This window comes from Pongo abelii, chromosome 8 (assembly GCF_028885655.2).
Source record: "Pongo abelii isolate AG06213 chromosome 8, NHGRI_mPonAbe1-v2.0_pri, whole genome shotgun sequence".
Classification (NCBI taxonomy): Eukaryota; Metazoa; Chordata; class Mammalia; order Primates; family Hominidae; genus Pongo; species Pongo abelii.
Window position 1 is genome coordinate 109715143 of NC_071993.2, and position 558137 is coordinate 110273279.

A 558137-nucleotide genomic window follows, 5' to 3' on the forward strand; every position below is an offset into this window, starting at 1 on the left:
GCCCCAAAAGAAACCCCATACCCATTAGCAGTCACTCCACATTCTCCCTACCTGCCAGCGCCTCACAATTCACTTCCTGTCTTTAGAGATTTGCATATTCTGAACATTTCATGTAAGTGGAGTAATGCAGTATGTGGCCCTCTGTGTCTGGTTTCTTTCCTTAGGATAATGTTTTCAAGGTTCATCCATGTTGTAGCATATGCAATTTGATTTTAGCTGGTGTCTGAACAGAAAAGTCTGTCTTTGAACTGGCTTCTTTAGGACAGGAGACCTGGCTTTATTTCCAAAAGCAAATAGGAAAAGAGAAACATTACCAGAGCCAGTAGAGCTTGGAAACAACTCCTGACTGATGTTCTTTCAGAACCTACAACGTTTCCCCTTCCTTCTCAGCTCCTCAAGCCTCTCGGATTTCCTGTTCTCTTATAGACAACCGCTCTTTTGGAAATGTCTGGAAGGTATGTGGTGGCTATAATGTTCAGGGACATTCTAAAAAGTGGTCACTCAAACTGCATCTCAGTCTCATTTTGTAACATCTCTCTTTGAGTTGGCTGCTGTAGGATGTTGAATGAGAGGCAGTTAAGGTTACTAAAAAGCCTTGGTGTGGGAAGTGCTAATCCAGACTGTCCTATCCAATAGCTCAGCTTGAGCTTTCAGGTAAAAGGAGAAAGGGAAGTTGGGGCAAAATCCCCTGTGTTTGCCAAACTGAATTGTGGTTTCTTATTTATTGAGAGAAAGAGGGTATCACTTTCTTGCCCAGGCTGGAGTGCAATGGTATGATCATGACTCACTGCTGCCTCAGCCTCTTGGACTCAAGTGATCCTCCTGCCTTAGCCTCCCGAGTAGCTTCTTTTTCCTGAGTTTGGCTAGAATAGCATGGGTAAAAGGTTCCATTGCTCGGGAGAGGAGGAGGAAGGGAAGAAGAAGAGGTATAGAAGCTTCCTTTTGATCCAAAGTCTTTTCCTCAATCCTGGCTAGAACCAGAATCCTAAAGGTTTCCTGACTACAGGTACATGCCACCATGCCCAGCTAATTTTTAAATTTTTTGTAGACAGAGGGCCTCACTATGTTTCCCAGGTTGGTCTTGAACCCCTGACCTCAAGCAATCCCCATGCCTTGGCCTCCCAAAGTGTTGGGATTACAGGTGTGAGCTGCTACACCCTACCTGGGGTTTCTTAGTGGTGATGAAACCTAGCCTTTATGTGGAAGACTTACAACTTTTTGAGGCCAGGATTTAGAGACCTTGTGCCATGAAAATACTTTGGTCCTTGCCTAGTACTCAATTTTTACTTCTCCTCTAAGGAGCTTGACTTATGGAATGGATAAATTTCCTTTTTTTTTTTTTTTTTTTGAGGTGGAGTCTGGCTCTGTCGCCCAGGTTGGAGTGCAATGGCGCGATCTCGGCTCACCGCAAGCTCTGCCTCCTGGGTTGACGCCATTCTCCTGCCTCAGCCTTCTGAGTAGCTGGGACTACAGGAGCCCGCCACCACGCCCGGCTAATTTTTTTATGTTTTTAGTAGAGATGGGGTTTCACCGTGTTAGCCAGGATGGTCTCGATCTCCCGACCTGGTGATCCACCCGCCTTGGCCTCCCAAAGTGCTGGGATTACAGGCATGAGCCTGGATAAATTTCTAAGAAATGAGAGATTGGCAAAAATACGTGTCACTTTTTATAGTACTTGGAAAAGCAGGATCAAGATAGAGGCAGAACTATGGACTTTCTTAAGCTGAGGGAAAACTGACTTAACTCCTACCTGTTTCCCATTTTTCCAATACTTAAGCCAAGAACAGCTCCCTCTGGGCTCAGATGTGGGCTAGACTGGGCCAGGCTGTAAAACACTTTGACAGGTTTTTGAGAGGAAATTGACTGCTATAGTCAACTGTGTTATTTGTCATGGGTCTTCCTTTGTCCATTTATTTTACCAACTTATTTTTTTCTTTTTTTTGAGACAGAGTCTCACTCTGTCACCCAGGCTGGAGTGCAGTGGCACAATCTTGGCTCACTGCAACCTCTGCCTCCCGGGTTCAAGCGATTCTTCTGCTTCAGCCTCCTGAGTAGCTGGGACTACAGGCATGCACCACCACTCCTGGCTAATTTTTTGTATTTTTAGTAGAGACGGGGTTTTTTTTTGAGACAGGGTCTCACTCTGTTGCCCAGGCTGGAGTACAGTGGCACAATCAAGGCTCACTGCAGCCTCAATCTGGTTAGCTCTGGTGATTGTCCCATCTCAGCCTCCCAAGTAGCTGGGACTACAAGTGTGCACCACCATGCTTGGCTAATTCGGCTAATTTAGTTTTTTTATTTTGTAGAGACAGGGTCTCGCCATGTTGCCCAGGCTGGTTTCAAACTCCTGAGCTCAAGGGATCTACCTGCCTCAGCCTCCCAAAGGGCTAGGATTATAAGCACGAGCCACCACACCTGGCTATTTTACCAACATTGATCAAGCTCTGGTTGAGCCTTGTACAGGATATTATAGGCTTTAAAAGAAGAAGAAAGACCTGGTATGCTGTACAAAAAGCTGCAAACCAGGCAGGCAGATGTAAGTGTTACAAGAATCCAGAAGCAGCAGCAAGGAGTGGGGGCTAGGAGTTTGTAAGCAGGGATCTGTATCTGTAATATGTAAATGAAGTTACTGGGCATCTCTTCAGTGGTCAGTGTGAGTGGAATGTGTGGGAAAATGTAGTGGTGAGAGGTGAGATAAAGAGAAGTAGACAGGGACGAAGTCACAGAGAGGAACGTGTTGGGAAGTTTGGACTCTCTATTCTGTAGGTAGATGAAGTATTTAAAAGAAGAGGCCATGATATAATAATATTTGCTTTAATGTGGTACGGTTGTAGTGTGTGGCGGAAATTTGAGAGGAAGAATTGGCAACTTGCAGGGCAGCAGGGAAGCCATTTGTATTTAGCTAGAAGAACATGGATTGAAGCAATGGATGATGGATTTCAGAGCAATTTGTGAAGTAGAACCAGAATTTTGTCCGTCGAACTTGGGGTGACGAAGCACTATGCCTCAGATAAAGGTACTATCTTCTAGGGAATTCAAACGGACCTAAGCTGCTATTTGGGCAGTTGAGACCAAGAGAGGCATCCTGGTAATAGTGCTGTGCTTCAAGACAAAAGACATTAAAAGATTTTTACATTGCAATTGTTTTCCTCTTCAGGAGCGCCTGGTTACCTTTCAGGAATAATTTATTTTCCAACACCCTTGAGAAACACTATACCTCTTTTCTTTCTTTGCTGTGGAAAACTGGAAAACTAGTACTTCCGCCACACTCAAGATGGCTACATCAGAAATACACTTTTCCATCCACCTGGGTGGCCCCGCCCCCTTAAGAAGCCGCTTCCGCCACTCTCTGCGGGTTGGGACGCATTTTACGCTTCTTCGCAGCATTCAAGATGGCCCGGCTTCCTCCTACTTTTTATTGGCTAGATCGCGTCGTCTTCAAGAGAAGGCTGGACTTATATTTGATCGACAGCTACGTTGATCAATGGACAAAGGGCAAGGGCCAATGAGGCGCTGGAACTGGAGAGTCTCTCGCGTGTCTGGGAGGGTGTTTTGCGCGGGGCGGGGTGGAGCAGAGCCGGAAGCGGGAGGGGAGAGTCAAACAGGAAAAGAAGGGAAGAAGGAAGAAGAGGGTGGAGGAGGAGAGGGAGGAGGAGAGGGAGGAGGAGGAGGGAGGTGGCGGCGCTGTGGCGGAGGAGCAGGAGCAGGAGGGGGATGGAGAGGAGAAGGCTCCTGGGTGGCATGGCGCTCCTGCTCCTCCAGGCGCTGCCCAGCCCCCTGTCAGCCAGGGCTGAACCCCCGCAGGTAAGGGGGAGGGGGCGTCTGGGCCATGCTGGGTCCTGGGGGTCGTCGAGGCCTGGCTGGAGGGGTCTGAAGGAGTGTTGTTGCCAAGAGTTGAGGGGTCCTGAGAGGGGCGTCTGTGCCTGGCTTGGACAGGATCTAAAGGGGCGTCGGTGTTTAGCTGAGGGACACCTGTGACAGTTTTGATGTCAAGGAGGTGGCAGAGGCATGATGCCAAGCGAGTGAGGGGCGTTTGAGACGGCAGGTTGGTTAGGTGGGCTGGGGTGACTGTGGCTGGATAGGGGTGCCAAGCTGGGGATGTGGGCCTTATTTGTGTCCCTCTGTGGAGCAGGTGTCCCAGGCAGCAATGCAGTATGTACGTCTGTGTGTGTAGGGGTACACAGGCTATTGAGATGGCCTGTGAGGGAGGGGATCCTGAGAGGATATTTCTTTCAGGATGGACTGGGGCATCTTAGTCCCCCGAGGGCATCTTAGTCCGTTTAAAAAAATATTACTATGTTCCTGGGAGAGACTTGGCCCCATTTTTAAATCTGTAAGCCATGGCGCCCTTGGTTGGAGGCAGGACTCTCAGAAGGCAGGTGGGATGAAACAGAGTGGAACCCCTCAGGAGGAGGAGCACACTTGAGCTGTAACAAGCTCTTGCTGTTAGGCTGGCTGGCCTGGGAGAGCAAGTCACGGATGCTGATCTGAGCCAGCTCAGGGCTTTTGACCAGAGGGTGGTTCTGATGCCAATATGGGCAGCAAATGGAGCACCCTAGCTTTTCTTGCTGGGTGGCTTGCTCTTTATCCAGGCGGAGAAGCTTGTTTGTGCTGATTCCAGCTCCAGCTGGCATTTCGAAACCCTAATGGGAGCGTTACTCCTGGTGCCAAGTTGGGTGGGGTGCAGTGGGGGCAGTCACCCCTCCTTCCTTGCATTTGGCAAAGCTTTATTATTCTTTTTTTCTTCACTTTCTGTTCTTTTCCCCGTTTTTTCAGAAAGGCATACACACATAGACGCATAGCGTAATGGCAAAGTCTATACAACTTAGCGCTTGAACTTGTGTTGTGAACAAGAGCAGAAACTGAGTGCCAGCAAAAATACTTATTTTTTCTCTAGGAGTTTTAGGGCTGCCTTTTCACAGATACATCTTGTTTTGCCCATTATCCCTTATTTTAAAATACTGATTAAAAAATAAGTTGAAATTCACATGACAAAAACCATTTTAAAGTGAACAATTCAGTGGCATTTAGTACACTTACAATGTTGTGCAACTACCACCTCTATCTAGTTCCAAAACATTTTCATCACCCCAATAGAAAACCTCGTCTCTACTAAGCAGTTACTCTCTGTCTCCCTCTTCCCTCAGCCCCTGGCAACCACCAGTCTGCTTTCAGTCTCTATGGATTTATCTATTCTGGATATTTTATATAAATGGGATCCTACAATATGTGGTCTTTGTGCCTGGCTTCTTTCACTTAGCATAATGTTTATAAGCCCCATCCACATCGTAGCATGTACTAGTACCTCATTCCTGTTTATGACCAAGTAACATTCCGTTATCTGTATACCACAATTTATTTATGCATTGAAGTATCTAATTTTTCCTCAGGATATGTTTGTGTATATTAGAAATACCATGTGAAAGGAATGGAGCTCATTTTCTAGCCCAGTGTATTCCCTTTTCGAGGGTTGGGACCCTTCTGTTTTAGCCTTTATTGGGGTTGTTTTTCCAGTGGAAATCATAAACTGGCAGAAGAAATATATTTTCTTTGTTTACTAGAAAAGTTATAGCCCTCAGGACTGGTAAAGTATAGGTATTGACAACAAAATATAGAATATAGTAAATACAGAATTTACTTTTCCTTTGCACATGTCTGTTTCTGTAAGTATCTTGAAAAGGCTGTCCCCAGTAACCAATAAATAACATCGGTAGAGGGTTGGTTTAGGAATGTCAAAGCCTTTGGAGATGGGCTGGTAAAGATAGGAACTAGATCCACTTTTTCAGCAAGGGGGATGATGGAAAGTGGAGGTTCCTACCAGGTCCTGGAGCCTGGGAGGTGTTGTGAAGATGTGGAAGGGGATTGTTAATGTTATATCCTAATTGGAGTTTGCAAACCACAGGCTGCTTTCTTATATCTCTGGCACTTCTAATACTTAATTTTGGGGACAGGTGTCTTTTGTACTTTGTTCCATTTGGATGAATGCTATCACTGACCAACAGCTGTTACACAGTTACAATTCCTGCAGAGAAGGGAAAGTTTTTGTAATGAGCAGTGGCCCTCTTCCTAACCAGCCCCCACATAACCTCACTCCTGACGCTCCCTATACAACTCCATCCCCCACCTTATACCCCTGTCTCTTTCTGTCCGGGAGTACTAGATATCTATAGTGAGATTTCTGTTTTGAATTTTAACCTTCGGAATGCAAGTTACTATATAATTATTAACTCTGAATCCACCGTAATTTAGTCAGTGTATTTTTTTGGGGTTTTTTTGGGGGGGTGGGGGAAGGGGTTGCTTGTACAAATCAGTAAGGAAAAAAAAATCCCAAGGCCATTTTGGCACAGGGCATACTTTAAGTACCCACTGTCCTTAATTCAACAATGAAGTCCAGCTAACTTTGAATTCAGGAGGACTTACTGTACTCATTCCGTATCGAATAATGGTATTGGTACCTTATTGCATTTCTCCCACAAAATTGATCTACTTACAATACAGTCTTTTTTTTACATACACTTTTTTTTACATACACAATCTTTTTTTTACGTACACATTTACCATCAGAAATAAATGATACTAGGCAACTTGCTTTCCCTGTTACCAGCTCTGCACTGAAACAGCCATTTCTTGTTATGCAGGCGGGCCCTGGAAAGTTCATCAGCTAGTTCATTCTGTGGTTAGGAACTTAGACTTAACTCTCCTACAGGTTATGACATTACAACTCACAGACATGAATCCTTAAATCTATAAAGAATGAAAAAGGCTGGGCGCAGTGGCTCACCCCTGTAATCCCAGCACTTTGGGAGGCCAAGGCAGGCAGATTACAAGGTCAGGAGATCAAGACCATCCTGGCCAACATGGTGAAACCCCATCTCTACTAAAAATACAAAAATTAGCCAGGCATGGTGGCGCACCTGTAGTCTCAGCTACTTGGGAGGCTGAGGCAGAAGAATCGCTTGAATGTGGGAGGTAGAGGTTGTGGTGAGCCAAGATCATGCCACTGCACTCTAGCCTGGTGACAGCGTGAGACTCCGTCTCAAAAAAAAAAAAAAAAGAATGAGAAAACAGTAGAGGCTCCAAATAGTAAGGCTCCAACAGCCTTGGCATTTGTTTCCTCCAGTTAAATTATCATTGAGATACATAGAGTTTCTTTCGGTTGTTTAGATTTAACCAGAATGTTTGTTTTTGTTGTTGTTTTTGTTTTGTTTTTGAGACAGGATCTCACTCTGTTGCCCAGGCTGGAGTGCAGTGGTGTGTGATGTGATCTTGGATCACTGCAGCCTCGACCTCCCAGGCTCAAGCGAGCCTCCCACCTCAGCCTCCTGAGTAACTGTGACTACAGGTGCATGCCACCACGCCCTGCTAATTTTTGTATTTTTCTGTAGAGATGGGGTTTCGCCATGTTGCCCAGGCCGGTTGCGAACTCCTGGGCTCAAGTGATCTGCCCATCTCAGCCTCCCAGAGTGTTGGGATTACAGGCGTGAGCCACCGTGCCCGGCCTAAACAGAATATTTGACTATGTTATTTAAAACAAAGTTTTGGTAGAAATGTCTTTTTTTCATAGGGTAACTCGGCCAGTGGTTTAGGGACGAATCTCTAGAGATGCAGTCCTTACCTTTCCTTTGCCAAGCTTAAAACTTTGAGCTGGGCCGGGCACGGTGGCTCACGCCTGTAATCCCAGCACTTTGGGAGGCCGAGGCGGGTGGATCATGAGATCAGGAGATTGAGACCATCCTGGCTAACACAGTGAAACCCCGTCTCTACTAAAAATACAAAAAATTAGCCGGGCATGGTGGCGGGTGCCTGTAGTCCCAGCTACTCGGGAGGCTGAGGCAGGAGAATGGCGTGAACCCGGGAGGCGGAGCTTGCAGTGAGCCGAGGTCGCGCCACTGCACCCTCCAGCCTGGGCAACAGAGCGAGACTCCGTCTCAAAAAAAAAACCAGACAAACAAAAAAAAACCTTTGAGCTGGATGGGGGCCCCAGTTCCTGCTGTTTTTTCCCACCTAACCCTCAATGGTATACCCTTTGGTTCCCACCTTACCTTTACTCACCTCCATTCCCAGTTTTCAGTCTGGAAGCCCTACTCCATTCTCCTTTCTTACAAATGGTATTTCAATGCCATTACCATCATTCCTTCTTATACAATAGTGGGATGCGAGACTTCCAGATTCTAATCCCTTTTACGTCACCTTCTTAGTGCGTTTGATATACCAAAGTGTAAAATCAGCACCTTGAGTTTCTGTAAACTCTTTCAGTGGAATTCAGTAGGCATCAAAGAATGGACATTTACTGAAATGTCTACTCTTTGCAGCAGGCTATTATTGCTAGGCCCTGGGAACCATCAAATGAGTATGGAATCCCTGTTGCCCAGGAGCTGGAAATCTTGTGGCAAGGACAGATAGCACACACAGTGAATTGTAATCCAGAGGTTTTGCTGAAATGGAAGTACAAACAAAGGACTGTCAGAGCAACTGATTCTGCTAGGGCAGGAGGAAGATGGGGTGCTAGGAAGAACCTCATTAAGGAAAAAGCATTTGTTCAGGACTTTAAAGGTTGATAAGGATGAGTAGAGTATCTACGGACCAGGAAGGGAAAAAATGGATTCCAGTGTGGAAGAATGAAAATGGAGAGTGTGTTTGGAGGTGACATGTACTCTGTGGCAGAAGCTTTGTGCGTGGATGTGTAGAGGAGTGTGGAAGTGGGGGAGGCTCGAAAGAGAGGCTGTTGTCACATGGTCAGGAGGCCTTTCATCCATTCATCTAAGGCTGCACCATCCAGTAGAACCTTCTGTGATGCTGGAAATGATCTCTCTCTGTGCTGTCCAATTCAGTATCCACTTAGCCAGGTGGCTGCTGAGCATTTGAAATGTGGCTAGGATAACTGAGGAACTGAATTTTGAAACATATTTAATTTTGAAACATATTTGTTTGTTTACATATTTTTATTTTTTAGAGACAGAATCTTGCTCTGTTGCCCATAGAGTTTCTGTCACTGGAATGCAGTGGTGTAGTCGTAGCTCACTGCAGCTTTGAACTCCTGGGCTCAAGCGATCCTTCCGCCTCAGCCTCCCAAGGAGCTAGGATTGTAGGTGCATGCCACCACACCTGGCCCTATATTTAATTTTTTTTCTCTCTTCTAAAAAAATTTTTTTTTTAAATAGAGATGGGGGTCTCACCATGTTGCTCAGGTTGGCCTAGAACTCCTTGGGCTCAGGTGATCCTTCCACCTTGGCCTCCCAAAGTGTTTGGATTACAGGCGTGAGCCACCATGCCTGGCCTGATTTTTTTTAATTAAAAAAATTTTTTTATAGAGAGGAAGTCTCACTATATTGCCCAGGCTGGTCTTGAACTCCTTGGCTGAAGTGATTTTCCTGCCTCAGCCTCCCAAAATGCTGGGATTGTAGGTGTGAGCCACTGTTCCTGGCCCTCCATATTTATTTATTTATTTATTTTTTTGAGATGGAGTTTCGTTCTTGTTGCCCAGGCTGGAGTGCAATGGTGCAGTCTCGGCTCACTGCCACCCCTGGCTCCCGGGTTCAAGTGATTCTCATGCCTCAGCCTCCCAAGTAGCTGGGATTACAGGCACTGCCACCATGCCTGGGTAATTTTTTTCGTATTTTTTTTTGTAGATACGGGGTTTCACCATGTTGGCCAGGCTGGTCTCGAACTCCTGACCTCAGATGATCTGCCCGCCTTGACCTCCCAAAGTGTTGGGATTACAGGCATGAGCGACCACGCCTGGCTGCCCATATTTAATTTTTTATATCAACTTTATTGAGATATAATCAGGTCAGGCGCAGTGGTTCACACCTGTAATCCCAGCACTTTGGGAGGCCGAGGTGGGTGGATCATTTGAGGTCAGGAGTTCTAGACCAGCGTGGCCAACATGGTGAAACCTCATCTCTACTAAAAATACAAAAATTAGCATGCACCTGTAATCCCAGCTGAGGCAGGAGAATCGCTTGAGCCCCATAGGCAGAGGTTGCAGCGAGCCTAGATCACGCCACTGCACTCCAGTCTGGGCGATAGAGTGAGACCCTGTCTCAAAAAAAGAAAAAAAAAAAACTTGATTGAGATAATTTACATGCCAAAAAAATTCACCCTTTTAAAGTATACATAAATTGGTGTTTCAGCATAGTTACAGAATTTGTGACTATCAGTGCTAATTTTAGCATATTTTCTTTTTTTTTTTCTTTTGAAACGGAGTCTTGCTCCGTCGCCCAGGTTGGAGTGCAACCTCCGCCTCCAGAGTTCAAGCGCTTCTCGTGCCTCAGCCTCCTAAGTAGCTGAGACCACAGGTGCCCACCACCACGCCCGGCTAATCTTTTGTATTTTTAGTACAGACGGGGTTTCACCGTGTTAGCCAGGATGGTCTCGATCTCCTGACCTGGTGATCCGCCCGGCTTGGCCTCCCAAAGTTCTAGGATTACAGGCGTGAGCCACCACGCCCGGCCCAATGTTAGCATATTTTCTTTACCCCAGAAAGAAACCCCATAGCCATTAGCAGTCACTTCCCTTTCTAGCCCCTTTTCTTCCATCCCTTAGTGACCACTGATCTACTTGCCATTCGTATGGATTTGCCTATTCTAGACATTTCATATAAAGGGAATGGAATGGTAAACTATGTGGTCTTTTGTGGCTTATTTCACTTACCATAAGGTTTTCTTTTCTTTTTTTGAGACAGAGTCTCACTCTGTCGCCCAGGCTGGAGTGCAGTGGTATGATCTTGGCTCACTGCAACCTCTGCCTCCCAGGTTCAAGTGATTCTCCTGTCTCAGCCTCCTGAGTAGCTGGGACTACAGGTATGCACCACCATGCCCAGCTAACTTTTGTATTTTTTAGTAGAGATGGGGTTTTGCCATGTTGGCCAGGCTGTTCTTGAACTCCTGACCTCAGGTGATCTGCCCAACTTGGCCTCCCAAAGTGCTGGGATTACAGGTGTGTGCCACTGCGCCCAATCAAGGTTTTCTTTTTTCTTTTTCTTTTTTTTTTTGAGACACGATCTCCCTCTGTTGCCTGGGCTGAAGTGCAGTGGTGCAATCTCGGCTCACTACAATCCCCACCTCAAGCAAACCTCCTATATCAGCCCTCCTAGTAGCTGGAACTACAGGTGCGCACCCACACCCAGCTAATTTTTGTACTTTTTGTAGAGATGGAGTTTCACCATGTTGGCCAGGCTGGTCTTGAACCCCTGGGCACAAGCGATCTGCTTGCCTTGGCCTCTCAAAGTGCTGGGATTACAGGTGTGAGCCACCACACCTGGCCAATGTTTTATTTACTTAAAATAATTTAAACTAAATAGCTGTATGTAGATAGTGACTACATATTGGAGGATACTGATCTAACAACTTTCCAGAGTAAGGGTTTGGTACAGTCAAACCTAGTGGTCATGTCATGGGCTCTGGGGTCAGACCACCTGAGTTTCAAACTTGATACTGTCCTTGAGCAAGTTACATAACCTCTTTATGCCTCAGCTTCCTCGTCTATAAAATGGGAATTGTACTAGTATGGGGTTGTCGTGAGGTGAAAAGACATAATATATGTAAAGCTCTTGGAATATATTCAGTGATTATTAAGTATAATAATAATTATCACCATTATTGCTATTGGCAGTCCTCAGAGTGTATTATGGTTTGTAAGTTAGTGTCAGCTCCCAGACTAACTTCAGGAACTGAGATCTGGAGATTTTGCAAGTGACTTTCTTGATTCTGTTCTATGTCTGAATTTAGGTTTGGGGAGAATTTTGTTCTTCCAGAGGACATTAGTCACTGTCACAGCTTGGGAGTGCCACTGGTATCTAGTGGGTGGAGGCCAGGGATGCTGCTTAGCATCCTGGAATGCTCAGGACAGCCCCCCATGACAAAGACTTTTCCAGCCCAGAATGTCAGTGGTGCCGAGGTGGAGAAATCCTGGCTTAGTGGGACCTGCTGTGGCCTTACCAGGTCCTGTTCATTATTGCAGAGCTTGGGGTCAGCCTTCCTGCAAGAACAACATAGCGTTGTGAAGTGTATGAAATAACCTGGGACAGCAAGTTTTCGGTGGGACTTGAAGCTTTGATATGCCGAATCTCACTGCCTTTCAGGTTTGTTGATATATGTGGTCAGTCAGCTCTGTCTTGTCAGCCAACATCAAACATTTTGAAAACACATTTTTTTGATCTGTGATTCGGTAAGCAGGTGAGCCTCCCTTATTTACCCCATCTTGAACTTTCTTTCCTCTTGCTTTGATCTGCTCTGTGGTTTTATTTTAAGAACATGATTTGCTTTGGTCCCAGTGAAAGCCTGATGGTCAGTTACTTTATTTTCTCAGTGTCTTCCATAGTCCTGCAACCAATCTGAACTGAGTCATGTTCTTAGAGCTTTTTCCTTTCCCCATTCCAAGTCCTGGCTCTACTCTGATTTTCGGCCTCAGGAATGTTGGTTTGCTCTCACGCACGCTTAGCCTGTGGAAATCATTAGGTGTTCTCAGGGTCTGTCACAAGAGAAGCTAAGTGTCCTGGACCTCAGGGTGGCTGTGTCTTGAGGAGAGTCCTCTTTTCAGGCCCCCAAGAGGCAGCTCATCTGTGGATGTTTGAGCCGTCGGGTCTTTGTTGTTGTCGTGGGTATCTTGCATGGCTTTGGATTCAAAACCACCTGTCTTTTGAATGCCTGTCCACCCATACCCTTGAGAAGACCTCTTCCTTTCCTGCCATCAGCCATTAGGACTAACACTTGGGAGATCATCAGATTCCAGGTGGTAGAATGGCTTGGGTTGGTTCCTTGCTCCTACTACCCCAGTCATGGACACCACTGGGGCCGCTGATCCCACTGTAACTGCACAGCCAGTAAGAGCAGCCACTGAGTGATGGATTATCCTGCCTCCGCCTCCCAAGTAGCTGGGACTAAAGGCACACGCTACAGCAACAGAGGGTCTTGGTGGCTTGTCTCCTTGGTGGCATACAGTAGACAGGCTGAGGTCTGGTCTGTGGGCACCTCCCTTTTGAAACATCCTTTTCAGTTCCACTAGGTGGAGCAAAGTCTGGCCTGAAAACTGCATGCTATGTGGAAACCACAAACAAAGAAACACAAGTAAATCCAGAACATTGCAACCTGGGAGGTCAAGAAAGGGGAAACAAATCCCATCCTATTGAATTTTAAGGCTTGTTGATACAATTCTGAGCTTTCCTGATCTGGGGATTAAGTAGGTCATCCTCTCAGACTTGTAGATCGCCCGTCTTGCATGGTCTGGGTTTTTGGGATATGCTTGCTTACTCAGTTACATTCCCATAGCTCTGATTTATTTACTTTTGGTTTTCTCCTTTCCACACTTTCTTCTGTGGGAAATCAGAGGAGATGTTTATCTTCTGCTCCTGGTGCTGTCGTCCTCACAGTGCCAAAGCTAAGTTTTGATTCAAGATCTCAGGTGTTTAAAATAATTTAACTTAAACATTTTTGGAAGAGGTAAAAATAAATGTAAGATGTTACAAGAATATCTGTGGCTTGGAAGGGTGGGTCCTAGAATGGAGAGTTACAAAAACATGTCTGTTTTGATTTTTAAATATCTAGCAAGACAAATGTTATGTTGTAACACTTTTATTACACATTCTTTCAGATCAGAGGCGTGCATTCATGGAGAAAATATTCGTATTTTTCAAAATTCTACATGTTGCTTTTTGGTTTGCCATTTCCTAATTTATTTTCCTTATTTAAAATCCCACCTGGCAGTTTCATCAAACACAGAAACAACAAGGAAAAAAACCACAGCTTAGTTTATTGATCAGATTTAAATATTTTTCTCTCTTAGTAGTTCATTTGGGAGAAGAAATTACTATTTGGCTTTCTACACCAGGATGTTGGAATATCGTAGCTCTTTGGAACTTAAATACAGAATTGAATAGTGTGAGTTCATCCTTCTTACTCCTTTCTTTTTCCTTGGATAATTTGTCTTTAAGTTTTGCAAATCCCTTTGCTACATTTGGGAGGGGGTGAGGAGCATAAAACCTACCCCAGTATGATTTGGCACTATGGCTGACTTTCCATTTTTCTTCCTTAGAGCTGATTGCTGCTTTTATTTGAGCTTTAAAATACCTTTCACCTTTTTTTTTGAGATGAAGTCTTGCTCTGTCGCCCAGGCTGGAGTGCAGCGGTGCGATCTCAGCTCACTGCAACCTCCACCTCCCAGGTTCAAGCTATTCTCCTGCCTCAGCCTCCCGAGTAGCTGGGACTATAGGCGTGTGCCACCATGCCCAGCTAATTTTTGTATTTTAGTAGAGATAGGGTTTCACTATGTTGGCCAGGCTGGTCTCGAACTCCTGACGTAATCCACCTGCCTCGACCTCCCAAAGTGCTGGGATTACAGGCATGAGACACCGCACCAGGCCCCTTTTTACTTTTTTTTTTTTTTTTTTTAGCGTCAGAGTCTCGCTATGCTGCCCAGGCTGGAGTACAGTGGCACAATCGTAGATCACTGCAGCTTTGAACTCCTGGGCTAAAGCGATTCTCCTGCCTCTGCCTCCCAAGTAGCTAGGACTACAGGCACACACTACAGTGTCCAGCTAATTTTGTTTTATTTATTTATTTATTTATTTTTTGAGACGGAGTCTTGCTCTGTCACCCAGCTTTAAAATAACTTTCACTTTTTTTTTTTTTTGAGACGAAGTCTCGCTCTGTTGCCCAGGCTGGAGTGCAGTGGCACGACCTTGGCTCACTGCAACCTCCGCCTCCTGGGTTCAAGCCATTCTCCTGCCTCAGCCTCCCCAGTAGGGATTACAGGTGCGCACCACCATGCCCAGCTAATTTTTGTATTTTAACTAGAGATGGGTTTCACCATGTTGGTCAGGCTGGTCTTGAACTCCTGACCTCGTGATCCACCTGCATCAGCCTCCCAAAGTGCTGGGATTACAGGTGTGAGCCACTGCACCCGGCCTTGTTTTATTTTTTGTAGAGGTAGGGTCTTGCTATGTTGCCCAGGCTGGAGTACAGTGGTGATTCACAGGCATAGTCATAGTGCACAGCAGCTTTGAATCCCTGGCCTCAAGTGTTCCTTCTGCCTTAGCCTCCTGAGTAGCTAGGACTATTACTTTTTATTTGAGATGGAGTTTTGCTCTGTTGCCCAGGCTGGAGTGCAGTGGTACGATCTTGGCTCACTGCAACCTCTGCCTCCTGGGTACAAGCGATTCTCCTGCCCCAGCTCCCTGAGTAGCTGGGATTACAGGCACACACTACTATGCCTGGCTAATTTTTGTATTTTTATTAGAGATCGGGATTTCACCATGTTGGCCAGGCTGGTCTTGAACTCCTGAGCTCAAGTGATCTGCCTGTCTTGGCCTCCCAGAGTGCTGGGATTACAGGTGTGAGCCACTGTGCCCAGCCTACATTCTTTTTTAATTATGCAAAAACAACACATGCTCATAACAGTGTTAAATAATAGAAAGATTTAAAAATGTTGGCCGGGTGAGGTGGCTCACGCCTGTAATTCCAGCACTTTGGGAGGCCGAGGCGGGTGGATCACGAGGTCAGGCGATCGAGACCATCCTGGCTAACACGGTGAAACCCCGTCTCTACTAAAAATACAAAAAATTAGCCGGGCGTGGTGGCGGGTGCCTGTAGTCCCAGCTACTCGGGAGGCTGAGGCAGGAGGAGAATGGCATGAACCCGGGAGGCAGAGCTTGCAGTGAGCCGAGATGGCGCCACTGCACTCTAGCCTGAGCGACAGAGTGAGACTCCGTCTCAAAAAAAAAAAAAAGTTTAGAGTAGAAAGTGAAAGTTTGTGGTTTGGTATGCATTTTTGGTGGTTTTTCTGCTTATGCTGCGTATTCATAGATATATTAATATTCATATATAAACAATTTATATACATATATACATACATATATATATAGACAACCATAAAATTGTTTGGTACGGGTAGGGTTCTTTCTTTGTTTTAAAAACAGAAATGTGGCCATGTGCGGTGGCTCACGCCTGTAATCCCAGCACTTTGGGAGGCCAAGGTGGGCGGATCACAAGGTCAGGAGTTCGAGACCAGCCTGGCCAACATGTGAAACCTCGTCTCTACTAAAAGTACAAAAATTAGCCAGGCATTGTGGCGTGTGGCTGTAGTCTCAGCTACTGAAGAGGCTGAGGCAGGAGAATCACTTGAACCCGGGAGGCAGAGGTTGCAGTGAGCCAAGATCATGCCTCTGCACTCCAGCCTGGGTGACAGAGCAAGATTCTGTCTCGGGGGGTGGTGGGGGGAAGGGATCATTTGTAATGTAGCATTTTACAACATGCATTTTTTTTTAACCTTAATATACTGTGGACTAATTTCCGTATTGTAGATACTCCTCTGATTTCTTAAAATACCTGTATGCTGTTGCTTTATACCGTGATTTATTTAAACACTTCTCCATTGTTAATGGAGTTTTTGCCATTTCACACAGTGCTATGTTGAACATTGTACTTATTTCTTTTTGCAATTGTGCTGGATTTCTAAAAGTGTAACTGAGGATTGTGTGGTATAGGGTACGCACATTTAAAGGCTGGAGTAGATAGTGCCACGTTGTTCTCCGGTATGGTTGTATCAGTTTACATTCACATCAATAGGATCTGCAGGCTGGGTCCACTGGCTCACGCCTGTAATCCCAGTACTTTGGGAGACTGAGGTGGGCAGATCGCTTGAGCCCAGGAGTTTGAGACCAGTCTGGGCAACAGAGCGAGACTCCATATCTTTGAGACAGAGTCTCGATCTGTTGCCCAGGCTGGAGTGTAGTGGCACAATCTCAACTCACTGCAGTCTCTGCCTCCTGGGTTCAAACAATTCTCGGGCCTCAGCCCCATGAGTAGCTGGGATTACCAACGTTTGCCACCACACCTAGCTAATTTTTTTGTATTTTTAATAGAGACAAGGTTTTGCCATGTTGGTCAGGTTGGTCTCAAACTCCTGGCCTCAATGATCCATCCACCTTAGCCTCTCAATGTGCTGGGATTACAGACGTGAGCCACCACGCCCAGCCCAATTTTTAATTTTTTTATAGAGACAGGGTCTTGCTATGTTGCCCAGGCTGGTCTTGAATTCCTGGCCTCAAGTGCTTCTGCCTCAGCATCCCAAGTAGCTGGGATTATGGGCACAAGTCACCGCACCCAGCGATACTATTATTCTTGTTTGCACATCATTGTGCCCTTGAGTGAGAAGAGTGATGGGGTCACCACCAATGTGGACGGGCGCTGTTTGTCAAGTATGGGGGTCGTCACCCATCTTGACCACAGGGCTAGACCACATGTGGCTCTGTCTGCTCTCGTAAACAATACTGTGCTGCAGTGAGGGGGATCCTTGACTCCTGTCCCCAACCTCCATTTGGCACTTCCTGTTCTGAGGGGAAGATGATTTCTGAGCCTTTTTTTTTTTTTGATACAAGGTCTCCCTGTGTCACCCAGGCTGGAGTGCAGTGGCACGATCATAGTTCATGGCAGCCTGACCTCCTGAGTTCTAGTGACCCTCCCACCTCAGCCTCCTTAGTAGCTGGGACTATAGGCGTGCACCGATTATGCCCAGCTAATATTTGTATTTTTAGTACAGACTGGGTTTCACCATGTTGACCAAGCTGGTCTTGAACTCCTGACCTCCAGTGATCCTCCTGCCTCGGCCTCCCAAAGTGCTGGGATTACAGCATGAGCCACTGTACCTGGCACCACCCCCCCCACTTTTTTTTTTTTTTTTTTTGAGACAGAGTCTCACTCTGTCACCCAGGCTGGAGTGCAATGGCACGATCTCGGCTCACTGCAACCTCCGCCTCCCAGGTTCAGGCAATTCCCCTGCCTCAGCCTCCCAGTAGCTGGGACTACAGGTGCCTGCTACCGCGCCTGGCTAATTTTTGTATTTTTAGTAGAGACAGGGTTTCCCCATGTTGGCCAGACTGGTCTCGAACTCCTGACCTCATGTGATCCACCCGCCTCGGCCTCCCAAAGTACTGGGATTACAGGCGTGAGCCACCATGCCCAGCCCTTTTTTTTTAAGTAACAGTTTTATTAAGATCTAATTCACAGACCATAACATCACTATTTTCAAGGGTATAATTAAGTGGTTTTTAGTATATCCACAAGGTGGGCCACCATCACCGCTATCTTAATTTCAGAATGTTTTCATCACTCCAAAAAGAAGCCTTATAGCCATTAGCATTCATTCCTCTTACTTTCTTCCCTTCAGTCCCTGGCAACCACTAATCTACTTCCTGTTTCTATGGATTTATCTATTCTGGACATTTCATGTGAATGGAACCATACACCATGTGGTCTTTTATGACTGGTTTTCTTTACTTAGCATGTTTTCAAGGTTCATCCATGTTGTAGCACGTATCAATACTTCATACCTTTTTATGGTCAATTAATGTAGATCCAGCCCTATGGGGCTTAGCGGGTGTTCTCCCTGTGTGCAGAGACGAGAGATTGTAATAAATAAAGACACAAGACAAAGAGATAAAGAGAAAGCAGCTGGGCCCGGGGGACCACTACCATCAAGATGCGGAGACCGGTAGTGGCCCCGAACAGCTGGGCTTGCTGAGATTTATTGCATACAAGACAAGGGGGCAGGGTAAGGAGGGTCAGTCTTCTAAGTGGTTGACAAGGTGAAGCAGGTCACGTGATTACAGGATAGGGGGGCCCTTCCTTTTAGGTAGCCAAAGCAGAGAGAGAAGGCAGCATACGTCAGCGTTTTCTTCTCTGCACTTACAAGAAAGATCAAAGACTTTAAGACTTTCACTATTTCTTCTACCGCTATCTACTATGAACTTCAAAGAGGAACCAGGAGTACGGGAGGAGCATGAAAGTGGACAAGGAGCGTGAGCATTGAAGCACAGCACCACAGGGAGGGGTTTAGGCCTCCGGATGACTGTAGGCAGGCCTGGATAATATCCAGCCTTCCACAAGAAGCTGGTGGAGCAGAGTGTTCCCTGACTCCTCCAAGGAAAGGAGACTCCCTTTTGTGGTCTGCTAAGTAACAGGTGCCTTCCCAGACGCTGGCGTTACTGCTTGACCAAGGAGCCCTCAAGCGGCCCTTATGCGGGTGTGACAGAAGGCTCACCTCTTGCCTTCTAGGTCACTTCTCACTATGTCCTTTCAGCACCTGACCCTATACCTGCCGGTTATTCCTAGGTTATATTAGTAATGCAACAAAAAGTAACGTTAAAAGCTAATGATTAATAATGTTTATAATAATGATTGATAATTGTCCATGATCATCTGTATATCTAATTTGTATTATGACTATTCTTATTCTAACTATTTTCTTTATTATACTGAAATAGTTTGTTCCTTCAGTCTCTTGCCTTGGCACCTAGGTACTCTTTCGCCCACAAATTAATACTCCATTTTATAGATATACTCCATTTTGTTTATTCATCAATTGATGAACATTTGAGCTGTTTCCAGTTCGGGACTATTATGAATAATGCTGCTGTGAACGTTGGTGTACAAGTTTTTTTTTTTTTTTTTTTTGGTTTTAGAGATGGGGGTCTTACTATATTGCCCAGGCTGGGGAGTAAGCTATTCACAGGCAAGATCATAGCTCACTACAGCCTCCAACTCCCAGGCTCAAGCGAATCCTCCTGCCTCAGCCTCCTGAGTAGCTGCGACTACAGGCACATGCCACTCTGCCTGGCTTGATGTACAAGTTTTTATGTGGACTTGTTTTTAATTATCTTGGGTATATACGTAGGAGTGGAATTGCTGGGTTATTTGGTAATGCTGTGTTTAACTTTTTGAGGGACTTCCAGACTTTTCTGAAGCAGCTGCACCATTTTACACCTCCACCAGCAATGTATGAGAGTTCCAATTTCTCCAACACTTGTTATTGTCTGCCTTTTTAATTACAGCCATGCTAGTGGGTGTGAAGTAGTTTCTCATTGTGATTTTGATTTGCATTTCCCTAATGACTAGTAATATCAAATATTTTTTTCTGTTCTTATTGGCCATTGGTCTATCTTCTTTGGAGAAATTTCTATTCAATCCTTTGTCCATTTACCCTTATCTGACTTGGGGGCCAGAGGTCTTCCCAGTGAGTGATGCCCAGGGTGAGATTTTCTTTTAAACTGGGCTCGGTCAGGGCTCTGGCATTTCCAGACCTGGCTATGTTCCTGCCTTGTCTTGTGACCCTGGGCCACTTAACCTCTCTGAGCCTTCCTTATTTCTTTCTTTCTTTTTTTCTTTTTTCTTTTCTTTCTTTCTTTCTTTCTTTTTTTTTTTTTTTTTTTTGAGATGGAGTTTTGCTCTTATTGCCCAGGCTGGAGTGCAATGGCATGATCTTGGCTCAGCGCAACCTCCGCCTCCCGGGTTCAAGCGATTCTCCTGCCTCAGCCTTCTGAGTAGCTGGGATTACAGGCATGCGCCACCATGCCCTGCTAATTTTGTATTTTTAGTAGAGATGGGGTTTCTCTATGTTTGTCAGGCTAGTCTCGAACTCCTGAGCTCAGGTGATCGCCTGCCTCAGCCTCCAAAAGTGCTGGGATTACAGGCGTGAGCCACTGCGCCTGGCCGAGCCTTCCTTATTTCTATCAGCATTGCCCAGAGACTGCTCTGAGGCCAGCCATTCTGTGATAAGAGGCCCGTGTGGTCAGAGAAGGCTCCCCTCTCGTTTGGGGAATCTTAGTGCATATGCTTACAGTTCAGCTTCTGAACAGTCACACAGTTAGGACATCTATATGAATCTTTTATCCAATATTTAAATTGCAAATGTTTTCTCCCGTTCTGTTTTGCCCCCACTTTTTTTTGAGATGGAGTCTCAGTCATCTGGGCTGGAGTGCAGTGGCACAATCTCGGCTCACTGCAACCTCTGCCTCCCGAGTTCAAGTGATTCTCCTTCCTCAGCTTCCTTAGTAGCTGGGAATACAGGTGTGTGCCACCACACCTGGCTAATTTTTATTATTTTTTAATTTTTTGTGTTTTTTGGTAGAGACAGGGTTTCACCATGTTGGCCAGGCTGTTTTTTTTTTTCTTTTCTTTTTTTTTTTTTTTTTGAGATGGAGTCTCACTCTGTTGCCCAGGCTGGAGTGCAGTGGCGTGATCTTGGCTCACTGCAGCCTCTACCTCCTGGGTTCCAGTGATTCTCCTGCCTCAGCCTCTCGAGTAGCTGGGATTATAGGCACCTACCACCATGCCTGGCTAATTTTTGTATTTTTAGTAGAGATGGGGTTTTCCTGTGTTGGCCAGGCTGGTCTGGAACTCCTGACCGCAGGTGATCTGCCTGCCTTGGCATCCCAAAGTGCTGGGATTACAGGCGTGAGCCACTACACTCAGCCTTAAATTTTTTTATGTTTAATTTTTTCTTTTTTTGAGACGGAGTTTCACTCTTGTTGCCCAGGCTGGAGTGCAATGGTACAATCTTGGCTCATTGCAACCTCCGCCTCCCAGGTTCAAGTGAGTCTCCTGCCTCAGCCTCCCGAGTAGCTGGGATTACAGGCACCTACCACTATGCCCAGCTAATTTTTTGTATTTTTAGTGGAGACAGGGTTTAACTGTGTTAGCCAGGATGGTCTCGATTTCCTGATCTCGTGATACACCCACCTCGGCCTAATTTTTTGTATTTTTAGTAGAGACGGGGTTTCACCATGTTGGCCAGGCTTGTCTTGAACTCCAGATCTCAGGTGATCCACCCACCTCGGCCTCCCAAAGTGCTGGGATTATAAGTGTGAGCCACTGTGCCCGGCCTTTAATGGGTTTAATTTTTTAGGGACAGTGTCTTGCTGTTGCCCAGGCTGGAGTGCAGTGGCGTGATCACAGCTCACTGCAGCCTCGAACTCCTGAGATCAAGCAATCCCCCTACCTTAACCTCTGCAGTAGCTGGGACTACAAGTGTGTGCCACCACATCTAGCTAATTTTTAAAACAATTTTTTTTATAGAGGCGGAGTCTTCCTATGTTGCTTACGTTGGTCTAGAACTCCTGGCCTCAAGCATTCTTCCCACCTCAGCTTCCCAAAGTGCTGGGATTACAGACAGGAGCCACTACAGCTGGCCATCTTTTAGAGATCACACCACTCCAGCCTGGGTGACCCTGTCTCAAAAAATGAAGAAGTAAAAATAAATAAAAAATGAATCTCTGAAAGATAACAGTGTTCCTCAACATTACTGTCATCCCATAGCATACCCAGAAAACTTGACAACAATTCCTTAATGTTGTAGGATAGGATCTTGTATTTGAGAATTTAAATAAGATCTAAGAATAAAAATATTATTACAAAATTCAGCTAATTATGACAGTTCTTCAGTTTTCTTAATTAGCCTCAGTAAGTTCCTCTACTTGAAAAAATGTTACTCCCAACAGTACCCTCAATCCCATGAGAATCAAAAGTGCTCTTCCAATCCCAGCATTCTCAGTCTTACTTGAACAGGTTTAGTAGTGGCATTTTAACCATAACCTTTTTTCCACCCTGCAAAACTTGGTCTTTCATTTTCTTTGACACACACATCCATTTCCAACCTTTGCTTAGTGTATAAAGTGAAAGATTAACTTACGACTTTTGCCCTCAATTTTTAGTGAAGAGAGAATTTGGGGAAAATCCTACTCTTATCTGAGATTACATAAATGTTCACAGAAACTTGGAAAAATGAAGAGACCCTGCCAGTGTATCTTCTCTTGCAGCTCTTCGGTGGTGCAAGCTGTGGGTCCCTATCCTGTGTTTGGCTGACTACGCCTGCCCTTCTGGTACAGTACTGGGGGTTTCAGGGCAGGTGAGCAAGGCTGCTGAGGGAGAAATGGAACATAAAATTTAGAGACTGAGGCTGGGTGCAGTGGCTCACGCTTGTAATCCCAGTACTTTGGGTGGCCAGGGTGGAAGGATCTCTTGAGCCCAGGAGTTTGAGACCAGCCTGGGCAAGATGGTCAAACCCTGTCTCTACAAAAATACAAAAATTAGCTGGGTGGTGTGGCTCATGCCTGTTGTCCCAGCTACTTCGGAAGCTGAGGTGGGAGGATCACTTGAGACCGGGAGGCAGAGGCTGCAGTGAGCTGAGATCATCACACCATTGCACTCCAGCCTGGATGACAGAGTGAAACTTTGTCTCAAAAAAAAAAAAAAAAAAAGAATTCGGAGACTGAAAGACACTGGAGAGATAACGATACTGTGAACAGATGTTCAGTTAGAAAGAGAGTCTGTGCTGCTCAAAATAGAGGAGATTTGGGGTTGAGCAGACTCCTTAACTGTGTGTTCCGAGGCTTAACCGTAAGCTTATACATTGTGACTCCACAAACGAGATGGTAGACTTTGATTACATGGGCCTCTTATCACAGAAATGGCTGGCCTGGGAGGGGTCTCTGTGCAATGCTGATAGAAGTAAGGAAGGCTCAGAGAGATTAAGTAATTAGCCCAGAGTAATGAGACTAGGTGCTAGCATGGCCAGGTCTGGAATGCCAGAGACCTGGAACAATTTAGTTTAAAGGGAAGTCTCCCCCTGGGCATCCTTCACTGGAGTCCCATGGGAAGACCTCTGTCCCTTCAGCCAGAAACCCTTAGTCCAATCCAAGGTCACTTTACATTTTCAGACCTCCAGTATATTCATCTGGGAAGTAGGGATAGCAATATCCTGTTACCAGCTGTATACCAGCTGATAGAAGGAGCAGCTAAAATGGATGGGTAAGTTGTTTATCAACCTTGAATTCTGATTTTGTTGAATTTTCTTTTTGTTTTTTTGAGACAGAGTCTCGCTCTGTCATCCAGGCTGGAGTGCAGTGGCACAATCTCGACTCACTGCAACCTCCACCTCCCGGGTTCCAGCAATTCTCGGGCCTCAGCCTCCCAAGTAGCTGGGACTATAGGTGCACACCACCATGCCCGGCTAATTTTTGTATTTTTGGTAAAGACATGGTTTTACCATGTTGGTGAGGTCGGTCTCAAACTCCTGACCTCAGGTGATCCACCTGCCTCGGCCTCCCAAAATGCTGAGATTACAGGTGTGAGCCACCGCGCCCGGCCTTCTCTGTATTTTCTTGAAGTTTGCTGAGCTTCCTTAAAATCCTGAGTTCTCTGCAAGAATAAGGATGATGACTTATCGTGCCTCTCACTGGTGAGGTCCACCTTTTCTGCAATTTTGAGCACAGTGCAAGGCCTTGGAAAAGCTTTGTTTCTTGAGTCTTTCAAAGAAGAACAATGACATTAGCGTTTCTGGGAGGGCTAATGGCTGTGCTGTGATGGGGCATGGATGCTTTCTCAGAGGTACTTTCCCCCTAAGCTTTAGGCACGTCTGACCATTTCTTCTGCTTTGGTCTAGTGCTTTCCTCATGATTTAGACTCTGGATGAAGGTGTTTTTGAAGTAGGTTTCCTTACTGCTGTCATCCTGTGTCACCTCACTCTGTGTGGCCTGGAAGTGCAGGGTTTCAGGCCTGGCTGTGGGCGGGCGTTATATGACAAAGGGTTCAGCGTCCCCTGCATCTGGTATGATGCCCTCTCTGGTTTCACCACCTTTAGTCATCATTTTACTTGGGGTGTGGACATATTTGTTCCAGGAGCTTCCCCACCCTCTACAACTTATTGGAGGGATAAATTGTCCTAATGTTTTCTTCTGGTGTTTTTAACCATGAAATCTTAGACCTGGAGTAGATTTGGTTACCAAATAGCCTAAGGAGGGAGGCCATAATATTTGATTTATGTAAGATCCAGGAAATGAGGGAAGGTATGGTGCCATGAGCTGTGCTTCCAGCCAGACCTTATTAACTTTCACAATTCTTTATGCAAAAGAGACAACTTCCAGGTGTTGCTAATGGAGGTATCTCATGACCTAGAGACAAAACCAGGAGCAGCTTCTTTCTATTTCTCCAAATCCAAAAACGATTGCTAGGGAGTTAGACCATGGCCCAGCTCTGCTTTGAGAAAGGGAATTTTGCTTTTGAGATGATTGAAGTACTTTAAATTCCTCAGCTGAGAAATGAGAGATGTACAGATAATGAGACACACGGAGGCTTTGTCGCATCAGACTTCATGAGCTTGGAGAACATGCAGGTGCTCTTCTGACCTCTTAGCTGTTTGTCAGGTTTCTATGACCAGGCAGGTGTTACCAGCAGTAATGTTTAGGGATTCAGCTATATTTTAGCTTCATTTTTATGATCCTTTTTTTTTTTCCAGACAGGATCTTGCTGTCACTCAGGCTGGAGTGCAGTGGTGTGATCACAGCTCACTGCAGCCTCAACCTCCCTGGATGCTCAATTGATCCTCCTACCTCACCCTCCCCAGCAACTGGGACTACAGTCATGTGCCACCACGCCCGGCTAATTTTCGTATTTTTTTTGTGGAGATGGAGTTTTGGCATGTTGCCAGACTGGTGTCGAACTCCTGGGCTCAAGTGATCCACCCTCCTTGGCCTTCCAAAGTGCTGGCATTACAGGCATGTGCCACCACACCCAGCCAGGATCTTCTCTTTAGTCACGTCTTTATCTCTTCATTCATGTAACAATCTTTTCTTGAGGGCCTGCTTTGTGCAAGGCATTATGCTTGGTCCTGTGAGGGATATGGAAGTGAACATTTCACATCTTACCCCTAAGTTGCTTACTTTAGAGGAGAAGGTAGGGCTGAGAAGAAATATCTAAAACATAAAGTGTGAAATGGCTTTGTTGAGTTTATGAGTTGCAAGTAAGAAGTGAGTGGATTTTCCTATAAAAGCACAACCAAGATGTTTGCTTTCTGGACAGTGAGAATGCCTAGAGCACCCAGAACTGCTTCTAAGGACTCAGAGAGAGTTGAGATGCCTGTCATAAAATGACCTTGCTGTTAGCCTTTTTCTTGGGTCAGCCACCATTGTATCCACATTCCCACTTAACATAGACCATGTCTCTCTTTATCTCACCCAAAGTTTAAATAACAGTGAAAGATGAAATCAGATTGGTGGAGACCTGGAAGCTTAATTTTCCTAATGGTTCTCTTTCCAAATTACATCTGGCCGAGGCAGGAGGATCACTTGAACCTAGGAGTTAGAGACCAGCCTTGGCAACATAGGAAGACCCTGCCTCTATAAAAATTAAAAAAAATTAGCCAGGGCCAGGTGTGGTGGCTCACATCTGTAATCCCAGCACTTTGGGAGGCTGAGGCAGGCGGATCACCTCGGGTCGGGAGTTTGAGACCAGCCTGACCAACATGGAAAAACCCCATCTCTACTAAAAATGCAAAAATTAGCTGGGCATGGTGCGCATGCCTATAAACTCAGCTACTCAGGAAGCCGAGGTAGGAGAATTGCTTGAACCCGGGAGGCAGAGGTTGCAGTGAGCTGAGATCGCGCCATTACACTCCAGCCTGGGCAACAAGAGCGAAACTCTGTCTTAAAAAAAAAAAAAAAAAAAAAAAAAGGAAAAAAACTTAGCTGGGCATTGTGGTAATAGTCTCAGCTACTTGGGAGGCTGAGGTGGGAGGATTGCTTGTGCCTGCGAGGTTGGAGGCTACAGTGAGCCATGATCACACCACTGCACTCCAGCTTGGGTGACAGAGCAAGATCCTGTCTCAAAAACAAAAAGCAGGCCTGGCCAACGTGGTGAAACCATGTCTCTATTGAAAATACAAAAATTAGCTGGGCATGGTGGCACGAGCCTGTAGTCCTAGCTACTTGGGACGCTGAGCAGGAGAATTGCTTGAACTCAGGAGGCAGAGGTTGCAGTGAGCCGAGATTGCGCCTCTGCACTCCAGCCTGAGCGACAGAGCGAGACTCTGTCTCAGAAAAAAAAAGCAAAAAACAAATTACATCTGAGTGTGTTTCATGTAGTTGATGTGATCAACATCCCCCCTTTTGTTCTTATTCCGATCTTTGGTTTGGAGAGCAATTCGTGAGGAGGCATGAAATGTATCTGGAGACAGCTATGAGCTGCAGCCTGCTGATTTTCATGTAATTCTTGGCTACTTGCCAGTAGGGTTGGGGTTAAACTGTTTCCAGGGTAGGAAAAACACGAACCTAGCATTTTGGTATGAAAGCAAACAAGGCTGCTTTGTACTTGATGAAGCTCAAGTTGCAGATCCAGTGAGAGCCCATTAACTATTGGTGAAGGCCCACTGACAGTGGTGAGTTTCAGAGACCCCTGCACATTCTAGAGATAGCAGCGAATGGTTGTGCAGCCTACGAAAGTAATAAATATTTCTGCAGTGATTGTCAACAACAAAATGATTTTCTTGTTTGGGGGGTGGGGAGGCAAGAGGCAGAAACCTTAGGAAGCTGTTGCAAACCAGTTTCAGCTTCTGCTACTTTTATTTCTTTCCATTTAAAGCTGGGTGCAGTGGCACATGCCTGTAGTCCCAGTTACTCAGGAGCCTGAGGTGGGAGGCTCACTTGAGCCCAGGATTTTGAGGCTGCAGTATATTATGAGTAAATAGCCACTGCACCCCAGCCAGGGCAACATAATGAGACCCTGTCTCTCAAAAAAATAAAAGACTGAGGCTGCACCAATGACATGGGGTGGAGTCAGGAACCTAGGACTCTTTCTGGCCCACTTTGGAGAGCAGGATTCTGTGAGGTTGAGGTCAATGACTGGGAAAGCCCCAAAGTTCTCATCTGTATCTTCCTTCCACCTCCCCCAACCTCTGCAATAAAACGAAATCAACTCCAAGATTGACCATATTTTAGTAGTAAATATCAAACAAGCAAAACTAGGGCCTAAAATACTCCACTAAAATAGAAATTCATATATTTGATATTCATGCTGTTACTGTAATCATCAGAAAGAAAAACTGTGCTGGTCAAAGGTACTCACTCATTAGATGTGTACATGTGTAGGGCCTTGACATTCTACCCCCAACTAATCTTTGCGTCATCTTTTTCTGCCTTTGGACGTATGCCCCATGCGTCCTTGTTTCCATACTTTCATTCATGCTCTGCTCTGCGTAGTGTGCTCATTTTATCCACCGAAACCCTACATATTATTTCAGTATCCATCTCTGGGGTTTTTTAGTTTGTTTGTTTGTTTGTTTGCTTTTTGAGATGAATTCTTGCTCTGTTGCCCAGGCTGACATGCATTGGCATGATCTCGGCTCACTGCAACCTCCACCTCCTGGGTTCAAGCGATTCATTCTCCTGCCTCAGCCTCCCAAGTACCTGAGATTACAGGCATGTGCCACCATGCCCAGCTAATTTTTGTATTTTTAGTAGAGACTGGTTTTGCCATGTTTGCCAGGCTGGTCTCGAACTCCTGACCTCAGATGTTCCACCCACCTTGGCCTCCCAAAGTGCTTGAGCCATTGTGCCTGGCATTAGTTTGTTTTTTTTATCCTTTTTTTCTTTTTTTTTTTGGCACAGAGTCTCGCTCTGTCCCCCATGCTGGAGTGCAGTGGTGCAATCTTGGCTCACTGAAAGCTCCGCCTCCCGGGTTCACGCCATTCTCCTGCCTCAGCCTCCCAAGTAGCTGGGACTACAGGTGCCCGCCACCATGCCCGGCTAATTTTTTGTATTTTTTAGTAGAGACGGGGTTTCACCATGTTAGCCAGGATGGTCTTGATCTCCTGACCTCGTGATCTGCCTGCCTCAGCCTCCCAAAGTGCTGAGATTACAGGCTTGAGCCACCGCGCTTGGCCTCTTTTGTTTTTTAAGAGAAAAGGTCTTACTCTGATACCCAGGGTAGAGTGCAGTGGTACAATCACAGCTCACTACAACCTCAACCTCTTGGGCTCAAGTGATCCTCCTGCCTCAGCCTACTGAGTAGCTGAACCTACAAGGTGTGCGCCACCATGCCTGGCTAATTTCTTAATTTTTGTAGAAACAGGGTCTCCGTATGTTGCTCAGGCTGGTCTTGAAATCCTGGCCTCAAGTGATCATCCCACATCAGCCTCCTGAAGTGTTGGGGAACCACTGTGTCCAGCTCTTGATAAAATTTTCTTTGAAAATAAAAACCTTCTTTGGCCATTCTGTCCCTCAACAGCATCCCTTGTTTGTTTTCTTTTTTCTTTTTCTTTTTTTTTTTTTTTTTTACTGGAAGCTCAGAGGATCATCCAGCATCTCTTCTTTGAGCTCTTCTTGTGTCACTGTGTTTGTCCCCTGCCTCACCATGTTTATCATAGAGTGTGTATGTTTGTTTCTGTGTAACTAACTAAATAAATCCTCCAGGGCAAGACTAATTCATCCAGTAGTACATCTTTGTTATCCCCATAGCACATCCTGGGTGGACTGGATGCAACTGTAAATATCAGGTCACAAGTAAGGGGGAAGTGACAATTAATATCTAAATCCTATCTCCATGTGTGTCCAAGCCATTTTGGAGTCATACAGACCTGGTTGAGATTCTGGCTGCACTGCCTATTAGGTGTGTGTCCTTGAACGAGTTACCTAAGGTCACTGTGTAAAATATGAGATGTCACCATCTGTTGGAATCTTCCCTCTTTGAAATACATGATTTGATGTTTAGCAAAGGATTACATACTGCAGTTAAGAACCATTTACCCAGCTCTCTTTCCTGAAAGACTCAGTAGTAGGAAAGCACCATGGGTTTTTACGGATACCTTGTGGAAGAGATAAGCTCTGTGACTTGTAAAATGCCTTGTCCTGCCCAGAAGCAGGAGAGGTGTGTGTTTTCTTGCCTCGGCAGGCCTGCTACATGCCTGCCTTTGTCCAGCCCCAGGACATAGATAAAGCTAGTGTTCTTGGTTTCTAGCAGTTAAGCAACCTTTAGTGTTTCTGCCTGGCAGAGTTCTGGGTTTGGGATTTATCCCCTTGCGTTCCCCAAAATAATTACTTCAGGATCCTTTTGTTAATGCCTAGCCTGACACCCATGACATGAAGATGTCTCAGTTTAACTTTTATTGTGACACTCATGTTGGTTTGAGGTGTGAGTTAGTATTCATTCTCTCCTTTCTTGAGTTAGAACTCTTAAGGCATTAAATGGGTGTGTGCCCAAACTGGAGAAAGATAAGAAAGATCTCTTATCTTAGACATTCTGTGTCTGCCCAGCAGCCTCTGCTCGAAGCTCCTGGAAATAAAATGGCCTTACGCCTGGAGATTATCTCCTACCCTAGAAGCCTGGCAGTTACTGTCCTGTTCTGACAAACTGTCTTTCTTCAGATGCCTTGATTGTAAAATAAGATACCCTTAGACCTTCAGCCCTAGTCGCCGTTAGCCTCAGTTGACCAGATGACATGGCTGTGGGAGCAGCTCACCAGGTTCCCAAGAGCCACGGCCTAGGAAGGTCTCCAGCCTATTCCTTGTATGTGGATCTGTTGTGCATTAGGAACAGATGAGAACTTTGGGGCTTTCCCAGTCATTGACCTCATAGAACCTTGCTTTCCAAAGTGGGTCAGAAGGACCCTAGGACCCTGACTTCACACTCCAGAACACCACCATCATATCCAGTGTGCATGGCAGTCTCATAAACAGGGTTCCAGAGTGCTGACCAGGGACCTGCCTGTCTGCTTAACATTCACCTGACCCTCAGTTCTGGTTTTTGCTGTTTGTTTTTTCCTTGTTTGTAACTTCTGATATTGTAATATCTGACGCCTGTGTGATCATAAAGGAAAGAGCCTGTGGAGCCAGAGTCTTCACTCAAATCCTTGCTGTCTCACAGCCAGCTGTGTGACCTTGGGCAAGTTACATAAACCTCATTTGCCTCCATTTCTGTAACTGAGTAATAGGGATAGTAATAGCCACATCATAGGGTTGTTGTGGCTTTGAGATGTTGGTTAGATAGAGTTCTTAGCATGGAGTCTGGCTCATGGTCAGGGTTGAACAAATGATTATCTCTCCCCTACCCCACCCCAGAATTTAAAGATTATGAATATATAGACTGCCTACAAAAATGTTGCCAAAAGATACTTAAACAAATTTACTACAGTAAAAGAATGAATTCAGGTAGCTGTGAGCATATATGTTGTTGCAGTATGTCTTAAATTAATCCGGTACGGCACAGTGGTTTGTGCCTGTGATGTCAGCATTTGAGGATGCTGAGGTGGGAGGATTGCTTGAGGCCAGGAATTCGAGACCAGCTTGGGCAACGTAGCAGACTCCCTACTTAAAATAAAATTTTAGGGAGGCACGATGGCTCAGTCCTGATGTCCTGGCTTATAAGGAGGCGAGGCCAAGCGTTCGAGACCAGCCTGGGCAACGTAGGAAGCCCTCATCTATAACAACAGAAAAAATTTTAAATAAAAATTTAAAAAGTTAATCTGAGGCCAGGCATGGTGGCTCATGCCTGTAATCCCAGCACTTTGGTTGAGGTCAGGAGTTCGAGACCAGCCTGGCCAACATGGTGAAACCCCATCTCTACTAAAAAGACAAAAATTAGCTTGGAGTGGTGGCATACACTTGTAGTCCCAGCTACTTGGGAATCTGAGGCAGGAGGATGGCTTGAACCTGGGAGGCAGAGGTTGCAGTGAGCCAAGATCGTGCCACCACACTCCAGCCTGGGTGACAGAGCGAGACTCTGTCTCAAGAAAAAAAAAAAAAAGTTAATCTGAATCCAAAGGGTAGTATTTCCAGCAGTACTATCTCTGGGGGTTCTCTGAACTGCGGAGGAGGAGACTGCCTCAGTAGAAGGATATCTCAGATGCTGCTTGGGGCCATAAGTAGTTGTTAACCTGCAACATTTTTTTTTTTTTTTTTGAGACGGAGTCTCGCTCTGTCGCCCAGGCTGGAGTGCAGTGGCACAATCTCAGCTCACTGCAAGCTCTGCCTCCCGGGTTCACTCCATTCTCCTGCCTCAGCTCCCGAGTAGCTGGAACTACAGGCGCCTGCCACCACGCTGGCTAGTTTTTTGTATTTTTAGTAGAGGCGGGGTTTCACTGTGTTAGCCAGGATGGTCTTGATCTCCTGACTTCGTGATCCACCCGCCTCTGCCTCCCAAAGTGCTGGGATTACAAGTGTAAGCCACTGCGCCCGGCCTTTTTTTTTTTGGACAGTCTCGCCCTGTCGCCCGGGCTGGAGTGCAGTGGCACGATCTCAGCTCACTGCAGCCTCCATCTCCCAGGTTCAAGTGATTCTCCTGCTTCAGTCTCCCGAGTAGCTGGGACTACAGGTATGTGTCACCATGCTCAGCTAATTTTTCTATTTTTAGTAGAGATGGGGTTTCCCCATGTCGGTCAGGCTGGTCTGGAACTCCTGACCTCAGGTGATCTGCCTGCCTTGGCCTCCCAAAGTGCTGGGATTACAAGCATGAGCCATGTCCAGCCCTTTTTTTTGAGACAGTTTCGTTCTGTCGCTCAGGCTGGAGTGCAGTGGTGCGATCTTGGCTCACTGCAACCTCTCCCTCCTGGGCTCAAGTGTCCCTCCCACCTCAGCCTCCCGAGTAGCTGAGACAACAGGCATGAGTCACCACGCCCAGCTAATTTTTGTATTTTTTGTAGAGATGGGGTTTTGCCATGTTGCCCAAGCTGGTTTTGAACTCCTGGGCTCAAGCAATCTGCCCACCTCAGCCTCCCAAAGTACTAGGATTACAGGCGTGAGCCATGGTGCCCAGCCAACCTGCAACATTTTGACAACATAATCCTGCTTAATTCTAATTTAGTATGACTGCCTTTTTTTGTTTGTTTTTTTTTTTAAGTTGGTGAATTCAGCATTGAATTTAATTCTGCATTGGCAGGCAGATGACTAAAGTCATTTGAAGAAGGATTTACCCTACCTTTGGCTCATCATGTATGAGGCTGGATCACGTACATAGGAGAACCCATTTTTTCAGGCTAGCAGAAATTGTTAATGATCATCTTGCTTTTCAAATGGCAAAGCTGACTGCTTTGTCACTAGGTTGTAGTAATATTTGTATAACATGGCAGAAAGTGAACTCACTTTCCTGGAATGCCTGAATTTGCCAACTCAACCTCTTTTTCTCCTCACCCCTCAGATATCAGTGCTTAGTGAACGTTAGTGAGGGGCTGTAGGCCCCTCACTAGGACAAATTTATTGTCCTAGGTTGGGGGTTATAGATACTAATTTGCAAGAATCATTTCTGACTTACATGGATCATGCCCAGCACAGTGCCACTACCATGGAGGCCTTGGATAAGTATCATGAAAGAAAATTGTTGCAGAAAATGAAAGGAAAGATGAAATATACTTGCTTTGAGTCCTGGACAGTGTAATTAATTTGTAGCCGAGGAAGTTTTTGAAAAGTAACTTTTCAATAACTTTGAAATAACTTTTCAATAACTATTGAAAAGTAAGAAAGAAGCCGTTGTCAGCAGTCACTATTTTAGAATATATTGTATTTAGAATATATTGTATTGTACTAGGTGTAATGCCTTGGGTTAAATGCTGCCTTGCACACAGGAATTTATAATCTGGGAGAAGATAAAAATAGACAAATGCTGATTAGAAACATTGTCTCGGATAGCATCATAAAAGGATGATTCATTAGGAAATCAGGAAGTCTATAATGCAATTTTGATCATTTAGGTTGTATTTTTACAAGTTTTTTTTTGGATTTCTAGTAATTTTGTTGCAATTCCACTTCTTCTGAGATCATCACTGATGAATATTATTTAGAATTATGGGGCAAAGCTTAGTGGCTCATGCCTGTAATCTTAACACTTTGAAAGGCTGAGGCAGGAGGATCACTTGAGGACAAGAGTTCAAGCCTGGACAACATAGTGAGACCCTGTCTCTACAAAAAATAAAAATTAAAAAAACTTAGCTGAGTGTGGTGGCGTGTGCCTATAGTGCCAGCTTTTTGGGAGGGTGAGGCAGGAGGATCACTTGAGCCTAGGGTGACAGAACAAACCCTATCTCTTAAAAAAACAAAAAAACAAAAAAAAAAAGGAAGGAAGAAAAATATGGAACACTTCATAGCCCATTGGAGCAAGGTTTATTGTGTGTTTTGGTCATAGTGGCATCCCCAGTGCCTAAAACAATGCCTGGCACACTGTAGGCATTCAGTGAGCGTGGAGTGAGTGAATGAATGGTACACTTATGCCATGGAACTCTTTCTGGAGAATTTCAGGTGCCAGTCTGTCTTGTTAGATCAGTGCAGATTACTTTGCCCATGAGGGGATGAGGATGCTGTTTCCATCAGTTTGATTGCCAAAGTTAATGCTGCGTATGTTTTGTGGTTCTCAGTGGTTGCCAGGGAACCAAGGAAGTGAAAGGAAGGGGTTGAAAGCAGCCTCATTGCTGTTCCCTGGGCGGCTGTGCCTTGATGTCCAGCCTCGTCTGTATGGCAGTTTGGCCTGGTTGTGAGAGTGGCGACAAGGCCTGGGATAGACTGACCATGTCTTGAGAATATGTATGTGCTGAAGAATGGCTTCCCAGTCCCCAATCACCGGCAGCAGCAGGAGCCACTTCTTTTACACATCAGCCACCTTTTCCTCTAGCAATGAAGCTGTGATCCATTCTTTTAGTGAGTCTCGAGGAAATGGCTCAGCCAGTTTGGCACATTCATTTTCTTGTCAGGAAAGTCGATGTGACCTTGACCGTCAGTGGGGACCTGTGGTAAACACGTTGTGTGTCTGGCTGGATTCTAATGATCAAACAGTACTTTTGGCACCTCACTGTGCTGTTGTACGTGTCATGTGCTCCTAATTTATTGTCCTAGGTTGGGGGTTATAGATACTAATTTGCAAGAATCATTTCTGACTTACATGGATCATGCCCAGCACAGTGCCGCTACCATGGAGGCCTTGGATAAGTATCATGAAAGAAAATTGTTGCAGAAAATGAAAGGAAAGATGAAATATACTTGCTTTGAGTCCTGGACAGTGTAATTAATTTGTAGCTGAGGAAGTTATTGAAAAGTAACTTTTTGTAATCCTACCACTTTAGGAGGCTAAGGTGGGCAGATCACTTGAGCCCAGGAGTTCAAGACCAGCCTGGGCAACATGGCAAAACCCCATCTCTACACAAAAAAACAAAAATTAGCTGCGCATGGTAGCACGTGCCTGTGGTACCAGCTCCTTGGGAGGCTGAGATGGGAGGATCGCTTAAGCCCGGAAGGCAGAGGTTGCAGTGAGCCAAGATCATCACACCACTGTACTCCAGCCTGGGTAACAGAGTGAGACCCTATCTCAAAAAAAAAAAAAAAAAAAAAGTAACTTTGGATTTATAAAGCTCCTCTGAAGATTGTTCTCCTTGAGTCATTTCTGGAAATCCAAACCCAAACATGGACCTTTTGTGCTGTGCAAGTGTTGTCTTTGGTAGAGGATTCAGGCCCAGGGAGAGCTGCTGTGACCTGCTGTTTCAGGGAGGGTAGCCAGAAGGGATTTGGCTTACACCACTGACTAGGGAAAGTCAGAGCAGGACACCATCCCCAGGGCCCTTGCTTGTGCAAAGCTTGCGTTAGAGAACTCTTTTCTCCCTGAGCTGAACTTAGTGAAGAAAGCACGACAAACCTAAGGCGGTGAACTTTTCCTAACCAAGAGTTGGTTTAAATATAGATGACCTGCCTTTCTGGCAACTTGGAGGCTGCGGTGGGACTTGTTGTACCTTTTATAAGACAAGTGAGGAAAGATGTTGGCACCTGTATTTGCGCAGTTTGTTTATGAAATATAAACTCTCCGGTGGAAGCGAGGGCTCGAAAGGTCAGTGTCCAAGGTAGCGTGTCCTACCTTAGCTGGGGAAAAGGTGCCTCTCCAAGCCCCCCTTGCGAATTGCCTCATTCCCTAGAGAAAGTTGGGACAGCCAGACTTCATGTCCTATTATTTACTGAGCACGGACTCTGGCAGGGTTGAGGGTGGAAAAGTTTCTGTGAAACTGACAGACACTGGACTTGATTTTCTTTCCCAGGGAGGAGAAACAATACTCTAGGAGCTACAAAGTCAGTCCTTATTCAGAGCAGTGTTCCTCTTTTCAGCTTTAGAGACTTGATTTATGTACCCTGGAGCCTGCTTAGAGCCAAGGGGTTGCAGCAGCCTGCTCCCATCTGCAGCCCCCACCATCCTCCCACAGTCGGCTCTGGCTCTAGGTGGGTCCAGGGCTGGGCATCGCAGGTCTGCAGCACATCCTCCTCAGTATTCCAGCGCAGCTGTCTGAAGTTTTTTCTGCTGCGCCTGAACTGATGTCATTTCCCCCTTGGCAGACAGCTTCGGCTTTGCTGCGTCTGAGATATGTCACGAGAAGGTGGGGGTGGGCCAGAGACAGGCAGGGGGAGTAGCGAGGAGAGCAGGAGACAGTGTGCCTGCTCGGTCCCAGGACTCTGTTTACTTTATCTGCTTTGCTAAAGAAGGCCAGTGAACCAGGACCACTGCGCACATAGGCCCACCAGGGGCAATGCTCATTCCAAGACCTTAACTTTTAAGAGCCCTTTGTTCCAACGTTAGTGTGGACGATGCTCTTGCAGGATGCCTTTCCTTTTGGGTCTTAGACAGGTAATTGTTTCTGCACGGATCGGGTTTGGAAGGGAAGAAGGGGTGGGAGCTTGTTTATTGTACTACTGCTTTGGGTGGAGGGAATATTTTAGCAAATGCCTCTTGGTTAGACCAGGCCAGCTCCCACACAGAACTTTCCAGTCTCCCTTCTTGTTTGCTAGTTGCTCCTTACTTTCAGGGCCGCCGTGTTCTTAACCCTCTACGTCCCCGAGGTTTCTCTAGGGCTGTCCGGTTCTGATTTTCCATCAGACACTGTAAAACTGCTTTGGAAACTTCACGGAGAAACAGCTGAAGAATGGGGCTGGGGAAGGGGAGAGGCAGAGTGCGATTCTTGCTCCAAACCCCCTTTTATTCCTTCTCCATTTTGATTTGGCTAGTTAGTGGAGATTTCCTCACAGTCCTCTGGTTCTGAAGGGACTCTGTGTTGGGGGTGGGGTGAGGGCTCCGTTCTTCTTTTAAAGGAAAGGCTTTCTTCCTTTCAAGCATGTGCCTGGGGCTGTGCAGCTGAGGGACATCCCGGACACCTCAGGGGAAGGGGTGTGGAATTGACCCCATTTTGGCCTTACTGACCAATTTTTCAAAAAGACCCCTGTGGCAGAGACTTGATTGTTCGGTGAGCCGCCCTTTGAAGTGGGGGCACTGCATTCATTCCAGCCGGTAAAGCAGTGTGGAATGAGAGAACAGTAGCAAGCCACCAACTGCTGTCTGCTGAGAACACAGCTGTTGCCAACTATTTGTTCCAGGGCTTCTGAGAGTCGGACACCCCCACCCCCTCTTCGTCTGAGAGGCATGTCTGTATCGGAATGTGTAACTGTAACCAGCAGCTGCTGGCTGTAAGGGGTGGGGAGGGAGCACACACCCTCTGCTGCCTGTTCCTGGGTGAGGAAAAGCCACAGATGAGCTCACAGCAGAAGCCCTAGAGGGGAGCTGCTAGGGACCACTGGTTGCCCTCACTCTGAGAAAAGTGCTAGGTGGGCAACTCTCCCTTGAGTTGCCTACAGTTCTGTTCAAAGGAAGCTCCCCTGAAAAGCCCCAAACATTCCATGACAGCTCTTGTTATCTTCAGAGTGTTGCGTTGACACAGCTGATGGGCAGAGAGGTGACCATTCTGAACATCCCTTCTGCCCCCACAAGAAAGGCTGTCCTTTTTTTTTTTTTTGAGATGGAGTCTCACTCTGTTGCCCAGGCTGGAGTGTAGTGGCGTTATTGCAGCTCACTGCAACTTCTGTCTCCTGGGTTCAAGCGATTCTCCTGCCTCAGCCTCCTGAGTAGCTGGGATTACAGGCATGTGCCACTATACCCGGCTAAGTTTTGTATTTTTAGTAGAGACGGGGTTTCGCCTTGTTGGCCTGACTGGTCTCGAACTCCTGACCTCAGGTGATCCGGCCACCTCGGCCTCCCGAAGTGCTAGTATTACAGGCGTGAGCCACTGTGCCTGGCCAGAAAGGCTGTCCTTTTAACCTATGGGCAGAATGAGCCCTGGAGAGGATTTCAAGCAGTGTTGGAAATAGGATGAAGCTGGATGAAGCGTCTTATGCTGTGTCAGCAGGCTGGGAGGGTGAAAACTGCCTAACAGAGTGGAAAGAGTGGGCTGGATGTTGGAAAGACCTGCGTTCATATCCCAGCTTCCCTGAGGTCTTGGGCAGGCCCTTAACTGTTCTGAACCTCATCTCTGAGGTCACACAGAGATTCCACGAAAGAATGTATGTGAATGTTAGCACCTTTGCTGGTAGAGAGTAGACTTAACTCTTACTTTGATCTACTCATTCCCAAAGGATGCAACACTGCAGGGGTGCAGGAAACCAGAAGTGAAGGGACTGATACCTTGACAGGAGGCAGCCGTGCTGGGCAGGAGCCCACAGCCAGGGGAGTGAGCTCTTGCATCTGTAGTCACTGACAGCCATTGTGCAGTGACGTACAGCTGGGAGGCCCCCTCTTACTCTACCAAGACACTGTTAATCTTATATACTGAGGTGGCAAGAGGGCAAGGTCTTGTGTCCAGTTACTTGGACATGTAGTGAGAGAATGAAGCAGTGGGTAGCATTAAACTCTTCAAGGAGAGTGAAGGATTGCGATGGTTGTTGTGGGGAAGATCTGAGAGGATCAACAGCAGGTAAACCTTTAGCTCTTGTGTCTGAACAGTTGCCTGGTGGAAGGCAGAATTTAGAAGACCTCTGAAGGCCCTTCCTGAAGGATTGCGATGGTTGTTGTGGGGAAGATCTGAGAGGATCAACAGCAGGTGAACCTTTAGCTCTTGTGTCTGAACAGTTGCCTGGTGGAAGGCAGAATTTAGAAGACCTCTGAAGGCCCTTCCTGCCCTAGGCTTCTGTGATTCAAACCTTGCCTGTACAATCTTGGAGTAGTTTTTGTTACATATTTTGTATATTTCTAGTATTTTGTGTCAGACAGTGTAACTGTGTTCTTTATTGGAGCCATGTAGAAGCCAGCCTTCTAAAGATCACTTGGTGATAATTCTGTTTAAGAAAAAATGACACATAATGCACACACACACACACACACACATAAAATTCATCTTTATCATACATATGTATGTACTTCGATTTATTTTTTTCCCTTAATCCATATGATTATTTTTTTCCCTTAATCCTGTGTCTTATGTGGTAGGTTTATTCTGTTTGTACAGAGGTGCATGCTGAGGCTTAGAGAAGTTAAGCCATTTTCCCAGCATTGCTCAGTTGTCTAGAGAAAGGGTAATTGAAGATGTTTGTTGCTGTTTTTTAACTTGAGTCTTTCCCAAATCCTGGATTTTTCTCACTACCTAGACTGTGCGGCTCAGTGTCTGAGAGTAGAGTATGATTAATGCATTTTTCTCCTTGGGGCATGTTTCTTTCTAGCCTGCCTAGGTAGGAGATAAAATGCTGCTTACCCCTTAATCCCAGCTTTTCAGGAGGCTGAGGCAGGAGAATCGCTTAAACCCAGGAGGCGAAGGTTGCAGTGAGCCGAGAGGCCCCACCATTGCACTCCAGCATGGGCAACAAGAGCGAGACTCCGTTTCAAAAAAAAAAAATCATTCTTGTTGAGTCTCGTTCTTGTCACCCAGGCTGGAGTGCAATGGTGTGATCTTGGCTCACTGCAACCTCTGCCTCCCGGGTTCAAGCCATTCTCCTGCCTCAGCCTCCCAGGTAGCTGGGACTACAGGCATGTAGTCCACCACACCCAGCTAATTTTTTGGGTATTTTTAATAGAGATGGGGTTTCACCATGGCTGGCCAGGCTGGTCTCAAACTCCTGACCTCAAGTGGTCCGCTCGCCTCGGCCTCCCAAAGTGCTGGGATTATAGACGTGAGCCACCAGGCCCAGCCAAAAAAAATGTAGATTCTTTATGTCTGGGCCAGGGCCCCAGAATATGCATTTCTGTGAAGTTCCCCAGGTGTTTCTGACCCAGGTTGTTTCCGGCCACAGTTTGAGAGACTGTCCTCCAGAGCTGGGCGGCATGGAAATAATTACAAGCCAGCATGCTGAGACTACAACAGAGGAACGCCCAGGGAGTGGGAGAACAGAGCGTGGGGGCAGGTATTTGAATCAGGCTAGGAGAGGCTTTCCTGAGAAGCCGATATCTGATCTGACTCTTGAAGGATGAGTAGGAGAGTTTACCAGACATGTGAGTTGGGGAAAGAGCATTCCGGACAGATCAGATGGGGAGAGTTGTTTTTGTTTTCTCCTGCAGATGACAAGGGAAACTGTCATTCATCTCTTGAGTCTTGGCATTGAATTTGCCTGGGGCAAGATAAGGACCTTAGTTCACCAGGTATGGGTGTCTTTTATGGATACCAAGAAGGAGGAAGACCTCAGGGCCCTTCTGTCTAATAATGAGCATGGCATGATTTCAGTGTCTGTAAAGGGCAGATAAACTGTAGGATGTATTAGTTGTTTCATGCAAGGGACAGTTAGACAGCTCACGGAAGCTACAGTGTTGACTAAAAAAATGCTTTTTGTGCTTAGATGAGCCAGAGCTCAGAAGAAGATAGTCACCTGCTGAACTTTTTGGGTATGGCACTATATACCAAATTTTAGATATAACAAACAATTAGGCATGCTATCTCTTTATTATCTGACAAGATCAGAAAATAAGTTTTCTGGTTAAGAGAAATTCCATTATGTGTACCTAACAAAGGGATTACTAATTTTCGGAGAACAGTATTGCAACAGAATGTTCTTAGTCATGATTTGAATGAATTCTATTTCATGTTCATCCAGAAGGTGTTGATTGGGTAATGCCGAAGGTTTCTTAGGAGCAACACTCAGCATCTGAAAAGTCCTGTGCACCTGTTCTACCCAAAGCATGTTGTGGATACAAAGAGGTATAAACTCCATCCCTGCCCTCAAGGGGTTTACAGTCAGGTAGGGAAAGTAGAATAAGTGCACAGGTAATGAGGACATTCTGCAGGTGGTAGCAAATGACATTAGAAAAGAATAGAATGCCGCAGTTCAGAGGTGTGAAGAGGCAACCCTTCTGCAGGTAGCCCTTCCCACAGTCCAGTCCAGTAGTATCAGTTGTTGTACTGTAGGTGCTAGGTGTGTGGAAGGACCAGTGGGTGGTAAGTTCTAGTTCATGGAATGCAGGCTAGATCCATTAAGACACTGATTTTACATCTTGCACCTTGGAATATTGCCTTTCTCAGTGGGAAAGACCCATTGTCCCCGAAGTTGTCCACACCAATGAGATGGGATGATCCCTGATACTGGAAATGAATAATACCCATCAAAATCCTCTTAGGGTCCCTTTTCCAGGCTGGAATTTGTCATGGAAAGAGGCACAAGGGGCAACTCCTGGCCCAAGGGGCTGTTTGTATTTTTGAAAGGGTGAGCTGGTCCCTGGGCTGATGCCGAATGTGACAAGGCAACTAGAATGTTGCATGGTACTTACTCCCTAGGCATAGGAAGTGGCTTAGCGTCTCACAAGGAGAGCACTGAAAAGGCTGTGTGATAGCCAGCTAATGCTGCAGGGTGCGAGCCATGACTGCGGAGAGGGAAGGAGGGGAATTGCCGGCTTCCAATTTAACCCCTCAACTGCTGAATGTTAGCCAGCATTGACTTGGGGTATTTATTATTTCACCACAGCGGCCACCCATGAGGGAGGAGGTCTTATCTCCTTTTTGCTGTAAGGAAACTGAAACCCAGGGAGAAGTTATCTGTTCCAGAACCCAGGGCTAATGTGTGGCAGGAGGGGCCTGGAGTGCAGGTCTTCTTGGTGTCTGTATGCCCCTGTCCGTTGCTCTGGCTTGGTACCCATATCCACAGTCCACTGCAGGCCTCCTCCTCCCTGCCTGCTCTGTGCACAGCAGAGGACCGAATGTTGACTACCAGTTGCTGTTACCCTCGGGCCCAACGTCTTTCCACCAGGTTGAGGACAAATAAAGCAAGATCTTGCTTGGAAGGGAACTAGCTGTATATAGCAGCAAACACCAAGGTGACACTTGTTTGTGCTACCAAAAGTTGAACCCAGAATCCTTATCTAAACTGATTTGTGAAAGTCGTGTGACAGCTCCACAGAACACCTCATTTCCCTACTGTCACCACAGGTGAGAAAGGTGGTGCTTACGCAAGCCCTTTCAGGTTAATTTTTTTTGGGGGGGGGTGGGGGGAGGGATGGAGTCTCGCTCTTGCTCTGTCACCTAGACTGGAGTGCAGTGGCGCCATCTTGACTTACTGCAACTTCCGCCTCCCGGGTTCAAGGAATTCTCGTGCCTCAGCCTCCCAAGTAGCTGCTAGCACCTGCCACCATGCCCAGCTAATTTTTCTATTTTTAGGAAAGATGGAGTTTCACCATGTTGGCCAGGTTGGTCTGAAACTCCTGACCTCAGGTGATGCACCTGCCACAGCCTCTCAAAGTGCTGGGATTACAGGTGTGAGCAACTGTGCCTGGCCTCAGGTTAATTTTTGAACCCCCAACCATCTCTGTTGAAAGAAGTTGCTTTTTTTTTTTTTTTTTTTTTGAGGAACGTGGCTTGTTTTTCATTGCATCTCTGTTATCAGAGCAAAGAGAAAGCAGTGTACTGGACAGTAACTTAGTGGAAAAGACGACTGTGGCTGCTGATTTTGAAACATTTTCCAGGATGGAGCCAAAGAAAACAGTCACTTCCTCCAGTGATAGCCCATGAGTTTGACCCGCCCCCTCCCACCCCTTTTCCTTGAAGAGGTAAATTTTAGTCCAGGAAAACAGAATACTTTGGGGCTGTTTAAAAAAATGCTTTGAAATCCCTTCTTCTGCCCTAATTCCTTAGCACTAGTAAGATACTAGTTTCTTACCTCTTCCTCCCTAGGGCTTCTTGACTCTTATTTCTTGCTAATTTGTAGCAACAGTGGGTTGAAAGAGCCCTGATAATGGACCTGCCTGAGCCATTTCTGTGCCCCTCTGTAGCCATTGTTTCTCTGGGCAGAGCTCACCTGAACTTGAACCCCAGACCTCACAAGAGGCTTCTATTGCTGGTTGCTGGAAATGGTGATAAAATCCTGTGAGGGGCGGGGCAGTGCGGGGAAGGAGACTTGGCTTTGGGAATGGCTGGAGTGTGACACACTGACTTCTTTTCCTGAAAGTGGCTCAGGGTTTGCCGGGACTGTGTTGCACATAAGACTTCGGTTTCCCCAGGCATTGCATCAAGGAGGCCAGAGTATTTATTATTGTTTGGTTTTCTTGCTTAACACACAAGACTTAAGGTTCTCCCAACTGTGACGCATGGTCTCGATGTGGTTTCAAATACTGTCCAATTGATTTTGTGGTTTCCATCGAGGGTTTGAAATCCCTGGTTACCCACCAGGCAGGCAGTGGTGTGAATACCTGTGATCTCCCACCCCTCTGGGTGTGGTTCTGGAGTGCCGTAGGGAGGTTAGGACAGGCTGGGGCGGACTGCCAGCGCAAATAGAACGTACAGTCATTCCTGCGTCTCTGTGTAAGGTTCCAGATTCATGGGCCAGGCTCGGCTTGTGCTGGGTTACTGTAAACCAGGATGAGAGAGCTACAGCCAGAGAGCCACGGTTCATTCTCGCACTGGTCATGCGAAAATCACACCCCCACAGCTTTGCCTTAGGCTTTGGAGGACCCCTTCATGCTGCTGCTTGTACCATGTAGCTAAGAGGCACGAGGGACGACTAGCTCCTATGGTTACTTGACTCAGCGGTCGCTAGGTTCAGGACTTTGTGAAGGATTTTTGGCCAGGGTAGGTATGCTTGTGAGACTGACATCAGTCCTGCCCACGGGGAATTTAGAGCGGGCTGGTGGCGGGGAGTCTGTGAGGCACTCGGAGAACAAGACTGGCTAAAACATGGTTCTGTACAAAATATTGTGCTGCAGTTTGGCTAAAACAGGGGCTCTAAACTAGGGACAGTTTTGCCCTTCCCCCACAGGGGACATTTGGCAGTGTCCAGACATGGTTAGCTGTCACAGCTAGGGGAGTAGGAAGTTGCTACTGGCATATCTAGTTAATAGAGGCCAGGGATGTTGCTAAACATCCTACAATGTACAGTTCAGTCCCGTATGACAAATAATTACCTGACTCCAAATGTCAGTAGGGCTAAGGTGGAGAAACCTTGGGGTAGAAACCACAGACTCATAGTAGTCCACTCTGCTTGGGAAGCAGGAGTCACAGGACTGAGGGAAGGAGTACCATATTGTTTTAATAAAGGGGAAATAGGTAGACCTTTCCTGCTGCCTTCTAAGCAATGTGTGTTCATTATCTGCCCAGAAATTTAGAATTTTGACATTGGTTGTTCCCTTAATCACCAGGTACTCTATCTTATCAATGACAGGTACAGAGTCATTTTTTGTGGGCCAGTAGATCTGACCAAGCCCATATGAAATATGGATATGACCAAGTCCATCTGAAAAGTCGGATGGAACTGACGTTTCATCTCTTACTCAAATAACCTGGATTACCACCCCCCAGGAGGACGGGATCTCAGTGGTACCCAAATGACTTTATACATACAACTTAAAGAACAATTAGGCATAGTTATTTTAGTAGCAGCCTGTATTTCAAGCCAGGTACCTATTGCTCTGGGTTGGGTTTATTGTAATCTATCATTAGTAACATACTAACCGCACCCCCCCACCGTTTTCTAAATCACTGAAGTCTATTTTAATCTTAAAGTCCAAGCTCTCATAGTTCCAAAAGTTCTTGTTTCTTTTTTTTTTTTGAGACAGAGTCTCGCTCTGTTGCCCAGGCTGGAGTGCAGTGGCGCAATCTCGGCTCACTGCAAGCTCCGCCTCCTGGGTTCGCGCCATTCTCCTGCCTCAGCCTCCCGAGTAGCTGGGACTACAGGCGCCCGCCGCCACACCCGGCTAATTTTTTGTATTTTTTGTAGAGACGGGGTTTCACCGTGTTAGCCAGGATCGTCTCGATCTCCTGACCTCGTGATCTGCCCGCCTTGGCCTCCCAAAGTGCTGGGATTACAGGCGTGAGCCACCGCGCCCTGCCAAGTTCTTGTTTCTTTAAAGTTTTTCTGTCTTTTGGAGACACAGCCTCTGGATTCTGAAGACTTCTTTTATCCTGTGCCTGTTTGCAGTGAGACCCTTGTTAATGTGACCCCTTGTCAGCGTCAGAAGTAAACAGTTCCCTTGAGCAGTGTTTAACTTTTTGCTGGCAATACATCTCTGGTGCTGGTCCCAAGACACACAGCCACACAAGGCAAGTCCCATTATGATCTTCTTTGCTCCCAGCAGGTCTGCTGCAGTGGGATGGAACTGCTGAGGAAAAAAAAGGGGGGTTAAATTTAGAATTATGTTTAAAATGAGGAATGAGATGTGGCATATGCCTTTCTCAAATGAAACTGTGGCGAATCTCTTCTCAAGCACATCAGCAACAAATTAACTTGTGCCTTTAATATTTCATATCCTTTTGAAAACTATACCTCTTTCTTCTTTTGAGGCAAAGAAGTGGGTATTCTATTTGACTAAGAGCTATTTTCAAGATACAATAAAGACTGTTGAGCTAGAGCCCAGTTACAGAAAGGATAAGCAATCAAAATCAGAAGATCAGGGTTTTGACAGTCCCAATTCTGTCATATTCAATCTTAGTCTAAGTGTCATTTCTTTATAAGATAGGGGGGCAGTAGCACCTCTTCAGAGACCCTTGTAGTTCTTTTTTTTTTTTTCTTTTGAGACAGAGTCTCACTCTGTCACCCAGGTTGGAGCACAGTGGCATGATCATGACTTCCTGCAGCCTCCACTTCCCAGGCTCAAGCGATCATCCCACCTCAGCCTCCCAAGTAGCTAGGACCTTAGGTGCATGGCACCATACCCAGCTAATTTCTTACATTTTGAAGAGACAATCTTGCCATGTTGCCTAGGCTGGTCCAGCAACTCCTGGGCTCAAGCAGTCCTCCTGTCTCACCTCCCAAAGTGCTGGGATTACAGGTGTGAGCCACTGCACCCAGCCCCATGCAGTTCTTTTTTATTTTTTTGAGATGGAGTCTTGCTCTGTCGCCCAAGCTGTAGTGCAGTGGTGCTATCTCGGCTCACTGTAACCTCCGCCTCCCAGGTTCAAGCGATTCTTCTGCCTCAGCCTCCTGAGTAGCTGGGATTACAGGCACCCGCCACCACTCCTGGCTAATTTTTGTATTTTTAGTAGAGATGAGGTTTCACCATGTTGGTCAGGCTGGTCTCGATCTCTTGACCTTGTGATCCGCCTGCCTCGGCCTCCGAAAGTGCTGGGATTACAGGCGTGAGCCACCGCACCTGGCCCGCTTACAGTTCTCTAAGCTGTTCAGGGGAACTGTTTACTTCTACCTTGGACAAAGGGTCACATTAAAAAGGGTCTCACCGCAGAGTGTCTTGCAGGCAGCTGGCTGGCAGGCTCAAATGAGAGGCTGACTTTTAAAAGAGATTTGAAGAGCTCAAGAGGGCAGGGTGTAGTGGTTCACACCTGTAATCCCAGCACTTTGGGAGGCCAAGGTGCTTAGATCACCTGAGGTCAAGAGTTTGAGATCAACCTGGCCAACATGGCGAAACCCCCCCTCTACCAAAAACACAAAAATTAGCTGGGCATGGTGGCATGCGCCCGCAGTCTCAGCTACTCAGGAGGCTGAGGCATGATAATAGCTTGAACCCAGGAGCTGGAGGTTGCAGTGTGCCGAGATCACACCACTGCACTCCAGCCTGGGAGTCAGAGTGAAACTGTCTCAAAAAAAAAAAAGTTCGAGAGCTCTATGTAAATGTGTACTGTGTATATTAATTATATACACGTATTTACATGTTTGTGCATCTTCCCTGCTTGAAATGATTACCCCGAGGCTTTGCCACGTTACAGATCGTTAAATAAAGAACACATTCTATTGATTAGATTGTACTTATGAAGGAACAAGATGAACTTGAATATTTCAGGAAGCTTTGCAGCAACAAGAATTGAAACGAACTTAAACAAAAAGCTTGTTAGGCTTTTTAAACCTAACAGCTTAGTTATTGCAAAGTACCCTCCAAGGCAAATTTCGTATCTTATCTGTCATTTTTGTGCCTGTCAGCATCTAGCATGAAAGTTTAGGGTAACCCTAAGCCTTAAATTCTTTCCACTAAATTTTGGGTTTTAGGTCCTGGAAAATTTTCCCAGCTGTATGATCACTCTGAACCTGTTTCCTATAAAAAGGTAATGTAGGTAAAAACACCTAGGTCAGTGGTTGATACGCAACAGTCACTGGGCAGAACTGGTTGTCTTCCCCATGCTGTTGTGGTAGGAGATTTTTCTAGATTATCCGCAGGTGTTCCCATCATGCAGTGGAGAAGGGCCCCTCTTCTTTATCCAGGTTCCTATTTGACATGTGTTTAATTACGATGCTGCTTGAGCCATAGTGTAGAGAATTCAGATGTCTGCTGCTTGTATTTAGGTGTCTTTAGCCTGCCTTAACTTCAAGGTTACTACTAAACTTTAGAGCAGGAAGTGACAGTCAGGTGCCCGCAGGGGCCAGCCAGTGACATGACTGAGTCAAGCAAATGGGATTATTGGGCAGTAGGGATGGGGCGGGGGATGAGACGGTGTAGATTGGAGAAGCTGGAGCCCATATACATCTCTGCCCAGCCTCTTATGGCCCTTTGTGAATGTGGTCCTTGATTTTTCTAGAGAAACCGGAAATCTGGATTTTTGTATGAATTTCTCTCATTTTAAAATGTTGACCGTCAGTTCCACTTTTTTTTTTTTTTTTTTTTTGAGACATGGTCTCACTCTGTTGCCCAGGCTTGAGTGCAGTTAACAGCTCACTGCAACCTTGAATTCCTGGGCTCAAGTGACCTTCCTGCCTCAACCTCCCAAGTAGCTGAGACTACAGGTGCCTGCCATCATGCCTGGCTAATTAAAAAAAAATTTTTTTTTTTTTTGAGACAGAGTCTCGCTCTGTTGCCCAGGCTGGAGTGCAGTGGTATGATCTCGGCTCACTGGGTTCCGCCTCCCCGGTTCACGCCCTTCTCCTGCCTCAGCCTCCCAAGTAGCTGGGACTACAGGCACCCGCCACCATGCCTGGCTAATTTTTTGTATTTTTAGTAGAGACGGATTTCACCGTGTTAGCCAGGATGGTCTCGATCTCCTGACCTCGTGATCTGCCCGCCTTGGCCTCCCAAAGTGCTGGGATTACAGGCATGAGCCACCGCGCCCGGCGAATTTTTTAAATTTTTAATAGAGATGAGGTCACGCTTTTTTGCCCAGGCTGGTCTCAAACTCCTGGGCTCAAGCAGTCCTCCCACTTCAGCCTCCCAAAGTGCTGGGATTATAGGCCTGACCCACTGTACCCAGCCCACTTTTTTTTTTTTTTTTTTTTTAGGGCGGAGACAGAGTCTTGCTCTGTTGCCTAGGCTGGAATGCAATGGCATGATCTCAGGTCACTGCAACCTCCGTCTCCAGGTTCAAGTGATTCTTCTGCCTCAGCCTCCCAAGTAGCTGGGATTACAGGCACCCGCCATCATGCCTGGCTAAATTTTGTATTTTTGTAGAGACGGGGTTTCACCATGGTGGCCAGGCAGATCTTGAACTCCTGACCTCAGGTAATCTGCCCACCATGGCCTCCCAAAGGCTGGGATTACAGGCGTGAGCCACTGCTCCAGGTCCCAGCCCACTTTTTTTTTTTTTTTTTTTTGAGACAAAGTTTCGATCTTGTTGTCCACCCAGGCTGGAGTGCAGTAGTACGATTTCGGCTCACTGCAAGCTCCACCTCCTGGGTTCACACCATTCTTCTGCCTCAGCCTCCCGAGTTGCTGGGACTACAGGCGCCTGCCACCACACCCGGCTAATTTTTTGTATTTTTAGTAGAGACGGGGTTTCACCGTATTAGCCAGGGTGGTCTCGAACTCCTGACCTCGTGATCCACCCGGCTTGGCCTCCCAAAGTGCTGGGATTACAGGCGTGAGCCACCGCGCCCAGCCTCAGCCCACTTTTAAAAGTTGAAAAACAACGGTGTCATGTAGGCATAGACCTCATTAGTGGGTCCACTGGGGCTTAAGGGCCACCAGTGCAATCCCCACTTTTAAGAGGGGAGAGGCAGTGATACAACTGTGGGAAGAAAAGGACCTACTTCATGGCACCAACTGTGAGTGGATGACAGTAGGCTAAACTGCCCCCCTGCTCTGCCTGAGTGCCACCTGCTACTCACCTACTCCGCTGCATGCTACCTGCTATTTCAGCCCTCAGCTCTCTGCACCAGCCCTTGCTAAAGAAGCCATGCTTCTCAATGGACTTACTCTGTAGCAGCAGAGGCCAGTGATGAGGAATTCCTGGGGACTGCTTTTCCTTCTGAGTGTCCAGGGGTGAAAGAGTGGTCCATGAACCAGGGTCCTGTGCCTCTGTAGCCTGCCAGACCCCACAGGCCTGCATGCCCCGGGACAATGACAAGTAGACCTTAATAAAACCATGGGATATGTTGCAACTTCTGATTTTTGCTCTGGGATTTTCCTACCAGGGTCAAGTAGCTTTTTCTGAATTTGTTATTCAGGTTCCTAATAGCAACACAGGAAATGGATTTTAATTTTTTTGCTGGCTGCTCTGTTTGGGGGCTGTTTAATGAGGATGTAGTTGCAGTGCAGCTTTGGCAGTAACAGTACTGGTGTGGATGGGAGCGTAGCTAACATGTCACTTCTTTTTAAAATTTATGTGTATGATCTATTATATGTTTTAACGGAATGAGGCATAGAGAATATAAATAATGTGCCTTGATTCTATGTAGGTACTCTTGTGGGTAACTGTGTTGGGACACATTTGGGATTCTAGAAAACGAATGAGTCTATTTCATGTTTAGAGAGCAGGAACTGTTTATTGTATGTTCTTTTTAGATCCAGGACAGTGGTTCTTAAGCTTGAATATACATAAACATAACCAGGGGAGCGTGTTTTAAAAGGCGGATTTTCAGTCCCTGCCCCCAGAGGGTCTCAGTCTGTCTACATTCTTGACAAATACTTCAGATGATTTGGGGCCCATGGACCACACTTTTGGGAAACACATCCCTATTTTGTTGCATTTGTTGTCTAAGCATGTTCATTGTTATGTGGGGGCAAATTCACTTATTTATAAGATGCCCTTATTGTCCTTATTCACTGTGTTGCCCTTCCTCAGATTCTTGACTAGTGTTAGTCTTTGGGAGGGGCTAGACCAAATTGTTCCAGGATGCCCTGTGGGTTGAAGTCAGTGGACCCCTATTGTCCCCACTACTACCCCGGGACTCCCCTTTGGGGACCGTGACACTGTGGGCTCATCTTAAAGCAGCAGCCATCTCTTTTGATCCTAGGCTTTTCTCACATTGGTCACAAGCTCCAGTCTTTGGCTTTATTCTTTAGGGTACTCTATAGCTAAAGGATGGGGGACTGGGTCCTCTTGAGCCCAGGGAACTAGAGTCCAGAGCCCTTAAGGAGTAAACCACACTATCAGATCTGAGGGATGAGGCTGAACCTTATCAGAAGATTTACTGGCTTGGTTAGGGGAACCTACCCATGTAGCCCAGGCTATTTGTTCTTTTGGAAAACTACTGAATTCAGCCAAACAGCATAAAAATCCATTCCTAGTGTCCCATTGCATGCAAGACAAAGTCTTTGTTAACTTCTTAGCAATGGCTTGCCCTTTATGGGGAAGGATGGAATTGAGCTCTCTTAGCCAAAGCTTATGGAATAATTGTCAGGTGTGGTACATACTAGAAAGGATATGAAAGTAGTACACGACAACCCCACCATCAAAGAAAGGGAGATTAGGCTGGGCACAGTGGCTCCCGCCTGAAATCCCAGCACTGTTGGAGGCTGAGGCAGGAGAATCGCTTGAGCCCAGAGTTTGAGACCAGTCTGAGCAACGTAGCGAGATCCTGTCTCTACAAACAATAAAAAAATTAGCTGGGTGTGGTGGCATATGCCTGTGGTCCTAGCTACTTGGGAGGCTGAGGTGGGAGGATTGCTTGAGCCTGGGAAGTTGAGGCTGCAGTGAGCTATGATCGTGCCACTACACTCTAGCCTTGGTGACAGAGTGAGACCCTGTTTCAAGAGGGGAAAAAAAAAGAGGGGAGACTAGACTAACACATGGGAAGCAATAGGCCAGGACTCCTGCTGCATCATCCCCCTTCTTGAGCTTACTTTCTTCATCCTCAGCCCTTCTGTACTCTCCTTCTACCCAATTTGAAAATGTGTGCCCTTGAACAGTTCTGTTTATTTCCCTCAGCTCTTTGAACAGTCTAAAAAACCAATAGTGGCCAGGCCCGGTGGCTAACGTCTGTAATCCCAGCACTTTGGGAGGCCGAGGTGGGCGGATCACCTGAGGTCAGGAGTGCGAGACCAGCCTGGCCAATATGGTGAAACCCTGTCTCTATTAATAATACAAAAAATTAGCTGGGCGTGGTAGTGCACGCCTGACGTCCCAGCTACTCGGGAGGCTGAGGCAGGAGAATCGCTGGAACCTGGGAGGTGGAGGTTGCAGTGAGCTGAGATCGTGCCACTGTACTCTAGCCTGGGTGACAGAGTGAGACCCTGTCTCAGAAAAAAAAAAAAACAAAAAAAACCAAACCAATACTATTAGGGAGAATGTGATCTTAACTTTCTTTCTTTCTTTTTTTTTTTTTTTTTTTTTTGAGACAGTCTCACTCTGTCTCCCAGGCTGGAGTGCAGTGGCGCGATCTCGGCTCACTGCAACCTCTGCCTCCTGGGTTCATGCCATTCTCCTGCCTCAGCCTCCCGAGTAGCTACCATGCCCGGCTAATTTTTTGCATTTTTTAGTAGAGAGGGGGTTTCACAGTGTTAGCCAGGATGGTCTCGATCTCCTGATCTCGTGATCCGCCTGTTTCGGCCTCCCAAAGTGGTGGGATTACAGGTGTGAGCCACCGCGCCTGGCTGATCTTAACTTTCTAATTGTAAAAATATAGGTAAAAATATAGGTGAATACATGAAGCTTTTCCTCTTTACCACCTACAAATATGTTTCTAAGGACCTGGGCCTGAAAGTGCTGCATTTTCAGAACTTGAAGATTCTATCTAGGATAGAACAAAAATAGCTGATTCTAAGTTAAAGTTGTTTGCTGTCTTATTTAGCCGTTTCAAATGTCTGCTTTATGAAAACTGTGTTATCCTTTAGCTACAGAGCATTACCAAAATCATTTAGAACTTTTTCCTAGTAGATGTGCAGTGCTAGACTTTGGTCTCCTTTCTAGAAAGCCATTCCTGGTTCAAGAATAGAAGGAAAGTTTGTTTTGTTGCTTACTCTGTAAGAGCAGCCATAACCTGGCTGGGGGTGGGGGAGGAAAATAAAGACTCAAGGTAAAGAATAAATATGAGAGTTGCAAAAATATTTTTATATTTATTCAAGTCTCCACCATAACCTAAGGGAGGGACTAGCCAAAGCCAACAACGAATTTACAAACTGTGGTACTTTGGAGATTGTTTTATCATTTATTTTTTTACTGAGACAGAGTCTTGCTGTGTTGCTCAGGCTGGAGTGCAGTGGCACAGTCTTGGTTTACTACAACCTCCACTGCCTGGGTTCAAGTGATTCTTGTGCTTCAGCCTCCTGAGTAGCTGGGACTACAGGTGCGCACCACCACGCCTGGCTAATTTTTTTTATATTTTTAATAGCGATGGGTTTTCGCCATGTTGGCCAGGCTAGTCTCGAATTCCTAATCTCGGGTGATCCACCTGCCTCAGCCTCCCAAAGTGCTGGGATTACAGGCATGAGCCACTGCGCCCAGCCTGGAGATTATTTTAATTGTTATACAAAGCCTATGAGGTCTGACCTCGGCTGAATTCTTAGCTCCCCTTTCACACTGCTTTCCCTGAGATCACTGTACTCAGCTACACTAGTCTTCTTTCTCTTCCTTGAGCACACCAAGCTTGTTTCTGCCCTGGTGTTTTTGCGTGGATTTGATATTTCCTCTTCCTGGAACACTGTTCTCACAGGTCTGGTTAAGCTGGCTCTTTTTCAGCAGTCAGGGCTCGACTCAGATGTCACCTACTCAGAGTGGCCTTTCCTGACCACCCTATCTAAAACTCTTTGTCTCATTATCGTGTTTTATTATCCTCATGGAGCTTATTACTGCTAGTGAAATTCTAATTTTGCTTGTTAATTGTCAGTCTTCCCAACTGCAACATATTTAAAAATCTTTTTGCCTTTGTCATTCTGCGGTTTCATACAATGTACCTAGGTGTGGGCTTCTTCTTATCTGGAAATTTTGTATCTTTTTTTTTTTTTGACAGAGTCTCACTCTGTCGCCCAGGCTAGAGTGCAGTGGCATGATCTCGGCTCACTGCAACCTCCGCCTCCCAGGTTCAAGCGATTTTCCTGCCTCAGCCTCCCGAGTAGCTGGGACTACAGGAGCATGCCACTACACCCAGCTAATTGTATTTTTAGTAGAGATGGGGTTTCACAGTGTTAGCCAGGATGGTCTCGATCTCCTGACCTCATGATCTGCCCACCTTGGCCTCCCAAGGTGCTGGGATTACAGGCGTGAGCCACCACGCCCGGCCGAAATTTTGTACCTTTAATCAGTCTTATATAGAAAATTTTTAGTTATCCCTTTAAATATTTCCTCTCCTCCATTCTTTTCTTCTCAAGCTTCTTTCTCATTTTTCATTTCCATGTTTTCTCTTGTAGAAGCACTTTGATGGTAGTTTTCTCAGATCTGTTCTCTAGTTCATCAATTTCCTCTTTAACTTGTTCTCCTCTCTGTGTGACCCATCTGTTGAGTTTTTTATTTCAATAACTATTTTTCTACAAGTTTTATCTGCCGGTTACTATTTCTTGTTTGGTAATGTTCTTTTCTTGTGTTTTTAATTCTTTCTTTTTGGCTTTAATCATTTGAAATATGCTTGTATCTTATAGGGAGTTTTTTTTCAGGGGGTCTTATCCTGCTATTTGTTGAATTTGTCATCTTGTTTGTAATGGATTAGTTTTGCATACATTTTTATATTTTGGATTGTGAGCTTATCTTCAACAGAACTTTATTTATTTTTATTTTTATTTTTGAGACAGTCTCTCACTGTCGCCCAGGCTGGAGTACAATGGTGCGATCTTGGCTCACTACAACCTCCGCCTCCCGGGTTCAAGCAATTCTCCTGCCTCAGGGTCTGGAGTAGCTGGGATTACAGGCGCCCGCCACCACGCCCAGCTAATTTTTTTGTATTTTTATTAGAGACGGGGTTTCACTATGTTGGCCAGCCTGGTCTTGAACTCCTGACCTCATGATCCACCCGCCTCGGCCTCCCAAAGTGCTGGGATTACAGGCATGAGCCACTGCGCCCGGCCAACAGAACTTTATGTGTAGGAATCCTTTGTGCGGTGGCTGAGGATAGATCTCTTCAGAGTTTTGTATTTCCGCCAGATGTTGCAGGTTTATTGCCAGCCTGTGACTACTTTTTGTGTTAAATTTTTGGCTTGGGGATCCTCAGACCATGTAGTAGTACAATTCAAATCTGAAATAATCTGTGATCACACATTATTAGAGGAGATACTGTTTTCCTCCCACTTAAGAGTTTTTATTGTCACTATGTGCCAGTGGGCTAATGTTTTTTCTAATCTGTTCTCCCCCTCTGAGGGCCCTAGCTTTGTATTGGTTCTCAGTTCCAATTCCCTGTTTCAGGTGGACCCAAGATCAACAAACTACCCCACTTTCTAGGTCAACTGGAAAGGCCTGATCTCATTTACTACTGTGGTTTCTAGTTCCTGCTATCGTTTTTGGTCCCAGGTGATCCTCCTTGCTTTCTTGCAAGTTCAGCTTTGTAATTAAAAGTGATTGTTGTATAGCCAGGGTTTTATAGCAGAATAATTTCTAGTTACCTACCCAGCTATATTGCCAGAGGCGGAAGCTCTCCCCTCCCACCCCCCGAATCTCTTGCTCATTGCTATAGCTGTAGCATCCCGCCAAGTGCCTGGCACATGGTTGAGGGAAGGGGGTCAATACATATGTGTTAAATGATTTGGAGAACTGAACATTTCCATTAGGAATTAGTTCTTGGCCAGGCACGGTGGCTCACACCTGTAATCCCAGCACTTCGGGAGGCTGAGGTGGGAGGATCCCTTGAGCCCAGGAGTTCAAGACCAGCCTGGGCAACATGAGGAGACCCTGTCTCTATTTAAACAAACAAACAAAAAAAGATTTAGTTCTTCCTGCAGGGAAAGCCAGAGGTGATGCTCCAAATTAATTCATATCCAGCAGCCAAGATATTTGGTGTCCTGTGCTTTAGTATCCCAGGAAGGACTTCAATTCTTATTTTTCACTCTTAAACTTTAAAATGTTTTCCTAAGGACATGACGCTGTTGCCATTAGCCAGTTGCTAGCAGAGTTTTCCAGACCCATAAATTGGCAGATTAAAACCATGCCTGGGGAAACATTACTGCCCAGTCTGTCTTTTATGCTGGCACTTAGAAAGTTTTTACGCTGATTAAATTGACCTTTACAGTGGCTCAGCTAAGAATAGCAACTGTAAGATGTGGAAACTGTTGAGGAAAATGTTGTTAGTCCCACAGTTTATACAGCCACCAAAGAGAGGAGATAATTTTTTGCATATGTGCAAAAGGCATACTGTTTATCCTTTCCAGTGTAAAAATGTTTTTTCCAGTTTGGTGTTGGTCTTGCTTGTCTCTTCTTTGTGCCTTTGTTTTCTGTTTGGTAACCATGTGTGCCTTGCCTCTCAGAGCTGGTCACTGTGGCACCGGGGCTGAAGGCACATTCCTGTAATAGATGGGGCTCCTAGTAGCCACTACCATGGTCATTCCCGAGGTGAAAGGCGTCAGCGTAAGCACATTCATTATGCACCAAAGTCCCTTTTTGACAAGTTGTACATTTCTAGCTTTCTGGGGTTTTGTTTTAGCCATTTCTGGGGTTTTGTTTTAGCCATGGAGTTTTGTGCAAATGAAAACATTGCCAGGAGGATGATATCTTTAAAATGCAGGTATGATCTTGTCACCTCCCTGTACAGAGTGGTCCCTACCTACCTAACTTCCCTATCTACTTCTCCTACCATCTAGCCAAAGGGCTTTGCTTGTAGCATTTTCTCTGCCTGCGATGTTCTTCCCTGTCCTCTTCCTAGTTACTTTCTTTTTTTTTCTTTCTTTCTTTTTTTTTTTTTTTTGAGACAGTGTTTCGCTCTTGTTGCCCAGGCTGGAGTGCAATGGTGCGATCTCAGCTCACCACAACCTCCGCCTCCCGGGTTCAAGTGACTCTCCTGCCTCAGGCTCCCAAGTAGCTGGGATTACAGGCATGTGCCACCACACCTGGCTAATTTTTGTATCTTTAGTAGAGACGGGGTTTCTCCATGCTGGTCAGGCTGGTCTCAAAACTCCTGACCTCAAGTGATCCGCCCGCCTTGGCCTCCCAAATTGCTGGAATTACAGACGTGAGCCACCGCGCCCCCTAGTTACTGACTTTCTAACCATACTGTCAATCTCGGTTCAAGCTTACCTTCCTCCCAGAAGCTGTTCTGGACCTTCTTGACCAGTTCCTGGGTCTTATCTTTTACTCACTGTCACCTAATCTGCACTTTTCCTTCCCAACATTTATTGTAGTCGCAGTTTTATCTGTGTAATTATTTTACCATCTTTCATTAGACTGTAAGTTCCATGAGGATGGCCTAAACAATATAATAATGTGTAATGTGCTTTGAAGATGCTTGGAAGAAAAGCATAAGCTAGGTGTGGTGGCTCATGCCTGTAATCCCAGCATTTTGGGAGGCCAAGATGGGACGACTGCTTAAGGCCAGGAGTTCGAGATCTGCCTGAGCAACATAGTGAGACCCTGCCTCTACCAAAAAAGTAAAAATAAAAAAGCCAGATATGGTGGCACATGCCTGTAGTCCTAGCTACTCGGGAGGCTGAGGCAGGAGGATCACGTGAGTCCAGGAGTTTGAGGCTGCAGCTAGCTACAGTCGTGCCACTGCACTCCAGCCTGGACAACAGAGCAAGACCTTGTCTCCAATAAATACGTAAATAGTAAAAGCATAGGATAATCATAAAGGGTGCTGAGAATTTTTCATATTTGACCTTTCCATTGCATTCTTTCCAGTTCCTTTTTCTTTTCTTCTTCATGTGTCTGGAGTAGCCCACATTGCCACAGAGAACTTGGCTGTTCTGAAACAATTCTGAGTGAAGGCAAAGTGCTTTTTGGATGGTGTTTCATGCTCAGCAATAGTGGCTCACAGAATAATGTTGATAGTAGGAGCTCAGAGAATTTAATTAGCCCAAGGTCACACAGTTAATAGCCCTACTGTAAAAGCTGGGCTTTGAACCCAGATGCAGCTCACCCTTTTTTTTTTTTTGAGACAGGGTCTGGCTCTATCACCCAGGCTAGCGTGCAGTGGTGCAATCATGGCTTGCTGCAGCCTCAACCTTCTGGGCTCAAGCAGTCCTCCCACCCCAGCCTCCCAAGTAGCTGGGACTACAGGTGTGCAACATCACACCCAGCTAATTTTATTATTTTTTTTTGGTTGAGATGGGGTTTTGCCATGTTGTCCAGGCTGGTCTCAAACTCCTGGGCTCCAGTAATCTGCCCACCTTGGCCTCCCAAAGTGCTGAAATTATAGGCGTGACCCACCACAGCTGGCCCCAGCGAACTCTTAACTACTTAGGCTTTGTGTAGATCTTGAGCCACCTGGAGGTGTTTGAGTCCTAGGTGTGCAACAATTAGGCTCCTCATATAAGGAGGGGTGGAAGAGCACCAGGCAGCATTTCCACACCATTGTTCTTTGCTGTGGATTTGCATGAGAGGAGACATAGATTTCATGACATGTTGCATTGGCTTGAGGCTGCTATGTCAGGGTGGAAAGGGGATGGGGAGGATAATAAAACCTTAAAGTTGAAGGAGACGGCTGGGTGTGGTGGCTCACGCCTGTAATCCCAGCTACTCGGGAGGCTGAGGCAGGAGAATCATTTGAACCCGGGAGGTGGAGGTTGCAGTGAGTCAAAATCACGCCAGTGCATACCAGCTTGGGCAACAGAGTGAAACTCCATCCTCCCCACCCCCACAAAAGAAAGTTTAAGGAGACATTACGGGTGATCTTAACCAGACCTAGAGCCATTGAGTAACTTGCCTAAAGTTCATTTCTGTGTAGTGATAGAGCTGGGGTCTACAAAAATTAGCCGGGTGTGGTGGTGTGCACCTGTAGTCCCAGCTACTCAGGAGGCTGAGGCAGGAGGATCAGTTGAGCCCAGAGGTCGAGGCTGCAGTGAGCCGTGATCAGGCCACTCTACTCCAGCCTGGACGACAGTTAGACTCTGAGTGAAAAAGAAAAAAGTGGGGGGGGGGGGTGGGCGGGGAGAGCTGGGGCCAAACTCAAGGCTCCTGGGTTTTCCACACCACTATTGACTGACACCAGCAGGTCTCTCTGAAGGAACTCACTTTGGCACTCATATCTCACTATCTCCTGAATCCTCCTTCACCTCTTCCTTGCTAGAAGTCCACCTTCTTTCGTACTGCTGCAGCAGAAAATGACAGTTCCCGTAACCAAGGACCACAGGGGACTAGATACATAGATGGCCACAACTTGTGATGGTTCAACTTAATGATTTTTCAACTTTATGGTGGTGCAATTGATATATGTGGCCAGTAGAAATCATTTGTTTTTCATTTTTAATACAGTATTAAGTAGATGACATGAGATATTCAATACTTTATTGTAAAATAATTTGTGTTAGAGGATTTTACCAAACCATAGGCTGATGTAAGTTCCGAGCATGTTTAATGTAAGCTAGGCTAAGCTATGCTGTTCAGTAGGTTAACTGTGTTAAATGCATTTTTGACTGACGATATTTTCAATTTATGATGGGTTTACCAGAACATAACCCCATCGTAAGCCGAGAAACTTCTGTACTGTGTTAAAAAGTGTTTGAGGAACACTGGATTAAATGATGCTTCCACTGTTCTGCTCTCCCTGGGAAAGCAGAGGCAGAACGGTGAAGCAGAGTGAGGTCTTGTTTATTCTAGGCCCCCTGCCTCAGTGCACAGGAGATCCGAGAGAAAAGCTGACTGACAGCAGTAGGTCATGAGGATGCCACTTGTTTAGATTTCAAATGCATTCCACTCTATGTCTCACTTAGGACCAGTTGACAGCCGTGTGTTCCGAGCCTGGGCCGCCTCTGGTGAATTTTCCTGAGACAGAAGTGTCATTGGATTCTTTCTTGTGCCAAGTGTAGGCACCACTGCCTCTTTTAGAAACTATGTGGACACTTTGAACTGTGCTCTTTCAAGCCAGTGCCAGAAGAATGGCATTCGCAGGGCCTGGTAAACTTGGGAGAAACTTTCTGATATTTTTATGAAAGGCATGTTTTGCTCTGAAGTCAAAGAGTGTGTGTTCTGGCCAAAGTAGCAAACATAGATCTGTTTTTTCCACATGCACCAGGCTTCAGAGGAGAAGTTGACTAGATAGCCAGTGTCTCATTTTGCTTGTGGTGGGCACGGGATGGTGAAAACGGAAGGAGGAAGAAGTACAGGGGACAGGATATTTAGATGGTCCACAACTTGCGATGGTTCAACTTAATGGTTTTTCAACTACGATGGTGTGAATGGCATACATGGCCAGTAGAAATCATTGTTTTTCACTTTTAGTACAGGATTAAGTAGATGGTATGAGAAATCCAACTTGATAGCCAGTGTCTCATTTCGCTTATGGTGGGCACGGGAGGGCGGCAGGGGAAGGAGCACATAGAAAGAACTCTGTGTGCAATGTTGTGAGGGCCTCATTGTCAGAGTTTATAAATTTCTTGTTTCCTTCTTTCTAAACTCTCATATCAGAATGTAAAGCTTTTAAGACCAAGAAACACCTAAAGATTTATGGTGGAAACATGCACTAAGCCAGGGAACTGGTTTTCAGCCCTGTGCTTTCTCTTGTCCTCTCTGTGTGGCTTCAGGTGCCAGTCCTGTTTCTGCCCAGCCTCTAGCCCTGTAGACAGTCACTGGAGTGCCTGGTGTATACCCTTGGCCAAGTAGATAGTGTAGTAAAGCATGGCCCAGAGAGGAGGAGCCGACCATGTGACTTCAGTTTCCACTGGCAGCCGTCCGCCGGATGTGCACTGTGGGCAGGGCCAGCCTGAGTCGCCGCAAGTACTGTGGCTTTAGTTTATTTGCTGAGCAGGGCTTTTTTCCTTCTTAACTCTGAGCTTCTTGGGGATAAGGACAATGTCTTATTCATCATTGTATCCCTTGAACCCAACGCAATGCTTGGCACAAAGACAGCGTCCAGTAAGTGACTGTGTTATTGTTTAGAATGAAGAAATGTTGAAGGCCATATATAGCAGATGCCTTACAGGTTTCGTCATCTGCATAGTGGCCCCAAGTACATTTTGGGCTGAGGTTAACGTTGGTCTGGGAGGTATTTTATATCTTATATGTGAAACTTTTTTTTAAAGTTCCCCTCCATCCTCATCCACCAGTGCTGTGGACAGAATTTGGCAGACTGCTAGATGGCCACTCAGTAGTGCCCTTTATGTGAGTGTCCCTGACAAGGGACAGTATGAATCCTGGATCCAGTCAGGATTCTTTTTCAATAAGCAAAAATGATCTAGCAGATTGAAATTGGACTGGGTTATCTGAGCAGTTTGGCCCTTTATTGAAAAGTAAAGAATTTCAGTTGTAGATTTTTTTTGTTGTTGCCCTCTTTAGGATCACACTGTGAATTAACCTTGGAGAGCAAGTGTTTTAAAAAGGAGAGTGGGATAACTGAGCAGACGCTAATCCTAGAATACATACCGCATTAATTATTCCGGGAAGTTTCACAGAAAAGCCGGTTTTATTTAAAATGTACTGCTAATTACCAGAGAATCATCACCCTACTACCAGCTGAGGTTAGCACTGGAACATGAAATGTTTCTACTTGGACCTAAAGAAAGTGAGGCAGCCGTTTCCTGTCCTGTCCGAGGAAAACTTCACTCCGCCAATTGCTTTTGTGCCCTGAATCTCCTCTCCTCTTTAATAAACCATATTTTTTCCCCTAAACTCTGTTGTTGTTGTGTAAATCTTTTAAAGTTTTTTTTTTGTTTGTCTTTTTTATTTTTTATTTTTGAGACAGAGTCTCGCTCTGTCACCCAGGCTGGAGTGCAGTGGCGTGATCTTGGCTCACTGCAATCTTTGCCTCTCTGGTTCAAGCGATTCTCCTGCCTCAACCTCCTGAGTAGCTGGGATTACAGGCGCGCGCCACCACGCCTGGCTAATTTTTGTATTTTTAGTAGAGACGGGATTTCATCATGTTGGTCAGGCTGGTCTCGAACTCCTGACCTCGCGATCTGCCTGCCTCGGCCTCCCAAAGTGCTGGGATTACAGGTGTGAGCCACCGCACCTGGCCAAAGTTGTTTTTCTTAATGGAATAAACATTGATACAAACTATTTTGGGGGCTGGTGAATAGACAACCAGGAGGACAGTGATGAGAAGGAAAGTGTTCAAAAGCTGTCATTTAATATGCTAACATGCTTTTTAAATTTTTTAGGATAAGGAAGCCTGTGTGGGTACCAACAATCAAAGCTACATCTGTGACACAGGACACTGCTGTGGACAGTCTCAGTGCTGCAACTACTACTATGAACTCTGGTGTAAGTCCTTGCTCGGGTGCCTCTCAGTATCCCAGGGTCCCAGTTACTGCCTCTGCTTGGTGGGAAACTCTGGGCATTAGCCCTTTTTGGATTCTCTTGGGGACAGTGTTGGTGAGTGGAATCTGTTTATGGGTTCCATAAGTGCTTCCTTTGTAGAGGAAGAGAGTTCTGGTGCTCTTTGGACTTTGTTAGCTGAAGACTGGAGAATATGGTCTTAGCCAGGTCTGCTGCAGAAGCTCTTGCCTGAGGCTCTCCTGGCTCCCCTCCCCATTGTGTGCTGAGCAGCTGACAACTTAGAGCCTTCCTTGGGCCAGCCCAGAAGCCCGGGTTTGCCTTTTTTTTTTTTTTTGACGGAGTCTCGCTCTGTCACCAGGCTGGAGTGAAGTGGCGCAACCTCAGCTCACTGCAGCCTCTGCCTCCCGAGTTCAAGTGATTCTCCTGCCTCAGCCTCCTGAGTAGCTGGTACTACAGGTGCGCGCCACCGTGCCCAACTAATTTTTGTATTTTTAGGAGAGATGGGGTTTCACCTTATTGGCCAGGATGGTCTCGATCTGTTGATCTCGTGATCTGCCCGCCTCGGCTTCCCAAAGTGCTGGGATTAGAGGCGTGAGCCACCGCACCTGGCTGGCTTGCTGTTTTTGCAGAGAGAGGTTGCAAGCCAAGCTACTATGAATGCCAGGCCACTCTAGATGGTCACTATGCCATTTTCTTGTAAGGACCACAGGGGCTTCCAGAATTTCCCATAGAACCTCATGGAGTGCCTCTGTTTCTGAGGGTCCTTCGGAAAGGAACAGTCTTTCCCTAGGTCCCTGCCTATAGAGGACCTTCTGGAGAGAGGGAGTCTTGAGGCTCAGCTCCTTTTATTTCTTACCCAGTTCTCACATGGAAGCTTCTGGAGGATTCTCCAGTGTACCTAACCTTTCACTGTCAGCTAAATGTCATGTGGAGGCTGGGCACAGTAGCTCATGCTTATAATCCCAGCACCCTGGGAGGCCAAGGCATGTGGATCACTTGAGCCCAAGTGATACCAGCCTGGCTAACATGGTGAAACCCCCTCTCTACTAAAAATACAAAAATTATCTGGGCATGGTGGTGTGCGCCTGTAGTCCCAGCTACTCAGGAGGCTAAAGCAGGAGAATCACTTGAACCTGGGAGGCGGAGGTTGCAGTGAGCCAAGGTTGCGCCACTGCACTCCAGCCTGGGCAACAGAGCGAGGCTCCATCTAGAAAAAAAAAAAAAAATGCCATGTGGAAACCATCTTTGTCTTGCCACTGGTTTGACTGAAGCCAGAACCACTTGCTTCTTCAAGTTGCACGACAGTGGTGATGGCGTTAGGGTCTTCAGGGAGTGACCCAAGGTTGCTTCAACTGACACTCTTTGTACTCTGACCTTCCTGGAACTCAGACGAGACAGTGTAGGATGCTGGACAAAGAATGAGAGGGTGTGGGGGGGGTGGTGCTTAGGACAGGGAGGCCCCAGGTGACCGACATTGCAGTAGTTCTTACAATTGTCTCTTGAGAAAGGAGACTGCAGGCGGTTTCCCCAGATGATTCTAAGCCCTCATCACTGCCTCCATTTGGAAACAGACTTCGGGTTTGTCAAACCATGACCTTGCCCCCACCATCCTATCTGCGCTTTTCCCCTTTCTCATCCCCCCATCAACCCCTGTGTCAGTGATACGGCAAGAAAGCAGCCAGGACTATTGTTTGGGCCAGAAAGGAAATTAGACTGTTGGCTGGGAGGTCTCTCCCTCTGAAATGCAGTTGTATTTGTAGCCAACAGGAGTGGTTCCTCCAAACAAGACCTCTCTCTCACCCTCGCCTTTCCTTTTTGAGGACTGAGGATGGGCTCATCTGCCTTTCTGAGGAATTCCAGGAGCAGTCCAGTGCAGGAGAGCACAGGGCTCAAGATGTCCCCACCAGACCTGCAGATATATAAGCAGCAGTGAAGGAGGTCACAGTCATTGTTGCTATTTTAGAAGGGGTGGGGCTGAGAAACTTACTAGAGGACACACAGTGCCAAGCAGGTAGACAGACTCTGTTTAAATGTTTTAAAATGCAGATAACCACAGGGTTCAAATTCTCCTTCCCACCCTTTGTTAAAACAAAAATCGAAGCTGGGCTGCCAAAAAGCCACAGAGCTGCAGTTTGTTTTTCTGGGTCCTAGCCAGGCGGCATCAGTTGTGAAAAGGAATGAAGTGGCTCATGGCCCCATCTCAGATTGACAGAGCCTCCTGGGCTTTTGGCAGAGCCGACTCAGGAGCCACCTGAATTGGGTCACCAAAGCCAGGGCAGGGGGGTGGAGTGGCGGGGACAGGGAGACCCAGAGGGCAAGGAGGTAGTCTGGGAAAGCAGGTGCCTCACCCCAAGGGCTTAAAGAAAGTCAGAGAAAGAGCTGCATGAACAGCTAAGTGTCTCGCTAGCTATGGGCATTTGGGAAATGGGGAGGCCCAGCAGAGAGCAGTGTCTAGACAGAGAGAAAAGGTGCCCCATTAAACAAGCTGGCACGTGTTTTCCATGTTCCGGAGGCATGGGAGGCATAAAAGCAAAACGCCCCTCTCAGGAAGTCCTCCGATCTCCCTCTTTATTGAGGTCCTGGCTTCTGCCTGGCATGTATGGGAGGGAGGTTGATGTTGGAACAAACACCTGAAGTTCTCATCAAAACGGCGCTTTTTGTTGCTTTCAACCCTGTTCCCTCTAACTGCCTCTCAACTTTGCCTGAAGTGTGAAAGTCATGGGCTTTGGGCTGATTTCCTTCCCACCTTCCTTTGGAAAGAAAATTCCTCAGCCAGGAAATCCTTTGGCAGAGTTTTCATCAGACAGGGCAACTCCTTAACTATAGTTGCCTACAGGAAAGGCCTCCGGGAAAAAATGCCATTTCTACCCACCCTTTACCTCTACTAAACTGAATTTTCCTGTGTGCTGAGGAAAATTCTCAATTCTCACACACATACTTACACACACACACACACAGTTTATACAGACACACAAGCACACGTAGACCTGAGCTCTGGCCGGCAACCTTTCCCACATGTCTTTTCAATGTTTGATAACCTAAACCAGTTATTGGGCCTGCATGTGATGAGAACGGCAGATCCTATTTTATAGGGGTAGTAGTTGAGGCTGTAAGGACCTGATCGTTGTTAGTATTATCTCCATGCATTTTTATGGCACCTGTACTTTAATTCATCATTCCATCAGTTATTCATGCAGCAAACCCTTATTCCAGTGCTCTTGAACTTTGGCGGGCATCAGAATTTCCTGAAGGGCTACCGAAAACACACACTTCTGGGCCCTACTCCCAGAGCTTTTGATTCAAAACTGAGAATTAAAAAACCTGGGAATGTGCAGTTGTAACAAGTTCCTAGTTGATGCTGTGACCTCCTCTGGGCTGGAAACTGGAGAGACAGAATTCTTCCCTTCAGAAGGTAATCCAGCAGGGAGGAGATAAGATGTGCAGTGGCCCAAACCCCAAAGCCGCTCCTCCCAGTTCTCATCCCGGGGCTCTCTCCACTCGGCAAGCTACATTTTCCAGGGAGAGACCAAAGTTGGGAATTTCTGCCCTTGAGATCATTTGGGAGAATTTCATCCAGGCATCAATTTCCCCTGGTTTGGGCTTTAGGAGGGAGAGGGGTATGTTTCTGGACAGTGGAATTTCCCTGAAGTGACACGAAACAGGCTATTAGCAAATCCTGTCAATGCTGCCCAACTTGTTTTTCATTTTTCATTCTCTCTCTTTTTTTCTTTCTCTCTCTCTTTCCTTTCCCTCCCTCCCATCTCCCTCCTCCTCTCTCCCCTCCCTCTCCACTCTTCCTCTACCCTCCCTCCCCACTCTTCCTCCCCCCTCCCTCCTACCCTTCCCTACCCTTCCCCCTACCCCCACCCTTCCCCCACCCTGCCACCCTTCCCCCCACCCTGCCACCCTTCCCCCCACCCTCCCCTCCCCTTCTTCCACCCTCCCCTCCCCTTCCCCCCACCCTCCCCTCCCCTTCCCCCACCCTCCCCTACCCTTCCCCCAGCCTTTCCCCTTCCCTCTTCCCCCTCCTCCTTCCACCTCCCCCTTCCTTCCTTCCTTCCTTCCTTCCTTCCTTCCTTCCTCTTTTTTTGTGTGTGAGACAAGGTTTCACTCTATCACCCAGGCTGGAGTGTAGTGGCGTGATCTTTGGTCACTGCAGCCTTAACCTCCTGGACTCAAGGGATCCTCCTGCCTCAGCCACTTGAGTAGCTGGGACTATGAGTGCGTGCCACCATGCCCAGCTAATTTTTGTATTTTTTTGTAGAGATAAGGTTTTGCCATGTTGCCCAAGCTTCGTTTTTTACCTGCTGTTTTTTTTTGTTTTGTTTTGTTTTATTTTGTTTTAGTTTGTCTTAAGATACCCATTGTTAGCAAGAGCTCAGTAAATAGGAGTTGACTGAGTTTCCAGTGCCAAGAACAGAACCTAAAAGCAGACTTTGGACTTGTTCCTAACCTGTGTTTCTTTTTTTCTTTTCTTTTTTAAGACAGCATCTCACTCCCTCGCCCAGGCTGAAGTACAGTGGCATGATCTCGCTTCCCAGGTCCAAGCGATTCTCCCATCTCAGCCTCCCAAATAGCTGGAATTACAGGTGTGCGCCAGCATGCCCAGCTAATTTTTGTATTTTTAGTAGAGATGGGGTTTCACCATGTTGGCCAGGCTGGTCTCCAAATTCTGACCTTAAGTGATCCACCTGCCTCAGCCTCCCAAAGTGCTGGGATTACAGGCATGAGCCACCACTGTGTTTCTTTATGGAATACTTTTTGGGGGTTAAAAGGGAAATTGAAAGGAAATTTTAAAGGAAACCCTTCCCATCTATGGTTAAGCCTGTAACAACAACAATAAACATACTAAGAACTTACCATCCATCAGGCATAGTTCTGCATATACTACATATATTAACTCATTTAGTCCTCACAGTGACCAGATAAGTTAGAGACCTTTATTCTCCCCGTTTTACAGATGAGGGAAGTAAAACCAAAATGACCAAGGTCACAAAGCTAGAATATGTGTTTTTAAGCTGGGCTTTGAACCCAGGCCATCTGCCTTTTCTCTTCCACATCTGCAGTCATGCTTGTAGGAAAGTTGGCTGGACTTTCAGATGAAGTTGCGAGTCTCTTACGTCTTCATTTCCCAAATTCAGACCTTTTCCACTGTGGCAGTGGCAGGAGCCCCTGCTGAGAGTGAGGAAGGGCCAGGGGAGCCAGTCACCCACCGTGCTGCAGCATGGGAGGAGAGCCCACTTACAGTATGCTTGAGCCTCCTAATGGGGAATTTCCTGCCAGTTGAAGAGTGGTGTTTTCCCAAGTTTGTAGTGAACTCTTGGGGTTTGTAGTGTAGTCATGGGACACATGACTCAGTTCCTACACTGGACTGTGATTGTTTTTAAAAACATGTTTTCCATTTTGCTTAGCATGACAAATGCACCCCACAGTGAACTCACAATTTTCAAACTTGTCATTGAGGAATGTAGTTTCTTGGTCGGTGTGTGTTTGTCGGGGAAAGGAGGGTCATATTTCTGTCTCTGGTGTGTCTTTTGTTGGGTTTTCCTTTTTTTTTTTTAGAGGCAGAGTCTCGCTCTGTCTGTTGCCCAGGCTGGAGTACAGTGGCGCTATCTCGGCTCACTGCAAGCTCCGCCTCCTGGGTTCACGCCATTCTCCTGCCTCAGCCTCCCGAGTGGCTGGGACTACAGGCGCCCGCCACCACGCCCAGCTAACTTTTTGTGTTTTTAGTAGAGACGAGGTTTCACCGTGTTAGCCAGCATGGTCTCCATCTCTTGACCTCGTGATCCGCCCGCCTTGTCCTCCGAAAGTGCTGAGATTCCAGGCGTGAGCCACCGCGCCCGGCCAGGTTTTCCTTTTTTTTAACTTTCTTCTTTGTGCTTGCTTCAGCAGCACCTGTACTAAAATTGGAATGATACTGAGATTAGTGTGGCCCCAGCCAAGGATAGCAGGCAAATTTGTGAAGCACTCTATTAAAAAAAGTAAAAAATGTAAAAATGAACTCTTCTTCCTTGGTTTTGAAATCTAGCTAAAAGATTAAAATTTTTCCTAAGTTGACCAGGTGTGGTGGCTCACACCTATAATCCCAGCACTTTGGGAGGCTGAGGTGGGTGGATCACTTGAGGTCAGGAGTTCGAGACCAGCCTGGCCAACATGGTGAAATGCCATCTCCACTAAAAATACAAAATTAGCTGGGTGTGGTGGTGCATGCCTGTAGTTCCAGCTACTTGGGCGGCTGAGGCAGGATAATCATTTGAACCTAAGAGGCGGAGGTTGCAGTGAGCCAAGATCACACCACTGCACTCCAGCCTGGGTGACAGAGCGAGACCCTGTCTCAAAAAAAAAAAAAAAAGTCCTCTTTTTTTTTTTTTTATTATTATTATTATACTTCTGGTTCAGTGAATCTAGACTTTTTCTGGATCAAGGATTCCTTTAAAAATCTGATGAACACTTTAAATTCTCTCCCCCAAAAAAACTTGTAATCACACTGCAGTAGTCAGGATAGGCTAAGTTGTGCCACAGGAACAAGCAAGTCCAAAATCCTAGTGACCTGAAACAGCAGGTTTATTCCTCACTCACACTGTATGTCCATCAAAGGTTGGATGAGAGTTTTGTTTCCACTTCACCATCTTCTGGGACCCAGACTGATGTGAAATCACCATCTGGGATGTTGCCAGTTGCCAAAACGGAAGGAGACTAATGGAGGGTCTCATATTAGCAAGACACATTTTGGCCTCTAAGTGACATATATCACAGCCAATCTCAATTCATTAGTTAGACTTAGTCCCAAAGCCTCACCCAGTCACAAGGGGGTCAGAAAGTTCAAGCCTACCCACATGCCTAGAAGGAGAAGAAGCAGAAATACTTGGCGAACATGAAAACCAATGCATGCGATTTTCTTTAAAATGGGGAAAACAAAACAAAACAAAACAAAACAAAAACAACCATGTTGGCCAGGTGTGGTGGCTCATACCTGTAATCCTAGCACTTTGGGAGCCAGGATGGGAGGATTACTTGAAGCCGGGAGTTTGAGACCAGCCTGGGCAACAAAGTGAGCACCCCCCTATATCTACAAAAAATTAAGAAATTAGCCAGGTGTGATGTGCACCTGTAGTCCTAGCTACTAGAGAGGCTAAAGTGGGAGGATCCCTTGAGCTCAGGAGTTGGAGGCTGTAGTGAGTTCTGGTCTCTACTGTACTCCAGCCTGGGTGACAGAGTAATACCTGTCTCAAAAATTTTTTTAATTATTTTTTTTAAAAAATTGTAAAAGCTGTGAAATAGATCATATATATTGCAGTATAAAAGTTAGAAGTTGGTTTACCTTTAGAGAAGTATTGAAAAAATGACTGGTGGCCAGGTAAAAAACTAGTAGAGTTAGATGCTGGCTATCTTTTTTTTAGAGATGGGGTCTCGCTGTGTTACCCAGGCTGACCTCACAAGAAGCAATCCTCTCATCTCAGCCTTCCAAGTAGCTAGGATTTTAGTTGTGAGCCACTGCGCCAAGCAGGTGCTGATTATCTAATGGGAGAATGTACTTTTAAAATTTTAAAGTTTGGCCATCTGCGGTATTTCACACCTGTAATCCCAGCACTTTGGGAGGATGAGGCAGGAGGATTGCTTGAGACCGGAGTTTGCTTGAGACCAGCCTGGGCAACCTTGTGAGACCTCATCTCAACAACAACAACAACAACAACAAAATTAGCCGAGTGTGGTGGTGCATGCCCGTAGTCCCAGCTACTCAGGAGGCCAGAGCAGGAGGATCACCTGAGCCCAGGAGATCAAGGCTGCAGTGAGCTGCATTCACACCACTGCACTCTACCCTGGGTGACAGCGAGACCTTGTCTCTTAAAAATAAGTTAAAAAAAAATTGGCCGGGCACGGTGGCTCACACCTGTAATCCCAGCACTTTGGGAGGCTGAGGCGGGTGGATCACTTGAGCTCAGGATTTTGAGACCAGCCTGACCAACATGGTGAAACCCTGTCTCTATTAAAAAAAAAAAAAAAATTAGATGGGTGTAGTGGCACGCACCTGTAGTTGCAGCTACTCAGGAGGCTGAGGCACAAGAATCACGTGAGTCTGGGAGGCGGAGGTTGCAGTGAGCCGAGTTCCCTTGCCACTCCAGCCTAAGCGACAGAATGAGACCCTGTCTCAAAAAATAAATTAAAAAAAAAAAAAGTTATAAAGTAGCACAGAAGTATAATGGACTATGAGATTACACTGAGAAAGTAAGAGAAGTATAGGTAATACAAAATGGTTGTCAGCCCAGAATAATTTAGACTTCACTCCAAAATACACATGCAGCCAGGTTCTTAAGCAGAGTGTCCACCCCAACAACCCTAGGAGATGTTATCAAACTGCGTCTGTAGCCAGTTTCACCTCCATAACTCCTTTCCAGCCTCTCCACCCTTCTCCGAGGGTTCCTCTGCCAGTGTCTACTCTTAAGTCAGCCAGCATTCATAAAGAAAGAAACGTAAGTTAAGCAAGTTTGACTAGTGAACCGGGAAAGACCAAAAAGGAGACTTCTAAGTTCACTTTATGGTCTCTTGTTAGGAATGGATTTTCCTGTCTGCTGATGGGTAACAGGGAAAAAAATCCTCTGTCTGTTCTCTTGCTGCAAGGCTGCAGCATGAAGGTTTGGTTGAACAGTGATACCTACTGAAAGCAATTAAGTGCCGTGGAATGGTACTGCCAGCCTGCCGGGGCTGGGGGGCATGTCACCGTCCTGCCCCACTTGGTGGAGGGCAGCTTTGTGGGGAGATTCAATGGGGGCATCCCAGGGGGACAGAGAAAGAGCTGTCGCCAGAAGCCACACCCTAAATTCCAAGGAGTCTTTTGGAAAATTGTGTATATACAAATAAGGGGGAAAAACATCAAGGATTTGTTCATTTTTACAAGTCTGTTTTGTGGGGGAGGGAGGCATTTTCTTCTTTTTTTAAACAAGGTTAACTTGATTTAACTCATTCTGACAAGAGATACATGTGGAACTACTATTAAAATTTTAAACACAAATTTATAATTACAAAGCAGTGATAAAAAATACACATAGCATTTGGAATGGAAAACAATGGAAGTTTTTCAAGAGTAGAGAACAGACAATATTATCTATTCTCATTTAGTAACAACTCATCTTAAAATTATTCCTTTGATACATTTTTAGTTGAGAAAAAAATATTCTTTCTACTGCAGAGAAGTACATGTCCATCTTAGAAAAATTAGGAAATAGAGGTAAGCAAAGAACAAAGGAGCAAGTACTATCTGTCATCCAGAGTTACCCCATGGTTAGAGCTTCCTGACCATACCCCTCCTTTTTCTGTCCATGTATATATGTTTTTTTTTTTAAGACTGAATCTCACTCTGTTGCCAGGCTGGAGTGCAGTGGCGTGATCTCAGCTCACTGCAACCTCCCCTCCTGGGTTCAAGCGATTCTCAGCCTCCCAAGTAGTTGGGACTACAGGTGTGTGCCACCATGCCCAGCTAATATTTGTATTTATTTTTAGTAGAGATGGGGTTTCACCACGTTGGCCAGGATGGTCTCGATCTCTTGACGTCGTGATCCGCCCACCTTGGCCTCCCAAAGTGCTGAGATTACAGGGTGTGAGCCCCTGCGCCCGGCCATACGTACTTTTTTTAAGCAAAAGTTAGGATCATATTTTATTTTGTCATCTGCTTTTTTTCAGTTAATATCAGAAACTCTTTGTATGTCAAAAATAATATTATGTGAGTAATTTTTTAATGATTCATATTATTTCATTGTATAGCCATATTCCTAGAGGAATTTAAAAACCTACCCAGAAATTATTGATTAAAAAAAAAAAGCTAGCCAAAGTAAAATTAGTCATAGATATTTTAAAAATTTAATTTGTTTTGGCCGGGTGCGGTGGCTCACACCTGTAATCCTAGCACTTTGGGAGGCTGAGACGTGAGGATCCCTTGATCCCAGGGTTCAAGACAAGCCTGGGCAACACAGTGAGAAAGCCAGGCTTGGTGGCGTGTGCTTATAGTCCCAGCTACTCAGAAGGTGGAGGTGGGAGGACAGCTTGCACCCAGAAGGTTGAGGCTTCGGTTGAGCTGTGATCGCACCACTGTACTCCATCCTGGGTGACAGAGCAAGACCCTGTCTCAGAAAAAAAGAAAATTAATTTGTTTCTAGTTTTATAATTTGAAAGAAAATAATCAAAAGAAGAAAATTTAAATTTCTTATTCTGTCATTTAAAGATGTCATTATTTTTGTTTTCCTTTCTGTTCTTTCCCCCTCGTGCGTGTATGTGTATGTGTGTGTATGTGAAAAGCAAAATTCCTCATTAATTTAAAAAAAAGTTTAAAAGCCTTTTGTGCCACACATTTAAAAATTGGAGAGGAGGTCTTATATTGGGGTTTGCTGAGATTCTCTGAGTATGATCCCAGAGACAGCACAGAGGGAAATAAAGCGCTGTGGGGCTTGGCCTCTGTTCTGCCACCCTTCCCTGGAGCAGGGAGGAAGAAGCGGCTGCTAATGGCCCTGCATCTACTGCAAGGGCAGGCCAAAGGGAGGGAGAGTAGATTGTGGCAGTGGGAGATGGAATTGTACCCGATTAGGATTATGTCGAGAGCAGAGGAAATCATTTACACTCTCTAGGGAGGAGATGGACCTGAGGCAATTAGAATTTTTCCACCTCCAACTTTAGTGATTCTTGTATTACAGAGGCATACATGATAGAGAAAAGCACCTGATCTTTTTGATGCTATCAGGAGATTCCTAAGACTTTTTTTGTTGGGGGGCCCCTCTGAGGCCCCTTGCAAGTATTGATCTTCTGAGTTGGGGGAGAGGGGAGATGGGCACTAAGAAAGTGAAGCATTTTCTCAGAGATCTCTTAAGAGAGGAGGAGGAGACCATCCCAGAAGGTTAGCATATTTAATGCTCACAAAGCCTATAATACAGGAGGGACCCATCAGTGGTGCTGGAGAGATGCCTTGGCACTTGTGCCTTCCCGCAAGGTGCTGGAGGTGTCCTGGAGTGAGAGACCTGCTTTGTTGTCATCATTCTGTTTTGTTTTGTTTTGTTTGTGATGGAGTCTCACTCACCCAGGCTGGAGTGCAATGGTGAAATCTCGGCTCACTGCGGCCTCCGCCTCCTGGGTTCAAGCAATTCTCCTGCCTCAGCCTCCTGAGTAGCTGGGATTATAGGTGCGTGCCATCACGCCTGGCTAATTTTTGTATTTTTAGTAGAGACAGGGTTTTACCATGTTGGCCAGGCTGGTCTTGAACTCCTGACCTCAGGTGATCTGCACGCCTCGGCCTCCCAAAGTGCTGGGATTACAGGCATGAGCCACTGCACCCAGCCATTCTTTTTTTTGAGACAGAGTCTTGCTCCGTCGCCCAGGCTGGAGTGCAGTGGCGCAATCTTGGCTCGCTACAACCTCCGTCTCCTGGTTTCAAGTGATTCTTGTGCCTCAGCCTCCTGAGTAGCTGGGATTACAGGCGCCTGCCACCATACCTGGCTGATTTTTGTATTTTTAGTAGAGATGGGGTTTCACCATGTTGGCCAGGCTGGTCTTGAACTCCTGACCTCAAGTGATCCACCCACCTTGGCCTGGGATTACAGGCATGAGCCACCATGCCCGGCCTGTTGTCATCATTCTTACATTCCTGTCCACTTCTATCCCATGTGTCTTTCACTCTGGCACAGGCATTTATGAAAACTGATCACATGGCTTCAATGTAAATTAACTGGGTGAGGCCCAGCCATGCCAGCTTCAACCACGTGGGCACTGCCCAGGGACCTCCCTGTTCCGCAAGCTGCCCCTCTGGCTGGTACTCACTGTGTGCCTCTCTGTCTTGCCTTGCCCACCCCCCAGGGTTCTGGCTGGTGTGGACCATCATCATCATCCTGAGCTGCTGCTGTGTTTGCCACCACCGCCGAGCCAAGCACCGCCTTCAGGCCCAGCAGCGGCAACATGAAATCAACCTGATCGCCTACCGAGAAGCCCACAATTACTCAGCGCTGCCATTTTATTTCAGTACGTACACCCAAGCCCCCATACCCACCCTCAGGAGCTCAGGTGCACAGACCCAGGGCTCACACTGAATATTGGTGGCCAGGGCCCCTGTAGGCATAGGGGGTTTGTCCTCTCCCTGCCCCTCTGTAGAGCAAGGTCTTGAAAGTACAGGAACAAGGGGACACTCCTTCAGCACAGAGGAGCAGGTGCTAGGGATGCAGTTCCCTGAAGCCACTGGGCCATTCCAAAGCTCACAGTGGCTGGGTTCTGGCTGAATCTCTGCTTCTTTAGCACCTACCTACCTACCTACCTACCTACCTAACTTCCTCCCTCCTTTCCTTCCTCCCACCCTCTTTCTCTCTGTCTTTCTCTCTTTCTTTCTTTCCCTGCCTGCCTGCCTTTCCATCCTTCCCTCCCTCCTCTTCCTTCCCTTCCTTCCTTCCTTCCTTCCTTCCTTCCGTCCTTCCGTCCTTCCGTCCTTCCTTCCGTCCTTCCTTCCATACTCCCATACTCCCATACTCCCTCCCTCCCTCCCTCTCTCTCTCTGTCTCTCTTTCTTTCTTTTTTTTTTTTTTGAGATGGAGTTTCTCTCTTGTTGCCCAGGCTGGAGTGCAGTGGCGCAATCTTGGCTCACTGCAACCTCTGCTTTCCAGGTTCAAGCTATTCTCCCGCCGCAGCCTCCAAAGTAGCTGGGATTACAGGCATGCACCACCACACCCAGCTAATTTTTGTGTTTTTAGTAGAGACGGGGTTTCTCCATGTTAGTCAGGCTGGCCTCGAACTCCTGACCTCAAGTGATCCGCTCGTCTCGGCCTCCCAAAGTGCTGGGCTTACAGGCGTGAGCCACCGCGCCCCTCCCCTCCCCTTCCCTCCCCTCTTTTCCTTTCCCTCCCCTCCCCTCCCCTTCCTCTTTCTTTTCCTTCCTCTTTCTTACCCTTCCTTTCTTTCCCTTCCTTCTTCCCTCTCTCCCTTCATTCCTCCATCTCTCTCTCTCTTTAATGGCAGATAGTCAGATAATAGAACAATAATTATTAACATTTATTGAGCACTTACTATATGCCAGGTACTGTGCTAAGCACCTAGTCCTTCTAGATGTGGAATTGAAACAAATGTGGGCTGGGCTTGGTGGCTCACACCGGGCTCGGTGGCTCGGCACTTTGGGAGGCCGAGGCAGGCAGATCATTTGAGGTCAGGAGTCAGTATATAACGTGAATGAATTGAGACTTGGGGTTCATTGGCCTGAATTCCTCCCATTTTGCTTATTTCTGTGTGATATGCCTGAGCAGAGGCTGCCATGAAAGGGGCGGGTAGGGGGGTGGCATTGGGACTTCTGAGCACCAAGAAACTTAGTGACTCTCTGAAGAGCACTTCCCGGACTTCCCTGGGGCTCCTTACATGTGACCTCTCAAATGGTCAGTGGAGGCCCAGCTGTGCCACTTTTCCAAAGCCAGTCTACAGTGTATTCTACAAAATAAACTTTCACAATGGTTTCTTTACAATTGTTTCTTTTTTTTTTTTTTTTTTTCTAAGACAGAATCTCGCTCTGTCACCCAGGCTGGACTGCAGTGGCGTGATCTCGGCTCACTGCAACCTCTTCCTCTGGGGTTCAAGTGATTCTTGTGCCTGAGCTTCCCGAGTAGCTGGGACTACAAGAACATGCCATCACACCCAGCTAATTTTTGTATTTTTAGTAGAGATGGGGTTTTACCATGTTGGTCAGGCTGGTCTCAAACTCCTGAGCTCAAGTGATCTGCCCGCCTCGGCTTCCCACAGTGCTGAGATTACAGGCGTAAGCCACTGTGACAGCCCACCATTATTTCAGTTCCACATCTAGGGGGGTTAAGTGCTTAGCACAGTGCCTGGCATATAGTAAGTGCTCAATAAATGTTAGTAATATTATATTATAATTAAATTATCTGTGTCATAAGGCATTCAGCACATTCAAAAGATAACTCACCTAGCATGTTTTTAATAAGCCTTGGATGGCAGAGGCCCCTCACCCTTTGCCGGTCACCCATCTGCTCCTGATCTGAGTCAAGGTGAAGCTTGGTTTGTGTTTCCAGACCACCTCCAGCCACACTAGAGACAACAGGGATTTCTAACCCCCTAGCAAAAGACCCTACATAGTGCATTTGGAAGGTTAGGAGGAAGAAAAGTAGTTAAGAAGTCTTAAGTTAGGGACCCTGGCCCTGAGGCCTGTGGGACTTGGATGAAGGACACATTCTAAGCAAGAACATGAGACTTGCGTGCATGTGGAAATGGGTCCATTCCAGGCAGAAGTTATTTTTTGGCCATCTACCATGTTTGCCTAATTCTCTGCCTTAACTCCCAACAGGCGTGAAGTCCTTGCCTACGAAGCAGCTTTAGGGGCTCTCAGATTTCAAGAAGTTAGGTTAGGCCCTTCCCAAACTGCCCCTCTCTCGCTGCAGAATTGCTCACAGCTGTCTCTCTTCTGCCCACAACCAAGAGCTGGAGCCATCACTTGGTGGGTGCTCTGGGGTGGGAAAAGACAATGCAAATGTTCAGTGGGAGCTTTGCAGTCTGCCCTAGAACAATGACCAGTGCAGTAATTTCTCCTTCCTACCTCCCCACTTTAGGGTTTTTGCCAAACTATTTACTACCTCCTTATGAGGAAGTGGTGAACCGACCTCCAACTCCTCCCCCACCATACAGTGCCTTCCAGCTACAGCAGCAGCAGCTGCTGCCTCCACAGTGTGGCCCTGCAGGTGGCAGTCCCCCGGGCGTTGATCCCACCAGGGGATCCCAGGGGGCACAGAGCAGCCCCTTGTCTGGGCCCAGCAGAAGCAGCACAAGACCCCCAAGCATCGCTGACCCTGAGCCCTCTGACCTACCAGTTGAACGAGCAGCCACCAAAGCCCCGGGGATGGAGCCCAGTGGCTCTGTGGCTGGCCTGGGGGAGCTGGACCCGGGGGCCTTCCTGGACAAGGATGCAGAATGTAGGGAGGAGCTGCTGAAAGATGACAGCTCTGAACACGGCGCACCCGACAGCAAAGAGAAGACGCCTGGGAGACATCGCCGCTTCACAGGTGACTCGGGCATTGAAGTGTGTGTGTGCAACCGGGGCCACCATGACGATGACCTCAAAGAGTTCAACACGCTCATCGATGATGCTCTGGATGGGCCCCTGGACTTCTGCGACAGCTGCCATGTGCGGCCCCCTGGTGACGAGGAGGAAGGCCTCTGCCAGCCCTCCGAGGAGCAGGCTCGAGAGCCTGGGCACCCGCACCTGCCACGGCCGCCCGCATGCCTGCTGCTGAACACCATCAACGAGCAGGACTCTCCCAACTCCCAGAGCAGCAGCTCCCCCAGCTAGAGCAGGCCCTGCCAGCACCCAGGAACTTGGCAAAGCAACCAGGGTGGGGAGAACCACGAGAGAAGCATTAAATGACTTTCAAAGACTTTCAGAGTACAGCCAGTTGGTTCCTTTTTGTTTGTTTTCCTTCTCCTCTCCCGCATCTTCCTCCATCTCCAGGTACAGTTCGGGGTGTGGATGCCTCTTCCTCCACAAGGGCACAGTGTTGTGGAGGGCTAAGTTGGTTCTGTGACTCATTCGTCATACCCTAACTCCATCTCCTTTCTTTAAAGTCAAATCTCACCTACCTGTTTGGGTCAGAGAGATGTGTTTTAAAAGCCCCCAAGGAAGGAGGCTGGGACTGTGCCCTGACATGATTCTTGGTGATGGATTAGGTTTGTGCTCTGATTCTAGTTTAAGAGAACGTTGCTGTGTCTCAGTCTAGGAGAGGCAGCCCATCTTGGCCCTGGATGAAGAAGGAAGCCCAAAGAGGCCCAGGGCTTGTCACTGTGGCTGCCAGTGACTGCCAAGCCAGCATTGAGCTAATCCTGTGGGAGGATGAGAGCTGCTGGGCTGTTGTATGATAGGTTGGTAGGGGCTTGTTGATCTGTCAAATTCCAGGTGACAAGATCGATGCACCCCATGCGTCCTTGAGGGGCCTCTTCCCCGCGGGCTCTGGCTGGCCGCAGGCTGGTTCTGGTGTGAAAGATTATACTGCCTTTTCTTCGTTTGTTTGTTTGTTTTTTTCCTTTAAAAACAAACAGCAAAAGACAGCTGAAAACAAGAACTTCACCAGTGGGCAGGCAAGATTTCTCTTCTGGAAAATGATGTTTGTGGCTCTTTCCCAAGTTGGCCTTCAAAGAGCCTGGCTGCCGTTGAGCCAGAAGATGTCTTGTGTGAAGGCTGGAGTGGAGGCTGTCTTGGAACCTCTGTGAGCAGGAGGCCCTAAGCCGCAGCAGTGGATAGAGGTGCAGCTCTCTGCCTCTCTGCCCTTTGGTCTGTGTTCACAGGTGACCCGTGTCAGCCTGCATCGCAAGCACACGCCCTGTGGGCCTTCACGTCTCACTGTTCCGTATGAGGAAACAGACAGCGGACTGAGGAAGCGATGGCCCCAGAGAAAGGGCCCCTGTAGCCTGGCTGTCACACAGTATTTTGTCTTTGATTCTGAATAAATATTTTTTGTGGGTTTTTTTTTTTTTTTTTTTTTGGTGGCGGTTGTTTGTTTTAAACTGACCACTTGGAAGAAATACCTTGGTTATCTGTGGTTTTCATGCCTTGTCCCTGCCTCTGCCCCCACCCCTTTTGAGTCGGGTGACTCATTTTTCTGTGTAGAGATTCGGTGGCCCAGGCAGGAGGTGAAAGCAGCCGTCCGGAAGGCCCTGGGGACCCTTGTGCCTGTTGCTCGGCTTCAGGTCACCAGCTGAGCTGCGATAGGAAAATCTGAATGGAGGCAGCAAACAGCCAAAACAAACATTCCCCACCCGGCCCTGTGCATATGAAGAGTCTGTTTCTTCCCCCAACTCTTGAACGATGATGATATTCAGACAAAGCATTGATGTTATGGAAGAAAGAAAGAAAGAAAAAAAAATATATATATATATATGTCCAAAAACAGACAAATCCAAGGCTGTGAGGTAAACGAGTGTCTGCATTTGGATTCCACAAAACCAAAATCCATGTTGAACAAAGTGAAGTCCGTACACAGTGACTTTTTGGGTGAGCCATGTGTGTCTGTCCGTTGTGTGTGAGCCTCAAGCCCTGTTTTCCTGTGAAGATACTTTGAGTGGCAGCCATTCTCCCCACGTGAACCACACGTCTGGAGCACAGACAGGCCTCTCAAGGTCATTGATCTTACGCATTTACTGTTTACCGAACAAATGTCTGACTGTGTACTCGGGTGTACTCCGCAGCATTGTCGACTGCAGTCCCCTGTGTTTGCCAGAGATACTGTGCTCGAAGTAGAGGTTTTACTCTACTCATCACTGCGATTTGCACATTGCTCCGTGGACACTCGGAGGCCTGCGTTCTGTTCCCTATAAATGGAAGTGTGCTCTGAGCCTGTCTGCCTCCCTCGGCTGCTGCTGGTCCTCGGTACCAGCCCCCAGGGGTGTCCACAACCACTTGGGACAGAAGAAGGTGGAATTTCAGACAGAAGCTTGATTGGGTCTTCAATGACAGGCTTGGACTAGCTGTGGCCCAGACATCGGCCCTGCCCAGTATTGCCAGGAGGAGGCTTTGCAGGCTCTAGAGGAGCCGCAGGGCCTGCCTCCCTCTGGTGAGTCCAACAGGCGCAAGCAAGCTGGTGTGTGGCCAGAGGTAGCCGGAGTGTGTCACAGCTCTCAGATGCCTTTCCTTCCACCTTTTTTTTTTTTTTTTTTAAAGAATCCCAAATAACTCACTGAAGTGTCTCAAAGGTGAACAGGTGTTACCAAAATGAATCCTTTTTCAGTTAACAGATCAGATGGATGAGTTCTGACCCTCTCAAGTTCCTCTCCCCAGTTAGAGTGGGGAACTGGGCAAGTGTTAACCGTGGGACTCACTGCAGCATCCTACCCTAAAGGCACGAGAAGACGGAAATGCAACCTGCGGAGCTGGGCTTGGTTCCCAAGTCACAGTTTGGTCCCCGCTACAGGATGCTGCCCTGCTCAGAGAGAGATTTAATAGGGAGCTGAAGGAATTGTTAGGGGGCCAGGGAGATGTGACTGAGGCTGGTTTTCCATGTGAATGAGACGGGGTTGGTGGAGGGTTTGGTGCTACAGCCAGTCAGAAGATTTGCAAATGCGAACACATTCCTGTGTGAGGCACGTTACCCTTTGTCAGTTATTGTGAATATGTGTATTTTAAGCAATAAGATTCAGCTGGTCAGACTTTTCTGGGCAGTCTCGGTGACGCATTTCCTGTGCTGTGATTGTTCTGAAGACAGAGTGGCTCTAACCACTGTGAGAAGCCCAAATAAAAATTGATCCCAAAAATGCTACTGCTCTTTCTTGCTGCACTTTGTTCCCTCTTCTTCTTCCTCAGTCTTCAGGGAATTGCACCTCAAGATCCTAAACCACAAGCACTTTTCTCCACGCAGAGACTGAGAGGTTGTCACACAGTCGTTGAGGATAGAACCCTGGGCCAAAGAAACCACAGGGCTAAGGGCAGCTGGACAGTGCTGCTGGGTCCACACTCTGTCCTGAGGAGTCCTCTCCTCTCTCTGTCAGGGTGTGTTCCTGATGTTTGGAATACTTTGGAAAGTCCCACAAACAGGCTAAAATCAGATCCCGAGAAAGCAGAGACAAATTTTGTCAGATACCCCGTTGCTAAAACATGGCTTTTTTTCGAGACACAGTCTCACTTTGCCGCCCAGGCTGGAGTGCGGTGGCACGATCTTGGCTCACGCAGCCTCTACCTCCCAGGTTCAAGTGATTCTCTTGCCTCAGCCTCCTGAGTAGCTGGGATTACAGGTGCCCATCACCACGCCCGGCTAATTTTTGTATTTTTAGTAGAGACGAGGTTTCACCATGTTGGCCAGGCTGGTCTCAATCTCCTGACCTCAGGTGATCTGCCTGCCTTGAGCTCCCAAAGTGCTGCGATAACAGGCTAGCCACCCTGGCCTGGAATTATAGGCGTGAGCCACTGTGCCCAGCTATTTTTTTATTTTTATTTTTAGTTTTTAAATAACAGAGACGGGCTGGGTGAGGTGGCTCACGCCTGTAATCCCAGCATTTTGGGAGGCCAAGCTGGGCAGATCACTTGAGCTCAGGAGTTTGAGACCAGTCTGGGTAACATGGCAAAACCCCATCTCTACAAAAAATAAAAAACTCGGCTGGGCGTGGTGCTGTGTGCCTGTGGTCCCAGCTATGTGGGAGGCTGAGGTGGGAGGATGGCTTGAGCCCAGGAAGTGGAGGCTGTAGTGAGCTGAGATCACGCCACTGCACTCCAGCCTGGGCAACAGAGCGAGACCCTGTATAAAAAAATATATATATATAGAGAGAGAGAGAGAGAGAGAGAAAGAGAGAGAGAGAGATAGGGTCTGACTATGTTGCCCAGGCTGGGCTCAAGTGATCCTATAGGGTCTAACTATGTTGCCCAGGCTGGGCTCAAGTGATCCTACTGGCTTGGTTTCCCAAAGTGCTGGGATTACAGGTGTAAGTCACTGTGCCCAGCCAAAACATGGCATTTAAAAGAAAGCAAGCAGTCTGAGAGATCCTTTTTGTTGATATGATAGACATGGGGGTATATGCTTGGCCTTGGAATTTAACACACAGTATAATGTATGGAGTTGCCTACTTTCTGCCCAGCACTGTGTCAGAGGCTCAGGATAATGTCAAAGACATAGAAGATGGGGCCTCTGCCCTCTAGAACTTACAGTTAGAAAGACAAAACATGGCCGGGCGTGGTGGCTCATGCCTGTAATCCCAGCACTTTGGGAGGCTGAGGCGGGTGGATTACCTGAGGTTGGGAGTTCGAGACCAGCCTGACCAACATGGAGAAACCCCGTCTCTACTAAAAATATTAAAAAATTAGCCAGGTGTGGTGGCATGCGACTGTAATCCCAGCTACTTGGGAGGCTGAGGCAGGAGAATTGCTTTAACTCAGGAAGTGGAGGTTGTGGTGAGCTGAGATTGTACGATTGCACTCCAGCCTGGACAACAAGAGCGAAACTCCGTCTCAAAAAAAAAAAAAAAAAAAAAGACAAAACATACTTGTGTGAAATAGTTAATTAACAATGTAAGTTAAATTTGAGGTGAAGTGAATGGTACAGATTCGGAGCTTTTCAGGGAATAGTGGGAGGTAGTTTGAGGTCTTGAATGCCAAGCAAGAGGTCTCGGAGCTGATTTTAGGTAGTGAGGAAGCCACCAGTGTGCCAGAATCTGTCATTGTGGGCCAATGATTCTTTCCTAATACAAGGAGAGTTCCTTTGTTCATTTTACCATCTGCTTAAGACTGACCTCTTAGGTATGTCCTTTTTTTTTTTTTGAGCTGGAATCTCGCTCTGTCGCCCAGGCTGGAGTGCAGTGGTGCCATGTTTGCTCAGTGCAACCTCCACCTCCCGAGTTCAAGTGATTCTCCTGCCTCAGCCTCCCAAGTAGCTGGGATTACAGGTGCCTGCCACGACGCCCAGCTAATTTTTGTATTTTTAGTAAGTCATGTTGCCCAGACTGGTCTTGAACTCCTGGCCTCAAGTGATCCACCTGTCTCAGCCTCCCAAAGTGCTGGGATTACAGGCGTGACCACTGCACCCGGCCAGGTATAAGTCCTTGTTTGAAGAACAGCTTGCTACTTCTGCCCAGGGAGGACACCCCTACCCAGCAAGACTGCAGATGGGCAAAGCAAGGTAGTACACATCCTAGGAACCCTCCAGGAAAGGGTTCCTGCCTCCATAAGTGGAGTGCTCACTGGTGGGCTGGCGCCCTGGGGGTGCTGGCAAGTGAGTGTTGTCCTCCCTAGGCCCTGGCTTGCCCAGCAGTCAGCCCTGTTTTTTCTGAAGGCCAGTTTTAGCCAGACATGCCCCCACCCCTGTCTTTGACCCTCTGGCAGAGGACGTTCCTGGCCCCTCGGTGACACTAGTGGAGTGGTTGCTGACTTGTTCTTTCTAAACTGTTGGGTTCCTTCAGGCAACCCCAGCAGGGCCATGCTAGCATCTAGAGACAGTTCTGTTCTAAAACCACGGGAAAGAACTGGGAGTACATCATTCTTGCCTTCTTTGAGCTAATATCTGAGTGGCACAAAAACAAAATGGTGTAACTCTTAGGGGCTGGTTGCCAGAGGCTGTGCATGTACCCTGGGTGCCCAGGTCTAGAGGGGACACCATGCCATTGGACCCCAGGCTGCTGGGTCACTGAGTTCCTCATTTCTGTAATGAAGTATGACGTTGCTTGTCTCTATTGCCCCATGTGACCAAGTGCAGATGGCGACAGTACCAATGCCCAGAACTGCAAAACAGAGTACTTTTGGTGAACAAGAATTTCAAGAAACCCCACATTCTTCAGTTTCCTGTTTTCAGCCAGGGGCGAAAACCAGGGTTTGACTCAGAAAAGGAGGGAGAAGTGGATTTGGTTGGTAGCTTCTTGCTGAACCTGCTGGGAAGGGTTGTGGGTTTTGGGAGGATTTGGGTTCTGGCCTGGGGGCAAGTGTGGCCTCACTGAAGAGCTGAGCCTTTACTGAGCACCTAGCAGGTGCCAAGGCGTGAGAATTCAAAGATGCCTTAGGACTTAGGACTGGCTCTTTTTTTTTTTTTTTTGAGACAGAGTCTTGCTCTGTTGCCCAAGCTGGAGTGCAGTGGCGCAATCTCGGCTCACTATAACCTCCGCCTCCCGGGTTCAGGTGATTCTCCTGTCCTAGCCTCCTGAGTAACTTTTGATTACAGATGTGCACCACCACACCTGGCTAATTTTTGTATTTCGGGTAGAGACGGGGTTTCACCATGTTGGCCAGGCTGGTCTCAAACTCCTGACCTCAAGTGATCTGCCTGTCTTAGCCTCCCAAAGTTCTGGGATTACAGGTGTGGAGCCACCACGCCTGGCCCTGGCTCCTCTTCAGGAGAGCTAATTGTATTCTCGAGAGGAAGGAAGGCACATCGGCAGTTTTAGTACCACATGGAAAGCACCACGAAGCATGTGTGCACAGAGGAGAATCTAGCCAAACTAGGGGATTAAGGCAGGCTTCCTGGAGGAGATACCTCTAAATTGAGTTTATCAGGTGAAGAAAGGTGCAAGGGAATTCTAGGCAAATGTTTTTTCTGCAGACTATTGAGTGCTTACTATGTGCCTGGTGCTGAAAAGCACAAAAAAGCATGGGAGGCCTAGAATAGGAGACTCTGCATGGCATGTAGAAAGCTGCGAAAAATGTATCACTGCATTCTGGGAAGTAGCAAGAGATCAAACTGGAGAGAGAAGCAGGTCATTTATTTTATTTTATTTTATTTTTATTTTATTTTATTTTATTATTATTATTTTTTGAGATGGGGTCTTGCTCTGTCACCCAGGCTGGAGTGCAGTGGTGCAATCTCGGCTTACGGCAACCTCCGCCTCCCGGGTTGAAGTGATTCTCCTGCCTTAGCCTCTTGAGTAGCTGGGATTATAGGCACACACCACCATGCCTGGCTAATTTTCATATTTTTAGTAGAGATGGGGTTTTGCCATGTTGCCCAAGCTGGTCTCAAACTCCTGAGCTCAAATGATCCTTCTGCCTCAGCCTCCCAAAGTGCTGGGATTACAGGCGTGAGCCACTGTGCCTAGCAAAATATTTTAATTTAATTTGTCTTTATTGTTTTGTTGGTTGACAGTTTCCACAATGCTGGTCTTGTGTGAGCATCTTAGCTACGTTAAAAAAAAAAAAATTAGCCTCAGGCCGGGCATGGTGGCTCACACCTGTAATCCCAGCACTTTGGGAGGCCGAGGTGGACAGATCACCTGAGGTCGGGAGTTCGAGACCAGCCTGACCAACACAGAGAAATCCCGTCTCTACTAAAAATATGAAATTAGCCAGGCGTGGTGGTGCATGCCTGTAGTCCCAGCTACTCTGGAGGCTGAGGCAGGAGAATCGCTTGAACCCGGGGGGCTCAGGTTGCGGTGAGCCGAGATTGCGCCATTGTACTCCAGCCTGGGCAACAAGAGTGAAACTCCATCTCAAAAAAATAAAAAAATGTAGCCTCAAAACAGGTCTCTGAGGTATATAGGCTGCAATTACTCCTGCTTTATTAATGGGATTGTGGCATCCAGAGGACTTAACTAACTTTACAAGATCACATAGCTAATAAGTGGCAGAGCTAGGATTTGAAGCCAGGTCTATTGGCTCCAAGGCCAATGTAATAACCAGAAGGCTGGACAGTGAAGAGCTGTAATGTAGGTACTCACAAGCCACATGAAGAACTTGTGACTTCTTCCTCTCTCTCTTCTCTTTTGGCCCAGGCTGGAGTGCAGTGGCACAATCTCAGCTCACTGCAGCCTCGGCTTCCCAGGCTCAAGTGATCTTCCCACTTCATCCTCCCCAAGTAGCTGAGACTACAGGTGCACACCGTCATGCCCAGCTAATTTTTGTATTTTTTGTAGAGACAGGATTTTGCCATGTTGCCTAGGCTGGTCTTGAACTCCTGGGCTCAAGCGATTCACCTGCCTTGGCCTCCCAAAGTGCTGGGATTACAGGCGTGAGCCTTGTAATTTCTTTTCAAAGGTGAGGGAGAACTAGAGAACAATATATTGAGCTAAGAGTAACATGGTGAAGGATGAAACAGACACCATTTCCTCAGGAGCTACCCTATCTCCTCTTGCTCCAGGGGGCAGACCCCCCCACACCCAGCCAGGCTTCACCTCCAAGAGCCCCTCAGTGCTAAAATGGCGTCACCCCTGGGACAGGTGACGTTGCTTGCCACCAGTATTCGGACCAATGTCAGCTTCCAGGGAGGGTGTAACCCCTTGGAAACATTGTAAAATTCTCAGGAGTTAACAGTTTGGATCTTCTTTGTCTCTTTTCCTTGAAAGAGTGTTTTGCTCTTCCTCCAAGGTGATGAAAGTACAGCTTTCTGTGTTTGTGAGGGGAGAAGAGGATTTTTGTTTGACCTGAAATTTCTCCTCACTCTGTTTTGTTTGTTTGTTTTTGGCTTTTTTTTTTTTTTCCTTTGAGATGGAGTTTCGCTCTTGTCACCCAGGCTGGAGTGCAGTAGTGAAATCTTGGCTCACTGCAATCTCTGCCTCCCGGGTTCAAGTGATTCTCCTGTCTCAGCCTCTCAAGTAGCTGTGATTACAGGCACCTGCCAACACACCCGGCTAATTTTTTGTATTTTTAGTAAAGACGAGGTTTCACCATGTTGGGCAGGCTGGTCTTGAACTCCTGACCTCAGGTGATCTGCCCGCCTCGGCCTCCCAAAGTGCTGAGATTATGGGCATGAGCCACCACACCTGGCCTCTCCTTACTCTGTTATAAGCCTGTTCCTCACCATAGCTTCAGATTCCCTTCATTTCATGTTTTCTCACCAAGAAGTCTCAAGAAACCCAATCCCACGGAAACTGTGACAGAACACCTGTGCTGGAGCTGTGAGTTTGTCTTTGGGTTCTCCACCCACTGCCCGGCAGTCCGTCAGCCCTGGCCCTGCGGGGACGGAGTGGGCAGGTGGCAGGCCAGGGGCTGCAGTGGGTCCTGTGGGGATGGAACAGGAAGGGTGGGTTCCCCAGGGTTCCATCCTGTGGAGGGACTCATCTGCACACACCCGCTCCCCCTCCTGACCAAACTGGTGGCTTTTGGGGAGGTTTATATAAAACCCTGAGAAAGACTAATTTCGTGGGTTTGGATATAGACAACGACGAGAAACCCAATATTTATCAAGGCACTAAATGTATTTCATAGGTTCACCTTTCATCCTTACAGTAACGCTATGACACAAACATCCCAGTTCCCCACCACCCGCCCCTGCCATATTACAGATGGGACAACCGAGGCTTAAGGCCACCTAAGGTGTCCATGGCCACTCAGTCTGTAAATGACAACACTGGGAGGATTTGTCTCTGCAACCTGACTTCGAGTCATTTGTATTCCCATCTGTGTGGGACTCTCCTGCCCACACACTCCTTTCTGCCTCTCATCCTCACCAGAGCCTCGGAAGATGGACAGCGCAGGTGTTAGGTTCCCCCACATTATCCATGGGGAAATTGAGGCTCAGGAAGTTAGTGATGGGCCTAAGATCCAGGGCCAGGAAACGGGAGCTGGGGCCGAGCACTGCGGTGGTCTGGGTCCAATTTATCCATTGCGCTTCCCACCCCACTGCACGGCCTCTGTGACTGGATCCCCACCCTCCAGAGAAGGGCACTAACATCTATGAGTGTGACTGCAGAGAGGGCTCCTCATTTGCCTCAGGTTTTGTGGCCACCAGAGGCTGATAGAACATTCACTCACTCTCACCCTCCCACAATAGGGAAGGATTTCCCTCCCGTAGACAAGGAGACTCAGGGGAACTGCTTTTCTTTCTTTTTTCTTTTTTTTTTTTTTTGAGACAAGGTCTTGCTATGTCACCCAGGCTGGAGTGCAGTGGCTCACTCACTGCCAACCTTGACCTCCTGGGTTCAATGTGATCCTCCCACTTCAGCCTCCCAAGTAACTGGGACCAGCTGGGACCACAGGTATGTGCCACCACACCTGGCTAATTTTTTGTATTTTTTTGTAGTGATGGGGTTTCACCATGTTGCCCAGCTGGTCTGGAACTCCAGAGCTCAAGAGATCCGCCCACCTTGACTTCCCAAAGTGGTGGAATTACAAAGTGCTGGTGTGGTGAGCCACTGTCGCCAGCCCAGGAACTCCTTTTCGTTTTTTGTTTGTTTTGAGACGGAGTCTTGTTCTGTCGCACAGGCTGGAGTGCAGTGGCGCAATCTCGGCTCACTGCAACCTCCTCCTAGTTCTAGTGATTCTCCTGCCTCAGCCTCCTGAGTAGCTGGGACTACAGGCGCATGCCACCACACCCCGCTAATTTTTGTATTTTTAGTAGAGACGGGATTTCACCAAGTTGGCCAAGCTGGTCTCAAACTGCTGACCTCAGGTGATCCACCTGCCTCGGCCTCCCAAAGTGCTGAGATTACAGGCATGAGCCACTTCGCCCAGCCAGGAACTGCTTTTCTTTAAGACAAGAGTGGCCCATTTCTCCTGGGAGGGTTGGCTCTTAATAGCTCACTAGAACTGATTTTTAAATTTTCAGGAATTTTATGAGCTGTTTGTATGAAACAGCCAATTAAAAAAACTTAAACCTACAATTGAGTTATATTAAAAACAAAGGTAATAGGTACTCAAAACTGATCATTTCCTAGTTATTTTACTGCATGTTACTGTTATCTGTGCCCTTGAGGTTATTTATATTTACATAACAGTATGGTGGAAATACTACATAGTGGCATTTACTATGTAATAATAACAACGGTAAAGAACATATAATGCTACTATGTGTCTCTTTCCAACCCTGTTTACTGGCATCACATTGGTCATGCTGGGAGTATCCACACCATAGTAATACAGCAAACATTACAAATCAGGGCTATTCCGCACACCCCCGCCCCTCCCAGACCAGGCTGTTAAACATTTATTTATCATCACACCACTGGTTAAGGACAGTCTGAGGCTCAGACAGTTAACTGTGGGGTCTTGGCAAAGACCTTCCAGTTTTGTCAAAGATCTGGGCTTCCTTCTGCATGAGGAGATAGAATTTATTTACTATCATTGGGCCAATTAACCAAGTGATCTAGAACATTTGATTCAGTCCTCTTGAGGTAGGAGGCGGGGCTCAGACATGCAACCAAATTAAGGACTAGCTAAAACAGGTAGCGGGGCAGAAGCAGCTTTCCATGACATGCCTGCCAGTGTGCCATGGCAAAACCTAGGAGTTACCATCCCTTTTCCTGGCAACGACCTGGTGACCTGGAAGTTACTGCCCTCATCCTGGAAATCTCTGCATAATCCACCCCTTAATTTGCATATAATTAAAAGTAGATGTCCATATGAGCGCAGCCCTGCCCCTCTGTTGCTGTTCTGGGCACACTGCCCCTGGGTAGCCCTGCTCCACAAGGAGCAGTACCTCTGCTGCTCTGTGCACTGCTGCTTGCTGGCTACCACCACCAGCTTGCCCTGGAATTCTTTCTGGGTGAAGCCAAGAACCCTCCTGGGCTAAGCCCCAATTTTAGGGCTTGCCTGTCCTGCATCACTCTTGTTTGTCTACCCTTCTATTTGTCAGGTGCTGATATGCAGGATAAAGAACATGAGAAGGCTCAGTCTTGAACTCTAGAGGTACAGGAGGTGGACAGTGTCCGTGGGGGGCCCCACCCACTTCAAGTCCAGGCAGATGCTCAGATGCCAAGGTTCAGTTTAGGTTCAGTACCAAGGAACAGAAGCTGAGTGCTGAAGAGGGATGGTCATGGTGGACCCATGAGTCATAAAAAATGTGTCTGAGCCTCAAGGTGGGTGGGTTTAGATCAGTGGTGAAAAGGCCTTCCAGACAGGGGAGAGCACAGTTTGGGCAGGAGTCAAAGTTCATAAAGTCATTTTCTAAAAGGTCACTCATCTTGCCTGAAAGGTACTCTCCTGGCCAAATATCCCAAGAGCCCTTCTGCATGACCACAGGGGACAGGTGGGAAAGCATGGCTGGCTCCTCACCATGCACCATTGAAATCTTGAGTTCTGGTCCCAGCCCTGCTGCTACGTAGCTGTGTGATCTGGGGCAAGTCATACCCTATCCCCAGCCCCCACAATGGCCCTCAGTTTCCTTATCTTCAAAATGAAGGTTTAGACAGGACACAGTGGCTCACATCTGTAATCCCAGAATTTTGGGAGGCCAAGGCAGAAGGATCACTAGGGGCCATGAGTTTGAGACCAGCCTGGGCAACATAATAAGATCCTCATCTCTTCAAAAAACTTAAAAATTAGCCACAGTGGTGGCACACACCTGTAGTCCCAGCTACCCAGGAAGCTGAGGCAGGAAGATCTCTTGAGCCCAGGCGTTCCAGACTGCGGTGAGCCATGATTGCACCACTGCACTCCAGCCTGGGTGACAGAGTGAGACCCTATCTCAAAAAAAAAAAATGAAGTCCATAGGAGAGCTTGTGGGCAGCTGACCCCAGCCCCCATCACAAGCAGCCTGGGAGAGATGCTGACACCACAGTGAGCCCAAGGGAAAGGCTATACTGGAGTTTGTCCCTTCCCTCTCTCGGTTCCTCTGCCCCCATCAGCTGGGTGCTGGATTGAGTCAAGCTATCCTCAGCTCAAAGCAGAGGGGAATAAGATTGGCTGGAGGAAAGTTAAGTATTTCAGATTTGCTCAGAATTTGAAAGGCTTTTTTTTTTTTTTTTGAGACGGTGTCTCTCTCACTCACTCTGTCACCCAGTTGGAGTGCAGTGGCACAATCTCGGCTCACTGCAACTTCCACCTCCTGGGTTCAAGCAATTCTCCCACCTCAGCCTCCTGAGTAGCTGGAACTACAGGTGTGCGCCACCATGCCCAGCTAGAGACGGGGTTTCACCATGTTGGCCAGGCTGGTCTCAAACTCCTGAGCTCAAGCGTTGTGCCCATCTTGGCCTCCCATAGTGTTGGGATTACAGGTGTGAGCCACTGTGCTTGGCCTGAAAGGCATTTTGTAGACTAGTGATGAAGAGATAAGCAATTAGCAGAAGATCTGTGTCCTCTGTGGAAGTGGTGGGTGGGTTTAACTGGGATGGAAAACATCCCAAGTTTGCAAGAATCTCACATAATGTCACTTGAGGACTCTGGGGAGGTGCGCGGCAGTGTGTACAAGATTCACCTGGATAGCCTGTAAAATGCAGATTTCCAGGCCCTGCTCCCAGAGTGTACTCAATGCATGAAAGATAGGGACCAGGGTCTGTGTTTTTAAGTTTCTCAGATGAGTCTGTCTCAAGGGGTTTGTGAGCCACACTTTGACAGATACTGACCTGGTGCATATTACATCTATCTATATCTGTTTGTCTGTCTATAGATTCCCATATATCTTCATCTCTTTCTCTCTCTCACTCTGCCCCCCAACACACATATCCACTCTTTCATTCTCCAACTACTATTGAACCAGAATGTTGAATGGCAGGAAAGTGAAAGACTAATCCTTCTTCTTCTTTCTTTTTCTTTAGAGATTGGGTCTTGCTCTAGGATGCAGTGCGGTGGTGCGATCTCAGATCACTGCAGCCTCGGCCTCCTGGGGTCCAGCAATCCTCCCACCTCAGCCTCCTGAGTAGCTGAGACTACAGGTATGCCACCATGCCTGGGTAATTTTTTTTTTTTTTTTTTTGGAGACAGAGTCTTGCTCTGTCTCCCAGGCTGGAGTACAGTGGCGCGATCTCTGCTCACTGCAAGCTCCGCCTCCCAGGTTCTAGCCATTCTCCTGCCTCAGCCTCCCGATTAGCTGGGACTACAGGCGCCTGCCAGCACGCCTGGCTAATTTTTTGTATTATTAGTAGAGACAGGGTTTCATCATGTTAGCCAGGATGGTCTCGATCTCCTGATCTTGTGATCTGCCCACCTTGGCCTCCCGAAGTGCTGAGATTACAGGCGTGAGCCACTGCGCCCGGCCAATTTTTCTTTTTTTTAATTGTTGTAGAAACAGGGCCTCACTGTGTTGCCCAGGCTGCTCTTGAACTCCTGGGCTCAAGGGATCCTCCTGCCTAGGCCCCCCAAAGTGCTGGAATTCCACGCATGAGCCACCACACTTGGCCTCCTACAGGCTCTTTAGCAAAGTCCCAGGGTAAATGGCAGATGAAGGCCCAGACCCACTTAGGGGATAGTAGGGAATGGTCCACTGCCACCTGATTAACAAAGCTCTTTATAAGGAAGAAGGTAGTGTTGTAATTGAAAACCTTGTCTCGCTCCCTATAGGGACTTCGTCTCTCTAAGACTTAGCTAGGCAGGGTATCAGCCATGCTCTGCTGAGGTCCTTCTGTCTAGTCAGAGGGGAAGGACCGCGTTGCTGATGATCTGACCCTGGTCTGGCTGGCACCAGGGAGTTGGGGATGGGGCCTCTCTCTAGGCTAAAAGGGTCAGTTTCTTCCGGGATGTCTCAGGACATTCATTTGCAGACTGGCCAATGACCAAGGTTTAAATATACCAGTTTCAAGATATAAAGGAGTCAGGTCTTCATTTTCTAGTGAGGAAAGTTTCTTTTTTTTTTTTTTTTTTTGAGACGGAGTCTCGCACTGTTGCCCAGGCTGGAGTGCAGTGGTGCGATCTCAGCTCACTGCAAGCTCCCCCTCCCGGGTTCATGCCATTCTCCCGCCTCAGCCTCCCGAGTAGCTGGGACTACAGGTGCCTGCCACCAGGCCTGGCTAATTTTTTGTATTTTTAGTAGAGATGGGGTTTCACCGTGTTAGCCAGGATGGTCTCGCTCTCCTGACCTCGTGATCTGCCCGCCTCAGCCTCCCAAAGTGCTGGAATTACAGGCGTGAGCCACCGTGCCCAGACCTAGTGAGGAAGCTTTTACAGACTTCCTGGGGTTTTTGAGTGGGGAGAAGGAGGTGGAACCCAGGCACTCCTGCAGAAGACAGCTGTAGAAGCCCTTACCTGGCAGTTCGTACCCCAGGGAAGGGTGAGGAAAGGGGGACACACTAGTCTTGGTCTTTGCAGACCAACACAGAGGGATGGCAATGGCAGGTCCAGTCTGTGGGTCACATACACTCCCCCAAGGTCGAACCTGTGAGGTAATATGCAGTGAAGCCTGTTTGGATCAAAACAAACAACACTGTTGCCCTACTTTCTTTTTCTTTTCTTTTCTTTTTTTTGAGACGGAGTCTCGAACTGTTGCCCAGGCTGGAGTGCAGTGGTGCCATCTCCGCTCACTGCAAGCTCCGCCTCCGGGATTCACGCCATTCTCCTGCCTCAGCCTCCCGAGTAGCTGGGATTACAGGTGCCTGCCACCACGCCCGGGTAATTTTTTTGTATTTTTAGTAGAGACAGGGTTTTGCCATGTTGGGCAGGCTGGTCTAGAACTCCACACCTCAGGCGATCCACCCATCTCAGCCTTCCAAAGTGCTGGGATTACAGGCATGAGCCACCATGCCCGGCTTGCCCTACTTTCAAAATATAAACTCAGGCCAGGCTCGGTGGCTCACACCTGTAGTCCTGGCACTTTGGGAGGCTGAGGTGGGATCACGTGAGGTCAGGAGTTCGAGACCAGCCTGGCCAGCATGGCGAAACCCCATCTCTACTAAAAATAAGAAAATTATCCAGGCGCCTGTAACCCCAGCTACTTGGGAGGCTGAGGCAGCAGAATCGCTCAAGGGAGGTGGAGGTTGTAGTGAGCTGAGATTGTGTCATTGCAGTCCAGCCTGTGCGAAAGAGCAAGAGTCTGTCTCAAAACAAAACAAAACAAAACGAAACACACACACACACAAACAAACAGAAAACAAAAGATAAACTCAATCCCACCACTTCTCACTGTTTCCACTGCTGTGGCCATGGTTTAACTCATTAACATCTGGCTTTCCTGGACCAGTACAACAGCCTCCTTCCTAACTGTTCTCCCTGCTCCCACTCCCATCCCTTAGCAGAACATTCTCCACACAGCAACTACAGTGATCTTTTAGAAATACAAACCAGCCGGGCACAGTGGCTCATGCCTATAATCCAAACACTTTGGGAGGCTGAGGTGGGAGAAGCGCTTGAGTTTAGGAGTTTGAGACCAGCCTAGAAAACACAGCAAAACCCCATCTCTACAAAAAGTAAAACATTAGTCAGGCCTGGTGATGTGTGCCTGTAGTCCTAGTTACTTGGGATGCTGAGGTGGGAGGATCACTTGAGCCTGGGAGGTTGAGGCTGCAGTGAGCCATGATTGTGCCACTGCAATCAGCCTGGGCAACAGAGTGAGACCATGTCACTCAAAAAACAAAACAAAAACAACAAAAAAACCCCAAACAAAACAAAACAAAACAAAAAACAGGCTAGGCGCCGTGGCTCATGTCTATAATCCCAGCACTTTGGGAGGCCGAGATGGGTGGATCACCTGAGGTCAGGAGTTCGAGACCAGCCTGACCAAAATGGCAAAACCTCATCTCTACTAAAAATACAAAATTAGCTGGGCGTGGTGGCACACGCCTATAATCCCAGCTATTCAGGAGGCTGAGGCAGGAGAATCACTTGAACTCAGGAGGCAGGGGTTGCGGTGAGCCAAGATCGTGCCATTGCCCTCCAGCCAGGGCAAGGAGAGCGAAACTCCTTCTCAAACAAAAACAAAAACAAAAAAACAGATTGTTCCACTTACATACTTAAAATCCTCCAGTGACTTCCTGTCATAATTAGAATAAAACCCAACCTCCGTCCTGGCCTCCTGTAATCCCAGCTACAGTGGGAACGGACCACTATGTCCACTCTGACCTCATCAGGGTCCACTCTCCCCTTCACGGGCCATGCTGACCTCTCCCACCTGGAGGCCTTTTTACCTGCTTCTTTCTCGGCATGCAACACTTTTCCTGACCCCTTGTTCAAAGCAGCCACCCACTGCCTCTGCCATTTTCTCATCACATCACACAAATTGTGATTGACTTCAAAGCACTTACGAGTCTCTGAACTTATTCACTTATTAGCCCTCACTAGAATGTAAGCTTCAGAGACCACGGAGCTCGAGTGTCCTGAGACAGTGAATGGCACATAGTAGGTGCTCAATAAAATCTGTATTGAAAGAATGAGTGAGCAAATGAATACATCAATGAACTACTCAGGCACCTTATGGAAAAAAAAAAACTGTTTATGCACATCACTGGCATTGCCACAGGCTGAAAAAGAAGGTGGAGTGGGCTGGGAGCAGGGAAGAATGGCGGAGAAGGGTGGGGGGTTGCATCTCTAAATCTGTGTTGTGGGGCCACATAGGGTGGACAGGGACTGTGAGTTGCAGCCTTTAGGTGCTACCGTCAGCCTGGGCTTCCCTCCAGGCCTGGCGCACCTTGATCTTCACTTTGAAAGAGTCGATCAGAAAGACCACCTTGGGGATGCCTTCCAGGGAGGGCAGCTGCCCATCATCTGGCACCTCCAGGTCGAACCTCTGCAGCAGCCAGGCCATGATGAGGAAGAGCTCCTGGCGGGCCAGGATCTCACCTATACAGGAGCGAGGTCCTGCTCCGAAGGGCAAATAGCTTACTGACGGTGAGATGAGCTGGGTCCCCGCTGGATTCAAGAAACGCTCTGCAGGCAAGGAGTGGCATCAGCCAGGGGTTAGGGCAGGAGGGAGGAGAGGCATGGTTCTGCCCTGGCTGAGGGGGAGACATGGCCCTGCCCAGGGAACCCCGATCTGAGGATGTAGCCTTATTATGGGGGAACCCCCGCCTGGGGAGAGATACAGCCCTGCTTTCAGGTAGCCCTTAATGACACAGAGGAAATGAAATATTCAGGAAGGATGGAAAAGAGGTGGAATTAACCTATGAAAATAGCACCACCCGAGGGGAGAAGGGACAGACTTAATGGCAGACAGAGGCGTAGAGGGCTTCTTGGAGGGTGAATTTGCAGTTGGTTGGAAGAAGAGCGTGGGAAACCCAACTGTGAAGAGTTTGGGTAAGTCTATGGCAGGATGAGGGTGTCAACAGGTCCGTATAGTTGGAGCCAAGAGTTTTCTAGCAGCAAGCTTGGCAGAGGTGAAGGGGTACTGGGGTGGTGGAGCAGAGTCCAGGTTCGCTGTGTGGCCAAGGCGCAGGACAGGACAGACTCACCAGGCATGAACTGATCCGGCTGGTGCCATTCCTTCTCATTGTGATGCAGTGCCCACAGATTGATGATAACATGTGTGCCCTTGTCCACAGCAAACTCACCGATGCTGCTCCAGAGTGGAAGAGGAAAAGTGGGTCTGGGACATCGTACTCCCTTCCTTGCTCAGCCTCATGCCCCCTCATTCTTCCGCCGTGAGGAAAATGCCCTTTACTCCCTCGTTCCCACTCACTCATGTTTTCCTCAGCTTCTGCCAGATCAAATCTAAATCCAGCCCTTCTCCATCCCTTCCCTCCTAACAGGCACTTATGTCTGAACACCTGTGTCTGTGGACGTTGGTGTCTGGCAGTGGATGTGGGTGTGTGTTTGGAGCTGCGGCGCATGTTATGTGCGTGCTGCAGCTGGTTGGAGCATGGAGCTCCCAGCCTTTCATCCCAGACCACATGTCTGTGAGGGCAGCAGGAAGGTCCTCCGGGAAGTCAGGCAGATCTGTGGATGAGTCAATGCGTGTCTGTAGGTGGTAGAGACATGGAGCCACAGGGCTGGGGGCAGGATGATTTTTATTTTATTTAATTAATTAATTATTTATTTATTTTGAGACAGAGTCTTGCTCTGTCACCCAGGCTGGAGTGCAGTGGTGCGATCTTGGCTCACTGCAACCTCCGCCACCTTGGTTCAAGTGATCCTCCTGCCTCAGCCTCCTGAGTAGCTGGGACTACAGGCACGCACCACCATGCATGACTAATTTGTGTATTTTTAGTAGAGACAGGGTTTCACCATATTGGTCAGGCTGGTCTTGAACCCCTGACCTCATGATCCACCCGCCTCGGCCTCCCAAAGTGTTGGGATTACAGGTGTGAGCCACCGTGCCCGACTGGCAGGATGATTTTTAGTAGTTGATGGTTGACTAGCAGGGGCCGGGGGTAGGGGGAGCCAGGTGGGCTGGCAAGCAGTGTTGAATGCACCGTGGGGCTAGATGTCACTGGGAGGGCAGGCACACCTGGAGTCAATGTTGGCCTTGTGGGGGATGAGCATAGGGGCCACGGGCCTGATGCGAAGCACCTCTCGGATGGTGGCCTCCAGCAGGAGGAGACGGTTACGGTCACTGATAGTTGGTGTGCGGCTGAAACCCACATTCTGGTCAATCTCCTCGTAGAGCTTCTTCTTCACCTGAAGACCAGAGTAGGTTGGAGGTGACTAGTGTGTGTAAGCCCAGGAGAAGCAAGGGCTTAGAGAAGAATCCAACTGTGACATCGAGAAGAGCCTGTCCAGTCCCTTCCCAGTAGTGGCTCTGGGGCCCAGGCCTGGCTTCCAGAAGATGGGGCAGCTCTACTCTGGGGTCAAAGCCAACTACTGCTTGGGTAAGGGGCAGGGCAGGCCTAGTCTTCCTGCACAGAAAGCCTGAGAGAATTGGCTCTCCCTTTCTCTGGAGCCAAGAGATTGGGCTGGCTGGGGTCTAGGATCGATGAGGGGGAAGCACACCTGAGGATTGTGCAGCAGGAAGGCCACGGTCCATTTAACCACAGAGGTGGTGGTCTCCACGCCAGCCCCAAAGATGTCCCCTATGGTGGTGAGAATGTGGTTATCTGAAAGCAGCTCTGAGTCTTGATCTGGGCCAGCATTGCCATTATCTGAGTTCATCTTGGCTTGCATCAGTGTGTCCATCATGTTGGTGACAGAGTCACTCCGGAATTTCTCCTGGGTTGGGTGAGGTTGGGAGACATTAATAAGGAAGGAGCCCCATCTGTGACACTCCTGCCATACTTCTGTCCCTGACTAGAGATAACAAGGCTCCTTCCACTTGGAAGTAGAGCAAGTCTGGGCAGGACCTACGAACTTGTGGAGGTAGGAGGCATCCCTGGGCCCTCTTTAAATTTGGTGGAGAGGTTAGGTCTCTTCTAGGATCCTTTTCAATTCCTCACTTTTCGATCCCAACTCCTTGAGTCAGTTTTTTTTTGTTTTGTTTTGTTTTTTTGAGACAGAATCTTGGTGCAATGCCCAGGCTGGAATGCAATGGCGTGATCTCAGCTCACTGCAACCTCTGCTTCTCGGGTTCAAGCGATTCTCCTGTCTCAGCCTCCCGAGCAGGTGGGACTACAGGTACGCACCACCACGCCCGACTAGTTTTTGTTTTTTTTTTTTTTTTTTTGAGAAGGAGTTTCACTCTTGTTGTCCAGGCTGGAGTGCAATGGTACAATCTTGGCTCACTGCAGCCTCTGCCTCCTGGGTTCAAGTGATTCTCCTGCCTCAGCCTCCCAAATAGCTGGGATTATAGGCATGCGCCACCATGCCTGGCTAATTTTGTATTTTTAGTAGAGACAGAGTTTCTCCATGTTGGTCAGGCTGGTCTCGAACTCCCAACCTCAGGTGATCTGCCCACTTTGGCCTCCCAAAGTGTTGGGATTACAGGCATGAGCCATCTTGCCTGGCCTAGTTTTTGTATTTTTAGTAGAGACGGGGTTTCACCATATTGGCCAGGCTGGTCTTGAACTCCTGACCTCAACTGATCTGCCCACCTCGGCCTCCCAAAGTGTTGGGATTACAGGTGTGAGCCACCGCGCCCAGCTCTTAAGTCAGTTTTTATTGTACACCTACTATGTGCCAGGTTCTCTGCTAGGTTTTGAAGCTTCTACAGTGTGTAGAATGGACCCCACCCTGCTCTCGTGATTACTTTAAGCCTAACTCATATTCTCTTCTGCTCTGTCACTTACCTTGTAATTTTCAAGTATTTTATTCAGCAGATCATTTCGTATTTTAACATGGCTCTTTAAGTTTTCCAGGGTTTTGTTGGGGAAAATCTGGGAAATAAAAAGAAATGTTAAATCCACCCTTCTTCCATCTTGCTTCTCCAGCTGCCACAGTCTCTCCTGGAGGCGGAGCTTAGCTTTCTGTCTCTGGAAGTACCTACTCCACCCCTGACCTTCAGCCAGAATGGAAGGCAAGATGGGGACACAGAACGGGCTTATCATGACAACGAAGACAATTCTAAACAAGGGAGGAGGGCGTGGTCTCCACCTCTCCTTCCCCATTCAATCAAACATCAAACGCTGACTCTGCTATGTGTCCAGCCCTTAGGAGTGAGAGAGACGTGAGCCTGAAGTCTCAGACAAGCTCCTTAACCCCGCTAAGCCTGCTTCTCACCTGCACAATGGGGATAATAAAACCTACTTCCAAGGAGAATTCAGTGATGAATGCTTATAGAATGCTTAGTACTGGCACATGGTCATTGGAAAAGAAATGAAGGTCATTATCTGGAGTACTAAGGTGCATAATTAAAAGGCTAAATCTATCTCTGCAGAGAAATGGCAAAGGTTTTAAGTGGCAGAGGAGGTAGAGGTGGCGGAGGTAATCAGGAAAAAGATGGGTCATTGTGGCCGGAGCAGGGAAGTAAAATGGAAGGAAGATTGGGGACACTGTCAGGGTCTACTAGAACCTGAAGGCAGGGTGTGGCATCATCTCACCTTCAACCAGGGGATTAGGTCCACTAGGCTGTCCTTGCTCAGGTTGTCTATGATGCCTTCATTGTAATTCTGTATGATATTCAACTCAGGGTCCCCATTCTTGTAAGAGGTATTGAAGCAGATCAAGGAGATGACATTGGTTACCGCCACGAAGACGGGAAAGGAGATGTCTATGGGCTGTCCGTTGTGGGTGGCCAACATATCACACAATGTACTGATTTCCTGACAAACTGAAGGGAGACGGGGCATGAGAGTGGGAAATGGATCAGCACCCTCACCCCCTCTCTGTACCAGTTGCCTCTTAACAGGAGCGGGGGACAGATAGCAGATGGCCACTAGATGGCAGCAGTAGCCAAGAAAAGGCTGCATTGCGCTCTAGTCCTAACCCTTACCCCTACCCAACCCTCCTCTCCCTCCAGCAGCTCCTGTGGGATCCAGCCCCAGCCCCAGGGGCCAGCCTGGCACTCACTGATCTTCTCCAGCTTCTGATCGCCATCCTTGAACAGGGCAAAGGTGGCCATCGCCAGCCTTCGATGCAGCTGCCATTGTGCGCCAGAGTCAGCGAAGGCGATACCCTTACGGTTGTTGGACGTGATGTCTAGAGTTGCCTTTGGAGAGCAGGCAAGGCTGTAGGAATCACACACCATCCACCCCACTCTTGCCCTTGCACCTCTGGTCCCTGCTCTCCTTCCTGGAGGAGAAGGCAGGTATCTGGCATGCTGACCCCCATGTGGGCACAGCCCCACTGCACTCTACCATGACTGCAAGGACTTGGTAGGACAGACCCTAAGGCCTCCTACTCCCAATTCCTTCAGAAATACAGTAGATGAAGGAGAAAGAAAGAACCCTTAATTAGAATGCAGCAGCACTGGGGTTCTGTTCGCTGACAGGGTGCCCTCTGGGCTTCTTTTTGCTCATCAGTTTCTGACCAGAGGAAGGCAACTCTGGATAGGATAAACTCTCTAAACTATGCCTGTCCAGAGGGTAGGGAGCAGGTGAGCTTGTAGAGGCTGAGGACTGCACAGATCTCTGCTTTTCCCTGAGCCCTTAGCTGAGCTAAAGGCACAGCTCACCTCACTCAGGTTTACCCTTCCATTGCAAGCCTGCATACCCAGCCACGAGCCGACATTTGGAGAGTGCAGATGTTTTGTCTACCCAGTCTGGACTTGGGCCGAGCTGCCTCCTCCTAGAGGTGCCTCCAAAAGCATAAGGGTCCAAAGCCTCCCTTTTCCATCTCCTGACCCCGAAGATCCACATGACTAGCCTCCTCCATCTTCTCTGCCCCTGGGAGGAAGCCAGCAGAGGTGGGAGCCAGGTAGTTGGTCAGCAGACCTGGCTGATTGGTCCAAGGAAAAATAAACCAACCTTTGGCTTGATCAAAGCTGAGAGGCTGGCGGGGCACAGTGGCTCACACCTATAATCCCAGCACTTTGGGAGGCTAAGGTGGGAGGATCACGAGGTCAGGAGATCGAGACCATCCTGGCTAACACGGTGAAACGCAATCTCTACTAAAAATACAAAAAAATTAGTGGGCATGGTGGCATGCTCCTGTAGTCCCAGGTACTCAGGAGGCTGAGGCAGGAGAATCACTTGAACCCGGGAGGCGGAGGTTGCAGTGAGCTGAGATCGGCCACTGCACTCCAGGCTGGGCGACAGAGAGAGACTCTGTCTCAAAAAAAAAAAAAAAAAAAAAAGCTGAGAGGCTGGGGGCCCTGCTGGGGTATTCAGGGGAGTTCTCAGCAGCAGGGTGCTGGGCTGGGGGCACTGGCAGTGTTTCTGGATGATCAGTACCCCTCCTGGCCTGGGAGCCTGACAACAAGCTCAGTAGGAGGCTCATCAGCAACCCTGAAATTTCATTGTAGATCACTGCCCCTGTGAGCCTGAGCAGCTGGAAATAGCACCAGGAAAGCAGCAATCCCAGCCTGCAATAGCCAGGCTACTTCTCCCCAGCAGCTGTCATGGAGGACAGTAATCACTGCCCCAATTTTCCATGAAAAGTAACATGAATCCTGGCTGTATAAGGGGCACTTACTGTGCTGGCTGCTAGGCTAAGTGCTGTACATGCACCTTCTCAGTCCATTAGAGAAGTCTAGGCCCAGAGAGAGGAGTGGAGTGAGGACTCCTTGACCCCTCAGACCACTGTGGTCCTCCCATCCCACCTCCTGGGCAGCCTCGTAGAGGAGACCTTCCTTTAATTCTTCCTGCCTCATTTAGAGGCTGGGTGGTGGTCTGAAGGTTCACTCCCTTCACATCATCACACTAGTCTACTTTGGGAAGAATTACAGGTTGTTGGAGCTGGAAGCGCCATTCTAGGCATGGTCTGAAGACCTGAACAATCCCGGGGGTGGTGAAGGGGGCAGGGAGGAGATGGGCACCACTTACCATTTGAGGCCGCCCAGAGAAGTCCTTGCCCTTCTTAATAAGCACCTCTTTGGCCAGCTGGTGGTGGCCGACAATCACTGTAGTCTTGGTGCCCATACGAACAGAATAGATGGGGCCATATTTTTTCTGCAGCTTGAAGAAGTTGTTATGCATATGGCCATGTCTGGGGAGGAATGGCAGGCTGCCCACCAGGGGCAGGGACAGGAGGCTCTTGGGATACTTGGCACCAGGGCACCTTCTTTTGGGCCAAAACAAATAAGCTAGGGTAAGCAGCAAGAGAACCACGAGCTCCCACATGGTGGCTGGGTGCCGGCAGGCAAGATAGACAGCGGTGGAGTAGAAGGGCTGTGGCAACTCTAGGGCACAAGGAGGCCTTTTAAAGGGCTACCCTGATCTTCACCTTGACTTTGTGTTATCTCTTGCCTTGTGGAAAGATTCTCCTGGAGCCCAGCCAGGCCTGAGCTCATATCCAGAAGGGAGAGAGGCAGTGGGAGTGAAGGCCTCCTCAAGGGCTGGCTCAACTCCAGGGCAAACCTCCAGAGGAAGAGCTAGGTAAGGGAGGTCAGTTGATCACCCTCTGAGGAGCTCCCTATGCTTGAATGACCCCAGAGTGCGAATGGTATCTGGGCTCAGGAATCAAGGCTTGGAACTTTCCATGTTGCAAAATCAAAATCATTGGACAGATGACAGAGTCAGGAGGGTCACAAGTAGCAGGGACTGTCAAAGGTCTTTTATGCATTCTTTTTTTTTGAGACAGAGTCTTGCTCCATCACCAGGCTGGTGTGCAGTGGTGTGACTGTCCATCCAGCCCTGGCCCTCCAGCCCATGTGGTTTTGGCAGCAATAAGGGCTGTGGGTTAATGGTCCCCAAAATAAAAATGTTGTACATGTGTATGGGAATGAAAGGGGTGCTAAGCTGTGGGGAGCGGTGGAGGGGAAGGGAGAGATGAGGTCAGTACTAGGAACGCCAGAGGTGGGAGGCCGTTTCATAACATTTCTTGTTGATCAAAACACCATCAACACCTTCTTTGCTCATCAGCAGGACTAGCCCCAATATTTCAACGTAGGTTCTTTCTGTAAGTGTCGGCTGGCTGAGAAATAAAGAGAGACAGTATAAATTTTACAGCTGGGCCGCCGGGGGTGGCATGACATATCGGTAGGACTGTGATACCCGCCTGAGCCTCAAACCAGCAAGTTTTTATTAAGGGTTTCAAAAAGGGGAGGGGGTGTAAGAATAGGGAGTAGGTACAAAGATCACATGCTTCAAAGGGCAAAAAGCAGAACTACTAATATGGGTCTAACAAAGATCACATGCTTCTGAGGGAACAGGACAAAGGGCAAAAGCAGAACTACCGATAAGGGTCCAACAAAGATCACAAGGCAAAGGGCAAAAGCAGAACTATAGATGAGGGTCTATGTTCAGCGGTGCACGTATTGTCTTGATAAACATCTTAAACAACAGAAAACAGGGTTTGAGAGCAGAGAACCGGTCTGACCACAAATTTACCAGGGCAGAGTTTTTCCCCACCCTAGTAAGCCTGAGGGTACTGCAGGAGACCAGGGCATATCTCAGTCCTTATCTCAACTGCACAAGACAGACGTTCCCAGAGTGGCCGTTTATAGACCTCTCCCCAGGAATGCATTCCTTTCCCAGGGTATTTATTAATATTAATATTCCTTGCTAGGAAAAGAATTTAGCAATATCTTCCCTACTTGCATGTCCATTTATAGCCTCTCTCAAGAAGGAATATATGGCTCTTTCTGCCTGACCCTGCAGGCAGTCAGACCTTATGGTTGTTTTCCCTTGTTCCCTAAAAATCGCTATTATTCTGTTCTTTTTCAAGGTGCACTGATTTCATATTGTTCGAACACATGTTTTACAATCAATTGGTACAGTTAACACAATTATCACAGTGGTCCTGAGGTGACAAACATCCTCAGCTTACGAAGATAACAGGATTAAGAGATTAAAGTAAAGACAGGCATAAGAAATTATAAAAGTATTATTTGGGAACTGATAAATGTCCATATTAAAATGAAATCTTCACAATTTATGTGTCTCTGCCACGGCTCCAGCCAGTCCCTCTGTTCTGGGTCCCTGACTTCCCACAACATCCTCCCTTTCTTTTTACATAAATGTGCCATGGCGATGAAGGCTTGCTCGTTCTCTCGGTTTTGATGCAGGATTCTTTGACTGGTCCAGCACACTAAAAACAAGCCGATTAAACAGAGAAACATGATTCCAAAATTTCCTACAGTGTAGCCCCCAATAGACTTAATCAAAGTTGTGGAGTTTAGTCCAGAAAGACTTTCTGCCACCTGATCTAATGCCTCAGCTCCAGGCACAATGGATAAATGAGCTTGAGAGGCTTCAAAAATTTGTTTCTTTAATTTAGTTATGTCCAAGGATAAATTATCTTCCCTACCCAGAAAGTGTCCTTTGACCATTTCCCATGATCAGTCTCGTTGTAGGAATATGGTGTGCTATAGAAATCAGAAGTGTTCCAATCGCACTGCATTTGCATGTGATGTTCAAGACTCATTAGCTGGTCCCAAAGCCAAATAACAGACTGTCTTAAATCATTAGCTAATTTTTGATCAATGCCTTGTTGAGGATTCCACATTTGGGTGGAATTGCCTTGCCAATCATTAACAAAATTAGCCATTTGAATAGATTGGTGTAATGCCACTCCAGCAGTGGTGGCCAGTGCAGTGACTGTAATTAGGCCCATGATCACAGCGATTAAAGTGAAAACAAATCTCTTAGATCTTTTGAGAATTCGTTGTAACACTTCATTAATTAAATGTACTGAGGGGGAAGATTCCCAAGGTCTGGGTAAAGTTACTGCTATCCAGATTCCTTCTCAAGCTCGAACCAACATTACACTTTTCCTGAGTCAAAACGGGAGTTAACACAAGTGGATAAATGACAATTAATGCATTGGACAGTCTGATTGTTCATCCAAATTTTGATATTTCCCACTAACAGCATGTAAGGAGGCTTAACACAACTCTGTATAGGAATAGTCAGGCTGGAGGTAAACAAAGCAGAATGTTTGAATCTACATTGATAATGAGGGAGAGGAGTGGTGGCAACACCCAATGTTTGATGCCATAAAGAAGCAATCCAAGGTGCCTGGGGATTCTGAAGAGGTACAGGGACATACCTGGGTCCAGAAGAATTATCATAATGCCAATCAGAGTCCCATAAAGGAGGATCAGCATCAAAAAGAGGAAAATGGTCCAAAGGGGATTTATCATGGGTTTCAGAATCACAGATGTGAGGGGTGGTAGTGGGGACAACAGAAAGAAAAGTTTCCCCTTCCCATACTCGCAGTCTGGACACGGCAATAGCCAATTTCCAAAGTTCTGGGTGTTCTGGGCTCAGAATGGGGAATATCATAAGAGGCCTCGGGCGGCAGAGAGTAATGCTCTTATCTTCCCATTTTAAGGGACAGAACGAGCTAAACCTCCTATGCAAAGTAGGATGATGATCCTTGTCCTCCCAATAAGAAATAAAACAACTAGCCTCCAGGCATTCCCTTCCACCAGAGGAGCAACTGTTTTTCAAATAGCCCTTTGGTGCCCAGTGTCTTATTAAACCATATGAGTCATTTTTTAATACTACTGCATGTGAATTAACACAATCTTCCCAAATTAAAGATTTAGATGGGCCCTCAAAAATTTTAGGACATGGTTTTCCTACAGGTTTATATTGGAAGTATGGGGTATCTCCTATTACTCCCCCTTTCATTTATCTTAAAGGAGAAAGGGAGAGGCTGGAGACCAAATGTCCCCGTTCCCCTGTGGCTGATCTCTCCAGAAGGTAAGCAGCCCAGACTTGAGTTTCTAGGTGGATACAACCAGGTGCATGTCTGAGGCACACAGGAGGGTATTTATAACCCTAGTAACATTAAATGCAGTGCCTTCTTTTCCTGGTTGAGTGGGGCAACAGTCATCTGTAGCTCCAGGCATCCACACACTATCATTAGTATAGATTTCTGCAGGAGCATCCATCCAGGTGAGAGGTTGAATAAGTGGAGGAAAAGGCACATAAGCCCAGCAAGAATAATTTTGTGTAGCAGGTAAATCAATGTGAGGGGAAACTGGTGAGACAGAAAGTATAAGGAAGAGAATTATTAAATAAAACCTATTGTAAGTAAGATCCAGTACTGAAGGAGGAATAGAAGAACAAGGGGATGTTATTTTCAGGCTAATAGAAATGGTGAGATTTTTAGGTTCATAAGGAGAAAAAGAAAGGGAATTAGGAGAAGTGGGATTAGTTAGAGGGGTCTCTGTTGCCATTAGGGAGGATTGAACCAGACCCATTTTGATTTGGCGTGCCAGTTTCTGAGGAGTTGGCACAGATATCACCTGGTATGAGGGTGGTCTCTGATGTGGATGTCTCTTCCCTGTGGTTTTTATTGTCAGTATTTACACGAAGTTTAAGTCTTCTAGTGGGTACCCAGACAGGGGATTGATGATCTCCTGGTGAAACACAAGCATATCCTCTTCCCCATGTTATAATTGTTCCAGGTTCCCAGGTATTGGTCTGGGAATTAAAGGCAAAGAATTAGGTAGTAAATTTAGAGGAATGGTACTACAGAGATCGACCGCCCCGCCCCCTACTGTGGAGCATAGATAAGCATTGTACTGAGACAGAAGAAGAGGCTGGGACCCATCTGGGTTGGCTGTAGGTAAATTTGTTTGTGCTGGGGGCTGCGTTTGGACCACTTGAAGCAGAAAGGCAACATTGGTCTGAGTCTGAGGTGTCCCATTTGATATTGGGGCCTAGGACTGGCCCCGCTTCCCATTTCCCTGGATCTGTGGCAAGGGATTTCCATCTATATCAGACTTAGAGTGGCAAGTACTTGCCCAATGTTTACCTTTACAACAACAAGGGCAAACAGTAGCAGGAGCATTTGGCTGTGTTTTTTGAGCCGGCTTGGCCACCTTTAAGTTTTTAACAGTCCAATTTTTTTGAGTATGACCAAGTTGACCACAATTATAGCAGGCTCCAAGAAAAGAATCAGTCGAGCCAGTTTGATTGCCGTCCTTCATGGCCCGTGCCCACAGAATAGCTTTGTGGGTGTCTGATCCAATGCCTTCATATTTAATATACGCAGGCAACACCTCACGATCAGGTAAATTTTGTTGTTGGACGGAACGCATGGCCATTTACACTCATGGTTCGCATTCTCAAAAGCTAACATTCGAAGAAGAATACCTTGAGCGTGCTCATCAGAGACAGATTTTTCAACAGCATCTTGTAATTTAGCTAAAAAATCAGGATATAATTCATTGTGACCCTGTTTAACAGTAGTAAAAGAAACAGGAGCTTGGCCTGGGGTGCGTAATTTATCCCAAGCTCTCATACACACCTTTGTTACTTGTTCCATGGTGACAGCATCAAAGCCTAATTGGGCAGTAGTGTCAAAGTAATTATTGGAGCCTGTGAGCTGAGCCTGAGTAATTAGAATGCCATCAGCCCGATTTAGCTGAGCCTGCAGATGGGCCTCCCCTGACCACCAGGTACAGAATTGTAAATGCTGAGATGGAGTTAGAACAGCTTTTGCCAAAAGGTCCCAGTCTAAAGGAAGCAAAATGACCTCAGTACAAAGAGTCTGTAATACCATTTTAACATATGGAGAAGTAGGACCATACTGAGTACAAGCATCCTTGAATTCTTTTAAAAAGGTAAGACTGAGTGGCGCATATTGACGCACTTGTACCCCTTGAGCATTGCGAGGTTCCAGCATGACTGGATAAGCCCACGCCTCTAATCCACTTGTTTGCTTTGGCGTAATAAGCATTGCATGGTAATTTCAACAACAGGCACATGAGACAGAGTTGGCATAGAAGTGACAGGAAAATTATGTGTAGATAAGGGAAACAGGTTGAGGAGGTCGGACCAGTATGAGAACGTGAGAAAGGGGGACTGGAGGAGCAGAAGAGGCAGAAGCATACTGGTGATTACTGCCCAATCCTGTGCAACCAGAGTGGCAGGGGTGTCCACATGTGAAGAAGCATACAGAGAAGCAGGTTGAGTGGATGGCAAAGTGACCGGTTGAGGGACCAAAATGACAGGAGGTTGAGGGTCTGCGGAGGATGGGGGAGGGCCTGCACAATTACAGGTAAATTGTAGTTTAGTTCCAGAGCCATTAGATGGCTCTGGAGGCAAAGGCTGCAAAGGTTTGAAGCGGGAAGAGTTAGCATAGATACGGTCCCGGGCTGTCCAAGTCGGGGCCGCAGGAGCTACAAGTACTGGCTCTTCGTGAAAAGAAATAAGATCATCAGGGGGTGACATTAAGCCAAAGTCACCAAGTTAGATATTGAATCTTCAATATCCTCAGGTCGGGGAGGAGTAGGCGAAGGGAGAGGCTGATCAGGTAACGAAGGCCGTGCGGGAGAGGAAGGTTGAGGAAGAGGTGGAGGGTTTCCACAGAAAACTGTGGTAACTGCAGGCGGTCACGGGATTGTTATGTCATTAGGATGGCACATACCAAGGCCCAGTCACCCCAAACAGTGATGGGAACATAATTTCCTGTCGGGACCAGTTCCCGGAATTTTGCACCAACACGATCCCATAGTTCCACATCTAATGTTCCCTTTTCAGGAAACCAAGGACAGTGTTCTTCCACTGCCCTGAATAGGGTGACCATATTTTCCATGGGTACCTGAACTCCCCCCTGTTTTAACAGGAGTTTAATATGGCAGAGATAAGCATAATGTTTAGACTCTGAGTGACCCAAGGTTAGCCTGGACAATACACAGACAACTCACCAATCGTCAGGGAGCTGAACAAGTGTTTCTGTGGACCAGACCAATGAATGTTTCTCCGCACCTACCAAAGGGAATCAGGTTCCCACATGCAATTAGGAAAAAGAAAACCACATTGGTGTGCCAGATATTGGGGGAACCCACCCCTAATATTTCAACATAGGTTCTTTCTATTTTCCATAAGTGTTGGCTGGCTGAGAAATAAAGAGAGACAGTATAAAGAGAGGAATTTTACAGCTAGGCCACCGGGGGTGGCATCACATATCTGTGGGACTGTGATGCCCACCTGAGCCTCAAACCAGCAAGTTTTTATTAATGGTTTCAAAAAGGGGAGGGGGTGTAATAACAGGGAGTAGGTACAAAGATCACATGCTTCAAAGGGCAAAAAGTAGAACTACTAATACGGGTCTAACAAAGATCACATGCTTCTCAGGGAACAGGACAAAGGGCAAAAGCAGAACTACTGATAAGGGTCCAACAAAGATCACAAGGCAAAGGGCAAAAGCAGAACTATAGATGAGGGTCTATGTTCAGCGGTGCACGTATTGTCTTGAAAAACATCTTAAACAAGAAAACAGGGTTCAAGAGCAGAGAACCGGTCTGGCCACAAATTTACCAGGGCAGAGTTTTTCCCCACCCTAGTAAGCCTGAGGGTACTGCAGGAGACCAGGGCGTATCTCAGCCCTTATCTCAACTGCACAAGACAGACATTCCCAGAGCGGCCGTTTATAGACCTCCCCTGAGGAATGCATTCCTTTCTCAGGGTATTAATATTAGTATTCCTTGCTAGGAAAAGAATTTAGCAATGTCTTTCCTACTTGCACGTCCGTTTATAGCCTCTCTGCAAGAAAGAAAATATGGCTATTTTTGCCCAACTCCACAGGCAGTCGGACCTTATGGTTGTCTTCCCTTGTTCCCTAAAAATCGCTATTATTCTGTTCTTTTTCAAGGTGCACTGATTTCATATTGTTCAAACACACATGTTTTACAATCAATTTGTACAGTTAACACAATTATCACAGTGGGCCTGAGGTGACATACACCCTCAGCTTACAAAGATAACAGGATTAAGAGATTAAAGACAGGCATAAGAAATTATAAAAGTATTATTTGGGAACTGATAAATGTCCATATTAAAATGAAATCATCACAATTTATGTTCCTCTGCTGCACCTCCAGCCAGTCTCTCCATTTGGGGTCCCTGACTTCCTACAACACTAGCATCCTAGCAGTCATGGTGACAGTGACATTGAAGGTGGGGGATCCATCGGTGCTCTTGGTATAAAGATAGGTCAGTTCCCCATCCTGCAGCAGTAGGTCCCAGATCACAGAACATTTCTGGCCCCCAAGTGTCACCTCATTCACAAAAAAACTTGACCAGTCTTTGCCAACCAGGACATCAACCTCAGCTGGCTTGATGCTGACAAAGGTTTTCCCAGGGATGGTGGCCTGGATGGAAGGCAAGTCCTTGTAGCCCACGATGGCTGCATCCTACAGGTCCCTTCCACCACGAGGTTGTCGATGTGGGTGGTCCACCCTGCCGTGGGCTGCTTGCAGCACTGCTGCTGCCTCGCAGGCAGGCAGGGGAGGCGGAGAGCTCAGGGCATGCACTGTGGTTGGGACCACTGCTCTGCTAGCCATGCAGAAGCCCTTGTACTGCCACTTCCTGGAAGTGATCATTTTAAGCATTTATATGAAATTGATCTTTTTCACTGTATTGATCCAAATGATTTGAAGCATAAAAGAACGGACAGATCGATTTTGTTTGTTTACAAAAAGGAAAATGGGGCCAGTCATGGCCAAGGTTAACAAAACAAAGGGCAAAGCTTAACTGGCTTAGTGTGGACTCCAATCATTGGAAAGACTGGGAAGATGATTCAGATGAAGCCATGTCTGATTTTGATTATTTCTCTGAGATGATGAACAACATGGGTGGTGAAGAGGATGTAGATTTAGCAGATGGAGCAGATGATCATTCACAAGACAGTGATGATGAAAAAATGCCAGATCTGGAGTAAGGAATATTGTCATCATCTGGATTTTGAGAAAGAAAAATAACTTCTCTGCAAGATTTCATAACTGAGAGAATTCCTGGCTGGGCATGGTGGCTCACGCCTATAATCCCAGCACTTTGGGAGGCCAAGGCCAGCAGATCACAAGGTCAGGAGATCGAGAACATCCTGGCTAACATGGTGAAACTCCGTCTCTACTAAAAATACAAAAAATTAGCCAGGGCATGGTGGCAGGCACTTGTAGTCCCAGCTACTCCGGAGACTGAGGCAGGAGAATGGTGTGAACCTGGGAGGCGGAGCTTATAGTGAGCCGAGATTGCACCACTGCACTCCAGCCTGGGCGACAGAGCAAGACTCCATCTCAAAAAAAAAAAAAAAAAAAAAAAAAAAATTGAGAGAATTCTTGAGTTGATAGCTCTAAAGACAGATGCTGTTATTTGCCTACTTTAATCCATTTTTCAACCTGTTTGTTTTTTAAAAGGCCTCACTAAGGGTTGATATGTACCACTGTATGGGGCAATTTTCAGTCAGCTAAGGCAATAACCTTATGCCTGAACATTTCCCAGACTTCCATGAAGCTGTTGAAGTCCTAGGCAATTGAAGCAGCAGTTGTGATAAATACAAACATCTCACCTAAGTCTCCTTTTCTTCATAACATACATACTGACATGATAGAAAGCTCTCAGCTTAGGGAAAGAGAACTAAATTTTAGATTATAGGACATGGATTCAAAAGTGGCTGGAACAAATTGGCTGACACCTTACTGGTAACCTGTTATTCCTCTTGTGTTATTCTTCAGGATTGTTCCACTAAAGCTTATTTCAAAAAATTTACCTTCCGGGCTGGGCGCAGTGGCCCACGCCTATAATCCCAGCACTTTGGGAGGCCAATGCGGGTGGATCACATGAGGCCAGGAGTTCAAGACTAGCCTGACTGACATGCCAAAACCCCATCTCTATTAAAAATACATAAATTAGCTGGTCATGGTGGTGTGCGTCTGTAATCCCAGCTACTTGGGAGGCTGAGGCAGGAGAATCGCTTGAACCTGGGAGGTAGAGGTTGCAGTGAGCTGAGATCATGCCACTACAGTGCAGCCTGGATGACAGAGTGAGACTCTCAAAAAAAATTTTTTTTTGATATTACCAGATGAAATCACAGCCCCAAGGTAGCGGACATTCTTGGTGTCAATCATTATAGAAGAGATGGGCCAACCAGGAGTTGTTAGTTGAGGCTCACAGAGGTGAGAGACGGCATCTGATGGCATCTGTCCCTCTCTCTGGGAGTGGTCTGTCTGTAAGTCCAGTCCCACCTCCTACCTCAGAACTGTTAGGTAGAGATGTGAAGGAGTAGGGAGAGAAGGGTGTTGCTGGAAGGGAGAGTAGCAGAGGCTGGAAGGAGCATGGCATGAGGGGAATGGTGATGGCCTTAGCTGAAGAGACAAAGAGGTGTGTTGTGGGGGATCCCTGAGAAAGATCTGAGGGGTACATTGAGTCAGGCTCTGGAGCCCTGGAATGGAAAGGTATAAAGGGTATAGGGAGGCTGTAGGAGCTATTGAGAGTACTGCAGCAGGGAGCAGCAAGGTGACAATGGTGTTTTAGGAGGGTGAAACTGGTGTTGGTGCATGGGGTAGGCTGGATGAGGAGATCGTGTGTAAAGCCTGAGAGCTGGACTGACAAGTGGAGAGGCCTGAATCCTAAGATCCAGGCAGGGGCCTCAGTCGGGTCAACCAGCTGGTAGTGAAATATGAATGGCTACTTTCTACTCCTATAGTGACTGCCAAGCTGACCTGATATTTCACCCCAATCACAAACAAGAAATGGGAATTTAAAAAACACACACACACAAAATGTGTTGCTTCACACTCTCATCACCATATTATAAAAGTTATACATCATAATTGCAGAAATTTGGAAAATGCAAATTACTAAAAATAAATATTTTTAAAATATTTTTTAACCTAAACGAAGCTGTATTGCATTTTTTTGGCATGAATATTTTTCTATAACTTTCCTATTATTATTTCTCTTTCTTCTCTCTCTTTTGACAATGTCCGTCTTATTTTTTTATTTTTAGACAGAGTCTCACTCTGTTACCCAGGTTGGAGTGGAATGGCGCGATCTTGGCTCACTGCAACGTCCGCCTCCCGGGTTCAAGTGATTCTCCTGCCTCACCCTCCTGTGTAGCTGGAACTACAGATGCATGCCACCATGCCTGGCTAATTTTTGTATTTTTAGTAGAGACAGGGTTTCACCATGTTGGCCAGGCTGGTCACTCAAGCTCCTGATCTTAGGCAATCCACTTACCTCTGCCTGGGATTGCAGGTGTGAGCCATTGTGCTCAGCCTCTTTTGACAATGTCTTTCTATGTTGCCCAGGCAGGACTCAAACTCCTGAATGATTGATTTTCAGAGGTGAAGGGGCAGATCCTGATTGTTTGGTTTGCAAAAGGGGGTTCACTGAGGTGAGTTGTCATAAATTGATTGAACAGATTTCTTTTTCTGTTTCTTTTCTTTTCTTTTTTTTTTGAGACAGGGTCTGGTTCTGTCACTTAGCCTGAGTGCAGTGGTGCAATCATGGCTCACTTCAGCCTCGACTTCCTGGGTTCAGGTGATCCTCCCACCTCAGCCTCCCAAGTAGCTGGGACTACAGGCGCAGACCTTCATGCTCAGCTAATTTTTGAATTTTTCATAGGGATGGGGTTTCACCATGATCCCCAGGCTGGTCTTGAATTCCTGAGCTCAAGTGATCCTTCCTACTTGGCCTCCCAAAGTGCTGGGATTACCAGTGTGAGCCACTGCGCCCAGCTGAACAGATTTCAGATGAGTTCTGGTAATATATTAGTTCTCTACTACCACATTACCATGAATATTACCAGAAACTTTGTGGCTTAAAACAACACACATGTATTATCTTACAGTCTTGGTGGGTTAGGAACCTAAGTACAGCTTCTCTGGGCCATCTACTTAGTGTCTCACAGGCTGCAGTAAAGGTGTGGGCCAGGGTTGGGTTTCATCTGGAGGCTCTACTGGGGAAGAATCTGCTTCCTATGTGCCTGGTTGTTAGCAGGATTGAGTTCCTTTTGATTGTTGGACTGAGAGCTTTTTTTTTTTTTTTTTTTTTTTTTTTTTGGCTGGCTGTCAGCTGGAGGCCCAGAGGTAGGTGACTAGATGGTACTTGCAGTTCCTTGTCACGTGGAGTTCTCCAACATGGCCACTCGCTTACTCACAGCTGGCAAGAGAGGCTCCAGCAAGATGAGGGGAATGGTGATGCAACATGTAATCTTATGTAACATCATGATGTGTTTCCTATCACCTGTGCATACACTATCGATTAGAAGCAAATCAAAGATCATGCCCACAAGCAAGAGAAGAGGCTCACACAAGAGCAAGAACACCAGGAGGTGGGGTCAAAGGTTACCCTGAGTGGCCAGTCTGTCCACCACAGGTAGCTATGTGTTACCATGGCTATAGAACATTCCATCTTTTCCTAAGTTTGTGGATGTGGAGCAACTGGAGTGGCATACACTGCTATTGGAAATGTAAAATGTTAAACCACTTTGGAAAATGGTTTGGCAGTTTCTTGAAAACTTAAACACTTACCATATGATCCAGCCATTCCACTACTAGATAGTTACCCAAGAGAAATGAAAACAATCCACATAAAGATTTGTGTACAAATGTTCATAGCAGAATATTCATAATATTCCAAAAGTGGAGGCCACGTGTGATGGGCTTACGCCTGTAATCCCAGAACTTTGGGAGGGCAAGGCAGGAAAATCACTTGAGCCCAGGCAACATAAGGAGACCCTGTCTTTACAGAAAAAATTGTAAAAATTAGCTAGGCATGGTGGCATGAACCTGTAGCTCCAGCTATTCCAGAGGTTGAGGTGGGAGGATTGCTTGAGCCTGGGAGCTTGAGCTGTGGTCATGCCATGCACTCCAGCCTGGATGACAGAGGAGTGACTCTGTCTCAAAAACAACAATGACAAAAACCAAAACCAAAAAACAACAAAACAAAACAAAAACCCAAAAGTGGAAACAACCCAAGTGTCCATCAGCAAGAGAGTGAATAAACACAGTGAGAACTATCCATGCAGTGGAATATTTCTTAGCAATAAAAATGAACAGGCTAGTTATATGCACAACAACATAGATGACTGTCAAATCATCATGCTGCAAGAATGAAGCCAGACAAAAAAAGACCCCCCTCCCCCCAAAAAATCCTGTATGATGCTATTTATTTGCCATTCTAGAAATGCAAATTAATCTATAGTTCCCAAAAGCAGGGCAGTGGTTGCCTGGGGTGAGACAGAGAAGGAGAGATGGACTTTAAAGGGCACTTGGAAACTTCTGAGGGTGATGAAATGTTTTGTATCTTTTTTTTTTTTAATTGAGACAAGGGGCTGGGCATGGTGGCTCATGCCTGTAATCCCAGCACTTTGGGAGGCCAAGGGGGGTGGATCATGAGGTCAGGAGTTCAAGACAAGCCTGCCCAACACGGTAAAACGTCGTCTCTACTAAAAATACAAAAATTAGCCGGGCACGACGGTGAGTGCCTGTAGTCCCAGCTACTCGGGAGGCTGAGGCAGGAGAATCGCTTGAACCCGGGAGGTGGAGGTTGCAGTGAGTCAAGATCACACCCGTGTACTCCAGCCTGGGTGACAGAGCAAGACTCCGTCTCAAAATAAAGTAAATAAATAATAATAATAAAAAAATAAAATGAGACAAGTTATCGCTATGTTGCCCAGGCTGCTGATATTGAACTCCTGGCCTCAAGAGATCCTTCTGCCTCAGCCTCCCAAAGTGCTGGGAATACAGGCATGAGCTACTGCTCCCACCCTGTTCTGTATCTTAATAGTGGTGGTGGTTCACAGGTGTATACATCTGCCACATTCATCAAATTGTACTCTTTAAAGAATGTGGTTATTGTGCAGGCCGGGTGTGGTGGCTCAATGCCTGTAATCCCAGCACTGTGGGAGGCCAAGGCAGGTGGATCACCTGAGGTCAGGAGTTCAAGACCAGCCTGGCCAACATGGTGAAACCAGTCTCTACTAAAAATACAAAAATTAGCCGGGCGTGGTGGTGGGCACCTGTAATCCCAGCTACTCGGGAGGCTGAGGCAGGAGAATCGCTTGAACCAGGGAGGCAAAGGTTGCAGTGAGCCAAGATCGTGCCACTGCACTCCAGCCTGGGTGACAGAGCAAGACTCCATCTCAAAAAGTAATGTAATTATTATACATAAATTATAACATAAATTCATGCACATAAACTCAATAAAGTTTATTAAGGACAAAAAGTAAACAGTAAATGAGATTCAACAGAGACATATGAATCTAGACACTTGGAAGAGGAAGTAATGTTGATATTGAATACAGGTAATTTTGAACAAAATTTTCAATATAATAACTTTCACATCTTTTATTAATTAACTAAAAAAGAAATGGAGCTACTTGAAATTTTTTTTTTTTTTTGAGACGGAGTCTTGCTCTGTCGCCTAGGCTGGAATACAGTGGCATGATCTCGGCTCACTGCAACCTCTGCCTCCCAGGTTCAAGAAATTCTCCTGCCTCAGCCTCCTGAGTAGCTGGGACTACAGGTGCCCACCACCACGCCCGGCTAATTTTTGTATTTTTAGTAGAGATGGGGTTTCACCATGTTGGGCAGGCTGGTCTCGAACTCCTGACCTCAGGTGATCCTCCCGCCTCAACCTCCCAAAGTGCTGGGATTACAGGCGTGAGCCACGGCACCCAGCCTACTTGAAATATTTTACGTATTAATTCACTTACAAGGTGGTTACCATCAGTTTGGTATTAATACAATAAAGAGGTTATTTATCAATAAAAATTACTAGTGATGTTGAGCATTTTTCACATTTATGAGCCAGTTGATTTTTTTTTTAATTGCCTACTTGTGCCTTTTGCCAATTTTTCTATTAGATTGTTTTTCCTTCTTCATTTGTTTATAGGCCTATCTGCCTCATCAGCCTGGGAGCTCCACAGAGACAAGAACTGTATTTCATTTCTTTCTCTATCCCCAGCCTAGTACAGTGTCTGGTAATTAGTTCATGAAATGTTTGTTAAAATTGAACAGAATGAGGCCAGGTGCGGTGGCTCACGCCTGTAATCCCACCATTTTGGAAGGCCAAGGCTGGTGGATCATTAGACGTCAGGAATTTGAGACCAGCCTGGCCAACATGGTGAAACCCTCTCTCTACTAAAAATACAAAAATTAGCCGGGCCTGGTGGCAAGCACCTGTAATCCCAGCTACTTGGGAGGCTGAGGGAGAAGAATCGCTTGAACTCAGGAGGCAGATGTTGCAGTGAGCTGAGATCAAGCCACTGCACTCCAGCCTGGGCAACAAAGCGAGACTCCATCTAAAAAAAAGTAATAAAAAAAAAATAAATAAAATAATAAAATGAGACAAGTTATCGCTATGTTGCCCAGGCTGCTGATACTGAACTCCTGGCCTCGAGTGACCCTTCTGCCTCGGCCTCCCAAAGTGCTGGGACTACAGGTGTGTCACCATATGGATAGGTTGGCCTCGAACTCCTGACCTCAAGTGATCCACCTTGGCCTTTCAAAGTGTTGGGATTACAGGCATAAGCCACCATGCCTGGCCCCTTGTCTCAATTAACCAAAAAAAGGCCTAGGCGACAGAGCAAGACTCTGTCTGGGGAAAAAAAAAAAAAATATATATATATATATATATGTATATATATGTATATAAATATATGTATATATATGTGTGTATATATATTTATATATATACATATATAAATATATATACATATATATATATGAATGGAATGATATTCTCATAACCCCTTGGAAAAATTATTACTTCTGTTTAACAGATGAGGAATGTAAGAGGCTGAGTAATTTGCAGCCACACACTGCTAAATGGTAGCATTGGCACTGTAATCCGGGCCTTCTGATTCTTTTTATTTATTTGTATTAATTTCAATTTAATTTTATTTTTAAAGAGATGGAGTCTCGCTATGTTGCCCAGGGTGGTCTGGAACTCTCAGGCTCAGGTGATCCTCCTGCCTGGGTCTCCCAAAGTGCTGGGATTTCAGGCGTGAGCCACCATGCCCTGCCACAGGCTTTCCGATTCTAAACCATAGATTCAATGAAACTGTCCTCCATCCCCTCCAGAGATGTTTGCCTGGACCCTGTTTTCCTCAGGATATCATGAGTTTAGTGAGCAAAGGTCAACCTCCATCAGGCGCATGCGTCCCTTCCTTTTCCCGTGGAGGAAGAGAAACGCCTCTTTTCCTTCCGCGTTGCCTGTCTTTTGGCCCCGGCGACTCCCCATCGCCCGTGCGGAAGCGTTCGCTAACTGAAATGATGGCGACTGGAACGGCAGATTCTCAAGCGCGGTTCGGTCAGTCCGTGAAGGGGCTTCTCACGGAGAAGGTGACCACCTGTGGTACTGACGTAATCGCGCTCACCAAGCAGGTGCTGAAGGGCTCCCGGAGCTCCGAGGTGAGCTGGAAGTGGACTCTCCCGGCCTGATAGTCCGGAGAGTCGCAGTCTTTCGTTGCTGTGGGAAGACGGTCGCGTTGCATCCTGGGAATTGTAGGCTGTGAAGTACTTGCTATGAGTAGGTCTTCTTCGCGGAGGCGCGTGTTGCATTCTGGGGTGTGCAGTCTGTTTGGTTAGGGATAGTGAGTGAGGGTTGGGGGAAGAAACGATGCCATGGGAACCTGTGCTTTAAAACAGCTCTTTGGGAGGCCGAGGCGGGCGGATCACCTGAGGTCAGGAGTTCGAGACTAGCCTGACAATCATGGAGAAACCCCCCCTCTCTACTAAAAAATAATAATAATTAAAAAAAAAAAATAGCCGAGCGTGATGGCACTTGCCTGTAATCCCAGTTACTCGGGAGGCTGAGGCAGGAGAATTGCTTGAACCTGGGAGACGAAGGTTGCGGAGAGCCGAGGTCGCACCATTGCATTCCAGCCTGGGCAACAAGAGCGAAACTCCGTCTAAAACAAACAAACAACAACAAAAAAGAGAGAGAGGCAGGGCGCGGTGGCTCACGCCTGTAATCCCAGCACTTTGAGAGGCCGAGGCGGGCGGATCACGAGGTCAGGAAATGGAGACCATCCTGACTGACAGGGTGAAACCCTGTATCTACTAAAAATACAAAAAACCAAACAACAACAACAAAAACAGCCGGGCGTGGTGGCAGGCACCTGTAATCCCAGCTACTCAGGAGGCTGAGGCAGGAGAATTGCTTGAACCCGGGAGGCGGAGGTTGCAGTGAGCCAAGATTGTGCCACTGCACTCCGGCTTGGGTGACAGAGAACCAAGACCGTGTCTCAAAAAAAAAAAATATATATATATATATAATATATATATATAAAATATATACGTACATATATATTTATATATACATATATAATATATATTTTCAACTAGAGGTGTTTATAGTTAACCACCTGTAAATATTGAACATATTCATCATAATAAACGTACATTTATTTAGCATTTTATATGTGCTGGACACTGTTGTCTTTCATGGAGTTTAATTCATGAAGTCTTTAGAATGACTAATTGAAGGGAGTACTTTTCCTTGTTTTTTGAGACGGAGTCTAGCTCTGTCGCCAGGCTGGAGTGTAGTGGCGTGATCTTGGCCCACTGCAACCTCTGCCTCCTGGGTTCAAGCGATTCTCCCGCCTCAGCCTCCTGAGTAGCTGGGATAACAGGCACGCACCACCACGCCCGGCTAATTTTTGTATTCTTAGTAGAGATGGGGTTTCACCATGTTGGCCAGGCTGGTCTCGAACTCTTAACCTCGTGATCCGCCTGCATCAGCCTTCCAAAGTGCTGGGATTACAGGCGTGAGCCACCGCGCCCGGCAGCATTGCTTCTTGAGCAGTCTCCACATAGCTATTTTGTTTGATTAACTGAGAATTTCATGTGTAAAACACTCATTCCACAGTATTCATTTAACAAATACTTATTGGATGTCTGCTGTGTGCCAGGAACTACTTTAGGTACACGGAATAAACAAAACTAAATCCCTGTACTTAGGAAGTTTACATTTTAGTGAAGAGACAGACGATAAACAAATGAAACAGAAAAAAATCAGGTGGTGGTAAATCCTGTGAAGCAAAATTAATCTGGGAATAGAGAGTGATGAAAGGGTTATTCTTTGTTTGTTTGTTTTGAGACAGAGGAGGAGTCTCGCTAGCTCTGTCACCCAGGCTAAAGTGCAGTGGCCCGATCTCGGGCTCACTGCAACCTCTGCCTCCTGGGTTCAAGCGATTCTCCTGCCTCAGCCTCCTGAGTAGCTGGGATTATAGGCGCCTGCCACCACACCCAGCTAATTTTTGTGTTTTTAGTAGAAATGGGGTTTCACCATGTTGGCCAGGCTGGTCTCAAACTCCTGACCTCAAGTGATCCTTCCCGCCTTGGCCCCCCAAAGTGTTGGGATTACAGGCGTGAGCCACCCCACCTGGCCGAAAGGGTTAATCTTAAACAGATGATCAGGGAAGGGGTCTCTGGGGAAAGAGCCTGTGAGGAGAAATACACTGACATTTGCCCGCAGCATAATGAGTGGTTATGACTCATAGGCTTGTCTCTTGCATGCCTGCGCTTCTGCTCCTCCATTTGAGCTTAGTGAGGGTCCATTGTGTTTTTTTCTAAACATAATGTGTGTGTGGGCTGGGCGCAGTGGCTCATGCCTGTAATCCTAACACTTTGGGAGGCGGAGGCAGGATTGCTTAAGTCCAGGGGTTCGAGACCAGCCTGGGCCACATAGTGCTATCTTTTCTCTGTAAAAAAAGAAAAAAAAAAAAGAATGAAAACAAATTTTTAAATGTGTGTATGGCACTTATGCTTACAGTTGCAACTACGTAATTTAATGAAATAATACGAAGAATGATGAAATATGAGTACCAAAAAAGAGGGTTGCTATTGCTATGAAAACTAAGTTGAAAATCAGAAACACTTGTTGAAGATGAGTAGCTAAGACAAATTGTTATTGAGTTAATTATGAACAAGTTAATGATAAAAGCCTAGGAGAAAAATTTGTAGAAATCTAAAAAGATTCTGTAGTGAAGATTGTTTTACAGGTGTATTCAAGATGTTCTTCCATTTTAAAGAAAGCAAAACTAGAAATCTCAGATGGTATGTTATGTGTCTGGTCGGTTTATGTAGGAAAGTGATGCAGAATGCCAATGAATATATCAAGGAAAAGCCTTGGCTTTACATTACAACAGCCCCTGCCTTCAAGGCAACCACAACTCCCATCGAGTGTTTTCTAAATGTCTCACAAATCCTTTGTTTCTTTTTTTCTCGGCTACTTCTGTGTTTCAGGCCATCCTCATTCTTTGCTTAGAGTACTGCTATGTCATCCTAACCAATCTCTCTGCCTCATTCCCCACTCTAGTCCACCTGCTTACCACATTTCTAAAACAGAAAAATGGATCATGCCATTTTTCTCTAGAATTACACACACAAGATGAATTCTAAACCCTAACTTTTAAGTCTCAGATTAGAAGTCATTTCTTTCAGGGACCTTTCCTGAACACCTACCCCTGTAATCAGTTAGACACTCCTGCCCCACTATATGCTCCCAGAGCAGCCAATGCTTCCCCATCAGCACTTACCATAAGGTGATTTAAGTGCCTATGTTCCCTTTGTAACCCCTCCAGATTCTGAGCCCCGTTATCACTCTTAACCAGAGTAAGGGCATATGTTAAACACTCAACAAATGTTTGTTAAATGAATAAGTTAATGAAGTAGATTCTGTTAGAACCCTTTTTTTTCTGCCATCGGTTTGTAAGTCACCATCTCCCATCTATAGGAGTTTGAAGTTTTCCCTTAAAAGTAGCCACAGGAGGAACAGGTACTCGCGTAATTGTTGGTGGGAATGCGAAGTGGTACAGCCCTAAAGGAGAGGAATTTGGCAATATGTAGCAAAATTAAAACCCCACAGTCACAAATCACAGTCCTGTGAGTTCATCTCAAACATATGCTGGCAAAAAGATGCAAAGATAGGAGATGTTTGTAACAGTGAAAGCTATGAGATAAGATGCAAGATTTGAGAATTTTTTGTACCACTACTTACTGTGGCAAAAGACTGGGAAGAGCCTCCAAATCCCTCAGCAGAGAACTGATTGAATAATGTTATGGTCACCTGTAGAGTGTGGTACTCTGCAGTTGTAAAAGAGCAATGGATTCATTAGGAGATAGCAGTTGAATAGGAGATTCAATATGTATTGCTGCAGATAACCCTCAGGGATCTATTGCAAAGTGAAAACAGCAAGGTGTAGGCTGGGCGCGGTGGCTCATGCTTACAATCCCAGCACTTTGGGAGGCCAAGCCAGGCAAATCACTTGAGCCCAGGAGTTTGAAATCAGCTTGGGCAACATGGCAAAACCCCATCTCTACAAAAAAATACAAAAAACTATCTGGGCATGGTGGCATGCACTTGTAGTCCCAGCTACTCTGGAGGCTAAGGTGGAAGGATCACCTGAGCCCGGGAGGTCGAGGCTTCAGTGAACAGTGATGGTGCCACTGCACTCCGGCCTGGGTGACAGAGTGAGACCATGTCTCAAAAAAAAATATATATATATATATAGAGAGAGAGAGAGAGAGAGAGAGAGAAAGAGAGAGAGAACAAGGTGTAAACAAGTACACATAGTATGTTACATTTTAAGTAGGAAGGTGGTATGGAGGAAAATAAATACATGTGTCCATTGTTTAAAAAGGAACAATGGAAAGAAAACCACAAAGCTAATAAAAATAGTTATGCATGGGGCTGGGTGTAGGGGCTCATGCCTGTAATCCCAGCACTTTGGGAGGCTGAGGCGGGTGGATCACCTGAGGACGGGAGTTTGAGACCAGCCTGGCCAACAAAGTGAAACCTCGTCTCTACTAAAAATATAAAAATTAGGTGAGCGTGGTGGCATGTACCTATAATCCCAGCTACTCAGGAGGCTGCTGCAGGAGAATCTCTTGAATCCAGGATGCGGAGGTTGCAGTGAGCCAAGATCACATCACCGCACTCCAGCCTGGGTGGCAGAGTGATACCCTGTTTCAAAAAAATGAAAATTAAAAAATAAAAAAATAGTTATGCATGTGGGGGAGAGAACAGGGAAAGAAAGGGACAGAGATGGAAAGTCCTATTTTATTGTTTTGACTTTAGACGTCCAGAAAGGGTTACTAACTTTAAAACTTAAAAATAAATAAAGTTGCCCTGGGTTGGGGAAGAAATCTGGCAATCCTAGTTACTTTGAAGTCACGCCACCCTTTTCACCAGAGTCTCCCTGACCCAAGAGAACAGGGAAGGGCTGGTAGGATACACATAACAGTAGCTCCTTTTACTTGGCTGGATTTAGGTATGCCAGGAGCAGGGTGCAGTATTAGGCCAGAAATCTCTGTTGGTCTCTGCTTGCCTCTCAGTGCTAATGCAGTCAGCTCTCCTTGACTGTAGGCCATCCAGCCGAATCCAAGCTCTGCTTTTCTCTTTTGGACTCAGGACCCATTAAACTCAGTGACCTCATTAAATTCTGCCTGCACATTTCTCCTTTCTTTTCTTTTTCTTTTTCTTTTCTTTTCTTTTTTTTTTTTTTTTGAGACAGAGTTTCACTCTGTTGCCAGGCTGGAGTGCAATGGTGCGATCTCCGCTCACTGCAACCTCTGCCTCCCAAGTTCAAGAGATTCTCCTGCCTCAGCCTCCTGAGTAGCTGGGATTATAAGCACGTGCCACCACGCCTGGTTAATTTTTGTAATTTTGGTAGAGGGGTTTTGCCATGTTGGCCAGGCTGGTCTTGAACTCCTGATCTCAGGTGATTGCCCACCTTGGACTCCGAAAGTGCTGGGATTACAGGCGTGAGCCACCGCACCTGGCCATCGCCTTTCTTTTCTTTTTCCCAGCCCTGTCTGGTCATCTTTTATGGGGTGGTTCCCCATTTTAAGCCCTGAGCTTCTCCTCATGGCTTCCCCACACCCCCCACTATTTCTCTTATTCCATTTTTTTCTTTCTTTCTTTTTTTTTTTTTTGAGACAGGGTCTTGCTTTGTTGCCCAGGCTGGAGTACAGTAGTGCGATCTTGGCTCACCGCAACCTTCGCCTCCTGGGTTCAAGCAATTCTCCCACCTCAGCCTCCCGAGTAGCTGGGATTACAAGCGCAGCCACCACGCCCAGCTAACTTGTATTTTTTGGTAGAGTTGGGGTTTCACCATGTTGCCCAGGCTGGTCTTAAACTCCTGACCTCAAGTGATCCACCCACCTCGGCCTCCCGAAGTGCTGAGATTATGGGCATGAGCCACGTGCCTGGCCTTCTCTTATTTCATTTCTAAATAGCTGTATTCCTCTGTCCTTTTCAGCCCCATTCTAACTCTTGCGTCTTTACTACTCTCAAACCACCCCAAATCTCAAATCTGCCTTTAAAGAATCAAGAGTAATGTTCTCTCACTGGACTTGTGGAGCCAAAGTTTTTTTGCAGACTTCTCTTAGCACTTAATGAATACACTGTGGCAACAGCCCAGCAGTTAGGAAGCACTTGATTTCTCAGGCAGTGGCCTTTGAAACAGATGTCGGGTCCATGCCAGAACTGCCATAGTGCCAATGAAATGAATTTTCAACATGAATAGAAAATTATCCTCCATTACATTTTGAGTGTTTCTGGTTGTATAGGGTGGAGGAGTGAGAGAGGAGAGAGGGTAGTAGTGTAACAGCTGCAGAGAGAAGATTACAGGAAGTTTGGGAATTTTGATTATTACCATTTTATTTTTGTCTTCCAGCTGCTAGGTCAGGCAGCTCGAAACATGGTACTCCAGGAAGATGCCATCTTGCACTCAGAAGATGTAAGAAACAACTTTTTTTTTTTAATGATTTGGGTTTATGTATATGGTTTGTGTGGCCACAGGAAAGTGGAAATGTTCTGTTTCTCTCTCTCTCTTTTTATGCAGAGTTTAAGGAAGATGGCAATAATAACAACACATCTTCAATACCAGTGAGTATGCCTCCTCCAGCAACTGTTTGCTGCAGGATCATTATCCCTGGTCTGCTTTCACGGATGTTGTGCTTCAGCGCTTTCCTGTGGAGGCCAGACTGGGAGTAAAGGTGGGGGTGGCCAAGGATGACTTTTCTCGATGGCAAAGATGCCTGAGACTACAGAAGAAGTGGGGGTAAGGGATGAGAATCAGGAGCAGAGTCCACCCTTTATGAACCTCTCCATGTTAAATTGAGGGCTCCTCACAGAGAGACTATAAACCCTGTAAAGGCAGGGCCCATGCCAGGACCATGCTAGCACTGTACTTGGCACCTATGAGGCAGTTCATCAGTATTTGATGACTGACTGTGCCCAAGGTCTCTTCTGGGAAGTTGGGTCCTCTACTAGGGAATCAAGTATAATATACCTGTATCCTACATGGTACGTAGGTAACTGTGGCACCTGCTACATATAAATCATGTAGGGAATTTTGAAATATAAGACCCCGCCTTTCTCCATTATAATTTGCTCATCATCTTATTTCATGTTGTTTTATATTTTATGTACTTGATATTATAGTTATGTACCTGTCAGAAATACATGGTTGGGGCTGGGCGTGGTGGCTCACACCTGTAATCCCAGCACTTTGGGAGGCCGAGGAGGGTGGATCACCTGAGATCCGGAGTTCAAGACCAGCCTGGCCAACATGGTGAAACCCCGTCTCTACTAAAGATATAAAAAAGTAGCCAGGTGTGGTGGTGGGCGCCTGTAATCCCAGCTACTCAGGAGGCTGAGGCATGAGAATTGCTTGAACCTGGGAGGTGGAGGTTGCAGTGAGCGGAGATTGCACCTCTGCACTCTAGCCAGGGTGACAAAAGTGAAACTGTCTCCAGAAAAAAAAAAAAAAAAAGAGGCTGGGCACAGTGGCTCATGCCTGTAATTCTACCACTTTGGGAGGCTGAGGCAGGCGGATCACCTGAGGTCAGGAGTTCTAGACTAGCTTTGCCAACACGGCAAAACCCCGTCTCTACTAAAAATACAAAAATTAGCCGGGTGTGGTGGCACACACCCGTAATCCCAGCTACTCGGGAGGCTGAGGCAGGAGAACTGCTTGAGCTTGGGAGACGGAGATGGCAGTGAGCTGAGATCGGGCACCACTCTACTCCATCCTGGCGACAGAGTGAGACTCATCTCAAAAACAAAAACAAACAAACAAAAATATATATATGGTTAGGAATTTCACTCTTTGATATTTAAATAGCTAATGTTTGTCATAGTCATTAGTCATTCTTTGGGTATCTACATATTAGCTATGTGACCATTTGATTCCATATACACAGACTAATTTTAAGCCATGCATGTAGTTTGTTGGACCACATTTCTCACTCTGGGAGAGTGTTACTATCTGTTTATGTTTAGATTCCATCTTTTCAGCAGCTCTGCACTCAGATAGGAATCCCTGTTCAATAGCACAATCTTAGGATAGGATGGACAGAAATACAGAATGTGACATAAGCTGAAATTTCTTCTGCCTATATGCATTATCTGGTCATAAATGAAACTTCTACTGGTTCACTTATGTGTATTTTCCTCTTTCCTTTTCTGATTTAGGCAAGAAGCTATTCAGAAGAAGTAAGTAACCCCAAAGGTAGAGGAGTAGGGAACCAACTGAAGCATGCTGGGGGGAATTATACTGCTGGGTCCAGAATCAATACAAAACTCTGGTTGACATATGCCCTCAAATTGAAATATGCTCTGGGATACTACTTGGGATTTAAAGAATACAGCATATTTCAAAGGTGTGCAGTAACTCAACTCACTGCTATTAATGGTAAAACTTTCTAAAAGTTACGGGGTGTAGAGACCAACCTTAAGGAGTAGAAAACCTTTTACATTGGTAATATTCATTAAGCGGAGTAAATGTGCAAAAACCATTAAACAGCCTTGTTTTCTAAAATGGATTAAATTTGTCCCTTGCAATATTGTTTACATTACTAATTGGCTTTGCAAACCTTTCTTCAGAATTTAAACACTTCTGGGACCCAACTGGACCAATATAAATTTTGATTTACATGCAACAATATTTATGCATTAAAGTACAGATAGCTTGTACAGGACAGGTGTAGTGGCTGGCTCATGCCTCTAATTCCAGGACTTTGGAAGGCTGAGGCTGGAGGATTGCTGGAGCCCAGAGTTTGAGATTGCCCTGTGCAGCATAGTAAGACCCTGTCTGTAATGAAAAAAAAAATTTTGTAAATAGTTGTACAAAGATGTCTTTATTATTGCTCATTTCAGATAAACCCTGTCTCTATTCTAATTTCTAGTGTTGAACAGTCATCAGATCTACAGGACCAGTTGAATCATCTGTTGAAATAGAATGACATGTAAGAGTGCTGTAGCACTCCTTTGCCTAATGCTGAGGAGTAAATACCTTACACAGCTGTCCTCTGGGTTTGGTTTTCTATTTTCTTCTCCAAAAGTTAAGTTAGAAAAGTTCTGTGTTAGGGCCGGGTGTGGTAGCTCACGCCTGTAATCCCAGCACTTTGGGAGGCCGAGGCGAGTGGATCACGAGGTCAGGAGTTCGAGACCAGCCTGGCTAAGATGGTGAAACCCGTCTCTACTAAAACTACAAAAAATTAGCTGGGCGTGGTGGCGGGCGCCTGTAATCCCAGCTACTCGGGAAGCTGAGGCAGGAGAATCGCTTGAACCTGGGAGGTGGAGGTTGCAGTGAGCCAAGATCGCGCCACTGCACTCCAGCCTGGGTGACAGAGTAAGACTCCGTCTCAAAAAAAAAAGAAAAGTTCTGTTTTGATGTACAGTTTCTCCTAAGAAGAAGCGAGGTGGTTGAATTTTGGAAGCACTTCTTGAATCGGATTAACCCATGCTCTTATTGAATTCTTTCATCTGCTCTGTTTAGTTTGATATCAAAGCAAAATTAAAAGAGGTCTTAGTTTTTCCCATAAAACTTTTAATATGTCAAAAGCTATATTGTCTACATTTCAGTACTTAAGCAAATACTGAGTAGTGTTTTAAATTCAGAAATAGAGCTTCTATTATGAACACATGAGAATGATTTTTTCTCTTAATCATTATTAAGGAAATATTTTAATTTCATGGTCATATAATGGTGATAAGTAATACCTGATTGTTTCCTTTTCTGTTCTAGTAACTCAGAGGAAATACGTGTTTTATTTGTGATAGCAAATTCCTAAATGAACATTAGGCAAGTGGTATCATTATCAGGCCAGCTGCAGCCTCTTGCCTTGACCTGCATTCCTAGAATTTCTTTGTTGCTGTAATTCTTGATTAAGTGACCTTGACTTTCATTTTGTAATTTTGCTAATCATCAGCAAATTCACTTGCATGACGTTACTGCCAAATATGAAGGCAGTTGAATTATTATGAGTGATTGTGGCAGAGGGTTGTGCCATGGTGAAAACTTTGATGTTTGTCTGTGTTCATTGGATCCATCTTTTTAAATGACATTACTATGAGTCTGTTGTCAAACCTAAATATCTTTGTTTGAATTTAAAATGGGACTCTATATTGTTCTAGTTCAGGTCTTCATTGACTAAGAGATTGAGAGACATCTGACATAAGAAAATATTGTTTTCACTGCAGGAATAAAGAGGAAGTAACAGTGAATCCAATATAGTTCATATTGTTATTGTCCAATCATCAAGTTAACTAAGCATTATCAGATTACGTTTATTTCTCATACATACGGATATTAACGTAAAGTAAAAAAGCTAGATGTGAAGGATCTGAAAAGGCATTAATTTATGTACTAATTCTATAAACATGTATTAATAATTGCAGTATTATTAAATACAGATGGACTCAATTTACCTTTGAAAAGAAAGACCACTAATTTAGAAAACAAAGCTAAGTGCAGTCATTACAAGAAGCAAAGAAATACTCAAGTTAGAAAAAAATTAAAATGAAGGGATAGTCTAAGTTTTCTTCATGCTGGAACAAATATTAAAGAAGCAGTGATTGCTTACATTGTATGTGATAAAATATTAATACCTTTCACAATCAAAATTTTATTAGTAAATATAAGATAAAATTTATATTAAATAATGAAAACGTATTTGTACTGAATTTAGTCACTAGAGAACATTGTAACAAAATACATGAAAGAAAAGTAGCCAGAAATGTGAGAACGGGTGGAAATGTATACATTATTTGATGTTTTTTTTTTTTATGGAAATAAACAACATACATAGAATTAAATGGTGATCAAAAACATGGAAAAAATACTTCACTAAGTAACGTCTGAGTTGTAGAGATTGTGCTGGAAGATAATATTTTTAAAATAATGGATGTTCAAATGCCATAAAAGAAAATTTGTATGATAATACCAAAGCAGTACTATAAGAAAATAAGCATGCTTTAAATCCCCGTATTAGGGATAGAGTATAAATATTTTTGTTTCTTTTAAGGGGTATATAATTAGAATTTAGAAAGAATGGAAATGGAAATAATAAAACTAAACAAATGAGAAAAAAATAACAAATTAGAAAAAATAAAAAGTATTAAGTAGTTCTTATAGATTAAATGGGTAAAGTGTCCACTCGGCCAGAAAAGTACAAATTAGTAAATTCATAATTGAATAGGCAATAAAATCAATTAGACTTGAAAAGAGTTATCAATTTGCTGCTAAAAATTTGATTAATATATGCCCAGCTCCTTATAAAGATAAAAAATTATGAAACTGACACTTTTAACAGAGAATATTCCAGATTGGTTATGAGAAATAACCCACAAACTAAGAATAACCAATTAAAATGGCATTTGCTTGTGAAAGCTTTCATGAGACTTTTCCAAACTGTCAAAGAACATATACTCCTGGCTGGGCGTGATGGCTCACGCCTGTAATCCCACCACTTTGGGAGGCTGAGGCAGGCAGATCACAGGGTCAGGAGTTCGAGACCAGCCTGGCCAACATGGTGAAACCCCGTCTCTACTTTAAAAATACAAAAATTAACCAGGCATGGTGGCACATACCTGTAATCCCAGCTACTCGGGAGGCTGAGACAGAAGAATTGCTTGAACCCAGGAGGCGGAGGTTGCGGTGAGCCAAGAGCCACTGCACTCCAGCCTGGGTGGCAGAGCAAGACTCCATCTCAAAAAAACAAAAAACAAAAAAAACCCCTATACTCCCAAAATATAGAAAATGATCGTAAGACACTAATTCATTTAATGAAGTAAACAGGATTTTCATTTTAAAAATAAAATGATGTAAGAAAGATGATGCAAGAGGATGTAAGATAATGTAGGTGATCTTTTTTATGAGTATAGATGCAAAAATCTGAATAAAATCTTAGAAAACTGAATAGAGAAATATTTTGAATAATTGTTCATGTAACTCCAGAATTTCAAAGTTGATGTAATAGTTACAAAACACATTAATAAGAAATAATAAAATCTTTTATCACTATAATATATACCAAAGACATTTAAAATACACTTTCTATTTCAAAAAACTAAAAGAATTTTTTAAAAGGATATGTTTTAAAACCCAACATAATATTTGATGAAGAAGAGTCATATAACCCCAGAACATTAGAGCTGTATGGGGCCTTAAAAGTTATTAAATTCTGGCCCCATGTTTTACAGATGAAAAAAACACAGCCAGGAAGATGAAATGACTTACCCAAGGTCACTGAGCTTGATGGTAGGTCTTTTGACTACTAGTCTGGCTCTCTATTACCTGTTAGTTTCCTTATGCATAGAAACAAGGGTGCCACCTTCCTTACTAGTCTTCAACATAATACTGAAGAGCTCTTAGAAAAGGAAAGGATCTTGGAAGTAGCTGAATCCAATCTATTTGCTCCTGCTTCTGCAACTCAGGTGAGCCATCATCCAGTCATTCATCTGCTTCTGCTTCCAATATTTGGGGAATCCTTTACTTAGGAGTGCTCATCCTTTTGGAAATCTCCACTTCTTGAAACATGGTTCTGTGTAATGAACCAAAATCTGCCTTTCTGGATCATCCTGGAATTGTCATGCCAGTAGCTTCCAAGATAGAATGTGTGACGGTGTGCACAGGCCTCTGTTGAAGGGTAGGGAAGAAAATTTCTATGTATGTTAATTTTTTATTTAAAAAAAATTAGCTTTTGTGAGGCTGGGCGTGGTGGCTCACACCTGTAGTCCCAGCACTTTGGGAGGCTGAGGTGGGCGGATCATGAGGTCTGGAGATCGAGACCGTCCTGGCTAACACAGTGAAACCCTGTCTCTACTAAAAATACAAAAAATTAGCCGGGCGTGGTGGTGGGCGCCTCTAGTCTCAGCTACTTGGGAGGTGAGGCAGTAGAATGGCATGAACCCGGGAGGCGGAGCTTGCAGTGAGCTGAGATCCTGCCACTGCACTCCAGCCTGGGTGACAGAGCGAGACTCCAAATGTCTCAAAAAAAAAAAAAAAAAAATGCTTTTGCCAATATTTAAAATATGACTTGATGTGAGAGTCCTAATTTCTTCTACGCAGTATACAGATATATAGTATTCCTGTCATTTAGCAGGGGTGATAGTAAAACAAACAAAAAAACCCCCCACAAAACCTGTGGTGAGGCACTGACCAATCAGAATGATTGGTGGTCACAGTCTGGTCCAAAATTAGCCCCCACACCAGACACCATGGAGGAAAAGTGAGAATAACACAATTTAAGTTGACAGTGGTTTGTTTTATTGCAGTTTATCTGTGTGTGATTAGGTAGATTTAAGGATTGTTGGCCAGGCGTGGTAGCTTACGCCTGTAATCCCAGCATTTAAGGAGGCAGAGGCAGGCGGATCACTTGAGGTCAGGAGTTCGAGACCAGCCTGACCAACATGGTGAAACCCTGTCTCTACAAAAAATACAAAGTAGCCAGCATGGTGGTGCATGCCTGTAATTCCAGCTACTTGGGAGGCTGAGGCAGGAGAATCGCTTGAACCGGGGAGGAAGAGGTTGCAGTGAGCCGAGATTGTGCCATTGCGCTCCAGCCTGGGCAACACGAGCGAAACTCCGTCTCAAAAAAAAAAAAAAAAAAAGGATTGTCAAATGATTCCTGTAAGTAAACCATAAATTAAAGATAACAAAACAAGCACAAGAGAAAAATTATACAGCCCTTTCCTTGACCTCTCACTAATCTGCCCTTTTAAGATAAAGATATCATTTTAACTATGAGAAGGTAACTGCTTTTCTAAAGGAGCTCATTTTATGAAGAGAATATTTTGAAAACTAATATTTAGGAGCGTTTTCACCATTCTATGATTGCCCAAAAACTAAGCGATACTTACAAAAACACTAAGTTTTATACACATACTAGTTGGAAATATTCCAACCTGTAGAAATATTCCAACAAGGATTATTTCCATGGGGTTAATTTGTTAAAAATATAAAAGACACCACCTTTCTATTAATTTGTAACAACTAATTGACATCAGGGAGGATGAAAATTTACTAGCTGGATATCAACCAGATTTTTGTAGTATTGGCAGTTGAGATTGAAAAATGAATAAAGGAGTCTACTTCATCCATTTAGATATCCTTTCACTTGGATCTCCCTGTTTCCTTACTGTCCTAATGAATGGAAATGATCGTTACAAGCTGGGCATGGTGGCTTGCACCTGTAGTCCCAGCTACTGGGGAGGCTGAGGAAGGAGGATGGCTTGAGGCCAGAGTTGAAGGATCCAGAGATGATTGCGCAGTGACGCTAAGCCTGGGCCACAGAGTTGAGACCCTGTCTCTAAAATTTTTTTTTAAACTTAAATTATAAAAAGAGAAATGCTTGTTACAACCACAAAAGGAAACAAGATATACACATATAATTGTGGAAGTAAAAATAATTTAAAAATACTTTCGGCTGCTCGCTTCGGCCGCACATATATTACAGTTGGAACGATAGAGAAGATTTGCATGGCCCCTGCGCAAGGATGACATGCAAATTCGTGAAGTGTTCCATATTTAAAAAAACAAAAAATACTTTTGGGCCTGGCACTGTGGCTCATGCCTGTAATCCAAACACTTTGGGAGGCCGAGGCGGGCGGATCGCTTGAACCCAGGAGTTGGAGACCAGCCTGGACAACATGGTGAAATCCCGTCTCTACAAAAAAAATACAAAAATTAACCAAGTGTGGTGGTGCATGCCTATAATCCAAGGTACTTGGGAGGCTGAGGCGGGAGGATCGCTTGAGCCTGGAGGTTGGGCCTGGGTAACAGAGACAGACCGTCTCAAAAAAATTTAAAAATTAAAAAAAAACTTTCTGCAAGATGAAGTGACAATACCTAGAAAATACATGTGAATTGACCAAAAATTACTATAGGTAAAAATAAATTTAGTAAAGTTGCTTTCCTAAATACAACCCAAAATAGACTGGGAACAGCTACATACTGTTAATGGTTCCATCTATGTGACATTCTAGAAAAGGCAGAACTATAGGGAGGGAAAACATCTGTGGTTGCCCAGGAGCTGGGGGTGGGAAGAGGGAATTTACTACAAAGAGGCAGGAAGAAACTTGTGGGCCAGAGCTATTTTGGTCTCCGTTATGGTGATGTATATACGTTTGCCAGAGTTCACAGAACTGCACACTGAAGAAAGATGGATTTCACGGAATATGAGTTATATCTCAATAAACTTGACTTTAAAAAACAGATCGAGAAAAGATGATTCTATTCCCAAAAAGGGGGAGGGGGGAAGATCATTTTATAGGTGAGTGTTCATTTAAATCAGAGTACGAGATTTATCCGTGAAAATCACAGTGGAGCGAACAAGGGGGATGCTGATACCGACCTCCTGGTTGGAAAGTCTGTAGAGCAGCGCGGTTGACAGTGGGACGGCGGGTCAGGCGGTGGGCGCCGGAGCGAGGGGCTGGAGCGGGGTAGGCGGGCGGAGCAAGCCTGCCAGCCTGGGCGGGGCCTCGGCACAGGAGCTGGCTGTGGGAGCCCGCCGTCCCGAGTCGCAGGCCGAGGAGACAGTGAGTGCGCGCCATGGGCGTCCCGCCCCAGCCCCCAGCCCCTTCCCTGGGCCCCCGCAAGGCGGGAAGGCGAGCACCTCCCCCGAGCTGTGTCTCGAGACCTTGGTCCTCCCCGCACCCCTTGGCCCGCTGCCTGCCCTTTACTGGCCCCCTCCCTCATGTCCGTCCCTCAGCACCCTCTTCCTTTCAACTAACTTTCCCGCTCCCAACAGTGGCTGCACCCCGCGACGCTGAGATACAGAAGGACGTGCAGGTGAGAGCTGTAGGGCCTGGAATGGCCCAAGTGGAGCCTAGGCTAATGGAAGTCTGGCCTGGCCCGCGCCCTGTCCCCTGGGACTCCTGGAGTCGGGGTAGGGCAAGGTCCTTCGATCTTTCCAGGGAACTGAGGTTGGCCAAGTGGAGGTGGAGGTGGTGACGGAGCCCTCGCGCTGCAGTCACAGCTCTTCTTCTCCCTCTCTACCCCTCACTCCACTGTGGGACGCTGGGTCAGACCTACTACGGGCAGGTGCTGAAGAGATCGGCAGACCTCCAGATCAATGCCTGTGTCACCACAGCCAGGCCGGTCCCCAAGCACATCCGGGAAGCCTTGCAAAATGTACACGAAGAAGTAGCCCTAAGGTAGAGTGCCCTGTGCTGTCCCCAGGAAGACCCCAAACAGCAGTTTTCCCAAAAGATAATGATGCCGGTCACTAGGGAATTAACCCGTAGCCACCAACCCATCAGCTTGCCTTGTCTATTGTAAAATTCCTAAATCTCAGCACCCATCATCTTACTGCTCTAAGAACCTCCGATGAATCTGGGCGCGCCAGTGAGCCTGTAGTCCCAAGTGCTTGGGAGGCTGAGGCAGAGGATCGCGTGAGCCCAGAAGTTACAGGCTGTAGTGTGCGATCCGGGATGTGAATAGCCACTGCACTCCAGCCTGGTCAACATAGCCAGATGCATCTCTAAAATAAATGCGTACTTTTAAAAAATTGCCTAAAAAAAAAAAGAACCTCCAGTGTGAACACTCTGTAGTCCCTACCCATGCTCACAAAATACAGTCACACTCACTGGATCTGCCATTCAAGATATGCGTAGTTCAGCACCCACTAATCAACCTTGGCCCTTTAGACCCTTCCCTTCCTCACTCCATCAGTACTGCCTGCCCAGCCGGCAGTCACCAATTTGGAAAGTCTTCCCTTTTCTTTCTCCTTCCCAACCCTGCGCATCCAGCACCACGCTGCTGTCCCACCTACTGCATGGAGACTTCTCTAATCCTTGAGCGGCCTCTTCCCCAAACTGCCACAGCACTCTGTCACTCGGTCTGTCCGTAAATCATGGGAAGTGTTTTCTGTGCACAATGTTTTACCTTGCTTCTTAAATACACCTACGGAGCAGGGGGCGGTGGCTCACGTCTGTCATCCCAGCACTTGGGAGGCCAAGGCAGGTAGATCACTTGAGGTCAGAAGTTCAAGACCGACCTGGTCAACATAGTGAAACCCCGTCTGTACTAAAAATACAAAAATTAGCTGGGTGTAGTGGCGCACGCCTTAGTCCCAGCTACTTGGGAGGCTGAGGGAGGAAAATCATTTGAACATGGAAGGTGGAGGTCACAGTGAGTGGAGATTGCACCACTGCACTCCAGCCTGGGCAACAGAGCAAAACTCAGTCAAAAAAAAAAAAAGGCCGGGGGTGGTGGTTTACCTCTGTAATCCCAGCACTTTGGGAGGCCGAGGCGGGAGGATCACGAGGCCAGGAGATCGAGACTATCATGGCGAAACTCCGTCTCTACTAAAAATACAAAAAATTGGCCTAGCACGGTGACTCACGCCTGTAGTCCCAGCACTTTGGGAGGCCAAGGCGGGAGGATCACGAGGTCAGGAGATTGAGACCATCCTGGCTAACACGGTGAAACCCCGTCTCTACTAAAAATACAAAAATATTATCCGGGTGTGGCAGCGTGTGCCTGTAGTCCCAGCTGCTGGGGAGGCTGAGGCAGGAGAATGGCGTGAACCCGGGAGGCGGAGCTTGCAGTGAGCTGCGTTCGTGCCATTGCACTCCAGCCTGGGTGACAGGGCAAGACTCCGTCTCAAAAAACAAAAAACAAACAAAAAAAATTAGCCGGGCGTGGTGGCAGGCGCTCGTAGTCCTAGCTACTCGGGAGGCTGAGGTAGGAGAATGGTGTGAACCCGGGAGGCAGAGCTTGCAGCGAGCTGAGATCGCGCCACTGCACTCCAGCCTGTGAGACAGAGCCAGACTCCGTCTCAAAAAAACAAAACAAAACAAAACAAAGCACCCCTATGGGACAGAAACCTTACATTTTTTTCCTCAATAACTAGCGCAGTCCTGAGCCTGAATCAGAAGCTAAGCTAATGACTAAATGTATTTATTCAACACATTATTTTATTTTATTTATTTATTTTTGAGACGGAGTCTCACTCTGTCTCTTAGGCTGGAGTGCAGTGGCTCGATCTCTGCTCACTGCAACCTCTGCCTCCTGGGTTCAAGCCATTCTCCTGCTTCAGCCTCCCGAGGAGCTGGGATTACAGATACCTGCTACCATGCCCAGCTGATTTTTTTGTATTTTTAGTAGAGACGGGGTTTCACTATGTTGGCCAGGCTGGTCTCCAACTCCTTGCCTCAAGCGATCCGCCCGCCTTGACCTCCCAAAGTGCTGTGATTATAGGCGTGGGCCCCCGCGCCCGGCCTGAACACATTATTTTAGATGGCTTATGAAGTCTTAGAGCCTAGCACATGCCCAACAATACTGTGGTAAAGCAGATACAGTCCCAGCCTTCATGGGTGTCCAGTTCAGTGGAGACTAAACATCAGAAGTATGAATGAATGATGCAAGAAGGAAGGAAGGAAGGAAGGAAGAAAGGAAGGAATGAAGAAACGGAGGGAGGGAGGAGGGAAGTATGTATAAGATTTAGTGGTTTCATGTCTTCCAGTCTCCAGGGAAAAAATATGTGTTGTTCCATTTCCCAGATATTATGGCTGTGGTCTGGTGATCCCTGAGCATCTAGAAAACTGCTGGATTTTGGATCTGGGTAGTGGAAGTGGCAGAGATTGCTATGTACTTAGCCAGCTGGTTGGTGAAAAGGGACATGTGACTGGAATAGACATGACCAAAGGCCAGGTGAGGCATGATTTGGAAGATAAGGAGGAAAAGATTCTCAAAAGCATTCTTTGAGAAATAAAGTTGTTTTCTTCGTGGCTCTTCAAGGATAATTTAAGAAAGCCTCTAGTTAGCAATGCTCATTTGTGCCACTAGTGCTTCCTGTCTTGGAAACTGATAACTTGAACAATTAGGGGCTCTTCTGGGCGAACACAAGAGTTGGAGGTTTGCTCTGATATGAATATCGTGATGATAGAGTGGATTTTGATCTTTCCCTTCTTGCTGCCATCTATCCTGAAAGATTTTGTTACTGAATGAGGAGTTTATTCAAGCCAAACTGCACGGGCAGCAGGGAGTTTATGTCCCAGGTTGTAGTATATCCTACATGTCCACAGGAATCTTGTGTATTTATCCAAAATAATCTGGGGGAAGTATATTCTGTTAGTGATAGGAAATTTTTAGGAAAAAGTCGTGTATTTTTTTCAAAATGTTATCAAAACTATATTTTTCTTACTTTAGGTGGAAGTGGCTGAAAAGTATCTTGACTATCACATGGAAAAATATGGCTTCCAGGCATCTAATGTGACTTTTATTCATGGCTACATTGAGAAGTTGGGAGAGGCCGGAATCAAGAATGAGAGCCATGATATTGTTGTGTAGGTCTATATTCTTACTGTTATGACTATAGCCCATTTTCTTTATTTTTATTTTCATTATTATTTTTTGAGATGGACTCTCACTCTGTCGCCCAGGCCAGAGTGCAGTGGCCCAATGTCAGCTCACTATAACCTCTGCCTCCCAGGTTCAACTGATTCTCGTGCCTCAGCCTCCCAAGTAGCTGGGGTTACAGGCACACGCTACCACACCCAGCTAATTTTTTAAATCTTCTTTTAGTAGAGACAGGGTTTCACCATGTTGGCCAGGCTAGTCTCAAACTCCTGACATCGGGTGATCCACTCGCTTCCGCCTCCCAAAGTGCTGGGATTACAGGTGTGAGCCACTGCGCCCCGCCCTCATTTCCTTTTGAACACAGAGATGTCACCATTACTGTTTGCTGAATTGACTCTCATTACGGTGTTAAACTAAACTTAGCATAGCTTACTAACAGGAGAGAGCTGGTTTGAGCTTCTGGAGCTCACCAGCAACAGAATACACTAGACCAAGAGAGAACTTACTTGAAACTTAACCACAAACCAATGAACCCAAAAGACCAGCAGGACCACTAAGTTTGCTCCTACAATACATGCTGACCTGTATCTTTCATAATATTTTCATGGTAAATTATAGGATTCTATTTCCTTTTTTCCCTCAAGTTGTTATTGTCAAATCATGCCCAAGTGACAGCTGCCTTTGAGGAACGTAGCCTGTTTACATGAGGCGTAAGAAATGCCTCGTGCCGGCTGGGCGCGGTGGCTCATGCCTATAATCCTAGCACTTTGGGAGGCCGAGGCAGGTGGATCACGAGGTCAGGAATTTGAGACCAGCTTGGCTAACATGGCGAAACCCCGTCTCTACTTAAAATACAAAAATTAGCTGGGCGTGGCGGCACACGCCTGTAATCCCAGCTATTTGGGAGGCTGAGGCAGGAGAATCACTTGAACCCAGGAGGCGGAGGTTGCAATGAGCCAAGATTGCGCCATTGTACTCCAGCCTGGGCAACAGGAGTGAAACGTCTTCTCAGTAAAAAAAAAAAAAAAGAAAGAAAGAAATGCCTTGTGCATCTGATCCGAGGCTTCATCTTGTTACACGGTGAACATCAGGACAGAAACAAGTAAGAATCATGCCTGATATTTTTTTCTGCACATTCAAACTTGCTAACAATTTATTGAGATTTTAAGCACTCTGTCTCTGATCTTGGGGAAAAGCTTAGTTGAAAGCATTAGAAAGAGAGGAGGGAGGCAGTAAGAATGGGGTAACTTTGACAGAATGGTGGGAGCCATCTTTAGGGTCTGAAAGGATTTGCAGATCTCTGAGTATTGTGAAGATTTGCTCGACATTTCATCTGTTCTCTTTTAGATCAAACTGTGTTATTAACCTTGTGCCTGATAAACAACAAGTGCTTCAAGAGGCATATCGGGTGCTGAAGGTGAGGAGGAGAGTGAGATAAATTATCTTTGAACATCAGTGAGAGCTGATGGGTTAAGTCTTGTTTGTTCCCCCTTGAACTAAGAGCTCAAACTCTCTTAATTTATCCATTAAATGAATAAGGGGTGGCAAAAGGGGGAAGGGGCAGGAATACCCCGGATATGGATTACTTTCCCTCTCAGGTTGCAAAAGGTAGTAAATCCGAGGTGACAGTTGTCACTGAATGTGTTAAGGTATTTGCTTTCTTGACTGTCTCTCCTATTTGCTGCTGTACATGATCCTAGAAGAGCATCTGTGGAGCTATAGGAACCTTTGCACTGACTACTAATGATTGCTTTGAATATACTCTCTTCTAGCATGTACAGTGTTTCTCAGGGCTTCTGATTTCTTATCTGTCATGATTCAGATCTTTGGGAAGTTACAGAAGATGGAACTTTTACATTAACTACTTTCTAAAAGGAAAGCTTGCAGGAGCTCCATAGCCTTTATTGTATCATGAGATGTGTATCTTCATGATAGTAGATGAAATATTCAGCCGGGCACGGTAGCTCACACCTGTAATCCCAGCGCTGTGGGAGGCCGAGGCGGGCAGATCACCTGAGGTCAGGAGTTCGAGACCAGCTTGGCCAACATGGAGAAACCCTTCTCTACTAAAAATACAAAAATTAGCTGTGTGTGGTGGTGCGTGCCTGTAATCCCAGCTCCTCAGGAGGCTGAGGTAGGAGAATCGCTTGAACCCAGAAGGCAGAGGTTGCAGTGAGCCAGGATCGTGCCACTACACTCCAGCCTGGGAGACAGAGCGAGACTCCATCTCAAAAAAAAAAAAAAAGATTCTAGCTGGGTGGGTGGTACATGCCTGTACTCCCAGCTACTTGGATGCTGAGGCAAGAGGATTGCTTGAGCTCTGGAGTTTGTGTCCAGCTTGGGCAATATAGTGTGATCCCTGCCTCTAAAAAAATTTTTTTTTTTTTGAGATGGAGTCTCAGTCTGTTGCCCAGGCTGGAGTGCAGTGGCAGGATTTCAGCTCACTGTAACCTCCGCCTCCTGGGTTCAAACAATTCTTCTGCCTCAGCCTCCCTAGTAGCTGGGACTACAGGCATGTGCCACCATGCCCAGCTAATTTTTGTACTTTTAGTAGAGACAAGGTTTCACCATATTGGTCAGGCTGGTTTCGAACTCCTGACCTCATGATCTGCCTCGGCCTCCCAAAGTGCTGGGATTACAGGCATGAGCCGCCGTGCCTGGCCAAAATTTTTTTTTAAATTGACAACATATTTTTGAGATTTTTGGTTTACAAAGCTGTCATAGAACTCAAATACAAGTATCTATATAGAAATGATTTAATGATTTAGTGATGTCTTTGTTAGTATGTCATTTTACACGCCAGTTCACTGTCTCCACCAAAAATGTACTTATAAAAGGTAGAAACACTATTGTAGAATCTAGATCTCCAGGCTTCCAGGTTTTTGAAATTAACTAAATAAAATGTTTAGTTCCTGATCACTCATTTGCCTTACATTTAAAGGATAATATTTTAAAGATATAACATGTTGTTATAAAAGTAAATAACAACATTACAAAAAGTTATATTTTTTAATAGAAATGGGGTCTTGCTGTCACCCAGGCTGGAATGCAGTGTCACTATCATAGCTCACTGTACCCTCTAACTCCTGGGCTCAAACAATCCTCTTGAGTAGCTAGGACTCCAGGCACATGCCACCATGCCCAGCCAATTTTTAAATTTCTATATGGGAGAGAGGGTCTTGCTGTGTTGCCAAGGCTAGTCTCAAAGTGCTGTCCTCCAGCAAGCCTCCCACTTCAGCCTCCTGAGTCATTGGGATTAGAGGCCTGAGCCATCATACCTGGCAAAGTTATACTATTCTTAAGAGATAAAAGATTATGAATACTGATTATATCCTCTGTTAGTTCTACAATGACCTGGGGCTGCTTTTGGTTCAGATTGGCTAAAAATTTAAATTTAAGTAACCTGAAAATCTTTATTTAGGAGACAGACACTCTTAGAATGTGATTTTATTACCTGTTGGATAAGCCACTGGGAGGAGAAAAAACCTTGGCACTTGACTATTGATTATAACTAAAGAGGCAGCTGTTATTTGTTCACAAAGGGTCAGCTTAAACATTGCTATTGATTTTTAAATTTGATTTTGTTCCCCTATTCCTTTCTTTGTTATCTGGGTTCAATGTAATCATTAATCATCTTGTTTGGACTAATATGGCTCTGTTTCAGCATGGTGGGGAGTTATATTTCAGTGACGTCTATACGAGCCTTGAACTGCCAGAAGAAATCAGGACACACAAAGTTTTATGGGGTAGGTGATTTTGTTTAGTTTAGTATTAAGGCAGATGGTTGTACATGTGCAGAACTCCTTTCTGCTAATAGCCAGGATGAGGCTATATGAGATCACATGGGGTTAGGCCATGAGGCCAAGGTTCCATTCTTCCTCTGCCATTCAAAAGTGATAGGGCTTTGGATAGTTTAATTCATCTCTTTGAGTTATCATTTTCCAAATTGTAAAATGTAAATAATAATACAATCTGCCTTATAGGGCTGTTATGAAGATTAAATGGGATAAAGAATGGGAAAAATACTTTGAAAACTCTAGTGTGGAAATGAGGACAATTGTTCCCAAGCTGGTGTCCTCTTAGTCCCCTTATGTTCTCATCATCATTGTGTTTTTTATTCCTTTATTATCATTTTAATAGTCTGGAAGTTGAGATAAATGCATGCTTTTCATCAGTCTATGAAATCAAAAGTTCTTATTCTTAAAACAATATTAACTTTATTCTTACTGTGTAATAATAAATAGGTACTGCTAGTAAGTTGGAAAGTGCAAAAAAAAAAAAGAAAAAATTACTAAGCTGGACACAGTGACACACACCTGTAACCCCAGATATTTGGGAGGCTGAGTCAGGAGGATTGCTTGAGCCTAGAAGTTCAGGTACAGCCTGGGTGTCATAGTAAAACCCTATCTCTTAAAAAAATTACTTATAATCATATAACCCAGTGATAACTTTTTTTTTTTTTTTTTTTTTTTGTTGAGATGGAGTCTTGCTCTGTCACCCAGGCTGGAGTGCAGTGGCGCAATCTTGGCTCACTGCAACCTCCACTTCCTGGGTTCAAGTGATTCTCCTGCCTCAGCCTCCCGAGTAGCTGGGATTACAGGTGCCTGCCACAATGCCCAGCTAATTTTTGTATTTTTAGTAGAGATGGGGTTTCACTGTGTTGGCAAGGCTGTTCTCCAACACCTGACCTCATGATCTGCCCACCTCGGCCTCCCAAAGTGCTGGGATTACAGGCATGAGCCACCGTACTCGGCCTATAATTTATTTTTTATACTACTTTATTCACATAACAGTGCTTTTCAGAATGTGGCCTACTGCATACATGAATATTATGCTTGCAGCTGGGTAGAACCAATCCACCAGTGAGTGTCCTGAAGAATGGTTCCCAGAGACCATCAGCTAGCACACCCAATCTTAACCATGACTTTCTAGACCTTGGGGGGATACTCAAGTTAGCTTCTACTGCTGGAGTCTATGTTTTAACTAATACCATGTCCTAATTAATTATATAGAAGAATAATTCCCTTAATATTGTATTAAGTGTTGGCTGGTCTGTGGTTTTTATTTTTTATTTTTTATTGTTGTTGTTTGTTTGTTAGGTGAGTGTCTGGGTGGTGCTTTATACTGGAAGGAACTTGCTGTCCTTGCTCAAAAAATTGGGTTCTGCCCTCCACGTTTGGTCACTGCCAATCTCATTACAATTCAAAACAAGGAACTGGAAAGAGTTATTGGTAAGATATGACAGACAGCAGGGACTATTATAACTACAGCTTGAATGATTGAAATGTGGTGATTAGTAAGTAACTTCTGAGGGAGTCTCATTGAGGGATACTTTGTGTTACCTGGAAATAGCTATCTTGTCTCCTGTATAATGGTAAACCCCCCAAAATTTTGATATTTAATAAAGCACTTTGAAGTCATTCTGTAAATAGAGTGAAGTGCCCAGAAAGATAATTGATGACATGCAAGGAAGAAAATCATCTTTATAACGTGTTTGCTCCTTGTCTGCTGAGCAAGGCAACAACTGGGGGAGTGCTGGAGATGAACCGTGAATAAATTCTGTTTTTAGGTGACTGTCGTTTTGTTTCTGCAACATTTCGCCTCTTCAAACACTCTAAGACAGGACCAACCAAGAGATGCCAAGTTATTTACAATGGAGGAATTACAGGACATGAAAAAGAACTAATGTTTGATGCCAATTTTACATTTAAGGTAAACAAAACAATTTCCATGACTTCTGGCATTCTTTCTGCTCTTGCCCTTGCTCCAGCTATCTTTTCTTGACTTTGCATTGCTTCCCACTTTTCTGGTGTTGGTTTGTTTGTGTGTGTGTTTAAATGTATGTGTGTGTGTTTAAATGTATGTGTGTGTTTCAAGTGGAGTAAAAAAGCATTTTTTTCCCAATATTTATTTATTGACAGGGTCTCGCTCTGTCACCCAGGCTGGAGTGCAGTAGCACAATCATAGTTCACTGCAGCCTTGACCTCCTGGGCTCAAGCGATCCTCCCACCTCAGGCTCCTGAGTAGCTAGGACTACAGGCGCACCACCACACCTGGCTAATATTTGTATTTTTTGTAGAGACGGGGTTTTGCCGTGTTGCCCAGACTGGTCTTGAACTCCTGGGCTCAAATGATCTGCCCACCTCGGCCTCCCAAAGTGCTGGGATTACAGGTGTGAACCACCGTGCCCAGCCCTCAATATTTATTATAAAAATGTTTTTGGCCAGGTGCGGTGGCTCACACCTATAATCCCAGCACTTTGGGAGGCCGAGGCAGGCAGATTACCTGAGGTCAGGAGTTGGAGACCAGCCTGACGAACATGGCGAAACCCCATCTCTACTAATGAAAATACAAAAATTAGCCAGGCGTGGTGGTGGGTGCCTGTAATCCCAACTATTCTGGAGGCTGAGGCAAGAGAATTGCATGAACCCAGGAGGTGGAGGTTGAGGTGAGCTGAGATCATGCCATTGCACTCCAGCCTGGGCAACAGAGTGAGACTCCATCTCAAAAAAAAAAAAAAAGAAGAAGTTTTTGAATACAGAAAAGTTAATAGTACAATGAATACCCACATATGCATTACCTATATTTCAGCAATTGAGAACATTTTTCCATGTTTGTGTGTGTATATATATATATAATATATATATATATTTATTTATTTGCTGAGCCATTGAAAATAAGTTGCAGATATTATGACATTTTACTCTTAAATATTTCAGCATGCGTCCCATAGGAATGTAATATCCCTCTGCATAATCACAATACCATTACACACCTAAGAAAACTTTTTACAAGAAGCCTCATTCAGACATTGGATTAATAGAGCTATAGAGAAGTAGGATGGAAAAGAGTAGGAGTATGTACAATAGTATTTCAATTGTTTAATTGTGTCAAGGAATTAAGACATTTTAATGTTCAATGACGGCACTAATTGGCATTTTTACTGCCCTGTGTATAGTAAGATTTGTTTTCTCAAAATGGAAAAGTTCAGGCTTTGGAATCAGATACCTGGGTTCAAATTCTGGCTCTATTATTATTATCTTTTATTTTTTTTCTGAATGTCACTAGACAAACTTTTATTGAAGCGTAAATTGTGGTACAGAAATACATTTCAACTGATTTAAGTCCAACACCAGTGAAAGGAGAGATTATGGCACCAAAACTTTCCCATTTCTATCATACCATGATTTAGATTATGATGCAGTCTACATTTCTCTTTTCTAGGCTTTGTCCCTTACAAATTTGTGCAGTTTTTCAACATTAGAATTCTTAATTCTATTAGGAAAAAAAAACAACAAAAAAACCAGACCTCAAGTCAACAAATCTATTGGATATTGTTTACGAACAAAGTCCACGTTAAGCATTGGTCCTCAAAACAGAGCTCCTCAAAATATTAGGTGCTGTGCTCATTACAGAATCAAACCGATCACACTGATTGAAAACTTCCTCAATGAAATTTTCAATCAACAACATGCTTCAGATAAAGTCAAACAGTGTTCCAACCACTTGATTTCAAACCAAGTAGATTTTAGGTTTAGAAACACTAAAAAAAGGTGTTTCATTTATAAATACAGAAGGAACAAAAACATCACTGCATCAATCCAGAAATTATCAAAATATTTAGAGGACAAGAAATATAAAATTTAGTCAACTTTGTTGTTTTCTCTGTTCCTTAAAATCCCAGAGTATCTGCAAATATAGCTAAAAGGTACCAACTCTTGAAAGCCTATATTACTAGTCATTTCCCATTGAGTATTTTGGAATTTTATTTATGTTCTACTTATTTATTCATGTATTCTGCTTTATGATGTTTATCTGAATAATCTGGACAAATTCTCATTCTGGGCAGTCATTTGTATCATCCTATGAATGCCATGGTGAGGGAAACACTGTAGTTAGAGGAACAGATGAAGTCAGAACACTCACATGCATCACGGTCACAGCACTTTAAATCACAAGATGGAAAAGACATCGATTCTACTTTGGATCAAAGTTTATAGAACACTCCTTAATGGAAACTAGTGGAAATGGCTGCTAAAGGAAAAGTTAAGGTGAATGATCCAAGCTGACTTGATTACCGAATCCAGAACAAAATTATGCTAAATCTCTCTGGTAATTAACTAAATAAAAATCATTTTATACTATTACTTAGTAAGTTAGTAAAGGTGTGCTAATCATTAGTTGCTAATCTCATTTACTGAGGAACACAGTATTGTATATGTTTTCTGGCTCTATTATTTATTACTTGGGTAAACTTGAACAAGTCACCAAAATTCGTTGGGTTACAGTTTGTTCTACTGTAAAAGCAGGGATAATAATACTTACTTTGCAGAATTTCTATAAGGATTAGTAATAATGTAGCAAAACACTGGGTACATACTGCAATTTCAGTGAAAAGAAGATACTGTCATTATTTGTTCCAAAAGTGGAAGAACTTACTATTAATATTTCATTTTTCTGATTTATTTATTTATCTATTTTAGAGACAGGGTCTCTCTCTGTCACCCATGCTGGAGTGTAGTGGCACAGTCATAGCTCACTGTAACCTCAAACTCCTGGGCTCAAGCGATTCTCCCACCTCAGCCTCCCAAGTAGCTGGGACTACAGGCATGTGTCACCATGCGTGGCTAATTTTTTATTTTTATTTTTTTGTTGGTGAGACAGGTTTTTTTTTTCTTTTTTGAGACGGAATCTTGCTCTGTCACTCAGGCTGGAGTGCAGTGGCCTGATCTCGGCTCACTGTAAGCTCCGCCTCCTGGGTTCACGCCATTCTCCTGCCTCAGCCTCCCAAGTAGCTGGGAGTACAGGTGCCTGCCACCACGCCCAGCTAATTTTTTGTATTTTTAGTAGAGTCGGGATTTCACCGTGTTAGCCAGGATGGTCTCGATCTCCTGGCCTTGTGATCCGCCCACCTCGGCCTCCCAAAGTGCTGGGATTACAGGCGTGAGCCACCGCGCCCGGCCGAGACAGGTTCTTATATTGCCCAGGCTGGTCTTGAACTCCTGGCCTCAAGCAATTCTCCCACCTCAGCCTCCCAAAGTTGCAAGCATGTGTCACTGTGCCTGGCTTCTTCTGATTTTTTTGGTCTAAATAGCATCTCCAGATTTCTTTTTTTTTTTTAATTTAAAAAATGTATTTATTTCTTTATTTAGACACAGGGTCTTGCTATGTTGCCCACACTGGGGTACACTGGCTATTCACAGGTGTAAGCATAGCCCACTATAGTCTTGAACTCCTGACCTCAAGGGATCCTTCCACCTCAGCCTCCCAAGTCTGGGACTACACCTGGCTAAGTATCTTCAAATTTCTTATTTATTTATTTATTTTTGAGATGGAGTCTTGCTCTGTCGCCTAGGCTGGAGTGCAGTGATTCAATCTCAGCTCACTGCAACCTCTGCCTCCCGGGTTCAAGCCGATTCTCCTGCCTTAGCCTCTTGAGTAGCAGGGATTACAGGCGTGTGCCACCACACCCAGCTAATTTTTATATTTTTATTAGAGACAGGGTTTCACCATGTTGGCCAGGCTGGTCTTGAACTCCTTACCTCAGGTAATCTACCAGCCTCAGCCTCCCAAAGTGCTGGGATTACAGGCATGAGCCACTGTGCCCAGCCGCATCTTCAAATTTCTTAAATACTCCTTGATATAGTGGAGCCCTTAATGCTTTTCACTAATGCACTGCTCCTTGATGTGCTGCCTATTCCAGTAGATTCACAGAATCACAGTGGGAAAGGCCTTTGAAACCATTGATTTGTTCTAGTGGCTTTCAAAAACCATTTTTTAATACAATTATTTTTTAAGCAAAATGTTTTATATATAGATATGTTTTTTTTTTTTTTTTTTTTTGAGATAGAGTCTTGCTCTGTTGCCCAGGCTACAGTGCAGTGGCGCAATCTCGGCTCACTGCAACCTCAGCCTCCCTGGTTCAAATGATTTTCCTGCCTCAGCCTCCCCAGTAGCTGGGACTACAGGTGGGTGCCAACACACCCGGCTAATTTTTGTATTTTTAGTAGAGACAGGGTTTCACCATGTTGGCCAGGCTGGTCTTAAACTCCTGACCTCAAGTGATCTGCCCACCTTGGCCTCCCAAAGTACTAGGATTATAGATGTGAGCCACTGTGCCCAGCCAGAAATGCACTTTAAAAACCACCAGTCCTTGCCCGGGCATGGTGACTCATGCCTGTAATCTCAGCACTTTGGGAGGCTGAGGTGGGTGGATTACCTGAGGTCAGGAGTTCGAGACCAGCCTGACCAACATGATGAAACCCTGTCTCTACTAAAAATACAAAAATTAGCCAGGGGTGGTGGCGTGTGCCTGTAATCCCAGCTACTCGGGAGGCTGGGGCAGGAGAATCGCTTGAATCCGGGAGGCGGAGGTTGCAGTGAGCCAAGATCGTGCCACTGCACTCCAGCCTGAGCAACAGAGCAAGACTCCATCTCAAAAACAAACAAACAAACAAAAAACCCCCAATAGTCCAAAGCCCTAATTTTCCCCCCATTATTTATTTGTTAATGGACAAATTTAAAAAATTGTATATATATTTATGGTGTACAATGGGATGTTTTGACATACATATACATTATGGAATGACTAAATCAAGATAATTAAAATGCATTACCTCACATACTCACCATTTATTTGTGATGAGATCAAAGTCTACTCTTTTAGCAATTTTCTTTTTTCTTTTCTTTCTTTCTTTCTTCTTTTTTTTTTTTTTTTGGAGGGAGAATCTTGCTCTGTTGCCCAGGCTGGAGTGCAGTAGCATAATCTCGGCTCACTGCAACCTCCACCTCCCAGGTTCAAGAGATTCTCCTGCCTCAGCCTTCCAAGTAGCTGGGACTATTGGTGTGTGCTACCACACCCAGCTAATTTTTTGTATTTTTAGTAGAGATGGAGTTTCACCATTTTGGCCAGGCTGGTCTTGAACTCCTGACCTCAGGTGATCCCCCTGCTTCAGCCTCCCAAAGTGCTGGGATTACAGGCGTGAGGTGCCCAGCCTTTCAGCAATTTTCAATACATTGTTATTAACTATAGTCACCATGTTGTATAATAGATCTCTTTAACTTATTCCTGATAACTGAAATTTTGTATCCTTTAACCAACATCTATCCTGTTCCACCCCTGCCCTCCCACCCCCTACCCCCAGCCCCTGGTAAGAGCCTCTACTCTTCACCTCTATGAGTTCAACTTTTTGAAATTCCACATATAATCTAGCGAGGTTATGCAGTATTTGTTTTTCAGTGCCTGCAGATATGATATTTTTGGGTTCAACTTTTTGTTTGTTTGTTTGTTTGTTTTTGAGATGGAGTCTCACTCTTGTTGCCCAGGCTGGAGTGCAGTGGCGTGATCTTGGCTCACTGCAACCTCCGCCTCCTGGGTTCAAGCCATTCTCCTGTCTCAGCCTTCTGAGTAGCAGGGATTACAGGTGCCTGCCACTACACCCAGCTAATTTTTGTATTTTTAGTAGAGACGGGGTTTCACTATGTTGGCCAGGCTGGTCTCTAACTCCTGACCTCAGACGATCTGCCTGCATTGGCCTCCAAAACTGCTGGGATTACAGGCATGAGACACTGCGACCGGCCAGACATTTTTTTAATGCATAATAGATGTACATACTTTCAGGGCACATCTGATAATTTAATATATTCATATAATTTGTACAGATCAAGTCAATATAACTGGTATATCCATCGCTTTAAACATTTGTCTTTTCTTTATTCTAGGAACCCATTTGAATTATTCTTTTCTAGCTATTTTGAAATATACAATAGATTATTGTGAACTATAGTCACCCTACTGATCTATTGAACACTAGGTCTTACTTCTTATTAAACTGGATTTTGTACTCATTAATCAAGCTCTCTTCATCCTCCCCATTCTGCCTGGCCTCTGGTAACCACCAATCTACTCTCTATTATCACGAGGTCCACTTTTGTAGCTCCCACATATCAGTGAGAACATGCAATATTCATCTTTTTGAGGTTGGCTTATTTCTCTTAACATAATGACCTGCAGTTCCATGCATGTTGCTGCAGGTGACAGGATTTCCTTCTTTTATTTTATTTTATTTTATTTTTTGAGACAGAGTCTTACTCTGTCTCCCAGGTTGGAGTACAGTGGCGTGATCTTGGCTCACTGAAACCTCCAGCTGCCAGGTTCAAGTAATCCTCCTGCCTCAGCCTCCTGAGTAGCTGGGACTACAGGGGTGTGTCACCACATCCAACTAATTTTTGTATTTTTAGTAGAGACGGGGTTTCACATGTTGGCAAGGCTGGTCTCAAACTCCTGACCTCAGGTGATCCGCCTGCGTCGGCCTCCCAAAGTGCTGGGATTACAGGCTTGGGCCACTGCATCAGGCCAGGATTTCCTTCTTTTTTAAGTCTGAATAGTATTCCAGTGTGTACATATACTACTACATTTTCTTTATCCATTCATGTTTGAGTCTTCTCTCTTTTTTTCTCAGTTTAGCTAAAGATTTACTTACTTTTTTTTTCAAAAAACTAATTTTTCATTTTGTTGATCTTCTGTATTTTTTTAGTCTCAATTTCATTTATTTCTGCTGTGATGTTCTTTCTTTCCTTCTACTAATTTTGAGTTTGATTTGTTCTTGCTTTTATAGTTCCCTCATGGGCATTACTAGGTTGTTTATTTGAAGTCTGTTCCTTCTTTCCTTCGTTCGTTCCTTCCTTCCTCCCTCCCTCCTTCCTTCCCTCCCTTCCTTCCTTCCTTCCATTCTTTCTTTTTTTTTTGAGAGGGAGTCTCGCTCTGTTGCCCAGGTTGGAGTGCAGTGGCACGATCTCAGCTCACTGCAACCTCCACCTCCCGGGTTCAAGCAGTTCTCCTGCCTCAGCCTCCCAAGTAGCTGGGATTACAGGCATGCACCACCATGCCTGGCTAATTTTTTTGTATTTTTAGTAGAGATGGGGTTTCACCATATTGTCCAGGCTGGTCTCGAACTCCTGACTCTGCCTGCCTAGGCCTCCCAAAGTTCTGGGATTACAGGAGTGAGCCACCGTGCCCAGCCCTTCCTTCCTTTCTTCTTCTTTCTTTCTCAAGGTCTCACTCTGTCACCTGGACTGGAGTGCAGCGGTGCAATCATGGCTCACAGCAGCTTTGACCTCCTGGGCTCAGGCGATCCTCCTACCCCAGCATCCCAAGTAGCTGGGACTACAGGCTACCATGCCTGGCTGATTTTTGTATTTTCTGTAGAGACAGGCTTTCACCATGTTGCCCAGTCTGCTCTTGAACTCCTGGGCTCAAGCAATCCACCTGCCTTGGCCTCCCAAAGTGCTGAGATTCCACGCGTGGGCCGCCACACCTGGCCTTATTTGAAATCTTTCTACTTTTTTGATATAGGCATTTATTACTATAAACTTTCCTCTTAGTGCTGCTTCTGCTGTATCCCATAGATTTTTGCATGTTGTATTTCCATTTTCATTTGTTTCAAGAAATTTTAAATTTTTCTCCTAATTTCTTCATGGACCCATTGGTTATTCAGGAGCATGTTGTTTAATTTCCCTGTTTGTGTATTTTCCAAGGTTCTTGTTATTGATTTCTAGTTTTATTCCACTGTGGTGAGAAAGATACTTGTTATGATGTCTACTTTTTTGAATTTGTTAAGACTTGTTTTGTGGCCTAAGATATAGTCTATGCTGGAGAATGTTCCATGTGCTATTGAGCAGAATGTCGATTCTGCAGCAGTTGGGTAAAATGCTCTGTGAATGTCAGCTAGGCCTATTTGAGCTACTATATCATTTAATGTTTCTTTATTATTTTCTGTCTGGATGATCTGTCTTACTGAGAGTAAGGTGTGGTGTTAAAGTCCCCTACTACTATTGCATTACAGTGTATCTCTTCTTTTAGATCTATTAATGTTTGCTTTATATACTTTGGAGCTCCAATGTTGAGTGCAAAGATACTTATATCCTCTTGCTGAATTGACCCCTTTATCATTATATAGTAACCTTCTTTGCCTCTTTGACAGCCTTGATTCACAGTCTGTTTTTTCTGATACAAGTATAGCTACTCCTATTCTTTTTTGGTTTCCAGTTACTTGGAATGTCTTTTTTCCACCCCTTAACTTTCAGTATTTTTATAAGTAAAGTAGGTTTCTTGTAGGCAGCATATAATTTGGTCCCATTTTTGTATCCATTCAGGCACTCTATTCCTTTTTTTAGAGGGGGGGTTCCCAAGTTTTATTCAAGAACTCATACAAAATATTCCAGATAAATAAATTTTTATCTTCACCTTCCTCCTCTTCTTTTTCCAGGTTAATTTAGAAGTAACGTCATTCATAATAACTCTTTTTGCTATTAGCAACTACACACAACAAATCACATAGATTATTCTTCAAATATTTTTTGGTGAGATATTTCAAATACCTTTTGGAAAAAGGTACCTCAGAAGTCACAGTGATCTTGCTCTTGCTCCTTTCGATGGTTATAACGCTCCACCAAGATTCCCAGCTTTTCCATTCACTTTAATCCTCTCTTGCAAAAACTGCTCAAAATGGCAGCATCTATGATTCCATTTTCTACAAGGTGGGTACAGTCAAGAGTGAACATCATAACCTGCTTCTTTTTTTGCCCCTCTTTGCCACAAGCTTTTTCACAGCACTATGCCTCTTAATTGGAGAATTGAGTCCGTTTACATTCAGTGTTATTATTGACACATAAAGACTTAACATTTTTTAAAATTGATACATAATTGATGTAGCTATTTTGGGGGGTTCATGTGATAATTTAATACATTCATATAATTTGTAAAGATTAAATTAGTGAAATTGGGATACCTATCACCTTCATTATTTGTCTTTTCTTTTCTTTTTTTTTGAGATGGAGTTTTGCTCTTTTTGCCCAGGCTGGAGTGCAATGGCGTGATCTCAGCTCACTGCAACCTCCTCCTCCCGGGTTCAAGCAATTCTCCTGCCTCAGCCTCCCGAGTAGCTGGGATTATAGGCATGCACCATCACGCTTGGCTAATTTTGTATTTTTAGTAGAGACAGGGTTTTACCATGTTGGTCAGGCTGGTCTCAAACTCCTGACCTCAGGTGATCCACCTGCCTGGGCCTCCCAAAGTGCTGGGATTACAGGCATGAGCCACCGCACCTGGCCCTGTCTTTTCTTTATGTTAGAAACATTCAAATTATTCTCTTCTAGCTATTTTGAAATATACAATATATTATTGTAAACTAGTCACTTTACTGATGTATCAAACACTAGGTCTTATTTCTTTCATCAAACCCTATATATATATATATATATTTTTTTTTTTTTTTTTTTTTTTGAGACGGAGTCTTGCTCTGTGTTGCTCTGTCACCCAGGCTAGAGTGCAGTGGCACAATCTTGGCTCACTGCAAGCTCTGCCTCCCGGGTTCATGCCATTCTCCTGCCTCAGCCTCCCAAGTAGCTGGGACTACAGGTGCCCGCCACCATGCCCGGCTAATTTTTTGTATTTTTCGCAGAGACAGGGTTTCACCGTGTTAGCCAGGATGGTCTCAATCTCCTGACCTTGTGATCCACCCACCTCGGCCTCCCAAAGTGCTGGGATTACAGGCTTGAGCCACCGTGCCCGGCCAAACCCTGTATTTATAACCATTAATCAACTTCTCTTTATCTCCCCCATTCTGTACCCTTTCTGGCCTTTGGTAACTATCAATATACTCTCTATCTTAATGAGATCCACTTTTTTAGCTTCCACATATCAGTGAGAACATATGATATTTGTCTTTCTTTCTTTGCCTTATTTCTCTTAACATGACCTGCAGTTCCATGCATCTTGCTGCAAATGACAGGATTTCCTTCTGTTTTAAAATCTGAATAGTATTCCATTGTGTATATATGTCACGTTTTCCTCATCCATTCATCCATTGATGGATGCTTAGGTTGATTCCATATCTTGGTTATTGTGATTAATGTTGCAGTCAACATTAGTTGTGCAGATATTAGGAGTGCAGATATTTCCTTGACATACTGATTTCATTTCATTCCCTTCCCTTCCCCTTCCTTCCTTCCTGCTTTCCTTCCTTCCTTCCCTTCCTCCCTCTCTCCCCTCCCTCCCTCCCTCCCTTTCTCCCTCCCTTCCTTTCAGATGGAATCTGGCTCTGTTGCCCAGGCTGGAGTGCAGTGGCGCAATCTCAGCTCACTACAACCTCCGCCTCCTGGGTTCAAGCAATTCTTCTGCCTCAGCCTCTCGAGTAGCTGGGATTATGGGCATGTGCCACCACACCCGGCTAATTTTTTTGTATTTTTAGTAGAGGCAGGGTTTTAGCCTATTGGCCAGGCTGGTCTCGAACTCCTGACCTCGTGATCCACCTGCCTCAGCCTCCCAAAGTGCTGGGATTACAGGTGTGAGCCACTATACCCAGCCAGTTTCATTTTCTTTTTTTTTTTTTTTAAGACGGAGTCTCGCTCTGTCGCCCAGGCTGGAGTGCTGGAGTGCAGTGGTGCAATCTCGGCTCACTGCAAGCTCCACCTCCCAGGTTCACACCATTCTCCTGCCTCAGCCTCCCGAGTAGCTGGGACTACAGGCGCCTGCCACTATGTCCGGCTAATTTTTTGTATTTTTTAGTAGAGACGGGGTTTCACTGTGTTAGCCAGGATGGTCTCAATCTCCTGACCTTGTGATCGGCCCACCTCGGCCTCCCAGAGTGCTGGGATTACAGGCGTGAGCCACTGCGCCTGGCCCATTTTCTTTAGATATATACCCAAGTAGGGGGATTGCTGGGTCATATAGTAGTTCTATTTTTAATTTTTTGAGGAATCGCCATACTGTTTCCCATAATGGCTGTACTAATTTAAATTCCCACCAACAGTGTGTAAGGATTAGTGCTGGTGAGGATGTGGAGAAAATGATATTTTTGGTCATTTTTCTTCTATTGAGACTAAAGTTGCAACTCTTAGTATTTTTTTTTATACTACCCTTTAGGAAGGTGAAATTGTTGAAGTGGATGTAGAAACAGCAGCTATCTTGAAGAATTCAAGATTTGCTCAAGATTTTCTGATCAGACCAATTGGAGAGAAGTTGCCAGCATCTGGAGGCTGTTCTGCTTTGGAGTTAAAGGTTAGTTTGGCTTTCACTACCTGAGAGAACTATTTTATTTTATTTATTTATTTTTGAGATGGAGTCTCTCTCTGTCACCCAGACTGGAGTGCAGTGGTGTGATCTTGGCTCACTGCAACCTCCGCCTCCTGGGTTCAAGCAATTCTCCCTGCCTCAGCCTCCCGATTAGCTAAGATTACAGGCACCCACCACCATGCCCGGCTAATTTTTGTGTTTTTTTAGTAGAGACGGGGTTTCACCATGTTGGCCAGGCTGGTCTTGAATTCCTGACCTCAGGTGACCCACCTGCCTCAGTCTCCCAAAGTGCTGGGATTACAGGCATGAGCCACTGTGCCTGGCCAGTATGCATGCTCTCTTGAGGCGCACTTCTCTTGCTGGTCAAATGTTGTTAGACAGTTATATACCAGTTAAACGCCACCATTTTGCCTCTTAATGTGCATGCTTGAGCCCACTTGCCCAACTCCTGAGATCTTATCGGGAAGCTGCTTATCACCAGTTTCAGGTGTTTCTGTTTATTGGGAGACTTCCTTTCTCTGGTACTGTCTGCGACCAATTATGATTTTCGAGAGACAGTTAACAACCACCTGATCATCACCTAATGATCCCCTGACATTCCTGGTGGAGTCGGCGTGGGGAGCCCTCTCCTGCCCTGCTCACGCCTGACTAGCTATTATACCTGCTTTAACAAGTTCTCCAAAATTCAGAAACCTTTCGTGAGTACTCTGATTTTATAATAAAATAGTTATTTGCATAAGTTTAATAAGAGTCTTTTCTCTCAAAACAGGACAATTGGAGACACTTGGTTATTTTACCAAGGGTTTGACTGGAATAACATTTGTAGGTAAAGTTCCAGCAAAGCCAACTTGAAAAGAGCCTATATGGCCAAATTCTTGCTGGACTTTATGCAAATGATCAGGCAAAGTATAATAAGCCTAAAATTTATTTTGCACATAAATTGGCCTTACTATAATTTGTCTTTAGTATAAAAGGAGGAGCTGGGCGCAGAAGTTCACACTCATAATCCCAGCACTTTGGGAGGCTGAGACAGGCAGATCACTTGAGGCCAGGAGTTTGAGACCAGCCTGGGCAACATGTTGAAACCCCGTCTCTACCAAAAATACAAAAAAATTAGCTGGGTATGGTGGTGCATGCTGGTAGTTCCAGTTACTTAAGAGGCTGAGATGGGAGGATTGCTTGAGCCCAGGGAGGTGGAGGGCAATGAGCCAAGATTGCACCACTGCACTCCAGCCTGGGCAACAGAGAGAGACTCTGTCTCAAAAAAAAAAAAAAAAAAAAAAAGAAAAAGAAGGCTAGAGAGAGAAATGGTTTCAAAGGAAAACTATAACACTTGTTACTAGATTTCCAGCTTGGACTTTTGTTTTTGAGTGCATATTGAATCATTAATTATTTCTTGGCTACAATAACCCTCTAAAGATAAACCAGGTTATAATTTTTCTTCATGTTTTTAGTTTGTGCCCTAAATGGAATAGGTTCCTTATTCTGTTCTGACACACGAATACTCTTTTGACTGTCATATTATTAATGTTATTTATATCTCCTTGTTTTACTTTCAGAGAAACCAGAATCATGATATTCTAAGGCTAGAGAATTCCCCATTTGGAATCCCACTGGCCCTAATCTGCTTTTCACTGCAAATTCCGTGCTGCTAAAATTATATAAGCACCCAAATTCCGTGCTACTAAAATTATATAAGCACCCTTCTCTAGGCCCAGGGACCTATCACACAAGAGGTAGGTGTGTGAGACTGTAAGCGCCAGTTTTGAGAGAATTAGTTCAGACCCTCCAAATCAAAAATGGGCACACAGATGCCTAAACAGCTGGTAAAATAAGGGACTCTGCCTCCTGGGTTATTATGTGTGTGGCACCTTTTCATCCATCCCAACCATAAAGAATTTCCTGCTTCTCGTAGAATGAAAAGAAAATTATTACTGAGAGGATATAAAGGTACCTCATGTCAAAGCCTCCTAGGTTTAATACTCTGAGTTATGAGATTTATGCAGATAACATATTTTTTTTTAAATTTTAGAACAGGCCAGGCACAGTGGCTCAAGCCTGTTATCCCAGCACTTTGGGAGGCCAAGGTGGCCAGATTGACTGAGCTCAGGAGTTCGAGACCAGCCTGGGCAACATGGTGAAACCCCATCTCTACTAAAATACAAAAAATAAATTAGATGGGCATGGCAGCGTGTGCCTGTAGTCCCAGCTACTTGGGAGGCTGAGGCAGGAGAATTGCTTGAGCCCGGGAGGCAGAGGTTGCAGTGAGATGAGATTGAGATGGTGCCACTGCACTCCAGCCTGGCAACAGAGTGAGACTCTGTCTCAAAATAAATAAATAAATAATTAATTAATTTTAGAACAAATTACTGAAAGACCACAAAAAAAATTGTAGCACAACAGAAGTCTCTGAATTCCTTAGCTTAAAAGGTTTTAACAGTGCTTATGTTTTGTATAGCTAATTGCTGTAAGTCTGTAACTAAAACGAAGATTACAGTAGCACAACGCATAGAAGTTAAATATAAGTCAATTTTTTAACCTCACCTTTGGCTTTTTGTTTGTTGGCTTTTATATTAAGAAATTTTAAGGGTTTATGAATGCCTATCCACATCCATTCCCATCTGGCCCAGAACTTTCTTTTTTTTGGGGGGGGGGAGGGGGACGGAGTCTCGCTCTGTCACCCAGGCTAGGGTGCAGTGGTGTGATCTCATCTCACTGCAACCTCTGCCTCACAGGTTCAAGCGATTCTCCTGCCTCAGCCTCCTGAGTAGCTGTAATTACAGGCATGTGCCACCATGCCTGGCTAATTTTTTTTTCTTTTTTTTTTTTTTTTTTTGAGATGGAGTCTTGCTCTGTTGCCCAGGCTGGAGTGCAGTGGCGCGATCTTGGCTCACTGCAACCTCTGCCTCCCAAGTTCAAGCGGTTCTTCTGCCTCAGCCTCCAGAGTAGATGGGACTACAGGTGCGTGCCACTATGCCCTGGCTAATTTTTACTTTTTTAGTAGAGACGGGGTTTCACCATATTGGCCAGGCTGGTCTCGAACTCCTTACCTCATGATCCACCCACCTTGGCCTCCCAAAGTGCTGGGATTACAGGCATGAGCCACTGTGCCTGGCCCTAATTTGTATTTTTAGTAGAGACAGGGTTTCACCATGTTGGTCAGGCTGGTCTCAAACTCCTGATCTTAGGTGATCAACCTGTCTCAGCCTCCCAAAGTGCTGAGATTACAGGCGTGAACCACCATGCCTGGCCTGGCCTAGAACTTTCAAATTCGCTATATGTCTTTTAGCTCTAAGCCCCTTGACCACATGGGTCCTACCAAGGCACAAGATGGACCCAGGGAAGGCAGCCGTGCCACCCTAGCAACACAGTGAGATAAAATAAAAGTTTGGTGACCATTGATGTTGCCTCTGACAAATCTAGGCCAGAATGAGGAGAAAGTAAATCAAAAATAAAATTCTAGGCCGGGTGCGGTGGCTCACGCCTGTAATCCCAGCACTTTGGGAGGCCGAGGCGGGTGGATCACAAGGTCAGGAGTTCGAGACCAGTCTGGCCAAGATGGTGAAACCCCGTCTCTACTAAAAATAAAAAATCAGCCAGGCATGGTGGCAGGCACCTGTAGTCCCAGCTACTTGGGAGGCTGAGGCAGGAGAATTCCTTGAATCTGGGAGGCAGAGGTTGCAGTGAGCTGAGATCGTGCCACTGCACTCTAGCCTGGGCAACAGAGCGAGACTCCATCTCAAAAAATAAAAATAAAATAAAAATAAAAAAATAAAATAAAACTCTAAACCCTCAACCATCTGAATGGACCCCTCCTATCGGGCAAAGACATTGCAAAGTTACCCTGAAAAAGTAGTTCAGGTCACGATGGGAAGGAGAAGTTTGGACATGCCTCATTATTTCCTCCTCCCTTTTGGAATTCAGACACTGCTGACCAGCATTAACATTAAAACAGATCTTAAGACTGATAGAACGGACTCTTTAAATCTGATAAGAAACATTTACAATCTATTCTCTCTGAAGCCTGCTACCTAGAGGCTTCATCTGCATGATAAAACCTTGGTCTCCACAATCTCTTATCATAACCTAGACACTCCCTTCTATTGATCCCAGGTCTTTGGATTATAACTCAACCAACTGCTAATCACAAAATCTTTGAATCTGCCTATGACCTGGAAATCCTCACTTCTACTTGTCCCACATTTCTGGCCTGAACCAATGTACATATTATATGTATTGATTGATGTCTTATGTCTCTCTAAAATGTATAAAACCAAGTTATAGGGTGACCACTTTGGGCACACATTTGCAGATCTCCTGAGGGCTGTGTCACAGGCCATTGGTCACTTATTTGGCTCAGAATAAATCTTTTTAAGTATTTTAGAGTTTGACTCTTTTTGTTGACAATGTTTAACATCCTACAGTTATGACACCTTAATTTGAATTTATACAGCTTAACTTCAATAACATACTAAAATTCTGCTTCTTTAAAGCTTGTTCTCGACTGTTTTAGTTCTTTTTTTTTTTTTTTTTTTCTTTTGACAGAGTTTCACCCTATCACCCAGGCTGGAGTGCAGTGGCACGATCTTGGCTCATTGCAGCCTCTGCCTCCTGGGTTCAAGTGATTCTCCTGCCCCAGCCTCACAAGTAGCTGGGATTACAGGTGCGCCAGCCACCATGCCTGGCTAATTTTTTGTATTTTTAGTAGAGGCAGGGTCTCATCATGTTGGCCAGCCTGGTCTCGAACTCCTGACATCAGATGATCCACCAGCCTTGGCCTCCCAAAGTGCTGGGATTACAGGTGTGAACTACCACGCCCGGGTCTTTCTAGTTCTTGATATCACAAAATTATGTCTTTATTCATTTTGTGCCCCCAAAACATAAACTAATAATTATTTTAAATGCATTGGTCTCTTAAATCATGTGGAAAACAAAAAGTAGAGTTACAAACCATTGGTACAATAATACTAGCTTTGCCGGGTGTGGTGGCTTACGCCACCAGGTGATCCACCCACCTAGGTTGCCCAGCCTGGGCAACAAGAGCACAACTGCATCTCAAAAAAACAAAAACAAATAAACAAAAAAACCCAATAATACCAACTTTTTTTTTTTTTTTTGAGATAGAGCTTCACTCCTGTTGCCCAGGCTGGAGTGCAATGGCGCGGTCTTGGCTCACTGCAACCTCCGCCTCCTGGGTTCAAGCAGTTCTCCTGCCTCAGCCTCCCAAGTAGCTGGGATTACAGGTGCGCACCATCACACCCGGCTAAATTTTGTATTTTTAGTAGAGAGGGGGTTTTACCATGTTGGTCAGGCTGGTCTCAAACTCCTGACCTCAGGTAATCCACCTGCCTTGGCCTCCCAAAGTGCTGGGATTACAGGCATGAGCCACCACGCCCGGCCAATCCCAGCACTTTGGGAGGCTGAGGCTGGCAGACCACTTGAGGTCAGGAGGTCAAGACCAGCCTGGCCAACATGCTGAAACCTTGTCTGTACTAAAAATACAAAAATTAGCTGGGCACGGTGGCAAATGCCTATAATCCCAGTTACTTGGGGGGCTGAGGCAGGAGGATCGTTTTGAGCCCAGGATGTGGAGGCTGTAGTGAGCCGTGATCACAACACTGTACCCCAGCCTGGGCGACAGAGCAAGACCCTGCCTCAAAAAAAAAAAAAAAAAAAAAAAAAAAAGCACAGAGATTTTTGAGAAATCACTTTCAAAAATGGTACATTTGTAGTTGGGGAAGGTTAATTGAACCTAAAATATAAGAATCCTGGACCCCAAAACCTGGAGCCAGTATTACCAGCATGAATCTAACCCAAGCTCAGTATACAAGCCACCTGTAGAGCTAAAGAGTGATTTACTTTCTTTGCTTTATTAAATTCTTCAGCACTCTGCTGTTCTGACTCTTCTGTTGTTCGAAGAAGGTGATACTTTGGAAAGTAGAGAGATTTGGCTTTTGAGTATTCAAGCCATTAAACATTTCAAAAATATGTCACTGATATTTTGAAACTCCTGAGAGTTCATTGATAAGAAAACCTGCTGGTGATAATCAACATTTATTTTGAAAGGTTTCTGTCTTTCTAATTCTTCTAAAACCTGATTTCCTAAATACTGGTTATAAAAGCTATCAGAAGGCATGGTGGCTCACGCCTGTAATCCCAGCACTTTGGGAGGCCGAGGTGGGCGGATCACGAGGTCAGGAGATTGAGACCATGCTGGCTAACACGGTGAAACCCCGTCTCTACTAAAAATACAAAAAATTAGCTGGGCGTGGTGGTGGGCGCCTGTAGTACCAGCTACTCAGGAGGCTGGGGCAGGAGAATGGCGTGAACCTGGGAGGCGGAGCTTGCAGTGAGCAGAGATCATGCCACTGCACTCCAGCCTGGCTGACAGAGTGAGGCTCCATCTCAAAAAAAAAAAATGCTATCAGAAGATAATGGTTACAAGTAAAGAGGGTCTTTCCCCGAGCTACAGCATTTTTGGTGTACTCTGGCTTTTTTTTTTTTTTTTTTTTTTGAGACAGAGTCTCGCTCTGTCACCCAGGCTGGAGTACAGTGGCACGATCTTGGCTCACTCCTCCGCCTCCTGGGTTCAAACAATTCTCCTGCCTCAGCTCCCCGAGTAGCTGGGACTACAGGCACACGTCGCCACACCTGGCTCATTTTTTGTATTTTAATAGAGATGGGGTTTCACCGTGTTGCCCAGGCTGCTGGGGAACTCCTGAGCTCAGGCAATCCGCCGCCCGCCTCGGGCTCCCAAAGTGCTGGGATGACAGGCATGAGCCACTGTGCCCGGCCACTCTGGCTATTTTTTTTAAAAAAAGGAGTTAAATGAGTTTGCTTCTGCAGACGACCATTTTCTTTCTGCGTAGCTGTCCTTGTTCTCCCTCCCAGTGTGCGTGCAACGCATGTACAGGAGGTTCTTGACCTTAGATATAAATTGTAAAATTCCACATATTTGAACTGGTTTATCCCAACATAAGGTCTCCTTTCTGCTTTAATTTATTTCAGCCTGCAGATGTGCCAATGTCTTTAGGTCAGTTTCAAGTTTTTGAAATGGGAATAAGTGACACTGAAGGAAGATTTTAATAAATGAAACAGTTTGTGTGACAAAGGAATATAACCTTGTACTCTTAGGGAAGGACATTCTTATCTTTTTTTTTTTTTTTTTTTCTTAACGGAAGACCTTTATGATAAATGCTGGAGTACAGACAGTACACGCAGGTGGCATGCAGGGTATTGCATATACTTAACATCTTGAGAGTCCTTCTGCTTTTTCTTTTCTTCATCTTCTTTTTAATCCTGATATACAAAATGTATTTTGCCATTAAAACAATTGCACTATTAAAACACTGCAACATCTGGCTGGGCGCGGTGGCTCACGCCTGTAATCCCAGCACTTTGGGAGGCTGAGGCAGGTGGATCACTTGAGGTCAGGAGTTCAAGAGCAGCCCGTCTAACATGGTGAAACCCCCTCTCTACTAAAAATACAAAAATTAGCTGGGTGTGGTGGTGGATGCCTGTAATCCCAGCTTTTTGGAAGACTGAGGCAGGAGAATCACCTGGGAGGCAGAGGTTACAGTGAGCCAAGATCGTGCCACTGCACTCCAGCCTCGGCAACAAAGGGAGACTCCCTCTCAAAAACAAAAAAACAACAAAACACTGCAGCATCTGAAATGATGCAAACAGGATTAGGGCTATGAACTGTCTTAATAGTAATGGTAGTAATAGCATTAACAACCATAGCAGTAATATAGAGGAATTAACTTTTATTGAATAGTTAATGTTTAAGGCACCCTGTCATTTAGTCCTCCCAATCACCCCTATTATCTTCATTTGACAGATGGAGAGACTGAGGCTCTGAAAGATTCATTTACAAATCCAAAGTCATACAGCTAGAAAGTGGTGAATTTGCACCCACATCTGATTCTGGAGCTGACACTCTAAACCAGTGTGCTGCTCCATCTCTCCATAGTTATACTTCTCATAGAATCACAGGATGTTGGTGCAGGAAAGGACTGCTTATCTGGGTACCCCACCTTTCATTTCCTTCAAGTCTTGAGATCTTTTTGAACTAGAAGCATGCATTTAGAAGTGATATTGATATCACCATCTCCTGTTGGTAGATAGATCATTGAGTGGAAAGAAGAGGGTTCAAGCGATTCTCCCGCCTCAGCCTCCCTAGTAGCCACCACGCCCAACTAATTTTTGTATTTTCAGTAGAGAGGGGGTTTCATCATCGGCCAGGCTGGTCTCGAACTCCTGACCTCAGGTGATCTGCTGCCTTGGCCTCCCAGAGTGCTGGGATTACTCCCAGAGTACATGAGCCACTGCACCAGGCCAGGGCAAACCCTTTCAAGCAGGAATTCCAGTATACTGAGAGATGGAAATGCAATTGATGTGAAGTCCTAGCAGTAGCAACCAGCAGAGCTGGCCTTCTTCCAGGCTTGGAGATCCTCTGCCAGATGCTCATCTTACCAGATGCAGGCAGACCTCTTCATTTCAGAAAGGTAGACACTGAGGGACAGAGAGACCAAGGTCAGCAGGAAGTCAGTCACTTTAGTAAAGGGTCCACCAGTCTATCAGTTTCATGAACGTAGAGTCTGTGCCTGCCTTGTACACCCCTCTATTTGCAGTGACTAGAATAAGTAGTAGGACTGTAAATTTATGTTATAATGAATTCATTACCATTATTTAAAGTGGCATGTTCATGCTTTTTTTTTTTTTTTTTTTTTGAGATGGAATCTCGCTCTGTCACCCAGGTTGGAGTGCAGTGATGTGATCTCAGCTCACTGCAACCTCCACCTCCTAGGTTCAAGTGATTCTCTTGCCTCAGCCTCCCGAGTAGCTGAGACTACAGATGTGTGCCACCACACCCAGCTAATTTTTTGTATTTTTAGTAGAGATGGGATTTTGCCATATTGCCCAGGCTTGTCTCAAACTCCTGACCTCAGGTGATCTGCCTGCCTCGGCCTCCCAAAGTGCTGGGATTACAGGCGTGAGCCACTGTGCCCAGCCCCTGTGCTCTTGATTTCCTATCTTTGTACCTGGCTTTTCTCTGATCCCAGTGGTACTATTGTTAGAGGTATCTCATTTGGAGGTGAAAGGAGGGGAAATAAATACAGCAGTCTTGTCTTTTAAATAAATACAGCAGTCTTATCTTACTCTCCTCTGAGATCTGTCTGGCCATTGTTGGCAATTTCATCTGAGCATCAGCAATTGCTAGTGACAGCCCTACATCTGGGACTCACTTTCCTGTTTAGTATAAATGTTTCTGGAGATTAGAATAAGGGAAGAGAAGTTGTTTTAGCATTTCTGTATCTCAGTTCCAAAGAGGTTTAAAAGGCACATGCAAATGACAATCCCACAAAACAAAATCAACTGAGCAAAAATCAATGCTCTGCCCAAGAGGGACCATCTTTAAGAAGCTTTAAGTGAAGTTTATCTTGAAAGTTGTAATTAGAAGCTTCAGGAAGCAAGTGCCTTTACGGCAGAATGACTGATGTTACTCCCAGGATCCCATGGAATTGTAAAATTTTATCTCTGTTCTATGTAAGTCAACCTAAATCAAACAGAAATATTAGTGTTTGGGTACATCAAAACGCCTTTAACTTGTCCTTTCATTTTGGTTTGCCTTTTGACAGGATATAATCACAGATCCATTTAAGCTTGCAGAAGAGTCTGACAGTATGACGTCCAGATGTGTCCCTGATGCTGCTGGAGGCTGCTGTGGCACAAAGAAAAGCTGCTAAATCTATAGCCAACCAGGTGACCACAGTAGTGGGCAAGAGTGATCTGCATGTTTTTTAACCTGCTTTTCCCCATAGCACAGACATAAGAAACAACAAATGGGGCCGGGCACGGTGGCTCATGCCTATAATCCCAGCACTTTGGGAGGCCAAGGCAGGCAGATCACCTGAGGTCAGGAGTTTGATACCAGCCTGGCCAACATGGTGAAATCCTGTCTCTACCAAAAATACAAAAAAATTAGCTGGGCATGGTGGTGCACACCTATAGTCTCAGCTACTCGGGAGGCTGAGGCAGGAGAATTGCTTGAACCCAGGAAGTGGAGGCTGCCGTGAGTCAACATCGCGCCACTGTACTCCAGCCTGGGCAACAGAGCAAGACTCTGTCTCAAAAGCAAAAAAAAAAGGAAAGAAAGAAAAGAAAACAACAAATGGCAGAGAGCCACCATATTCCAAATCACTGAAAAAAATAAATGAATTATTTTTATTTATTTATTTATTTTTTTGAGATGGAGTCTCGGTCTGTTGCCCAGGCTGAAGTGCAGTAGCCCCATCTCGACTCACTGCAAGCTCCACCTCCTGGGTTCGCGCCATTCTCCTGCCTCAACCTCCCAAGTAGCTGGGACTACAGGTGCCTACCATGATGCCCGGCTAATTTTTTGTATTTTTAGTAGAAACGGGGTTTCACCATGTTAGCCAGGATGGTCTTGATTTCCTGACCTCGTGATCCGCCTGCCTCAGCCTCCCAAAGTGCTGGGATTACAGGCATGAGCCACTGCGCCCGGCCATAAATGAGTTATTTTTAAGAGGCATTGATTAAAGAATCACAGCAAATCATATGAAGACTAGTTAAGCAGATTTTTTTTCTATTTCCTAATTCAAAGTTCTGGTGCCACGTAGTGGTCAGAAATGGAACAAAGAAGCTGTCTTAAGCCTTGTTCTAGAAGCAGGAAAGGCATCAGAAGAAATAACAGTTGGCAGAGAGTCTCAGAAAAAACATCTTCCTTCTGATCTTTTGCATAGCACCTTTTGGACTTTTCATCATGTTTGCTTATTAAACAAAGCTCCTACTGTCCTACTGCCATCATACTAATCATGCAAAAAGATTGCCAAATCATGTTTGGTAGGAGACATTTTGAGGTAGCTTTTAAACAAATGCTTTTTTTTCTTTTTTCTTTTTTTTGCAATAAATAAAACAAATTAATCGTAAACATCTTTGAATCAAGTATCTCAAGAAAACAAATTAATCATAAATATCTCACCCTAATGACTGATGACATAGTGATTATTTGTTGTAAATTATCCTAACTGGGTCAGGAATAGAGTTCGATCATTTTTCAAAAAGAGAGCTAAAAGATGTAAAAATGACCAGGCATGGTGGTGTGTACCTGTAGTCCCAGCTACTGAAGAGGCTGAGGCAAGAGGATCGCTTGAGCCCAGGAGTTCCAGGCTGCGGTGAGCTATGATTGCACCACTGCACTCCAGCTGGGTGACAGAGCAAGACCCTGTCTCTAAAAAACAATAAATAAATAGGCTGGGCGTGATGGCTCACGCCTGTAATCCCAGCACCTTGGGAGGTCAAGGCAGGTGGATCACTTGAGGTCAGGAGTTCGAGACCAGCCTGACCAACATGGTGAGACCCCATCTCTACTAAAAATTCAAAACTTAGTGGTGGCATGTGCAGGTAATCCCAGCTACTTGAGAGGCTGAGGCACAAGAATTGCTTGAATCTGGGAGGTGGAGGTTGTAGTGAGCCAAGATCGCACCACTGCACTCAGCCTGAGTGACAGAGTGAGACTCTGTCAAAGAAAGAGACAGAGAGAGAGGAAGGGAAAGAGAGAGGAAGGGAGGGGAGGGGAGGGAGGAAAGAGATGTAAAAATGGTAGGTTTTCTTTTTCTTTATAAGGTGTCCTGGTTAAACTTTTAGCAAAATGATAGATTCAGTTTTTCCATAGTTAAAGAAGAATATTAAGAACATTAAAGAAAGGTTCAAGGATGGTAAATAACTTGAATTCCAGCTGTACTTGAAGACTTTATTGGAGGACACAGAAAGGTATTAAGTCATGATCATTATCATCAGGAGCTGGATAATTCAGTTTTTAAATAACAGCCTTCAGGCCAGGCACGGTGGCTCACACCTGTAATCCCAGCACTTTGGGTGGCCGAGGTGAGTGGATTGCTTGAGCTCAGGAGTTCGAGACCAGCCTGGACAACATGGTGAAACCCTATCGCTACTAAAAATTCAAAAAATTAGCTGGGTGTGGTGGTGCACGCCTGCAATCCCAGCTACTCGAGGCTGAGGCACGAGAATTGCTTGAACCCAGGGGATGGAGGTTCCAGTGACCGGAGATCGCGCCACTGCACTCCAGGCTGGGCAATAGGGCGAGACTCTGTCTCAAAAACAATAAATACAAATAAATAAATAAATAAATAGCCTTCAACCAATCAAGGGTTTTGATAAGATGTCAACCATTTGCCCTGGGCTCAGTACAAAAAGAACTAGGGGCATGGCATGGTCCAGGGGATTTCGGACTAGGGGTTTGAGAATTTTAAGGCATGTAAAACATTGGAATGGATTCCATAGGATAGACTTCTGTTTTAAGAAAGCTGTTTAATATGGAGAAATTCTCAGATTTTTGAGTAGGTTCAGCTATAGAGCCTAACTTACTATTACAGACAGAGGAAAGAACTAGGTAGTATTTTTTTAAGCCCTATTCACCTCTGTGACCTTAATTTTAAACATGCTTGCTTGGGTCTAGGGTGCCGTATCTATCTAGTTGTAACCTACTTTAATGTGAAAATGGTACATTACAGCATTAGCTACAATGGTACAGCTGTAATAAGCATACTTTGCTGTTCATGAGCACAAGATGGCCCTGCTTGGGGGGAATTGATTGAAGGGTGCTCTGTTGGCTGGGTGTGGTGGCTCATGCCTGTAATCCCAGCACTTTGGGAGGCTGAGTTGAGTGGATCACTTGAGGCCAGGAGTTCAAGACCAGCCTGGCCAACAAGGCAAAACACTGTCTCTACTAAAAATACAAAAATTAGACAGGCATGGTGGCCAAGGCCTATAATCTCAGCTACTCAGGTGGCTGAGGCACAAGACTCACTTAAGCCTGGGAAGTGGAGGTTGCAGTGAGCCGAGATCACACCACTGCACTCCAACCTGGGTGGTAGAGCGAGACTCTGTCTCAGAAAAAAAAAAAGGGGGGGGTGTTTTGTTTATTTGGTTTATTAGGCTTTTTGGCATTTACAAGGAGAGGGTATTAGCTTTTTACTTGTCCTTCTGAACTCTCAGTTCCCCAAAAAGATGTTGAGTAATGGGATTGGGCTGGGCAACTTAGCAAGACCCCATCTCTAAAAAATAAAAATTTTATTTTTTTTATTTTTATTTTTTTTCAAGACAGAGTCTTGCTCTGTCTCTCAGGCTGGAGTGCAGTGGCATGATCTTGGCTCACGGCAACCTCCGCCTCCCAGGTTCAAGTGATTCTCCTGCCTCAGCCTCCTGAGTAGCTGAGATTACAGGCACACACCACCACACCTGGCTAATTTTTGTATTTTTAGTAGAGACGAGTTTTCACCATGTTAGCCAGGGTGGTCTCAAACTCCTGACCTCATGATCCACCTGCCTTGGCCTCCCAAAGTTCTGGGATTACAGGCGTGAGCCACTGCGCCCAGTCTAAAAAATAAAAATTAAAAAAAAAAAAAAAGAATCATGGAAGGCTGCAGAAACTTTTCAGCTTACCAACTCAGGGAGGCCCAGCAGTAGCCTCAACAGGCCCCCACCCCCACATCCAGCCATGCATAGCTGAAAAGGGCATGGCTTTGTGCCGAGACAGCCCCAGAGCTTGCTCCTCCTATTTATTCTTGGCCTTTACTTGGATGGCTCCAGGGAAGCAGCTGAGGTAGTCACTCATTCTGCCATGTTAAGATAGGAATTATATTAAATGAGTCTGGCAAGGCATGGGAACTGTCTATCCTTTCTTTCATTCATTCACTAAATAGTATTATCTCCTGGGTACCAGGCACTGTCCTAGGCACTGGTTGCTAAAATGGAATATTATGAACCCCATGGGCCAAGAGGACAAAAACTGCTGAGTGTATTTTCTAAACTTTGTTGGTACCTGTCCTGACTTCTGTGATTTGCCAATTTTCTTCAACCACTCACCACAGTTTGGGTCCAAACAAAGGTTCTTCTGTAGGCCCTGCCCTGAGAGTCAGTAGAGGGAGATCTCACTAGGGTAAAAATGAACTCTTTTTGAGGTTACAGTGAGCTATGATCATGCTACTGCACTCCAACCTGGGTGACAGAGCAAGACCTTGTCTCTCAAAAAAAAAAAAAAATTCTTTTGCAAATATGAAGCTGGAATTATACAATCCTAACAACAACCTATGATGAGCTTTACTGCTTCATTCCAGTTTCTGTTCAACTGCTGACCCTGCAATTCCTGAAAGCACAACTCCCACTGAGGTTAATAGGAGTGTTATGTGAATGCAAATTTTGTACTTAATTTCCTCCTGCTGAGTGAGCCTTGCTTGTGTTGGACTCACAATCCTAACAATTCCCTTCCACAATGGGAACATGGTGGCCCCACCTTCCATGTGGTAGGGCCATGCTGCAGTGCAATGCTCCAGGTGAGGGGGAAGATCAATTTAGAACCAAAATATTCTGCCTTAATACTACTTCATTGCCTCATATAGTAACATGATGCCTCATAAGCCAGAGAGAGTAAAAATGTAGACTGGCCAGTCAATGATGTTCTAGGCACGCTGTAATCCAGACTTGGGTCTGATAACTTTTTTTTTTTTTTTAGAAATGGGGTCTTGCTATCTTGTCTGGGCCAGACTTGAACTTCTGGGCTCAAGTGATCCTCCCATCTCAGCCTCCCAGGTAGCTGGGACTGCAGGCACGTGCCAGTGAGCTCATCTCTAACTTTTAAACTAGGCCTAAAGCCACTAACATTTTTCTCATTGGTGGAGTGAAAAGTGATGCAGGAGACAGCAAGCAAGTATTCTTTTAGATCCGGCTCTGCCGCTGAACTAGTTATTTGGCCATAGGAACATCATTTGTCCACTTTGGGATTCACTTTCCCCATCTGTCAAGTGAAGGCATTGAACTTGGAAGACTCTCAAGTTCTCTTCCAGATGCAGAAACAGATTTATGGGTCTGGATTCTGTACAGGTCACAATGTTTTTTCCAATTTTTTACAATCAGTTGCCCACATTTATAAATCAGAAAATTCTGTATAAAATATGAATTTGGGCTGGGCACAGTGGCTGATGCCTGTAATCCCAACACTTTGGGAAGCCGAGGTGGGCGGATCAGGAGTTCGGAACTAGCCTGGCCAACATGGTGAAACCCGTCTCTACTAAAGATACAAAAATTAGCCAGGTGTGGTGGTGCATGCCTGGAGTCTCAGCTACTCAGGAAGCTGAGGCAGGAGAATCGCTTGAACCTGGGAGGCAGAGGTTGCAGTGAGCTGAGATCACACCACTGCACTCCAGCACTCCAGCCTGGGTGACAGAGCAAGGCTCCGTCTCAAAAAAAAAAAAAAAAAAAAAGTATATATATATATATATATATATATATATATACATATATATATATATGAATGAATTTGGGGCTTCTTGAAAAATTGAAAATGCTGGCAACAGCAGCCCTACATTTCTGCATAGTTATGATGGCCATGGCTGAGTAATGGGTTCCCCTTTAGACAGGGCATGTCCCTTTAGACAGTTTGCCACCATCCCCACCTCAAGTCAACTTCACTCACCCCTGTAGGCCTTTGAGTTTGTGGCCCTTTTTTAAGGATTAGAATTAGTACAGTTTCATCAATGTTACAAGTGAGGTTTTTTCTATCATACCTCAGATGATGGAAGTCAGTGACCTAATCTATGACACTAACATATATTTAATTCATTACAAGCAGTAGCCAAGAAGGGCACATGGAGCTTTGCAGGGATGATCGCAGGAGGACACCAGAGAGTGCTAGAGCTGCTTATGGTAATGTGACCTACAACTCAGAGCCTAATTGTGTCTGGTGAAGTGGCCTGGACAGTTTACTCTCTGTTCTCAGAGTTAACAAGCTCCCATCACATAACTTTCTTTGTGAATATTAAATGAGCCTACTCTGGAAAGCAAATGTCAAGTTGCCAGGGAGGAGAGGTTTGCACAGCAAGTGCAGAATGACTCGTGTGGCTTCTAGGCTTTGTAGTTAATCTTTTATTAACTGTCCTTATTTTCTTTTTAAAATTAACCTTATTATTCCTTTCAACTGGATCTAACTAAGGAAATGCTATGAAGGAGGTATTTTTATTTTTGTTTTTAAATAATGTAGCAGGAGCCCATGAAGCCAGTGCAACCCTTTAAAGATGGTGATTTCTCATGGTTATGAGGAAGATTCATTGGTTTGTGCGTGATAAAAACCAGCCAAATACCCCACGTTGTTTCTTTACTAAACTCCCTTATGCCTCCCTCACAATGCTGATTTTTCTAATTTTACAGAAAACTGAGGCTGAGTATATTCAAATGGCTTAAATGATGGGATCACTTTTTTTTTTGAGACGGAGTCTCGCTCTGTTACCCAGGCTGGAGTGCTGGAGAGTGCAGTGGCGCGATCCCAGCTCACTGCAAGCTCCGCCTCCCGGGCTCACGCCATTCTCCTGCCTCAGCCTCTCCGAGTAGCTGGGATTACAGGCGCCCGCCACCACGCCCGGCTAATTTTTTATATTTTTACTAGAGATGGGGTTTCACCGCGGTCTCGATCTCCTGACCTCGTGATCCGCCCTCCTCGGCCTCCCAAAGTGCTGGGATTACAAGCATGAGCCACCGCGCCCAGCCGGGATCACTTTTTTTGTTTGTTTTTGAGACAGGGTCTTGCTCTGTCACCGAGGCTGGAGTGCAGTGGGGCGATCTGGGCTTACTGCAACCTCTGCCTCTTGGGCTCAAGCGATCCTCCCATCTCAGCCTTCCGAGTAGCAGGGACTACAGGCATGCGCCACCATCACAGAACTAATTTTTGTATTTTTTGTGGAGATAGGGTCTTCCTATGGTGCGCAGGCTGGTCTGGAACTCTTGGGCTCAAGCGATCCACTTGCCTCGGCCTCCCAAAGTGTGGGGATTACAGGCATGAGCCACCGTGCCTGGCTAGGATTACATTCTAATAAATGTTAGAACAAAGGCCAGAACTTGTTCTGACTCCTATACCATTGTATTATATGGTTTATCCTTGCTTTCCTTTAGGGAATTCCTAAATTTAAGAATATAGCAACTAAAAAGGGAAATGATTACTATAAAGTAAGGATAGTGGCCAGGGGTGCGGTAGCTCACACCTGTAATCCCAGAACTTTGGGAGACTGAGGCAGGCAGATCACTTGAGGTAAGGAGTTCGAGACCAGCCTGTCCAACATGGCGAAATACATAAAAGTGCATAAAACATAAATGTACGGTATAATAGCTGACCACATAATATATCGTCTAAAACAGAACTCCTTTGAAAATGAAAAAGGTTACTATTAATATTTAACCTGGCTGGGCACGGTGGCTCACGCCTGTAATCCCAGCACTTTAGGAGGCCAAGGCAGGTGGATTACCTGAGGTAAGGAGTTGGAGACCAGTCTGGCCAACATGGTGAAACCATGTCTCTACTAAAAATACAAAAATTAGCTGGGTGTGGTGGTGTGCACCTGTAATTCCAGATACTCAGGCGGCTGAGGTGGGAGAATTGCTTGAACCCAGGAGGTAGAGGTTGCAGTGAGTCAAGATTGCACCACTGCCCTCCAGCCTAGGCAGCAGAGCAAGAATCTGTCTAAAAAAAAAAAAAAGTAAGGATAGTGGATATATCTGGAGTGGAGGGAGAGGTGTGTGGTCTAGTGGTCTAGAGGGGATATATAGAGGTTTTCTTGACTAGGGGGTGGTCACCTTTACCACGATAATTATCAAGTGAACAACATAGTCTGCCTGGGGCTGTCCCAGTTTAAGCCTCAAACCAAGTTAATTTCTTTTTTTTTTTTTTGACACGGAGTCTTGCTCTGTCACCGAGGCTGGACTGCAGTGGCGCGATCTCAGCTCACTGCAACCTCTGCCTCCTGGATTCCAGTGATTCTCCTGCCTCTGCCTCCCAAGCAGCTGAGATTACAGGCGCCCTCCACCACACCCAACTAATTTTATATTTTTAGTAGAGACATGGTTTCACCATGTTGGCCAGACTGGTCTCGAACTCCTTACCTCGGGTAATCTACCTGCCTTGGCCTCCCAAAGTGCTGGGATTACAGGTGTGAGCCACCGTGCCTAGCCAGGTTAAATATTAATAGTAACCTTTTTTCATTTTCAAAGGGGTTCTGTTTTAGACGATATATTATGTGGTCAGCTATTATACTGTACATTTATGTTTTATGCACTTTTATGTATTTATTTTATGTCAAAAATGTTTTTAAGTTAAAAAAATTAGTATCAGGAAGTCTGGCCTATGATCAGGAGTCCAGGCCAACCTGGGAAACCACGGATTTGCTTTAAGATTCAAGATTACTACAAAGACCACAGCAATAGTATCGCCAATCCAGGTGCGGACTTCCTGAACAGAGGCTGTGATGCCCCACCTTGGTTTTCTTCTGGCTCCTGTGACGTGAGATAGTTGTCTTTGTTTCTTTGTCCTGCATATGGCTGGAGAAGTGGCATAGCTCTTAGTTCTTTTTTTTTTTTTTTTTTGAGACGGAGTCTCGCTCTGTCGCCCAGGCTGGAGTGCAGTGGCTCAATCTCGGCTCACTGCAAGCTCCGCCTCCCGGGTTCACGCCATTCTCCTGCCTCAGCCTCCTGAGTAGCTGGGACTACAGGCGCCCGCCACCGCACCCGGCTAATTTTTTGTATTTTTAGTAGAGACGGGGTTTCACCGTGGTCTCGATCTCCTGACCTCGTGATCCACCCGCCTCGGCCTCCCAAAGTGCTGGGATTACAGGCTTGAGCCACCGCGCCCGGCCAGCTCTTAGTTCTAATTGTGAAGGTCAGTCTAAGATAATATATGAGAAACTGCGTTGTAAACAGTTTAGGTTTTTTCTACTTTGAGTGGCAGGAGTTTCCTAAATTCCTAGATCGGCAGGACCTCAACATCATTGCAGTGCTACCTGTCAGGTTAATCTTCCTGTAATACAGCCTTTCTACTTAAAACTTTTTACTATAACTCCTGGATACCTACAGAATGAAATCTAAAGTCCTAAACTTGGCATTCAGCGCACCACAAACTGGCACCCAACCAAGTTTCCAACACTATTCCTGCTGTTCCTCTTCATTGGCTATTGAACCACATTCAACCATGTAGTGTTCCAAAAATGCTGTTCCCTTTCCAACCTCACCTCATACTTTTCTTTCCAGTAGAATGCCTTCTTCTTTCTTATTTTATTTTATTTTATTTTATTTTTACGGAGTCTTGCTCTTTTGCCCAGGCTGGAGTGCAGTGGCATGATCTTGGCTCACTGCAAACTTCTGCCTCCCGGGATTGATTCTCCTGCCTCAGCCTCCCAACTAGCTGGGATTACAGGCACCTACCACCACGCCTAGCTAATTTTTGTATTTTTATTAGAGATGGGGTTTCATCATGTTGGCCAGGCTGGTCTTGAACTCTTGACCTCAAGTGACCCACCCGCCTCAGCCTCTCAAAGTGCTGGGATTGCAGGCGTGAGCCACCTTGCCCGGCTTCTTTTTTATCTTTCAATCCCTTTGGTGGGGACCGAATGTCCGTGTCCTCCCAAAATTCATACATTGAAGCTCACAAGGTGACTGTATTTGAAGATGGAACCTCTAAGGAAGTACTTAAGGTGAACATAGGTCATCAGGGTGGGGCCCTGATCCAGGCACCTAGTGTCCTTACAAGAAGAGACACCTAGGCCAGGCGCAATGGCTCACGCCTGTAATCCTAGCACTTTGGGAGGCCGAGGTGGGCGGATCATGAGGTCAGGAAATCAAGACCATCTTGGCTAACACGGTGAAACCCCGTCTCTACTAAAAAAAATACAAAAAATTAGCCGGTCGTGGTGGCGGGCACCTGTAATCCCAGCTACTTGGGAGGCTGAGGCAGGAGAATGGCGTGAACCCAGGAGGTGGAGCTTGCAGTGAGCCAAGATCGTGCCACTGCAGTCCAGCCTGGGCGACAGAGCAAGACTCTGTCTCAAAAAAAAAAAAAAGGGACACCAGAGAGTTGGCTCTCTCCGTGCACACAGAGAGGAAAGTCCATATGAGGACAAAGTGGCTGTCTGCAAGCCAGGAAGAGAGGCTTCCCTGGAAACTCACCCTGTTGGACCTTGATCTGGAACTTTTAGCCTCCAGAACAGTGTCGTGTCCATTGTATAGGCCAACCCACCTGTTATGGTTTTTTTTTTTTTTTTTTTTTTTGAGAGACGGAGTCTCACTCTGTTGCCCAAGCTGGAATGCAGCGGCACAATCTTGGCTCACTGCAATCTCCGCTCACTGCAATCTCCGCCTCCTGGTTCTAGCAATTCTCCTGCCTCAGCCTCCCAAGTAGCTGGGACTACAGGCACACACCGCCACGCCTGGCTAATTTTTTGTATTTTAGTAGAGACTTGGTTTCACTGTGTTGCCCAATCTGGTCTCAAACTCCTAAGCTCAGGCAATCCACCTGCCTTGGCCTCCCAAAGTGCTAGGATTACACGCGTGAGCCACCACGCCCAGCCCTGTTATTGTTAATACTGAGTGTCAACTTGACTGAAGGATGCAAAGTATTGTTCCTGGGTGGGTCTGTGAGGGTGTTGCCAAAGGAGATTAACATTTGAGTCAGTGGGCTGGGGAAGGCAGACCCACCCTTAATCTGGTGGCCACAATCTAATCAGTTGCCAGCGAATGTAAAGCAGGCAGAAAAACATGAAAATGTGAGACTGGCCTAGCCTCCCAGCCTACCTCTTTCTCCTGTGCTGGATGCTTCCTGCCTTCCAACATTGGACTCCAAGTTCTTCAATTTGGAGATTCAGATTGGGTCTCCTCGCTTCTCAAGCTTGCAGACAGCCTATTGTGGGACCTTGTGATCGTTTAAGTTAATACTTAATAAACTCCTTTATATATATTATATATATATATAAACGCTATATATATTATATATATATAAAGGCTATATATAATATATATAAAGGCTATATATATATAATATATATAAAGGCTATATATATTATATATATAAAGGCTATATATATTATATATATAAAGGCTATATATATAATATATATATAAAGGCTATATATATAATATATATAAAGGCTATATATATAATATATATAAAGGCTATATATATAAAATATATATATAAAGGCTATATATAAAATATATATATAAAGGCTATATATATAATATATATATAAAGGCTATATATATAATATATATGAAGGCTATATAAATATATATAATATATATATATATATTAGTTCTGTCCCTCTAGGGAACCCTGACTGATACACTGTCTATGGTATTTCGTTACGGCACCGCGACCACACTAAGACACTAAGACACTAAGACACTAAGACACCCTTTTTGGAATAGCTCTGACACGGCATATACCTAGAACTTCTATTCCTCAAAGTTCTTCAACCCTTCCACTTTATTTTACTTCTTTTTAAGACATTTGATGTTCTATCTTTTATTATGTAGTTATTTATGTATACATTTGCTAACTTCCTTGCTAGTAAGTTTTTGGGGTAACACCTGATTCCATATTGCAGCTCTGCAATGCCTAGTACACGTTTTGGAAGTTATTAAATATACAATATATATTAGTTGATAAATTTATAAATAAAAGGGGAAAACTAAATGAGGTGAGAAAACACAAACTTTTTATTTAAAATTTAAAGAGGACATAGAAAATTGAGGCAATGTATTACTAAAGGGGAACAAATAAGTTAAATCTTCAGTTTAGTGATATTTAAAATAAATAGGTTCCTGCCAGCAAAGGTGTTAAAATATAAAAAAAAATAGGTATCTCAGAGGAACTAAAAATAGGGGCGGTTTTGTTTATTTTGTTTCTCCCACTGACATGTTTTGTCTTTGCATGGGGGGATTTGACTTATTGGAGTAGAATTTTAGCCCAGCTTCAGAGGCTGTGGAGAAAAGACCACGGGAATGAGCTCAGCTGGTATGGGAAAGCTGATATTTTATGACTAGTCATAAATGGAAGCTCTGGTGTCAGCGCTCTGCAGGTCTGAGTCTTATGGGAGGGCTCAGAATTGGACATTCAGGACCTATTTGTTTTCCTGGCATCCTATTCCTAGTTACCATCCTCCTGTCAGAGTCTTCTTTATTTCCCACCTGTTTCTCACTTCCCAAATGTAATTTTAAATTAGTCTTTTGAATAGGTAAGATTCATATGGTTCAACATTTTAAAACTATAGAAGTGAACTGTTTCCCTAAAAGCATGACCTGGGTTGAGTGTTTTAGTCACAGTGATAAGGATAACCAAGCTCAGAGCCTTGCTTACACCCTTGTCCACAGCTGAGCTGGAGGCTGGAAGAACCAGGCATAAAGAGCGTTCTAGAAGATTCTAGAAAATCCCACAGTGGCAGGGCTTGGCAGTCAGAGAGCAGGGGTGCTGGAGTAGGGCAAACAGTGGACTTTTAGTAGCAGAACTGTTCTCTGAGTAGCCCAGTAGGGTCAAGGGGGCAGTAGAGAAAGGGAGGGAGTGCCAGCTCAGAGCACAGAAGACCTCCCATGTGGGCACCTGACAGCCCCATTCCCAGGAACAGCGGCACCCAAGGAGCGTGGGGGGCCCTTCTCAAAGAAGGACGCTTTTCCCACAACTCCATGAAAAAGCCACATTTTTCTCTCCTTCTACCTAGTAACAATGTTCAGAAAATATTTAGCAAAAGGAGGAAAATGGGAAAGCCCTAAATAGGAGGCCTGAAAACTCCTCTTGAAATGGTAAATGGTGTTGCAGATTTTATTTTACTTTTTTTTTTTAACTGTTGTGAAAAAATCTTAGCTAAAAGGGTTCTATGTATTTGAGGAAGTGGATAGTGTTGCTTTAGAGAAATCCCTCTCAGGGTGAACAGATTTGATAGATTTGACTCTATGGAAAGTGTGGTTAACTCCAGCATTTTCCTAGTTCCTGTTTTTCCTCAGATCTTGTGGGGTTGTTTGTTTCAGACAGAGTCTTACTGTCACCCAGGCTGGAGTACAGTGGCGCCATCTCGGCTCACTGCAATCTCCGCCTCCCGGGTTCAAGCGATTCTCCTGCCTCAGCCTCCCGAGTAGCTGGGATTACAGGCGCCCACCACCACACCCAGCTAATTTTAGTATTTTTAGTAGAGACGGGGTTTCACCATGTTGGCCAGACTGTTCTTGAATTCCTGGCCTCAGGTGATCTGCCTGCCTCAGCTTCCCAAAGTGCTGGGATTACAGGCGTGAACCATCATGCCCAGCCCCCCTTTTTTTTTTTTGAGATAGGGTCTCATTCTGTCACCCAGGCTGGAATGCAGTGGCATGATCACAGCTCACTGTAGCCTTGAACTCCTGGGCTCAAGTGATCCTGCCACGTCAGCCTCCTGAGTACTTGGGACTACAGGAACATGCCACCATGCCCAGCTAATATTTCATTTTATTTTTGGTAGACAGTGTCTTACTATGTTGCCCAGGCTAGTCTTGAACTCCTGGGCTCAAGTTATCCTCCTGCCTCAGCCTCCCAAAGTCGTGGGATTACAGGAATGAGCCACCATGGCCAGCCAAGATCTTGTGTTTTGGTGTGATTAAAATGTCGTTGTTGGAGCCTGGTGCATTAGCTTGTGCCTATAGCTTCAGCTACTCAGGAGGCTGAGGAAGTAAGATTGCTTGAGTTTGAGCCCAGGAGTTTGAGGCTGCGGTGAGCTATGATTGTACCACTGCACTCCAGTCTGGGCAACAGAGTGAGGCCCTGTTCCCTAAAAAGAAAAAAGAAATGATACCGTTGAAGCAATAAATACGAATATTTTTTATAAGTAGGCAATTTTTGGAAAAAAGAAAAGCTTCTCTATAAAATCAGCTTTATGTTCAGCAACAAAACGTGTAGAATGACATTTAGTATTTTACTTGCCATCTTTAAGAAAATCAAACTTATCAAACTTTAAAAGACTTTTAGGTCTGGATGCAATGCCTTCCAAATCCTGTCCTGTGAACCTACAGACTTGGGAGCTTATCTTTTGCAGATGAGAAAATTGAAGTCACCTTTCCCTTTTAGTATCTAGTGAAGGATTCTGGAAAGAGAGGGTTAGTTAGGGAAGGTATGTGGTTCTAGCTTTATCTAAATGACTTGCCCAAGGTCAGACCATCAGAACTTAAATAGGATTGGGCAGCAGCAGCAGCCATTTAGCAATCTTGGGCCTTTTGTCCCCCTTTATGGAGGTAAAACATCATAATTCAAGAGTCTCATTTTTGTTTTTCTTCCAGATTTCAGAAGAGATCCCTAGAGGCAAGTGTTGACCTTGCCCTCCATTTAAACAAACGGACAGGCTGGGAAGCCCCTGGAAGTCACCATAAGCCTGCTCTATAGCAGGTCGTCACTAAAGAGAGGGTAATGGCCGGGCATGGTGGTTCACGCCTGTAATCCCAGCACTTTGGGAAGCAGAGGCAGGCGGATCACCTGAGGTCAGGAGTTAGAGACCAGCCTGCCCAACATGGCAAAACCCCGTCTCTACTAAAAGTACAAAAAATTAGCCGGGCGTGGTGGCAGGTGCCTGTAATCTCAGCTACTTGGGAGGCTGAGGCAGGAGAATTGCTTGAACCTGGGAGGCAGAGCTTGCAGTGAGCTGAGATCATGCCACTGCACTGCACTTTAGCCTGGGCGACAAGAGCGAAACTCCTTCTCAAAAAAAAAAAAAAAAAAAAGAGAGAGAGAAACTACTGAAGCCAAAAAGCCTCCAAACTTGAAGATTCCTTTTGCTAAGGAACAATTACTTGGCTTAGGCATCTAGATTGCTCTGTGTGTCTTGAGTATACATGAAGAGTATAATCCCCTACCAACCACCCAGGATCATTCAGCAACCCTCTGTGTGAAGTTTTTTTTTTTTTTTTTTTTTTTTAAATATTGTAAGTTGTCTGGGTGTCCTTTCTGACCTTTTTTTCTATGAAGTCCTGAATTTCTAACTTGCTTCTAAATTGCTGAATGTCACATTTTCCTGTTGTAGCTTTCTCTGAAATGCACAGGAAATGTCTGTAGTGTTGGCAAGCTCCTCCTCCCCCCACTTCACTCCTATTCCACACATGTACTTTCAGCATTTGAGAGCCTGTCTTCTCTCTTAGCTCCCTCAAAAACATTTGTAGTATTTCCACTTTTTATGAAGTTAAAATGGTTTATTTTCAATCCACTGAGTTAGAAGGATCATGTCTATCCTTAACCTTTGCCAAATATCCTTAAAAATCATTTTTTTCTTTGGAAACTTTCATAATGCCATTCTTATAAATGCATGCCAAGCCTGAGCCTGTGGGTGGTTTTCTTCATCTGAACTTACTTTTCAAATATAGCAGTATGAGACTTGGGGGTAGGGGAAGCAGCATCAGAAATGGAAGGGCTGGAAACTAGATTCAGGACATTGTTTAAAATAATTAGAATAAATACTTTCATTTATTTAACATTCTACATATATTGTTTTGAATATCTATCATTGGCCAGGCCTGGTGGCTCATACATGAAATCCCAGCACTTTGGGAGGCCAAGGAAGGAGGATCTCTTGAGGCAAGAGGTTTGAGACCAGCCTGGGAACATAGCAAAACCCCGTCTCTACTAAAAATAAAAAAAAGAATTAGGCAGATGTGGTGGCATGTGCCGGTAGTCCCAGCTACTTGGGAGGCTGAGCCCAGGAAGTGGAGACTGCAGTGAGCCATGATTGTGCCACTCACTCCAGCCTGGATGACAGAGTGAGACCCTGTTTTGTTTGTTTGTTTGTTTTAAAAAAAGAATAAAGAATATCTAGGGCCAGGCGTGGCCCTAGAAATCCAAGCACTTTGGGAGGCCCAAGTGGGTGGATCACCTGAGGTCCGGAGTTTGAGACCAGCCTAGCCAACATATAGTGATACCCTGTCTCTACTAAAAATACAAAAATTAGCTGGGCGAAGTGGTGCATGCCTGTAGTCCCAGCTACTTGGGAAGCTGAGGCAAGAGAGAATCCTTTGAACCTAGGAGGCAGAGGTTGCAGTGAGCCGAGATCGCACCACTGCACTCCAGCCTGGGTGACAGAATGAGACTCTGTCTCTCTCTCTCTCTCTCAAAAAAAAAAAAAATATATATATATATATATATAATATATATATGTATCTAATATACATCTATCTATCTATAGATCTACTTTTCTTCTAGGCCCCTGTGATACAGCAGTGAACAAACAGACACACTTTCTGCCCTCAGGGAGCTTAAGTTCTAGTGGAAGAAGACAGATAACAAACCAAATCAATAATTTACATAATGTATTAGAAAGTGATCTTTGCTTTCAAGAAAAATAAAGTAGACGCGGCACAGAGGGAGTGTTTTCCGCAAGTTTAAAATCAGATGGCTTTTGAGCAAAGCACTAAAGGAGGTGAACAACAAGGCTATGCTGACACCTGGGGGAAGAGAGTCCCACGCCCAGGAAACAAACAGCAAGTGCAAAGGCTCGCAAGGGAAAATCCCTGGAGTGATGGAGAAACAGCTTGGAGAGAAATTAATTTGGCTTATTATCAGTCTCCTTCCACTAGGAGAGCAGCAGGTAATGAGGTCCGAGAAGTAACGGGAGGTAGCAGACCTTCGAGCCTAGTAGGATGTTGTAGGTACTTTGGCTTTCTCTAGGATGAGATGGGAAGCCAATGGAGGCGTTTCAGCCAAGGGAGCAACAGAATCTCATGGACAAGATCACTTGCTGCTGGGTTGAGAAGGGAAAGGAACAGGTGTCGATGAGGAAAGATCAGTTAGGAGGCCACTGCAATCATTTCAGAAATTACTCATACCAGAAATTAATCAGAGACGTTTGATGCATTTACAAAAGCGGTGGTCGGGTGGGGGGGGGGGGCGCGGAATGTGCTTGTAGAATACAAAAGAGGTAGAGAAACATTAAACATTTTGAATGTTTTAAGTTTCTTTTCTTTCTTTTTTTTTTTTTGATACGGAGTCTCGCTCTGTCACCCAGGCTGGAGTGCAGTGGCGCGATCTCGGCTCACTGCAGCTCCGCCTCCCGGGTTCACGCCATTCTCCTGCCTCAGCCTCTCCGAGTAGCTGGGACTACAGGCGCCCGCCACCACGCCGGTTAATTTTTTGTATTTTTAGTAGAGACGGGGTTTCACCGTGGTCTCGATCTCCTGACCTCATGCTCCGCCCGCCTCGGCCTCCCAAAGTACTGGGATTACAAGCGTGAGCCACCACGCCCGGCCTGAATGTTTTAAGTTTCAAGGAAAAGACCAATTTGGCAGCTACTCTGCTACCTCGTCACCTCCAGGTGACGTTGGGAGTACTGGGGAGCTAGGTTTCCAGAACTTTTTGCTCTTGAGTGACCTAAGACCCTAGCAGAGTTTGGTCAGTGTGATTCAGAATGAGCCTCTGTGGGTCTGTTTAGGATGCTTGCCCCCTCCCACTTCCTTAACTTGCCTGAGTTCCTGTTGGGAATACAGATTCGGGGCCCTTCCCACTCTGTAAATATGCGAAAAGGTCTAGGAAGTATATACTCCTAGCAATAATATGTAGGGGTTCTATGACTAGGAAATTTGGGGAACTGTCTCCCTGACCGCTCCATCCGTAACTTCTGCACACCTTTTGGGGTACGCCGCGGACCTGGAAAGCGTTGCAGGGCGCTCATGCGGCCCGCAGGTGGCGCCACGTGATCGCGAGCCGCAGAGAGTGCGTACCCTAGGAGTCTCGAGGCGCCAGGACTGCTGGTCGGCAGCTGTGCCGGGGCCACCGACGCCGCTTACCCCGGCGGAGCGCCGCGCAGGTGGAGTTGGGGAGAGCGGCCAGTGCCCCGGCTTTTTAGGCTGTGTGCATCCCAAGCTGTCTCTAGTTGGCTTCTCGGGCGTCCGGGGCAGGAGGGCGCGCGGCTTTGTGCCCACGAATTGAGAACTGGAAAGCCAGTAACCGGTGCACCGGGAACCTGCCGCCTTGCGCCGCAGGGCTTTAGTCCAAACCCGGCGGGTCCAGGCTCCGGGATCTACTACAGGGCCCCCCGGGGAGCGCGGGCCCCAGGGACGGCTCCTTCCCATTGGCAGCAGGACGGATGCCACGCCCCTTTTCCTTCAGCTCTCATCTTTGACTGGCTCTCGAGTCCCAGATGGCCACGCCCCCTCCCCTCGCACATACACAAGAGTCACGCGCCTTTCAGTTGGAAACTTGGCGTGCAGACTCGGACAGTGGCTCTCGTCGCCCCACCCACTTACCTTGCCATTGGTCCGCGGAGCGGCACACGGTCACGCCCCCATTCCAGCCCCCTGGCTGGGAGGGCGGGCACCCACTTGTGATTGGCTGGTCGGCCTGCCTCTCGCGGGAGCAGCCGGCGCTCCTCTCCCTCCCTCTTTCCCTCCCGCGAGCCTCGGGGTTCCTCAGCTGGCTGAGGTCGAGTCAGTGTCAGTCAGGGAGGCGAACTGCTGAGCACTGGCCGCGGACGCTCCGTTGCAGTCTCGCCCAGGGGCCGGTACCTGCGCTCGTGCCGCCGGGTGGAAAGGATGAAGCCGCAGCTGGAGCAGCCACCCTATGATTGGCTGTGGCGCTTGTGAACCCAAAGTAAAGATGGCGGGCGGGCAGGCAGCCGCCGCACTGCCCACTTGGAAGATGGCGGCGCGCCGCAGCCTCAGCGCCCGCGGCCGGGGGGTCCTGCAGGCGGCTGCGGGGCGGCTGCTGCCGCTGCTCCTGCTGAGCTGCTGCTGCGGTGCGGGCGGCTGCGCAGCGGTGGGCGAGAATGAGGAGACGGTGATCATCGGGCTGCGACTGGAGGACACGAACGACGTGTCGTTCATGGAAGGGGGGGCGCTGCGGGTGAGCGAACGGACCCGGGTCAAGCTGCGGGTGTACGGGCAGAACATCAATAACGAGACGTGGTCTCGCATCGCCTTCACCGAGCACGAGCGGCGGCGCCACAGCCCGGGGGATCGCGGGCTGGGGGGCCCCGCGCCGCCGGAGCCGGACAGCGGCCCCCAGCGCTGCGGCATCCGCACCTCAGACATCATCATCTTGCCCCACATCATTCTCAACCGCCGCACCTCGGGCATCATCGAGATTGAGATCAAACCGCTACGCAAGATGGAGAAGAGCAAGTCCTATTACCTGTGCACGTCGCTCTCCACGCCTGCCCTGGGCGCCGGCGGCTCGGGGTCCGCGGGTAGCACCGTCGGGGGCAAGGGCGGCTCGGGGGTGGCCGGGCTCCCGCCGCCCCCGTGGGCCGAGACCACCTGGATTTACCACGACGGCGAGGACACCAAGATGATCGTAGGCGAAGAGAAGAAGTTTCTGCTGCCCTTCTGGCTGCAGGTGATCTTCATTTCGCTGCTGCTGTGCCTGTCGGGCATGTTCAGCGGCCTCAACCTCGGGCTCATGGCCCTGGACCCGATGGAGCTGCGCATCGTGCAGAACTGCGGCACGGAGAAGGAGAAGAATTACGCCAAGCGCATCGAGCCGGTGCGCAGGCAGGGTAACTACCTACTGTGCTCACTGCTGCTGGGCAACGTGCTGGTCAACACCACGCTCACCATCCTGCTCGACGACATCGCCGGCTCGGGCCTCGTGGCCGTGGTGGTCTCCACCATCGGTATCGTCATCTTCGGGGAGATCGTGCCCCAGGCCATCTGCTCCCGGCACGGCCTGGCTGTGGGGGCCAACACCATCTTCCTCACCAAGTTTTTCATGATGATGACCTTCCCCGCTTCCTACCCGGTCAGCAAGCTGCTGGACTGCGTCCTGGGCCAGGAGATAGGCACCGTCTATAACCGGGAAAAACTGCTGGAGATGCTCCGGGTCACCGATCCCTACAACGACCTCGTTAAGGAGGAGCTGAACATCATCCAAGGGGCGCTGGAGCTCCGCACCAAGACGGTGGAGGACGTGATGACCCCACTCCGGGACTGCTTCATGATCACCGGCGAAGCCATCCTGGACTTCAACACCATGTCTGAGATCATGGAGAGCGGCTACACCCGCATTCCAGTGTTTGAAGGGGAGCGCTCCAATATCGTGGACCTGCTGTTTGTCAAAGACTTGGCCTTCGTGGATCCAGATGACTGTACCCCCCTGAAAACCATCACCAAATTTTATAACCACCCCTTGCACTTTGTTTTCAATGACACCAAGTTGGACGCTATGCTGGAAGAATTTAAGAAAGGTGGGAAATTTTGGTCTCTTTCATTGGCTTGCTCTTTCTCTCTCCATCCTCCTCCCTACTTGAGTCCTCTACCCTCAGACCAACCCCCCAAGGCGAGTTGACCGGGATTTCTCCTTTTCTCTCTTAATTGCAAAGTTGAAAGGGTGGCATGGATTTGGGGATGGATTGAACTAGTAAGTGCTATTAGGTTATTTTAAAGCACAAGACTGTCATCACTTACTTTTTCCCATTGTCAAAAAGCAGGCTGTGTAATTTCTGTGCATGACACTTTTTTTTTTTTTTGGTCCCGTATGTGGGCCTCTGTTCTTGAGGGGTCTGCCGCCTTCATTGTCTGGGTTCTCAGCGGGTAGGTGAAGGTAGGGGCTGGCTGATGCTATGCCATTTGGTTGACTTTAATCACAGGCATTTGGAAAACATGTAAATAGCTTTTGTAAACCCAGTGCAGTCCTTTTCCTCCTCCTTAAACATCCACACTGGCCTTTCAAAGATCGAAGTACATTTTCTATAGCTTCTGTTCCTGCTTGCCTGGCAACTTGTGGGGAAGATTGAGGTCTGCCTTTGAGGGTAAGGGGTGGGGTAAACTAAGTATCGCCAAAAAAATCACCCATTTTGGATGTGACTTCCCTTAGCTAGAAAAGTTGTTGTTGTTTTAAATTAAAGTTATTAATATGTAACTTGGAAAGATTAGAGGTTAGCCAGCCTTTTGTGAAGAGGCTGTATGTCCCGTAGCCTTCTTCACTATTTGTTTACATTTATCTGACAACAGTTACAGTTGCCCAAACCAAGTGTGATTTTGGCAGAAAGCTTGAACCTTTAACAGTGGGATGAATCCCTCTATTGGGGCTTATTTATTTCTTGACTCTTTCAGTTTAACGTGTTCTTTTTTTCCACCTTGATCATCCGATACATTAAGTTGAAGTATGTCTCCGTCAACTCTCACCGTTCCAAGGTGCCTATACAGCACATCATTTATATTTGTTCGTTTGACCATATAATGAACAGGTGAATAGCAACTCGTACTATTATTATTGAAGTTCTGAATGTTTCCAGTAAATAGTGTTATTTGAAAACCAAGGGATGCTGAGTTTTTGAATTATTATGATGCTGGTGCATGTGCGGGTGTTGAAATGTGTATGTAACCTTTCGTGACCTGATAGTCCTCAAAACCAAGTTTTCCTTCTTCAAATAGAATTTTGATCACTGGTAGTAGTCTCTCCTCTGAAGAAGGTGATATGTACCTGGTGACAGCTCACTGGATGTGATGATCTGAACATACTCAAAGAGTGTATGGTTGTCCTAATGCCATTTTTCTGGTTGAATGATGTCCTCTCTAGAACAGGATCACATTGTAGTAATTTTTATATAAAGGAACAGGGCAGAATGTGCTTTGAAGATTGGTAAATTTACATTTAAAAGCAGAAGGAGGTTCTTCTGGTTTCTTAAATAGTAAAAAGAAAATGTCCAGTATCTCTAGGTGACATAGCTTCTTTTGGGGTTGTCATTCTTTCACCACTAAGTTGTTAATTAGAGCATCTAACTTCTTTCATTTTGCAGTAATATCTGTAATACAGAAAGATATATTGGGATGTTTGGAAATGCCCCTGAAAGTCTTTCTATTGCTAAATTTCCCAGTATTGATACAGATGATCTATTGCGTGAGTTTTTTATTACTTAGAATTTTGCGCATTTACTCATGAATTGATGACACTAGTTTGTACTTCTTGCTGAAGTCTTTTCTTCACTTCTGTATCTTTTTACCTTGAGAATTTAGTTTTTCACCTCACAGCTCCTTAATCCTGCCCTTACTCAAAATTTCAAAATTCATATTATCTTGAAATTTGTGCTTGATTGACCTTGAACAATTTTTCTATGTTGGATTTATTTTCATGAGGAGCTGTTTTTCCTTCAGAATTACCACTCAGTATTTTTTTGAAATGTATTCTTTAAATGATGGAATTACTAATATTTCCCTATGAATTCTAGAAAAATAATAGTGCACAAGATTTAATTTTTGTCTTTAACTAGAATGATGTATTTGGTTAAGAAGATAGTCCAAGTTAAAGGCATACATTCAAGCTAGTGGCATATTCGGAAGAGCAGGCAAAGATAGTTGGTTGCAAATGGGAAATTTAAGCCATGATCTTAAAAGGACAGAATGGATATTTGTTACTTAAACTATGTTACTATTAAACTATTTGTTACTTAAACTTAAACTGTTTGTTACTTAAACTATGGGAACAATTGATTTTTTCACCTTCCCTTTCTTGGAATTTTTTTTTTTTTATTAGTTTGGTTACTTTAACCTTACTGTCAGTTATATTGCTTCTTTTTTTTTTATGTCTGAGTTAAAACATTTTACCTGATTTTCATGTCTTCATTTTCTAAATCAGTTATGACAGTGTTTGGTTTATTTTTCTCTGCTGAATAACGGTGTATTGAATGGTTTGAAGACTTTTTCTTCCTCCACCTCTCTCCTAAATTCCTCATTTACAAAAGAAAACCCAAAACAAACAAACAAAAAACACCCCCAACAATACCAACTGTAACTCCCCAAACCAGTTAGATCATAAATCCAGATCTCATTGAAAATTATCCTTTTGGCCAGGCATGGTGGCTCATGCCTGTAATCCCAGCACTTTGGGAGGCCAAGGTGGGCAGATGGCTTGAGCCCAAGAGTTCGAGACTAGCCTGGGCTACCTGGTGACACCCCCGTCCCTACAAGAAATACAAAATTTAGCTGGGCGTGGTGGTGTGTGCCTGTGGTCCCAGCTCCTCGGGAGTCCTGAGGTGGGAGGATTCCTTGAGCCTGGGAGGCGGAGATTGCAATGAGCTGAGATGGTGCCATTGCACTCCAGCCTTGGGGACAAAGACCCTGTCTCAAAAAAAGAAAAAAAAAGAAACAAAATTGTCCTTCCTAATTAAGAACTTCTGTATTGAAGACTTTCCTGTATATAGCTGTAGAGAATTAGTCTGAGTTGTTCTTTATTAAGGAGGAGGAAATAGAATGTTCCGTAATGTGGGAAGAAAAGCCACCTTTATATTAGTATATGTGAATGTCTTCTTTCTTCTTCCTTTTTTTTTTTTCCCCAAGAGACAAGGTCTCACTATGTTGCCCAGGCTGGATTCGAACTGTGATTGTCTTTTTTCTCTGGCTACCAGGAAACTCTTGGCTTTATTTGAGACAGTAATTGTGCTAATTTTACAGTTTGATCATGATGATGGTGATTATTATTACTTACCTATGTATTCTGTGCCAGGTACAGGGGCTGGGGCTTTATATGAATCACCTTGTTTAAATCTCACAATGGCTGAATGAAGTATTATCTCCATTTTACAAATGAGGAAATTGACTTGGGTGAAATGATTTGTTCAAGGTCGCAGAGTAATTTGTGCCTTGGGGTTTTAACTTAGGTCTTTGTGACACCAGAACCTGCTCTCTTAACCTCTCTCTTATGCTGCTCTCCTTGATCCTGGTTTGACATTTCTATTTTACTGAGTGTGAGGTTTAGTCTTTTGTCTCAACACTGCCTCAGAGCCTATTGGGCAATAGAAAAAAAAATGTGCTTAAACATATATATGCCTTTAAACCCAGTGCTTCTGTGGTGTTGTGCATAACAACTGGTGTCCCCTTTTTTGCCATTAAAACAAATCAGTTTTTTGGCCTGTGTGATCCTAAGTCTAAAGAATTGTGTTGACAGCATTTGCATATCCAGCATCAAGATTCATTTTGGAAATGTTTTGTACTAACATTGTGCTGTACTAATGTGCTTCTTCCATGGGCTGCTCTACAGCTGTTTTTCCCATAGCTAAATTATGTAATCATGTTTCACTGTTGGTTTCTTATCTGTTTCTGTTGCAAGGGTCACATAGTAATTGGTCAAACTCAGTTTTGTGTTTTAACCTTGGTTTTTATTTACATTTTTGAATCTATCTTTATAACTGGTTGCTAATGAGCATCCTTTACACAACTTTGCTCTCAGTATTCCATGCAAGGAGCCTTTCTCTTTTTTTGTGTGTGTTAGTTTTGTAGTTACTTACAAGTCTAAATAGGAGAATAAATTCAGTAAATACCGCTAGAGGATTATGAGAATTTTAGAAAAACTAGAGCAATGTAGTGTAGGGGAAGGAAAAGCAAAATGAAAGGCTGCCACCTTTGTGTGTGGAAAGCATGTTAGAGGCTCTCCATTCACCTGACAAAACCATCCTCACAAAAGATTGGGCCACCAAGTTGTCTATGCTGAGGTGCATTTGAAGAATTTGTAACCAGTTACTGTTTCCTAGTTTTTCTTTTAGCTTTATAACAGTTGCATTCCAGTATTGCAGAGCATGCTATTTACAGCTGCTAGGGACTTAGCCAGCCTCTTTTCTAGCTTTTTCTTAGGAACAGGTGGGATCACCAGATAATGTTGTTCTTCAAGGAAAGAATGCACTGTATAGTTTTCACCTAAGATATTAGGTAATTTCTTTCTATAACTCAGCAAATCTCTCCATATTAATATACTGAGAGCTTAATATTAAACACATTTTTTTCTCACCAAATTAAGTGTTGTATATGCCTTGAATCTAGGAAGTTTTTTTTTTTTTCTTAAATTATTTTATACGTATTTGTTAGGGTCTTGCTATGTTGCCCAGGCTGATCTTGAACTCCTGGCCTCAAGCAGTCCTCCCATCTGAGCCTTCCAAGGTGCTGGGATTACAGGTGCATGCCACCGTGCCTGGCCAGAAGATGTTTTTATTAGTGTTTAAAGGTATGAATGGTGTCACAGGGAGCTGATACATTTTTTTTCATGATCTTGTACATTTATTTTTGTGCAGTAACATACATTAAATGATTGTAATTTTGTGTGTTTTTAGAACACCATTATGAAATATCCAGATAGTACAGAATCAGAGCTGGAAGGCGGCTGCTTGAGGATTATCTAGTCCAGTGTTTGCCAGATTTACCTGATGATAAGATTTACTTGGGGCTGGGCGTGGTGGCTCATGCCTGTAATACAGGCACTTTGGGAGGCTGAGGCGGGTGGATCACCTGAGGAAGGGAATTCAAGACCAGCCTGACCAACATGGAGAGACCTTGTCTCTACTGAAAATACAAAATTAGCTGGGCATGGTGGCGCGTGCCTGTAATCCCAACTACTTGGGAGGCTGAGGCAGGAGAATTGCTTGAACCCGGGAGGTGGAGGCTGTGGTGAACTGAGATCGCACCATTGCATTTCAGCCTGGGCAACAAAAGCGAAACTCCATCTCAAAAAAAAAAAAAAAAAAAAAAAAAGATTTACTTGGGGCACTTAATAAGAGTAAGGTCTTAGGCCTCACCCAGAGACCTCTAAATTGGGAAAGGGCTTTTGGAATCCATGTCGTTTACAGTTTCCCTGGGGTACTTCTTATGGTTAGGTGAGTTTAGGAAAAACTGGTCTAGTCACCCCTTGATTAAGGAAAGTAGACCCTGGGAAAGAGAAAAAACAAAGTAAATGACCTATTTAGGGTCACCTACCTAGCTAGTAGCATCAACTGAACTAGAACCCATGTCCCTGACTTCCAGATTGGAGTTCTTCCTGCTCCAGCAGGCTGGTCTTCTGGTCCCAAGTTATTCAGAGATGAAGGTAGCAGCATCATTGAAAAAACAAATAGTCAGTATTACCATTGGTTTTTATTTGTCTTGTGATTTTCCTGTCAATGTTTTAGACGCCCTGGATTCAAGCAATTTTTGACAAGCATTTTATTATATAGAAAATAAGTCCAAGTGTGTGAGCTCATTTTTATTTAATTTTATGTTTTATTTTTATCTTAGTTTAACTGAGTTTTTTACTTTGTTGTAGTTAGACTAGGAGGGTATTTTAGGAAATGAGTGTTGATACGTAGGTTATTTGAAGCTTCAGGTAATTAAATATAAGATGTTTTATTTGACCTCGCTTATTTTGGATATCGTTTAATGATTTATTTTCTCATTGATTATTTCTTCTGTGAGAGTAATGATGATTGGATTTGGTTAGGACTGTGGGGGTGAAGCTTCCTTGACTTTTTGTTTCTGTTCACAGTACATACAGATCTGTAAAATTTCCATGGAAATGTTCATCAAAGCATTTGAAGCCCATGTCCTATTCGTGCATCTGTGTGCCCTCTGTGCCACACCCCTCCCAAATTTTAACAAATAATATAAGTGAAATTCTCCCAGAGAATCATGCTGATGTGTAGAAGTTATTGTGATACTAGGATCACCGAAGTCTGAGCATAGACATTTAGGTGGGGAGAGACCCTAGTTAAATACCAGCTCTGACTAAGTAGGAGCTGGATGAAGCGGGAAGGGACCTTGTCTGCGTTTTCTCTTGGTTTTTATGGGGATTACACACTAGCTTTCCCGAAGCATCTTAATCATTGTGAGGGGCTGGTTAATTTTAATTATTAACAAATCTAAACACAATTTAAAATATCATCAACCAGGAAAACCCACAAAACAGACTGAACTGTTCTGTGGGTTTTCCTGCTTTTACTTATTTATTTATTTTTGAAACAGGGTCTTGCTCTGTCACCCAGGGTGGAATGCAGTGGTGCTAGCATAGCTCACTGCAGCCTCGACCTCCCAGGTTCGAGTGATCCTCCCATCTCAGCCTCCAGAGTACCTGGGACCACAGGTGTGTGCCACCATACCCAGCTAATTTTTTTTTTTTTTTTTTTGAGATGGAGTCTCGCACTGTTGCCCAGGCTGGAGTGCAGTGGCACGATCTCGGCTCACTGCAAGCTCCACCTCCTGGGTTCACACCATTCTCCTACCTCAGCCTCCCGAGAAGCTGGGATTACAGGCACCCACTGCCACGCCCGTCTAATTTTTTTTTGTATTTTTGGTAGAAACAAGGTCATGCCATGTTGTCCAGGCTGACCTTGAACTCTTGGGCTCAAGTGATCTGCCTGCCTCGGCCTCCTGAAGTGCTGGGATTACAAGCATGAGACACCATGCCTGACCCCTGCTTTTATTTTCAATATAAAATTTTATGTTTACAAGCGTGAGCCACCACACCCAGCCTTACATAAACTTTTAAGAGCAAACCTGTGGAGTGTAATTAGATCCATAGTTACTTATAAAGTGGTATATATTTTTCAAATGAGCCCTTTTCTCTAAATATATATATGTGTGTATGTATGTGTTATTGACAGTAAACTTCCAATTTATTAAGATTTGCTTGACATATAAAGAGTACTATTAAACTCAAACACGTGGAAGTGGATCACTAGGATTGAATACAGTTTTTTAAAGTATTGTCTTTTCATCTTTTTTTTGTTTTTCTCAGAACACACAAACAAGAAACCCCAAATCATACCAACACTGAAAAGAAGAGACAATAAGAAGCATTCTTTCTTTCAACATCACAGACATTGGCAACTCTAGGATGTCTCTATAGAGGGATAAAAAGGGGTGGCAGTTGGCTGGGTGTGGTGGCTCATGCCTGTAATCCCGGCACTTTGGGAGGCCCAGGGAGGCGGATCACTTGAGGTTAGGAGTTCCAGACCAGCCTGGCCACCATGGTGAAACCCCGTTTCTAATAAAGATACAGAAAAATTAGCCATGCATGGTGGTGGGTGCTTGAATTCCCAGCTACTTGGGAGGCTGAGGCAGGAGACTCACTTGAACTTGGGTGGCGGAGGTTGCAGTGAGCTGAGATCGCGTCACTGTACTCCAGTGTGGACGACAAAGTGAGACTCTGTCTCAAAAAAAAAGGAGGGGGTGGTGGCAGGCTTTGGAAGGAGGAACTAGAGGTTTGTAGTCTAGCTTAGGTGTTGATGGATAATGGGGATGCCAAACCCTCTCCCTGTGTTACATTAGTGCTATGACTGAACATAAACACTGCTGTAATGGACGGTGAGATCTTCGTGTCATCATATTTAACCCTCCCTTGCTGTCATTCCAAGGTGGGAGTGCTTCTTTTTGAATTCACATGCTGTGGGGAGGATAGCATCTGTTAATGCAAAGGTTAAGAACAATGTGCTCTTCCTGGATCTGTTTTGGACAAGTAACTTACCCTCTTTAAGCCTAAGTTTTTTTCATAGTAAAATGGGGATATTTTCTAACTCATATGGTACTTAGTAAGAATTACTGTGCTAATAAATATATAAATGTTTCTAACAGTACCTGGCACTTTGTGCTTAACCAGTATTTTTATTATAACAATTCTTTCTGTAGGCTCTTGGTTGTTATCTTAGTCTGTTTGTGCTGCTGTAACAAAATACCACAGACTGGGTAACTTAAAAATAATAGAAGGTGGCCGGGCATTGTGGCTCATGCTTGTAATCTCTGCACTTTGGGAGGCCGAGGCGGGTGGATCACCTGAGGTCAGATCACCAGCCTGGCCAACATGATGAAACCCTGTCTCTACTAAAAACACAAAAAATTAGCCGGCCGTGGTGGCGGGCGCCTGTAATTCCAGCTACTCAGAAGGCTGAGGCAGGAGAATCTCTTGAACCCATGAGGTGGAGGTTGCAGTGAGCTAGGATTGCACCATTGCACTCCAGCCTGGGCAACAAGAGTGAAACTCTGTCTCAAAAAAAAAAGAAATTTATTTCTCAGTTCTGGAGGCTGGGAAGTCCAAGATCAAGACACTGGCACTGGCGTCTGGTGAGAGCCTTCATACAGCATCCTCACATAGCAGAGAAATGGAAGGTGAAAAGGGCCTAAGCTAGTTCCCTCTAGCACTTTTATGAGGCACTGGTTCAGAGCCCTCATGGCTTAATCACTTCCCCCAAAGGCCCCACCTCTTAATATCACTACTGTGGGAATTAAGTTTCAACATGAATTTTTGAGAGGACGCATTCAAACCATAACAATTGTTCTTGGTCATTCTCTTGACTAGAGCCTGATAGTCAAGAGAGACATTTTAGCATGTATCCTTATAATTATTATTGGTGTTGAAATCTAAAAGTGGCTACGCTGGCTGGGCGTGCACTTTGGGAGGCCTAGGTGGGTGGATCACTTGAGGTCAGGAGTTCAAGACCAGCATGGCCAACATGGTGAAACCCAGTCTCCACTAAAAATACAAAAATTAGCTAGGCGTGGTGGCATGTGCCTGTAGTCCCAGCTACTTAGGAGGCTGAGGTGGGAGAATTGCTTGAACCCAGGGGGCTGAGGTTGCAGTGAGCCGAGATCGTGCCACTGTACTCCAGTCTATGCGACAGAGCGAGACTCCATCTCAAAAAAAGAAAAAAAAAGTGGCTAGGCTGGGTGCAGTGGCTCATGTCTGTAATCCCAGCACTTTAGGAAGCTTTTAGGAAAGCTGAGGCAGAAGGATTGCTTGAATCTAGGAGTTTGAGGCTGCAATGAGCTGTGATTGTACTGCTGCATTCCAGCCTGGATGACAGAGCAAGATCATGTCTCTAAAAAAAAAAAAAAAAGTGGCTAATTATTGTAGGTTTTTTCTTTTCCTTTTTATTGTGATTGAATCCTAAGCTTTGTTATTTCCTAGCAGTTGACAAAGTGACTACATGCATAGATATTTTTAAGGAAAACAGAACAATTTATTATAGGTTCTACTTTCCTTAGAGTAAGAATACTGTGTCTTAAAATAATTCTTCATTCTCTTTAATCATAAGCAACTGAAAAAGACAACGAGTCTTTTGAGTTGTTTATCCGCTCATCCGTTGATAGACATTTAGACAGTTTCCACTTTTTGGCTATTATGATTGGCTGTTATGAATAATGCTGCTGTGAACATTGGTGTGCATTTTAAAAGCAAGTGCTTGTGGATTTTGGAAGCCCTTGAATAACCAAAGGCTTTTAAGACTAAAGGAAGATCAAAAAAGATAAAATCTTTTAACATTAATTGCATAAAAAGTATAAAAAATGGTAATGCCTAATATACCAAGTTTGTATTGCTTATAGCAGTGTAAATTTATAATGATTTTGGAAGGCAACTAGGTGTCATAAAAATGATTTAGTATTTTTTTCCCCTGGGAATCTTAATTCAGTGATCCAAGAGAAGAAAAGAGCTATGTTAGCTTTTTATGTTGTATGTGTGTTGCAACGTTATCTAGAAACAGTGAAAAATTGGAAGTAAATATCTAGCACTTCAAGGCAAGGTGTGGAGGAGAAAGAGTTAAGAAAGTTATAAATGTGAACTATTTCTAACCATTCAGTGATAATCTTGAAAGCCACATAGCAATATGGGAAACTTTGCACTGATTATTTGCATGGAATATAGACATGCACAAAAATATATATGTGTATACACTGGAAGGTAATGTGGAAAAAGTGAAAATAGTTGATGTATTAGGGTGGGGTGATCATAGCCAGTCTTTGTGAAAATCTCCTTGTTAACTTTGTACATGATATACCTGGAAAAAATTCAAATCTGCTAAGAACATTATGAGTCCTGATCTTGTGAAAACTAACCATTGCTCGTATTAAGGAACTCATTCCATTTCTCTTGAGGAACATTTTACTGCTGAAACAGTTGGTTCTTTTTTAAAATTTTAAAAATTGAGATGTAATTCACATATCTTAAAACTCACCCTTTTAAAGTATGTGATTTGATGCTTTTTGGTATATTCACAAGGTTGTGCAATCATTACTACTGTCTACTTCCAGAACATTTTCATCACCCTGAAAGAAACTCCATACCTCTTTGCAGTCACTTCTCATTTCCTTTTCCCCCTAGTCACTGGCAACTAATTTACTGTCTGTATGGATTAGCTTGTTCTGGACATTTCATATAACATGTAAATGAAATGTGGCCTTTTGTGGCTGGCTTCTTTCATTTAACATGTTTTCAGGGTTCATCCATGTTGTAGCATGTATCAGTATTTCATTCCTTTTTATGGCCAAATATTCAGTTTTATAGCTATACCACATGTTGTTTATCCACTCATCAGTTGATGGACATTTTGATTGTTTCCACTTTTTGCCTATTAATAATGATTCTATGAACATTGGTGTGCATGTCACATTCTTGAACAAATCCCATCCTAGTCTGAAGACAGTTCATTGGTCTCATAGAGTAGGACTGTGATTTAGTTTGGGCATGTTATTGGGGTGAGTTCTGAGCAACTTAAAAGTGTATGAGTCACGACTGCCTTCCTTCCATTGGTCTATACTGGGCTTCTGCCTCAGTGCCCCTGCTTGGTATGTCTTCATGAAGGATGTTTTGAATAATGAGCAATACTAAAGGCACAGAAAACCAACCTATTGCAAGCTGGCCATAGAGCTGGAGCGGGGTCTCAGAAGCCCTTCTGTTAGGCCAGGTGTTAATATTTTAGTGTTAGAGTGTGGACATGTATTTCTTTCTTTCTTTTTTTTTTTTTTTTGAGATGGAGTTTCACTCTTGTTGCCCAGGCTGGAGTGCAATGGTGCAATCTCACCTCACCGCAACCTCCGCCTTCCTGGGTTCAAGTGATTCTCCTGCCTCAGCCTCCCAGGTAGCTGGGATTACAGGCATGCATCACCACGGCCGGCTAATTTTGTATTTTTAGTAGAGACAGGGTTTCTCCATGTTGGTCAGGCTGGTCTTGAATTCTCTTCCTCAGGTGATCTGTCTGCCTTGGCCTCCCAAAGTGCTGGGATTACAGGCGTGAGTCATGGCACCCGGCCATGGACATGTATTTCTAATTCTCTTGGGTATGTACAAGGGAATAGAATTGCTGGATCATATGGTAACCCTATTAACTTTTTGAGAAACTGCCAAACTGTTTTTCAAAATGGCTGCACCATTTGACATTCCGACTAATAATGTATGAAGGTTCTAATTTCTCCAGCATCCTCACCAGCACTTGTTATTGTTAAAAAAAAAAAAAAAATAGCCATCCTAGTGAGTGAAGTGGTATCTCATCGTGGTTTTGATTTACATTTCCTTAATGACTAACGAAGTTGGGCATCTCTTCACGTGCTTACTGGCCGTTTCTATATCTTCTTTGGAGAAATGTCTGTGCAGTTCTTTTGCCCGTTTTTAACTTGGGTTATTTGTCTTTTTATTGTTGAGTTGTAAGAGTTCTTTTTATATTCTGGATACTAGTCACTTGTCAGATATATGATTTGCAAATATTTTTCTCCCATGCTATATGTTGTCTTTTTACTTTCTTGGTAGTGACCTTTGAAGCAGAAAAAGGTTTTAATTTTGATTAAGTCCAACTTGTCTTTTTTTCCTTATTTTTTGAGCAATGGGGTTTTGCTATGTGCCTAGGGTGGTCTTGAATTCCTGGCCTCAACCGATCCTCCAGCCTTGGGCTCCCAAAGTGCTGGGATTACAGGTGTGAGCCACTGTGACCAGCCCTCTTTTTTTTCTTTTGTTGCTTATGCTTTTGGTGTCATAGCTAAGAAACCATTGCCTAATCCAAGGTCACAAAGATTTATGCCTATGTTTTCTTCTAAGAGTTTTATAGTTTTAGCTCTTTCATTTAAGTCATTAATCCATTTTGAGTTTTTATATATGGTGTGAGGCATGGGTCCAACTTTATTGTTTTGCATGTGGCTATTCAGTTGTCCAGTACTGTCTGTTGAAAATACTATTCTTTCTCCACTGAATTGTCTTGACATACTTGTCAAAAATCAACTGGTGACCAGGCGCGGTGGCTCACGCCTGTAATCCCAGAACCTTGGGAGGCTGAGGCAGGTGGATCACTTGAGGTCAGGAGTTCAAGACCAGCCTGGCCAACATGGTGAAACCCTGTCTCTACTAAAAATACAAAAATTAGCCAGCATGGTTGCGCATGCCTGTAGTCCCAGCTGATGAGGAGGCTGAGGCAGGAGAATTGCTTTAACCCAAGAGGTCAGGGTTGCAATGAGCTGAGATTGCACCACTGCACTCTCCAGGCTGGGTGACAGAGCAAGACTCTGTCTCAAAAAAAAAAAAAAAAAAAAATTGGCCATACATTTGAGAGTTTACTTCTGAACCTTAAGGTCTGTTCCACTTTAATTTTATGTCAGTACTACACTGTTTTGATTACTGCAGCTTTGTAATAAGTTTTGAAATTAGGAAGTTTGAATCCTCCAACTTCATTCTTCCTTGTCAAGATTGTTTTGGCTGTCAGGATTCCTTGCATTACTATGTGAATTTTTCAGGGATCAACTTGCCCATTTCTATAAAAAAGGCAGTTGGAATTTACATAGGGGCATTGCATCTGTAGATCAATTTGGGAGTATTGCAATGTTAACAGTACGAAGTCTTCCATCCATGAACGGTGATGTCATTATCATTTATTTAGGTCTTCTTTAATTTCCTTCAACAGTGTTTTGTAGTTTTCGGTGTGCTTGCAATCCTTTTGTTAAACTTATTCCTAAGTATTTTGTTTATTTTTTCATGCTATTATAAATTGAATTGTTTTATTAATGTTATCTTCAGATTGTTCATTGCTTGTATATAGATATACAAGTGATTTTTGTATGTTGATCTTCTATCCTGCAACCTTATAGAACTTGTTAGGTGACAAATGGTTCTTAAAATAGAAAAATGCTTTTTAAAAAACGTGAGTTTGTTGAGATTATCTTACATTTACTTCTTTAATTTGCTTGTAGTGGATTTTATTTTTTCTTTAAAAAATGTAGGGATTTTTACTTGCGACTTTTATATGTAGATATTGAAATATCCACAATTGGTTATTGATAGTCATTTAGGAAATTTGATAGGAAAGAGTAAATTTTTTTTTAAGACAGGGTTCTCATTAGCACATAAATACGTATTAACTGTCTGACACAAAATCAAGTATTAGTCCAGGAAGAAACGGATATGGAATTGGGAAGATATACACCATCAGGCACTTCTGTGTTTTTGTTTGTATTTGCGACAGGGTCTCCCTCCATTGCCCAGGTCGGATTGCAGTGGTACAGTCATAACTCGCTGCAGCCTCAAACCCTGGGCACAAGCGATCCTTCCACCTCAGCCTCCCAAGTAGCTAGGACTATAGGTTCCTGCCACTGTCCCCAGCTTATTTTGACTTTTTATTTTTTTGGAGAGACAGAGTCTGGCTATGTTGCCCAGGCTGATCTTGAACTCATGGCCTTAAGCAATCCTATTGCCTCAGCCTCCCAAAACACTGGGATTACGGGCGAGTCACCATGCCTGCCATAAAAGAGTAAGTTTCCTATCCCAGATTAGATAGGAAAAGAAGAAATAGGTTGTATAAAATGTCAGTCAAGACAAAAAATATGCCTGGCTGGAGCTTAGGAGTTTAAAACCAAGTCTCTTTCTTTCTTTCTTTCTTTCTTTTTTGAGACAGAGCCTTGCTCTGTTGCCCAGGCTGGAGTGCAGGTGCTGTGGTGTGATCTCTGCTCACTGCAAACTCTGCCTCCTGGCTTCAAGCGATTCTCCTGCCTCAGCCTTCCAAGTAGCTGGGACTACAGGCACCTGCCACCACGCCTGGCTAATTTTTGTATTTTTAGTAGAGGTGAGGTTTCACCATGTTGGCCAGGCTGGTCTTGAACTTCTGACCTCAAATGATCCACCCACCTCGGCCTCCCAAAGTGCTGGGATTACAGGCATGAGCCACTGTGCCCAGCCTGAGCCACGGGCCAAATCTATTTCTTTCTACTATTTACAGTGTGTTTTTTTTTTTATCAGTCTGGGGACTTGGGATAGGAGATAAGCATAGAAAGACTAGCTAATATCTAAATGTTTTTGTAAACCAGGTGTTGTGGCACACACCTGTAGTCCTGGCTACTTGGGAGGCTGAGGTGGGAGGATCACTTGTGCCTGGGAGTTCAAGGCTGCAGTGAGCGAGCTATGATTGTGTCACTGCACACCAACCAGGTGACAGAGTAAGACTCCTGTATCTAAAAATAAAAAGTTTAAAAATGATTTTGGGCTGGGCATGGTGGCTCATGCCTGTAATCCCAGCACTTTGGGAGGCTGAGGAGGGCAGATCACTTGAGGTCAGGAGTTCGAGACCAGCCTGACCAAGATGGTGAAACCTTGTCTCTACCAAAAATACAAAAATTAGCTGGGCATGGTGGCGGGCACCTGTAATCCCAGCTACTTGGGAGGCTGAGGCAGGAGAATTGCTTGAACCCAGGAGATGGAGGTTGCAGTGAGCCGAGACCACACCATTGTATTCCAGCCTGGGCGACAGAGCGAGACTCTATCTCAAAAAAAAAAAAAGATTTTGGGCCAGACATGGTGGCCTGTAATCCTGTGCTAACTTTGGGAGGTGGGAGGATTGCTTGAGCCCAGGAATTCAAGACCAGCCTAGACAATATTGGGAGACCCTGCCTCTACAGAAAATAAAAAGAAAATGGGTGTGGTGGTGCACACCTGTGGTCTTAGCTACTTGGGGGGTTGAGGTGGGAGGATCACTTGAGCCAGGATGTCGAGGCTACAGTGAGCCGTGATCACACCTCTGTACTCCAGTCTGAGCAACAGAGGAGACCTCGTCTCAAAAAAAACTTTTGTAGTATCTTTCTTCTCCACATCAATTTATCAAGGGTCTTCTTTGGTTTTATTTGCAAAGACTAGAAGAAACCCTGACTTTCTGTTACTCTGCATTTCTTACTGCTATGAGCAATATGGTCCTTTAAAAAAAATTTTTTTTTTTTTTGAGACAGGGTCTTGCTCTATCGCCCAGGATGGAGTGTAGTGACACAATCACAGCTCACTGCAGCGCTGGTTGACTAGCAGCGCTCAAGTGATCCTTCCGCCTCAGCCTGCCAAATAGCTGTGACCACAGGCACACACCACTGCACCTGGCTTTTTTTTTTTTTTTTTTTTTTTTGTAGAAGGCAAAGTCTCACTATGTTGCCCAGGCTGGTCTTTAACTCCTGGCTTCAAGCAATCCTTCCACCTCGGCCTCCTAAAGTGTTGGGATTATGATATGAAATGTCACGCCCGGCCTAGCACTATAATCCTTGAGGTTTTTGGGTTCCAGGTAACCAGAAGAGACAAAATGAAACTCTATGGTGTTTTTTTTTTTTGTTTTTTTGTTTTTGGTGTTGTGCGGGTAGGGGGCTGGTAATCTGAGAGGGAGAACGTTTTCCCATGCTAGCAAAGACAGATTGAGGGCATCATCTGATCTTTATGGGAGTGTGCAAAGCCTCAGTTTTTCCATTTGCCCATCTGCAATCATAGAAACAATGTGCTGACTCAACTTGGAGCCTCTGCAGAGTGGCATTTGGGTTTAGATAGTCCTCAGAATCATTCAAGAGATGGAAATATTTGAGCAGGTCTTCAGAGGTAAAATTAAAACTAAAAACAACTAGAACAAGATAGCATGCTTTCTTATCTCTTCAAGATTATTTCCTTTAGTCACTAGTGTACCTCCTTGATGTAAGGTTTGGCAGGAATAATTTCATCTCTGTAGGGTTGATAACTGAGCAGAGAAAAAACCCTACCTTTTACTCATTGCTTTTCATCTTGCTATCATCAGTCTGATCCTTGAGGGTTTGGGGTTCCAGGTAAACAGAAGAGACAAAATGAAACTCTTTGCTTTTTTTTTTTTTAATGCAATGGGGGGTGGGGGAGGTTGGGTGTGGAGAGGGGTGAGATTCTGCTGGAAACAAGTCAATTGGCTAAAATACTCTTTTAATCATTGTGTGGACCATCTTCTGCTTAGGTTTGCTCTTTTATGTTTTTATTTGCTTATTCATATATACATACATTAACCTGCAACAACTAGAAGAACATTTACCAAAATATTAACTAACAGTGACTATCTTTTGATATGGTGAGTTTAGGGGAGGAAGTATGTTTTTCTGTGTTGCTCCAAGTTTTTCTTTTTAAAGCATATATTTTGTAATGTTTGGGGGAAACCAAATCCATCAAAATAAAGTGCAAGTTTTGTAACCTGAACCACTCATTGAGGTATTGAATTGAAATGTATTTAGATGAAACTCACAGGTTTTTTTTCTTGGAGAATGTGGAATATTTTATCTATAATGCAGCCGTGCTGTCATTTATGCCATTTTTTCCTCCTCATTGTGATCCTTACTGTTTGGGGTGAAAGATGAGTGGTATTTTAAAGCCCGTAATGTGTGTGAGTACACACGTGACAGCTTAGTAAGATTCATTTTGTGTGAGAAATAAGGGAATTTAGGCTTTTGGGTTGCATATGTTTTCAAAACATGTTAATAGGTGACAAAAATCCAATTTGTTTAGATTTGTATGTAGTCTGCCTGGAATGAAACTTTTTTATACTTACATGATAGCCCTGATTAAATAAAAGTTTGGTGAAAGCCAGCAGGGTGGCATGTGCCCCATGATCCCAGCTACTCTTGAGGCTGAGGTAGGAAGATAGCAAGTTCAAGCCCAGCCTGGGCAAAATAGCAAGACCACATCTCCAAAAAAAAAAAAAAAATGTTTTGTTAAGTAGTTGGGTTCCAACTAGATCTGTACTTTGAGCATAAAGCTATAATCCCAAGATACCTCTTATTTGGGGACATGATGGTTCTGGAAACTGGTGCTTCCTTTTGTCTAAATAAATAATCACTGTAAATCTAGTCTTGATTGTTAAAAGGAGACAAAAAGATAAAAGGAGTGTTCTGAACCACCTGTGCTTGAAGCTTAGTTAATAGTTTCCAGACTATTAAGCCTATAAAATGTATATCTTATACATTTTGCTAAAATAAAAAGACCTTTTAGCTTTGATCAAGACAAGATTAAATATTTGGTTTGATTATACTCCTAAAACGTACATATTCTCAGACAGATAAACAGATGTGATTTTCTTTCTTTCTTTTTCTGGATGTATACAGAAACCCTTTTTTTTTTTTTTTTGTAGAGACAGGCTCTCCCTATGTTGCCCAGGCTGGTCTCGAACTGTTGGGCTCAAGCAATCCTCCCACCTCGGCTTCCCAAAGTGTTGGGATTATAGGCATGAGCCATTGCACCCAACCCCAGAAACGTTTAATTTAACCGTAGGATAAGTTAGCTGTCATTTAGATGCCTTTACTAAAGTCTGTTAAAATGACATAAAATAATGACAATGGGTGGGGTGCAGTGACTCACGCCTATAATCCCAGCACTTTGGGAGGCCCAGTTGGGAGGATGGCTTGAGCCCAGGAGTTTGAGACCAGCCTGGGCAACATAGTGAGACCTCATCTCTACAAAAAAATTAAAAAACTAGGCCGGGTGCGGTGGCACATACCTGTAATCCCAGCACTGTGGGAGGCCGAGGCGGGTGGATTGCTTGAGATCAGGAGTTCGAGACCAGCCTGGTCAACATGGTGAAACCCCATCTCTTCTAAAAAAAAAAAAAATACAAAAATTAGCTGGGCATGGTGGTGGGCACCTGTAATCCCAGCTACTCGAGAGGCTGAGGCAGGGGAATTGCTTGAACCCAGGAGGCGGAGCTTGCAGTGAGCCAAGATTGCGCCACTACACTCCAGCCTGGGTGACAGAGCAACACTCTGTCTCAAAAAAAAAGAAAAAATTAGCTGAACATGGTGGCACACGCCTGTCATGCTAGCTACTCAGGAGGCTGAAGTGGGGGGATTGCTTGAGCCTGGGAGGTAGAGGCTGCAGTTAGATGGGATTGCGCCACTGCACCCCAGCCTGGGTGACAGAATGAGACCCTGTCTCAAAAAAAAAAAAAAAAAAAAAAAAAAAGACAACACCTCTACTCCTATAGCCAACTTTCTAAGAAAATTAAGCATTTTAGGGAGAGAAATCGATGTTTCCTTTACTTACAGATGGCATTGCTCTTAAATAGTCCTATGCCTATTAGACAAATAAATTTAATTTTTACTGAGTTCCTTGGTATTAAAAATATATCAGCGTTTTGACCTGATTACTGTAGAGTGAAGATCATCAGTTGACACAGAACTTCCAGCCAGCATTTTAATGCCTTCCTCTGAAATATGAATGGGCAGCGATAGATCTCTGAATATTTGAGGAGAGCCTGTAATAGGAGTTATGGAGACTAAAATAAACAAGCAGACAAAGGCCCTTAGTTGATTTAAGCTAATTTATCTCACATTACCTAAATATCCAAAAAGTCAGCAGTTATTACTTTATCTGTGACCTCCCAAAGCCACTTACCAAACCAGGTATGAGTAGCAAATTTGAAGATTTGTTGCCTTTTTCAGACATAGTGTAGGTAGGATCTTTCCGGTATTCATTCAACCTGCCTAGTTGTTTGAGGATCCCAGCCAGGTTGAAGGTTGTAAATATTTCCTTAAGGCTTACTTAGCTTCACTGCAGGATCAGAGGCTAATTTCTGGCAGAGTTCTATGTCTTAGGGGATCATTAGCTGTCTATTTTTCTTTTCTCTTTTTACTGCAAGATTTCTTCAAGAATAGCTAGTTACTTCCTTTTCCTTGCCATCTTTAATCCTCTGCAATCTTGCTTCAAACAGTTACAACCCATGACTTCCTTTATTGCCACATCTACATCTTGGTTGTTACCTTTCCTCTCTTGCTTGGCCCCTTTACTGTTTTTTAGCTGTAGGTGAGGACCACTCTTCTCTCCAGGTTGGCTCTTGCTGTTTCTCTGACTGCTTCCTTTTTCTTTTTAGGTTCCTGATTTTCCCTTCCATTTCTAATTGAGCAGTCCCCAAGATTTTGTCCTTATGTCTCCTTCCATGGTCTTTTTCCATCTTGAGAAGACTTTCTTTGACTCATCTTTAATCCATAAGCATGTGTTTAGCATCATAATAAAGAACTGGCGGCCAGGCGTGGTGGCTCACGCCTGTAATCCCAGCATTTTGGTATGGGCGAATCACCTGAGGTCAGGAGTTCAAGATCAGCCTGACCAACATGGTGAAACACCGTCTCTACTAAAAATACAAAAATTAGCTGGGCGTGGTGGCGCACACCTGTAATACCAGCTACTCGGGAGGCTGAGGCAGGAGAATCACTTGAACCCGGGAGGTGGAGGCTGCAGTGATCTGAGATCGCGCCACTGCACTCCAGCCTGGGGGACAGGGCGAGTCTCCATCTCAAAAAAAAAACAAAAAACAACAACAAAAAAAACAAAAAAACCGCCATGTAGGAGATGGCCAGAGAGGAATTAGACAGATTTCCTGCTCTCAGGTAACTTGAAGTACATATGAATTTATACTCTTCTCCATTCTGTGTCTTCTTTTTTAAAAATTTTTATTTTTAGTAGATGTGGGGTTTTACCATGTTGGTCAGGCTGGTCTCGAACTCCTGACCTCAAGTGATCTGCCTGCCTTGGCCTTCCAAAGTGTTGGGATTATAGGTGTGAGCCACTGTGCCTGGCCTCCCCTCTGTATATTGTTATCAAACATAATTGATCTATTTTGAAAACGCATCTTTTACTTTTTGTTTTCTCTCCATTCCCACTGCTACAGTGCCAGCCCTTAGCCCCTCTTATTTGTGCTTATTATGTTTTGGGTGCTCCAGAAATACATTTTGTTTTATTTTATTTTATTTTATTTATTTATTTTTTGAGATGGAGTCTCACTCTGTCACCCAGGCTGGAGTGCAGTGGCACAATCTTGACTCACTGCAAGCTCCGCCTCCCAGGTTCACGCCATTCTCCTGTCTCAGCCTCCCGAGTAGCTGGGACTACAGGTGCCCGCCACCACGCCTGGCTAAGTTTTTGTATTTTTAGTAGAGACAGGGTTTCACCGTGTTAGCCAGGATGGTCTTGATTTCCTGACCTCGTGATCCGCCCTCCTTGGCCTCCTAAAGTGCTGGGAATACAGGTGTGAGCCACCGCGCCTGGTCCTTATTTTATTATTATTATTTTTTTGAGATGGAGTCTCGTTCTGTCGCCCAGGCTGGAGTACAGTGGCACGGTCTTGGCTCACTGCAACCTCCACCTCCAGGGTTCAAGTGATTTTGCTGCCTCAGCCTCCCAGGTAGTTGGGATTACAGGTGTCTGCCACCACGCCTGGCCAGATTTTTATATTTTTAGTAGAGATGGGGTTTCACACTATGTTGTCCAGGCTGGTCACAAACTCCTGACCTCAAGTGATCCACCTGCCTTGGCCTCCCAAAGGGTTGGGATTACATATGAATTTATACTTTTTTCCATTCTGTATCTGGGTGATACAGAATGTGTGAGCCATTGCGCCCAGCCTAGAAATACATTTTAAATGAATGAATGAATCAATCTATTTTGATTATCATTAAACTTCCAAGATGGCTTTCTTTATTGTCTGTTTCATCAAGCATACCTCTGCCAAGCTGATCTTCTTTAAACATAACTTTCATCTTACCAGTTTGTTAAAAACCTCTTATAATTACAGTAATATGATATTGTCTTTATTTTATTTTTTATTTTATAAAAAATTATAATACGTAGTAGAGATGGGGTCTCGCTGTGTTGCCCAGGTTGGTCTTAAACAACTGGGCTCAAGTGATCTGCCCGCCTTGGCCTCCCAAAGTGCTGGGATTACAGGCGTGAGACACTGTGCCCAGTTGATATTGTCTTTTAACAAGTCAAAATAGCCAGCATAAAAAAAATGATCATATACGACTGGCAAGGTCCCATGGGATATGGCCCCTTCTTTGGCTGCATCTCCTACTCCTCCAGCAGCTACAGTGACCTCTGGCTGTTTCCTGAGTGCCACAGGTACTCTAGGCATGCCCCTGCCTTGGAGCCTGTGTTGTTGCTGCTCCTTCTCCCTGGAATGTCCTTTCCCCAGATAGCTTTGCAGCTTGCTCTCTCCTTCCTTCAGATCTGTACTCAGATTTCCCTGCTGTGGCCAGGCTGTCCATGGCAGTCTTACGATTCCAGCCCCTCTCCTGCAACTTTTTCTCCTTAGCCCTCTACTGTACTATATCTTATTCATCTTTTTTCTTTTTTTTTTCACCTGCCTCCTACTAGAAAGTAAGCTCCATGAGAGCAGGGACTTGTCTGTCTTGTTCACTGCTGCGTTCCCAGGGCCCACAGCAGGGCCTGGCACATAGGTGCTTAATAGATATTGTTGAATGATTGAACTGAATATTGTTGAGAATGTGTTGTGATACTAGTACTCTTTTATGCTACTGATGGTAGTGTTAATTTGTATAATCTTCCTAGGAAGCCATTTGGCTGTATATTTAAGAAGCTGATACTTTTTTTTTTAAATTTTAATTTTAATTTTTTAATTTTTTATTTTTTATTACTATACTTTAAGTTTTAGGGTACATGTGCACGATGTGCAGGTTAATTACATATGTATACATGTGCCATGCTGGTGTGCTACACCCATTAACTCGCGATTTAGCATTAGGTATATCTCCTAATGCTATCCCTCCCCACTCCTCCCACCCCACAACAGTCCCCAGAGTGTGATGTTCCCCTTCCTGTGTCCATGTGTTCTCATTGAAGAACCTGACACTTTTGTATATCCTTTCACCTAGTATCTCCACTTCCAGAATGTGATCTTAGGAACTAATCAGAAATACACGTAAAACTTAAAACACAGAGGTGCTCATTTAAATTTCTATTTATTTTTAAACATTTTTGTAAAATATAAAAATTACCATTTTAACCATCTCAAGTGTACGGTTCAGTAGTATTAAGTACATTCACATAGTGTGCCACCATTCTAGAACGCTTTTCATCTTGCAAAACTGAAACTCTATACCCATTAAACAAAACTTCCCATTCCCCAATTCCCAGCCCATGGCAACCAATGTTCTACTTTCTGTCTCTATGATTGTGACTTCTCCAGGTACCTCATATAAATGGAATTATATGGTATTTATGTTTTTGTGACTGACTTATTTTACTTTATGTAATGTTCTCAGGGTTCATCCATGTTGTAGCATGTGTCAGAAATTCCTTCTTTCTTAAGGCTGAATTATGTTCCGTTGTGTGTATGTGCCACATTTTGTTTATACATTCGTCTGTTGATGGACATTTGAGTTGCCTTTTGGCTATTGTGAATAATGCTGCTATGAACATGGGTGTGGAAACATCTGTTGGAGTCCCTGCTTTGAGTTCTTTTGGATATATACCCAGAAGTGGAATTGCTAGGTCATATAGTAATTCTATTCTTAATTTTTTGAGAAACTAAATAGTTTTTAAAAATAGCAAAACATTATAACAGTCTAGAAGTCCAGCATTGAAGAATAGTTAAGCAAGTCTAGGTATATACATATGATGTTGCCAGTAGAGTTACATTTATAAAGTTTTTAATAACATGGGGGAGATTATTATTTTAAGTGAAAAGAGCAACATGGTCTCAACTGTGTTTTAAAAACTGCATTTTAGGCCAGGCGCGGTGGTTCACGCCTGTGATCCCAGCACTTTGGGAAGCTGATGGGGGTGGATCACCTGAGGTCAGGAGTTCAAGACCAGCATGGCCAACATAGTGAAACCCCATCTTTACTAAAAATACAAAAAGTAGCCGGGCGTGGTGGCACACTCCTGTAATCCCAGCTACTCGGGAGGCTGAGGCAGGAGAATTGCTTGAACCCAGGAGGTGGAGGTTGCAGTGAGCTGAGATCGTGCTACTGCACTTCAGCCTGGGTGACAAAGCAAGACTCCGTCTCAAAAAAACAAACAAAAAACAAAAACAAAAAAACACCAAAAACAAAAAAAGAAAGCTGCATTGCTGGGCATGGTGGCATGCACCTGTAGTCCCAGCTCCTTGGGAGGCTGAGGCGGGAGGATGGCTTAAGCCCAGGAGTTCAAGGCTGTGTAGTACATTATGATCTCACCTCTGAATAGCCACTGCACTCCAGCCTGGGCAACATAGCAAAACCCTATCTCTAAAACAAAAAACAAAAAAAATTACATACAAAACTGGTAGGAGATACACTGAAATGTTAATAAAAATGAGGTGATATCTATATGCATCTAATTTTCTTCTGTACTTTCTCAATTGAGCAGGCATTACTTTTATTATTTAGGAGAAAAACACACAAAAAAAGTCAAGAGTACTCATTACTAACTACTACTGTATAGAATCCAGAGCCTTCCAGAGTTTGTAGAGCTCTTCATACTCTGGCTCTAGCCCTTGTTTTTATTTTCTGTGTAAAATGGCTAATCTCATAACTGCATGTCATATATGTGTATAATATATGTATATTCATATGTATGTCTGTATGTCTGTGTGTTGTATATATATGTGTTTATGTCTGTACACATTGTCTGTAGTTAACACACCTCTGCTCATGTTTTCATCCTAAAGAGTACTTAGTTCTGCTTGTCTAAAACTCTGCTCAGCCTTTAATACCTAGTTACAATTCCATTTTTTTCTTGAAATCTCTGCTGACCTCTGAACTTCTATACCCCTTATACCTAAGGGATCCGTAAGTGTACATATATGTAAGATTAGCAGAAAATTGACCTACAGTTAAAACCTCACATTTCTTAATTCTCTTTAATGATTAAGTTGCTACTTTCATAACTCTTTTTTTTTTTTTTTTTTTTTTTTTGAGATGGAGTCTTGTTCTGTCACCCAGGCTGGAGTGCAGTGGTGCGATCTCGGCTCACTGCAGTCTCCGCCTCCTGGGTTCAAGCAATTCTCCTGTCTCAGCCCCCCGAGTAGCTGGGATTACAGGCACCCACCACCACGCCCTGCTAGTTTTTGTATTTTTGGTAAGGATGGGGTTTCACCATATTGGCCAGGCTGGCCTTGAACTCCTGACCTCAGGTGATCGCCTGCCTTGGCCTCCCAAAGTGCTGGGATTACAGGCGTGAGTCACCGTGTCTGGCCTACTTTCGTAACTCTTATAGTACCTGTCTGGAAAATTCCCTGGCTTTTCTCTGCTTATCTAATTCTCATTCATCCTACTCCCCTGTAATTTTTTATTTTGAAAATAATTCCAGCACAGAAAAGTTTAATTGGTACAATGAATTCCCTTATACTCTTCATCTACATTCACCAGTTGTTAATATTTTGCCATATTTGTATCTTTTCGTGTGTGTGTGTGTATGTGTGTGTGTGTACATCTTTTCTTCCTGGACCATTGGTCATTTGAAAGTAGGTTGCAGACATCATGATACTTCACTCCTAAACACTTCAGCATGTATCTCTTAAGTATAAGTATGTTCTCCCAAATAAGCACAGTACCATGATCACACCCACGAAATTTAATGTCAATACAAACATATTATCTAATATTCAGTCCACATTCCTTCACTTGGCATGTCTCTTTGATGTCCTTTAACCAGAATAGCTCCTTTGCCTTTTTTTCTTTCATGACATTGACATTTTTGGAGTCCAGGCTAGTTGTAGAATGTTCTGCAATCTGGATTTATCTTATTTTCTCATAATTAGAAGCAGGGTTAAATATGGTTTTGTTTTATTTATTTATTTTTTGGTAAGAATACCACATAGTAAAGTACCTTCTTCCCTTAATAATTAACAAGTAATCTATGAGGTGATATTTTTAGATTGTGTACATATCCTGTATCCCCCACAAACTCACCCAAGGGTTTTGGCATCTCACTCCTCCCTTTAAAAAGTATGACTCTGCAAAGCCTTCTTTGTCCATCCTTGTCTATAGTAACCTGTTTCTTTTCCCATTCAGGCATCAAAATAGGCGTTTAAATAAGAAGGGGAAGAAGTGAATATAATTCAAAGCACCTTATTTTCCAGAGGAGTGTTTAGTGTTTTGCCCAAGAGCAACTGTGTATTTGGTAACAACTGTTTTAGGACTAGAACCTGGGTTTCCTGATTCTTATCTAGTGCTATTTCCAGCTACCTCTTAGTGACCCCTAACCAATAAGACAAAACAAACACAGTATAATCTCAAATAGAGTATAACTTTTTTGCAAGTAGAAAGAAAGCATATATTATGTTTTATTTTGTGTACATTCCTTTATGCATTTATTCAAAAGAGGCAGATCAACCTCCTCTCCTGCTCCCCCCACTCCGTCCCCGAGCGCCCTACAATGTCCTTTACCCTCCAGCCACACTGAAGCAGAGCTCCAGGCTCTCTCCTCTCTCTGCCTGCTTCTGTGCTCCCCTTTGGCTTGTTCCATTCTCCCTTCCCTTGTTGTTTTCTCCTAAGCATTACATGAGCTTAGCCAGTTGCTCAGAGGAGGCCTTTACCTACCTGCAGGCTATGTTAGGTGCTCTCTTCTGTGTTATTGTAAGACTCTATGTATCCATGTTTATCTTTTCTTTTTTTCCCTTTGGGTAATTGTTGTTTACAATTTCTTCTCGCAGGATGGTGAGCTCCTTGAGGTCAGGAATTTTGTTTAGTTTGCCTTGAGCCTGCCACTTGGAGGTGCTCAGTCGATATTTGCTTTACCTGTAAAGCCACTTCATCTCTGTGGTCATTGATTGCTTTACCATAAAGGCAGGGTTGAGACTCAGACCTCCACATCTCTCCAGTTTTGACAGCTTCCATAAATATTTGATCTATAATGTGCAAGGCAGTGTGGAAAATGCAAAGCCATTTTACGTGTTGAGCAAGTCCTTGAGGAACACTGGGGGAAAGTCCTGGCTGTAGTTATAAAAAGACAGAATGAGTTCATTGGTGCTGCAGGGAATGTTACAAAGTGCTTTAGCAATGGGAAGATGAAGGTGTTCTTAGGGCAGTCTCAAAGGAGGCCAGAGGCTGGGGGAGGGTCAGAACATTTTAGTTGCAGGGACCAATACTGGGAAAGGCACAGAGGCAGAAAGGTTGTGTTTGGGAGAATTGTGAGCGGTTGATTTGACTGGCTCTTAGGATTCTTTTGCCCTACATTTAATGTACATATTGATTATTCTTGTGATATATTGATTTTTGTCCGGAGTCTTTTCCATTTTGCTTTTAGGGATACCTAAAAGCAATTAGTGATACTAATTGAACTTGTATATTGACAGAAAAGTCTCTCATGGGGGTAATTTCTATCATGGAGGACTTTTTTAAAGCACTTGTGCTAGCTGTTGTTCGAATCCAAGTATTGTTTTTTTAAAGATCCATTCTTCCCTGCTTGTGCAACTCCTTTGAACCCAAATTCTTCACTCCTAGGTTAAACAGGGTAAGCTTCAGGGGAAGTACATTAATAATTGAACACCCGTGAGGCATTACTGCTTCTGTTCTGCACTTTTAGTGTTTTCTGTAGGCTTAAAGAGTTACTTCACTATTTTGATTTGCAACCAGGATAGAACTTGAAGCACCGTTGAGAAAGGATTGGAGACTTTGTCATGGTACTTATTTTCCAGATATTTACTTTTTAAATAAGGAAAAACTACAACATGTTAATATGAGGTGCCAGCTTGGAAAAAACAATATTGTGATCTGAGAAAGAACAAAACACATGCCATACTTAATGTTAGTATCCATTTTTTCCCCTTCAAATACAATTCTGCATGTATCTGAGTAGCTCTTCACCAAATGCCAGAACTTTTTACTCAGAGTAAATGTTGATGAGATAGGACGTGTGAACCATTGAAGAACTGATTTTTTTTTCTCATAAATACTAACTTACTCTGAACTAGTTTATAGTTACTAACCCCACTGCCATAAATTCTCCAGTCATATGTTTTGTAATCCCTTCCCTGGCATACATTTTAATCATTTTCTTACTGCTTCATAGGTACTATAATCTTTTATAGTTCCCTGGGCTTTAAAATAACCCTATAAAGGGTTCAATTTTATATTTAATAGTCATGTTTCACACTGTTCTAAAGCTGTGAATAAGTTCAGGCAAGCAGAAAGTTCTAATTCGAAACGCCTTTGTTTCTGTTTTAGAAAAATGTATGCATCTTCTAGTGTTTTTCATTGTGATGATTTTATATATTGGCTAGAATTTTTAAAATATTTGGAAATACTTATAAAGTGAAGAAAAATGAAGAAAAAAACCACTGACTGCTGGGCACAGTGGCTCATGCCTGTAATTCCAACACTTTGGGAAGCCGAGGTGGGCAGATCACGTGAGGTCAGGAGTTTGAGATTAGCCTGGCCAATGGTGAAACCCTGTCTCTACTAAAAATACAAAAATTAACTGGGCGTAGTGGTGCACGCCTGTAATCCCAGCTACTTGGGAGGCTGAGGCAGGAGAATCACTTGAGTCTGGGAGACAGAGGTTGCAGTGAGCTGAGTTTGCGCCACTGTACTCCATCCAGCCTGGTTGACAGACTGAGACTCTGTCTCAAAAACAAGCAAACAGGCCAGGCGCGGTGGCTCACGCCTGTAATCCTAACACTTTGGGAAGGCAAGGCGGGCAAATCACGAGGTCAGGAGATCGAGACCATCCTGGCTAACACGGTGAAGCCCTGTCTCTACTAAAAATACAAAAAAAAATTAGCCGGGCATGATGGCGGGCACCTGTAGTCCCAGCTACTCAGGAGGCTGGGGCAGGAGAATGGCGTGAACCCGGGAGGCGGAGCTTGCAGTGAGCCGAGATTGCGCCACTACACTCCAGCCTGGGGACAGAGCGAGACTCCGTCTCTAAAAACAAAAAAACAAATACAAACAAAAACCCCACACAGGTAAAAACATTCATCTTGTAATTTTTTATTATCAGGTTTCAAAAGATCACTTTTTTCTTGAAACATACATTGTATGTCTTTTGGTGAACAAGATTGTTGTTGTCCTCCTGGTGCTGACAGTTTGGTGGGGGAGATAGACATGAAGCAAACCATCACACAAATAAACTCATCTGCATGTGCTGTGGGGGAGAAGTACTTAGTGCCCTGAGAATATTGGCAGGTGGGACGGGAGGGAAGAAAGTAGCTTTTGGGTGACTTGAGATCTGACAGATATGTAGGCGTTAACTAGGGGAAATTTGGGCGTGGAAAAGAGACTATTGCAGGGAGACATGATAAGGTGGGAGGTAACATTGTACACTCAAGGAGCTGAAAGATGATTAGTGTGGCTGGAACACAAATAATCTGTGTGCGTGCGTGTTGAGGGGTAGGTTGGGTGATACAAGATGCAACTGGCGAAGTCAGCAGAAGCAAGCAGGGACTCCAGCAGGCAGACCTTGCAGGCCACACTAAGGGTTCCAGGATTTCTTCTAAGAGCAACAATATGTCCTTGAAGTATTGGGGGTACATGAGCATGACATTATTAGAGTTGCATTTTCAAAAGGTCTTCTGTGTGGAAAATCTTTTGATGAGGAGAGAGAAAAGATGTGGAGAGACAGAGACTGGCATTTGGAGGCCTTTGCAGAAGTCTGGTAAGAAATGATGACAGCTGGGTGGTTGGGATGGGGAGAGGATGATTGATTTGAAGATGCCAAAAAGGACAAGACTTTACCAACCCCCCTTTCAATGATACTGAGAGAGAGAGAGGCAAAATATAGATATCATCTTCATAACCGGGGCCCGAAAAGTCAAAGATCATGCAGTTAGTAAGCAGAAGTAGACCTGGCACTGGAAGCTGTCTGACCTCACATACGCTGCTCTCTTTTATGGCACTCTGCCTTTTTAGGAGAGAACCTTCAGTTAGGAGAACTTAGGTATTCTCTGACTGACACAGCACCAACTACAGTGTCTTTACTGTAGTTGTGCATTAAAGCTAAATTTAGGCAATGGACTCATATCTGACAATGAGCATTGCTTTATCAGGTTCACTAGATACCATTTATTTATTTGAGGTGGAGTCTTGCTGTGTTGCCCAGGCTGGAGTGCAGTGGTGCGATCTCGGCTCACCGCAACCTCCGCCTCCCGGGTTCAAGCGATTCTCCTGCCTCAGCCTCCTGAGGAGCTGGGATTACAGGCACGTGCCACCACCCCCGGCTAATTTTGTATTTTTAGTAGAGAAGGGGTTTCTCCATGTTGGTCAGGCTGATCTTGAACTCCCGACCTCAGGTAATCTGCCTGCCTCAGCCTCCCAAAGTGCTGGGATTACAGGCATGAGCCACCACGCCTGGCGGTAGTAGTGATTTAAATGGTATCTAGTGGCCGGGCGCAGTGGCTCATGCCTGTAATTCTAGCACTTTGGGAGGCCAAGACAGGCAGATCACTTGGGGTCAGAAGTTCGAGACCAGCCTGGCCAATATGGAGAAACCCCATCTCTACTGAAAAAATACTAAAAATACGCGCGTGGTGGCGCATGCCTGTAATCCCAGCTACTCGGGAAGCTGAGGCAGGAGAATCGCTTGAATCTGGAAGGCGGAGGTTGCAGTGAGCCACGATTGTGCCACTGTACTCCAGCCTGGGCAACAAGACTGAAACTCCATCTCAAATAATAATAATAATAACAATAATAATAATAATAATAACAACAACAACAACAAATAAATCACTACTACCCTCTGATGAGGAGACACACTCCATCCTAACTATTTGGTTGTGAATAAGCTTATCAGTAAAGTCACAGTTTACCAATCTGCTTGATAATACTGGTTTATTGAGTCCATGATATGTTCCTAGCACTGTATTAATTATAAAAGATGCCTAAAGCACGACCACTATAGAACTTACTATCTAATAAGGGAGAAAAGACTCATACATGATTCCAGCGTGACAACTCCTGTCATGGAGATACATGCAGGATGCTATGGGCACCCAGAGGAAGGACTTTGGGCCGAGAGTTAGTCACAGGCAGATATTGGTATTAATCGTTATGTGGTAATATTTCCTGATCAAGAGCATAGGCGTTGTCAGGCAAAAATGTCTAGAAAATACTCAGTTGATTAATTTGATGGAGGAAAAATAACTTCTAAGGTAAAAATGAAATGTTTGTAAGTTATGAAGGTTAAAGTTTCAGGCTGATAAGGAATTTAGCAAAATTGCCTTAAACATTAATTCACTTGTGGAAATAATATGAGAAACAGAGTCTTACCATATTTTTCAACTGTGCATGTATTTTTTAATAGGTAGTTATTTAGTATGATATTAATATTTTGTCAGTTATTATTTTTCTTTGAAGGTGATTTAGGCCTGGGTGAGGTGGCTCACATCTGTAATCTTAGCACTTTGGGAGGCTTGAGGCGGGAGGATTGCTTGGAGCCAAGAGTTCTAGACCAGCCTGGACAATAAAGCTGAGACCCCATCTTTACAAAAATTATCCGGGTGTGGTGGTGTGCACCTGCACTCCCAGCTACTCATGAGACTGAGGCTGGAGGATCGCTTAAGCCCAGGAATTCAAGGTTGTATAGAGCTGTGATTAAACCAGTACACTCCTGCCTGGACAATGTGAGACCCTGTCTCAAAAAAAAGAAAAAGAAAATAATTTGGGAAAATTTGCTGTAATTTTAATTTTAAGGGGATGCTTTATAATAAAGCAAGAATTGCAAGATAAAAGTCACTTATCAGCAATTTGTTTTACAGAAGCTACATTAGGACATATCTCTATCTTTAAGTGATGTGTACTCATATATATATTTTTCCCTTTCTGTAATATTAGTTCCTCCTGGGGGCAATAGGAATTCTTTCTCTTTTTTTTTTTTTTTTTTTGAGATGGAGTCTCACTCTGTCACCCAGGCTTGAGTGCAGTGGTGCGATCTCAGCTCACTGCAACCTCCGCCTCTTGGATTCAAGCGATTCTCCTGCGTCAGCCTCCCAAAAGTAGCTGGGACTACAGGCACCCGCCTCCATACCTGGCTAATTTTTGTATTTTTTTAGTAGAAACAGAGTTTCACTATATTGGCCAGGTTGGGTTTTTTTTGAGGCGGAGTCTCGCTCTGTCACCCAGGCTGGAGTGTAGGGGCGCAATCTTGGCTTACTGCAACCTCTACCTCCTGTGTTCAAGTGATCCTCCTGCCTCAGCCTCCTGAGTATCTGGTATTACAAGCGTGTGCCACCATGCCCTGATAATTTTTGTATTTTTAGTAGAGACAGGGTTTCACCATGTTGGCCAGGCTGGTTTCGAATTCTTGATCTCAAGTCATCTGCCTCCTTTGGCCTCCCAAAGTGCTGGGATTATGGAGATGAGCCACCACGCCTGGCCGAAAGTATTTAAGTCTGAGTCATTCTGTGGGCTTTGAGCACGCTTGCATGCTTTTAAGGATAACTTGCCAAACTGAATCTACCTTTATTTTGCTGTGTGTTTTATGGTTGTCTAAAAATTTTAGAAACTTTTTTTTTTTTTTTTTTTACAGACAAGGTCTCACTTTGTTGCCCAGGCTGGGGTACAGTGGTCTGATCCTATCTCACTGCAATATTGACCTTCTGGGCTCTAGCAGTCCTCCTACCTCAGCCTCTTGAGTAGCTGGCACTACAGGTATGTGCTACCATGCCTGGCTAATTTTTTTTTTTGTTTTGAGACAGGAATTTCGCTCTTGTTGCCCAGGCTGGAGTGCAGTGGCACAATCTCGGCTCACTGCAACCTCCGCCTCCTAGGTTCAAGCTATTCTCCTGCCTCAGCCTCCTGAGAAGCTAGGATTACAGGCATGCGCCACCACACCCGGCTAATTTTGTATTTTTAGTAGAGACAGGGTTTCTCCATGTTGGTCAGGCTGGTCTCGAGCTCCCGACCTCAGGTGATCCACCCGCCTCGGCCTCCCAAAGTTCTGGGATTACAGGCGTGAGCCACCACCCCCGGCCAATTTTTTAAATTTTTTGGGAGAGTCAGAGTCTTTGCTATAATGTCCAGGCTTGTCTTGAACTCCTGGGCTCAAACATTCCTCCTGCCTTGGCCTCCCAAAGGTCTGGGATTATAGGCGTGAGCCACCACGCTGGCCAGAAACTGATTTTAATAATATTTTAAAAATGTTAAATGATGGGGGCCGGGTGTGGTGGCTCACGCCTGTAATCCCAGCACTTTAGGAGGCTGAGACTGGCGGATCATGAGGTCAGGAGATCGAAACCATCCTGGTTAACATGGTGAAACCCCGTCTCTACTAAAAATACGAAAAATTGGCTGGGCGTGGTGGCGGGCGCCTGTAGTCCCAGCTGCTGGGGAGGCTGAGACAGGAGAATGGCGTGAACCTGGGAGGCGGAGCTTGCAGTGAGCCGAGATTGCACCACTGCACTCCAGCCTGGGTGACAGAGTGAGACTCTGTCTCAAAAACAAAAACAAACAAACAAACAAAAGTTAAATGATGACATAGTGAGACCCTGTCTCTACCAAAAAAAAAAAAAGTTAAATGAATACCCTTTCACGTAAGTCTGTTAAATTCATTAGTTGGGGGCACTGGGGAACATTGGAGCTTGTTTTCCTGAGGAACCTGAGTGTTGGGGGCAAACTGGTATTCCACCCCATCTGGTAGAAGCTCTATAGGATGTGTTATATAGGTCTCTTAAATATATCAATGCAACTGTGACTAAAAAGTAGTTCTGCTTCAGTACTTGAATAGAAGTCCTTGATGGTTCTGGGCTGGAAACATATAGGGTGTGCTAATAAGGTTGGTAAGAACTCTGTATGTTGGTGATGTCATTGTGAAGTCAGTTGGTATATTTATTACAGGGAAACTTGGAATTATTTCCTACTGATGAGTGTAAAGGAGAAAATATAATTTGGCATTTGTTGAACTACTTAACCATTCTCTTAAGCCAGTTTTACTAAGCTTTAAAATGTCAGTATTGCACCTGTTATGTTATGAAACTTTATGGACATGACTTGAGATTTCTCAGTTGAAGAATTATAGGAAATAAAATTTTAAAAAATAAAAAATGCTGGCTTCAGTTTTTATTTAGATTGTTACTTAAAACTTATAATCTAGCACAATGGAAGAGTTTTCAGGTGATAATAATTGTAGCTTCATTTATTTATTTATTGAGATGGAGTCTCACTCTGTCACCCAGGCTGGAGTGCAGTGGTGCGACCGCGGCTCGCTGCAACCTCTGCCTCTTGGGTTCAAGCAGTTCTCCTGCCTCAGCCTCCTGAGTAGCTGGGATTACAGGTGCCCACCACTACACCTGGCTAATTTTTTTTTATTTTTAGTAGAGACACGGTTTCACCATGTAGGCTAGGCTGGTTTTGAACTCCTGAAGACCTCAAGTGATCCTTGGCCTCCCAAAGTGCTAGGATTACAGGCATGAGCCACTGTGCCCGGCCTATTTATTTATTTTTAAAGATGAGATCTCATTCTGTCATCCAGGCTGGAGTGCACTGGCTTGATCTCAGCTCACTACGGTGTCCACCTTCCGGGCTCAAGCGATCCTCCCACCTCAGCCTGCTGAGTAGCTGCGACCACAGGCACGTGCCACCATGTCTGGCTAATTTTTTGTATTTTTGGTAGATACTGGGTTTTGTCATACTGGCTAGGCTGGTCTCTAACTCCTAAGCTCAGGCAATTCACCTGTCTCGACCTCCCAAAATGCTGGGATTACAGGCATGAGCCACTGTGCCTGGCCTAATTGTAGCTCTATGTATTATTGACTATATGCCAGGTACTGTGCTATTTAATTTTACCTAACAACAGCCCAGTGAAGCCCAATGAGTAAATTATTAGTTCCAATTTATAAGTCAGGAAACCAAAGCTCAGAAAGGCCAAATCACTTGCTCAAGGTTACTTTGTGAGTAAGTGGCAGAGTAAGAATTGAACCCCGGACTGCTCAAAGACACCAAACCACTGTGCTATTTTGTATGTAACATTGTATTTTTCTTTTTTTTTTTGAGACGGTTTCTCTCTGTCATCAGGAGGCTGGAGTGCAGTGGTGTGATTATAGCTCACTTTAGCCTCGACCTCCCTGGGCTCAAGCAATCCTCCCGCCTCAGCTTCCTGAGTAGCTGGGACCATAGGCACACAGCACCATGCCTGGCTAATTCTTTGTATTTTGGGGGTCTCACTATGTGGCTTGGGCTGTCTCGAACTTCTGGACTCAACTGATTCTCCCACTTTGGTCTCCCAAAATGCTGGGAATACAGGCATGAGACACTGTGCCTGGCCTGTATTTTTCAATAGTCATATTTAATAAAATTTTTAAAGGCACAATTCAATTAATAAATGTAAGATGATGAGGGACCTGATACAGTTTCACCTTTCATGTTTCCTATGACATCTCTTCAGAAGCATTTGTTGAACCACTGTGTGCAGTGCACAATGCTGCTAGGCATTTGTGGACAATGCAAAGATGATGACATCTTGGCCCCCTGTGTGATCCAGGAATTTACAGCAATGCAATCCAGGTCCAGGAATTTACAATCCAGGAATTTTCAGGGAGAAGGACATTGCCAATAATTTTTGGATAAGCTGGTTCTTCTGGATAGATAAAAGGACATTGTTAAGAACCACTTGCTGGGTGGAGGTGGGGACTTCAGCTTTTGAGAAGGACCTTAAAAGGTGGTAAGATTGGGACCTCTTCAAGGAAAACTACAAACCACTGCTCAATGAAATAAAAGAGGACACAAATAGAAGAACATTCCATGCTCATGAATAGGAAGAATCAATATCGTGAAAATGGCGATGTTGCCCAAGGTAATTTATAGATTCATTGCCATCCCTATCAAGCTACCAATGACTTTCTTCACAGAATTGAAAAAACTACTTTAAAGTTCATATGGAACCAAAAAAGGGCCCACATTGCCAAGACAGTCCTAAGCAAAAAGAACAAAGCTGGAGGCATCACACTACCTGACTTCAAACTATGCTACAAGGCTACAGTAACCAAAACAGCATGGTACTGGTGCCAAAACAGAGGTCTAGACCAATGGAACAGAACAGAGGCCTCAGAAATAACACCACACATCTACAACCATCTGATCTTTGACAAACCTGACAAAAACAAGAAATGGGAAAAGGATTCCCTATGTAATAAATTGTGCTGGGAAAACTGGCTAGCCATATGTAGAAAGCTGAAACTGGATCCCTTACACCTTATACAAAAATTAATTCAAGATGAATTAAAGACTTAAATGTTAGACCTAAAACCATAAAAACCCTAGAAGAAAACCTACGCAGTACCATTCAGGACATAGGCATGGGCAAGGACTTCGTGACTAAAACACCAAAAGCAATGGCAACAAAAGCAAAAATCAACAAATGGGATCTAATTAAATGAAGAGCTTCTACACAGCAAAAGAAACTACCATCAGAGTGAACAGGCAACCTACAGAATGGGAGAAGATTTTTGCAATCTACCCATCTGACAAAGGGCTAATATCCAGAATCTACAAAGAACTTAAACAAATTTACAAGAAAAAAACAAACAACCCCATCAAAAAGTGGGCAAAGGATATGAACAGACACTTCTCAAAAGAAGACATTTATGCAGCCAACAGACACATGAAAAAATGCTTATCATCACTGGTCATCAGAGAAATGCAAATCAAAACCACAATGAGATACCATCTCATACCAGTTAGAATGGCGATCATTAAAAAGTCAGGAAACAGGCCAGGAGCGGTGGCTCATGCCTGTAATCCCAGCACTTTGGGAGGCTGAGGCAGGTGGATCACGAGGTCAGGAGTTCAAGACCAGCCTGACCAACATGGTGAAACCCCATCTCTATTAAAAATACAAAAATTAGGCCGGGCGTGGTGGCTCACGCCTGTAATCCCAGCACTTTGGGAGGCTGAGGTGGGCGGATCACCAGGTCAGGAGATCGAGACCGTCCTGGCTAACACGGTGAAACTCCATCTCTACTAAAAATACAAAAAAATTAGCCGGGTGTGGTGGCGGGCACCTGTAATCCCAGCTGCTCGGGAGGCTGAGGCAGGAGAATGATGTGAACACGGGAGGTGGAGCCTGCAGTGAGCCGAGATCGCGCCACTGCACTCCAGCCTGGGCGAGCAAGCTAGACTCTATTAAAAAAAAAAAAAAAATTAGCCGAGTGTGGTGGTGCGCACCTGTAGTCCCAGCTGCTCGGAGGCTGAGGCAGGAGAATCGCTTGAACCCAGGAGGTGGAGGTTGCGGTGAGCCAAGATTGCGCCACTGCACTCCAGCCTGGGCAACAAGAGCAAGACTCCATCTCAAAAAAAAAAAAAAAAAAAAAAAAAAAGTCAGGAAACAACAGATGCTGGAGAGGATGTGGAGAAATAGGAACGCTTTTACACTGTTGGTGGGAGTGTAAACTAGTTCAACTATTGTGGAAGACAGTGTGGCGATTCCTCAAGGATCTATAACTAGAAATACCATTTGACCCAGCAATCCCATTACTGGATATATACCCAAAGGAATATAAATCATGCTACTATAAAGGCATGTGCACACGTATGTTTATTGTGACACTATTCACAATAGCAAAGACTTGGAACCAACCCAAATGTTCATCAACGATAGACTGGATAAAGAAAATGTGGCACATATACACCATCGAATACTATGCAGCCATAAAAAAGGATGAGTTCATGTCCTTAGCAGGGACATGGATGAAGCTGGAAACCATCATTCTGAGCAAACTATCACAAGGACAGAAAACCAAACACTGTATGTTCTCACTCATAGGTGGGAATTGAACAATGAGAACACTTGGAGACAGGGCGGGGAACAACACACACTGGGGCCTGTCGTGTGGTGGGGGGCAGGGGGAGGGATAGCATTAGGAGAAATACCTAATGTAAACGGTGAGTTAATGGGTGTAGCAAACCAACATGGCACATGTATACCTATGTAACAAACCTGCACGTTGTGCACATGTACCCTAGAACTTAAAGTATAATAAAAATAATAATTAAAAAAAAAAGATGGTAAGATTGGCTGGGCACGGTGGCTCATGCCTATAATCCCAGTACTTTGGGAGGCTGAGGCAGGTGGATCACTTGAGGTCAGGAGTTCAAAACCAGCCTGGCCAACATGGTGAAACCCCGTCTCTACTAAAAATACCAAAAAAATTAGCCAGGCATGGTGGCAGGTGCCTGTAATCCCAGCTACTTGGGAGGCTGAGGCAGGAGAATTGCTTGTACCTGGGAGGCGGAGGTTGCAGTGAGCCGAGATTGCGCCACTGCACTCCAGCCTGGGCGACAGAGCGACTCTGTCTCAAAAATAATAGTAATAAATAAAAAAGATGGTAAGATTTCAGCTGGTGGAGATAGGACTAGGAGAGGCCATTTCTCCTTGAGGGATGGGAAAGCAAAGGTGAAGATGAGAGAACAATGGGAGATGGGGCTGGAAACGTAAATTGGTTTAGAAGGGAAAGTTTTTGAGTGCTAGGATAAGTGATTTGAACCTATGCACTAGGTAATTATACTTTCATTAACATTTATTAAGAATCTATTAAGCTAAGTCACTGTTTTTAATGTTAGGGAATCAAACAATTGTTTTTATAGTTGTCTGGCTTTTCACCAAAGATAGCACCTTTCATAGCCTTCATTGTCAGGATTCCTTCCACGTCCAAGGTCCTGACTTTTGTCCTTGGAATTAAGCCCTAATAGGAGAAAACCATCTTTTTAAGACATTGACTGATTCCTCTGTTTAATTTTGATGCAGTTTAACGCCATCTAATATAATCTGCCATTTTGAGCTATGTTAGGCTGGTAGACCGCTTACCTGGGCATTACTTGTTTGCTTCTCTGGAATAAATCCCTAAAAGGATCACAATATAGAATATTGTACTAAAGGGCAGTTGCTGTGGGAGAGTTGGAAGTGCTGAGTTGTGGGATATTTCAAAAGCTCTACTTTTTCTTTTTTCTTTTTTTTTTTTTGAGATGGAGTTTCGCTTTCGTTGCCCAGGCTGGAGTGCAGTGGCACGATCTCTGCTCACTGCAACCTCCGCCTCCTGGGTTCAAGCGATTTTCCTGCCTCAGCATCCTGAGTAGCTGGGATTACAGGCATGTGCCACCACACCCGGCTAATTTTGTATTTTTAGTAGAGACAGGGTTTCTCCATGTTGGTCAGGCTGATCTCAAACTCCCCACCTCAGGTGATCCGCCCGCCTTGGCCTCCCAAAGTGCTGGGATTACAGGTGTGAGCCACTGGTCCCGGCCTGAGCCACTGCGCCCGGCCTGTTTTTTCTAACTGTGTTGAATAATTTGGGATTCCTCTCTACCCTTAGTTTCAAAAAGCAATATTGTGCAGAAAGCATGAAGTCAAGTGAATATGATTTGAAGTTGGATGGGTTTTGGTATGTCTTCATCTTTTAAAAGAATTCTCTTTTCCAGTATAAACTGTTGAGTCTGAATTGACTTGTTCTGAATTCAAGCAACTTGTATTCGTTTTTTTTTTTTTTTTTTTTTTTGAGATGGAGTCTCATCTGTCACCCAGGCTGGAGTGCAGTGGCATGATCTTGGCTCACTGCAACCTCCGCCTCCCAGGTTCAGGCAATTCTCCTGCCTCAGCCTCCCGAGTAGCTGGGATTACAGGTGCGTGCCACCACGCCCAGCTAAATTTTGTATTTTTAATAGAGACGGGGTTTCACTATATTGCCAGGCTGATCTCAAACTCCTGATCTCAGGTGATCCACATGCCTTGGCCTCCCAAAGTGCTGGGATTATAGGCGTGAGCCAGTGTGCCTGGCCTTGTATTTGTTTTTAATCAACTAGGACTTTGTGCTTTGGTTTGTGATAGCTATTTCAGTTTGGTGCTTTAAAAAACCCTCTTTTAGATGATGGCCAGAAGTTAGTGGGTGCTTTCAGATTGTGAGGCAGGGTAGTTATTCCAGGTTTTGGCAGTTTCAAGTGAGATCATTTTATTTTATTTATTATTATTATTTTTTGAGACAGGGTCTTGCTGTGTCACCCAGGCTGGAGTTAAGTGGCACAGTCATGGCTCACTGCAGCTTCAACCTCCTGGACTCAAGTGGTCCTTCTGCCTCAGCCTTACAACTAGCTGGGACCACCACGCCTGGCTAATTTTTGTATTTTTTGTAGAGATGAGGTTTTACCATGTTGCCTAGGCTGGTCTCGAACTCCTGGGCTCAAGTGATCACCCGCCTTAGCCTCCCAAAGTGCTGATTACAGGCCTCAGCCACTGTGCCTGGCTCATTTTATTTATTATATGCCACATTTACCCATATAACTACACATGAAAAGTGAACCAAATACTTCTATTCAGGAGGGATTCTCAAGCTTTTTGTAGAAGAGTAAATGGTGTTGTGCTTGTAACCCAGGAAGCTGCAGTCTGTATCTGGTCTATATCTGGAATATTTGCTGTAGTTAACACTCTCAGTCTGGTTGTTATTGAAGACAATGCAAATGTGCCATTCTCAGTAAAAGTGTGAGCCTTGATATCAGACATCTGGCTTTGAATTCTGGCTCCTTTGCTTAATAGCTGCATAACACCGGGAAAGTCACTTTAGCTTATCTGTAAGCCTCAGCTTCCTCATCTTTTTGTTTGTTTGTTTGTTTGTTTGCTTTAGAGACAGGGTCTTGCTATGTCACCCAGGCTGGGGTGCAGTGATGTGAACATGGCTGACTGCAACCTTGAACTTCTGGGCTCAAGGAATCCTCCGGCAGTGGCTTCCCAGTGTGCTAGGATTACAGGCATGAGCCACTGCAACTGACCAGCTTCCTCATCTTTAAAACGAGAATAGTGGCTGGGTGCGGTGGCTCACACCTGTAATCCCAGCACTTTGGGAGGCCGAGGCGGGCGGATTACGAGGTCGGGAGATTGAAACCGTCCTGGCTAACACGGTGAAACCCCGTCTCTACTAAAAATACAAAAAATTAGCCGGGCGTGGTGGCAGGCACCTGTAGTCCCAGCTACTCAGGAGACTGAGGCAGGAGAATGGTGTGAACCTGGGAGGTGGAGCTTGCAGTGAGCCGAGATCACACCACCCCACTCCAACCTGGGCGACAGAGCAAGACTGTCTCAAAAAAATTAAAAAAAAAAAATAAATAAAACAAGAATAGTAATAATCTCTCTTAGGGTCATGAAAGGGCTAAATGAAATAATCCATGTGAAGAGCTCAGCACAGTGCCTGACGCATGCTACGTGCCCAGGAAAAGTAGTTTTTGAAAAACACTGATTTTCTATTTGCACTTTGTTTAAAACTTGGTGGATGCTTTGAATACTGAGAATTTCATTACCACTTTTTCAGTTCTAATGTGCATACTGTTGTGCACTGGTACCTACTGTGCAGATCATGACTGAAAGGTGTTTGAAAGGACAGTATTGTGAAATCTTTTGTTGTCATTAATGTTATTGCAATAAAATAACAAATTTTTAACTATTAAAAGTAATGCCATCTGTTTTTCTTCATCTGTGTTTGCACCACAGAGATAAAACTACTGTTGACATTTTGACATATCTTTTTTCCTCCAGTGCATATTTATTTATCTTATTAAAATTTATTTTTAACATAATTGAGATTACACCGAGTTATAATTTTTGTTGTCTTAAATTCAACAGAATTTTATTTTATTATTTTACTTTGTTTTTTGAGACAAGACCTCACTTTGTTGCCTATGCTGGAGTGCAGTGGCGTGTGATCATGGCTCACTGTGGCCTTGACCTCCCAGGCTCAAGCTATCCTCCCGCCTCAGCCTCCTGAGTAGCTGAGAGGCATGTGCCACCACACCTGGCTTTTTTTTTTTTTTTTTTTTTTTTTGAGATAGAGTCCTGCTCCGTCGCCCAGGTGGAGTGCAGTGGCATGATCTTGGCTTACTACAACCTCCGCCTCCTGAGTTCAAGTGATTCTCTTTTTTTTTTTTTGAGACAGAGTTTCACTCTTGTTGCCCAGGCTGGAGTGCGATGGTGAGATCTTGGCTCACTCCAACCTCCGGTTTCTCTTGCCTCAGCCTCCCGAGTAGCTGGGATTATAGGCATGCACTACCACACCTAGCTAATTTTTGTATCTTTAGTAGATACGGGGTTTCACCGTGTTGGCCAGGCTGGTCTTGAACTCCTGACCTCAAGTGATCCAGCCGCCTTGGCCTCCCAAAGTGCTGGGATTACAGGTGTGAGCCACCATGCCTGGTTCAACAGAATTTTAAATAAGGCTGCACAGAAACATCCCATCAGATGGACCTTACCTCTGCGTTGTCATTCTCCATCAAATAATGTAACCTAAACCAGATAATACCATGCTCTGGTAATGTATCATTGAGTAATTTGATTCTGCTGTCTTAACTGATACTTAAGCCTTCATCATGAGCCAAGAGATAGCTCTCATTTATGAGATGAAGCTGAGAATCTGAAAAGAAAGAGGATTTACTTATGCTCAAAAATTTACTCTATTTTTGGCAATGCTCAGGCTATTTCTCTAGTAATTCACTTGAAGCACATGTCTTATAGAAATAAATATTTACATTTTTACAAAGGAAGAAATTAATGAAACGCTTTTCCTGTGAAATGGGGAATTTTACATTGTTTTTGGCTACTAGATTTAATACAGTGTGACTAGCTTAGCATTTTAATTATAAAATTTCAAAATTAGGTTAAATTATATGAAACTCTTGTTTTGAAAATATTACTCTTTCTTTGCAGTAGTTAATCTGAGAATAGCCAAATGGATTTTGTCATGGTGTAGGATAAGGTCACTTAGAACCAGCTGAAAATTTTACAAAGTTTTAAAAAAGGAGGCCGGGTGTGGTGGCTCACACCTGTAATCCCAGCAGTTTGAGAGGCTGAGGCAGGAGGATCACATGAGCCCAGAAGTTTGAGACCAGCCTGGGCAACAAAGCGATACTCCCATCTCTAAAAACATTAAATTAAATATTTAAAAAAATAAGAAAGCTTGTCTAACGATACTCATAAAAAACAAACAAAACAAACTTATGACTTGAAATAAGGCACTTAATTTTTTTAAAATGAAGAAAAATTCTACCTTGGTAATAAGAGAAGTGCAAATTAAAACAGCAAGATACCAGCTTTTGTGTAACTAATTAGCAAAAAAAAAATTTTAATAGTAAAATTCAGTGTTGAAATGAGGACACATGGACACAGGGTGGGGAACAACACACACTGGGGCCTGTCCCGGGGAGCGGCGAGGGGTAGGGAGAGCATCAGGATACATAGCTAATGCATGCAGGGCTTAATATCTAAGGTGATGGGTTGATTTGTGCAGCAAACCACCGTGACACAAGTTTACCTGTGTAACAAACCTGCACATCCTGCACATATATCCTGGAAACGTAAAATAAAATTAAATTAAAAAAACGATTAAAGAAACATTCAGCATTGACCTGGGTATGAGGAGGTGGGTGCTGTCACTGTGAGTGGAAATTGACACACCCTTTTTGGTAAATGCTTTTGTTTGGGATTCTTGTGATTATACTTCTAGTAGTCAACTTTCCTGAGGGCATGGTCTAACTCAGACACAGAGACATTTATCAAAGTATTATTCATACTAGAAAAATAGCAGAAACAATTCAAATGTTCAACAAAAGGAGAATAGTTAAGTCAATTTCAACATATCCAAATAATGAAATATTACATAGCTATTAAATAATGCTTTCAAAGCATAATTAACAACTTGGGAGAATTCTCACAATATGATATACTCTGTGTGTGTGTGTGTGTGTGTGTGTGTGTGTATAGTAGTATACCTATTTTACCATCAATATCTTTGCATAGAATAATTTTTAAAAGATTAAGGAGAAACAAAATGTGCTTTCAGATTTTTCCAAAATTTCTTCCCTGAGCATTTATCCTATAATCAGAAAGAAGTGGATAAACATTAGTGTAAAGTAGTGATTTTAAACAAATGGCTGTAGTAGTTCACTTCAAATGGCTGGAGTTTTATTGTATGGATCATAACATATTGTACTTAATGGAAAAACTATTACTAGGAGCCATTCATTTTTTAAAATGACACATTATATGCAGGTACATTTTCACATTTAGATGGGCAAAATTAAGTCCTGAGAGCTTGCATCTGAAATCATATGGCCAATCAGTTTAAGCGAACTCTAAACTTCTTTGATGAGAACTTTGGCACAATTTCATCAATTCTAGGAAAACACTTCTGCAGTACTTAGTAAGTGATATGAGTAAGTAAAATGAGAAGAGGACTAAGTAAGTAGTTCCAAAAAGAGAAACCTGTTAAAAATGGAAAAAAGACAAACTTTCCTGTCCTTGACTTCTTCCCCTTCACCACCACCCCCTTTCCTTGGCCTAGCTGGAACGCACAGTCACATTAAGTGATGCCTTGCCCTTTGACTGACTCTCTCAGTGAAAGTTCAGATAGCCATCTAGTGGAAAGAAGACTCTTTAAGAATGACTTTCCTCCAGACACCCAATATCATGTTTGTTCAGTTGGCTTGTCCAAACAATTTTTCTGTGTTTTCACCAGAGTAGTATCAACTTAGCATGAAGATTAAAGCTGTTCTCCATCTGCTTTATCTGCCGTTCTTAATTAGAACCTGATGACAGAAATCAACTTTGATTCAAGGCTGATTGTTCCTGGAGAATCTCATTATTATTGTAAAAAGTTTTTATTTTTTTTTTTTTTATTAAACACATTGATTCTGAGCATCTATATGGCAGAAGTGAGGGTAAAAAGGAAATAATTTTCTTCATTTAATCGTGTATTCAGCATCTGCTCTGCTAGATGCTGTGGGGCATATTGAAGTTGCATAAAGTCTGGTAGAGAAGATAAAGCATGCACAGAAATAGTTTTTAATACAAACTTGAGGTGATAAGTGCCCAAAGGGACAGGCACAATGTATGTGGAAATTCAGAGGAGCAGTTATTTCTCGTTAAGGAATCGTGTTTTCTGAGTTTTCTTTTAGAAATTAAACAGATGGGCATTGTTCTGATGGGCTGAAAAAAAGAGAAACAAATGGCCCCTTGCTTTCATGCTTTATTTTGCTTTATGAGAAATTAAGAGGCAAATGTTTGTATATCAGTCCTTTAGGCAAGTAATGGACTTCAGAGTGCCTTAATGGTTTTCAAAAAATAGTCTACAAATATTAAGTCTACACTCAGAGTCTGCAGTCTACCAACTTTAATGAAATGTAATTTTATGCATAACATAAAGTAATATTAAAAATTACTTGTAGAAATAGTTAATTGGGCTAATTAGATATTCTTTTTTTTTTTTTTTTTTTCTTTGAGATGGAGTCTTGCTGGGTCACCCAGGCTGGAGTGCAGTGGCACCATCTCGGCTCACTGCAGCCTCTACCTCCCAGGTTCAAGTGATTCTCCTGTCTCAGGCTCCTGAGTAGCTGGGACTACAGATGTGTGCCACCATGTCTAGCTAATTTTTGTATTTTTAGTGGAGACAGGGTTTCACTATGTTGGCCAGGCTGATCTTAAAATCCTGATCTTAAGTGATTCACCCGCTTCGGCCTCCTAAAGAGCTGAGATCACAGGCATGAGCCACTGCGCCTGGCTAGATATCCTTAATGAGCAAACTGGGAGCCTAGTCTTGGTGTCAGGTGTCCTGTATTTAATCAGTTGGCAGAGCTAGTTACCTGGATCACCTGCTCAGCCTAGGCGGTGCTGTGATACAGCAGAGAAAACACAAACTTGGGCTCTGCTACTTGGTAGCTTTGGGCCTTGGTAAGTTTTACTTTGTCTTTCTATTCCTTGGTCTTCTCATCTTTAAAACACCTCCTAGGATTCTTGTTAGGATTAAATGAAATACTATATGTTGCTATGATTTGAGTGGATCCCCTCCAAAATTAACATGTTGAAATTTAATGGCTAACGTGATAGTGTTAAGCGAGGGGGATTGCCTTTAAGAGAGAGTTAAGGCCATGAGGGCTCCTCCCTCATGAAAGTGATTGAAGCCCTCGTAAAAGAGGCTTCACTCAGCACTTGGCCCTCTTGCTCTTCTGTCCTCTGCGGTGTGAAGGCATAGCGTTCCTCCCCTCCAGAGGATGCAAGGCGCCATCTTGGAGGCAGAGACCATCCCCCTCACCAGACACTCAGCCTACCTGCGCCTTGATCTTAGACTTCCCAGCCTCCAGAACTGTGAGAAATAAATTTCTCTTTACAGATTACCCATTCTGTGGTATTCTGCTATAGCAGCACAAACTGACCAAGACATATATGACGCACCTGACACACAGCTTTCTATAAATAATGCTTCTTCCCTGCTCTGTCTTGACTTGTTTCAAGGATCAGCAGTTAACAATGAACAGTTTAAAATGATCTCAGTATTCTTTCTTTTTCCTCTTGAGGGTGAACCTCTTAAATTGGGCTGGCTTATATTTCCTAAAATCACAGCCGTTTGATATAGACGGGGGATTATTTGAAAGTCTGAGTCAAAGACGAGAAGTAGGAAATCAGTTTTTCCCCGGCTGTCGTTGTGTGCCTCCTTCCGGGGGAGTAATCAGCTCAGACTATCTCAATAGTTAATGCTTGCTGTTCTACTCAAAATTGAACTCACTAAAATCTCAGTGATTTCTTCATTGAAGATTGCCAGTAGATGGCTTTTAATTCCCTGTAGTGTCTGCTTTACTGTTTTCATGCTTGTTTTTCTAAAGTCTCGAGTCAGCGTCTTTATTCTTATCAGTGTTTGGCCTTTGTCTATCTCTGTAAATCATTTGTAGGAGGGTTAAACTCCATCTGACGCAAATTGTGATTTTAAAAATAAATTGCTTTGTCCTACCATCTCTGAAAATAAAAGCAGATAATTTTCCTAAGTCACTTATTTAAGAAGTAGCACAAGCTAAATGCCAACCACTTGAAGTTGTAGACTTGCTAGACTTTTTTAAGCTTCAAGGTCTCTGTGTTTTCTGTTTCAGGTGAAAATGGTCAGGACTAAACAGTTCTTAAGGGGGAAAAAAAAGGGTCTTTGTCACAGCTGAGTCTTCATCTTAACCAAGATTTTTACCAGAAAGCCTTTCTTTCTCTTGGAATTTTATGCTGGTTGAAATTTGGCTTTAGTTGAAGTAATAAGGAGCCGTATTTCCTTGTGTCTGGTTAAGTCCCACTGTCTTTTCCACTTGCAGATTTTATATTCAGTTGTCAAATTTGCTTGTGCTCAGCACTGAAAGTGATTTCTGTACTTGTATGATTAAACTGGAAAAATCTGGAATAAATAAACTAGAACTGTTTTCTGAAATTGGAAGGGATTTAGATAATGGTTTGATGGATGGAGGAGGAGTGAAAGGTAGGTTAGTATGAATTTTAAAAGTTTAGATTTTTGCCACTGTTCATGCTAATGTAAAAAAGCATCTTGTTGGCCCGGCGTGTGGCTCATGCCTGTAATCCCAGCACTTTGGGAGGCTGAGGTGGGCGGATCACCTGAGGTCAGGAGTTTGAGGCCAGCCTGGCCAACATGGCGAAACCCCATCTCTACTAAATATACAAAACTTAGCTGGGCTTGGTGGCGGGCACCTGTAATCCTAGCTACTCAGGAGGCTTAGGCAGGAGAATTGCTTGAACCTGGGAGGCGGAGGCTGCAGTGAGTCGAGATCGCGCCATTGCACTCCAGCCTGGGCAACAGAGCGAGGACTCCATCTCAGCTTAAAAGGATCTTGTGTAGATGGTGCCTATTCCCTGTAGATTTTGTAGCTCGGTATTACAAATATTTATTTAGTGCCTGCTATATGTAGGATATAATATAAAATAGATTAATAACCTGGTCCTTTCCTCAAGGAATTTGTCATGGAATTAGGAGGTGGGAATAAAGGAGAAGAAGAAGATACATGTGCTGAGTGCAAAGCTCAGGGAAGATTGAAAATATGCAATCTCCTTGGGAGTGAGGTGGGATGAGAAGTGGGGCAGGATGTAGATGAAGAAGTTTCTAGGAGGAGGTACTTAATTAAGGCACAGAATCATGGAAGTGCCTGCAAGAATGCAGAGAGCTGTGAGCAATCTGGTAGGTCCATGGGGCTACCTGGGGTCTGATGTGATCCAGCTCACTTTAGCCTCAAATTTCTGGGCTCAGAGGATCCTCCCATGTCAGCCTCCCCAGTATCTGGGATTACAGGTGCAAGCCAACATACTTGGCTAAGTTTTTTTAAAAATTTCTTTTAGAGATGGGGGGGTCTTGCTGTGTTGCCCAGGATGGTCTTGAACTCCTGGCCACAAACAGTCCTCCCACCTCAGTCTCCTGAGTAGCTGGGATTATAGGTGGGAGCCACTGTGCCTGGCCTCCTTCCTCCTCCTAAACCAGTTTTATTGAGGTATAATTTACATACCATAAAACCCACCCATGTAAGCATACAATCCAATGATTTGTAAATTAAATTTATAGAGTTGGGAATTGCCACCTCAATCCGGTTTTAGAACACTACTTTGTCCCTAGAAGTTTCCTTTCTTCTGGGTCAATCCCTGCTTTTGTCTCCAGCCTCTGGCAAACACTGTTCTGCTTTCTGTCTCTATAGATTTGACTTTTCTAGAAATTTCCTATAAAAGGAATCATAGGTAGTCTTTTTTGTTTGGCTACTTTCACTTAGCAAAATGTTTTTGAGGCTCAGCCATGTTGTAGCATGTATAAGTTGTTTGTTCCTTTATACTGATTAATTGTATTTGATTGCATGGATATACCACATTCTGTTACCCATTTGCTAGTTGATGGGTATTTGTATTGCGTCCAGGTTTAGGCTGTTATTAATAATGCTCCAAGGCTGGGCGCGGGAGCTCATGCCTGTAATCCCAGCACTTTGGGAGGCCAAGGCGGGTGGATCACCTGAGGTCAGGAGTTCCTGACCAGCCTGGCCAACATGGTGAAACCCCATCTCTACTAAAAATACAAAATTAGCCGGGCATGGTGGCAAGTGCCTGTAATCCCAGCTACTTGGGAGGCTGAGGCAGGAGAATCGCTTGAACCTGGGAGACGGAGGTGGCAATGAGCTGAGATCGCGTCACTGCGCTCCAGCCTGGGCGACACAGTGAGACTGTGTCCCAAAATAATAATAATAATTCCCTGTGGGCACTTGCATGAAGTCTTTGTGTGGACGTGTTTTCATTTCTCTTGTGGAGATACTTAAGAGTGAAGTTTCTGGGTCATATAGTAAGAATATATATATTTTACTTTTTAAGAAGCTGCCAAACTGTTCTCCAACGTGGCTGTATGTACCATTTTACAACCAGCAATGTCTGAGGGTTGTGGTTTTTCCACATCTTTTGTTGTTGTTGTTGTTGTTTTGTTTTGTTTTCGTTTGAGACGGAGTCTAGCTCTGTCACCCAGGCTGGAGTGCAATGGCGCAATCTCAGCTGACTGTAACCCCTGCCTCCTGGGTTCAAGCGATTCTCCTGCCTCAGCCTCCCAAGTAGCTGGGACTACAGGCGCCCACCACCAAGCCTGGCTAGTTTTTGTATTTTTAGTAGAGACAGGGTTTCACCATATTGGCCAGGCTTGTCTCAAACTCCTAACCTTGTGATCTGCCTGCCTTGGCCTCCCAAAGTGCTGGGATTGCAGATGTGAGCCACCCCACCTGGCCATTTTCCACATCTTTGTCAACACTTGGCATGTGAGTTATAACCATGCTAGTGGGAGTGTAGTGCCTTTTTTTTTTTTTTCTTTGAGACAGGGTCTTGCTCTGTTGCTCAGGCTGGTCAGTGGTGCGATTATAGCTCATTGCAACCTTGACCTCTGTGGCTCAAGTGATCCTTCGGCCTCATTGCACTGAGTAGCTGGGACTACATACAGGTGCACACCACCATGCCAGGCTAATTTTTTTGTGGAGACAGCATCTGACTATGTTGCCTAGGCTGGTCTCGAACTTCTGGGCTCAAGCAGTCTTCTTGCCTTGGCTTCTCAAAGTGCTGGGATTACAGGTATGAACCACTTGTGCCCAGCCAGTGCTGTCTTTTTTTTTTTTTTTTTTTTTTTTGAGACAGGGTCTCACTCTGTCACCCAGGCTGGAATGCAGTGGAATGATCTCGGCTTACTGCAGTCTCCGCCTCCTGGGCTCAAGTAATCCTCCCACTTAAACTTTCCGAGTAGCTGGGATTACAGGCGTGTACCACCATGCCTGGCTAATTTTTTGTATTTTTTGTAGAGACAGGGATTTGCCATGTTGTCCAGGCTGGTTTTGAACTCCTGGGCTCAAGTGATATGCCCACCTCAGCCTCCCAAAGTGCTGGGACTACAGGCATGAGCCACTGCACTGTGCCCAGTAGTGCTTTTTTTTGAGATGGAGTCTTGCCCTATCACCCAGGTTGGAGTGCAATGGCGCAATCTCAGCTCACTGAAACCTCTGCCTCCGGGGTTCAAATGATTCTCCTGCCTCAGCCTCCTGAGTAGCTGGGATTACAGGTGCCTGCCACCACGCCTAGCTAATTTTTGTATTTTTAGTAGAGACGGGGTTTCACCATGTTGGCCAGGCTGGTCTCGAACTCCTGACCTCGTGATCTGCCCGCCTGGGCCTCCCAAAGTGCTGGGATTACAGGCGTGAGCCACCACGCCCAGCCAGTAGTGCTATCTTAATTGTAGTTTTGCTTTGTGTTTCTCCAGTGACTGGCAGTCTTTTAATATTGTAAATTATCTCGGCTATTTCAGAAAACACTCCTCTATAATAGCGGCAATTGGTGTTGTGATTCACTGTTTTGTTTGTTTTTTGTTTTGTTTTTTTGAGACGGAGTTTTGCTCTTTGTTGCCCAGGCTGGAGTGCAATGATGCGATCTCAACTCACCGCAACGTCTGCCTCTGGGTTCAAGTGATTCTCCTGCCTCAGCCTCCCGAGTAGCTGGGATTACAGGCATGCACCACCACGCCTGGCTAATTTTGTATTTTTAGTGGAGATGGGGTTTCTCCATGTTAGGTCAGGCTGGTCTCAAACTCCTGACCTCAGGTGATCCGCCCACCTCGGCCTCCCAAAGTGCTGGAATTACAGGTGTGAGCCACCGTACCTGGCCTTATTAACTGTATTTTTTTCTAAAGCTCTTGAAAGAATTTTTGTATGTGAAGAATCTAGACACTATTTTATCAGACTCCTTGCTTACTTATTTTTACTTTCTTTTTGAGATTTGTAAAATTATCCTCTGATGCAAACTGCCTGTGGCCTGCCACCTGCTTTTGTATGCCCCAGGAGTAAAGAATTTTATTTTTAAATGGTCGAAAGTAAAAGAATACTATTTTAGCCAGGTGTGGTGGTGCATACTTATGGTCCCAGCTACTTGGGAGGTTGAGGTGGGAGGATTACTTGAGCCCAGGAGTTTGAGGCTGCAGTAGCCATGATTGTACCACTGCACTCCAGTCTGGGCAACAGAATGAAATGCTGTCTTGAAAATAATTGTGATATGTGAAAATTACATGAAATTCAAATTTCAGTGTCATAAATAAATTTTGATTGGAATACAGCCATGCCTATTCATTTATGTGTTACCTATGTCTGCTTTTGTGCTATAAGGGCAAGAGTAGAGTAGTTTCAGTAGAGACTGTACAGCCTGCATAGCCTAAAATATTTACTACCTGGCCCTTTACAGAAAGTTTGCCCACCCTGGCTCTCACCCATTCCAGATGTTGCCTGTTCTCAGAAAAAAAATTTGCTATTGACTTGTCCTTTTGGTTCAGTTCCTTTTTTAGAGATAGGGTCTCACAATGTTGCCCAGGCTGAAGTAGAGTGGCTGTTCACAGGCACAGTATCAGTACTGATCAGCATGGGAATTTTGACCTGCTCTGTTTCCTACCTGGGCCAGTTCACCCCCCATCTTCAGGCATTGGTTCAGTTCTTATGTTGGTTCTCCAGTTTGTTGTTACCGAGAAACCTGAATTCATTTGTCGAGTGTCACCCTAGAAGGGAAGAGACTTATTGAAAGATTCCAGTTTTGTAATGTGTTCTTTCCTGGCTTGGTGACTCTAGTTAAAGTTAGTCTCTGGCGCTTAGTGTGGTGGCTTATGCCTATAATCCCAACACTTTGGGAGGCCGAGGTAGGATAATCATTTGAGCCCAGGAGTTTGAGACCAGCCTGGACAAGATGTTGAGACCCTGTCTCTACAAAAAAAAAAAAAAAAAAAAAAAAATCTAAAAATTAGCTGGACCTGGTGGCACTTGCCTCTAGTCCTGGTTACTCAGTAGGCTGAGGTGGGAGGATCCCTTGAGCCCAGAAGTTCAAGGCTGCAGTGAGCTATGATTGTACCATTTACACAATCCAGCCTGGGTGACAGAGTGAGAACCCATCCTTTTTTTTTTTTTTCTGCAAACACTATGGTGCCTTAGAGACCTCGTCTCTTAAAAAAAAAAAAAAAAAAAAAAAAAAGTCTCTGGGACCTTTTAAGAAAGTCACTCAGTAAACAAAGGGGAAAGAATGGTGCTTTTGTAGATGAAGGTATCATGTTAACTATTTGTGTTTGGAAAGTGATGCTGTGTAACATAGATAATTTTGTTTATTGGTTTTTTTAAGTGCCCATTATAAAATTTAAGATAATACAGAGGTATAGAAAGTAAGAGTTAAGTCTCCGCATCACCCACCCCCTCATTCTACTCTTACTTGTCACCATTATTAGGAATTTATTTCCTTTTATAACTTTTTCTGTGCAGATATAAACATAGCCAGTTGGGTTTTGTGGCTGTTTTTTTCAGAAATGAAACTATAGTGTACATTTTGTTTTAAAATGAAGGTTTTTCAGAACTTGGCCCAGGGTATTGTGGCTGTGCATACCTGTAGATTTGCCGTCTTCATTTTAGCAGCTGCATGGCCTTTTTTTGTATGACTCTACCATAATCTACTTAACTGTTGATGAAGTTTAAGGTTTTTGCTTATATAAGTAATGTCCATGTGTTTCAGTTGGCCTTACTAACACTGGTTGTATTCATCTTTAACATATTTTTGTTTTTTTGGCCTGTTTGGTAAGTGAAAAATAGCTCATTGTCATAACTTGCACTTCTTCAGTGAGACTGAACATTTTCCTTATGTTAGCCACTTGTACTTCTATGAATTATCTATTGCTTATTTTTCTTTGGGTTGTTTGTGTCTTTTAATTGGTTGGAGATCTTTATGTATTATAAACCCTAACTCTTAATTTGCAAATATTTCTCACAATTGATCATTTCTTATTTATGGTGGCGTTTTTCCTTACAGAAGTCTTAGTTTTGTATGTTGTCAGATCTGTCAGACATTTATAGCTCTTGGATTTGGAGATATGCTTGCAATGTATTTCCATGTTTTAATATTCTAAGTGTAACTATCTTAATTCAGTGATTCCTAATCATGACTGCATCAGAATAATTTAGGGGAATTTTTTTCAACATATATGCTGTGATTTCCAACTAAGATATTCTTTCTTCGTAGATAAAATGTGGGGTCCAAATCTGTGGAGTTTGTTTTGTTTTGTTTTGGAGAGAGGAAGAAGCTTCCTGGCCAGGCACGGTGGCTCATACCTGTAATCCCAGCACTTTTGGGAGGCCGAGGCAGGCAGATCGCGAGGTCAGGAGATTGAGACCATCCTGGCTAACATGGTGAAGCCCTGTCTCTACTAAAAATACAAAAAAATTAGCCGGCTGTGGTGGCGGGCGCCTGTGGTCCCAGCTACTCAGGAGGCTGAGGCAGGAGAAGGCGTGAACCCGGGTGGTGGAGCTTGCAGTGAACTGAGATCGTGCCTCTGCACTCCAGCCTGGGAGACAGAGCGAGACTGTCTCAAAATAAAAAAAGCTCCCTGATTCTGATGTGAAACCCTAGTTAAAAAATCACAGTGTGTAAAACAGATTCTATTGCCTCTTTCCAGTTGAGTTGTGTTTTTTTTTTTCCTTCGAGAGTGTGAAGGGAGTGGTGCTGCTTGGTTCCTTTTACTTAGGTTCATTGAGTTCCTGTGACACATTTGGAGAGTTAGTAAGGAGAGAATTCATGCAACTGGTAAGGAGAGAAACTGCTGTACATTGTACCCTTTGTTGTGCATTGTAACTGTACAATCAAGTTTCTTTATCTTGATAATTGTGTTAAACCACAAGCTATTGGCTATATTTCATTGGTTGAAAGATGCACTTTTTTTTCCCCCACGTTTTAACATCCATGAAACTGGGATGACAGCATGACATAGTTTATTTGGCAGCATTTTAAATTTTGTAGTATATGAAGTAATGGTTCATCTTAGTCAACTTGGAGAAGTTGGATAATTTTTTATCTTTCATTTTTGTATCTAAAGTACATCAGTACAGTTTTTTTTTTCCATACTGGCCTTCATGTTCCTGAGTGGTCTCTTCTCCCCTAGTGTTTCTTTCCTTCTAATTAAGTTTTATATACTGCTGCCAGATTAATCTTCTCAGACCATGATTCTGATTAAATCACTGCTATATGCAATAACTTTTTTTTTTTGAGCTAGGGTCTTGCTCTGTTGCCCAGACTGGAGTACAGTGGTGCAATTATGGCTCATTGGAGTCTCAGCCTCCCAGGCTCAAGTGATCTCCTACTTCTCAGCCTCCCGAATAGCTGGAACTACTACAGGCACTTGCCACCACACTCAGCTAATGTGTATGTGTGTGTGTGTTTTTTGGTAGAGACAAGGTCTTACTATGTTGTGCCCCCAGGCTGGTCTTGAACCCCTGGGCTCAAAATATCCACCCACCTTGGCTTCCTAGAGTACTGGGATTACAGGCATGAGCCACTGTGCCTGGCCTTATGCAGTAACTTTTAATAACAAACAACTGTAACAGAAAGTTCAAACATTTTAACATTTCATTTTAGATCCTTTGAATGAAATATTTACCTCTTCAACCTTTTATTCTTCACATACTCCAATTTTGCATCGATAAGCTAACAGCATCTCTTCATATATTCCCCTCCTTTTTTTTAAATAACATCTTGTATTTACTTATTGAATCCTTACTTGGGATTGCTCCCTATCCTCTCCCCAGACCTCTGGCTGTTTGAAACCCACCTATCCTTTCTGCTCAGCTTCTGTCATTCATCCATCTCCATGCAATTGCTGCTGATATAACAGGGGTGAAAGATAACTATTGACAAAGAACAGGGAAGTTTTTTTGGAACTCTGGGGTTTTAAGAAAGGCATTGAAGTCCTTGGGAACTAGGTAATACAGTTTCCTCTCCTTTTCCTATTTTTGATTGTGGCTTTGGCTTTGTATTTGAAATATTCTTTTTCACTTGAGATGGATGTGTGGGAGGGGATGTGTGGGTGTAGTATGTGTGGCCCCACAGGTAGATCACCTGATCAGTCTTTTACCCTAAACATAAGAGAGGGAAAAGCACAAAAAACAACAGATCTAAGATGGGCATGTACATGTCCAAATTTGAACTCAGTTATATTTTTGTCAGACTAAGATGATGGACTAGTTATAAGATGAAGTTTGACTGGACGAATGTAGATCCTATTTTGACCATAAAGCTAGTTGCATAAGTAAGCACACGATGATATTGAGGGGTTTGTGGCTTAGGAGTAGCACTTAAGGACATCTGCGGAGGGCCAAATGTGAGTCCATAGTGAGATGTGGCAACAACAAAAATAAAATCTCAGATGCATTATTGAAAGAAAAAAAGAATATCTAGAATTGGGGAAGATGATAATCCTATTTATTTTTTTTTTTTGAGACAGGGTCTTGCCCTGTAGCCTAGACTGGAGTGCAGTGGTATGATCACAGCTCACTTCAGCCCTGCCAGTAGCTGGGACTACGGGCACACACTACTGTGCCTGGCTAACTTTTAAAATTTTTTTTCATACAGGCAGGGTCTCACCATCGAGCCCAGGCTGGTCTTGAACTCCTAGGCTCAAGCAGTCCTCCCGCCTTTGCCTCCCAAAGTGCTGGGATTATAGGTATGAGCCAGCACGCCCATGAATCCTATTTTATTCTATACTGGGGTGGACACAACTATCAAGTCTTGGTCAATTCTGGGGCACACATTTTGAAATTAGAAGCCACATACAGAAGAACAATTGAAGAAAGATTTGCTTTGGAGACATGAAAACTTGGGGCATGGGAAGCCCACAATTAGCCATCAGGATATGTAAAGGAAGAGGATTTGTACCTTATGGTTCTAGGGAATAGAACTAAGGCCAGTGGATGGAAGCCACAGATAGAAAGACATGGCTCAATTTAAAGACTAATTTGCAGTGAGAGCTGTTTAATGATGGAGTAGAAGATGGTAAACTTCCTGTTGGTAGGAGGTTGAACAGTCATTTGGCAGCTGTGTTTTAGAGGATATAAAAATGTTGAATCACTAACAAGTGTTCACTTTTCCTCATTATAAATGGAAAAGGCAAGAAACACTCAAAATTTAAATTGGCACTCATACTATCATGACATAACATGTTATCAAATTTATTATTTTGCAACTGACAGTAATCACTTAGCCAGCAGATGTACTTCAGCCTTAGCATTGAATTGAGCAGAGTGGTGACAATGAACTGGATGGTGAAGTTGCTCTAGCAAGTTTACCTGAGTGGACTCTGTGGGATGGAATTAGAAAAAACAACAACAACAAAAAAAAACCTCCGCAGCGTTAAACAGCCTTTTCTCATCAGTGACACAGTGGTAAGAACCTGCAAATATATGTACACTGAGAGGGTAGGAGGAACTTTATGCCAAGGTCTTCATAAGCCCGAATTAACAAATTCCCAAGTATGTCAAAACTTGTGTCTGTGTTGGCAGGACCTGTGAAGCACTCCTCTGGAACATAGTCTGCAAACCACAGCACTAAGTGATTGATCTCTAAGGCCTCCTTCCAATTGTAAAATTCTTTGGTAAATGACCTTGTAATATATGCTTGGCAGTAGTTTAGGGTTATGGAGTAACAGAAGCATAGCCAATTAAAACTATGAGAAAACTTAGGTGTATTATAATTGGCCCCTCTGGAATTCGGCCACAGCTTTGAGGATCATAATTACAACGAAGTCAGCAGTTTGAAATATGTTTTCACCATAGGGGAGAAGAGAATCAGTGGCACTACGGCTTGCTTTCAGTCTTAAGTGAAATTCTACTTCCTTGTCTTAAAAGAACTTCACTGGGTTCTTTCAATTGAGAAACCTTGATGGTTTGAAAGAGATACTTGGAAGAGAGTGATTAATGAAAATAATATTGGTGTGTATAAAGTCATTGAGCAGCTGAGGGGCTTAGAAGCTGAGAAGATCTGAAAGCAATGTGAGCCTAAAATACACTAAAACATGCATGGTTGTACTAATTTTCTGTCAAATTTACAAAATCTTTGGCGGGAGAGTGGAATTTAGAAGAGAAAGCAAAGTGAATAACATTTTATGATTAATGAAAGAAGAATTTAGTAGAGTAGTACAGAATTGAAGCCCTAGGCAGATTCTGAATTATCCTTTGTTTCAGGGTTCTCTGAATTCTCAAGGCTGGGTTAGGTGCCCACCTTGGTACTGTGTAACATTATGTCTGTTACAGCGTCAGTTCCACTGCTTGCCTTTTTTTTTTTTTTTTTTTTGAGATGGAATCTTGCTCTGTCACCCAGGCTGGAGTGCAGGGGTGTGATTGCAGCTTAGATTGCAGCTTACTGCAACCTCTGCCTCCTGGGTTCAAGCAGTTCCTTTGCCTCACCCTCATGAGTAGCTGGAATTACAGGTGTGCGCCACCACGCCCAGCTAATTTTTTTTTTTTTTTTTTTTTTGTATTTTTAGTAGAGACAGGGTTTTACCATGTTGACCAGGCTGGTCTTGAACTCCTGACCTCAAGTGATCTGCCCACCTTGGCCTCCCAAAGTGCTGGGATTACAGGCGTGAGCCACTGCGCCTGCCCTGTTCCACTGCTTTCTAATTGGTTGTTTTCAAACTCTAAGCTTCAGGAAGACAAGGACCACGTTTGGACTCTCAGGGTTGGATGTACGTTAAGGGTTTAATAAATGTTTGTTGAATGAATAAACAGGAACCCCTTTACCTTTCTTTCATTTATGCTACTTCCTTGTTTTGGCATTTCTGAGATGTTGCTGTTAACATCATGCAGCTTGACTATTAACACTTTATGTGCTGATAATTGGTCAAGTTGGGTATTGGGTACAGGGAGGCTTACTGTATTATTCTTCCCATAATAAAAAGGGTTTTAAAAAAGACGTTAACATCTGTAAAACTGATTGTCCTAAAGAGCTGTTCCCATCTGACTGCAGAGTGGAAAGCATCTGATGGCCAAATTGTGACAAGCTCTTATTATTTACTCTCATGGATGTTTGTACAGGTTGCGTATTCCTTGTATGTATGTTTGGGAACAAGCATTTTGGATTTTTTTTTTAAAGGTTTTGGTATATTTGCATTATGTTTACTGGCTGAGCATCTGAAATCCAAAAATCCAAAATCTGAAATGCTCCAATGAACATTTCTTTTAAGCATCATGTCGGTGCTCAAAAAGTTTTGGATTTTGGAGTATTTCAGATTTTGGATTTGGGATACTCAACCTGTATTTCAACTGGGAATAGTTTATTTCTCAAATAGTAGTTCCCTTATGATTTGAGGACATACTCTAAGGATCCTTGAGTTTCCTTGTGAAAAAATTTTTAAAAATTGTGTTTATTGGCTGGGCACAGTGGCTCATGCCTATAATCCCAGTACTTTGGGAGGCCAAGGTGGGTGGATCACCTGAGGTCAGGAGTTCAAGACCAGCCTGGCCAACATAATGAAATCCTCTCTCTACTAAAAATGCAAAAATTAGCCGAGTGTGGTGGCACAAACCTGTAGTCCCAGCTACTAGGGGGGCTGAGGCAGGAGAATCACTTGAACTCTGGAGGCGGAGGTTGCAGTGAGCCAAGAGCGAGACTCTACTTTTTTTTTTTTTTTTTTTTTGAAAGAGGAAGTGAGGAAAGTAGGTGAACCGGAGGAATGATGAATGATGCTGTTAGACAGAATCTCCAGACCATTCCTTGGTCTTTGAGTTCCTCCTGGGACCTGTTTTGTTGTTGTTGTCGAGACAGAGTCTTGCTCTGTTGCCCAGGCTGGAGTGCAATGGTGCGATCTCTGCTCACCGCAACCTCCACCTCTGGGGTTCAAGAGATTCTCCTGCCTCAGCTTCCCAAGTAGCTGGGATTACAGGCACGCACCACCACGCCTGGCTAATTTTTTGTATTTTTAGTAGAGACAGGGTTTCACCATGTTGGCCAGGCTGGTCTCAAACTCCTGACCTCATGATCCACCTGCCTTGGCCTCCCAAAGTGCTGGGATGATGGACGTGAACCACCATGCCTGGACTTTTTTTTTTTTTTTTTAAGCTCCACTTAGAGCCATCTCAAACATAAGATGTTCAAAACTGGACTCGATTTTTTTTTTTCCTTTTCTCCCCACCCTCTGCAAATCTATACTTGCTGCCATCATCCTTATTTTAATTAATGGCAGTCCTGTCTTTCCAGTTGTCAGGGTAAAATCTGAATGTTATCCTTTATGACTTCGATTCTCTTAACCTTAGGTGTAATCTGTTAGGAAATCTTACTGACTCTAGCTTCAGAATATTTCCAGAATGTGGCCACTCCATACCATCTCTACCTCTACCACCCAAGCCCCTGTCATTTTATAGCATATTATGGCTGTACCATTAGCCTCCTTGCTGGTCTCCTTGCTGTTTTATCTTTGCCTCCTTATAATTATTTTCCACACAGCAGTCAGTGATCTTTCAAAAAAAAAAAACTTTACTGATGTTTATAAGCACACACAAAAATGCACATGTTATGAGTTTGCAGTGAATTTTTGCAAACTGGTCATACCTGTGTGTGACCAGCGCCCAGAGCAAGAAACGGAATGTGACCAGCAACTCATGCTGCCTTCCAGTCCCTGTCCCAAGGATAATCACCACCTTGACTTGTAGAATATAGGTCAGTTTTGTCGTTTTTGTACTTTATCTATAATAAATGGAATCGTACAATATGTACTGAGTCTGGCTTCTTTTATGCAGCCTTATGTGTGTGTGAATCATCCATGATGTTTCATGAAATTGTAAATGGTTTCTTCTCATTGCTGTGTGCTATCACATTGTGTTAATATACCATGATTTATTTATCCATTCTTCCATTCTGCTGATGGGCATTCAGATAGTTCCCAGCTTTAGGCTATTTTGAATCATGCTGCTTGGACATTCTAGTACGAGTCTTTTGGCAAATATATGTATGTATTTATGTTGGGTATATACCTAGGAGTAGGATCTCTGGTTCATGAGGTATGTGTGGGTTTGGGCTTTGTATTACCAAATAATTTTCCAAAGTGGTTGTATCCCAGCAAGTGATCTTTTAAAATATTTGTTAAGTCTTACTACTCGTTGTTTGAAAGCTTGTCAGTGGTTTATCAACTCACTCAATAATAGCTGAAATTCTTACAGTGGCATATCACTTGTCTTCCTACTTCTCTTCGAACATGCTAAGCACACGTGTCTTCAGGCCTTTGTGCTAGCTGCCCCCACTACCTCATTTGTTATACCACCTAGCTACATTACCTGCTTAAATTCTGATGTCTGCTCACAGGTCACTAACATATGTAAAATAGCCTATTCTTTTCATCTCTGACCCTTTATTTTGCATTATTTTTCCTCTTACTACTGAGCATATCTATGTTTAATATGTGTAACATTTGTCTCCCCACCACCCACCAGGGACTTTGTTTTTTTGTTAATTGTTGTATCCATTATCATCTAGAACAGTAGACATTAATAGTTGCCCAATAAATAATTGAATGAGTAAATGAATACATAAAACAAATAGTTGTAATAGACATAATGGATGAAAATAGAAATTTGGGGAGAATAAGACAAATGAGGTTAAAAATTGATAAAAATTACTTAATTTTATTTTTATTAAAACATAGCTGAAAAAGACACAGGGCTTAAAATAGCAACTCCTTATCTCATTCTAATTCCTACTCTCCAAAGTTAACTACTTTCTTCTCTTCCATCTCTTTGTTTTCTTTTTCTTTTTTTTTGAGACGTAGTCTCGCTGGGTCACCCAGCCTGGAGAGCAGCGGGGTGATCTCGGCTCACTGCAATCTCTGCCTCCTGGGTTCAAGCCATTCTCCTGCCTCAGTCTCCCGAGTAGCTGGGATTACAGGTACGTGCCACCAAGCCCAGCTAAGTTTTGCATTTTTTAGTAGAGACAAGGGTTTTGCCATGTTGGCCAGGCTGGTCTCAGAACTCCTGACCTCAGGTGATCTGCCCCCTTTGGCCTCCCAGAGTGCTGGGATTACAGGTGTGAGCCACTGTGTCCGGCCTCATCTCTTTCTTATACCATTAAAGTTGGTATTTCTAAACTTTTAGTTAAATTGCTATTTATTTTATTTCAGTTTTAGTGGTTTTTTTTTTTTTTTTTCATAGCTCACTGCAGCCTCAACTTCCTGGCTTAGGTGATCCTCCCACCTTAGCCTCCTGAGTAGCTGGACTACAGGTGCCATACCACTACACCTGGCTAATTTTTGTATCTTTTGTAGAGACAGGGTCTCGCCATGTTACCCAAGCTGGTCTCGAATTCCTGGGCTCAAGTGATCTGCCTGCCTTGGCCTCCAGAGTGCTGGGATTATAGATGTGAGCTGTCATGCCCAACCCAGTTTTAGATCTTCTTTGTTGGCTCTTATGCTGAAAGATAAGGACTTTCCTTTTCTGTATTTCCCCTCTCCCCGCACCACACATTCATACTTTTCTTCCCTATCCTATTGTTATAATTATCAAATTTAAGATGTGCTTTAGGTGTTACTTCCTTAGAGAAATGTTTCCTAACTTTTCATCTTAAACCAATGTGTTCAGTGTTTACATTATTATGACTACGTAAAGATTGTTCATATGATACAAGCAACATATTGTGATCACATGCTTTTTTTTCTTCCCTGGAATTCTTCATAAATCTTTTTTTCTTTGCTTACTTTTCTTCACATCGCCAGCTTATCCACATACACTTTGCTGGAATTCTAAAGTAAATACATCAGGTTGTGCATCAGTTCTTTAGCTTGTTTCGGAAGCACATCTCCTAGAACTGCCAACCTGTGCTGGCTCTGTACTGCTGTTGCCCTGAATCTTACCTTCACAAATTAAGAATTCCCTTCATCACCAGGTGTGGTGGCTCACACCTGTAATCCCAGCACTTTGGGAGACTGAAACAGGTGGATTGCTTGAGTCCAGGACTTCAGACCAGCCTGGGCAACATGGAATAACCCTATCTCTACAAAAAAAAATTTAAAAATTAGCCAGGTGTGATGGTGTGGCGTGTGCTTATGGTCCCGGCTACTTGAGAGGCTGAGATGGGAGGATCACCTGAGTCCGGGAGATTGAGGCTGCAGTGAGCTGTGATCATGCCAGTGTACTTCAGCTTGGGTGACAGAGCAAGATCAGTCTCAAAAAAAAAAAAAAACCCAAAACAAATAATTCCCTTCATCTTTTTTCCTATATTAAATTTTTTACCTCTGGATCCCCACATCAGGATCTTTGTTGGTTTACTCACTTATCTTGGAAGAACATATCCTTCAGTAGTTCCTAGATAAAAGTGATCCTCCCACCTCAGCTTCCCGAGTAGCTGGGACCCACAGGTGCATGCCACCACACCCGGCTAACTTTTGTATTTTTTTTTTTTTAAAGTCAAAGTTCCCCATGTTGCCCAGGCTGGTTTTGAACTCCTGAGCTCAAGCGATTTGCCTGCCTTGGCCTCCCAAAGTGCTGGGATTATAGGGATACACCACCACGCCTGGCCAGGGATGGTAAATTTTTTTTTGATCTTGTGTATCAGTTATCTATTGTCATAATACTATATCTCAGATCACTGAGAGACCTCAGTTGCATGTAATAGTAAGTGTTTATTGGCCGTATGTCTAGGATAGTTGGCTGGGAGGCTCTGCTGATCTCAAGGGTTGGCCAGCTATTGGCTGATCTAGGATGGCATTGGTTGGAATGATTAGGGTGACTGCCTCTTCTTCATTCGTTTCATCTTTCTTGGAGGACCATTGGTCTAGCCAAGGTGTGCTTTTCTCATGGTAACAGTGGAGGGCAAATGGAATGCATAAGTGCTTTTTTTTTACATTTGAAGTATATCCACTACATATTCAGAAATATCCTATTTTGGAACTATAGTCATTTGGTGACGAGAAAAATTATCCATGCAAATGTGCAGAGAAAAAATGTAAGACATTTAGTATCCTTCAGATGACTGTTTAGATGTCACTTTCTCAGGGAGGTGTTCTTTGCCTTTTTATATTAGGTAAGATTCTCTTTTAAATCTCACTATTAGCACTTGGTTATTGTTATTTCATAATTATCACACTGGCTATATTATTTGATTCATATTGGTCTGTCCCCCTAGACCTTAAGCTCCACTGAAGACAGCAACCCAGTCCAGCATAGGGTTAGCCTGGGGCCTGCAGTAGTGAGTACATAATAAATATTTGTCAGATAAATGAATGAAATGATTAGATCTCAGGAATAGAAAGTATTTTTAGGGTTCTTTTTATTGGCTCTTTTTGTATGTGAAGTGTGTTCCTTCTTCAAGGATTTGGCAGCGAAGAGGAAAAACATAGACCATTACTAATTTGCAGGCGAGAGAAGCTGGCCCAGCTTTGGGCTATTTGCTGGCCTAGCTGCATTCCCCTGTGTAATCAAGACTGTAAAGCTTTGATGGGTAGTTAGTTCTTTGTGGCTTTAGGGCTTTCCGATATAAGTAATTGTTTTCATGAGTGTATTAATTTGACTCTGGAACTTGTAAGCAACTGGAAACAAGACTATTCCTACTTGTTTATGTGAATGTTTATTGTTCTGAATTGGATGACGATACTCATTGTTATTTCAGAGGAGTGGTTGGAGAATACATTTTTAAACTAATCAGTGATGGAGTTGCAATACAGTTTTGTCATTGGTGCTGCATTCAATAAACTTATATTACAGTCTAAATCTTGGAATGTATGGAAAATTAACATTAATTAAACTAATCTAAGTTACAGAAAGCTGACAAGTGAACAGAACTGAATATTAAAAACTATTCCTTAAACATGAGTTTACTTCATCTACTCTATGGTGTTTAGTTCTACTTAATAATTCCAGCCTTTTCATAATTTGAAAGGAGACCCATATTTTGTGGCCTATTGTTTGTTCAACTTTGATATTGATTTTAATTGTTAGGACAGGAAATCGTGATAGAACTAGAAATTTCCTCCCAGGATTGAAAAAAGACCTTGCTCAGGTGTGATCTAAATATTATATTTCTTATTAATGACAAGTTTTTTTGTTTTGCTTTTTTGATAATTAAGGAGTAAAATATATGCTATATATTATATAACTATGGAATTTTAGGTCTTAAATGGACAATATCAAATTAGCCTAGCTGTCTTTAAAATATTTATATATTTTATATATATTATATATATATATTTACATATATACATTTTTTATGTCGGGCGTGGTGGCTCACACCTGTAATCCCAGCACTTTGGGAGGCTAAGTCGGGCGGATCACAAGGTCAGGAGATTGAGATCATCCTGGCCAACATGGTGAAACCCTGTCTCTACTAAAAATACAAAAATTACTGCAGCCTTGACCTCCCAGGCTCAAGTGATCCTCTCACCTCAGCCACCCAAGTAGCTGGGATCATAGGTGTACACCACAATGCTCAGCTAATTTTTTAAATTTTTGTGTAGAGACAGGGTCTTTCTGTGTTGCCCAGGCTGGTCTTGAACTCTTGGGCTCAAGTGCTCCTCCTTCCTTGTCTTCCCAAAGTGCTGGGATTACAGGCATGAGCCACCTGGCCTAGTTTGTTTCATTTTACATAGCACTTAAATTGTAATTTTTTTTTTTTTTTTTTTTTTTTTTTTTTTTGACAGAGTCTTGCTCTGTTGCCCAGGCTGGAATACAGTGGCGGGATCTTGGCTTACTGCAACCTCCACCTCCCAGGTTTGAGCAATCCTCCTGCCTCAGCCTCCTGAGTAGCTGGGATTAAAAGTGCCCACCACCATGCCTGGCTAATTCTTGTATTTTTAGTAGAGACGGGGTTTGATCAGGCTGGTCTGGAACTCCTGACCTCAGGTGATCCACCCGCCTTGGCCTCCCATAGTGCTGGGATTACAGGTGTGAGCCACCGTGCCTGGCCAGGTTGTAAATTTTATGAGGCTACTGTTGGTTGGCAGTAGTTGCTCAGTAAATATTTTTTGAAAGAGTTAATAAATGAATGCATGTAGTTATGGATGAAGATTATGTGAATAAAGACTGAAGCCCAGAGAGGTTAAAAACTTCTGTGATAATCCAAGACAATAAATAAAGCTATTTGGGAATGATGGATATGTGGAATTATTTTACTAGGGAGGAGGATTCAGCAGAAGCTGGATAAACAATTATAGGGTTTTTATGTGGGTGTTGACATGTAGAATAGCCAAGGTTAAATTGGCCAATTAAAGCTGGAGTAAGATGGCTTTAGGAAGTGTTATATATTAACAGAATGAGAGAAATAATCAGAAATAATTTCTTAGTCCCAGTAGCCATTAAGTAGGGGAATTTTAATTTTTAAGTGATGGCTCCAGGTCTTCATGTGTATAAGATTCTTGCAGGAAAATTTTTTGATGTTCCTAGTAATTTTAAAGGAATATGTGTAAAAGGCTTAGGGTAGTGCTCGCTCTACAACTAGATATTTGACAATCTAAGCCTAGATTATAACTGAAATATAATTGTGTGATCTTGTCCTTACTTCTATCTTATTTTTTTGAGACGGTCTCACTGTCACCCAGGCTGGAGTGCAGTGGTATGATCTCGGCTCACTGCATCCTCTGCCTCCCGGGTTCAAGTGATTCTGCCGAGTAGCTGAGACTACAGGCGCCTGTCACTACGTCTGGCTAATTTTTGTATTTTTAGTAGAGGTGGTGTTTCACCATGTTGGCCAGGCTGATCTCTAACTCCTGACCTCAAATGATCCACCCACCTCAGCCTCCCAATGTGCTGGGATTATAGGCTTGACCACTGTGCCCGGGCTTTACTCTTATTTTGAATGTCAGTTTGTTAAGGACAGAAAAAAGACTGAATTTTGCTAATATTTTCTACACTTGATCTTAGCCAAAAGGCCGAGAAGCGATGAATTTTGCTAATATTTTCTAACATGAAAAGGAAATAACAAAGGGAAAGTCTTTTTTTTTGTTTTTAACTTTCTGCAGCAGTTGGGCAAAATTCCTGCTTTGTTTAGGAAACCCTGGCAGACCTTGAGAATTCTAAATTGCTGCAGATTGTTCTTTTTTTTCTAAAACAATTTGAATAGCGGATCCTTTCCATCTGAAACATGTTTTTCCCCTTCTCACCCTCTTGTTTCATGTAATTAGCAGTCCTCCTCTGTGTATTCCTATTTTGTCTGATATAGGCAAAATTCTTTAAAAAGAATTTAAAATTTTTTAAATTCTGCTGTGAGTCCGGCAAAGGGGCTGAGAAAATTTCTGTGTCAACATCATTGAGAACTCTGAAAGCTTCTTTACATACCAAGCTCCTCCTCATCAAAGCTAGATACAGGAAGTGTTTATGGTCCCTTTCTTCCAAGGGAATGGCTCTAAACTAAACAGCAGACCCTGTCTCACTTATGTTCTCCTTCAGGTTCTTCCTTGACATCCTACTGGCTACTCTTAGTCATGTTCTTTCTAGCCATCAACTCTCCGAACTGCGTGGCCAGACAACTTGAGTTATCTGGGAAGTTCCTAGGGGCTAGATAAGCACTTTATGCCTTATTCTACACTGGAATGTTTTGTTTACATGACCACCTCAGATTGATAGAGTAGCTGTCTTTTAGCAACAGTGTAATCAGTTAATGACAGCTGTTCAAGGGACTAGTAAAAGGATTGGGAGAGGGGGGACTAGTAAAAGGATTGGGAGAGGGGGGACTAGTAAAAGGATTGGGAGAGGGGGGACTAGTAAAAGGATTGGGAGAGGGGGGCCTTCTAAACAAAGTGAATGGGTCCTGCCAACTGAGGAGTGATGTCTCCTAAATGGTTGGCATGTTCAGACTTTGGAGTATTATCCATCAGCTTGGAGACCCACAAGTTTTTTAAATATCTGGTGTTATCTGTTTACTTGTTAGGTTGGTTCCAAAGTGATTGCACCTTACCTCCAGACCATGTCTGTGCTTGCCCTGATGTACCTGTCATGTTCAGTACCTGTTTTGGTTTATAGGGCATGGACTAGCTCCGATGTTCACTTGCCCTGTTTTACTTAGAGAAAGTCATCATGTGACTAAATTTTAAGATTACAAAGATAATGCGTGTGATTTAGACTTGAGTGTGTAAAAGGCTTAGGGTAGTGCTCGCTCTCCAGCTAGATATTTGACAATCTAAGCCTAGATTATAACTGAAATATAATTGTGTGATCTTGTCCTTACTTCTATCTTATTTTTTTGAGACGGTCTCACTCTGTCACCCAGGCTGGAGTGCAGTGGTATGATCTCGGCTCACTGCAACCTCTGCCTCCCGGGTTCAAGTGATTCTCCTGAGTATGGGTGGTGATGGACCATTTTTAAAGCCTCAGAAGCCAAACTGGAACCAGTGTGGAAGTTATAGGGAAGTCAGTTTCAGCTTAATCAAAGTAGAATTTCCAAAAAGTAGAGCCATTTGAAAATGTCCTGTGGCTGGGCGCGGTGGCTCACGCCTGTAATACCAACACTTTGGGAGGCCGAGGTGGGCGGATCACGAGGTCAAGAGATTGAGACCATCCTGGCTAACACTGTGAAACCATTTCTCTACTTAAAAAAAAAAAAAAAAAAGTCAGCTGGGCGTGGTGGCAGGTACCTGTAGTCCCAGCTACTTGGGAGGCTGAGGCAGGAGAATGGCGTGAACCTGGGAGGCGGAGCTTGCAGTGAGCCGAGATTGCACCACTGCACTCCAGCCGGGGTGGAAGTGCAAGACTCAGTCTCCAAAAAAAAAGTTTTTATCCTCCAGATTGTAGAATTATATTACTAGAGGTGGTGATTCAGCAGAAACTGGATAAGCAATAATAGGGATTTTGTGTAAGTGTTGACGTATGGGTAGGGTGGGCTAGGTGATTTGCTAATAGTGAGATATTTTGGTTCAAGTATAAATTTCAGTAGTTGCAGATGAACACAGAAGGAACAAGCACAGATTTCTGCTGGTGGTTAGTGAGTAAGACAACACTGCCAAGGGAGGGTGTCCCCAGAAGAGCGGAAAACCTAATATGAAAGCTCAGATTTAAAAGATGGAAGCAGGAAGTAAACTGCTGAAGGAGAATGTTCAGAGGAAGAAAACCAGAGGGTTTAGGGTACAAAGGCTGAGGGTGGAGAGTTTGAAGGAAGAAGAAGAAAATGATATATTCTAAAGGGGTAGTCCTCAAGGTAAATTGCATGTAGCAGTGCCTTGGGATGCAGTAGGACTTACATACATACATACATATATATATATATGAATGAATACGCATATACATTAAGCTTATTTTTTTTTATTTTTTATATTTTGGAGACGGAGTCTCGCTCTGTCACCCAGACTGGAGTGCAGTGGCGTGATCTCTGCTCACTGCAAGCTCCGCCTCCCGGGTTCACGCCATTCTCCTGCCTCAGCCTCCTGAGTAGCTGGGACTACAGGCGCCCGCCACCACGCCCGGCTAATTTTTTTGTATTTTTAGTAGAGACGGGGTTTCACCATGTTGGCAAGGATGGTCTCGAACTCCTGACCTCGTGATCCACCCACCTCAGCCTCCCAAAGTGCTGGGATTACAGGCTTGAGCCACTGTGCCTGGCCAAGCTTATTTTTATATGGATTTTGTGATGTATATATTTTGTAATATATGTAATTTATAAGTAAATATAAATTAGGGAGGTGTACTCAACATTTTCGTAGAATACATAGTCAAAAATGGTTTGCAACCTCTGCTCTAACAAAAATAAAACACCCTACGTCTTCTTTGGTTCAAGATTGTCACCCCCAACAGTTGTGTGAAATGTGGGGCAGGAATTATCACTATTTTCCTTTGGAAATTAAGGTTCCAAAGAGAATGAGACCAGAGCCAAAGGTCAGAGTCCACTGTCTTCTCTCTGAGGCCTCAATGTGAAGACCTGAACTGTGGCAGCAGATAATTCTGGAGACCTGTTAACCAGCTGTATGCACCACGCTACTTAATTGATTTCGAAATATTGAAAAGGGCCGGGCATGGTGGCTCACGCCTGTAATCCCAGCATTTTGGGAGGCCGAGGTAGGTGGATCACCTGAGGTCAGGAGTTCGAGACCAGCCTCGATAACCTGGTGAAACCCCGTCTCTATTAAAAATACAAAAAAACTTAGCCGGGCATGGTGGTGGGTGCCTGTAATCCCAGCTACTCGGAAGGCTGAGGCAGAAGAATCACTTGAACCTGGGAGGCGGAGGTTGCAGTGAGCCGGGATTGCACCCAGTGCATTCCAGCCTGGGCAACAGAGTGAGACTGTTTCAAAAAAAAAATAATAAAAAAGAAATATTGAAAAGGCGTGGGACAAAGATAGGGTCTCAAGACCCTTACTGTAGTCAGGGGTGTTAATACGTTTTAGATTGAAACCTGTGAATGCTCACAGGTGCAAATGAAAGTGGCACAGATACTACAAAAGTGCTTTCGTTTGACCACAAAGAAATTCTATAGGTCTGGGATTCTCAAAGTTTTGACATGTCATTTCAAGAATCTTATACAAAGTATAGACCTTTTCCCCAGAAGTATGCATACGGATACATACTTTGGCATACAATTTGAGTGAATGTCTAGTTTTGCAGCCACCCTAGAGCATCCAGGGAACTCAGCTCATCATTTGCTAACTTTACCAAATGTTGGGTTAAAATTCTCTTCCTTGGTAAAATTCTGCCCACCCCCTACCTTTTGGGCACTTGATTATACCTAAAAATAGCATTGAGAAAAGCAGCCATTTGATCCACAATTAGAGAAGATTCTTGAGTCCAGCATCAAAGCCATTATGGTGCTTTGATCAATAAGTTTGTTCTCCATGGAAGTGAGGCTTAATGTCTTAGGTGACCGACTAACTTTCCCTTCAGTTGCTCTAGAAGTCACCTGTGAATGAGCCCTTTCAAAGGGAATGATTTTGACTTCTGAAAACTTAAGCATATTAGAGGCCTTGAGTATAGGATTTAGAATAAGAAGTACTCAGTAGTAACCCTGGTTGTCTAACTACGAAGGCTTGTATGATTTGAACTTTTTTTGTTGTTGCTCTTGTGGTTTCCTTAATTTAAACCAGACAGATCCGATTACAATTCTAAATATTTAGTTCTATGCAAACAGGAACAGCTCAACAGTTCACCTTCACTGAGTACCGTATGTCTATTTAGATAAGTAAACTACTGTTACAAAAACCCTGGCAAAATGTCAGGATGAGCAGGGGAAACTTTCATTATCTTTTCAGCCATCCGAACAGTTCCCCAAGAATCGGACAACATTTTTGAGACTTAACTAGTCAAGGTTAAATTACTCATTGTTCAGTGAGTAAATTCTATCTAAAAGACTTAGCTGGGGTCGTCTTTATTTTATTTTTTTTCATTCTTTTTTTTTGGAGGTTACTTCAACAAATAAAGTTTTATTTTTATTTAGGCTTTCCTTGTATTTTAGAGAAGAGAAAATATTTGCTTTATGTGTTCTTAAAGTGAGTTTTTAAAAAAATGGTACATTTAAAGATAGTTTGGGGACGGGCATGGTGACTCATGTCTGTAATCCCAGCACTTTGGGAGGCTGAGGCGGGCGGATCACCTCAGGTCAAGAGTTCGAGACCAGCCTGGCCAACATGGCGAAACCCGATCTCTACTAAAAATACAAAAATTAACCAGGCATGGTGGCGCATCCCTGTGGTCCCAGCTACTTGGGAGGCTGAGGCAGGAGAGTTGTTTGACCCAGGAGACAGAGGTTGCAGTCAGCTGAGATGGCACCACTGCACCCCAGCCTGGACGACAGAGTGAGACTCCCATCTCAAAATAAAATACAATTTGGGGTTTCTTAATGCCTATCCTCCTTTGTTCAACTATAGGGCTTCTAGTTCTTTAAAGATGATTAGTGATTGTATAAAAGGTGTAATATAATAATTATAACAGCCTCTTACTTTTCATATCCATTAAACTGTTGTTTGTTTTTTGTTTTTTTTTTTGAGACGGAGTCTGGCTCTGTCACCCAGGCTGCAGTGCAGTGGTGCAATCTCGTTTCACTGCAATCTCTGCCTCCCAGGTTCAAGCGAGTCTCATGCCTCAGCCTCCCAAGTAGCTGGGATTATAGATATGTGCCACCACACCTGGCTAAATCTTTGTTTTTTTTTTTTTTTTTTTTAGTAGAGATAGGGTTTCATTGTGTTGGCCAGGCTGATCTTGAACTCCTGACCTCAGGTGATCCACCTGCCTCGGCTTCCCAAAGTGCTGGGATTACAGGTGTGAGCCACCGTGCCCGGTCTTAAACTTTCAAGTAGACAGGACACGCTGGCTACTTGTGTGCCCCCAGATGTATAGAATTATGTTACTAGGGATGGGGATGCAACAGAAGCTGGATAAGCAATGGTAGGGATTTTGCGTGGGAATAAAAGTGTGGAATGGCTAAGGTTAAACTGGCCAGTTTAAGAAAACTGAAGAGCAAGATGGCTTTAGTAAGCGGTATACATGAATAGAATCATAAAAATAATAGAAACAGTTTCTATTACTGTAGTTCCCAATAGGCATTAAGTAGGAGAATTCTAACTTTAAGCTATAGCAATGGCTGTAAGCTTTCATGTGTACAAAGTTCTTGGAAGTAAAAGTGAAAGGGGTGGGCATAGAATGAGCTTCATTCCTAACCAGAACACTCATCACTGACCACCTATACTTGTTTTGTAACAGAGTGAAGTGATCTTTAATGCAATTTTGATATTCTTTCCTTGCACTCCTGCATTTTGTTCTTTGAAGTGTGAGAGAAGAGTGTATCTGTCCATTCCTTAATGTACAGTGCCTTGAATGGTTGATGGTGTGGAACTTTAAAGATCTTTGTGTAAATTTACCTTCCGATTTCTTTTACCCCCTGTTCCTCAGCCTACATGGAGAACTTTCACTGTAATTGAAGAGTAGGAATAGTTATCTCTCTGTACAAATGAGACCCAATTCTTATATTTTCCATTGTGGCTGTAGGAAATTTTATTTTATTTTGAGACATTCTTGCTCTATTGCCCAGGCTGGAGTGCGGTGGTGCGATCTCAGCACACTGCAACCTCTGCTTCCCAGGTTCAAGCAATTCTCCTGCCTCAGCCTCCCAAGTAGCTGGGATTACAGGCGTGTGCCACCATGCCAGGCTAATATTTTATATTTTTAGTAGAGACGAGGTTTCACCATGTTGGCCAGACTGGTCTCGAACTCCTGACCTCAAGTGATCTGCCTGCCTCGGCCTCCCAAAGTGCTGGGATTACAGACGTGAGCCACCGCACCAGGCCGGAAATTTTAAATTTTGAAACGGTGTGCCCCTTCTCTTACTTGGTTCTCTTCATAAAATCCTTCCAACTTCAAAAGGGATGGAAATAATTAATGGAAGCAAATAAGACATTGATTAAAAGGATATTTATTTTTAGTAATATTTCTTTGGGGTTACTTCTTTGCCCCATTTTAAGATTACAGTATCTGATCTTAGGATTTGAACTGTTCCATCTGCTTTCCTCCATTACATATTTGGATATGTAATATCCTCCTGCTTTTTCATATTTGGCTTGCTTAACTCTCAGAATTTTGATTCTTTCATTTCTTAAATTCCATCATCTGAAGTAAAGCGATACTAATTTGGAGTATCTGAAGGAGTAGAGGGAAGGCCACTCTGAACTAGCATAAGATCTTAAATACAGAGCATTTTTCAAGGAATGTTATATTATCATTTGTACCCATACATTAAAGACTAGAACCACAATATATTACCTAGTATTGGTCCTTAAGGAATTTGCAATTACCTGAGCCTTGGTTTTGCATGTAAATAGATGCTTCTAAGTGCTTGAGGCTACTTTGAAAGAGTTCTTAATAGTTTAACCAGTAACACTTAGTCTTGGTTATACTCTTATTTAGTAAACATTTTATTTTTTTTCTCCATAGATAGGGTAAAGGTAAATTTAGCTCAGCTGTATGAACTATTACGTTAAATTTTTTTAGAGCAATTTTTATAGCTTTTCTCTATATACATTTGCATTTACATGACTTGTATGTACTATACATACAAGTTGATATGTACATGCTGATGTATTACAGTCCCTGAGCAAACTACATATTTGTGGACAATTTCAGCAAAGAAACTTAGACTAAGCTTTCTGAGTATAGGAATCACATACTTTGACATTCTTCTACTTGCTTCCAAAGTAAACATATTTGCCGAAGACTTTGCCCAGGTACCCACATTGTAGTGGGGGCAGCCTTTACCTGGGAGCAAGCTCCAAGGTTTTTTTGTTTTTGCTTTTGTTTTTTGAGGTGCAGTTTGCTCTGTTGCCCAGGCTGGAGTGCAGTGGTGTGATCTTGGCTCACTGCAACCTCCGCCTCCTGGGTTCAAGCGATTCTCCTGCCTCAGTTTTCTGAGCAGCTGGGATTTACAGGCATCTGCCACCACGCCCTGCTAATTTTTGTATTTTTAGTAGAGATGGGGTTTCACCATGTTGGCCAGGCTGGTCTCGAACTCCTGACCTCGAAGTGATCCTCCCACTTCGGCCTCCCAAAGTGCTGGGATTACAGATGTGAGCCCCCGTGCCTGGCCTCCAGTTCCTTTCTATTTGGTTTGCAAGTGAGTGAGAATGGAGTGTGTGTAAAGGGGGACTGGGAGGCTGGGAGGTTAACCTTTGTGCAGTCTACCTACTTGTGAATGGGAATGTGATTCCATGCCTATTGCTGATTCTCAAGCCTGCCTCGGTACCACAGTAGTTCACAGCAAGGGCTTTGGAGTCAGCCCTGTATTTGAACCTCAGCTCTCTGATTTTCCAGCTGGGGATCTATGTTGGGCAAATCAAGTTAATCTGCTTAAACTTCAATTTCCTCACCTAGAAAATGGTCATAATTGCAGCCTCACTAGGGTATCTGTGATCTAGGAGGGATTTTTGATAGTGGTAAACAGTAGATTCCTGCCTTACTAATGTGTAGGTCAGTTTATCGTCTACCTAGCACGATCACTTTTTTCAAAAAAGGTCTGTTTGACCAAGAATATGTCATACATGTCTGTATTTTCTCACTAGATTGCAGGTTCTTGGTCCTTCTCTTACTTGTTTTCGTAACTGGCTTATAGAACTTGATACTCAGTACATGTTAATTGAATGACTAGATGATGCATGGTCTCCTTTGAGCCTACCATAGCATTTGGATTTACCATCATTATGTTTACTTATGTGCATTGAGAAACTTATGTGATATAAGGTTTGCTTTAAGTATGAGGTCTTAATATTTCCCATGGTCAGAGTAGATTATTGTTCTAGTTTGACTGGACATGTTCCCTAAATTCCTTAGGATTGCTGTTAGACTTCCTGAAGCTGAATTTTTGTGGGAAGAAGATTAAGACTTTTGTGACTTAGGAGAGGTAAGTTTTCCCTAGTTGTACACTAGCAGGGGCTAACTTATCTGATTTCACCCTTTAATTGGTCAAAAGTTTTGGATTGCAGCAACTTCTGTATAACTTTTTCCGAAGAGAATTCTATTATCTGATAATTTTGGAATTTTTTTTGTTTTGTCTGTTGTCTTTTGCTTATAGTGGATTGTTTCCTCCTATTGTTTGTGATTGTGGCTTGTGAGTAGGTTTTTTGTTGTTTTTCTCTCCCAAGAAGAGCTTTATCTATGGAATCCTGTATGGCTTTGGTTGAGTGATGTATTCTTTGTTGTTAATTTCTTGACTTAAAGGTTTCAGGACGACCAAGGTAGTAAAAATTTAAGCTTCAAACCTACGTAAGGTGTAAGTCTGTCATTAAAAATTTTCAGGGTATACTTTTCCTTCCTTCCTTCCCAGAGCCTCAGCAGAGGCAGGTAACTGTCCTTAGTAGCTCACCTGGCTTGGTGGGCAGATTCTTTGTGGTCTACTCTTTTCCTAAAGGGGCATCCCTTTGGAGGTTCTGGCTTTATGTCAAAATCTTTTTTCTGTGTGTGTGTGTGTGAGTGTGACAGTCTTACTCTGTCACCCAGGCTGGAGTACAGTGGCATCATCTTGGTTCACTGCAACCTCTGCCTCCCAGGTTCAAGTGATTTTCCTGCCTCAGCCTCCCGAGTAGCTGGGATTACAGGCACGTGCCACCACGCCCAGCTTATTTTTGTATTTTTAGTGGAGATGGGGTTTCACCATTTGGCCAGACTGGTCTCGAACCCCTGACCTCAAGTGATCCACCCGCCTTGGGCTCCCAAAGTGCTGGGATTACAGGCATGAGCCACCGCACCCGGCTCAAAATCTTAACTCCTACTCCTTACTTGATATGAGTTGTGAAGTTGCAGACATATAATTTATTCTAGTTAGTTTAAGCAGGAGAGGTTTACCATAAAGCATTAAACACCAACAAAATTGCCGGAAGGGCTGAAGAAAGATTTCAAGTTTGTTCATTCAATCAGATATTTATTGAGCATCTACCATATGTTTAGTACTATTTTTGGGTTCTTGGGGAACACATTAGTGAACAAAACAGACAAAGCTTACTTTCCTTGAGGAACTTACATTCTAGAAGGGTTTTGTCTTCAGGAACAATTCTCAACACCACACACAAAACTGGCCAACAAAATAGCTGCCAGTTGGGGTTTTAAAAACCAACCCAGAACCACATGACCACTGCCGTGGTTAGGAAACCACAATGATCAGGAAGCCTCCACTAAAGCTGTCGGCTCCAGAATCATGCTCATCTGTTTTTGATCCACCGTAAATACCTATGCCCTGCCTCTGATACCCATGATACTAGTTACTAGACACTGTACACTCAACTAATGATGCTGCAGAACAATCAAATGCCTTGGCCTATGCCTGTTTGCAAAATAGCAGAACTAGGTCTTCAGTTTCTCTTTCCAAATCCATGTTAGTGCATATGATTGGTGGAACCTAATTACATCAGGAGCCCTAGCTGGAAGAGGCTCTTGAGCCTTCATGGTACAGAGCAGACGACCTGCAAAGAAAGGAGAGTATTCAATGCCAATAGACCAAATATTCCTTTCTTCTTCATCTTGGTTTTTAAAACCCTATCCCCTATATTATGAGTGTGGATCTCTATTTTGCCATCCCAGCTCAGGAAAGGGGCAGCTCACATGCATCTGGTTTTTAATTCTCTCTGCTTTTCTAGCTCCTGGGGTTTTCTTCTTCCTCCTCCTCCTCCTCCCCCCTCTTCTTCCTCCTCCTCCCCCCTCTTCCTCCTCCTCCTCCTCCTCCTCCTCCTCCCCCTCTTCCTCCTCCTCCCCCCTCTTCCTCCTCCTCCTCCTCCCCCCTCTTTATCCTCCTCCTCCTCCCCCCTCTTCCTCCTCCTCCTCCTCCCCCCTCTTCCTCCTCCTCCCCCTCTTCCTCCTCCTCCTCCCCCTCTTCCTCCTCCTCCCCCTCTTCCTCCTCCTCCTCCCCCCTCTTCCTCCTCCTCCCCCCTCTTCCTCCTCCCCTCCCCCCTTCCTCCTCCCCTCCCCCCTTCCTCCTCCCCTCCCCCCTTCCTCCTCCCCTCCCCCCTTCCTCCTCCCCTCCCCCCTTCCTCCTCCCCTCCCCCCTTCCTCCTCCCCCTCCTCCTCCTCCCCTCCCCCCTTCCTCCTCCCCCTCCTCCTCCTCCCCCTCCTCCTCCTCCCCCTCCTCCTCCTCCCCCTCCTCCTCCTCCCCCTCCTCCTCCTCCCCCTCTTCCTCCTCCCCCTTTCCTCCCCCTCTTCCTCCTCCTCTTCCTCCTCCTCCTCTCCCTCTTCCTCCTCCTCCCCCTCTTCCTCCTCCTCCCCCTCTTCCTCCTCCTCCTCCCCCTCCACTTCCTCCTCCCCCCCTCCTCCCCCTCCTCCCCCTCCTCCTCCCCCTCCCCCTCCCCCTCTTCCTCCTCCTCCCCCTCCCCCTCTTCCTCCTCCCCCTCCCCCTCTTCCTCCTCCCCCTCTTCCTCCTCCCCCTCCCCCTCTTCCTCCTCCCCCTCCCCCTCTTCCTCCTCCCCCTCCCCCTCTTCCTCCTCCCCCTCCTCCTCCCCCCTTCCTCCCCCTCCTCCCCCCTTCCTCCCCCTCCTCCCCCCTTCCTCCCCCTCCTCCCCCCTTCCTCCCCCTCCTCCCCCCTTCCTCCTCCTCCCCTCCCCCCTCTTCCCCCTCCCCTCCCCCCTCTTCCCCCTCCCCTTCCCCCTCTTCCCCCTCCCCTCCCCCCTCTTCCCCCTCCCCCTCTTCCCCTTCTTCCCCCTCCCCCTCTTCCCCTTCTTCCCCCTCCCCCTCTTCCCCTTCTTCCCCCTCTTCCCCCTCTTCCCCCTCTTCCCCCTCTTCCCCCTCTTCCCCCTCTTCCCCCCTCCCCCCTCCCCCTCCCCTTCCTCCCCTTCCTCCCCTTCCCCTTCCTCCCCTTCCCCTTCCCCCCCTTCCCCCCTTCCCCCCTTCCCCCCTTCCCCCCCTTCCTCCCCCCTTCCCCCCTTCCCCCCTTCCCCCCCTTCCCCCCTTCCCCCCCTTCCTCCCCCCTTCCCCCCCTTCCCCCCCTTCCCCCTTCCTCCCCCCTTCCCCCCCTTCCTCCCCCCTTCCTCCTCCCCCTCCTCCTCTTCTTCCCCCTCCTCCTTTTCTTATTCCCCCTCCTCCTCTTCCTCTTCCTCCTCTTCCTCCTTTTTTCTCTCCAGACAGAGTCTAGCTCTGTCACCTGGGCTGGAGTGCAGTGGCATGATCGTGGCTTACCACAACCTCTGCCACCCGGGTTCAAGTGATTCTCCTGCCTCAGCCTCCTGAGCAGCTGGGACTACAGGCATGTGCCACTATGCCCAGCTAATTTTTGTATTTTTAGTGGTGATAGGGTTTTGCCATGTTGGCCAGGCTGGTTTTGAACTCCTGACCTCAAGTAATCCACCTGCCTTGGCCTCCCAAAGTGCTGGGATTACAGGTGTGAGCCACCACACCTGTCCTTTCTCTTTATTGCTAACTCAGCTTTGCCTTTAAAATAATATTTGTTCTATTATGTGTAGAGTTTTTTGGGGAAAGTTTTCAAGTTATGTAGATAATTTCAGAATTAGATGCCCCTGGCTTACAAGTACTAATTTAATAAACCATGTTAGCTTATTAAAAATGTGTTACATCTGGTGGGGGTGGGGGTTGGAGAAAGATGGTAGGCATTGCATTGATTTAAAGTTTTTTTTTTTTTGAGATGGAGTTTCACTCTTGTTGCCCAGGCTGGAGTGCAGTGGCGTGATCTCGGCTCACCACAACCTCCACCTCAGTCTCCCGAGTAGCCGGGCTTACAGGCATGCACCACTCCCCCCAGCTAATTTTGTATTTTTAGTAGAGATGGGGTTTCTCCATGTTGGTTAAGCTGGTCTCAAACTCCCGACCGCAGGTGATCCGCCTGCCTGGGCTTCCCAAAGTGCTGGGATTACAGGCATGAGCCACCATGCCTGGCCTCACAGTTTGGAGTTTTTAAGGAATTGGTCCATTTTATCGAAGTTGTCCAATTTGTGTGTATAGAATTATCATATTATCCTACTATCCTTTTATTATCTGTGAGGTCTGTAATGATATTCCCCTCTTTTTCATTCCTGATGTTGTAATTTATGTTATGTCTTTCTAAGTCTTTCTAGAGGTTTATCAATTTTATTGATCTTTTCAAAGAATGAAGGTTTGGTTTCATTTTTTTTTTCTATTGTTTTTCTGCTTTCAGTAGTTACAACAGCAGTGCCTCTGCCTTTTTATTTGGCCATCCCTCTTGTATCCCTATATTCTGCCATCTTTTTTTTCCAATTTTTATTATCAGGGCCTTTTCTTCATCAAGGCTGATGAAATTTCATACTGTTTATAACTGCAATTAAGACTTCTTTGGGCCAGGTGCAACAGCTCATGCCTGTAATCCCAGCACCTTGGGAGGCTGAGGCCAAAAGATTGCTTAAGGCCAGGAGTTCTAGACCAGCCTGGGCAACATAGGGAGACCTTGTCTCTACAAATAATTTAAAAATCAGTTGGGCATGGTGGCGCATGCCTGTAGTCCTAGTACTCAGGAGGCCGAGGTGGGAGGTCGAAGCTCAGTAAGCTGTGATTGCCCTACTGTATTCCAGCCTGGGAAACAGAGCAAGACCCTGATTCAAAAACAAAACAAAAAACTTTGATTTGTGAATAGGTTGAATCTAAAAATTTATTTACATTATCATAATTACATAAAAATTGTTCACTTCATATTCTAGTAGTATACCTTTCTTTCCTTGTACAGCATTTATTTTCTCATGGCCTTTCTTCCACAAGATATTTGCCTTTGTTATGTCCTCAATTATTTTCAAACTCTCCATTGTATAATTCATTCTCTTATTCTATTCACTCATATCTCCAACCTCCTCCTAGAGCTCATTGTTGCTCCAAACTGGACTGACTGCTCTCTAGACCTTTTCATAGCTGACATCCTGTGACTTCCCATTACTGCTTTCCTAGATTATTTCCTGGATCCCATATCCTCTCCTTTCTAGACATACTCCCTGATTTTGATGAAACATGTCAGTAAGGACTGTCCTAAAGAAGGGTGAGGAGAAAGGACACTTTCTGAGTCCTTTCATTTAGCTCTACATTTGATGAGAGTTGGGATGAGAATGGAATTCTAGATTGAAGAGAATTTTCCCTGAGAATTCTTATGGATTGCTTCATTGTCTGCAAGCATCTAGTCTTACTAATGAGGAGGCCAGTTTTATCCTAATTCTTGCTCCACTGCAGGTGACTGATTTCTCTGGAAGCTTTTCAGAATCTTAGTATTTTGAAAGATTGGAATGACGTATCTTGAAATAGGTCTTTTACAACTTGCTGTTTGGGCCATTGGTAGGCCATTTTAGTTTGAAGATGCATGTTCTTTCCAAATATTATTTTGATAGTTTTCTCCTGTTTTCTGTTTTCTCTTTCTGGATATTGAATATGTATAAAAGTTTGCTTCGAATTCTGAAGAATAAATATAATGGGAAAATAGATGTGAGGTCTAGATTCTTGGTTTTAATATTTATGTAGCATTTGTCTAAAATGTAGAAGTTACATGCTGTAGACCAACTATATTATGTTTGTAAAATATTTGTAAAATATTTATAAAGTATAATTTATATAAAAAGCAGTTAAGAAAAAGACCCAAATAATATAAAGTCACCATTATAAGGTCCTATATGAAGCTGTCCTTCAATTAAGAACAAAAATCAATGTACAAGATAAAGCTACAATATTAAGCAAGAAAGATACATTTTAATTTTGTTTGCAGTCCCATTCGATTTCTAATATGATTTTATAGCTCATTCCCTCCCCTTTTACAAATGGCTTTGTATCATAATCTGTAGCAACTCAAAACATTGCAAGAGTGAAAGAATATAGTGACATTACTTCATGGTTTAGAACAGACACTTTGAGAATAAAAAGTCAAGTTTAACATGACTTGCACTGAACTGGATACACACCGTATTTATGGCTTTGTCAGTGTTCAAGTGTTTTTTGTTTTTTTTTTTTTTTCTTTTTCTTGATGGCTCTGATTAAGTTAGAGTTAATAAACTCTCTTCTGATGCCACATTAGTGGGCATTTATTTTCTGGCTTGTAAAAGCAGGATTAGTCCCTTAGACTGAAGCCACACTTGTGTTTTTCTTACTCATAATGCAAATAATGACTTCAGGCAATGGTGTGGGTGTTCAGTGAATGCATACTTGTATTTGCAGAGCAGTTTTACCTGTATCTAGAGCAGGGAAGCCCCTCTGGGCTTTATTTAGTAGGTGACAAAGGAAATTAGAATGGCCTGGCTAAGCACATCAATATGCATAATTGACAGGCTATTCAATACGGTTAAAGATAAGTACTTTCCATTCTTTATCAAATGCAGCTCAAATGTATTCTAGATTGTATTATTTTCTGACTATTTTGTTACAGATCCTTCACGTATATATGCGAACTTAAAGTAAACAAATCTAAGGAACTAGAAAAACGCAGGCTTGTCTCTGGGCAAGTTCTTTAAAATTATCAATGTGATTATAATGAATGAATAACATATAGCCCTTCGAAGGGATAAGGTAAACACCAAGATTGGAAAGGCAGACATAAAACTTTATTCACAGATGACACGATCTTCTATATAGAAAATGCTGAGGAATCGACTACAAAAGTATTAGGTTTAGGCCGGTACGGTGACTCACGCCTGTAATCCCAGCTCTTTGGAAGGCAAAGCCAGTTGGATCGCTTGAGACCAGGAGTTTGAGACCACCCTGGCCAACATGGTGAAACCCTGTCTCTACTAAAAGACAAACAAAAAACCCTATTAGAATTAATACATGAGTTCAGCAGGGTCGCAGGGTACAAGAGCAATATTAAAAAATCACTTATTTCTTTTAGTTTGTTTTTTGAGACAGGGTCTCATTCTGTTGCCCAGGCTAGAGTGCAGTGGCGCAATCCGGGCTCACTACAGCCTCTGCTTCCTGGGTTCAAGTGATTCTTGTGCCTCAGCCTCCCGAGTAGCTGGGATTACAGGCAAAAAAAATCGCTTATATTTCTTTTTTTTTTTTTTTTTTTTTGAGGCGGAGTCTTGCTCTGTCGCCCAGGCTGGAGTGTAGTGGTGCGATCTTGGCTCACTGCAAGCTCCGCCTCCTGGGTTCACGCCATTCTGCCGCCTCAGCCTCCTGAGTAGCTGGGACTACAGGTGCCCGTCACCATGCCCGGCAAATTTTTTTTGTATTTTTAGTAGAGATGGGGTTTCACCAGGTTAGCCAGGATGGTCTTGATCTCCTGACCTTGTGATCTGCCCACCTCAGCCTCCCAAAGTGCTGGGATTACAGGCGTGAGCCACTGCACCCGGCCAAAAATCGCTTATATTTCTATACACTTGGATCTGATAATGAAATTAAGAAAACAGTTTTATTTACAATAAAATACTTAGGAATAATTTAATTAAAAATTTCAAAACTTGTGTTCTACAAACTAAAACATTAAAAGAAATTAAAGACTCAAATGGAAAGCTATGTTTGTGGACTCATGGATTCATGAATTAGAGGACTATTTTTAAAATGGCAATACTTATCAGATCTATGTATTTAATACAATCCTTATCAAAATCCAGGCTGCCCTTCCCCCCCCACCCCGCACCAGAAGTTGGCATATTGATCCCAAAATTCATGTGGAAATGCAAGGGACACAGAATAGCTAAAAACAGTCTTGAAAAAACTTTCAAAATTTACTGTTGGCCAATAAGCACATGTAAAGATTCTCATCACTAATAACTAGGGAAATGCAAATTAAAACTTTCATAAGATGTTACCTCAGACCCATTCTGATGACTACTGTCAAAAAAACAGAACATAAGAAGTGTTGGCAAAGATGTGGGGAAATTGGAACCCTTGTGCACTGTTAGTGGTAGTTTAAAATGGAATAGCTGGGCATGGTGGCTCATGCCTGTAATCCCAGCACTTTGGGAGGTCGAGGCGGATGGATCACCTGAGGTCAGGAGTTCCAGACCAGCCTGGCCAACGTTGTGAAACTCCATCTCTACTAAAAACACAAAAATTAGCTGGGCGTGGTGGCAGGCACCTATAATACCAGCTACTTGGGAGGCTGAGGCAGGAGACTCGCTTGAACCTGGGGAGTGGAGGTTGCAGTGAGCCGATATCATGCCATTGCACTCCAGCGTGGGTGACAAGAGCGAAACTCCGTCTCAAAAACAAATAAATAAATAAATAAATAAAATGGAATAGCTGCTGTAGAAAACTGTGTGGCGTCTCCTCAAAAAGTTAAAAATAGAATTACCATATGATCCAGCAATTCCAATTCTGAGTATATGCCAAAAATAGAGCAGTGTCTTGAAGAGATATTTGTATACCCCTTTGTTTTTGTGTGTGTGTGTGTTTTTATTTTTATTTTTTTTGAGACAGGATCTCACCATGTCACTCAGGATGGAGTGCAGTGGCACAATCTCAGCTCACTACAGCCTCTGCCTCCTGGGTTCAAGCAATTCTTGTGCCTTTCCCTCCCAAGTAGCTGGGATTACAGGTGCATGCCACCATGCCTGGCTCATTTTTAGTAGAGTAAGGGTTTCACCATATTGGCCAGGCTGTTCTCGAACTCCTGACCTCAAATGATCCACTGACTCAGCCTCCCAAAGTGCTGGGATTACAGGCATGTACTACCATGCCCAACTAATTTTTGTGTTTTAGTAGAGATGGGGTTTCGCCATGTTGGCCAGGCTGGTCTTGAACTCCTGACCTCAAGTGATCTGCCCTCCTTGGCTTCCCAGAGTGCTGGGATTGCCGTCATGAGCCACTGTACCTGGCCTGTACACCATGTTTATAGTAGCGTTATTCACAGTAGCTAAAACATGGAAGCCAACCAACTGTCCATCAGTGGATGAATGGATAAGCAAAATGTGGTATTTACCAACAATGGAGTATATTCTGTCTTAGGAAGGAAGAAATTCTGACATATGTTACAACATGGATGGACCTTGAAGATAGTATACTAAGTGAAATAAGCCAGTCACAAAAAGACAATTACTGTATGATTCTACTTATTATGAAGAACTTAGATTAGTAAAAATTATAGAGATAGAAAGTATTAGGGTGGTTGTCAGGGGCTGTGGAGAGGGGAATATGGGAAATTGTTGAATGCATTTTAGTTTTGCAGGATTAAAAGAGGTATGGAGTTGGCCGGGTGCGGTGGCTTAGGCCTGTAATACCAGCACTTTGGGAGGCCGAGGTGGGCGGATCACGCGGTCAGGAGATCGAGACCATCCTGGCTGACATGGTGAAACCCTGTCTCTACTAAAAAAAAAAATACAAAGGTGGCGGGCGCCTGTAGTCCCAGCTACGCGGGAGGCTGAGGCAGGAGAATGGCGTGAACCCCGGGGGGCGGAGCCTGCAGTGAGCCGAGTTCGCGCCACTGCACTCCAGCCTGGGCAACAGCGAGACTCCGTCTCAAAAAAAAAAAGACGTGTGGAGATGGGTGTTGGTGATGGTTGTACAACAATGTGAATGTACTCCGTGCCACTGAACTGTACAGTTAAAAAAAAAATGGTTAAAATGGTAAATCTTATGTATGTTTTACTGCAATACAAAAAAATTGGGGAAAAAAATCCTACTACACAGCTACAGTAATGAAGACTCTGTGTTAGTGGCCAAAGGATAAGCATAGATCAATGGAATAGAATTGAGACTAGAAATAAACCCTAATGTTTGTGGTCAATTGATGTCTGCCCCATGCCAGCCCCCACAAGGATGTCAGACAAGTCAATGGAGGAAAGAAAAGAGCTTATCTATTTGTAGACTGTTCATTCTCATAATCTTTTCAACAAAACAGTGTGCTGAGACAATTGGATATCCACATGCAAAAGAATGGAAGTAGACCCCTTCCCTATATCCTACACAAAAATGAACTAAAAATATATCAGAGACCTAAATGTACAAACTAAAACTATAAAACAGGCCAGGCACGCTGGCTCATACCTGTAATCCCAGCACTTTGGGAGGCTGAGGTGGGTGGATCATTTGAGGTCAGGAGTTCGAGACCAGCCTAGTCAAAATGGTAAAACCCCCTGTATACTAAAAATACAAAAATAGCCAGGTTGCACGCCTGTAATCCCAGCTACTTGGGAGGCTGAGACACAGGAGAATCACTTGAATCGGGAGGCAGAGGTTGCAGTGAGCCGAGGTCGTGCCACTGTGCCCCAGCCTGGGTGATCAGAGCAAGACTGTCTCCAAAATAAATGAATAAATAAATAATAAAACTATAAAAACACCTAGAAGAAAACAGGAATAAACCTTCATGACTTTGGATTAGGTAAAGCTTTCTTAGATATGACACCAAAAGCAAAAGCAACCACAGAAAAAAATTGATGAATTGGACATCACAGTTAAAAATTTCTGCACCGTCAAGGAAGTGAAAAGAACCCACAGAATGTGAGAATATTTTTGCAAATTATATCTGATAAGGGACTGTAAGAGTTCTTTATTCTGGATACAACTTAATGGTAAAAAGACAATCCAATTTAAAAATGGGCAAAGGATCTTAATAGACATTTCTCCAACAAGGATGTACAAATGACCAATAAGCACGTGAAAAGATGGGAAATACAAATCAAAACTACAAGACACCACTTTATTATACTCACTAGGATGGCTATAATAGAAAAAGATAACAAGCCTGGGCTGGCGAGGATGTGGCTGACAAGACTGGAATCTTTTTTTTTTTTTTTTTTTTTTGAGACAGAGTTTCACTCTTGTCACCCAGGCTGGAGTGCAATGGTGTGATCTTGGCCCACTGCAGCCTCCACCTCCTGGGTTCAAGTGATTCTCCTGCCTCAGTCTCCCGAGTAGCTGAGATTACAGGCATGCGCCACCACACCCGGCTAATTTTGTATTTTTAGTAGAGAGGGGGTTTCTCCATGTTGGTCAGGCTGGTCTCGAACTCCCAACCTCAGGTGATCCACTTGCCTCAGCCTCCCAAAGTGCAGGGATTACAGGTGTCAGGCACCATGCCTGGCCAATTGGAATCCTTATACATTGGTGGAGGTAATGTGGAATGGTCTAACTGCTCTGAAATAGTTTGGCAGTTACTCCAAATGCTAAACATAGATTTACCATATGACCCTGCAGTTCTGCTACTATGTATATGCTCAAGAGAAAGAAAAACATATATTCACATAAAAACTTGTGCGCAGTTGTTCATAGCGGCATTATTTATAATATTTTAAAAAATGGAAACAACCCAAATGTTCATCATTTGGTAAATGGATAAATAAATGTGGTGTATCCATGCTATGGACTATTATTCAGCCATAAAAAGGAATGAAGTACGCATACATGCTATAACATGTATGAATCTTTTTTTTTTTTTTTTTTTTTTTTGATAGGAGTCTCGCTCTGTTGCCCAGGCTGGAGTGCAGTGGCATGGTCTCAGCTCACTGTAACCTCTGCCTCCTGGGTCCAAGCGATTCTCATGGCCTCAGCCTCCTGAGTAGCTGGGATTACAGGCACAAGCCACCACACCTGGATAATTTTTGTGGTTTTAGTAGAGACAGGGTTTCACCATGTTGGCCAAGCTGGTCGCCAACTCCTGACCTCAGGTAATCCGCCTGTCTCAGCCTCCCAAAGTGCTGGGATTACAGGCATAAGCTACCACACCCAGCCCACCTTCTAGTACTTTTTAAGGTGAACTTTTAAATTATAACGGGTATACAGAAAAGCACGCAAAAAGTTACTAGTATATAGCTTGATGGGTTTTCCCATCCATGTAGAATTATGCATGTCACGAAATAAACCGGGTGCGGTGGCTCATGCCTGTAATCCTAGCACTTTGGGAGGCTGAGCCAAGCAGATCACTTGAGGTCAGAAGTTTGAGACCAGCCTGGCTAACATGGTGAAACCCTGTCTCTACTAAAAATACAAAAATTAGCCAGAAGTCACTTAAACCCAGGATGCTGTGGTTGCATTGAGCCAAGATCGCGCCACTGCACTCCAGCCTGGGGACCAGAGCCAGACTCTATCGATATTTTTTAAAAACAAAACAAAGCAAAACACTATTCTCTCCTAGTTACTGTGTCCCCCCGGGTAACCACTGTCCTGACATTAACATCAATTTTTCCTGTTTTTATACTTTATATGAATGAAAACATACAAGGTGTATTCTGATATGATTTCTTTTACACAGCGTTATATTTGTGAGTTGTATTGTAGACTGTGCATTCTCATTGCTGAGTAGTACTGCATTGCATGATTTTTTTTTTTTGAGACAGAGTCTTGCTCTGTATCCAGGCTGGAGTGCAGTGGCGCAATCTCGGTTCACTGCAACCTCTGCTCCCACCCCTGCCCCGGGTTCAAGCGATTCTCCTGCCTCAGCCTCCCAAGTAGCTAGAATTACAGGCACCTGCTACCAAGCCTGGCTAATTTTTTTGTATTTTTAGTAGCAATGGGGTTTCACCATGTTGGCCAGGCTGGTCTCGAACTCCCGACCTCAGGTGATCTGCCCGCCTCGACTTCCCTAAGTGCTGGATTATAGGTGTGAGCCACCATGCTCAGCCCATTGCGTGATTATACCACACTTTATTCTATTTTTGAACATTTAGGTAGTTTTCTTGTTTTTTAGCTATTATGAATAGTGTTGCTATGAATATTCTTGAACATGTCTTTTGGTGGGCATCTGTGTGCATTTCTGATAAGTGTGTGCCAGGAAGTGGAATTGCTGGATCATAGGGCAGTGCTTCTCAAACTGTACTGTGCACATCAGTTTCCTGGGAATCTTGTTAAAAGGTAGATTCTGCTTCAGTAGTTCGAGGGTAGAGCCTGAGAGTCTGCATTTGTCAGGAACCAGTTGGACTGGCTGTGGACCACACTTTGAGTATAGCAAGGCCATAGGATATGCTTGTGTTCGGTTTTAGTAAAGAATGTCAAACGGTTTTGCAAAGTTACTGTCTCAGTTTACGTCTCCAACAGCAGTGCATGAGATTCCTTTGTTTAGATGTGTGTGAGTCTGTTTCTCTCAAACTTTTATATAGCTTCTTCTAGATCGTCTCAGCTTTTCTTGGACCTTTTGTGTTTTCACATAAATTTTATAATTGGTATCAGTTTCCACATACAACCTGCTGGATTTTTTATTTGGATTGTATTGAATCTGTAGATCAACTTGAGAAAGAACTAGTGTTTCAACATCCAAATTCCTGAACATGGCATATAGCCCTCCATTATTGAATGGTCTTTAATTTCTTTTCCAAGTGATTCTCCTTCCTCAGCCTCCCGAGTAGCTGGGATTATGGGCATGCGCCACCACACGCAGCTAATTTTTTTGTATTTTTAGTAGAGATGGGGTTTTGCCCTGTTGGCCAAGCTGGTCTCGAACTCATGACCTCAAGTGATCCACCCACCTCGGCTCCCAAAGTGATAGGATTAGAGACATGAGCCACTGTGTCTGGCCTAATTTCTTTCAGTAATACTTCTAGTTTTCTGTATAGAGATTTTATTTTGCTAGTTCATTCTTAAGTATTTGATTTGTTGATACTATTGCCAATGATTTCATTCTAAAATTTCTATTTAATAATTGTGGGCTGCTGATATATAGAAATACAGTTGGCCAGGTGCGGTGTCTCACACCTGTAATCCTAGCACTTTGGGAGGCTGAGGTGGGTGGATCACCTGAGGTCAGGAGTACAAGACCAGCCTGGCCAACATGATGAAACCCCGTCTCTGCTAAAAATACAAAAATTAGCCGAGCATGGTGGCACACACCTGTAATCTCAGCTACATAGGAGGCTGAGGCAGGAGAATTGCTTGAACCCGGGAGGCAGAGATTGCAGTGAGCTGAGATCACACCACTGCACTCCAGCCTGGGCAACAAGAGCGAAACTCCGTCTTTCAAAAAAAAAAAAAATTGATTTTTGTATGTTAACCTTTAATCGAACAATATTGGTAAATTCACTTACCATTTTTCATTATATATATTACTTTATTTTTTTGAGAGAGGGTCTCATTTGTTCACCCAGGCTGGAGTGCAGTGGCATGATCATTGCTCACTGCAGCCTTGATCTCCTAGTCTCAAACAGTCCTCTTGCCTCAGCCTCCCAAGTAGCTGGGATCACAGGCACGTACTACCATGCCCAGCTAATTTTTGTATGTTTTGTAGAGACAGGGTTTTACCATGTTGCCCAGGCTGGTCTCAAACCCCTGGGCTCAAGCTCATGGTTATATATAGATTCTCTTGGATTTTCTTTGTGAGTGTAATCGTGTTATATGCAAATCATGACAGTTTAATATATTTCCTTTCCAAGGTTATTTCTTTCTCTTTCTGGAATGTACTCTTTGGGACCTGCAGTTGAATAGGAGTGATAGTGATATCCTTGTCTTATTTCCCATTGCAGGGGGAAAGCTTTCAGTATATCACCATTAAGTATGATGTTTGCTTTAGATTTATTTTTTCTTTCTTTTTTTTGAGATGGAGTCTGGCTTTGTCATCCAGGCTGGAGTGCAGTGTCTGGATCTTGGCTCACTGCAACCTCCGCCTCGGGGGTTCAAGCAATTCTCCTGCTTCAGCCTCCCAAGTAGCTGGGATTATAGGCACCTGCTGCCATGCCCAGCTAATTTTTGTATTATTGGTAGAGACTGGGTTTCACCATGTTGGCCAGGCTGGTCTTGAATCCTGACCTCAAGTGATCCACCCACCTCAGCCTCCAAAGTGCTGGGATTACAGGTGTGAGCCACCACTCCTGGCGTGCTTTAGATTTTGTATAGCTCCCCTTCATCAGATTGAAAAAGGCCTTATATTCCTAAATTTGCTAAAAGATGGTTTTGGTTTTTCGGTTTTAAAATCATGGCCAGATACTGAATTTTGTCAAATGCTGGTTCTTCTTTTACTGAGGGTCTCACTCCGTCACCCAGGCTGGAGTGCAATGGTGTGATCTCAGCTTACCGCAGCCTTGACCCCTCTAGCTCAAGCGGTCCTCCCACCACAGCCTCCTGAGTAGCTGGGACTACAGGTACACACCACCATACCCAGATAATTTTATTTATTTATTCATTTATAGTGATGGGGTCTCACTGTGTTGCCCAGGCTGGTCTGAAATTCCTGGCCTCAAGTGATCCTTCTGCCTCAGCTGCTGAAGCACTGGTATTACAGGTGTGAGCCTCCACCCCTGGCCGATTTATATGATTTTAATTTTTGAGGCCTTAAGTTCTATAACCCAATAAATTTCTATTAGGGGAACCCACCCCCAGTATTTCAACGTAGGTTCTTTCTATTTTCCCTAAGTGTCGGCCTATCTGAAAAATAGAGTACAAATAGAGGAATTTTACAGCTGGGCCTCTGGGGGTGACATCACATATTGGTAGGACCGTGATGCCCACCTGAGCTGCAAAACCAGCAGGCTTTTATTAAGGACTTCAAAAGGGGAGAGGGCCTGTACGAACAGGGAGTAGGTCACAAAGATCACATGCTTCAAAGGGCAAAAAGGAGAACAAAGATCACATGATTTTGAGGAAACAGGACCAGGGCAAAATCAAACTCCTGATAAGGGTCTACGTTCAGTGGTACATGTATTGTCTTGATAAACATCTTAACAGAAAACAGGGTTCGAGAGCAGTGAACCAGTCTGACCTCAGATTTCCCAGGGTGGGGTTTCTTCTCCACCCTAATAAGCCTGAGGATACTGCAGGAAACCAGGGTGTATGTCAGTCCTTATCTCAACCACGTAAGACAGACACTCCCAGAGCGGCCATTTATAGACCTCCCCCCAGGAATGCATTCCTTTCCCAGGGTCTTAATTATTAATATTCCTTCCTAGGAAAAGAATTCAGCGATATCTTCCCTACTTGCACGTCTGTTTATAGGCTCTCTGCAAGAAGAAAAATATGGCTCTATTGTGCCTGACGCTGCAGGCAGTCAGACCTTATGGTTGTCTTCCCTTGTTCCCTGAAAATCGCTGTTATTCTGTTCTTTTTCAAGGTGATTTCATATTGTTCAAACTCACGTTTTACAATCAGTTTGTACAGTTAGATACAATTATCACAGTGGTCCTGAGGTGACATACATCCTCAGCTTACGAAGATAACAGAATTAAGGGATTAAAATAAGACAGGTGTAAGAAATTATAAAAGTATTAATTTGGGGAACTGATATATGTCCATATTAAAATGAAATCTTCACAATTTATGTTTCTCTGCCGCAGCTCCAGCCGGTCCCTCTGTTCGGGGTCCCTGACTTCCCACAACAATTTCTCTTCACTAAAATAATCACATTTTTGCTCTATGTCTCTGAAATTGCTCCTAAATCCCACTGAGTAGAGTTTGTGTTCTGGATCTCTTCAGTCACATATTTACGATTTCTTGTGTTAGATTGCTGGAGGATTTTTTTTTTTAAACCAGTTTCCATGTTTGATTCTAGAGAGAAACCTTTATTTATCTTAGCTTCAAATTACTGTTGGGCAGGGGGCTGTACCTCACTGTCACTCAGGATCAACTGTGTAATTTGTAGGACCCAGGGCAAGATGAAAATGTGAAATACTTTCCTCAAACATTAAGAATTTCAAAACAGCGGCAGAGCTTTATACCAAGTGCAGGCCCTTCCAAACATGGGGCTTGTGTGATGGCATGTGTTGTATACTCGAGAAGCCACCCTTGCTGTCACCACTGTGTATAGACTAGCTTTGGATTAGAAATACTCTGTCAGAAATTAAATGAGTTTCAAATGTTTAGCTTTTGGCCGGGGTGGTGCCTCACACTTATAATCCCAGCACTTTGGGAGGCCAAGGTGAGCGGATCACTTGAGGTCAGGAATTTGAGACCATCCTGGCCAACATGGCAAAACCCTATCTCTACAAAAATACAAAAATTAGCCGGGCATGGTGGCACACGCCTGTAGTCCTAGCTACTAGGGAGACTGAAGCAGGAGAATCACTTGAACCGGGGAGGTGGAGGCTGCTGTGAGCCGAGATCAAGCCACTGCACTCTAGCCTGGGGGACAGAGCAAGACCCTGTCTCAAAAAAAAAAAAAAAAAAAAAAAAAGCTTATACTGTACTTCTACAAATATGGACTCTGAAATGCACATTCCCAAGCATTTGTAAAACAAGATTTTTCGAGTTCCCATTTATAATTGTAGTATAGTTTATAACATGAGCTAAATGCCTGTCAGTTTAGACAACCTGATATACTCAACTGTGGAACACTTTGAGAGTTCTTAAAAATACAGCTAATGGCCAGACACGGTGGCCCACACCTGTAATCCCAGCACTTTGGGAGGCCGAGGCAGGCGGATCACCTGAGGTCAGGAGTTTGAGACCAGCCTGACCAACATGGAGAAACCCTGTCTCTACTAAAAATACAAAAGTAGCCAGGCGTGGTGGCGCATGCCTGTTATATCCCACCTACTTGGGAGGCTGAGGCAGGAGAATCACTTGAACCAGGAGGCAGAGGTTGTGCTGGACCAAGATCGTGCCATTGCATTACAGCCTGGGCAACAAGATTGAAACTCCGTCTCAAAAAAACGAAAAACACAACTAACTTATACAAATTATTCTCTGTAAGAGAAATTTCTTGTGGGTTTATGACATTTGAGTTAACTGAAAAATTGGGATTGAACCAGAAAAATTTTGCTCAATAACTAGATTTTAGGCCGTGTATGATGGCTCACGCCTTTAATCACAGCACTTTGGGAAGCCAAGGTGGGAATATCACTTGAGCCTGGGAATTTGAGACCAGCCTGGGCAACACAGTGAGACACTTGTCTACAAAATTTTTAAAAATTAGCTGAGCATGATGGTGTGTTCCTATAGTCTCAGCTCCTTGGAAGGCTGAGGCAGGAGGATTGCTTGAGCCTAGGAGGTGGGAGGCTGCAGTGAGCCATGATCATACCACTGCATTCTAGCCTGAGTCTCCAAAAAAAAAAAAAAGTATATTGGGAGAATGGAGAACCAGAGGTGGGAGATATTGAAAATGATCTGTAGTGAGTTGAAGTCCATAGACAGTGTCTAAATGAGATATATCCAGAAAAAGTAGTAGTCACGTGCTGTTGACTGTTTGGAAGATTACCTTGTTTATTGCTGTTCCTCTTAAGGTATTTATATTAGTACAGCACACCTGCATCAGACTGGATTTGTGGCTATCACATGCAAATGGAGGAAATTTAAGACTTTTTTTTTCCACAATTAGTAGAGACAAAAATTGCGAAGAACGTATTAAACTTCACTAATACAGATTATTTTATTAAAATATCATGTCAAATAATGGTAGAAACATTTAGAGAGATGGAAATAATTACAAAAGACTGCTAAAAGAAGTTGGAACAAGTTGGGGGATGTTTAATTGTATATACATATTTGATTTAGAACAATTTAAAACATTTCAATAACATAGAAACATGTTCATATACAAGAGGAAAATGTACATTGCAAAATAGTATATATAATATGACCATCTTTTTTTTTTTATTTCTTTTTTTCCTCTGGAGACAGGGTTTCACTCTGTTGCCCAGACTGGAGTGCAGTGGTGCAGTCGACCTCCTGGGGTCAGGTGATCCCCCCACGTCAGCCTCCCAGATAGCTGGGACTACAGGCATGTGCCACCATGCCCGGCTAATTTTTTGTAGAGACGGGGTTTCACCATGTTGCCCAGGCTGGTCTTGAACTCATGGGCTCAAGCAATCCACCTGCCTTGGCCTCTCAACGTGCTGGGATTATAGGCATGAGCCACTGTACCTGGCCTCATTTTTGTTTCTAAAAAGAGATGAAATGAAAAATTTTGGACAGATAAACACTGAAATGTTAAAGGGTAGTGGGATTTAACATGATTTTAAAAGACTTTTAAGATTTTAAAAGATTTAACATGATTTTAAAAGATTTTAAAAGAGAGAGAGTCTCCCTCTTTCGCCCAGGCTGGAGTGCAGTGGTATGATATTGGCTCACTGTAACCTTTGCCTCCTGGGTTCAAGTGATTCTCCTGCCTCAGCGTCCAGAGTAGCTGGGATTATAGGTGCCCGCCACCATGCCCGGCTAATTTTTATATTTTTAGTAGAGACAGGGTTTCACCATATCACCATATTGGCCAGCCTGGTCTTGAAGTCCTGACCACAGGTGATCCACCGTCCCCCGTCCCCGTCACCCCCCCCCCCGCCCCCCAGCCTTCCCCCAGCCTCCCAGAGTGCTGGGATTACAGGCGTAAGCTATGGCACCTGGCCATGATTTTCATATTCTTATGTTTTATATCACTCTTTCGTTTTTTCAGAGCAATGACCCTGTATTACTTTCTCGTAATCAGAGGGAAAAAATTTCATTTTGAAAAAAGTAGTAATTGTGACATAACTTTAAGCAGGGACTATATATCTTTTTATTTCAAACATCCACCACAATGCTTAGCATGTGGAAGATGTAAATATCTGCACATACTGAGGAAAGGTGTGCGTCAGTGAGTTACTTCTTTGCTTAATAAAAGCATTCCAGCCGGGCACAGTGGCTCATGCCTGTAATCTCAGCACTTTAGGAGGCCGAGGCAGGCGGATCACGAGGTCAGGAGTCGAGACCAGCTTGACCAACACAGTGAAACCCTGTCTCTTCTAAAAACACAAAAATTAGCCAGGCGTGGTGGTGCGTGCCTGTAATCCCAGCTACTCAGGAGGCTGAGGCAGGAGAATCATTTGAACCCAGGAGACGGAGGTTGCAGTGAGCTGAGATCGTGCCACTGCCCTCCAGCCTGGGTGACAGAGCAAGACTCCATCTCAAAAAATAAAAGCATTCTATGGCCATTGGCAAAGCAAAATAAGCTATCTAAGAAACAGTATATTATAAAAAATGCTTCAAGAATTAAATGAAAAGCTTAGGAATTATGATTGTCAGGTAGAGATAAGTGAGAAAAGAAAATGCAAAAAGCAACTGGTAACTGTTATTTAATTTTCTTTTGCATAAGTAATACTTGCACTGTGTGTGTGTGTGTGTGTATGTGTGTATGTATATATAATTTCTTTTTTTTTTTAGATGGAGTTTCACTCTTGTTCCCCAGGCTGCAGTGCAGTGGCGTGATTTTGGCTCACTTTAACCTCTGCCTCCCAGGTTCATTCAAGCGATTCTTCTGCCTCAACCTCCCCAGTAGCTGGGACTACAGGCACGCGCCACCACGCCCAGCTAATTTTTGTATTTTTAGTAGAGACAGGGTTTCACCATGTTGGCCAAGCTGGTCTTGAACTCCTGACCTTGTGATCCACCCACCTTGGCCTCTCAAAGTGCTGAGATTACAGGTGTGAGCCACCACACCCAGCCTAGTGTATACAATTTTTAAAGCACAGAAAAGTATATAGTGAAAATTCTTCCCCTTGCTATCAGATCAGCACTCTCTCTTCAGAGGCAGCCATTGTTATTCTTGTATATCCTTCCAGAAATACAGGATATTAACAGTACGACAAAGAATTTCATTGTTTACACATCATTTTATGCTTGTGTAAGTTTCCCTGTAGGATAAATTCCTAGAAGTAGAATTGCTGAATCAAGGGATACCTGCATTTGCAATTTTTGTAGATTTGGCCAAATTGCCCTCCAATGAAATTATATTAGTTAACACCCCCACCACCAGTGTAGGAGAGATTTTATGTAATTTCCTAGGTATCACTGATAATGTTTAAGAATTTCTTATTGCCAGGCTGGGCATGGTGGCTCGCGCCTGTAATCCCAGCACTTTGGGAGGCCGAGGCAGGCGGATCACCTGAGGTCAGGAGTTCAAGACCAGCCTGGCCTACATGGTGAAATCCTGACTCTACTAAAAATACAAAAAAATTAGCCAGGCATGGTGGTGGGTGCCTGTAATCCCAGCTACTTGGGAGGCTGAGGCAGGAGAATTGCTTGAACCTGGGAGGCGGAGGTTGCAATGAGCCCAGATTGTACCACTGCACTCCAGCCTGGGAAACAGCAAGATTTTTTTTTTTTTTTCTAAAGACAAATTCTTATTGCCTATATGAGTGATCTAATCCTTGACAAATGAATTTTCATTTTCAGTATATAGTTTGGTGGATAAACTCTTCTCTACAACAACAGTCTATACCACACTGGCTAGAGTTATAGTGAAATATGTGGTTAAGTACTGAACCCTTTCTTGGACCCTATCAGATCCAAAGAACATTCTCCAGTGCTATCAAATCTTTGGAGAGAAAGTTTACCATAGCCTTTCCTTCCTTCTCTTTCCTTTTCCTATCTTGCTTCAAACATAGAAAGAAGTACAATATGAAATAAGTAAGCCTTTTTGGGCAGTTTTTTCATTCCTTAGCTGAGATTAGAAGAGTGTGCTGCAAAAGACTTTCATAAAATTGAATAGGTAACATAGCAAAATAAGCTACAGTGTGGATCTTGGAATCAGACAGACTTGAATTGTAGTTCTATGTGCCTCTAAGCTGTATAATCTTTGATATTTAATATTTATAAAATGAGGATAATAATTCATAGGGCCCTTTTCTACAAAAGGAAACTGTTTTTGTCAAATCCAGACACCTTCAAAGGAAGGATAAAAACGCAGGGAATGTTAGTTCCTTTTTAAGTCTGTTTTGTGATTTATAAAATGGGATAAATAATCTCTTCTTCACAAGTTCTTGGAATAATTAAGATATACAAACACATTGGCATGCAGAGCACCCTCAATAATTGTGAATTATTTTTACTGTTACTGCAGTCATTTGATGTCTGTTGAAGGAATTATAGTCTGCATGGACTTACTGTGCACTGGAAGGAAGGGAAATCTGCTACCTGGTGGGTTAAAGCATTTTGCTTTAAAAGGTCGTTAGTAGAAGGCAGGCTGAGTGCTGGGTGCACTCAGGTGTGACTGACTGCAGGACACCAAGAAGAATTGGGGTTTGAAGTAACAGCTCCCTTTATCCAAGCAGAAAACTGTGACGCAAACAGTGCTTTCTAAATTGCTGTGAATGGAACAACCTATTAGGGAAAGTTTCCATCTGGAGTACTGGTAATGAACTCAAATGAGAGTAAACTGCTGGAAAATTGCAAAAGCAATGGAAAATAAAAAGGGTGCCTATATTGAAGGAGTTGAGGTTGTATTATACTTTAGTTCAGAAACAAGTTTTGGTGACTGGAAAAAGTTTAAGTAATTAATTCTAGAGTAAACTGTGTTAGATTAAATTTATTGGAGGGACATCTCAAATTCTGTGTTAAATCTGTGTAATTCTAGATCTAGGGTCAAGATTTAGATGAGCTATCATCGTCTAATCCCAATAGAAATTCCCTTAAGACAATTAGGACCTGAGAGACTCCTAGAGTAAGTAAGAACCATTCCAAATTGTAAGAAACAGTATTTTCTGACTGTATAAAATCTTGTTTTTCATTGGCCTGTTTATCTTTGCCCCTGCCATTTATCATGTTGGTTCTCTTTACGCATTACAGCTTGAAAGTCACACCCTGATAGCTAGAATTTTAGACTTTTCAGTTAAATTCAGGCAATATTAATTGCATGCCTATTGGGTACCAGGCAGCATGCTAAATGTTAGGCATATAAAGACAAGACATTGTCCTTGCCCTCAAAGTATGCATAGCCTTGGCAGGTGATATCAGTGATACTAACGATTGTGATAGTCTAGCTAACATTGATGAAGCACCTGCAATTTACTCAATAACAGTTCTTGGTGCTTTGTATATATTAACTCAGTCCTCACAAGGGTCTTGATATAGGTATTAATAGTATTATTTCATTTTACAAATAGAGACCCTGAGGCACAAAAATTCGAGTAACTTGCCTAAGGTCAAGCGGGTGAGAATTTTGAGCAAAGCCCTCAATTCTGCTATGCCAGACAGTTCCTGAGTTATTTATGCTTTGATCAGAGCTTAGCTTATTAAAATTATGATTTTTAAAAGCCCACTTTTCTTTAAACCTTAAATACACTTAAAAATCCAATGAAAAATTTAGTTGGGTGTTAATATTAAAAATGCCTATTTTTTTGTTTTTTGACTGATGCTCAAGCGCTTTTACGTTTGACAGATGAAATTCCTGTATTAAATACCATTTACAGGCTGGGTGCAGTGGCTCATGCCTATAATCCTAGAGCTTTGGGAGGCTGAGGTGGGAGGATCAGTTGAACCCAGCAGTTCAGGGCTGCAGTTATCTATGATTGTGCCACTGCACTCCAGCCTGGGTGGCAGAGCACTACCCTGTCTCTTAAAAAAAAAAAAAAAAAAAAGTTATAAACTTGACTAGAATTCCTTAAACATTTCAAAACATGCTTACAAATTTAATATATCTGATATCCCCAGGCACTTCAAACTTCTTCCAATAAATCAACTACATAACTTTAATAAGTCGAATAGTCTCTTAAGAATTTTAAACATTTGAAAAGCCAGAACATTTACTCATGAGTTTAATGGTTACAAAAATGATGATTACGCTTGCTTAAATACAACTTATACAAATATATCACTACCATTTATTCATTCAGGGGTTACAGATTTAACCAAGGTGGACAAAATTACCATTTCGAACCTGCTATAGAGTTTTGGGGGTAGAGATTTAGGACTGGGTCAATAACTTTGAGGCTTGTTTATTGGGCTAAGCTCTTTCATAGTGATGGGATTGTCCAAGCCTGTACCTCTTGTGCTTACCCAGTTTTTGACCACAATCTCTTACCTGCTCTAGAGGGGATGGAATTCTGCAGACCTTACCCAAACTGTGTCTTTACTGACTGATTTGCACTGATAGAACTGTGTCTAATAAATACTCATGTAATAATTTGGGTTGATTGATATATAACACTTTTTACAAATTATTGGAAACTCATGTATGTCATAATTCCATACCGAGGACCATCTCTAGCACAAATAGTACCTTTGTGTGAATTCACAGAAAGGTGCCCGGCCAGGTGCGGTGGCTCACGCCTGTAATCACAGAACTTTAGAAGGCCAAGGAGGGCAGATCGCTTGACATAGGGAGTTCGAGACCAGCCTGGCAAATGTGGTGAAAACCCCATGTCTACTAAAAATACAAAGATTAGCCAGGCGTAGTGCTGCATGTCTGTAATCCCAGCTACTCGGGAGGGAGGCTGAAGCAGGAGAATCGCTTGAACCCAGGAGGTAGAAGTTCCAGTGAGCTGAGATCATGCCACTGCACTCCAACCTGGGCAAGAGAGCAAGACTCCATCTCAAAACAAACAAACAAACAAACAAAAAAAACAAAAAAAAAAACTCAGAAAGGTGCCCCTCTAGGTAGATGAATTACAAAAGCTCAAAGTTCAGCTCACCCCAGGCCTGGCTGGATTTTAATCTCTACTTGCCCCCTTACAGCTTTTAAGATTTCTCCCCTTTTAAGTACCATTAAGACTGATGAATCTTAACTGAATTGTCAGATTGCCATTTGAGCCTTTAAACTGGCTCCTTTGTAGACTTTCTGACAGAAACAAGATCTAGCCTCATCTAGATTCCCGCGCCCCCAACCTCCTCGCTTCCCCCAAGACTAGAATCAGCTATTCTCCGTGGAGCCAGTTGCTTTCGTGGTAGAATAGTATTAGATACTGTTAGATACATTAGTGATTTCATTGCATATCAATTTTTTCCATTGGATTACTGATACAGTTCTCTAGTGACAAAGCTCTAAAAGATCTTTTTTTAATGAGTCATGGTGTTTCCAGTGTAATTTTAATCCTTTAAAAATCTTTTCAATATTTCAATATTTCAAAATATTGAAAAGATTTTTAAAGGACTTATTTAAGTCCTACTATGTGGCAGACAGCATTCCAGGCACAGAGGAGATGGCATTGAATCAGGTCATGTCCCTGCCTTCATGGATTCAGTATCTAAGTGGGGAGCAGACAAGCCTTACATCTATCCCCCACTTATTTTTGAGCCACAAGCTTGTTTCCTGTGTCATTTGCAATACTTATTTGCCAGTTTTGATATATGCTGCCATGCCAAGCAGTGTGATTAAATTACAGTGTCGTCTAAACTTTCTATGATGTAACTGGATGTGTATTAACCAATTCGATCCTGGTCTTGCAGCCAGGCTTCGTTTGTAATCATTCAGTGCCTACTTGATGATCCTTCTATAGTTCAAGCGTTCAATAGGGAAGACAGCGAATGGAGGCCAGTTCTTCACATTGCCTCACTCTTGCCCGTAGCCTCCTTTCCTGGGTGTTACTCCTCAGACGCTCTGCCGGCCCCTGCTGCTTCCTGCCCTGTTGTTTGTTTCTTCCTTTTGTTTCCTCCATCCAAAAGCCCCAATCTCACTGTAACATAGGGCTTTTTTGGGGGGGGGCGGTACTTTGTCATGTAGTTTTGTTTCCTTTTTCTTTTTTTTTTCTTTTTTTAACCAGGTTAAAAAAGGTGAATCAAACATTTTTCTCTTTCAGGTTCTCTTCAAGCCTGGTGTTAAGTTCCCTCAGTGGGGTGGGTATTTGTGAGGCCCAACAATACTTGGAAAGGTTTTATTCCTTAAGCTTGGTGGTAAGAACGTGGATGTTTGTTTTCTTTTACACTGTTTGTCATTTCTGAAATCTTTTGTAATAACTTAATGTTTTAATGTTCTGGTCTGATAACTTCTGGAGGAGTGGCAAAAGATGGATTATTAACAGCTAGTAGACGAATGCATGAAGACGTATGATGGAGGATGTCATTAGGTGCCTACTATGTGGCAGACGGCGTTCTAGGCACGGAGGAGACAGCAGTGAATCAGGTCATGTCCCTGCCTTCTTGGTTTCAGTGTCTAAGTGGGGAGCAGACTAAGCAAATAAATACGAACCAAAACATCAGATGCTGGCAGGTGGTATGTATGGCAGAGAAAGGGCATAGCGACTGGGCAGGGGAACTGTTTTAGATGGTGGTCAGCAAAGGCCTTGTGAGGAGGTGACATTTGAGCAGAGACCTGAATGAAGTGGGGGATAATGAGTGTGAACATGTGGGGAAGAGCTGTCCAGAAGTGGGGACAGGAGGAGCAAAGACTCTTCTTGGATAGGACTGTGTTTGATAAACAGCGAGAAGTGCCCAGAGAAAGGCAAGCCAGGCTGGGCACAGTGGCTCACACCTGTAATCCCAGCGCTTTGGGAGGCTGAGGCAGGTGGATCACCTGAGGTCAGGAATTCAAGACCAACCTGGCCAACGTGGTGAAACCCTGTCTCTACTAAACATACAGATTAGCTAGGCATGGTAGTGGGCGCCTGTAATCCCAGCTACTCGGGAGGCTGAGGCAGGAGAATCACTTGAGCCTGGGAGGCGGAGGTTGCAGTGAACCAAGTTAGCACCATTGCTCTCCAGCCTGGGGGACAGAGCAAGAATCTGTCTCAAAAAAAAAAAGGCAAGCCACCAGGCCAAAATCAGTGGGCTGTGGCACCGTAAAGATCCTCACGTGCCGCTCTAGGGGGGAGGTTTGGGAGAGTTTTGAGCAGGGGAGTGACAGAATCTTACCCTTTAGAAAAGATTACTTTGGCTATTCTGCAAAGGACTTACTGTGGAGAGCAGGGGTGAGACAAAGAGATCAGTAAGCTGTTGTAATTCAGGGGAGAAAGAATAGTGACTTGGACCAAGAGGGTAGAGGTATGGGTATGGTGAGAAAAAATCAGATTCTGGATAGAAAAAGAGAAGAGGTAAGGATGAGGCTTAGGTTTTTGGCTTGAACAACTGGGTAGATGTTAATGCATCCTTCCCCTCCTTAAAGGAGGAACAGATTTAGAGAAAGAAAGTGTGATATGCTTGGTAGACAGCCAGTGGAGATACTAAGTAGGCAATTGGATGTATAAATCCAGAATTCAGAGGAATGATCTGGAGGGAGACATAAAAGATCACCAGCAGATAGATAATGAAAACTTTGAGACAAAATGAGATTATTACTCAAATGAAGAAGTATAGACAGAAGAAAAGAGCTCCAAAAGTAGAGGTTCAAGAGTGCTCTGATTTTTAGAGGTCAGAAATGAGGAACTAACACAGGATTGAGGTGGAATCTCCACTAAGGAGAACCAGGAAAATATGGTGGAAGCAAAGTAAATATACTCTTCTTTCCTTTTTTTTTTTTTGAGATGGAGTCTCCCTCTCACACTCACTGCAACCTCCAACTCCCAACTCCCAGGTTCAAGTGATTCTCCTCCCTCAGCCCCCCGAGTAGCTGGGATTATAGGCATGAGCCACCACGCTCAGCTAATTTTTGTATTTTTAGTAGAGATGGGGTTTCACCATGTTGGCCAGGATGGTCTCAATCTCCTGACCTTGTGATCTACCACCTCAGCCTCCCAAAGTGCTGGGATTACAGGTGTGAGCTGCTGTACCTGGCCTGTTTACTCCTTTCTTAAAAGGATATTTATGGCTGGGTGCAGTGGCTCACGCCTGTAATCCCAACACTTTGGGAGGCTGAGGCAGGCAGATCACTTGATCCCAGGAGTTAGAGACCAGCCTGGGCAGCACGGCGAGATCCCATCCCTACTAAAAATACAAAAACTTACTCAGGTGTGGTGGCATACACCTGTAGTCCCAGTTACTCAGGAGGCTGAGTTGGGAGGATCATCTGAGCCAGGGAGGTTGAGACTGCAGTAAGCCATGATAGCACCACTGCACTCCAGCCTGGGCAACATAGACCCTGTCTCAAAAAAAAAAAAAAAGAGTAATGAAATACTGAACAAGATGAGGGCTAAGAATCATTGTATTTAGCAAAATGAGAGGTCATGGAGATCACAAGAGGGGTTCTATTGGACAAGACTAATTTGGAGCATGTGGAAGAGAAATGAAAGTTGAGCAAGTGAGGACAGTGAATAGAGACAGCTCTCCTAAGGCTTTTGCTGTAAAGAGAAGTAAAGTAGAGCAATAGCAGGAACCAGATAGGGGACATGGAGAAGTTTTTCATTTTTAAAGATGGGAGGTATTTCAGCCTTTGGGTGTGCTAATGCAGATTATCTGGGAGAGGAAAGCCTGTAATGATGGAGGCGTCTCACCATGTAGCACTCTGTGGCCTCCTTCCAATCCTGTGGAGGTAGCAGTTAAGGGAAGGAATAGTTTTACCAGAAGCAACTATTAAACATATGATAGTATGAATCATTGGAAACAATGGAAATATCTAACACAGAGGAATTAAATACACTGTTCTATAGCCATAATTGTTAAATATGCATAAATTGAACTATTCAGCCACTAAAAATTGTAATAAGGTTCTATATTGATATGAAAAGACTTTCAAGACTTAAGTGAAAGAGGTAATTTTTGTGAAAAAAATATGTAAGACACACACACTTTGGAAAAAAATGCCTGAAAGGTAGTATTATGAATGATTTTTCAATTTTTCCATTAGGTTCTAATTGTTTTCCAAATTACTCCCCCATGGATTCTCTACAACGAACGTGTGTTACTCGTGTTTTTTTTTTTTTTTTTTTTTTTTTTTGAAGTTATTAGTATGTCAGTGAGTTCAACTCTTTCATAGCAATTATATATCTATATTTTGACTTTTTAAGCCATTTTATTTCAGGTTTTCAATCTTGCAATTTTTGCTCTTTTTTTTTTTTTTTTTTTTTTTTTTTTTTTTTTTTCTGAGACAGGCTTGCTCTGTCACCTGGACTAGAAATGCAATGGTACTATCTCAGCTCACTGCAACCTCCGCCTCCTGAGTTCAAGCGATTCTCCTGCCTCAGTCTCCCTAGTAGCTGGGATTACAGACACCCACCACCATGCCCAGCTAATTTTTGTATTTTTAGTAGAGATGAGGTTTCACCATGTTGGCCAGGCTGGTCTCAAACTCCTGACCTCAGGTGATCCGCCTGCCTCAGCCTCCCAAAGTGCTAGGATTACAGGCATGAGCACTTTTGAATTCTTGTTTTGAGCATTGGGTTATATTAATTAATCCATTCAATAAATATTTAATCAGTATTTTCCATGGGTTGATAACTGTTTTAAGCTTTGGGAATGCAACAATAAACAATAACAGATGAGAATCCCTGCCCTAGTAGAACTTTCTTTCTAGTGGGATATAAAATAATAAACAAGATAAAAGTATAAAATTCATATTGTGTCTTAGGTAGTGAGTTGGATTTAAGCCAGGTTGTGGTGTGGCCAAGCAAATAAGATGAGGTGAGAGGGGAAAGGGAGTTGAGGGTCTGATTAGAATTACTGACAGTAGAATGAATGAAAGCAGATTGGGAAGGGGCGAAGGGCATGAGGGTATAGGAACAGTGGATTGAAAACCAGGCAAAGGCTTGTTGGAATTGGGTACTAACAGGAGGGATCTGTAAAGATATAGGTAGTGGCCGGAGAGGGGATGTTTGGAAGTGAGATAATGGATAGGTTGTAGTAATTGTGAATGACAAGGTCAATGGAGTGATCATAGAAGAGAGTGACTAAGTTAAGATTGAAAATATAAAACATGAGAAGAGAGACCTTTGCTTCTCCCTATGGTGGAATAACAGGGCCCAGATTTTATGCCCTTTTCTTAACAAAGAAACTATGCAGAATATCCTGAAACAGTGGTTTTTAGACACTAGACAACAGGCAAGGCAGGAGAGAAGGCAGTGCTTGGGAGAAAAGTGAGCCCTGTGATTGTCCCAGCTGACCAACTGGAGATCACAGGGCAAGGAGGGACAGGCTAAATGGAGCCCTACAGCCTCCCTGACAAAGGAGACAGAGTGGAGAATGTAAGGAGACCAAAGAGAGTAGAATTCCCAGAACCTTGGAAGAATGCACTGCACACCTCCCAGAGAACTGCGGCGCATTCCTGAGTCTTCAGCAGAGTCCCGTCGAGTGTGTGTGTGTGAGGAGACCACCAAGGCTGCTGAAAAATAAGGGATGGCCTTGGAGTCCCGGGCTTCTTGTGGTGAGTCAGTGAAGTTAGTCCTGATGGTGCTAAGACAGACAATAATGGAGAGGCTGTGAGTATTGAGGGGCAGGGGGAGGAGTGGTCTTGCCCGAAACGCCAGAGTTCTGGCGCTTCCACTCGATTTTGACAATGAATGAGACCTGTAGGGTGATAGTCTTGCTCCCACAGTTCCCTCTTGACTTCTGCTGCTTCCCTTGACTCCTGCTGTAGGAAACATGGAGTCCTGCCGAGAGTTGGACTTCATTGTTAATCATCCGGATTAAAGGATAACATTGTCGGTGTCCTCCTTTTTCTATGGACTCTTTCCCGCAGAAGAATACAACTCTATGGTTTCAAAACAGGAGTCATTGAACAAAATATTTTCTAGCAAATTTTTGAGAAAATACTGGTTCCTTTAGATAAGAATTACTTCTGCCGTGTATGTGTGAATATATATATGTGTATGTATATGTAGTAATCTCAGCCAAAGATAGTTGCCTATGGTTAGATCAATTCCTGGTAAAGAAGGTTTTGAATTAGAATTCTTTAAGGTCAGAGGAGAGTTCTCTTCATCTTTGATGAATGTATTTAAGTGAGACGTGGCATTCTGAGTGAGTGAAAGCGTCATATGAATTTCATCATGGGACTGAAGCAGCCACAATTCTGACTTCTTATATAAACAGACCTGTGAAACTGTAGCTTCTACCACGTCAGCTGGGCATGCTGATTTGGAACTTTTTCTTAGGGTTTGTAGTTGTTGAGATGACCTTTTAGATTTTGGATCAGGTTAGGAAATGATAGTAATAGAAGGTTCTTAGTAAGTTAGTCATCATTTCATGTGCCAGGCATTGTGCTGAGTATTTTATATGTAATTTATTTAATCTTCAAAGCAGCTCTTTGAGGAAGATCCTATCATACTTTGTTTCCTGTGTTTAAACTCTCTTCTTCATCCCCTATTGTCAGCTGGTGACCTTATAGACAAGGTGTCCCCCTGCTATGGTCTGGATCCAGTGACGTTAGAACTGGATCCTATACCGGCTTAAGAAACTGATTGTGCTTATCTCTTTCCAACTCTGTTTAGTGACACTGTGTTAATAACTTGGGATCAGCCATGGTAGGAATACTTACACCATGGAAATTGCCAAATGCTACAAATCAGCTTTTTCCAGAGAGCTGGCTGTTAAACATTTATCATCACACCACCTTCTGGGTCCTCTCCTGTCTTACCCTTAGTTGGTTCGTGTATTAGTCCATTTGCATCGCTGTAAAGGAATACCTGAGACTGGGTAATTTATAAAGAAAAAAGGTTTATTTTGGCATACGGTTCTGCAGGCTGTACAGGAAGCATGGCGCTGGCATCTTGAGGGTCTCAGGAAGTTTACGATCATGGCAAAAGGCAAAGGGGGAGCAGACGTATCACATGGCAAGAGAGAGAGCAAGAGAAAGGAGGAGGAGGTCCAGACTCTTTATTTTTTTTGAGACAGGGTCTTACTGTGGTTGCCCAGGCTGGAGTGCAGTGGCATGATTTCAGTTCACTGCAGCCTTGACCTCCCGGGCTCAGGTGATTCTCCCACCTCAGCCTCTCGAGTAGCTGGGATTACAGGTGCACACCACCACACTTGGCTAATTTTTTGTATTTTTTTTAGTAGAGAGGGGGCTTCGCCATATTGCCCAAGCTGGTCTTGAACTCCTGGACTCAAGCAATTCACCTGCCTTAGCCTCCCAGAGTGCTGGGATTACAGGCATGAACTGCCATGCCCAGTCAAGGTCCCAGACTCTTTTAAATGATCAGATCTTGGGTGAACTGAGCAAGAACTTGCCCAACACTGGGCCTGGCGTGGTGGGTCACGCCTATAATCCCAACACTTTGGGTGGCCGATGGCAGGTGGATCACCTGAGGTCAGGAGCTCGAGACCAGCCTAAACCAAAGTGGTGAAACCCCATCTCTACTAAAAATAGAGGGTGTGGCATGGTGGTGAGTACCTGTAATCCCAGCTACTCAGGAGGCTGAGGCAGGAGAATTGCTTGAACCTGGGAGGCGGAAATTTTAGTGAGCCAAGATCATGCCATTGCACTCCAGCCTGGGCAACAAGAGTGAAACTCTGTCCCCCCAACCCCATCCCCCCAAAAAAAGAACTCACCCAACACCAACTGAATAGCACTAAGCCATTCATGAGGAATCCACCCCCATGATCCAGTACCTCTCACTAGGCCCCATTTCCAACATTGGGGATCACATTTCAACAAGAGATTTGGAGGGGACACACATCCAGACCATGTGATTTCCATTAAACAATAAAGTCAGCAAAAGGATGGAATCATTAAAAATTATATATACACCCTAAATATTATTTTGAAATAAAACAAATTTGCAATCATTTGACAAACTTGTTTTAATTATAAAAATGTGCAAAAATGTAAACATTGAGATTAGTATAATGAATATACATATATCTTTTAGAATATACATATAATTTTTAATTTTTTGAACCATTTCAAAGAAAGTTACAGATACCATACTTTATCCTGAACTGTTTTTGCATACTTCTCCCACACAATCCTAATTCCATCATCACTCTTAAGAAAATTAGGTTACCCTAAAATCATTGACTACTCTCTCCATATTCACATTTTCCCAATTGTCCCACAAATGTCATTTATAGTTGGTTTTCTTCTAACAAGGATGCAATCAAGATTTTTGCATTGCATTGTGATATTATGCTTTTTTTGGTCTCGTTAAAGCTAGAATAATTCCTCTCATTTTTTCATGACATTGAGTATTTTTTCCATGATATTGACTTTTTAATAAGTTTAAAGTATATATAAAAGTAGAGAAAATAGACAATAAACCACAATATACCCATTACCAATTCAATAAATATCATGGCTTTGTTATATTGGTTTCATTTATCTTTTTTCTTTGCAAAAATATTTCAGAACAGATTCAAGACATATCATTTCTTGCCTCATAAGTCTAAGCAATGAAGTCATCTTGTGATGTAACCAAATACAGTACTGTGATAATACCAAGCAAAATTGATTTTTATTTTTATTTTTATTTTTTTTTGAGATGGAGTCTCGCTCTGTCGCCCAGGCTGGAATGCGGTGGCGTGATCTCGGCTCACTGCAATCTCCGCCTCCCGGGTTCAAGCGATTCTCCTGCCTCAGCCTCCCGAGTAGCTGGGACTACAGGTGCGTGCCACCATGCCTGGCTAGTTTTTAGTATTTTTAGTAGAGATGGGGGTTTCACCGTGTTAGTCAGGATGGTCTTGATCTCCTGACCTCGTGATCGACCGGCTTCAGCCTCCCAAATTGCTGGGATTACAGGCGTCAGCCACCGCGCCCAGCCGATATTGGCTTTTTAAAGAAACCAAGCTAGTTGTTTTGTAGAGTGCCCTACATTTGGGGCTTGTATGATTGTTTTGTCATTGTATCATTTAACTCATTTCTCTATCCCCTGTATTTCCTGTACGCTGGAAGCTAGATCCAAACTCCTGACTAGATTAAACACCTTCATCAATAATACTTTATAAAGGATGAAATATATTTTGGTGTGCAATACTTTAGGTGGTACATATGGTCTGGTTATCCACTATTAATGATTTTAAATTTGATCACTTGATTAAGGTGGTGACTGCAGTTGGCTCCATTCTATTTTATTTATTTTTTATTTTTATTTTGAGACAGAGTCTCGCCCTGTCGCCCAGGCTGGAGTGCAGTGGCGCGATCTCTGCTCACTGCAACCTCCAACTCCCTGGTTCAAGCGATTCTCCTGCCTCAGCCTCCTAAGTAGCTGGGATTACAGGCATGTGCCAGCATGCCTGGCTAATTTTTGTATTTTAGTAGAGATGGGGTTTCACTGTGTTGGCCGGGATGGTCTTGATCTGCTGACCTTGTGATCCACCCACCTCGGCCTCCCAAAGTGCTGGGATTACAGGCGTGAGCCACCATGCCCAGCCAAGTTGGCTCTGTTCTAGAGATAAGCTTTCTTCTTTGGGATTAGCAATGATCTGTGGAGTGATACTTTGGCACCACACAAATATTATTTTCTCCATCAACCTCTCCCCGTAATAGTTTTAGCATCTGTTAATGTTCTTTGCCTGAATCAATACATTTCAGCAGGCATTGGAAGATGGTGTTGCCATTCTTCTGAAGTAGGACCCGGGCATTTTCTTTGAGTTGGGCTTACTGATTGGTGTTTCATACAATTGTGCATAAATCACATCCGTAATATATCTTCTCTAAGTTATCCAAATCTTCTCTAAATCTGAGTTTTCATTTCAAGTGGAACAAGCAATGCAAAGCATTTTCAAAGCAATACAAGTGCAGAATCTTTCTAGATTTGTTTTCTGTTACCCCCTCCTAATTCAATAGCAGGGATTTTTTTGTTTAACAACCTGTTTTTACTGATTGTTTCTGAAGGATTCATCATAATGTTTGCTGTGGGTTGAATGTGTCTCACAAAGTTTATATGGCGAAACTTAATCTCCAATGCAAACACTGGGAGATGGGGGTCTAATAAGAGGTGATTGGGTCATCAGGTTCCTCATGAATGGATTGGTGTCATTATGGAGTTAGGTTAGTTATTGTGAGAATGGGCTTGTTATAGAAGCAAGTTCAGTCCCTTCTTGCTCTCTTGCCCTTCTGCCATGGGATGACACAGCATGAAGGCCCTTGCCAGATGTGGGCCCCTCAATCTTGCACTTCCCAGCCTCCAAACTGTAAGAAATCTGTTCTTCATAAATTAACCAGTCTTGGGTATTGCGATGTAGCAGCACAAAATGGACTGAGACAGTGTCCATAGAAACAACTTTTCTATTCTCTTAAGTTTTTATAATACTTTAAATTACATAATTGCAGCATCAAGTACACATGTCATAAATATTTTTGGAGGCTGGGAGTGGTGGCTCATGCCTGTAATCCCAGCACTTTGGGAGGCCAAGGCGGGTGGCTCGCTTGAGCTCAGGAGTTTGAGACCAGCCTGGGCAACATGGCAAAACTGTGTCCCTACAAAAAATATAAAATTTAGCTGGGCATGGTTGCACACACCTGTAGTCTCAGCTACTCTAAGAGGCTGAGGTGAGAGAATTGCTGGAGCCCAGGAGGTCGAGGTTGCAGTGAGCCGTGATCGTGCCACTGCACTCTAGCCTTAGGGACAGAGTGAGACCTTGTCTCCAAAAAAAAAAAAAAAAAGAAGTGGGGGGGAGGTTTGGAAACAGAAATAACCAATTCTTAGTAAAAATTCTACTTAATCTAGGGGAGTTTAGAATGCAGAGTACTAGATAGCAGTCTATTAGACAAAAGCATTCAGTGTGCTGTGGGCCTCAGTCAGTGTGTTTTACAGGGAGAATGGAGTGTGTTCATTGGCACGTTGTTACATGGAGGTCAGTTAAGAGAAGAGTCTACCATGTTGTAATTTTCCTTGCCTGTCTTCCTTGGTCGACTTCCAGTTCCTTGACAGTAAGGAAATCAGTCTTGTATGTGTTTGAGTTTAATCGCTGGTGCATGGTACAGTGCTTAGCATATAGTGAGTGCTCAAGAAAAATACTTGTTGAATGAATTCATGACTGGCCATATTGACCTCAAGTGAATTCTAATCATAAACATATAAATCTTTGCAATATCTTTAAAAATGTCAAGGTTGGTATGGCCATTGCACATAATTTATTCTTTCATTGGCTTTTCCCCTTCTCATTCCCTCAGTCTTTGAGTCTTTCTCTGCTCTGTGCCAACTTCCTTCAATTTATTGTGTATTACAAGCTACCTGTGTTTATTATCATTCCAGTTTCCTGACAAAGATGCAAAAAGAATGTGTAACAGTTTGGCTGCAATGGCGCTCTGCATAAAGAGAGATGAGATTCTTAGGAAAATACAAAGTAGTTCCTTAGTTCTCTATTCTAGAGCTTAACCAATCCCAGGAACTGAAGTCTTCTGTTTCTTCACAGAGGAAATATGACAAAGGCAGTGGCTGTACAAGCTTCCTTCATGGGCCGCCCTCCCCACTGCCTCATCCAGTAAGCGGGAGCAACTACTTCTAGAGGTGAGAGGGGAGGGAGGACAATCTCCATAACCCATTTGATGCACTCAGCTGCAAAATTTTGGTCTTGAGAAACAGAGCAAACAATTTGTAGAGTTGCTATATTGAACTTTAAAGCAAAATAACCCTACATAGGATTGAATGCTCAGGTGATACAAATGATGGTCTTTGACAGAAGCCTACAATCTATATTTTGAAAGAAGCTACTTATAGCTATATAATTCCAATAATCCCAAGATCCTGTTTCTATAGTATTAAAAGGTATTATGCATGTACATTTGAGATGATTTTTAGCTTCCTAACCCATGAGAAAGTTCATCAGTAATATAATCATTATCATTTATTGAGCACTTGCTACATGCCAGGCACTATTTAAATTGTTTTTTCATTTGATTTTTCAATTTTTGTAGTAAACATAGGGTATATCTCCATTTGCAGACGGTCAAAGTGGGAGGCCATGAGAAGGTAAATGACTTGCTCTCAGTCACACAAGTAGTATGTAACAGAGTCAAAGCATCTTCACCCATACTTGTCTAATTTTAGAGTTTAAGTTCTTAATCACTGATAGTATGCCTAGGGTCCTGTCACATATTTGAGCTCTTAAAATCTGTGCCTTTTTTGATGAGGGGTCAGTGACCGAGAGCAGCCTAGATCTGCTGAACATTGTATCAGGAACTGAGGTGATGTTCCATAAAGCATTTGTAGTGGGTACTCACAGAAAGCTTAAGACAGTTTGTCATTTTTACCAAGGAGCAGGTCCCTCAAAAGGACGGTCTGTTTCTAAGGTTCTTTATGGAAGCAAATGAATGTTGAGTTCTTTTGGCCATTCATTCACTCATTTATTCATCTAGTCATTCAGTAAACACTTATCTTTTTTTACTTGACAACTCATTGTATTTGAGTATCAGAGTCTCGGTTTTCAGGCTGAATTCATGTTTTGTGTTTATAAGAAGATAATGAAAATTCTTGAAGACATTCTCAAGTACAACAGGAAGGAGCACAGGGTTTGATTTCTACTTGTTTTTCAAGTGAGCTTCATCTGAGGACAAACTCTATTGTAACCTTTCTAGAATTTGATGCCAATAAGAGTTAAAATAATAAAATCAGTACAATTAAATAGGAAATGAGTGTCTTTTATGTACAAGGCCTTAGATTAGGTAACAACAGTTGGTCATTCCTCTGGGAAATGGTTGCTAAAATTATAATCAACTGGCAGTCACTGATTGGCCTTGTTTACTGCATTGTGTCCCAGGAAAAAAAAGACAATCTCCTCTTATGACAAGATCTTGCAGAGATAATACCATTTCCGCCATAATCTTCATCCCCCTCCCATTTTCTTCTTTCTTTTTTCTTTTTTTTTTTTGAGACAGTCTCGTTCTGTCACTCAGGCTGGAGTGCAGTGATGTGATATCGGCTCACTACAACCTTTGCACCCCAGGTTCAATCGATTGTCGTGTCTCAGTCTCCCAAGTAGCTGGCATTATAGGCGTGTGCCACCATGCCCAGCTAACTTTTGTATTTTTAGTAAAGATGAGGTTTCACCATGTTGGCCAGGCTGGTTTTGAACTCCTGACCTCAAGTGATCTACCCGCCTCGGCCTCCCAAAGTGCTGGGATTACAGGCATGAGCCACTGTGCCCGGCCACCACTCCTATTTTCTTAAGATTAATTTGAGCTGTTTAGTTAAGCTTTATTAAAAGTATTGGCCAGGCGTGGTGGCTCACACCTGTAATCCCAGTACTTTAGGATGCCGAGGAGGGTGGATCACCTGAGGTCAGGAGTTCAAGACCAGCTTGGCCCACATGGCGAAACCCCATCTCTACTTAAAAAAAAAAAAAAAAAAAAAAAAAAGGCGGGCATGGTGGCCAGCACCTGTAATCCCAGCTACTCAGGAGGCTGAGGAGAATCACCTGAACCCAGGTGGCAGAGGTTGCAGTGAGCTGAGATGGTGCCACTGCACTCCAGCCTGGGTGACAGAGCAAAACTCCGTCTCAAAATAAATAAATAAATAAATAAATAATCTACCAGGCATTGTGCTAGTTTCTAAGGCTTTAGATGTGAAAGAGAACCCTTCCCTTCAATAATCTCACAGAGGACTAAAAATTCAGAGGAGCCGGGCACAGTGGCTCACGCCTATAATCCCAGCACTTTGGGAGGCTGAGGCAGGTGGATCACAAGGTCAGGAGATAGAGACCAGCCTGGCTAACACGATGAAACCCCGTCTCTACTAAAAATACAAAAAAAAATTAGCCAGGCGTGGTGGCACGCGCCTGTAGTCCCAGCTACTAGGGAGGCTGAGGCGGGGAGAATCCCTTGAACCTGGGAGGCGGAGGTTGCAGTGAGCCAAGATCACGCCACTGCACTGTAGCCTGGGAGACAGAGCAAGACTCCGTCTCAAAAAAAAAAAAAAAAAAAAAAAAAATCTCAGAGGAGAGTGAGATAGTTATTAATACAGGGTAATAAGTGCCCTAATGGAGCCAGTGAAGGCTTTATGGGAACAGTGACAGGCACCAAACCCAGCTGGTCTAGGTGAGGTTAGGAAGACTTCCAAGATGAGATGATGCTTACATTGAATATTTGAGGGAGAATAAGAGTAAAGGAGCCAAGGGGAGGCCAGGGTTTATGGCAAAGAGAACAGTGAAATAGCATATCTAGTTTGGGGAATTGGAAAATGTATGCTCTGGCATGGAATGAGCAAAGCTATAGGAGATGTGGCTAGAGAAGGATCCCATCATGACGGGCTTTGAAGGCCATCCCAAAGAACTTAAACGTTCCTAAATGCAGTGGGAAGTTATGGAAGAATTTTAAGCAGAGGAGTAACATGTTCAGATTTGGTCTTTAATAAGATTACTATGGCATCAGTGAGGTGGCCTTGAGGAGATTACATTAAAGTTAGGTACATTAGAAGTAATGAGGACTTGGAATTTAGGTGAACTGGTGATAGGGATGGAGACTATGAAATAATCAATATTGGCTGGACATGGTGGCTCACGCCTATAATCTCAGCACTTTGGGAGGCTGAGGCAGGTGGATCACTTGAGGTCAGGAGTTCAAGACCAGCCTGGCCGACACGGTGAAACCCCGTCTGTACTAAAAATACAAAACTTAGCCAGGCGTGGTGGCACGCCTTTAGTCCCAGCCACTTGTGAGGTGGGAGAATCCCTTGAGCCTGGGAGGCGGAGGCTGCAGTGAGCTGAGATCATGCCACTGCACTCCAGCCTGGGCAACAGAGTGAGGCTCCCTCTCGGCAGGGGGGGAAGTCGATATTTAGGAGGCAGTCTTAAATTTAGAACCTAACACAATGTTAGGTACCAATATGTCATAGCCGGGTGAAACTAGAGGGAAAAGAGGCATCTAAGTTGACTTTCACAGTTTCCCGTTTGACCTTTACAGATGTCATTAGTACGAGGATTAGAAGCGGGGAAACAGGTTTTGTGAAGAAGATGATAGGTTTAGTTTTGGACATGTTGAACTTAAGATGCTTATTGGACAAGAGGAGGAGGAGGACCAGATGGACAGATGGAATATTTTTATATCGGAGGTTTAGATGAGACTGGGATGGTGGAGTATGTAGATTTTAGGGTTTTCAGTCTGTGCTTTATGCTCCCTTTGTTGTAGTTACTCAATTAGTGCATCGTGAAAAGCATATTACCACAAAGCTAATGAAGCTAAAGCTTAAGTGCTCAGATGTATGGGCTGCTTCCAAGGCCCTGGGAAGACCCCTAGCGAGTTTTACATGTTTATGTGTATTTGTAAATTTTGAAAAATTGGAAAGTTTACAGTGGGCCAAAATTACTCTTTCCACATTGAGTTACCCTCTCTTACTCTTGTGTGTGGCAATGTTAGAATGGTCCCAAGCATTTTTGGGATTCAGCTGTGGGAAAGTTAAGCTGTGGATATACACTTCATTTGGGTTTACTGGGATATATCTCTGTGGTTGCAGTCACTTTGATGTATAGTTATTGGTGGCCATCTCACTGCATAAATGATATCCAACAATGTGGATGTCACTCAAAGGTACAAGACCAGCATTGTATTGAAACAGGAGTGTGTTCTAACACATCTGGCACTGGAATCTGCAAGTAGAAGAGCATGAAATGTGTGAAACCAAAAAGTGGGTGGTGGAAAAACTTTCCACTCACCCGATGTCTTAGCCTGAACATCAGCCTGGTAGAAAGACTTGCATGCAGGGAAGTTATGGAGTGCAGTCCCAGGAAGCAGGAGTTCAGGACAAGGAAAGTGAAATGAGAAGGAGGGAAAGAAAATTTAAGGATCTGATAGCACCTAGGCAGCAGGTGTTCAATCCCACTAGAACCTTTTTAGGAACCTATGGAATGGAATGCTCTCAGAACTGTCTGCTTAAGTACAAAATGGGGGGGGGGGTGAGGGGATTTATCCCATTGATTTCTCCCTCTTGTTTGCATATGCATAACTGCAGAATAAGTTTCAAGAGAAATCCTAAGGCAGGAAGTGAAATATTGAGCATTAGCAATGAGGCAGTGTCTGCCTGCACTGATGCACAAGCGTGAAGCCACTGCAAGCCTGCGTGAACTAGTCACTGCGGCAGTGGAGGGAGTGAGCACTGGGGCCTAGAGGGTTGGAAGTAGCTCTTTAGAGGTGTCCAACACTGACAGAGGACCCTATTCTCCTTGATCCCTGGTTGAAATAAACATTTTCTCTTGTTAGAAATATATACATTAGGGGCCGGGTACGGTGACTCATGCCTGTAATCCCAGCACTTTGGGAGGCCGAGGCGGGTGGATCACCTGAGGTCAGGAGTTCAAGACCAGCCTGGCCAACATGGTGAAACCCCATCTCTACTAAAAAAGACAAAAAATAGCTGGGCGCAATGGTGCACATCTGTAATTCCAGCTACTCAGGAGGCTGAGGCAGGAGAATCACTTGAACCTGGGAGATGGAGGTTGCAGCGAGCCGAGATCACCCCACTGCACTCCAACCTGGGGGACAGAGTGAGACTCCATCTCAAAAAGAAAAAAAGAATTACCCTGTAGAATGCAAATTTGTAACAGTACTACAAATTTCATCCAGAATGCCACTGTTAACATTTGTTTCTAGAGTTTTCTATATATAATTATGATTAATGCAGTTAATTACAATGAATACAAATGGGAACATACTATAATATTCTACAGGGCTTTTTTTTGTTTGGAGTAGCTTTTCATAACAATTGATGTAGCTCTAACTTTTTTTTTTTTTTTTTTTAAACAGCTGCATAGCATTCTATTGCTGATAGAATCCTACTATATCCACGCTAGCTGCATAGCATTCTAGTGTGGATATTGTAGAATTTACTTAATGGGGCTTTATCGTGGATGTTTAGGTGGTGACTTTTTTCTTATAGAAATATAAAAACTTAGCTGAGTGTGGTGGCTCATGTCTGTAATCCCAACACTTTGGGAGGCTGAGGTGGACGGATTGCTTGAGCTCAAGAGTTTGATACCAGCCTGGGCAACATGGTGAAACCCCGTCACTACAAAAGATACAAAAATTAGCTGGATGTGGCTACACATGCCTGTAATCCCAGCTACTTGTGAGGCTAAGGCAGGAGAATCACATGAACCCAAGAGGTAGAGGTTGTAGTGAGCCATGATTGTGCCACTGCACTCTAGCCTGAGTGACAGAGTAAGACCCTGTCCAAAAAAAAGAAAAATAGAAAAACTAATTTTTGTCTTCTATACATTTTTTTAAATTTATTTTATTTTATTTTTATTTTTATTTTTTTGAGATGGAGTCTTGCTCTGTCACCCAGGCTGGAGTACAATGGCATGATCTCAGCTCACTGCAACCTCAGCCTCCCAGGTTCAAGCAATTCTCCTGCCTCAGCCTCCCGAGTAGCTGGGACTACAGGCGCCCACCACCATGCCTGCCTAATTTTTTTGTATTTTTAGTAGAGATGGGGTTTCACCGTGTTAGGACAGTCTCAATCTCCAGACCTCCTGATCTGCCTGCCTCAGCCTCCCAAAGTGCTGGGATTACAAATAGGCGTGAGCCACCGTGCCCAGCCAATCTAAGGTTTTTTAAAAAAGCTTCTGGTGAAGAAAAAACATGTACAAACAATTGTGAAAACGTTGCAAAAAATTTCCTCTCTTGAAATACGTCTGTCTCTACAAATTAAAGGAGGATGAGTAAGGAAAGCCATAAACACAAATTCTACCCTAGGATCCTATTTTTGGTTGGTAGAGATGGGGGTTTCACCATGTTGGCCAGGCTGGTCTCGAACTTCTGACCTTGTGATCCACCTGCCTCGGCCTCCCAAAATGCTGGGATTACAGGCATGAGCCACCGCGCCCAGCCCTTCTACACATTTTTAAGAGCTATTGGGGGAAAGTAGATCATGGGAATGGTGAGTAGGAATTATGAAGGAATCTATAATAGAGAACACTGGGTTTTAAAAGTTGTTTGCATCTTTTTTCTCCTCTATAATGAAGATGAAGTGCTTGGAGTTTCTGGGGACAGGAAGCAAAAGTAAAATGCTAGGATTTTAGGACAGTGAGGAAGACGTTGAAATATTTTCACCCTTTCATTTTTTTTTGAAGTTTATCATATGCACAAAATTCACAGAAGATAATTAATACATTGAATAAGAATTTATCTAGATGATTAATTTTCCTTCTAATATTCAGAGATTTTTTTTGGGGGGGGATAATCTTGATAGCTCTTTTCCCTTATATCACATAATTATTAACTATGTAATATATGTTTACTATTAACTGTATAATAATATATAATAGCAATTCTACCTCATTCCAAATTGAGGTCATCAGGAAGGACTTCCTAAAAAGAGCAGACTTGAGTGAGAAAAGGGGTTAAGGTCTGTCTTTCTTGTTTTTTTGTTTTCAAAAAAAAAAAAAGAAACATTACTTTCCCCTTCAAGCAGGTTTAAAAACCGACCTCATTTCTCTCCTTAAAACGCCTATGACTGCAGCAAATGTACGGTGTGGTTTGATCTGCAGTGTTATTTAGCACATTGTCTGGGCTTAGGTAATTTTTGTTCAGTGACTGTGACAACAGGACCACATTTTTATGTCTGATTTTTGTATAATTACTGATCTTGTCTACTTGTGTTGTAGAAATCAACCAAGAAATTAGCTTAGTTGAAATCAATCAGTTTGGACCATAAAACAAAGCTTCTAAATAATTATTGGTCTAAAAACTAAAACCTAATAATGGAACAGAAGAGTAAGTCATAAAACCAAAGCCCTAACATTTGGGCTTAGCAGCAGAAGTATAGATCTCTTTTAAAAATCTCCTACTATTGGCTGGGCATGGTGGTTCATGTCTATAATTCCAGCACTTTGGGAGGCTGAGGTTGGAAGGATCACTTGAGTCCAGGAATTCGAGACCAGTCTGGGCAACATAGTGGGACCGTGTCTCAAAAAATAAAAAATAACTCCTACTATTATTGGATATATTGGACTACTACTAAACGGACTACTAAGTAGTCTAGTCAGTCCTCATTTATCATTCTTATAAACGCTGCAGGCTAAAGGAAAGACAGAAATAGTCTCATTGGTTCTAAAATAAACCCCTTAGTTCTATAGAAGAACTACCTGTCTCTTGGGGAACATGAGAAGGTTCCCATCATCTCAGCCTGAAAGCCATCTTTTGTCTTAGCCATGTTTTCCATTGCCCATCACTTACTAGGAAAACATTCCAATGAGTGTACAGTGAGTGTTACAGACCACCAAAAAAGATGAAGTGGAGATGCCCAGCATGCCTCACTATTTATAAGAAAATATTTCCCCAAAAGATGGGAAAATCCGAGTCTTTAAATACTCAGAGAGAGAAATAATGGAAAAAACTCTTCAGTCTCTGTTCTGTTGGTTCATGAGATTTTCTCACAAGTCATTTGGATGGGCCATTAAGTAAGTCACATAATGACTGGAATTTTCTATTAATTGCCTCACTTTGGGTTTCTGGCTAAAGTATCTGGCAGCAAGACTGAAGAACAAGTGAAAGAGAAAAGGAGTGGGTGGTGGTGGGAATGTGAGACCATTCATTGTTTGTTTATTGCCTGGAATCCTAACTTAGGGGAGAGGGCTGGAGGGCTGTCTTTGATAGGACCATCCCCTTGGATGGATAGAAGTAAATGACTTGGCTTCTTGTCTTTTAAACAGTTTAGGTTTTTTTGTTTCAGAGGGTTACTTTACTTTCTATGTCTGCTATTTTCACCAGGAAGTTCATGGATCAGATTCTCTGGCATAGCGCACACACATTAGTTTGTCTTCCTATACACATCAGTCATTAGCTGTCTTGGCTTTGGGAAATGAGAACTTAGTTTAATCCTAGTTTTCCTTTTGCTTTCTGCTTTCTATTAATCGCTTTGTGGTATGGATCCTGAGTCTGTCAGCCAGGATCCAACCAGAGAAACAAAACCAATAGGATACACACACACACACACACACACACACACTTTCATCAAGGGATTTATTATAAGAATGTAGCTTATATATTGTGGAGGATGTTTAAGAAAGCCCAAATTGATAGGACAGGTCATTAGGAAGAGAAGATCACAAGCAGGCTGGAATCCCACAGGCACAGTCTGAAGTTGTTTTCTATGGGAGGAATTTCTTCTCTCCTTCAGAAAGTCTTAAGGCCCTGCTTTTAAGGCCTTCCAACTGATTAAGTCAGGTCTACCAAGAGTGATCTCCCTTAAAGTCAACCAATGAAGTCCCATTAGGGACTTCATTTGCATCTGCAAAATCCCTTCACAACAGCACCTAGATTAGTGTTTAATTGAATTACCAGGGACTGTTAAATTCATCAACACATTGGGAGAAGCCAAAGAGGAGCTGCCTGGAAAATCATCCTGCCACAGGTGTGCCTCTGTAGACGTTTATCAAATCGAGGCTGGGGTCTCTGCTACTCTCTCCAAAAACCGTTTCTCTCTTAGTTATATAACTACCTGCTGTATACCTCACCCAGGGAAGCATGGTTGGCTAATCTTTGTCAGGATTGGACGTCACTCTTGGGTTTTCAAACGTTGCATGTAAAACAATTTTTTGACTGAAACATGTTTTTCTATTGATAACCATTTAGTGAGCTTTTTAAATATTTGTTTAAACTTAAACACTAAAGCATAAGGGCCACTGTCAATAGAAAACTAAGGTCTTATTTTACCAAGGAAACTATTAAAATGATGAGTTTGTGGGTATGGCTATAAAAGGGAGATAGGAAGGTCATCGTGGTGGTAGAAGTATCCTGTACTGTGGCTCTGTCAATGCTCATATCCTGGTTGTGACTCTGCTGTAGTTTTGCAAGATGTTACCATTGGGGGAAACTGGGTAAAAGTACATGGGATCTTGGGCAAAATCCACAGGATCTTTCTGTTGTTTCTTATAATTGCATGTGAATATACAATTGTTTCAAAATTAAAATAAAATGTTCCATTTTGTAACAGCAAAGGATTTTTCAAATAATATCAACAATCATTTCCTAATTGATCTTTTTAATCATATTAAAGAAGTAGACATCTATATATATTTAGCCCTGTGCTGGGAATTATATATATTAATATAGTATCATATAATAAGTATATATATTTTATTTTTATATATAATACGTTTTCATAGAGAGGGAGGCCTCACTATGTTACCCAGGCTAGACTCACTTATGGGCTCAAGTAATCTTCCAGCCTCAGCCTCCCAAGTAGCTGGGACTATGGAGGCACACCACCATGACCACCATGTCTGGCTACTCAATATGTATTTGAGTGGAAGAAAGCATACAATGGGAAAATTGATGGTGATAGTTAAGTATAGTGTTGAATATAAAAACGTTTTGTAAAAATCAGGGTCAAATTATTAAATGAAATATTGGGTATAGTATAAGAAGATGGAGTCTTCTCTCTGTAATGATGACTTACAGAAGATAGATAGCGTAGCCTCAAAAAATAATGCCAAACATAAAGTATAAGTACAAAGGAAACCTCTAGAAATGTGGAGAAGGTAGTTTTAGGACAAATATAAAATATCTTTTAGCTCAGAAAGTTGTATACATTGAAAATATGTTCAAAAGGTTTAAATGTGATTTGTAGATTCACTCATTCAGTAAATATCTGCATGCCTATAGTGTGTCAGGCAGGTATCTACAGTTTTTTTTTTTTTTTTTAAACAGATCTTAGTTTTGTCACCCAGGCTGGAGTGCAGTGGTGCAATATTGGCTCACTGCAACCTCCACCTCTTGGGTTCAAGCGATTCTCCTGCCTCATCCTCCCGAGTAGCTGGGATTACAGGCGTATACCACCATACCCAGCTAATTTTTGTATTTTTAGTAGAGACGGGGTTTCATCATGTTGGCCAGCCTGATCTCGAACTCCTAACCTCAAGCCATTTGCCCACCTTAGCCTCCCAAAGTGCAGGGATTACAGGTGTTGAGTCACCATGCCTAGCCTACAGTCTTGTGTATTTCAGGAACTTTCCTAACAGGTAAATGTTGATGTCCTTGAGGGTAACCATACCTTTCCCAAATCTCCATTGATAAAACTGTAAAATCTGAGAACCACCTGGATTAGTTTTTCTCAATGTATAATATTTCTGGTCTTACTGCATGGAGATTTCTACGGAGAAGTGAAATTCAACCAGTCAATTTTAAAATAACACTCCTGGCTGCTGCATGCACTGTGCCAAGACTGTTTAGCCACTAATGGAGAGGACTTGTCTACTTTGCTTCTCCTGGTTTTAAACAAAGTCTTTTAGAGGCTGACTACCTCAGTGAGTGCTACCTCCCTACTGTCAGAGTTGTTCAAGTGGCCAAAGAGCAGCAGCAACACTGTCATTTACACTAATAGATAAATTCAGGGTCCTGTCCAGGAGAGGGCCCTGTATCAAATAAACCTCTACCCTCACCAAAGAATGTTAGATTTTTTTTAAAGAAACCATGATTCCATATTCCACCAGTCAGCCTCACTGGCAGATGCATTAGTTCAGGCCTAACCAGGAGTGAGGATGTTCATGGCTGGACTGAAGGAACTGTCCTGCTAGGGAGGTCTGGGCCGGCCACTTATGGGTCAGACTTTGGAATTTTTGGAAGTAGTAAAAGGAGGCTTTTGTCTCCCAGAATAGCAACAGTTATCATTTAAAACCAGTGGCTTCTATATACAGCAAGTGCTTCTATATATACACTCATGTATTGTTTATATAGGACTATTTTAAGATCTGTGTCACATTTTTCTGGTGTATTTTATGGTGGGAAAATTCAATTGGAAAAAATGCACTTAGCTCTGGTGGGGATGGTAAGGTAAAATAAGTACTTAAAAAAAAAAAGAAGATACACACAGTTTGTTTTTATTTTTATTTTAGCTTTCAACAGTACAGAAATAGCTAGGTGATAGTTTCCTAAATGAAATTATATTGCTTCTCCTTAAGCAGGTTTGATTATAGCTCATGTTCTAATACTAGATTTTTTTTTGCTTTTTTTTTTTTGAGATGGAGTCTCACTCTGTCAGCCAGGCTGGAATGTATGGCGTGATCTCAGCTCATTGCAGCCTCCACCTCCCAGGTTCAGTCCTGCCTCAGCCTCCCGAGTAGCTGGGACTACAGGAGTGCACCACCATGCCCGGCTAATTTTTGTATTTTTAGTAGAGATGGGGTTTCGCCCTGTTGGCCAAGTTGGTCTCGAACTCCTGACCTGAGGTGATCCGCCTGCCTCGGCCTCCCAAAGTGCTGGGATTTCAGGTGTGACCCATTGCGCCTGGCCTCTGATACTGGGTTGATCACCACAGTAGTCAGAAGACTTGCAAGGCACATATCAGCATTCATCCGTGTATTCATTACAAAAATCTGAGTGTTTGTTATGTGGCTTGTAATTCAGGGTTTATTTTTCTTTGGGTTTTGCCGGTGTTGAATTGAGAGGGAAATGGATAGGGAAAGGACCTATCTAAAATACTATTAAGAGTAATATGGGTATAGAGTCCCAGGCACTCCCATAGCCTAGGTACGGTGCGGCTGTGGCAGGGCAGCCCCAGTGGGTTGTGTGTGTTAGGGCAGTGAGTGAGGGGCTGGGGCTCTATGACGGCTGACCCCTTCTTACCTGCTCTTTGTAGAGGGTGGCATCAAGCTAGGTGTTCTGGGAGAAAGGTGAGAAACAAGGAGCTTCCAGTCTAGCAGGGAAAAGATCACAAACTTACTATAAGAAAGAGATGTGGCCAGATGGCAGTGGCTCATGCCTGTAATCCTAGCACCTCTGGGAGGCCAAGAAGGGTGGATCACCTGAGGTCAGGAGTTCAAGACCAGCCTGGCCAACATGGTGAAACCCTGTCTCTACTAAAAATACAAAAATTAGCCAGGCGTGGTGGTGCATGCCTGTAATCTCAGCTACTTGGGAGGCTGAGGCAGGAGAATCGCTTGAACCTGGGAGGTAGAGGTTGTAATGAGCCAAGATTGCACCACTGCACTTCAGCCTGCTTAAACGAGTGAGACTCCATCTCAAAAAACAAAAAAAAAAACAGATGCCTTAAGAGAAATTCAGATGACATTATAGGAGCTCAAAAATATAAAAGATAATTTCTGCCTTTGGGAATAGAACAGGCTTCCTGGTATGGGTGATATTATGTGTGGAATTAAGAGCAAGGTAAAAAAGGATTAAAAGGGCTCAAGCAGAGGAAGGGGCAAGTAGAGCCATGGAGGACCTGACTGTGAAAAGTCAAGTCTGGGCAGATGAAGCTTAAGAAGAGGAGAGTGGAGGTTGCAGTGTGGTGATGCCTTTGAGCCCTGCCCTAGGAACATTTTCTCCTTAATTCAGTAACTGGTGGGAAGTGAGCACTGTGCGTGCGTGATGGAATGCTGTGGTTATGTTATGGTGAGTAAGTCTTCCTTTGTGAATGGAGGAGTAGAGAAGAAACAGGAGTGTTGGCCGTTGGCTAGGCTTGGCAGGGGCTGACACAAAGGTGGATCCGGAGTTGATCTGGAGCTGATGGCCTAATCAGGGAGACCATGTTGTAGCACACTGAGCTACAGGTGTGCACATAACAAGCTGTGGGGTGAGGAGGCATGGAGCTGACTGATTTCAGATATTTGAAGGCTGCTGTCAACCTCATCCCTGCCCAGATGTCTCTTCCATCTAAACGTCTCTGGCTTATGTAATTGTTCCTCCCATGACATAGTTTGTATATCGTACAGCATTTCCCCTCAGTTTGCCTCTTGTAAAATACAAGACCCAGACCTGAACTAACATTCCAGATATAGCTAAATACGGGAGGAGAATTGCTTCTCTTATTCTGAAGTTGTGCTGTCCCCCAGTTATCATGACATGCCTTGTTGCTGGACCAGCATGTGATCTGTCTATCCTTAAGGGACCTGCTGTCAACAAAGGGAAGGGGCAGGAAAGGGAGCCCTGCCGAAGGAGCCACATGGAGGGTGTTCCCCTTGGAGCCTGAAGTCTGCTGAACCTACTTAGCCCCTCCTCTTACCACTGCATTACCTATTCCCCGTTCCTGTCTCCAGCCCCTCTTCCACCTCACCCACCCCTGTAGCTGTTGTCAACACCCTGACTCCCACCAACTCTTCGCGGTGGTAGTTTTCCAGGTATACACAAATGTCAAGTTTCACTGAGCTGTGAAACTTATGCAGCTGTATGTGTCTACTTATTCATTCATTCATTCTTCATTGAAAAGGAAGAAAAAGAGAAAAGACAAAGATTTTAGAGTTTTAAAGCCTGGGTGATTGGAAATCTAATGGTGTCATGTTCAGATCTAGGGACTCAAAGAGGGAGGTGTTATTTTGAAGAGGACAGCCAAACTGTCCTAATGACAGGTCTTTTCTCTGTGATCAAGGCTACTTGGCAGAAGCAGGCCAGTTCGGGCCTCCGTGTTAGAAGCAGAAAGGGCTCGAGGGGAAAGTACACTGGCCAGACTCTAGGGTCTTCAGCATGTCACTTACACTGTGGCCCTCAGGCCCTTCCTCCATCACAGTCTTTATCTCCAGCATCTTCTGTCGCCAAAATCACCTTTCATGACCTTTCGGCTGCATTTGATACTTTTGACTGCTCTCTCTTCTTTGGGACAGTTTTTATTTTTTATTTTTTAATGTGGCTTTCAAAACACCCATTCCCTTTATTCTCCCCTCCCCTTCCTGCTGGCCCCTCTTTCTCAAGTCTCTCTTTGGTTCTATCTCAGCCTCCTGACCCAGGAAACTCGGGCACCACCATGCTTAGCGCTGGCTCTTTTCGCCATCCACGGCCTAGGTGATCTCAGTGGGTTTCTGGCTCTGCTACCATCTGTACTTGCTCAGTTTTTATCTGTAGCTTACATGTGTGTCTCTCTCTCTTGAATTCTGGACTCATGTATCTATCTGACATTTCCACTAGGATGTCAAACTTGTCCAAAACCGAGCTGACTTCTGCCTTCTAGACTGATGCCATGCACTGTCCTCCACTGGGAGTGGCAGCTCTGTTCCTCTCATTGCTCAGGCCAAAAAGCAAGTCAGCCTGACTCTCTCATTCTCCTCCACCCCCTATCCAGTCCATCAGCAAATCCTGCTGGCTCTTTCTAAAACACTGTCTATCCAGAATGCAGGTACTTCTCATCACCTGCACCATTGCTCCCGGGCCCAAGCCACCATCCTCCCTGGCTTGGCTTACTGGTAACTTCCCGATTGGGTTTTCCTGCCTCAGCCCTTTCCCAGGGCTATTCTCCTCCCACCTGCTGCCAGTCCTTTCCCTGGCCATCCTGTGTTAAATGTCATCCCGCCCCTACTGTTGTGTTCTCCACAGCACTTGAACACGACCCGACATGCCTTTTCACTTCAAGGTTTATTCTTCTATTAGTTTTCCCAGAGTCTGCTTCCCTAGTGTCCGTCTCCCCTGCTCGAATGCCTCTTGAGAGCCAGTGCTTGTATTTTGGTCCTTGTGGTATGGGCCTGGCACATAGTAGGCAGTCAGCAGATATTTATGGAACAAACAAATGAATTTGTGCGACTATAGTTCATTGTTCATAGTTCATTCATAGCCTGGATTTTATGGCTTATATATTATGTTCATATACATTCTCTTACTTGATCAGTTTGTTCACTTGTAAATCTGACTAAATCCAATTGTAATTATATTTAAAGTGTATTGACGTCCTTGACTGCCAATATGCAAATTGGCTTCCTCTGGAGATCTTAAGTATAGCCATTAAAAGATCATGTCATTTTTTGTTAGTGACATGGGACCTAAATTTAGACTTGGAGAGCTTTTGCTTCTTTTATCATTAGTTCTATAGAACTCCCTCTTTGGAATTTTATTGATTCCTATTTATTGAATTATTATAATTTTATGTTAGTAGGTCAGAAATTTAAAAACAAAAGCATATCAGATGCTTCATTTGCCGTCTCCTTGGTTAGTAAGGAGGCCGCAGCATCTCACAACTTCAGGGAAACATGAAGCATTGCATTCTGTGCTAACGGTGCCCCCTGGAGTTGTGCAACGCAGATGTCATGGCTAATGTAAGATGTTTGGCTTGAGTTTCTCATGACGGGGTCTCTGATTTCTTCCTGCTGTTTGAGTGGCATTTTAGGACCCCACAGGCTCAGTTTGCCTTGTGCTTGCATTATTGGGTCTTCTTGACTACTCTGTGTTACTTTTTATTAGCACAGCTATATCACGTTGTTCCTAATTCCCTTCTGTTACATCCATTCCATCGACTTTCTTCCTTAATGTCTGCCTAGTCCCATTTCACTTCATTGACATCAACAGTGTCTGATATCAAACAAGTCCATATTTTCGTCTGACCGTTACAGGTGTCCTTGTTGGCTTAATCATAATAAAAACAGTTACTACCATCAAAATACAAATGGTATCTGTCATTTAAAATTTGAGCCTAGAAGTGTGGTAAGGTTAAAAGATGCAAATGTGGTAATCCACTACCATTCTGGGCTGGTTTACCAATTCAGAGAGAATATGCAAATAATAAACTTTAATTTGTGGAGCAGTGGAAGCAGGCAGAAGTAGAAATTTGATCCCAATTCTACCTTGTATAGATTATTTTAGTTGCTTAGTCCATCTCCCAGTGCAGACATGGTTTTTGTAATTTCACCTGTGTTACTGCCCTGCCCTGAGCACTAGTGGTTATAGAAAGATGGGCAATCTAGGCTGTTCATAATAGCTTGCTTAGGATTCTGAATTTGAGGAGAGATGTGTTTGTAAAGCCCTGTACTCTGAAAACAGGCCTGTTTAGATTCCCTTAGGACCAGAAAAGGAGGAGAAGGGCTAGGAATTTAAATACCAGAACAGTTCAAACTGCCTGGTGTACAGCAAGATCTCTTACAGCTCGCAAGAAAGGGCCCTCTCCCAAGCCCTGATCGTGACAACAATTTATGCTTTATTTGATCTATATGCAGTTTATAAAGTTTATTTAGTCTATGCATATTTAAAAGTTTTAGTGTTTAATATCTGTGATTAAGTATTTTGTTAACTGCTATATTTTCATTCTTCTCGTTGGAAGTTAAGAATCCATCAGTTTATCATCTTTTTAAGTTTTGGGTTTATTCTTCTATTCGTTTTCCCAGAGTCACTTTTCTGCTTTCAGTCCTGACTTAATTTTTCCAATGCTCAGGTTAAGAAAGGTCCTATTTGAGCTCGGTTTTGAAAATTTATGTATTGAAAAGTTGTTTATTTGGGAGGCCCATGTGGATCACTTGAGGCCAGGAGTTCCAGACCAGCCTGAGCAATATAGCGAGACCCTGTCTCAACAAAAAATTTAATTGGGCATGGTGGTGCACGCCTATAGTCCTAGCTACTCAGGAGGCTGAGGTGGGAGGATCACTTGAGCCCAGGATTTCAAGGCTGCAGTGAGCTACGATCATGCCACTGCACTCCAGCCAGGGAGTGAGACCCTGTCTCAAAAAAAAAAAGAAAAGAAAAAAAAAAGTTGTTTACATTTTCCTTTTGATTGATCCCTTGACAAGGACTAAAGTCCCTGCAGTGAATGGTTAAGTGGGAAGGTGAATGGAATCACTGTTCTCCAAAAGCCTGAGTGAAGGAGAGAGGTGTCATTGTTTTTCCTTTGTACTGTGCACAGGGAAGAAGTTTCAGAAAACAGGACTTCTCACCAGGAATTCCAAAGTTAAAAGAATGTGGCCCTGGGGCAGATGCAGAAGTTTCAGCCTTGAAACAAGTGAACTTGGAGGAAAACTTAATTTTCAGTCTAAGAAGCCTAATTCACAGAAATAATTTCTCCTAGAGTAAGGCCCTTTCCAGCCAAATCTGTCGGTGCTATTGAGCTGGTATTTCAAGTATGTCCATCTGCATTTAAACGAGTTGCTCCAAGACAATCTGATTATACGGTAGTTACTTTGGTGAGAATAGCGCCTCAGTGGAATGGAAACTTCATTTTGAGTCTAATATTAGACCTTGCTTTGGAAAATTCCTTTTAAATGATCACAAGCTGGGAATAGCAAAAGAATTTAACTTTCGACAGACAGCATTCACCAAGAATTTTTAACTGCTTATGTTGGGTCCTTGGGAAAGCAGATGTGAGAAACCTACCGGACCAAGTGGATGAGATGAGAATTGACTTGACCTGATGCAGTGTTTATATCCATTGCTGATAAGTTTCCCTCCTCGTCTCCCCTGCTCAAAATATTTTCATTCTTTGAGCGTGAGCATGCTAGGGATGAAAATTGTAGGACGCCTAATTGTCTAACAATCTAAACTTCTAGGCTTGTAGACACGGCTGCGTAGAAGGGGGTCTGAGGCAGAACAGAAGCTGACTTAGACTGCCAAGTTAAGAAAGGGCCAACAGATCCGCAGGACCAGAGCCAGTGTCTGCGTAAGTGCTGGGAACTTGATCAGATGCAGCCCTCAGAATATTTTTAACGTGGCTGGTTGTATCTCGGTGAACTTACCCAACTTAAAGTGTTAACTAAATTTTATTTAAAGCTCTTGCACCCCACCCCCCGCCACCGCCACCAAGAAACACTCTATCATTAAACAAAAATTATTCAAAAATTAGCTGATTATGAAGTTTCCAGATAATGCCTACTTTGGCTTCATTTATGGATATGTTTTAGATACTTCGCATGCTTTGGATTGGGAAAACCAATATTGTTGTTTGAGAGATGCTGTTACTATTTTAAAAGATCTTTGAGATTGAAATGTATCTTTTTTACTTTTTATTTTATTTTTTTATAGAGATGAGTTCTTACTATGTTGCCCAGGCTGGTCCCAAACTCCTGGCCTCAAGCGATCCTCCTGCCTTGGCCTCCCAAAATGCTGGGATTACAGGCGTGAGCCATTGTGCCCTGCCTGAGATGCATCTTCTAATCACTGTGTACATTTAATAATATAGTGGGGTTTTTTCCCTTTAAGCTGGTAATAAGTTGGTGGTGCCTTAGAATTTAGGAAAAACATTAATAAAATAACGAGCATTAGCACTTAGTGATCACCCAGCCGATTCCAGGCAATGTCTTTGCTGGGTACCAGCATTATCTCTGATTTTCACAGCAATCCTATTGCAGTAGCAATTATGAGGCTGGCTTTAAATATAAGGAGACTGAAGCTCAGAAAAGTTAATGTTTGCTCATGGTCTTCTGCTAGTAATGGCTAGTGAGTGGCCTGCTGGAGTTCAAATCCAGAAGTGTTCGACTCATGTTCTTCCCTTGCCATCCTGGTCTCAAGCAATCCATCCCCAAAAACAGCAGTCTTTAACCTATTTATGCCTAGTGTTCCATTATTGGAACGCTAAGCTTGTGGGAGTTATTTATATTCTACTGCTCAAGGTCATCACCACGGTCTGATTTTTCACAAAAACTTGCAACCTGTGACATAAATGGGTTAAACTTTTTTTGGTCTCAGGACCCCTTGAAACTCTTAAAAATGATTGAGGATCCTTTTATTTATGTGGGTTCTATCTTTTGATATTTACTGTATTTGAATTAAAACAGTGACCTTCAAAACATTGGTTGATTTAAAGGACAATAATCCATTGCATGCTAATATAGTGTTATTAATAAAAATATTTTCTAAAATGGTAGAAGAGTGCCATTGTTTTACTTTTTGCATGTCTAATCAAGCTAAAAGGAAGGCAGCTGGGTTCAGTCTTGTGCATTCAGTCTGTGCAGTATACTGTGTTAGTTGAAGTATATCAGGAGAATCTGGCCTCACACAGGTATGTATTTGGAAAAGGGAGGAGTATCAGCTTTTTTGGACAGTGATGGGTATTCTCCTTTGATATTATGTCAAAACTCCATACATAGTAATTTCTTAAAGGTTAGTTGTAATGTAGAATCTGAAACCATACCAGTAGACCTTTGAACTCTTACATTGACTTTGTTTGGTCCGAAATCTTCTTTACAGAAGAATACTGAATAATATATGCAGGTACTCCCCCTTCCAAATAATATATGTATCTACATATAATATTCCCATATTCCAGGAAGTAGAGCTTAACTCCCACCCTTGTATGGGTGGACTAGACTTAGTGACTTGTTTTCAAATAATAGAATTAAGGAAAGGGAAAAATGAGTAACTTTCCAATGGAGAAACCTGGGAAACACAGCCTTAACCAAGTGATGAAAAAGGTGAATGTCAGCAGTGATGTCATATAACCACTGATGTAACTAGAAAACCTATAACCCAGTATACTCATGGGTGAAACATCAGACAAGCTCAAATCGGGGGACATTCTGCAGGAGGCCTGACCAGTACCCTTCAATATTGTCAATGTCATAAAAAGCAAAGACCGAAAAACCGTCACAGACCAGAGGAGACTAAAGAGACATGACAACTAAATGTGGTGTGGTGCCCTGAACCAGACAACAAAACAAAGAGGATGTTATATAGAAATAATCAGCGAAATCCAAATAAAGTCTGGAGTTTACTTAATAGTAATGTACCAATGCCAATTTCTTAGTTTTGACAAATATATCATGGTAGTGTAAGATGTTAACAATGGGGGAAACCGGGTGAAGGGTTTATAGGAACACTCTATACTCTCTTTGCAACTTTTCTGTAAATCTAAAATTATTCCAAAGTAAGAATTTTTAAAAATCCATTGTTGTGTCTTCTACTCCAAATGGATTGTGTACTCTTGCATGATTTTGTAACATTGCCATAGTCACTTGGAAAATATTGGTTCACTGAGTTATACAGATCTTCAAAATGTTGACAGATTACAATATTCAATATTTTTAACAATCATTTGTTAATATCACCAGCAATCTCATCAGAAAAGTCTTTAATTTGTTGAGAAGCTGTTACGCTCGTGGCTACAAGTCTCCCAAAATTTTAATTTTCTTTTCTTTTTTTCTTTTTTGTTGAGACAGAGTTTCACTTGTTGCCCAGGCTGGAGTGTAATGGTGCGATCTTGGCTCACTGCAACCTCCACCTCCTGGGTTCAAGCCATTCTCCTGCCTCAGCCTCCTGAGTAGCTGGGATTACAGGCGTGCGCCATCACACCTGGCTAATTTATTTTGTATTTTTAGTAGAGACAGGGTTTCATCGTGTTGGCCAGGTTGGTCTTGAACTCCTGACTTCAAGTGATCCACCTCCCAAAGGGCTGGGATTACAGATGTGAGCCACTGCGCTCAGCAATTTTTTTTTTTTTTTTTTTTTTTTTGAGTGGGAGTCTCACTTTGTTGCCCAGGCCTGGAGTGCAGCGGCACAATCTTGGCTCACTGCAACCTCCGCCTCCCAGATTGAAGTGATTCTCCCACCTCAGCCTCCTGAGTAGCTGGAATCACAGGCACACACCACCACATCCAGCTAATTTTTGTATTTTTAGTAGAGATGGGGTTTTGCCATGTTGGCCAGGCTGGTCTCAAACTCCTGACCTCAGGTGATCCACCCGCCTCAGCCTCCCAAAACGCTGGGATTACAGGCGTGAACCACTGCGCCCAGCTGAAATTTTAACTTTCTGTTGAAAGCTCAAATTTTATCATTGGCAGTCCACACTGCCTATTGTTTTCCTTGATTTGACAGGTTCATTTTTGAGAAAATGCCTGACAAATACCCAAGTCTATATAACCATAGTTTGTCTAGTAGTCGTCTTTGAAGTAAAAACATTCAACAATGAAAGTGGCCAGTCCAACTTGCAAGTGAATCACAAGAGTCTTTCCTCAGGACAGCTGCCGCACTTCAGAATTCAACAGAAGTGTTTTATGGCAATTCCCATGTTGTCATACAGATTACCAAAAGACATGTACTCGGGTCAGGATTTAATGAAATTAATGTTTACTGCTTCAGCAAGGACTTTTTTTTTTTTTTTTTTTTTTTTTTTTTAAGACAGTGTCTTACTCTGTCACCTAGGCTGGAGTGCAGTGGCTCGATCATAGCTCACTGCAGCCTTGAACTCCTGGATCCTCCCACCTCAGCCTCCCAGGAAGCTGGGACTGTAGGCCTGCATGTCCAGCTACTTTTTCTGTTTTTTTGTAGAGACAGGATCTCATTGTGTTGCCTACGCTGATCGTGAACCCCTGGGCTCAAGCAGTCTTCCCACCTGGGCCTCCCAAAGTTCTTGGATTATAGGAGTGAGCCGTCGCTCACAGCCAAGTACATTCTTAAGAGAAGCTACTTCCTTCCCTTTACTGCATGTATGTTGTGACAGAGAACAGTGTTCACTAAGTGCAGCTTGCTTCCGCTACGTTCATCTGTGCTAAGGTGCCTTTTCACCATCAGTTCAAATTTCAACACAGTGAAAACAGCCAATAGCATCTTAGTATTCTTGTGAAAATAGTTGGGCCTCATGGACCTCCTATAAGGGTCTTGGGAATCCCTAGGGCACCATGGACCACACTTTGAGAACCACTCTCTTTAGGTGGCAGTTGCTGAAAGGTTACACACCAAGAGACATTACCATTAGGAAGCAGAGAACAATGGTGCAGTGCAATGTATGTGGAGGGTGACACTCCTCTGGCATAACTTTCTGCCTTTTAATGGCTCATGAAGTTCTTCCATTTGTTTGTGATGTCTCAGTACCATTTTAAAATGCTGAAACAGATTTTGATAATTCGGCATCTGTGTGTGCTGGTGTTTTTACCATATCACATATAACATGTTATTCAGGAAATTCAGAAAGTCACTTCCTAAACTTTTTCTTTTCTCTAAAGGTAAATCTCACCTGGCTATCGTGCAGCGGGTAAACAATGAGGGAGAAGGGGATCCGTTTTATGAAGTTCTAGGAATTGTCACCTTAGAAGATGTGATTGAAGAAATCATCAAATCTGAGATTCTAGATGAAACAGATTTATACAGTAAGTAGCATTGTCTGAGTGTATTTCCCGAAACCTTTGCTTTTTTTGTTGTGCTGTTTGTGAGTCTTCTGACGTTACTGTAGTTGCTGCCTCTGTTTAGAATGACACATGATGTGTGTAGGCCGTGCATGACCTGTCGGTATATTCCAGTCCCTTTATCAGAAGGAGCAGACCCTGTAATGTCAAGCAACAGCGTTCTTCTGAACAGCCAGCTGCTTCTAACCACTGATGACGGCCTTACTTGCCCTAAACAGAAAACTGCTGTTGGTTTTAAATTTTATTTTACATATGTTAAAAAAAACTTTACTAAAATTTCATTTTATACAACTAGGTATATTGTTTTCAGATAAACTTCTGTTTGTACTTTTCATAACTCAAGTACTCTTTAAAGTGAATGGGAGGCCGGGCGCGGTGGCTCACGTGTGTAATCCCAGCACTTTAGGAGGCCGAGGCAGGTGAATCACCTGAGGTCAGGAGTTCGAGACCATCCTGGCTGACATGGTGAAACCTTGTCTTTACTAAAGATACAAAATTAGCTGGGCATAATGGTAGGGGTGCACGCCTATAATTCCAGCTACTCTGGAGGCTAAGGCAGGAGAATCACTTGAACCCAGGAGACAGAGGTTACAGTGAGCCAAGATTGTGCCACTGTACTCCAGCCTGGTTAACAGAGTGATAGTCCATCTCAAAAAAAAAAAAAAAAAAAAAAAAGTGAGTGGGATTTGTTAAACTGATAGATGACAACTGTTTATACTTCCTTGTTCCAGAACCCTTGGGTCAGGGGTGGAGGTGAGATTTGCAAGTGTAGCTTGCTGGGGCAGCGGGTCGGGGTTGTGGGAAGCAGGATAGGGTAGGGTACTCAGTAAGAATGTGTTTTTTCTGTTCTCTGCTTCTCTGCTTTCTCTTTTGGGGAAGGTGAAAGTGGGGAGTGGCTTGGATCAGGGCAGGGTGAGGTAAGTATGGATACCTTATTTGCCCAGGTGTAGACTTGATCCTGAACTGAGTGTTGAACTGAGTCCTGTCTCATTAAAGTGTAAAACATGATTGCTGGACTATGGAGCTTAAATCTTCTTTGGCCACACCCTTAGCAATGCTCAAGGGTTGCATAAAGCCAGAGATGGCCCAGGCCCGAGATGTTTGCGGGTCCCAGGGGTGGGATAGAGAAAGAGCATCTGGGCTCTGTATATGCTGCCTGGTTTTAAAGCATGGCTTGGCGGAGGGGAAATGGACTGTCTGAGCTTCCCGACAAGCTGGTCATTCAGGATAAAGTCTGCTTTGCTCAAAGCAGGGTGCTTTTTATTCAGTCCTGCTAGAAGGAAACATCCTACATTTTAAAATTGAGAAAGTTTGATCTCACAAAGTCAAGAGATCAAGACCATCCTGGCCAATATGGTGAAACCCCGTCTCTACTAAAAATACAAAAATTAGTTGGGCGTGGTGGCACATGCCTGTAGTCTCAGCTACTTGGGAGGCTGAGGCAGGAGAATCACTTGAACCCGGGAGGCGGAGGTTGCAGTGAGCTGAGATTGCGTCACTGCACTCCAGCCTGGTGACAGAGCAAGACTCTCTCTCCAAAAAATGATAATAATAATTGAGAAAGTCACTGGGCATGGTGGCTCACCCCTGTAATCTCAGCACTTTGGGAGGCCAAGGCGGGTGGATGACTTGAGTTCGGGAGTTAGAGACTAGCCTGACCAACATGGCAAAACACCATCTCTACAAAAATACAAAAATTAGCTGGGCATGGTGGCACGCACCTGTGATCCCAGCTACTCAGGAAGCTGAGGCAGGAGAATCGCTTGAACCCAGAAGGTGGAGGTTACAGTGAGCTGAGATTACACCACTGCACTCCAGCCTGGGCAACAGAGTGAGACGCTCTCAAAATAAATAAATAAATAAAACTGAGAAAGTCTTCCCTGTACCCACAAAAGAAAAAATTTTACACTTAACTAACGACTGTTTTCTGAAAATGTATCCTGTTTTATCCTCACATCTGAATGGCATTCTTAAAAAACACCCTTTCCCACATCTGTTTTATCCTTTCCTCATTTGGAGGGTCGTCAGAGGTCTCAGAGAATATTATTTGTATGTTTACGTTCTTTTCATCCTTCCTCACAAATGACTGTTTAAAAACCAAGTGTGGCTGGGCATGGTGGCTCACGCCTGTAATCCCAGAACTTGGGAGGGCGAGGCAGGCGGATCACGAGGTCAAGAGATGGAGACCATCCTGGTCAACATGGTGAAACCCTGTCTCTACTAAAAAAAAATATATATACAAAAATTAGCTGGGCGTGGTGGTGTGCGCCTGTAGTCCCAGCTGCTCAGGAGGCTGAGGCAGGAGAATCACTTGAACCTGGGAGGCAGAGGTTGCAGTGAGCAGAGATCGTGCCACTGCACTCCAGCCTGGCGACAGAGCGAGAATCCGTCTCAAAAAAAAAAAAAAAACACCAAACCGAGTGTGTCTCTGTATTTCTGTTTCCCCAGGGGTAGTACTTACCATTAGGAAGGCAGTTTACCATTTAGGAGAGCCTATATTTGCACTTCAGTTTATACAAATGTTAGTTTAACTTCTCTTAAGCCTTGATTGGACTGATCTCATACAGAAGTGTTGCCTAATGTTACTGGCTCAAGATGCTGGACTTGTGGTTTCAGGTTTTTTTTTTCTTTTAGACTAAGTCTTGCTCTATTGCCCAGGCTGGAGTGCAGTGGCGCGATCTCACCTCACTGCAACCTCCACCTCCCGGGTTCAAGTGAGTCTCCTGCCTCAACCTCCCGAGTAGCTGGGATTACAGGCACCCGCCATCACACCTGGCTAATTTTTGTTATTTTTAGTAGAGACAAGGTTTCACCATGTTGGTCAGGCTGGTCTTGAACTCCTGACCTCAAGTGATCCACCTGCCTTGGCCTTCCAAAGTGCTGGGATTATAGGCATGAGTCACCGTGCCTGGCCGCTTTCAGGTATATTCTTGATCTGGATAGAGATTGGGAGTGACAGCTGTTGCCATTAGAAAATTATTTTTAAATTCTGTATTGATTTCTACTGTCTGGTTCTCAAAAGAATTGAGACAGACAAAAAGTGGAAGTTGCAGTCGCCTTCTCAGGAAAAGCCTAGTAATCAATCTGTTTTGCTTTATGCAAGAAACAATAATGCAGTGACCCAGTTCTTGGGAAGGAGCAAGCAATTGGGGTCTTGTCTTTAAGCTCGTTTTTTCTTGATCATTAATTTCTCCAGAAAAATACTTGAAAGATGGTTTTTCAGGAGGTACCTTCCAGGGGAGCTGGTAAACCAAAGCCCATGAGTGCCTGCACTCTGTTTCTGGTGACCTGCAAGCTAAGAGTGTCTTTTCACATCCTAAAATTGTTGCAAAATGGCTAAGCATGGTGGCTCATGTCTGTAATCCCAGCACTTTGGGAGGCTGAGGCAGGAGGATTGCTTGAGCCCAGGAGTTCAATACCAGCCTGGGTAACATAGTGAGACTCTGTCTCTACAAAAAAAATTTTAAAATTAGCTAGGCGTGGTGGCACACACCTGCAGTCCCAGCTACTTGGGAGGCAGAGGTGAGAGAGGATCACTTGAGCCTTGGAGTTGAGGCTGCAGTGAGCTGCGATTGTGCTGCTGCACTCCAGCTTGGGCAATAGAGCAAGAGCCTATCTCAAGAAAAGAAAAGAAACCAAAAGAAGAACAATTACTTTGTGACGTGCAAAAATTATATGCAATTCAAATTGCAGTGTTCATAAAGAAAGTTTGATTGGAAAACAGCCATGCTCCTTCATTTTTCTAAACAGCAGTGTGGAGACTATGTACACCCACATAGCCTAAAATATTGACTCTTTGACCCTTTTCAGAGGAAGTTCGCAGACCTCTGTCCGGATCCCATTCGTATCTGCTTGACCTTGAGGATCTCATGGTCTGGAGTAGCAGTGAAGCAAACATATTAAAACACTGCTCTGCGAAAGCATTCTTGTTTGTTTCTTAAGGGGGTTTTGTTTGTGTGTTGTCTTTCAGCAGAGGCAAGGGGCCTCTTACAGGCAGGGACACTCCTCCCTTGTGTGTACACAGTGGTGGTCCTTTGCTGGAGGATGGTGACATTTAGCAGCAGTGGACTGTGCACTCCAGGCTGCGCGCCCTGTTGCTGCGTGCTTCTGTGGGTCCTGTGAGAGGCTCTGTCAGCATTTGCCTGATGCTGTGCTCACAAGGGCCCTCTACAGACCTTCCTGAAGTACATTCACTAATCAGGCTGCCTGCGGTCACTCGCTGCGGACTGCGTGGTGCCCAGGCCGCCGTGCTGATTTGATGAGGATCTGGCTCTCCCTCCCTCCTTCCCTGTGGATCTGTGCATAGAGCGCCTGCATCTGGAAATACAGTCCAGCTCTTCCAATATATTTTGTCTTTTTCATTCAAAAGAGTCCTCATCTCATGGGATGCATTTCTTTTTTCTTTTTTTCTCTCTTTTCATTCCTCCCTTAGCTGACAACAGAACGAAAAAGAAAGTGGCTCACCGGGAACGAAAGCAAGATTTTTCTGCCTTTAAGCAGACAGACAGCGAGATGAAGGTTAAAATATCACCACAGCTCCTCCTGGCCATGCACCGTTTCCTAGCAACAGGCAAGTGCAGCTTATCACAGTTTGAGATCTCTACCAACCCTGGAGCGTGTTTCTCACCCACCACTGACTGGGGTGGGCTGGGGGTGGACACTGGGAAATGGGGTGATAAGTAATGCCACTTTTGTGTTTTGTTTTTTTTTTGTTTTTTTGTTTTGTTTTGTTTTTTTCTTTTTAAATTCTCTCCTCTCCTATGTTCAGTGTCGGCATGAACCCTCTGAGACATTTACCAGGGGTGGACCAGTAACTTAAAATTGGTCTGAAAGGTAAGGATGAATGTTAGTGCCACACTGCATGTGTACAGTAGGCCAGGCCATCTCCTTCCAGCTAGGTCCGTGGGAGAGTCAGCTGGTGGAGCAGGCTGATGGTGCCAGCCTGGCACCAGCTTGTTTGATGGACAATTGAGTTCAATCTCTCTTCAGCTTGTCCTGGAAGCACAGTTGGACATCAGTGGTAACACAGGGGCTGTGATTTGCAAAGAAGAAAACTAGGTTTTCACAATTAAATCTTTATCTTTTATGATTTTAATGAAATCAAATTCTAAGAACTTTGATATGGATTTCTTGATGGCCTCCTCAGATCAGATTAACTCGAGTCCATTTCAGGAGGCAAGTGTTCATGTAGTTTAAACCACCAACCCAGCCGGCACTGACTGCTCCAGAGAGGTCAAGGTTGAATGGACTTAAGATACTGACCAACCCTTCTCCCATCCCCAGATGCTCTCCAGGGTTGAGCTCTGGTGGCCAGGGGAAGTATGAGAAAGTCTAAAGCATCCAGTGGCTTTAGAAGACATCGGTGTCCCTGATAGGCAGCCAGTGCCTTTCATCTGCATGCGGTAAACTTAAACCATGTTTAAAAGAAGGCTAGCCGCAACCACGTGATGGAATGCTGTTTAACTCTTTAAGGTCGTGTTCTCAGACACATGGAAATGCTCACAATATTATATTTATCACATCAGAAAATATAACTTAATACAAAGTGGGGAGAAACAGAATCTAAAACTATGTGTACATTAAGATTAGAGTTGTGTTTTTGTGTGTACACACATGTATACACGAGCACACGTGCCTGGGCATGGCACTGGAAAGAAATGCTCACTCAATTGCTCAGAATGGTAATCTGAGTGGTTGGCTTATAGATAATTTTTTCTTTCTTCTTTCTTTTTCTGTATTTTCTAAAATTCCTATAATTACTACCTTATTACAAAAAAGTCACAAGTTAATATAGAACTTACAGCTTTCATAAATACATAATTAGAAAATGAAAGAACAATGTCTTTCACTTATTATTCTTTTTCTAATTTTGATAATACTGTTCCATATCATTTAAGAACCACAAATTAAAACGAAACATCTAGGCCGGGCATGGTGGCTCATTGCCTGTAATCTCAGCTCTTGGGGGGGCCAAGGCAGGCTGATTGCTTGAGACCAGTCTGGCCAACATGATGAAACTCTATCTCCACTAAAAATACAAAAATTAGCCAGGCATGGTGGTGGGCGCCTGTAATCCCAGTTACTCGGGAGGCTGAGGCAGAAGAATCACTTGAACCCGGGAGGTGGCGGTTGCAGTGAGCTGAGATTGCGTCACTGCACTCCAGCCTGGGTGACAGAATGAGACTCCTTCTCAAAAAAAAAAAAAAAAAAAAATTAAAAAAAAGAAAACTAAAACTAAATCTCCTACTCTGCTTCTGAGATATCATAGAGTCCAGTTGTAGGATAGCACCCTTCAGTCAGTAATTTTTGTTTTTGTTATTTAAAATAAAATTGCTGTCTTTGTAAATACTTTTGAACATTACTTTTTTTTTTTTTAAATTAGCATGTTGATGTGTGCACATGCCCTGCTCTTATTTCCAGTCTCGACCTTCTTTGTTCCCCACATTCCTTGGGGTAGTTGAGTGGGAGAGGGAGACATGGGGCACCTGTGTGTGTGCGCTGGCACTAACCGCACCCGATGCTCCTGACCTTGGCTTCTTCCTTTGGCTGTTGGTCGACAGTCAGACTGTTATGGCTTGTTGAGGGGCATCCCCCGCACTCAAGGAGCCCGCTTGTGGTTGGTTTTCGTTTCTGTCAGTCAAATTAGTGTACTTTTATGAGGACTGAAATCAATGATGGGTTGAAAAGGAAAGAAGTAAAAAGAACAAATGTGAGAATTCAGCACTTTCTAATTTCTCCCAGGTAATCTGTCCCCAGTGGATCACCAAACGGAAGCCTCGTCCATTCAAATGCTATCACTTTGATTCCAAGTATTCTTATCTAAACACCTCAGTTATTATTAATAGTATAATTTTTCTCTCTCCGTTTGAAATGTAATATCAAGTTGTGTTTATATCTATAGAAGTAGAAGCATTTAGCCCATCGCAGATGTCAGAGAAGATCCTTCTAAGGCTGCTAAAGCACCCCAATGTCATCCAGGAACTGAAGTATGATGAGAAGAACAAGAAAGCCCCCGAATACTACCTCTACCAGCGCAACAAGCCAGTAGACTACTTCGTTCTCATTCTGCAGGTCAGAAGAATTATTCAATAGTGGTTTGCTCTCACTGAGTATCCATCTTTCAGTTTGGTGTAAGTGAATGGGTGTCACCGTGTACATACTGAACCCTTTCTATAGGGGGTAGCCTTAGACATGTGAGAATTTTATCTTCCTGTTTTTGTATCTGTAAAGTAATTCTAATATAAAGCGATGCCAATAGTTACTTTAATTTTCAATACTAAAAGGTACTTAGTAGGCTGGGTGCAGTGGCACATACCTGTGATTCCACCACTTTGAGAGGCCAAGGTGGGAGGATTGCTTAAGGCCAGAAGTTCAAGATCAGCCTGGGCGACATGGCGAGACCTCCATCTCTACAAAAAATTTAAAAATGAGCTGGATGTGGTGGCATGCACCTGTGGTCCCAGCTACTTGGGAAGCTAAGACAGGGAGCGGGGCGGGGATTGCTTGAGCCCAGGAGGTTGCCATGTTTGCACCACTGCACTCCAGCCTGGATGACAGAGCAAAACCCTGTCTCAAAAAAAAAAAAAAAGTTGGGGGGATGCACTTAGTGATTACTGAGTCAGATGAAAATGGTGAATTCAATTGTTAGTATTTTTTGAAGAGTGTGGGAGAATTTACCAGTACATGTCCGAATCTCAGTGGGTGTTTGAAATTTAAGTGTCAGGTTATTGGTCCTTTTTCCATCCTTTTTTCCATCCTTCATTAGGACTTAAGTTTATACAGCTTCTTAGAGATATCTTAGCATCTCTTCCATTAACACCATCAAAATAATCCATTTGTTGTTGTTTTTATTCCTGGTTACCAACCAAACTGTTTTATAGAGGAACTGATAGGATAATTACAGCCTCTTACAGCAGGGTAGCTAATTCCTTCTCACTGTAACATAATTCAGTAGATGAGGTGGGAAGGTCAATTCATTCTAAACTTCCTTTGAGTGGCTTTGGTGCTTGGGTTGACAGGAGGCCTTGTTTTATCACAGTTTCACTTAATAGAGCTCTATCCTTGGCATGGAGGCCAAGGTGGATATTAGTCGATAAAATGCTAATGTGATCAAATGTGTAGATTCAAGCTCGGGAAAGTGTTGTGTTCATGTGTGACACCATGTTTGGGCAGCATTGTGGTGTTTGGAAGCAAGAGTGAGGAGTAGGAAAATGCCGAGGGTTAGCTGATTACATGTCACTTGCTTACAGTCCTTCTTAGAAACTTCTGTTTGCAAGTTTACTAATTTAGTACCCTGATTCATCTTCTAAATTTAGTTTTCCTCAATTGTTTTTTTTTTCCTCTTTGGAGATAATATAAGCTTGAAACTCTGAGTGCACTGTTGGGAATTTAGTTTATTTACTGCAGTGAGGGAATAAAACATTCATGTTTCTCATAAGAGTGAGATGTGAATATTCGTTAAGCCTGGAGAAACTCTGGATACATCAAAGACTGTCACAGGAGGAATTGGAATATTGACATTGTGAATTTCAGTGTTAATATTAGAAACTGTGTGGTTTTCAGTTGTCTACTTTTGTATAGTTAGTGTTTATGAAGTTGTGATTCAGTAATGCTTTATTGCTATATAAGAAAGCCATGGATCTAAAAATCTTATGGAAAAGGGACTTCATAATCTCCATTTACAAGTAAATTTTTAAAGATATTTTTGATAAGACATTTATGTATATTTATCTGTATTTGTATACCAATTTGTGTTAAATACTTATATAAAGGTGACAAGTTTTTTGAACTGTTAGGCTGATAATGCCATGGGGGTTTTACAAGTAGTGTGTATGTTTGATGAACAGGACTTACGGAGATGTCTGGTGAAAAACCGTGATCTTGCAGACAGCCAATTACCTAAGATACGAAGAGAAGAGCAAAATGAAACACCCTCACAGCCTCAGTCAATCTGGCATAGCTGCCATCATTACAAAGCATATTCTACCTAATATGTCACTAAGCCAGCGTTGGAAGTTCATGCCACTTTAGGGAGCATGTTCCACTGTGGAGTTTGTTTTTTGTTTGTTAGTTAGTTTTGTTTTTTGTTTGTTTGTTTTGAGAGGGAATCTCACTTGGTCACCCAGGCTAGAGTGCAGTGCAGTGGTGTGATCTTGGCTCACCGCAACCTCTGCTTCCCAAATTTAAGCAATTCTCCTGCCTCAGGCTCCCGAGTAGTTGGGACTACAGGCGTGCTCCACCACACCCCGCTAATTTTTGTATTTTTAGTTGAGATGAGGATTCACCTTGTTGGCCAGGCTGGTCTTGAACTCCTGACCTCAAGTGATCCACCTGCCTTAGCCTCCCAAAGCACTGGGATTACAAGCATGAGCCACTGTGTCTGGCCTCCACTGCATTTCAAGAGCACTAAATAAGAAAGAAGCAATAATATCTGCCTTCCCTTCCTGGCCTCAGTGCCAGTGAGATGCTCTCCCTGCAGGAAAAAAACCCTTCAAGTAATTGATAGGAATATAATTGTAAATAGAAACACATCATTTTTTAGTTTAAGCCCTAGATAAATTCCAAATTATTCAAGGAAAATGACCTAAGTAAACAAGAGTATTTTGTAAGTTACCACGTACATACCTCCCACTACATATGCATAAAAAAGCCAAAACTTGAAGTTTTATCTGTAAAAGTAGATCTTTACACCAAAATGCATTTCAGAAGCAATAAAGACAGTTAAAAGCACAGTAAATCATGGAAAAAAACTTTATTGGCTCTACATGCTTTAAATAACTTAACAAAATACATATGTAAGAAATAGGAACATGATTTTGGTGGATGTGTTTTTCCACCATCATAGAAGATCAGGCATACTAAAAAAAAGTCATAGGTTTAAACTGAATACCTTGTAAAATAGAATTAAGAGATTTGGAGGAAATTAAACATAATCAAGAGAAATATACTTTCAAAAATGCGTATGTGGGCTGGGTGTGGTAGCTCATGCCTGTAATCCCAACACTTTGGGAGGTCAAGATAGGAGGATCGTTTGAGGCCAGAAGTTCATCAGCCTGGGCTACACAGCAAGATCCCCTTCTCTACAAAAAATTTTTTTAAAATTAGCTGGGCTTGGTGACCTGTGCCTACAGTCCCAGCTGCTCAGGAGGCTGAGGCAGGATTGCTGAAGCCCAGGTGTTCGAGGCTGCAGTGAGCTGTGATTGTGCCACTGTACTCCGGTCTGGGCGACAGAGTGAGAATGTCTCAATAAAAAAGCTATGTGACTCATAAAAATTGATCATTTATCATGTTACAGTGTACACGCTAGTAAATACAAAAAGATAGAAATTTCATAAAACTACCTGAATTGATCATAATGAAATAAAATTTGAAATAAAAAATACATAAAAGTGCTGGGCATGGTGGCTTGCGCCTGTAATCCCAGAACTTTGGGAGGTTGAGGCGGGCAGATCACTTGGGTCCAGGAGTTCAAGACCAGCCTGGGCAACGTGGTGAAACCCTGTCTTTACAAAAATACAAACATTAGCTAGGAGTGGTGGCAGCTACCCTGGAGGCTGAGGTGGGAGAATCGCTTGAGCCTGGGAGGCAGAGATTGCAGTGAGCCGAGATCGTGCCACTGCGCTCCAGCCTGAGGGACAGAGTGAGACCCCCATCTCCAAACAAAATAAGATAAATTTAAAAAAAGAAAAGGCCATATATTAAAATACTAAGTCATGTTAAAATTGTGATAAATTCTCTTATGTAGGTTTATATTCAAGACACAGAACATAGTGTATAATGTACTCTCATTTTTGTAAAAGGAACATGCAAATCTACATGAAATATCTTCAGAAGGTTACCCAAGAAACTGGTAACAGCGAGTGTCTCTAAGGAGGCAACTTGAAAGGCTGGAAACAGGGTGGAAGGAAGACTGACTTCTTCCTTTAAATTTAAATTTCTCACCATCTGCATGTACTATTTAATTTAAAAATAGAGCTAATGGCAAAATAAAAGTCCTAAATAGCAACTGAGTTAGAGAAAACATATAGAATGTAATAAAATATATATAGTATTACCATAAAAGTCTATTATTAAATAATGTAAATACCATAGAGGCGGTCTGTCAGTTTTAAGAAATCTTATTCCTTACGTACTTAAAAAGAAAATAGAGAACTATAATTATGTGGAAAAAGAGCAAAGCAGCAAACTAAAAAAGAACAAATTAATAAAGATTATTATATAAACTGGCCGGGCATGGTGGCTTGCACCTGTAATCCCAGCACTTTGGGAGGCTGAGGCAGGCGGATCACTTGAGGTCAGGAGTTCGAGACCAGCCTGGCCAACATGGTGAAACCCCGTCTCTACTAAAAATGCAAAAATTAGCTGGATGTGTTGGCGTGCGCCTGTGGTCCCAGCTACTCAGGAAGCTGAGGCCCGAGAATCGCTTGAACCCAGAAGGCGGAGGTTGCGGTGAGCTATCACGCCACTGTGCTCCAGCCTGGGCAGCAGAGCGAGACTCTGTCTCAAAAAAAATATATAATAATAATTTAAAATTGAAAATGCCTTATAACCCACAAATACAATCAAGATTTGGCTCTTTGAAAATATGAACAAAGTCAGTGTTCTATTGGCATAATTGATGTGATAAAAGGAAAAAAAAAGTTCTTTCCTCTCCCATAAAAGCAGCTAGAATAAAAGGATTTGCTAGAAAAAACAATCTTAAAAAAACTCATAATTTCTATATTATAGAACAAGATGGCATAGTCAGTTGCATTCTTTAAGGCTAATATGGGCTTAATCCTAAAATCTGATAATATAGTCCAATCTCACTTGTCAACATTGATGTAGAATTTCTAAATAAAATGGTAGCAGATAGCAACACACACCCAGGGTTACTGACTTGTGGCTGTGACTGAACTGGGTTTATTTTAGGAATGCAGTTCTAGTTTAAGAACAACAAAACCAAAATATGTCACATTAATTGGGAAAGTAGTAAAATGATATTTATATCAGTAGATGTCAGACAGTTGACAAAGTTAAGCATCTATTACTGATTTTAGGAAACAGATGTCCCATCCCCTCAAATTTTTAACTGAATGGTGGACAAAAAAGAAAAAGTACAATAAATCATATCCTAAACTGGCAGCCTCCCATCTAAATCATTGTTTTACAAAGCTATCTATGCAAACATATTTATAGCAAATCTATTAACTATAAAATAGTAGAAACAGTTCACGTCTAGCTAATCAAAGTGAGATGATAATATGAGGGATCACTATGTAGTAATGGAAGAAGTGGAAAGCATGTGCCCGGCCCATCCACACTCTTTTTTAGAGCATCTGACATGGATTCAAAAGGGACTTTTCCCTATAAACGGGGTTTGTCATCTTGTGGAGATGGCAGGTGGCATCTTAGAATTTATACAGCCCTTGACAATACTTAGTATGCCTTCACCCTTCACCTGATATTGGAAGGAGAATTTAAGCTTTTAATAGCAACCTCCTCATGGGTTTTTAAGTTACATGGTCTGTGTACCCTAGTGCAGTAACGGATCCTTAATCTTGAGTCAAGCACAGATAACACACCCATTTTACTTGGACACCCAGCGTTGAAACTTTTAAAATTATACTACTTAACTATATGTCAGTATAAAATTGACTAGGTATAAGATCCCTTTGCTTAGAACTCATATATAACTATAAACCAAAACAAACTATCAAATGAATAATAAATTCTCAATGTGTAGATGATATTTGGCTGACCTGGAAGGGCCCCGTCACAGGGCTGTGGAGGGCTGCTGCCATGAGAACTCCCTTGCATTCAGCACACCTGGGCCTTTGTGTGTCCAAGATGATCACACCCTCCAGCCCTTTGCCAAATTTGAGCTACTTTGAATGTTTCTACAGTGTGTCGTGCTATTATTTGGCCTCCACTGGGTGTGACTGAATTACTTCCCTGTTAAATCCCACTCTGTTCCCTACTCATTAGCTCAGTGCTTCTCACAATTTAATGTGCAGAGGATTCACCTGTGGGTCTTGTTGAAATGCATATCCTTCAGTATGAAACGAATGCTTCAGTAGGTCTGGGGTGGAGTCTGAGATGCTGCGTTACCAGCAAGCTCCCAGTTGACAGTAGCAAGGCTTAGCTGTGATGCTCCAAGTAATACCACATGGCACCAGAGTGGCCAAGGCGGGTGCTGGCACTGACATCTGGTGGTAGCACTTGATTGGAAAATGGTCAGTCAGATGGTCCAAAATGTGTCTAAATTAATTTTGACCATCAATATTTAGAAAAGTAAATTTAGCAAACTTGCTGAGTCTGGCCATTCCATCACAGACTCCAGATTGAAAGCATTGCTAGAGAGTGTCGGGGCACCAGGTCTCCCCAGGCTTTGAGTGGGCATCTTTGGGTGCTGCTACTCCTCTCTCGGTTAATACAACCCAGTCTTTGTGCCCCTGGCATCTCATCACCTCCTTTCAGGAGTCAGACGCCATATACTTTGTGATGGCGATTTAAAAAACAAGACGGTGAGCGGGAGACCAGGTGGCCACTCAGCAGGTGGCGCATGGGGAAGTCCCGCCTTGGAGCTGCATGCACTGATCCCGGGTTGGCACTGTTTGCACCAGTGTGGTTGTGCCCACGCTGGCTAGGGAAGTTTAGGATTCCACTTTGAAGCCAGGCATGGCACGGGCTGTTGAGGCTTAGGATTCCACTTTGAAGCCAGGCATGGCACGGGCTGTTGAGTAGGTTGTGGACACTTAGAAACTTTGAGAAGAGGTTATCTGATACCTTTGTCCAAAGAAGGGCAGGATGCTGTGAGAGATGCTTTACTCAGGAAGCCAACTTTGCTGGTCCAGTGAGGCCTTCTTCCAAGTTCATCAGTTTATAAGCATGAAGCCCTACTTCCCTCTGGGAATTCTTGGAATTCGTCATGTCGTGTCCTGGTTTTTTTGGTGATATGCTCGACTAGAGTAAACTTACAGATGTTTCAAAAGTGAAATCAATATGTAGCTTCCTTATATGGAAAAAGTTGTTATCTGAAAAGACACCTAATTAATCTCGAGCCAGGTAAGCCATCTCCTCCTGGGCCCTAATTTGTATACTGGTAGGTTATTTGAAAATGAATGTTTTTTGGAACCACTAACACGTAAATGAATAAGATAAGTTTACTGGATGTTTTTAAAACTTGCCTGCCAGAAAAGCTTAAATCCTATAGAGAGGGATGTAGTGGGGTGGGCAGGTTTGAAAACTCTTGGAATTGTAGAGTCATAGAATGCTATTACAGAACTGAAAGAACTGCAGGTACCCTTTAATCTATTGCAATTTTACATGAAGTAAAATTACTCTAATGTGATAACTCTTCCTAAGTGCTGAGATATTTTAACAAAGTTTTTGCCAGTTTGAGGCAGAATGAGAAAAATAAAGACAGTTGCGATGAGCTTTTCATAAAGCTGTGTGTATTCAGTTTGAAGACCTATTACTCTGAAATGATATATTTTCTAAATTTGAGGGGTTAAATGTCTGGTCTTTTATGAAATGATGGTAACAGTAGATAGCTGGGTTTTTGTTTTGTTTTGTTTTGTTTTGTTTTTTTTGAGACAGTGCCTCACTATTTCGCCCAGGCTGGTCTTGAGCTCCTGACCTCAAGCAGTCCTCCTGCCTCAGCCTCTCCAGTAACTGGGATTACAGGTATGAGCCACTGCCTGGCAATAGTTGTGTTTTTTAAAATAAATACCTTTATTTTACCCAGGCATGGTGGCTCATGCCTATAATCCCAGCACTTTGGGAGACTGAGGAGGGAGGATCAGCCAGGAGTTCAAGACCAGCCTGGGAAACATAGTGAGACCCCGTCTCTATGAAAAAATAGAAAAATTAGTTGGGCATGGTGGTGCACGCCTGTAGTGCCAGCTACTCAGGAGGCTGAGTTACAAGCGTTGCTTGAGCTCGGGAGTTCAAGGCTGCAGGATTCTCACCACAGGTGCGGTGAGCCATGATTGCACCACTGCACTCCAGTCTGGGTGACAGAGTAAGACCCTGTCTGAAAAAAATAAATTTTAAAACCATCTTTATGAAAAAAAAAATTGGCAACCCCTTATCTTTCCCTGTATCTGTCTCTGTAGAGGTGCGTCGTACTGGCCGTTAGGATGGAAATGTCTAGGAATCACTGAGCTAGCATATCCACTCCGCAGCAGTGGATCTCAACTAGATGGAGTCCAGAGGGAAGATGGCAGATCCTCCCCTGCCTGGGATCCTGTCTGGAAGGACAGAGGAAGCATCAGCTGGAATGGCAGTGGTCTGGAGTTTGGAGTCTTGCAGCTGCCCTTGCTTAATCAGCTGACTCAGCTACACTGCCTTTGAGGGAGTCCCTTGAGAGGCCAGGGCACTCAGTTTCCAGGGCTGGGGCCATTGTTCCCAGACAGAGCCTTAAAGTAATGATTCCCAAAGTTTGTGGCTTGCTAGAATCACCTGGAAAGCTTTTTAAATAAAATCCTGATGCCCAGATTCACCTATATTGTTAAATGAGAACGCCCAAGGGCCGGAGCCAGAGTCGGTAATTTGGGAATCTCTGCTTTGAGTGTGCAAGGCAGAGCTTCATGCCTCAGAGTGGAACCACCGCACACTTCTAAGAGACAGATGGTGTGAACCTATGGATTAAATAGAAAAAAAGACGCATGGTTTTCTGTTTTATAGTCTTGTTTTGGTAGTGCCTGCCCTACTAGTCCTGACAGTTTTATCTCCAAAGAATAGTGACTTGGCATCTCTCTGCAGGAACACAACACAAAAGGTCCTGTAACTTGTACAACAAATGCTCCAGATAACTGGAGACCCCCGGGAACAGAAGTCACCATGAGGCTCCACTGCATTTGACCCTTCCTCCTGATTTCCTGCATGGAAGGTCAGGCTCAGAGCTGGTCACGCAGCCACTCTTGAGGTTACAAACTACAAAGCAGACATTTGCAGCCAGCACATAAGTGTCAGTTCAGGAAGAGATGGACATGGAATTGGGGAGACATGTACCGCGGCCACTCCTGTGTTTGTTGCTGTCTCTGAACCTTGTTCTTCCCCTCCTCTTTGAAGGGACCCTACTTCAGGGACTTCCCCAGCACCCAGAGTCCTGAATTTTCAACCGCCTTCCCGTGGCCCCACAGATGGGGACGTCCTGCTGCCTGTCCCTCTCCTGCCGGGGCTACTGTCCTCCCACTGATTCCTCTGTGGGGTAGGAAAGCCTCCTGCAGCCCCCAGAAGCCTGTGGTCAGTGATTGCTCCCGGCGGCCTTGAGTACCTTGAGGCCCTGACCGTCCTTGCCCCTGGAATTCTCCTGTCCCCTGCTCTTCTGCCGTGGTGCCGCTGTCTGGGCCTCCTTTGTCAGGCTCTGCTGTGGTCCTGTTACGGTTTCAGTTTTCCCTCCTGCTCTCAGTCACAGGCCGCGCTTCGGTCCTTTTCCTGTCTCAGGTCCCCGTCTCCAGCCCTGACCTCTCTCCAGACCTTCTTTCTCCCACTCGTGGTGTCCCTGTTCCTCAGCCCCTCCCAATGGGCCTCTGGTTCCTATACTCCTGTCTCCCTGATGTCTTCTTCGAATTATGCTGGTCCCTTATCAATAGCTTCTCTACCACACTCCCTCCCCAGGCCTGTGGCTGCCACCCTCGCGGAAGCAGACCCTGTTCCTCCACCCAGGACCCAACCCCGCCAGCCCATCGCCTGGGGATCTGCTCACCCAGCTGCCTTCCAGACCTGCCCTCACTCCTCCCTGCAAACCCAGAGCCTGGCCGGCCACTGCTGCCACCCTGGGCCTCCCTCATGCTGTCCCCTTCTCTTGGTCATCTGCAGCTTTTTCCTTCCTGTATGCGATTTGTCTTTATATAAGAACAAGAAATAAGATTTTTCTGGGAGCTTCTGTTCCCAATGTCTTTTTCCTCATGCTGAGCTCTTGTGTGCCATGTGGGCCATTGCTTCTCATGTGCTCGCCTGTCCCCGCTGCATGGTCAGCCCGTGGGGGATGACGACTGTCATCTCTGACTCCACAGTGTCATCTCTAGGGCCCTGCCTGTGTGGGGAGGGTTTGCAGCACCTGCCCATTTGCAGGTGGATTTTGTATCATGGGTGGAGTTGTAAGTTCATACGGTAAGATAATTGGCTAGGGACTGGTGAACCGTCATTTCTGTTGAAGCAGGAAAACCTGAGAGGCAGTAGTTCTTCTCCTGAAGAAATGGCCCAAGAAAGAGCTTTTGTAATTGGAAACTTAATATAAAATAATGGTTTGCATCAGGTGGCATAGCATCTTTTTTTTTTTTTTTTCTTTGAGACAGGGTCTCTGTGGCCCGGGCTGGAGTGCAGTGGCGCGATCACGGCTCACTGCCTCACAGGTTCAAGTAATCCTCCCAAGTAGCTGAGACTGCAGGTGCACGCCACCATGCCTGTCTAATTTTTGTAGAGATGGGGTCTTGCTGTGTTGCCCAAGCTGATCTTGAACTCCTGGGCTCAAGCAGTTTGTCCGTCTCGGTCTCCCAAAGTGCTGAGGTTACGGGTATGAGCCGCTGCTCCCAGCCTCCTAGCATCCTGATGAAGAGCTTGTTCTTTACTAAATCTTGCTGATCCCCCTTCCCCTGATTTGTAGGAGGGGACTGGTTTGTCTGCTGCATCGAGTTGTGCACATTAAATGAATTCATAAAACACCGATGTGTTAGCACAATTCCTTTTCAATACATGGCATCTTAATTTTTGTTCACCCATTGTAAAGGATGCCTCACACAGTTGTAGTAATGAGAACAAGAGCATTTCTGACCCTTGGCCTGAGAATCTAGAAGTGAAACTGACTTAGAGCATTTCAGTAGCCCAGAAAACACAATGAGCACCTACCATGCAGGGATTATAGTGGACCCTAGGGTTCCAGGGATGAATAAGACACTCTGTCCCAAAAGAACTCATCAAGGTAAAGAAGAAGTTGTCGACAAGTTAGCAAAAGTGAAGAAAAGGGAAAATCTTAGGGGGAGGAGAGGGGAACTTTGTTTTAATGGAAGGAGACTTTCTTCAAAGTGCTTTTCCAAGACAGGAGAAAAATCCCATGGAACGTAAGTGCCTCCAGGAGTGTAGACAGCAAGTTACCAGCCTGCGAGGGGTCTGCTCAGTGGTCAGGACACCATGCTCGTGAGACAGAGTAGGTTCTACCCAGGTTATTCCTCTCTGTTCCATGGCCACAAACCATGTCGGCCCTTGACCCTGATTCAGCCCTGGCCCTGGCTCCTTGGACAGCCTAGGCAGCCATCGCCCAGCGTCATCTTGGTGCTGGTCCCACTGATGGAGCAAGAGCACCATCTTTCCATTGCTGGAGGCCTCCTGAAGAATCCAAGAACTACAGATATTGGGAAGATACTAAGTGGACTCACAGAAAGTAAACATCACAGGCCAGGCACAGTGGTTCACGCCTGTAATCCCTTTGGGAGCACTTTGGGAGGCCAAGACAGTGAGACAGGATTATTTGAGCTCAAGAGTTCAAAACCAGCCTAGGTAACATAGCGAGAGCTATCTCTACAAAGAAAATTGTATTTTAAGTTTTTAATATAAGAATTATTTTAAAAATAAACATCACATTTACACTGTCACCTCTGCATAATCAGCCCAATCCAGTTTTCATATTTAAAGCGAATGAGCCCCCTCCTCTCAGTGGGAAAGATGAGCTGAAGCTTTACTCCCTCGGTAGTGTCGGGAAAGGAAATTAGATAAAAATCTAAGAAAGGACCAAATATTGTACAGAGTGTGCCAGTAGGCTTTTGCAGCTGGACTGAAAATACTTGCCTTTTCTATCCACAGGGGAAAGTGGAAGTCGAAGCTGGGAAGGAAGGTATGAAGTTTGAAGCGAGCGCCTTCTCATACTACGGTGTGATGGCCCTGACAGCCTCTCCAGGTATGTTTGGTTCCCAGCCGCATAGGGCAGGACCACGTGTTAGGAAGTAAGGCCCCTCTCCTTCCATCTGTCTCTCTGTATCTGCCAGCTGACCCCATTCCTTTCCTTTTTGAACTTTTTTTTGAAGTATATCATATATGCAGAAAATCTGCACAAATCCTAAGTATACACCTCCATGAATTCTCACAAACTGAACACGTGTAAAGCGGCACCCAGACCAAGAGACGGGATGTTACCAGCCCCACAGAACTCCCATCACGCTCCCTTTTAGTCACTGGTGCCCCAGAGTAACTGCTGTCTTGACTTGTCAGCCTAATTTTGCCTGCTTTTGAACTCTGCATAAATGGAGACACTGTGTGTGTTACACAGAGGCTGGCTCCTTTCTCTGTGTCGTGCTTGTCACGTCACCTCTGTTGCTGTGTGTGATCACACTGTGTTTCCTCTTGCCATGTCTAGTATGCCACCGTGTGAATACACAGCAGTGCACGTGTCCTTTCATTGCTGATAGACATTGGGGTAGTCCTGTCTGGGGCTACTGTGAATATGTGGCTTTGAACATTCTTATACATGTCTTTGGGGTGAATGTGTGTGTCCATTTCTGCTGGGTGTGCACCTGGGACTGGCACCGCGGGTCAGAGGGTGTGCCTCTGGATTCAGCTCTGATGTACTTGCTTACTCCCAACCTGTGCTGTGTGAATTCCGGTTGCTCTGCATCCAGCACTTGGTATTATTGTTGAGTCTGTTAAATGTTAGCAGTTTGGGAGGTCTTAATTTGCATGTTTCTGAGGACGAATGAGGTTGTTGCTATATACTGACTGCCTGTGGCCGGCTCTTGTCTGGAGAGCTGGCCAGGCGAGTCAGCCAGTTAAGGGTGGGTGGCCATGGGGGATTGACAGTTCTCTGAGCACAAGATTCCAAGATGCCAGCCAGCCGGATATGCTCTCAGACATGAACACAGATAGATACCTGGTGGCTTGCTGGCCTCTGGGGATGGCGCTGCTTGGCAGAACGCACATGCTTGCTATTAATACCTTAGGCAGCCCGAACAGGTCGGGCAGGTTGACAGAGGTGCTGGGGTGCCACCTTGTGGCAAAAACACCAAATGATGTGCGGTTTTAGGAAACTTCATTTACAAACCTCAAACCTAAAAATAACCCATTTTAAAAGAATTCCTGAAAGCCAGGCTTCAAAGGGGAGCAGATACCTCCAGACAAGACTGTTTCTGTGACATTGGTCTTCATCGACTGCTCCACCCAATAGTCTGAGGAACCCAAAGATGTTTCAGTTAGAAAGTCACTGAGACGTCAAGCATTCTGTCGTATTTCTAAACTTCCTCTGTCCCAAATGCCCCTTCTCACTATCCTCGTGCAGGTGTTTGAGTCCTGGGGGCACGGTGTCCCCACTGTCAAGTGCTGACCAACACCCAACACCCATTGTGAACATGGGCCTGTCTGACCCTACTTAATGAGTAGGTTTTCTGTTGTAAACTTGAAGGTGACCTTCGTTTTCACTGCTTAGTGAGAGAGACAGGGTAGCTCTTACCTAGGCATGAGAAGACCTGGGTTATAGCTTTAGTTCCATCACAGGCAGGTTGTGTGGTGTTGAGCGAGGCCCTTGGTCTCCTCCTTGTTAAGAGGATACAAGCTCATGTGATTATTAGAAGACTTAGGATGCAGTGATCCTCACACAAGTGCTTCGTTCCCTTGAAAGCATGAGGGGAAATGTGGGTATAGCAGAAAGGTGCCTGACTGTGATGAGTTTTGGCAGCTGACCTCAAATTAGCCCCAGGTGAGCAGAACCAGATTTATAAGATGGCTTTGAAAAGAAACTAGGAGTAGGTTGTACATTTCTACCAATTACTGGTTCCTGAAACATAAATACCAGCCCAGTTCCTATTGAACTGTAATGGAAGGACAAGTCTCATTCAGAAGAGGATGTGTTGAGCAGCCCTCTGAGTCTGGAACTGCTAAAAAAGGAAGGGGAAATCACTTGAGGTCAGGAGTTCAAGACTAGCCTGGCCAACATGGTGAAACCCCGTCTCTACTAAAAATACAAAAATTAGCCAGGCATGGTGGCACATGCCTGTAGTCCTAGCTACTTGGGAGGCTGAGGCAGGAGAATTGCTTGAACCTGGGAGGTGGAGGTTGCAGTGAGCCCAGAGCACGCCACTGTACTCCAGCCCAGGTGACAGAGCGAGAATCCGTCTCAAAATAAAAAAGCGGGGCTGGGGGGTGGGGGGGGGGCGGGGAATTTCATTAATGGCATCTTATCTATTCCAAAGCCTAGTATTTTACTTAACTTTACAACTAAGATTTGGGATTTTGCATATTCATTGAGAGGCACAGTTAGTACAGATATCGCAAGGTAAAGTTTCTGTTTATTGATGTTCGCTGTCTGGGGAATACCGACAATAATCAGTTCTTAAGACCTACCTGCCCCAGAGGTATGATTGCTGCTCAACATTTCATGTTCTGAGACTTTTCAATCTGATGGGGGCAGTGAGTAAGCAGTGATGAGGATGACTGTGGTCTGCATTCCCAGGAAATCTGTGTATGCGTTCTTTACTTACTTTCCTCTATGTTGAGATTTGAAAGCATTCCTAACAATTCAAAGCTTCAGGTCAAAATTAAAATGAGCTAAAGTTGCACAGATGGGGAGCTGTAGGCTGTGCAGTGAGTGAGTATTGGGGTGCAGGCACCAGCAGTTTGGGTCAGACTCTTAGGGCAGTTGACTAATCAAGCTCCCCTTTTGCACAGCTACTTGTGATTTAAGCCCTTAAGAGTAGCACGTTTCGAGCTATCAACCCCAATTGGTTATTAGTGGCTTAAGAGATTTCTTGGTTAGTAACAAACTCGTGGGCAGGATTTCTCCTGATCTTGGCCTCCCTGTATTCCTCTTCCTGGAAAGCAGTGTGTGTTGTTTTGTTTCTATAATACCATACCGACTTGCATTTCTGCAACTGAATGCTCATATTGTATTGGTAGAACAAGTATCCCCTCCTGTCCCTTGATTACAGAGATCTTTTTTCTTGCCTTTTGATGCGATCTCACCCTGTTTTTCTCCATTTTTCAGTTCCTTTGTCCCTGTCTCGTACCTTTGTTGTCAGCAGAACAGAGTTGTTAGCAGCAGGTTCTCCAGGTAATTCTGCATGCTTCCTTTCCGTAATTCTCCCAATTGCCTTCCTTGCCCTCCTTACCTGGACAGGCTGTTTTCAGTGTGCCTTGGAGCGCTAAAGCTCTAAGGTTCCGTAACTTTATAGCGAGCTCTCCAGGAAAGCATAAGCCACAGCAGGTGGAGAGTCCAGAACACCGCAAAGTCACCATGCACAGGAGTAGCCATGAAGCATGGAAAGGGGGGGTGGCTCTGGTGTGGATCGTTAGCGCTCCCTGCCCACGCGGCTGACCTTGAATTTTCAGGTCAGCAGTAGGGGACTGTTCTTGGTTCTTATTCTGACCTTAGCAAGTCATGGGGTGTGGAGTTTGCAGATGCCCTGAGGGCCTCAAACCCTGAGGCCACTTTTATAGAGCACATTTGCCAAAGGCCTGAGAGCTGTGAACTCTTCTTGGTAAGCAAGAAAAATACCCCGTCCACACAGGCGCACGACATTCCTGTATCCTGGGTTCTTCCCACATCCGTGTGAATGGAGCGTGAGCACCTCTGCTGTCCGCCAGGCAGGCGGCCCTACTTCTCCCCACCACCAGGCAGGCGGCCCCGCTTCTCCCCGCCACCTGACTTTGTTTTGGAGTGAACACCCGGCACATTCCTATCCCGCTGCTGCCGACTGCCCTGCAGGAGAGGGTGGCCAGTCCTAACTAATATGTCCAGCCATTAAAAAGAAGGGAAAAGGCTTAATCTGTCTTTAATTAAAATTGCTGGGATTTCCTAGTTGGTAACACAATTTTCCTATATTTATCTTCGGAGTTTTTTCCATAATTACTATCATAAAACTTTGGAACACAAATTTGGCCACAAAACCTGACCTGAACTGGGGGTTAGCCACTACGGTTTTCGCTCTACTTGTTGTGAATCCTCGTCCGTCTCACCAAAAGTTAATGCGTTTGCGGACTAGGGCCGCCCCAGAATTGCTGGTGATGTATGTAACATGGGGTGTACGGACTGTATCACCTTCCAGAATTCAAACATCTCTCTGGCCCCCAAGGGCTTCAGATGAAGAATGTGGACCTTTATTATTATTAATATTTTAAGTAAGATGGGATTTGAGGCTCTGAGCAGTGGGCTGAAGCTCAGGGTTGCAGCGCCCCTGCTCGCTCTGGTGCCCGTTGAGCTGTTGAAAGGGACATGGAAGGCAGGGCCTGCTCCTCCAGAGGGTGGCCATGGGGCCAGGCATCAGGCTCTTGGCAGAGGAGAGGGTCCACTCACACAAACAGAGGACAGTGGGGCGAGAGGAAGCAGACTGAGTCTAAATGCTTTGGAAGATCAGAGAAATCGCCCTAAAATCCTCCTCAGGAGAAAACAGGAGACTCAGAATTACTGCAGGAGGCTTCAGACAAGCAGAGTACCTTGAAATGTTTTGTTTTTATAGCCTTCAAATGCTAACACACAAACACTGTTTCAAAGGTATCTGCAGAGATGGTGATGAGATTGCTGGCCAAAGCGCAGGGATACAGTAGGATCTCGTTTCAAAAAAACGGACTAATCTGTCACCCTGGGTGAAGTCACTGCATGTGCAAAACCCTGGTCATGGGGTGGGCGCATGGTGGCAAGGTCCGGGAGGAAGCTGACAAGAAAGAATAGAAAATGCCGACTGGGCTCACTTATGGGGTACCTACTGTTGTCAGATAAGCACTTTGTACATGATCTTATTTTTAATCCTTGTCAGACCTTATAAGATGGGTACCAGGGCTGGGTGCAGCACTCACACCTGTAATCCCAGCACTTTGGGAGGCCGAGGCGGGTGGATCAACTCAGGTCAGGAGTTCAAGACCAGCTTGGTCAACACAGTGAAACCCTGTCTCTACTAAAAATACAAAAATTAGCTGGGCATGGTGGTACATGCCTGTAATCCCAGCTACTCGGGAGGCTGAGGCAAGAGAATTGCTTGAACCTGGGAGGCGGAGGTTGCAGTGAGCCAAGATCGCACCACTGCACTCCAGCCTGGGTGACGAGAGGGAGACTGTCTCAAAACAAAACAAAACAAAAGGGTACCAGGTACCATCATCCACGTTTTACAGATAAAGAATCTGAAACTTAGCAAAATTGGGTCACCTATTCAAAGATCCATTCTGCTAAATATAAAAGTCTGATAAGTTGTTAATTTGCCTTGTTCTCGTAGAAGTGGAAACAAGGGGAACTGCCACTCTGAATTTAATTTGTCTAACAACGGAAAATTAGTTCATGACTTGACAATTGGAGGGAGAGTTAAGATACAAAAATTTTAGGAGAAAGTGGCCGGGCGCGGTGGCTGACGCCTGTAATCCTAGCACTTTGGGAGGCTGAGGCGATCAGATCACTTGAGCTCAGGAGTTCAAGACCAGGCTGGGCAACATGGCAAAAACCCCATCTCTACCAAAAATACAAAAATTAGCTGGACATGGTGGCACACGCTTATAGTCCCAGCTACTCAGGAGGCTGAGGTAGGAGGATCCTCTGAGCCCAGGAGGTTGAGGCTACAGTGAGCCAAGGTCACACTACTACATTCCAGCCTGGGTGACAAAGCAAGACCCTGTCTCAAAAAGAAAAAAAAAATTAGGAGAAAGTGAACTCATCACTGGAGATTCTTGGAGTACTTATGTTTTGTTCTGGGTGTCCTGTTTTAAGACGGTGATGGGGTGAGATGAACAGCTGCAGGATTTATCCTAGAGAAGAGACTTAAGGAGACCGTCGCTCTCTTCACCTATCTAAGGGCTATTTTGAATAGCAGAGGAAGAAAAGGTACTAAAGCTCCACACACAGGAAGTGAGGCTGTCATCTGAAGTTAGGGAGGCACATTTGGATGGGCGCGATGACAAACTTTCCCGATAGCCGAAGGGCAGGTGCAGCCAAGGGCTAGCTCTTCCGAGGGCAGCTGTCAGGGACACATTGCAAAGAGGAGCCAAGCGTCAGATGGGAGAATTGGTCCCCTCCAATCCTGTGATACGATGCAAGTCAAGACCTGGCCAGGGTGGGCACACAGTTCCTATCTGCAGTAGTTGGTTAGAAAAGCAAAAAGTGAGAGAAGCCTTGGTGAGGGGGCATTTTTTAATGACGTTTCCATTAGAAGCCACAGTGAACTTCCCTTTAAGAGCAAAAACACCCAGACTGGCGCTCCTTCCACTTTTAAGGGAAGGATGCTACAAAACCTCACTGAAGACTCTCTAGCGCCCAAGATAACTTACTCAAACTCGTTAGGGGTTTGGTGTCTTCTAGTGTTCTTGAATTCCTGAGACATCCTCGGGCTACCTGATGGGGGATTTTACTGGGGTCAGAGGTGAAGATAATAGGTTCAGCTAGAGGGTATGGTATGAGCAGATGAGTATTTTGATCCCTTTATAATACATACTGATTTATTAACATTCTGAAGAGTCCCTTGTTTTTACTTCCGGCAAAATAATGAAGTGCTGTCCTCTTCGTAGCCTACATTTGATATCAAGCAGCTTCTGCATGTTGGGCCTTGGCCCAACCTCGCCTGAGCATCTCACAGCACCCGGGAATGTTCCTCACAAAGGCACACAGTGCAGGGTTTTTGCTGTTAAGAGACTTGGGAGGATTGTGTCTGTCACATAAACTGGGCCAAGCAGCTGCGATGGACATATCCTGCCGGTACAGGGAAGCCCACGAGTCCGCCATATGTAGGAGACCTTCTGGCGTACTGTGTGGCCGAGACATCTGGAATCAGTTGGCTGGGCTTGTGTGGCATTTAGTATTTTTTATTTTGGAAAATAAAGAACTGGTTTTATTGACTGTATCTACTTCACTTAAACAGTTGGATTTTTCCCTCCTTTTCCAGGTGAAAATAAGTCCCCTCCTCGCCCATGTGGCTTGAATCACTCAGACTCTCTCAGTCGAAGCGACCGGATTGACGCCGTCACACCAACACTGGGGAGCAGCAATAACCAGCTCAATTCTTCGCTCCTCCAAGTCTACATCCCCGATTACTCGGTGCGAGCCCTTTCGGATCTGCAGTTTGTTAAGGTGAGGGACGTGAGTGCAGCGTGGCTGGACCTGGCAGTTAGGTGTCAACTTCCCTGGCAAATTGTCTGTTTTGCTCCTTGCCCTCCTCGGAGCTCTCCCTTTGTCACTTTGTGGGTGCCCTGCCTTCCATTCTCAACTACACACCCTGTCTTCATCTCTTGTGCCCAAGCCTCAGGTTGAGAAAAATGTTGATCATCTTGGTTCTATCCAATGAGCTGCCAAATCAAATGTGGCTCTTTCAGGGAATGGGAGCCAGAGATCCTGGAAAAAAGAGTAGCCCCTTTTCAAAGAGCTCCTGGGTACGTGGCTCCCTGCCTGGCCCTGGGAAGGCTGAGGTCAGGAGACTCCGAGGGTTGCGGGGAAGGCTCCACCTCTGTCTTCTGCCGGGCAGTCAGAGTACTCATCTTGGTCTGAAATAAAGATGACTTTTGGAGAACAAGCCAGCTTTAGCTGGGGGAAACCAGTCTCTATTTTCTACTCCCTAAAATTTTGAGACAATATTTGGAAGTGGGTTACATCAGTAAGAACTGACTTGTTCACCAAAGTCAACTTGAACTTTACAAAGTGGCTCACTGCGGTCAAGTGTGATTTTTTCTTAGAGAGGCTGCTGTGGGCCTGTCAGGATTGAACATGTGGAGATCAGAGAACCTAAAAATAAGCATTATCTTGGTTTGTTTTCTGTGCCATCTTCTGGCCCCAGATCTCAAGACAGCAATACCAAAATGCCTTGATGGCATCCCGGATGGACAAAACCCCCCAGTCTTCAGACAGTGAAAACACTAAAATCGAATTGACTCTTACGGAGCTGCATGACGGGTTGCCAGACGAGACAGCCAACCTGCTCAACGAACAGAACTGTGTGACGCACAGTAAGGCCAACCACAGCCTGCACAACGAAGGCGCCATCTAGGCCACGCTGGCTGCACCCGCCCAGGCCTGCACCCGCCCAGTCCCGAGGGCCCGGCCCTGTCTGCCCATGACTTCACTGGTGTGAGCTTGTCCGCCATGCTGCACCCTGCAACATCCTGAGACCAAAGACCTTGTGCCCTTCCCAGGAGCCGCGGAGGAGGACGGTGAGGGGAGGAATGGAAACGAGAGACGTGAAGTTGGCAGCCGGGGGCATGGCGTTCAAGATTTTGGAGATGAACTGATTCCGCCCAAATAGAATCATGTTTATTTTTTCAGCTCTCCCTTCTATCATTATTGACGCTCCTCTGCCCTCGATTTGCATGAAGTTGAAAATTGTTGCGATTTATTTTTTCAAGAGATCATGTTTTTAAAGTGTCTTTTGCAGAGTTTTAAGTTGTTCTGTCTGAACTCTGCTGTGATCCCATGATGTGACCCTAATAGGCTGGACTTGCCCCTCCAGTAGCCTTCCTTGGCCCTCCCAGGGAGGGGCACCCTTCCTCTTTGCCCCAGTGGGCATCACCGTCGAATTCGCTGGCTGAATGAAGAAGACCGTGTTACTGCAGAACCTGCCAAGTCTGTCATCACTGTGGGGTGTAGCCTGCCTCAGAGGGACCTGCAATCACCTCTCTGAGCTCAGTGGTATTTTGAGAATTTAATGTTTAACTGTACCCCTTTCCCTCAGGAAGATTTAACATTTGCTTGGGAATGTGATTTTTCTCCCACTCTAAGGAATTTTTATCACCAAAATGAATGTTAATGAATTTAAAACCCATGGTTTATCATTGGCAAGAGGCAAGTTGACTTCATCCTGTCATTCCAGCCTGGGGTCTCCCAGCCAGCCCTCCTCCCCGACCCAGCACCCAAGCTCACAGAGTGTCGTCGCCCACCTCCCTGGTCCTTGCTCTTGTTGTTAACCCAAGATGCTGCTACACAGATGCCAAATGGAAATCTTCCACAGGGCTTTTCAGTAAACACGTGATGTGGAGTACAAGCTCCTCCCCTTCCCAGTAGAACATACGTTAACAGAAAAGGAGTCGGACCTTCTAGCTGCACTCTGTACTGTGTGCTTAGAAGGCATTTCTAGACCCATGTTTTTAAAGGAGGGAACTTTGGGGATTGCCAGCCCCTGCTCCTCCTCCCAGGGAGCCAACTGTCTCTCCTTCCCTGTCCCTCGGCCCATGGGGCCCGGCAGTGGCTGTGTCCCCTGCCTGAGGGCCTCTGTGCCTCCTGCCTCAGATGTGGCCCGTGCCAGAGAGGCTGCCTGTACAGCCAGGGTCAGTTGGCCCCAAACAGGGATTCAGAAACCAAATGTGTGTTGTGGCCATTTTATGTGTGTCTCCGTCTTATTTTAATACCAAATTCATCATGTAGTGAAATTATGTCAGGAGGTATTTGAGTGACTGAATTCTCAACTATAGCTTATCTGTGTTTTGTTAGCCCGAGGGATATGTGCAGGTTGTTGGCGCTATTCATACACTGAAATGAAATCATACAGTGTACACATGAGATTATCAGTGCCCGCCGCATCCATCACTAGGAAAGGAGAGAGCGTTTTCTGTTTAGGCTCACTTGCGCAAAGGGAGGCCTTGGCTAAGCAGCAGTTTTCTTCTCCCTACTCCAGGTAGGAAGTCTGTTCAGCCACGGCCGGGCTGTGTGCGGGGCAGGGAGCGTGGCTGAAGCGTAGACAGCAGCGGGCTGGGCTGGCTGCCTGGTTGAGCAGTTTGGTGCCTCGGGTGTTGCGCATGCCCGGCTCAGTATTTCCTCTGGGATGCCAGTCCTGGAGTGTCTTCCTCAGAAGGTGCCATGTCCCTTAGTGGGGGGAAGTACTGATCTCACTTGGTGGAGGGTCATGGGGACCCCCCGAGGGTGCTGAGTGGCCTGCTACTGGCACGCAACCTGCCCCCGTGGGATGAAGCCCCACCGTATAGCTTGACCTTAGAGGGGACCCCACTCTAAGCATCCTTTTTTTTAAACAGAACCATCTAGATATAAAAGTCAGTTTCTTAAGATGCCTCTCACTGAGCACAACACAAGTGTGATGAGTGTATAAAGATGAGGGGTCCCTGCAACAAAGCAAAGCAAAGCATAGCCCATGCTGGGGGAGGGCGTCTATTCCCCTCTTCGGGTCTGCACAGTGCTGGCCTTCCCTGAGCTGTGGGGAGCCAAGCCTGCCTAGCCCAGCTTCTCTGGCCTCAGGAGCTCTGCCCTGTCAACCTATCCGAGCTCACGTCTGCTTCTCCACACACAGTCTCTCAGGGATGCCTTGCTACTGGGAGAGCCTCTGGAATCAGAGCTAGTGTGTTGGTGCCCTTTTCAGAGCTTTGCTGTTCCTTTATAAATCCTAAGGAACTGAGTCTGGGGAGAGGAGAGGGGATGCCAGCTGCTGCCTCTGACTTCAGGGAGAAGCAGACTTCTTAATACTGTCTTACCTGCTCGGTGTGATGGCTTCTTGCAAATTATTCTCTTATAAAAGAGCTCAGCAGGAGTGGCATCAGTGGGGCTCTCAAAGGATGCAATTTTAGCCGCCAAGTTTGTATTCATTTTCTGTTATTCTTTACCTTCTATTAGTCACACTATTTTATAATATTAGGGAATCTAAAATAATTCCTGTCAGGTCCCTGAAGGAATGAAGGCTAACATCTCCTTTCGGGAGAGCTTAGGACCCTTCAAACACCACTCATGTCTGAGCGACCAGATTCCTCTTCGAGGCCCCATTTTCCCTCGGGAAACCAACCTCTCAGACGGTTGGAGGAGAAACACTGGGCTGTTGCTTCTTTGGGGCAGCAGGAGAATGACTTTGGCTTGGAAGGCTTCTGCCATTCATCTCTACAAAGCCAGTGGGGTCCGGCAGAGAAAGACCATGGAATAGCTGCAGTCTCGATGTGGCTGCTCTTTGGCACCTCCGCTGGACTGCCCTCCCGCGGCTGTGACGTTTTCAAGTGTGGAAGGGAGTGAGTCCAGATGCAGACCCGAGTTCTGGATAATGATGGGAGGCCTCACCCTCCTTTACGGGGCCTCTCTGGGTGTGACAGAGCCTCACGGTTCCTCTGAAACTAAATCCCTAGCATCCAGATAGTCCTGGGACACTCTGCCTTCTCTGTAAATGAGGGGGGCTTTTCTCCTGCTGTTTTGGAGGTTCCTTCCCTTCACTGCTTGTCCCATATGCATCAGGCAAATTCAAAATCATACATTTAAACTCTTAGGAAAACAAAATCTTAAGACTTACACAGATATCGGGGTGCTAATCAACTAGCTTAAATCTTGATTCTTACATAATTTGAACTTGAAATGGTACATTGAACTCTGTTCTTTCCTCCCTCCTCACCTCACTCCCTGCAGGGAGTTCAATGCCATGTTGAAGCGGTTGGCATCCCCAAGTGGGAGGGAGTGGGGCATCTTACCATCTTCTAATGTGACTTCAAGGAACAGTGCAAATGTTGAATGCAGAGCTTCACACTAATATGGAACAGTAACTGTGAGTATACTTACCTGTGCTGTCGTCAGCACTGTACACTAAAGGACCAGCTTTTCCAAGCCTAGGAAAATAATGGTAGATAAAGAAATACATTTTCCCTAGGAAATGGAGCAATAGGAATTTGAGCTAAGCAGGTACCATGAACTTCTGCCCTCAAATTCTCTCTTCGGGTTGAGGAGCAGACCTGTATAGGCCCTGGCTGATCAAGTCTGTGTCCTGCCTAGTAAAAACACACAACCACCTCTGTCATCTGAAGGCCAGCCAGGGATCTGTAGCCATCCTCGCCTTGCCTAGGCCCAGGAAGGTGAGGTCTCCTGGGCAACCAGAGTTGCCCCTGTTGTTCCCCAGGGGTGATCCTAGGCAGACGAATCACCTGGGCTGGCACAGGAAGGTGCTCACCTTGTTCTCTGGGGCTCCAAGCAAGAGCAGGCCAGGGAGGGCTGGCTTTGCACCCTACGTAGCATGACCCAAGCTCCCTGGTGGCATGGGAAAAATTCCCCTCTGCTTTTGAGCCCAGATATGGGCTTTTCTTTGCAAAGGGTTGAGGAGAAATACAAGACTGAGCTGGCAGGTTGGGGTCCAGAAGGCCTCTGAAGTGCCATTGCTTACTTCCTTACTGAGGAAACTGGCTCTTGTCCTGGGCCATGTAGTTCCATTCTGGGCTCTAGGCTAGTGGTGCTTCTGTCCATCAAGGGTATCTGGGTGAGTTGTAGGTTAACGCAGAATTTAGTAGGGATATAGGGGTTTGAATAGGAAAGTGATATGGGGATTCAGAAATTTTTCTGATGTAATTTATCAATGAGCAACTTCTCAGTGGATTTTTTATACCTCAGGGTCATTTGCAAATCTTTATCTTTTCCTGTTTCTTAGGTGTTCAAGTTGGTTAATAGGAAAGAGACGTTCAGAGACTCCTAAGTTGAGGTTCATTTGCCTATGTTTGAGGGGTGAGTGGTGCACCAATAGCTTGCTGCTGTTACTCAGCGAGGCTGTGACAAGCAGGCCTTCCTCCTCTAGCACTTGCAAGCTTTCTGTCTGCAATCACGGTTTACTTGCCCGTTTCCCTTTTGCTACCTTCTTTCCTATCTGGAGATCCATATTCTAGAGTCCCTGGTCAACCCTACGGATGCGAAGAAGAGATGGCAATTCACAGCAACTGCATAGAGTAGGGAGCAGCTTTCCTCCCACCATCCTAGGCTGGGGACCTTCTTTGCTTCTCAGACCACTGTGGTTGGCTCAGCTCAAGTAAGCGTGTTCTCTCTGTATGCTAGAGCTACTGACATCATCTCTACTAGAATTGTTTTAAATATCTTTTGATGGGAAATACCAAGTTGAACTTCAAGCAGCATGGAAACAAAGGTTCTAGCTGCGAGCGAGTGAAGTTCTAGGTGTTTGTATGCCAAGGTTTGTATGTACACAGATCCAACACGTACTGTAAGAAAGACTTGAGTACACAAGGTTTTCAGGTTTTAATGCCCGTTGGGACCGTGAACAAATGAGAAGAATGGGAGCATTGTCTTGCCTTGCTTGGAAGGATGCCTTCCGGCATCTGATCCACATGGATTCACTTTTAGGATGCAGTTCTTTGGGGGCCAGATTCGGCTGCAGATTCATCCTGAAGAGAACTATCCAATGGGCCTGGTGGGGCTTGGGTGCCTGCCCTTTTTGTTGGAGGCTCAGACTTCTAGAGCAGAGCAAAGTTGGGAAGAATGAGGTCTTAGGATTCTCATTCCCCAGAGAGCCCCAGCCTCGCTTCTGATCATTACTCCCCGAGTCTGAAGTCTACTGTGAAGGTGAAGTTATCAATTTTTTCTTGTTTGAGTCCTTTAAACCCACAAATGTATATGCTTTATTTTATATTATTTATTATGTACATATGCCTGTTAGTACTTCATCTGTGACTAGGACAAGATCTGTCTTGAAGCTTCCTCATCCATGGATCCTAGGGTTCTGCTGTCCTTTAAGGCGGGTGAGAGGGTAGTGTTCTTTTTTATAAACAGGTTGCTGCTTTTATGTTGGCCCTAGCATCCCCAGCCCCTTTAGTTGGGCCTACCTGTATTTCTTATGACCAGTGTCTTGGATGAGGATGGAGGCAGGGCCTCTCAAGTACCTCCATGAAATATTTCCGAGGTGGTTTCTTGGTGACAGGCTCTCTTCCCCTATGTAGGGTACAGTACAGCTGTGAGTCCACGGCCTCCTTCCTCCCAAGGCAGGTCACTTGCCTGGCCCCACAGTGATAATGGTTTCTTCTACTTACCTTAGATTGCATAATCCATCTTTCTGGATAATGGAAGCTGCCTGCCCATCTGGGCTCTTAATATGCCTTTTCTTGGTTTTGAGGCCCAGTGCCAACATTGCCTTGGCCCTCAAGTAAGACCCTGCTTTGTGTCTGACTTTCATCCTCCTCAGCCTTTATTCACTGTATCATAGTGTACAGGTCATGCATTTGAGCAGTGAAGTTTTCTGAACACAGTATTCAGAGCTGTGTACATAAACCTAAATAAGCACAAATGACATGTATAGGATTGAGCTGATTGTCATAATGAATGCATTTTATAATTCAAATGATGTTGTAGATGTACAGTCTCTCTTATTTATTTTGTACCAATTTATTTGTAAATTTTGTGATTGTTTTACAAGGTTTTTGTTTATTTCTATTCTATTTAGATAAATGATGTTCTGTTCACCCTGCTAGCAGATGTGTGTTCCCTCTTCCCTTTCATCTATGCAACACCAACCATGCCATTGTATTCAGCTTGGCTGAACCAACTGCCCTGCCCACTTGCCTGGCTTTGCTGGTGGGAAAGCTGGGATTGGATCTCAGCATGACAACACAGAAGAGCATCTTCTTTGGACAGTGTAAAGTCTTAAGAGAAGTGGGTACTAGTTCTGTCACAGCCTGGTACAGCCAATCCTAGGGGGAAGGTGTCCTCCTTTGCAAGGATTATAATCTGTCCTCCATCAGTTACTCCCTATGTAAGAACATTCGGAGTTACCCAGTCAAATTGCCCCAGACATTGGCTGCTCAGTCACTAATAACACCACACAGTGCAGCTGGGCTAAGCCGGCGTTTCCTAGGTAAGACCAAAGGCCTCATTCAGGCCTCTCAATTGGCTCTTGAAGACAAGGATGGCTTTATAGGTCCTCCTCTGCTATGCTAAGCCTGGGAGGAAGGTCAGAGCAGGCATGGGTAGTCACTTTCAAGTGGAAAACATCCGGCCTGAGTGTGGCGAGGCGTGTGCAGGTGGGTCTTCAGGATTCAGTGGACATCCTGCATTCCCAGTAATCGGTGTGTATGATACATGTTCTTTTCCATCACTAGTTTGTCTTCTGTTCCTTCTTACCCTCGTCACTCACATGAGTGAGTCCCTGAAGAACTTACGGTGGAGCTTCAGGGACCCTCTGTGATCCACTCCTAAACCACATCTTTTTGGAATCCCTTTTCTCTCCACTTTGAGTCTCTATTTTACATTCCAAAAAGGATCATGCTCTGAAAATTTAGCCTCTTGACTGGTCCATTTATATCCCCATTGAATTTATTTAACCGTGGCATTTGCAGTCTTTTACTTAAACTTGTCCTGTGGATGGAGACATTTCAGGGAAGAACTGCTGACAGAATTGGCTTTCAGATGCTGCCTAACTACCACTCCCATCTCCCCAGGCCATCACCCAACTACCTGAAAGTAGAATGAGGTGTATCTTAGCCCAGTGAAATGCTGTCTTCGGACCCTGCTTGCTTTCCTTAGAAGAAGCAGGGCAGAAGTGGCAGCAGAGCTAGGGAAAGAAATCACGGTAGCACATTCACTCCCAGCCTCCTGCCTTGTTTTGTTTTTCCTGTTTTACTCACTTGGTCTAGATGAGTCTTTAGCTCAAATCAGGAAATGCTCCAAGGAAAATGGAGGCAATTTTTCCTGCTGTCAAGATGAGATTTGCCTAAAATTCCCCCCCTGCATCCTCAGAGTGCGCACACATCCGCTCATTTCTAAGCTTTATTGTGATGCACCCAGGGTTTCTATTTCACAAAAATTGTGCTCCCTAGAGCCATTTTTCAACTCAGCACTTCTGAGGAAACAAATATTGATCAGAGGGTCTTGTAGAGAAAGTGGTTAAAAACTGACCTTTTTATAGCCTGGAGTTGATTTCTGGAAACTTATTTTATACTTTTTGAAGGTAATTTAATAAAGAGATGATTCTTTATTAAAGCCAAAAAGTTGAATTCTATTAGATGGATAATAAACTCTTTCTTTTGCTTTCTTTGTATGGTGGTTTTGTCATTTTCCCTCCAAGGGCCTCATATCTGTGCTCTTATTTTCAAGCAGTTCCAGGACAAAGGGATGGTTCTAGGGCCCTTTTCTCTGACTTTCTGCTGGCATGCCATCTCCCCTAGTGGATGACTGAGGACGCACGTTTCTAAGGGAGAATTAGTTGCCCGACTTCTGAAGTGCTTTTCCTGTCAGGGTATTAGTGACTGTGCAGTGTTCAAACAGGAGGCCAACACATGACAGGAAATTTTAGATTGGGCCAGTTTTCCTACTGCAGTTCTACTAAGTCATTGACTTGAGGTCAGTGGGTCCAAAAAGTTACTTGTTTCAAAATACCCACACACTCAAGTCAAAGATACCTCTGGTGAGAACACTCTCAAAGACTGGACACTGAATAAACATTTTTCAGTGTGGGGAAGGTTTGCTTGGCAAATCTTCTTTCCAAGTATCTCAAGAACTTGTGAGACGTGGAAGGACTATTGCTGCCTTTCGTGGGAAAAATGTGTGCTCAGCTGCTTGGGCTCCAGTTTGTGTGGGAAGGTTTATCTCAGGCCTTGTCTACTCCCCTCACCCAGACATGGCTTTGGGAAGAGCTCCATGGGAGACCAGAACATCTGGGGACATATTTGTACCTAGTTATTTTGTGTGAAGAAACAAAGGGACAAGATTCAAAACTCATCAGTGTCTTAAATTTAAATTGGAAAACATAGATTCCTCATCCTTAAACAGAGTCAGCAAGTTTGAGATGAAATGTTGTTTGTGTTCAATGGGGAGTACTTTTTTGTGTTAAAGCTCTACAGAGAAACTTCTGTATATATTTTATTTTTGAGATCACATACCTTTGTTGGAACGAATCAGACTGTTGTGGCCTTGGGATGAAGACACTGTGTGTGAGGACAGGGAAAAATGGTTGAGAAATCCAGGTTAAAGAATAGAAAAGCTTTTTACTCATTCTATAAATGAACATGCTGCCTGTTTAAAGGACTTGCTTTCTGCTGTTTCTAGATACCTAGCAGTGTGAGAACTGTGTGACGTGCTGCGTTCCTGTTATGGGAGGTGCGTGACAGGGCAGCGTGGGTTTCTGGAAGTCACCTGTTTCTGCTTTCTGGCTGCTGTGCCTGTGGTCATCCCTGCTCCATAGCAGTAGTGCATGCTCTTCTTCTATCTTCAGGGTTGCTCTGGTAGCTCCACGGTAGAGATTTCATTCTCAGGGCCTCCCAAAAATTGTGTATCATTTGAAATTGTTCTATCTGAGGAAAAACTTTTAAGAAAAGCTGGATTCCCTGATCACCACTAAAGATCATCATGAGAAACATAAGTATCTGAGCCCTAAACTACTAAGCCCAGTGAGGAATTGGAGCGTTAACTGTATGGCAATAGCTAGATCATAGTTACCATTTTTCCCACCATCAAAGACAGATTAAATAGTTTCCATAACATGGAACGTGGATAAGGTTCCTACCCTAATACAGACTTAAATATGCAGTTGTTTGTCTCAGGCTATTCGTGGTGAATAAGCAGAGTATTTATTTTAAAATGACCAGGCAGCCTTGGAAAAATTGCTGGGCTTTAAAGTTGTTGACAAAGTATTTCTTAAATAAATACATCTGATTTAGAAATACCTAAACATGGACAAAATACTTTTAAATCTGACATGCAACTGCATGTGGCTTTTTAAAGTGGTTTCTTAACAATACTAACGTGACTTAAGGATTTGTAGTTCTATGAAAAACCACTTCTAAAAGTATCTTAGGGTAGCTTGAAGGGTTTGCCTTATTATTTTAGGTCTCGGCAGAGGTATGCATATGGCAAGAGAAAAATCTTAGGTCTAAATAGAACACTAAACTTTCTTGGCTATGACCAACTTTTCTGAAGTACACCATCAGAGTTTTCACTGACTATCTTTGCAGAGATGAATGAATGTACTGGGCAATTCCTCTCCCCAAGGAAACCCAGCAGGGCCTGGGTCTGCTGTACCACTGACCGACTGCTGGGGAGGCTAGGGGCCCTGTCAGTACATGCTGTTAAGTTTGGGAGTTCAGTCTAGCACCCAAGAAGGGGTTGCCCAGTGTTCTACAATGCCTATAAATAGTATTTTCAAAATGCCTGGGAAAAAATTCTCAAAAGAGATGGCAGAATGGTCTTCTCATGGTATAAAACTCTGCAGGATTTTTTTTTTTTTTTTTTTAAGGAAAAAAGTATGCCTTTTCAGTTCAGCTTCCTTAACTACTGGCAACAGAGAGAAACTCATAATTTGTTTTAAAAAGCCCAGTTACAGCTGCCCTGCCTACCCATTGACCATTGACTTCCCAGCACACTCTTAAGAATAATATATGGAGAGGCACCATTTTGCTCTGGGTCTTATGGAATCCTAGAGCTCTTTAATATGTTTTGGTGGTCCTATGGAGAGCTGTGACTAGCAGTGAAGTTCTTGCTTATTCCAGCTGTGTGCTTTTCACTTTCTGATCTTTGGACCCAGACAGTCATTTGCCATGGAATCACCTGGCTAGTAAAGATACTCTTATATGGATGCAATACAAAAAGTAAATATAAAGCAATCATGTGGTCCTTACTCTAAAAGAGACAATATGTAAATGTACCATTAGAATAAGGTAGCTCTGTAGATGTAATAAGCTACTCATAAATTATTTGGGTTTAAGAAAACTTAAGACTATGTTAAACTGGGCAACATCTCCATCTTGAGTGAGAGTAATTAGTAACCAGGATGACCACACATTCCCCTAACATGGGCAACAGTCTAATTGTTGTTGCATTTCTGACCTGATTCTTTTAAAGGGGCATATATTCCCAATATATACCATTCAGAATGTATGTTTCTTGGATGACTTAATCTGAAGCCATATATATCCAAAGTAGTGAGACGGTGTATCCTTGACTAAGTTATCAGGCTGTGTTCTCTGCTTATAAAATGACTTTTTTAAAAGCCTCACTTTATAGTCCTGTTGCAAAAATCTTTCTTTCTGTGAAAAAATTGAGGCCTATGTAACACCATGAATATAATCATGTTAGAACATATCAGTTCTTGAATATTTATTTCCTTTAAGAGAATATCAAACTGATGTCACCAAATCTAAACCCACTTGAAGACCAATAGCTATTACAGTTGTGCTACAGAATAGGTCAAAGTCACCGTTAGAAATATTACACTTTATTGAATTCTGGAGCAGCTAATCTACCCTCCCCTATTGACCAATGACAAGAATGGAAGAAAATATACGATGGTTAAAATAAGAGTCTATAACCACTGTTTAAAATGTTGAAACAACTTTCACTGTACTGATGAAACAGTTTTAATACCCTAACATACACAGTAATGATTCATTCTTGTTTAAAACAAGAAGTGATTTCGACTTGGGATTGGGATTTTTATTTATTTATTTTTTTTGAGATAGAGTTTCACTCTTGTTGCCCAGGCTGGAGTGCAATGGCGCAATCTTGGCTGACTGCAACCTGCGCCTCCTGGGTTCAAGTGATTCTCCTGCCTCAGCCTCCTGAGTAGATGGGATTACAGGCATGCGCCACCACGCCCAGCTAATTTTGTATTTTTAGTAGAGATGGGGTTTCTCCATGTTGGTAAGGCTGGTCTCGAACTCCCGACCTCAGATGATCTGCCTGTCTCGGCCTCCCAAAGTGCTGGGATTACAGGCGTGAGCCACCGTGCCCAGCCTTGACTTGGGATTCTGAAGTGAATTTATTCACACTGATTTGTGCCCTCTATTTTAGTAGCTTATCTGGCTTATAGAGCCCTCTTCCCATCCTCTGATGTTCAACTTTAATATACAGCAATCAACTCTAGAGGATAAAGAAATCTGGAATTGGGCAGCATGAGCCACAGCTACATAGCCCACACTAATGACTGTTCTGTAGTATAAAAAGGAAGTTCTTCCCTTTCTTTTCTGGGGGCTTGTTCCTTTGTCCACTGGCAGCTAAATTCTCTCTACAGATTTATCACAGATAAGAAAAAGGTGGTTTTTGGATAACAAATAATAAGCATTTGTGCTATTAAACAAACAAAAGGTAATAAAGATACTGTCTTTTCCCTCAAACTAGAATCCTGCCCTAAAGCAAGTAGAGGATACTTCTGTGCAAAGCCAGTGATTGACAGAGAAGCAGCCTTGCCAGAGTCACTGAGGATGAATTAAAGGCTTATAAAAGGAAACTTGACCTTAACAGACTATTTGATCATGGAAATAATACATTTCTCCACTGATATACAATACCATGTAATGCACTGGAAAAGCTGGATCTTGGAGTAATAGCACAATTTGTAACATTACAGATCACCTCTTCCCACTCTTTGTTCCACTCTGAGACTCTTTCCTTTTCCTCGTGTATCTAGATACACTGACATATGGATGATTTTAAAAAAGTGTCACGAGCCACAGTGGAGCCATATACATGCAGTTCAGCGTGATTTTACCCTTATTTTCTTCTAATACAGACTCCATTACAATTTTGGACCATCTGCAAAGAGTACAGATACACAAAACCAAAACAAGTATCTATGATAATAAAATCTTCAGAAACTTTTCAGACGTACCTTTCATGGAGCCCCCTCCCTCCCCCCAGCAGAACCCTAACAGGGACATCGTTTGTTCCTGTGAGTCCTGCCAGGACTTGTTTAATGGGTGCTTGGGGTTTTGGTTTTCCTCCTTATTCTTCCTCCTCCTCCTCCTCTTCATCATCATCTTCATCATGGCAGTGTGTAATTTCCTGGGGGGCCAGTGGGAAGAGGTTGGGAGGTTTAATCTCACTAATTGACCGTGTCAGCTGGTGCCGCTTATAGTCAGTGTCTTTGAAATCCACTGATGTGCGGTTCCGGGTGGCAAGAGGAGACTCCATCTCATTGATATCTACATGTGTGTGCTCCACCGTTGATTCATGAGGCATCTAGACAGAAAAAAGCTAGAGGCTCAGAAAGCAGGCAGAGCAAAGTAGCTACTTCCCAAATCCTAACCCCTCTCCTCTGTTAGGTGGCCATGCAGTTACATCTATAATGGACCACAGGACAAGTAAATATAGACTTATCTTCATAGAACTACTTATAGTTGCCTGTCTTCCTCTCTCCCTGCCCCTCAAAATGGTGCCCATATTGTCTACTGCAGCCGGAAAATTGGAAAAGATGGAGAGGGGAGTTTATTTTCTATTTTACAGCAAAAACAAAATAGTCCTGAAACAGATCAGAATATAGGAATGTAAAAACCACATTTTCTTTTTCTTGAGACAGGGTCTCTCACTGTCACCCAGGCTGGAGTACAGTGGAGCAATCACAGCCCACTGCAGCATCGACTTCCTGGGCTCAATCAGTCCTCTCACCTCAGCCTCCAAAGTTCTGGGGTTACAGGCATGAGCCACCATGCCTGGCCCACATACAGCTTTTAATAGAGTAGACTTCAGAGAGTAAAGTTATACTCTGTAACTTCCAATATTGGTTCTACTTTCTCAAAGACCCCTTATGCAACCATATAACCTGCCCCTGGGCTCTGTACATCAGAAAGAAATGTTCAAACTATCTCCTGTGCCATCTCACAAAGCTGGTTGCTGACCCTGGGCTTAGAGTACATCTTGGCTGTCCATTATAGCTTTAACTCACCAAGACATGGGCAGCCCTGAAGAGGTAGCTGAATGGGTAATACAGCAGGTTGATGAAAGATGCTGCATAGAGGTCAGCATAACGCATCACTTGACTGGCAAAAAGGGTCTGCCGGGAGCCACTGCGAAACAGGCTTCCCATCATCCCATAGCACATGTCCATGTCATGAGTTACTTTCTAAAACAAAGAACAAGATTGATTCTTGGCTCATTCAACAAATATTTATTGAGCAGTAGTTGAATGCCAGTCTCTATAAAAATCAGAAATGTGAAAAAAAGCATTTAAACTTATTTCCCAAGTTTTCTCCCAAATCCCATTTGGATACCTTAATACGTCTCTGGATGGAACTAATGTCTGGACGCTCATTGCTACTGCTGTCAAGGTGCCTAAAGATAAAAGAAAAACTTGGTGAAAATCTCTGGGAAGAGCTTTTTTTTTTTTTTTCTTTAAGACAGCCTCACTCTGTCACTCAGGCTGGAGTGCAGGGGTGTGATCTCGGCTCACTGCAACCTCTGCCTCCCAGCTTCAAGCGATTCTCCTGCCTCAGCCACCCTAATTAGCTGGGATTACAGGCATGTGCCACCATACTCAGCTAATTTTTGTATTTCTGGTAGAGATGGGGTTTTGCCATGTTGGCCAGGCTGGTCTCAAACTTCTGGCCTCAAGTGACCCACCCGCCTTGGCCTCCCAAAGTGCTGGGATTACAGGCATGAGCCACTGTGCCTGGCCCGGAAAGAACTTTTTTTTTTTTTTTTTTTTGAGACGGAGTTTCACTCTTGTCACCCAGGCTGGAGTGCAATGGTGCAATCTCAGCTCACTGCAACCTCCACCTCCCCGGTTCAAGCGATTCTCCTGCCTCAGCCTCCCAGATAGCTGGGATTACTGGCCTGGAAAGAACATCTTATACCTAAGTGATTCCTGAAGAAGTTTTTAGGAAAGAAATTTTTAGAAAACTTACTTGTAGAGTTCAGCCAAGAAAATATCCAAGCTCTGAAGTTCTTCGAAAAGTGCTAGTTAAGGTTTGGAAGGAAAAGGAAGATATTTTAAATAAATAAGCACCCAGTTCTTAACTGCTACTAAAACTAAAAGGTTGCAGATGTGACTGAAAAGTATAACCTGGGACTAACATGCTATAGGTGAATATATAGTTACCTCCTCTTCCCCTCTTCAGGATAACTCATTGATACCCACTTGGAGTCTGACAACAGATGAACACCATCACCTTCTCTTTAACTGCCTTTCCTCCTGCTTAAACACCATGATGACAACTTTCCCTTCCAGCTGCATGCTCATTCTGAGCTTGTAAAGTACCAGAATTTACATGCTGTCTCAGGTGCAGTCAGCTAAACAAATGTTAACGGTCCCATTTTCAGATGAAAGATTGAGAATTAGGTGCCTTGTCCTGAGTCACAGGTCCAGGGCCAAATCAACTAGATTTCTAAAACTTCATAGGTAGAAAGTTGAAAATGTGAATGAAAGGCTAGCCAGAAAATCCCACTGATAGTACAGACAATAATAACAGCAACAGCCAGCATCTACAGCATGCTGCAGGTGTGTTGTAGCCTTTGTCAACCTGGGTTCCTCAAGACAAGCCCTCCTTCGTCTACTGTATGTAACACATTTTCTTCTATCTACCATCTTTAGGAGAATTGAGAAAAGTGTTACTCAAATAATTTTCTGTATTCAGCTCCATTGGAAAGGTAAAATAATAGTAATTTTCTGTGTTTCGGATAAGAAGCCTTGGTTGAGAAAGGCTGTCATGTCTGTCTATCTTTATACACATATTACCTCTGTTTTTCATCAGCTTTAGGAGGTATTATCCCCATTTTTACATTTGAGGAAACTAAGGCACAGGGTATCTCATTAACTTGCCTAACGGCATGCAGATTTCAAGTTATGGAGCCAGGGCTCCTACCCCAGGCAGGCTGAGTTTCCGGAGTCACCTTCACCACACTGCAGGTAATGTGCATCAAGGCTGGCTGGAGAACTTGTGTATCAAACACTTTTACAGAACTATATCCGTAACTCAGTTCAGCACAGCATGTATACTGCATCTACACAGTGTAGCTTAGTTCAAGAATACAATATGGCCTCATTCTCTAGATCTCAGAAGAGTGAATAAAAAACGCCAGAGGTGATGAATATTCAGAGCCATCACTGCGCCAGAATCACAGATATGGGCTGTTAGCACAGAGACTGGGACTGCTAGGCATGGTTGGGGAAATATGGGACCACAGAGGAAAAGCTGAGCTCCAGTTCACAACTTAGTGTTACTGTAACACAACTCAAGACACCAACATTCTAAACTTAACCTCGAAGAGATTCAAGAAGGTTAAACAAGATAACTTCTCATATTTATTCAAATTCTGGAGTTCTGTGAAATATCTGAATATTCTATGGGAAGGAAGTATCCAAATATCAAGGCCTACCTTTTGACCACCTCTGACTTCCTGAATACAAAGTAATGGTTTATCAAAGACGACTGATTCAAAGCTGGTCATTTAGATATAAATTACATCAAAGATTTATGAATGGCTTACAACTCTTGTCGGTCCAGACATGTAGCTCCTGTGCGAGTTCAGGAATCACCAAAAAAGTTCGCCACCCTTGCCGTTTCTTTGATTTTAAAATGTCACCAAAAATGTGATCTCCAATATACAAAATGTCTTTTCCCTTGGCTCCCAACAGGTCACAGATCGTATCAGAAGAACCTGAAACAACAGAGTGAACAATGAGGAAACTGTCCCTGTATTAAAATCAGCATTCCAATAGTATTTAACCATTAAATACTATGATTCATTTTATTCTTATATGAGGAACAGACTAGGAAAAAAAGATGAAGACTCACCATTCTCTTTTTATTGCCTTCTAAGACAAGGCCTTCAGCTCCACTGTGCCAACCAGAGCTCTTGATCAACAAATCCAAGAGCAACGAAACTACATCCTCAGCTTAGTGAAAATAACCTTCCAAAGAGCCACTGCCAATTTCATCACAAATCTGCCATTAAGCTGGCTTTATTCAACTGTTTCTAACTCCAACATACTATGTACCTATACCCATGGAACTCCTTGAGAAACCCTTGAGAAATATTGAGAAGTAGCCCCAAGTGATTCGAAGCACTGAGAAAAAGCTTCCAATAGGATTTAAAAAAAAAGAAAACTGATCATTTTAGTGAAAATCAGATTCATTAGGATATACTAACAACTGCTCAAACCCAGACTCCTATTGCATTAAGAGGTGACTAAACTACCTTCAGTAGATGACATCTTAGACTACTAAAGAGTACATGTCGCACTTTGCTGAGAGATTACCAAAGCTTTCACGGTGAGGTCTGAGCAAAGACATTAACTAAAGGGAAGTCTGTGACTTACCTCCTGAGTAGACGATACCATGCTGTAGGGGCCCTGTGTAGGTACCAATTTTCAGCTTGCCAGTTTTCTGTGTGAAGAATATGGATTTTGTAATACTTTATCATCCTATCACAATCCTCCCCTCACCCCACAACCCTCCCATCCCACCCCCACCACCAGTGCTACTTGGTCAGACAGCCAAATGAATGGCACTTACTCTTTTCAATTAGTGGGTTTGTTTGACTGCTTCAGTTAAGACCAAAACTCTTAATTTCAAAAGAGAATTAAAAATAAAATTCCTGTTTCCTTACGTAGAGTAAGAGTGGGGAAAGGAGAAACATTAAGGACAGCGTGCTAGCAGACAGATCATTCTCATGACTTACAGTATCCACTTGACGCAGTACTGTGCCTTCTCCAAAAAAGAGTGGTTTCCGTGCATCCACCAAGATCAGGTCAAAGTAGGACTGCCATGGTCGATGGGAGCTCCCAGGCTGGTGAAGGAGAAATAGCAAAAGCTGAAACATCACTCCTTATCTTAAGGCATTACTATTTAATCTCACTCAGATGCAAGGAATATAAAAATACTAAATATAGCCAGAAGATCCCACTATTTTATTTTTTAAAAAAGGTATCGTGTCAGCCAGGCGCAGTGGCTCACAACTGTAATCCCAGCACTTTGGGAGGCCGAGGCGGGCGGATCACAAGGTCCGGAGTTCAAGACCATCCTGGCCAACGTGGTGAAAACCTGTCTCTACTAAAACTACAAAAATTAGCCGGGCGTGGTGGCGGGCGCCTGTAGTCCCAGCTACTTGGGAGGCTGAGGCTCGAGAATCGCTTGAACCTGGGAGGGGGAGGTTGCAGTGAGCCGAGATCATGCCACTGCACTCCAGCCTGGCAACAGAGCAAGACTCCATCTCAAAAAAAGAAAAAAAAAGTATTGTGTCTAGGTATTATAAGCCATATCCTTTGGGAAGCAGACAAGGTATAAATAATAAATAACTGTAATAACATATTCTATACATTAAATCATTTCATCTACTACTAAATTACAATAACTTATTTTACAGCACTTTAATATATGAAAGTGTGCTCACCTGAAATTTGCTAAAAGGAACTCAAAAGAGCTAGGGAGAGATGCAAATAATCTTGGGACAGATTAAGAGAGAGGCAGGCATCAGAGCTAAAGTATACAAACTAACATGGAACTATTAGGAAATTTTACTGGTTACATTCTCAGAATGATAGCTCCAGGTACACACTGGCTTTTGGGTCATAGTGTAAGCTAATCACAATACTAATAATGAGTTATGCCCATTAAAATCATGACTATCCTGAAATGGAACCCTGGCATTAACCTTTTAAGACCAACCTGAAGGGCACTGCACACTGTGATTTCAGGTGTTCTCAAAACAGGGATTTGCTGATGTTTATTCACTAAAGTCTAGGACTAAAATTCTGTAAGTATGTGACTAAGTTGCAAGGAGTATTCCTTAAACCTAAGTGCAGCCGTACTGCAGAAATGAAGACTTCTCTGCTAAATATCAAGGTTGAGTGCTCTTGGCAAAAACTTAGCAACAACTAATACAAAATCTAGAAGTTGTCAAGAATACACATACATTTTCTGTTTCTGTTAATCAAATATCTTCCACAACCTGAAAATTCCTTTCAATGCCACACAAACTTAATTTTGCATAGAACTTCTTGGGCATAAAATTATTCTGATCCCATCCTACTAAATATCACATGAATATCCCTTTTATTTCTGTCTACTAAGTATTCAAGTTGCGGACTCTAAATTAGCAATTTGATTTTAAATTCTACTAGCTCCTGGATTACTTCTAATGTTAATGAAGATTAGACAATAGGCTTAAAAAGTAGGACTTTTCTGGGTGGGTTCTGACCAATTCTTTCCCCCTTAATATTCCAGAATGATTAAATGCATTCATTGTTATTAAAGCAATGGTCTATTGAGTCACATACAGTACCTTGGGGCCATGTGGGAAGTCAAACAGGTAAGTCATAATTTTCTGGAAAAAAAAATTTAACATAAGGTCCATATACTACTTTTGCAAAAGGCATATAACCTAAAGAAATTACAAGCTTTTCACAAAACATGTCTTTTTCAACACAGGACTTACCACATTCTTGTTTCCTCTAAATTTTATGAAATCATGGCAGTGGAAGCCAGAAATTAATGCTTTACCATATACCAAAAAGAAAAATAGGCTTCTGACATTCTCAGGGAGGATAAATACTTCCTCTGGAACATGTTTTTGAACACACATTTGGATGTAAGGAGCATATGAGGTAGGTGTACAGAGAAAACTAATGACTCACACAGAAATAACCTATCACCTTGGCTTCGCTACTACCATCCCTAGACCAACTAAGTCAACAAACCAACGGTTTATATAAGACTGTTTACTACAAATCACCAGGTGTCTAAATCAAGTTTACATGTACAGCAAATTGGGGGAAGCGGAACTTCTTGCTAGTACTATAAACTTGTAAGTGTCTCAGCAAAAGTAAGATGAAGTTAAGGAGTTAGATCAGTTTTTCCACATGCTTTAATCATGGGAAAAAACTGTTTTTAAGAGGTAGTAAATTTTGGGCCGGGCACAGTGACTCACGCCTGTAATCCCAGCACTTTGGGAGGCCGAGGTGGGTGGATCACGAGGTCAGGAGTTCAAGGCCAGCCTGTCCAAGATGTTAAAACCTCGTCTCTACTGAAAATACAAAAAAATTAGCCAGGTGCAGTGGCAGGCGCCTGTAATCCCAGCTACTTGGGAGGCTGAGGCAGGAGAACTGCTTGAGCCCAGGCAGCAGAGGTTGCAGTGAGCTGAGACTGCACCACTGCACCCCAGCCTGGGCGACAGAGTGAGACTCTGTCTCAAAAAAAAAAAAAAAAGATATAAATTTTGACGGCTAAGAGCCAAAACATCTGTGCAGCATCTATTGCTGCAGGTCTTCCAACAGCAGGGAAGTCACATATATACATCAATAAGAGGTGTGACTGCTCAAGTTTATAGAAATGATGCTCCAAAGAGACACAAAAGCCATTTTAATCTTTACAAATGTTATAAATAACCCCAAGATTAAAATTTTCAAGTAGCCAATTATAATCAGTGAAAATGGTTAAAATAAATTTCTAGAAAAATTTGAGAACCACTGTTATCCTGTATATTTTTGCCTTTTTACTCTTTGAAAATGAGAAGGCAAGAAACTATTTTCACTTAATAAACTTCTATCCTCCTCATTGTCTTCACAGTTCTTTAGGCCAAAATAATTCCACTGCATAAATAAATATAAACATTAAGCACTTACATCTGTATATTTATAGTCACTGTTGGTAGCAAGAAATACTTTCCCTACTTCCTTCATCCGGCTCAGAAGCAAAGGCAGTTTTCCCTGAAATGTAATTGGATAATGAGTGAAACGTGAAAACATTTTTATCTTTACACTTTGGAGTTGTCAAATACTGGATTTCTGTCCACAACAGGAATGGGGGAACCTTTTAAGGGTTAGCTGATTTCGGAATCTTGCACTTAAAAGCCCACATTATCACTATAAATGAATAAAGTATTAACATATGTAGTATACACAGTGTATGTAATAGATTTACATGTAAAATTATACACATATTTATAGGGGTTATATGGCTGTTAACAACATATCTCTACCTTCCTCATGATGTCTGCCTCAGGAAAGAGTTTAAATTACCTTGAGATTTCTTGAAGTATGTGAGGTGTGTTAGAGGTCAGCAGAAGCTAATTTAAACATGCTCTACATAGAGATTATTAGATATGGCTTTCAGTGTGTACACTATGGTTTTATAAAACACCTTGCAGAATGAAATGACATGTGCAGATGCTACCTAGAAATACCCACACCCACATGTGCTTAAATGAGGAAATTCCAACCCCTCACGTGCCTGGAAAGAAAAATATCTTTTCCTTCTCGCATAGCAAATAGATTCCTTCACTCAAATTCTCCCGGACCCTCCCCATTCCGTGTTCTTTCTTGAAATAAGGGAGGTGGGTGAAAATAGGAAGCACAAAAACTGAAAACAAGAAATCTTTACCACAGTACTTTGAGAAAATACTGTATTCTGCTACTTTTACTCTGTAGGAAAAGAAAGAAGTATGTCATCTTGGGGCACTATGTGTGTTTAATTTTTATTCTAAAACAGTTCTAGACTTATAGAAAAGCTGTGAAAATAGAGTTCCCATATATTCTTCCTCCAGTTTCCCTTAATATTAACATCTTATATAACCACAGTATAATTATCAAAAGTATGAAATTAACATTGGTACAATACTATTAACCACAGATTTTTAAAAAAATTTTATCAGGTTTGCCACTAATGCCTTTTAAGGTACTTTAAAGCTTTCCTCATTACTCTCTGTTGACAGGTTAAAGGCATTTTAAATAACAGTAACATATATGCACATTTTTGAGATGATCTAGTGCAGTAGTTATGATTTGGGTGTGACTTAGCTTTATTACTTACTAACTGTGTGACCTTTGGCAAGTTATTTAATCCCTCTATTTCTCAGGTTTTTTATCTATAAAACAGAGGCAACAATAATACTTAACTCAAGGTCATACAGAAGATTAAATGGCATAATGCATGTAATCACTTAGCATGGTGATGATATGCATACAGTAAACCTCTAAGTGCTATTATAATTGAAGCTAAGCGAACAAATGAAATACTGAGTCTTCTTGCCTATCAAGAAACAGGAAAAACTCTACTAAGACCTATGCTCTAGCTGAATATTCTTGGTGATGATACCCGGCACATACTATGCCAAGACAAAGAAATCTCTTCCTTTGTCCATTTCATTATAAATCAGCTTGTTTTAATTTCCCTAATAGGTAAAATGAGCTATTATGCAGATCTATTTTCCCCTATATTACTTACATCTTTGACTACATACTTCTCAAGGTTTTCAACTGTCTTTTCCTTAAGGGAGCCCTGGAGGAAGAAAAAAAAAAAAAGGAATTAAGAAAAGAACAAAATCAGTTTTTAACATATAGTTTATAAGAAAAATGGTGTTTACTAATCAACCCAAATCCTTTCTTTTTTTGAGACAAGGTCACCCTGTTGCCCATACTACAGTGCAGTGGTACAATCTCAGCTCACCACAGCCTCGACCTCCCCAGGCTCAGGTGATCCTCCCACTTCAGCCTCCCAAGTAGCTAGGACCACAGGTCCACACCAACATGCCTGGCTAATTTTCTGTATTTTTTGTACAGACAGGGTTTTGTCATGTTGCCCAGGCTAGTCTTGAAATCCTGAGCTCAAGCAATCCACCTGCCTTGGCATCACAAAGTGCTGGGATTACACACATGAGCCATCATGCCCAGCTCCAAATGCATTTCTTAAGGATTTACCAAAATGGAAAAGTGGACAAACTAGAGAAGGCCAGAAAAAAGTAGCAGGTATGATTTGCTGCAACCCTGCCTCTAAAATTTGTCTTCAAAATATAAAACAGTTTCTATTTTAAGTTTGAAATTAAAAGGCATTTCATATTTTATTCAATAGTTTACAATAAATGTAAATTTAATATTAATGTTATTAGTCGGGTGGAAGGTATCTGGACGAAAAAAAATGGACCACTGTCATCCACAAACGATATGTTAAGTATAATGTAATACACTAAAACCTCTTCTAAGTTTGAGAAATGCAAACTAAAATAAAATACAGAAGCCAAACACCATTCACTGAGGAAAGATCAACATTACCTCCGAGACCAAAGACAAGAACAAATGTATTCTAGAGAGCTATCACTAGGGGGCAAATCTGTTTTTTCTTTTTTTAAAAAAAGAAATATTCTGCTCCATTTGGAAAGTTAATGCCAGGCCATAAAACACATGCCAGAAAGCTAGCAGGTGAAGAAACAGCTTCTAGGTACCTTGTAATGAACCCAGTCAACAGCATCTCTTACATCCTGGAACATACTCCGGTAGGACATGAAGAGGTCCCCATCTTTAAATCCTGTTTCACAACTACAGAAAGATAAAAATAACATGACAGGGGATCCAAAACAGGGTAAATAAAATATATATCAAAAATTTCCCAGGGGACCCAAAGGTTCCATATCACATGGGTAAAGGCTGTGGCTAATGAGGAAAATAATTACTCCCTAATGAAAGTCCACTTTGACCACCAGAAATGGCTATAGTGTTCAATGGAATACAGTAATTGTGAACAAATACAAAGTGATAGAAGAATATATTGAATGGAAGCTAAAAGGCCAAAGTTCCAAAAATATCAGGTTTTTTTATTTATCACTTTTTAGAAACAGGTTGAAGAAACATTTAAAACTTAAAATTGGTCATTTAGGTTCTTTCCACCCTGACTTTCCTGACACTGTCCCTAAGTACAAAGGTACTGTCCATTTCTTATTTAGCTCAGTGACTCAGCTTTCCACCAAATTTAGTGTCTTCAAGTGGATAAAGCCCAAAGAGGATATGAAGTTAGCCAACTCTGGTATATACATGGCTAAACTTTCAGTATTGGCTATATAATTCTCCCTAAAGGGAGAGGATAACTTGTTTAAGACTTACACAAAATTTTACTTCTGGTAAGATACACAGTATTTATTCCTTAATCAAATCTTGCCGGGCCTGGGAATGAAATTAAATTACCATCCCTGAATGGCTCTTGGGTAGCTGCTGTGAAATGAGTTGGGGGGTTTTAGTGTAATTCTGCTTGGACAGATAATCATCACACAAACCTCCCACTCAGTTGTCACAATTAGCACCTCTGCTGGCCGTCTTCATTCCCAGGAGAAGCCAATCAGAAGTGGTGGCTGCAGCACACTGGCAAGGAGAGGGGCCGTGTGGGAGGTGAGAGCCTGCATGGAGCTGCTGGTGCTGTCCCATCTCTCAGGTTGGCAATGTGGCATCTCTCACTAGCACTAAATTCACTTTAGAAAAGCAGAAAAGACCTACAATGGCCAGTTCTCTAAAACCCTGTGCATTAATTTAAAAAATCAATTGGAAAAAAATAATTATAGTATATACATACCTGGTATATCTGGGACAATTAGTAAAAAAATCTACTAGGCAGGCCAACAGGTAGGTCTCTGAAAAATGAAGAACAGATATTCATAAGCTATAATGAAATAATTCAAACTTATTTCATTACCTCCCTTGAATACAGACTAATGGTCACAGAAGGGAAAGCATCAGTATAAATAAGCATAGAATGAATCTACCTGGTAGGTTGAATAGTGTGTTCAAAATGTAAAATCTTTCAGTATCATCTCGCTGGATAAATTTATTTGGATACTGTTCTCTAGTTTCTGGTCTGAAAGAAAAATTTAAAAATTAACTGATTTTTAAAATAACATTATAATAATTGGGAAATAGCATTATTCAAAAGTTAACTCAAATATTTTGATGGCTATGTGCAAGACAGGATTCCGAATATTACACATGGGTAGCTATGAAGATGAACGAGTTCAGGTTCCAGCTCTTTATTTTTTTAATTTTAATTTTTCTTTTTTTTTTTTAAGACAGAGGCTTGCTATTTTAAGGCCAGGCTGGACTCAAACTCCTGAAGATTGCTCAAGCAGTCTTCCCACCTCAGCCTCCCAAGTAGCTGGGATTACAGGTGTGATGTCCAGCTCAGGTTCCAGCTCTTAAAAGAGTTGTCAGTGTGGTGGGCAAGGTGGGTCACATACACATATAATTATAAGGTAAAAAATCACAACTACTACAAGAGAGGTGCAAAAATTTATAAGAAAACCAAAGAAGGGAACACCATTTCAACTTAAGAGGTAGAGAGAAGCAAATGTGAGGACTAAGGAGAGGAAAATCTAGGAAGGATTCATGCACGTGCTGGTATACGAGCTGGGCCTTAAAGGCTAGGTGGACCAGTTGTGAAACTAGTCCAATTTGGGTAGAGAAAGGGGAGCAGAGAAAAATTAAGCTAGAAAGATGGGTTGAGGCAGATTAAGCTACTGTTCCTATACCATTTAGGGGCAAGAGGGTACTACTGACAGTTTTAAAGCAGAGGGATAATCCCATCGGGGCTGAGTTGTAAAACAAAATTAAATTAGTGGCTGTTTTAGGATAAACTGGGGAAAGACAATGTGATGCACTCCAACAATGGCCACAAATTCTTCCTGTCTCTTTGTGATGCAATTTTGTGGCTCCTCCCATTAGAACTCAGTCTATTTCTCTACCCTTGAATATAGGCTTGTATAGCAGCAAATCGGAGCCAAGCAGAGACCTAGAAAAACGTGCGTATTGAGGCTTAATCTCTCTTGCAGCACTTGGAACCATGGACTACTATGTGCATGAGAGTGAGATAGTCTGCTGGAGGATCAAAGGCTACATGTAGAAATGAAGCACTCGGCCAAAAGCCTGCGAATGCCAGACATGTGCACGAGGCCATTCTAGATCAGATGCCGGGTCACCCACCAGCTAACCACAGGCATGTAAAAGAGCGTAGAGAGATCAGCTGTGCAACCCAGAATCACCCAGTTGATTCTCAGAATTTTTTCTTTTTTTCTTTTTTTTTTTTTTGAGACAGAGTCTCACACTCTGTCGGCCAGGCTGGAGTGCAGTGGCGTGATCTCAGCTCACTCACATATTCAAGAGAGATTACCAAGGTAAAATAAGACCCAGCAAACTGAGCAGATTTGGCTGGGGGAACATTAAGAGTCAAAGATGATGATGTCCATGCTAAGGTGTCTCTGAGAGGTGGCTGGTACGATGAACAGAAATATGAAAACTGGATAAGAAGCGATGTAAGAGTAGTTCTATTTTGGTGATACTAAGTTTGAAGTAAACCGATTTTTATTAGGCAATTAGAAACAAAGGTCAAGAACTTAAAAGAGATTCAGCCTTGAGAGATAACTGAGATCATCTACGTACAGATACTAGATGGAATCATGAAAAGTATTAGAGGAAATGAAACCACTTAGTGTGCAGGGAAGGAAGAGAAGTGACAGAACAGAACCATGAAGAAAATTCAAGGTTTAAAAGAAAAAAGCCAGTGAAGCAGAATTTGTTAAAGATGTAGAAACACTTCTAGAAGAAAACATTTCAGAGAAACTCAAAGAGAAAAATACTAAAATATAAAAATGCACAGTTCTGACAGTGAATACATAGAGATTAACAATCTAAATAAAGGGAATCAAATTTAAAGCTCACACTCAGAGTGACCTGGATTAATTCCTGCCTGGGTTTGTTAACTACAAATGGCATAAACTCTAGTTAGACATATAAAAGTCACATTAGCTCCCTGTCCTAAGTCACTCTTCTGAGATGAGAGTTCCCAATAATGAATAACTTTGTAGAGTATCTCATCTTCTAGCTTTCCAAGATTTTCTTTAATAAAAGTAAGGTGGAAATATACTTTCCACAGTAAAAATATACTTTCTTCAGTTAGGTTTAATAAGCTGACACTGTCTCCTTAGATACAATATACTTCGCTATTCCCTCCATCATTAAAGAAAAATTCCTTTACATAAAGATGGTTAACAGTTATTTATTAGGCAGTTAGAACCCAAATTGATTTATAAATATGGTTAGCAATTACATTGTAAACTTCAGTGTCAAATCACACTAGTATATATTTAAAATAAAAATCAATTTGGGGGAGGTAATGGATCATGAAAGAAGAAATGCTACACTTGGAATGGGAAGAAAACAGTTACAGCACAGATTACTACTAACTTTCTGTGACCCACAGAATAAAGATTTATCAAAAAATAAGGTCCTAACTCATTAGCAAAGCCTGATGGAGTCCTTCTTTTCCAGCCTTGTCTACCACTGTAATAGCTTCAATAACTCTTTCTTTCTTTCCCTCTATCTTCAGTCTCTTCTTTTCATGGAAATTTTAATTTTATTAATTTATTTTTATTTTTTTGAGATAGGGTCTTGCTCTATTACACAGGCTGGACTACAGTGGCACCAACACAGCTTACTGCAGCCTCAACCTCCTGGGCTCAAGCAATCCTCCTGCCTCAGTCTCCCATATAGCTGGGACCAAAGGCATGCACCACCATGCCCAGCTAATTTTTGATATTTGTAGAGATAGGGTTTCACTTTATTGTCCAGGCTGGTCTCGAACTCCTAGGCTCAAGAAGTCTTCTTGCCTTGTCCTCCCAAAGTGCTGAGATTACAGGCGTAAGCCACTGTGCCTGGCCAGCTTTTCTGTTTAACTCTAAAGACTGCACAGTGCTAAGTGCTATTTGAATGATTCTGCATTTACTCATAAATGACTTATTTTTGAAACACTATTAAATGCATTAGCAAAGGAGCTATGTGGAAACTTTATTGGCTTATTTAAGGGAAGAGAGGAAGTCTGTGGATCTTGAGTTGGAAATTTGATTGTAGTACTAACTTATCCAACTGCTTCTCTTTGCTTCTCTGCCTACCCCTCCCTTATAATACAAAAATTCCTTTTTAGACATAATAGAACCCTGCTTCATCTTGAGATTCTGAGTTATGACGACAATATCTGTGTATAGCTTAAGTTACTAGTACAACCTGTAATTACTTCATATTCTAAATCCTGTTTCCTGATATTTTCATGGATCCTGAACAAACCCCCTCATGAAAGAAACAGTGAAGGAAATGTGGATGTAATCACTGGCCTGCTCAGATGTGTCAAGATGGGTGTTTACTTCACACCGTTCTCATGTATACATGGAAATCTCTGATGCCAACTAAAGAGTCTTAGATGCTTCAATTCTAAGGGGCATCCTATGACCTCAAATCTAAAGGAAGCTCTGGTACAATTACAGTTGGTTTGTGCCTCTTATCACAAAAAAAGACATTGCCGCGTCTTTTAAACATTTCAGTGTAGCCTGGTGTTTTTCCTATTCTGCCACCAAGAATGAATAGTAAATGGAAAAGTTACATAAGAGACTGACACACATCCTATTCTGGTTTTACGAGCTGTTGTTCTGACCTTAATACAATGTCAATAGTAAATAGGGTAGCATAACAGTAGAGAAAATGTATAACTGTAAAGCTATAGCTACAGAAGTTGTCAAATTGTGGCATTATGATTTGAAAATATTGGGACATTTCACAAAAAAATAGTAGATACTAAATTTCATCTGCTGTTTACTAGGGTAAAAAGTTCAAATTAGTGACAATAGTGGAATTATTTTTATTTTGAAAATAAAGCTTATCCTTGTTTTAAATATTATTAGCACATATTCACTTTAACCTTATGTTTAAATTTTTTTAATGACACAATCAAATGTCAGGATTCAAAATTTAGATTCATTAGAATCTAAAAAACGTATTGGCTATTAAAAATCTCTTAATCATTTAAATTGCTATAGTTTAAAATTTTTCAAAACATTTTTATATACATACCTCTTCTGAACAGCTACCTGAGAACTGTATTAGAAAGAAGAAAATAAAAATCTTAGAATTTCAAATAAGTCAAAACTACTAAAGTTCTTCTGGGCAAGTTTCAAGATTAGTTTTGTTGTATGCTGTATAATTGGAAGGCACTTAATTTAAACAAAATGTAATTGCTAACTATATGTCAGTTTGGGTTCCAACTGCCTAATAAATAACTGTTAACTAACCTTATGTAAGGGAATTTGCTCTTTAATGATGAAAAGTAATAGGGAAATATATTACATCTGGGGAGATGATGTCATCTTCACATTGTTTGACTTTAACATTAGAAGGAGGCTAAAGGTTCTCTGTACTCACCCCCTTATAAAGTTAAATCCATGTGCACAGACCAAGAGGTTTCCATAGGCATCCACTTTCAAAAGATTTCCATATAGTGTGTCAAAGACAAGTCCCCTATGTGAAAATGAAGACATTATCGATAATGCAAAGTAATACAGGCAATAATTTTATGTAGTAGTATTTAATCATCATGAACCAACCTCATCTAATTCAAGCTTTGTACCAACTCAAAGTATGTCCTAATATAGCTAAAGTGAGTAAAATCTTAAAAACTAATCCTAAAGCAACTAAAAAATACTGACTCTGTCCAGACAGATAATCATAATTGTTTTCTGTAAGGAATAAGTGCTTAATCAAACAAGGTATAAAAAACATTCCTCTTACTACACAGCTGGTACCATTCTAGAACATAGTCTTTTTTCTTGGACAACTGAGAAGGCTTATATTTTTCTCCATTAGATGCTGTATGTGGGATATATATGATAGCATCTCAAATAAACATCATTTTCTTAATCTTAAATATTCCCTATCAAATCCAGAAATGGAAACTGCCAAGCTTCTATCATGTTAAGTGTATTAGAGAAACACGTACCTATTTGCCAACAGCCCCAAATAGCACCACCTGTGATTACTGCCCGTCAGTTTTAGTAATCTCCTTTTTTACCTGTAAGTAGGTCTTCCTCAGTTGCAATAAACTGAGCTTAATTCAGGAACACCAAGATATGGTGTATATGAAAAGTTCATGGTAATTTTAGAATCAACATCAACCAACCAAAAAAACAACAAAGAATTATTCAACGTTTTGGGGGGTTTTTTTGTTAAGGATAAATTTGGAATGTCTAATTTGAGGGGTAAGGAAAGTAGTCTTAACCTAGTCTTAATCCAAAAATATCTTTAAAAATTACCTGGTAGGGAATGTAGAATCATAAGCAAAGCTGAGCAACTCCTGAGGATAGCCAATAGAAACTAATCTCTCCACAGTAAGCTCAAAACCAAGGGACTCATACTCTGGGGACTTGTACACTGCACAAAGAGGAGGTTTTCATTAGTTAGCAGAAAGAACAGCCAATTAAAACAGAATGCAAATGAATGAAATTCTGCTCTTTCCCAGTTCTTCCCCCCTCCTAATTCTGCCATTTTTCTTCTTCCCCCTCAAACTCCATGTTCTGTACTGCCCCAAGTAATTACAGAACTCAATTGTTAGTCTGTGGAAATAGGTCATATTATATAGCAGGAGCACAGCAACAAGCTGAATTATCAAATTATTCAGTATAGTTCCTTCATTCTCAGGAAACCTATTCCAAACTTTTTTTTCCTTTATTCTTTCATTCCCACAGTTTAAAAAAATGAATATGCATCGCTGTGATATTAATCGTGAGAATAAAAGTACACAGAAAACTAGGTAAGGGAGGGAGGTCTATGTATGTTGAAGACTTTGGTGTTGTGCATAATTGTTGCAGAAATTCTTCAAAATGAACTTTTAAAATAATTTATTTTTGGAATTCCTGTTTGGCTTGGGTAGTTGCTTTATATGCCTTCTCCAATCAACATATTTGTTCCACTTGTTAGATTGTTTTCTTATCAGCTCTAACAATGTATGCCATCAAAATTGTATTTTGCAAGTTATTATTGCAAACCAACCACAAAAAGACATGTTTGTGACAATTAGGGAAATCTAAATATGAACTGGAGTTAGATATTGAAGAATTGGTCAGGCGTGGTGGCTCATGCCTGTAGTTCCAGCACTTTGAGAAGCCGAGGCGGGCAGATCACTTGAGGTGAAGAGTTCGAGACCAGCCTGACCAACGTGGTGAAACCCCGTCTCTATTAAAAATACAAAAAATTAGCCGGGTGTGGTGGCGCATGCCTGCTGTCCCAGCTAGGAGGCTGAGGTGGGAGAATCGCTTGAACCTGAGAGGCGGAGGTTGCAGTGAACTGAGATCATGCCACTGCACTCCAGCCTGGGTGACAGAGCGAGACTCTGTCTCAAAAAACAAAAAAAAAAATGCAAGTGTGTATATAAAACTAAATCTCTCCTTGTCTGCCAAAGGAGCATTGAGTTTGTTACGGGTCAAATAACAGGGATTTCAGGCAATGAGGGGTTCTCTCTACTATTGTATAAGTCTGAAATTTTCCATAATGAAAAAACTTTTTAGAGTTACTACTGAAATTTAAGCATAAAGAAAATGTTGCGGCCAGGTGCGGTGGCTCACACCTGTAATCCCAGCACTTTAGGAGCCCAAGGGGGGCGGATCACTTGAAGTCAGGAGTTCCAGACCAGCCTGGCCAACACAGTGAAACCCCGTCTCTACTAAGAACACAATAATTAGCTGGATGTGGTGGCGGGCACCTGTAATCCCAGCTACTCAGGAGGGTGAGGCAGGAGAATCGTTTGAACCCAGGAGATGGAGGCTGCAGTGAGCCGAGACTGTGCCACTACACTCCAGCCTTGGCGACAGAGTGAGACTCCGTCTCAAAAAGAAAAAAAAGAAAAGAAAATGTTGCTCCTTTAAATAGGTTTCTTCCAAATGAAATATTTAGGTAAGCATCTTTCCATCAGTCTCCAGGAGTGAGTAAGCTATATTAAAAATAACAACTAAAAAGACCTGCTAGCTTGCTAAATGCCAAATGAGGCAAAAATATCCATCTTATTCTTGTAATCTCATAATAATGCAACTATTATTATTATAGTTCTTCCATCTACTATTAACATCTTTAGCTTATGGCGCAAACTGATTTTTCATTGCAATTAGTCTACCTATCCAAGTTGGTGCTAATACTTTAATGAGTGTGATTCAACTTTCCCTTCCCAAAAACAATCCTTTAGAATATTTCTGGAAATATATAACAGTAATACTAGTTGCCTCCTAGGAAAGGAACTGAGTGGCCTTTAAGAGACAGGGAAGGAGACTGTCATGTACCTCCTGTACCTTTAAAACTTACATTAATGTATATCTATTTTTAAAATTAAACTGAAGTTTTTAAAAAGCAAGCTGGGCTTTTAAAATCCTTTAATAAAGATTGGTCACATTTTAAAACCAGAAGCCTAAAAATTTTAAGGTCTTTTGAGTCTCATCTCATCAGAACAATGCCAAAAGAAAAAAACCATCTTTATTTCTTTTGTTGTCACAAGGGTAATAATAATTTAATGCCAGTGCTAACCCTGGCTAACTTTTTTTTTTCTTTTTTTCTTTTTTTTTTTTTTTTCTGAGTTGGAGTCTCGCTCCATTGCCCAGGCTGGAGTGCAGTGGCCGTGATCTTGACTCACTGCAACCTCTGCCTCGTAGATTCAAAAGGGATTCTTTTGACTCAGCCTCCCAAGTAGCTGGGATTACAGGTGCCCACCACCACACCTGGTATTTTTAGTTGAGATGGGGTTTCACCATGTTGGCCAGGCTGGTCTCGAACTCCTGACCTCAAGTGATCCGCCTGCCTCGGGCTCCCAAAGCGCTGCTATTACAGGCTGAGCCACCATGCCCAGCCATGGCTAACATTTTCAAAACTGGCTATATTACCTTCTTCCCCTTAAATCCTGCCTCATCCTCTCCCATCCCCCTAAAAAAAACTTGTTGAAGACTTAAGTGTGGAATTCCTAAATCTATATCATGTACACTGTGGTTAAAAAAATAAAGTGCTATATACACTAATAGAGTGAGAGCTGGTGTATCATAAAACCATAAGGCATGGCACCTACTGTTGTAAATCTGAGTTATAAGTATAACCACTCTCACCTTACCCTCCTCAATGCCCCATGCTCCTACCCCAGTTGCAAGTAAATCTCATTTTAGTACAATCTCCATAAAACAAAAATTATTTCTCAATCCTAACCAAGACCCCATTTATTTCAAACTGTATTTAATGAAATAAAATTCCAGTATAGCTAAGTAATCTGGGTAATCTACTGACATTTATTCTTATAGGATTTGGTCTATATAAAATGTTTTCAATTGTTAATTTTTTCAGAAGGACAATTTGCTGGATATGCCTTAAGAGTGGGAGACAAAAAACAAACCTTAATTACTCCCACCCACACTCACCCCTAAATCAGCAATTTCTCCAGCTAGAGAATCGGGTAGCTATAGAGCAATGGAATAACTAGTAAGTAAAACCTATGTCTATGAGACAATTTGGATTTGAAGCACAAATTAATGTATTCATAATTTTCAGTGAAAAACAATACAGGAGAGAAAAAGTCTCAAATCCCCATTTTGATAGCACAAATCCTAGAATAGCAGAAAATAAAAACACTATACTTGCCACATTATATTTATTGGCAGGGCAGAATTTCCCAAGTGTTCAACCGAAGTGACTTTCTAGAAATTCCACCTATGGAAATACTTTAAATTTCCTTTTTCTCAATGAGCTCAGAGTACTTCCTAAAAATATATCTTCCCCATTTGCTGACGTGAAGTTACACAGCAAGTACAAACATCAGCTGAAGCCAAAATTTAGGTCTCTTTGAGCCTCCAAAAGCTCTTTGTAAGGCCAGGAGTGGTAACTCATGCCTGTAATCCCAGCACTTTGGGAGGCCGGGGCGGACGGATCACTTGAGGTCAGGAGTTTGAGACCACCCTGGCCAATATGGCGAAACCCCGTCTCTACTAAAAACACAAAAATTAGCCAGGCGTGGTGGCTCGCATCTGCAGTGCCAGCTACTTAGGAGGCTGAGGCAGGAGAAATGCTTGAACCCGGGAGGCCGAGGTTGCAGTGATCCGAGATTGCGCCACTGCACTCCAGTCTGGGCGACAGAGCAAGACTTCATCTCAAAAAACAAACAAACAAACAAAAGCTCTTTGTGATAGGGTATATATACTACCACTGCAAAAAGTGAATTTCTAGATTACATAAGCCATCAAAACTTAAGCTTGGGTGTTGAAACATACACTTCTCCCTCCAATTTTTTTCAACTAGTCCAAAATAAACTGCTGTACTCGGAAGTGGGAACGGATTTAGTAAAGACAGTCCAAGTTCTACCCTGACAACACTATTTCATCAAGCTCTATATTAATCAGTAAGACCTACAAGCTATTGACATTTTCTCATAAGCTTCCCAGATAATCATTTCAGCAACACAAACTCCTTGGTCATTAAATTATCTGCTATATAGTACAACCAAGGTTGGAGAAGCAGAATTGCAGCCGCACAGAGCATGAATTTAGATGTTTTATTCTAAGTGTCCCTCAGTGATAAACATATTTATTGTGACCTGGTGGCAAAAATTCCTGAAGCTAAGTACCACCATTCTTTAAAAATAAAAATAAAAATAAAATATAAAAAAAAAATTCCTTTTTTAATCAACCAGGCCCTACAAAGCCAACCTCAGATATTTATAGGAAACCACGTATATCTCCTCAGACTTAGAGCTTTATGCCTCTCCACAGCTGCAAAGGCTCTAATTTCAATTTCTCTCCCACAACTGTGGCAAGTAAATGATGCACAGCTTCAAGCTCAACTCTCACAATTGACTTTCTGTGGTTCCAAAACCCAGGCAATAGCTTCAGAGTGAACATAACTTCACACAATATCTGCTTATTTCTTCTCCCAGAAGGTACTCTGGCCTACCCCTAGTTACTCAATATCGGAAGACAAAGGAAGAAGCTATTTTAAGGGCTAGAGTCCCAAAAGGAGGACTGCTTCAGTCACTAGGACAGCACACAGTGTTCTCAGGTTACATAATTAGACTATAAAGAAAACAAGAAAGTTGAAGTTACTGAGAGCATTTAAAGATATTCTTTACTCCATAATCTGCAAGGAAAAAACAGTTCTTCAAAAAATAACTATGTTTTCAGGATGAAAGTTGTGGGCTCTGTTTTGAGTAGATGCTGTTCATACAAGATAGAATATATATTAAAGGACAAAGTCCCTTTGGAATGAGCAGAAAACTTTCTGCAGGGAAGTTTGGAATTCTCATGCACTTTTTACCATTGCCACCAAGACACACTATGTAGTAATTTATAGATTTAGAAAAATAAAGGGCAAACCTCTACAGAGGTTCCAGCCTAGCAGAGTGCTGCTGCCAAAATGAGAACTCACATGAGGCAGATGCAGATGCAGTGTGTGTCACTCCAGTCTTGAAGGAGTTACACTGGCTCTCCTGTTAAAAAACAAAACAAAGCAACAAAACAAAACAAAAACAAAAACAAAAGCTGGTTTTAAAACTGTTGTGATGGGCTGGAACAGAGAGATACCATTTGGAAATTGGTATTTACAGGAGTTACTACTGCCCTCCAATTTAGAAGCCTCTGACCATCACTAAAATTAGCCTAATTGGCCATAACGAAACAAGGGTATTGAAGATAAGCCTAAGTATTATTGTGTGTTATTTACTTTTCTGGCACCCTGAGTCTGGAATACAAGCCAAGTCTGATCCTAAAATGTTAAGTCGAAAGACAAACAGAAAAATAAGTCTATTGGCCTTAGTTTATTTTCTCTAGCACATTTCAGGCTAACACGATAGAAACTGAATATAGCTGTCAAATGGTGTTTAAAATTAAACTATGGGTAGTGAAATAGACTGAATAAAGGATACAAAAAAAAACCAGGGTGGCCTCATCTTGCTTCCAAGTACCATTTTAGCTGAGTCTACCTATACCTAACTACTAGGTTAGTCATTATCAAGATTCTAGTCATCATTATCAAGATGACTAGAATCAACTGCACACTGCTAAAAATCTAACCAGATATCTAAATTTGGAATGGAAGGAAATTTTTAAATTTTGATTGTCAGTGGAAATCTGCCCTTAGTAAGCCAATATATACTTTATAAAGTTAAACTACCTAGTCTAGTAAAATAACTGAGTTGAAGATACATAATCCATTAAATATACTGACACTTTAAAGATATGCATTATGTTTAACTTTATAGGGAGTCATTTTCCCTAGAGACATTTAGGTTTTCAAAAACATGTCACTGGGCTCCTCCAATTCTTGGATTTTTGGGGTACTCAACCAAAGGGCAGAAATGACCAGATGCAATGTCTAAAAGTCCTAAAAGCATTACAACACTACCAACAGTCACAACAAAAACGAAAAATGCAACCCAACCACCCAAGAATAGTCATTTGCTTTTATGTTATAAGTATGATCAACATCAACATGCTCATCTATTTAGTTGTAGGCTACATGATGTTGGTTCTCTAGCCCTCTAACTAGAAAAGGTGATAACGCACATTTTTCTCTGAGAAAATTTTAAGTGAGATCTTTCCAATTATCATATAAACAAATGCCCAAGGACTTTTTTCCATTTTCCAAAACTATATGAAAATCCTAACACATTAAATAGACACAGGCAAAAATCCTATCTCTAACCTAAGAGATCACAAATGACCTAAAAAAGATATTTTCATATCTTTCTAAATTTTCAAAGCAAATTTCCTAAAATGGCCTCAATTTTAATTTACTTAAAACAGCTAGATATCATAGCAATACTTTTAGTAATACAAAGTAAAACACATTCCCAAATGACTAGATGTGTAAATAAGTAAAGTAAGTGGAGTTTGAGCGACTGCCAATTTCAGTTTATTACAAGCAAATGCAAAATTAAATGGTAATTAAGAGTTATTTGTTTAAAAAATACTAAGAATATTAGAAGAATATTTTTTAATAAAATGAAAAAAATACCTACTTCAAAAATATTCCATCTGAGAATCTGCTTACAAATATCTTGTATTTTCAGTACTGTTTCCAATTTAAGACAGAAAAATTGAAAATTATTGAGATAACTTTTAAAAATCGTCTTTAACCAAAGGAGCTGCTTGTAATACAAAAACAGAAGTAGCTAATTTTTTTTTCAAAAATAAAAACGGATCACAGCACTCAAATGCCTGTACTAAAGTTAGAAGAATTTAACAAACATTTGGATACCTACAGTGTACCAGGTACTAGAAGCTGAGAACAAGAAACAAAATAACGTATGATCCTGGGCCGTGAAGGAGCTCATAGCTCATGGCATATTAGAGGGGATATACACTTAGATATTTATAATAAGTTTTAGGAGATCAATAACTAAGACTAATCAAATGACTAAGAAAGTATAGAGGGACAAAAAGGGGACCAATCAATCCAGCCCAGGAAGTCTTCTTAAAACCTATGCATGATTTATATATGATTTATTCAGGCTTATACAGATAACTCATTTTTATAACCAATTTCTCAAGGTACTATAAAGTTTACCTGACAACTCTCTGAAATTCAGATTCAACTAATACACTACAAACACCTATGTCAAGACTAGGCAAGTGAATTAATGTGTGAAGTGGGATACATGAGGGTGCACATCTTGTCTAGAGGAGGAAGTGGCTACTCAAGTATAGTTGACTTCCCTGAAGGAATGGGAGCCAAATGTTCCCAACTGCGTGATAACAGCCAACCTAGACTTTTACCTGTAATCTCTCAACTGTATAATACTGACCCAATTAGGTCGGCATGGTGGCTCACGCCTGTAATCCCAGCACTTTGGGAGGCCAAGGTGGGCGGATCACGAGGTAAGGAATTCAGGACCAGCCTGGCCAATATGGTGAAACCCTGTCTCTACTAAAAAAATACAACAACAAAAAAAATTAGCCGAGTGTGGTGGCGCACACCTGTCGTGGTGGCACGTGCCTGAATCACTGGTACCAGGGAGGCGGAGGTTGCAGTGAGGTGAGATCACGCCACTGCACTCCAGCCTGGGTGACAGAGCAAGACTCCGTCTCAAAAATAAATAAATAAATAAAAAATAAAAATAAAAATACTGACCCAATAAACAAACAAAAACTCAGCCAAACTATGGTCTGTGGTCTAAGTTGGGTCCATGGGCCAATAGTGTGCACCTCTAGCCTATACTTTAGGTCATATACTTCCACATACATTAACTATCCCATTTAATTGAAATGTTTGACTATCTTCCTCAAAGAGTCTTAAGGAAATAAATAGAATTTAGGTACTTAATGAATTGGAAATCTAGATGGAAATAAATTCATTCTTTAATAACAAAAAGTATTCTGGGTAATACTATCACAGTCTATTCATCCCAAGAAAAAACTGAGGAAGTGGATTAAAAACAGAAAATAAAAGAACCTCTATGTGGTCACTTGATGTGGACCCCTATAATCGTCTGAATCTGATTTCTTCACTAGACTATCAAAATCGAACAAATGTTCCCAGTGACAGAACCACAACATCCTCATGATCTGCTGAGGTAACCAACTACAGTATTAGTGTCTTATTCATAAGGTTTAACCTAAATCTTTGCTACACAACTTAATTCCATTATCATTTGTCCTTTCCTCATTGGCCCTTATCTGCATGATAAAACAAACATCCGGAGAATGTGTAAGCAGAAAGGAGATAATGAATCAAAGGTAGCTATTATGTTAGAAGTATGTTGAAAACAAGTTTAATCATGTTGAAAATAGCCTTTGGCCGGGCGCAGTGGCTCACGCCTATAACCCCAGCACTTTGGGAGGCCGAGGCAGGTGGACTACCTGAGCTCAGGAGTTCAAGACCAGCCTGGGCAACACACTGAAACCCCGTCTCTACTAAAATACAAAAAAATCAGCCGGGCATGGCAGTGTGCATCTGTAGTCCCAGCTACTCAGGAGGCTGAGGCAGAATTGCTTGAACCCAGGAGGAGGAGGTTGCAGTGAGTCGAGATTGTGCCAATGCACTCCAGCCTGGGTGACAGAGCAAGACTCCATCTCCAGATTAAAAAAAAAAGAAAACAGCCTGGATGCTGGGAGCGAAAAATTCATCTTAATAACTTCACTGATGCCACTAATATTATTACATGACATTTATTCACACAAAAAATCTGGCCTACATTTGAATGCTTTTATAATTGGCAATAAAAAGTAAAGATCATAAACACTAGTTAATTGATTCTTTCTATCACTTACCATGTAATGGAGATGAAATGGGTTTTATTAAGCAATCTTTTAAATTTCCTAATCTAGAAACAAACCAAGTATTACTGCAATTCAGAGAGATTAATTTAATATTAGTGAAAACTTTAACTGGGATACAGACTTGACATAAAGGGAATCAAAGCTTGGAAACTAAGTATAGACTCATATATTAAAAAGTTGTCTAAAAAGTAATATACACCTAAAATATGCCATGTATTTCATATGTAATATATGTCTAAAAATAATAGTATTGAGGGTGTTTATCTCAACGAATACAAAGGCCTTTCATCTACAAGTAAGATAATGCACTGAAGTATTATTTCTTTTAAATTATTTCCTAACATGGAGGGACCACCTCAAAAGCACTGCCTGACTGTAGACATAGTACTTTATTTCCTGAGGAAGGTAGTGTAAGAAATTCTGAAGTTTAAGAAAAATAAGTAATAGCAGCTAAAATAACAAGGAGTATAATATCTCAAATGGAAATGAAAAGACTAAAGGACCTTAACATTTAAATGCCTTTTTAAAAAAACCACTATATTGGTATTTTTTTAGTTTCTGCCACATGATTTCTAAATTTAATATTATTAAGGATATTTTTACTCATACATATAAAAGTAGAGGAAATATGTAATGAGCTGCTTTAAACACCTCACACAGCTTTAACAACTTTTGCTATTTTGGATTTTTGTTTCATCCATCTTCCCTAACTTATTCTCACCCAACTTAATAAATTTTATCAAATCAGAAAGTTTTAAAATTGTTCTTTCATAAAATATTTTAAATAGCAAAAGTGTACAGAAGTATTATGTATCACACATACAGAATTATTTTATTAACTAGTCGAGTTGTTCCTTTAATTACTGCTTAAATTTCCTCCCCACTTAGAGGTCCATGCAAAACTTGAAGTCTTTTATCAGCAATTAGTTAGAAGAGCCTTCCAAATTAAGGGCTGCTTCAGATTTTTTTCTTTTCTTTTTCTTTTTTTTTTTTTTTGCTCTGCCATCCTGGCTGGAATGCCCTAGCATGATCATAGCTCACTGTATCCTCAAACTACTGGGCTCAAGCAATCCTCCTCCTCAGCCTCAGCCTCCCCAGTAGCTGGGGCTTACCAACATCCACCACCACACCTGGCTAATTTTTTTTTTTTTTTTAAAGATGGGGTCTCACCATATTGCCCAGGCTGGTCTAGAATTCCTGGCCTTAAGTGATCCTCTCGCCTTGGCCTCCCAAAGCACTGCAATTACAGTCATGAAACACGATGCCCGGCCTAGGAATATTTTAACTATACTATGTTGTCAATATTATAGTCTTAATGAGAAAACCTGTTCTACCAACAGCATTTTTCTTTTGGTAAGATAGTACTGGTATTATTATTAGGTATTAATATTCTTAGAAAATCAGAGCAAGAGATAGGTAATATATTGGGCCAAAGAAAATAAAACAGTGTAACCACTGAGAAAAATTTTTAAATAAGGGACGACACCAAAGTAGCTTAGTTTAAATAAAGCTTAGTTCAGTTAAAGAAACAAACTACAAATGACGAGTATTTTTACCTAATGATCAACGGATTTACTCTAAAATAAGCTCTCTCTCTCTCTCTAAAAGACAATTATCTCAAAATAACAGAAACAAAAATGGAATTCTGAAAGGAAAATAATCAAACTGTATTATGAGATACGACTAATAATGTCTGTTAAAAACAAACATAATAGAACTAACACATCGAAATGAACCTTCACCCATTCAAAACAATCACTCCCAGGCTGGGCGTGATGGCTCACACCAACAGTCTCAGCACTTTTGGGGTCTGGGGTAGGAGGACTGCTTGAGCCCAGCAGTTCAAGATCTAACTGGGCAACACAGCAAGGCCCCATCTCTACAGAAAATTTAAAAATTAGCTAGCCATGGTGGCATACACCTATAGTCCTTGCTATTCAGGAGTTTGAGGTAAGAGGATCACTTGAGCCCAGTAGTTCAAGGTTATAGTAAACTACAATTGCACCACTGTGCTGCAGCCTGGGTGACAGAGCAAGAACCTGTCTCAAAACAACAACAACAACAAACAACATGCAGAAGCAATTGTATTTATCCAGAAGCAATATATATTTATTCTAGTATTGCAACCACTACTCAAAACACTGAAAATTCTTATTTTAAAATTACTTTTAGAGTCTACAGCACATTATTCTAGATATCCTCCCTGGTGGCACATGTTTGTTCCTCAATAGGTGATGAATTTAATTGGAAGTGAGGGTTATTCAGAGCAACTAATGAATAAATGGGGAAAACGAGCTGGGTTTAAAAAAAAAAAGTATGACTATGTAGAACAATAAAGCAGGTTTTCTTTTGAGTTTATAAGCTGGCTCTGAAAACAATTCCAAAAGAATTCCTAAAATGTCTAAGAAAGCAATATTGGAGTAAGTTTTCCTTAATAAGGTGACTATATAAAGGATAATATCTATTTGGAAGCATATTATGTGCTTTATTTTAAAAAGTTAGTCTTTTGACCCATTTTATATGTGCTTAATTTTGCAAGTCACCTCTAATCCCTTTTGGAAAAAAAGTAAAGTATAAATCCTATATAACAGTAGTCTTTATAGTCTATTAATCATTTATTGCTTCATAGTTAAAACTATAAATAATGAACCTATCAGCTATGTAAATCTATTCACCATAGGCCTTGTCAAGTTCAGTTTATTCTAATCAGAACGTTGATACAATTCAATGAATCTAGCATGAAATTATCATATTTTTCCCTTTTTTTTGGATAGGTCTCATTCTGTAGCCCAGGCTGGAGTGCAGTGGCACAATCTCGGCTCACTGCAACCTCCGCCTCCCAGGATCAAGCAATTCTCCCGCCTCAGCCTCCAGAGTAGCTGGGATTACAGATGTGCACCATGCTCAACTAATTTTTGCATTTTTTGTAGAGATGCGGTTTCATCATGTTGCTCAGGCTGGTCCTGGACTCCTAGGTGCAAGCAATCCATCTGCCTCAGCCTCCCATAGTGCTGGCATTAATTACAGGAATAAGCCACCATGCCTGGACAAAATCATCACATTTCATCTTCACAAATCTTCTTTAAAGGTTGAGTCCTTATGATATATTCTGATTAGATTTTTGTTTAGTTTTATGAATGTTTTCTAATTTATTTTTATTAATTTTATTAACCACAATTATCTTCTTGTTGTTGTTGTTGTTGTTTTTAAGGGATCATCTCTTTTTGGAGAGGGATTTTTTTTTCTTTTTATCTGTTACCCTAGTTTCTCTGTTTAAATACTCAGCTTATTCGCTTATTCTACCCTGTTTGTGGGGGAGGGCAAGAGTCCAAAAACTCTTAAGAAAAAACATCACTAAAGGAGATCATGAATGCATTTTTAAGTCAAACTACATCTATTTTTCTGTTCTTTAATTTTCAGTTGTATGCTTTTGATCCATTCACAAACTGATAAATCTCTCAAGAATAAGTCAGAGGGCTGGGCGCAGTGGCTCACACCTGTAATCCCAGCACTTTGGGAAGCCAAGATGGGTGGATCACCTGAGGTGGGGAGTTCAAGACCAGCCTGACCAACATGGAGAAACCCCATCTCTACTAAAAATACGAAATTAGCCGGGCGTGGTGGCACATGCCTGAAATCCCAGCTACTCAGGAGGCTGAGGCAGGAGAATCATTTGAATCCAGGAGGCAGAGGTTGCGGTGAGCTGAGATCGCGCCATTGTACTCCAGCCTGGGCAACAAGAGCAAAATTTTGTCTCCAAAAAAAACTCAGAGGGTATATACAGGTTGGTAGCTTTCACTGACTTAGAAGTGCTCATTCCCTCACACAAATATCTCTCTTGCACGTATAATATGGAAGCCAGTGGGGTGAGGTAACACACAAGTTCTATATTTTCCAAGTTGTGAGGAGGATGCCCTGAGTATTATTTCATGACCTAGGACAATGAGAATTTCTTTGGTCTTTTTGATAAAGGTTACCTTTCTTGTTTTGTACCAAAGACTTTTCAACAAATACATTCCTTTCAGAGACCTCTCGTCACAGTAAGAACTTCAAATAGATGCAACCAGTTTACAGGCTATCCATAGTAAGTTCAACTCAGCTAATCTTCCATCTTAATTCATCACTATTACAAAGAGTTTCATCGTTCTTTAAGAAGAAATGCTAAAGCACAAACACAGACTTTTACATTGTCATTGGTTTCATTAAACAAAAAAAAGGCATGGCCAGTTGCAGTCTCATGCCTGTAATCCCAGCCCTCTAGAAGGCTGAGGCTGGTGGACTGCTTGAGTCCAGGAATTAGAGACCAGCCTGGGCAACATGGTGAAACCCCATTTCTACAAAAAATAAAAAAATTAGCCGGGCATGATGGCACGAGCCTATAGTCCCAGCTACTTGGGAGGCTGAAATGGGAGAATCACTTGAGCCTGGGAGGCGGAGGTTGCAGTGAGCTGAGATCGCACCACTGCACTCCAGCCTGGATGACAGTGTGAGACCCTGTTTCAAAAAAAAAAAAAAGAAAAGAAGTAAACTCAAAACGGATCAAAGACCTAAATGTAGGAGTTAAAACTATAAAACTCTTAGAAGAAAACATGGCAGAAAATCTTCCTTATGTTGGATTTGGGAATGATTTCACAGCTATGACAGCAAAAGCACTGGCAACAAAAGAAAAAAACAGATAAACTGGACTTCAAAATTAAAAACTTTTGTGCCTCAAAAGGCATGATCAAGAGAGGGAAAAGAAAACCCACAGAATGAAAGACAATATTTGCAAATCGTGTATCTGATGAGGGATTAATATCCAGAATATATAAAGATTAATATGCAGAATATGTAACTCCACAGTTATTTTAAAAACCTAATTTTGAAAAACTGACATTTCTCCAAAGAAGTTATATAAATGACTAAATAAACACATGAAATGATGCTTAATATCACCAGCCATTAGAGAAACATTAAATCAAAACCATAATAAGATACTGTAACTTCACACCCAGTAGGATGAGTATTATCAAACAACAAAAAACCTGAAAATAAGTATTGCCAAGATGTGAAGAAACTGGAACTCTCATTCATGTATTGCTGGTGGGGATGTAAGATGTTACAGCCACTGTGGAAAACAGTTTGGCAGTTCTTTGAAAAGCTAAACATAGATTTACATTATGATCCAGCAATTCCATTCCTGGGTATATACCCAAAACAATTGAAAGCAGGAAGCAGGAACTCCAACAGATGCTTAAATACCAATGTTCACAGCAGCCTATTCATAATAGCCAAAAGGTGGAGACAATCCCAATGTCCATCAACAGATGAACAGATAAACAAAATGTGGTATATACCTACAATAGAATATTATTCAGTCTCAAAAAGTAATATATGCTATAACATGGACAAATTTAAAAAATATTATGCTAAAAGAAATAAGCCAGACACAAAACAAGTATTGTATAATTTCACTTTTATGAAATATCTATAACAGACAAATTCATAGAGACAGAAAATAGATTAGAGGTTACTAGTGACTGAGGGGTGGAGGGAATGGGGAGTTATTGCTTAATGGATATGGAGTTTCTGTTTGGGATGATGAAAAAGTTCTGGAAATGGATAGTGGTGAGCATTGTGCAACTTTGTGAATGTGCTTAATGCCATTGAAAATGACATTACTTGAATGGTAACTTGAAAATGGTTTAAAATGGTAACTTTATATTCTATATATTTTACCATAAATTTTTTAATGCTGGGCTTGAGATGTCTGTAGTGACAAATACACCAATACTGCATAATATTTCTTACTTTAAATAGTTTTTCTCACTCATTTAAGCACCTCCAATGCCAGTAAGTTTGGTGAGGATATACAATTGCTGACAGAAACACGATGAGTGCCCTGGACTCTAGTCCAAGTAAACACACCATCCAAAAAATGTTCACTTAAATGTCAAGTGAGTTGAGTCCATTCCAATAACAATAAAACAAGATCAGAGTGCATCTACTATGTTCAAGAGGACAGGGATCAAAGGTCCTGAGACGCCTCTGCTAGTAGCAAGATAATGCTCTGATTTACTGACACCACGAGCTAGTTTCTCTTAATTTTTTCCCTGGTACTCTTAACAGCTTTATTCATCACCTCTCCCATACTTTAGGTTTGTTAATGCCAAGTGCTTAGGTTTGGGATAACTCCCCAGAGGCTAATGATATGGCCTAGAAAGGAGGGGAGGGGAGAAAAATTCAAAAGAGAGGGGCCTAAAATATACTTCCAATCCCCCTAAGACTTTTTAATTGAGAAAAAAATGCACTATTTAATTTTAGAATTCTCGGCCGGGCACGACGGCTCAAGCCTGTAATCCCAGCACTTTGGGAGGCTGAGGAGGGCAGATCACCTGAGGTCAGTAGTTCATGACCAGCCTGGACCAGCCTGGCCAACCCTGTCTCTACTAAAAATACAAAAATTAGCCGGGCGTGGTGGCGGGCGCCCGTAATCCCAGCTACTTGGGAGACTGAGGCGCCAGAATTGCTTGAATCCGGGAGGAGGGGGTTGTAGTGAGCCGAGATCACCCCATTGCACTCCCGCCTAGGTGACAGGGCAAGACTCTGTCTCAAAATAATAATAATTCTAACACATTTCTAATACAGTACTTATATAGTAATCCTGAGGCTTAATGAAGCTTTAAGATTATTTCTAAAAATTAAGCAAAAGAAAAACTGTGTTTTAACATAGTTTCTATCTGTATTCTAAAGATGAAGATTACAATTCAACTGCAAAAGAAAGATGCAGTTTTGCCCCAGGCAGGGTTTTCATTTGGGGGGAAAAAATTAAGGATGATCTTTTTTGTTTACGGGTTTTTGTCTCTTATTGATAACTCATCTAGAGTTACTGGATAATTTCTGTTCTGAAAGCTGGGAGCAGCATGAGAAATGGAAACTGACCTGAGTTTAAATTCCAGCTATGAGTTTTAACAAATCAGTTGCTAGTTACTGACAGGATTTAGGACATCTGAACCCAAAATACGGTACCTTGGCATTTGAGAAAACAGCAGAAGCAGGAAGGTCACTCTCACCTCCCCACTTCTTCCCTGAAGGCAGTCATAAAATCTAGGAAGAATTTTTCTCACCTTCCCCTAAAGCAGGTCATACTACTCTCATCTGAGAGGTGTCCTCCTCATACCAGGAGGAAAGAAACATCCTTACCTCTGAAGACCCAGGGATGCAGCAAAGAATCTGAATGAACAGAGCTTACTAAGTTCCTCCCAGTTTATCACCATTAGATCATACCCCCTCCTTTTGTCCAACCATACTTCTCTACAACTATCCACTTCTTTATCAATCCTGTCATAGAAAATACACAGGTTTACTCATTTCTCCAGGTCTTCATTTCCTTATGAAGGCTCCTGTGTCCCATAAAACTTACATTAAATAAATCTGTATGCTTTTCTCTCACTAATCTGTCTTTTCTTATAGGGGCCGCAGCCATGAACCTAAGATGGGAAGGAAAGATATTTCTTTCCCCTACACTACATATAAGTCATCTTATCTGTTGACTTAGTAGCCTTTTTTATTTTTTGACTTTTTGTTTGAGACAGGGTCTCGCTCTATAGCCCAGGGTAGAGGCGCAATCACAACTTACCAAAACCTCAAACTCCTTGGCTAACACCATCCTCCTCCCTCTGCTTCCCAAGTAGCTGGGACTACAGGCATGCACTACCACACACTGCTAATCTTTTTTTTTTTCTTAAGCTCCAGGGTATACGTGCAGGATGTGCAGGTTTGTTACACAGGTAAACATGTGGTATGGTGGTTTGCTGTACCACACCCTGCTAATCTTTATTTTTTGTAGAGATGAGGTCTCACTATGTTGGACAGAGGGATCTCGAACTCCTGGGCTTAAGGGCTCACAGCCTCCCAAAGCACTGGGATTACCCCTGTGAGCAATCATGCCTGGCTTTATTTTTGTACAATGTTGCTAGTAATCCCTACCTCAGCAGGCTGTGGTGAGGATTAAAAGGTACACTGTACATGAAGTACATTTTCTAGTACATGTTTAATAAATGTTCATTCCCATCTTCCTGAAAATTTCTCAGAGAAATGCGAAGGAGTGGACACTAGCCATGGTATCCACTGATTCTGAAATAACAGAAATAAGGAGCTTATCGCTGGATTTACTGAAACGGCTCAGAATCTAAAGTGCTGGAGCTGGAAAAAAACTGGAATGTACCTCCTTCCAGATTTCCAAGCACAGGATTCACAAGAGAGCCAAAAAACTCAAGCCTTCGTAATTGGGAGAAAAAAAAAAGTCATTATGATTTCCTAAATGAGCCAAGTTAGAAATACTATAGTTTCATAATCCTAAACCAAGAGTCACTCTATATTTGTGAAGGGCTTAAATAAATATTAACAACTCATCCCCCCACTTTCTACCAGTATGTTGCTCTAATCTTCCTTGGGGTTAAGACTTCTGGAAATTTAATAATTCTACATGTATAATTTTTGTGTTAACTTCATGAAATTTACCACGTTTAGTCTTTCATGCAACTGCAAACATTAACTATTTCTTTCTACCTTTCTTCTTGTTTCAAAGAGGCAAGTAACTCCCCTTGCACCTGTTAGAAGCATAATGACACCTCTGTCAAAAAGAAATTTTTTTTTTTAAATTTAAAGAAGGACCTGTTGTCCAAAATCTATTTCCTTCAGCACACTGGTAAACATGCTCATGGAAACATGCTCTGTTGCCAAAATACCCTGTCATTCAGCTGCTCAAAAAAAGAGCTTTAACTTTCTATTAAGTTCATGATCATTTGCAATACTTAAACACACAGAAAAGAGCATTAAACATTCCACTGCCATCTACCAAGCATGCCAGGTTTTTCCATTAATATATAGAAGTGTAAATAAGGTCAATATTGGTATTTTTCTCCTTATTCCTCAGATTTTTTCCCTTTCAGCTCAAGTTTTGGTATATTAATACCTTGGTATCACCAGTCAGACAAAGAGTGCACTAGTCACTGCACTAGTCATTTTATGTACACTATTGCAATTAAACCTTACACCAAAAGTTTATCCCTACCATACCGCCCCCCCTCCCACCTTTTAAAAAATTAAATGAAGAAACTGAGACATAGGTTAAGTAACAATGCTGGTGGTCAAGAGCTAGTACAAGGCAGAGCTGGGATCCAATCCAGGTCTACGACACCATGAGGTTTTTTTCCTCCAACCACATAACCTCTAGAGTAAGGATAAAAATAAGACTAGGTCTAAAGTTGGAATGTATGGGACTTTATATTTAATATTAATATATAATTTAATAATAATTAAATTTAATGTAATTATATTTAATATAATTTAACAGAAAAAGGATTATTCTCCCCTTTTTAAAAACATAACTTTTTGCTTTCCATGAGGCATTTTATTTGTAAATATGTATTACATCTCTAGAAAAAGAATCCTAGGATTTTCCCTCCTGTGCATTTTCGTCTTGCTTCTTCATGGTCTATGATGTCAGCTGAGATCGTTATTAGCACAATGAAACCAAACTGGCAGGATGGAAGCAGATTATTCTACCATTTTTCTAGATCTTTGAGTTGCACATCAAATCTGGGGCTCATCCCTCCACACCTGTTTAGCCTGCCTGTGAGGTTCACTACAATTTTCCCAGCTCTGTGATCATCAATGATTTCAAATTCGCCAATGTAACCATGCTTCATCGTCACAGTTAAAAAAAAAAAAAAAAGACAATGACTTTGGAGCACAGCCTAGTAAGAACCTGGCGTTTGCCTCTCTTTTCAACATTGTTGATGCTCTTGAGGGCATCAACCAAGTCGTTCATGTGCACCATTGTGGTGGCGTGGAAAGATGATGGAAAGAAAAAAAAATCACTTCTTACACTCAGATTACTCTCACTTAACAGCTGCTGGCTAGCATTTTGCTTCTTGAAGAGACCATATTTTGCAGATTAGCAGTCTGTCAGATGCTGATCTGTAACCATGAGGAGGTATTAAGGACTTTATGTCACTCATTTACTCGGAAAAGAATTTCTCATTTGAAGCCTCAGAACTAGATTTCTGGATTTAGTATTATAAAACTAAGTAACAATACTAATGGAAATCACTAGTCTGTTTATGCCTATTTGACATTTGAAAAAAACAAGCACTGAACAGCCTGAAATATATCAATTCTGTTTTCTATTTTCACTCTATTGTCCGCTGTTGGTAACAACAAATTCAGCAATATAACACTTTTAGCAGTTGTCTATGCAAATAAAACCAAAGAAACAAAATTCAGAAACAGTATAGATTAGCCCCTTCATTTTGTGGAGAGGGCACAGTTTGACTAAAAACAACTTTCTTGCTCTCTCCCAAGTCCAAAGACCTAATCTTAGATTGGCTTTCAAGATCTTTGTAAGCTTGTTTTGTCCTGGGGTTAGCCTGACTCATCTGTGTGGGTCACTTAACCATAAAAAGGCTAAAAAAGACTGTGTGCTCAGATAAGGACCACAAATGAAATATCTGGGGTATAGAAAGTATATACATGAGGGCAACTTAATAAAATAGGAAACTAGAGCACCCGACAGGTCTAATTAAGGGAGAAAGAGGCCTCGAAAAAAGGGAAAAGAAAAACACATACCTGCAGAGGAAGTCAAAATGCAAAGGACCAAATCCTGATACATATCATGTGCAAAGAATGCCGCTAAAGTAATTTGGGGTGAAAGAGGAACTGTAAATAGGCTTGGCAGGTACTTTTTATATAAAACATAGTTGGCCGGATGCAGTGGCTCAAGTCTGTAATCCCAGCACTTTGGGAGGCCAAGGTGGGCAGATCACAAGGTCAGGAGTTCGAGACCAGCCTGGTCAATATGGTGAAACCCCACCTCTACAAAAAATACAAAAATTAACAGGGCGTGGTGGTGCATGCCTGTAGTCCCAGCTACTCGGGAGGCTGAGGCAGAAGAATCGCTTGAACCTGGAAGGCGGAGGTTGCAGTGAGCCAAGATCACGCCACTGCACTGCAGCCTGGGTGACAGAGTGAGACTCCGTCTAAAAAACTAAAAAACAAACAAAAAAACAAAAAGCATAGTCCACTCTTGGCCAGTGGTAAAGCTAATACATATGGTTCAGTACTATCTAGATTCTAAACATGACTTTCATATATAAACTCATCTGTACTCGATAGACAAACTACAGCTGACTTGAATAATGCGGGTTTGAACTGCGCAGGTCCACTTATATGCGGATTTTTTATTTTTATTTTTTTGGAGACAAGGTCTTGATGTATCACCCAGGAGGGTGTGCAGTGGCATGACCACAGCTCACTGAAACCTCAAACTCCTGGGCTCAAGTGATCCTCCCATCTCAGTCTCCCGAGTAGCTGGAACTACACATACCATCATGTCTGGCTAATTTCTGAGAAGTTTTTGTAGAGACAGGGTCTCATTAGGTTCCCCAGGCTGGTCTCAAACTCCTGGCTTCAAGCAATCCACCTGCCTCGGCCGGTGGGGAGAGTTGAGGGTTTTTGATTGCATGGGAGTCAGTGCCTTTTAACTGCTGTATTATTCAAGGGTCAACTGTAGTTAAAGCATAATTAATGTACATAATCTCATTAGAGAAATAAAGTGTTAATCTACAATAATACAGACATAAGGAGCTAAATACAAATACTGACATTCTGTGGGTAGTAGATTCAGGATTAATACTGATTTAGGTTAAAGACAACCAGGCAAAATTACTTTTGTCAATAAACAAGATTTCTGCATATTTTGTTTCTGTTCTATATACAAATGTTAGTCTTACATAGAAATCTTGCAAATAAACCGATACACAGCTGGCTTCAATTATGGGGATAATTGGTGATAAAGGAATCTTCTCTGAAAAATATTTGTGGTATTAGGCTGGCATTTAGATGAGATGAAGATAATGAAGCTCCCATCAGAATGGATTATGTTACTGAACACTATGTGACACACTTCATTGGGGAAATAAATGATTACCAAATGATTACCAAACTGTAAGCAAAGTAAGAAACATTTTAATACAAGAAAGGCCATCAATTTATCTTTTAACACACTACTCTCAACTCTCAGCAAACTCCCAACAACCAACTCTCCCATAGCCCCCAGTAACACCTTTAGCAAAGTCTATATCATGAACTTTTGAAAAATTACAAGCTTACAAGTTTAGAATTATTATATATTCAGCTTAACATTCCTACAGTCCACATATATATTTTTGCTTCAGTTACCCTCTTCCTCATTCATTAGTGACATCAAAGTTTTAAATAATTATTTACCACTAATTCTATCAACTCCAGCATTTAACATAAAAAACAGGATTCTCCAAACATCATCAAAGTAAATTTTCTTATCTATTAATAGGAACCATCGAAAAGCTGAAAAATCAAAATAAAACACCTCTCCCCAAAGAAGGTCTTCTGTGGCCATCTTCAGGAAGACCAAAAACAGAGTTTCCTTATGAAAATATCTCAATTTGCCAAGATTAAATCCCAACCCCCATCCTTTCCAAAAAGAAGTTATATGTATTTCCCACATTTGAAAACAAGAGAAAATAACTTTGAGGAAACCCTATGTAGCTGTTTCCTCAGAACAAATTTAGGCAAATTTACAGTGTGATAAGGATCATGAGCCAATAACCACCTCTCAATGAACACACCATTCCAAAACATGACTTTGAGATGTTATGTTTGACATGTGATGTCCTATGCAGACACTTCAGAAGCATCAATCCTAGGATCACTGTATTCTAAGAATTTCACTACATTCTAACTCTGAAAACTAGTAATCTATCTATGCTGTAAGGTAATTATATATCACTCAAAATACTGTTTGCCAGAATAGCCAATTCACAGATTATGCTAGACAGATAGTTTTATAGTTCATTCTATGGTCTCAATATTTGTGTCCTTTAAAGTTCATATGCTGAAATCTAATCATCAATGTGATGGTGTCAGTAAGTGAGGTTTCTGGGAAGTGACTGGTGCCCTCTTTTATAAAGGCAGAGCACTTGTGAATGGGATTAGTGCCCTTATAAAAGAGGCCTAAGAGAGACCCCTTACTACTTCTACCACGTGAGGACACAGCTAGAAGGTGCTTTCTATGAACCACAAAGCAGACAAACCCACATTGTGGAACATTCTACAAAATACCTAGCCAGTACTCTTTAAAAGTCTCAAAGCAAGGCCAGGTGCAGTGGCTCACACTTGTAGTCTCAGCACTTTGGGAGGCCAAGGCAGGTGGATCGCTTGAACCCAGAAGTTCCAGACCAATCTGAGTGACATGGTGAAACCCTGTCACTACTAAACAATAAAAAAGTTATCTGGGCATGGTGGCTTGCACCTGTATCTCCAGCTACTTGGGAGGCTGAAATGGGAGGATCACCTAAGCCTGGGAGGTTAAGGCTGCAGTGAACCATGATTGCACCACTGCACTCCAGCCTGGGCAACAGAGTGAGACACTGTCTCAAAAGAGAAAAAATATATATTTTCTTAAAAAGTGTTGGCCGGGCATGGCGGCTCACGCCTGTAATCCCAGCACTTTGGGAGGCTGAGGCGGGTGGATCATCTGAAGTCAGGAGTTCGAGACCAGCCTGACCAACACGGTGAAACCCTATCTCTACTAAATACAAGAAATTAGCTGGGTGTGGTGATGCACGCCTGTAACCGCAGCTACTTGGGAGACCGAGGCAGAATTCCTTGAACCTGGGAGGCGGAGGTTGCAGTGAGCCAAGACTGCGCTATTGCACACCAGCCTGGGCAACAAGAGCAAAACTTCATCTCAAAAAAAAAAAAAAAAAAAAGTGTCAAAGCAATGAAAGAGAAGACTTAGGAACAATCACAGATTAGAAGAGACTAAGGAGATAAGACAACTAAATGCAATATGCGATTCGGGACTGGATCCTAGAATAAAAAGATGACATTAGTGGAAAAACTGATTTAAAAAAAAAAAGTCCATAGTTCAACTAATAATACTGTACTAGTGTTAATTTCTCAGTTTTTATAATTGTACTATGGTCAAGCAAGATGTTACCATAGGAGAGAGGAAAGGAGAACTCTCTAAATTATTTTTGCAGTTCTTCTGTAGGGCTAAAGTAATTTGTTTTTTTTTTTGAGACGGAGTCTCACTCTGTCACCCAAGCTGGAGTGCACTGGCGCGATCTTGGCTCACTGTAAGCTCTGCATCCCAGGTTCACGCCATTCTCCTGCCTCAGCCTCCTGAGTAGCTGAGACTCGGTACAGGCACCCGCCACCAAGCACGGATAATTTTTTGTATTTTTTTAGTAGAGACAGGGTTTCACTGTTAGCCAGGATGGTCTCAATCTCCTGACCATGTGACCTGCCTGCCTCGGCCTCCCAAAGTGCTGGGATTATAGGCGTGAGCCACTGCGCCTGGCCGCGGTCTAAAGTAATTTGAAAATAAAAAAAAAATTATGTCAAGAGTTAAAAAAAGAATGAACTACTTACTGGTAGGCACAACAATGTGAATGAATCATAAAAACATGCTGAGCAAAATAAGGCAGACAAAAAGGAGTACATACTATATGATATGCCTTGGCTATGTCCCCACCCAAATGTCATCTTGAATTTCCACGTGTTGTGGGAGGGACCCAGTAGGAAGTAACTGAATCACAGGGGCATGTCTTTCCTCTGCTGTTCCTGTGATAGTGAATAACTCTCACAAGATCTGATGGTTTTAAAAAGGGGAATTTCCCTGCACAAGCTCTCTTCTCTTGTCTGCTGCCATATGAGACATGCCTTTCGCCTTTCACCTTCCACCATGATTGTGGGGCCACTCCAGCCACGTGGAACTTTAAGTCCATTAAACTTCTTTTTTTTTTTTAAATGGAGTTTTGCTCTTTTTGCCCAGGCCGGAGTGCAGTGGCACAATGTCAGCTCACTGCAACCTCCACCTCCCAGGTTCAAGTTATTCTCCTGCCTCCCAAGTAGCTGGGATTACAGGCACGCACCACCGCACCCAGCTAATTTTGTATTTTTAGTAGAGATGGGGTCTCACCATGTTGGCCAGGCAGGTCTCGAACTCCTGACCTCAGGTGATCTGCCCACTTCAGCCTCTCAAAGTGCTGGGATTACAGGTGTTAGCCACCACACCTGGCCTAAACCTCTTTCTTCTGTAAACTGCCCAGTCTCAGGTATGTCTTTATTAGCAGCATGAAAACAAACTAATACAGTAAATTGGTACCAGTAGAGTGGAGCATTGCTGAAAAGATATCCAAAAATGTGGAAGCAACTTTGGAACTGGGTAACAGACAAACGTTAGAACAGTTTGGAGGGCTCAGAAGAAGATAGAAAAATGTGGGAAAGTTTAGAACTTCCTAGAGACTTGTTGAATGGCTTTGACAAAAATGTTGATAGTGACATGGGCAACAAATTGCAGGCTGAGGTGGTCTCAGATGGAAATGAGGAACTTGTTGGGAGCTGGAGCAAAGGTGATTCTTTATATATTTTAGCAAAGAGACTGGTGGCATTTTGCCCCTGCCCTAAAGATTTGTGGAACTTTGAACTTGAGAGAGATGATTTAGGGTATCTGATGGAAGAAATTTCTATGCAGCAAAGCATTCAAGAGGTGACCTGAGTGCAGTTAAAAGTCATTCAGTTTTATAAGGGAAGCAGAGCATAAAAGTTCCGAAAATTTGCAGCCTCACAATGCAATAGAAAAAAAAACTCATTTCTGAGAAGAAATTCAAGCCCTGTACAGAAATTTGCATAAGTAACAAAGAGCCTAATGTTGATCCCCGAGACAATGGGGAAAATGTCTCCAGGGCATGTCAGAAGTCTTCATGGTAGCCCCTTCCATCACAGGCCAGGAGGCCTCAGAGGAAAAAGTGGTTTCATGGGCCAGGCCCAGGCTCCCCATGCTGTGTGCAGCCTGGCGACTTGGTGCCCTGAGTCCCAGCCACTCCTGCCATGGCTGAAAGGGGCCAATGTAGAGCTCGGGCTGTGGCTTCAGAGGGTGCAAGCCTCAAGCCTTGGCACCTTCCATGTGGTGTTGAGCCTGCAAGTGCACAGAAGTCAAAAATTGGGGTTTAGGAACCTCCACCTATATTTCAGAGGATGTATGGAAATGACTGGATGTCCAGGCAGAAGTTTGCTGCCAGGGTGCGGCTCTCATGGAAAACTTCTGCTAGGGCAGTGCAGAAGGGAAATGTGGGGTCAGAGCCCCCACACAGAGTCCCTACTAGGGCACTGCCTAGTGGAGCTGTGAGAAGAGGATCACCACCCTCCAGACCCCAGCGTAACAGATCCACTGACAGCTTACACCGTGCACCTGGAAAAGCCACAGACACCCAACAACAGCCCGTGAAAGCAGCTGGGAGGGAAGCTGTACCCTGCAAAGCCACAGAAGTGGAGCTGCCCAAAACCATGGGAATCCACCTCTTGCATCAGCGAGACCTGCGTGTGAGACACGGGGTCAAAATGTATCATTTTGGAACTTTAAGATTTGACTGCCCCACTGGATTTCAAACTTGCATGGGGCCTGTAGCCCCTTTGTTTTGGCCAATTTCTCCCATTTGAAACGGCTGTATTTACTCAATGCCTGTATCCCCATTGTATGTAGGAAGTAACTAACTTGCTTTTGATTTTACAGGTTCATAGGCAGAAGGGACTTGCCTTGTTTCAGATGAGATATCGGACTGTGAACTTTTTAGTTAATGCTGAAATGAGTTAAGACTTTGGGGGACTGTTGGGAACGCATGACTGGTTTTGAAATGCAAGGACAAGAGATTTAGAAGGGCCAGGGGCAGAACGATACGGTTTGGCTGTGTCCCCACCCAAATCTCACCTTCAATTCCCACATGGTGTGGGAGGGATCCAGTGGGAGGTAATTGAATCATGGGAGTGGGTCTTTCCCTTACTGTTCCTGTGATAGTGAATAAGTCTCATGAGATCTGATGATTTTAAAAAGGGGAATTTCCTTGCACAATCTCTCTTCTCCTGTCTGCTGCCATGTGAAACATGCCTTTCACCTTCTGCCATGTCGGTGGGGCTTCCCCAGCCAGGTGGAACTATAAGTCCATTAAACCTCTTTCTGGTCGGGCTCAGTGGCTCACGCTTGTAATCCCAGCACTTTGGGAGGCTGGGGCAGGCGGATCACCTGAGGTCAGGAGTTTGAGATCAGCCTGGCCAACATAATGATACCCCCACCGCCCCCCACATCTCTACTAAAAATACAAAAATTAGCCGGGCATAGTGGCAGACACCTGTAATCCCAGCTACTCGGGAGGCTGAGGCAGGAGAATCGCTTGAACCCAGGAGGCGGAGGTTGCAGTGAGCTGAGATTGCACCACTGCACTCCAGGCTGGGTGACAGAGTGAGACTCTGTCTCAAAACAGAACAAAATGGCCGGGCGTGGTGGCTCATGCCTGTAATCCCAGCACTTTGGGAGGCCGAGGCAGGTGGATCACCTGAGGTCAGGGGTTCAAGACCAGCCTGGGTAACCTGGTGAAACCCCATCTCTATTAAAAATACAAAAAACTTAGCTGGGCGTGGTGGTGGGCACTTGTAATCCCAGCTACTCAGGAGGCTGAGGCAGGAGAATCTCTTGAACCTGGGAGGTGGAGGTTGCGGTGAGCTGGGATTGCACCATTGCACTCCAGCCTGGGAGACAGAGCAAGACTCTGTCTCAAAAAAAAAAACCTCTTTCTTTTGTAAATTGCCCAATCTCAGGTATGTCTATCAGCAGCACGAAAACAGACTAATACACTATGTTTCTATTTATATGAAAATCTCGATAAACTGTCATTATCCAAAATGATCATTTTAACATTATATGCCTATACATACATGCATGCTTAGGTTTGAATCTTGGTTCAGGTACATCATAACTAAATGTCCTTGGACAAAGTGCTTAATGTCTCAGAGTCATATGTAAAATGGAGATGATAGTAGTAACTGCTTCACAGGGTTTCTGCAAATATTAAATAACAGATGTGAATGACAGAATCCATGTGTTGGATGAGATAATCTATGTAAAGCACTTGAACAGGTCCTGGCATATAATAAGCACTTAATAAATGTTAACCACTTACTGTTAAATATACACAAAGTATGTTTATGTGTAAACTAGGAGAAAGCATTCAAATATGAAGTGGCGTTGCAAAAAACAAAAAGAAGAAATCATAAGGTGCATTAAAGTTTAGAGACAGATTCAGTTAAATTTTTTTTTTTGAGACACGGTCTCACTCTGTTGCCCAGGCTGGAGTGCAGTGGCACCATCTCAGCTCACTGCAACCTCTGCCTTCCCAGTTCAAGTGATTCTCCCACCTCAGCCTCCTGACCAGCCTCCTGACCAGCTGAGACTACAGGCACATACCACCACACCCAGCTAATTTTTGTATTTTTTGGTAGAGATGGGGTTTCACCATGTTGGGCAGGCTGGTCTCGAACTCCTGTCAAGTAATCCACCCGCCTCAGTCTCCCAAAGTGCTGGGATTATAGGCATGAGCCACCGCGCCAGGCCAATTAAGTGACCTTTTCAATATACAAGATAGTTTATTTTTTCATTAGTCTGTGGGAATATATAATCATCGCAGTTTTCAGTAACAAAATGTGCCAGGCACATTATAGATTCTCAATAAATACTTACTAAATTGAACTATTTCAATGTAATGAGATTGTCTTAATAACCAAGGGAAAAATGTTTGTCACTTTTTGACACCATCAACTTCTATTTCTGCTTTAGATAATCTCTTTCAGCTGCCAAATTAACTCACCATTCCTTTCCCTAGAGAGCTAGAATTCTTGAAAGAAGAGACTATAGGATTTTCTTCCCATTTCAACAGCAAGATCTACATTGGGAAAGTATACTGCTTTCCCCTGCTTTCTGACAAGTGCTCCTAAAAGTGTCTGTGACCAATTAGAAAAACATTAAATGCTGCAAAAATAAGCTTAAGGCAATAGAAAAACAAATAAATGACAAAGAGTATGGAGGGAAGAGAAAAATTCAAATCAGGAACTGTTTATATTTTTAATGTATTACTTGTTTGGTAAAAAAATCATGGCCATATCTATGTAGCAAGTACTCCTGTAATTTCGTTTTTGAACACGTATTATTCATTCACATTTGTAGCCTAAATTGAACATCAAACTGCGATTTGTCTAATTTGAGATGGACAAATTAATACTGTTATATTAATAGTTCCTGAGAAGTGTCTTTCTTTATACATTTTAAGGTTTTTGTGTAAAGACAAAATTTTTTGAGACAATTTCTGAAAGATTCTGTGTGTCACAGTTTCACATACATGTGCAAGCACATATGCTCAACTTGATCCCTCATCCCCACTACTTCTTAAATTAAATGCATTTTCACGAGATTGAAAATATTTTACTAAATTCTGGAAAGATGTTATAACTATTGATTAATACCTTGACTCTTTCAAATACATCTTAGAGAAGGAAGGGAAAAACAGCACAGTGCTGGTGTTTAAGGGCTACAGGATAATGAATAAAGCTAATGGCTCTAGTTTTTTGTTTGGTTGGTTGGTTAGTTGGTTTCAGAAGCTATATAATTTATTTAATAAAAAAGGATGTGGAAACTTAAAACACAAAGTTTACACAAATAGGAGACCATGAGATGGTACCCAATGCCCCACATCCTCATAAGGACAAAACATGCTGATGAAAACATCTACACAGACTAAGGATTCTACAAGTTAAAAAAGAAGTTCATCTTTTCCATATTTGTCATGGAGTTTCAGTGACTTCTTGCCCAGTCCTCCATCTAATTGCAGCTGACCATTGGAAAGACTGGCTAAATTCCTGCATATACCTTAGGTACAGAAAAGCAACCCTAGTACATCTCTGAGTTTTTTGGGGTTTGTTTGTTTTTTGTTAAGTTCTGGGATACATATGCAGAATGTGCAGGTTACATAGGTATACATGTACCATGGTGGTTTGCTGCACCTATAAACCCGTCATCTAGGTTTTAAGCCCTGCATGCGTTAGGTATTTGTCCTAATGCTCTCCCTCCCTTTGCCTCCCACCCCCCGAAAAGCCTCAGTGTGTGATATTCCCCCTCCCTGTGTTCATGTGTTCTCAGTGTTCAACTCCCACTTATGAGTGAGAACATGCAGTGTTTGGTTTTTGGTTCCTGTGTTACTTTGCTGAGAATGATGGCTTCCAGCTTCATCCATGTCCCTGCAAAGGACACAAACTCATTCCTTTTTGTGGCTGCAGCTATAGTTTTTAAAAAGCCTTATACATACTATGTGTGCAATCATTTCAATGGAAAATGAACACATTTCCCATCTGTGTTAAGAATAACATATTGTCTGGGTGCAAACCCAGCACTTTGGAAGGCCAAGTGGGGAGATCATCTAAGGTCAGGAGTTTGAGATCAGCCTGGCCAACATGGTAAAACCCCATCTCTACTAAAAATACAAAAATTAGCCGGGTGTGGTGGCGCATGCCTGTAATCCCAGCTACCCGGGAGGCTGAGGCAGGAGAATCGCTTGAACCCAGGAGGTGGAAGTTGCAGTGAGCCGAGATCACGCCATTGCACTCCAGCCTGGAGGACAAGAGCGAAACTCCGTCTCAAAAAAAAAAATTAAAATTTTTAACTGATACAAGTTTATCTGTGGCAGAGTAACAGATACAAAATCTCATAACTAAAGAATGGCTAAGAGTAAAAGTCAAAAATGCCCAAATATATGTATCAATGTATGATTTTACCATATTATTTCTTACCAGGGTCTCTAAAATAGTAAAATTTAGTACTTTTTCTATCTATGTGTACCAACTCATGAGCCAAATCTCAAGGATATCTGATAATTTCAATATTCACAAATCTTACTGGAAGCAACCTGATAATAAAAGCTTCTGGCAGCCAAATACATGATTAAGTCAGCAAATGTCAATTGAATTGCCTACTGTGAACCCACTGTGTTATACCCAAAGCAGCAGTTCTTAAGCAATCAGAAATTGCTACTCACCAGCAAGGGTATAATCCATATCAAAACCAAAACACTTTATCTTTTCCATCGCTAAACTTCGGTTCACAAACACCCTATAGAAAATAATAAAAAATAATATCTCAACACTGGAAAATAAATTCTCAAGTTTAATAAAGTTATTTGGCTATTTTTCTAGGTTTTCTCATTTATTTTTCCAACTGATTTTTTAAACTTTTAAAATTATATATTAAGATGTATAACACGACATGTTGTTTGATATACTTATCTTGATACACATACACAGTGAAATGATCAATACAGTCAAACAAATTAACATACCCATTATCCCATATAGTTACCTTGTTTTCTTCTTTTTTTTTATTGTGGTACAAGTACTTAAAATCTATTGTCTTGGCAAGTTAACAGTACCTAATACAATATTATTAAATATAGCCTTCATGCTGTACATTAGATCTCTTAGACTTATTCATCCAACATAACTGTAACTTTGTACCCTTTGATCTACATCTTTCCATCCTTCCCCGACACTGTTTTGTTTTTGTTTTTTGAGGCAGAGTCACTCTGTCACCCAGGCTGGAGTGCAGTGGTGCAATCACGACTCACTGCAGCCTCAGCCTCCTAGGCTCGGGAGATCCTCCTTTCCTCAGCCTCCCGAGTAGCAGGAACTACAGGCACACAGGCTCACCTATGTTGCTCTGGCTCGTCTTGAACTCTTGGGCTCAAGCAACCCTCCCACCTCGGCCTCTCAAAGTCCTGGGATTACAGACATGATCCACCACGCCTGGCCTCCAATCACTGTTTTGCTCTTTGTTTCTATGGTTTCTTTTTTTGATTGTTTTTTAGATTCCACATGTGAAATCATGCAGTATTCTTTGGTGTGTCTGGCTTATTTCACTTAGCATAATGTCTTCTATGTTCATCCATGGTGTTGCAAACGGTGGAATCTCCTTTTTTAAGGCTGAATATTCCATTGTGTGTATATATACCACAATTTCTTTATCCATTCATTCAGCCCATCAACAGATTTTTTTTTTTCCATCTCCTGGCTATTCTAAATAATGTTGCAATGAACATGGGAGTGCAGATATCTTCACAAAGTGGTGATTTTACTTCCTTTGGTCATATAACTAGAAGAACTGCTGGGTCATATGGCAGCTGTATTTTCAATTTCTTTAGGAAGCTCTACAGCATTTTCCACGGTGGCTGCATCAATTTACATTGCCACCAACAGTGTACAAGTGTTCCCTTTTCATGCATCCTTGCCAACATTTATATCTTTTTGATAAAAGGCATTCTAATAGGTATGAGATGATATCTCATTGTGGTTTTGATTTGCACTTCCCCTGATGATTAATGATGTTAAGCTCCTTTTCAAATACCTGTTAGCCATTTGCATGTCTGCTTTGGAGAAATGTCTATGCAGGTCCTTTGCCCATTTCTGGGTTATTTCTTTTTTCGCTATTGTTTGAGGTCCTCATATATTTTAGATATTAATCCCTTATCAGATATATGGTTCGCAAACAGTTTCTCCCAATCCATAGGCTGCCTTTTTATTTTGTTGTTTCTCCTTTGTTGTGCAGAAGCTTTTTAGTTTGAGGTAGTCCCACTTGTTTTTGCTTTTGCTGCCTGTGCTTTTGGTGTCCTATCCAAAAAAATCACTGCCAAGACCAATGTCAAGAAGCTTTTCCTTTGTTTTCTTTTAGATCTTCTCATTTAAATACCAATATTAAAATCCATAATAAAAATTATTCAAGGTTGGGAGCAGTGGCTCACACCTGTAATCCCAGCATTTTGAGAGGCTGAGGCAGGCAGATGGCTTTAGCTCAAGAGTTCCAGACCAGCCTAGGTAACACGGTGAGAACCCAACTCTACAAAAAATACAAAAATCAGCTGGGGATGGTGGTGTGCACCTGTGGTCCCAGCTACTTGGGAGGCTGAGGTAGGAGGATTGCTTGAGTCTACCAGATCAAGGCTATAGTGAGCCAAGATCACACCACTGCACTCCAGCCTAGGCAGCAGAGTGAGACCCTGTTCCCAAAAAACATAACAAATAAATTAAAAATTGAAAAATATTATCCAAGTCTTTCGTATACAGTAAATGAAATCAGATATTATACAAAAATATACAGATTTGTGTGTTGTGTCCTGGCATTAAAAATGCCATGTATTCAAGATTTCAGGGAAGAGGCTCTCCTTTCCAAAGTCTGACCCCATAAAATAAGATTACTTTTGGGATTTTATAACTCATTCACTTATTAATTTATAATTTATTTAATAAACAAGTCATTCAAAGCCCACTGAAGATATAAATATAGATTAATTGAATAAATAGCTACTGTCTATTATACCCAGATACTGTGATTGAACAAAAGACTGTACCAGCCCTCATGAAACTTATATTGTAATTTACTCTCTTTATCCTTGAGGAACTCAGCCTACTAGGAAGGAGACCTTTAAATAATTTCAGCCATTCAGTAAGTACTATAAAATAACATGGAGGAGAGAGTACCAGTTGTTTAGAGAGGTCAGGAAGAAATGTTTGAACTGAATCTTAATCAATCAGTAGTTTTCCGTTAGGAAAATGCAAGAAAGGCAATGCGGGCAAAATAACCAAGCAAAGAAAAGGTTTACAGTAAACTACAAAGCATTTATTGTGGCTGGAGCTGAGAAGCTTTCTTTGGTTTTGCTTCTGTTTGTTTTCACAGAAAGAGGTTTTCCAGGGGGGCAAGGATGGGGGAAGGAGCAATAAAAGCTATGAAAGGTTAGTAGGGGTCAAAATAATGAAGATTTTGTAAGCCATATTAGGGAATTTGGACTTTATCCCGCATTTAAGACCAAAATATCAGAGTTTAAGGAAATGAAATAATCAGAAAGATCACTATGAAGACATAGGAAAAACTGAACATATAATAGTATGGTAGATCATCAGCATGATGGTCTTTCAGGGTAAGTTTTAATCATCTTTAAAAATAAAGGCCAGGTGTAGTGGCTCACGCCTGTAATCCCAGTACTTTACAAGGCAGGCAGATCGCTTGAGCACAGGAGTTCGAGACCAGCCTAGGCAATATGGCAAAACCCCGTCTCCACAAAAAATACAAAAAAAAGCTGGGTGTGGTGGCGCATGCCTGTAGTCCCAGTTACTCGGGAGGCTGAAGTGGGATCTCCTGAGCCTGAGAGGCAGAAGTTGCAAAGAGCCAAGATTGTACCACTGCACTCCAGCATGGGTGACAGAGTGAGACCCTGTCTCAAAAAGAAAAAAAAGAAAGAAGAAAAGAAAGGAAGGGCCAGGCGCGGTGGCTCACATCTGTAATTCCAACACTTTGGGAGGCTGAGGCGGGTGGATCACGAGGTCAGGAGTTCAAGACCAGCCTGGCCAACATGGTGAAACCCTGTCTCTACTAAAAATACAAAAATTAGCTGAGCATGGTGGCGTGTTCCTGTAATCCCAGCTACTCAGGAGACTGAGGTAGGAGAATTGCTTGAGCCTGGACCCGGGAGGCAGAGGTTGCTGTGAGCCAAGATCACACCACTGCACTCCAGCCTGGGCTACAAAGCAAGACTCCGTCAAAAAAAAAAAAAAAAAAAAAAGAAGAAGAAAAGAAAAAAGGGAATGGAAAGGGAAAAGACAGAAAATAAGGTTATCCTTTCCAACTGATCCTCAGCTTGGTAGCCAAAGTTAAAACTGCATGGCTTCTCCTCTTATTACCAAACCTTTTCTTTGCCCTCATTTCATAAGTAACTGTAAGAAATTAGAATGATATAGATCAGTGGATCTCAAAACTGCAGTGTACATCAAAATCACAATCACCTGAGTAACTTGTTACAAATAAAAAAGCCTGGGCTGGGCTCCCCCATCAGTGATCTAGGTCAATGGTCTCCAAAGAAGAGTAACTGCATTAGAGATGCAAAAAGCCTCCACTGAGATACAGAAAGAAAATATCAGATCTTCTACTGATATTTACCTCACCATTTAAAAATGCCTAATTTATATATTTATATATGTTTCTTATTTATTTTCAAGACAGAGTCTTACTCTATTGCCCAGGCTGGAGTACAGTGGTTTAATAATGGCTCACTGCAGCCTCAACCTCCCAGGCTCATGTTATCCTCCTACCTCAGCCTCAGCCTCCCAAGTAGCTGGGACCACAGGTACACACCACCATGTCCAGCTATTTTTCTTTACTTTTTTTTCACAGGTACACACCACCATGTCCAGCTATTTTTCTTTACTTTTTTTTTTTTTTTTTTGTAGAGATGGCCTTGGAGACTTTTTAAAAAACGGAGTTTGAGACCAGGAGTGATGCCTCACACCTATAATCCCAGCACTTTGGGAGGCCAAGGTGGGAGGACTGCTTGAGCCCAGGAGTCTGAGACCAGCCTGGGCAATACAGTGAGACCCTATCTCAACAAAAAAATAAAAAATTAGCCAGGCATTGTGGCACATGCCTATAGTCTCAGCTACTCAAGAGGCTGAGGCAGGAAGATCACTTGAGCCCAGGAGGTCAAGGCTGCAGTGAACTGAGATCGTGCCACTGCACTCTAGCTTGGGCAACAGAGCAAGACCCTGTCTCAAACAAAGAAACAAAAAACACCCTCCAACCTCCAGCCCCCAAACATATCACCTTCTAATATTTCATCAAATATCACCCTGCTATTACTGATAAAAGCATCTACTTTATTTTCCCAGTTACATAAATCCTTTTGAAAGTACAACAGGGATAAAAGACAAAATAATGGTTGTAGCTCTAGAAACTAAATGTAACTACTGAAGGCTTTTCAAACAGATTCTTAATTCAGGCTAGAGAGCCAACTGGATCAAATCCTTGATCAGGCCCTAACAGCTGACATGCCTAAAATATTCTATGGGAATACAAACAGGAATGGATTGGGGATGATTTTTTCCCTTGTGATACAATCCAGGAGAGAAGTATGTGGAACCACATAATAAAAGAAACAGCTTTTACTCTCATAGAAGAAAGATGCTAGCTGGCTTCAAGCACAGCTAACATTACAGGAAAAAAGAGATTTTGCTGCTAATGTCAATCAGTGCTTAAGACAAGAAACTGTCAACAGTCTCAGCCAAGTACCAGCTTCTTTCTTTGTTAGAAAAGAGATTAAGCTTTTACTGTCATGAAAATATATCAAATCATATATGTATATTTTTAAGGATTCAAAGATTATAATGTACCTTTATTATCTATGTAAACTCTAGGAATAACATATTTCAGGAATATGAAAATCTGGTTTTGCCAAAATAATCATTGCTACATATCTATCAAATTGCACTTCTCATCTCTTTAACCTAGTCACATTAACTATTCAATCAACACATTCATTGTCTACTACAAAGCAGATACCATTTTGTGACATATGTCATAGAAGCTGTTCTTTAGGGAGCAGAAAGAGCTAAGACAGACTTTATAAGAGTCTAAAATTAGGAAATAAGATGTTTTCCTATGAAGTTCCACCAAATATCCTTTATCTTTCCATTTTCATTCAAAATAAGTGCTCTAACCACAAAAGCAATTCTTGAACTTAGAAACAATCACTCCTGTCTCCCCCCGATTCATTTCTATTATGATGTTTATAAAAATGAAAAGCCTTACATATATTCTCATCTTTCCTTTTCTTTCCCTAATCTAGGCTACAAAACATGAGGGGAGGGGCAATGTGGAATTAAATCTAATTTGTTTTATGAATAGCTGAAGTGCATAAGCAAAGCTATAATGGCAAAATAGAACAGCTGTATTATAGAGAACTGCAATAAGCCAAATATAGTTATTTGGCTATATATTCCACAGTTTACAAAGATAATAAACACCCAAATGCTTAAAGTATGCACTGACTTCAGCACAGAGGCAGCCTTAAAGCATGAAATACCATGTCTCCAGGATACAGTCTTCAAGAGAAACTAATCTCTTGGTCTCAAACTAATGACTACTCTTCACTGAGGTTACAGCAAAACAAAGTGTTAGGTACTATATCAACTAAAAGGTACTATATCAATTACAAGGCTGGCCCACTGCCCCATCATACATTTCAAAACAAAAAGATTTATCTGGTTGAGGAATCCAAAAATTTCTGTTGGTCTCCGGACCTTGACTGTACCTTTGCCAATGCCAGTTTACTGTGTCACATTTCCAAATTATTAACGAGTGGAACATACTCCACCCCTGTGTTCAAGAACTTGAACATATCTGAGAAATTAACTTCCCGAAGCTTGCTTTTAAAAAAGCTCAAACTTGCCGCCCTAGAAAGCATGACTAAACTAAGCATCCAATCTTAAAGCACAATTAACCAGCAATTCCAACATACTAAGTCTTTTGTTAAGTTGCAGATTTGAGCATTAACATGAAAAACAATCTCTAGGTGACAGGAACACTATAAAACGAAGCACAGACTTCAATATAAAGACAAATGTAACAGCTTTTATTATCATATCACACAGCAGTTAAGACATTAAACTTGAATAAACTCTATCCAAGTAAATATAAATATTAAGTATAAGAAATAGAGCCATTAATATAATGTGCTTTAGAAATAAGAATATTCTCACACTTAAGTAACATGAACATGCAATTTATTAAATTTGAAATTTTGTAAATACCAATCTTAATGGCTTTGAGATTTAACTTGTAATTCAAAGCAGTATTACCTCATCTGTCACTGGTTGCCGTTTTGAAAAGTGTAAAACTATCTGAGTCAACTAGTTCTTGAAGTCACATAACAAAATTCTTCATAAGGTCCCTAGTATAGTTTTTTTGTGACTTAACTTCAAGAAGTTTAGCCTGAATCAGGCCCCTCAAAAGCATGTATCTTCCGAGACAGTGCTGGAGAAAACACCTCTGTGTCTAATTTAACTTGTCATTGGATATCACTGTTGCTCCACACAAATCCATTTGGAATAGAATTTCTTTAGCAATGGTGAACTTTATCTGTAACTCCTCCCCTTGCCTAGGAGTCACAATTTCCTGGCCAAGTGCCCAATGACAGTTAGTGCAACAACAAATGAGACTAAGGATTCAAGTATAAAATCTTCTTGGACATCTGTTTTCCTTATGGGCTTGCATAATTATACATTGAAAATTTGCTACAATCAAGAAAAGAAAAAGTTACAAGTGCTTTTTGAGAGGGCTAATTTAAATTATGAACTAAAAACTATGTGTCTGTATATATGCACATTTTTACTTAATAGAAAATGCTATAATGTGGATTTTTTTGTTGAAAACCCAATCTCCAAACTAGTTCCTATTTCTGCTATAGGCACTCCCATTTTCCCACTCAAGCTTAAAATCTAGTTACTATCTTTTGATTCTTTCCTCTTCTTCAAATCCACATCCAATCATCTAATGTGCCTTCATTTAAATTACCAAATGTCTCTGGAATCCAATCTTCCATTCAATTCACAGTGCTAACAACATGTCCAGGTCCTCATTAGTCCAGCAATCATCTCCCAATTGCTCTGCCCTCGCACTAATGCCAAATTAATTGCTTTGAAGTAGTGCTACTCAAAGCATGGTCCACAGGCCAATGCTGGATTATGAACATTTGTTGCTAACCCATGACATGACACATACAGAAATTTTAAGTATTTAGAAACTTTTATAGTAATTTGACAGAGAAATTTTGTTTGTTGAATGTAGTAATAAAAAACGTAGGCTTACATTTTGTGTCTTCATTTTTCTTGAAATTCATTTTTATTTTATAAACGTGTCCATTTGAAACAGATTGTAAAAAAGTTGTTTATAAACTGGTCCTCCCTCACAGTTTGAGAAGCACTGTCCTAAAGCCCTGATCCAATCATATCACTCTCTTAAGAACTTTTAGTCATTGCTCACTACCTACCCAATTAATAAACTGCAAATTATTGGATCTTCAAGTTCAAAAACTTTCACCATTTTGTCAAAATCAGTTTGATCTTACATTGTGCCACATCATGCACCTTTGGCTGTAGTAATCAAAGTGAGCTACTTGCTATTTCCTAAATACGACCTAAGGCTTTGTTTATATTCGTTCCCCTAAAAGGGCCACCTCAGTTATCTCTAATTATCAAGACTCTGCATCTCAAGTGATTTTGTCACGAACTATCAATATTCTGGTTGTGCCACAGAACTATGTGACAGTAATGTCTCTGGGTCTCATTACTTTTCTACTTAATGAAAGAAACTGCGTCAGCAACTAAAATTCTATAAAGTTGTGACCCAAATGAGAGGTTTAAACATTCAAAATTCCCTATTTTGACACTTACTATATGTTGTCATAGACATAAAATATGGTAGTTCTCTTATTCTTTATTGGATTATAAACTTTGAGACCAGGATTTATAATCTTCCCAACACCTAACATAGGGCCTTGCAATAGCAGACACAATATTTAACTGAACTAAAAATTAAGCTTAAACTAGAAACTTAATAGGGGTTTGTCATTGCCAGAGCCTGTGGGGAGAAGGGAACAGGGAGTTTCTGCTAATGGGTACAGGGTTTCTTGTGGGGGTAATGAAATGTTCTAAAATTAGATAGCGGTATTGGTTGCACAACTCTGTGAATATACTAAAATCATCGAATTGTATGCTTTAAAAGGATGAATTCAATGATACGTGAATTGTATCTCAATAGAGCTGTTATTTAAAAAAGTGATAGGAAGACCTCAGTCTGCCATTATGTCTCCATCCTTCGTAAAAAGTACGCTTAATGATATAAAAAATATTATAGGTAAGAACGTTATGAAATGGATTCTTAAAAATTCAAAGCTCAAATACCAAGGACATACAGACACAACAAGGAATTTTGGGTTAGACTCTAAAAGAAACAGACATCTAGTAGCATTAGTTTTGCTTTCATAAATTCTAACCAATAACTTCTTACTAATTTGTTTTAACATTTTCTCTGAGGAACATCAAGAGGGATACATTTTGTTTATCAGATTGTGTCAAGAGAACAGCAGTGGCTGGGTGCGGTGGCTCACGCCTGTAATCTCAGCATTTTGGGAGGCCGAGGCGGGTGGATCACGAGGTCAGGAGATTGAGACCATCCCGGCTAACACGGTGAAATCCCGTCTCTACTAAAAATACAAAAAATTAGCCGGGCGTGGTGGCAGGTGCCTGCTGTAGTCCCAGCTACTCGGGAGGCTGAGGCAGGAGAATGGCGTGAACCCAGGAGGCAGAGCTTGCAGTGAGCCAAGATCGTGCCACTGCACTCCAGCCTGGGCAACAGAGTGAGACTCTGTCTCCAAAAAAAAAAAAAGAGAACAGCCACCTGTGCATTAAAAATCTGAACAGTGCTCACTTCAGCAGCACACACACTAAAAATCTGAACAAATGTGTTATCACTTATAAAATAAAACATGAAATTATAATACTCATTTTACTCACTCATATACTCAGTATTTAAAAGTTCCAGAGAAAAGTCAGTATGGAGACATACATAGAACAAAATTTAAGATGATTAAGATTTAAAATGCCATCAATTATAAAATGTACCCATATTATATACCAGTAAGAAAAGGGGGAAAATGCCAAGTCACAGCCTAGGAGATTCCGCAAAAAGTCAGGATATCAAAAGGGATATACTCATAATATGAGGATAACGGAGAAATATATCTACAATACAGAAGGGCCCACAAAGAAATCTGTACATCTCAGCCTTGACTGTACATCTATTTCCCATTTTGTACTGAGTCCAGGGAGGTGGAAAATCTCTCCGAGAATTTGAACAAGTCAGTCTTGTAGGTTGTGCTCTGAATTTATACTACCAGGATGGTTGATATTTTCCCCAGGTGACCGAAAGAAGCGAAAGCAAATCCTCTCTGGAAGAACTCAACTTGAATTCTAGGTGGTATATTGCCAGATATAGCCCAGTTTCTGGGACGTTTAAATGTAAAAGAAGGTCTATCTTAAAAACTATAAAATAATAGGAGTACTGATGATAATGTAGACTCTCTTTCCACCAAAGATTTTAAAGCACACTTTAAAGAGATTCATCAAAAATATTAAGCAAAAGACATTCAAATTCCCTTCACCTTCATTCTCAAAGGAAGAAATTGTGATAATGGGAGCAGGATGGTAGGAAATGTAAGAGAGGGCTGACTACCAAATCAGAAAAATACACAAGTTATGGGAGAAACCAGGACAATACCAGTACTTCTAAGAATATATTTACTATTCTAAAACCTCAGTCTAATTAAGCATAGGTTTTTCCAATCCCTTTTTGCCTACTTTCCTCTAAATTGTTTTTCACTTTTTCTCTACAATTTCTGAAAGACCAGTGTATAGAGGATCATTCATAAAACATAGCAAAATTTCAGGGTTAAACTCTGTGAGATAGAAATTAGAGAAGAAAATATGGTTATCCATGTTAGCTAAGTCCAAATTAACAAGTATACTGTGCCTATATTGGAAGAAAGGTCAAAATCCAGAATTTAAAATAAAAACAAATAATAAAATTCATTTTGGCCTTTTACCTAAACGGCAGCAACTCTAGTAATTTAAAAAAAAAAAAAAAAAAAAAAAAGCACTTTAACAACTCCAGAGGGCTAATTCAATCATGGTACTGCAAAGAGAGTATATTTTTCCCTGCATTACACAACCTAGGAGCAACGATATTTTCCCAAAGTTATCCTTTTGAATGTGAATAATCAACAACCACTTTACGAAATTTTTAATCAGCAGGATGAGGAGTTTCTCATCTCATTCCTCCACCAACTTTACCAAGGTATCATTTACTTAAAATAACATTCACCCACCTTAAACGAAAATTTTGGTGAGTCTGATAACGGTATACAGTCATGCAACAACTACTACAATCAAGATGTAGAATATTTTCTTCAATCCAAAAAATTCCTTCATGTTCTTTTGCAATACCCTCCCCAGCCCTTGGCCCTGAGCTACCACTAGTACTTTCTGTCACTGTAGTTTTCATATAAATGGAATCAAGTATTATTTTGTCATGTGTCTGGCTTACTTAGCAATACTTCTGAGATTCATCCATGTTGCTGCATATATGATTAGTTCTTTTATTCCTGAGTATTTCATTGTATGGATATACCACAATTTGTTTATCCATTCAGTTAATGGACACTTGGTTTGTTTCCCAGCTTTCGACTATTATAAATAATGCCGCTACAAACAGTCACATACAAATTTATGTGGGCATCTTTTCATCTCTTGGGTAAATATCTAGAAGTGGAATTACTAGGTCATATGTTAAGCATATGTTTAACTTAAAAAGACATCGCCAAAACTCTTTTCTCTTTTGCACTCTTATCAGCAATGCATGAGAGTTACCATTGCTCCACAATGTCAGTGTTTTTAACTGTAGCCATTTTAGTGTGTGTGCAGTGGTATCTCACTATAGTTTTAATTTGTATTTCCCTAATGACCAATAACATCTTTTCAAATCCAATTTTATGAAGCATCAATTCAAATATTTTGCCCGTTTTTAAACTGGGTTGTCTTATTATTGAATTACAAGAGTTCTTCCTATATTTTGGATCCAAGTCTTTTATCAGATATAAACATATTCAGAATATTTTCTCCCAGTCTGTGGCTTGCCTTTAAATATTCTTAATGATGTCTTTCAAGAAACAGAAATTTGATTTTTTTAATTTTGATGAAGCCCAACTTATCAATTTTGTCTAACAATTTTTATTCACTTTACCTAAGAAATCTGTACCTCATTCGGGGTCACAAAGATTATATTCAGGTCTATGATCCATTTATTTTAATGTACAGTTTGAGGTAAAGGTCAAGGGTCAAGGTTCATTTTTTTTCCCTATATGAATATTCAGTTGTTCCAGTACATTTGTTAAAAACACTAGCCTCTCCTGGCCAGGCGCAGCGGCTCACACCTGTAATCCCCAGCACTCTGGGAGGCCAAGGTGGGTGGATCATCTGAGGTCGGGAGTTCAAGACCAGCCTGACCAACATGGACAAATCCTGTCTCTACTAAAAATACAAAATTAGCCGGGCATGGTGGTGCATGCCTGTAATCCCAGCTACTAAGGAAGACTGAGGCAGGAGAATCGCTTGAACCTAGGAGGCGGAGGTTGCGGTGAGCCAAGATTATGCCACTGCACTCCAGCCTGGGCAACAAGAGTGAAACTTGTTCTTAAAAAAAAAAAACAAAAAAAACAAAAAAAAACACTAGCCTCTCGCCATTGAATTAGCTTAACTTCATTGCTGAAAATCAATTGATTATATATGTGTGGGTCTATGAACTCCCCATTTGGTTCCATAATCTATATGTCTATCTTAACACTAATATCACACTGTCTTAATTACCATAGGTTTACATAAAGCTCAAGTATAATTTTGGGTGATTTAACTCTATTAACAATCTTTTCCTATTACTATTAGGGAAACATTTCATAGCTATCAAATGATAACACGATACTAAATGTCAATATTGCACTTATGAAAACAGTGAATGTAAGAATTTTTTTCATCCCCAAGCACAAAATGTATCCATTTATTTCTAAAGATAGCATAGAGAATAAAACTTAATTGATTTCATTTATATACTCCACATACTTCAAATGCACTTACCCATTCAGACAGTACAGGCATTGCTCCAGAGGCTCCTAGAGATAAACCTAAAAAAAAAATCTGCCCTTACAGTGTCCTAGAGGGGTAATACAGGTCCCTCCAACTTTCTCTAACTAACCAAGTCTAACATATACTTTACCATAGGGTAAAAATTAGTACTAACTACTTCCAAGAACTTTAACCGCATCTAGAAATACAATTCATCTTAAATCCACAAACTATAATAGCTTTATAAACAACCCTGTGTACAAGATTGACAAACATACTGGCACCTGTGATAGTCCTTATCATAAAAATGGTTTAACAACTACCTATGTATAGCCAGTGGTAGAAGGAAAGAAAATATACCAACCTAAAAAGGCAGTCCTTTAAGAAAATATACCAATCTAAAACGGCAGTCCTTTCATAATTTTCACATTTAAAAGAAACCTCAAATTTCTAGTGATGTTATAAAAGGTCTAAAAATAATACAGAATTACTTATACCCCTGGTTGTTCTCGTTATTCAATAATGAAGTTTAAAAATAGCAGTAAAGTGGGCCAATTTTATTTTGTTCATCATCAATACATGATTAGATTAAAATAAGTTGTAAATGTGAGGCTCTGGAACCACTTCAAATTTTCTTACAGAACAAAAGAACTAGAAAGATAATTAATTCCAGAAAAATAAAAACTAAACTTTTACTGTATTTTTAAAGAATTTTTTTGAGAGATTTATGTCCTATTTTATTAAAAGAAACATCTCTCTAAAATTAACCAGGTCTAGTTATGCCTGAAGGCTAGAAATGAAATAACCAACAGTATGCAGTTATTAACTTATCACTTATTATAGTGGTCACAAAAAGAGAATCAGTAATAATTCAGACTCTGAAGCATAAGAGAAAATAATATAAGAATAACACAGAACTATCTTATATTGCAAAGCAAATTAGAATAGGGAATTCTACTCTAAATTATTTTTTGCCTACACGCCCCAGAAACAAAATCATAGGCTGTTTTTCACTAAATATTTCACACCATTTTCTAAAGGTACAACCTATTTTAAAACGCCATTGAATTTTTAAGCTTCCCTCAATTCTTTGGTAAACCACCGTTTGCTTCCAATCTTGATAAATACATTCTGCAGAAAAACAAAATGAATTTACCACAGAGTAAACAAAGTACTTACATCTTACAAAATTCCTATTAAGATTGCCCTTACTCAATGCTGTCTTTCAAAACAACAATAGCAACTTTACAGTAGATTACACATGAAACACTATAAGAGTTGGGCTGAATTTCTTTCAATCTCTGCCTCTACCTCCACTCTCGGACTGGTAGCACTGCTTATTAATCTTTTAATTCATGCAGATGACACCTCTTCACTGAGAAAAATGAAAGAGAAAGAATAATAAAATCACTTACCCTTCCTTAGACATTCTCAAAGATCTACTTCCTCTGGATGAGAATACAGGATCAACAAACAAGCTTCACTGATCTCTTGAGAACTGTAGCTCATTTGTTAAAGCACAGAGAACTCAGGCCCTGAGAGGCCCAACAAATTTGGGCACAATGCCGAACCCTAACTAGGCAATATCTCAGTGACCAATATCCTCAGCTTTAAATACTTGAAAACTTAATAATTTTTTTAAAAATTTCAAGACTAGGAAAAATAACTAATGGCCTGAACTGTTTAAGGCTGGCCAGTTAAGGAAAGAGGCAATCCAAATGGCAAGTTCCTGTAAGAGACAGGAATCGTTACTGGCAAACACAGAAAAAGCAAATTTACCCCCTAATGAGGCCCTCCAACAGTACGCAAACAATGTGAGTTTCACAGAATCAAGCAGCCCTGGTCGGTCAAAATCATTTTTAGTTTACTCTGGAAGCAAAAAACACAGGATAAATAATTTTATGTTTTAATTATTAGTGTAGTTATTTCCTCCCTCAGAAAATGAACAACGTGAATTACAAGAGAAGGAAGTATGTGCCGATCATATTACAGGAGGAACCTAAAGTATTTCCACAGTGAGGTTTTTTTTTTTTCTGATTTCATTAACTGCTTTTAAACAAAACATCTGTGTTCACAAATATTTCACTTAATCGCCTGAAAATTTCAGCTCATGTGAAAAGATATTTACAGATCTTTGGCATATGGGGGATAAATCCAGAACATTCTAAAGGTTAATTCCAAATCTCAGAGCAAATTGAGCTTTGAAAAAAAAAATCTGTAACATTCCTGCCTCCTGACCAATATAATGCATAGCGATTATGCAACAGGGGAAGAAATAAATAAGTCTGCTAAAGTCTAAGAACATTGAGATGGCAAATAAATCCTCCTCATGGTGATTCAAATTAAAAATAAAATACATATACCTTAAAGAACCACTACTTGAATTAAGGCTTAAAATTTTTAAAAGCTTTATCCCTTTAAATATTACCTAAATATCTTAGCATAAAGGTTTCTTTTTGTTATTAAAATGTTTAAATAGTTACTAAGTAATTAAAAGCACTACTAAATACTATAAATTCAAAATAAAATTTAGGGATAAAAGACTTTAAGGTAGAAAAGATAAAAAAGAAAAAACAAAAGAAAATTATTTTCAGTTTATTTAGAAAAGTAGTATGGTGTAATGGAAAGAGAATGGGCACTAGAAGAACTAAGGCTTAAATTCCAGCTCCTCCACTCTCTGGCTTTGGAACTTTGAAAAAGTTACTTAACCTAAGCCTGAGCGTTTTAATCTATAAAAACGAAGATAACATCTGGTAGGGATGTTGTCTGTCATATGTAAGCACTCCAAGAACTATTACTGAGGGTAGGGGAACAGGAAAAGCAACTGGATTATCAGGCATTGCCACAATATATCTCTTGGGAAATACTTTTTTTAAAAATCTAAATCTCAAGTTTTACGTAAATATGAAGGATTTCCATTGACTATCCTCAAAGCAAATTCCATAACTACAAGAATACAAATTGAATATGGAAAAATGATCTAATCCTTAAGGGTGCCAACTTCCCATGGATTCCCTAGATTTTCAGCTTGTGGTATCACAGCTCAGTGCAGTGGAAATAAATGTAATTACTATTTTAAGACTTTACTATTGGCAAAGAGAAAGGAAAACAAAAATTCTCACTTGAACTGAGGGTACACACTTACAGGAGCTTCCTGTGCAAAAGGTAAGGCATTGTCTAAAGATGATTAGCTCTTTCAAACTCCATGCATACATTAAACAAATATTTACTGAATGTCTGTGTGCCAGATACCAGTAATACAAAGATAAACTTGGCAGTCCTTGATTTTAAGAAGCTAGTGAGAAGGTCCATTCAAAAGCAGTTATGAAGTAGTGTGTTAATAGTAGTATTAGAGATATGCACAACAGAGAGGGACATATAGATCCTCTTGGCTGAGTCTTATAGAAACAAAGGATGAGATACTGTTTTTTTAAAACTGACACTGTGCTAAGCTCTTTATTTATTACCTCATCTAATCTTTGCAATAACTCTATGAGGTAAAGTTATTCCAGTTTAAAAGATGACAAAATTAAAATTTACAAACGTTAAATGCTGTGATTCTTAAGAAATGGAAGAATCCAAAATGCCAACCCTAGTCCCAAGCTCTTAATCACCACGCTAAAAGTATTAGCAGCAGGCTAAGAGGAAAAGAAGAAGTCTCCAACAGAAAAGGAACCATGAACAAAAAGCAAAATGACATCAACATTTTTAATGTGTGAATAAAAACAAAGCTATGAGCCCGGGAGGTCAAGGCTGCAGTGAGCCATGATCACACCACTGCCCTCCAGCCTAGGTGACAGAGCGAGACCCAGTCTCAGAGAAAAAGCAAAGCTAGATACAGTTGAGTTGACAGAACACAGAATCTGAGAAGAGAACTGCTCAACACAAAAGTGGACAGAAAAAGATCAGTCTTACAGAGTCTTAGCGGGGTTAGAATTTATCCTGTTGCATGCTTGATGTGATATCACTAAAGGATCTAAGCAAGATTATAACATTATTTAAAAAATGAATTTGGCCAGGTGCCATGGCTCACACCTGTAATCCCAGCGACTCAGGAAGCTGAACTGGGAGGACTGCTTGAGGTCAAGAGTTTTAGACCAGCATGGGCAACATACAAGATCCTGTCTCTACAAAAAAAAATTCAAAAATTAGCCGGGTATGGTGGCATGCACCTGTAGTCCCAGGTACTTGGGAGGCTGAGGTGTGAGAATTACTTGAGGTCAAGGTGACCGCAGTGAGTTATGATCATGTCATTACACTCCAGCCTGAGCAACAGAGTGAGACTCCATCTCTTGAAAAAAAATTTTTTTTGAGGAGGACAAGGCTGAAGGTGGGGAGACCTACAGGGGAATACTGCTGTAATCTAGGACAGTGATAACAAGGGCCTGGACTATGGCAATACTATCAGGAATGAAAAGGCCAGAGTCTAGAAATAATTAGATTCATTTTAAAGTATGCATGTATGCTTAAATAAGACACTAAAATTTGAGCATGGTGACTATATTATTCCTCACTTCTTGGATATATGGTGGTAATATTTAGAAATGCTTCCTAATGGATGTAGTAACAATTAAAGTCCTCTTTTAAAAAGCTTTCAAGGGGCCACGTGCAGTGGCTCATGCCTGTAATCCCAGCACTTTGGGAGGCCGAGGCGGGCGGATCACCTGAGGTCAGGAGTTCTAAGACCAGCCCAGCCAACATGGCGAAACCCCATCTCTACTAAAAATACGAAATTAGCCAGGCGTGGTGGCGCATGCCTGTAATCCCAGCTACTCGGGAGGCTGAGGCTCGAGAATCACTTGAACCCAGGAGGCAGAGGTTGCGGTGAGCTGAGATTGCGCCATTGCACTCCAGCCTGGGCGACAAGAGTGAAACTCCATCTCAAAAAAAAAAAGCTTTCAAGGGCCAGGCACAGTGGCTCACACCTGTAATCCCAGCACTTTGGGAGGCCGAGGCAGGCAGATCACGAGGTCAGGAGATGGAGACCATCCTGGCTAGCACAGTGAAATCCCATATCTACTAAAAATACAAAAACTTAACCAGGCGTGGTGACACGTGCCTGTAATCCCAGCTACTCAGGAGGCCGAGGCAGGAGAATCGCTTGAACCCAGGAGGCAGAGGTTGCAGTGAGCTGAGATCACGCCACTGCATTCCAGCCTGGGCAACAGGGCGAGACTCCATCTCAAAAAAAAAAAAAAAAGCTTTCAAAGGAGGTGGTTGGAAATAGAGTCAGGAATATAAGTCAGGTCTTACAACTCTTAGAACAAAGTTCACTAAGATTTAAATGTTTAATATATAACTAGAAACTGCAAAAAGTGACATAGATTTGAAAAAATATTCCAAAATGAAATGCTGAAACAAAAAAAATTATGTAAATCAAAATTTTTAAATGTGATTAATAGATTTCACAACAGATCAGACCCAACTGAAAAGAGAATTAGTGAACTGGAAGATAGGTCAGGAAAAACTTTCCAGAATGCGACACAGAGACAAAAAAAAGGATGGAAAATACAAAAGGATAAGAGAAGAAAGGACACCATCCCAATCTACCATATGCTTATTAGGGTTCAGAAGGAAAGGAGAAATAGGGCAGGAACAATATATGAAAATACAACCACTGAAAATTTTACAGAACTGATTAAATACAAGCACAAAATCAAGAGGTCCAAAGAATCCCAAGCAGGAAAAATAAAGAAATCCAAAGTTTATTACCTACCAACTTTGGGAGACATATGGGTGGGAGTAACATTTCTGATATGCCTTTTGCATAATTTTGACTTTTAAATGTATATTACTCATATATAATATATAATAATGCTATAACATAGGATGTATTATGAAATAATGTTATATTATGTTAAATTATTTAAAAATTAAATCAATAGAATGAAAAAGAAAAAAACACTTAACTGAAAGCAAACAAATGAACCTAATTATACTGTATACAAATACCCTAACCACGCTGTAGAGAAAAAAAGCAAGAACGAACTAACCAAAGGAACTAAAAAACACAAAGTCTAAGCCTTTAGACTTTGGCAGGGTAAGGTAAGAAAGTAGAAGAATGGCAAACAAATCCTGAACTCTTTTTAGGTTTGTTTGTTATTGTATAATTTAATCAACGGAAGCAATTTTAGATTAAGCAAACTAAATATGTTGATGATGTCAGGAGCCAGGGCTTTCACTGTGGAACAAGAGATATACAAACATGGAATGGGAGTGAACAAGAAGGAAATTTCCTAGGATGGACTATAGAATTAGATGTAATGGTGTGAACTCATGATTTCTACAATACATATAAAAATGCATATCCAGTGAAAAATGCTACACAAATTAAGGTAAAGACATCTTTAGAACATGCCACTCAACATCAGCAGAATACACATTCTTGTCAAAAGCATATAGATTATTCAAGATAGACCACAGAGTAGCCCATAAACCAAGACACAGTAAATTTAAAAGGACTAAAATCATGTAAAATATGTTCTACAACCACAATGGAATGAAAGTACAAGTCAATGACAAAAGAAAATTCGGGGCCAGGTGCGGTGGCTCACACCTGTAATCCCAGCACTCTGGGAGGCCGAGGCGAGCAGATCAGGAGGTCAAGAAATTGAGACCATCCTGGCCAACATTGGGAAACCCCATCCCTACTAAAAATACAATAATTAGCTGGGCATGGTGGCACGCACCTGTAGTCCCAGCTACTCAGGAGGCTGAGGCAGGAGAATCGCTTGAACCCGGGAGACGGAGGATGCAGTGAGCCAAGATCGCGCCACTGCACTCCAGCATGACAACAGAGCGAGATGCCATCTCAAAAACAAAAAAGAAAATTTGGGACATTCACAAATATGTAGAAATTAAACAACACACTCCTAAATAATAGAAATCACAAAGAAAGCTAGAAAACACTTAACAATTTAATGAAAAAAAGGACATAACAAAACCACTGGGATACAGCAAAAGCAGTGCTCAGAAGAAAATTTATAGCTATAAATGCACATATTTAAAAAGAAGAAACATCTCGATAGCCTAGCCTTCCACATTAAGAAATTATAGAAAAAGAAGAACAAATTCAACCCAAATCAAACAGAAGGATGGAAATAATATATTATAGATTAGAGCAGAGATTTAAATATATATATACAAAATCTAAAGCACTGGAGAAAAATCAATGAAACCAGAAGTTGGTTCTTTAAAAACATCAACAAAACTGACACTTAGCTAGACTGACCCAAAAAAAAGAAAACTCAAATTACTAAAATCAAGAATAAAAGCAGAGGCCAGGCACGGTGGCTCACACTTACAATCCCAGCAATTTGGAAGGCCAAGGCAGGCGATCACTTGAGGTCAGGAGTTCGAGACCAGCCTAGCCAACATGGTGAAACCCTGTCTCTACTAAAAATACAAAAATTAGCCAAGCATGGTGGCGGGCACTTGTCATCCCAGCTACTTTGGGAAGCGGAGGCAGGAGAATCGCTTTAACCCAGGAGGCAGAGGTTGCAGTGAGCCGAGATTGCACCACTGCGCTCCAGCCTGGGTGACAGAGCGAGACTCTTATCTCAAAAAAAAAAAAAAAAAAAAAAGAATAAAAGCAGAGACATTACTACTGACCTCACAGAAATAAAAACAGATATAATACTATAAATAACTATATGCCAACATATTAGGTAACCAAGATAAAACAGACAAAAGTAGTACAAGACTTGTACACTAAAGACTACAATACCTGGAAACACTCAAATTACCAACATTGACTCAAAAAGAAATAGAAAATCTAAAGAGATCTATAAGTAGTAAGGAGATTAAGTCAGTAATCAAAAAACTTCTAACACTGCCAGGTGCAGTAGCAGATGCTTGTAGTTCCAGCTATTCAGGAGGCTGAGGCAGGGGGATCACTTGAGGCCAAGAGTTAGAGGCTACAGTGCACTATGATCAGGCCCGTGAATAGCCACTGCATCCAGCCTAGGTAACAGAGTAAGACCTCATCTCCAAAACATGCACACACACACACACACACGCACACACACTATTAGAGCTAATAAAAAAAGTTGAGCAAAGTGGCAGGATACAAGATTAATACACAAAAAACCAGTTGCGTTTCCATAAACTAGCAATGAACAATCCAGAAACAAAATTAAGAAAACAATTCTATTTACTATAGCATCAGAAATAATGAAAGACACCAGACTGGACAACATACCAAGACCCCCTTCTCCATAAAAAAAAAAAAAAAATTTAATTAGCTAAGAATGGTGGTACATCTATAGTCCTAGCTACTTGAGAAGCTGAGGTGGGAGAATCACGTGAAGCCAGGAGTTCAGGGTTACAGTGAGCTATGATCATGTCACTTTACTACACCTTGGGTGACAGAGCAAGACCCTGTCTCTTAAAAAAAAAAAAAAGAAAAGAAAAAAGAAAGAAAAGAAAATACTTAGGAATAAATTTAACAACAGAAGTGCAAGACTGTACAATGAAGACTACAAAATACTGTTGAAAGAATTAAAGAAAATCTAAATAAATGGAAAGACATCCCATACTCATGGATCAAAAGACTTAATACTTTTAGGACAGCAATACTTCTCAAAGTTATATATAGAGAGAGTCAATGTAATCCATAACAAAATCCCAGCTGGCTTTTTTATATAAATTGACAAGCTGATCCTAAGATTCATATGGATATAGAAGGGCACCAGAACAGCCAAAACAATCTTGAAAAAGAAAAGTAGGTTGCTGTTTTTCAAAACTTACTACAAAGCTGCAGTAATCAAGACTGTGTGCTACTGGCATAAGGACAAATAGATCAAACAAATATAATTCAGAGTCCAGAAACAAATTCATATATCTATGTTCAAATGATACTTGACATGGGTGCCAAGACCATTCACTGTGAAAAGAATAGTCTTTTCAAAAAATGGTGCTAGGACAACCGGACAGTCACATGCAAAAAAATGAATCTGGACCCCTATCTTGTATAATAACACAAAAAATAAATTAAAATGGATCAAAAATCTAAATGTAAGACCTAAAGCTATAAAACTATCAGAAGAGAACACAGGAGTAAATCACTGTGACTTTGGAATAAGCAATGGTTTCTTAAACACGTCATGAAAAGCACACTCAAAAAAAGAAAACATATGTAAATTGGACTTCACCGGTATTAAAATAACATGTGTTTCAAAGGATACTACCAAAAAAGTTATTAATGAATGTCAGCCCACAGAACGGGAGACAATATTGGAAAATCATGTATCTGATAAAGGTCTAGAATCCAGAATATATAAAGAACTTTTACAACTCCACAATATAAACAACTCATTTAATAATAATAGGCAAAACACCTAAACAGACACTTCACAAAAGATACACAAACGGCCAGTAAGAACATGAAAACACGCTTACCACTATTGGTCATAAGGGCAAGTAAAGACCATAATGAGATACTATTTCACACACACTCACATGGCTATAATTAAAAAGGCAGGGCCAGGCACGGTGGCTCACACCTGTAATCCCAGCATTTTGGGAGGCCAAGGCGGGCAGATCACGAGGTTAAGAGATTGAGACCATCCTGACCAACATGGTGAAACCCCATCTCTACTAAAAATACAAAAATTAGCTGTGCGTGGTGCATGCCTGTAGTCCCAGCTACTCGGAAGGCTGAGGCAGGAGAATCAGTTGAACCCGGGAGGCAGAGGTTGCAGTGACCTGAGATCGTGCCACTGCACTCCAGCCTGGTGACAGCAAGACTCCGTCTCAAAAAAAAGGCAGTTAAGTGTGATGACGATTTGGAGAAACTGGAACGTTCATACACTGCTAGAGGGAATGTAAAATGATGCATCTGCACTGGAAAATGGTTTGGCAAAGTGCAAGCAACCCAAATGTTAAGCAACAGATTAATGGAAAAACAAAATATGGTATATCCATACAATATTTTTTTTTCTTTAGACAAGGTCTCACTCTGTCATCCAGGCTGGAGTGCACTGGCACAATCATAGCTCACTGCCACTTTGACTTCCCAGGCTCAAGTGATCTTCCCACCTCAGCCTCTTGAACAGCTGGGACTACAGGCATGCACCACCATGCCTGGTTAATTTATGTATTTTTTTGTAGAGATGGGGTTTTGCGATGTTGCCCAGGCTAGTCTCAAACTCCTGGTATTATGATGCAATTTGCCCACCTCACCTACCAGGAAGTGCTGGGATTACAGGCATTAGCCACTGTGCCTGACCAATAGAATATTATTTGGCAATAAAAAATAATGAAGTACTGAGATAGGCTACAATACAGATGAACCTTGAAAACACTGTGCTAAGTGATGCAGGGCACAGTGGCTTGTGCCTGTAGTGCTACAGTCCCAGCTACTCAGGAAACTGAGGCAGGAGTATCATTTGAGCCCAGGAGTCTGAGGCTTCTGTGAGCTATGACTGGGCCACTGTACTCCAGCCTGGATGACAGAGTAAGACTCCAACTCTTAAAAAAAATAATAAAAAAAGAAAATACCATGCTAAGTGAAAGAAGTCAGACACAGAAGGCCATAAACTGTATGATTTCATTTATATGAAATATCCAGAATAGGATAGAGACAGAAAGTATTTTAGTGGCTGACACCGGCTGGAGAGAGAGGGTAATGTGGAGTGGACTACTAATGAGTATGAGGTTTCTTTTGGGATAATGAAAAATGGTTGTATCACTTTGTCAATATACTAAAAGCCACTGAATAATATACTTCTATTTTATATTATGTAAATTATAATTCAATTAAGTTGTTTGTTTGTTTTTTGAGACAGAGTCTTGCTCTGTCACCAGGCTGGAGTACAGTAGCACAATCTTGGCTCACTGCAACCTCCACCTCATGGGTTCAAGTGACTCTCCTGCCTCAGCTTCCCAAGTAGCTGGGACTATAGGCGCATGCCACCACGCCCAGCAAATTTTTGTATTTTTAGTAGAGACGGGGTTTCACCATGTTGGCCAGGATGGTCTCGATCTCTTGACCTCATGATCCACCCACCTCAGCCTCCCAAAGTCCTGGGATTATAGGCATGAGCCACCGCGCCCCACTGAAGCTGTTATTTTTTAAGAGAATATACATACACACCTTCCACAAATCAATATGGAAAAAAAAGACAACACAATTGGCAAACAACTTGAAAAGGCAAGTCACAGAAGAGGATCTTCTGCAAACAGCTACTTACAATATGAAGGTGTTCAACCTATTCATCAGAAAAATACAACTTAAAACCAAAAGGAGATGCCACTATATATACACTAGAATAACTTTTAAATTAAACGTACAATTCCAAAGATTAATATTAAAGTGTTGGTGATACTGCTCTCATACATTGTAAGTGGAACTATAAACTGCTAGGGAAAACTATTTTGCGGTATCTACGAAAACTAAACGTATGCTTAACCTATGGCCCAGCAATTCCATTCCTGGGTAGAAACCAAGAGAACTGAATGTATATATCCACAAAAAGATTTGTTCAAGAACGTTTATAACATCATTATTCTTATTTTTTTCAACTAAAAATTACTATTATTTTATTATTACTAAAATACAATAGTTTTTTATTTAAAATACACTGTTTATGTATACATTTCTATGAATCCTAACTCACATAATAGTTACCACAATCTGAAATTTAAAAGTTCCATCACCCCAAAAAACTCTCCCCTACTATCCTTCTGTAGTCACACTTTCCCTCTCTACTAACTCTTAGAACCCACTAATGTGTTCTCCATCACTACAGTTTTGTCTTTTTGAGACTATCATATAAATAAAATCATGCCAGATGCCATTTAAGACTGGCTTATTTGACTCAGCATTATGCCTTTGAGAGTGATCCAAGTTGCTGTATCACTAGTTCATTATTTTACCCGAGTTATAATCTATTCTATAAATATACCACATACTGTTTATGTATGTACCTGCTGAAGAACATTTGGGCTGCCTTCAGTTTTGAGCAATTATAAACAGAGATACTATAAACATTATCCATTGTGTGAACCTAAGTTTTCATTTCTCTACGGTAAGTATCTAGGAGTGGGATTTCTGGGTCATTAATGATAAGGTCTCTAACTTGATAAGAAACTGCCAAACTGTTTTTCCAGAGGAGCTGCACCCTCCCTGTTCACGAACAATGTATGAGAAGTTCCAGTGGCTCCACATCCTTGGCAACACTTGATATTGTCAATATTTTTTATTTTAGCTATTGTAACAGGCATATATACAGTTGCTTTAATTTTTATCTTCCTAATGGCTAAAGAAGTTAAATGTGTTTTTACGTCATCTGTATATATCTTCTGTAGTGATGTTCAGTCTTTTAACCATTTCATAATTTGGTTATTTTCATACTGTTAAATTTTAAAAGTTCTTTATATACTCCAGATATATGTCCTTTATCGAATTTTTTTCAGTCTGTAACAGCTTTATACACAATAACTAAAAACTTAAAAAAAAAAAAAAAACTCAAATGTGGGCCAGGCATGGTGGCTCACGCCTGTAATCCCAGCACTTTGGGAGGCTGAGGCAGGTGGATCACTTGAGGTCAGGAGTTCAAGACCAGCCTGGCCAACATAGTGAAACCCTGTCTCTACTAAAAATACAAAAAAAAAAAAAAAAAACTGGTGGCACACACCTGTAATCCCAGCTACTCAGAAGCCTGAGGCACAAGAATCGCTTGAACCTGGGACGCAGCCAGGCACGGTGACTCACGCCTAAAATCCCAGCATTTTAGGAGTCCAAGGCAGGAAAATTGTTTGAAGCCCGGAGTTTAATACCAGCCTGGGCATCAAAGTGAGACCATATCTCTACGAAAAATAAAACATAAAAAAATAGCTAGGTGTGGTGGTGTGCTCCTGTAGTTCTAGCTGCTTGGAAGGCTGAGTTGGGAGGATCATTAGAGCCCAGGAGGAGGTCAAGGCTGCAGTGAGCTATGATTGTGCCACTGCACTCCATCCTGGGCAACAGAGTGAAATCGTGTCTCTGAAAAACAATGCTTTTTTTTTTATTTTGAGACGGAGTGTCGCTCTTTCACCAGGCTGGGGTGCAGTGGCTCAATCTCAGCTCACTGCAACTTCCGCCTCCTGGGTTCAAGTGATTCTCCTGCCTCAGCCTCCCGAGTAGCTGGGATTACAGACATGTGCCACCACGCCCAGCTAATTTTTGTATATTTAGCTGAGACAGGGTTTCACCATGTTGGCCAGGATGGTCTCAATCTCTTGACCTTCTGATCCACCTGCTTCGGCCTCCCAAAGGGCTGGGATTACAGGCGTGTGCCACCGCACCCGGCCAAAAACGATGTTTTTAGTATTAAAAAAACCTAAATGTCCACCAACAGAAAATAAATGATGAAATAAATTGTGGTATATTGATACAACAGAATGACACACAGTAATTAAAAAGAACAAATTACTGATACAAAAACATGAATAAATCTCTCTCTCAGACATTACAATTAATACAGAAGCCATATTCTTTAAGGTGAAATACACCATCTAAATGTAAATATAAATAATACTCCCTCAACATAAGTTTCTTCTTATACTATTTCAATAAATCTCAGATCTGCTTTTATTCTTTCTCTTCGATGCCACCAATACCACCACTTTTCTTCTTAATTTTACTGTTAGATATGTTGTTTTTGGAAGAAGTATAGAGGGAATGGTAGTAAAGGGAGAGTGCTTTAGGATTCAATACATTCTTTTGAACAGTTAACATTTAAAGAATCTGTACTCCATAGTGGTATCACTGCACATTTTAAAGAGCATCTTGTATCTAGAACAGATAAGGAATTCATGTGATGTAAGAAAAGGTGTCACTGTGAGAATTTTTATTTTGTTTTTGTTTCTTAAGAGACAGGGTCTCGCTCTGTTTCCCAAGCTAGAGTGTGATAGCATGATCACAGCTCACTGTAACCTCAAATTCCTGGGCTCAAGAAATCCACTGCCTCAGCCAGGCGCAATGGCTCACGCCTGTAATCCCAGCATTTTGGGAGGCCAAGGCGGGTGGATCACCTGAGGTCAGGAGTTCAAGGCCAGCCTGACCAACATGGTGAAACCCCATTTCTACTCAAAATACAAAATTAGCCTGGCATGCTGGCGCATCCCTGTAATCTCAGCTACTCGGGAAGCTGAGGCAGGAGAATCGCTTGAACCCAGGAGGCAGAGGTTGCAGTGAGCCAACATCGCGCCATTGCACTCCAGCTGGGGCAACAAGAGCAAAACTCCATCTCAAAAAAAAAAAGAAAAACAGAAATCCTCCTGCCTCAGCCTCCCTAGTGTCTAGGATTACATGTGTGCACTACCACCTGTGGCTTTTTTTTTTTCTAGAAACAGGGTCTTACTCTGTTGCCAGAATCTCAAACTCTTGGCCTCAAGTGATCTCCCCACCTCAGCCGCACAAGAGAATTTTTTTTTTTTTTTGAGACGGAGTTTCACTCTTATTGCCCAGGCTGTAGTGCAATGGCACAATCTCGGCTCACCACAACCTCCGCCTCCCAGGTTCAAGCGATTCTCCTGCCTCAGCCTCCCAAGTAGCTGGGATTACAGGCATGCACCGCCACGCCGGGCTAATTTGTATTTTTAGCAGAAGCAAGGTTTCTCCATCTTGGTCAGGCTGGTCTCGAACTCCCAACCTCAGGTGATCCGCCTGGCTCGGCCTCCCAAAGTGCTGGGATTACAGGCGTGAGCCACCGTGCCTGGCCTACCCAAGAAAATTTTTTAAGTTAAACTTTTTAATTTGGAGTAATTGTAGATTCACATGCAGTTGAGTAAGAAATGATAGAGATTTCATGAACCCTTCACCCAGTGTCCCCCAATGGGGAAATCTTGTGCCATATAGAAAAATATCACAACAAAGAAATTGACATTGACACAATTCACATCTTTATTCAGACTTCATCAGTTTTACATGCACTTTGTGTATGTGTAGATTAATATGTTTACCACTAGAGTTGAGACACAAGAGTTCCCTCATAAGGTATTCCTTGTGCTACCCTTTTCAGGTAGACCCACCTTCTCCCTCCACCCACCCCAATCTCTACCCCGAGCAACCATTAATTTATCAATCTCAATAATTTTGTAATTTCAACAATGTTACAGAAATGGAACCATACAGAGTGTAACCTTTTCAGATTGGCTTTACTAACTCAGCATAATTCTCTTGAGATATATCAAAGCTGCTGCATGTATCAACAGTTCACTTTTTACTGCTGAATAGAATTCCATACATAGAATTTTGGGAGGAAAATAATAAGCTGAAAAAATTCTTACCAGTCCCTAAATTCTTACCTGTCATTCCTTAGGAACATGAAACATGAATAAAAGCATTAGAATGATTAAAAAAAAAATAACAAAAAAAAAAACCCCAGAGTTTTGTATTTTTTTCTTTCTTTTTTTTTTTTTCCCTAGAGACAGGGTTTTCCTGTGTCACCAGGCTGGAGTGCAGTGGCGCAATCAAAACTCATTGCAACCTCAAACTCCTGAGCTCAAGTGATCTTCCTGCCCCAGCCTCCCGAGTAGCTAGGACGACAGGTGCACAGCACCATACTCAGCTATCTTTTTACTTTTTGCAGAGACAGGGTCTCATTATGTTCCCCAAGCTGGTCTCAAATTCCTGGCCTCGAGCCATCTTCCCATCTCGGTCTCTCAAAGTGCTAGTATTATAGGTATAAGCCACCACACCCAGCAACAGTTTTGATGTTCTGCCTTACTCTTCTTATTCTGACAAGATATATCCCATATATATATATATATATATATATATATATATTTTTTTTTTTTTTTTTTTTTTTTGAGATGGAGTCTCACTCTGTCACCCAGGCTGGAGTGCAGTGGTGCAATCTCAGCTCACTGCATCCTCTGCCTCCTGGATTCAAGTGATTCTCCCGCCTCAGCCTCCCGAGTAGCTCGGATTACAGGCACCCGCCACCACGCCTGGCTAATTTTTGTATTCTTTAAGTAGAGACGGGGTTTCACCATGTTGGCCAGGCTAGTCTCAAACTCCTGACCTCAGGCGAGCAGCCCACCTCGGCCTCCCAAAGTGCTGGGATTACAGACATGAGACACCATGCCCAGCCCCATATGTATATTATTTAAGAAACATGGCTCTTCAGCATTCCAGAGGACCTATATTTTCCACATGATTTTCAATTTACAAAGTGGCTACTGAAATTTTAACAATTATCCACTGAATATTTGAACCAATACTAAAATGATAGTTTACTACTCAGCTTGATTAATGACAAAATTAAAAAGCTGAATGACATTCATATGATATCCATAAGTGATTAAAAGAGAAATTAAAATTGATCAATCTGGCAGTCTCTATCTACATATAACCTGATACCTGCTTTTAGTATGAGGTTTAAAAAAAAAAATCATAAAGATCTCCCTTTTTTTGTTTTTGTTTTTGAGACACAGTCTCACTCTGTCGCCTAGGCTGAAGTGCAGTGGCGCAATCACGGCTCACTGCAGCCTTGACCTCCCAGGCACAAGCAATCCTCCCGCCTTAGACTCCCGAGTAACCAGGACTCAGGTGCACACCACCATGCCCAGCTAATTTTTGTATTTTTGGTAGACACAGGGTTTGTCATGTTGTCCAGGCTGGTCTTGAACTCCTATGCTCAGTGAGCAATCCGCCCGCCTGGGTATCCCAAAGTGCTAGGATCACAGGCGTAAGCCACCGTGCCTGGTCCATCATAAACATTTCTAGATCGAAGCCATAAGTACTACAAAATTACATATACACAAATTCCTTTTCACTCCTTTAACATGTATAAGAAATTTACTTTGATTTTAGAATAAACTATTATTCAACAGATTTATATAAATACTGATAAGGCTCTGGAAGCCTAAACTGCAACTAAAAAAAAAAAAAAAAAAAAAAAAAAAACTTCAGATATATAATTTAAGATAAATATACAAAAGTCTTTAAAGAATTTTAAAGAGAAAATCATTGCAATATCTTCTAAAATAAGGCAAAAGACTGGTTAACAAAAAATTCACAAGCCTAATAACTTGCCAAATTTCAGTTCAATATGATAAAACCACTGCTAAATTAATAAGCCATGTTCATAAAGAAAAAAGCCAATTCATTGTCCTACAGAAATTCTGTTGTATTGGAATCATCAGAACTTTAAAAACGTAAAACTAAATACCTGACTTCGGTATCCTGGGCACAGTCAATGTAGAGAGCAGATGAAAAACCTAATTGTTCCATTCTTGGATTGGTAAATACAAATTCTGATCTATAGTGATCACTAAAAGATTCTAGTATTAAACAAAAACTATTTAAGAGGTAATTTTCTAAGCTGCCTCTTTCAGGTCACTATGACATCTGAGCAGCTCAGCTTGTCTTCTAACCATATAGCAAAACACATTCCACTGAAAGGTTTGGCCTGATGACTATCCTCAGCCCAGAAAACTAAACAACCATAAGGAAATGAAGGAGGAGCAACAGTCATACATTTTGAAGGCCAGTTTCTTAACAATGACATATGACTGGCATCTCTATATTGAAATTCAGAAAACTGATATTAAGCAAGAAAAAAGCTGGAAGTTAGATATTTATTTACTTAACTAAGAATATTTAGCTTCTTCTAAAGGGAAATTGTAAAGCATCACATACAATGTATACTTTGTGATAACGATCAGCATAGCCTAACTTAACCAATGATAAATTACCAATCCAAATAAATGTCTTTAATGAAAAGACCTGGAAACAGAATATTCTACAAATTGACTTAACTAGAAAACTAAAATAAATTTCTTCTAAATGGTTTCTATTTAAAATTTTTAATTAACAAAAGCAAATACTGTTAGGAGATACAAGTCTGATGACTACATCATGATGAGTACAGATAATAATCTACTGTATACCTCAAAATTGCAAAGGGATTAGATTTTAAATGTTCTCATCACAAAAAAAGATAAATGTAAGATATTATGCATGTTAATTGGCTTGATTTAGCCATTCCATATCAAATTGTACACCATAAATACATACAATTTTTGTCAATGTTTAAAAAGACATCTACATATACACACATATATATATAATGTCTGTATTGTTCTAAAAGCACACACTTATATACTTTATTTTAAAGACTGGGCATGGTGGCTCACACCTGTAATCCCAGCACTTTGGAAGGACAAGGCAGGAGGATCACTTGAGAACAAGAGTTCGAGATCAACCTGGGCAACATAGCAAGACTTTGTCTCTACAAAAAAATACAAAGATTAGACAGGTATGGTGGTACACGCCTGTAGTCCCAGCTATTCAGGAGGCTGAGACAGGAAAATCACTTGACCCCAGGAGGTTAAGGCTATAGTGAGCCATGATCAAGCCACTGCACTCCAGCCTGGGTGACAGAGCAAGACCCTGTCTCAAATATAATAATAATAATTTTAAAGCAAATTCTTGCAAGAGACCAAGAACCCAAATTTTCTACATTTAAATTTTTTTTCAGGCTGGGAGTGATGGCTCACATCTGTAATTCCAGCACTTTTGGAGGCCAAGGCAGGAGAACTGCTTGCAGCCAGGAGTTCAAAACCAGCTTGGACAACATAGTGAGACCACATCTCCAGAAAAAAATTTTTTAAATTACCAAGCATGGCCAGGCATGGTGGCTCACGCCTGTAATCCCAGCACTTTGGGAGGCCGAGGCAGGCGGATCACAAGGTCAGGAGTTCAAGACCAGCCTGGCCAACACTGTGAAACCCAGTCTCTACTAAAAATACAAAAATTACTTGGGCATGGTGGCGCATGCCTGAAATCACAGCTACTCCAGAGGCTGAAGCAGGAGAGTTGCTTGAACCAGACCCAGGAGGCAGAGGTTGCAGCGAGCCAAGATCACACCACTGCACCCCAGCCTGGGCTACAGAGCAAGCCTCTGTCTCAAAAAAAAATAATTAATTAAAAAAATAATAAAAATTACTGAGCACTGTGGTACACACCTATAGTCCTAGCTACTGGGGAGGCTGTGGCAGGTGGATTGCTTAAGCCCAGGAGTTTGAGGTTACCTTGAACTATGATCACACTACTGTACTGCAGCCTAGACAACAGAATGAGACCCTGCCTCTTTAACATAGATAAAAATTTTTTTTCAATGATCTAAAACATCAAGCCTTTGAAAATGTTTTTTCTATTGTTTCCAGTATACACCTTACTATATGAAAGAATGGAGGGTACAGAATCCATCTAAAATTTGGAAATACCATTCCAAATGAGTTAGGAGTATACTCATTCAGGCTATGATACACACACACAAGCACACACACATGCACACATTTTTTTTTTTTTTTTGAGACATGCTCTCGTTCTGTCACCCAGGCTGGTGGCATGATCTCAGCTCACTACAGCGTCCACCTCTCAGGCTCAGGTGATCCACTCACCTCAGCCTCCCAGGTAGCTGAGTCCACAGGTGTAAGCCACCACACCTGGCTAATTTTTATGTTTTTTTTTTTTGTAGAGACAGGGTTTCGCCATTTTGCCTAGGCTGGTCTCAAACTCCTGAGCTCAAGGACTCCGCCTGGCTCGGCCTCCCAAAGTGTGTGGATTATAGGCGTGAACCACCATGCCCAGCCTATGATATATATTAAATACAATTAGGATGTTTATTAAATGATGTTTACTAGTCCTCATTTCCACTGCTAAAAATGTTACATCCTAATGTTAATTAATACTTTATAGCGTAAAGACCAAGCAAATAATTGAAGAAAAAGTATAGAACTCCATACAACATAATCTTTTCCAAATGTATGTTATGTTTTATTACATAGACACACATAAATGTTCTGTTTTATACTTTAACATGCCATATCTAGCAACATATCTCACACACAGAAGAGAATCGTTAGTACCCATTTGACAGGAATCTTTAATGTTTTCACTTTTTCAGGGTTTAAGGAGTAACAGCATCCTAACACCTAGAAATGCCACAGTGACCTACCATGAGGCAAATATCACCAGCCTACTTAAAAAACCAACTATTGATATAATAATTAACTTATGATATACTCAGTAACAAGTAACTATGTTTTTCAAAATATTAGAATTTATTGAAACAACAAAATATTACCTAATTCTGACTTACCTTTCCTATACAGAGAAGACTGCACTTAGAAATTTGTCTGCTTACAAAAACTTACCTATATAAACCAGTTTAGCCATTTTTCCAGTTAGATTTTAAAGTAATATTCATTTCCTTTTTCCTGTAGCCCAGAAACAGCTAAGTGATTAAGAGTCATTTTAGACTTCCTGTAGTTCCCATGCAACTTTTTAGCACTGCCAATATACCAGCACCTGTACTTACTCCTGGCTTTCCTGGGAGGCAAAGATGGTTCTAGTAGGGCCCAGATCTTTCTACCCCAGAAATTCACTTTAGGTGTAAATTCCTAATTTCTTCTTAAAAATAAATAATTATTAAATATATTATCTACTCCCAAGGACCCTAACTACTTAAGATTTAGGTAGAAGCAAACATTTAGTTGAATCTATAAAAAGAGGTAAGTAAAAATAAAATACAATTTAGGCCAGGCTCAGTGGCTCATGCCTGTAATCCCAGCAGTTTGGGAGACCAAGGCCGGAGCAATGCTTGAGCCCAGGCATTTGAGACCAACCTGAGCAACACAGCAAAACCCTGTCTCTAATAAAATAAATTTTTTTAAAAAATACAGGTTAAGGCCGGGAGCAGTGGCTCACGTCTGTAATCCCAGCACTTTGGGAGGCCAAGGCGAGTAGATCACCTGATATGAGGAGTTTGCGAACAGCCTGGCAAACATGGTGAAACCCTGTCTCTACTAAAAATTAAAAAATTAGCCGGGTGTGGTGGTGTGCGCCTGTAATCCCAGCTACTCAGGAGGATGAGACAGGAGAATCGCTTGAACCTGGGAGGCAGAGGTTGCAGTGAGCTGAGATTGCACCACTGTACTGAGCGACAAGAGCAAAGACTCTGTCTCAAAAAAGAAAAAACAAAAATTTAAATACAATTTTAACTTTTAAAAAAATTTTATTTAAAAATATTTGGGGACCACTCCCGGTGGTTCATACCTGCAATCCCAGCAGTTTGGGAGGCTGAGGCGGTTGGATCACTTGAGGCCAGGAGTTCAAGACCAGCCTGGCCAACAAGACGAAACGCCATCTCTACTAAAATTACAAAAATTAGCTGGGCATGGTGGCCACGCCTGTAATATCAGCTACCAGGGAGGCTGAGGCATGAGAATTGCTTGAACCCAGGAGGCAGAGGTTGCAGTGAGCTGAGATCGCATCACTGCATTCCAGCCTGGGCGACAGAATGAACTCTGTCTCAAAAACAAAAACAAAAAAATACAAAAATTAGTTGGATGCAGTGGCCAATGCCTGTAGTCCCAGCTACTCAGACAGGTGAGGCAGGAGAATTGCTTGAACCCAGGAGGTGGAGATTACAGTGAGCCAAGATCAAGCCACTGGACTTCAGCCTTGGCAACAGAATGAGACTGTGTCTCAAAAAAAAAAAAAAAAAACTCTGTATAGTTGGGGTCTCATCATATTGCCCAGGCTGTTCTCAAACTCCTGGGTTCAAGCAATCCTCCTGCTTTGGTCTCCCAAAGTGCTGGGATTACAGATGCGAGCCACCATGCCTGGCCTACACTTTTAAAGAAAAAGTGATTTAGAGAAAATATTAGTCTAAAATCAAAACAAGGAAAATTTGCTAATACCCAGAGTTACCCACATTCAATCTAACACACAGTACCCAGCAGACACAATTTTTAAATTCTGTTTAAAAATTACAGTCAGTTTGTGGTAAATATCAATTAATAATTTCATTCTTGGCCAGGCACGGTGGCTCACGCCTGTAATCCCAGCACTTTGGGAGGCCAAGGCAGGCGGATCACGAGAAGAGGAGATCAAGACCATCCTGGCTAACACAGTGAAACCCCATCTCTACTAAAAATAGAAAAAATTAGCTGGGCGTGATGGCGGGAGCCTGTAGTCCCAGCTATTTGGGAGGCTGAGGCAGGAGAATGGCGTGAACCCGGGAGACGGAGCCTGCAGTGAGATCGCGCTATTGCACTCCAGCCTGGGCGAGGGAGCGAGACTCCATCTCAAAAAAAAAAAAAAAAAAGAACTTCATTCTTGGCCAGGCGCAGTGGCTCATGCCTGTAATCTCAGCACTTTGGGAGGCTGAGGCAGGTGGATCACAAGGTCTGGAGTTCAAAACCAGCCTGGCCAAGATGGTGAAACCCTGTCTCTACTAAAAAAAAAAATAAGTAAGTAAATAAAAAATACAAGAATTTCATTCCTGGGCTGGGTGCGCTGGCTCACGCCTGTAATCCTAGCACTCTAGGATGCCGAGGCAGATGGATCACCTAAGGTCAGGAGTTCAAGACCAGCCTGGCTAACATGGTGAAACTCTGTCTCTACTAAAAATACAAAAATTAGCCACCCGTGGTGACGCACGCCTGTAATCCCAGCTACTTGGGAGGCTGAGGCAGGAGAACCGCTTGAACCCAGGAGGTGGAGGTTGCAGTGAGCTGAGACCGTGCCACTGCATTCCAGTTTAGGCGACAGAGCCAGACTCTGTCTCAAAAAAAAAAAAAAATTCATTATTGGCGGGGTGTGGTGGCTCAAGCCTATAATCCCAGCACTTTGGGAGGCTGAGGTGGGGAGATCACTTGAGGCCAGGAGTTCGAGATCACCCTGGCCAACATGGCAAAACCCTGTCTCTACCAAAACTACAAAAATAAGTCTGGCATGGTGGCCATGCCTGTAATCCCAGCTATTGGGGAAGTTGAGGCATGAGAATTGCTTGAAGCCAGGAGGCAGAGGTTGCAGTGAGCTGAGACTGCACCAATGCACTCCAGCCTAGGCAACAGAGTGAGACTCTGTCTCAAAAAAGAAAGCAAAAAAATACAAAAATTAGCTGGGTGCAGTAGCCCACACCTGTAGTCTCAGCTACTCAGGAGGCTGAGGCAAGAGAATTGCTTGAGCCTGGGAGGCGAAGGTTACAGTTAGCCAAGATAGCGCCATTGTACTCCAGGCTGGGCAACAGAGCAAGACTCTGTCCACCCAGCACCCCCTCAAAAATAGAAAGAAAAAAAAATTCTTATTAACTTAGGTGCAATTTTCTAGCAACCAAAGACATTTTTCTCTTAAAGACTTTTACTAGTAGATACACAAAGCAGTATGGTGTACTAGTAGTTAAAAGTCTCGACTTAGAACTAGATTTGTACCACGAACTAGACATATGATCTGGGTTACTTAACCTCTCTGTACATTAATTTCATCATCTGTAAAATGAAGTGCCCACTTCATAGAGGGGTTCTGAGGATTAAATAGACAAAATACTTACCGATGATAGGCTTCTCGACGATACTTTTTCAGGGCATGCTTATCCATGTTAGCAGGCATATCTGCTGCATTCTGTAACCGATCACTCCAGGAGGTTGACATTTTATTTTAACTGTATTTTGTATTCTAGAAAAGAAAATAATTAACTTAGTAACTTAATATTGGCATCTGTATACTGACATCTGATTTTTTTTTAAATCAGAAAAACTCCAGCTTGCAAACTGCCGAATATAATTACCTATTAAAACACACTGAATACAGTAAATATGCTGAAAATTATACTGACACTTCTCAACAATCTAAAGTTGGAAAAATAATTTCATATGGTAATTTCAATCCAGAAAGATAACATATACTTCCAAATAATTAAGCATGGCTGCCCGTAATTACTAACTCTAATCCTAGATTCTAGAAGAGGCACTAAAACCACAGCACAGCAGTTTGTGAAGATATATAATTTTAAGTTGATGTATGTTTTTAAAACGTGTGTAGTAGGCACATTTTAAACTCTAATCAACAGATTCTGGTGTGGAGTAGAACAGTAGCAGGCATAGCTAGCGGGTTGGAGTGGGGGTACAGCTCATTTCCCCATCCCCATAAGACGCCAGCCCCAACCCTCTGACTGCCCAGCCAACCCCGCTGTACCACCCCAAGGTGTGAGCCTGGGTTGGATACTGGCTACCCCCCAGCAAACCCCCATCATGGGCAGTGAGAGCTCCAAGGCTCCTCGGAAGACGTGACCACCAGGGTTGCGGCAGGTGCTTCCCCTGCAAAGGCCAACAGACAAGACAATGGCCACGTGAAAAGCAATGAAGACTTATCTCCCAAGGGTGAAGGAGTGTTGCCTCCGTGAACAGAAGACATGAGGCAGCCGGGGCCACTGGCGATGCCATTGAGCCAGCATCCCCTATCCAGGGTGCTGAGGCCAAGGGGGCAGTCTCCCCTAATAAGTTCTCTCTCAAGAAGTCTTTCAAATTCAGCAGCCTGCTCTTCCACAAAAATTGGAAGGAGGACAGGGGCAGTTCTTCTGCCTCTCAGCCAGAGGAAATGCAGGAGCAAGGTGCCTGTAGCAACAAGGGCACTGCCCAGGAAAGGAAGGCTGCTGCTACCCCTGAGAGCCAGGAGCCCCAAGCCAAGGGGGCAGAGGGTAATGCTGCCTCAGAAGAAGCCCCAGGCTACAGAGCCATCCACTCCCTTGGGGCAGAGAGTGGCCCTATACCAGGTAGTGCTGAGCAGAATGAGGAGCTAGGTGGGGGCAGGTGGGTGATCTCTAAGCTGCAAAAACTGTGCTGTCCTTGTGAGGTCATTGCCTGGACCTGGTGCCCTGACTGCCTTCCTGTGCCCAGAAAGGAAGGGGCTATTGCCTCCTGCCAGCCACATTCCCTTTTCCCCTCTCCCTCCTGTGGATTCTCCCATCAGCCATCTGGTTTTCCTCTTAAGGCCAGCTGAAGATAGCTCCCCAAGTTAGGTTAGTGATGTAAAATGCTCCTGGCCTTGGCCCTACCTCCTTCCCTGTCCCCACCCCTGCAGAAGGCAATTGTTGGTTTTCTTCTTCGATTCTTTTCCAAGTAGGTTTTGTTTACCCTACTCCCCAAATCCCTGAACCAGAAGTATGGTGCTTATACTCCCAAACATTGCATACCCAGCCTCCCGCCATTGAGTTTTAGTCTCTTGTGCTGTGTCTGGTGGCACTTGGGCTGAAAAGGACACTGCCTCATCTAGGTTTTTGGTTTTTGAACCAGGGTCGCAGTGGCGTGATCTCTGTTCACTGCATCCCAGGCTCAAGCCATCTTCCCACCTCAGCTTCCCTAGTAGCTGAGACCACAGGCAGAGACAGGGGTGAGGGGGTCTCTACAAAAAACATTGCCCAGGCTGGTCTCGAACTCCTGGGTTCAAGCAATCTGCTCACCTCAACCTCCCAAAGTGCTGGGATTACAGGTGTGAGCCACCCGCCGGCATCCATCTAGGTTTTCATAAATATCTTACTCAGTGGAAACCTCCAGCTTGTACATCAAATGTGTCTCTTTTTTTGACTTGGTAAGAAAGTATTAGGCTTTGGGGTTGGGGGTAGGTCTGTAATGTGAAACAACTTGTCTTTTCTTCTCCCATTGTTATAAAAACTTTTAATGGCCAAACCTCAGACTTGTACTTTTTTTTTTTTTAAGCTGCTAAAACAATTCTCTTCTACCTGGTTTTACTGTAACATTTGAAAAGGAAAAAATGTCATGCCTTTAAAAGACAAATAAATACATTTTGATAACATACTAAGCTCAGTCAATGGTGGCACAAATACAAGCAATAAATATTTGATTTCTATTTATTTAATGCTTTTACATTTTTCTGTAATAACTTATTTTCAGCTGGCAATAAAGACTATGAACAAAAAGAAGGAATAAACTAAAACATTTCATCTAATTAGGATAAACATCTAAAACGAGGTGGGCAGCTTAAGTGTCTTTAACTACTTTTACATTAGGCTATTCTTAGGTTTCACTTCTGTTTTTGAAGTTTTCATCAGTAAGTAGTTTCAAATAAGGATGAAAAATATCCTCTTAGAGTTAAGAAGTAGATTAATATTTTATAAAAATAGCATTATTTGTGAAAACATCTGTAGCCTGTTATTTCCCATCTTGAAAACGCTAACATCGTTTATGACATGAAGTCAATATATACCTCCCTTCCTCTCTCCCTTCTTCTGAGACAGGGTCTCACTGCTGCCCAGGCTGGAGTGCAGTGACATGATCATAGCTCACTGTAACCCTGAACTCCTGGATTCAAGTGATCCTTCCACCTCAGACTCCAGAACAGCTAGAAATACAAGCGCTCACCACAAAACCCAGCTAATTTTTTTTTTTTAATTTGTGTACAGACAGGGTCTCATTATGTTGTCCAGGCTAAGTCTTTTTTATATAAATCACCTCTGCGGCTTTTAAAAAAATAATTTATTCAGGGCAAATTCGCATAAAATTGACCACTTTAAAGTGAACAAGTTGGTGGCATTTAGCGCAACCACCAACTCCTTCTAGTGTCAAAATATTTCCATGACTCTAAAGTAAAACCCCTTATCCATTAAAGCAGTTTCTTCCCACTATGCCCTCTACCCAGCCCCCGGCAACAACCAATCTGGACCCCTGTCTCTGGATTTAACTATCCTGGATATTTCATATAAATGGAATCATACAACATGTGACCTTTTGTGTCTGCCTTCTTTCAGTTGGCATAGTATTTTCAAAGCTCATCCATGTAGTATCACATATCACATTTCATTCCTTCTAATGACTGAATTATAATCCACTGTGCAGGAACAACTGGCTCTCCTTTTGTGGAAAAATGAACTTAATCCACACCTCTCATCATACACAAAATTTAAGATGGATCATAGACCTAAATGTAAAATCTAAAATTATAAAATTTGTACACAGACCAGGCGCAGTGGCTCATGCCTATAATCCCATCACTTTGGGAGGCCAAAGTGGGCGGATCACTTGAACTCAAGAGTTTGAAGCCTGGGCAACATGGCGAAAACCCACCTCTACAAAAAATACAAAAATTAGTCGGGCATGGCAGTCCATACCTGTAGTCCCAGCTACTTGGGAGGCTGAGGCAGGAGTATCGCTTGAGCCCAGCGGAGGTTGCAGTGAGGCAGAGGTTGAAGCAGAGCTTGCAGTGAGCCCATTATGCCACTGCACTCCAGCCTCAGTGACAGAGGAAGACCTGTCTCAAAAAAAAAAAAAAAAGCCAGGCGCAGTGGCTCATGCCTGTAATCCCAGCACTTTGGGAAGCCAAGGAGGGTGGATCACGAGGTCAAGAGATCAAGACCATCTTGGCCATCATGGTGAAACGCCATCTCTACTAAATACAAAAAATTAGCTGGGCATGGTGGCATGCATCTGTAATCCCAGCTACTCAGGTGGCTGAGGCAGGAGAATTGCTTTAACCTGGGAGGTGGAGGCTGCAATGAGCTGAGCCAAGATCACACCACTACACTCCAGCCTGGGCAACAAGATCAAGACTGTCGCAAAAAAAAAAAAAAAAAGGACAAGCAACAGCCCTTGGGGTTGCTCTGTAAACAGAGTGGTCATTCTTTTATTCCTCTACGTTTTCTTTTTTCTTTCTCTTTTTTTTTTTTTTTTTGAGATGGAGTCTCGCTCTGTCGCCCAGGCTGGAGTGCAGTGACGCGATCTTGGCTCACGGCAACCTCCACCTCCCGGGTTCAAGCGATTCTCCTGCCTCAGCCTCCTGAGTAACTGGGATTACAGGCACGCGCCACCTTGCCTGGCTAATTTTTGTATTTTTAGTACAGACGGGGTTTCACCATGTTGGTCAGGCTGGTGCCAAACTCCTGACCTCATGATCTGCCCACCTTGGCCTCCCAAAGTGCTGGGATTACAGGTGTGAGCCACTGTGCCCAGCCCCCTCTACTTCCTTAATAAACTTGCTTTCACTTTACTCTATGGACTCGCCCTAAATTCTTTATTACATCAGATCCAAGAACCCTCTCTTGGGGTCTGGATCAGGACCCCTTTCCAGTAACAATACTGTAGGTAGGAAAACCATGGAAGGCCTCTATGAGGAGGTAATATTTGTTCAGAGACCTGAGTAGAGTAAGGGAGTGATATACAAAATAAAACAAACAGCAACTGCACATACACAAACAACAACGGCACCCAAGTAGCTGGGATTACAGGTGCACGCCAACATGCTTGGCTAATTTTTTGTATTTAGTAACACAGTGGTTTGCAACTATACTCCAGCTACTTGGGAGGCTAAGGCAGGAGGATCGCTTTGAGCCCAGGAGTTTGAGGCTGCAGCGAGCTATAATCACACCACTGCACTTCAGCCTGGGTGACAGAGTGAGACCCAATCTCTAAACAAAAAAATAAAATGAACAATAAACCAACCTACTACAGGGTTGGCATATACACGTCATATTAATCTGTTTTGCATATTATGGTTTATATGCATATGCAAAAGATTTAGAATATTTTATTCTCTTAGGAGGTTAAAATATTAACTCTGCAACCTTGTTTGTATACTTAATTTGCTCTAAGTCCCTCTTCATGGCTAACAGAGGACTTAAAAAACTAAAACAAAATTGCATTTATATATTATCCTTCCATTAGAGTATTAGGAGGAAAAAAATAAGCTATGGTTTGGGACAAAATATTTGCAAACACACATCTGACAAAAGGACTTGTATCCAGAATATAGGAAGAGCTCTCAAAATGCAATAATAAGACAAATAATCCAATTAAAATACAGGCAAAAGATATGCATAGACATTTCATCAAAGAATACATACAAATGGCAAATAAGCATATGAAAGGATGTTTAACATCATTTGTCACTAGGGAAATACAAATTAAAAACAAAATAAGATACCAAAATATGCCTATTTGAATATTTAAAATTAAAAAGACAGACAATATCAAACGTTGAGAATGTAGAGCAACCTGAATTCTACTACACTGCTGGAAAGAAAATAAAAAAGGCACAAGCACTCTGGAAAAGTTTGCCATTTCTTTAAAACTTAAACATATATCTATCATATGTCCCAGACTTTCTAATTGTAAGTAATTGTCCAAGAGAAATTAAAGCATATATCCATATAAAGACTTGAACACAGGCTTGGGCACAGTGGCTCACGCCTGTAATCCCAACACTTTGGGAGGCCAAGATGGGTGGATTGCTTGAACCCAGGCGTTCAAGAGCAGCCTGGAAAACATGGCAAAATGCAGTCTTTACGAAAATTGAAAAATTAGTTGGGCATGGTGGCACATGCCTGTAGTCCCAGCTACTTGGGAGGATCACATGAGCCCAAGAGGTTGAGGTTACAGTGAGCCAAGATCGTCTCGTGCCATTGCACTCCAGCCTGGGCAACAGAGATCCTGTCTCAAAAAAAAAAAAAAAAAACTTATACACAAATGTTCTTGGCAGCTTTGTAATGGCCAGAAACTACAAACAACCCAAATGTTATCAACAAGTGAATGGATAAAAAAAATTATGGTACATCTGCACAATGTAATACTACTACGTAATATAAAGGAATAAAGTATTTACATGCAAAACATAAAAAAATCCATAATAATTACACTGAGTGAAAGAAGACAAAGAGAGTACATAGTGTATGATTCCGTATATATAAAATCCTAGAAAATGCACACTAATCTGACAGAACACAGACCAGTGGTTCCCTGGGGTAGGGAGGTCAAGTAGGAAGAGGAGGAGGTATTACAAAGGAGCCCAGGAAAACTTCTGGGGAGAAAGGTGATACGTTCAATATTTTCATTATGGTGATGGTTTCATGGGTACATATATATATGTTAAAATTTATTATATACTCTGTGCAACTTATTGTATACTAATTATGCCACAATAAGACTGTTTTTCAGCCAGTGGCAGTGGCTCACACTTGTAATCCCAGAACTTTGGGAGGCCGAGGCGAGTGGATCACTTGACGTCAGGAGATCACATCACTGTACTCCAGCCTGGGCAGCAGAGCGAGACTCTGTCTCAAAAAAAAAAAAAAAAAAAATTCACAGGCAAAACACGCACAGTCCCCTTCACCACTACCATCACCCTCCCCCAAAGAAAGGAAAACAGCTGCTCCAACAGCTCTAGGCAACTGCTGAAAACAGGAAGCAAAGAGTAACTGAAACTGTAGGGTAAGCCTGGTTAGCAATGTGCACTGAATATTCTTTCCCTCAAAATGGCATGCCAATAAAATGCTGATAGCCACATGTAGTAAGACCACTATCTTTAAACTACAATGAAAGGAAATTTTGTCCTTCCCATAGTTACCCTCCCATTACTTAACATAATGTTAAGAAAAGTTCAAGAATTATGATGTAGTACAGTAATATTCTTCATGCCCAAATTGATAAAAGTATAAAAATAGCAGTAAAGGCCTGGCGTGGTGACTCACGCCTGTAATCCTGGCACTTTGGGAGGCCAAGGTGGGTGGATCATTTGAGGTCAGGAGTTCGAGACCAGCCTGGCCAATATGATGAAACTTGTCTCTACTAAAAATGGAAAAAAATCAGCCGGGCGTGGTGGCGTATCCCTGTAGTCCCAGCTACTCGAGAAGCTGAGGCAGGAGAACTGCTTGAACCCGGGAGGCGGAGGTTGCAGTGAGCTGAGATTGCGCCACTGCACTCCAGCCTGGGCAACAGAGCAAGACTCCATCTCAAAAAAAAACAAAAAAAACAGCTGTCAGCACTTCTTTTCATGACAATTCTGCATTAAGACAAAATGCCACGCTGCTAGAGTTATACGTTGGCAAATGCTCTTCAAAAAGTCATTTTACACGTCTGTTTCAAGTCAGGTCAGTAATTCATTTGGAATAAAGTGAGGAGCACTTCAACAATATGCAGAGCAAGTCTATCAGGTAAAGTGTTTAACACATGGCAATTTGAATCAAATATTCATTTTTCAATGGAATAACTATGTCAACATAGATAATAGGGTAATAATAGCAGTATGAATAATCAGTAGTTTCTACTTCACTCAAATTTTAATTTTGTATTTAAAATACAAAACTTGGGTGGCTCACATCTGTAATCCCAGCACCTTGGGAGGCCGAGGCGGGTGGATCAACTGAGGTCAGGAGTTCGAGACCAGCCTGGCCAACATGGTGAAACCCTATCTCTACTAAAAATACAAAAATTAGCCAGGCGTGGTGGCAGGCGCCCATAATCCCAGCAACTTGAGAGGCTGAGGCAGGAGAATTCACTTGAACCCAGGAGGCGGAGCTTGCAGTGAGCCGAGATCGCGTCCCTGTACTCTAGCCTGGGTGACAGAGCAAGACTCCATCTCAAAAAAAAAAAAAAAAAATACAAAACTTGGCATTTATAAGTTTTATAATCAACCATTCATTCTCATTCTAAGAACACTGCCCTAAAACTTAAATGGAAAGGATAATTTCAAAGAATTTCTTCAAATTTTCTCACCAGCCTGAAACTTATTTTGGTCTCTAAATACAACAACTTTCATTGCATATTACTTACGTTAAACTAGTTTATGGAAAATGAAAAGTTAAAGCTATATCCTCCATTTGTATGCCTCATATTGTACTAAATAGCCACATTTTATTCAGTCTTTGATAACCCTAGTCCTTGGCAGATAAGCAAGTAAAATCAATAAACTATAGTAGTTAGACATTTGGTTTTATCATTATATTGTGGTTAAGGGTCCTCTCTGTAACACAGCCACAAACCAACTTACTTACAAATACATCCCCTTAAAAACACGGAAAGTCAGATGCAAGTTTACTTTAATTCATCTACCAGTGCTGCTGGAAAACTAAATCCTCATATTTGTGGTTAACAGTGTCACCTATAACTCAAAGAACAGCACTGTGAAATAAGCTACAGCTTTTTTAAGTATTTTGTAACCTTTACTCCTTATCATCACAAAACACATGAAAGGAGATATATATATGTGTATATATATATGTGTATATATATGTATATGTGTGTATATATATATACACACACATATATAGTATACTTTAAGTGGGGGTGGGAGGAGGGTGAGGGATAAGAAATTACCTAATGAGTACAACGTACACTATTCAGGTGATGGTTACACTAAAAAGCCAGACCACCGCTATGCTATATATCCAAAACTGTACCCCCTAAATCTATAAAAATTAAAAAATAAAATAGTTTAAGATGAAGAAATGCCTATTTTTCCAGAAGACTCCTTAAAACTGTTGCATTTAAATTATCTTAAATGTTTCATTACCTCTCATCATCTTTTAAATAGTTCATGATAAGTTTTTGGGTTTTTTTTTAGTTTTTTTGAGACGGAGTTTCACTCTTGTTGCCCAGGCTGGAATGCAATGACGCGATCTCGGCTCAATGCAACCTCCGCCTCCCAGATTCAAGGGATTGTCCTGCATCAGCCTCCCAAGTAGCTGGGATTACAGGCATGCGCCACCACGCCCGGCTAATTTTGTATTTTTAGTACAGACGGGGTTTCACCGTGTTGGTTAGGCTGGTCTCGAACTCCTGACCTCAAGTGATCCACTTGCCTCCCAAAGTGCTGAAATTACAGGCATGAGCCACCACGCCCAGCCTATAAGCAAGTTTTTTTGTTTATTTTTCATTTCATTATTTTCATTCAGAGTTCTTTATGTCATTTGTCCCAAACTGCACTACACATTCCTGTCAAAGGCCAACACTCAATAGTTCACACACCAAAGTGATGTCAACACTTAACAAACTCCAACTAATAACACCACACTTACCCACACACATCACTCACTGTCCTCTTACCCTGCTTTACTTGATTTAGCACATAACACATTTGACAGTTTGCATTCTGTCAATCTCTCCAAAATATAAGCTCCATAAGGGAGAGGAGTGTTTTATTCGCTGCCCTATCCCCGCATCTCGCACGGTAGACTTAACAGACAGAAATAAATGAACCATTAAACCTCTATACATGGAGCCCTTTGCTTTTCAGAAGCCTATTTTTGTGTAAGCCTGAAAATGCAAGAATAACTGCAGGAGTCCCTTTTAATACTCTAAATGAATCTTTGTGAAATCTTACTCTTGGTTCACAAATACGCAAGATTCTTGGCTTGATTAACATAATATTTTGCTAACATTTCAACATCAGGCCTTGGAACAAAAGCTTCCTTGTTCTCCAAAGGAAAAATAACAAAGTTGAGAAGAGAGATCTTGTCGAGTGAGAAATGCAGTACCTGTTGCCTTGACAATTTGTTTTTCTTCTTCAAGCAGCTACATGCTCCTATCTGTAGTCTGAAATTGTAACTAGAAACTACAAATTTATTTCATCTGTTCCTAAAGTTTTGAAAATATACAAAAAAGACTGGAATTTTGCTATGTTCTCATCAACATTCTATTGCTACTATCCTGCCATATCACACAGAATGCTACATATTTGTTCTACATCAACACATTAAGGCTGCTTCTAACTGAACGTTTTGAATAATACCAGACCTTCAACAATAACATGGGTATTGACACAAACGAACAAGACAGCATGTAAGGAAAACATTTTAAAAGATTGAGCTATTTCTTCAAAACGCTGCCATAATTAACTGAGGTCTTCAAAAGCATAAAGGTATAAACAAGCTGCACAATTTTTACATTCAGACGATATATGGTACTTTGCACCTTTAGTAATAACTCCTGAATACTCCTTTAAAAAAAAAAAAATAGGGCAAGGTGCAGTGGCTCACACCTATAATCCCATCACTTTGGGAGGCCAAGCCAGGCGGATCCCTTGAACTTAGGAGTTCGAGACCAGCCTAGGCAACATGGCAAAACCCCCATCTCTATAAAAACATGCAAAAATTAGACAGGCATGGTGACGGGTGCCTGCAGACCCAGCTACTCGGGAGGCTGAGGTAGGAAGATTGCTTGAACCGGGAAGGCAGAGGTTGCGTGAGCCAAGATCGCACCACTGCACACTCCAGCCTGGAAACAGACAAAGACCCTGTCTCCAAAAAAAAAGAAAAACAAAAAAAAGCAGGTAAAAAACTGCTTTATTTCAAAAAAGAACTCATTCTCTTACCAATGAACTCCTGCTCACCATTCAACTTTGGTTTAGCTCTTATTTTTCCTCTTACAAAATAATTTAAAAAGATAAAATCGGAAAGGCATAAATAACCACAGACCACAGTATTTCTACCTTTTAATATATAAATTCATACTTAAGGTTTAGTCCACCTATTTGGTTAAAATTCAGAGACATGCATGAGTTCGATGCCTTAATAATGCTAACATAATAAAAGCTGACATTTATTAAGACTTACTATTTTTCATGTATGATTCTAAGCAGTATAGTACATATTTTAACTCATTGGCTTTTCAGAACAACCCTATATGTTAGGTACTATTATCCTCATTTTACGAAGAAGTAAACAGGAAAGAGAAGTTAGATAATTTGAAGTCACAGAATTATACTGTGGTTAAGAGTACAGATTCTGGAGCCACACTGCCTGGGTTCAAAACCTGGCTCTAACACCAACTAGCTCTACGACTAAGCAAATTATAAGCACTACAGTTTCTTCCATTGCAAAACAGGTAGAGTTGGAACAAGAATGTAAGGTGCTAAGAACAGTGGCTGAGACATGGAAATTGGTCAATAAACTTTATAATGCTTGAGTGCAAGATGTTTGAATACTTGAAGCCTTAGCACAATACAGTACTTAATGTTTGGAGGAATGAGTAATAGGCTTCTACTTGTGGAGTCAAAACCTCATAGCGTACATTACGTATCAGAGGCTGTAGCAATTTCACGCATTTATCACATCAATTAAAGTATCCTAAATATAAGGACAACTATAGCTATAGGTTTGTTTCCTTTCTTCCTGGAAGCTCTCAGACCTAGAGAGAATTATTTCAAGATTTATTTCACCAAACCTACTTCAAAAGTAAACGAGTAATTCAAGGCTTAAAAAATGGCATTTACTGGCCGGGTGCAGTGGCTCATGCCTGTAATCCCAGCACTTTGGGAGGCCAAGGCGGGCGGATCACAAGGTCAGGAGATCGAGACCATCCTGGCTAACACAGTGAAACCCCGTCTCTACTAAAAATACAAAAAAAATAGCCAGGCGTGGTGGCACACGCCTGTAATCCCAGCACTAGGGAGGCTGAGACAGAGGAACAGCTTGAACCCGGGAGATGGAGGTTGCAGTGAGCTGACGTGCTGCCACTGCACTCCAGCCTGGTTGACAGAGCAAGACTCCATCTCAAAAAAAAAAAAAAAAGGCATTTACTGACTTCAGATTTGTGAAAGATTCTTATAATTTTGATACAGAATGTTTGAGCTATTTCAATCTACACACTATTACTCTAGCTGGTTTACTTAGCAGCTCTGAAACAAACTAGATAGAGATACACAAATGCCTAACTAGATTCTAATATGACTGCTATAAAAAGTGTGCAAAATATTTTTCAAGGATAGTCAAATACATGTACTACTCATCTTTAAAGGCAAATGAGACAAAATAATGTAGAAGAGCAGAAATCTGTAAAATATTTACACTAAAATGAATTCAAAAATTTCATTTTCTACAATATTCTGACCCAAAATCAGAGCATAACAAAAGCATGTCCTGTCCTTATGAATTTATAGAGCATAATTTCATGACAAACATAATGGTAGAAAAAGAATATGTAACACAAATACTAGCTGATCATATTAAAGATAAACTAGGGCAGGCGCGGTGGCTCACGCCTGTAATCCCAACACTTTGGGAGGCCGAGGCAGGTGGATCACGAGGTCAGGAGTTCGAGACCAGCCTGGCCAACGTAGTGAAACCCCATCTCCACTAAAAATACAAAAAAATTAGCCAGACGTGGTAGTGGGCGCCTATAATCCCAGCTACTCGGGAGGCTGAGCCAGGAGAATCGCTTGAACCCGGGAGGTGGAGGTTGCAGTGAGCAGAGATAGTGTCATTGCACTCCAGCCGGGGCGACAGTGCAAAAATCAAAAATAAATAAATAAATAATAAAGATAAACTAAGCAGAAAAAAAAAGCACTGTCAATAAACCTAAATGTGAAAAAGCAAAACCATACAATTTACAGAAGAATACAGAGATCAACAGCCTTACGGATCAAAGGTAGGGAAGGCTTTCTTGCACAAAAGACAAAAAATGCAAACCATTTTGGGATTCACTTTCCCCATCTGTCAAATGAAGGCATTGAACGTGGAAGACTCTCAAGTTCCCTTCCGATGTAGAAACAGATTTATGGGTCCAGATTCTGTAGAGGTCACAGTGTTTTTTACAATTTTTTACAATCAGTTGCCCACATTTATAAATCAGAAAATTCTGTATAACATACAAATTTGGGCTGGGCACAGTGGCTTATGCCTATAATCCCAGCACTTTGGGAGGCCAAGTTGGGCAGGTCACCTGAGGTCAGGAGTTCGAAACCAGCCTGGCCAACATGGTGAAACCCCATCACTACTGAAAATACAAAAATTAGCCGGGCATAGTGGCGTATGCCTGTATTCTCAGCATGCCTGTAGTACTCAAGAGGCAGAGGCAAGAGAATTGCTTGAACCCAGGAGGTAGAGGTTGCAGTGAGCTGAGATCCAGCCAGCCTGGGCAACAAAGTGAGACTCCGTCTCGGAAAAAAAAGAGTGTGAGATGAAAGAGCCTGCTTGTACTATCTGCTTGGAAAGAGAAGACTGAAATCTGATGCCTGAAATTTAACGGCTTAAAAAAAAAATCAGTAAGCTTGCTGAGTATTAGCATGTTTTCATTACAGATGCCCAATGGGATATACATTTTTATAGGCTCCTTGGTTTAATGGAGTTTCTTTAATGTTTTTTTTCTACTTTAGGTTCATCTTAAAATACTGTGAAATATTTCAAACATACAGAAAATAATATAATGATCATTTGATATGTCTACTACCCACCTTATCAAATTTTAACAATTAAAATTAAGGGCCGGGCGTGGTAGCTCACGCCTGTAATCCCAACACTTTGGGAGGCGGCAGGCGGATCATGAGGAAAGAGATTGAGACCATCCTGGTCAACATGGTGAAACCCCATCTCTACTAAAAATACAAAAATTAGCTGGGCGTGGTGGCACACGCCTGTAGTCCCAGCTACTTGGGAGGCTGAGGCAGGAGAATCGCTTGAACCCAGGAGGCGGAGGTTGCAGTGAGCCGAGATCGCGCCACTGCACTACAGCCTGGCGACAGAGCAAGACTCCATCTCAAAAAAAAAAAAAAAAAAAAAAAAAGATTAAGACTGTCATAATTTTTATAACTTTTTTCTTTTACTGTTTACTGAATTTTTTTTTTTTTTTTTGAGACGCTCTGTCGCCCAGGCTGGAGTGCAGTGGCACAATACAGGCTCAACTGCAACCTCTGCCTCCCAGGTTCAAGCAGTTCTCGTGTCTCAGCCTCCTGAGTAGCTGGGACTACAGGCACACGCCACCACGCCCAGCTAATTTTTTATATTTTTAGTAGAGATGGGGTTTCACCATGTTGGCCAGGCTGGTCTCAAACTCCTGACCTCAGGTGATCCACCTGCCTCGACCTCCCAAAGTGATGGGATTAGAGGCATGAGCCACTGCACCTGGCCGGTTTACCACATTAATTTTGTGGCTTTCCTTTTTTTTTTTTTTTTTTTTCTTTTTTTGGAGATGGAGTTTCACTCTTGTCACCCAGGCTGGAGTGCGTGGCGCAATCTCAGCTCACTGCAACCTCCGCCTCCTGGGTTCAAGTGATTCTCCTGACTCAGCCTCCCAAGTAGCCGGGATTACAGGCATGCGCTACCACGCCTGATTAATTTTTGTATTTTTAGTAGAGATGGGGTTTCACCATGTTGGCCAGGCTGGTCTCAAACTCCTGACCTCAGGTGGTCATTCACTCCGCTCTAATTGCAAAGAATCCATGTAGCATACTTGTAAACCGCTTACCAGTATTTCATTTTCCAGCTTTATCTCAGACTACTGCTCTTCCAAACCCTTTTAGTGAGAACAATCTATTAATCATACCCTCAATACATCTGCTTCAGCATCTTCTCCCTACTCTGAAGTGTTAGTTTTTCCTGATCCCATCAAGCTACATTAATATTCCTTCACTCTGAGCAAAAAAAACTAACATTTATAGAGAACTTAATGTGTGCCAGTATCACTTCAATTGAATTATTCTATTTAATCCACATAACCATGTAAAATTTGTTCTATTTTTCCCTTCTCAAGGTGAGAGAAACTGAGTGAGCTTGTCTAAGGTTAACTGAGTTCCCCGAGGTTGCATGATGTTAAGTAGCAAGCCAGACTACAAAATCCAGGCCCTTAAATAAATGCAATGTCTCCTGGCTGACAGTATGACTGCCTTTACTGCTCACATGTCACTCAACATATGCCTTGTGATAGCATTTTGTGTTAAATGTCTAAAAACCTCAAAATATTACAACATTTATTCAACAAAAATTTACTAAGTGCCTGTGTGCCAGGCATTGTTGACTACTGGGGCACATTAGAGAGCATCTACAAATGAAGATTAGATGAATTCTCTAAATATATGGACATCTCAGAAATATTGGTAAGAGCAAAATCCCAAATAATATGTACACAGCAACAGTACTAGATAAAAACCATGTCTATGTAAGTACTTTAAAAGAGCACAGTCATAACATGACAAAGTTGTGGGTTTTTGTTTTTGGGGTTTTGTTATTTACTATTTCACTGAATTAAGATTTTGGTAAGAGAATTAAGCAACAGGGCCGGACGCAGTGGCTCACGCCTGTAATCCCAGTACTTGGGAGACTGAGGCGGGGGGATCACCTAAGGTCAGGAGTTCGAGACCAGCCTGACCAACTTGGAGAAACCCTGTCTCTACTAAAAATACAACATTAGCCAGGCGTGGTGGCGCATGCCTGTAATCCCAGCTACTCGGGAGGCTGAGGCAGGAGAATTGCTTGAACCCAGGAGGCGGAGGTTGCGATGAGCCAAGATCGTGCCATTGCACTCCAGCCTGGCCAACAAGAGCAAAGCTCCGTCTCAAAAAAAAAAAAAAAAAGAGAGAGAGAGAGAGAAAATTAAGCAATAGAAATACTTTAAAAAAAAAAAACACCTGTGTTTTATGTATTCCTCTTTCCCCATAAAACAGCAGAAATAGCCTAGAGAAAGATTAATGAGCACCTCTCTGCCTAACATTCTACTGTAATCTGGCTTTCTTTAGGAAGATGTGATGTCTTCTGGTTAAGGGTTGGCAGGTACTATAAGGGAATACTATCTATATAAATCTTCTTACAATTACAAACTTCTGGAAACTTGTAGCTGATTGTAAATTTTCATACAATGGCATCAAACCTTTGAACTGAAAGGAATCTTGCATAACATCTCCTCCAGCACCCCCCCCACCCCACCCCGCGCCCCACCACCTTATTTTACAGATTTGTTGGTTACTAAATCCTAAAACCTTAATTCTGGGTCAATGAGAGTAATGCAGCTACCTATACTGTTGAAATGTAGTGGTTTACACTGCAATGGAAATGCACTTCAGAAATAAAGTCTGTGTATGCTAGCATCAACCCTGCATGTGGAGTTTTTATTTTAATTACTAACCAGCTATGTTTTCTTGAACTTAACCCTTTTTGTTCTTTTTTTTTTCCACTCTCAGCTCACACCTAGTTTTTTTCCTCTTTTCGAACTTAACCCTTTCAGGCCTGGATGTCTTCATCTGGATAAATTCTAACCGCTGTTGAAAAGCCACGTGGTAAATATTTTTGAAACCTAAAGCCTTCTCTACGCAATAACACTAAGTTTTCATGGTAAATGACACAGTTTCAATATTCTCCCTTTCACATCACGGTCAGCAGTTTGCATTCGTTGCTTTAAGAGGTGAAATGAATAGTCTACAAACACTGGGAACCAAGTACAGCTCAATCCTGAAGAACTCATCGGCCCCTGGACAGGCGCGCACACACCCCCTGGAATGGTGACTAGTCATTTCAGGGCGCTGTACTTCAGAGCACGACCCCCCTCAAACATCAAGGCCCTAAAGGTGAAAGCCCAGGAAAACATCGATTCGGACAGCAGCCTCTACCTGCTGCTTTTAGAAGCTGTGGCCTGCCGGAGTCAAACTCCCAAAACGTTCTTCTTACAACTAAGGGCTCAGGCCTCAGATCGGCATCTCGCCTCTCGGGTTTCAGGAGCCCCGAAAAAAGGAGAGGAATAGGCCGCCACTGAACGCCTCAGCCCCCTGACCAGGAGCTGTCCGGATGTTTTTTGTGGCGGCTTGCAATTCGCTGTGACCTTTCCAGGAAGTGTTGCACACGGGCGTGTGGCAAACGAGGTGGCCGTTTCTCGCGGTCCTGCTAAAACGCTGTCAACCTGGCCCTCCACCAGCGGCCCGTTGGCTTCTCGGGAGGCGACCGAGGAGCTCAGGGGGCGGGGAGGCTTTTACAAGAAGCGAAAGGACGGCCTCAGGGGTGGCCGGGAACAGCCTGGAATCAGCTGGAGGACGTCAGCAGGACTGAGGAAAGGGCTACCACCGGCGTGAGGAAAGGGGGAAGAGGGCGGAACGCGAAGAACGGCCGCGCTCGGAGGCTGAGGCGGGGTCCCAGCGAGCCAGCGGCTGGGAAACAATGGCGCGAGCGTGACGTGGGCCTGAGGCGTCGCGGCGGCGCGAAGGAAGGGGCTGCCGTGGGGCGGGGGCCGCACCGAGGGAGTTGGGAGGCGTGCGGCGTCCGCGAGCGCGCTGGCGGGGACTCGGCCTAAGGAGAGAGGCCTGGGGGCCACGGTCCCTGGGGGCCGGGGGAGGGGGCAGGCGGCGGCCGCTACCCTGGGGTCGCGTGTTCGGCTGCGCACCTCCCCACCTAGCTCCCCGCTCGCCCGCTCCTTCCCCGCCTGCCCACGGGTCCCGCCGCACTCACCGGCTCCAGCACACGGCAACAATCCCAGCGCGCAACTGCCGCAGCCGCCTCGGCGCGCGCCTTCCCCGCCCCCGCCGCCCGGCACCGCCCCGCACCGCCCCGCACCGCCCCCCTGCTCGCGCCCGGCCAGGGACCGGCGCGCTGTTCCGTCCCCCAGCTCCGCCGCAGAGCTCGGCGAAGTCGACGCGCCCTGACCGCGCTGCGTCTGTCTCCCCGCGGGTCTGGAGATCTTCAAACGACGGAACACCGGCTTTGCCCTTCTGAGGGTCTCCATCCCTTGGCATTCTGCCTGCGCCCCTCAGCCTGGCCCCGGGCTAACCTCTCCACTGTATCTCATTCAGAAGAAGCTTTTCCTTGGGAGGAGAGGGCATCCTTTTTCCCAGTCATAGAATGTTTTGGTCTAATGGACCTCAAGGCCCCTCATGCGTCCATACCCCCATGGCACCCTCGAATCCCCTTGATGGCTAAAAACACCAGCTTTGAAGTTTGTCAGAACGAGTTCCGGTCCCAGTACCACCACTTACAAACTGTAACCTCGGGCTAGGTACCTGACCTCCTATACCCGGTGCCCACATTTGTAACACCAGGATAGGGAACAACAGTCCCCACATCAAAGGGTGTTGACGGGATGAAATCACACAATATAGGTGAGGCCCTCAGCAGGGTCCTGGCACACAGTAAGCATTCAATAAATGTTCACCCCACCACCAGCAACTCAGCAGGAAGACTCCACAAAAGCAGCTAGCTATTTCCAAAGGACTGAATTCCTTGGTCCGGGCAGCTCTCACCAGTGAGAAAATGTGTCTAAACTTCCACTCTCAGGGCCCAAATTCGATGCCTTGGAGCCACAGAGAACAAACGTCTAATCTCTCTTGGACCTTTGACTTTTCAGATACTTTACTTCTATCACCTCTGCCCAAGGTCTTCTCATTCCACATCAGTGTCTCCCGTTCCTTCCATTGTTCCTCCTCTGCCCTGGTTTTGAGGGTCTTTATCCCTCTCATGCAAATGGTAGATCTGACTGTGATTTCTTTAGAATACGTCACCCAAGACTGAACCAAATGTTTGTGGTATCATCAGAGCAAAGCAGGACTATAGCTTCCTCCTTTTGGGACCTATCGCTTTGTACTCCTGCGATAAAGTTCTTGGCCCCCCATACTGTTGACTCATATTGGGCTTGCAGTCAACCAAAACCTCCGCGTCTTTTTAATAAGTGCTCCACCAGAGCACTTCTACCCCTTCTTTTGCTTCTCAGCCAACTTCGCTTCAGGTCAGCTGAGGATAGACCTTGGGCCTCTCACCTTCTAAATTTCTCAGGATATATGGAAAAGAGGAATAGGGGTTGGAAGCTGGCATAACACAATCTTTAAACCAAGTGCATTTGAAAAAAGGCCAGGGTGGCAGGGCATGGTGGCTCATACCTGTAATCCCATCACTTTGGGAAGCCAAGGCAGGTGGATCATTTGAGGTCAGCAGTTCAAGACCAGCCTGACCAACATGGCGAAACCCCATCTCTACTAAAAATACAAAAATTAGCTGGGCATGGTGGCACGCACCTGTAGTCCCAGCTACTCGGGAGGCTGAGGCAGGAGAATCGCTTGAACCCGGGAGGCGGAGGTTGCAGTGAGCCAAGATCACACCACTGAACTCCAGCCTGGGCGACAGAGGGAGACTCCACCTCCAAAAAAAAAAGAAGAAACGAGAAAAGGCCAGGGTTTGTGTCTAAAGACTATGGTACTGAGAGAAAAACAAATATACAGACACACACAAATGAATGTGATCACAACTGTGAAAAAACACTGCACACACAAAAGACTACAGGGAAATATGTAATTGATGATGTTGTCTTCTCTCAGTGATAAGATGGGGTGGTTTCTTCTTTGTACTTTTGTATTAATTTCTTACGGTGTTTGTATTACTTTTATAATCAAGAACTTTGTTTTAAAAAATAAATCAGAAAAAAAAATTTTTAAATCAGAGAGATGGAATAACTTGAAAAAAACTGAAAACAAAGTTAAAAGATAACAGAATAAGGGGAAAACTATTTGCAATATACAAAAGACAAAGGATTTGTCTATAAAGGACTCTTAACAAATCAATAATAAAAAGAATGAGGCCGGGCGCGGTGGCTCACGCCTGTAATCCCAGCACTTTGGGAGGCCGAGGTGGGTGGATCATGAGGTCAGGAGATCGAGACCATCCTGGCTAACACAGTGAAACCCCATCTCTACTAAAAATACAAAAAATTAGCCAGGCGTGATGGCGGGCTCCTGTAGTCCCAGCTACTCAGGAGGCTGAGGCAGGAGAATGGTGTGAACCTGGGAGGCGGAGTTTGCAGTGAGTCGAGATTACGCCACTGCACTCCAGCCTGGGTGATAGAGCGAGACTCCGTCTCAAAAAAAAAAAAAAGAATGAATATGTAATCTCAGCACTTTGGGAGGCCAAGGCTGGCATATCACAAGGTCAGAAGTTCAAGACCAGTCTGACCAACATGGTGAAACCTCGTCTCTACTAAAAATACAAAAATTAGCCAGGTGTGGTAGCGCACACCTGTAATCTCAGCTACTCAGGAGGCTGAGGCAGGAGAATTGCCTGAACCCAGGAGGCAGAGGTTGCAGTGAGCCAAGATTGCACCACTGCATTCCAGCCTGGGTGACGGAGTGAAACTTTGTCTCAAAAAAAAAAAAAAAAAAGAGAGAGAAAGAAAATTTAGAATTAGCTAAATGCCCACCAATGGGGGTGGCTAACTAAAATGTAGAATATTTATATAATAAAATTCTATAGAGAATTTAAATGAAGCATGGGCAACATAGTGAGACTTTATTTCTACAAAAAGTTTTAAAAATCAGCTGGGAATGGTGGCTCCAGCATGTAGTTGCAACTGCTACTCAGGAGGCTGAGGTAGGAGGATCACTTGAGCCCGGGAGGTCAAGGCTGCATTAAGCTGTGATCGTGCCACTGCACTCAAGCCTGGGTGACAAAGAAAGACCTTGTCTCCAAAAATAATAATAATAAAAAATAAAAGAAGTGACTTTGATCTGCATGTATCAACATGGATATATCTCAGTCATATTTTTGAATGAAAATAGAAAGTTGCAGAATCATATATCTATATCTATTTATTATATATAGATAGATGGATAGTATCAATATTTAAAAAATTATTCCCCCAATGCAAAACTTCAGTTAATCATGAAAAAACATCAAATAAACCCAAATTGAGGGAATATTCTACAAAATACTTGACGTGTAATCTTCAAAATTGTCAAGGTTGTAAAAGTCAAGGAAAGACTGAGAAACTGTCAGAGATTGTCCTGTTCACAGATAGGAGACTAAAGAGATCTGATAACTAAATGCAATGTGGTATCCTGGAACACAAAAAGGACATTAGTGAAAAATCTGGTGAAACTGGAATAAAGTCTGTATTTCTGTTATTAGTATTGTGCCACTGTTAATTTCTTAGTTTTGAACCAGGGTTACATAAATTATTAACATTAAGAGAAGCTGGGTGAAGGGTATGTTGAAACTTTCTATACTAGCTCTGCAACTCCTCTGTAAATCTAAAATTATTTCAAAATAAAAAGCTAAAACGGAACACACATAAATAATACCATTATTCCCTATTATCATACATTAGGTTTATGAAAGATTTTTAAAGCAGGTCTATAAAGCTACATGCCCAAAATATATCAGAAGTTCTCTCTAAGCTAGGGATAAAGGACCATTATTTTATTGAGAGAATGTTCAAAGGGAGTATTAGCTTTCCTTTTAATGTTTTGGAAGATAAGTGTAATCATGTATTGCTTTTGTAACAAAAAATTAATTCTTTTAAATGCAAAAGGATAGAACAATTTGGCCTCATGACTTTCAAGGGTAAGACAAGCCATGCCAACTCATGAAACAACCTTCTAACAAAGGGCTGGGAGGCTGAGGAACCATAAAGAGCTTGCTTGAGGTCTCTAACCTGACATTAGCTGAAGAACCTGGGCACTGCTTGGCAAAAGAGGCCACCCCACTGTGGCCTTGGATGGCCTCTCATCAACTTCCTGCCAGGCACTCATGTGACTGTCCTATCCAATCTGATCTACACTGTTTTCCCCAGAATACCCAGAAACTCTGAGTCACCCAGAATATCAGCAGCATTCACAAGCCACTCATCAGTTTTTCTGCTTCTTGGTAGAAGCTCTCCTCAAAACTATGCATTGAGTGCCTACTATGTGCCTAACACTGATGGATACAGACATGAGTTTCTGCCTTCATGGAGACTGCTGACTACTTGGAAGATGAATGCTAAATAAACAAAAAGTTGCTTTACTACAATTTTAGTAAGTGCTATGCAGGAAAAGTAAAAGATGCTATGAGGGAGAACAAAATGGAGTCTAGAGTTAGGATCGGGTGAGGGTCAGGAAACAGTTCCCTGAGGAAATGACATCTCAGCTGAGATCTGAAGGATGAGTAGGATTCAGGTGAAAAAGTGAGAGGGCTGGGTGCAGTGGCTCATACCTGTAATCCCAGCACTTTGGGAAGTTGAGACAGGAGGATCGCTTGAGCCCAGGAGTTTAAGACCAGCCTGGACAATGTAGCAAGACCCCATCTCTACAAAAAAAAATGTTTTAATTAGCCCAGCATGGTGGCACACACCTACAGTCCTAGCTACTTGGGAGGCTGAAGCAGGAGGATCACTTGAGCCCAGGAGTTTGAGGTTTCAGTGAGCTATGATCGGACCACTGCACTCCTGCCTGAGTGACAGAACAACACCCTGTTTCAAAAAAAGAAAGAAAGAGAGAGAGAAAGAGAGGGATAAAGAGAGGGAGAGGAAGGAAGGAATGGAGGGAGGGAGGGAGGGAGGCAAAAATGAAGGAGAACTTGTTTGCAAGAGTGAAAGAGAAAACAGCCGGTGCTAGAGATGAGTCTTGTGTATCTAAGGAATAACCCAAGCCTAAAGAAAAAGGGAGAAAGCCCTGGAGGGAGGCAAAGTCAGACCTGGCAGGACACTGCAGACCACGTTAATGAACAGGGGCCCCAACCTTAAGTGCAATGGAGAGTAACTGAAGGGCATCAAGCAGAGTGGCAGGGATCAGATTCGCAGTTTAAATGTAACCAACAACTAACTGCCTCACATAGTCATGAAAATTAATTCATTTGAATCAAGCAAAAATCTCTCAGGTGCCTTTTGGAAACTTCCACTGGGTGTTTACAATGTGAGAGAGACAAGATCTGCGAACTTTATCACAATTATTTTATTTGTTGAACATCTACCAGATGGTAGACACTGGAGATTCAAATTGATCCCCCACCCACACCTTGTTCCAAAGTTGCTGAATATCTGTTAAGGAAATCAGACACTTGGGTAAAAAATGAAGGCAGGTCATTGTAAGCCTCATGCCAGATTAGTGACCCCAAAGATCTTCAGAGTTTCAGGAGAGATGGATTCTCGAGGATATAGGAGAGTTAGAATCAAATACATACACTTCATACCCATGGATATAGTTTTTTTAATGGAAAATAACATGTGTTGGCAAGGATATGGAGAAATTTGAACCCTCGTGCATTGTTGTCATTCCTTGAAAAAATTAAACAAATGACTCAGCAGTTGTGCTGCTAGGTAGATACCCAAAATAATTAAAAATAGGGACTCAAACAGATACTTGTACATAAATATTTGTATCACCATTTTCACAATACACAAAAGATGGAAACAACCCAATTGTCCATCAACACATGAATAGATAAAGAAGACACGGTATATACATACAATGGAATATTATTCGGCCATAAAAAGAAATGAAGTTTTGGCTGGGTACTGTGGCTCATGCCTGTAATCGCAGCACTTTGGGAGGCTGAGGCAGGCAGATCACCTGAGGCTAGGAGTTTGAGACAAGCCTGGCCAATATGGCAAAACACTATCTCTACTAAAAATACAAAAATTAGCTGGGTGCATGCAGTAATCCCAGCTACTAGGGAGGCTGACACACAAGAATGGCTTAAATCTGGGAGGTAGAGGTGGCAGTGAGCTGAGATCATGCCACGCACTCCTCCCTGGGTGACAGAGCAAGACTCTGTCTCAGAAATAAATAAATAAAATTTTGATACATGCTACAACTTGGATGAACCTTGAAAACATTATGCAGCCAGGTGTGGTGGCTCACACCTGTAATCCCAGCACTTTGAGAGGCTGAGGCGGGATGACCACTTGAACCCGGGAGGCAGACGTTGCAGTGAGCCGAGATTGTGCCACTGCACTCAAGCCTGGGGGACAGAGAGAGACTCTGTCTCAAAAAAGAAAAAGAAAAAAAATGCTAAGAGAAATAAGCCAAACACAAAAGGACAAATATTATATGATTCTACATATATGAAATAGCTAGAATAGACAAATTCATAGAGATAGAAAGCAGATTAGCAGTCACCAGGGGTTGGGGGAAGAAAGGAGTGGAGAATTACTGCTTAATGGTGACAGAGTTTCTGTTTGGGGTGATGAAAACATTCTGGACATAGACAGTGGTGAGGGTTGCACCACGTTGTGAATGTAATTAACGCCACTGAATAGTACTCTTAAAAATGGTTAAAACAGCCTATTTTATTTTATACATATTTTACCACAGTAAAAAAAAAAAATTTAACTTTCCAAAAAAGGAATCAAATACATAAATAGCACTGTTTACTCCATGTTCACCTGACTTCTTCCAAACTTCCATTTTCCAGTTCTTAGAACACCCCAGGTCTCCTTGTCCCTACATTAAACTGTTTCTCTACCTGAAAGCCTCTTTTCACCTTTCTAACTCATACTCGTCTTGAAGGCCTTAACTCAAATGTTTCTCGGAGGCATTCGCTAATCCCCAACCCAATCTACCTGAAATCCCCTCCTGTTATTTTCTTTCATGCTTCCCTGTACCTTCCGTTCCCTTCTCTAACTTACCACAGTTGCAATGAAAGAAATATTTGTGTGATATGTTTTTAATATCTGCCTTCACAATATCTCCTGTAAACTCCAAGAGGGCAGGGACAGTCTGTCTTGTTCACTGAGAGGGAGACAGCACTTAGCCCAGGGTCTGACACACTGGGGGATTCCCTATATATCTTTTTAATAAATTAATTAGTAACTAAATGACTGTGCGACGGGATAGTGAGTAGAATTTATTTTAATGCCTTTTACGGTGCTGTAAATTGGATTAAATTATTTAAACAAAAGAAGGAGCCAGGTGCAGTGGCTTCCACCTGTAATCCCAGCACTTTGGGAGGCCAAGGCGGGCGGATCACGAGGTTAGGAGTTCAAGACCAGCCTGGCCAACATAGTGAAACCCCATCTCTACTAAAAATACAAAAAATTAGCCAGGCGTGGTGGCAGGCCCCTGTAATCCCAGCCACTCAGGAGCCTGAGGCAGGAGAATTGCTTGAACCCGGGAGGCGGAGGCTGCAATGAGCTGAGATGGCCACATTGCACTCCAGCCCAGGCAACAGTGCGAGACCCCATCTCAAAAAAAAAAAAAAAAAAAAAGAAGCAAACCAGGGCTCTCATTTTTTTTGTTGTTGTTCTTGAGATGGAGTCTCGCTCTGTCGCCCAGGCTGGAGTGTAGTGGCCCAATCTCGGCTCACTGCAACCTCCACTTCCTGGGTTCAAGCAATTCTCCTGCCTCAGCCTCCTAAGTAGCTGGGACTACAGGCACACACTACCACGCTTGGCTAATTTTTGTATTTTTAGTAGAGACAGTGTTTCACTATGTTGGCCAGGCTGGTCTCGAACTCCTAACCTCAAGTAATCCACCTACCTCGGCCTCCCAAAGTGCTGGGATTACAGGCGTGAGCCACCAGGCCCAGCCAGCTCTCATTCTTACATTCCTGCCTCTACCCTGTGAAGCTGCAGCCCTCTCTTATATAAGGAACCTGAGCAAATCACTAGTACAGTTTGTTTCCAGGTAGATCTAAAATATCACCAACCATTCCAACCTTAGCCTCTAAATATCCATCTAAATAAATGATAAGTTGCCGCACTTAAAATGAAACACCTCTTCCCTGTGCAACCAGAACCCATATCCCTCCACCAGAGCAGTTCAGCCCACCTGAGCATTTCACATATTTGGGTTTAGCAGCGCTTGTATTAGAACTAAGGCCTCAGGCTGGGCACGGTGGCTCACACTTGTAATCCTAGCACTTTGGAAGGACAAGGCAGGAGGATCACTTAAGGTCACGAGTTCAAGACCAGCCTGGCTAACATGGTGAAACTCCAACTCTACTAAAAATACAAAAATTAGCTGGGCATGGTGGCATGCTCCTGTAGTCCCAGCTATTCGGGAGGCTGAGGCAGGAGAATCACTTGAACCTGGGAGACGGAGGTTGCAGTGAGCTGAGATCATGAGATCGTGCCACTGCACTCTCACCTGGGCAACAGAGCAAGTGAGACTGTGTCTCAAACAAACAAACAAACAAAACAAAATAAAACAAAACAAAAAAAACACCAAAGCCTCAGGTGAACTCATGTCAGAATGAAAAAGTGCATTTACTTGTCTATTCGAAAAGCCAGTTCTTCTGGTACGTACAGGTAAGTTTCTACGATTTGTCAGTGAGAGCATTTCCTAATTGATTTAATTTTCTCATCTTGGCATTCCATATCTACCTCAGTAAACAATTTTCTATGCTAACAAGAAGTTAAACAAACATATAATTATTTTTGAGATAAGAAATGCAAATAAAAGCTGATTTAATGAATTTGTTTTCTGGATGTGGACACTTGTGGAAACTGAAAAAACGTGACGACTCAGGAAGAAGACACAGTTCGCTCACAACAGCTTTTACCTAAAACACATTTTAGCCCACATACCACTGATTCTGTCAGCCCACAAGCCATTGTCTTCTCTCTGCTTTTACTTTTTTACATTTTACATATAAATCGCATGAACCGCTGGGTATGGTGGCTCAAGCCTGTAATCCCAGCACTTTGGGAGGCCGAGGTGGGCAGATCACCTGATGTCAGGAGTTTGAGACCAGCCTGGCCAACATGGCGAAACCCTGTCTCTACTAAAAATACAAAAATTAGCTGGGCTTGGTGGTGGGTGCCTGTAATTTCAGCTACTCAGGAGGCTGCGACAGGAGAATCGCTTGAACCTGGGAGGCGGAGGTTGCAGTGAGCCAAGACTGTGCCATTGCACTCCAGCCTGGGCAACAAGAGCAAAACGAAACTCAGTCTAAAAAAAAAAAATTGCATGAACCAGAGAGTGCAAGGCAAACCGGTGACCACAGACATTAGGAAACTTTTGATCACAAGTAACAAGAAACCCAGTTAAAATGGCTTAAATAATAAGGAAGTTCAGAGGTATGGTACGCTCTGGGGTAAATATTCAGTAATCAATATTGCCATTAAGGACCATGTTTCAGCCAGGAGCGCTGGCTCATGCCTATAATCCAAACACTTTGAGAGGCTGTGGTGGGCAGATGGCTTGAGCCCAGGAGTTCGAGACCAGCCTGGGCAACGTGGCAAAATTCTGTCTCTACAAAAAATGTTTAAAATTAGGTGGGTGTAGTCATGTGTGCCTATAGTCCCAGCTACTCAGGAGGCTAAAATGGAAGGATCACTTGAGCCTGGGGGGTAGAGGCTGCAGTGAGAGGAAAATATGCCCACCACACTACAGCCTGGGTGGCAGAATGACACCCTTATCTCAAAAAAAAAAAAAAAAAAAAAAACCGGACCAAGTTTTGTCTCTCTGCCCTGTAGTCCTGAAAGTTTGCTTCATCTTACGATGTGTAGGATGGCTTCAAGTTTCCTCCCTCATGTCGACAAAGCACAGACACCTCTCCTCCACAACAGTCCTTCCTTTCAACCTAATTGGAATGAATTAGGAAACATGCAGACCCCTCAGACTAAAAGTCATTGCCAAGGAAGGATCATACACCAACAAATTAGATATTGTCCCTGGGGCTGGGGATGGAGAGGATACCTGAGCAAAACTGGAATTTTTCATGGGCAGAAGGGGTGGACAGTGGATGCTAAGTAGGTAGCCAAGAGTGTCCACTACAACTAGCAAAACTGAATATGCCTAAGCCTTGGGTTAAGAGTAGTATTAGAGAAATAGAGAAACAACACATTGGATGTCACACATCCACTAATCTTCTGGTTCTTAAATTTTTTTTTTTTTTGAGACAAGGTCTGGCTCTGTTGCCCAGGCTGGAGTGCAGTGGCACAATCTCGGCTCACTGCAACTTCCGCCTCCTGAGCTCAAGCCATCCTCCCACCTCAGCCTCCCAAGTAGCTGGGACTACAGGCACACACCACCACACCCGGATAATTTTGGTATTTTTTGTAGAGATGGGGTTTTGCTGTGTTGGCCAGCATGGTCTCCAACTCCTGAGCTCAAGTGATCTGCCTGCCTTGGCCTCCCAAAGTGCTGGGATTATAGGTGTGAGCTACCACGCTAGGCCTGCTCAACTGGTTCTTAACCCCACGAGGGGTTAATTCACCATTAGAGACTGGCTCATGACAGCAGTGATTCTCAGAAACATCAGGAAGCCTATATTCTTGGTGGTGTTCTTTATGTCCTGAGTCTGTCCTTGCAAGAGAGAGAACGGTATGTCTCAGTGGTATAAAGAACCTAGTCCTGCACCTTAGCCATCCTCTCTAGTCCTGGTTCATGCTGTCCCCTTCTTGGATCCCACCCTAGTCCTTCACAGTGATCTTGAGCTGAATTTCCCAATTTGGGAAATTTACCTTGGGAGTCTCAGAGCACATTTTGGTATGACAGCTCTATGAGATATTAATAGATGTTACTTAGAAAAAAAGTTCTAGGCCAGGCACTGTGGCTCACACCTGTAAACCCAGCCCTTTGGAAGGCTGAGGCAGGAGTATTGCTTAAGCCCAGAAGTTCAAGACCAGCCTGGGCAACATAGGTAGACCACATATCCACAAAAAATTTTTTTTAAAAGTTAGCTGGCAGCCGGGCATGGTGGCTCATGCCTGTAATCCCAGCACTTTGGGAGGCTGAGGCGGGCTGATCACGAGGTCAATAGATCAAGACCATCCTGGCCAACATTGTGAAACCCCATCTCTATAAAAAACACAAAAACTAGCTGGGTATGGTGGCACACGCCTATAGTCCCAGCTACTCGGGAGGCTGAAGCAAGAGAATCACTTGAACCCGGGAGGTGGAGGTTGCAGTGAGCTGAGATCGCACCACTACACTCCAGCCTGGCGACAGAGTGAGACTCCATCTCAAAAAAAAAACAACAAAAAACCAAAAAAACAGTTAGCTGGTTGTGATGGCTTGTAGCTGTAGTCCCAGCTACTCATGAGGCTAAAGTGGGAGGATCGCTTGAGCCCAGGAGGTCAAGGCTGCAGTGAGCCATGATTAAGCCACTGCACTCCAGTCTGGGTGACAGTGAGACCTGTCTCAATTAAAAAAAGAAAGAAAGAAAGAAAAAAGTTCCATGCTTGCTGAAATCTTGAAAGACCTACTTAAACATTTAGCACTCAAAAAACTTGGGCATTTATCAGTATAAATTCCTAGATCTTTCATGCGCGTCCGTGTGAAAAGACCACCAAACAGGCTTTGTGTGAGCAATAAAGCTGTTTATTTCACCTGGGTGCAGGTGGGCTGAGTCCGAAAAGAGAGTCAGCGAAGGGAGATGGTTTATCATTAGTTCTTATATGTTTGGGATAGGCGGTGAAGTTACGAGCAATGTTTTGCGGGTGGGGTGGATCTCACAAAGTACATTCTCAAGGATGGGGAGAATTACAAAGAACCTTCTTAAGGGTGGGGGAGATTACAAAGTACCTTCTTAAGGGTGGGGGAGATTACAAAGTACATTGATCAATTAGAGTGGGGCAGGAACAAATCACAATGGTGGAATGTCATCAGTTAAGGCTGTTTTTACTTCTTTTGTGGATCTTCAGTTACTTTAGGCCATCTGGATGTATACGTGCAAGTCACAGGGGATGCGATGGCCTGGCCTGGGCTCAGAGGCCTGACAAGATCAGCACCTTCACTGCGTCTTTTAAAGATTGTAAGGCCTTTGTAAGCAAGAAAATGGCTCTGGTGAGATGGGTTTATGTGGGGATTTGTAACAGGGATGCACTGTATTTTTTTAATCAGTGGTTCTCAAATTTCATCAGGCATGGTTGCCTGGGGAGTTTTCTAAAAGGCAGATTCCGTACCATATCTCAATCTTACCAATCGTGAATCTCTGGCCTTGGGTCCTAGGAATTCGAAATTTAAACAAATTCCTAAGTAATTCTGATGCAAGTAGTCCCTGTGTTCTCTGAAAATGTTAACTATCTGCCTCACCCCTGCTTGTGACAGCAATCAATGTTGCCATGGTAATAGCCAATCTGAGCCACCCCCTGCCGCCTGCTGCCCAGGCAACATTGACGTTGTGTGTCTCTTTCTTGTTTGCTAGCCCAAAGGGCCACCTTGAAAAATAATCTTCTGAGTACTACAAAAAGTATACAATTGACCCAAAGAAACTCACTGTTGCAGGATCAGGGATTATAAATCCCTATGTCACCTCACCTTCCAGTATTAGTCTCTTCAGCACCTTTTGTGGCTCCAATTCAGATGTCAGATGCTAGGCATCAATGTTGGTATTTCATTGGCATAAATAGGGTGCAGTCCCTGAAACTAAGACCGTTTTCCAAGCCCACCGTGATCTAGGTGTCAGTCCTCTGAGCCCAAGCTAAGCCATCATATCCCCTGTGACTTGCATGTAAACATCCAGATGGCCTGAAGCAAGTGAAGAATCACAAAAGAAGTGAAAATGGCTGGTTCCTACCTTAACTGATGACATTCCACCATTGTGATTTGTTCCTGCCCCACCTTAACTGAGCAATTAACCTTGTGAAATTCCTTCTCCTGGAATTTCAGAAGCTCCCCCACCAAGCACTTTGTGATCCCCGCCCCTGCCCACAAGAGAAAAACCCCCTTTGACTGTAATTTTCCACACCCACCCAAATCCTATAAAACTGTCCCACCCCTATCTTCCTTGCTGACTCCTTTTTCAGACTCAGCCCACCTGCACCCAGGTGAAATAAACAGCCTTGTTGCTCACACAAAGCCTGTTTGGTGGTCTCTTCACACGGACATGCGTGACATTTGGTGCCGTGACTCAGATCTGGGGACCTCCCTTGGGCGATCAATCCCCTGTCCTGCTCTTTGCTCCATGAGAAAGATCCATCTACGACCTCAGGTCCTCAGACCAACCAGCCCAAGGAACATCTCACCAATTTTAAATCAGGTAAGCGGCCTCTTTTTACTCTCTTCTCCAACCTCTCTCACTATCCTTCAACCTCTTTCTCCTTTCAGTTTTGGCACCACCCTTCAATCTCTCCCTTCTCTTAATTTCAGTTCCTTTCCTTTTCTGGTGGAGACAGAGGAGATGCATTTTATCTGTGAACCCAAAACTCCGGCTGTGGTCACGGACTTGGGAAGACAGTCTTCCCTTGGTGTTTAATCACTGCGGGGACGCTTACACACGTTTCAGAAGTGTCTGATCACCATGGGGACGCCTGGCCTTGATCCTTCACCTTGGTGGCCAGTACCACTTTCCCTGGGTGGCAAGCACCACCTCCCCTGGGGGGCAAGTACCCCCCCACCCCTTCTCTCCATGTGTCTACTCTCTCTTTTCTCTGGGCTTGCCTCCTTCACTATGGGCAACCTTCCACCCTCCATTCCTCCCTCTTCTCCCATAGCCTGTGTTCTCAAGAACTTAAAACCTCTTCAACTCACACCTGACCTAAAACCTAAATGTCTTATTTTCTTCTGCAACACTGCTTGGCCCCAATACAAACTTGATAAATGCTCTAAATGGCCAGAAAACAGCACTTTCGATTTCTCCATCCTACAAGACCTAGATAATTTTTGTTGAAAAATGGGCAAATGGCCTGAGATGCCTTACATCCAGGCATTTTTCATACTTCGTTCCCTCCCTAGTCTCTGTTCCCAATGCAATTCGTCCCAAATCCTGCTTCTTTCCCTACCGCCTGTCCCCTCAGTCCCAACCCCAAGCATCGCTGAGTCTTTCCAATCTTCCTTTTCTACCAAGCCATCTGACCTCTCCCCTCCTCCCCAGACTGCTCCTTAGGTTGCTTTCCGCCAGGCTGAATCAGGCTCCACTTCTTCCTCAGCCTCCGTTCCTCCACCCTATAATCCTTCTATCACCTCTCCTCCTCACATCCAGTCAAGCTTACAGTTTTGTTCCATGACTAGCTCTCCCCCACCTGCCCAACGATTTCCTCTTAGAGAGGTGGCTGGAGCTGAAGGCATAGTCAGGGTACTTGTGCCTTTTTCTCTATCAGACCTCTCTCAGATCAGTCAGTGTTTAGGCTCTTTCTCATAAGACCCCACTAATTATATACAGGAATTCCAATATCTGACTCTGTCCTACAATTTAACCTGGAGTGATTTAAATGTCATCCTAACATCTACCCTCTCCCCAAATGAACAGGAAAGAGTTTTTTCTCTAGCCCAATCTCACACTGACAACCACCAGCTTCAGAAGCCAGACCTTCAAGAAGGCATTAGAGCAGTTCCCCAAGAGGATCCCCAGTGGAACTATCAGGCAGATTCCCCAGGTATAATTAGGTGAGATTACATGATTTCTTGCCTAGTTGATGGGCTTAAAAAGGCAGCTTACAAAGCTGTTAATTATGACAAGCTTAAAGAAACTACCCAAGGTAAAGACGAAAACCCAGCCCAGTTCATGGCTCATTTGGCAGCAACCCGGAGATGCTTTACAGCCCTAGACCCTGAAGGGTCAGAAGGCCATGCTTATTCTAAATAGGCATTTTATCACCCAGTCAGCTCCTGACATTAGAAAAAAGCTTCAAAAGTTAGAATCCAGCCCTCAAACCTCACAACAGGAGTTAATCAACCTCACCTTCAAGGTGTACAATAATAGGAGGCAGCCAGACAGCAACGCATTTCTGAGTTACAATTACTTGCCTCTGCTGTGAGACAAAACCCAGCCACACCTCCAGCACACAAGAACTTCAAACTGCCTAAGCCGCAGCAGTCAAGCATTCTTGCAGGACCTCCTCCATCAGGCTCTTGCTTCAAGTGCCAGAAATCTGGCCACTGGGCCAAGGAATGCCTGCAGCCCGGGATTCATCCTAAGCCGTGTCCCATCTGTGCAGGGACCCACTGGAAATCAGACTGCCCAGCTCACCCGGCAGCCACTCCTAGAGCCCCTAAAGCTCTGGCCCAAGGCTCTCTGACTGACTGCTTCCCAGATCTGCTCGGCTTGGCAGCTGAAGACTGACGCTGCCTGATCGCCTTGGAAGCCCCCTGGACCATCATGGATGCCGAGCTTTGGGTAACTCTCACAGTGGAGGGTAAGTCCATCCCCTGTTTAATCGACACAGGGGCTACCCACTCCACATTACCTTCTTTCAAGGGCCTGTTTCCCTTGCCCCCATAACTGTTGTGGGTATTGACAGCCAAGCTTCAAAACCCCTTAAAACTCCCCCACTCTGGTGCCAACTTGGACAATATTATTTTATGCACTCTTTTTTATTTATCCCCACCTGCCCAGTTCCCTTATTTTATTTTTTATTTTTTATTTTTTGAGATGGAGTCTTGCTCTGTCACCCAGGCTGGAGTGCAGTGGTGCGATCTCCGCTCACTGCAAGCTCCGCCTCCTGAGTTCATGCCATTCTCCTGCCTTAGCCTCCCGAGTAGCTGGGACTACAGGCGCCCACCACCACACCCAGCTAATTTTTTTTTGTATTTTTAGTAGAGACGGGGTTTCATTGTGTTAGCAAGGATGGTCTCGATCTCCTGACCTCGTGATCTGCCCACCTCGGTCTCCCAAAGTGCTGGGATTACAGGCGTGAGCCACCGCGCCTGGCCCCAGTTCCCTTATTAGGCCAAGACTTTTTAATCAAATTATCTGCTTCCCTGACTCTTCTGGGACTACAGCCAAATCTCATTGCCACCCTTCTTCCCAACCCAAAGCCTCCTTCATGTCTTCCTCTCGTATCCCCCTACCTTAACCCACAAGTATGGGACACCTCTACCCCCTCCCTGGCAACCGATCACACGCCCACTACTATCCCACTAAAATCTAATCACTGTTACCCCACTGAACGCCAGTATCCCATCCCACAACAGGCTTTAAGGGGATTGAAGCCTGTTATCACTCGCCTGCTACAGCATGGGCTTCTAAAACCTATAAACTCTCCTTACAGTTCCCACATTTTACCTGTCCAAAAACCAGACAAGTCTTACAAGTTACTTCAGGATCTGCGCCTTATCAACCAAATTGTTTTGCCTATCCACCCCGTGGTGACAAACCCATATACTGTCTTATCCTCAATACTTCCCTCGACAACCCCTCCACAACCCGTTATTCTGTTCTGCATCTCAAACATGCTTTCTTTACTATTTCTTTGCACCCTTCATCCCAGCCTCTCTTCTCTTTCACTTACACTGACCCTGACACCAATCAGTCTCAGCAACTTACCTGGGCTGTACTGCTGCAAGGCTTCACGGACAGCCCCCATTACTTCAGTAAAGTCCTTTCTCATGATTTACTTTCTTTCCATCCATCTGCTTCTCACCTTATTAAATATTTTGACAACTTTCTACTTTATAGCCCCTCCTACAAATCTTCCCAACAGGACCTGCTTCTGCTCCTCCAACATGTATTCTCAAAAGGATATTGTGTATCTCCCTCAAAAGCCCAAATTTCTTCCTCTTCCATTACCTATCTTGGCATAATTCTTCATAAAAACACATGTGCTCTCCCTGCTGATCATGTCTGGCTTATCTCCAAAACCCCAACCCATTCTACAAAACAACTTCTTTCCTTCCTAGGTATGGTTAGGTACTTCTGCCTTTGGATACCTAGTTTTACCATCCTGACTAAACCATTATATAAACTCGTAAAAGGAAACCTAGCTGACCTCATAAATCCTAAATCCTTTCCCCACTCCCCTTTCCATTCCTTAAAAAACAGCCCTAAAGGCTGCTCCCACACTAGCTCTCCCTAACTCATCCCAACCCTTTTCATTACACACAGCCAAAGTACAGGGTTGTGCAGTCAGAATTCTTACACAAAAGCTGGGACCGCACCCTTAGCCTTTCTGTCCAAACAACTTAACCTTACTGTTTTAGCCTAGCACTCATATCTGTGTGTGGCATCTGCTGCTACATTAATACTTTTAGAGGCCCTCAAAATCACAAACTATGCTCAACTCACTCTCTACAGTTCTCATAACTTCCAAAATCTATTTTTTTCCTCAAACCTGATGCATACACTTTATGCTCCACGGTTCCTTCAGCTATACTCACTCTTTATTGAGTCTCCCACAATTACCATTGTTACTGGCCTGGACTTCAATCTGGCCTCCCACCTCATTCTGGAGGCCACACCTGACCCCCATGACTGTATCTCTCTGATCCACTTGACATTCACTTGATTTCCCCATATTTCCTTCTTTCCTGTTCCTCACCCTGATCACACTTGGTTTATTGATAGCAGTTCCACCAGGCCTAATCGCCACTCACCAGCAAAGGCAGGCTATGCTATAGTATCTTCCACATCTATCCTTGAGGCTACTGCTCTGTCCCACTCCACTACCTCTCAGCAAGCCGAACTCATTACCTTAACTCGAGCCCTCACTCTTGCAAAGGGACTACGCGTCAATATTTATACTGACTCTAAATATGCCTTCCATATCCTGCACCACCATGCTGTTATATGGGCTGAAAGAGGTTTCCTCACTATGCAAGGGTCCTCCATCATTAATGCCTCTTTAATAAAAACCCTTCTCAAGGCCACTTTACTTCCAAAGGAAGCTGGAGTCATTCACTGCAAGGGCCATCAAAAGGCATCAGATCCCATCGCTCAGGGCGATATTTATGCTGATAAGGTAGCTAAAAAAGCAGCTAGCGTTCCAACTTCTGTCACTCACAGCCAGTTTTTCTCCTTCTCATCAATCACTCCCACTTACTCTCCCACTGAAACTTCCACCTATCAGTCTCTTCCCACACAAGGCAAATGGTTCTTGGACTAAGGAAAATATCTCCTTCCAGCCTCACAGGCCCATTCTAATCTGTCGTCATTTCCTAACCTCTTCCAGGTAGGTTACAAGCCGCTAGCCCACCTCTTAGAACCTCTCATTTCCTTTCCATCGTGGAAATCTATCCTTAAGGAAATCACTTCTCAGTGTTCCATCTGCTATTCTGCTGCTCCTCTGGGATTGTTCAGGCCCCCTCCCTTCCCTACACATCAAGCTCAGGGATTTGCCCCTGCCCAGGACTGGCAAATTGATTTTATTCACATGCCCTGAGTCAGGAAACTAAAATACCTCTTGGTCTGAGTAGACACTTGTACTGGATGGATAGAGGGCTTTCCCACAGGGTCTGAGAAGGCCACCGCAGTCATTTCTTCCCTTCTATCAGACAGAATTCATCAATTTGGCCTTCCCACCTCTATACAGTCTGATAACGGACCAGCTTTTATTAGTCAAGTCACTCAGGCAGTCTCCCAGGCCCTGGGCATTCAATGGAAACTTCATGCTCCTTGTCACCCTCAATCCTCAGGAAAGGTAGAAAGAACTAATGGTCTTTTAAAGACACACGTCACCAAGCTCAGCCTCCAACTTAAAAAGGACTGAGGCTGGATGCGGTGGCTCACCCCTTTAATCCCAGCACTTTGGGGGGCCGAGGTGGGCGGATCACGAGGTAAGGAAATTGAGACCATCCTGGCTAACATGGTGAAACCCCGTCTGTACTAAAAAATACAAAAAAAAATTAGCAGGGCATGGTGGCAGGCCCCTGTAGTCCCAGCTACTCAGGAGGCTGAGGCAGGAGAATGGCGGGAACCTGGGAGGCAGAGCTTGCAGTGAGCCAAGATCGCGCCACTGCCTGGGAGACAAGTGAGACTCCGTCTCAAAAAAAAAAAAAAAAAAAAAAGGACTGAACAGTACTTTTACCACTTGCCCTTCTCAGAATTCAGGTCTGTCCTCAGGATGCTACAGAGTACAGCCCATTTGAGCTTTTGTATGGATGCTCCTTTTTATTAGGCCCCAGTCTCATTCCAGACACCAGCCCTCTAGGTGATTATCTTCCAGTCCTCCAGCAGGCTAGACAGGAAACTTGCCAGGCTGCTAATCTTCTCTTGCCTACTCCAGATTCCCAGCCATATGAAGACACCCTAGCTGGACAATCAGTTCTTGTTAAGAATCTGACCCCTCAAACTCTACAACCTTGAGGGACTGGACCCTACTTAGTCATCTATAGTACCCCAACTGCCGTCTGCCTGCAGGACCCTCCCCATTAGGTTCACTGATCCAGAATAAAGCTGTGTCCATCGGACAGCCAGCCTGATCTCTCCTCTCCCTCCTGGGAGTTGCATGTACTCTCTCCTACTTCCCTTAAACTCACCTGCATTCCTAAAGGATAAAAGTAACCCTTATAAGGCTAATACATCCTTTCATTTTTATTAGGTCTCATCTTCCTTACCATACTCTTTATAACAGGGCTTTACACAGTCACCCCCACTACTTGGACTGCACCCCAAAAACTTGTCATCCTTACTATCTTCTGTCTAGTCATACTCCTATTCACCATTCTCAACTACTTGTAAATGCCCTGCCCTTGTTTATACTGCCGGTTTACACTTTTCCTGCAAACCATTGTAGCGGATATCTCCTGACACTATTCCCAGTCTGCCACTCTTGACTCCCTCTTGGAGTGGATGGGTGATCTTTGATGACAGGGCATACTCTGATACTTCCACCCTGATGAAGTCCTATTCTTTACTTTCATACTCACTCTTTTTCTCATTCCTGTTCTTACGCCACCCTCTACCTCTCCCTAGCTATCTCCACCACACTATCAATCTCACTCCACTCTCTCCTAGCCATTTCTTATCCTTCTTTAACAAACAATTGCTAGCTTTGCATTTCTCTTTCCTCTGAAATCACCAAGGCTTTGACTTACTCACTGCTAAAAAAACAGGACTCTATATTTTTAAATGAAGAGTGTTGTCTTTACCTAAATCAATCTGTCCTAGTGTATGACAACATAAAAAATCTCAAGGATAGAGCCCAAAAACTCACCAACCAAGCAAGTAATTATGCTGAACCCCCTTGGGCACTCTCTAATTGGATGTCCTGGGTCCTCCCAATTCTTAGTCCTTTAATACCTGTTTTTTTCCTTCTCTTATTCGGACCTTGTATCTTCCGTTTAGTTTCTCAATTCATCCAAAACCATATCCAGGCCATCACCAATCATTCTATAATGACAAATGCTCCTTCTAACAACCCCACAATATCACCTCTTACCATAAAATCTTCCTTCAGCTTAATCTCTCCCACTCTAGGTTCCCACACCACCCCTAATCCCGCTCAAAGCAGCCCTGAGAAACATCACCAATTATCTCTCCATACCACCCCCCCCAAAATTTTCTCTGCCCCAACACTTCAACATTATTTTATGGTATTTTTCTTATTAATATAAGAAAACAGGAATGTCAGGCCTCTGAGCCCAAGCTAAGCCATCATATCCTCTGTGACCTGCACATATACATCCAGATGGCCTGAAGCAAGTGAAGAATCACAAAAGAAGTGAAAATGGCCAGTTCCTGCCTTAACTGATGACATTCCACCATTGTGGTTTGTTCCTGCCCCACCTTAACTGAGTGATTAACCTTGTGAAATTCCTCGTCCTGGCTTGGAAACTCCCCCACCGAGCACTTTGTGACCCCTACCCCTGCCCACAAGAGAAAAACCCCCTTTGACTGTAATTTTCCACACCCACCCAAATCCTATAAAATGGCCCCACCCCTATCTTCCTTGCTGACTCCTTTTTCGGACTCAGCCCACCTGCACCCAGGTGAAATAAACAGCTTTATTGCTCACAAAAAGCCTGTTTGGTGGTCTCTTCACACGTAAGCCTGTGATACTAGGGTCCTCCCTACCTGACACCTAGAGCACTCCTGTTGTAACAAGAGTCATCTTGGGTTCAGCATAAATAAATCTTTCATTTGAGTGGCAAGTAGTTGAGTTTGTAACTTTTACTTTCACCAAACACAAAAGAGTTCATTTCAACTAATTCTTTGGTCAGATACTAGCCATCCATGCTTATAAGATAAAGGATGGGTAAAGTACTAGGATCCGCATCTAACCTTAGCAGCGTGGTAAGCAGAATAATGGCCTAATCCCCGGAACCTGTGATTATGTTACAATTACGTGGCAAAAGAGAGTTAAGTTTGAAGATGAAATTAACTATGCTAACTAGATGATATTAAATAGGAAGAAGAGCCTGCATTTTCCAGGTGGATCCAAGGATCCTAAAATGGGAAAGTGGAAAAGAGAGAGTCAGGGTCCAAGTGATGCATGTGAGAAAGATCTGACCTGCCACTGCAAGCTAGGAAGATGGGAGAAGACTGCCAACCAAGGAATGCAGGAGGCCCCTGGAGGCTGGAAGACACAAGAAAACCGATTGCTCCCCAGAGTCTCTAGAAGGAATGCAGCCCTGCTGACACCCTGATTTCAGCTCATTGAAGCCCACTTCAGACTTCTGACTTCCAGAACTGTAAGATAGTAAATTTGTGTTATTTTAAGCCACTAAATCTATGATAATTTGTTACAGCAGCAGTAGGAAACTAATACACAGAGGATTAGGATAAAAGGGTAGAAAGAGATACAGACTAGAGAGTCAAACAAATGTAGGCCTCCCTGTTCAGTGCCATACTACTCTTTTTTTTTTTTTTTTTTTTTTGAGGTGGAGTCTCGCTCTGTCACCCAGGCTGGAGTGCAGTGGCGTGATCTCGGCTCACTGCAAGCTCTGCCTCCCAGGTTCACACCATTCTCCTGCCTCAGCCTCCCAAGCAGCTGGACTACAGGCGCCCACCACCATGCCCGGCTTTTTTTTTTTTTTTTTGTATTTTTAGTAGAGACAGGGTTTCGCCATGTTAGCCAGGATGGTCTCGATCTCCTGACCTCGTGATCTGCCTGCCTCAGCCTCCCAAAGTGCTGGGATTACAGGCGTGAGCCACCGCGCCCAGCCTTGCTACCCTTTCTTTAGTGGAGGTCCAGAAAAAGCCCCCTGTTTCATTCTATCAGTTTTCCAGGAGACTTGCCTTTCAACCATATAACCTGGTTGAGGAAACCTGCAGGATTAAAAAAAAAAAAATTATATCTGGATAAGCCAAATTCACGTACTGTTTTTGGGTTCTTCAATGTTGCCATTTTCTCTTTTTCTTAAAATGAAGAATAATATTGTTGATGAAAAAAGCCAAATTCAGGCCGGGCCTGGTGGCTCATGCCTGTAATCCCAGCACTTTCGGAGGCTGAGGTGGGTGGATCACATGAAGTCAGGAGTTCAAGACCATCCTGGACAATATGGTGAAACCCTGTCTCTACTAAAAATACAAAAATTAGCCGGGTATGGTGGTACGCACCTGTTATCCCAGCTACTCAAGAGTGCCATTGCACTTCAGCCTGGCTGACAGAGCGAGACTCTGTCTCAAAGGAAAAAACAAAGCAAAACAAAAAAACTAAACTCCGTAAAATATTTGAAGAGATTTTTTCTGAGCCAAATGTGAAGACCATGACCCATGACACAGCCTCAGGAGGTCCTGAGAACATGTGCCCCAGGTGGTTGGGTTACAGCTTGATTTTATTTATTTCAGGGGATCAGAAGTTACAGGTAGACATCAGTCAGTACATTTAGATATACATTGGTTTGGCCCTTCTGCATGGTCACACCAAGCCAGCATCTGGGCCTGGAACTGGGCTGCAGCCCCTCAGCTTCACACACCGCCTCCTGACCATGGACCCCTGAAAAATGAATGAGTTTCGGGCCTTTGTGAAAATTTGTAAGCAGGATCTGAGCGTTCCTCACACCGAGGAAATGAGCTTCCTGAGGGAGTGGGTGGAGAGCACGGGGTAAAGTACCACCCACTACTAGAAAGCTAAATCAGAAGAAAATACCAAAGAAGAAAAACTTGATAGTAAGAAGGTAGAGGAAGACTTAAAGGCAGACGAAACATCACGTAAGGAAAGTGAGCTAGAAATTGATAATTAAGGTGTGATTGAACCAGACACTGATGCCTCTCAAGAAATGGGATAACAGAGGTGATGATGGATCAGGCAAATGATAAGAAAGTGGCTGCTATTGAAGCCCTAAATGATGGTGAACCGCGGAAATCCATTGATTTATTCACAGATGCAATCAAGCTGAATCCTCGCTTGGCTATTTTGTATGCCAAGAGGGCCAGTGTCTTCATCAAATTACAGAAGCCAAATGCTGCCATCCAAGACTGTGACAGAGTCATTGAAATAAATCCTGATTCAGCTCAGCCTTACAAGTGATGAGGGAAAGCACACAAACTTCTAGGCCACTGGGAAGAAGGAGCCCATGATCTTGCCCTTGCCTGTAAATTGGATTATGGTGAAGATGCTAGTGTAATGCTGGAAGAAGTTCAACCTAGGGCACAGAAAATTGCAGAACATCAGAGAAAGTATGAGCGAAAACGTGAAGAGCAAGAGATCAAAGAAAGATAGAAAGAGTTAAGAAGGCTCGAGAAGAGCATGAGAGAGCCCAGAGGGAGGAAGAAGCCAGATGACAGTCAGGAGCTCAGTATGGCTCTTTTCCAGGTGGCTTTCCTGGGGGAATGCCTGGTAACTTTCCTGGAGGAATGCCTGGAATCGGAGGGGGCATGCCTGGAATGGCCGGAATGCCTGGATTCAATGAAATTCTTAGTGATCCAGAGGTTCTTGCAGCCATTCAGGATCCAGAAGTTATGGTGGCCTTCCAGGATGTGGCTCAGAATCCAGCAAATATGTCAAAATACCAGAGCAACCCAAAGGTTATGAATCTTATCAGTAAATTGTCAGCCAAATTTGGAGGTCAAGCTTAATGCCTTTCTGATAAAGCCCTTTCTGAAGGAAAAGCAATCTACATCACCTTACGGATGTTGCAATGATACAAACCAGTGTACTGCTGACCTTCTCATCAAGAGAGCTGGGGTGCTTTGAAGATAATCTCTACCCTCTCCCCCAAATGTAGCTGAAGCATTTTACAGTGGTTTGCCATTAGGGTATTCATTCAGATAATGTTTTCCTACTAGGGCAAACTTTAAGCACTTTTTAAACCTCAAAAATATTTAAAATAAATTTAAAGGGTCTGTTAATTCTTACAATTTTCTTCACTAATCATTTTGGATTTTTTTTCCTTTGAATTATTGGGCAGGGAAGATACTTATGTATGGAAGATTATTGCTGTAATTTGAGTGAAATAAAAGTTTATTACTGTGAGGCAAACATAACTCATTTGAGGAAAAAGTTTGTGTTGGATATGTGGTTCCTGAAGTATTTTGACTTGTCTTTTTAAATGCTTTATCTTTTTCTTTAAAGAGTTATTTCAGGCCGGGCGTGGTGGCTTATGCCTGTAATCCCAGCACTTTGGGAGGCCAAGGTGGGTGGATCACAAGGTCAGGAGATCGAGACCATCCTGGCTAACACGGTGAAACCCCTTCTCTACTAAAAATACAAAAAAATTAACCTGGCATAGTGGCGGATGCCTGTAGTCCCAGCTACTCGGGAGGCTGAGGCAGGAGAATGGCGTGAACCCAGGAGGCGGAGCTTGCAGTGAGCCAAGATCGCACCACTGCACTCCAGCCTGGGCAACAGAGCAAGACTTCGTCTCAAAAAAAAAAAAAAAAGCTAATTGGGACCACCAGTATTTCAGTAGGACCTAGGTAGGGACTGGAAGTACTTGGCAGGGCAGCAGCAATCTTGCTGTGTTTTATATAACATGTCTCCTTGGGCAGGTTGCCCTTAAATCTTACACTGTGGTGAAAGGATGATTTTTTTGGTAATGCTGCAGTAGAGTTGGAGTACTTAGTTCTGTTTTTGTCCAGTATGTCTAATAAATGTTTCATATTATTTCCACATGGGGGAAAAAAAAGATATACATTGGTTTGGTCCAATAAGGCAGAACAATTCAAAGTGAGGCAGGGGTGGGGGTGTCCAATAAGGCAGGGCAATTCAAAGTGAGGCAGGTGGATTCAAAAGATTTTCTGACTGGTAATTAGTTGAAAGAATTAAGTTGTTATTATTTAAAAGCCCAGAATCAATAGAAAGGAGTGTCTGGGTTAAAATAAGGGGTTGTGGAAACCAAGGTTCCTATTATGTAGATGAAGCCTCCAGGTAGCAGGTATCAGAGAGACTAGAAGGTAAATGTCTCCTATCTGACCCAAAAAAGTACTAGACTCTTAATCCCTCCTGGATCAGGAAAAGACCTGGAAAGGGAAAGGGATTCTCTACAGAATGTATATATTTTCCCCCAAAAGAGACAACTTTGCAGGGCCATTTCAAAATATGTCAAAGAAACATGTTTTCAGGTAAAATAATTTCTTTCAGGGACTGCTATCTATCATGTGATGCTATACTAGAGTCAGGTTGGAATTTGATATCTTAGTGCTACAGAGTCTGTTTTGTCACTCAAGATCTCTGTTTTAATGTTAATGCTGGTCAGTTGTGCCTGAATTCCAAAGGGAAGAGTATAATGAGGCATGTCCAAACCACCACTTCACATCATGGCCTGAATTAGCTTTTTAGGTCTACTTTAGAATCCCCTTGGCCATGAGGAGGGATCCATTCAGTTGGCTGGGGAGCTTAGAATTTTATTTTTGGTTTACACATTTTAGGGGGACAGAAGTAACAGCCAGACATCAATCAATGTATGTATGGTGTACATTGGCTTGGTCTGGAAAGGCAAGACAACTTGAAGCAAGGGCTTCCAGGTCATAGGCAGATCCAAAGATTTCCTAATTGGCAATTGGTTGAAAGAATTAAAAGTTAATGGCCAGGCATGGTGGCTCACGCCTATAATCCCAGCACTTTGGGAGGCTGAAGCAGGTGGATCACTTGAGGTCAGGAGTTCAAGACCAGCCTGGCCAACATGATGAAATCCTGTCTCTACTAAAAATACAAAAATTAGCTGGGTATGGTGGCACAGGCCTATAATCCCAGCTACTTGGGAGGCTGAGGCAGGAGAATTGTTTGAACCCAGGAGGCAGAGGTTGCAGTGAGCCAAGACAATGCCATTGCGCTCCAGTCTGGGCAACAGAGCAAGACTCCGTCTCAAAAAAAAAAAAAAAGTTATTATCTTAAGACCTAGAATCAATAGAAAGCAGTACCTGAGTTAAAATATGGGGTTGTGGCCAGGCGCAGTGGCTCACGCCTGTGATCCCAGCACTTTGGGAGGCCAAGGCAGGTGGATCACGAGGTCAGGAGATCGAGACCATCCTGGCTAACACTGTGAAACCCTATCTCTACTAAAAAATACAAAAAATTAGCTGGGTGTGGTGGCAGGTGTCTGTAATCCCAGCTACTCGGGAGGCTAAGGCAGGAGAATGGCGTGAACCTGGGAGGCAGAGCTTGCAGTGAGCCAAGATAGCGCCACTGCACTCCAGCCTGGGCGACAGAGCAAGACTCTGTCTCAAAAAAAAAAAAATATATATATATATATATATATATATATATATATATATATATATATATATATATATAGTGTTGTGCGGACCAAGGTTCTTATTATGTAGATGAAGTCTCATAGGTGGCTGCCCTTAGAAGCAGTAGATGGCAAATGCTATCTAATCAGACTTTTAAAAGGTGCTAGATTCTCAGCTAATCTCTCCTGGATCAGGAAAAAAAAAAACTGGAAAGGAAAGGAGATTCTGTACAGAATGTAGATTTTCTCCACTGGAGACAACTCTACAGGGCCATGTCAAAATATGTCAAAGAAGTATATTTTGGGGTAAAATACTTTAATTTCTTTCAGGGCCTGCTATCTCTCATGTGATGCTATACTAGAGTCTGGTTAGAATATGGTATCTTATTGCTACAAAGAGTCTGTTTTGTCACTCTTAAGATCTCTATTTTAATGTTAATGTTGGTTAGTTGTGCCTGAATTCCAGAGAAGGGAGAGTTTAATGAGGCATGTTGGATCCTCCCCTTCCCATCAAGGCCTGAACTAGTTTTTCAGGTTTACTTTGGCATCACCATGGCCAAGAGGAGGGGCCCACTCAGTCAGATGAGAGGCTTAGAATTTTATTTTTGGTTTAGAATATATAATATATTTAGAATATATATCTATGTATATATATATACACACACACAAACACACAGAAAAATGTTACAAAAAATTAGCCTGGTGTGGTGGTATAGGCCTGTAGTCTCAATTACTTGGGAAGCTGAGCTGGGAGGATCCCTTGAGGCCTGGAGGTCAAGACTGCAGTGAGTCGTGATCATGCCACTGCATTTCCAACCTGGGTGACAGAGCAAGATTCTGAAAGAAAAAAAAAAAGAAGAAGAAAAAGAGAGGAAACAAAGAGAGAAATAAAGAAAGAAGAAAAATGCATATATTATTTTCACAAAATAAACACGTCTATGTAACCACCACCCAAATCATGATATAAAATAAAACCTGGCTGGATGCCATGGCTTATTCCCATAATATCAGTACTTTGGGAGGCTGAGTGGGGAGGGTTGTTTGAGCCCAGGAGTTCTAGACCAGCCTGGGCCACATAGTGAGACCTTGTCTCTACAAAAAATAAAATTTAAAAAAATTAGCCAGTTATGGTGCCTCATGCCTGTAGTCCCAGCTGCTCTGGAGGCTGAGGTAGGAGGATGGCTTGAGCCTGGGAGGTCAAGGCTGCAGTGAGCCAATATTTGGCCACTGTTCTCCAGCCTGGATTACAAAGCAAGACCCTGTCTCAAAAAATAAATAAACAAAACAAAATAAAATACAATCAGAAGCTTCAAAACTCACCACATGATCCTTCCCAGACAATGCCTCACCTCCTACTACTAATCATTCAGACTAGTAATGAATAATCACTAGTGTGATTTCCAGTTCCAAAGATGTGGGTTTTTTGCCTGTTGTTGAATTTTATATAAATAGACTCATAGAGTATGCATGCCTTTGTCTGGCTTCTTTCTTTCTTTTTTTTTTTTTTTAAGGAGTTCTGCTCTTGTTGAGCAGGCTGGAGTGCAATGGCACAATCTCAGCTCACTGTAACCTCTGCCTCCCAGGTTCTGTCTGGCTTCTTTCACTTAACATTATATTTGTAAGAAACATAGCAATCGTATATTTTCATTGCTCTGTAGTATTCCATTGTATGAATATAATATAATTCATTCATTTTTTAAAGAACCATGGCCTGGCATGGTGGCTCACGCCTGCAATCCCAGCACTTTGGGAAGCCGAGGTGGGTGGATCACCTGAGGTCAAGAGTTCAAGACCAGCCTGGCCAATATGGTGAAACTCCATCACTACTAAAAATACAAAAAATTAGCCAGACGGGCCAGGCATGGTGGCTCATGCCTGTAATCCCAGCACTTTGGGAGGCCAAGGGGGGTGGATCACGATGTCAGGAGATCGAGACCATCCTGACCAACATGGTGAAACCCGGTCTCTACTAAAAATACAAAAATTAGCTGGGTGTGGTGGTGCGTGCTTGTAATCCCAGCTACTTGGGAGGCTGAAGCAGGAGAATCGTTTGAACCCAGGAGGTGGAGGTTACAGTGAGCCGAGATCGCGCCACTGCACTCCAGCCTGGCGACAGAGCAAGACTCTGTCTCAAAAAAAAAAAAAAATTAGCCAGATGTGGTGGTGGATGCCTGTAATCCCAGCTATTCAGAAGGCTGAGGCAGGAGAATCATTTGAACCCAGAAGACAGAGGTTGCAGTGAGCTGAGACTGTGCCATCACACTCCAGGCTGGGCAACAAGAGCGAAACTCCACCTCAAAAAAATAATAATAATAATTAACCAGGCATGGTGGCAGATGTCTGTAATCCTAGCTACTTGGATCATGGGGGAAGACATCCCCCTTGCTGTTCTCATGATAGTTTTCATGAGATCTGGTTGTTTAAAAGTGTGTAGTACTTTCCCCTTCACTTTCTCTCTCCTGCTCTACCATGTGAAGATGTGTCTGCTTCCCCTTCACCTTCTGCCATGATTGTAAGTTTCCTAAGGCCTCTTCAGCCATGCTTCCTGTACAGCCTGAAGAACTTTGAGTCAATTAAACCTCTTTTCTTCAGAAATTACCCTGTCTCAGATAGTTCTTTACAGCAACGTGAGAGAGGACTAATACAGCTACATACTTTTAAACAAACAGGTCTCATGAGAACAGCACCAAAGGGGAAAATCCACTCCCCTAATCCAATCACCTCCCATCAAGCCCTACCTCCAACACTGCAGATTATAATTTGACATGAGACTTGGGTGGGGACACAGATCCAAAACATATCATTCTGCCCCTGGCCCCATCCAAATCTCATGTCCTCACATTTCAAAATACAATCATGCATTCTCAATAGGCCCCCAAAGTCTTAAGTCATTCCAGCATTAACTCAAAAGTCCACAGTCCCAAATCTCATCTGAGACAAGGCAAGTCTCTTCTGCCTGTGAGCCTATAAAATAAAAAACAGGTTAGTTTACTCCCAAGATACAATGAGGGTACAGGCATTGGGTAAATATTCCCATTCCAAAAGGGAGAAATTGGCCAAAAGAAAGAGGCTACAGGCCCCATGCAAGTTTGAAACCCAGCAGGGCAGTCATTAAATCTTTTTTTTTTTTTTTTGAGATGGAGTCTTGCTCTGTCACCCAGGCTGGAGTACATGGAGTGCAGTGGCACAATCTCAGCTCACTGCAAACTCTGCCTGCCAGATTCAAGCGATTCTTCTGTCTCAGCCTCCCAAGTAGCTGGGACTACAGGCAAGCACCACCACTAGCAAGCGCCTGGCTATTTTTGTATTTTTAGTAGAATATTTTTGTATTCACCATATTGGCCAGGCTGGTCTCGAACTCCTGACCTCATGATCTGCCCACCTTGGCCTCCCAAAGTGCTGGGATTACAGGCATGAGCCACTGTGCCCAGCTGAAATCTTAAAGCTCCAAAATAATTTCCTTTGACTCCATGTCTCACATCTAGTGCACACTGGTGCTATGGGTGGGCTCCCAAGGCCTTGGGCAACTCCATCCCTGAGGCTTTCCAGGGTACAGCCCCCATAGTGGCTTTCACAGGCTGCAATTGAGTGCCTACAGCTCTTCTAGGTGGAGGGTGCAAGCTGCCAGTGGATCTACCATTCTGGGGTCTGAAGGATGGTGGTCCTCTTCTCACAGCTCCATTAAGCAGTGCCCAATGGGGATTCTGTGTAGGGGCTCCACTGCCCTAGTAGAGGTTCTCCATAAGACTCCGCCTGTACAGCAGGCTTCTGCCTGGACATCAAGGCTTTTCCACAAATCCTCTGAAATCTAGGCAGAGGCTCCCAAACCTCAACTCTTGTACTCTGTGCACCAGCAGGCTTAGCATTACATGGAAGCTGCCAAGGCTTATGGCTTGCACCCTCTGGAGCAGTGGCTGGAGCTGTATCTGATGCCCTTTTAGCCACAGCTGGAGCTGGAGTGGCTAGGATGCAGGGAGCAGTGTCCTGAGGCTGTACAGGGTGACAAGGCCCTGGGCCTGGGCCACAAAGCCATTCTTCCCTCCTAGGCCCCAAGCCCTGTGATGAGAGGGGCTGCCACAAAGGTTTCTGAAATGGCTTTGAGGCCTTTTTCCCATTGTCTTGGCTATCAGCATTTGGCTCCTCTTTACTTAAGCAAATTTGTGTAGCGAGCTTGAATTTTGAGCAAAGTCCCACTCTGTCACCTAGGTTGGAGTGCAGTGGCACCATCTCGACTCACTGCAAGTTCTGCCTTCTGGGCTCAAGCGATCCTCCCACTTCAGCCTCCTGAGTAGCTTGGACGACAGGCATGGTTTTTCTTTTCTACATGGGCCTGGCTGCAAATTTTCCAAACTTTTACATTCTGCTTCCCTTTTAAATACAAGTTCCAGTTTTATGTCATTTCTTTGCTCATGCATATGAACATAGGTAGTCAGAAGCAGCCAGGCTACTTCTTGAATGCTTTGCTGCTGAGAAATTTCCCCACCAGATACCCTAAATCATCACTCTCAAGTTCAAAGTTCCACAGACCCCTAGGACAGGGGCACAATGCCTGCAACCTCTTTGCTAACACATAACAAAAGTGACCTTTGCTCCAGTTTCCAGTAAGTTCCTCATTTCCATCTGAGACCTCCTCAGCCTGGACTTCATTGTCCAGCTCACTATCAGCATTTTGGTAACAACCATTTAACCAGTTTCTAGGAAGTTCCAACTTTTTTCTCATCTTCATGTCTTCTTCTGAGCCTTCCAGGCTGTTCTAACTTCTGCCCCTTATCCAGTTCTCAAGCTGCTCCCACATTTTCAGGTATCTTTATAGCAATGCCACACTCCCAGTACCAATTTTCTGTATTAGTCTGTTCTCACCCTGCTATAAAGAAATACATGAGATTGGGTAATTTATAAAGAAAAGAAGTTTAATTGGCTCACGGTTCTGCAGCCTGTACAGGAGCATGAAGCCTTCTAGGAGGCCTCAGGAAACTTTAAATCATGGCAGAAGGCAAAAGAGAAGCAGGCATGTCTTATGTGGCTTGAGCAAGAGGAAGAGATCAGGGGAAGTGGTATACAATTTTTTTTCTTTTTTGAGACAGAGTCTCACCTTGTTGCCCAAGCTGGAGTGCCATGGCACGATCTCGGCTCACTGCAACCTCTGCTGCCTGGGTTCAAGCAATTCTCCTGCCTCACCCTCCCAAGTAGCTGGGATTACAGGCGCCTGTCACCACACCCGGCTAATTTTTGTATTTTTAGTAGAGATGGGTTTTCACCATCTTGGCCAGGCTGGTCTTGAGCTCCTGACCTCGTGATCCACCTGCCTCGGCCTCCCAAAGTGCTGGGATTACAGGCGTGAGCCACCGCGCCCAGCCGGAAGGGGTACACACATTTTTTTGTTTTTGTTTTTGTTTTGAGACAGAGTCTTGCTCTGTCGCCCAGGCTGGAGCACAGAGGTGTGATCTTGGCTCACGGCAAGCTCCACTTCCTGGCTTCACGCCATTCTCCTGCCTCAGCCTCCTGAGTAGCTGGGACCACAGGCGCCCACCACCAAGCCCGGCTAATTTTTTTGTATTTTTAGTAGAGACGGGGTTTCACCGTGTTAGCCAGGATGGTCTCAATCTCCTGACCTCGTGATCTGCCCACCTCGGCCTCCCAAAGTGCTGGGATTACAGGCATGAGCCACCACACCCGGCTGTGGTACATACTTTTAAAAAACCAGATCTCACGAGAAATCTGTCATGAGCATACCACCAAAGGGGGAAATCCGACCCCATGGCCCAATTATTTCCCATCAGTTCCCACCTCCCATATTGGGGATTACCATTCAACATGACATTTGGGCAGGGACACAGATCCAAACTATATCATTCCTGTATGCCCAGCACTTTGGGAGGCCAAGGCAGGTGGATCACTTGAGCCCAGGAGTTCAAGACAACCTGGGCAACACGGGGAAACCCTGTCTCTACAAAAAATACAAAAATTAGCTGGGTGTGGTAGCACATGCCAGTAGTCCCAGCTACTCAGGAAGCTGAAGTAAGAGAATTGCTTCAGCCCAGAAGGCAGAGATAGAGGTTGCAGGGAGCCAAGATCACACCACTACACTCCAGCCTGGGTGACAGAACAAGATGCTGTCATAAAAAAAAAAAAAAAAAAAAAGAATATTCGTTCTCCATGGGAGGAAGTCAAAATACCAACATTAACAGAAGCTGGGAAGAAGTTGATCCCAACCCTCAAGGATGACTTTGAGGGATTCAAGAGTTCAGTGAAGGAAGTTACTGCAGATGTGAGGAAATAGAAACAGAACTAGAATTAGAAGTGGAGCGATTCAGATGTGACTGAATTGCTGTAATCTCATAATAAAACTTGAATAGATGAGGAGTTGCTTCATATGGACAAGCAAAGAAAGTGATTACTTGAGATAGACTCTATTCCTGGTGAACATGCTGTGAACATTGTGGAAATGTTAACAAAGCATTTAGAATATTACATAAACTAGCCGAGGCGTGGTGGCTTACACCTGTAATCCCAGCACTTTGGGAGGCTGAGGCAGGCAAATTGCTTGAGCCCAGGAGTTCGAGACCAGCCTAGGCAACATGGCAAAACTCCATCTTTACAAAATATATCAAAATTAGCCAGGTGTGGTGGCGCATGCCTGTCGTCCAAGCTACTCAGGAGGCTGAAGTGGGAGGATCACTTGAGCCCAGAAGGCAGAACTTGCAGTGAGCCGAGATGGTGCCACTGCACTCCAACCTAGGTGACAGAGTGGGACTTTGTCTCAAAAAAAGAGAATATTACATTAAAAAGTTTATTATGCTGGGCACAGTGGCTTTGGCTCATGCCTGTAATCCCAGCACTTTGCGGGGGCCGAGGCAGGCAGATCACTTGAGGTCAGGAGTTCGAGACCAGCCTGGCCAACATGGTGAAACCCTATCTCTACTAAAAATATAAAATTTAGCCGGTGTGTTGGCACATACCTATAATCCCAACTACTCGGGAGGCTGAGGCAGGAAAATTGCTTGAACTCGGGATGCAGAGGTTACAGTGAGCCAAGATCATGCCATGGCACTCCAGTCTGGGTGACAGAGTAAGACTCCACCTCAAAAAAAAAAAACAGTTTATTACATAAACTTAATTGGTAAAGCAGTAGGGTTTGAGAGGATTGACTCCAATTTTGAAAGAAGCTTGGGCCGGGCGTGGTGACTCACGCCTGTAATCCAGCACTTTGGGAGGCCAAGGTGGGTGGATAACCTGAGGTCAGAAGTTCAAGACCAGCCTGGTGAAACCCTGTCTCTACTAAATATACAAAAATTAGCTGGATATAGTGGTGGGTGCCTGTAATCCCAGCTATTCATGAGGCTGAGGCAGGAAAATTGCTTGAGCCCGGGAGGCAGAGGTTGCAGTGAGCCGAGATCGAGCCATTGCACTCCAGCCTGGGCAACAAGAGAAAAACCACTGGTCTGATAAGTCAGCAGCCATCAACATGGAGCAAGACCCTCCACCAGCAAAAAGATTAACGGCTCAGATGATTGTTAGCACTATTTAGCAACAAAGTATTTTTAAATTAAGGTATAGTTTTAAAAGACATAATGCTATTACACAATTAAACTATTGCACACTTAATAGACTACAATAACATAGCTTTTATATGGTCTGAGAAACAAAAATCATGTGACTCACTTTATTCTTCATTATGATTGTCTGGAATGGAATCCACGATACCTCTGAGGTATACCTGTAGTTGCAAACCTCAAAACAAAGTTAGCACATCCAGGGTTTCCCAGATGCATTTGAACATGAAATTGTTTTTTTCTATTACACATCCTATGAGACTAATATCTTCCCTAGGAAAAGCTGGTCTGGAGCAATGGTCTTCAAACTGTTCCTCAAAGCTCTAGGGTTCCAGATAGTGGCTCAATGTTACATGAGGGATGAGAATAAGGCCAACTGGATCCCTAGTTCTCCTTCCACACAACACCTCCACTTTAATCTGTTTTATGAAGGGGTTCCACCTAAGGATGTACGTGTATGTATATATGTACATATACATACATGTTACATATCTTACCTATTTTCTATGTATACTATTAGCTGAAAACAGGTCTATATTGGAAAAAAGTGTTTGGTTGCTTTTAAAACTGTTTTTGAAAGCTGCCAGCCTAGGCTCTAAAGGACCTCTCAGGTTCCAAGCTACAAGGGCTTGCTAACCTTACCCAAAGTTCATTGCTTTTGCTGCTGATGTCTTTCCAGACTGTCAAACGGCTGTCCACCTGTTCTGATTTTCCAAGTGGTGTTGTGGAGGGGGCTCAAAAAGGGATCACTGACAGTAGCTCAACACAGATCAGGCGGCTTAGTCCACAGGCACTTGCCGTCTATGGAATCACAGGCTGAAAATAGACCATTACATGCCACAAAGTCTTAAATTGCTTCTCACCAGGCAGTGTAGTGAAGGGATTAAGCGCATGGATTCCACAGCCAAACTCCTTGGCTTCAACTCTTGGCTCTGCTGCTAACTAGCTGCGGCCTTGGGCAAGTTTCTTAACACCCTCATGTCTTAGTTTCCTCATCTTTAAAATGGAAGTGAAGATAATAATGTTTGTTAAATAAAACCAATGTGTCTGGGCGCGGTGGCTCACACATGTAATCCCAGCACCTTGGCAGGCCAAGGAGGACGGATCACTTGAGGACAGAGCTTCGAGACTAGCCTGGCCAACATGGTGAAACTTCGCCTCTACTAAAAACACAAAAATTAGCCAGGTGTGGTGGCAGATGCCTGTAATCCCAGCTATTTGGGGGCCTGAGGCAGGAGAATCGAACCCAAGAGGCAGGAGGCTGCAGTGAGCTGAGATTGGGCCACTGCACTCCAGCCTGGGTGAAAGAGTGGGACTCCATCTCAAAACAACAACAACAACAACAATAACACAAAAAGGCTGGGCACGGTGGCTCACGCCTGTAAATCCTGCACTTTGGGAGGCCGAGGCAGGTGGATCACCTGGGGTCAGGAGTTCGCGACCAGCCTGGCCAACATGATGAAACCCTGTCTCTACTAAAAATACAAAAAATTAGCTAGGCCTGGTGGCACACACCTGTAATCCCAGCCACTTAGGAGGCTGAGGCAGGAGCATCGCTTGAACCTAGGAAGCAGAGGTTGCAGTGAGCTGAGATCATGCCACTGCACTCCAGCCTGGGCAACAAGAGCAAAACTCTGTCTCACACACACACACACACACCAATGTTACAATGGCTCTTTTCTTTCTACATGAACTTATGAGTGGCAAGGCCCAACTCTGGGCATTTTAATTCTTTTAGTGTTGAATATTCTATCGCTGCTCTCAAGGTGAGGCCTCCCACAACCCTGAAGATCCTGGAGTCATAGGGCCTTACTCCTGGTCCTCCAAAATGGGGAGTTGATTAGCAGAATTGGGATTCCTTGGATCAGTAACATTTCAAAAGCAATTTTGAGGATTTACATAGGATGGCCATCTGTTAACTCTGCCATTCAGCATATCAAAATGAACTGCCATCTACTGTCAGCACGAATTCATGAAAGGTAATTTTTTTGTTTGTTTTTTGAGATGCAGTCTAGCTCTCTTGCCCAAGCTGGAGTGCAGTGGCACCATCTCAGCTCACTGCAACCACCGTCTCCCAGGTTCAAGCGATTCTCCTGCCTCAGCCTCCCAAGTAGCTGGGATTATAGGCGACTGCCACCATGCCCAGGTAATTTTTGTATTTTTAGTAGAGACGGGGTTTTGCCATGTTGGCCAGGCTGGTCTCGAACTCCTGACCGCAGGTGATCCACCCGCCTCAGCCTCTCAAAGTTCTGGGATTACAGGAGTGAGCCACCATGCCCATCCAAAAGGTAATTTTAATACCAAAAAAGTAGAAAGAACATAATCTCAGAATAAGACAGAAATTTAATCACATTTAGCTTAGTAAAAAATAATTTCCAGATTTTTGTTTTTTCTATTTCATCTTGAGCCAGTGGCCAAGGGCCAACCCCTATCTGTGACTCAGCATTTGGCCAACACTACTGGGCCCTTCTGAGTATTCGTGGACACACTGGGCATTATAACTAAATGCCTCCCTGAATGACCAAGCCTTAAAGCTGGTCTGAGCATCACACTTTGCAAAAGTGAGGGTTTTGCTCATGATCCCAGAGAGTGCAACTGTGCTCAGAGGTGGCTGACCATAGGGAATCAGGAAGAGGTATTTATTTATTTATTTATGAGACGGCGTCTCGCTCTGTCGCCCAGGCTGGAGTGCAGTGGCGCAATCTCGGCTCACTGTAAGCTCCGCCTTCCGGGTTCCCGCCATTCTCCTGCCTCAGCCTCCCGAGTAGCTGGGACTACAGGCGCCCTTTTTTTTTTTTTTTTTTTTTTTTTTGTATTTTTAGTAGAGACAGGGTTTCACCATGTTATCCAGGATGCAGGATGGTCTCTATCTCCTGACCTCATGATCCGCCCACCTCGGCCTTCCGAAATGCTGGGATTACAGGCATGAGCCACTGTGCCCAGCCAGGAAGAGGTATTTTAGTCATTCCCTGTAGCATTTAATGGGACCACTTAGAACCTTGACTCCAAGTCCAAGAAGCCAAGAAGGACTCTGAGCTACCTGGGTGTGAAGAGTTTTTCTGCCCCCAACGAGAGTCAGGATATAGGGACTCTAGGCTGACCCTTCGTGTTAACACACTGTGACTTTTGGCAAAGCCCTTAACCATTCAGACTTGGTTTGCTTATCCACAAAGTAGAGGCAGTAATATCTACTCTGCATTTCTCAAGATTATGCAGAGACTCAAGTAATGGCTGTGAATGTGGTTTTAAAGCACAGTACAGTGATAAGGGAATGAATATTTGTAACTCTCAGCCCCTACCCTGTTCTAGTCAGGGCCCCAGGTGACCCCACTATGATTATAGCAAGGGGCCAGGCACAATGGCTCACGCCTGTAATCCCAACACTTTGGGAGGCCAAGGTGGGAGGATCACTTGAGGCCAGGATTTCCAACTAGCCTGGGCAACATAGTAAGACCCCCACTGGTACAAACACTAAAAAAAGAAAAAAGATTAGCCAGGCGTGGTAGCACGTACATGTAGGTCTAGCTGCTCAGGAGGCTGAAGGAGGAGTTCAAGGTTTCAGTGACCTATGATTGCACCACTGTATTCCAGCCTGGGCGACAGAGCAGGACTCTGTCCCTTGGGGGGAAAAAAAAAGGATTATACCAAGTACCAAGGACTCTTTCCTCCTCCCTTTCCTTTAGCCATAATACAGAACTCCAGGGTATCTAGACTCCCAGGCCTCGGATTAGAGCTGTAGAGTAGGGAAGAACCATTGTTTTCTCTTTCTCAGAGCACTGGTCCCCAGGTTTCTCCTGGATGAAGTGAGCTGCTAAATTTAAACACTCAGGAATCCACAAATACTCCTGGAATTCCAGCTTAGTGAGCTTGTTCAATAATGCTTCCTGTTAAACTAACAAAGGGTGATAGCAGAAGAATGCCCGGAGACATTCCATTCCCCTGTGTCTACGGAATTCTGCAGCTCAACTTTCTAGTGTGTTAGATTAGAAAGAAACTTTAGATTGGTGTTTCTCAATTCTGGCTGAACATTAGAATCACCAGGGGAGCCTCTGCAAAATGCCCATGCCCAGATTGTACCTCACACCAATTAAGTCAGAATTTTTAGCAGAGGGACCCAGATATTAGCTTTTTTTTTTTTTTTTTTTTTTTTTGAGACAGAGTCTTGCTCTGTCACCCAGGCTGGAGTACAGAGGCACGATTTCAGATCACTGCAACCTCCGCCCCTGGGTTCAACCAATTCTCCTGCCTCAGCCTCCCAAGTAGCTGGGACTACAGGCGCCCACCACCACACTCGGATAATTTTTTGTATTTTTCGTAGTTTTTGTATTTTTGTTTCACCATATTGGTCAGGCTGGTCTCAAACTCCTGACTTTGTGATCCACTCGCCTCGGCCTCCCAAAGTGCTGGGATTACAGTCATGAGCCACCACACCCAGCTAATTTTTGTATTTTTAGTAGAGATGGGGTTTCACCATGTTGACCAGGATGGTCTCGATCTGTTGACCTCGTGATCCGCTTGCCTCAACCTCCCAAAGTGCTGGGATTACAGGCATGAGCCACCGCGTCTGGCCAATATTAGCATTCTTAAAGCTCCCCAGGTGATTACAAAGTGTAGCCTACTTTGGGAACCACGACTCTAGGTGATCAGGGGGAAGGAAAAACAGGCCTTAGGAACTTAAGATTTTTGTCTAAAGTCATACAGCTAATTAGAGTTTGAGATCTCAATTCAACAAGCTGATGGGAGCAATGGCTAATTTTTGTTGGGCATTTTACTCTGATCCAAAGTAAGCACTAAGCACTTTACAAACATGATCTTAATTAATTTTCACAATGATCCTATGAGAAAGCTGAGGCCCAGAGAGTTTGACTAGTTTGCTGAATGTCAAAGCAACTAAATAGTGGCAGAGATCGAGTTCAAGTGTTTGAGCAGCATGCAGATGACAAGATAGGAATAGGAACCCTGCCCTTAAGGAATGTAGAGTCTAGCGGGAGGGACAGGAAGCCAGTGAGCCAACAATTAAAACACAATCTGATAAGGGTTACCATAAAATTAAAGGTTGGCCAGGTGTAAACCCAACACTTTGGGAGGCCAAGGCAGGTGGATCACGAAGTCAGGAGTTCAAGACCAGCCTGGCCAAGATGGTGAAACTCCATCTCTACTAAAAATACAAAAATTATCCAGGCATGGTGGCTGGTAGCTGTAATCCCAGCCACTCGGGAGGGTGAGGCAGAGAATTGCTTGAACCCAGGAGGCGGAGGTTGCAGTGAGCCGACATTGCGCCACTGCACTCCAGCCTGGGCTGGAGTGAGACTCCAACTCAAAAATAAATAAATTAATTAAATTAAATTAAATTAAATTAAAGGTTACCAAGGAAGGCACTTAACTTATGGAACAGCCAAGGAAGCCTCCCAGAGGAGGAAGTACTTGAAGGAAGCTTTAAAGGATGAGTGGAACTTAGTTTGGTGAAAAGCAAGGTAGGGAGGAAGCGGGCCTAGCAAGTGGAAAGGTGACTTTGGAGAGCAAGGTGAATGCTTGCAGCTGTGCAGCAAATTCAGAATGACAAAGGATTACCTTGTTAGTGAGAGATGAGACTGAGGAAGTATGGAGACCAGGTCATTCAGGCTAATAAGTTTAAAAGAAAGAAGCATTCCAGGATTACAAAGAGGACAGTGAAAGGATCAACTATATACAAGTGTGTATTTAAAAGATTATTGGAGTTTGGGCATGGTGACTTATGCCTATTGCGCCCAGCACTTTGGAAGTTTGAGACAGGCAGATCACTTGAGCTTGGGAGTTCAAAAAAAAAGGGCAACATGATGAAATCCCATCGCTACAAAAAGTACAAAAATTAGCTGGATGTTGTGGCATGCACCTGTAGTCCTAGCTACTACGGAGGCTGAGGTGGGAGGATCACCTGAGCCTGGGGAGGTGGAGCTGCAGTGAGCCATGATCGTGCCACTGCACTCCAGCCTGGGCAACAGAGTGAGACCCTGTCTCAAAAAAAATGAAATTAAAAAAAAGAAAGATTGATTAATGGAGGATATGACACTAAAAACATAGGTAACAACAGAAAAAAAACAGGCAAATTAGGCTATATAAAAACTTAAGGACTTTTGGACATCAAAGTATACTATCAACAGAATAAAAGAGCAACTCACATAATGGGAGAAAATATTTGCAAATCATATATCTGATAAGGGCTAATATCCAGAATACATGGAGGACCCCTATTAAAAAAAAAAAAACGAACAGCCCAGTTAAAAAATGGGCAATGTCGGCCAGGTGCAGTGGCTCACACCTATAATCCCAGCACTTTGGGAGGCTGGGGCAGGTGAATCACCTGAGCTTAGGAGTTCTAGACCAGTCAGGCCAACATGGCAAAAACCCGTCTCTACTAAAAATACAAAAATTAGACAGGCATGGTGGCACGTGCCTGTAGTCCCAGCTACTCAGGAAGCTGAGGCAGCAGAATCGCTTGAACATGGGAGGCAGAGGTTGCAGTAAGCTGAGATCGCGCCACTGCACTCCAGTCTGGGTGACAGAGCAAGACTCCATCTCGAAAAAAAAAATTGCCGAAGTCCTTAAATTAGACATTTCTCCAAATAAGATATACAAATGGCCAATAAGCATGTGAAAAGATGTTCAACATCAGTAATCATTAGGGAAATGCAAATGAAAACCACAAGATACAGTGTCGCCTCATGCAGTATGATGGCTATTTTAAAGACAAACAACAACAAAAAACAGAAAATAACAAGTGTTGGTAAGGATGTAGAGAAACTGGATCCCTGTGTAGTGCTGGTGGGAATATAAAGTGATACAAACCACTGTGTATGGTGGCTCCTCAAAAAATTAAAAATAAAATTGCCATATGATCCAGCAATTCCACTTCTGGGCACATCCCAAAAAGAAAGCAGGGTCTTGGCCTGGCATTGTGGCTCACACCTGTAATTCCAGCACTTTGGGAGGCTGAGGCGGGTGGATCATCTGAGATCAGGAGTTCGAGACCAGCCTGACCAACAGGGTAAAATACTGTCTCTACTAAAAATATTTAAAAAAAAAAAAAAAAATTAGCCAGCTGTGGTGGTGTGTGCCTGTAGTCCCAGCTACTTGGGAGGCTGAGGCAGGAGAATCATTTGAACCCAGGAGGTGGAGGTTGCAGCGAGCCGAGATTGCACCACTGCACTCCAGCCTGGGCGACAGAGCGAGACTCTGTCTCAAAAAAACAAAAACAAAAACAAAGAAAGCAGGGTCTTGAAGAGACACTGTATACTTACGTTCCTAACAGCGTTATTCATGATAGCCAAAAGGTAGAAGCAACTAAAGTGCCCATCAGCAGAGGAATGGATAAACAAAATTTGACATATACACACACACCCAAACCGCTGGATTATTCAGCCTTAAAAAGGAAGGATATTCTAAACCTTGAAGACATTATGCTAAGTGAAATAACCCAGTAACAAAAGGATGCATCTTGTATAGCTCTGCTTACATGAGGTACCTAGAGCAGTCAAATGTATGGAGATAGAAAGCAGATGATGGAGCTGGGTGCAGTTGCTCACACCTGTAATCCCAGCACTTTGGGAGGCTGAGGCAGGCAGATCACCTAAGGTCAGGAATTCGAGAGTAGCCTGACCAACATGGTGAAACCCCATCTCTACTAAAAATACAAAAAACTAGCTGGGAGTGGTGGTGGGTGCCTGTAATGCCAGCTACTTGGGAAGCTGAGGCAGGAGAATCGTTTGAACCTGGGAGGCGGAGGTTGCAGTGAGCCAAGACTGCACCACTGCACTCCAGCCTGGGCAAGAAGAACGAAACTCCAGACTCAGAAAAAAGAAGAAGAACGAAACTCCGTCTCAAAAACAAACAACAACAAAAAGAAAGTAGATGACAGCAGTTGCCAGGGGCTGGGGGAGGAGGAATGGAGACTTTCTGAAGCTCTGATAGAGCTTCAGTTTGTGAAGATGAAAGGGATCTGTAGAGGCCGGGTGCGGTGGCTCACCCCTGTAATCCCAGCACTTTGGGACGCCGAGGCGGGCAGATCATGAGGTCAGAAGATCAAGACCATCCTGGCTAACACGGTGAAACCCCATCTCTACTAAAAATACAAAAAATTAGCCAGGCGTGGTGGCGGGCGCCTGTTGTCCCAGCTACTTGGGAGGCTGAGGCAGAAGAATGGTGTGAACCTGGGAAGTGGAGCTTGCAGTGAGCCGAGATCGCGCCACTGCACTCCAGCCTGGGCGACAGAGTGTGAGACTCCATCTCAAAAAAAAAAAAAAAAAAAAAAGATCTATAGATAGATGGTGATGATGGTTGCACAACAATGTGAACTGAACTGTACACTTTAAAATGATTAAATGGTAAATTTTGTTATGTCTATTTTACTGCAATTAAAAAAACGGTCAGCTGGGCATGGTGGCTCACACCTGTAATCCCAACACTTTGAGAGGCCGAGGTGGGAGGATCACTTGAGTCCAGGAATTAGAGACCAGCCTGGGCAACATAGCAAGACTCCATCTCTACAAAAAAGTGAAAAAAAAAAAAAATCCTTGGAGAAAAATAATTGGCAAGAGGGTTAACAGATTTAGAGAAGTAAAAGACTTAGTAGAGACACATCAGTTAGAGAGCTAATGTCCAGAGGCAGAGACCTGACAAGGGCCTGTACTATTAGACACCGGCAGGAGAGCTGCAGGGAAGAGATACTAGAGTTTTTCAGGGACTGGCTGGATGCAGTGTGAGGAAGAACGAGGAGCCAAGGGCTACTCCCAAGGTTCTGACTTGAGGGACTGGGCAACAGGGATATCCATCACCAAGACAAGGACCACAAGGGAGCAGGGAAGAACAGAATTCTGAGAAGGTGATGAGTTCAGCTTTAGACATGTTGAGTTTGAAGTGCCTGGGAAACATCCAGGTGGCAATATCTCAAAGGAATCAGATATACCACCTGGATTGCAAATGACTGGATTTTTGTTTGTTTGTTTGTTTGTTTGTCTGAGATGGAGTCTCGCTCTGTCGCCCAGGCTGGAGTGCAGTAGCACCATCTCGGCTCACTGCAAGCTGCGCCTCCCGGGTTCACGCCATTTTCCTGCCTCAGCCTCCTGAGTAGCTGGGACTACAGGTGCCCGCCACCACGCCCGGCTAATTTTTTTGATATTTTTTTAATAGAGACGGGGTTTCATCGTGTTAGCCAGGATGGTCTCGATCTCCTGACCTCGTGATCCACCCGCCTCGGCCTCCCAAAGTGCTGGGATTACAGGCGTGAGCCACCGCGCCCAGCCGAATGATTGGATTTTTAAAGTATGATAATAGTATTGTAGGTTTTTTTTTTAAGTTTGTACCTTTTTATAAAAGTTATAGAGGATGAGGTGAATGGGGCAGGATTGGTTATGGGTTGATGGTTATTGGGGCTGGGTCATAAGTACATGGAAATTCATGATGCAATTCTGTTCAAAATTCACCATAATAAAAAGTGTTTAAAATAATAATAAAGATATAAACCTATAGGCTGGAGATTGAGACATTATTTTATTATTAATGATAATAATACAAATTACTGCCATTTAGTGAGCCTCTACTTTATGCCAGAGGCTTTGCTGGGCCCTTTACGTGCATAAATTATATTTTTCATGACAATCCCCATTTTATTAAGATTCACAGATGTTAGATGTCTTCCACAGTAAGTGGTAAGCATTAGATTCTACAAGCTATAGCAGAAAAAGCAAATAAAAGACGATAAAAGAACTAAATAAGGAAAAGTATGGACTGCTGACATTTGGGAATAGGAAGAGGACCCCACAAAGAAGGTAGTAGATGGGTCAGGCACGGTGGCTCATGCTTGCAGTTCCAGAGCTTTGGGAGGGTGAGTCGGGAGGATCACTTGAGGCCAGGAGTTCAAGATTAGCCTGGGCAATATAACAAAACCCCGTCTCCACCAAAGAATCATTTTTTTTTTAATTAGCCAGGCATGGTGGTGCATGTCTGTAGTTTCAGCTACTCAGGAGGCTCAAGCAGAAGGATTGCTTGAGCTCAGGAGTTCAAGGCTACAGTGAGCTAAGATGGCACCACTGCGCTCCAGCCTAGATGACAGAATCAGGCCCTGTCTCTTTTTTTTTTTTTGAGATGGAGTCTTGCTCTGTCGCCCAGGCTGGAGTGCAGTGGCGCAATCTCAGCTCATTGCAAGCTCCGCTTCCCAGGTTCACGCCATTCTCCTGCTTCAGCCTCCCGAGTAGCTGGGACTACAGGTGCCCACCACGACGCCTGGCTAATTTTTTGTATTTTTAGTAGAGACGGGGTTTCACCGTGTTAGCCAGGATGGTCTCGACCTCCTGACCTCGTGATCCGCCTACCTCGGCCTTCCAAAGTGCTGGGATTACGGGCATGAGCCACCAGGCCCAGCCAGGTCCTGTCTCTAAAAAAAAAAAAAAAAAAAAAACAGACTGGGCGCAGTCTTTTTTTTATGCCTGTAATCCCAACACTTTGAGAGGCCAAGGCAGACAGATCACCTAAGGTCAGGAGTTCGAGACTAGCCTGGTCAACATGGTGAAACCCCGTCTCTACTAAAATTACAAAAAGTAGCCAGGATTGTGGCAGGCACCTGTAGTCCCAGCTACTCGGGAGGCTGAGGCATGAGAATCATTTGAACCTGGGAGGCAGAAGTTGCTATGGGCTAAGATTGCACCACTACATTCCAGCCTGGGTGACAGAGTGAGACTCCGCCTCAAAAAAAAAAAGGAACAAAGAGAGTGCTTTGCAAATGAAGGAAGAACTAAAGAACAACAGAGATTCCAGAAGAAAGGAGTAGTTCATAGTGTCAAATGCCACACAAAGTGCAAGCAAAATAGCAATTGAAAACTACTTGCAGCCGGGTGCGGCGGCTCACGCCCGTAATCCCAGCACTTTGGGAGGCCCAGGCAGGAGGATCACCTGAGTCTAGAAGTTCAAGACCAGCCTGGCCAACATGGTGAAACCCTGTCTCTACTAAAAAATATACAAAATATTATCTGGGCATGGTGGCGGGCGCCTATAGTACCAGCTACTTGAGAGGCTGAGGGAGGAGAATTGCTTGAACCCGGGAGGCTGAGGCTGCAGTGAATCGAGATCGTGCCATTGCACTCCAGCCTGGGCAACAAGAGCGAAACTCCATCTCAAAAACAAACAAAGAAACAAACAAAAAACTACTTGCTAGATTGTGCAATTAGGAGGTTGCTGTGGCCTTGGGAAGAACAACTGGAGAGGTGGGGCCAGAAATGGAGTTAAGGGTGAGTGGGTAGCAAACAGGGCCTGCTCTTTCGATAAGCTCTGTCTGCTGTGAAGTGAATTTGCAAGACCGGCTTATAGCTAGAGAGAGGCACCTTTCTGAGGTGAGAGAAGCTTGACTGTTTATGTATGGAAGGAAAAGCCAGAAAGGAGAGAGTGAGGATGGAGGGAAGTGTGCTGCTGCAGATGGAGCCGAGGGATCGGGAAGGATGGAATCCAGCACCCATGGAGGGACTGGCCTCAGACAGCAAGAGGAGCACCTCCCTGTGGACAAGAATGAAGAAAGGAGGCACTCATGGGCTGGGGTTTGGGAAAGAGATGCAGGGAGCTGGGAGTAGGGGAAGGGAGTAAACCGATGGCAAGGAAGTTCAGGCCAGAGACCAGTTTGTTGGCATTTCTGAGCTGGACAATCATGACAAAGTCCAGGGCGTGCCTGACTGAGGCAGTTACGTCACTAGAGTTAGAAGGTCAAGAATTCTGAAATGGATAATCCTCGGGAACAGGTCTAGGGTGGAGAAAAAGTCTGTTAGGATCTATCCTCAGAGACAGATCAAGAGAAAGCTGTTTCTTGGCCTCCCATACAAACACGTTGGGATTTTAAAAAATATTTCTTAGTCCTAACTCATAACTTACCTAACTACCTTTGCCACAATGTAAACCCATAGCTTCCTCAAGAAAAGATCAAACATTTAGAACAAGTTAGACTGCAACTGTGAAGCAGGAGTCTGCCTGATAAATATGGCTCTGTCCACTACATAATGGGCTTAATCTACTTTTCCTTTCTTTCTTTTTTTTTTTATTTTTTATTGAGACAGGGTCTTGCTCTGTTGCCCAGGGTGGAGTGCAGTGGCACAATCACAGCTCACTGCAAAGTTGACTTCCTAGGTTCCAGCGATCCTCCCACCTCAGTCTCCTGAGTAGCTGGGACTACAGGCAGCTGCCACCATGCCCATCTAATTTTTTTTTTTTTTTTTTTTGGGGGGACAAAGTCTTGCTCTGTCGCCAGCCTGGAGTGCAGTGGCGCAATCCCAGCTTACTGCAATCTCCACCACCTGGGTTCAAGCGATTCTCCTCCCTCAGCCTCCTGAGTAGCTGGGATTACAGGCACGCCCCACCATGCCCAGCTAATTTTTGTATTTTTAGTAGAGATGGGATTTCACTGTGTTGGCCAGGATGGTCTCCATCTCTTCACCTCTTGATCCTCCCGCCTCAGCCTCCCAAAGTGCTGGGATTACAGGTGTGAGCCACCATGCCTGGCCTTTTTAAATTTTCTGTAAGGATGAGGTCTCACTATGTTGCCCAGGTTGGTCTCAAACTCCTAGGCTCAAACCATCCTCCCGCCTTGGTCTCCCAAAGTGCTGGGATTACAGGCGTGAGCCACCATGCCCAGCCTTAATCTACTTTTCTGATTTAGACTATGACCTGGTCTCCATTCATTATTAATTCATACAGTCATTCATTCATTCATTCAGCAACACGCATTAAATGCCCTCACCCTGCCAGGTATTTTGCTAGGCTCTGGGGATTCAAAATGAAACATCCATGGTCCTTAGGGAGTTCACAAACAAGTAAAGGAGCCAATAATTAGCTCTGACGTGATAAGAAGATACTATAGCAGAGGTGGGTAGAAAGTGCAATGGATCATGTGGACACAGAGAAAGGAACCTGGATTCGGGGAAAGCAGCACAGAAGAGCTGATGTGTGAGACAAAGTTTAAAGGAGAAGCAGAGTGCACCAGGCTGCAAAATGCAGGAAGTGAGAAAGGTGTGACTAACCAGATACAGTCAGGAAACTCAACAATCTGGTTTGGCAGAGCAGTAGTTCTTAAACTGTATTCTACACAAAAATCAGCCCCAGTATCATTAAAATGCAGGTTCCGAGGTACCAGCAACAGCTGGCTCAGTAGTTCTGGAGCACAGGAATTTGCATTTTCCATTCAGTAGGTCTCGTGCCCAAGAATCATGTCCTGAATGATTCTGAAGAAGATGGTCCACAGACTACACTGAGAAACCCTGGGCTAGAGTACGGGGCGCATGGCAGGAGGAAGGAGAGGGGATTGGGATGAAGCAGAAAATTTTTTTTATTTTTATTTTTTATTTTTGAGACAGAGTCTTGCTCTGTTGCCCAGGCTAGAGTGCAGTAGCATAATCTCAGCTCACTGCAACCTCCACCTCCCGGGTTCCAGCGATTCTCCTGCCTCAGCCTCCCAAGTAGTTGGGACTACAGGCGTGCACCACTACGCCTGGCTAATTTTTGTATTTTTAGTAGAGATGGGGTTTCACCATGTTGGCCAGGCTGGTCTCGAACTGCTGGCCTCAGGTGATACACCCTCCTTGGCCTCCCAAAGTGCTGGGATTACAGGCGTGAGCCACTGCGCCCGGCCTGAAGGAGAAATTTTGGTCAGGACCACATTGTGCTAAGGAAATGGGAGCTGAGTTTATAGGCAGTGAGGCATCCTTTGGGAACGCCCTGATGAAATGCATTGGAAAGCCCAGTCTAGAGGCAGTATCAATGACGGCCTGGAGAAAAAGAGGGTCACTGTATGTAGGCAAGGCATGAAGGGTCTCTGTAAGGGAAAGGATTCAGAGATCAAACCACAACAAGGACCCTGATGCTAATACCCACTCATGAGCTGGGGACTGCAGGACATGGCCCAGCTCCTAGGAGACAAGTACCCCGCTGAGCAGACAAATAGCCTGGACTTTGTAACAGCCAAAGGGGCCCACACGGCACTCGCGGGGCTGTGCAGCATCCAGGCAAGGGACACTGCCTGGCATTCTAAAGGCCTGTGCTGAGTCATCTTTCACAGGAACCAGCTTCTCAAGTCTCTGGGATCCTGTTTTACAAGCTGTTACTAACCTTCCCTTGGCTTTCAGGCCAAAGAAGAAGAAAGAATAAATATTAACCAAAGGTACGGCTGTGGCAGTGTGCCCAGAGCCCCTCCCTTTCCTTCTCTCCCCGTACCCCCTGCCCTAGAAGCTACAATAAACTGCTGATCTCCCGGTTTCATGATCCTCTTGGCTGATCCTGCAGAAAAAGGACAGAGGTGAGCACCTCTCAGAGCAGCCCTGAGGCTGGAGAGGACTTGGTGGTAACCTGCTGTTTTTCTGGGAGGCGCCCTAGAGCTGACTAAGGAGAACTCACATGACTGCCTGGGCCTGACTTCCAGGGAGGGGCTCTCACCACACCAGACTGTTTCTCAGGGTAATTTCCCAGTTGACTGGCACAAAGGGGTGACTCTGCATAACACTATTCCCTTTCTTGGGTTTCGATTTCCTCCTCTGTAAGATGATGAAGTTGGACTCCAAGAACCACACCTCGTCCTGTCATTCCATGAGCTCAGCTGATTGGGGCTAAACATTCTCTGCTGTGTGCTGCTTTCCTCCAACATCCCCACCCTCACGAGGGCCAGGAGGTATTTCAGATCCCCTCGGGACATACCCATCTATTTATTTGTTGTTGTTTTCTTTTCAATTTTTTTTTTTTTTTGAGACAAGTCTCGCTCTGTCACCCAGGTTGGAGTGCAGTGGTGCAATCTCGGCTCACTGCAACCTCTGCCTCCCAGGTTCAAGCGATTCCCCTGCTTCAGCCTCCCAAGTAGCTGGGATTACAGGCACCTGCCACTGCACCTGGCTAATTTTTGTATTTTTAGTAGAGACGGGGTTTCACCATGTTGGTCAGGCTGGTCTCAAACTCCTGACCTCAGGTGATCCGCCTGCCTTGGCCTCCCAAAGTGCTGGAATTACAGGCGTGAGATTACAGGCCTGAGCCTCTGCTCCTGGCCTATTTATTTATTGTTGTCTGAGCATCCTACTAGGAGCAAACAATAACAGCCAACATTTTTTAGTCCATTCTATGTGTCAGGCACTGTTAAGCATTTCACATTTATACATTATCTTATTTGCTCATCACAACAACTCTATGAAGTAAATACTATTATTATTTCATAAATGAAAAAATTGAGGCTCAGAGAGATTAAGTAACTTGTCCAAGAACATTCAGCCAGTAAAACAGCTGAGACCCTATCAGCTCCAGGTCAGTAAACTCCAAAGCCCATGGTCTTCCCATTCTATCACACTTACAACACTGGTTAACCAAGGACCAGTGAAGTGCAGATCACAGCCTATACCAGGGTTGCTGAGGAAGGGGATTGGGGTGGGGTCTGGGGAGAGGGAGGGGAGTAAAGACAGACCCAGTGATGAAATTATTTTTATTTATTTATTTATTTAGAGACAGAGTCTCGCTCTGTCACCCAGGGTAGAGTGCAGTGGCACGATCTCAGCTCACTGCAACTTCCACCTCCTGGGTTCAAGTGATTCTCCTGCCTCAGCCTCCCAAGCAGCTGGGACTACAGGCACACACCACCACACCCAGCTAGTTTTTGTATTTTTAGTAGAGATGGGGTTTCACTATATGGCCAGGCTGGTCTTGAACTCCTGACCTCGTGATCCACCTGCCTCTGCCTCCCAAAGTGCTAGGATTACAGGCATGAGCCACCACGCCTGGCCTGAAATTATTTATTGAATAAGAATAATAATGGTGCCTACTTCAATTGATGATTGTGAGAATTAAAGAAATAATAAGTTCGTAAGTGCTTTCAAAGGCAGCTACTGATATATAACAGTAACTATTGTTATTAATAAATGCTATATAGTTAACCATTTATGTAGTTGTCATTTTTTAAACTGTGTTAACATACACATAACATAAAATTTGCCATCTTGCCAGGCGCGGTGGCTCTCACCTGTAATCCCAGCACTTTGGGAGGCTGAGGCTGATGGATCACCTGAGGTTGGGAGTTCGAGACCAGCCTGACCAACATGGAGAAATCCCGTCTCTACTAAAAATACAAAATTAGCCAGGTGTGGTGGTGCATGCCTGTAATCCCAGCTACTCAGAAGGATGAGGCAGGAGAATCGCTTGACCCCAGGAGGTGGATGGAGGTTGCAGTGAGCCGAGATCGTGCCATTGCACTCTAGCCTGAGCAGCAAGAGTGAAACTCTGTATCAAAAAAAAAAAAAAAAAAAATTTGCCATTTTAGGCTGGGTGCAGTGGCTCATGCCTATAATCTCAGCACTTTGGGAGGCTAAGGCAGGAGGATTGCTTGAGCTCAGGAGTTTGAGACCAGCCTCAGCAACATGTCAAAATCCCATCTCTCCAGAAAAATAGCTGGGTGTGGTGGCATGCACCCGTGATCCCAGCTACTTTGAGGGGGTTGAGGTGGGAGGATCGCTTGAGCCCAGGATGTTGAGGCTGCAGTAAGCCAAGATTCTACCACTGCACTCCACCCTGGGGGACAGAGTGAGACCCTGCCTAAAAAAAAACAAATTGCAGACCGGGCACGGTGGCTCACGCCTGTAATCCCAGCACTTTGGGAGGCCAAGGCGGGTGGATCATCTGAGGTCAGAAGTTCGAGACCAGCCTGGCCAACATGGTGAAACCCCGTCTCTACTAAAAAATACAAAACTTAGCCAGGCATGGTGGCAGGCGCCTTAATCCCAGCTACTTGGGAGGGAGAGGCAGGAGAATCGTTTGAGCCCGGGAGGCAGAGGTTGCAGTGAGCTGAGATAAAGCCATTGCACTCAAACCTGGGGGACAAGAGCGAGACTTCTCTCAAAAAAAAAAAATTGACATTTTAACCACTTTTAAGTATACAGTTCAGCGGCATTAAATGTATCATATTGTTGTGCAACCATCACCACCATCCATCTCCAGAACTTTTTCATCTTATCAAACTGAAACTGCCATTGGTTCTTAATAGTTATTAATATAAGCTTTTATTATTATGCTAAATATTTGTATGCTCCTGTCTCCTTAACAAAAGGCAGTAAGTTGTAGTAGAGGGCACGAGGTGGAGATTATGGCCTTTGGTTCAAATTCAGATTCTTGCACAATCTAAATGAACTTGAATAATTCACTTAAATCCTTAACATCGGTTCCTTCAGGTAGATGATACCAACACATAGAGACCACACAGGGTTGTAGTTAGTATTAGATCAGATCACCGGGGTTAAAGTACTTTGAAAACTCCATGCAAAGTGCTCCACAAATATTAGATTGGTGGACACTTTCATGCTCCTAGATCAGCTCTTGGAACAAACTAGGAACTGAATGAACCCTGATGCTCCAAGTTGTTGGGCCATACTGCCTCCTGGTGGTAGTCATGAAACGTGCAGAGTCTTTGCTGCTTCGGGTGCTCCTGGGGTTGGTTGGGTAAGATCACGAGCTGGCAGAGAACGCCAGGAAAACCCAAAGTACCCGGCCGGGGAGGGTACTTTTCCTTCCCCGCTGAAGACACTCCCCAGGCCAGACCCTTGATGACGGAAGAGTCAGTCTCCTCTCTCTGCTCTCAACTTTCTCTTACTACTTTTGCTTATGCTGTTCCACCTTCCAACTGTTGCCTCCTCCAAACCCTAAATCTTCAGACCCTCTCATATCCAACTCTTCCAGAAGGGATCCCTGAACCACGTCTCCCAGGGTATCCCACACCATTTTTTTGTTTGTTTGAGACGGAGTCTTGCTCTGTCACCCAGGCTGGAGTGTAATGGCATTATCACTGCTCACTGCAGCCTCCACCTCCCGGCTTCAAGCGATTCTCTTGTCTCACCCTCCCGAGTAGCAAAGGTTACAGGCACATGCCACCACGCCCAGCTAATTTTTGTATTCTTAGTAGAGACAGGGTTTCACCATGTTGGCCAGGCTGATCTCGAACTCCTGACCTCAGCTGATCCACCTGCCTTGGCCTCCCAAAATGCTGGGATTACAGGCGTGAGTCACCGCACCTGGCCATCCCTCACCGTTTTTTTAAACCTACAGAATTCACAGCCTGTACTTGACTGCTATTGTATAGTTCTCTCCAAACTATGCTTCGGGGTTTCTTTTTTGTTTGTTTTCTGTCTCTTGTTTGAGACAGGGCCTCACTCTGTCACCCAGGCTGGAGTGCAGTGGCGCAATCACGGCTCACTGAAGTCTCAGCCTCCCCGGCTCAAGCAATTCTCCTGCCTCAGCCTCCCGAGTACCTGGGACCACAGGCATGTGCCATCACACAGGCACATTTTTTACTTTGTAAAGACGGGGTCCTACTATGTTGCCCAGGCTGGTCTCAAACACCTGGGCTCAAGTGATCCTCCCGCATTGGTTTCCTGAAGTGCTGGGATTACAGGCATGAGCCACCGTGCCTGGCCAAACTGTGATTCTTTGATAGAATTTCCTGGTTTAAAAAAAAAAAAAAAGTGGGCTCTGGTGTTACCGGGGACTTGTGGGGTAACTTGCTCTTGGGAGCCAGTGGTATGGCGTCAGGCTGCAAGATTGGCCTGTCCATCCTCAACAGCGACCTGGCCAATTTAGGGGCCAAGTGCCTCCGGATGCTAGACTCTGGGACCGATTATCTGCACCTGGATGTAATGGATGGGCATTTTGTTCCCAACATCACCTTTGGTCACCCTGTGGTAGAAAGCCTTCGAAAACAGCTAGGCCAGGACCCTTTCTTTGACAAGCACATGATGGTGTCCAAGCCAGAACAGTGGGTAAAGCCAATGGCTGTAGCAGGAGCCAATCAGTACACCTTTCATCTCGAGGCTACTGAGAACCCAGGGGCTTTGATTAAAGACATTCGGGAGAATGGGATGAATGTTGGCCTTGCCATCAAACCAGGAACCTCAGTTGAGTATTTGGCACCATGGGCTAATCAAATAGATATGGCCTTGGTTATGACAGTGGAACCGGGGTTTGGAGGGCAGAAATTCAGGAAGATATGATGCCAAAGGTTCACTGATTGAGGACCCACTTCCCATCTTTGGATATAGAGGTCGATGTTGGAGTAGGTTCTGACAATGTCCATAAGTGTGCAGAGGCAGGAGCTAACATGATTGTGTCTGGCAGTGCTATTGTGAGGAGTGAAGACCCCAGATCTGTGATCAACCTATTAAGAAATGTTTGCTCAGAAGCTGCTCAGAGACGTTCTCTTGATCGATGAAACCATAAGGAGCCCAATGTTTCTGTTCATGAAATCTCCCTTTTACTGGAAAACAGGAATATTGACTACCAAATCATAATGCAATTGAAGCCGTACTGCTTTTTTGAGCAGTAATTCATTCCAGTGATTAAAACTGATTGTGCAGAATATTCTAAGAGGTCAGAAATTGGTGTGTATAACTACATTTTTAGTGATGCAATTTTTTAATGATTAGTGAGTAAGTTACTGTTTTTATTGAGAGACTTGATTTTTATAAAGAGTAAAAATACGGCTGCATTAAGGTTACAAACAGAAAAGTGTCTTAATGCCTAAGGAGGGCATATTAACTACACTACAAAAACAAATTTTGTCTGTACTTCTGAAAAGAGTTTTGTTGTTTCTCAGCTGTTTTCCAAAAGCAAAGGAAGTCTTTATGTTTTTTTTTCTATTTCATGTTATTTGTGATTTGTTTATAAGTTTGGGTGGGATGGCATACCATATTCTTGGTTCTTAAAATCTATCACTTTTCACCTTAACTTGATGTGTAAAAACTATAAAAACAATGTGTGAAACCCAGGGGTTCTAAAATACAAGCATAGATTTTATCAGGGTGTTTTGTCAAAGCAGGTTATTCAGTGATTCCTCCCCACCATTCTTAAGGACGTTAAATAATGCTGTTGTGTTAGCTCTGAGTAGAAAGGAAAAAGTAAAACCTCTGTATGGAAGTAATATTGGGTTGAATTCTGACTGCCCTTTTCTAGCTGGACCTTTAACAAATCACCCAATCTTTTCTGTTTCTCTGAAGTCATTTATACATTAAATGTAATTATAACAACTGTGGGGTTGTGTTGAGAATTAAGAGGTAACACTATATATGTAAAGTTTCCAGTACTAGTCCCAGAATTTAGAATATGCTCAATACAAAGTAGATAGCATTGTATAAATTTATATTTTTGTGAATTATAAAGTACTTTGATATATTCTCATTAAATCTGTAAATCACCTCTATAAGTAAGTGGTAATAATAAAGCAGATATTTTTGTCCCCATTTAAAAAAGAAAAGTGCTCCCTACAGTTTCCAGAGCACGAGCTGAAGGGATTGATGGGCTCCTCAAAGGCTATACACTTTTCATGGCCTGGTCTCTTCCAGGTACAGTGCTGGGTACTTTTACATATATGTTGTCAACAAATCCTCAGGATAATTCTAAGGCAATTCTACTGCAAATGAGATATTATCTTAATTTACAGTTGACAAAAACTGAGCCTCAGAAAGGTTGCATGACCTGCTCCAGGTCATATAGCTAGTAAGTGTGCAGTATAGGTTTGAACCCACGTGCCTGATTACATCTCCCATGCCAACTCCTATCCGTTGGTAGCACCTGCCTGAAACAGTGAATTGAGAAAGAATTCCTAGGTTTTGAATTCTTAATTATTGAATTAAGAGGGTAAAGTGCCAGGTTTGATTAGTTGTGGCTGCCATGAGTGAGGAATGGTGAGTGGTGATGTACAAGCCTGGTATTTGCCATTTTCCCATTACCCCATGCCAGATAGTTCTACAGGAGGCTACTCAACTTGATTCTGAACATGGTTTTAAGAAAGAATGATCCAGCCTGGGCAAATAAAACCCCGTCTCTACAAAAAATACAAAAATTCCCCAGATGTGGTAGCATGTTCCTGTGGTCCCAGCTACTTGGGAGGCTGAGGTGGGAGGATCACTTGAGTCTGGGAGGTCGAGGCTGCAGTGAGCTGAGATCACACCACTGCACTCCAGCCTGGGTGACAGAGTGAGACTTTGTCTCAAAAAATAAACAAAAACAAACAAAAAAAGGAATGATATGTTGAGTAGGCATGAGCTCTAATGTAAGACTGACCTGTATTAAAACCCAGCTCCGTTTGTTTTTAGAACTTTGAGCAGTTACTTGGCCTGTTGAATGTTGAAGCCTTAGATTCCATTTGTGTTAAATATGCATAATAATCTCTGGGTTGTTATGAGGTTTTAATTGGATTAACTTTGTAAATGCCCCTGGCATGGTTCCTGGCATAGAGTAAGTACTCAACTGGTGTTACTCCCCTCCCCCTCCCATCGCTCTGTCACCCAGGCGGGAGTGCAGTGGCACAATCTTGGCTCACTGCAACCCCGCCTCCCAAGTTCAAGTGATTCTCCCGCCTCAGCCTCCCAAGTAGCTGGGACTATGGTCGCCCTCCACCACATCTGGCTAATTTTAATAGAGTTGGGGTTTCACCATGTTGGCCAGGCTGGTCTCGAACTCCTGGCCTCAAGTAATCTATCTACCTTGGCCTCCCAAAGTGCTAGGATTACAGGCGTGAGCCACCGCACCTGGCCCACTGCAATGTTTTTTACAATGATAAAAATTAGGGGGGAAAACCCCTAAATGTCTAGCTATTGAAGAATGACTAAATTATGCCAACTTGATGGAATATAATGCAGCTATTAAAAGTGAAAATTATGAACAATATTTTTAATACCTTAAGACTGTATAACAACATGAAAAATAATAAAATCAAAGTTAAAATTTATTTTAAAAGAATAGAAAATTACAACAGAACAGCTGGGAGAAAAAAATTTACCTTTATTCTTTTGACAAGGCTGAATGAAAACTTAGTCTTAGACTTAGTTCTTTAATTATAACAAGAGCTCTAATTCTGAGTGGATCTCTGAAGGGGTAGCTATCTCCTAACATTTTGAACCCATTTGGCATGGGTTGGGGTGGCGGGAGGGCATTGTTCTCATTGAAGAAACAAGGAAAGAAAAGCCTTTGAATTAGGCCCTGACACTGCCTCCATGTACAGGAAATGCTTTAAAAGCACCAAGTCATTAATCACAAGCTTTTAGAGCAGGAATAAGCCATTCTAATTAATTTCTTAAAAACAAATTTATTTTTGGAGACAGGGTCTCACTCTGTTGCCCAGGCTGGAGTGCAGTGGCACAATCACAGCTCACTATAGCCTCTACCTCCCGGGCTCAAGTGATTCTCCCACCTCAGCCTCCAAAGTAGCTGGGACTACAGGTGCATGCCACCATACCCAGGTAATTTTTGTATTTGTTTTATTTTGTAGAGATGGGGTTTCGCCATGTTGCCCAGGCTAAAAATAAATTTATTTGAGTAATAGAAACTATGGATTACTAAACATTCATTACAGAACATTGAGCATTTGTGAGTCCACTTCTGGGCTCTGAGAAGAAGTAATGAGGAAAGCAAATAGAATCAAGATACAAGAAAATCTTGTATCCACAGTGGGTGGGAAGGGGGCATGGTGCTGTTCAACAGAAAACTAGCATACTTGGCAGTGGGGGCATGTGGGGGGCTGGTTACAGAGCTGGTGCTCTCTGAAGGATCAGGCCCCTTCTATTCACGTTAGGATTCCTGTTTTCCTCCACGCTGGTTCTGATGTTAAAAAAAAAAAAAAAAAAAACGCAAAAGAAATCATGACAGAACATAGGATGCTGTGACTTCTCAGAAGCTCAGTCTTTAATGCATGGAAACAGCGTGACCTGAAACAACCTGCATTACCAACCCTGGGGCACAAATCAGGTCACATCTCTTCCATTGTTCTTTTCTTTTCTCTCTCTCTCTTTCTCTTTTTTGAGATGGGATCTTGCTCTGTCACCCAGGCTGGAGTGCAGAGGGATGATCAGAGCTCACTGAAGCCTTGACTTCCTGTGCTCAAGTGATCCTCTCACCTCAGCTTCCCAAGTAGCTGAGACTATGGCATGCACTACCACACACGGCCCTTCTACTTTTCAAAACAAAACCACCTTGACCAGCCATGTGCCAGGTTAGCAGAAAGTCCAATATCCCTTCCCCTCCTCTTGAGCTGTCCAACATCCCTGGTGTTTACTCCATCCAAAGGGGCCAGTTTTGTTTCCAAGTGCTTCAAAGATAGAGAACTGAAGACACATTGCCACTCATCAGAGAATCTGTTTGGGGGAACTGCTGTTGCCGTCACTGCCACATGTGTGGCTGATGAAAACCCTGTCTGCACAGCCCAACATGCCCCTTCCCCTGCTGCAGGGACCCTGCTGCTCTGGATGTCTGTGATGTTCTACGCTAGGCTCCTAAGGTCACCCTCACATGCTTGGCCATTTTTCCTGGGGTTAGGTGGCAATGACTGGGTCAGAGGGTTTCCAGCCTCAGCATATGTTGTGCCAGAACTCCCTGCCACTCCACTACCACCACCGCTACCACCACCTCCACCACCATCACCACCTCCACCACCATCACCACCTCCACCACCATCACCACCTCCACTGCCATTCACCACCTCAACTTCTTCCACCACGACCACCACCACCACCACCACCATCACCACCACCTCTACCACCATTCACCACTTCCACCTCTTCCACCATCACCACCACCACCTCCACCACCAACTCTACCACCATCACCACCACCTCTACCGCCATTCACCACTTCCACCTCTTCCACCATCACCACCACCACCTCCACCACCAACTCTACCACCATCACCACCACCTCTACCACCATTCACCACTTCCACCTCTTCCACCATCACCACCACCACCTCCACCACCAACTCTACCACCATCACCACCACCTCTACCGCCATTCACCACTTCCACCTCTTCCACCATCACCACCACCACCTCCACCACCAACTCTACCACCATTCACCACTTCCACCTCTTCCACCATCACCACCACCACCTCCACCACCAACTCTACCACCATCACCACCACCTCTACCACCATTCACCACTTCCACCATCACCACCACCACCTCCACCACCAACTCTACCACCATTCACCACTTCCACCTCTTCCACCATCACCACCACCACCTCCACCACCAACTCTACCACCATCACCACCACCTCTACTGCCATTCACCACTTCCACCTCTTCCACCATCACCACCACCACCTCCACCGCCATCATCACCTTCACCTCTACCCCCACCACAACAACTGCATGCTCACACATGTCACCAGGGCTAACTCTTCCTAGTGGATTCTCTTAGCCCACTTTCCTGCCAGTGAATCTTATTCAACACCATCTCAATCCATCTGATAAGTTCTAAGAGCAGGAACTCTCAAAAGAGAAGTGATATAGTCTCAATCCTCATCTCCATAGGAAACGCCATGGCTTTTATTTTGCCCAAATTTCCTTACCCCTTGCCCTTTTATTTACCATCATCGGGCTGCAAAAAGCATTCCATTTCATAATCTGCCCTATAGTAGTGGGTGCCTCCTTGCCTTCTACTGATATAACTAAGGATGGATGGCAGGGACTCAGGTGTCTTAACACTGGACACAAAATCTGTGGCAAGTGGTCTTGCCTCCACTTACAGAAGTGACAGACACCTGTAAAGATCCACCCAATCAGGCCCCTGAGACATTTAATCTTGGCTTTCAGGTTGGTTTGTTTTGTGTTTGCAATGAGCTGTGGTTGTGCCATTGCACTCCAACCTCTGTCACCCATGCTGGAGTGCAATGGTACAATCACAGCTCACTGCAGCCTCAAACTCTTGGGCTCAAGTGATCTTCCCACTTCAGCCTCCCAAGTAGCTAGGACTACAGGCATGTGCCATCAAGCCTGGCTAATTTTCTGTAGGAACAAGGTCTCACTGTGTTGCCCAGGCTGGTCTTGAACTCCTGGGCTCAAGTGATCTGCCCACCTTGGCCTCCCAATATGTTGGGATTACAGGCGTGAGCCACTGTGCCTGGACTTCAATTTCTTTCAGTGAAATTTTATAGTTTTCAATTTATAGGTTTTTTTCTACAACTATTTATTTTCTTTTTTTTTCTTTTTTTGAGATAGAGTCTCACTCTGTCCCACAGGCTGAAGTGCAATGGTGCGATCTCTGCTCACTACAACCTCCGCCTCCTGGGTTCAAGCGATTCTCCTGCCTCAGCCTCCTGAGTAGCTGGGATTACAGTCACCTGCCATCATGCCCGGCTAATTTTTGTATTTTTAGTAGAGACCAGGTTTCACCATGTTGGTCAGGCTGGTCTCGAACTCATGACCTCCTGATCCCCCCGGCCCTTGGCCTCCCAAAGTACTGGGATTATAGGCGTGAGCCACTGCGCCCAGCCCTACAACAATTTATTTTCAAATAATTTTAGATTTACAGAAGTGTTGACAAGATAGTACCTGTTCTCTCCCCTAATGTTAAAATACATTTATCCAAACTATGTAGTTGACATTAGTACAATACTATTAACTAAACTACAGGCTGCATTCAGATTTCACTAGTGTTTCCATTAATGTCCTTTTCTGTTCCAGGATTTAACCCAGGATACCGCATTGTATTTAGTTACCATATCTCCTTAGTCTCCCTCTGTCTATGACAGTCTCTGGGTCTTTCTTTGTCTTTCATGATCTTGATATTTTTCAAGAGTATTGGTGGGAGCTAAATGATGAGAACACATGGACACATAGAGGGGAAAGGGGAAGGGCACACATGGGGGCCTTTCAGAGGGTGGAGGGTGGGAGGAGGGAGAGAATCAGGAAAAATAACTAATGGGTACTAGGCTTAATACTTGGGTGATGAAATAATCTGTACACAAACCCCTGACACAAGTTTACCTGTATAACAAACCTGCACTTGTACCTCTGAACTTAAATAAAAGTTTAAAAAATTAGGCCAGGAGCAATGGCTCATGCCTGTAATCCCAGTACTTTGGGAGGCCGAGGTGGGCAGATCACTTGAGGCCAGGAGTTCAAGACCAACCTGGCCAACATGATGAAACCCTGTGTCTACTAAAAATACAAAAACTAGCTGGGCGTGGTGACATGCGCTTGTAGTCCGAACCTGGGAGGCAGAGGTTGCAGTGAGCCGAGATCGTGCCACTGCACTCCAGCCTGGGCAATAGAGTGAGACACTGTCTCAAAAGAAAAAAAAAGTTAAAAATTAAAAAAAAATTTTTTTTAATAAATAAAAAATTAAAATCTGGTTGCCCGATTTTTTTTTTCTTTTTTTTGAGATGGAATCTCGCTGTTGTCTTCCAGGCTGGAGTGCAATGGTGCGATCTTGGCTCACTTCAACCTTCACCTCCCAGGTTTAAGCAATTCTCCTGTCTCAGCCTCCCGAATGGCTGGGATTACAGGCACCCACCTAATTTTTGTATTTTTAGTAGAGATGGGGTTTCACCATGTTGGCCAGGCTGGTCTCAAACTCTTGACCTCAGGTGATCTGCCCGCCTTGGCCTCCCAAAGTGCTGGGGTTACAGACGTGAGCCACCGCACCCAGCCCATTGCCTGATTTTTTAAAATTTTTATTTTTATTTTTAAGAGTATTGGTTAAGTCAGCCGGGCGCAGTGGCTCACGCCTGTAATCCCAACGCTTTGGGAGGCAGAGGTGGGCGAATCACCTGAGGTCAGGAGTTCAAGACCAGCCTGGCCAACATGGTGAAACCCCATCTCTACCAAAAATACAAAAATTAGCCAGGCATAGTGGTGGGCACCTGTAATCCCAGCTACTCGGGAGGCTGAGGCAGGAGAATGGCTTGAACCTGGGAGATGGAGGTTGCAGTGAGCTGAGATCATGCTTCTGCACTCTAGCCTGGGCAACAAGAGAGAAACTCCATCTCAGAAAAAAGAAAAAAAAAGAGTATTGGTTAAGTATTTTGTTGGATAGTCTTCAATTTGAGTTTGTCTGACATTTTCTCATGATTAAATTGAAGTTATGCATATTGGGAAGAATACTAATTTTTTTTTTTTTTTGAGACAGATTCTTGTTCTGTCACCCAGGCTGGAGTATAGTGGCACAATCTCAGCTCACTGCAACCTCTGCTCCTGGGTTCAAGCAATTCTCCTGCCCCAGCCTCCCAAGTAGCTGGGACTACAGGCACGCACCATGACGTCCAGCTAATTTTTATATTTTTGGTAAAGATGGGGTTTCGCCATGTTGGCCAAGCTGGTCTTGAACTCCTGACCTCAAGTGATCTGCCCACCTTGGCCTCCCGAAGTGCTGGGATTTAGGCATGAGCCACCGTGCCCAGCCTTTTTACTATATTTTGAGTTAATTTCTTAGTCATTGTCCTGGGAATTACAATTAACATCTTATTTAATAACAACTTAGTTTAGATAAATGCCAACTTAATTTCATTATTACACAAAAAATTTGCTCCTATATAGCTTTGGTTCCCTCTCCCCTTCTTTGTGCTATTATTTTCACACAAAATACATCTTAATACATTGTGTGCATTATCAATGCAGGTTTATAATTACTGCATTATGTACTTATCTTTTAAATAGGATAGGAAAAAATTAAACAAAATTAAACAAGAATACATTTATGCTACCTTTTATATTTACCTATGGAGTTACCTTTAATGGTTTATTTCTTCATGTAGATTCAAATTACTGTCTACTGTCATTTCAGTCTGAAAGACCTCCTCTAGGATTTCCTTTTTTTGTTTTTTTTTTTGAGATGAAGTCTTCCTCTGTTGCCCAGGCTGGAGTGCAGTGGCGCAATCTCGGCTCACTATAACCTCTGCCTCCTAGGTTCAAGCAATTCTCATGCCTCAGCCTCCCGAGTAGCTGTGATTACAGGTGCGTGCCACTATGCTCAGCTAAGTTTTTTTTATTTTTAGTAGAGACGAGGTTTCACCATGTTGGCCAGGCTGATCTCAAATTCCTGACCTCAGGTGATCCACCTGCCTTGGCCTCCCAAAGTGCTGGGATTACAGGGGTTAGCCACCGTGCCTGGCCTAGGATTTCTTATAGGCCAGGTTTACTAGTGATGAAATCTTCCAGTCTTTATCTTAGAATGTTTTAATTTCTTTTTTCCCTCCTTCATTTTTGAAGAATAGTTTCATTAGATAGAGAATTCTGGGGTGACAGGGGGTGTTTTTTTCTTTCAGCACTCTTAATATATGTCATCCTACTGCCTTTTGGCCCATGATGAGAAATCGGATGTTAATCTTATCGAGCATCCATTGTACACAATGAGTCCTTCCTTCCTCCCTCCCTCCCTCTTTTTTTCTTTTCTTCCTTCCTTCCTTTCTTTTTCTTTCTTTCTTCTTTCCTTCCTTTCTTCCTTTCTCTTTCTTTCTCTCTTTCTCTTTCTTTCTTTCTTTTTCTTCTCTTTCTCTCTTTCTTTCTCTTCCTTTCTTTTTTGTGAGACAGGGTCTCACTCTGTCACCTAGGCTGGAGTGCAGGGATCATGGCTCCTGGCCTCTCAGGCTCAATCAATCCTCCCACCTCAGCCTCTCGGGTAGCTGGGAATACAGACATGCACCACCATGCCCAGCTAATTTTTGTATTTTTTGTAGAGACAGGGTCTCACCATGTCTTGAACTGGTCTTGAACTCCTGGGCTCAAGCAATCTACCTGCCTCAGCCTCCCAAAGTGCTGGAATTACAGGCATGAATCACCATGCCCAGCCTACTTTTTCCTTTTTTTTTTTTTAAAGAAGCAAGGTCCCACTCTGCTACCCAGGCTTCAGTGCAGTGGCATGATCATGCCTCGCTGCAGCCTCAAACTCCTGGGCTCAATCAATTCTTCTGCCTCAGCCTCCCAAGTAGCTAGGACTACAGGCACATGCCACTGAGTCTGGCTTTTTTTTTTTTTAATTTGGAGAGACAGGGTCTCAGATGTATCTTAGGCTGATCTTGACCTCCTGGCCCCTCAGGTGATCCTCTTGCCTCAGTCTCCCAAACTGCTGCTGGGATTACAGGCCACCATGTGCAGCCTCTTTCTTTTTTTAAAATTTGAGATGGGGTCTCACTATATTACCCAAGCTAAACTCGAACTCCTGGGCCCAAACTATCCTCCCACCTTAGCCTTCCGAGTAGCTGGGACTACAGGCATGCATACCACACCCACCTTGTGATGAGTCCCCACTGTCCTACTGTTTTCAAGATTTGCTCTCCTGCCTTTGGCTTATAACAATTTGACTACAATGTGTCTTGGTGTGAATCTCTTTGAGTTTATTTTACTTGGATTTTATTGAGCTTTCCAGATGTATAGATCAATGTTTTAAATTAAATTTAGAAGGTTTTCAAGTTTTCAGCCATTATTTCTTTAAATATTCTTTCTGCTCCTTTTTTTCCTCTCCTCTCCTTCTGGAACTCCAGAAGTTATCTTAGGCTCTCTTCATGTATCTTCGTTCTTTTATTTTTCTGTTCCTCAGACTTGATAATCTCAATTGATTTATTTTTAAATTCATTGATATTTTCTTCTGTCTGCTCAAATCTGCTGCTGAACTCTTCTGGTGAATTTTTCATTTCAGTTATTGTACTTTTCAAATCAAGGATTTCTATTTGGTTGCTCTTATCTTTTTTTTTTTTTCAGATGGAATCTAGCTCTTTGCCTTAGCCTTTGCTTCATGCTTGTGAAGAGCCTGAAGATCAGCCAGAACACTTAGGACATTCTCAGATCTTTCCTGAACATATGCATAGGCCTTGGCATGCAAGTGGCTTTCTGGTTTACCAGGGATATGTCAGTTTTTCAAAGTCCTTCTTCTCCAAAGCATCTCATTCTTCAGTCTTCTCTCCCAAGCTTTATATTAGTCTATTGTTTGCCCCAACTGTTATCCAATGCCCCGGGCAGAAATAACCAAAACATTTGCCTGTAAATATCTTCAACAAATTCTCCTTGGGTAGTCACACTCACCGCTAGAGAGTTCCAAGTTAGACAAGATAAAGGTAAGCCCTTGAGAAAGTCCTCCAGGGAGCCACCATACAGATCAAAACAAAACAAAAACAATTCTTTGCAAATTAGGTCCATTCTCTTCCCTCTAGTACTGGTACCTATACTGGGACTGTAGCTATTTTCTCCAAATTCACTGCTAACCTGGGGATGGGACCAGGGTAAGTTAAAACACTACAAAGCTTGCTATTCTTACTAAGAATCAGCTGTCTTTTTTATGAAAACATTCCACTGGCTGCTGCAGGCCTTTTGGTTAGTGTCCAGAGTTCTGAAAAGTTGATTCTAACAGTTTTTTTGTTTTTTGTTTGTTTGTTTTTTCAGATGGAGTCTCGCTCTGTCGCCAGGCTGGAGTGCAGTGGCACGATCTCGGCTCACTGCAACCTCTGCCTCCCGGGTTCAAGCGATTCTCCTGCCTCAGTCTCCCGAGCAGCTGGGACTAGAGGCGTGTGCCACCATGCATGGCTAATTTTTGTATTTTTAGTAGAGACAGGGTTTCACCATGTTGGCCAGGATGGTCTCGATCTCTTGACCTCGTGATCAGCCCTCCTTGGCCTCCCAAAGTGCTGGGATTATAGGCATGAGCCACCGTGCCTGGCCAATTCTAACAGTTTTAACCAACCTTTTGGTTGCATTTACGGAGGGATAAACTTTTGGATTTCCTTACTCTGCCATTTTTACTGATAACACTTCAGTATTCCTTATTACTGGTAATGTTAACTTTGATCACTCAAAGTTAAGGTAGTGTCTGCCAAGTTTCTCCACTGCAAAGTTACTATTTTTTCTTTTTCATATGCTATTCTAGAGGTCAGCAAACCATGGCTGGAGGCCCAAATCCAGCCCACTGCCTGTTTTTATAAATAAAGTTTTATTAGCATACAGCCACACTCATTCATTCACATATTTTTTATGGCTGCTTTCATGCTACATCAGTAGGGGTGAGTTGTTGCAGAAGAGACCATATGGCTTAAACAGCCTAATATATTTCCTATTTGGGACTATGCTGACCCCTGCGTGATTTGTTAGAAGTGCACCACTAAATCAGCCCACACTTAAGGGAAGGAGAATTAAGCTTTCCATTGTGGAGGGAGGGGTATCAAAGCATTTGGGGACATATGTTAAAAACAAGATAATTAATGCATATTTGGAGGTTTATACTTAGATGCTATGTAAATATCCTGGTTCTCCTTAGAGTTTTGCCCACTAATATTAGCTTCATCAGTGGACTTTATCTGCAGCAGCAATTATTACTGTGGTGTTCTAATGGTAATTTTCTGTTTCCGTCATTCCTTTTTTTTTTTTTTTTTTTTTTGAGACAAAGTCTCACTCTGTTACCCAGGCTAGAGTGCAGTGGCATGACCTCTGCTCACTTCAGCCTCTGCTTCCTGGGTTGAAGCAATTCTCCTGCCTCAGCCTCCCGAGTAGCTGGGATTACAGGTGTCTGCCACAATGCCCAGCTAATTTTTTTTTTTTTTTTTTAAGGACAGAGTCACCCAGGCTGGAGTACAGTGACGCCATCTCAGCTCACTGCAACCTCTGCCTCCCGGGTTCAAGTAATTCTCCTGCCTCAGCCTCTTGAGTAGCTGGGATTATAGGCGGCCACCATCACGCCTGGCTAATTTTTGCATTTTTAGTAGAGACGGGGTTTCACCATATTGGCCAGATTGGTCTCAAATTCCTGACCTCAGGTGATCCTCTGGCTTCGGCCTCCCAAAGTGCTGGGATTACAGGAGTAAGCCACCGCGCCTGGCGTATAGTTTTAAAGAAGATTTTAAATAGCCTTATAAACTGGGAAAAGAAACCCATAGTTCAGGAGTTGAGGCACTTTCTCTTGGTGGAGAGACAACTGGTGCAATGGAGAACACAGTACAAGGTCTTGAGTTAGAAACCTAAATTTATGACCTTGGGCAAGTCCCTTGACCTCTCTCCCTTTTTTACTTTTATCCACAGAATAAAAATATCAATGGTCACCTCACAGGATTCTCGTGAAAATGTTGTTTGTATTAGGAAGCAGGATGTAAATGCTAGATTCTTGGTAATGCACATCCTTTACTCTCACTTTCTTCTTCACTTTCTTTCCTTCCCACTTTCCTTCTTTTTTTCTGGTCCTACCTTTTTCCTCCTCTGTCTGTGTTTTGGGCCCACCAGGGGCCCCCTATAGCACTACAGGTGAAGCCAGTGGGGTCTAAGTCATTAACACTTCTTACAAAGAAGGGTTGCACCAGGACCAGCCCACATAGCCAAATTCCTTTTTCTGTTGTCCCCAGAAAGCCACGTTAAGGACTCCCTTGCTGTTCTAAGCAGACTGCTTCTTGCACACATTTCCTCCCACCACCCAGTGAAGGGCAGGGGCTGTGCTTTACATATTACATCTTTGTAAACCCCTCCCCTCCCTTACTGCACAAGGCTTTCCAAGTAGTCTTTAGAAGTCAACCTTGGATGCAGATTTTAACACACACATATTCTGCATTTTTTTTTTTTTGAGATGGAGTTTCGCTCTTGTTGCCCAGGCTGGAGTGCAATGGCGTGATCTCGGCTCACTGCAACCTCCGCCTCCCAGGTTCAAGTGATTCTCCTGCCTCAGCCTCCCAAGTAGCTGGGATTACAGGCATGTGCCACCATGCCTGGCTAATTTTGTATCTTTTTTTTTTAGTAGAGACAGGGTTTTACCATGTTGGCCAGGCTGGTCTCAAACTCCCGACCTCAGATGATCTGCCTGCCTCGGCCTCCCAAAGTGCTGGGATTACAGGCATGAGCCACCGTGCCTGGCCCATATTCTGCATTTTAATACACATTCTACATGTTGCCAGTAGATATTTGATATGGTTTGGCTCTGTCCCCACCCAAATCTCATCTTGAATTCCCACGTGTTATGGGAGGAACCTGGTGGGAGGTGATTGAATCATGGGGGTGGGTCTTTCTTGTGCTGTTCTCATGATAATGAGTAAGTCTCACAAGATCTGATGGTTTTAAAAAATGGGAGTTTCCCTGCACAAGCTCTCCACTCTTGTCTGCTGCCATGTGAGACATGCCTTTCACCTTCCGCCATGATTGTGAGGCCTCCCCAGCCATGTGAAACTGTAAGTCCAATAAACCTCTTTATTTTGTAAATTGTCCAGTCTCGGGTATGCCTTTATCAGCAGTGTGAAAATTGGTACCGAGAGTGGGGTGCTGCTGAAAAGATACCCAAAAATGTGGAAGCAACTTTGGAACTGGGTAACAGGCGGAGGTTGGAATAATTGGAGGGCTCAGAAGAAGACAGGAAAATATGGGAAAGTTTGGAACTCCCTAGACACTTGTTGAATGGCTTTGACCAATATGCTGATAATGATATGGACAATGAAATCCAGGCTGAGGTGGTCTCAGATGGAGATGAGGAAGTTATTGGGAACTAGAGCAAAGGTGACTCTTGTTATGTTTTAGCAAAGAGACTGGTGGCATTTTGCCCCTGCCCTGGTGATTTGTGGAACTTTGAACTTGAGAAAGGTGATTTAGGGTTTCTGGCAGAAGAAATTTCTAAGCAGCAAAGCATTCAAGAGGTGACTTGGGTGTTGTTAAAAGCATTCAGTTTTAAAAGGGAAACAGAGCATAAAAGTTTGCAAAATTTGCAGTCTGACAAGCAATAAAGAAGAAACCCATTTTCTGAGGAGCAATTCAAGCCAGCTGCAGAAATTTGCATAAGCAATAAGGAGCCTAATATTAATCTCTGACAGTGGGAAAAATGTCTCCAGGGCAGGTCAGAGGTCCTCACAGCAGATCCCCCCCCCACTCCCAAATCACAGGCCTGGAGGTTTAGGAGAAAAAAATAGTTTAGTGGGCCGGGCCCAGGGTCCCTCTGCTGTGTGCAGTCTAGGGACTTTGTGCCCTGCAACCCAGCTGCTGCAGCTGTGACTAAAAGGGGCCAAGGTACAGCTCAGGTTGTTGCTTTAGAGGGTGGAAGCCCCAAGCCCTGGCAGCTTCTACGTGGTGTTGAGCCTGCAGGTGAACAGAAGTCAAGAATTGAGGTTTGGGAACCTCCACCTAGATTTCAGAAAATGTATGGAAATGTCTGAATGCCCAGGAAGAAGTTTGCTGCAGGGGTGGGGCCCTCATGGAGAACCTCTTTTAGGGCAGTGCAGAAGGGAAATGTGGGGTCCAAGCCCCCACATAGAGTCCCTACTGGAGCACTGCCTAGTGGAGCTGTGAGAAGAGGGCCACCATCCTCCAGACCCCAGAATAGATCCACCGACAGCTTGCACTTTGCACCTGGAAAAATCGGACATTCAACATCAGCCTGTGAAAGCAGCCAGGAGGGGGGATATACCCTGCAAAGCCACAGAGGCAGAGCTGCCCAAAGCCGTGGGAGCCTACCTCTCGCATCAGCGTGTCCTGGGAGTGAGTCACGGAGTCAAAGGAGATCATTTTGGAGCTTTAAGATATGACTGGGGACCGGGCGTGGTGGCTCACACCTGTAATCCCAGCACTTTGGGAGGCCGAGGCAGGTGGATCACGAGGTCAGGAGATCGAGACCACCTTGGCTAACACAGTGAAACCCTGTCTCTACTAAAAATACAAAAAATTAGCCGGGCATGGTGGTGGGTGCCTGTAGTCTCAGCTACTCGGGAGGCTGAGGCAGGAGAATAGTGTGAACCCAGGAGGCGGAGATTGCAGTGAGCCGAGATCCTGCCACTGCACGCCAGCCTGGGCAACAGAGCGAGACTCCATCTCAAAAAAAAAAAAAAAAAGATATGACTGCCCCACTGGATTTCAAACTTGCCTAGGACCTGTAGCCCCTTTGTTTTGGCCAATTTCTCCAATTTCGAACAACTGTATTTACCCAATGCCTGTACCCCCATTGTATGTAGGAAGTAACTAACTTGTTTTTGATTTTACAGGTTCATAGGCAGATGGGACTTGCCTTGTCTCAGATGAGACTTTGGACTGTGGACTTTGGAGTAAATGCTGAAATGAGTTAAGACTTTGGGGGACTATGGGGAAGGCATGATTGGTTTTGAAATGTGAGGACATGAGATTTGGGAGGGGCCAGGGTGGAATGATATGGTTTGGCTGTGTCCCCACCCAAATCTCATCTTGAATTCCCATGTGTTATGGGAGGAACCTGGAATGAGGCAACTGAATCATGGGGGTGGGTCTTTCCCATGCTGTTCTTATGATAGTGAGTAAGTCTCACGAGATCCGATGGTTTTAAAAATGGGAGTTTCCCTGCACAAGCTCTCTTCTCTTGTTTGCTGTCATGTGAGACATGCCTTTCACCTTCCACCATGATTGTGGTGGCATGTGGCACTGTAAGCCTAATCTTCTTTCTTTTGTAAATTGCCCAATCTCAGGTATGTCTTTATCTGCAGTGTGAAAATGGACCAATACAGTGTTCTACTAGCAAACTTCATCATTGCAATTCATTTAGTAGTTCCTGTCTTCCTACTAGGGCTTCATTCCTAGTTTGGAGATATTTGACTTTTCACTTCAATAGGCAGTAACTGTGTGGGAGGCTATTAACTGAATCAAATGTGATACTGGGCCTTGAGAAGCCTACAGCACAGTGGATGAGAGAATTCTGCACAAATAACCAAACACAGATTATCAAGGACCTCAAAGACCTGATATCACACAGTTTTTGTTTATTTATTTATTTATTTTTGAGACAGATTCTTGCTCTGTCACCCAGGCTATAGTACAGTGGCATGATCATGGCTCACTGCAGCCTTGGCCTCCTGAGCTTAAGCGATCTTCCTGCCTCAGCCTCCCAAGTAGCTGGGACTACAGGTGTGCACCACCATGCCTGGCTAAGTTTTCTTTTCTATTCTTTTCTTTTCTTTTTTTTGTAGAGACAGGGTTCCCCCATATTGCCCATACTGGTCTCGCACTCCTAGGCTCAAGCAATCCACCCACCTCGGCCTCCTTAAGTGCTGGGATTACAGGTGTAAGCCACCATGCAGAGCCCAAATGGGCTTTTTTCAGCAGGCAGTGAGTAGCCAGTGAAGGCTGCTGAGTAAGAAGGGAACATGATCTATATAAGGAAGTGGAAAGACAGATGCATGAGGCCGATCAGGAGGCTCAAGTGAGAAAGTATATACCTCAGTGGCAGTAAGAATGGAAAGAAGTAAATGGAAACTCCACCCAGGAAAAGTCAACAGGACATGGTAAATTAGGAATCATGAAGGTAACTTTTGAGATTATTTGGGGCAATTCTCTTATGTTTCAGAAGAGGAAGATGAGGACTGAAGACACTGCTACTTACCCAAGGTCACACTGCTGGTTGGTGACTGTACTAATCAGGGTGACCCAGGCTATACTGCAGTAACAGTCAAACAACAAGGTCTCCAGGGCCTAACCTACAGAGGTTTATTTCCCTCTCACAAAAGATCAGGAGGCTCCCCAGGGCAGCACTGTTTCAGACGATGACTCAGGGATCCAGTCTGCTTCTACCTTGAGGGTTCTGTCAACTAAACTCATGCCTTCCAAGAAGAGAAAGTGTGGAGAACATGTGTCACCTCCTCTCACAGCCTGTTGGCCAAAATTAGTCACATGCTCCAACCTAACTACAAGGGAAGCTGGGAAACCTAGTGGAGGCAGAGGGCATGAGATGTTTGTGTGACGTGTGATGAGCACCACATTCTTTGTCACAGTCACAGAACTAGGAATGGCCTGATTCCCACAATCCAGTCCTTTTACCCACTGCTTATTGGAAGGTGGGATCCATCCTCATGGATTTGCTAGCACCTCGGTGTGCCCTGTGTTCTGAAGATCTTCCTGTTACTGCAGACTTGGCACGGGAATTGAAAACAGATTTTCAGTGTTAAAGAAACAACCCCATTCACTGGCCAGGCATGGTGGATCATGCCTATAATCTCAGCACTTTGGGAGGCCGAGGTGGGTGAATCACCTGAGGTCAGGAGTTCGAGACCAGCCTGGCCAACATGGTGAAACCCCATCTCTATCAAAAATACAAAAATTAGCCAGGAATGGTGGCATTGGCCTGTAATCCCAGCTACTTGGGAGGCTGAGTTAGGCAGGAAAATCACTTGAACCGGGGAGGCAGAGGTTGCAGTGAACCAAGATCATGCACTCCAGCCTGGGTGACAGAGCAAGACTGTCTCAAAAAAAAAAAAAAAGAAAAGAAAAGAAAGGAAAAGAGCCCCACTCAGAAATCAAAAGTAGGCACCTTGACATAACTAAGCATATTTCAAGCAATTCCAAACTCCATATCACCATATAGCAATGATTTGTATAATCTAAAAATATGAGCAAAAATACCTGCATAGTACACATCAACTCAGCCAAATACACCTCTTTACAAATCTCTGCTCTGTGATTTGTAAAGTCACAGAAGTAAATCCATAGGGTTAAAGGACAATAAACAGCCTGATGGGAGAGCACCAGAGAGCTCATGCAGAGGGATGAAGGCAATGCCTCTCTGTGCATCCACCTGCCATGCACCCAACTTCCTCCTGAGAGAGGCAGGTCTTTACCATTAGGAGTTATGTTCAACAGCATGTGACTTGTCACCCTGGGTACAACAGATCAGAACAGGGGAAGATGCTCATCTCAAGGGCAGATAATTTCTAGGTAGGCAGGTGGCTTAGAGCCAGAGATTTTTGGAAAGTTTGTTAACTGGCAGTGGGAGCAGGAGATGAAAGCCACAAAGGGAAAAAATATAGCATATCATTAAAATGGTAGAAATGTGGGGTTAGCAAAAGCCTGAGGGTTGCTTTTCACAGGATATGAAGTAGTTCATTGGTGGTGCCAGACCACAAGGAGAATATCGCTAAGTAGAGCATCACTATGTTGACATAATGGCTAAGTATCAGAAAACAACAACTTCCTGCTACTAAGAAATCAGTGAGATATCTTGGTCCCTAGAGCTGTGCTGATCAGATTCCAAACTATATTTAAGTCCTAATAAACCCAGCCACATGGCTATTCCTAAACTCCAGCATGTGGCTGAGATTTCTGTCTTCCTGAATTCTGTTAAGGCTGCTTACAATAACCCTTCATTCCTTCTGGTGGCCTGAGTGAATCTCTGTCCTCTGCAACCACAAGATTGTATCAGGTCATAAAAAGAGATGAAGTTCTGGCCAGGCATGGTAGCTCACACCTGTAATCCCAGCATGTTGGGAGGCCAAGGTGGTTGGATCACCTGAAGTCAGGAGTTCAAGACCATCCTGGCCAACATGGCGAAACTCCATCTCTACTAAAAATATAAAAAGTAATCCCAGCTACTTGGGAGGCTGAGGCACGAGAATCGCTTGAACCTGGGAGGCGGAGGTTGCAGTGAGCCAAGATTGTGCCACTGCACTCCTGCCTGGGCAACAGAGCAAGACCCTATCTCAAAAAAAAAAGAAAGAAAAAAAGAGATGAAGTTCTAACACATGATATAACATAGATAAACCCTGAAGTTATATTAAGTGAAATAAGCCAGGCACAAAAGGACAAATATTGTATGATTCCTTTCCTGTGAGGTACACAGAATGGTCAAATTCACAGAGACAGAAAATAAAACAGGGGTTGCCAAAGATGGGGATGGGGGAAATGTGGAGTTATTGCTTAATGAGTACAGAGTTTCTTTTGGGATGGTGAAAAGGTTTTAGAAATAATAGAGATGGCTGTACAACACTGTCAATGTAACACCACTGAACTATACACTTAAAATGATTAAAATAGTAAACTTCCTGTTATACGCATTTTACCACACATAAAAAGACCCAATTAGGGATAAAGTGTGATGAAAGGAACACCAGCTTGGAGTCAGAGGAACTTGGTTCAAGACCCAGCTCTGCCAATTTCTAAATGTGTCACTTTGGACAAGTTCCCTAATCTCTCAGAGTCTCAGTTTATTCATTTGGAAAATGGGAATAATAAAACCCTAAGTTTGTCATGAAGAACAAAAGAAGACAAAATACATCAAATCATTGCATAAATTATCTTTTGGAAATTAGTTGGCTGGGCATGGTGGCTCACACATGTAATCCCAGCATTTTGGGATGCCAAACTGGGTGGATGGCTTGAGCTCAGGAGTTTGAGACCAGCCTGGGTGACATGATGAAACCAAACCAAAAAAAAAAATTAGCTGGTCATGGTGCCATGTGCCTATAGTCTCAGGCTGCCTTGAGAGGCTGAGACAGAAGGATCGCTTGAGCCCAGGAGGTTGAGGCTGCAGTGAGCCATGTTTGCACCACTGCACTCCAGCCTGGTTGACAGAGTGAGACCCTGTCTCAAGAAAAAAAAAAAGAAAGAAAGAAAAGAAAAAAAAATTAGTCTAGTTTGGAAGAGGAGACAGTGGGAGACCTCTGTATTCTCATTTTGGGAAAGTGTGAGGCATATCTTTGACTGTGTGCTCAGGGCACACTGGTGTGAGCTGTGTGGAGCTCACCAAGACTGACTTCAGGGTCCCTAGAAGTCCCTGAATGCCCCTCTTCCATTCCATTTCGCCACTCCCTCTCCAGCCCTTTCGGCCCCCAATGCTCTGGGCTGTCTCTTCCTCTATTTCCCGTGGAGAACAGCCTTTAGGAGGGATTATTTTCTTATTAAACTAGAGTTCCTTTGTTCCCCCTCCGAGACAGTATCTGTATTTAGGCCTTATCTCTCCAGGGAGGGAAAGACTTGGTCCACACAAGTCTGCTGAGTTGAACTGAAGGATTTTTCCAAGCATTAGCAGATTTGAGTGCAGGAAATGCTGCGTGAAGGCGCCCTCCAGGTCCTTTGTATCTCCCCCCAGCCAGGCAGTTAATAATCCTGGACTATTTGCCGACTAGGATCCTTTCTCTGGGAAACAGCAAAAGGTAGGAGGAGGTAGGCCAAATGGTTTCTCAGATTCATTTCCATTCTCACAGTCGGTGAAGTGTATAAAGCAGGCGCGGACACCAGGACGGCTGGGGAGCTGTCCATGGTCTTGAAGTGTAACTGAACAGGCAAGTCTCTGTTTCTCCTAATCCTGGGGTTCTGGAAACTCTTGTTCAGCCTAGCCTCAGACTTAGAAGTAAGTGAATAAAGAGAACATTCTGGGAAGGGGAAAGAAAGAGAGGGAGAAAGAAAAATAGAGAGAGAAAGAGAACACAGAAATAGGTCTAAACACTGAGACACTGCTAAAGCCAAAACATAGAAACCCCAAATTCCTTAAGCAAAAATATGGAAGAAAAACAAACACTGCACATCAAACAATGCAATACAAAACTGTGCAAACACAATTTTGTGAGTACAACTACAACCACATAGGATGAACTGTTACTATCAACTAATCCAGCCAAAGAATTTTTTTTTTTTTTTTTTTTTGAGACGGAGTCTCACTCTGTCACCAGCCTGGAGTGCAGTGGCGTGATCTTGGCTCACCGCAACCTCTGCCTCCCAGGTTCAAGCGATTCCCTGCCTCAGCCTCCCGAGTAGCTGGGACTACAGGCATGCACCACCATGCCCAGTTAATTTTTGTATTTTTAGTAGAGACCGGGTTTCACCATGTTGGCCAGGATGGTCTCGATGTCTTGACCTCATGATCTGCCCGCCTTAGCCTCCCAAAGTGCTGGGATTACAGGCATGAGCCACCGCACCCAGCCTATTGTTTGTTTTTATCTTCTATGTACATAGAAACAGTTGAGATTTTATAAATGAAGGACAAACAGGGTATGATTGAGCTTGATGTCATGTTCTTTCATGTTTCTTTGTTAAAAACATTCCCCTTTCTTCTAGAAAGTTTGGGGCATGATTCTCCCTCATCTTCCTTAATGATATGCTCATGCAATATCTTTTTGTAGAGGCTAAAGAAATCTAGCCGAAAAAATAGTCTGAAATCAGACAAAAAAAGGGTAGGTTTCCCTCTGAGTACTTAGAATGTATGGTCTGTAATCAAGTGCATACTGCCTGGTCCTTAAGTTAAAATCTCAAGTTAGTCAAACCTCTTCAATTGATTGTAATTTTTTGGGAGTGTGACTATGTCTCACGTCTTTTACCATACAGACATAAAAAGTACCAAGCATGCAGCTGGACACACAGCAGGTGTGTGTGTGTGATTATGGCAAAGTAGAGATGAAGGCTGGATTTCACTCAGGCAATGTATTTTTCTTTTCTTTTCTCTTTTCTTTTTTTTTTTTTCTTTTTTCTTTTTCTCAGACAGAGTCTCACTCTGCTGCCCAGGCTGGGGTGCAGTGGTGCAATCTCGGTTCACTGCAACCTCTGCTTCCTGGGCTCAAGCAGTTCTCCAGCCTCAGCCTCCTGAGTAGCTGGGACTACAGGCGCGCGCCATCACACTCGGCTAATTTTTGTATTAATATTTTTTGTAGAAATGGGGTTTCGCCATGTTGCCCATGCTGGTCTCGAACTCCTGAGCTCAAAGCAATCCACCCACCTCGGCCTCCCAAAGTGTTGGGATTACAGGCGTAAGCCACCATGTCTACCTTGTTTTTTTTCTTTCTTTTTGTAAAAATCTCATATGCACTTGTGGTAATCATAAGACAAAGAAAAACAATCAGAGTGGTGTTTTTATTAGAGAAAAACGAATATTATGGCACATCCTTACAAGTAAATGCTATACTGAACTGTAAAAAGAGGTAAATAGATGTATATAACTAATGTGGAAAAATGTTTATGATTTATGAAGTGAAAAAATAAAGTCGCAGCACATTACATACTACATATAATTCCATATTTTTAAAATTAAATTAATCTGAGAGAAGTGACACCATTTGTCACTTCTAGCTATATTCATCTCTAGGATCCCAGCAGCTGGCATATAGCCAGGGTTCAGTAAACGTGTGTGAGATGACCATGGCAATACCAAGGACTCAGAGTAGCACTTAAAATACTCCCAACATAGTGTGAATTCTGACCTTTTTCTATTACTTCAAAACAAGCAGGGTTTTCCTATTGGTGGGCAAGAAGGAAGGGGGAGAGGTCTTTACAATTAGCCCAAGTTAAAATAGTGTTAGACTGAAGGTCACTGGTTCAAGCCCAGATTTGAGTGATACTTTCCTTCTTGCTCTCTCTCTCTCTCTCTCTCTCTCTCTCTCATCTATGTATCTATTAATCAATTTTCCTAACTTCTTGGCTGGGCGCAGTGGCTCATGCCTGTAATCCCAGCACTTTGGGAGGCTGAAGCAGGCAGATCACCTGAGGTCAGGAGTTCGAGATCAGCCTCGCCAACCTGGTGAAACCCTGTCTCTACTAAAACACCAAAAAAAGACTGGGAGCGATGGCTCACGCCTGTAATCTCAGCACTTTAGGAGGCTCAGGAGCTCAAGACCAGCCTGACCAACATGGCAAAACCCCACCTCTACTAAAACTACAAAAATTAGCTGGGTGTGGTGGTGGGCACCTGTAATCCCAGCTACTTGGGAGGCTGAGGCAGGAGAATAGCTTGAACCTAGGAGGCAGAGGTTACAGTGAGCCGAGATCATACCATTGCACTCCAGCCTGGGCAACAAGGGCAAAACTCCACCTCAAAAAAGGAAAAATACAGAAGAAAAATTAGCCTGGCTTGGTGGTACACACCTGTACACCCAGCTACTCTTGTGAGGCTGAGGCAGGAGAAATGCTTGAACTTGGGAGGCAGAGGCTGCAGTGAGCCGAGATCGTGCCACTGCACTCCAGCCTGGGCAACAGAACAAGACTCTGTCTCAAAAAAACAATTTTTTTCCTGACTTTTTAATTTGAAAATTTTAAACCTAGAGAAGTTGCAAGGCTAATACAATAAACAACTGTACATTTTTCACCTAAATTCATCAATGGTCAACTTTTTGATGCATTGGTTTTACCTCCCCCTTCTGTGTGCATTTGTGTGTGTGGTATGTGTGGACAGCATTTTTGCCAAACCATCTAAGAGTAAGTTACATAAACTATGATACCGCAACCCTAAAACTTCAGTATGTATCTCCTAAGAACATTTGCCTATTTTTATATATGTCTTACTTTGAAATAGTTTAAGACACAAAAAAATTGCAAAAATAGTACAGAAAGTTCTCATGTGCCATTTACCCAGCTCCCCCCCATGATACCATCTTATATAACTATAGTACATTATCAAAACCAGGAAAATGACATTGATATAACACTTTAATTCACTACGGACCTTATTTGGATTTCATTAGGTTTCTCTCTTCTCTCTCCCACCCTCTGAATTTTTATCATGTGTATAGATCTGAGTAGCAGAAATGTTCCATTACCACAAAAATTTCCTCCTCTTAGCCCCTTTATAGTCACATCCTCCCACAACCCTACAACCTTAATTGCTGTCAACCATTGATCTTTTCCCCATCACTATAATTTCTTTGCTTCAAGAATGTTTTATAAATGGAATCATGTAATATGTAACATTTTGAGATCAGCTTTTACTCAGCAAAATGCCCTTATAATTCACCCAAGTTGTTTCATGTGTTAATAGTTCATTCTTTCTAATGGTGAACGGTATTCCATTGTATGAATGTATCTTGGTTTATCCATTCACCTGCTGAAAGACATTTGGGTTGTCTCCTGTTTTAGTACATCATATAGAAAGCTGCTATGAACATTCATGTACTCATTTTTGTGTGAACATAGGCTTTCCTTTTTCTGGGCGAAATACTCAGGAGTGAAATTGCTGAGTCACATGGTAAATATATATATTAATTTATTTAATTAAATTAATTCATTAATTTATTTAATTAAATTAATTCATTAATTTATTTAATTAAATTAATTCATTAATTTATTTAATTAAATTAATTCATTAATTTATTTAATTAAATTAATTCATTAATTTATTTAATTAAATTAATTCATTAATTTATTTAATTAAATTAATTCATTAATTTATTTATTTTGGAGGCAGAGTCTCGGTCTGCTGCCCAGGCTTGAGTGCAGTGGTGCGATCCCAGCTCACTGCAACCTCTGCCTCCTAGGTTCACCTCAGCCTCCCGAGTAGCTGGGATTACAGGCGTACACCACCATGATCGGCCAAATTTTTGTATTTTTAGGAGAGATGGAGTCTCACCATGTTGACCAGGCTGGACTTGAACTCCTGAGCTTAGGTAATCTGCCCACCTTGGCCTCCCAAAGTGCTAAGATAACAGTAATGGCTTGAGCCACTGTGCCCGGCCAAATGTATATTAACTTTATAAGAAACTACTAAAGTGTTTTTCCAGAGTATGTGTACCATTTTACATCCCCACCAGCTTTTCTGGCGGGAATAAATTAGAGATCCAGCTGTTCTGTATCCCTGTAAGCACTTAGTATTGTCAGTATTTTGTGTTTAATCCACTCTAGTAGGTATGTAGTGTCACATAATTGTGCTTTGAATCTGATTTCCTGATGGCTAGGTATGTTGAACATATTTTTATGCACTTATTTGCCATGTATATTCCCTTTGGTAAAATGCCTATTCAAGTCATTTGCCCGTTTGCTAATTGGAATGTTCATTTCCTTTCTGTTATGTTTAGAAAGTTATTTACAAATTCTAGATACATATTCTGGATACATTTGTTGTAATTTGTAAATATTTTTGGCTTGTCTTTTCATCTTCTTTTTTTTTTTTTTTTTTGAGACAGAGTCTCACTCTGTCGCCTGTTGCCCAGACTGGAGTGCAATGGCACAATCTTGGCTCACTGCAACCTCTGCCTGCCGGGTTCAAGCAATTCTCCTGCCTCAGCCTCCCGAATAGCTGGGACTACAGGCATGCGCCACCATGCTCAGCTAATTTTTTAGTAGAGATGGCTAGGCTGGTCTCGAACTTCTGACCTCGTGATCTGCCTGCCTTGGCCTCCCAAAGTGCTGAGCCACTATGCCCAGCCTTCATCTTCCTTTTTTTTTTTTTTTTTTTTTTTGAGACACAGTCTCACTCTGTTGCCCAGGCTGGAGTGCAGTGGTGCGATCTTGGCTTACTGCAAGCTCTGCCTCCTGGGTTCGTGCCATTCTCCTGCCTCAGCCTCCTGAGTAGCTGGGACTACAGGCGCCCGCCACCACGTCCAGCTAATTTTTGTATTTTTAGTACAGACGGAGTTTCACCGTGTTAGCCAGGATGGTCTCGATCTCCTGACCTCGTGATCTGCCTGCCTCGGCCTCCCAAAGTGCTGGGATTACAGGTGTGAGCCACGGTGTCTGACCGCCTTCATCTTCTTAACAGGATCTTTTGCAGAGCAAAAGATTTTAATTTTGATGAAGTTAAAAGTATTTTTTTTTTCTTTTATGAATCTCACTCTTGGTGTCATGCCAAAGACTTTTCCCAAGTGGTTGTATGAGAAAGCATTTTCAACCACTTTTCTCACCTCACATGTGTTTAATACTGTGATAGGTGCTGAGAGATATATATAGATGTAGAAGATGAGTTGTGCTCAAGGAGCTTCCAGTTCTATTCATCTATTTATGTGTTTATTTTAATATTTAGAAATGGAGTCTCACTATGTTGCCCAGGCTGGAGTGCAGCAGTTATTCACAGGTGCAATCATAGTACACTACAGCCTCAAACTCCTGGGCTCAAGAGATCCTCTTGCCTCAGCCTCCCAAGTAGCTGGGCCTATAGGTGTGCACTACTGCACACAGCTCCCATTTCAACTCAGACAAGCATACAAATAATTACAGCAGAAGACTATGTTCATTAGGAGCCATGTGAGTGCTGCAAAGGCTATGGGTAGGAGGACGAGAGTTCAAGGGAAGGATGGATCACCTTCCACTGGAGATACCAAGGAAGGCTTCAAGGAGGGGCGGCATTTGAGCCTTAAGGATCTCAACAGTTGAAGTAGGGCTGGGGGTGAAATTCCAGGAAGAAGGAACTGTGTAAGCAGAGGAACAGGAGTGGGACAAGGTGAAGTTCAAGAAGCAAGGGGAGGGGGGAGGAGAAGAGGGAGATAATAAGTTCACTTTCAGATCCATGGTATTTGAAGACCAGCAAGCATTCACAAGGAGATACCCAACAGGCAGTTAGATATGTGTTTGGAGGTGGAAATTGGAAATAGGGGTTTGGGACTCATTGGCATAGGTCAGGGCCTTAGTTGTATGCCCCACAGCAACTTGTACTTCCCTTCAGAGCACTTGCCACAAGTGTAATTAACAATTAATGGTATAATTAGCTGCTTAATCTCTGTCTCTCCTACTAGAATGCCACTCCCATGGAGGCAGAGCCCACATCTGCCTTATTCCTATGGAGAAGGCACCTACTCCAGGGCCTTGGACATAAACATTCAGTAACTATTTGGTGAATGAATGAATTAAAGAAGTTGATACTTCTAACAGCTACCATTTACTGAACATGCACACAGCAGGCACTGTGATGCCTGCTTTGTATACATAACCTCATTTAAACTGCACAGTCATTTCACGAGAGGTAGGTCTAGGGATCTCAATCCCTTAGATTAAGTGGGTTGTGGGTAAAGCCCGGGAATCTGAATTTAAGTTCTCAGGTAATTCTAATGATCAGCCAGGTTTGCAGAGCACTCTGGTGGATTGTTTTATTGAAATTTCACAGACAATTTCAAGAAATTATGGCTCAGCAAATAATAGAAACGTGTTTGAGGTCACCTGGCTAGATGCAAAACTAGATCTCTCAGGGAGAAAACTTTATGAGCCTCCCTGCTTCTGGAAGATCTAATATCGTAAAAAGAGAGTTGTTTATTATTATTATTATTATTATTATTATTATTATTATTATTATTTTGAGACAGAGTTTCACTCTTATTGCCCAGGCTGGAGTGCAATGGTGCAATCTCGGCTCACTGCAACCTCTGCCTCCCGGGTTCAAGCAATTCTCCTGCCTAAGCCTCCTGAGAAGCTGGGACCACAGGCATGTACCACCACACTCAGCTAATTTTTGTATTTTTGGTAGAGATGGGGTTTTGCCATGTTGCCCAGGCTAGTCTCAAACTCCTGGGCTCAAGTGCTCCTCCCACCTCAGCCTCCCAAAGTGCTGGGATTACAGGCATGAGTCACAGTGCCTGGCCTAAAAAAAGAGTTTACAAAGGAAGAGCAGAAGGCTAAGAACTGAGTCATTAAAACCAAGGAGAGTGGTCAGCACTGCCAAATGCCACAGAGAGACTGGAGAATGTGGCCTTAGGGAGAACTGGGGATGACTGACAATGTGTCTGTGGTGTCTGAGTGTGCCATTAGAGGAAGATGAAGACACAGCTCTGGCACACACAGGGAACTCCCTCAGGAGGCCTGGCCAGCTGGAAGGAGTTATGGATTGAGGCTCAGCCAAGATCACTCCTTCACTGCTTTGTGCTAAAATTATTAGCTTTGTGCTAAAATTATTAAAGCCAAACATCTGGGCCTGTGGGGTGGGATGCCAAGAAAGAGGAGGCATAAGTCCCACAGGGGAATACCAGTTTGGAATCTCAGATAAGCTATTGAGAAAATGCAAAATGCAGCTTTGCCAGGGCAACTGTCACTCTGCTGGAATATTTAGGCCTTTTGCCTCACTTTCTTCTGTTCTATGTGTGTTTTGCCTTTGGGGTACTGATTCCACTGGAGGATGGGAAGGGAAAGAAAGCGGAACTCCAACCAGGACATTTTGCTGACTTTCAGTAGTAGTAGCCTGGAGACCTGTGCAAGGATGTGATGGACTATTTTCTGCAATCTCCTCCCTAAACCCAACTCATATCCTGTTGCTGATGGATGTGAAACCGTTCCTTTCATTTGAAAGAGGATGATGATGACCATAACTCTTTATACCTACAGCTTATAAAGCACCTTCACATGCATCAACTCAAGCTTTCATGACTCTTGGTAGGTAGGTGTTGTTATCCCCACATGCTTAGTAAGTGGCAGAAGCCACAATTCAAACCCATTGCCTCTGACTCTGAGTCCAATGTTCTTTCAATTACAAACCAGCATGCTGATTTGTTATTGGCTAAAACTCTTCCAAAGCCCACTTAGTCCTATTCTGGCTGCACGGAACATTTTTTTTTTTTTTTTTTTTGAGACAGTTTCACTCTTGTTGCCCAGGCTGGAGGGCAATGGTGCGATCTCGGCTCACCGCAACCTCTGCCTCCCAGATTCAAGTGATTCTTCTGCCTTGGCCTCCAGAGTAGCTGGGATTAGAGGCATGCGCCACCACCCTCAGCTAATTTTGTATTTTTAGTGGAGACAGTTTTCTCCATGTTGGTCAGGCTGGTCTCAAGCTCCTGACCTCAGGTGATCCACCCACCTCGGCCTCCCAAAGTGCTGGGATTACAGGCGGGAGACACCGCAGGCGGCCGTGCTGCATGGAAATTAATGAGACTTCAAGAGTCTCACCTCAGGCTGGGCGCAGTGGCTGACGTCTGTAATCCCTGCACTTTGGGAGGCCAAGGCAGGTGGATCACCTGAGGTCGAGTTCGAGACCAGCCTGGAAAACATGATGAAACCCCGTCTCTAGTAAAAATACAAAAAATTGGCCAGGCGTGGTGGCTCATGCCTGTAATCCCAGCACTTCGGGAGGCCAAAGCGGGTGGATCACGAGGTCAGGAGTTCAAGACCAGCCTGGCCAACATGGTGAAACCCCGTCTCTACTAAAAATACAAAAATTAGCCAGGCATGATGGTGGGCACCTGTAATCCTAGCTACTCGGGAGCCTGAGGCAGAGAACTGCTTGAACTCAGGAGGCGGAGGTTGCAGTGAGCCGAGATTGTGCCACTGCATTCCAGCTTGGGCGACAGAGCGAGACTCCATCTCAAAAAAAATACAAAAAATTAGCCAGGTTTTGTGGCAGGCATCTATCTGCTCACATGCGGTGAGCCAAGATCACACTACTGTCCTCCAGCTTGGGCAACAAGAGCGCAACTCTGTCTCTCTTCTTTTTTTTTTTTTTTTTTTTGAGATGGAGTCTTGCTCTGTCACCCACGCTGGAGTGCAGTGGCATGATCTCGACTCACTAAAACCTCCACCTCCCGGGTTCAAGCAATTCTCCCGCCTCAGCCTCCTGAGGAGCTGGGATTACAAGCCCATGCCACCACGCCCAGCTCATTTTTATATTTTTAATAGAGACAGGGTTTCACCATGTTGGTCAGGCTGGTCTCGAACTCCTGACCTCAAGTGATCCGCCCATCTTGGCCTCCCAAAGTGCTGGGATTACAGGTGTGAGCCACTGCGCCCAGCTGACTCCGTCTCGGAAAAAAAAAAAAAAAAAAAGAGTCTCACTGCACTAAGCAGAATTATGTAGTGAAGAGAGAATGTATGCTTGTCTTTGCTTGCTGGTGACCTTGTGCCGCACACGCACCTCGGTGCCTTATGTATAAGATGGAGGTGAGGGCCATCTTGAAGCATGGTTCAGAGGAGGTAAACCTATGCAAAAGTGCCAGCACAAGTACTGGCAGACAATCATTATTCAGCAGTGTTAGCAATCTTTTATTGTTCACCTTACCAGGTCTTTCTGAGCCCAGAGACCTCAGAATTGAGTTCCTCCAGCTCAAGGCTTTGGTCTGTGATGAGGAACCAGAGGGGCAGGCTGTGGCAGGGCCTGACCATCTTCCATGACATCAAGCACAAAGCCAAGAGATATGCTCCAAAGTCCCATAAGATCCCTTTTCACCCTTCCTTTGGTGGCCTGTCCCAAGCATATTGCCCTTTACCCATGAAGTAAAACTTATCCTAGAACTATGTCCTTGAAGATTCCAATATCAATAAAAGGCCCTCAGTCTGGAATTCTGGGATATAACTAAAAAGGCCTTCCTACTCCCTCTCCAAAGCCATATCCACATCCTGAATGATATTGGAAGCTTGAAAGTGGGTACATATTACAGACTCCACACTGACCCCTCCCAGCCTTCATCTTTTCAGATTCCATTCTTTGATTCTCACCCCCTGCCCCACCAACCCTACCATGTGGCAGAAGAGGCCGGCTGAGTCACCAGCACTCTCCCCGACTCCTGGAGTTTAATCTTTTTGCAGGGATCTCTTTTCTCCAAAAAGAGATCTCCACAGGGAGTGGCTCTCTGAAGCCAGTTGAGGACCTGCCCTGCTGGATTTACACAGACTGAAATCTCAAATGCCCACAGGGTCAGAGAGGTAAAGTAAATGAATTAAGAAGGGGGGCGTAATTCAGTGGAGAATGGCAGGGACTGTGGTGAACAGGAGAGCACACTTCTTATACAAATGGCAAGGGCAACTCACCTCTGCCACTGTGGGCATCCCAGCTCTTCCCATTTTCAGAAGAAGCCAGAAATCCAATTTCTTTACAGGTGAAATCTCCTGGTTTAAAAATGCTCCTTTCGAAATATTTTAAAATATAATGCTCTAAACACAAAAGTCTGCAGCCCCCTTTCCAGCAGCTTGTGGTCCTGGCCTGTGCCATGCTTTAGTGACCTATCGATGAGCCCCAGCAATTCCCAGGGCCTCCTGCTTCTCCAAGTCTGGCCTCTTTTCCCCTCTCTACCGCCGCTTCTCCCCACTCTCCGCAGCTCGGGGTCACTTTCTTTACCGATCTCCCCTCTCTTCTGGGAGAGGCATTTTCCAAACATCTTTCCGCCCGGAGCCTCCCCAGGAGCTGCAGAGGGGCAGCTGGAGAGACGCTCTCTGACGTAGCATCTCCCACCTTTCTCCTTGGGGACCCTGAGGAAGGGGACAAGGCCTCGCCTGCGGGTCCTCACTGTAACTGGAAAAACACGGCCTCGCCCTCGGGAAGGCTTTCTGTGCGCCTCACCTCAGGATGAGGGTGGGTGTAGGGGACACCTCCCAGAAACCCCTAACCTCCCAGTGGGTTAAAGAAGAAAGAGGGGACAGGGTCAAGGGATGAGACAGAGCTGTGTGGTTTCCGGATGGGAAACAGTCGTTTAGGCACCCCTCCGCTCGAGTCACTTCCGAAGCAGTCGATTCTTGGGGAGAGGCGCTGCGGAAAGGGGCGACTCCGATGCAGATGGCCCTGTCCCCGCGCCCCAGGTCGTCGCGCGCGCAGCTGCGGTAGTCACTGCGCCTCCCCGCCCCCGCTCCTGGATGCCCCCCTTCCCTCTCCGGGCCAGACTCGGAGCAGGAGCTCCGCCCCCAACGCGCCGCCCCAGCCCCGGCGCCTTAAAAGCCGGGCGCACCGCCCCGCCGCGCCCTGCCTGCCGCACCTCTCCTTTCTTCTGTAGCTCCCGCCGAAGCCGCACGTCCGGCCCCGATCCCGGCACCATGAGCTTCGGCTCGGAGCACTACCTGTGCTCCTCCTCCTCCTACCGCAAGGTGTTTGGGGATGGCTCTCGCCTGTCCGCCCGCCTCTCCGGGGCTGGCGGCGCGGGCGGCTTCCGCTCGCAGTCGCTGTCCCGCAGCAATGTGGCCTCCTCGGCCGCTTGCTCCTCGGCCTCGTCGCTCGGCCTCGGCCTGGCCTATCGCCGGCCGCCGGCGTCCGACGGGCTGGACCTGAGCCAGGCGGCGGCGCGCACCAACGAGTACAAGATCATCCGCACCAACGAGAAGGAGCAGCTGCAGGGCCTCAACGACCGCTTCGCTGTGTTCATCGAGAAGGTGCATCAGCTGGAGACGCAGAACCGCGCGTTGGAGGCCGAGCTGGCCGCGCTACGACAGCGCCACGCGGAGCCGTCGCGCGTCGGCGAGCTCTTCCAGCGCGAGCTGCGCGACCTGCGCGCGCAGCTGGAGGAGGCCAGCTCGGCTCGCTCGCAGGCCCTGCTGGAGCGCGACGGGCTGGCCGAGGAGGTGCAGCGGCTGCGGGCGCGCTGCGAGGAGGAGAGCCGCGGACGCGAAGGCGCCGAGCGCGCCCTGAAGGCGCAGCAGCGCGACGTGGACGGCGCCACGCTGGCCCGCCTGGACCTGGAGAAGAAGGTGGAGTCGCTGCTGGACGAGCTGGCCTTCGTACGCCAGGTGCACGACGAGGAGGTAGCCGAGCTGCTGGCCACGCTGCAGGCGTCGTCGCAGGCCGCGGCCGAGGTGGACGTGGCTGTGGCTAAACCAGACCTGACCTCGGCTCTGAGGGAGATCCGCGCCCAGTATGAGTCCCTGGCCGCTAAGAACCTGCAGTCCGCGGAAGAATGGTACAAGTCCAAGTTTGCCAACCTGAACGAGCAGGCGGCGCGCAGCACCGAGGCCATCCGGGCCAGCCGCGAGGAGATCCACGAGTACCGGCGCCAGCTGCAGGCGCGCACCATCGAGATCGAGGGCCTGCGCGGGGCCAACGAGTCCTTGGAGAGGCAGATCCTGGAGCTGGAGGAGCGGCACAGTGCCGAGGTAGCTGGCTACCAGGTAAGGGCCGGGGCTGGGCGTGAGGAGGGGTGCCCTGCCCTCTTCTGCGCGTACCCGCGTCCTCTGGTAAAACTGGGCCCCAGGACTTAAGGGGAGGGCAAAAGAGAGGAGAGAAGAGCCCCGGCTGGAGGCGCTGGTTAACAAAAAGCCCTGGAGTCTTTAATGTTAATTTTAGGGAACGCCCCTCATTTATGTGCCTGCCCCAGCCCTTCAAACAAAGAAGCCCTTAAATTTCTTTGAGGTTCGAAAACCTAACTCTGCCTGTCTGTCAGCAAGCGGGCCTACACACACCGGCGACCCGAACAGTGCCCCACCCAAAGTAGGACTGAGCCCAACGGGGCAGGTTACGTGGGCGGTGCTGTCTCGGCTATCTGGCTTGTTTGGTTGACTTTGAAAGGCTTTCTGTGCGCCCTAGAAGATATTTATGGAGTGTGGTCTGCTTCAGGGCTGAAGGAAGAATGCGATCCTGAACTGGGAAGAGTCCTATCCCATTTTCTTGACTTTCGCGCTCCAAAAAGTGGATATTGGGAGCCAACAAGCTGAGCGATGCTTGAGCTAGTAGTAACCACCCTGCTCTACCCTCCTGCCCCAACACACACACACACACACACACACACACAAACACACGATTCCCTTGTCCACCAGCTGACATTTCCTCCTAAAGAAAGCGTTCGCAGGTTGGCAAAACGTGAAGGGTCGGGGCGCTGTCCACGGTGCTGATCTCGAGTTCTCCCCATCTCAGAAATGATGTCTCTCTTGTCTCGTGTCCCAGTAATGAATCTCTAGGCAATTAACTGCTTTGATTTTTTTTTCCTGCAACACCAACACATCAGTCTTGGCTACCTGCAATCAAAGGTCACCTCATAGACAACATCAGTTTTGGCTTCCATGGATGGCTTAGCACTAAACAAAAAACACTTAATTTGCTCAGCAGCTGTGAGGTCCCACTTGAAAATTCCTGTTTTGTTAATATTTTTTTCATCGTAAGTGCATGTGATAAGTCACAGAGGTGGTTTTTCTTTGTTCTAGTGTATGCATTTTTTCCATCTTTCCCTGTCCTCTAAGCTCCTGTGATGGTATTGATTGCCTATTTCTTCCCAACAAAAGCCACTGCGTCTTCAGTTTTACTATATAATAAATTCTGGGATTATGACCGCAAAGGGCACAGAGGTAGGAGACAGGGTAAATGGAAGGTGTAGAAAAGAATTGAAATAGTGTGGTTTGGTTTCAAGGTACAATAAAAGCTCCTTTGAACAGAATGACAATAATTCAGAAACTTGCAATAATTATAGCTAGGATTGAAGTTTACATTTGGTGACATTAATAGGGCTTGGAACATCGGTAAAATAGAACCAAGAAAGGAATGAAATCTCAAAAGTAACATTTTAATCAGAAGCTAAAGAATTCTTATTGATGTGCAGGTATTTGCTGTTTGTTACAATAACTTCCTTTGATAAAGGAAAAAAGCCTTCTTGGACTGTTTAGGTTAGTTTGGTATTGCATTATCATTCAAATAAGTACTTCCATTTCTGCCTCAAAATCCATAACTTGAACTTTTCATTATGTACCCCAACCCCTGGATGGCCTGAATTAATCACATTTGGCTAATTGAGACTTCATTTTTTTCTTCTAGAAGCCTCCAAGTACGAGCTAGGTGGTCTTCTGGAGGGCTAGCCCAGTATTTCTACAAAAAAAGGATAACTTACTCAGAGCTGCCAGCTGAATTGGGCTTTTCCATGTTCTCTGTTTGCTTGTTATAGCCCATACATTCTAAGAGGTACTGACAGTTTTGCCTGGCTTGTTTGCTGTAAAAGGCTTTCATCATTAGACAATGGTATGGTCATCCAGACATGGTCTGCAGGAAACAAACAACAACAACAGAGAAACTGCAGCATCTGCAGCTCTGTGGTGCTGCCCCCATCAGCTTGAGCCTTTAGAGCCACAGAGGACCTGCTGATGGGAGTGGAAGAGGAGGTCAGACAACAGAGAGCTGGTTCCCTACTCCTTGGGACCTAAGGCTAAGGTGGAGCTCAAGACTTACCTGCAGATCCTAATGGCCTGATGCCACAAGGGTGTCTCTGACTGTTCTAACAATCTTAGCAGTGCTGAACAAGGTGAAAAGCCTCCCTTTCTACAGTGAGATTTAGCCATTGTTTTCTTGCCCTCTCATCTCATCCCCACCTTTCACTGCAGTAATGGGAGGCTGTTCTCCTTCTTCTGCTACAGAGATTGGTGGTAGGGCCGTTTTTCTTTTCAAACTTGGCACCCTCTATGAAACACAGGAAGGCCCCATTAAAGTCACATGTTCTCTGCCCCAGATAGCTGATAGCCTATTTGAGGAGAGAAAGCTTCTTACACATTTGAAAGGGTAAAGAATGATTCAGGGTGACACAGTAAGTATACAATAGTGTATGAGAGAGTCTGAATCAGGCAAGAGAAGAGATTAGGAAGAGCTAAGGCTATTGTCTTCAAAAGCCAAATGCAACTCCCCTCTGCATAAAAAGCTGATGGGGTTTCCATTTCTGACATAGGGCAATGCTGGTGCCTACATAGCCACTTCAGCACCGTTAGAGTCCCGGTTCTGTTAAAGATGTCCAAAGACATTCTTGGAGGGTACTCAGGGTCTCAGACCTCTACTGTGGTCAGTCTTGGAAAGTTGAAGCTTTCCTTGAAAGACCTTGCTGAATGATCAAGATCACCGCAGGTTAATGCTCTCCAGGGAGACAAGCCAAGTCTTCTCTTTTCTCTCCATTATGAGATTGGAGTACAGCCTAATTAAATAGCAGGAAGGGGCTGGCCCCTTGGAGATTGGAGGTGACAGTGGCTGCATATAAATCCATAGCTTGATAGATCCATTTCTAAAATTAGTTACATTTGATCTTTTTTAAGCTCTTCCACCTGGTTTTTATTTCATTTTGTTTGCCCCTCCCTATCTTACTGTATTACTGTCACCTGGGCTACCATGATAGCATCTTTATAGAAAAAAATCTAAACTAGTGGATCCTAAACCCAGTGACACTCTAAGGTCAATTGGGGGCTTAAAAAAATTATCAGGCCCACTCCCAAAGATATGGATTCAGCAGTTCACAGGTAGGGCCCGGGAATATGCATTTTTCAATAAAAGTGCCGCATCCTGTTGGTCCTCAGACTGACTTTGGAGTACACTGATCTAAACCACTTCTTCCAGTAAACTAGTTTATGGAGATACATATAATGCAGGATTTTTGAGTGTGGTGGAGGAAAGAAAAAGATGGGGACAAAGGAAAGGTAGGAGGGAGAAGAAAGCACGCATGGTGAACCACAAATAAAAATCCTCCATCCCCACTCAAGTTGATTATGCAGAGCAGTAATTCTAAATAGCCTCTTTCAATCAGACTGTGGGGCACTCACTATTGCCTCCCTGACCCAGGGCCCCCCAAACGTGCTGAAATCCACAGCTCTGTCGTTCTTCTTCACCACTGCAGATGTTAGTGTGGCCAGTCATTTCTCTTACTCCACCCGGCATCCTTCCAGCCACGGGCTGCGATGCTCAGACGAGCTAAGACGATGCTCAGCGTTTGTCTTAGCTCCTCCAGGAGAGACCCCAGCTGGAGCTGGGCGTGCCGCTCTCCCGTTTCCTCAGGCTAAGCCGGCAGCAGCTGCGTGGTTGGGGGAGGGGACAGACTGCAGCGCTCTGCTCAGATTCTGAGCTGGAGGCCATCTTTGGCAGGGCTTCTGAAGGGCAATGCAAGACACAGCCTGATGTGGGGAGGAGAGCGCAAACAAAGAGACCAGACATTGAAGAGCAATCAATGGTCAGAACACAGCACACTTCCTTCTGAAAGGAGCAAAGTTGTGCTTTTCTCTACAGTGATCTGTAAAATAGATATATGAAATCTGCAACATAGAAGTTCAAGGAAATCTCATCTGTCTAGAACTCAGCTCCCCAACCACCTCTTATTCAGAAAACACAGCTGTGAAACAAAAATAATGTTTTAAGCAAGAACCTCATTAACCTTCTGATGAGACATATCATCTATCTCTAAGCCACACATTAGGAACTTGGCACCTCTACTGCCCCCAGCCTATTCATTCTTAACACGATTTCAAAATGCTTTTTTATTTGGTTTCAAGACTGCAGCAAGATGGAGAATGGGGAACACTGGAGTCAAGCATTGTTAAGAATGAGCAGCAGCAGATCCGTTCATCTTTTAGAACAAAGAAAATCAATGAGCATCAACACTAATTCAAACACCGCACTTTGGGGCCATTTAGGGTAGAATTAAACAGCCTGATATACCTCGGATGACCTAAAAGATGTCACTGAATTATTTTTAAAATTGATTATTATCATGACCCTTAATTGCTGTGGAAGGTGGCATTATGTTTAGTGTCCTGATTGTGAGTGGTATAAGCCACTTTAGAAAGGCTTTTTATTCAAAATTGTTATTAAAAAACAATCTGGTGCTTTAAGGTATATGCCTCCAACTATCCAATATTAAAGTGTTGTTATACGTTACTTTTCTTAGTTATCTAAGGAGTTGGTAATAGTGAGGGCTTGTGATTAATTTGTCTATATCATCAAAAGGATAGAGGGCCACGTGGTATGATATTACCAAGAATAAAAATCACTGACATTTATTGAGTTCTTCCTGTGTGCCATGCTGTTCTAATGCCTACTAATTTAACAGATAATGGACCCATCATATATTAATGTATATGTGAGATATATTAAATTGAAATCCTAATTTGAGGATCTCAGAACACCTTAGAAAAAGAGTAAACATTATAACTTTCCATATGCAGAAGTAGAAGATTGGAAGGAACTAAAATGTAGAAAACTGGCTGAGGTCCAATGGATGTTAGTGGCAAAGCAAAAACTGCAACCCAAGTTCCTGATGAAATCCTCCTCTTATCTTCATATAGCATTCCTCCTCCTTCTTTGCATAATCATATTTTCTTCTTTCTCCTTTTTCCCTCACCCTAGACTCTTTTCCCTCTTACCACAGTAATATTGATTCTCTTGTCCCTAATATGTCAGTAGCAGAATTGATTATAACCTCAAATAGGAACTATCAGGTAAAATTTCTTGGTAAAAATCTCTTTAAGGCCTCATGATCTCTTAACACACTTTGAAATATATGCATCACGGTCCAGTATAATACGTATTTTTCCTACTGACTGTCATTCCTTGTTCTGTACCCATCAGTCAATTGAGACTCTTCTTTGCAGTATTCCTGTCAATATTTATAGAACAGGTAGGTGGTATGAATTTTAATTCTGCAAATTCTCTTGATTTGGAAGTTTGTACCCCCTAATGTATCAGCCCTACCTTTCACCATTGCTTTATCATTCTCACACAAGGGGAGTTTCAAGGGCCTGTCAACACTTACTTTCTTGAGGTTTCTGATATGTTTATCTGCCTCACTGTTGCTTTTTTTTTTTTTTGAGATGGAGTTTTGCTCTTGTTGCCCAGGCTGGAGTGCAATGGCACGATCTCAGCTCACTGCAACCTCCGCCTCCCAGGTTCAAGTGATTCTCCTACCTCAGCCTCCAGAGTAGCTGGGATTGCAGGCACACGCCACCACACCCAGCTAATTTTTGTATTTTTAGTAGAGACCATAGTTTCACCATGTTGGCCAGCATAGTCTCAATCTCTTGATTGACCTGAACTCCTGACCTCAGGTGATCCGCCCGCCTCAGCCTCCCAAAGTGCTGGGATTACAGGCATGAGCCACCGTGCCTGGCCCTGCATGACTGTTTCTTAAAAATAACCCCCAATCATTGTGTCTTTTTTTTTTTAAGACAGGGTCTTGCTCTGTCGCCTAGGCTGGAGCACAGTGGCACCATCATAGCTCACTGCAACCTCCGCCTACCGGGCTCAAGCAATTCTCCCAGCTCAGCCTCAAGTGATTCGCCTGCCTCAGCTACCCAAAGTGCTGGGATGCCCTAGAGACGTTTTCTTGTTATTGCAACTGGGAGAGGGAAGTATGTGCTTCTGGCATCTAGCCAGGGATGCTACTAAATATCCTGCATTTCACAATAACAAATAATTAGCCCAAAACATCAACATTGCCAAAGTTGTAAAACTCTGTTATAGAGGAAAGCAACAGAAAATAAACTAGTATAAACTAATAAATTGCCGGGGCCAGACACTGTGGCTCATGCCTGTAATCCCAGCACTTTGGGAGGCTGAGGCGGGCAGATCACAAGGTTAGGAGTTCAAGACCAGCCTGGCCAACATGGTGAAACCCCGTCTCTACTAAAAATACAAAAATTAGCCAGGCGTCGTGGTGCACACCTGTAATCCCAGCTACTCAGGAGGCTGAGGAAGGAGAATTGCTTGAACCCAGGAGGTGGAGGTTGCAGTGAGCTGAGATTGCGCCACTGCACTCCAGCCTGGGTAACAGAGCAAGACTCCATCTCGGAAAAAAAAAAAAAAGAAGATAATTTCATATAATGGTAACTGCTGAGAGCAGGGTGGCTGCATTCAACCGAGTGCTTTTTTTCTAATTTGCACAAGGTTCCTGCATGGGCCAGCAGCTGCTCTGGCTTAAGGTAAAATAAAGTGCTGGGTTGGTTGAGGGTGGATACTTAAATTGGATGCAAATGAAGACCTGTCTGAGGAGAGGACATTATATTTTATTTTATTTTATTTTATTTTATTTTTTGAGATGGAGTTTCATTCTTGTTGTCCAGGCTGGAGTGCAATGGCACGATCTTGGCTCACTGCAACCTCCGCCTCCCAGATTGAAACAATTCTCCTGCCTCAGCCTCCCCAGTAGCTGGGATTATAGGCATGCACCACCACGCCCGGCTAATTTTTGTATTTTTAGTAGAGATGGGGTTTCTCCATGTTGGTCTGGCTGGTCTCAAACTCCCAACCCCAGGTGATCCTCCCGCCTCAGCCTCCCAAAGTGGTGGGATTACAGGCATGAGCCATCGTGCCTGGCAGGAGAAGACATTTGAACTGAATCTTTTTTTTTTTTTTCTTTTTTTTTGAGACGGAGTTTTGCTCTTGCTGCCCAAGCTGGAGTGCGGTGGCACGATCTCAGCTCACTGCAACCTCTGCCTCTCAGATTCAAGCGATTCTCCTGCCTCAGCCCCCCAAGTAGCTGGGATTACAGGCGCTTGCCACTGCACACAGCTAAGTTTTGTACTTTTAGTAGAGATTGAGTTTCTCCATGTTGGTCTGGCTGGTCTCGAACTCCCGACTCCAGGTGATCCTCCCACCTCAGCCTCCCAAAGTGCTGGGATTACAGGCATGAGCCATCATGCCTGGCAGGAGAGGACATTTAAACTGAATCTTTTTTTTTTTTTTTTTGAGATGGAGTTTCGCTCTTGTTGCCCAGCTGGAATGCGGTGACGCGATCTCGTCTCACTGCAACCTCCCCCTCCTGGGTTCAAGCGATTCTCCTGCCTCAGCCTCCCAAGTATCTGGGATTATAGGTGCATACCACTGCACCCAGCTAATTTTTGTATTTTTAGTAGAGGTGGAGTTTTGCCATGTTAGCCAGGCTGGTCTTGAACTCCTGATCTGAGGTGATCTGCCTGCCTCAGCCTCCCAAAGTGCTAGAATTACAGGTGTGAGCCACCGCACCTGGGTGAACCGAATCTTCTATGACAAGGAGTCGGCCATGTAAAGACCAGCATTTTAGATAGAGGAAATAACAAGCCTAAAGGGCCTGGGACAGCAATGAACTTGGTATAGTTAAGGAGTAAAAGAAAAGACCAGGCTGGGCATGGTGGCTCATACATGTAATCTAAGCACTTTAGGAGGTAAAGGCAGGAGTGTCTCTTGAGGCCAGGAGTTCGAGACCAGCCTGGACAACATAATGAGACCTCATCTATACAAAACAAACATTTTTTTTAATTAGCCAGGCATGGTAGTGTACACCTGTTAGTCCCAACTGCTTGGGAGGCTGAGACAGGAAGATTGCTTGAGCCCAGGAATTTTTAGGCTGCAGTGAGCTGTGATCACACCACTGTACTCCAGCCTAGGCAACAGAGCAAGACCTTGTCTCAAAAAAAAAAAAAAAAAAAAAATTCCTTCTGGCTGCTCAAGGACTATAAATATATAAATATAAAGCGATTTCTCTTCCATGCTTTGGTGTTTTAAAAATTCTGTGGAGTATTTCTGCTTTCTCCTTACCTATAATGTAAAATGCTCTCAGTAAAGTGACTGATTAGCAGGCTTCTAGGAAATCATCAAAATGAATGGAGGCAGAGACGTCTTGCTGGAAAGCTCTCTGTGCTTTCCACATTCGGAATTTTCTGAATCTAAGCTGCTAACCTGAGGCTTTGGGTTTTGGAAAGCACATGCTACAACAGAGTTATTTAGCAGCAACACAACAAGCAAGGGAGGGATGGTAAGTGTAAAAAAAAAAAAATCATCTCCATGTTCAGTTGAGAACTATATGCCGTGTGGCTATCCTGAAAAGGGCAGGTGTTCACTTGCCCTCTGGGTAAAAGTTCCCAGTCCTCACCATGAGTCCAAATCTCCTGGGGACCTTTATGAAAAAAATGCAAATGCTTGGACCCCACCCCAGAACCAGTGAATCTGGATCTGGGCTCAGGGACAGGCCTGGATATAAGCAAGTTATAAGTTCATTAGGTGATTTTAACGTGTAGTCAGGGCTGGGAATCCTTGCCTTCTGGAAATCTTGAGGAATTTCAGCTGGTTTGGCCTAACTATTTTGGATATGTTACTTTTCAGGATAGCATTGGGCAGCTGGAGAATGATCTGAGGAACACCAAGAGTGAGATGGCACGCCACCTTCGGGAATACCAGGACTTGCTCAATGTCAAAATGGCTCTTGACATTGAGATAGCAGCTTACAGGTACTGCAAAGGACCTGCTTACCCGAGTAAATCCAGTCACCTAGGGGCAATGCTGCCCAAATAAGTGGGTCTAGTCTCTCTAGCTTCTGACTGGTGAGGGAGGGAAGAAGGGCATCACTGGCCCCTTTCAGGTGAGCTGACTGCTGTGTCCCTCTACTTAGATATAATCCAGCTCCATCTTACTAGTCCCAGAGTATTCTGTGTACCTCTGAAAGGATTTAAGGGGATAATGTGAGTACACAGAGGTTAAAATAAAAACCCATGAGACTTGTAACTTTAAAAATAGGGTTTGGGGCCAGGTGCAGTAGCTCACTCCTATAATCCCAGCACTTTGGGAGGCCAAGGTGGGTGGATCACTTGAGATCAGGAGTTCAAGACCAGCCTGGCCAACATGGTGAAACCCCGTCTCTACTAAAAATACAAAAATTGGCCAGGCATGGTGGCACACACCTGTAGTCCCAGCTACTCTGGAGGCTGTGGCAAGAGAATCGCTTGAACCTGGGAGGCGGAGGTTGCAGTGAGCTGCGATCATGCCACTGCACTCCAGCTTGGGAGACAGTGAGACTCTGTCTCAAAAAAAAAAAAGGGGGATGATTAAAAACTATTAAGAGTTATGAGAAACATGATTTGGGGCCACTCTTTTATAGGACTGTTTTGGTCACGCTGATAAAAATTTGTTATCTGAAACAGTGTCATTCACTGGTTTTTGTTATTGCTGGTTCTATTCCCTTTGTACCCGTATACACTGAAAAAGTACAAATCTCAAATCCAGGTTGAATAAGGCAGTTTCTACCACCTTTGTGGACATCTCACCTTCTTATCCCTATTGCAGCTAAGGTGTTAATTAGGAAAATTACTTCTCCCTAGTGCTAATTGCCAAAAATGGGTGTGATGTGGCCAAGTGGAGTTGTAGGTTTTCCTTCTGGAATATGTTTGTGAACAGGATAGGTTTTCCTTTGACAATGATTTAAACATAGCTGGTGCTGAAGGGGGGTGTGTGTGTGCATGCGTATGCACATGCGTGAGCACAAAGCTCACAACCCTTTGAGCTTTGAAATTAAATATTTATTGGTTTCAATCTCATGAATAAACTCCAAAGTCCTTTGGAATCTCTCTCAAATGAATCAGGACTGGAGGGTTGAGTTCTGGGGGGAAAAAGTTATTGACTTCCTAAGAGTTTTTTTCTGTTGAATTTACAGGAAACTGCTGGAAGGCGAGGAGACACGTTTTAGCACCAGTGGGTTAAGCATTTCGGGGCTGAATCCACTTCCCAATCCAAGTTATCTGCTCCCACCTAGAATCCTCAGTTCTACAACCTCCAAAGTCTCATCCACTGGGCTATCACTTAAGAAAGAGGAGGAGGAGGAGGAGGCATCTAAGGTAGCCTCTAAGAAAACCTCCCAGATAGGGGAAAGTTTTGAAGAAATATTAGAGGAGACAGTAATATCTACTAAGAAAACCGAGAAATCAAATATAGAAGAAACCACCATTTCAAGCCAAAAAATATAATTCCATTGCTTCGAAAAAGTTAATGCTTAAGAGGGAATGATATGTATTTGACTTGTTAAACAGCCTATTCCTGAACCATAACACCTGCCACCACTATAAAATGTCTTCAAGGCTTCAGTCTCGTATTTAGTATTGAATACTTACATTCTCTAATAAGAAAACCACCCCTTAGATTGAAGTAAACTGCAGTCCTGGAGCAATCACAGATGAGTTATCTAAGAATACAGCTTTCTGACCTTCAGCTCACGCTTCACAGTGATCGATGATTCAGGTGCAGAGGAAGTACAAACTAAGGTGCTAAATCTGTGATCATCGTCATTTGCTGTGAACTGAAATTAAAACTATTCACACTACCCAGCCATTACCCAGCTAAATAATCTTACTCTAGATACCTAAAGCATAAGATCACTGCCAGAGATAAACTAATGGTCCACACCCAATTCTACTCTGATAGAATTATTTGACAAATAATAGGTGTTTGTTTAATGGACACTTTTCACCTCCCTCAATTCCATATATCCTTTTCTTCCATGTAGGAAAAAAATAGTCTAGTGTAGTATTCTTCCCTTTTAAACACATTTTGGTTCTTCTCAAAAGAACTTACTCCCATTCGCTCTCTGCTTAGTGGGTAAAATTAGATGCATGTTGACCATGTCTATGATTCGTGTAATTACTTATCCCTGCCCATTTCATATTCTTTCAATTCTGTAGGTTAAAAAAATGGCAGTGATGAATTTTAAGGGTTTCCCCCAACATATAAAATAATGAAAAGAATCCCTAGACTTTAGGCTTTCAGCTTACACAAATCTATTTAATTAGGAGAAAAAACTATTAAGGATGTAGCTTTTCACCTTTACTTTAGAAGCACAGTAAATATCCCAAACTGTGATGAAGCTGACCTTAGATTTAGTAGTATAAGCTAGAAGAAGTGAGTGTTTCTATGAGTGGAAAAAGCCAAGGTGTCATTTATGTGTCAGTTCATTTGTGGTGATATAGAATTAGCTTTTTCATCCCCTTACCCTTAGAATCCACGTATTCCCCTTCCCACTAGTCTAGGTCCTAAAGAGGCCTTGCTTTCACTCTCCTATGCCTTTTACGAGTGCTAAGCGTAGGATATTTTGTCACCAGAACACAATGCTACCGCCCCAAAGTGAAAGAAACCACTTCTGGTCAATCAACACTACCAGCGTATATATAAGAAAGAAATCTTTCTCTTTTCTAAAAGACTTCCCCAACACTTACCCCATGGCTGCACAGTTGGTGGGGTCCTGCCGGAGAGGAAGAGACACTCAGACCAGAGAAGGGGTGTGCATGCGCCTACTCGCTTGCTAGAAGTAGATTCTGGACAGTCAGCTCTTCATCTGCCCAACTGTGTAGCATCTGCGTTGCCCAGTCTTTCATGTGTGCCGAGGCTGATGCAGGATTTGTTCTCTGTCCAGCAGTCACTTCTGCCAGAGCTGAAGAGTTGCCCCGTCTCTGTTCCATGTCTCCTTTAAAAGCTCTGGTGATAAGGACATGATGCTTTTACTGAACTTTCTTATCCTAGCACATGCTTCAGTAGTTCAAGGAACTTGAAAAATACTTTTCTCTTCCTTACCTTTACCCCATCCCTGTCTTTACTCCTCACACTTACTGTAAGACATTAGTAACATAAGAAATTAAAAGTCACACGAATCCCACCAACATAATTCGTGTTCTGTGGTTCCTGCCCTTTCACTGAGAGAAGCACTGTTTGGGTTCAGAGTCCGTCTGGCTCTGACTGATTTGTATCTTCTCTTTTTAGTGAGCCACCCTTAATTGCCATGAACTTATTTATAGAAGAAAGATATTGGCCAAGCGTGGTGGCTCATGGCTGGAATCCCAACACTGGGAGGCCAAGGTGTGGGGGTGGGGCAGATGGTCTGAGCCCAGGAGTTCGAGACCAGCCTGGGCAACATAGGGAGACCTCATCTCTCAAAAAAACATAAAAATTAGCCAACTGTGGTGGCTCCTGTAGTCCCAGCTACTGGGGAGCTGAGGTGGAAGGATCACTTCAGCCCGGGAGGTGGATGCTGCAGTGAGTTGAGATCACACCACTGCACTCCAGCCTGGGCGACAGAGTGAGACCCTACCTCAAAAAAAAAGAAGAGTAACTTACAGAGTTGAAAAATGATTAATTCATAATAATAGATAACATGGAAAATGTTCAGAATCAAAGCAGAGAGGTCAAGGGAAGGAAAGCAAGTGACATCAACTGTTACGTAAACAAGACAACAAAATGAATCCAAGAGATGAGGGGAAAGCCTTCCTGCAGCATGTGCTAATGATATCCCATATGACTTTCAGATTCATTAGACAATTATATCCCCTGCATCCTGAGACTTATTAATAACAGCTAAACTTTATTCAGTACCTATTTACTATGTGTCAGATGCTATATGAGGTAGTAAGCACAGAATTATATAAACCTCACAACCACGCATTAGGTATAGTATTTGTATCCCTATTTTACACATGAAGAAGTAGAACTTCAGAATAACAAGGTTAATGCCCTGGTCTGATATCACACAGGAAGTGGCAGAGCTGAGCTTTGGACACTTGTCTTCTGTCTGACTCTACAATGCTTGCTTTTCTTCCCTATTTTTTTTTTTAATGAGATGGAGTCTTGCTGTGTTGTTTGGGCTGGAGTGCAGCAGCGTGATTTCGGCTCACTGCAACCTCCACCTCCTGGGTTCAAGCGATTCTCCTTCCTCAGCCTCCCATGTAGCTGGGACTACAGGTGTGTGCCACCACACCCAGCTGATTTTTGTATTTTCAGTGGAGACGGGGTTTCATCATGTTGGCCAGGCTGGTCTCAAACTCCTGACCTCAAATGATCCACCCGCCTCGGCCTCCCAAAGCACTGGGATTACAGGTGGGAGCCACCACACCTGGCTCTTATGTTTCCTTTCTACATAAATCCCCTTGCTGAAGGGAGTAGAAATCTTTCTTTTTATCTTGTTCCACCTCTTTCTCACCATGTTTTACTTAAGGTTTCTCTGTCCCAGAAACCTTTTGCAACACCAAATCCTCCAGGCAAACTGCTGCACTTGAAGACTTCCTCAGCCGCTGCCTTCCTGCATTGCCAGGAGGTGGTAGTATCTCAAAACTGGACTTTGGGCCCAGCCAACCACAAATCACCTCTGCTTCTGCCAAAAATTACATAGACTTGGGCACTCGTTTTCTATTAAAAAAAAAAAAAAAGGGAGGTGGGGTGGGCTTTCTTATAATCTAGCAAAGGAATTCTGTAGCGTCCCATCAAGGGGCCAGGAAAAGAGGGTGTATTACAGACGGGACAATTCTACAAAAGGTGGTCAATCCAGGACACTTAGAATTCATTCTACCGCCTTGGCTATCAAGGCAAAATCTGAACAACTGTCTGGAAGCTACAGCCCAAAGTTTAGCTCCAGAGTTAATGTAAGTCACAAATAATTGTGGGGATAAGCTTCTAGAACTTACTTGTAAACGCAAACAGAGGACGAGTGCCACCATTAATGGCTCTAAGGACAAACATGAAATAGCTTTTAAAATGTATTTAAGGCCAGACGCGATGGTTCACGCCTGTAATCCTGGCACTTTGGGAGGCTGAGGCAGGTGGATCACCTGAGGTCAAGAGTTCAGGGCCAGCTTGGCCAACATGGTGAAACTCCATCTCTACTAAAAATACAAAAATTAGCCGGATGTGGTGGCACGCACCTGTAATCCCAGCTACTCAGGAGGCTGAGAGAGGAGAATTGCTTGAACCCAGGGGGTGGAGGTTGCAGTGAGCTGAGATCGCACCACTTCACTCCAGCCTGGGCGAAAGAGCGAAACTGTGTCTCAAAAAAAAAAAAAGTATTTAAAAATCAACTGGGGCCAAGTGTGGTGGCTCACACCTGTAATCTCAGCACTTTGAGAGTCTGAGGCGGGTGGACCACGTGCCTCCAGGAGTTCAAGACCAGCCTGGGCAACATGGCAAAACCCTATCTCTACAAAAAATACAAGAATTACCTGGGCGTGGTGGTGCACACCTGTAGTTCCAGCTACTTGGGAGGCTGAAGTGGGAGGATTGCTTGAACCCAGGAGGTCGAGGCTGCAGTGAGCCATGATGGTGCCACTGCACTCCAGCCTGGGTGACAGAGTGAGACCATGTCTCAAAAGACAAAATACAAGTCTGCAACAAAAAGCAGACTGAAAGTTGCCAAGGCTTGGCTGGGCGCAGTGGCTCACGCCTGTAATCTGAGAATTTTGGGAGGCCAAGGCGGGTGGATCACCTGAGGTCAGGAGTTTGAGAGCAGTCTGGCCAACATGGTGGAACCCCATCTCTACTAAAAATACAAAATTAGACGGGTGTGGTGGCAGGCGGTTGTAATCCCAGCTACTCAAGAGGCTGAAGTGGGAAAATCGCTTGAACCCGGGAGGCGGAGGTTGCAGTGAGCTGAGATGGTGCCGTTGCACTCCAGCCTGGGCAACTAGAGCAAAACACGGTCTCAAAAAAAAAAAAAAAAAGTTGCCAGGGCTGGAGAGAGGGGGCAATGGGGCATGACTATTCATTGGATATGGGGTTTTATTTTGGTGTGATGAAAATGTTTTGGAACTAGATAGAGGTGGTGGCGGCACAACATTGTGAATGTACTAAGTGCCACTGAATCATTCACTTTAAAATGATTGATTTTATGTTATATAAATTTCACCTCAATTTTAAAAACCCGCTGGTAGGAAATTTGGCCGGGCATGGTGGCTCACGCCTGTAATCCCAGCACTTTGGGAGGCCGAGGTAGGCAGATCACGAGATCGAGAGATAGAGACCATCCTGGCCAACATGGTGAAACCCTGTCTCTACTAAAAATACAAAAATTAGCTGGCTGTGGTGGTTCACGCCTGCAGTCACAGCTACTTGGGAGGCTGAGACAGGAGAATCGCTTGAACCCAGGAGGCGGAGGTTGTAGTGAGCCAAGATAGGGCCACTGCACTCCAGCCTGGCGACAGAGCAAGACTCCATCTCAAAAAAATGAAACAAAACAAAAAACAAACCCACTGGTAGGAAATTTATGGAACTATCAGAAAAATATAATCATGAACGTCTCATACACTTTCTGCTCCAGCTGAGACCACTGTGTATAGCCACCCTGGGTCAATCCCAGTTAGAAGGAATCCCATTAGGAAAACATAAATCAGATCTAATAAGAGTATTGATTTCAGCCAGGCGTGGTGGCTCATGCCTGTAATCCCAGCGCTTTTGGAGGCCAAAGCGGGTGGATCACCTGAGGTCAGGAGTTCAAGATCAGCCTGGCCAACATGGTGAAACCCCATCTCTACTAAAAATATAAAAATATTAGCCAGGCATGGTGGGGGACACCTGTAATCCCACCTACTTGGGAGGCTGAGGCAGGAGAATCACTTGAACCCAGAAGGCAGAAGTTGCAGTGAGCCAAGATCATGCCATTGCACTCCAGCCTGGGCAAAAAGAGCAAAACTCTGTCTCAAAAAAAAAAAAAAAAAAAAAAAAAAGAAAAAAAAGAGTATTGATTTCAAAACAAAGCCCAAAGAAAAAGCCAGAAATCTCTCTGGATGTAAATGGGTTTAAACACACACACACACACACACACACACACATACACACACACACACACAGACACACACAGAGAGAGCTGGAAATGTTGCTTACTTATAAGTACCATCACTAAATTTCAACTAATATTATTTTTATTATTATATCATCAGATGTCTCTAAGTTCCTGAAAAACACCTAAATTGTAGGAATACTTTTATTTTTTTGGCCGGGCGTGGTGGCTCACGCCTGTAATCCCAGCACTTTGGGTGGCCAAGGCGGGCGGATCACAAGGTCAGGAGGTCGAGCCCATCCTGTCTAACACGGTGAAAACCCATCTCTACTAAAAATACAAAAAATAAGCCGGGCATGGTGGCAGGCGCCTGTAGTCCCAGCTACTCGGGAGGCTGAGGCAGGAGAATGGCATGAACCCAGGAGGCAGAGCTTGTAGTGAGCAGAGATAGAGCCACTGCACTCCAGCCTAGGCAACAGAGTGAGACTCCATCTCAAAAAAAAAAAAAAACTTTTATTTTTCTTACAACAAAATAAGTTTATGTACCTGAAAGTTTTTTTGGTGTGTGTTTTTGTGTTTGTTTTTGTTGTTGTTGTTGTTGTTGAGACAGAGTCTTGCTCTGTTGCCAAGGCTGGAGTGCAATGGCATGATCTTGGCTCACTGCAACCTCTGCCTCCTGGTTTGAAGTGATTCTCATGCCTCAGCCTCCTGAGCAGCTGGGATTACAAGTATGTGCCACCACACTCGGCTAATTTTTGTATTTTTAGTAAAGACGGGGTTTTGCCATATTGGCCAGGCTGATCTCAAACTCGTGGTCTCAAGCGATCTGCCTGGCTTGGCCTCCCAAAATGCTGGGATTACAGGTGTGAGCCACCACACCTGGCCTGTACCTGAAAATTAACACAGTAATTTAAAATGGAAATAACAGAGAGTGGCTTCATGGGCGTTTAAAGCAGAACTCACATGTGACATTTTATTTTTCTTTACACACAATACTGGCTTTGCAACATTTTCAAGCTTAAGATACGGGTTACATTGAAGTCATCATGCATTTTGCGATTTTGCCATTTTCAAAAGGGTGGGTGCTCCTGAATCTAGCCAAATAAAGGACTGTTTTTATTACATTACCATGCCCTGCTGCATACTCTTAAAGGATGAAGAGAGTGATTACTATATAGATCAAAGGGCTTCTCTCCTCCTTTATTGATCTCCCATAAGATGGTTTGATTTCCCCCATGTTTTATGCTGATATTTCACAGGCTTACTAGCTGGGGGCGGAGACTAGCTAAGATTTATAAACCCGTTTTTACATTCCCTTTAAAACACGCACATACACACACACACATACACACAGCAGAATTATGATAAAATGGAGTGAGTCACACAGCAGATATTTCAATACTTATTTTTTTTGCAGTGTCTCAGGGATTCTGAATGAAACAAAACAGAGGAAGCCCAAGCTACAAAGAAAACTGAAGATTGATGTTAGAGGGGTCTCTAGCCTTGCTTCCTCATTGATTAATCACTGTGGATCACCACATGGCTATTCTCTCCCATAATGAGGCAAATGGTCTCTGTTCTGAATCTGAGACATTTCATTCTAGTTCTATCATACACTCCTAAGGGTTATAGAATGCTCAATAGAGTGTAACCAAGATCATTTGTATAAGGACTAGAGTTTTGGAATACTAACGAGTGGCAGCTTTTAGTCAATTGCTGATTATTGCACACAGCAAAAATAGCATATTTTCTTAGAAGTGCTTATTAAAACAAATTTAACTCACAGGTTCATTTGCTATGCTACATGTATGAATAAGTGAGAGGTGTAATTTCAATCTTCTATGGTTTCCTAGGATAAGAATTCATACACGACATTTAAAATTCCTGATATTCTTTAGGGCTAAACAATACTTTATCTTAAACTAAGACTTTAGCTCAACAACAGGAACTCTTTCTGACAACTGAAACTCTCTGTCCATGGAATAATCTAGTCATAAAGCAGAAGCAGAAGAGCTAAGATTGGAATTAGGGTGAAAGCAAAATGCAGGTCCAACTTCTGCTCCTGAGATGTTAATCGCCAAACTGTATCCCCATTCCTCTCCTGGTTATTGATAGAAGCAGGTAAGGTGATAAATATGTAAGAAAGAAGAAAGGAAAAAATAGATGGCTCAACAGCAATCTTGTAATATTAATGGACCCCCTTATTCATCAGAAAGGAACTAACTCAGCAAAGTAATCTGAGAAGTG

The 558137-nt window shown here is 43.5% G+C and overlaps 8 protein-coding genes, 1 long non-coding RNA gene, 1 other non-coding gene and 4 pseudogenes across 30 annotated transcripts; 10 read left to right on the plus strand and 4 right to left on the minus strand.

The window, feature by feature from the left end:
* The first annotated feature begins 3186 nt into the window (after positions 1–3186).
* On the plus strand, positions 3187–79428 carry WBP1L (WW domain binding protein 1 like). 4 transcript variants are annotated; one of them, NM_001132605.1, is given in 5 exon segments: positions 3673–3804; positions 22589–22677; positions 61050–61152; positions 73003–73164; positions 75741–78029. In NM_001132605.1, coding segments are annotated over 4 exon segments (318 nt in total). In that variant the 5' UTR covers positions 3673–3714; the 3' UTR covers positions 73039–73164; positions 75741–78029.
* Positions 79429–93371: 13943 nt separating this feature from the next.
* On the minus strand, positions 93372–100955 carry LOC100439753 (steroid 17-alpha-hydroxylase/17,20 lyase). The gene is made up of 8 exons (XM_002821109.6): positions 100447–100955; positions 98534–98672; positions 98065–98294; positions 97315–97401; positions 96086–96301; positions 95604–95773; positions 94609–94712; positions 93372–94087 (listed from the first exon to the last, which is right to left on the minus strand). Exons 1-8 carry the CDS (start codon positions 100741–100743, stop codon positions 93804–93806), a joined length of 1527 nt encoding a protein of 508 aa, XP_002821155.4. The 5' UTR covers positions 100744–100955; the 3' UTR covers positions 93372–93803.
* Positions 95693–97827, plus strand: LOC134762076 (uncharacterized). The gene is made up of 3 exons (XR_010141613.1): positions 95693–95964; positions 96586–96703; positions 97456–97827. It is a non-coding gene; the product is annotated as an uncharacterized LOC134762076 (long non-coding RNA).
* Positions 100956–107512: 6557 nt separating the features above from the next.
* Positions 107513–116550, minus strand: LOC129048492 (profilin-1-like; annotated as a pseudogene).
* Positions 116551–116552: 2 nt separating this feature from the next.
* BORCS7 (BLOC-1 related complex subunit 7) lies at positions 116553–127423 on the plus strand. The gene is given in 5 exon segments (NM_001131358.1): positions 116553–116720; positions 122993–123055; positions 123161–123204; positions 124795–124815; positions 125508–127423. Coding segments are annotated over 5 exon segments (321 nt in total). The 5' UTR covers positions 116553–116579; the 3' UTR covers positions 125560–127423.
* A 3609-nt stretch (positions 127424–131032) lies between these two features.
* Positions 131033–131135, plus strand: LOC112135271 (U6 spliceosomal RNA). The gene has a single exon (XR_002916576.1). It is a non-coding gene; the product is annotated as a U6 spliceosomal RNA (small nuclear RNA).
* Positions 131136–132061: 926 nt separating this feature from the next.
* Positions 132062–178788, plus strand: AS3MT (arsenite methyltransferase). Of its 2 annotated transcripts, XM_054523468.2 has the most exons (12): positions 132062–132141; positions 132354–132394; positions 132632–132759; positions 135109–135259; positions 135758–135894; positions 137255–137324; positions 139572–139653; positions 141007–141138; positions 141477–141619; positions 152832–152966; positions 162623–162746; positions 177135–178788. In XM_054523468.2, coding segments are annotated over exons 1-11 (1128 nt in total). In that variant the 5' UTR covers positions 132062–132140; the 3' UTR covers positions 162731–162746; positions 177135–178788. The 2 variants fall into 2 exon arrangements, with proteins under 2 accessions (XP_054379443.2, XP_024109786.3); XM_024254018.3 differs by lacking the exon at positions 177135–178788 and having other exon boundaries at positions 162623–166437.
* A 2362-nt stretch (positions 178789–181150) lies between these two features.
* CNNM2 (cyclin and CBS domain divalent metal cation transport mediator 2) lies at positions 181151–347783 on the plus strand. Of its 3 annotated transcripts, XM_002821110.5 has the most exons (8): positions 181153–183013; positions 314526–314669; positions 319138–319275; positions 321607–321776; positions 333492–333585; positions 336658–336723; positions 340532–340716; positions 341417–347783. In XM_002821110.5, exons 1-8 carry the CDS (start codon positions 181393–181395, stop codon positions 341624–341626), a joined length of 2628 nt encoding a protein of 875 aa, XP_002821156.1. In that variant the 5' UTR covers positions 181153–181392; the 3' UTR covers positions 341627–347783. The 3 variants fall into 3 exon arrangements, with proteins under 3 accessions (XP_054379445.1, XP_002821156.1, XP_002821157.1); XM_054523470.2 differs by lacking the exons at positions 340532–340716; positions 341417–347783 and adding an exon at positions 337181–340410 and having other exon boundaries at positions 181151–183013; XM_002821111.6 differs by lacking the exon at positions 336658–336723 and having other exon boundaries at positions 181154–183013.
* A 4612-nt stretch (positions 347784–352395) lies between these two features.
* On the minus strand, positions 352396–454142 carry NT5C2 (5'-nucleotidase, cytosolic II). Of its 15 annotated transcripts, XM_063727102.1 has the most exons (22): positions 454053–454142; positions 443086–443183; positions 436677–436801; positions 400833–400906; positions 377631–377683; positions 376040–376100; positions 370912–371029; positions 370025–370120; positions 369677–369700; positions 365551–365642; positions 365361–365418; positions 364243–364336; positions 363249–363302; positions 361649–361732; positions 360310–360351; positions 358708–358815; positions 358346–358412; positions 357514–357684; positions 355932–355983; positions 355299–355359; positions 354974–355150; positions 352513–354270 (listed from the first exon to the last, which is right to left on the minus strand). In XM_063727102.1, exons 3-22 carry the CDS (start codon positions 436775–436777, stop codon positions 354034–354036), a joined length of 1824 nt encoding a protein of 607 aa, XP_063583172.1. In that variant the 5' UTR covers positions 436778–436801; positions 443086–443183; positions 454053–454142; the 3' UTR covers positions 352513–354033.
* LOC129048477 (small ribosomal subunit protein uS8-like) lies at positions 389247–400826 on the minus strand (annotated as a pseudogene).
* LOC103891726 (MARCKS-related protein-like) lies at positions 437377–438124 on the plus strand (annotated as a pseudogene).
* Positions 454143–476812: 22670 nt separating the features above from the next.
* LOC100441092 (hsc70-interacting protein-like) lies at positions 476813–478055 on the plus strand (annotated as a pseudogene).
* Positions 478056–506562: 28507 nt separating this feature from the next.
* On the plus strand, positions 506563–507535 carry RPEL1 (ribulose-5-phosphate-3-epimerase like 1). The gene is given in 2 exon segments (XM_009245761.4): positions 506563–507051; positions 507054–507535. Coding segments are annotated over 2 exon segments (684 nt in total). The 5' UTR covers positions 506563–506597; the 3' UTR covers positions 507284–507535.
* Positions 507536–538842: 31307 nt separating this feature from the next.
* Positions 538843–552012, plus strand: INA (internexin neuronal intermediate filament protein alpha). Its single transcript, XM_024254144.3, has 3 exons — positions 538843–540000; positions 548696–548820; positions 550020–552012. Exons 1-3 carry the CDS (start codon positions 538936–538938, stop codon positions 550327–550329), a joined length of 1500 nt encoding a protein of 499 aa, XP_024109912.1. The 5' UTR covers positions 538843–538935; the 3' UTR covers positions 550330–552012.
* The last annotated feature ends 6125 nt before the right edge of the window (positions 552013–558137 follow it).

What these genes read in the sequence shown, in the direction of transcription:
- WBP1L (XM_009245751.3), top strand. Translation starts at nt 3,715, where the DNA reads ATGGAGAGGAGAAGGCTCCTGGGTGGCATGGCGCTCCTGCTCCTCCAG. An exon ending in CCAGGGCTGAACCCCCGCAG is followed by an intron (nt 3,805 to 61,049) that starts GTAAGGGGGAGG and finishes TAAATTTTTTAG; the next exon opens with GATAAGGAAGCCTGTGTGGG. An exon ending in AGCGCTGCCATTTTATTTCA is followed by an intron (nt 73,165 to 75,740) that starts GTACGTACACCC and finishes TCCCCACTTTAG; the next exon opens with GGTTTTTGCCAAACTATTTA.
- NT5C2 (XM_063727102.1), bottom strand. Translation starts at nt 436,777, where the DNA reads ATGTCAACCTCCTGGAGTGATCGGTTACAGAATGCAGCAGATATGCCT. An exon ending in GATTCTACATTCCCTACCAG is followed by an intron (nt 370,121 to 370,911) that starts GTAATTTTTAAA and finishes ATTTTCACATAG; the next exon opens with GGGACTTGTCTTTGACACAC. An exon ending in CAGGTAGCTGTTCAGAAGAG is followed by an intron (nt 365,643 to 369,676) that starts GTATGTATATAA and finishes TTTTTCTTTCAG; the next exon opens with ACCAGAAACTAGAGAACAGT.
- LOC100439753 (XM_002821109.6), bottom strand. Translation starts at nt 100,743, where the DNA reads ATGTGGGAGCTCGTGGTTCTCTTGCTGCTTACCCTAGCTTATTTGTTT. An exon ending in TCTCTGGGCGGCCTCAAATG is followed by an intron (nt 98,673 to 100,446) that starts GTAAGTGGTGCC and finishes TGCTCTCCAAAG; the next exon opens with GCAACTCTAGACATCACGTC. An exon ending in ACCTAATCCCCTGGTTGAAG is followed by an intron (nt 97,402 to 98,064) that starts GTGAGATGATGC and finishes TTTATTTCCCAG; the next exon opens with ATTTTCCCCAACAAAACCCT.
- AS3MT (XM_054523468.2), top strand. An exon ending in AGATACAGAAGGACGTGCAG is followed by an intron (nt 132,395 to 132,631) that starts GTGAGAGCTGTA and finishes ACGCTGGGTCAG; the next exon opens with ACCTACTACGGGCAGGTGCT. An exon ending in CACGAAGAAGTAGCCCTAAG is followed by an intron (nt 132,760 to 135,108) that starts GTAGAGTGCCCT and finishes TCCATTTCCCAG; the next exon opens with ATATTATGGCTGTGGTCTGG.
- INA (XM_024254144.3), top strand. Translation starts at nt 538,936, where the DNA reads ATGAGCTTCGGCTCGGAGCACTACCTGTGCTCCTCCTCCTCCTACCGC. An exon ending in CCGAGGTAGCTGGCTACCAG is followed by an intron (nt 540,001 to 548,695) that starts GTAAGGGCCGGG and finishes GTTACTTTTCAG; the next exon opens with GATAGCATTGGGCAGCTGGA. An exon ending in ATTGAGATAGCAGCTTACAG is followed by an intron (nt 548,821 to 550,019) that starts GTACTGCAAAGG and finishes TTGAATTTACAG; the next exon opens with GAAACTGCTGGAAGGCGAGG.
- CNNM2 (XM_002821110.5), top strand. Translation starts at nt 181,393, where the DNA reads ATGATTGGCTGTGGCGCTTGTGAACCCAAAGTAAAGATGGCGGGCGGG. An exon ending in GCACCGTTTCCTAGCAACAG is followed by an intron (nt 319,276 to 321,606) that starts GCAAGTGCAGCT and finishes TTATATCTATAG; the next exon opens with AAGTAGAAGCATTTAGCCCA. An exon ending in GGCCCTGACAGCCTCTCCAG is followed by an intron (nt 333,586 to 336,657) that starts GTATGTTTGGTT and finishes TCCATTTTTCAG; the next exon opens with TTCCTTTGTCCCTGTCTCGT.